General features: G+C 44.1%; 17 protein-coding genes, 3 long non-coding RNA genes and 2 pseudogenes across 124 annotated transcripts in view; 9 read left to right on the top strand and 13 right to left on the bottom strand.

The window, feature by feature from the left end:
- Positions 1-13, bottom strand: part of LOC102147670 (uncharacterized) — a 1,423-nt gene extending 1,410 nt beyond the window's left edge. The window contains exon 1 of the long non-coding RNA XR_289609.4: positions 1-13. This exon is cut by the window's left edge and continues 552 nt beyond it. This is a non-coding gene — a long non-coding RNA (uncharacterized lncRNA).
- A 51-nt stretch (positions 14-64) lies between these two features.
- Positions 65-4,429, top strand: ZNF703 (zinc finger protein 703). Its single transcript, XM_023630536.2, has 2 exons — positions 65-569; positions 1,540-4,429. Exons 1-2 carry the CDS (start codon positions 327-329, stop codon positions 3,070-3,072), a joined length of 1,776 nt encoding a protein of 591 aa, XP_023486304.2. The 5' UTR covers positions 65-326; the 3' UTR covers positions 3,073-4,429.
- Positions 4,430-29,089: 24,660 nt separating this feature from the next.
- LOC111770896 (uncharacterized) lies at positions 29,090-32,544 on the bottom strand. Its single transcript, XR_002804356.2, has 3 exons — positions 31,764-32,544; positions 30,800-30,983; positions 29,090-30,405 (listed from the first exon to the last, which is right to left on the bottom strand). It is a non-coding gene; the product is annotated as an uncharacterized lncRNA (long non-coding RNA).
- Positions 32,308-50,885, top strand: ERLIN2 (ER lipid raft associated 2). 22 transcript variants are annotated; one of them, XR_011433284.1, is made up of 14 exons: positions 32,717-33,091; positions 33,688-33,772; positions 33,978-34,099; positions 35,399-35,480; positions 36,759-36,805; positions 38,738-38,799; positions 38,952-39,077; positions 42,449-42,522; positions 42,680-42,738; positions 43,278-43,369; positions 44,236-44,325; positions 46,306-46,385; positions 46,793-47,191; positions 49,937-50,885. XR_011433284.1 is itself a non-coding variant. In XM_070253107.1 (13 exons), the coding sequence occupies exons 3-13, from the start codon at positions 33,993-33,995 to the stop codon at positions 46,991-46,993; spliced, it is 1,020 nt and encodes a 339-aa protein (XP_070109208.1). In that variant the 5' UTR covers positions 32,708-33,071; positions 33,688-33,772; positions 33,978-33,992; the 3' UTR covers positions 46,994-50,885. The 22 variants fall into 22 exon arrangements, 9 of the variants coding, with proteins under 9 accessions (XP_001493841.1, XP_070109208.1, XP_023486305.1 ...); XR_011433280.1 differs by having other exon boundaries at positions 32,719-33,091; positions 33,650-33,772; XR_011433276.1 differs by having other exon boundaries at positions 32,719-33,091; positions 33,650-33,772; positions 49,429-50,885.
- Positions 50,886-53,889: 3,004 nt separating this feature from the next.
- PLPBP (pyridoxal phosphate binding protein) lies at positions 53,890-70,040 on the top strand. Of its 2 annotated transcripts, none has more exons than XM_001492259.6 (8): positions 53,890-54,391; positions 56,333-56,440; positions 56,521-56,556; positions 57,051-57,126; positions 65,201-65,335; positions 67,002-67,144; positions 67,577-67,675; positions 68,634-70,040. In XM_001492259.6, exons 1-8 carry the CDS (start codon positions 54,293-54,295, stop codon positions 68,763-68,765), a joined length of 828 nt encoding a protein of 275 aa, XP_001492309.1. In that variant the 5' UTR covers positions 53,890-54,292; the 3' UTR covers positions 68,766-70,040. The 2 variants fall into 2 exon arrangements, with proteins under 2 accessions (XP_001492309.1, XP_023486307.2); XM_023630539.2 differs by lacking the exon at positions 53,890-54,391 and adding an exon at positions 55,868-56,000.
- A 13,931-nt stretch (positions 70,041-83,971) lies between these two features.
- On the top strand, positions 83,972-118,554 carry ADGRA2 (adhesion G protein-coupled receptor A2). Its single transcript, XM_001915625.6, has 19 exons — positions 83,972-84,657; positions 96,446-96,517; positions 106,274-106,345; positions 106,641-106,712; positions 106,878-106,949; positions 107,237-107,400; positions 107,836-108,049; positions 108,611-108,775; positions 109,392-109,590; positions 110,114-110,263; positions 110,389-110,550; positions 111,348-111,572; positions 111,757-111,973; positions 112,686-112,894; positions 113,590-113,717; positions 114,031-114,154; positions 114,638-114,783; positions 115,283-115,372; positions 115,610-118,554. Exons 1-19 carry the CDS (start codon positions 84,395-84,397, stop codon positions 116,880-116,882), a joined length of 4,017 nt encoding a protein of 1,338 aa, XP_001915660.6. The 5' UTR covers positions 83,972-84,394; the 3' UTR covers positions 116,883-118,554.
- On the bottom strand, positions 118,311-122,417 carry BRF2 (BRF2 RNA polymerase III transcription initiation factor subunit). 2 transcript variants are annotated; one of them, XM_070253104.1, is made up of 5 exons: positions 122,127-122,417; positions 121,368-121,427; positions 120,587-120,908; positions 119,309-119,789; positions 118,311-118,947 (listed from the first exon to the last, which is right to left on the bottom strand). In XM_070253104.1, exons 1-5 carry the CDS (start codon positions 122,278-122,280, stop codon positions 118,795-118,797), a joined length of 1,170 nt encoding a protein of 389 aa, XP_070109205.1. In that variant the 5' UTR covers positions 122,281-122,417; the 3' UTR covers positions 118,311-118,794. The 2 variants fall into 2 exon arrangements, with proteins under 2 accessions (XP_070109205.1, XP_023486550.2); XM_023630782.2 differs by having other exon boundaries at positions 118,311-119,789; positions 122,127-122,416.
- Positions 122,418-129,687: 7,270 nt separating this feature from the next.
- RAB11FIP1 (RAB11 family interacting protein 1) lies at positions 129,688-159,083 on the bottom strand. 9 transcript variants are annotated; one of them, XM_070253100.1, is made up of 7 exons: positions 147,501-147,636; positions 146,930-147,001; positions 144,823-145,265; positions 142,943-143,750; positions 140,060-141,946; positions 139,207-139,315; positions 129,688-132,709 (listed from the first exon to the last, which is right to left on the bottom strand). In XM_070253100.1, exons 2-7 carry the CDS (start codon positions 146,947-146,949, stop codon positions 132,491-132,493), a joined length of 3,486 nt encoding a protein of 1,161 aa, XP_070109201.1. In that variant the 5' UTR covers positions 146,950-147,001; positions 147,501-147,636; the 3' UTR covers positions 129,688-132,490. The 9 variants fall into 9 exon arrangements, 8 of the variants coding, with proteins under 8 accessions (XP_070109201.1, XP_023486462.1, XP_070109202.1 ...); XM_023630694.2 differs by lacking the exons at positions 146,930-147,001; positions 147,501-147,636 and adding an exon at positions 158,585-159,066; XM_070253101.1 differs by lacking the exons at positions 146,930-147,001; positions 147,501-147,636 and adding an exon at positions 150,051-150,276.
- An 8,277-nt stretch (positions 159,084-167,360) lies between these two features.
- LOC138921046 (uncharacterized) lies at positions 167,361-183,807 on the bottom strand. The gene is made up of 2 exons (XR_011433274.1): positions 182,964-183,807; positions 167,361-167,806 (listed from the first exon to the last, which is right to left on the bottom strand). It is a non-coding gene; the product is annotated as an uncharacterized lncRNA (long non-coding RNA).
- A 7,107-nt stretch (positions 183,808-190,914) lies between these two features.
- GOT1L1 (glutamic-oxaloacetic transaminase 1 like 1) lies at positions 190,915-195,189 on the bottom strand. Its single transcript, XM_001492126.7, has 9 exons — positions 194,937-195,189; positions 194,076-194,257; positions 193,653-193,764; positions 193,292-193,401; positions 192,972-193,064; positions 192,729-192,879; positions 192,055-192,220; positions 191,375-191,517; positions 190,915-191,115 (listed from the first exon to the last, which is right to left on the bottom strand). Exons 1-9 carry the CDS (start codon positions 195,049-195,051, stop codon positions 190,937-190,939), a joined length of 1,251 nt encoding a protein of 416 aa, XP_001492176.5. The 5' UTR covers positions 195,052-195,189; the 3' UTR covers positions 190,915-190,936.
- A 15,042-nt stretch (positions 195,190-210,231) lies between these two features.
- ADRB3 (adrenoceptor beta 3) lies at positions 210,232-215,532 on the bottom strand. Of its 2 annotated transcripts, XM_070252756.1 has the most exons (3): positions 211,855-215,532; positions 211,591-211,747; positions 210,232-210,929 (listed from the first exon to the last, which is right to left on the bottom strand). In XM_070252756.1, exons 1-3 carry the CDS (start codon positions 212,782-212,784, stop codon positions 210,901-210,903), a joined length of 1,116 nt encoding a protein of 371 aa, XP_070108857.1. In that variant the 5' UTR covers positions 212,785-215,532; the 3' UTR covers positions 210,232-210,900. The 2 variants fall into 2 exon arrangements, with proteins under 2 accessions (XP_070108857.1, XP_005614864.2); XM_005614807.4 differs by having other exon boundaries at positions 211,591-215,532.
- A 29,029-nt stretch (positions 215,533-244,561) lies between these two features.
- EIF4EBP1 (eukaryotic translation initiation factor 4E binding protein 1) lies at positions 244,562-265,564 on the top strand. The gene is made up of 3 exons (XM_001493384.7): positions 244,562-244,792; positions 262,924-263,103; positions 265,097-265,564. The coding sequence occupies exons 1-3, from the start codon at positions 244,648-244,650 to the stop codon at positions 265,126-265,128; spliced, it is 357 nt and encodes a 118-aa protein (XP_001493434.1). The 5' UTR covers positions 244,562-244,647; the 3' UTR covers positions 265,129-265,564.
- Positions 265,565-282,409: 16,845 nt separating this feature from the next.
- On the top strand, positions 282,410-314,963 carry ASH2L (ASH2 like, histone lysine methyltransferase complex subunit). 23 transcript variants are annotated; one of them, XR_011433270.1, is made up of 18 exons: positions 282,410-284,742; positions 285,393-285,459; positions 285,728-285,873; positions 290,077-290,165; positions 290,448-290,542; positions 293,832-293,927; positions 294,583-294,678; positions 295,803-295,878; positions 296,612-296,629; positions 298,081-298,174; positions 298,914-299,131; positions 306,234-306,401; positions 306,703-306,896; positions 310,020-310,112; positions 310,560-311,486; positions 312,458-312,517; positions 312,619-312,730; positions 313,526-313,707. XR_011433270.1 is itself a non-coding variant. In XM_005606325.4 (18 exons), the coding sequence occupies exons 1-17, from the start codon at positions 284,462-284,464 to the stop codon at positions 312,724-312,726; spliced, it is 1,998 nt and encodes a 665-aa protein (XP_005606382.3). In that variant the 5' UTR covers positions 282,410-284,461; the 3' UTR covers positions 312,727-312,730; positions 313,526-314,963. The 23 variants fall into 23 exon arrangements, 17 of the variants coding, with proteins under 17 accessions (XP_005606382.3, XP_005606381.3, XP_070109189.1 ...); XR_011433269.1 differs by having other exon boundaries at positions 313,398-313,707; XM_005606325.4 differs by having other exon boundaries at positions 311,388-311,486; positions 313,526-314,963.
- Positions 314,244-326,303, bottom strand: STAR (steroidogenic acute regulatory protein). 2 transcript variants are annotated; one of them, XM_023630400.2, is made up of 9 exons: positions 326,184-326,303; positions 325,895-326,039; positions 322,175-322,423; positions 319,552-319,665; positions 319,109-319,236; positions 317,829-317,987; positions 317,503-317,687; positions 316,791-316,884; positions 314,244-316,296 (listed from the first exon to the last, which is right to left on the bottom strand). In XM_023630400.2, exons 3-9 carry the CDS (start codon positions 322,236-322,238, stop codon positions 316,183-316,185), a joined length of 858 nt encoding a protein of 285 aa, XP_023486168.1. In that variant the 5' UTR covers positions 322,239-322,423; positions 325,895-326,039; positions 326,184-326,303; the 3' UTR covers positions 314,244-316,182.
- Positions 326,304-334,611: 8,308 nt separating this feature from the next.
- LSM1 (LSM1 homolog, mRNA degradation associated) lies at positions 334,612-343,790 on the bottom strand. The gene is made up of 4 exons (XM_001493208.6): positions 343,342-343,790; positions 339,803-339,871; positions 338,335-338,450; positions 334,612-335,186 (listed from the first exon to the last, which is right to left on the bottom strand). The coding sequence occupies exons 1-4, from the start codon at positions 343,385-343,387 to the stop codon at positions 335,016-335,018; spliced, it is 402 nt and encodes a 133-aa protein (XP_001493258.1). The 5' UTR covers positions 343,388-343,790; the 3' UTR covers positions 334,612-335,015.
- Positions 343,674-379,160, top strand: BAG4 (BAG cochaperone 4). Of its 4 annotated transcripts, none has more exons than XM_023630616.2 (5): positions 343,674-344,196; positions 360,682-360,789; positions 371,043-371,297; positions 371,919-372,113; positions 372,857-379,160. In XM_023630616.2, exons 1-5 carry the CDS (start codon positions 343,927-343,929, stop codon positions 373,340-373,342), a joined length of 1,314 nt encoding a protein of 437 aa, XP_023486384.2. In that variant the 5' UTR covers positions 343,674-343,926; the 3' UTR covers positions 373,343-379,160. The 4 variants fall into 4 exon arrangements, with proteins under 4 accessions (XP_023486384.2, XP_001493229.2, XP_023486385.2 ...); XM_001493179.4 differs by having other exon boundaries at positions 343,798-344,196; positions 371,859-372,113; XM_023630617.2 differs by lacking the exon at positions 360,682-360,789 and having other exon boundaries at positions 343,798-344,196; positions 371,859-372,113.
- On the bottom strand, positions 366,143-367,587 carry LOC138915121 (origin recognition complex subunit 3 pseudogene; annotated as a pseudogene).
- LOC111770933 (origin recognition complex subunit 3 pseudogene) lies at positions 367,671-369,793 on the bottom strand (annotated as a pseudogene).
- On the top strand, positions 379,091-421,498 carry DDHD2 (DDHD domain containing 2). 10 transcript variants are annotated; one of them, XM_023630612.2, is made up of 19 exons: positions 379,091-381,022; positions 382,409-382,470; positions 386,917-387,144; positions 388,130-388,320; positions 389,118-389,207; positions 389,760-389,880; positions 390,998-391,087; positions 392,283-392,418; positions 394,220-394,428; positions 394,713-394,780; positions 395,627-395,749; positions 396,855-396,950; positions 398,024-398,152; positions 398,263-398,418; positions 398,685-398,787; positions 398,928-399,098; positions 399,796-399,958; positions 404,724-404,831; positions 405,289-407,518. In XM_023630612.2, the coding sequence occupies exons 3-18, from the start codon at positions 386,925-386,927 to the stop codon at positions 404,803-404,805; spliced, it is 2,148 nt and encodes a 715-aa protein (XP_023486380.2). In that variant the 5' UTR covers positions 379,091-381,022; positions 382,409-382,470; positions 386,917-386,924; the 3' UTR covers positions 404,806-404,831; positions 405,289-407,518. The 10 variants fall into 10 exon arrangements, 6 of the variants coding, with proteins under 6 accessions (XP_023486380.2, XP_023486378.2, XP_023486379.2 ...); XM_023630610.2 differs by lacking the exons at positions 379,091-381,022; positions 382,409-382,470 and adding an exon at positions 385,328-385,702; XM_023630611.2 differs by lacking the exons at positions 379,091-381,022; positions 382,409-382,470; positions 405,289-407,518 and adding exons at positions 385,430-385,702; positions 420,473-421,498.
- On the bottom strand, positions 407,882-413,700 carry PLPP5 (phospholipid phosphatase 5). 25 transcript variants are annotated; one of them, XM_014736568.3, is made up of 7 exons: positions 413,451-413,700; positions 413,164-413,272; positions 412,608-412,698; positions 412,101-412,164; positions 411,470-411,594; positions 410,610-410,789; positions 407,882-409,355 (listed from the first exon to the last, which is right to left on the bottom strand). In XM_014736568.3, the coding sequence occupies exons 1-7, from the start codon at positions 413,516-413,518 to the stop codon at positions 409,258-409,260; spliced, it is 735 nt and encodes a 244-aa protein (XP_014592054.3). In that variant the 5' UTR covers positions 413,519-413,700; the 3' UTR covers positions 407,882-409,257. The 25 variants fall into 25 exon arrangements, with proteins under 25 accessions (XP_014592054.3, XP_005606377.3, XP_005606374.3 ...); XM_005606320.4 differs by having other exon boundaries at positions 407,882-409,333; XM_005606317.4 differs by having other exon boundaries at positions 407,882-409,281.
- Positions 414,746-518,178, bottom strand: NSD3 (nuclear receptor binding SET domain protein 3). 9 transcript variants are annotated; one of them, XR_011433260.1, is made up of 25 exons: positions 516,930-517,445; positions 482,570-483,288; positions 473,791-473,862; positions 473,161-473,323; positions 467,071-467,225; positions 465,039-465,554; positions 462,976-463,102; positions 458,630-458,730; positions 456,477-456,522; positions 453,468-453,598; positions 452,955-453,083; positions 452,180-452,306; positions 444,902-445,099; positions 444,255-444,428; positions 440,471-440,617; positions 436,989-437,145; positions 432,432-432,634; positions 431,619-431,731; positions 430,553-430,822; positions 426,089-426,171; positions 425,320-425,436; positions 423,643-423,784; positions 422,199-422,305; positions 421,112-421,316; positions 414,746-420,691 (listed from the first exon to the last, which is right to left on the bottom strand). XR_011433260.1 is itself a non-coding variant. In XM_070253068.1 (24 exons), exons 2-24 carry the CDS (start codon positions 483,242-483,244, stop codon positions 420,450-420,452), a joined length of 4,317 nt encoding a protein of 1,438 aa, XP_070109169.1. In that variant the 5' UTR covers positions 483,245-483,288; positions 517,862-518,178; the 3' UTR covers positions 414,746-420,449. The 9 variants fall into 9 exon arrangements, 7 of the variants coding, with proteins under 7 accessions (XP_070109169.1, XP_023486372.1, XP_023486373.1 ...); XR_011433261.1 differs by having other exon boundaries at positions 425,353-425,436; XM_070253068.1 differs by lacking the exons at positions 426,089-426,171; positions 516,930-517,445 and adding an exon at positions 517,862-518,178.
- Positions 518,179-520,771: 2,593 nt separating this feature from the next.
- Positions 520,772-537,934, top strand: LETM2 (leucine zipper and EF-hand containing transmembrane protein 2). Of its 6 annotated transcripts, none has more exons than XM_023630568.2 (11): positions 520,772-521,607; positions 522,566-522,646; positions 524,069-524,522; positions 525,130-525,273; positions 529,077-529,214; positions 529,633-529,833; positions 531,014-531,133; positions 533,476-533,589; positions 535,673-535,765; positions 536,094-536,195; positions 536,927-537,934. In XM_023630568.2, exons 2-11 carry the CDS (start codon positions 522,600-522,602, stop codon positions 536,987-536,989), a joined length of 1,476 nt encoding a protein of 491 aa, XP_023486336.1. In that variant the 5' UTR covers positions 520,772-521,607; positions 522,566-522,599; the 3' UTR covers positions 536,990-537,934. The 6 variants fall into 6 exon arrangements, 5 of the variants coding, with proteins under 5 accessions (XP_023486336.1, XP_023486335.1, XP_070109167.1 ...); XM_023630567.2 differs by having other exon boundaries at positions 521,011-521,150; XM_070253066.1 differs by having other exon boundaries at positions 521,039-521,150; positions 524,069-524,643.
- Positions 537,935-539,065: the final 1,131 nt, after the last annotated feature.

The raw sequence follows: 539,065 nt of genomic DNA, 5'->3' as shown, positions 1-539,065 counted from the left end.
GCCTCCGCCCGCCGCTCTCCCCGCCCCGGGGTCCCGGCGAGAGCTGCGATTGGGCGCGCGCGGCGATCCCTTTGAAGTGTGGCTGCCGATCGCGGCTATTTGACGTGCGGCTCGCGGAAGGCGAAGGTTTTTGTGTTGCTCGCCGGGGCTAGCGGCGGCGGCGGCGGCGGCGGCGGGGCTGCGGCGGCGTCGGTGGAGGAGGGGTGGAGGCGCAGCGACTGCTGCACCGCGCCCGACGCTGCGGCGCGAGCCCACCCGCCCCGGGAGCTCGCCTCCCCGGTGCGCCCCCTCCCTCCCCGCCCCCCCAGTGGCGCTGCCTCCTCCAAATGAGCGATTCGCCCGCTGGATCTAACCCAAGGACACCCGAAAGCAGCGGCAGCGGCAGCGGCGGCGGCGGGAAGAGGCCGGCGGTGCCGGCGGCGGTGTCCCTCTTGCCCCCGGCGGACCCCCTGCGCCAGGCGAACCGGCTCCCTATCAGGGTCCTGAAGATGCTGAGCGCTCACACCGGCCACCTCCTGCACCCGGAGTACCTGCAGCCGCTGTCCTCCACTCCCGTCAGCCCCATTGAGGTCAGTCTCCTGGTCGCTGCCCGCCCGGCGCCGGCCCCATTCCGCCCACCACTGCCGGGCCCACGGCCCTGCTCCCTGCGCCCTGGGGCTGGGTGCGACGCTCCAGTCTGGCCACGCTGGCGGAGGGAGTAAGGAGGGACGGAGAACAGGGATCAGAGCCCACCCGGTTTTCCCCGGGCTTCTCCGTGGAAGGTTCCCCTTCCACCCTCGCCTTTCGGAGCTACGTATTTTCTCTCCGATTGGGTTTGCTCTTGGAGTCTCCACTGGGTCCTTTACTTTTTTTCCAGCACCCAGTTTCCAGGCCAGAGATGCTCTCTCCCGGGCCTTCCCCCTCCCCCATCCCGGTTTGATCTCTCTGAAGCTCGATCGCCCCCGTCCTACTCCGCCTCTGTCCCATCCGGTTAGAGCTCACTACGCCCTGGCACTCCCGATCCCAGGTCTTTCTTCCTCCCACTTCCCTGGGTGCCCTCCCCGGGAGGGAGGGGCTCATAAGAGAGCGCCAGCGGCGGCGCTCGCTTCAGAAAGCGCTTCTCCCCGCTCCTACCCGCGGCGCCACAGCCAGAAACCCGTCCCAAGCGAAGTTCCCCAAACTGAAGGAGTAAGTTTTTCCCTGGACATAGGGAAGGAGAGTGACAGCCTGTCCTCAAGCCCCGACTGCAGAGAAGTCACCATCTCCCGCGGTGGCCTTGGGTGGACTGCTTCCACTGCCCCACTCCCCAGGGCCTGTGGCGCACTCCGGGGCCCCGTGGAGCGAGGGATCCCGCCGACGGGCAGTGTGAGCACAGTTCTGCCCAGGCGCCGCGCCCGGCCGGCCCTCGCTCTCGGGTCCTCTCCCCAAGACCTTCCCGCCCGTCGCGCCGTCTCCGGGGGTCCCCGCGCCCTGCCCCCCAGCTCCCCAGCCACCCCCGCTTGCTCCGTGGGTCCCGCAGTCTCACCCCCTTCTCCCTCCCATTGCCGCTGTCTCCCACAGCTGGACGCCAAGAAGAGTCCGCTGGCGCTGCTGGCCCAGACTTGCTCGCAGATCGGCAAGCCGGACCCGCCGCCCTCGTCCAAGCTCAACTCGGTAGCGGCGGCCGCCAACGGGCTGGGAGCGGAGAAGGACCCTGGCCGCTCCGCCTCGGGCGCCGCCTCCGCGTCCGCGGCGCTCAAGCAGCTGGGGGACTCCCCAGCCGAGGACAAGTCCAGCTTCAAGCCCTACTCCAAGGGCTCCGGAGGCGGCGACTCCCGCAAAGACAGCGGCTCCTCCTCGGTGTCCTCCACCTCCTCCGCGTCCTCCTTGTCCCCGGGAGACAAGGCGGGCTTCAGGGTCCCCAGCGCCTCCTGCACGCCCTTTCCCCCGCATGGAGCTCCGGTCTCCGCGTCGTCGTCCTCGTCCTCGCCCGGTGGCTCCCGGGGTGGCTCCCCGCACCACTCTGACTGCAAGAACGGAGGCGGGGGGGGCGGCGGGGAGCTGGACAAGAAAGACCAGGAAGCGAAGCCCAGCCCGGAGCCTGCGGCTGTGAGCCGCGGCAGCGGTGGGGAGCCCGGCACGCACGGCGGCGGCGCCGAGGCCGGGGCCTCCGGGCGCAAGTCGGAGCCGCCCTCGGCGCTGGTGGGGGCCGGCCATGTGGCGCCGGTGTCGCCCTACAAACCAGGCCACTCGGTGTTCCCGCTGCCACCTTCCAGCATCGGCTACCATGGTTCCATCGTGGGCGCCTACGCCGGCTACCCGTCCCAGTTCGTGCCTGGCCTGGATCCCAGCAAGTCTGGCCTCGTGGGAGGCCAGCTGTCGGGGGGCCTGGGCCTGCCTCCGGGCAAGCCCCCCAGCTCCAGCCCGCTCACCGGGGCCTCCCCGCCCTCCTTCCTGCAGGGATTATGCCGTGACCCCTACTGCCTGGGAGGTTACCACAGCGCCTCGCACCTCGGCGGCTCCAGCTGCTCCACTTGCAGTGCGCACGACCCGGCTGGGCCCAGCCTGAAGGCGGGGGGCTACCCGCTGGTGTACCCCGGGCACCCGCTGCAGCCCGCCGCGCTCTCGTCCAGCGCCGCTCAGGCCGCGCTCCCGGGCCACCCCCTCTACACCTACGGCTTCATGCTGCAGAACGAACCGCTGCCGCACAGCTGCAACTGGGTTGCGGCCAGCGGGCCGTGCGACAAGCGCTTCGCCACCTCGGAGGAGCTGCTTAGCCACCTACGGACTCACACGGCCCTCCCGGGCGCAGAGAAACTTCTGGCCGCCTACCCCGGGGCCTCGGGCCTGGGCAGCGCCGCCGCAGCCGCCGCGGCCGCCGCCTCCTGCCATCTGCACCTCCCCCCGCCCACCGCGCCAGGCAGCCCCGGGTCGCTGTCCTTGCGGAGTCCACACACTTTGGGGCTAAGCCGGTACCACCCCTATGGCAAGAGCCACTTATCCACAGCTGGGGGTCTGGCCGTGCCGTCCCTCCCCACAGCCGGACCCTACTACTCGCCATATGCGCTGTACGGACAGAGACTAGCCTCAGCCTCCGCGCTCGGATACCAGTAACCACAGCTCTGCCCTCCCCAGCCCTCCGCCCCGCCGCCCTGCCCCGCCGCTCGCCGCCGCAGCCTCCGCTCCTGCTTGTCCCTGCCGGCGTCCCGCCCAGCCCCTCCCCGCCGGACTGTGTATTTATTTACTATAATGTTAGCTTACAAGCTGGGAATATAAGTGCATTATCGGCCCACACGAGTCAATGGTATGCAAAAAGTCTGTGTTCCCCCAATAATAATATTAATCTCAAATAACTACATGTTCCCCGCCCCTCTTCCTTTCTTTTATTTTTTTCTTTTTCTTAGATGTAAGTTTTAAATATTTTTCCCTTTTGCTTTTTTTTTTTTTTTGGTTTGGTTTTAGGGGGAGGAGGGAGTTGGGGTTCCGGGGTTCTTCTACTTGTTTTGTTTTCCCTTCCTGGGGAGTTTCTTGCATGCTTCTTAACCGTTACAACTACATTTCCTCTTCTCTTTTCCCCTCTTTCTCCTTCATTCCCTCTTGTTCCTTCCATTTGAGGTTCCGTTTTTTCTTTGTTCGAGTAACAGAGAGGAGATTTTTTTGTAACGCATTTGGGGGTGCAGAGAGCGGCCTTGGTGGCAGGAGGTCGTGCGCTCTGGTGACCCGGGACTCTGCTCTGTGACTCCTCCCCTGCGACCCTCTCCTCTTCGGGTCCTTGGTCTGTGCCCTGGCTCCCAAAATTAGAGCCTTGCACCCCTACCTTGCTCTGAGCCCTGGAGAGCCCTGACCCCACAGCAGGCGCCCCCTGAGAGAGGGGCCCGCGTGGCCTCCCGCAGAGCCTTTCTACCTTCCAGACCCTTCCCGGCCCCAAACACCTGGTGGCCACATTGCCCCCCGGGTGACGGGGGGGCCTGTAGGGCTCATCTTATTCAAAGTCCTAGAAGGCCCTGCTGGCCTGAAACTTTGCTCTTTATATTTTGCGAAGTGCTTTTATAGTCCTTGTTTTTCTTTCCGTTGTTGGGGCAGAGGGCCCTCTCCTGGCGGCAGGGCAGGGTCGGCGTGTCTGGCTGGATCCTGCCAAGGCAGACCAGTGGCAGTGTCAGCGGGCCATAGAACCTTGTTAGCTCCGTTGGGGGAAGGTTGGGGAGTCAGGGAGCACACGGATCGGATCGCAGCAGCCACTTCGCCCCCTCCCAGGCCTGACCCGACAGAGTCCCCAAAGTTGGCCGGGGGCTTCCGTGGGCTCCCTCAGTGGCTGGGATTGAAGACTCGGGCCCCTGGGTCTTCTCCCCACACCGTCCCTCCCTCCTGGTCTTACGCAGCAGCGCGGGGGCTGCGGGGCCTGTTGGGATGAATAGAGTTCTCCCTTGGTAAGACTTATTTTGTTAATAAATGGAATACTTGGCTATATTCACACCGTGGTGTGTTTCTCTCTTGCCTCACCCACTGTCCCGCTTCCAGACGACTGAGCAGATGCCCCTCTTCTATTCTTGTTTAAAATACCTTATGGTTTCCTTCTGAGATTTCCGTTCAAGGACGAGTTGAATGCCTTTCCTTAAGAAAGGGGGGAGAAAAAAACAAAACTTCTGCCAACGCATTACAAATAACATAAAACCGCCTTTATTATTTTTTTTTTTTCCACTTGGCTATTTAGCTCCCAGCCTCACTTCACAAGCCTTGACATTTCCTGGGGACAGGGTGGAGGGAGTGTGTCCATGAATTTTCCTCTGGGCCCAGATTTGAGGTGCAAGGGGCCAATAAGGGATCCAGGACCCAGGGCTCAAACACACTCGTGGCTGCACGGTCGGGGAGACCTCGGGCGGGCAAAGACAACGTGCCTCTGGCGCCACCTGGTGGCAGAAAGACGAGCGACTGGCCCCGGCCCCGACGGCTCCTTTGGCGCTTTCCACTCTAAATGCGGACTGTTTCCTGACGGTGACTTTTATACGCCAGGAAACCAAAGGGCAAATGCACCTGCTGAGAAGGGTGCTTCGCAAGGCTAGTGGGCTCTCCAAGGACAGCGCTGGGTTGTCGACCCCAGCCGCCTGTGCCCCTAGAGACTTGTCTGAATGGCGTTTGTGTTTTGCTGAGAAGGCACGACTGTTAAGCAGAACCTTGAAGCCACTCTCCGTCCCTGTTTTCTTGAGCTTCTACCACTGACATTGGCTTCTGCATCCTGGGGCGGGCGAGGGTGGGGGTGCAGTTTATTGGGATGGTGGGACGAGGGCCGGGGCACCTCCCCACTGCGCGGGAGTCCCCGAGGCCGAGGCCGGAGGAGAGGACGGACGGCTGCGGAGGCCGCACTCCTCCAGGGGAGCCCCGGGCAGAGCTGGGCCTCCGTGGTGCCAACTCGCTCCTCCTCGGCGGCGAGAGCGGGGCGCCCGGGGAACCCAGGCCCGCCCAAGTGCCCGCCGCCCCCTCCGGCGCCCAGGGCCAGGACGCGGGCTCCGAGCCACCTGCGCCGAGGCCGCGCTGGGCCACCTGTTGGCGCGCTTCCAGTGGCCTCCCTCGCCCCCTCCTGGCCGCGCTGCTCTGCGTCGGCCCCGCGCAGCTTTGGGTGGTGGTGTTACTGTTGTGTTATTTTGCTTTTGCTGTGAGGAAAGCGACTTATTAGGCAGTTCGTGCCCCGCAAACTGCGTGCTTCCGAAACGCCCGTTGGCCAGAGGTCAAGTGCGGAAGGGGGTGGGAGGGGTGCTCTCTGCCCGCTGTTTCAGTAGACGCCAAACTCCACTAGCGAATCGCAGGGCGGGCCTCGGCCCCACCCGGCTCCCTGCCCTCGGGAACTGACAGAACCTCAGCGTTAGACGATTTTGGTGGGGGGATTGGGGCCCTCTATCTTTGTTTCCGGGCAAAATTCCTTCCTCAGTCCAGAGAACCTCAAGCTTCTTCTGCAGAAAATGTCAGTGCTGGGCACCATACGGCCCTATGTGTGTCCTAGGGAAGGGACCTGCGCTGCTGGCGTCGTTGGGCCGAGTCAGAGAGAGGCTGAATGAGCTGGAGAAGTCGCCCTGGGTCTTCCTAGGGAATTATTATCCGATTTTTCAGAGTTCGTGTTGGCCCGAATCTTTAAAAGACCTATGTGGCAACTTGCGTTATTTTTGCTTTTTCTCTGTTGTTTTGTTTGCTGTTGGTTCTTTCCCATCTTCCCTTCCTTTCAAGTCCCCCTCTTTCCTTCGGATACCTTTTTTTTTAATGCCTGCTAAGTCTGCTGGCAATTGCTCCCTCTGCAGGGAGACTTAAACTTTATGGTCTTCTAGTTGGGACCAGAGAAAGGAAGAGACTGAATATTTCCAATAGCAAGCTCTCCATCTAGCAAAAGAAACTTCTCTAGCTGCTTGGCTTACAGATGAGGTGTGAGAACACAGGTTAGAAATTCCTGAGAGGACTGAGTTTCCCCCAGAAAGAGTATTAGCGGCCTTTGTAGACCAGGAAGGATGCCGTGGACCTGGGTGGGAATGGCTGCCCCCAACTACCATTGTGACACCAAAGAGCAGGCATTGTAGTCTGCAGTGTCCCAGGTCTCACCCTGAAAGCTCAGCTCTCCCCACTGTGAATGGGTGACAGTCCTAAGAAATGTGGCTGTTTTAATTAGCTGGTGGCGAGTTTGTTACTTTGAGTAGCTAAATTCTCATTAAAGTTGCTGTTTTAATAGACATAATCCTCCCCCACTAACTGCCTATTTGTGTAATTAATTCATCCAGCAACTCTTTTTCTTTGAGAATCACCTCCACCTACTCTTATCCGCCTCCTTCTCTTCCTAACCCTCCCCGCCCCCGCCCTCTCCTAATCTCTCCCAGGCGCCAGAAATGGGGCCTGTGTTCCCAAGGCACCAGGAAGGGTGGAAGCCACAGAGCTGGAACTTGAGACACTGGACGTTCCTGGCTGCAGGTCATATTTTCACACCTCTTGCCTGGTTATTTTTGTGGCCTCGTGGGCAGCAGTGGGAGGAAAGGAGGAGCAGAGGGAGGGGAGAGACTCACCCTCACATGTAGGTTTGACACAAACAGAATTGTGCGGGGTTACGTTTGTAATTTCCCAGTCGTCCCCCGACAAACCCTGAGAAATCTGTAGGCCAGGTGGGAGGTGTGGAGCCTTTCACCATCTTTAGGCAGCCTAAAGGTACCTGTCTCGTCCTACCCAACACACCCAGTGCACTCCTCATATGAACTAACTCCTTCCTGATGGATGTCCGGGTTACTGCAGAATCCGTCTTACAATAATCCCATGGCTCGGCACTTTATTAATCATTCTGTAGGGGAAGCTGCACTCCAGTTTTCTGTTTGATTTGATCTCATTCATCCTGTCTTTCTGCAAAATAGATGGTTGAGTGCATCCGATAATGTATGGTTTAATTTGGAGCACTATGGGTTTGAATTACCATTTTCATAATGTGCTGTGCATTAATGTGTTACATCATTTATAAAGAGAAATGTGCTGGGTTTCAAACTTTCTCCTGAAAGCCAAAGTCACCTAAAGGAAACACAGCCAAATAGCATCGACCCATCTTCCTACCTCACTGCCAGAGAAACTCCTGCCTCCCCTACCGGGGTTAGATCTGCCAACACTCATAAAACCCAACACGAGGCTTTTGTGTGCACAGAATGCAGGTGGGTGTCAAGGTTTAAGGGGAACTTGCACATGGCTGCCCTGGAGCCATCAACGGGCAGGACAAAGCTTCCCCTCATTATTGCATAACAACGGCTTTGCAGCCAACCCCGTTGGAGGAGACCTCCAGTGGATGGCTCTCCTTCGACCCTAATCCAGCACTCCCTCCTCAATGGCTGTAATAACACCAGCTGTCTGTTACTCAAACTCTGACTGAGGAGGAAAAAGCACTGATTATCCAAATACAGTCATTAAAGGGGAAATGTGTTTTTAGGACTGTCAGAGTGATTAATGAGGGCTAGCCGTCTTTGCAAATGTACTTGTTTAGTCTAACTGGCAGCTTCTATTTTCCTATTGATTTATTGCAGCCGTTGCCGGGCCTTGGTGTGTGCGAAGTCAGGTTACTTCACAACTGTGCCCTGTTTAAACAGGAAAAGCATGCACCATTTTGTCCAGGAGGGAGGGAGCAGCCGAAAGTCTCTCCCTTCAGTTCAGTCTCCAGGGGCCCAGACCAACAAAGAAGACATTAAAAAGCTGCAGCCCGGAGAGGGAAGGAAGCTGCCTCCCCTCGAGTGTCCCCAGTCGCTCAGTTCCAAGGTCAGTGGAGACGCACCATGGCCCCTGGACAAAGCCGGCCCCATTGTCACACTCAGCATGCCCACATTTTCTCCTCCAGTCCCCCCAAACCAGCTGTCAGCCACTGGGTCCAAGTACAGGAAAAGCACCCAGCAGAGGAGGATGCCTGGGAGGGGGTGATGGGGCAAGGCCAGGCAAAAAACAGAACCAAAGCCGCCCCGTAGTCCAAGGGTGGGAGCAGGGCCAGGAGCTTTGTGGGAAATCGACGGAGTCCCAGGGTTGATTTCAACTTTTAAAAAGAGGTGGTGGAACCACAGATGTGATATCTACTTCTTTCCACTTGTACAGTTTATGTTTTGACAAATGATGTATCTAATGACCAAAATAGAGAAATGGCAGCTCGAAAAGAGAGTCCCAGTATTTGGGGATGATATTTCCAGGCGGTCAATCATCGCAGCAAACAATTTACAGAATTATGCTTACGTGCCCAGCACAATGCCGGATGCCATGACGCAGAAGAAAACTCGGACAAAATTCCTGCCCGATTTAGGGAGACAAGACATCCCCATGAGACAAGGAGAAAGATAGCATTGTACATAAGTGCATTTATGCTGATCTAGTAAAGGGCTAAATCGTCCTGGGCAGACAGTGAGAAGAGGGCAGGATTCAGTAAGGTGCTAATCGTGCCCATCAGATGGTGGAGCTGCAGGAGCCAGACGGGAGCCCACTGCGGGTGATGTTGGGGACCTTCCCATGGGAGCTCCAATCTGGTGGGAGGCTCCCCAATTCCTCCTGGGCCCGTCCTCTTTGAAGACTGAAAGAAGGCTGAGGTCTTTATTCCACAGCTGTCAGAGGGCTGGAACTGGAGCCCCTGAGCCTGTAATTGCCATTTCTAAAGCAGAGCAAGGAGCAGACTTCCCTAATGCCGTATCCAACGGAGCCGAACTTTCTCCCACTCGCTCTCTCCCTAATCAGCCTGCACCTTCCACAGAGCACTCCAGGCATGGAAACGGTTTGTCCTTCTTCCTAAATGAAGTGCTTTTCCAAGTTTTCCCAGGGTGGTGGCCTATCCCCAGCATTATTAACGCTTTCTAAAACAGGAAAGGCTGTCAGTGGATTTTGATCAACAGATGAGCCAGGAAAACTTTCTCTTAAGAGAAAAGAAGTTGAGCCTGCTGGCTGAGAGACAAGGAAGTGACCATATTTTATAAACTTCAAGTTGGAGACAAATGGCATAAGTGTACTTTGGTGACCTTTAGGACTGTCCTGGAAAATCCATAGTCTAGTCATTGTACACATAGTAGAAAGAGCATTGAAATGGGAGTAAGAAAACCTGGATTTTGTTCTAGTTCTGAAACTTAACCGCTGGGTGACCTTGGGCAAGTCCCTTAATCTCTCTGAATCTATTTTCCAAATTTCTGAAATGAAGTTGTTGGGTCCTATCATCTGTCAGCACTTTCTAACTGGAATATTCTACGAGTTTATAAAATGTTTAAAGAGTGAAGCATTGTGGTTGTCAGAGTTGGTAAGGATGCTCTGTCACTGGCTCCCAGTCAAATACAATCCGAAAGTTTCTATTGGGACAGTCAATGTGGAAGATCCAGAAAAAGAAACCTCATGACTTTACCTCTATAATGGGGGACAGGCGGAGAGGGCCCAAGAAGAATATTGTAATGTGGACTTTTTACCCAGAGCACTGGCTCCCACGAAATGAATTATTAAGATTTTTTTTAATTTGATGAAATGCTGAGGATAAGGTGACACAGGTATTTCAGAGACTGCTTAGGTGCGTAAGTGGGTCGGAAATTATTAAAATAATGTTGAGGATCCTGTGAGGTTAAACAAAGGTCTACGAAAAGAATCACATTTTTCATAGCCTACGGCCAACTGCTTTGGGAAAATGGAACTGGCGAGGGCAGAAATGAAAAGCAGATCAAAATCAAACCACAGTGAGGGGACCTTTGCTCTGACTGGGCAGTGGGTATCTCCCCAGCCCTTTGGAACACAAAATAAAGTGGTCCTCCTGGAGTTTAAATCAGAGCCAGATTTGAGAATGGAAACCGTAATTTGGAAAATGTCATTGCACGTGCCCTGTGTCCTGTTTGCTCTCCTGGGTGTGTGCACATGTGAACATGCATATGCGGCGTGAGTTATGTACGGGTTTGTATGTGGTCCACAAAGGAAACAGTGTGGTCATGCTCTTCCTTCTTAGTTTTGACTTCAAATATGGGCGCCATAAAACAAATAGACAGAAATTCTAGGCCATGCCCACCCTAGGGCATCTCAAGAAGCATCATTTTGTGTGTGCGATGGCACAGCTAAACATAGTAAAATACGCTGGGCATTTAATACTTACAACCAACCTGCAGATCCCTTTAATGAGAAAACTGAAATTTGGAGAAGTAAATTGCCCAAGATCTCACAGGGAAAGAGCTGTAGAATCAGGATTCTAACACAGTTCTGACTATAAAACTCTTTGCACTAAGCCAAGTAGCTTCAGACTTTGTATCTAAATGGGTCGAGATACTACAGATGGATAGAATAAGGGGAACTGTCACATGGGAAAGTTTTGGCCAGTGCCCCTGCATGTGTTGGGACCGTGCTAGACACCACACAATTCAAGCTACGTCAGTCCCGCCCCTCCTTCCGAGAGCTGAGAGGCTGCTCAGTGCTCTAGGCTGACTCATTCAGTAAATATTACAGAGCGCCCACCATGGACTAGGTGCCATGGGCTTCTCTGGGGATTAAAAGTTGAGACACTGGCTTTGCCTCAAGGAGCTGCCAGTCTAGAAGGAGATGGATGTGTAAGCTAGTTCAGATCTGAGGGACTAAGGGCCCCACTAATGCCATTGTGGTAGTCAGTCTAGGCTAGATTATGCTGCAGTAACAAATTAACCCCAAAATCTCAGGGGTTTAACACAACAAGGGCTTATTTTCACTTATACTACATCTCCATCATGGATTGATAGGGCTCTCTGTCTCAGGCAGGGTTTGACCAGAGAAGCAGAACCAGTACTATAGCAAGGCATTGGCTTACAACAGCTGTGGGACTGGCTGAGCAAGCTGGAAGTCTCTAGGGCAGGCAGCCGGGCAGGCAGGGACAATCACAGGCAGGCTGAAACTCTACTGGCACGAGCCATTTGGAGTCTCTGAGCTCGGGGAAGGCCTAAGCTCTCTTTTAAAGGGCTTGCCTAATTAGGTCAGGCCCACCCCAGCTGATCTCCCTTTTGATCCACTTAAAGTCAACTGATTATGGACCTCAATCATATCTGCAAAATTCCTTCACAGAAGTATCTCCATCAGTGTTTGATTCAATGATGGGGACTCTCATTCGGTCTAACAAGGTGACACATCAGAAAGCATCCCAGTGGTGTGTGTAATTAATCAGGCCCACTGACTGACAGAGGAACATCCTCAGAGGTCACAGCAGGCAAAGGGCTGGAGTGCAAGGGTCTTGCACAAACAATTATGTGTTTCAGGCTAAAAATGAACTGTGCCACCTCTGCTCATAATCTTCTGACCAGAACTGGTCACACAGCCCCATCCCCACTGCGAAGGTGGGACATGGACCCTCCCTCATGCCCAGAAGGAAAAAAGAGCTAAAAAAGGGTCCACCACAGGTGTTGCCTGGGTGCTATGACCAGCTTCCATCCTGCCCAACCATGCTCATTTACACAGGGGGAAACTGAGTTTGTGGCGAGAGGAAGGCACAAGTGACCGCCAAGGGCCACACCGTGAGGAAGGGAGAAGCAGGATGAGAACTCACCTCTCGCTCTCTCCAGCTCGCCTCTGCCCTGCGTCCTCAGGCCTTACCTAACGAAGCTCCTTCCAAACCCACTGAGCCCTGTTTACCTGGAGGAAGTTTACACTTGAAGTTGTGGGAGACAGGCGCAGGAATGGAACGTTCTAGCCAGATAAGGCTGGCCTCCCCATGGTTAAGTCTGAGGTCTGTGAGACCTTGAAGTTCAAAGAGATGCGTGACCTTCCTCATACCTTGTAGTCCTGAGATCTCCATCTGGTGGCTTGCGAAGAACCACCAGTTGAGCACTGAGGCAGCGTACTGACCACTCCTCCTTATAAGAAGGGTGGGCACCTCCCATGTGTTAGAGTCTGGCAATGCTTGCATTTGTGAAAGTCACTAAAAGTGAAGGATTGATTCAAAGCAATCATGATCAATGGTCAGTGCTCCAAGCTGAAATGAAAAAGGTCTGGCCAATGGGGAGCAGACATGGCTTTCTTCCTTCTCTAACATTTACTGAGCGCTTGCTGTGTGCCAGGCACTGTACTAAGCACTCTCCATACAAGGTTTTAGTTGATTCCGGCAGCAGTTCTCTGTGGTGAATCCATTATTGAACATATTTTGCCCAAGGTCACAAAGCCAGTGAGCCGTAGAGGGAGGGCCCCTACCAAGTCTATCTGATTCCAGAAACCTTTCTCCTGCCACCAGAGCCACCACGTGCTGTTGTTCAGGTGGTGCCCTGCACAAGCACATCCAGCCAAGGGAGTAAGTGAGGGCTCCACGGCCCCTCAAGACACCTGGCCTGGGCTGCATGAGCCTGGCAGGGTGTCTTTTTCTAAATCTCCCAAAGACTCCAGGTGGCTGGGATGGGTGGAGCCTTGCTATCCTCTGACCCTCTCCTCTAGAGACCCTAGGTCAGAAAAGAACCTTAAATCTGCTGATCCCGGGCTCACCTCCTGGTGGTCACAATGAAGCCTCTGCAGTGTGCTTATCCTCATGGAAATATTTCTTGAGAACCTACTACATGTGCTAAATGCTATCCAAGGATACTGATGCATAAGACATGAACACTTGCATCCAGCTGCCTGCAATCTAGTAGGAAAAAACAATACAAACACGTGCTAATCACGTGAAATAAAGTATGACATTAACAAATGAAGGGGACCCATACGAAGTGCCGGGCATTCAGAGCACCCGGGGAGCTGGAAGGATTCGTTCATTCATTCACTCAGCCCCCAGAGGAGGAAGGAGAGGTCTGAGAGGCCGGTGGGCAGCCTGAGCAATGCCCAAAGCTGGACCGTGCAAGGTGTGTTGAGGGATGTCCCTCCAGCTCATGCCAACCAGCTTCCGTCTGCACGGAGCCCAAAGGCACCTGCAAGAATAACTTAGGGGAGTCAGTGCTTCGGGGCCAGCAGCATAGGTGCAGCCACCCAGCAGCCTCGTCAAAGGAAGGATGACAGTCTCAGTACAGATATAGCACAGTTAAGGGGCTGCAGTGGGAGGGAGGGAAGGCTCTTCGCAAAATTCAGCTCTGGGCTTAGTACTGAAACTTGCATCCCGCATGCCAGCCCAGCAGTCCTCGTCACAGTCACCCAGCCTGGGCTCTCCTGTTCCCAGGGTCCACCCTCCTGGCTCCGGTTAGAGCTGCAGGGCCCAGAGCACAGAGAGGGCTCTTGATGGTGACACTGGCAGGTGGACCTTCACGACCATCCCTTTCTCGATGCTCACCTGTCTCCCCGACCCTACTCCCTTCTTTGGGAGCGCTGGAGGAGAAACGTTCTTAGAGGGCATCCTTCCTTGCACCCCATGCTCCTAACCATCACCCTCCCCTCTGTCCCTCCCCCATGCCATTTCTCCCCCTAACACACACGCTCTCTCACCCTCACCTCCCTCCCTCCCCCACCCCTTCCCCTCCATTTGTTTCAATGAACAGCCCCTTTTATCTATTCTGTAGGTACAAATGAAGCTGTCAAATTTGATCAGCCGCTTGATATGACAGGCTGTGGGAGTCAGGACCCCTTGAACAGAGTGGGCCTTGTCTGTCACAGCCTGCCTGACACTTCCCATAATGCCCAGACTGATGAGATTCTGAGTAGGGCCCAGCACATTTTCAACTCTATTTTGGGTGAAAACCCTTCTTGAAAGATCTTGAAAGGAGCTGGCAGTTCAGCCGCCCGGATGATTAATGAGGGTTGGCTCCGCTGGATGGATTTCTCCTGGTGCCAACAGCCGTCCTCCCAACAGGCTAGAACGTGTTGCCGTTGACTTCCCCCAGCACTTCCCCCTCTCAGCAACACCCCCTAAAAAACCTTTCCCACCAACCCTGGACATTCCCCCCGTCACCCCTCACCTCCACGCATCTCTGTCGGTCCTCTCTCATTTTCTGACGCAGGAGCAGCCTCGACATATGGAAAAAGTTAACCATCACAGCTGAGTGAGGCCTAGCTGGAGTGAGCAGGGCCTGCTGGACAGCTGTGCAGGTTTGAGGGGCCAGGCTGAGAGGGGACTGAGGAGGACCGTGACCCAAGCTCTCCTTGTGTGCCACGTCACACGCCCCAATGTTCACGGGTGGGCCTCTCCACTTTTTCTCCATGGCTCTCAGGAGCTTGGGGAGAGAAACCATGAGGTGTCTAAGGTCCCAAAGAGATAAAGAATCAAGGTCCTGGTTTTTCTCTTATCTCACAGTGTTTCTCAGAGGGGGCACTATTGACATTTGGGGCAAGACAATTCTTTATTGGGCAGGACCCTCCTGTGCAGGGTAGAAGATTGAGCCAACAACCCTGGTCTCAAGACACTCATTGTTTGTGGCACCCCCCCAATCATGGAGACAACTCGAAACATCCCCTACAATTCCAAATGCCCCTGGGGGTGGTACCAGCGCTAGTTGAGAACTATTAGGGTAAAGAGGCTCCCTCTGTCCCTCCCTCGTGCCTCGAGGGCCTTGCCCACTTCTCTGGCTCCTTCAGCTCTCACTTACACCCCTCAAGCCCACTCAGTGGGGAGAGCACCTTGAAAGAGAGGAAAGGAGGAGGTAGGGTGTTCTCCCACCTCCCCGAAACTAACTGTTCCCCTCTGCTGCCTACCTCAAACCAGCCCCCTCTAAACTCTATATTCTGTCCCTCATCCTCTGCTCCTGCTGTCCCCAGCAGACCGTAGCTTATCAATGCTCAGGGGAGAAGAATGGTGGCCAAAACTTTTTTGGGGCTTCCAAGCTCAGAATCCTTCAGGAAGAGGGCAGTGGAGGGCAGTTAGGGTCAGGAACATGCTGTTTCTTTCTGGAACATAGATTTCTTTTTCAAGCCAGCCTCCAAGGTCTGGGGACTCTATCAGAGGAGAAGCTGGGCCCCTGTAACCAGGGCCGTCACCCAGGATCTCTTGTGGAGCAGGCTAAGCACGTTCCACAGGGCCAGGCCATGAGGGAGAGTTCCCAAGAACGCTAAGCCATACCTACTCTCCTCACTCACCATTTTCTTCTCCCCCTTTCCTTCTGAAAAAGAGAGAGAGAGAAATCCCATGTTCACCCACCCCCACAGCCACTGGATAATGCCCAACCCGCTGTGAGATCGTCCGGCCCCCAGATGGACCCAGCACCATTGGTGCATGCATTCTGTGCCACCTGCTGAGCATCTACCGCACACCAGGTACTGGGACGACTCTGGGCATACAGAAGTGAGTGAGCCAAAAGACACAGCTCCTGCCTTCATGGAGCTTACAGACTAGCAAGGAGAAAACAACTCAACAAATCTATGTGTGCTCATAGATTGTGGTAGGAGCAATAAAGGAAAAGCAGAGTGTTTTGGAGTGCATACAGAGAGGCTGTAACAAGGAACCCTTATTTAGAACTAAGGTCAGGGAGAGCCTCTTTGGGGACATGACCTTGAAGCTGAGACCTGAAGGCTGAGCTGGGTTAACTAGGTGAAGAGGGAGGAGCATCCTGAGCTGGGGAGATGCACACCTGAACATCAGCCAAATGCTACTGGCACGATGGCGCTTTCCCTTCTAGCTGTGCCTCCATGGAAGTACAAAAACTCAGCCCAAGCCCTGGAAGAAGCAGAAGTGGGAAGAGCTGGGAGAAGAAAGGCGACAAAGAGGTGTGGAGGGAGACCCTGACCACCCAGTCACCCCGCAGTCCAGGGCACCAACACTGCCTTTGTAAGGCAAGACCACGTACGAAGGCAAGCCAGAGGGAGCAGGGAGACTGGTCTGGTGCCAACGGGACCTCCTTGGCTAGTGGCAGGGACGCCCTTGGGCAGACTTTGAGGTGTACTAGTTTGGGGAGCTGTGGCATGGACAGCCGCTATTGGAGACAGAAATTAAATAATGATCACTCAAATAAATATATAATTACAAGGTTCTTGCTGAGTGTGTGAAGCTTGAGGGGAAACTCAGCTCTCTTCAAGAAAAATAATTTTGTAATGAAATATGGAAGAGTGTGTTTCTTACTCTTGGAAATCCAGAGACCTTCATTGGCTCCCATTGTCCAATCAAGCCAAACCTTTAATCCAGCATTCAAGTCCTCCACAAGTGGCCCCCACCTACCTCTCCACCCTGCCCCTACCAGAACCCTTCCCAGGAGCCAAATGGACAACTCACTGTCCCCTAGACACCAAGCTCTCACATTGAGCTATTCCTCCTTGCTCCTCCTCACAAGTTCACTGGTCTCGTTTTTAGCCCAACCAGTTGTGGTTTCCCCTAGCTCTGAATTGCTTGAGCCCCTTCTTTTATCGTCTTTATAGTCCTTCTCTATGTGAGGACCCATCACCGCCACCCACTGGACCATAAATTCCGTAAAGGCAAGAAGTGTCTTTTCTTCATCTTTGAGTCGCTTGTGTTCCTAGGACAGTGCCAGGGAAAGGGTGGACAACCAGTAAGTGCTTGCTGAATTGGAAAACAGCTGAAGGGCTTAAACATGTGTCAGCATCTTGAACTGAAGTCATTAGTGGGATGAGAGAAGAGATCTGAGGGCAAATCTCTAAGAAGTAACAAAAAACAGAGCAATCAAGGAAGAGAAAGCATGCATGCTCTCCACCAATGGCCTAGCGACCAGCTGCTCCGGAAGCCTTTCCTTACCTCATCAGCCTACCCACGCCCACAACAGGAGGGGTGGTCCTGAGGCGGTCACTCTGAGGACTCTGGCTATGGTGGCAAATCCTCAAGGCAGGCAGAGGAAACCCATCGGGGACTGGGCAGTCAGTAGCCTCCTTCCTCTACCAACTCGCCATGGTGGCTGAAATTCCCTCACTCAACTCATTCCTTGGAGTTAAGGAACAAAGTCCTGAGAAAAACATCATAAAATGTGCTTGTGAAAGGGCAAAAGGAGAAGACAACCCTCAATGCATCAGTGCTCACCAGCCCTGTGTGGGAAGAGCCAGCAGCTACGTAGACAGGAAGCAGGGTCTGCAGGGAATGAGACATGAGACCATTGAGGGGAGGGAGGGAGCCAGGTCAGGAAAGCTCTGGAACATGAACATTTTCCCAGGAAAGGCAGCTCCGGGGTTAGCTCCCAGGAGGACCTGGCAACTGGGCAGCACACACACCAAGAACGCAGGGCAAGAGGACTTACCTTCTAAGAGCACCCCTGCCACCATACAACTCTGTATTGGATCCTGAGCTCCTCATGGAAGCCCAGCATGATGCAGGGACCCTGACCTGTGTTCATTGCAGTATCCACAGTGTCCAGTGTGTGCCCCGCATGCAACAGGCACTCAATAGATATTTCTTGAGTAAACGAATGAATTAATAAGGCTGCAGAAAGGTGCTGAGAATGGACCCCAAAGAGAAACCAGTCCTTCCTCTCCCTTCTTCAAAGGGACCCAGAAGACCTGCAGAAATTCAAGCCCAAGTTGCTGGAAGCCACCCCCGAAATTAGTCAAGTCCCCTCATCTAGCAGGCAGAGGTCCACACCTGAGCAGCTTGGGAAGGACGCACTTCACAAACTTACCCCACCAGCTTTTGGAACAGAACTGAGCTCCCTGCTGTCTCTCAGAATTTCTTCAGGGAGAAAAAGAATTTTCCTGGCCACTGGGCCAGAATATAAAAACAAGGCTACATAAAACAGGCCTAAGAGGGAAAGGGTAGGCCAAAAACAATATGCTCCTCTCTCCTCTGTTGTTTTAGGACCTCAACTTCTTTTCCCAGTGAGGAGGAGGAGGCGAGGGGAGCGAAGCCTAATGACCCTCTGCCCCCTTGCCAGGACAGAGGCCCTCGCAGGCAGGGAGTCAAAGAAAACTTTTCCGAGACTGATTACCAAGAGGGTAACTAGGTACAGAGAGCACATGTGAAGCGGCTCCTCGTTTCCAATTCAGGACTGTCAGATGGTGATTAATGACTAACAGCCACAGAGCAGCCTTGATTGCCAAGTGCCGTATTGTTAATGCTGACATTTAATGAGGCCGGACACAACTCCAGCACAATTCCACACCATCATCTGCAAATAGTGCTCGACGGACTTAATTGGTTAAGTATTTGTGTGTGTGTGTGCATGTGTGTGTGAGAGAGAGAGAGAAGAGAGGTAGAAAGGACAGGAGAAAGGGGTGAAATGTCTGTGTGTGAATTTGCCCTATGTGGACATCTCTATTTTAACACATGTAACTGTGTAATCACTTGAGTCGGGTGGAATGAGCCCATGTGACTATATCTGCAGACCTACAACATCACCTCAGTCCCCAAGAGAAAAGTCTCTGATATGGCGAGAGCCCCAACAACACCCTCCCCACCCGCCACTCCACCTCACCCCTGCTGTGGTCTCCCCACCACCACCATCACCGCTGTCTCTCAGGAGCAGCTGGGAACTGGCATATTTGTGAAGTTAAAACACATGAAAGAGAGTTGAAAGAAGAAGTTGTCTGGAAGTGGGCCTGGATCCAGGGCTCCTGAGAAGCCACTTTCTCACTGGACTCAGATCAATGGTCCCTTGGCCCGCCTGACTGGGCGGATCCTCCTCTGCCAAGAGAGAACTGTTACCCCCATTCCGGAACTCAACACTCTCTTAGGAGAGGAACGGAATCCATCTTATTGTTCTAGAAACAGAGTCCCAGGCAATAGGGACAGAGAGACTGGCCCAGCAAGGATTCTCTGAGCCAACTGAACAGGTGACAAAGGGCACAGGAAAGGAGATGTTGGCTCCAACGGAGCTGACCAATTCAAGGAATCCGTGTTCACGGAGTCCTGGCTATACTCACGAGGTTGTGGCTTGGCCTTACTGGGACGGTAGGGGATAGGTGAAACCCAGGTAGCTGGCAATCTAGTTGGAGAAATAACAAGTGGACATAGAAGAGCAGCCTGGACAGTGGATGCTAAAGGCCAAATGAGCAGCACAGGTGGTCAGTGCCACCAGCCATCAGAGGAGAGGTCAGTTCAGAGGAGAGGCCGGCCGGAAATGCCTAGAAAAGGCAAGGAGTACGCAAAGTGGTCCAAAAGACAGCAGCCCTCAGGTGGAAAGAGCTGGGAAGGCCATTAACCAGGTAAGGGCTTGGGAAGTTGAATTCCCATTAATTCTCTTTTAAAGCCTTGTTCCTTGGGGGGCTGGCCTGGTTGCATAGTGGTTGGGTTCGCACACTCAGCTTCAGTGGCCTGGGGTTCGTAGGCTCAGATCCTGGGCACGGACCTAGCACTGCTCATCAAGCCATGCTGTGGCAACATCCCACATAAAACAGAGGAAGATCAGCAACAGATGTTAGCTCAGGGCCAATCTTCCTCACACACACACACACAGAAAAGCCTTGTTCCTCAAAGTGTGGCCCTAAAACCAGCAGCATCACCAGGGGCTGGGAGCCTGTTAGAAATGCAAACGCTCAGGCCCCACCGCAGACCTATGGCTGTAAAGCTGTGCTTGAACAGGTCACTGCATGCACATTACAGTTTGAGAAGCACGGCTCTAAATGCCTGGTCAGGAAGCCACATGTAGAAGCAGGCTTGACCCAAGGACCTGATGTCTGAAAGTTCCCTGACATTTGCCCACTGTTGCTACTACATCAAGCATCACCCCAATCCCCTCACCCCTCACCTCTGAAGGAGACAGGGCTCCCTCCATGTTCCCTGTCCTCCCTGTCTCACTGCCCGTGGCCCTGTGAACCACAACTGGAACACCTCAGTCATCAAGGTGGGTCCTGTTGCTTTTTCCACTCGGAGCAGAGTCACAGCAGGACAGCCAGACACCCTCGGGAAGGCCGTGGGTGGCTTTGTGAGGCTCACCCCCTGCAAGCCCCTCTGAGGGCTGAAGGGCTCAGGTCACAGGCAGGAGCAGGTGACTTTCTCCTATGGGTGTCCCAAGTCTGGGGTCTTTGTTCCAGTCCAGTGGTTGGAACCTCAACACCCCATGCCGAGGAATTCAGTTCATTACTGAGGCCTCATGTAATTACCACCCAGCCGGCTGGCCTTCATTCTCTTAGGCATTCCTAACCTCCCTGATTGCCCTGCTCCGCCACCCTAGCTGTGGGAGGGTCAGCCTCCAAAAATAATAATTAAAAGCTAATGTTTCCTCTTGTGACTCTGGGCCGAGGGGTGCCCCTGCTGTGACCAAATCTTCCAAACCCTTTGGATGAACCACTGCATCTTGCCTGCCTCGGCCTCCCATCTTTGCAAAGACAAACCATTAGAGGCTCTTCCCACTAGCTGCCAGTTCTTTCTGCCCCAACCAAGTTAAGCTTTTCCCCCAGCTTCATTAAAAGCTCCTATGACCTCTATCCTGTAACCCTACCCCACTCTAAAAATGTAGGAGACAACGTGGACCAGGAGACAAGAGACCTACCTGGGTTCCGGTTCTAGCTCCTCTGCTCCCTGGGTGGCCAAGAGCAGAGCACTTCACATCTCCGTGCCTCAGTTTCCTCCTTAGAGTGAGAGGGTTGGATAAAATGGATGACCGCTAAGATCCTTTTCATCTATAACAGTCCATAATTTCATTTCAGAGAATTGCTGTGAGGACCAAATGCAAGGAGATAATGGATGTTATAACACACGGAAAAGTTTAAAATGATTCGCAAACACGAGGTAGGAAGGAGTCTCCTGTCTTGGAATCGCCCACCAGCACGTCTTTGTAAATATCCTATTGTTTTCATGGCTCATGGTTTCCTCCACAGATTGGGGGCAGCACCAGGGCAGAGATGGCGGCTTCCATTTCTTTTATATCCTCTCCCAGTGGCTAATACTCACAGAAGCCACTCAACATCTGGGTGACAGATTGAGTGCCCTCCTGGCTGCTCACTCACTTAAACGGACTTATAAGAAACTGAAGAGAAAAGTGGTCCCCTTTGCTTCTTAGAAGGAGAAGGGAAAGCACCTCTTTTAGATATGCACATCCCACATCTACTGAGGAAAGAAAATCCTTAAAATTTGTTGGATTTGGGAATTCAAATGGAATTTTTAATACTGACTTGCAAATTAGCACATAGCAGCACACTCAAGGCTCAGTTCCATTCCCCCAAGTACTTGCTGATATACTGTGTGCTGAGTGCCAACCCTCTGCTCAGTGGTAGAGGGAATACAGAAGAAACACTATAAGGTAATAGACGTTTTTTAACAAACATAGTAGGACTTAGATATCAAAATAAATATTGTCCCGTTCAAAATGGTTACTTTGGAATGGTATACACTTATTCTAATACCTTATTTCGCTCAAAACTCTTTGGAACTCTTTGAAAATCAAGAATGTGAAAGCCTGTCACATTCTTTACTGACAGTGACAAACCTTTATGTTTGATTAGGTGAGAGTAACGTCTCTTGAAGCCAAGCTGGATGGCCAGCCTTATTCAGTCAGGTCAAAAATCTAAATAATGTGCATCTTATAATGACGCTCTTAGTGAGCACACAGGAATAGTGCAGCCTTCCCGTGTGAATACTCTGCAGGCCTTCTTTCATTGACTTGCCTGAGTTTGGCTGTCTATAAAAATCAAGCTCATGATAGATCTCCTTGCTTCTGTTCTTGTCCTACACCCCACCCCAACCACCATCATCTATTCTCAACACAGCAGCCCAAGAACCCCAACGTCTTCTAAAAACATAAGTCAGATCATGTCCCTCATCTGCTTGAAACCCCACAAGGGCTCCCATCTTACTGGGAGTTGAGGCCAAAGTCCATAGGGTGGCTTCTGAGACCCCACAGGATCCAGCTCCCAGTTCTCTCTCCCACCTTTCTCTCCTCCAGTTGCTCGGCTCCAGCCACATGGCCTCCGTGCCATTCCTCAAAATGCCAGGCATGCTCCAACTTAGGGGCTTTGCCCTAGCTCCCTCTTCTGTCTGGAAAATTTCTCTCAGATATCCATGTGGGCAACTCCCTCGTTTCCTTCAATTCTTTGGTCAGTTTTCACCTTCTCAATGAGACCTAGTCTGACCTTCTATTTAATGCCTCTATTAATAATGCCTTCTGTTAATACCTTCCACTTAATAACTCTACACACACACTCTCGCCTACACACATTCACTCCTGATCTCCTTTACCCTGTTCTTTTCTTTTTTTCCCATGGCACTTATCACCTTTCACTATACTATATAATTTATCTATATATTATTTATAATGTTTATTGTTATCTGCATTCCCCTGCTAAAATCTAGCCTCAGGAGGGCCAGAGGCTTTGTCTGTTTAGTTGAAAAAAGCTTGGAACTGACACTCAATAAGTATATGTTGAACTGAGTTAAATTGAATGACAGATCCCAACTTATATAACGTATAGTCCCTACCTTCCAGTTGCTTACCAATCTGATGGTGAGAACTGGAGACACACACATGAAAGTGAGTGAAGAGTACACAACAATACAAGACTAAGTGGTATCCACAGTAATGCTGTAGGAACCCTGGGAGGGACAAGTGCAGGATGAAGGAGGAGAAAGGGCTCCGGCTGAGCCTTCCATCTAGTGAATCAAATCTCCTCCTTGTCCCCAGCACAGGCTCCCGTCATCTCAGCCTCTATTCGTTTGCTCATGTTGTCTCCCTGCCTGAAGTCCTCTACCCTTCTGGCCTGCTTAGCCCAACCCTACCCACCCATCAACGCTTAGCCCCAGCCCCCTTCCTCCTTACAACTTTCCTTGATTACTCTAGCCCTCACTGACTTGTCTCTCCTCTGAGCTCCTACAGCACCTACATTTTGTGTCAGACCATTTAGTCTTCAGACGGAAACACTATGTGTGTATGTGTATTATTTCCCCAACTAAGGACCACATCTTTTGCTTCTCTCTTTAGAATGATGCCAAGTACTGTGCAGTAGTGGCACCTCACATAGTGGCACCAGTTGGTCAGTCAACAGGCAGAGAGAAAAGAGGAGGGATTCCAAGCATAGGAAACATCAAAAGCAAGAAAATCATGGCATAAATTGACGTGATGAGTTTAAAGATATTACACCAGTAGTTCTCAGCCCAGCTGAGGTTTGAATCACCTGAAGAGCTTTTAGAAATACCTCCATGCAGAAGCCCCGCCCCAGACCAATTTTCTCAGAATATCAGGGAATGTGGCCGAGGCATCACTATTTTTCAAAAGCTCCCCAAGTGATGCTAATGTGTAGCTAGAGTTAAGAACCATGGTATTAGCAAAAACAGAAGGAGTGAAAGAAAAAGAGGTGAAAAGGAAACTGGAAAACAGGCACAAAAAACTGTGAGGGTGCCCATCCTTCTTGTCCATTCTGTTCCCATCAGTTTGTCATGGGAATTTGTCCTTGTCAGAGTGGTCTGGATGGATCCACTATGAACAGATGCTTCTGTCATCTGCCATGGAGAGAACAGACAGCACTGACGAATGCGGGCACAGCCCACAGGGTCAATCTGTACCCACAGGATTCGGAAAAGTTTGGGGAAGTTAGAGGACTAGTTTAGACCACTTGAAAATTTACGCTGCAGTTTCTCCCCCTTCCAGGTTGTTAGCATTCAGTTTACTCTCGCTTATACCTGCCCATCAGAAGAGCCAAGAAGTATGTAAATTATACTCAGGCTACGCTTGTAGAAATTCCTGCCTAATTCTTTGCACTCCTCCCTCCACCTCCTCTGGAATCGAGCAGAAGTCACACCTCCTCGCTGTAATAGGTAATCTGGCTCAAGTGCATTGAAGAGCATGCCAGGAACTTGAAGAGCTAGAGAGTCCTCACCTGGTCCGGTCTGTAGTTGCTGCCTGCCCACGACCTTTTCTCCTCTGGTCCCTCCTTTCTCTACGTAGAAAACCCAGAGACAGAACAAGCACCCAAGCTGCACTTCCCGGGAGCTGCCTCCAGGGGCGCCTGTGCAGAGCGGCCTCTCCTCCCGGCCCGCCCACTGACTGCGCATCGGCAGACAAACCATTACTATCGCCAAAAGTCCCTATCCACCAGATGCCGCTGCTAGGGACGAGGCTGACAAGACAAGTGCCTCTGGGAAAAGACACGGGGCTGACATTCAGAGTAGGACGTAAAGGATTGAGAGGGAAAGTTTTCCTGAGCTCGAGACCTGTTTGTTTGGGAATGGAGGCGTTGGGAGGTGAGAACTGAAGGAAAAAGGAACCCAAAGGGAGATATGTTGGCACCTAGTGGCTGGAACAGGGAGAGAAGGGAGTGCCAGGGAACAAGGGGGAGGGTGTGGAAAGACGAGGCTAGGGCGCTGACGACAAGCTTCCCCAACTCCACAGGCTGGCCAAGCCCCAGCCCTGGATCCAGAGGAGTCACAGCCGAGAGCCGACCTCCGAGGCCACGTCCTTTCACCTCCTCGCTCCCTGGTCTCTGTGCAGCAATTGTGGTCCGCCAGGTTCTGGCCAATGTGTAGCCTCTCCATGCTGAAAATGGCCCCTTGAAAAGTGGAGGGGAAGAGACCAGCCCCCAGCAGCGAACCCCATATATACCGGGAGGTAACTCGAAACCCCAGAGCTGGGCCAGGGGAGGAGGGGAAGGGTAGAGGGGGATGAGGTTTTTCCACTTCCATTCGCAACTGTCAGGCGGGTGATTAATGACCAACAGGTTTGGAATCGCCTTTATTGCCAGATCAGTATTGTTGCCCATGACAGCTAATGAGGTTGGACAGGCTTCTCCACACTGAGCTTTATGGGGCCGGCTCCCTCCCCTGCAGAGCTCGCAAGCCCTGCCAGCTTTTGTGCACTGGAATGTTCCAGCCCCACACCCCGCTTTGCTCCTCCAACACTACCTCCCCCAACCCCCTGAACCACCATGTCACCCAGAACCTACCCCGTCCACAAAGGAAGCTGGGGAGCAGGGGTTTCTGATGCCCAGCCTGCTCAGAGAGACCCATCTGTTACGCCCACACCCCTGAGCGCCCCTCCCCAGCCCTGCTGGAGCTTGAGCAGTGGGATGGGGGCAGCTCTGAATAAAAAGGAAGGGAAAGGAACAAAAGCAAACATCGCAGCCCTTAGGTTTAAGACAAGGGGAAGACACGTCTGTATGCTTGTTCTGGACAGTCTGACCAGCAAACTTAAGAAGCCATTCCCCAGTCAGCCGTAAAACTCAAAAAGTATTTTATACATTACCACTTCAATCCAGCAAATGTGTTGGGTGGGGGGAGTGAGGACAGAGGAATGAGGGAATTTAGGAAAGGAGGTTTAATCACAGTTAATACTGATTTTTTAACCAACCACCTTGAGCCTAGATACACAAAGCCAGGTTTCAGTGCAGAAATCAACTTGGTCTGAGGTTTCAGGGTAAGGAAATGCTGGCTTTGTTTTCTGCTCTCTTACAAATAATCTTTACCTTTGTGCTAGTTCACATCTTGATACGGTTAAGCACGTGTTTGCCTGGGGTTTAATATTTGAAGGAGTTGGAGCAATGTAATAAGCAAACAGCTTAAAAGGCCCAGAAAGACCCCCTCAGCTTAAAAATCTATTACTTTTCAACGTGATATAAATGTATTTTGCTTCTGCTCAGAGCAATTTCCTAGTTTACTCTTATTAAACCAGGAGACGGCTTAGCAGAGTTCTTGATTTATGAAACACATACTAGATTCATTAAAACCTTAAAAGATTTAATACATTTTATCAGGACATTAAATCTGTGCAGGCTTTTTAAATCAAATACCTGCCATATTTCATCCCCCACACCCTGCGCACTTACTTAAGAACACTAAAATGTGCACTGACAGACATTATGGGTGTTTTCGGGCCTGATTTCTAAGTGGCATTAAAGTCCTCCCCTCTAGGATTTACAGCCTGGCCTCTCCCCAAGTCTGATCTACTGAAGAACAAGTGACTTCCCTCTTTGGAATTCGGTTCAGTAGGATGGGCTAAGATCTACATTCCGAACATATATACAAATGTTTCCACCTCTCCCATCCCATAGCTGGTGGTTTTTATCCTCACTGGTTCTCTAGGACCCCACCAGCAATGCCCCTCCATCTCCCATCTTCCTCCAGAACTCCTCCTGGGCTCTGCTTCCACGCGTCCACGCTCACAGCATCCCCTTCCATTCTCTACTCCCCCGACTCTTAGCCATACAGCACTGCATCAACACACCTGTCGTTCTTTGGGATGCCTGGAAAGCTGGCTGTCTCATTCTCAGTCCCCTTTTTAAGTCTTGCTATACAACAGTAGTTCTCAGCTGGAGGCAATTTTGTCACACACACCCCCCAGGGGACATTTGGCAATGTCTGGGTACATATTTGGTTGTCACTACTGGCATCTAGGCAGAGAGGCCAGAGATGCTGTTAAACATCCTACAATGCACAGGACAGCCCTCCCCATCCCACCCCCCAAAAAAGAATTATCCAGCCTAAAATGTTGATCGTAGCAAGGTTGAGAACCCCTGATACAGAACCTTACCAGGCCCAAATGGTCTCTCCACTCTTCTATGCTTTCTTCACTTGGATTGTGGCTTATAGCTAGTAGGTGTTCAACAAATGTTTATTGAATTGAACTAAATTTCTCTCCCGATACACTGACATTTTCCAAATTCACAAATATAGGGGGAGAAAAATATTGAATTAACAATCAGATGATCTGCCTGCGACCTTGAGGAAGTGACTTAACCCTCTAACTAGCATGTCCTCATCTGTTAAATGGGGTTATAGTGAAACCATCCTCATGGAATATTATGAAAATCAAATGAGCTAGTCTAACTGAAAGCACTTTCTACATCCTAAAGGGTCATGTGATATTTATTATTTTAATCAAAAAGCACTTATTGAGTGCCAGTTATGTGCTGGGAATTATGTTAGACTCTCCGGGGTAGGGGTGGGAGACACAAAGGTAACTCAAACGAAGCCCCTACCCTCCAGGAGCTTACAGTCTTGTGAGAAGTACTGACATAGAACCAGAATATTTCAGTGAGTGCCGCAGGAGAAGGATGCACAGGAGGCTGTGGAAACAGAGATGCAGCATTTAGAAGGGTCTTGAAGGATGAGTAAGAGTTGGTCTAGTAAAACACAAAAAACAACAGACTATCATAAAAGCTGAGGTGTGGGCAGAGAACCCACATTAAAATCATTAAAGATCTTATAAGACAAGCTAAGAGATGTGAAGCTTTTTCTGCAGGTAACCTGTGATTGTGTTTTTAAGCAGAAAAAGTACGAGTCAAAGATCACAAGGAGCAGTGTGGAAGATGCACTCATTTAAGGGTAGGCTACAGGGTGCAGTAAGGAGATCACTAACATTAGATTCTTACAATAATCCAAGGGAGAAATGATGAAGCCCTGAACTAGGACACTGTATAGAGAGAAGGGTACAGGGGCAAGGAATAATTAGAACTTCATAACTAAATGGTTGGGGCAGATGAGGATAGAGGTTGAGCGTCTGGTTGGATGGTTGAGTGCGTGGTGACGCCTTCAATGGGAGGAGTACGTTTGAGGGGAATTACAAGTTCAGTTTGAGACATGATTGGTTTGTCCCCATCCAACATCCAAAGAGATGGTATTCTAGTCTGTAACTCATAGCTATGATATATGTTTGGGAGAGTCAGCAACAACCACACAATTAGAATCTTGAGAACACAAGAGACCTTCCAGAAAGAGAAGGTAGAGAAAGAAGAGCAGTGGATCAAGGCTAGAGTTCACAGAAGTAGTTGAGGATGAGCTAATATAGAGACTACAAAAGGAACATTCAGACAAGTAGGAGGAAAACCAGGAGGGATGGGGCCACTCATGGAAGCCAGGGGTGGGAGGTTTAAGCATTAAGGGGTCAGTCAACAGTACCAAGTGCATCAGAGAAAAGGACTGAAGGACTGAAAACAAGGGATGGAGAGTGAGGAAGTCAAGACAGCAGCAGTAGGTACATGTTCAAGACACTGCTCAAAAGGAAGGAGACAAATCAGGTGAGAACTAGAGGCTCCTGCAGGATCAACAGAGGGGCTTTAAGAGAAAAGAAAGAAAGGGAGAGAGAGACTTGCACAAGGCTGCAGGCTGCAGCTAAAGATCTGGTAGAGTGAGGAGATCATAAAGGCTCTGGGGCCCTGAGGAGAAAGGAGGGATAGATTAAGAATCCAGGTGGAAAAGACTGGCCTGGAATGGAACGTGGGTTGCCTTATTCTCTGAGATTCACCTACCAGGAACATAAGGTATCTCTTTGTCTACAGCAAAAAGGCATCTATCAATGATAGAGATGTATGCAGACAAAATGCCAATCTTTTCTGTAAATTCCTAATGTTATTATGAATTCAGAGATATCAAATGAATGGGCATCCCAGGCAAAACAAGCCATGCCACACCTCTAACTGCCGGGCCGCTTGGCATAGTTGCCCAGGGTAGCAGGCTGCTTTCCCATCGCTCCCCAAATGACTGTGGACCTTGACCAAGGCCCCTCTCTGGAGACTTCCTCCCCTGTGCCCTCTGTTTCCCCATGAGTGAGATAAATGGGTCAGATTAGAATCACAGGCAACAATGTATATGTCTATCAACAGATGAATGTGTAAACAAATCACTGTATAGCTGTACAATGGAATATTACACAGCAATAAAAAGGAATGACGTATTGACATACTCAACAACATCGATCAATCTCCAAATCATTATTCTTGGTTAAAAAAAGCCAGAGAATCCCCCTCAAAAAGAACACATACTGTAGGGTTTTATTTATATAAAATTCTACAAAATGCAAACTAATCTACAGTGACAAGCACAACAGTTTGTGTTCAGGAATTAGGGATTCATGGGGAGGGTGGGAGGGACGGATTACAAAGGGACATGAGGAAATTTGGGGGCATGAGACACGTCTTGATTGTGGTCAAGGCTTCACAGGTGTATACTTATGTCAAAACTTATCAAACTGTATACTTTATAGGCATTTTATTGTATGTCAATTATACTTCAATAAAGCTGTAAAAACATATAATCACAAAATGATCTTTAGGTCACTTCCAACTGCCTTTCAACTCAATTATTTTTTCATGACTCCTCTTTGATCCCTTTACTGAACTCCCTTGAAGAACCCCAAGCAAATATCCTTTTGTTCTCTGAAGGCACCGATCCTGGTTTTCCCTACTGAAAATGAGGGGAAAGTTTTAAGTAACCCTCTTATGAATTAAGGACATAGTCTCCTTTCCTTTTCCCCCCAAGCTCACCAAAATCATACTGGGATCAACTGTCCTGAAGGATGACCTCTAGTCTCTGTTTAAGACACAAAGGAAGAAGAAAAATCAAAAACAAAAAATTTTTCCAGCAACTTCCACTCTTGTGTTATAAATGAACTGAAGTCAAAGATTTTAAGAGTTGCCTGGCTCCTCTGGAGCTAACCTGGTATAAAAAGGGCTCTAATTGTGAAAGAAAGGGTCTCTTCTATCTTTGGAGTAGTGCTCTCACCAACAAACAGCAACCCAGGCAGAGGGAGATGTGGATGGCTGTGGGAGGAGTTTTTTTTTTTTTTATCTCGCGTCAATCTACAACTGCAAAATGAACTGGCCCAATTTAAAGTTTCACAATTTCTGACCATTGGTCTACATTCCTGAAAGGTTCTCCATGAAATAAATGTGGTGTGTGTGTAAGTTGAATCACTGGCTTCTAATTCGTTTACTATAATGAAGAAATAGACTTGGGATTATTTGAATTCTGTCTTTGCAATTTACAAGCTTTGTGATCTTGGGCAATCTCTCAACTTCTCTAAACTTCAACTTCCTCCTCTAAAATGGAGCTGAACTCAAGGGCTGACCTGAAGATTGTATGCAATGAGAAAGGCCAGGGCCTGGGACATGGGAAGCACTCAGTAATGGTTTATGAAATCTGCATTGTAAATATCTATTGAGGTCTCATTTCGGAGTCCCTTATCTCTTCTTCTGATAAACATTCATTTGGTTATTACTCAATACCACATAACTTTAAGCTTACCCTCCCCTCACCTTCTGTCATGTTGATAATCCAAGTCCACAAGCAGGCAAGAACACATTCATGGAATCTGCTATTTAAAACAGCAACAGCTCAGGAGGCTGGCCCTGTGGCCGGGTGGTTGAGTTCACATGCTCCGCTTCAGCGGCCCAGGGTTTCACCGGTTCAGATCCTGGGCACGGACATGGCACCTCTCATCGGGCCATACTGGGGCGGCGTCCCACGTGTCCCAACTGGAAGGGTCCACGGCTAAAGTATACAGCTATGTACTGGGGGGATTTGAGGAGAAAAAGAAAAAAAAAAAGAAGATTGGCAACAGTTGTTAGCTCAGGTGCCAATCTTTAAAAAAAACAGCAACAGCTAACACTTATTGAACACTTAAAATGTGCCAGATGTTTTTTGATTTGTCATTTAATCCTCACAGCAGTCCAATAAGGTTCAGACTATTATGACCCCCATTTTACAGACGAAGAAAATGAGTCACAGATAGATTAAGTCATTTTCCCAAGGTCACACAGCTAATAGGAGGCAGGGTGAGGGGAGGTAGCCCAAGATTTAAACCCAGGCAGTCTGACTGGGGTATCTGTGTTTAGCCACTATACCTTAACTTTTTAAAAAATGGATTTTTAAACACTTTTGTTAAACAAATTTCCATAGACTTACCTCCATGGTAACCTTGGATATTGAGTCATAAAAATCACAGGTCTCCTGGGGCTGGCCCCGTGGCCAAGTGGTTAACTTCTCGTGCTCCGCTGCAGGCAGCCCAGTGTTTCCTTGGTTCGAATCCTGGGCGCTGACATGGCACTGCTCATCAAACCATGCTGAGGCGGCGTCCCACATGCTGCAACTAGAAGGACCCACGATGAAGAATATGCAACTATGTACCGGAGGGGGTAGGGGGGCTTTGGGGAGAATAAAGGAAAAAAATAAAATCTTAAAAAAAAAAATCACAGGTCTCCTAAGAAAGGGGTTTTCAGAAATGTTAGATCATCATCTACTGGGGTCCACCCCCTGAGTCTGGGCAGGGCCACAGTGAAACAACCCAGGCCCAGCGAGAAGGCTCCAGAGAACAAAATCCCAGAACTTCCCCTCAGTGTTCATTCCAAAGTTTCATAGTCAGGAAATTCTTAAATTACAACTAATTTAAATCCTTTATGCTGCAGGCTAAGCCCCATTCCTTGGGCTGATAAACCCCAACATTTCCATTTCTCTTACTCATTCATACAAATATTAAATAAACATTTATTAAGCATGCCCAGCTGACTTGCATCACTGAACACGGAGAGCAAAAAGCTCTCAAGTTCGCATAGGATCAATCAGGAGATTGGCGTGTGTGCACCCACGTGTTCTGAGGGTGGGGTTTGCAGTGGAGGGTGGTGGGGAGAGGCCCTCATTTATGGGAGTGGGCACAGAGCTCCCAGGCAGCGCCAGGCAGCCCACTTGTGGCCTTAACCAGAAAATGCTGAAATACCCCAACACAAACTCCCAGAACAAACCCAGGCAGGCAGAACGAGCCAGCCCCAAGCAGCCGTGCCTGGAAAATCTACACTTTCCTTTTCCTGTGCCCTAAATCTACCACCACCAGCTTGCCATCTTCCCTGTGTAATAGCAATAGCTTTTCACTTACTGAAGGTTGTAATTAAGCGGACTCCAACTTTCTCTTCTGCAAATAACATGACTTCAGCGGCTAAATTAGTAATGCCCCAAGGTGCAGAACAGGGAAGGCTGCCGACAACGTGAGGCGCGTAAACCGGGAGACGCAAAGTCTGGACCCTGGTTCTGGTCGCACCGCACTTCAGTCTGTTTTGACCGAGCACCTGAAGGGAAGACACAATCCCTGCCCTCAAGGAACCTATAATCTAGCCAGAGACAGCGGGCCAGGTGCACAAGCCCGTGTGTCCTGTGGCAGGACCTACGAGGGCAGCTAAGATCCTAAATGTTAAGGGAGCGCAAAGGAGGCTTTCATCCACTGTCACTCTCGCACCCCACTGAACTTAGACTTTGTTCACTAAAATTGGGATAATGCCTTCTTAATCTTCTTTATGGTGCTGTGGGGCATAGCTCTAGGCCAAAGCTGCTGGAAAAGCATAAAGGGCAATTCAAAGCAGGGATTGTTGATTAGCGTCGCCGTGGCGCTAATCTGCATATTTAAAAGATCTGTTTCACTCGGCGAGCACAAGGCTAGAATGGTTGCAACTCGCCGGTACCCGCTCCGAAAAAGAAAGAAACAGGCTTGGCCTAATGGGGAGGAGTCTCCGCAGCAAACTTCAAAATCAACCCTCGGAAAGAAACGCCCTCGGTCTCAGCATCCACGGCCACCCTCCAGGCGCTCCGCAGCACCCCAGCCCAGAAACCCCAGACTGAGCCGCGGGCGCCCCTCGGCGGCCAGCCGCGGACACTGACCACTCGGAGCGCGGGGGCGGGGCTAATGAACTAAGGAGGGAGGGGGGTGTGGTCCTCTCGCGTGAACTAATGGCGTCATCAAAGCGACGGGTCCGGAAGGAAGTAGCGTGCTGAGGGGTGTGGCGGTTTCTGCGGTTGCCCGGGAGGTCGGACGGGTACGGAGCGCCTGGAGGGACAGCCTGGTACGCGGCCCCCGCCCATTCGTGCGCGCACTGGGCCTAGTTGCGGCTCTGGGCCGGAGCTCATCAGCGGTTCTGCGGCGCACCCCCCCCAACCCGGGAGCCTCCGTCCGTCAGCCGGGCCACTCCGGCAGCGAGAACGCGACCGCTTTCTGTCCAGTCCCTTCCCGCGAGCGCCCAGGCGGGACCGAGCGGAGGCTCTGGGAGCCCCAGCCCCTCCCCAGGGCGTGGGGGACGCGCGACCCTCTCGGAAAAGGGCAGGGAAGGGCGCGAGGTGGGGCGGGGTGACCCCCAGGAGGGCAGGGCTTTTGCTGAAAGAATGCGGTGCAGATCAGAAGCAGGAGGCCGCCACGGTAAAAGAAGAGTCTCTCAGGTGTCTGCGCCCGAGCTGTGTTGGACCCGGGGGCAGAAACCCGCCCTGCGCGGGTGCGCCAGGCACGCCTGACTCTGCCTTCTGCTGTTGGTTGCCGTAGTGTTTCCAGATCATTCAGTGTTCAAAAATTAGTCTAGATGCCACCTCTTTCGCATCCTGATACCTGAACGCAGTTGCACCCAGGACCCCAGAGTCTTCCAGCCTGGGGAAGCCCCTTTCTTCTCTAACCATGGGCTTGGGGAGCTGCCAGGTGCAAAGTGTCAGGTAGATGGGAGGGAGTGTGTCTCCAGGCTGGTTCAGAGCCCTGCCCCATGTACGGCCAAAGGCATAACTGGGAAGGTGGACGAAAGGCCGGAGAATCCCCTTTAGAACTGTTGCTCGAATGCTGTCTCTGACGCTTCCGCGTCTGAAAGGAGTAAATAATGGTTTCCTTTGAAATGGCAGGCAATTAGGACTGGGAGGCTCTGACCAGAATTACATAGCCACAACTGCCTGTCATCTGACATCCTCTGTAATTTGGGCCAACATACTGCAGCTGCCTCTCTTCCCCTTTCCTAGTATGAGTGGCTCCAGTGACAGCACATTCGTGTTCACAGGAAGGGAAGGCTGTGTTCTGAACGCTGCCCAACTGGCACTGGTTCTCCCTTGGGCCACGGCTTGAGCCACTGCCTCTTCAAAGAGGTGAGGAATAGAGTTCTGCAGTTAAGGAATGGGAGTGTTGGCTGAGAGCAAGGTTGAAGAGAGTTGTAGATCTAGCCATGTGTTCATACTACAACAGGCTGGATATGAGCCACTTTCAAGGCGCTCAGCCTGGTGAGGCGCTCTTGCTGTCAGTTTGTCTCCTGCATGTCAGACCACACACATTTTCCCATATCTTTTTCCCTAGGATAAAGGTTCACTGATGGCTCAGTTGGGAGCAATTGTGGCTGTGGCTACCAGTTTCTTTTGTGCATCTCTCTTCTCAGCTGTGCACAAGATAGAAGAGGGACACATTGGGGTGTATTACAGGTAAGGCAGAGACGGAGAAACCTGCAACTTCCTGTTAAATGACTCTCCTTCCTAATCACTGTAGCAGATTTTGCTGAATATCTGTGTTTTTTTGAATAGGGGAGTGATTTAGATTGAGGTTTCTTGTCAGTGACCATGGGGAGGGAAATACACATACATAAATACACATAAGTAGTTGTAAATATAAAACTTTGTAGTTTGAGTTGGTGCTATGGATGGTGATTGATAAATGTGTAGAGAGATTTAGAGACAAAACCTAAAGGAAACCAGTGCTCCTTGCAGATCACCGCTGAAACGTTGTTTTCTCCTACATCCCTCTGGGCATCTTGGTGCCACAAAGTTACCTCTGATGAGTACCAGGTTCTTGATGGCAACGTGAGGTGCTAGCCTGCTGTGCTAATTGAACCTACTCTTTAAATTAACATTACAGGAAAAATGAAAGAGCCTGCAGGTTGATTTGTATCAATTAAGGCAAGCTCAAGAATAGCGGTCCTTACAATAAAGGAGCCCATTATGTCACTGTTTATTTTATTGCTCTTTTAAAAAAATTTATATCTTTGACTTGACAATGTAAAGCAAAGAAGCACTTTCAAATCTTGGGGTACTTTGCTTTTAGTAACTTCCATAACCAAGTTTTTGCTTTAGTCTTTATGAACCCCTTCTTATATGTGTCCTAAGATGCTTATTTCTGGATTGCCAATAGCAAGTTCTAAAAGTCTTGATTGGGTTCCCCCTCTCTCCTGTAATTATTTCTCCCTACCATCTGCTTATATGTCCTCCCCAAAAGCTTTTAATTTTATCATTTACGTATAACTTGATTAAAAGGTAACTCTACTGTCAAAAAATATATATTAAAATGATTTGTAAAGCATACATAAAATTAGTCTCTTGGTTGTTCATGTTACTGGACTCCAACATTAGTGCAGTTAATTGATAACAGTATTACTGGATTTAACTGCCCTAATGGGTTTCCACAAACTCAAGGGATGTGACAAAGTAAAACAGACTTCCTCTCTCATCTGAAGTACAGCCAGGGCTTCTGCTGTCTTTATTCCACTGAGCCTGTGTGCCTGTTTTTCTCGCTGCAAAAGCAAGAATAATGGTTTTATGTTTTACCATCAGGCTTCCTAGAATATCAGGGTTGAGCTGAGAGGAAGAAAGGGATCTGTGGACATGGCTCTGGCACATGTCACTCTATATTAAATGTTTATGGGGCTGAAGAGAAAGTTGGCCCAAACCATATTGATGTAATAGATACCTCTTGCTAAACTGAACCTGCCCTCTCTTCCTCCTCTGCAGAGGCGGTGCCCTGCTGACTTCCACCAGCGGCCCTGGTTTCCATCTCATGCTCCCTTTCATCACATCATATAAGTCTGTGCAGGTATACTTGGCTTGTGTTGTACGGCCGGACCACTGCAGATTTGGGTGTTGACTAATGCATGATTTGGAATTACTTAGCTATCAGATGACTATAATGCCTTTTCCAGGAATCATTTAAGACTAAGTTTTATGTACATATATATAAGAATGCGGCTCCAGGGGCCAGCCCGGTGGCGCAGCAGTTAAGTTCGCACCTTCCACTTCGGCAGCCCGGGATTCACCATTTCGGATCCCTGGTGTGACATGGCACTGCTTGGCAAGCCATGCTGTGGCAGGCGTCCCACATATAAAGTAGAGGAAGCTGGGCATGGATGTTAGCTCAGGGCCAGTCTTCCTCAGCAAAAGGAGGAGGGTTGGCGGCAAATGTTAGCTCAGGGCTCATCTTCCTCAAAAAAAAAAAAAAAGAATGAGGCTCCATGAGCCATTCACTCTGGAGCTTTACCCGATTGTTGAACTAGCTGAATGGGCTCATTGCCTTGGCCCATCAGCCCCAGCTGGGAATCATTTCTTTACTTCAAGACAAAACCAGAGAAGAATCTGTTGTAAATGTACACAAGAAAAAGGGTATGTGTGTCTGTGTGTTTTAAATCAGGCTACCAAGATCGATGGAAATAAAACATGGTCATTTTGCTCGTTCTTATTTGAACTTTAGAGATATGAACATAATTTTGGGGAAGAGGAAAGTTGAACTAGGTGAAGGGAAATGACATCTAAAACAGGAATAGAATGAGCTATGACAGATCTAAAGCCTGGCTAAGTCAGGCCAGCCATCTTTGAAGTATGTCCAGCTAAGAGGAAGATTTAGAGAAGGACTTTGAAAGCGACACAGGGAAATGTCCTGGATACCTCATCAGCATTTTTATGGTTTTCACAGTGCATTCATGCACATTATCTGAGTCTCACGATAATCCTGAGAATGGGCTCAGCAGGGATTATAGGCTGAGACAGGTTAAATAAAGAATTCGCTGTTTCAAGACTAGTAAATGGAAGAAGTAGAATAAATACAGATCTTAGGACTCCTAATTCAGAGTCTTTTTCACAAAACTCTTATTACCCAGCTCGTTCCTGTGCTGGTTCACTTACAGGGAGGCTGCGGTAGGTCCCTCTGCTTGGTTTAGTCTCGGCCCCTGTGAGGAAGGAGGGTTAGGTTGGGCAATCGTTTCACCAAGGCAAAGCTCAACCCAAATAAGTATTCGAGGACGAGGCCACTTGGGATTCCAAAAATAAGCTACTTGTTTGTTACTGCCCATCTTACAGCATTTCGTGTCTCTGTTTCCAGACCACCCTGCAGACAGACGAGGTGAAGAACGTACCTTGTGGAACTAGGTAAGGTGCCCAGAATAAAGCAGGTGAGCCCAAATGAGGGGAAGGACTAGCTGGCTGGCTGCAGTGAGGGCCAGTGAAAGGGAGGCCTCCCTTCTTGGTGGTTTTACCAAGTTCCCTGTGCCCTAGCTCCCTCCGCTCTGATTTGACTGCAGCAGAGGAAGTCACAGTAGGTGGACAGGTTTGGGAGAGCCTTGACTGCCATGCTAAGAAGCTGGGACTTTTTCTGTTGCAAGTGAGGATCCACTAAAGGCTTTTAGCAGAGAAGTGACTTGATAAAGGAAGATGACTTTATCATCACTAACTGGGAGAATGTCATAAAGGTGAGGGGAGACCCTTAGGGGCAGGACACCCAAAGAGAACACCACTGCAGTGGTCTGGTTGAACTATGAACAAGGTCTCCACTGGCACAGAGTAACAAGGTAAACGCCATCACGAGGAAACATTCCGACAAATCCAGAATTGTGACAGCCCCCAGGAGAACTGGCTGGGTCTCATCACGAAGTCATATTTGGTGGGGCATTGGGTTGACAAGAAGACTTAAAAGACATAAACAGATGCAGTGGTGAACCTTGGTTAGAACCTGGTTCAAAAATGACAGCTATAAGGACATTTTGGGAACTCTGTTAGGCAGCTTGGGCTGCCATCACAGCCTACCACAGGCAGAGTGACTTAAACAACAGAATTGATTTTCTCACAGTTCTAGCTCAAAGTCCAAGATCAGGGTGCCAGCAGGGTTGGTCTCTGGGGAAGCCTCTCTTCCTGGCTTGCAGATGGCCGCTTGGCTGTGTCCTCACACAGCCTTTCCCCTGCGCATGTGCTCAGTCAGATTAGGGCCCCACCCTTATGACCTCATTGAACCTTAATTACCTCCTTAAAGGCCCTGTCTCCAAATACAGTCGTACGGGGGGTTAGAGTTTCAACATATGGACTTAGGAGGGCACACAATTCGCTCTATAACAGGGACTACTGGGGACATTTAAGTAAGGACTGTGTATTAGGTCATGTTAAGGAGTTATTGCTGATTTTCTTAGGTTTGGGAGTGGTTTTGTGACTGTGTAGGAGAATGTCATTATCCTTTGGTGTTGCCTGCCAAAGTGGGTTAAGGAGTAAAATATCATGACTGCAACTTAACGTTGAAATGTTCAGCAAAAAATAAGTAGCTCAGGGGCCGGCCCCGTGGCCGAGTGGTTAAGTTTGCGCGCTTCACTTCAGCGGCCCAGGGTTTCGCCTGTTCGGATCCTGGGACAGACGTAGCACCACTCATCAAGCCATGCTGGGACGGCATCCCACATGCCACAACTAGAAGGACCCACAAAAAAATATACACCTATCTACTGGGGGGCTTTGGGGAGAAGAAGAAAAAGTAAAAATAAATCTTAAAAAAAATAAGTAGCTCAATCAAGGTAAAATGTTAACAGTTGTTAAATGTAGGTGTTGGTATATGGGTGTTAGCTGTACTATTCTTTCAACTTTTCTGTATGTTTGAAATTTTTTTATAATGAATATTTGAGGAGAAAGGGAAGTACCAAACTAAAGAGACAGTGAAGACAAAGTGAGAAGCAGTGACCACAAGATCCCACAGTGACCTTTTAAGTTCTGAGAACTCCTTGACCTTCTTTAGTCTTTTCCCTTCAGTTGATTGCTTTAATTACAAGGTGTTATGGATTCAAAAGATAGGAGCTTATTTCTTACTGGCACTCTAAAAGTTTCACTTTGTTCTTTGCAGAGGTATTTTGAGGAGGTGTGATTTCTGGGGAGATTGTATTCTTGCTATAAGCTCTGAAGATCTCCTACTTGGAGATCCAGCGTGCCTTGTGACCTCCCATTAACTCTGCTCCTTTTCTGCTGAGTCACACTTACGCCGCCACCTAGGACGCTGCACTGTACTCCAGAGCCCGTCAGTGACCTCTCTGTCCGTCCTTCCTCCAATAGTGGTGGTGTGATGATCTACTTTGACAGAATTGAAGTGGTGAACTTCCTGGTCCCCAACGCAGGTACGTTTTCCCAGTGGACTCTCCCCACCAGCGTACTTTCCCCAGCATGCCACCCACTGTCTGCCGCAGCACCTCAGGAAGGGAGACCTGCTGTGTCTGAGAAAGCTTTGAGTCCTGCCTTTTCTCATCCTGCAATCCCTCCTTCCCTCCAGTGTATGACATAGTGAAGAACTATACTGCCGACTACGACAAGGCCCTCATCTTCAACAAGATCCACCACGAGCTGAACCAGTTCTGCAGTGTACACACGCTTCAAGAGGTCTACATCGAGCTCTTTGGTGAGAAAGCCTCTTCTCGTCAGAGCACACCTGGCTGCCTCCCACTGCCTACTTCTGAGTTACTCACAGGCTGGGTGGGGGCCGATGGGCAGCCCTTGTTAATGAAGCCAGCGCTCAGGAGCTGGTCACAGAGCACTCCTGGAAGGCGTTGATGACACTGGAAGAAGGTGGGGAATGTGGTTGAGCTTTGGGCATAGGAATAGCAGTAGAGGGCAGGACTCCTGGCCTGACTCAGAGGACTGCAGTGGAAAGGTGTCCCACTGTCCCTAAAAGATCATCCTGTAACGCAGACAGGGTCAGTCCTAGAAGCACTTAGGGACCGTCCTGCCCGACATCCTCATTTTAGGACAGGGTATTGAGGCACAAAGAGCGAAAGTCGCAGGGCTGGAGGATGGCAGCTGAAGCTAGAACTTCCCTCTCCTCGCTCTCCACTGAGTATGCTGTCCACCACGCCATGCTGAGTGACGGGCACCCAGGGAACGGTGACGAGGCTGTGAGGGCTCATGCTGAATTCTGGAAGTGGGACAAGGACCATCGCTGCTTACCGTTCAAGGGCCTTTGTGCGTTTTGGTTTTTTGTTTTTACCCTAACCTGTAGAGATGAATAGGAAAACGCTTAAAACAAAAAGCATCCCCTTGCTGACTTAGACACTTCTTGTCCGTTTCACGTGGTCAAAGTGAACACAGGCTGACTTCAGCGAGGGAAGGAAACATTTCAGTAACTCTTGCAGCTCCTTTGTGGTAAAGTGTCCTGTTTAAACTTCTGCTAGAAGTTTTCTAGTAGACGTTGCTAAAAGTAAATGGATTTTTCAACCAGTAGTACACCTGTTGTTGATACTAGGAGTAGACGATGATTTTTCCCAGGAATCTTCATAAAAAGGACCCCAATTGAGAGCATTTTTTGGAGTTAGACAGAGGGAGAAATCATTGGCCAATGATCTTAATCAAGCGAGTAGCCTTGTGCCCTGGGTTTCAGATTTGGGAAACCATCAGAATCACTTTTAATTTTTCTGCTGTAGAAAATGAATCTAAACTTGCTCTATAGGGTTTGGATTCTTTTATTGAGTTTAGATTCAGTGTGCTTTTAAGAAAAATTCAGTAAATTTGCTATTGATTTTTTTTACCTCAAACTGACAGAATTTTATAAAATATCATTAGTTTTCTCTCTAGGCATTGTTTTAGGACTTGTGCCATTAAATGAACATTTCAAAGCATTTGAGACAACAAAAGACAAAGGACATGTAATTTCCATGAAGAGAAAGTTAAAATGTGAAATTGTTTTGCGTTGGAAAACGTCTTAACTGTCTCAGAGACAAACTTGGTGGCTTCGTTAAGTCTGGTTTCTTGTACAGAGGAGCTGGGAAAATGTATTTGCTTTGAAATCTTTTTCCTTTTAAAGTTCAATCTTGCCAGCAAGCACTGTTTTGTTTAGAATCTATTTTCATCCATAAAATAGAAACTCGTGTCTCTAACCCTGTCCCTCGAACAAGGAAGGTTTTTCTCTGGTTCCCTCCTCTCAGGACTCAGAGCCCTGACTTTCAACATGACTGCATGATTCTCATCACTTTTCACACTGATGCATCCTCTTTGCCCATCTTAGAAAAATATTACCTAACGCTTGTTCAGAAGTTTACCTGAAGGACCTCTTTGCGTTTACTTAGTAGTATAACTTCATCAGCATTTCTCAGCATAACTGTACATATAAACAACTTATTAGCAGTATTAGTTTGGTAATAAACCAGCTTGCAAAATATTTCTTCCAGATTTTTCTGGAAAGTTACTAGCCCAGGGCCACCAGTTTTCACTTTGACTGGGATCTAATTTGGTCTGATAAATGTGACTGTATTATTATTAACTTACAAAAGGGTACAGCCCGTCTCACTTAAAGTTTGGTTGGTATCCTATTTAAAATAGAAAATATGGGGGCCAGCCCCGTGGCCGAGTGGTTAAGCTCGTGTGCTCCGCTTCGGCGGCCCAGGGTTTTGCAAGTTCGAATCCTGGGCGCGGACATGGCACCACTCATCAAGCCATGCTGAGGTGGCATCCCACATGCCACAACTAGAAGGACCTAAACTAAAAATACACAACTATGTACCAGGGGGCTTTGGGGAGAAAAAGGAAAGATAAAATCTTTAAAAAAATAAACACTACATTTCATATTTTCTATTTTATCTCCAGCTGTCACATTGTTAGACCCACATCAGGCATGTGGTGCTGCCTGTATGGGCATTTCTCCCTCGCCACTAAGAGGCTTGTGAGAGCATATCCAATATGTGGAAACATTGAAATCCCTTGCTTACTGCTATGACAGTTGAAGAAAAAAACCCTAACAATCAAAGCACGGTGATTAAACAAGTTCATTATTTTGGCTGCTAACTATCTTGAGCACATCACTGAACCTCCGGGGGCCTCAGTTTGGTCGTCTCTGAAAGGCAGGAGTTGCACTCGCTATGCCTCACGTCCTGGGCACAGATGACCAAGAATGGCCACTGAAGCCGGTGGCAGCTGACAATAAGGGAGATGATTCAGTTTAGACATCCACCTGGTTTTGTGGAGTCTTTTCCTCGGCGCTCTTCCAGGATCTTAGTGAGGATCTCGGGCAGGAGCAGGGAAGAGAAGGCAGCCTGGGTGCTGCTGTTCTGGGGGCCTAGCTAGAAGGGGGAGTCAGTTACAGCTCTTCCCACACTTGTCCTTGTAACAACTCACATGTGAATTCCAGACCGAGGAATCAGAACCAAAGCAAACAACACATCAAAGACTTGGGCTTATTTCCAGAACTATAAATTTTCGTTTTCCCCTTGTGTTATTTGATGGGGTTCCTAATGGAAATAGTCTTCCTTGGGGCTTTCCTTGACGTCAGAGTCTGTTTTTCTTTTAGAAACTTCTAAAATTACTAGATCGAATGAGCTTGGCTCTTTTCAAAATACCTAACATAGCCATTCCACCTTCCTTCTTCATGAAAACTGGGTGCTTACCTTCTCTTTTGCTGCTCTTGTCTAGGGAAAGGCTGCTGGCTGATTCAAGAAATGTGCTAGAATTGTTTGTTCCTTTTCTTTTTAAAGCTCAGTTCCCTGTTGGGCAAGGTTGATATTTTCATCAACGTAGGCGATTTTATCTTGAGGCCACAGGAAGAGGATGCTCTGATGGCCGACCTCTGCAGAGGGCCTGTGTAGGCATGCTGCTCCAGAAGTCTCTCGGGCTCTGTAGACTTCTGGGCTCTGAGAATCACACTACCTTGGGAAGACCTTTGGCCTGTCAGGTGCATTCTTGAGCCAACGTTTCAGTTTGAACTCTACCCGAATACTTCCCTCCACACCCCGCTCGCCCCCCCAAAAGTGTAACAGCTCCTTTCTCTGTCTCTCTTGATTCTAGATCAGATTGATGAAAATCTCAAACTGGCTTTGCAACAGGACCTGACCTCCATGGCCCCTGGGCTGGTCATCCAAGTAAGCATTGCCACAGAGAGAGCGCCCCCTGGCGCAGGCGCAGCTCCTCTTCCAAGGGATGTCCATTTTGTGTGGGAAGATCAAGGACCAGTGGGAGCTGCTTATGTCCCTCACCACCCTCGCCTTCCCTTCAGGTGCTATTTTTGTCCTTCCCCAGGCCGTGCGGGTGACCAAGCCCAATATACCCGAGGCAATCCGCAGAAACTACGAGTTGATGTGAGTGGACCTCTGCCCTAGCCTTACCCACTGCTCTCTCCCACCCCACACCTCCTCCCGCCCCAGAGCTGAGCGAAGCTGTGCCAGGCTCTCCTTCCCCTTCTTGAGTATCTGCCACAGCCCATTGCACTGTGAGATGGAGCAGGCGTGTCAGGAGAGTCACCTGGGCTCCTTAACTGGATTGAGAGCCACGGAGAAGCCCTTTTGAGCCAGGATGCTTTTTAAAGGGCCACGGAGCCTTGTTTGTGCTTCATGGCTCATGCCAAAGAAGATGGGAGGGAAAGACGATTAAGTGGGCAGGCAGGTGCATTTTACTGAAGAAAATTATGCCTTATTTCCCACAAATGAGTTATTTTGGAGGAGAAGGAAAGCCATGTTACTGTCTGCTTTTACCTGGGACATTGAACACCTTCCAGCAGAGAGTAAGAAATCATAGTTGCCTCTCCTCACTGAAGAGTTTGGCTTCTCCGGGGGACAGTGCAGTTCCTCAGAAGCTTTTCCATAGCAGCCTCATGGCTGCATACTTTCTTCCCCTTCAGGGAAAGCGAGAAGACAAAGCTGCTCATTGCAGCCCAGAAACAGAAGGTGGTGGAGAAGGAAGCCGAGACAGAGCGGAAGAAGGCCCTCATTGGTCTGCACGTGGTTCTGTGATACCTTTCAGGGCAGTTGGGTGGGAATGGTGGGAAGGTGTGAGGAAGCCTCAGGCACAGTTAGACCATGTGGTCCTCCAAACCCTGGCCACATGCCGGGGTAGGGGGGCATTCATACTCCCAGAAGCCAAGCTGAAATTGTCAGATCATGGCCAGGGGCAATGAGCTTTGAGTTTCCACATACCTCCTAAGTGAAAGGAGCCCTTCCTGTGAATTCTTAATAATAATGGCTAACACTTACTGAGCACTTACTATGAGTCATGTGCTTTTCTAAGCACTTATATGTGAATTCCTTCAAACCTCACAACCACCAGGTGAGGTAGGCGCTATCATCAGCCTCATTCTCCTGAGCTGAAGCACACAGAGGTTAAATAATGTGCCAAGGTCATGTGGCAAGTAAGTGGTAGAACCAGGGTTCCAGTCCAGGACTCTGGGTTCTTAACCACTCCCTAGACTATCACCAACAAACCGGACTGCCTCCTAAAGTGAAGGGGCAGGACGAAACTTTTTAGAGACTGCCTTAGTCCTTAAAATATTCCTTTGGGAGAAACACACTTGTGACTTAGGAGAGAGGTTAGGGCTGGTCCCTCACTTTCGTCAGAGGAATGATCTCAGCCCCTGGACCCAGCTCTTCCCAATCACTGTTCACTGATGTTGTGGTTTGTACTCACTGTAGATTCTGTCTCTGCCCGTGGGTGCCACCATGGCTGCCCGCTGGGGCCAGTGGCTCTCCATCTGAGCTTACCCACTATCATGCATCAGGGATTCAGATCAGGTGAAAGGTCAAATTTAGTCAAACTTTTGACACATCAGAGCTCTAAGCCTTTTCTCAACTTCACTAATATAGAGGCAGAAAAAGTGGCTCAGGTTGCAGAAATCACCTATGGGCAGAAGGTGATGGAGAAGGAGACAGAGAAGAAGATTTCAGAAATTGAAGGTGAGCAGAAGTGAAGTTAATGCCTGCGTTTGTTTCCTCAGACCTCACTTTGTAGCAAGGGTGTGGGAGAGTCATTTCTTTTGCTCTTTCATCTCTGTTCTAAGATGTCATGATTTCTTTGGAACATCACTTTTTCTCTGTGCTTTAACTCAAGTTTTGGGGAGATCTGGGCCAGGCTGCCATCAATTTTCCCCCTCAGGGGGCCTTCATTCATTCACTCAACAAATGTTCGTTGGGTGCCCTTGGGCATAAGACGAGGGCAGTCACGCAGTCTCTGGCATCTTGGGCTCACAATCTGGCGTTGGAAGTAACTGAGCAGCTAGGCCAGATCAGCAGCTCCTTCCTCGTGCTTTGCCTGCCTCTCCTCGGAAGTCAGCGAGCACGGACCTGTGGCCTCTAAGTCTGCTCCCAGGGTCCCAGCAGATACAAAGCCAGCTGTGAAGACTCCTTTTCCGCACCAACAACCCTGGAGCTGGAGAGAAGTGTTTTCTTTGCTGGCTTCTCTGAATATCATTCCCCTTCAGTTCCCTGCCCCTCAGCCCCCTCCTCATTCCCACCCCCTGCCTTTTCCTTCATGCGGTGCCTTATATCAAGCAAATTCTAGGACAGAAATGGGGCCTCAAGGCCCAGCGTCAGGCTGCAAAGTGTTCTGTCCAGTTATACGCTTTATGGGACCTGTCAGGCTTTGCAGGGCCGTTGAGGAGCCAATTAGGGCTTTACAGGTCAGCGGCTCCTCATTAGGGAGCTCTTAGCAAAACACCACATTTTTATTGTATTTTTTAAAAAAGACTGGCACCTGAGCTAACAACTGTTGCCAATCTTCTTTTTTTTTCCCTGCTTTTTCTCCCCAAGTCCCCCCAGTACATAGTTGTATATTTTTTAGTTGTGGGTCCTTCTTGGTGTGGTATGTGGGACGCCGCCTCAGCGTGGCCTGATGAGCGGTGCCATGTCCGCGCCCAGGATCTGAACCCGATGAAACCCTAGGCCGCCAAAAGCGGAGCATGCGAACTTAACCACTCGGCCACAAGGCAGGCCCCACATTTTTATTTCTTATAAATACATGTCATCAGGTGCTAAGACCAGTTGAGACAGCCACATGCAGCCAGCAGCCCAGCCTGACTGCAGGCTCCTTCCACCCAGGGTCATGCTGAGGGTGTGCAGTAAGGACCCGCCACAGAATGACCTTTCTTCCCAGGTGTTTGGCTACAAATATTCCTCACATGAGGCCGGCCTCATTCCCAAGGCAAGGGAGTACATATCAAAAATTTTGCATCGGCTTGACAGAAAGCTAGTTGCAGCAGATTAAGGAAATGTAGTGCTTGCATAGTGGAAGTTTAAAAGGTTTAATCCAGACAGGTGTTAGTCTGGATCATGGCATGTAATTCTATTAGAGCTAGGCCAACTTAACCACTGTTAATTAGAACCTGTTTGAAATGATTGATGGAAATAAGAGGGAAATGAAGCTGGAGAGGGACTGAACTACTTTACGTTTATGGTATTCGTTTTCAGGGTGGATCCACCTCTGATTCAGAGCCTTCTTTAGGCTTCTCTCACTTTTGCTGTGCAGCATAGGGATGAGGTGGAAAGCTGTGAACCTGGAGGTTGAGGCAGGGTCCCAGGCCTCTTCTCAGGCCTGGACCCACAAAAGGAGAAAGCATCTGGAACCAGGAAGTGTCTCTGGGCGGCAGCGCTTTTCTCAATAATGCTGTCAAAGCTGTTGTCAGGCACAGCAATGGACTTGCTCATAACTAGTCCCCGCCACAGGGAGATCCTTTGACAGCACTTGTTCATCTTGGTTTATTTTCACAACAGCTTGTGAAATAGGAAAAAATGCCTTCTTCCCCATTTCACAGATGAGGAAAGCAAAGCACAGAGAAAAAAGAGCACTCTCCCCAAGGTCACAGAGGCAGCTGGGGAAGGTGACAGGGACCAGGCACTCTGATGGCCTCTGCCCTTCAGCTCCCTGCGTCTTCCCCTCAGATGCTGCATTTCTGGCCCGGGAGAAGGCGAAGGCTGATGCTGAGTGCTACACTGCTATGAAGATAGCCGAAGCAAACAAGGTGAGGGCAGGGCGTCTGGTGAAGAGGGGCGTGTCAGAGTCTGCTTCTGTCGTTTGAGAGCTCTCGCTGTTGGACCACCAGCCTGCAGGTCCCCGGGTGGCTGGAAGTGATGCCTCCAGTGCTGTGTGGGACAGGGACTCCTCTTTTCCTTAAGTGCCTTGACAGAAGTTTAATTTTTGTGCTAAACATGGAAATCCTAAAACTCTTGCAGCTCTGGCCTTGAAGATCTGAGGTTACTTCCTCCTAGAGAAGTGGTTACCCTGTTGTTGCTGTAACCATGAGAGCAGAAGTAGAGAGGGCATATCTCTTTGACAGAGACCCTCTCCGTGTGGAGAGGGAAAGGATGCCACCCGAAGTTTTCTCTCATCTGGCTGCACCTAAGTCATCTTTACTTTTTTTTCTTACAGCTGAAGCTGACCCCTGAGTATCTGCAGCTGATGAAGTACAAGGCCATTGCTTCCAACAGCAAGATTTACTTTGGCAAGGACATCCCTAACATGTTCGTGGACTCTGCAGGCGGTCTGGGCAAGCAGTTTGAGGGGCTGGCTGACAAGCTGGGTTTTGGCTTAGAAGACGAGCCCTTGGAGGCAGACCCTGAGGAGAATTGAAAATTCTTTTTATACAACCTCAGCTGACACTTACAGAGATCTTTATTTTTTAACGATGAACCAGGATGCCCCTCCCGCTCATACTACCTTCTTTGACTCTCTCCCACATACTGTGGTGAAAAAAGAAGAAATGGACTTAAATCTATTCCCCTTCATGGGAAGGGAGGGCTGGGATTGATGATTTTGGGTTTTATTCAGGTAAGTAGGTTATATGACTTCTGTTAAGATTTTTAAATATAGGATTGACCTTTGACCTCCAGGCACTAATTTTAGCCCTCTGAAGCTGGCTTAATGAGGGATGCTGTCCATAGGAGTGGGAGAAGTACAGGGTGTTGCCTTCAGGTGATTTGGCTTCCCTTATTTGGGAAAATGCGGTCCAATTTTCTTGTCCCTGCCTCCAAGGTGGGAGATGCCTGTGGATGAGGCTCAGCAACTGAGCAAGTATGTCCTTGTGCGTTTGCCAGGAGAGCTGCGGGGAGTGTGGGCTGCCCTGGCGTTTCTGTCCGTGCATAATGGGTGATTTTAGAGGCACACTTTCTTGAGCCTTCAAGAGCAAGAATTGGTGCTGGGGTTTGTGAGTTTTTCTACCCACTGCCCTCCCTGCCCTGGGGCTTAAAAAGTGGTGGTTTGTGACTGCATTTCCAGTCAGGGTTTGGTCACCACCACACACTTCTTTTTAAAGCTTTTCACCTGTTCTGTGATCTGGTTTTTTTCCTCTCAATCTGTTCCTGGGTTCCACTCAGCATCAAGAAGAGAGGAACAAACAACTCCAGGGTGTTAACAGCTGCTGAAGCGGGGCCATTGTGTCTGTTAGCCACTGTGGTACCTGCTCGGCAAGCTGCCTGTTTCCTTGAGATCACCTGTCTGTTTATCGTTGTGGAGATTCTACACTGAGGGGCTGCTCTGGAGGAAGAAAGTTATCCGAAAGATTTCTCAGTCTCAGGGCTCATGGCTTGTGCCGGGACTTTGTCTGACACAGCGAGGAAAGGGAGCCCGTTCTCTAAGTAGCTAGTGTTTTTAAGTCCAGGGCTGCAGGCGGCCACACAGGTGTCAGAGTGAATGTTAAACCTCCAGAGTCAGCAATGTGGGTGCGAGTCCGAGTTCGTGCCCAAGTCCCTGGGTTGGAATGGCTGCATCAAAATTCATTCAAATGTTTTCTTTTTCATTACTAATTGGGAAAATTTTGAGTTACTCTGGGAGATTCGGGATGGGGGAGAGCAAATGTGAAAGAAAGTTTCTCTTATACCCTGGAATTGGAGTTGGGGGCGGGGGCCCGGCCTCTCTAGCCCATGAGTTGTGTTGCAGATTGTTAAGTGAAGGGCGGCTCTCTGGGGTTAAGTGGGAAGCATACTGGCATTCTCCATGACAAGCTCTGGCTTGGGATTTGGCCTTGTTATTAGCTACCCGCCCCCCCCCCCCAAACTCCCACTGTACCCCTCTTCCCTCGGCGAAACTATGAATGATACTTTGTGACACAGACCCCCACCTCATTTTTGGTCCCATGCCCTGACTTCCAGTTTATCAGATGGCCCCAGAACTCAGGCCAGCTTGCTCCAAAGTAGCACCAAGCTTGTCGGGAGTTTGTGGAGCATTCAGCCTGCCTAGGAAGAAACAAAGCATTAACTCCTCTTAATTGAAATGTTGCCCTTCTCTGTTCTAATTCCTGGGACTTAGAATTCTCAAACTTGGTCCTGGTCACACTTTGTGCAAGCAGCCAAATGTTCCCGGGGGGTGATGGATTTTCACGTGCTCATCCTTGCAGAACGTGGGCAGTCTCCCAAGACCAACACAGGGTATCCATTATTAAGACATATTCACCCTCCTCCCATCTCAATGCCATCAGTCACTTGTTAAGAGCCACATGTGACATCCAGCATCCCCCATTTATGTATTTGCTCCCTCTACACTGAGATTTGCTACCTAGGCCTCAGAAAACACTACTTCACCTCAACAGAATAAGGTGCAAGAATGTCTCAGCCTCTCTAATTTGCACGTTGGCTCAGGTTCTTAACTTGAAAGTCTCTCAATGCTAACCTCCTGCCACTGCTTGTCCCTTGCACTAGGGACACTCTGACCACAGGAGAGCCTCAGTAAAGTCCCACCACACCCACCCCTCGATGCTGATGCCGCTTCCTCTTTGAACAAAAATATAAATGTCTCAGTACCCGTTCATGTAAATCCAGTGGTTGTCTGTACCTGCCTGAGTAGTAAAATCATGGAATTCAGCTCTTTCCTTACCATGGGACAACCAGCCAATCTGTCTGTGTGACTGTTTCTTTAACACCTACTAGAAAATCTGATCTTAAAACATTTGATTCTAAACATGTAAAATGTGACAGCCTGCAGTTTTGTAGGCAGTAAAGTCATGGCTGCTATTTATAAATGGAACTTCTATCAAAATAAGTAACTGTTTATAAAATTCATTTTTTTTGTAGGATTTTCCAAGGAAAAGTCACCTTGGTTGAATGTTTCTCACTCATTAAACTCTGCAGAAGTGATTCATATTCAGTACTGCTTTTAATCACTTTTTTAATATAAGGAAAGAATGTTTGCAAGGAAGCCAAAGTTTGTTAATTTTTATATGACTAAAATAAAATAAATTTGCAGGGAGGAAAAAAAAATCACTGAAAGAATTTTAGCAATATATTGATCCAAAAAAGCAGATGTTTTCTAAATGATCTGTCGCAATTTCTATGGGTCCATGTATCTTTTAACACTGATAACTTTACCACTTATAGAGAGTAAATAGTGAAAGTAAGATGCTCGTATTTACTGACGTATCTAAGTTTGATTGAGGATAAAATGTATCTTGGCTGATGTCTGCTCTGTGCCTGTGATCCTAACCACCACTTCTTTAGTTCTCCTCACTAGGGTTCCAGACACTGTTTCTCTTGTTTCCTTATAAAAGAGGTGGTAGCCAATCATTTTGTGTTTGTATTTCAGCTCTTGTGAAGGCTGGTGATGGAACAGTCAAACTAATTCTACTTTCAAAGAGCCCCAAGGGCTTAATGACCCCCTTTGTAACTAAGAAGTGATTCTTGTTATATTAATTAACTCTAAAAATGATATGCTGGATTAATTTCCTTGGCTTGAGAACAGGAAGAATTGTTTTGGACAACACTAAAGGCGTGAATTTATGTCTTAGTTTTATTTTCAGTCTTGCTAAATAAAATGTCTTTGTATTTACTTTTTTATTAAAGTGAAATTTAGCAATAGTCAATATTAGGATAAGTAAGAAATAAAACGTCCTGCCTAGTGAGTTAAGTACAAGATTGCCCCAAAAATATATTCAGATGAGTATCATCCCTATTATCAACATAGAAACAATAACTAGTTAATTTATGAACATGGCGTAATTCTTGGTAGGTATATAGAGGTCGTCTATCATTGTAAAGAATCCACACACCACTGCAATTCTGCTCCAAAGGGCAGAGATACTTTGAATTAACCCAAAACTCACTGTGTATCAATTTAGTGAAAAAGTCCCTGTCTCCACTCTGGAAAGCTGTCCAGCCTAAGGTTGCCAAATTCAACACAGGGTACCCAGTGAAATGTGAATTTCATATAAACAAGTAATTTTTAGTAAAAATATGTCCCAAATATTGCATGAGACATACTAAAAAATTACTCGTTGTTTATATGAAATTCACATTTCACTGGTTATCCTGTATTTTTATTTGCTAAATCTGGCCACCCTAGTGCAGGCTTTCTCAGGTTTTTTTAATGGTGCTCAGAAACTTCCTCTATTTGAGAGCCTACTACACAAACAACATGAACTTACAATTCATTAATTAGGTAATGTAGTTACTGGAGTTAAGACTGCCAGAGTTCAAATCTATGCTCTACCACTTCCGAGTTGTATGGTCTTGAATAAATTCTTTAACCTCTCTGAGCCTCAGTTTCTTCATCTATAAAATGGGTTTAGTGCACTAAATGGAATAATGCACATGAAAGTGTTAGCGTGTGCCTAGCATGTATAAATGTTCAAAATAGCTTATTTTTAATCATCTGTAAAAACAGGCTAGAAAGCACACAGCTATGAAGTGGGTACCACTAAGTGGGAAATCAAACAGATGTGGTAACATAGAATAAGATTACAAATAGGAGAGAGCACAGAGGAAGAAGAGAACAACATGGCAATGCAGCAAACACAGTATGGAGAACGCAGACCTCTAAGAAATGTAGTAGGTAGAAAATCAGCTGGTTTGGCCATGTTATGAATTGCCCAGTTCTGAGCGCCAATTAAAAAAAAGACTTGAAGAGGCTAGAAAGTAAGCAAAATGTTAAAAGAAAGAAAGTAGTTAAAAAATAGAGCTCATGGGTTGACCCCAGGAAAGGCAGAAGGGGAATTAAACAGCTTCACGTTTATAAAAGCTGCCTAATGGTCAGCTAGCTATTCTCTAGCTCCTCAGAGACCAAAGAAGAGGAAATTAGCTTGCGGAATAGAGTATTTTAAGAGATTTTACATAAGACTGGCTAAAATTTGAAGAAGGGAGAAGTAGCTCTCTGCAAATGGAAAATAAATCCAGGGATTAGCATGGATAACATTTTCTTCTCTGAGGGTCTTCAGAAATTGGGGAGATTCTATGCGATTTGGGACGGTTTAAATGTCATTCTTCCGATATGAAAGATCAGGTGATCTCTAAAGGTCCTCCCTGGGTCTCGGGTTCTAGGATCTGTATTGACATTTCAAAAGCCAAATGTGACAGTATGTTTGCCGAGGGATTGCTGTCACGGCTCCTCCACCTGAACTCATTTAAACGGACACGCCATTATTTCTCCATTTCTCTTCAGAGCCAAGTAACCAGGCAACAGGAATTTTCTATTATTTTATCTTTTTTTATCCTCCCAAAAGAATCACAGTAAGCTCAGAAGGAAACAATTTTAAAATTCATAAATGTTTTTCTCATAATTCAGGGCCTTAGACTACAGAGGCAGCTTAAAGTTTGATGGCATTTATGGCAATAAGAACACTTTTGTTTATAAAATCTATTCCTCAAGGTATTTGGCTTTTTAATCTTTCTCTTTTCCGCTTCGTCCCTGCAATTTAAAGACAAATTACTGGTGATGAAGTGATTTTGGACTCGCATTTTTCAAGGATTAGGTAGTAGGGAAGGATAAAAGGTTAAATTAGATGGTTGATGTCCCAGGAAGAGGAAAAGAAGAAACTAAAAAAGGAAATAAAGAGAAAAAAGTGGAATAAAATTAATTCAAAAATAGCCAAGAAGAGATTGGAAAATGTGAAATAATGAGCCTGGGGTCACCATGATCTCTTTGCCTTTACTCCCATTTTCACTAGGTCTGAAATGTTAAGAGATGAAAAGCAGCTTAGAAATGAATCCACTGTACAGCCTGCCTTACTCGTCTTGGTCCCCTCCAAGGTCCCTTTCCAGGGAAACACCTCAATGAAAGTTGACTGAATGGATAGCAGGGTCGGGGGACTAACATTCACTGACCACCGGCACTTGCTTTGGGGCAGCACTCTGCTAAGCACGTTACACGCATTATCTTGCTTGATCTTGACTGCAACTCTGAAGGAGATATTAACTGCATTTTAGCAATGAAAAAACCGAGAAGTTCAGTAACTTGTCCAGGATCACAGTTTAGGGATGAAACCAAAATTCAACTTGTGTCAATCCTATGTCACCACTACCCAATCTGACCACCACTATGCTTATTGACTTGAAAGTTTAAATCACTCTTTTGAAGCCATTTGGGGAGCCACACACACATACACACCATCGAGGGATGGGGGGAGTAATGCAAAGAGAGACAGGACCTATGAAATTAAGGTGCACCTACTTGTCATAGAGACCTATCGCCTGGATTATACATCCCTTAGCTCTATGAGGTATTTGTAGTTTTAAAAATGTTTTCCGAATAGCATATCACTTTACATATGTCATGCTCACCCACTCCTTCCTCTACACACCCCGTCACCTTGATCCCCATCACTGACTGCTGGCTTGTGCCTTCCAGCTTTGTATCTCTACAGCAAACATCTATTATGTTCCCACCATAAAGGGCTATTCTAGTCATTTGTTTATATTCATCACTTTGGCAGAAGCAGAAATTATCAAGTCAAGAGACACTATATTTGAACACAATTACTCCTGATGTCTTCGGCAACCCTAGTTTACAGATAAGTATACCTGGTAAATGCAGATGTCCCAAAAAGAAGTCCTTGATGGCAAGGACCCTAGGTTCTGCCCAAAGTGATTTTCCCAGAGCAGACCATGTGAAATTCCATCATAGTTCCTGGGGCCTAGGAAGACGTGACAGAAGAAAGTAAGAATGTTGCCGTTTCTTTCTAGAAGGCTCTAAATAATGTTGATGGCCTTCACATTGCCCAGAGCTGGGCACACAGGAGACTCAAGAATTGGACTGAACTTGTGCTGAGCTCACGCTGGACTGTCCACAACTGCCTGGCCTCTCCTCGAGAAGGTAGCACTGGCCACAAGTGGCCGCTGACTGCTTCAAATATAGAAAGTATCAACCGAGGCAAGTTGTCAATCAAAACTATACTCCAGACTGGAACCTAAGTACGATAAGAAAGAAGTAAAATATCTCATTTAAAGTTTTCCTATTGGTTACATGTTGAAACCTTACTTTGGATATACTGGGTTAAATAAAATGTATTCGTTAAATATTTTTACTTTTTATGCGTCTATTAAAAATTGTTAAATTACGTACGTGGATCTCATATTTCTATGGCCAGCACCGGTCTAAAGATGACAAGAGAATTACCACGCATTTGAATCACGCCAAGTTCTTTAGAAAGAGCTTTCTTTTACATCTCTTAACGGTTCCTCGCAAGAATCACCCGAGATACTAAAAGCCACATCTCCGCCCTAGCAGCTTGTAATCTTGGTCCCCGCGCACAGACGTCTTGGTTCACAGCTGTGAACGCCAGGGACGGGCAAATTTGTGAGGCCTGTGGAAAGGGACTAGGACCCCGGGAACAGGCCCGAGTTTTGGGGGACAGGACGGGTCCCTTGCGGGGGCGGCTCAGGCGGCGCGACAGAGAAGCTCGCGGGCGGCCCAAGTACCACCCAGGAGCGCCTGGCACCGCCAACGCCACCACCGCGCCCGCGGCCAGGCCCGGGCGACCTCCCCAAGATGGCCGCTGAGGAGGGGCGGGGCCGCCCGTGACCCCGCCCCCGCACCGCCCGGGCCGATTGGGTGAGACGACGCGGTGGTGAGCGGTGATTGGCCCGCACAGAGCGTGAGTTGGGCGGGACCGGAAGGTGGTCGCGGCCCGGGGGTGCTGGGCCTGGGGCTCGGCGTTGGTCCCCAGGGATGTGGAGAGCTGGCAGCATGTCGGCAGAGCTGGGAGTCGGGTTCGCACTGCGGGCAGTGAATGAGCGCGTGCAGCAGGCGGTGGCGCGGCGGCCGCGGGTGAGGAAGGGGACCCCGTGGGGACGGTGGGCGGCCGCTTTGAGGAGGGGGACACCTGCGTAGGAGTGGGTCGTCACGCTGACGCACGGGGGTCTCCCGGAGGGGCGGGACCCGACCGCCGCCTTGCGTTGGTGCAGGTGGCAGGGCACCTGAAAGGCTAGCGAAGAGTTTGGTCAGCGACCTCCCGGTGAGTCTGTCAGGCTCTCTGGAGGTTGGCTTAGTGGGAGCAGAAGGTATCCGCTACCCCGGGAGAAGGACCGGTTTCCAGGCGCCGCGGCCATTGGCCATCCCGCCCGGTGTAGGGGTCGACAGCCTCAGTGGATGGGAGGAGGGCCAGGCCCGTGCCCAGATGCTACAAGAGAAGACGGCTACCACAAGAGCACCCAGAGGAGGCCAGATCTGCCCAAGATCACGTGTGTGGCGGCGTCTGGCAGCTAGTAGATGCTCAGTAAATGTCACTTCCACCCGTGAGCGGAGGACTTGGAGGCACAGGAGCCACACTTGCGCGTTTGGGGCCGGAGGGAGCTGACATCCAATCCCAAGCAGTTTAAGGGGCGATTTTTTTTCCTTATGTTTATTTTGTCTGCTCTTGGGGTTTCATTAGACCAAAGGTCAATGTCTGCCCCGCTCAGTGCAGGCTTAAGCTGAATGGTGTGGAATGAGACAGACCAGAACAAGGAGGTCAGTGGTTTCTCTGATCAAGCATTTGTAATGTCAGAACTCAGAATGCTGGCCTGGAGACAGAAGACCTGGATCATAGGCTTTCCTTGGCTACTAACTGGATGTTACCCTGAGCAAGTCACTTAACTACTCTGACGCTCAGTTTCCTCGTCTGTACAGACAATGGAATGAGCTCTGAAAGCTCTCAGTTCCCTTCTGGGGTTAATGTTCTATGATTCCCCGAGAAAAATCCAGGGATTCCCCTAATAAACGTCACTCTGGGAGGTTCTCCTAGCATGACTGATGCAGATGGGCTGCCTGTTCCACTTTTCCCTCTGGAAACCGTCAGTTCCTCAACATAATCCTAGGAATTATGACACGGTCTCATGAAAGGCTGGCAGTGCCACCCTCAGAAGGTAGAGGAAACTCTTTGCTAATTGATCTGACCCTTCAGGCCCTTTGGGAATGCTGTGACTCTGTGAAAATCCAGAGGGTGTTGGGGCACATGAGAACTGAGCTGTGTAAGGACTGGGTGACTGTCTTCTCTTCCCGCCACTGTGGATTTGGTTGCAGCAGAATGGAGGAAACCCCTGCTCTTTATGGAATGGCCATGAGAGGGGGCCTGATAGGCCCAGTCCTGAGTCCAGAGTTTTTTGTGTCCCTCCCTCAGTTCTGCCATTGTTCTTGATTCAATTGAACAGTAAATTACATACATAGTTATCCTAAGTGGGCCCCTTTTGAGAGTGAACGGGGGCAATATTAATAATTATACCAGGACCAAAATGAATTTCCACAACAGTTAACCTTGGCGTTTTAGAACCCAGAAGGCCTTCCTTCCAGTCAGAGTGATGCCTTCCTTTAACCCTCCAACCTTGGTATGCAAGAGAACCATCTGGAGAGTTTGTTAGAAAGGAAATTCTCGGACTCCAGCCCCAGAGGTTCAGATCCAGTAAGTGTGGAGTGGGACCCAGGTGCCGATGCAGTTGGTCAAAGACTGCGTTTTATGGAAATACTGCTTTTACTACCTACCTTGCTCTCCTGAGAGAGAAATGTCTTTTGATAGATAGTAAAGTGGCTAATGTATTAGATTTAGATGCCATGTACAACAAAGACATTTGATCAACATTATTTGATACTGATCTCCCTACAGTATTAGAAAAGTAGAGCTTACCAGATGCTAAGTTGAGATCCATGCCAATCTGTTCTCTGGGATCTATCGCACAGGGCTTATTGGGGTAATATTCCCAAAGTTCACTCATCTGGCTCTTTCCCTCTCGACAGGATCTCCCAGCCATCCAGCCCCGGCTAGTAGCAGTCAGCAAAACCAAACCTGCAGACATGGTGATCGAGGCCTACAGTCATGGCCAGCGCACTTTCGGGGAGAACTATGTAAGAGCCTTGTGCCAAACTGCCTTTGGGAGAGTCGTGATTGCCAGGCTCTTCTTACTTGTTCTGTTTTTACCTTTTAGGTTCAGGAACTGCTAGAAAAAGCATCAAATCCTAAAGTAAGTGGATATCTAAATTCTTGAGTTTGTATCTAAATCTTGGGTCTTCAGTAGAAAATTAGACCCATGTTGGTGGTTGGGTTTCAGAGCAGGAGGCTGGGCTGGCGGTAGAAATGGCCACGTTCACCTTGAGCCCCAAATACTTCTCAGCTCAATTTTCTTTGTTAAGACTAGAGTTTTCTCTTTGGCGGCTTTTTGGATATGGTGATTTTAGGAGCTTGCTGTGATCTTGGATCCTTTTGAGATTTGAAAGCTTTAATCAGTTCATCTTTAAGGGGCGATATCTGAAAGATGGAGGGAGTTGATGGGAACGAGGAAGAGAAACAGAACAGAAGCCTTAGGTTTTTCCCTGAGTATCCTCAGGAGCCTGGCTGAAGATGGTGAGAGTGGTTTATTGCGCAGATATGAAAAGTAAGAAGGGAGTGTGCAAGGTATTTGAGCTGGCAAGGCCTCCGTAAAATCTAAGTCAAACATAGTTACCTTTTTCTCTTCAGATCCTGTCTTCGTGTCCTGAGATCAAATGGCACTTCATCGGCCACCTACAGAAACAAAATGTCAACAAATTGATGGGTAAGACAAAAGTCTAAGTGTGAAGACAAACTGTCTCCATCATTGTATCATTTATACTACCTTCTGTGGAAAAGAGAACAGCTTTTGGGGTTTCTTTTGGGAAAGAAATCTTAGTTCGTAATATAAGGAGAAGACACCATACCAAGAACAGAATGAATTCACAATTGACTGGGTTATATATACTTGGAAACTTCCCCTACCTTGTGTCAGGTGTTATCTGGTGGTCTTTCAGATAAATTGTGGCCCATAAAATGTTTCATCTGGCAAAGGAGACATTTTTATCCTTTTCTCTTTAAATGAAAGACTATAATAAATAAAATACAATAATATAAATACAATATATAATGATAAAATACAATGTACAGTGAAATAAGTAAAGTACGATAAAATTAAGAATTAACTACAGTAAAGACTTCACTGCATGACAATGACATGTGGAGATCTTTATGAGTAACTGAATACTTAATTCTCTCAAGGTGTCAAAATGAAAATAACCTGTATTTATTTTGTTAAACAGCTTTGCTGAAGTGTAATTGACTTACAGTAAATTGCACATATTTAAAGTGTACAATCTGATAAGTTTTGACATATGGTAGTGCCTGTCACAATAATGAAAATAATAAACATATCCATCACCCCTAAAAGTTTCCTCCTGCCCTTTGTAACCACTCCCTCCCACTCCCCCCACCACCCCTCCTCCTCCAGTCCTACCTACCTGCTTTCTATCACTAGAGGAGAGTTTACATTTTTAAGAGTTTTATTTACATGCAGTCACAAAGTATGTATTTTTGTGTGTCTGACTTCTCTCACTCAGCATCTTTATTTTGAGGCCCATGATGTTGAAATGTGTATCAGTGGTTCACTCCTTTTCATTTGTTTATGCATTCACCTGATGGACATTTGGGTTGCTTCTAGTTTTTGGCTGTTACAAAAAAATTTTTATAAGTCTTTGTATGGACTTTCCCTTTTCTCTTGGAATAAATCCCTAGGAGTAGAATGGCTGAATCACATAATAAATGTATGTTTAACTTTTTTAAAAATTCTGGTAAAATACACGTAACATAAAATTTACCATCTTAGCCATGTTTAAATATACAGTTCAGTGTCATTAAGTGCGTTCACATTGTTTGCAACCATTACTACTATCCATCTCTAGAACTCTTTTTATCTTGCAGAGCTGAAACTCTGTACCCATTAGATATGTTTAACTTTTTAAGAAACTGCCAGACTATCCCCCAAAGTGGTCGTGCCATTTTACATCCCCACCAGCAGTGTTCACGTTCCTCCACATCCTCACCAACACTTCATCGGGTCAGTCTTTCGATTTTAGCCTTTCTAATAGGTGTGTGGTGGTGCCCTTGCACTTCCCTAATAGCTAGTGACGTTGAACATCTCTCACAAGTTTGCATCTGTTTATTTTTGGTGAAGTGTCTATTAAAGTCTTTTTCCTGTTTTCTAATTGGATTTTCTTACTTTGGAGACAGGAGAGTTCTTTATGTATCCTGCATTTCCATATAAACCAACTTGTCAGTTTCTACCCAAAAAAATCAAAAGTCCTGCCAGGTTTTTTATTGGGTTTGTATTGAATCTATAGATCAATTTGGGGAACATTTTGAGATACTAAAAATATTGAATCTCCCAACACATTAACAAGGTATAGCTCAGAATTTATTTAGGTCTTCTTTCATTTCTCTCAGTAATATTTTATAGTATTCCTTGTACAGGTTTTCCTCATCTTTTGTCAGATGTATATCTAAGATTTTCATATTTTTGATGCTATTTATTGATGCTATTAATGCTATGGCTTCAATATGTGATTGTTGCTAATCTGTAGAAATACAGTTTATTTCTGTGTATTCATCTTGTATCCTGCAACCTTGCTAAACTCACTTATTCTAGAAGCTTTTTTTTGTAGATTCCATAAAATTTTCTACATGGACAATCATGTCATCTATGAATAAAGACAATTTAGTTCCTCTTTTCTAATCTGAATGTCTTTTATTTCTTTTTCTTGCCTTATTATACTAGCAAGGACCTCCAGTACAATGTTGAATAAAAGGGCTAAGAGTGAACATGTAGGTTTTTCATAGATGTCCTTTATCAGAAGAAGGAATTTCCTTTCTAATCCTAGTTTACTAAGAGGTTTTATCAGGAATAGATGTTGGATTTTGTCAAATGCTTTTACTGAGTCTGTTGAAATGATGATGTGGTTTTTCTTTTTTAATTTGTTACCATGTTGAATTACATTTATTGATTTTCAAATGTTAAACCAACTCTGCGTTCATGGGGGTAAACCCACTTGGTCATGAAGTATCATCCTTTTAATATAGTGTTTCATTTGATTTGTTAAATTTTGCTTAGATTTTTGCATCTATATTCACAAAAGATGTTGGTTTGTAGTTTTCTTTTTTTTGTAATATCTTTTTTGAAGGTTGGTATCATGGTAATGCTAGCCTTATGGAATGAATTGGGAAGTATTCCCTTCTTTTCAATCTTTTGGAAGAATTTATGTGGAATTAGTATTATCTCTGCCTTAACTGTTTAGTGAAATTCACCAGTGAAGCCTAGAGTTTTCTTTGTGGGAAGGTTTTTAACTATAGTTTCAATTCTATTAATTGTCATAGGGCTATTCACATAATCTGTTTCTTCTTGGGTGAGCTTTGTTACTTTTTGTCTTTCAAAGAGTTGGTCCATTTCATCTAAGTTAATTTATGAGTATAGGATTGTGTATAACATCTCTGTATTATCCTTTTAATATCTGTAGAATCTGTAGTGATGTCAGTTCATTCCTGATATTGGTAATTTGTGTCTTCTGTTTTTTTTCCTAGTCCATCTGGCTAGAGATTTATCAATTTTATCAATCTTCTTAGAACAGCTTTTAGTTTCATTCATTTTTTCTATTGTTTTATTATTATAATATATAAACAAAAATAATGTATTGTGGGATTTATAACACATAAAAGTAAAATGCATGACAACAATAGCATAAAGAAGGGAAAGGGAGAAACAGAAGTACACTATTAGAAGATTCTTAAACTATATGTGAAGTGGTATAACACCACTTAAAGGTAGATTGTGATAAAAACTGTAAAGCACCAAAAAAATAGCACAATAGAGATTTATAGCTAATGTCAGCAAAGGAGATTAAATGGAGTCATAAAAAATATGTGAAATGAGGGGGCCGGCCCGGTGGCATAGTGGTTAAGTTTGTGCAGTCTGCTTCAGCAGCCTGGGGTTTGCCAGTTTGGATCGTGGGCATGGACCTACACTCCAGTCATCAAGCCACTGTGGCAGTGTCCCACATACAAAATAGAGGACATTTGGCACAGTTGTTAGCTCAGGGCCGATCTTCCTCACCAAAAAATAAAAAGTAAAAATATGTGAAATGGTATCTCATTGTAGTTTTGATTTCTTTTCCCTAATGACTAAATTAATGAAGTTGATCATCTTTTCATGTGCTTATTGACCATTTGTATATCTTCTTTGGAGAAATGTTTATTTAGGTCCTTTGTGCATTTTTTAATTGGGTTATTTGTGTTTTTATTATTGAGTTGTAAAAGTTCTTTATATATTCTGGGTACCAGTCCCTTATCATATATATGATTTGCAAATATTTCCTTTCCTTCCATGGGTTGTCTTTTCACATTCTTGATGGTATCATTTATACTACAAAAGTTTTTCATTTTAATGTACTTCGATTTTTCTATTTTTTCTTTTGTGGCTTGTGCTATTAGTGTCATATCTAAGAAATCCAAGATCATGAAGATTTTCTTCTAAGAGCTTTATAGTGTTAGCCCTCACATTTGGGTCTATTTGAGTTAATTTTTGTGTATAATCTAAGGAAGAGATCCACCTTCATTCTTTCCTGTTGAATTTTTTTGCTCCTTCACCTCTATTTTTTTTTTTTTAAGATTTTATTTTTTTCCTTTTTCTCCCCGAAGCCCCCCAGTACATAGTTGTATATTCTTCGTTGTGGGTCCTTCTAGTTGTGGCATGTGGAACGCTGCCTCAGCGTGGTTTGATGAGCAGTGCCATGTCGGCACCCAGGATTCGAACCAACGAAACACTGGGCCGCCTGCAGCGGAGCACAGGAACTTAACCACTCAGCCACGGGGCCAGCCCCCTTCACCTCTATTTTTGAGAGAGATGTTTGCTAACTGTAGAATTCTACGTTGACAGTCTTTTCTTTTATTTATTTTTTATTTTAAAGGTAAAATTTTAAAATCTTTGTCTTTTAAAGACCATCTCACTTGCATTGTTTCCAACAAGAAATAAGATGTCATCCTTATCTTTGTTCTTCAGTATGTAACATGTTTTTTTCCTTCTGGCTACTTTTAAGATTTCCTCATTATCTCTGGTTTTGAGCAATTTGATTATGATGTGCCTTGGTGTAATTTTCTTTATGTTTCTTGTGTTTGGGGTTCATTGAGCTTCTTGGATCTGTGGGTTTATAGTTTTCATCAAGTCTAGAAATTTTTTAGGCATTGTTTCTTCACATGTATTTTCTGCCTCGCCCTTCTCTTCTCTGGGGACCCCAATTACCTGTTGGGCTGCTTGAGGCGATGCTCTTCTCTGTGTCTCATTTTGGGTAATTTGTTCCAGGTAACTAATCTTTTCTTTGGCATTGTCTAATTTGTGATTAATCCCATCAGTGAATTTTTCATCTCACACATTATAGTTTTCATACTAGAAGTTCAGTTTGGGTCTTTTTTATCTCTTCTACATCTGTGTGTATGTGTGTGTGTGTGCGTGCGTGTTAGGAAGATTGGCCCTGAACTAACATCTGTTGCCAATCTTCTTTCTTTTTGCTTGAGGAAGACTATCACTGAGCTAACATCTGAGCCCATCTTCCTCCACCTTATGTGGGATGCCACTGCAGCATGGCTTGACAAGCAGTGCGAGGTCCGCACCCGGAATCCAAACCCACAAACCCCAGGCCGCCAAATTGCAGCACGCGAACTTAACCACTACACCACTGAGCCAGCCCCACTATTTTTTTTAACATATGGAACATAGTGAATGATAACTGTTCTAATGTTCTGTCTACTGATTCTGTCATCTTTGTCGATCTGGAGCAGTTTCAATTGATTAACTCATTATGTATCATATTTTCCTGCCTTTTTAAATGCCTGGTCATTTTTGTTTGGACAACCAGACATTGTGAATTTTGTCTTGCTGGGTGCTGGCCATTTTTGTATTCCTATAAATATTCTTGAGCTTTGTTAAATTACTTTCCCAGGGTACAGTTAAATTTAATTACAGTTAAATTACTTGGCAACAGTTTGATCCTTGCAAGTCTTACTTTTAAGATTAGTTGGTGTGACCAGAGCAGAGCTTAGTCTAGGGTTAATTCCCCACTACGGAGGCGAGACCCTTCTGTGGACTGTCCCCAGTGCCCCATGAATCTTGAGTGTTCCGGCCTAACTGCTAGGGATGGGCACTATTCCATGCCCTGCGTGAACATCAGGCACTGTTTCTTCTCATCCTTTCAAATCATCCTTTCACCGGCCTTGGGTAATTCTTCCCATGCTTGCGCTGATCAGGACCCAGCTGAATACTGGAGGGGAGCGCTTTGCAAACCACCCACATTCCCTTTGTGTGCAGCGCTGTCTTATCTCCTGTTCCGTCCTCTGAACTCCGGCTGCCATAGTCTTTCCAGATTCAGCTCATCTCCTTGACTCAAGATCCACCACATTCTCCCTGTGTTCCCCTTCCGTGTGCCACATCCTACAAACTCTCAGGCAGTCACCTGGGGCATCCGTAGGGCTCCCTTCGTTTGTTTCTCATCCCTCTGGGATCACTGTGTTTCACTGCATGATATCCAGTTCTGGTAAACCATCGTTTCATGTGTCTTTCATATATTTTGTCCATTTGGTTGTTCACGTGGAGGATAAATCTGGTCCCTGTTCTCCATCTTGTCTGGAAGTAGAAGTCTAGTATGTTATTTTTAAAAGACGTTTCATATTGGGTGTGGGAGTAGTAGGGAGCCTCTTTATACTTAATAAACGGCAGCAGGACAATCAGCTTTTTATTTGAGAAATAAGTAAGTTAGATTTCCTTCCTCACAGTGCAGATTCCAGCTAGATTAAAGAATCTTAACTTGAAAACCAAAACCATAAAAGTATTAGAAGAAAATATAGGAAAATATTGTTATTTTCTCTGGCTAGGAAAAGGCCTAAGTAAAACATAAAGTCTGGAAACCATAAAAGAAACAACTAGCATATTTGATTACACAAAAATTAAAGCCTTCTTATGTCAAAGCAAAAGGGAAGCACAGACAGGCGGAAAAATAATATTTTTTAAAAGGGGAAGCGGTTAGTGTCCTGAATACATAAAGAGCTATAATTTTTTTAATCTATAAGGAAAAAATAGGAAAAAGCAAGAACAGACAATTTACAAGGACAAAAAATACAAAAGGCCAATAGTCAAATGAGAAATACTCAACCTCAATAAGAGGAATGCATAATAAATTCTACTTTTCACCAATCAACTTTGGTAATTGGTGATTGGTGAAAATGATTGAAATGAAAAAAATGATTGAATGATAGGTGATTGGTGAAAATGATAACGACCTCTAATATCCAGTGTTTTGAGAGCGTGAGGAAAGGAACTCTCCTATATTTTGCCAGGAAGATTCTAAAATAAGTTTTTTGGGGTTGGTAATAGTTCACACAATCTAAATTGTACTTCCTCCTTGACTAGTAATTTCAATTCTAGAACTCACGTATCATATAGCAATAGTTGTATATATGCACACAGATCTATGTCTAAGCTTTGATTTGTAGTAAAAAGTAAGAAAGGATCTAATGTCCATTAACGAGAGGAAGAGTTAAGTAAATTGTGATTGTCTGTTCTGTGGAAGCTGCAGCTGTTAAAAAGTACTAGCAAATCTTTGGTGCTGATGTGGAAAAATCTATATTTATTGCTAACTGGAAGCAAGGAACTCACAGAACATTTAGTGTGATCCAATGTATGTGTCATTTAAAAAACAGAAGGTTAACAAGAAATTATACATTTAGGGTGTGTGTTTGACTGGGTGGAGATACACTAAAGTAAGTCCGGGAGAATCCCCATCCCAGAGGTAATAGCGGTAGCCTCTCGGGTCAGAGCCTTTGACTTTTAACCACATGTACTTCTATATTGCTTTCTTTTTTTTTGTATCAAGGATGTATACTTTTTGTCATTTTTTAAAATAGTTATTTTTTAAACGAAGTAGCCTGAGCTCAGATTCAGTATTAAGAATGGAGTCCATTTGCCTTAGTTCAAATCACAGCTCTAATATTTGTTAATTTTGTAAACTGGAATAAACTTTATCCTTTCTGAGCCTCACTTTCCCCATCTATAAAATGGAGATGATAATGGGGCTTCATGAACCATGGTGAAGATTAAAAAGAAATCGTTCATGTAAAATGGTTAGCACCTTGCCTGGAGGATGTCAGTGTTCTGTAAAAGTAAATTCGCTGCTGTTGCTTCTGTTTTGTTGTTGTTATTTATCTGAGGCAAGACTGAAGCTTCATTTCACATGCATCTTTGGAAAAGAGGATGGTCTTGATGACCTCAGCCTCCCACTCAGGTTTCCGTGTTCGGATCATCCTGATGTCCTTGTTGAGTAAGGCGCCCCCATCCCAGAGAGTTTAAGAACATGGCGGTGTCAGGCCAGGGGGCACTGTGGCTTCCACAGATTATCCTGTCTTCACTGTCATCTTGACCTGCTTCTCTCAGTTGAACTGAGATTTAATCAGACCAGGCCTGCTTTTAGGAATCTCTGCAGTTATCAGTGTCTTGACGTGTGTGGATACATACGCTGCCCGATTGTGTATGTCTGCGTTTCCTTTCCCTTATTTGTCTTTGCTGATCAGACAGCAAAGAGGAATCTGACATTTGATGATGTCTGATTCAAAAATGGTCTGACAGTCAAACTTATATCTAGTAAAACTCCCACATAAATCTCAGCAGATCTGAAACTTAACTGCCTTTTTCTTTAAATTAGTTTTCCATCTACCAAGAAAAGATTTGCTATGTGTTGTGTGCTCAGTGGTGAGTGAAGAATTACCTTGCCTCTCTCTCATTACAGCTGTCCCCAATCTCTCCATGCTGGAAACAGTGGATTCTGTGAAGCTGGCAGACAAAGTGAACAGTTCGTGGCAGAAAAAAGGCTCTCCTGAAAGGCTAAAGATTATGGTTCAGATTAACACCAGTGGAGAGGAGAGTAAGTGACGAGACCTGGACTGGAGGTTTTTCTTCCCTTTGGATGGCTGAGGCTTAGGAAGAAGGGCAGGCATGGGTGTCTGACAGCGAAGGTTATAGAAGGCCATCCCAGGCCTTTAATCATGCTGTTGCATGTAGGATCTAGATGGCGTGACATCAAGCTGGTCCACATGTTATTCTTTAATGCGTCATCATTTGTTTCTTCTTAATTTTTGAGGAGGCAGACAAGGGATCAAGAAGGGGATTGTGACTCAGATCTCCTGGAAATTCCCAGAAGTCACCATCACTCCTGAAAGAGATTGCAGACTTACCTGTATAATACTTCTCGGGTCTTAAAAAAATTATTTGGAGATTTGAAAAATTATTGGGAGAGAATAGAAGAAAAATCACCGTGAGCACCTGTCAGTGAATATCTTTATGGGGCTTAGGTTAACAGTGTAACACAGTGAACAGAGCATGGGCTTTGAAATCAGACAGCTCTGGGGTTTGTGGCTCCACCATTTTCCAGCTGTGTAACCTTGGGTAAGTTACTTAACCTCTCTGGACCTCAGTTTCCTTGTCTGGCAATGATATCATCATAGTACCTACTTCAGAGGGTGTTGTGAGGATTGAATGTGGGAACACAGGTAGAGCTGTTGGCATAGAACCCTGTACATCTTCCCTGTTAGCCGTTTAAGTGTTTACAGATCAGTCATGTGCTTATGACCGTCAGAGCACCAGTATTCACCAAATCTTAGCATAAAGGAGCTCGGTCTAGGCCCTGGAGTCAGGCACCTGGTTCAGATCCCAGTTCCACAGTTCCTAGTTGTGTGACCTTGGGAAAGGCACTTAGCCTCCCTGTGCCTCCGTTTCCGCATCTTTAGAACGGAGATAATAAGAGTACTTACTTCATAGAGTTACTGGGTTAAATAAAAAGCTCTTAGGACGTGGCACATGTGTCTGGCGCGTAGATGTTCTGTAATTTTTAACAATTATCATTATATACACTTACACCTAGATTATAACTATATTACATTACCAATATAGGTAAATCTGAAATCGACTCCAGATCGAGTCTTCATTATACCATTTCTTGATAATTAGCTATCCTTGCCCTAATTAAGGATTGAAGTGAATGTTCTTGGCATCTCCATTTGATAAATGAGGGAAAGACCATATCAGTAATCTTTATAACTGCACAACAAACAATCACGTGCTGCAGATTCTCCCTCTAGTTGTTAATTAGCATTAAATTTTGCAAATATATAGTCAAAACTGTGTAATATATGCTTGATTTTTAAGTTTTTTACAATTCTAATTAATAAAACCATAGAAATACCAGATTTGGAAAAATAATCCTCAGGTTAATCTGGCATTTTGGCAATGTGAATCTTCTTAATGTCCCAAGAAAAGCAATGTTTTTTCTTTTCTCTCTACTCTAGCTGTTCTCAGCTAAGATATTAAGACAGTAAAGAGAATCCAATTTATAGCCCTTTCCTTGAGAAATTCAGAACCTGCCCGGAAGGGGAGCAGCATAGAAAGTCTCGTTGGGGCTTGAGGATAAGTTCTTGCAAGAAGTCATCTTGTCTGAGTCATCTCCACCGTTATAAGGAGGCAGTGACAGTGGAGCCTTCCTCTGGCTGCTCAACACATTTTGGTACCAGTGTCCTCTCTTTCTGTTTTTGAAGGTAAACATGGCCTTCTGCCTTCGGAGACAGTAGCCACGGTGGAACACATAAAGGCCAAGTGCCCCAGCCTGGAGTTCGTGGGGCTGATGACCATAGGAAGCTTCGGGCATGATCTTAGTCAAGGACCAAATCCGGACTTCCAGGTACTGGGGGCCTGGGATGGGGGATTGTTCGTGCACTGAAGAAGCATCTCAGTGAAATGCTGTTGCAGGGCTGGCCTTGTAGTGAATGTCAGAGACATCCCAGACCGTGCCTGTCAGGTGTTATAACCCTCCTCTGAGCTCTTCTCATAAGGAAAGGAGAGAACAGGTTCCCAAACCTTCCTCACCTCAATTTAAACCAGGCCAAAACAGTCTTTAGAGAAAATGAGCTCTTTCTTCCTCTCCAGTGACTGCTAGTTTTTTTGAGAGTAGGAACAGTTTGCTAAAAACCCCTTCAGTAAGTTCTGGCAATTTGACGGGCCTTGAAAGCATAAGGAGTAAATAATCTTTGTCAGAGATGTTCAGATTCAGCCACTTTCAGGCATCCTTAAAGCAGGCAGGAGTAAAACAGGTGTCCTCTTGTCTTCCTGTCAGGTGTTACTGTCCCTCCGGGAGGAGCTGTGTAAGAAGCTGAGCATCCCCACTGAGCAGGTTGAGCTGAGCATGGGCATGTCCCTGGACTTCCAGCATGCAGTGAGTGTCCTGGGTGCCCTCACCTGCCTCGAGGGAGGGTCCAAAAGGCCACAGCAAGAGTGTTTTGGAGAAACCTTGGAAATGCCTCATCGTAGCAACAGGGCACCCATAGCAGTGGTTCTCAACTGTTCTAATGTCCCCCAGCCCCCTTCTTTTTTGAAATAAAATGTATAGAAATTAGAGCCTGACACATAATATTGTAAAACTCAATATAATTCTCTAAATGGAATATACAGTAAAACAAGAAATTAAACAATATTTTTTAAAGGCACTTCACTATGTAGATGCTTGGGCATGGGTATATGACAGTAGGTCGTAATGAAGTAGTCTGAAGTTGAATCTTATGTGTAGGGTCACTATGACTGCAACAGCTATAAATAGATACTGACATAGCTGTGCTGTGTTGGGAACTCAAATACATGATTTTCTGGAACAGTAAATAACTTGATAAAGCTCCATAATCAAAGTATAAACTTCCCTCTGTATAGACAGTAGTTAGATTTCTGGAAAATTGTATATATTAAAACAGCACAAAAATACTTTGTGCTTATAAGTAAAATGGAATTAGATCCTGTACTCAGACAATTATAAGGCGTTTTTTTCATGTACCTGCCCGTGGAACTTTAGAAAAGTGTGTGGGCTGAAGACGCCTCTTCCTTGTGCCCCTGTGTCCCACACACTGCGGGACCTCCAACATCCCTGGCCCCACCCAACTAAATGCCCATCATATTTCCCAATCACTGTGAAAGCCAAAGAAATCCTCACTTATTTCTTAAACACCCCCTTGGAGGTCGTATTGTCCCCGAGGAGAACCACTGCCCCATTGACCTCTTCAGCTGCATTATCGTTGTTCTTCATAGAAAACCCTTAAGGGCCAGAATGAGAGGAACAGCTTCAGCATTTGCTGTGTTTCATTATTTTAAACTCAGTCCTCGGTACTTTCTCTTCTTTCCCGCAGATTGAAGTAGGATCTACGAATGTCCGAATAGGAAGCACCATTTTTGGAGAGCGAGATCACTCAAAGAAACCTGCCCTGGACAAGTCCTCAGCAGACCTGAAGGCCCCGGTGGAGGTGGCCCAGGCACACTGAGCCAGGGACCAACCAGCAGTGGCTGACAGCCAGGGGCCCTGTCCAGAAGGCTAACTATGCACTCACCTGGATTTTCATTTGAGATTCCCTGTGTCACAGCACAGCCATGCTGTCCTTGTGACCTGCAGAGAGAACACTAATGATTATACGTGTTGATGAAAACCATCTGTGTTTAGTGTCTGACATAGGAAGCTCCCTTCAAGCGGTGGCTTTGGATTGGATTTGAGAAATCCAGACATTTCTGCAGAACAGATGCCAAATCAATAGCCAGGAATTGCGCTCAGTGTTGAATCCTGCCCAGGAGCACCAACCAACCCGTGAGTGACTTTCCCAGGTTACAATTTGGTCACTGATGCCTATAATCACCAAAATCAGAGGGATTCGCAGTGTCATCCCCTTTAATAGAAAATTCCCTCTGGTTACCAGCTTCCTACAAACCCCACTGAGTAATCATCTTTGCTGCTTTGGAGCAAGGGCATTTCTGCCCCCAGTTTCCAGCCCACCCAGTAGATATTTGTGTCTGCCCTGGAGTGGCAGTACAGGTAACTTCAGGGAGTGGCTCAATTAATGCTCCAAAACCAAATTGTTGCTCATGAGAGTTTGTGTCATTGGTCACCCCATGGTATTGACCCTGAAAATTACAGGGGTCACAGAAATAGTGCTTGGGCCTTTCTCACATCTTGCACAAGAGACAGGGCTTTGAGCTTTGTCCTCTGGGCCCTGCAGTGATGAGAATTTACTATTATGATTTCTCCTCCATTATAATCCTCTCTATGGTGATGTCTTATCAAAGACCACTGAATCTAGTGGCTCCCCAGAAATGAGAGATTCCTCCACAGCTGGCTCAGGCTCGCAGGTGCAGCAAGGCCTGGCTTAGAGTTCCTGCTCTAGGCACATTTATAGCCTCTGCTCCCCACTGTATTTATAAGCGAGAATTCTGCAACTCTTCTTGATTGTTAATAAAGTAGCAAGATGTTCAAAAACCAGAAAGCACAATTCTGAGATAGTCATGACAGATGACTTCAGTCTTGGTGGTTTATTTTCTAGAGGGTTTTTCTCTTATTTATTCAAGCCCCAGTCTTTATTTTATGAAATAACTTTCAGAACGTGATGCTGCTGCCGAATGTAATTTTGTAAAACTTAAACCTTTATGATTCCTGTCCTCTTTGGATCAAAACTATAGTGTGATATTTCAGAGTCTATTCAATAAAAATGTGAGTTTGAAGTATACCATCTGTGCCAATTACAAAGCAATTAAAAGATTTATTTTTCTGATCTGGTGTAGTGAGTGAGTACAACAGGAGGGGGCACTGGAAGCAACAGGAAGCAGCTGTGCCTGGCACTGGCCTTGTACCAGTGGGCTTTGGAGAAGGGCTTCCCTTGGGTTACAGATGCAGCTAAAGCCACACGGTGGATGAAAGAGGGATTCTGAACTTCTAAGGGCAGGAAAATTGTGCTTCTGCATTTCAGGAATTACAAAGTTTACCTCTTGCTGCAAGAAACTTTGAAATTGCCTCTAGATGGCGACGTTGGCCAACCTGAGGTGCAAGCACTAGGGCACCGGTCAGCAGATTACCCAGAAGGGACTCACCCTTGGTCACATTCCTTCTTTATAGGGCAGAAACCAGCCAGAGGGGACACAATGTTCCCAAGCAATAATGGCTGACGCTTGCAGAGCCACTAGATTCTTTCAGATACTTCGTTTCTTTGCTAACTCGACTGAGGGTCCCCAGGGTGGCTGTGGACCCCTTTGGGAGAAAGTGAAATGGTCTGAGCAATAACGAGCTCTGTGGCTTATTCCTAGAGATGGAGGACAACAAAGGAGGAGGCAAGCCAGGGGAGGTCAGATCAAACCCAGCAAAGGAAAGGAAACCAAAGTATGTCCACTGTACCCACAGCAGGCCGGGACCTCTTGCAGAGAGAAAATTGAGCAAAGCTGTGACGTTGTCTTTTGTTATACATGACAGGCAGCAGGTCTGAACACTCCCAGATTTTCCTCAAAGTGGTGACAGCACACTTCCTGAGTGACAGCAGCATGCTGTCCTGGGTCAGACCCGCCCATGCGGCCTAGCAGTCTCTGCTGTCAATGGCCTGGGCCCTTGTCTGCCTGGTGCCGGAAGGTTTGCATGCTCAGAGGCTCCCAATGATCCAGCACGGCTTTGTCCTTGGGAAGTTCCTCACAGCTTCTGACTACTGCATCTCTTAGCAAAGCGACCTCATAATACTCAAATTGTACTCCCCTGCTCCCTTTGTTGGACATTCATGGCACATAAAGCACTATCCCCCGTATTCCTCATTTTACCCTGGCAGCAGTTGGTACAGCAAGTTCGGCTCTTTGGCGGTATCTCTGTGGACAGGGCACTGAGAGCCAGGGAAAGGCTCGTGCGCTCCTTGTCTGAGGTCTGAGTGGGATGGTGGCAGGACAAAGAAACAAACTCAACACTCTTGACCTCTTGATTCCTGGTCCAGAGCTTGTCACCACACCACACTGGTGTCTTCTCTTGTCTCCAGCTTTAATAATTGGTAAGCGGCATATTCTTAGGTTTATAGGCTTAATTTAAGAGAACCTTATTATCAAAAAAGTAATGTATGTTTTTAGTCTGTTGTAATTGGTGAGAACTGATACATCTTAATGCAGAGCAAACTTTGAAACCACAAGCCGTGAGGATGAGAAGGAAAGAGAGAATTAAACCCAGCCTGAGTGGAATTAGCCTTCCCCGTCTGTCATTCCGTTTCCCTAACACACACATTCCTCCCCCAGATTCAGATTATCCTGCACACAGGCTGCAAGGCTCAGAGTGCAGAACTGCACCCCTCTCTTAGAGCTAGACTGGCAGTGAATTCTGTTCCCCAAGGCCAGACGAGGAGGAATGAGGTCAAATGGGACATTCCTAAAATCCAAGACATCTTTGTCCTTCTGAAAAGAAGTGGCCCCATGCTTTCCACCGAAGCTCTAAAGGAGGAAGGACTCGCCCACCAGTTCCTGAAGGGCTGCGATAAGGGTGCGTGTCATCGGCGGTGCAATTGGAAATGATTTGCTCTGGGAACTGTGACTGTCTTTACCATGAAATCTGTTAAATCTATTACATCAGCCTCATGACTAAGGGCAAAAGAATCCAAACCATCCACCCAGATGTCTTACTAATCTGCCCTCTCCCCTCAAGAAGCACATAGGTATAGAAAAGGGCTTTTTTTCCCACCCACTTTGCATCAAGGGGCACATACTACGACTGTGTGGTTGGGTAGCTCTTTCCAAGATAGAGGGCCCTTAAATTTAAGGTCCTCTCCTAGAAGCTCCTCAAAGTCCCAAGGGACCTCAGAGATAACACTTCTTTTCCTATAAAGTCCAGCACAGATAAGCTAAAATGGCGTGTAGTGGGGACAGAGGGAAGGACTTTTGGCATCCTTCTCGTATTTAAAATAAATTTTATAAGCCCCAACTCCCAAGCTTTGAAATCACAAAGGAGCAGAAGCCACCCTTCGAGTGCCGGCGTGTCTTTATTCCCACTGGCTGGCTGGCTGTGCCCGCGACAGTGCCTACCCACACCGGGCTCTGGCCGAGCCGTGCCGCTCTCCAGCTTCAGCGCTAAGCTCGACCCAGCTGCCAATCGCCAAAATAAAATCAATGTGTGACCTTATTCACCAGCTGTACTGAAGAAACTAGCACAAACTAGGGCCAACTTTGAAGCCAAAAAGGGAAGATGAGAAGTTGGGAGAGAGAGAAAGAGGGGGAAAAAAACTTGGCTGGACATGAAAGGTGTCTTGTCTGTCTGTTCCCCATTAGACGCAATTCTCTTGCAATCTGCAGCCTCGACATAATTCTCTTGACCAGAAACTCTCTGGAGAGATAGTGTCAGAAGGAAAAACAAATAGAATAGCATCTCTGACAGCAGAGTCACTTAAAAACCTATTTGGGGGCTGGGGGGATGTCACCACTCCTCCACAGCAGGCCACATGTGAAGACACGCTTACCCTGGGACGGGACAAAGCCAGGAAGGGGAGCCCAGGAGAGGGCTGGTGTGCAAGGCGAGGTCATCCCCAGGCAGCAAAACCCCTAGTCCTCTGCCCTACCAGCCCTCTGATACGTCAAGAGCCACCTTCTCTGGCTTTCTCAACGGTGCATTCAATACAAAAACCCACGGTGGTAGGCTTTTTACAGCCCCGAGGTGCATTGAGAGGAATTCAGAAGGACTGCCTTAGAAAAAAAGTGGTCCCAATTTGTCCTAACTCCACTTTCCCGTTTCTGACGGCCACCAGCAACCAAAGCCTGAGACCCCAGCTACCCCATAAACTGGCAGCCAGATCCCCAGACAGCAAAGGCGCATTCTCGCCAACCCCCTTTGACCTGACTTTGAGCTAAACCATCTAGTGTTGGAAAAGCCAGGCCCCACCCGGGCCTGCAGGAGCCCGGGGTAAGGATTTGGGAGTGGGGGTGCAGGGCGGGAGAGGACGCAGTTCCGTGCTCAAGTTTCTGAGGCAGGCATCCTGTTATAGGAGAGGACTTTTTTTAAAAAGGAAGAAAAACTAATCAGAAGAAAGAAGCAAGAGCTTTTCCCGGCCTTTCGGACTTGTTTATTACTAGGATATCTGATTTCAGCAGAGGAAGCCGGCACTGAAGCAAGGTTTTTATTGGCCATGAGCAAGAGGAATTCAGGGTTTGCCTTTGATTTGGCTGCCCCAGAGCATGAGGCGCTGAAGAGCGCTCACTGCTTCGGTGGAGCAGCTCGGTACTTTGGGGCCCCCAGAGCTCCCTGTTTCTACAGCATTGACTAAAACTCCCTTTGGAGGATGAGGGTGGAGCAAGGGGCCCAGAGTGGAGGATGGCCTCACCAACATTTCAGAGAGGAGAGCAAAATTGGGGACAGAAGTTAAAAAGTTTTGAAATTGGCTGCAGGGGAGCACCAGTGAGGCTGTGCTCACTGCCCCCCTTCCCCGAGCGGGGACCTGGAGGAGGGAAGGCCTGGTCTGGATGGAAACATAGTGTCTCTAGCTGACAGAGCTAGGCAGGCTGCAGCCGGAGGGCCGGGCCTGATGGTTTCAATGTGTGGGGAAGATAGAGCCAGAGATCTGCAGAGGCCGCCTCTGCCAGCAGCCCTCCTCAGCAGGGGCCCGGCCGGCCCCTGCAGAGGGGGATTACCAGCTGGGCTGCAGGCTTGGGGAGCTGCTGCTGATCCCCTAGGACTCCCCACAGACAGCTTGAGGCATAGACGGCCGCTGCGTTGGGGTCTGGAGCCCCAGCCAGCCTGATCACTCTAGTCCAGCGTGGGCTTTCTGCCTGCCTCTGGCTGCCAAAGGGGGACATCTCCTCCACTGGAGAAAGAGGGGACTGTCCTTCTCTCTGGGGACCTCACAGGGAGCCCAGCCATCTCCCTCTCTCCCTTTTTTCCCCTTTGTATCCTATTTCTCTCTCCTTTTCCTTCTGATCCCCCATCACCCTTCCCCCCCAACCCACTGGTGACAGGAAGGACCCTGCAGCAGCCCCTGGTTGGGACCATCTGGCAGGAAGATGGCTCTTGTCCTGTTCCCTCTGTGACCAGAAGGCTGTAGATCTGTGTGAGGGCCACCCTCCTCCTCTCTGCAGCGGGTCTTCATAGGCGGCTCCGGGGGTGCCTCTGTGACTGCTCCGGGGCCCCTCTCCCAGACTGAGCGTGAGCCTCGGCCGAGGCGCTGGCGGTCCCTGGCGTGGCCCTGCTCACCTGCGAGGCCCAGGCCCACTTTGGCAGCCACCGGGCCGTCTGGCGCCCTGAGCTGAGGCCCAGAGCCCGGGCAGGGGGTGGGGAGTGGGGGAACAGGGCTCTCACTGTGTCCACTTCAAGGAACCCAGTCATCAAAAGGACTTTATGCAGTAAGTTTGGGAACAGACTCACAGGGAGAGGAGCTGCAGGAGTGTGAGGAGACGGCCCACACTGGGGGTGGGGAGCTGCGTGTACACACACACACACACACACACAGGCTTCTCCAAGACCCTGGCACCAGTCTGTCTGGGTGTGAATCCCGAATCTGTTCCTTACCAGCCAAATTGCCTTGGGCCCAAGATTTCACCCCCTTGGTGCCTCAGTTTCCTCATCTGTAAATAGGGGGGTGATATTAAGAGTAACTGCTTCGTATGACGTTTAAACGTGATAAAGCTCGTAAAGCGCTGTCCACAGAAGCTGGCACAAAGTAAGAGCTTAGCAAACGTGAGCGACTAGGCACTGGAGCTGCGAGCTGGGCTTCCCCGCCTGGGTCTCCGTGGAAAATGGGGTGGGGGGCGGTGCTCCGATGGACATAGCAGATAAGGGCTGTTAGGAACTGCCGCCTTCCTTCCTAAATGAACCATGATCCTCGAAGGCTGAGGAGGAAGGGGGCCCTCTGAGAGGCCACAAAAGCTCCGAGCACCCATGATGAGCTCCCACGAGGGTCTTTCACTGGGTGGGGCTGACATCATGAGGCTGGCTCCTGGGAGGGGAAAGGCCCAGCGTCCCCTTACAAGCTGCCCGAAGGTGGACACCCAAGCCTTCCCTTCCTGTCCCCACAGCTTTAAACTAAAGACCTAGCTAGAGACTGGGGCATAAAAACAGCAAAATCAGCCCAGAGTGAAACCAAAACTAGATACTCTGGCTCAAACACCCTGGGCGTCGAGACTCTGGCGACACACCCAAGCTCCCTGAGCGCAGTCCCCAGGATGGGAGGCCCAGAAAGTGGGCTCCTCTTAACACATTTCTCCCAACCTCCCCCTCCACCATCACGGGGCTCCCAGGGCCCCAAGGCAGCCTGACAGGTCTTAGGTAATAGAGCCCAACCTCCTGCACAGAAGTCTGACCTTGACCTTCCAGAGAGAGAGGAGGATGCACAAAGAGGGTAGGAGAAGAGGAAAAAAAGCACAGAGAGAGGGAAAGAAGCAGAGACAAATGACAAGAGAGACAAACACCGTGGGCCAGCCCCAGAAGCCACCATGGGCCAGCGAGGCATCAAGAGGACAGCGGCTGCAGGGAATTGGGGTTCTCCGCAAAGACGGGCTTTCCCAGCAAATTAACCATCCAAACTGCCAGACGGCTGATCAACCTCAGCTGTGTGCTAATGAGGGCATTTCCGAGGCTCCAACATGAGTGGAGGGGCTTCCTACACGCCAAGCCGGGGCAAGGGGACAGTGACCCAGAGAATCGGGCCTGGCAATCGCGGGGAGCCCAGCTCTGAAAGGCCCCCTGCCCCGGGGGTGGTGGGGCGCCCCTGCAGGGTTTGCAGCCCACCGTCACAGGGCAGCTCTCCCAGGAACCGCACCCACGAAGCACGGAGAACTAAGGGCAAGACCGGGTGAAGGCCGCCTCTGCGGAGCAGGATCGGAGGGGACCAGGGCTTTTCATTATTCGCGCTTCCATGCGCTCTCGTTTTAACCATATGGGTGTATTACTTTGATAAAATCCATTTGTAAATCGCGGTGAGGCCTGGAGGCGGTACCTCCAGACGAGCGTCTGAGGTGTCTCCCCCCTCTACCCCCGGCCTGGCGCTCCGGGGTGTGCCTTGCGAAGGGTCAGCCAACTCCTCACTCACGCCAGCCCCCACATGGCCCCGTGCCCGGGGTCACCCCAAACACTCCAGGCATGTCTGGGGCATCTTCTGTCTCTCCTCCCGCCCGCCATCACACCTGCCCCTTCTCCACCAAACGGCTTCGTTTCCTCTCCTGTTTTCTTCGGTGCTGCTTCAGGCGTCCCTGGGGTGTGAGGGGCGCAGATGTGTGAGCCTTGGCCCTGGGCTGGGCAGACCAGAGATTCACACCTGCCCACACTCACCCACCGCAGGGCAAGGTCGCAGGTGGAGAGCCGGGCTCCCACCCAGCTGCTCCACCAAGTCACCATGTTACAGCACAGAAAGGAGCCGGGCCAAATGAACGCTCCCCAAGCCCAACACACGCACGCATGCACACACACACACACCCGTTACTTAACATGCGTTCCAAGGTCCTCAACTGTGAGAACGAATAACAGCCACGTGCGGGGCCTGGTGAGGATTAAGTGAAACACAGCACACACTGCGTGCCTGAGTGCCTCGTAAGTGTTACTCTTGTCCTCCTCCTCTATATTTTCTTTTCTGCAACCTTGAAGCTGCACGTCCACGCACCTGCATAAAATGCTGGCCTCATGCCACCTTCTCTCCCCTCCACCCATCCCACCCCCACCCTCGCACACTCACACACACCACACCCTTGCACACTCACACACACTCTTCTTTGAGCCAGAGTTGCGTCTCCTCCTCCTGGGACCGGAATAGCCTGACCCCAGTGAGGCTCAGAGAGAGGGGCACCGGCCTCCTCCTCAGCTGCCTCTGGGGAGAAAAGGCTATGGATGGAGCAGCCCCTCAGGGGGGTCTAGAACAGGTCAGAGACCCCAAGGAGTCCCGAAACCAGCTGGGAAGCTAGGCCCTGATGGGCATGGCCACCTTAGCCCACCAGAAAGGCCCTCCCTCTGTGACCTGATGAGGCTCTGGATCCTGAGGCCTCCTGAGTCCTGATCCATCTAAGACGCCGGGCAAGAGAGACGCACTGTCCCCTGAGCTCTGAGGAGCCCAGGAGCTCGCAGAGGTGCCCCAGGGGCTGCCAGGGAGAGGAAGGAGGGAGGGGAGAGCCCTCCCCCCACTTTCCCCCTCCCCCCTTTACTCCAACAACATGGTTTCTCCTAGGTCTAAGGCACCCAGCTCTTTCCTGCCCAGGGATAGGAGAAGCTCCTGGCCTCCCCTTAGCCTGGCTGACACCTGTTTATCCTTCAGGTCCACTTGGCCATCACTTCCTCAGAGAGGCCTTCCTGGTCCCAGTGGAAACTAAAGGCCCCCTGCTCCCTTTATTGTCTCTAATGACCCCCTTCCCTCCACATCACTGAGCACAGTTGGTAATTATAGAATCATTTCTGTCCTTATTTGTTCAGTAACTGCCTCTCTCACTCCACAAGAGCAGCAACCATGGCTTTTGTTTACCACTGTATCCCCAGCATCGGGCACAGTGATGGGCCAAATTCTTGATTTCCTCCCCAAATCTTATCCTTCCTGAGTCTTCTCCAGCTTAGAAAATGGCAATTCCATCCTTCTCACAGCTTAAGCCAAAAACCTATGGTTTGTTCTTGACAGATTTTTCTCACACCCCACTTTCAGTGTATCGGGGATCCTGGCTGACTACTTTCCACCCACATCCAGGGTCCAGCTGCTCTCGGCCTCCTTCACCACCTCCTTTGTCCAAGATGCCACAGCGACCTCTCCACTGGACTCCCGCGCTGACCTCGGTGGCCTCCTGCTCCCTGTCCTTGACCCACTATAGGCATCCTCCACATAGGAGGCAGCAAGGAGATTGAAAAGTCTAATTCAGATCAGATTATTTCTCTTTCCAAATCCTCTAGGCTTCTCTTCTCATTTAGAATAAAATTCACAGTCCTCCTGTAGTCTTTAATACCCTCCATGATCTGGACATGAGGTCAAAAGGTGCTGTGACCACAGGTCTGATTCCTCTCCCTTTGGCTCACTGTGCTCCAACCACACTGTTCCCTGAGTCTTCCTTGATTGAACACAGCAACGCTCTCCCACTTGCTGTTCCTTCTGCATGGAATGCTCTAACCCCCTCTGCTCCCTCATTCCTTCCAAACTCTGCTCAAAGTTCACCTTGTTGGTGAGGTCTTGCCCTCATTCTTTATTCCCTTACTCTGCGTAATTTTGTTTCATTGATCTCATCCCCACCTACTGGATTACACATGTTTATTTGTTTATTTACATAGTATCTGGCTCCCCCTGCTATAATGTTAGCTCCATGAAACCACAGACTTCCTTTTGGTTTATTGTTATGTCTTCAGTGTCCAAGACAGTACCTGGTGCAAAGTAGATGCTTAATAAACATTGTTTAAATACATGACCAAGACCTCAGTAACCCTTTGTACAACAAGCTAAATAAACATCTCTTCTATTTGTTGGGCACTAAAACAGACTGGGAATCATAGAAATAAAGAAAAGAATTCCCTCTTCTGGGAACTTACATTCGAGTGGAAGAGTCAAATTTGTAAACAGTGAACTATAACAGGACAAAACTAAGTAGGTCCCAGTAAGAAAAACAGCAGCAAGTCCCACTGACATTTACTGAGCCCTTGTATGTGCCAGGCTGGGGTGATCTCCAACACCAATCAGTTTTTCAATCCTCCACCACCTACTGGGTGTCCTACTGTTTAATTCAATCCCGACACTGACTGCTCAGAGGCAGTGCAGACCCCACAGGTTAAGGGCTCCACTTCACATGCCAGTTGCAAGCCCCGGGCCAGCTGTACTTCCTACTGACTGGACATAAATCAGAGATCTCCACGACCCCTTCCTCAGGTTCAACAATTTGCTAACGCTGCTCACGGAACTCAGAAAAACACCTAACTTACACTTGCTGGTTCATTATGAAAGCTATAACTCAGCAACAATCAGATGAAGGAGACGCATAGGTGGGGGAGGGGGAGACAGGGCATGGAGCTTCCATGTCCATTCTGGATGCGCCACCCTCCCAGCGCCTTGATGTATTCACCAACCCAGAAGCTCTGAATCTCACTGTTTAAGAATTTTTACAAAGCTCAATCTCCAGCCCCACTCCTTTTCCCAGAGGTCAGTGGGTGGGGCTGAAAGTGTCAACCCTCTGATCTCTTGGTCTTTCTGGTGACCAGCCCCATCCTGAGGTTATCTAAGAGTACCACCCTCAGAAACCTCCTTAGCATAAACTCAGGTGTGCTCAAAGAGGCTCCTTATGAATAACAGAAGATACTCCTGTCACTCAGGGAATTCCAAGAGTTTTAGGAGCTCTGGGTCAGGAACCAAGGACAAAGACCAAATGTATTTTTGTATATGCAGTCATGCTTTGCATAACACGTTGGTCAACAATGGACCGCATATACGATGGTGGTCCCATAAGATTAGTACCATAGAGCCTAGGTGTGCAGTAGCTTATACCATCTGTGTAAATACACTCTATGATGTTTGCACAACGATGAAATTCAACTGACGCATTTCTCAGAACGTATCCCTGTTGATAAGCGACACATGACTGCACACCACGCAGGCATTATTTACATATAACTGACATCATCATCACAATCCCCTAAAGTAAAAATTATTTTTTATCCCCCATTTCACAGATGAGAAAACTGAGGTCCAGGTAAATTAAATGACTTGCCCAAAGACACGGATCAGTAAAATGGAGAGGCAGTATTCGAATCTGGCTTCAGAGTCCCTGCTCTTAGCCACTGCACTCAGAGTGCAGGAGGTATTTCATCACCTGGGAGAATGTGAGTAGATTTCACTAAAAGGGTAAGTCAGATTTTAATAGAGACAGAGCTTAGGACCCTTTCCTATGGGAGCATCTAAATTATACATAGGTGCCTTTATGTGTTGGAATCTGATCACCAAAGGGAAGCCCTTGCAGGCCCAAATGGTTACCTGGGTAGCTTCCCACAGTTCTTATTCATTCCTTCTGGTTGAGGCAGGAGCATTTCTCTGCCATGAACTCTTAGTGTGAATGTCCCAACAGGACAGGCAGCTTAGTCCAGTCCCTACAGGGAGGTACAGGACAGGGAAGAGAAGGACGGGGAAGAGAAGGACAGAGAGCTCAGAGAACTGCCCAGTAGAGCCATCCTGGGAGGCAGGTGGGAGAAGGGGAGTGGGGGGGGGGGGGGGCGCTCACAGGCTCTGTGCCTCCACTGTCTTTCCAAGCTAATGGAGCCACGGAGAAATGTCACATTTGCATTATCAATCCAATTATGGGCCATTATCTCATCCACTGTTGTCCTGAGTCTGTGTTAGGATCTTGCCTTTTAAAGGCAACAAGGCACAGAGGGAGCTAGAAAACCTAAGAATTAAAAGGTGAACATCCTGGGTGGCACCTTCGGACAGCTGGGAGAAGAGAGCAGGGCCTGGAGCTGGCAAGTGCTAGCTACCACCGTCCAGGTTCCATGCCTGCTTATCATCTTCCAATATCTCTATTTACCCTTACTTTCTTCTAGCCGAGTCGAAGCTCCTTTGGAAAGTTTCTGCCTTCCTCGAGACTGTTAGAAGAATAAGGGGAGGTGGGTCTGTTTCCTACCAGCTGGGATTTAGGAGCAGACATCTTTAAAGCTTCAGCTCAGAGAGGGCAGGGAATAAAATAAGAAAACCTCAAGGGGAAGTGAAACTCTCAGGGGAATTCTTGAGAGCCCTTCTCCCCCGAATAGAAATTCTAGAACATGGAGGTTAAGAATGTGGGCTCCACATCCAGAGTGCCTGGCTCAGATCTATTACTCACTAGCTGTGTAGCCTTGGGCAAGTGACTATTAAGGTATCTCTTCACTTCTCAATTCCCTTTCTGCTAAGACAGTCATCCTCACCCCACCATGAGGACTAAAGGAGCTAATTCTTGTACGATGTAGTCAACAAGTCCCTTACACACAATAGCCCTCAGGACAAGTTAGCTCCCCTGCTATGCAGGTCCCCCTTTGGTGGCTCTGGTCAGAGGGAGGGGACACTGACCATTACTCCCTCTTCGATTCTCAGCTGCTCCTGATGGAAGGTCTGGTCTATCGTGGGGTAAGAGGCTCAGCCATTCCTTGACAAGGGGGAATGGATCAGCACTGAAGTTGGGAGCAAGAGAGAGTTTGGCCAGCAGCTAGTACCTGGCAAAGGCAAACTTCTTTTGAGAGGGGCATAGTGGATACGAGCCCCCAGACCCTAAGGGAACAATTAGGGTCTGGCAGAGTCAGGTGGATTACACGCCAGCCCTAGATTGGACTAAAACAATGGTAAGCCCCCCTCCCTTGCTTCAGTCAGGATTAATTCAGCCTCATCTCTATGATCATGGTACCTTATCCCTGCTCCACTGAAGAGCTTACCATTCAGTCTCAAGGTGTACGCAATTGGTAGAGCCCCTAGCCAGATTTCCTGAGGTTGGGAATTAAGTTTGAGTCATTCTTCTATCTCAAACAAACTCCAAAACAAAAAGATTTTCATGTAGGCAGCTCATTCGTTGCACCCTGCGCCTCTGAGGACAGATAACCAGGAAGCTTCCTACAGGAAAGGCTTTGAGTGGCTCAGAGAAAAGAGCATTTAAAGAGGAATCAGAGGGGCCGGCCCCGTAGCCTGGTGGTTAAGTTCGAGGGCTCCAGGTTGGCGGCCCAGGGTTCGCAGGTTCAGATCCGGGCTTGGACCTACACGCCGCTCATCAAGCCACACTGTGGCGGTGTCCTACATAAAATAGCGGAAGATGGGCACGGATGATAGCCCAGTGACAATCTTCCTCACAAAAGGAGTCCAAGGGTACATTCCCACTCCTGGCTGGTCACCGCTACGAGATTTGGTTTCCTCAGCCAGACTGTAAAATGGGAGAGTAGCCCCAGCCCGTCCCCTCCCCGGGTGGCTATAGAAACCAAAGGTGACGACCAACAGGACAGGACGGCGCTGTGTAAAAGTCTCCACGATGCACTTCCTTCCCACCCGTGGGGAGGCATCACCTCATTCAGTGTCATTTGGCCTCTATTCAGGCTCAGAGAGTAGGTGTTACCATGGAATTCCTTTCCAGACTTTGAGTATCTTCATTTAGCAAAAAGAAACGACAGAAAGGCTGTGTGACCCAGGCCGGAGGCTTCCTCGCCACTTCTCTCTGAGCAGTTTTCCTGTGAACAGGAGGCTTGGATGGCAGACCCTGCCTGTGGGCGGCGGCTCCCCTCTCAGCCTTCCTGAGGAATGCAGTCTCAGCGCCTGGCCTGCCTGCCGTGGGCTCCTGCCGGGGAGTCCACTCCCCTCTCCCTTCCTCCATTTGCAATCACTATTTATTTATCTTTGGAAGTTGAAGGAACCAGAGCCTGCAACCGGGAGAGACTGGTGGAGCCAGAGAGAGAAAGTGAAGAAGCGGGCGTCGGGGCCCAGTGTCTGCAGCCAACAGGCAAAGAAAGAGAAGTCGCTTCCCTGCACTGGGGGTGGGAGACTCAGCTGAAGGGCCACCGGACCAGAAGAGGTGCCACCCACACCAGCAGGGCCAAGAGCACAGAAAGAAGGTGGCAGTCACCGTAGCAACCACTTGGGTGGTACAGTGAAGGATGGGGAACGGGAGTCTTGCCCAGGGATCCCCCAACCCAGACAGCCTGCCCCTCAGCAGCAAAGGCTCTATTAAGTGGCAGAAGAGTCAGCCTTTGAGGGGAAACTGAGGTAGCAGACACACTGGGCCACACTTCTCTTTTCCCTCTGTCCCCAGCCCCGTTCCCAGCTTGCATTATAGTCCTTCTAAAACCCACAGGCCATTTTTATCCCCATCCTCAGGTGGCAAGTTCAGACCCCGCCCACAGCCACCAGCCCTCTGCTCATGGAAACAGAGTGGCCCCTCACTCACTCATCCTCATGCCACAACTCACGCCCATAAATTAGAGGGCAGGCAGGGCCCCATTCAGACCCCAGAGATTAGATACCCCAGGATGTTAGGGGTTGTGTCCAAAGTCAGACAGAGCTGTCTAGAATGAGGGTCTCCTGACTCCAAAGCACAGTGCTCTTTCCACGCCCTGGCTGGCATAGATCCCTGCTTTTCCTCTTCTCCGCTTCCCTCATTCCCACTGCCCCCCAAATACACACATGCACAGGGAGGTGGAAAAGATAGGAGGCCAGAGCTAGCCGGTCTGCCTTGGCCTTTGACCCCTCCTTGACCGAATGACATGCGCGCCCCGCTGGGCGAGGTCAACGCAGCCGCAGCCGAGGACGGCCTGAGCCTCCTTGGTCTCCGGCTTGTATCCTGCAGTGGTTGGAGCAGGACTGTGAGAGGGAGAGCCGGCGTCCAGACCGGCCCATCAGGTCAGGGGCCGAGGGAAGCCCAAGCTCAGTAACCCCAGAGCAGAGAACAAAGTTCAGCCCCAAATATGGAGCACCAGACGTCTCTGGCCAAACCCGCAGGTCACTGAAAGCCCGGAAGCCTCGGGTGCAGGCGAGATGAGCAGGGGCGAGGGAGGGTTTGTGGAAAGTGGTGGCGGTTGGCTTTGAGGTCTGAGACGGCTGGTGGAGAGGAAGAGTCCCGGCTCGGGGAGAGCGGCGGGAGGGAGAAGGAGTCGAGGTTCAGGGCGGTGCACGGGCCACGCGGGGCCTCAAGCCGGCGGGCCCGCTCTCCTCCGAGGAGGGCAGCGGCCTGGCTGCGGATCGGGAGGCGCTAGGGCCTCGCGGATGGACGGGCTGGCGAGGGGAGGGCGCCCTCCGGGGAGGCGGGCGGGGGTGGCGGCGGCGGGAGCGGCGCCGCGCCGAGCTGCCTCCATCCATGGCACGGAGCGGCGGCGGCGGCGGCGGCAGCAGGAGCCCGGCGCGATCCGCTAGGTCCCAGCCCAGCGCTCGGCGAGCAGGCGGCGCGGAGGGGCCCGGCCTCGACCGGCCCGGGAGCCCGGCGCCGAGACTCGGGCCGCGCCGCCGGGGTCCGCCTGCGCTGCGCTGACAGCCGCGCCCGCGTCCTCCCCGCCGGGGCGCGCGCCGGACATGCCCCCGGGGCGCGGCGGCGGGGACCCCAGGGCTTGCCTCCGCCCAGGGCCCCCCGCCCCGCCCTCGGGCGCCCCGGGCCCCCGCTGAGCACGCCTCCCGCACGCCCGGGTCCCTCCGGCCGGCGCGCAGACGGCCCCCAGCGCTGTCGGTCCCCGCGGGGCGATGGGCTGATGGGCGCCGGGGGACGCAGGATGCGGGAGGCGCCCGCGCGCCTGCTGCTGCCGCTGCTGCCGTGGCTGCTGCTCCTGACGCCCGAGACCCGGGGCGCGCCCGGCTGCCCCGTCCCCATCCGCAGCTGCAAGTGCTCGGGGGAGCGGCCCAAGGGACTAAGCGGCGGCGCCCCCAACCCGGCGCGCAGGAGGGTGGTGTGCGGCGGCGGGGACCTCCCGGAGCCTCCTGAGCCCGGCCTTCTGCCTAACGGCACGGTTACCCTGTGAGTACCCTACTTGGCCGGTCCGGCCCGAGCCTCGACGGGGTGCCGAAGGGAGACAAGACGGGAGGAGTGGGAAGAGGGGGACGGGACGATGCCGCCACTTCAGACACTTTAGGACAGGCCTGAGTCCTGGCGCTTGGAGAGGCAGAGGAAAGTTTAGGGCTCCAGGAGTGTGGAGGGAGGAAGGGGCTTCGGGGAGCGGGTGCGCCCCCAGAGAGAGGCACTGCAGGCGCCCACTCACCTGCGCAGGTGAAGTGGAATGCGTGCTGGCAGGACCCCCACGCCCCTCGAGTTTCCAGCCTGGCTGGTGTTGCGGACTTGGGGACCTACGGTGAGTGGGATGGGAGAAGGCTCAGGAAAAGACCGACGCCCGCGGTCCAGTAGGTGACCGTTACCACGGCGGACGCGTCCGGGGCCGGACTGGAGGAGTCTCCCAGTTCACCCGGCGGGCCTGGCTCCTCCAGTGGGGGGCGCCCCATCCGTCCCCTGAGCCTGCCAGTCCCGCTTCCAGCCCGTCTCCATGGGGCAGGCGGGAGGGCGGGCTCGGAAAAGTCTGTCCTTGGGATGCGGGCTCTTCGGTCTGAATGAGAGCCGGGCGTCCCGATTTCTCTTGGGCCCCTCTGCCGCCGCGAGCATCTGTGATGTGAGCCCTGCGCTAGGTCCTGCAACCCTCCCTCTTCCTTTTCTCCTCTGAATACAACACGAGCTTTGGCTGTTTCTCGATTGACTTCCGCGCGCAAAGATTGCGAAGAAAGAAACCTGGCTGAGGGGAAGGCGGCTGCCTCCCAGCCTCCTTCCGTCATCCCGTTTCCCTTCTCAGCCAGCGCCTTATTAAGTCCTCACTTTGCTGGCAACGAGCGCGGCTCTTTGCGCCGCAGCCCGACCCCAAGCCTCCTGGATGAGGGTCTGAAGTCCCCGCAACCGCAGCAGAATTAGCGACCCCTCCCCACCGCAGCGATTTCCTGTGCTGACCATGTGCTCGGAGCTCCACGCACGCCGTGGAGTGGAGGGTCCGGCCCTAGGGGTGGCCCCTTCTTTTCCTGCCCTGGATCCAGCCTACAAGCCGCTTCCCCTTCCCTGTCCTCCTGACCCCAGTGGCGACCGTTTCCCCACCGCCCCTTGCCCGGGGTTGGGGCTGGCTCACAGTCTATCCGATTGTGTCCAGAACAATACAGTAACGCCTCTGGTTGGGTGAGTTCAGAGACTGCCTGCTTCCTGACAGGACACGACTGGTCAGCCTCTGACGTTGGCCGCCTGGCCTGCATTTTCTCCAGCTGGGGGGTGTGCGTGTGTGTGTGCATTAGGTGGGTGGAGGTGGTGTGTCTGCTCTCTCCCACGTTCCAGCAGCTCAGGGATATGGCCATGGCCTGGGAAGGCAACTGTGGCTGCTCATTCCAGCTCCCTCTGAGTGTCCACTGGTGTTGAAGGGTCCAGACAGGCCTGGGCATTCCCCAGCCCACTCAGTTCTGGAAGAGAAAAATGCGTGCTGTGTGGATAGTTGGCCGGGTGTCTGTGCAAGTCTCCGCTGGGCAATGATAATTCAGTTCCGAGAGAGGTGTGTGTGTATGCTCAGTCTTGTGGCTGTGCTCACACACGTATGAGGGATGCTGTCTCTCTGCATGTCTGTTTGTTGGGATTAGAGAATCCTAACAAACTGAAGGCAGAAAGCAGGGGGGGGAACATTAAAAGGTGGTTTTGCAGTACATCTTAGAATGATTTGGCAACTAATGCTTTCCAGCCATGGCTAATTCCCATCGACGCCACTCCCGGGAGAGAGGGGGGCCAGCTCTTGGTGAGAATATATTGTGACAGGGTGGCAGCAACCATGACTGCAGCCTCACCTTCCCATCCCAAACTGTCCCCAGAGGAAGGGCCCCCCCTTTCATCCCAGGCCTAGCTGGCTTCAGGTACTTTCCAAAAGAACAGCCCTCTGTACCTGGCTGGACATCCTCACAGGGACAACAGACAGGGCAGGCCAGAGAAGCCCCTGAGAGCCTGCTGGCTTGTCAGCCTGGGGGTGACTGAATCCCAGCCACGGATGTATTTCTTAGGCTCTGCCCCCAGGCTCCACATAATCCTGCTTGCTGCTCCCCACCCCACCCCAGCTGGCTTCTGAAGGAAAAAGAGCCCAAGTTCCTCAGCAGAAGCTGGGCAAGCATTCTCTTCTCGGCGCTCCGTCTCCAGCACATGTGTCCCTAACCCAACAAGTGTCTTGAGGAAAGAAGGAACAGAAGGGTGGCAGCTAAGGAAGAGGCTGAGAGCACAGCAGTCTTCCCCAACTCCTCCTCCTTGCTCTATTTTTTTCCCACACAAATTTCCCCTCTCACCTTTTAGCCTCTCACCTGGTGCAAACGACAGGACTTGAGCCACTAGTTTTTGCGTTGTGGTTTACCCTCCCTCCTGCACCAGGTCCCAGGCCCCTTCACACCACCTGTTCACCTGTAGACTCACCTCGGGACCCCACCTTGGTAAGCCCAGCAGATGCCAGTGCTAAGACTGTTCAGGCAAAGAAAGTGCTGGAGGAGGGGCCTGTCTGCAGGGAACCTCCTGCGGCCCTTGGCCCTTGGAGGCCTCCAAGCAGTTCAGTCCTGTGAGCAGGCCTGTTCACCTCGCTGCCGCGCCTCCACCTCCGCCCTTATCTCCACTTCTGCCTTCTGCTTTGTAGGCGACTGCCCCTCACCCCGCCCTTTGCTTTTTTTCCTCTATTGGATTTTCATTTGCAGTTTTCCAGGAAAGCAGAACTCTTGGCTTCCTTCCTGATCCATCGGTCCCACCCCACGCCCCAATTTCACGGTGCAGTGCAGAGGGCAGCTGTGGCACGAATGCTCCTATCCAGAGCGGGAGACTGTGTGGGCCTCCTCTGAGAGGAAGGGCCTTGTAGGGGGTGGCTTGGACCCTCTGGACCCCCACCCACTCCTGGGCGCCGTTGACTGGCCTGCCCTCCAGTTCTCAGCTCTGGGAGTTAGAGCGCGTGGGAAGGGGACGACAGAGACTTCAAGGCAAGGACTGATATTAGACCACTCCAGAAGGAAATCTCCTATGAGGACCTCTCAGGACATCTGAGCAGCCCCTCAGAGGCGACCAGGCAGAGTCATAAATTCCTAGAATGTCTGTGCTGGAAAGGGCCTTAGAGACTAGCAAATCCAGCCCCTCCTTCTGACAGCTGAGTGGACTGAGGCTGGGAGGGGAGAAGGCTGGTGTCTTGCTGACAGTCACACACCAGCTGAGGCCAGCATCAGGATTAGCCAGTTGGGTTTTCTTAGCATTCCTCTCAGGTGAGGGACTCCCTGTTCACCTGGCCAGACTTTGGACCCAGTGGGCACAAAGGTGCTTTAAAAAAACCAGTTCCTTCCCAGCAGGTCCCAGGCCCTTGTGACCTGGGAACATTCCAAGGCTGGCTGGGGAGGGGGGTGGGCATGGGATGGGTCACTCAGGATTCTTCCAGAGTGGACAAACCCTCATCCACTCAGCTTCCCATTTCAGGGGACATTGCCCACCACGTAGGCTGCCCACATAGGGGAGAAGGGGCCTTTGCCACACAAAGCCACACTTCCTAGCAGTGGCTGAGTCCTCTCGCTGTGTTTGGTGGTCTTCAGGAGCACCATTGGGGGGGGGAGGGGCAGCCCCTTTACAGCCCCTGTGCTTGCTCCAGCCTCAGGGAGGAGGTTCTTGAGCACAGATCTCCCTCTGGACCTCCAGCTCTGGACTGGGCCCTTCCCTCAGTGCCCCTCACCCCAGCCCCCAGGATTCAGCCAGGGGAGTTTGGGGCAAAGTGTGCCAACTGCCATGCACACAGCCTGAGGGGAGTGGAAAGATGCTGGCTGGAGGGGCGGGCCCACGCCGGCTTCTCCACCCCCTTCTCTTCCACCCTCTTTCCCCCATATGGTTCTCATAAGGTCTGGGCTCAGAGACAGCAGCCAGAGGAAGTGGCTGTGTACAGAGAGCTTTTGTGAGGGAGAGGGGGAGGGGGAGAGAGCAACGAGAAAGAAGGAAGAGGCAGGAGACAGAAGGTGGGAGGAAGCCTGGAGGCTGCAACACACTCCCTGACCCTCCCCGTCCCTCTCAATGAGGCAGGGTCTCCCTGCAGCCCCCCTCCCCCATGTGGGCTCCTGGACTCCCACCTATCTGAAGTGAGGGGCCCAGAAGAAATCCAGGTCTCTCCCTGACTCTTCCCACCTACCTGCTGGGGGAGCTGGAGGCAGCCGGCCCCTTCCTCGCTGTCCTGGAAACTCCTGCCCCTTGGGCTCCCTCTGGTGCAGGATGTCAGGGTCCATGGTCCCGGCTCAGGGCCAGCACTGGGCAGAGAACAGAGCCCTCTGGGCTCACTGGTTGAGTCCTCATTGCACCGAAGAGACTGGAGATGCCATCGTGCTGTGCTCCAAAGACAACACATACCTATAATTGAGCCCCACAATGGGACCAGGACCCACAACTGGTCATTTGGCCTGAATTATTCAGAAGCGTGCATGAACCCAGCTACTCCTGATCCCCAAGGAAGTCCCTTCCTGCTGGCTAGCATGGATCACCCCTCTATGTTGGGAATGGGGGGGCAATCCCCTAGTCCTGGGGGTGAGTCTGAGAATTTCCCCCAAAGGCACAGACAAACCAGTGTAATCTGAACCTAACCATAAATTGACCCTTAAATTTGGGGTCATGTTTTTAAAGGGAGAGAGTGTTTCTAAGTTTATGCCACATGGGAGTCATTGGGATAAGAACTCTTTCCTGAGAGAGAAAAAGTTCCAGCCACTTCTGGGTTGATCCTTGTCCTTCCATTCAGTGGGCTCTCCTCACCAAAGCCCAGAGAGGGGAGGCGAGTTCCCCAATGCCACACAGCCTGAATCAGGACCCCTCACTCCCTGTCACCCTGAGGTGGAGACTGCCCCGTGCCTCCCTGGGACCAGACAGAGAGCAGGGGTGGAGAGAGGAGGGAAATGGCCCTGGGCTGAAGGAAAATCCGGTGACTGCTAGGAAGGGGCTGCTCCGAGGGGCTGTTTATTTTCATTCCCCCAGCCCAGCTGCTCTGTGCTATTTAGAGCTCAGACATTGACAGGACAAAGCTGCCTCCTCCCCTTCCTCCCTCCTCCGGGGGGCCCCCATCCTTCCCAAACTCCAGAACATTCCTTTGCTTTTAGGACTTGGTGATGGGGGTGGGGGAGCAGAGAAACTGTGGAGTGTAGCTAACCCGGGCAGCCTCCCAGGACCCAGCTTTCCCAGCGCTGGGAGTGGGGAGAGGTGGGATGGGGGAGCAAAGGGGTGTGCAAGATGGATGGGGCCAGGTGAGGGGCAGGGGAACCAGTCTGTCACAGAGGAGCAGGGAACAGCCGGGGAGAGAGAGAGAGCGGCCTCAGGAGGGAGTTCCAGCCTGAACTTGAGGGGCCAGACGTCTCCCAGCTGGAAAGGGAAGGGAAGGTCTGAGAGCGCCCACCCCTTACCCCCACCCCCACCCTCACCCCAGAGCTCCTTGCCTGCTGGAACCGTGCGGTGTGGCAGAAACTCTAGCCCTCAGGCTCCGGGAGACTGGGTATCCAGGTTGGGAAAAGCCATCAAATATAAGTCAGTCCAGACCTTTCTTTTTCTGAGAAGAAACCCCCCAGAGAGGGGCTGCCCTGCGCAAGGCCACACAGCTCCTGGCCAGACCCCAGGCCTCCTGCTCCCATCAGCCTCTCCCCACACGGACCACTCAGAGACATCATCCCTGGGACAGAGCAGGGGAGATACACTAACCCACTTCCTCCATGTATCCACGAGCCAGGGAAAAGGGGGCCACCCCCAATGATAGCCCAACAAGTGCAAGTGTACCTAGGGGACCACTGTATGAGTTCACTGTGCAATATTTGAAATCAGACTGACTCAGGAAAAGTGAGACCTATGGTCCCTAAAGCCTTCTTTCCAATGTTTCCTCTCCGTCTCCTGCACCACACACAGCACAGCTTCGGAACTATGCGACCCCTATGGGGAAGGTGTCCCAGAGAACTGTACCCTGGAGCCAGGTCAGCTCCCAGAGGGATGGGACACTCTCCAAGGTGTCACGAGTGAGCTCTGCCAGGACTGGCCAGGTCGGGGCACGGTGAGGGGGAAGTGGCGGTAGGAGGAAGCTGTCCCCTGATGTGGGAAAACTGGGGTTCAGCATCTCTGTCCACTGACCACCCCCACCTTCCCTGGAGCTCTGCCCCTCCACATACCCATCCCTTCTTTCAGCCAGCTGTGTCCGGCCCAGCGCCAGGAGGTGAGTAACCTGGGCTCTGCCCTAAAGGGCCTGACAGTCTCATCTGGAGACTAGATACAGGCTCACAAAGCAGGGCAGGATCAGGGCCTCAGGGCTCCCAAGGAAAGCATCCGGGGTGGAAAGAGTACAGGACTAATTTATACTTAGGTATAAAAGACTGATAACAAATTGATCCTTTCAGTTGTATTTGTACTGAAAAAGAAACCCACTTTCTTCACCCAAAAGCTTGGCTACCCAGTGGTGAGATTATAGGCCATGTGTGGAGGAAGTGTTTAAGGTGGGTTGGGAGTAACTTCCCAGCTTCCTCACATCAGGTGGACACACACATTCCGTCCTGACACACCTCCCTCCGCCTTCCAATAGCTGCTAGTGTAGGTTTGGAGAACCAACGAATGGATGCGTACATGTGAAGGAACACAGCAGACTCAATTCCTTATGTTCAAGCTAGGGTGCTGGGGGCCCCACGTCCCCATCAAAGCACACCTTCCACCTGTCCCAAACACTTGGAGCACCATTTTCAGGCTGCAGACTCCCTCAGGGTTAGTCCTCCCCTTCCCACCCCGATTTCGTGCTTCTGCCTGCTCACCACCAGGATGGGATGCCCTTGTAGAGGGCAGGTCAGAGAAAAGGCACAAGAAGGCCCCATGTGTAGGAGCCATGGCAAGACCTTGACCTCAGCCCTGCCTGGACAGTGCAGCTTCAAAGCTGAGATCAGAGGTTGTCTCAGGACAACCCTAAAGCCTGGGGAAGGAAGGCCCTATGGGTCCCTTTCCTACCAGCAGGTGTTCAGGGCCGACTGGACAGGCTTCCAGCCCAGGGAAGGGATTGCAGACAAGCACAGGGACGGAAGGAAAGGGAAGCAACAGGAGGGCAGCCCTTGGCCTCAGGGTATGGGTCAGAGCAGGGCCTGTGGCCCAGGGGCTGTCTCACGAATGGAGGCCTTACTGTCATATCATCCATTCTAAAATGCACCCAGGTCCTTCGTGAAACGTAGTTATTGCTAATTGACAGAGTATGGCATTTGGTAGTTATTTAGTTAAGCATTTATTAATTTCCGTTGTGTAGCCTTTATATTTCAGAGGCAATGATTTTTAGGTTTCAGACATCTTTGCGAGCCCTGGAAATGCTCGAAGGCCCTGGGCACTGTGCCTGCAGGAGGGGCTGGGAGGCCAGTGTCACCTCGATGGTTCAGGGCAGTTATGGGCCTGAGGCCTTTTTGGTACCTGCAAGGAGGCCACCCTCCTCCCCCTCACTGATGGTCTCCCGAAGACACCACCAAGGTGCCAGCAGCAGGTGTTGGAGACCAGGCCTTCCCAGCCCAGACAGCTTGGCGATGGCCTAAACTCCAGGCCCTGACTCCCTGGAGAGCATCGATTCCCCAGTGTCCAGACATGGGGCCCTCACCTCTGTGCTTGTTGGGGTGGGGCAGGGGGCTGACATCTATGGCTCTTCCTGTACGTGTGAGAACCATTTGCGTCAGGCTTGTGCTGGCCCCACACGCCACGGAGCAGTGCCCACACGACCCCTACGGGGTCATCTTTGATGTCGGGCTGGGATCTGGTGAGTTCTTGTGGCTGCCCAGAGGCCGCAGAGCCTCCCCGTAGACGCCAGCCACTCGCTCCCTTGGCCTCCAGCCTCATTAGTGGTAACTCCTCTTGCTTCTCTTCCCTAAAATAGGACCCTAGCTAGGAGAGAGTTCTGGAATGGACTTGGTGTGCCCCCTGTGTTTGGCCAGACTTCAGACTCTGGGATGGAGAACAGAGGACTCCAGGGACTGGCCCCCCTTCCTGTGAAAATTTGATGTTGGAGCTGTAGACAAGGAGGGAAAAAGAAGCTGAAGATGCTGGGCTGGGCGAGCCAGAGGCCTGTGAGGCGGGGCTGGCGGGGCTGGCAGGGCTGGGAAGGAAACCCACCTGGCTAGCTCCCTGTGCTGTTGCAGAGGGAAGAGCTCGTGCAGGTTGAGAGAGTCTGTGGGGGTGGGGGTGGCCATTAAGATGGGGTCAAGACTGACACTGTGTCTGCGACGCTAGACAGAACCATGGGGCGGAGGCTCCCTCCTTCCCCGCCCAATCGCTGGGGCCTCCCTGACCGTTTTCCTCCCATGAGACAGCCTAGAGTGGTGGGAACATTTTTCTTCTCATTGGATGAGGCTGCGTGTGTGTATTTTCATCTACCCCATTCGCAGCCCTGTAACTGCCAGCTTCCTACCTGTCCGTAGCAACGCCAGTCCCAAGCACTTTCTGTCCCAAATCACTGCCCCCTTCCTGACCAGAGCCACCAGAGGCCCCTCTGGAGAACTGAGCCAACAAGCGCAATCAAGGCCATTCTCTGGATAATCTGGGTCTAAAGTAAAGTTTCCTCAGCCTTGTCGAGGTTATTAAGGTCAAAAGATCCAATTCTGGGTTTTTGGGGACTTGAGTCATACAGATAGCTGCCTGAGGTCTGTCCAAGAGCTGGAAATGTGGCGAGAACGCAGGAGAGGAGGACACACTGTTTGCCTGGTGTTCCTGCTTGTGTGCGTGGCTTAGAGGGCGGGCGATCGGGGACGTGTTCTCTGCCACAAGACAAATCTCATTTCAGGACTTGCAGGGCTGGAGTTTGCGTGGGGCCAGCCAAGCCGGAAGCGTGGGTTGCAGCTGACCCCCCTTCTGCCCTCTCCTCCCCGGCAAAACAGAGGCTGCCTCAGAGAGAGAGGGGCCCGGCCTGCAGGGGGTCTGGGCTCAGGGCGGAGCTGGGTGGGACACCATGAGATGAGTTGTCCTGGGCCAGAGGCTTATCCCCACCCGCCTCAGGGCTGGTCCCCCATCTGTGCTCTGTTCCCACCCCACACACAGACATGCACACACCACTCCGGTTGCCTCGGTGTCTCTCAAGCAGCCCAGACTTCCTTCTGGGGATGTGCTGGCTACAAGGAGACTAGATCAGGGTTAAAGCCACTAGCCACACTTGGTGACTGAGCACCTGTAACCTGGCCGGCCTGAACTGAGTTGTGCTGGAGAGGAGAATACATACCGGATTCTGAAGGCTTAGTACAAAAACAGGGAAAATATCTCATTAATATTTCGTATATTGATTATGTGTTCAAGTGATAGTATTTTGGATATACTGGGTTAAATAAAATACATTGTTAAAAATAACAATTAAAAAAATTTTTAAATGTGTCTTCTAGAACATTTCAAATTACATATGCAGCCCACTTTGTACTTCTATTGGCCAGCTCCGGGTTAAAGAATTTGGGGTATGTGAAAGGTGTTCAAAGGTTAAAGGCCAAAGAGTCTGGAGAATGTGGGGCACCCCCGCAATGTCACCTCTAGACCTGTCTGGACAGGGTTCTCACATTAGAATCCCTGGTTTTAATCTTGAGGATTTGGGAGTTGGAGAATTTTTTAATTTTCTGTTTGCAATTCAATGATCTTTAAACAAAATCTTTTGTAGATAATTTTGGGATAATTTTTTATTAGAAGGCTTTTTCATAGTGTAAGATTTTCATTTCTAAAGTCAGTGTTTCTCAAACTGGAATCCTCAGACATATTCACAGAAAATGAAGTATTTTTTCCCTCCCTTCAACAGGTCTGCACTCTACTCAAGGTAGAGAAATGTTATCTCAGGCCTCCCCCTCCGTGGGCAGCGCTGTGACGATCGGCAGCCCTGTTCCTCTGTCCTTCCATACTCCCCACCTCTCCCCTGTGCCCCTCACACTCATCAGCATCCCCGTCCTTTTTCATCCCATGAACTCAGGGAGGGGGCAATGCCTAGGAGAGACCCTTGGGGTTGGGAGGGAGGCTGAAACGATGCCCTTTCTCCGCCCTTCTTCCTGACATTGCAGGACCCCTCCCTGACATCCCTAAGGATACTGAGGGGTCCTCTTGCCTTTTGCGACATTTAATGCAACCTCTGAACCTCAGATTCTGGGGGCATATGAAGAGAATGAACTGGAGATGAGGTGAGGCAGGCTTTGATTTAAGCCACACCGTCAAGAGCCCGTCACCTCTGAGGAGGCCACCCCAGCCCCACCAGGGCCTGAATGAGACAATTAGAGGCCCCGAGAACTGACAAGATTGTGACTTACCACCACCATGTGTCATGTGAAATAAAAGTATGAGAATAAAGGGGTTCCCAAAAGTTCTAATTGGTCATATAATGACCAAGGTGATATGTTTTTTGAAATATCAAGATAATGTTACATGTGTGTGTGAAGCACTACGGAAACCCAGCATTGCTCCCTGAACCCGTGCACACGGTCACCCTTCAGACCCTGCTGGGAAATGCCACCACTGGAGGGACTGTTAGGCCAAGACCAGAGGGGTAGGAGGGGTCTGTCTGGGAGGGGGGAAAGGAGGAAGAAGATGATGTCTCTAGCCCTTCTCATTGACCCAGAAAGCTCCCCTTCCACTCTTGCCTCCATTCTGGCCGCTGTCTGTCCTCCACGAGCCTCTTAAAGATGGAGTGGCTGGAACGTCAGATGTCTGGGGTCCTCTCTTCAGCCTGGCTTGGCAGAGCCACCCACCCCCTTCCAGGAAGCTTTGGGGTGGGTCCCTTTGCCAGCTCCTCTCATGCCTGGTCCCTAGCCCCTACCCTCTCCCGTACTGTCCAGCCCACTGGAGAGAAGGCCCCAGGCCCACTGCTAAGAGCAGAAGGGAAATCCTTTTCCTCAGCCCAGGGCAGGCAAGAGTTTGGGCTGAGAGGCTCATTAAAGCTTTTTAATAAGCAATTAACTCAAGGGATGCAGCCTTAGGCTGGTGTGGAACTCCCTCCTCCCTGCAGGGAGCCTGGCAGAGAAAGGCTGAGTGGGTGGGCAGAGTGGGTTCAGTCAGAAGCCTGGGGCCTTTTCTATCCTCCCCTAAACACAAACAAACAAACAGAAATCTGAGGGGGCAGAGGTGGAGGCTGAGGCCTGGGCTTCCCCCAGGCCTGCGGCTCTATCAGTTTGCTGTCCAGGTGGCAGACAGGCTTGGGGAGGCAAGGGCATTCAGGGCCCCTCAGCTGGGGGCCTTTGAGGGCTGGGAGTGGCCCCCTTCTGGTGAGGTCCTCAGCTCTCAGAGAGAGTGTTGGAGACCCTAACAAAAGGCAGCTCCTCCCACCTGTACCTGCTGGGCTTCCTGTTCCACCTGCCGGAGCCCTAACCCAGTTCAGGCCTTTAACTCACCACCATCCTCAGGATATTGGGCTGAGAGGGCTGGAGCAAGACAGAGCTGTGGAGGCAGGAAGGGGGTGCTGTGGGCTTGGCCCTGTGGTTCCAAGGGGTAAAGGGGGCATTGCAACTTTGCACCAGCTCAGCCCACCTGCATACAGAGCCCAAGGGTCCAGGCCATGGGGGAACCCAGGCCAGGTGAAATGTCTGCCTTGGCACTCAGTGGGCTGACCATTCTGCCTGAACCATTCACTGGCTCCCCCTATAATCTCCTGGAGCAGAGGGTGGGGCTGCTGCCTTGCCTAACTTCAAGGGGCGCCATTTATACAGAATGCAACATGGCTGTAATGGTGAAACCGGATCCTCACTGCATCCACACCTCCCAGCTTGTAACGGCCCGTTCTCCTGTCTCTGTTCTCCTGTTCCTCCAGGCTCTTGGGCAACAACAAGATCACTGCGCTCCGGAATGGATCCTTCCTGGGACTGTCTCTGCTGGAGAAGTTGTAAGCGCCGGGGCGACGTGGGGGATGGTGGTCGTGGGCAAGAGGTCAGTTCAGAGAGGATGAGGAACACCAGTTGCTGAGGGACCCCACAACCCAGAACCTGCTGGCTAAGCAGGGCCCAGTGTCAGAACCACTGGGACCCTGCCCAGGACTGGACCACCAGGCGGAGGGCAGAGAGGGACTGGTCTGGGACAGAGGGACAAGCTCCTCCACCAGCTACAGCAGAGGAAAGTAGGGAAACCTCCCTGGTCTGGGCAGAGATGGGGCCAAGGGAAGCTCATTAACGCTGTTTAATGAGCAATTAGCCGTGAGGGCTGAGCCCCTTAGCTCAGAAGCCGCCTCCTCCTCCCAGCCAGGGGCCCAGCATCGAGTGCTGAGACAGCCTGTGGGGTGCTGAGGCCTCTTCCCTCGTTCCCTAAAAACCATCCACAAACAAAGCCTCAAGGGGCCAGAGCCCTGGGCTGAGGGTGGGGAAAGCGGATCATGTCCAAATCTCTCCCCGGCCCTCCACCCCTACCACCCTGCTTTGAGCTGCATCACAGCAGCACCCGCAGGCTGCCCTGCAGGCCCGGGGGCGGGGGCAGGGGGCTGGCGCTGGACATAGGTCCACAAGGGCCCTGCTAGCCTGAAAGAACCTCCTTCCCAGAGCTGGAGAGCTGGCCGGGTCACAGGCAGGTCACTGAACCTGCCAGATCAGGGGACTGAATCAAACCCTCTCTCGAGTCTCTGTTCAGTTGGCATCTCCGGAACCACAGCCTCTGCAACAGCCTTGGGGCCTGTCTCCTCCACAGAAGGCCCGGGCCTCCCGTGCCTCCTGGAGCCTGATCCTTGCTATCTCCCCCACCTGCAATCCCCTCCCTCCTGTCTCTGCTCGCACCCCACTGGGCATTCCCAAGCCCTCCCACAGGGCCCCTGCCCCTCTAGGACCATTTTGCCTAAAAGGGTTGGATCAGTGTGAGGGAGGATACAAAAGAACAAGGTGTGAAGCCTGCTCTCAAAGAGCCAAAGAAATTACAGCCTAGTGGAGACCACAGACAAAGCCATATATATTCGAATTAAGTAAGCTGGTGTTTCTGTAGAGTCCAAAGGAGGGGTCAGCAAAGGCTGGAGAGTTCAAGGGTAGTAGAGCTGCAATATCTACCTGACTTGGTGTTTAGATCTTTAACCACCACACCAATCTCAAGTTTAAGTCTTCACAGGGGAAGGGAAAGCCTGTGAGGAAAGCTTGATGGCCGGCTGGGTTAGCGGGGGTGGGAAAGGGCAAACTCAAGTTTGGGGCAGAAAGGCAGAGCGTGTTCTGTCTGATCTGGCGCGTGCTGGGGTGGGAGGGGGTCTCAGGATGCTGACCGTGCTGTGTGCAGCTCCGTGACCAGTTCCCTCTGACCGTCTGCTCTGCTGCTCACGGATGGGTGGTCCAGACAAGGAGAAAGGGCTGCCACCAAGTGGCTATTTAAAAGTCTCCTTGGAACCAACAAATAGGGCAAGGTTTTCTCTCCCAGGGCAGTTAAGCACTTGGGAGCTGTGCTTCCTACACGCAGCCCAGGCTTGGCCTCAGAGGCTGAGCGGCAGGGAACCAGATGCTCCTTCTAGAGGTCTTTTGGAGGAAGACAAACAGCAGCTGTCTGCAGCCCCTGCCCTGCCCCACCCCGAGCTGGTCTCCCTTCTCAGCACGAGCGAGCGCCACTCTGAGCCTTTTGTGGCCTCGCTGACATCTTCCATCTTTACCCTCTCGCTTTATCAGTCAGACCACTGGGTCTACCCCCTTCTCCTCATCCTTCAGTCTCATGGGGGTAAATTTGCAGATCAGGAGGAAAAGATGGTCCTTTCCTTTCCACCCCGGCCAACACGCTGAATCAACTCCTCTCCCCAGCACCACACAGCAGGTGCCTTCAAAGCATGGAGAGCAATCAGAAAAATAGAACAGTCAAAGAATAACAACTAACTGCTAAAGCACGTGATATGGAAGGAGCGCTGGCACGGGAGAGAGTGCTAGAGTGAGAATTCAGAACCCTGGGTTTGAGCCCCCGTTCTGTTAGGAATCAATCTGGTCATTCATTCTACAGATTCTTATGGAGCCCCCACCGTGTGCCAAGCTCTGTCCTAGACACTGGGAGGGAACACGACAGACCAAGTACCTGCCCTCATGGGACTTACCGTCTACTAATGGGACCCAGCAAATAGCAAATAAATGTATCATGGGTCAGGAGACGAGAAGTGCCACAACGAAAAACAAACCAGGGAGAGGGGGATAGAAAGCAATGGGGGAGGGGGGGTAGGGAGGTCAGGGAAGGCCTGGTGACTGAGCCCGAGACCTGAAGGGAGGGAGGAGCCTGGAGGGGCAGAGAGAGCAGCAGCGGGAAGGCCCTTGGGCCTGGTGAGTCTGAGGAACAGAAGAAGGGCAGCGTGACTGGGAAGTGGTAGGAGATGAGGTCAGAGCAACGCAAACAAGGGCGCCAGGTTTGGGGCCTCAGTTTCCTCATCTGTAAAAAGGGGAGACAGGATGATTTGTAAGGTGCATTATGAATTTAAAATTCTATGATCCTTTGATGTGTGTGTGTGATACCCACAAGTGCTACACGAGAAGGAAAAGATCAGAGAGCCCAAAGATGTGGCTGGGCTTTGCAGAGGAGGGCAGGTCTCTGTGCAGAGGCCTGTGCTGTGGTCAGCACATGCCCACGGCTTCCCAGGGATAGAAAGGCAGTGCCGGGGCTAAAGGAGCCCAGGGTCTCCAGCCTGGCCAATCACCACTGTATCAGTCAGGGTTCTCCAGAGAAATAGACCCAGTAGGAGATACGTATGTGTGTGCACCTGTATCTTTACATAAAAATATAAGGAAATTGGGGCTGGCCTGGTGGTGCAGTGGTTAAGTTCACATGTTCCACTTCGGCGGCCTCGGGTTCACCGGCCTGGATCCTGGATGCAGACCTACACACCGCTTTTCATGCCATGCTGTGGCAGGCGTCCCACATATAAAGTAAAGGAAGATGGGCACAGATGTTAGCTCAGGGCCAGTCTTCCTCAGCAAAAAAGAGGAGGATTGGCAGCAGATGTTAGCTCAGGGCTAATCTTCCTCAAGAAAAAAAAGAAAAAATATATAAAGAAGTGATTTTCTTTCTTTATAAAGGAATTTATTTTAAGGAAATGGTTCACATGATTATGGAGGCTGGCAAGTCTGAAATCTGCAGGGCAGGCCAGCAGGCTGGAAAGTCAGGCAGGAGTTAATGCTGCAGTCTTGAGGAAGAACTTCTGGGAAACCTGTTTTTGCTCTTAAGTCCTTCAATTGATTGGATGAGGCCCACCCATATTACCAAAGATAATCTCCTTTGTTTAAAGTCAACCGATCGTAGATGTTAACCACAGCTACGAAATACCTTCACAGCAATATCAAGATTAGTGTTTGATTAAGTTACTAGGTGCTAGAGCCTGGCAAAGTGGATACATAAAACTCATCGTCACAACCACTATCTCACTATGTCAGGGGCGGGAGAGTCCCATGCCCCACTCCTGGAGATGCGAATTTATCAGGTCGGAAGGGACCTGGGAAATTTTTACTAGGTATGCAGGCGATTCTCATGCCTGTCCAGGGTTGGGAACCAGTGGACCAGATGACCCCTACACTGTGGGCCTATTCATCACAAATGAGATGCGGTGGCCTGGCATGCAGTTGGTGCCAGGAAACACTGATCTCTCTGTCCTGTCTGCCTCAGACGTCCGGGCTTGGACAGCTGAGTCCATGGCAGCTTAACATCCCACAGCCCATGTGCTGCAAGTCCGGTGGGAGGGTGGGGGCCTAGTCTAGCCACTGAAATGGTAGGTCGGACCTGCTCCAGAAAGTACTGTCATTGCCTCCCCGTGCTGGGCGCCCCTCTGGCCTCTGGGAACAGGACGAGTGTGAGCTTGTGTGGGGAGGCGGCCTGCGTGGTCCCCGCTTGCTGTGCAGGGCCTTGAGGCTGCGGAGGGATGCAGAGATGGGCCGCGCGGGAATGGGCCTGAGACCATCTCGTGAGAGGACGCTTGCTCCAGAGAGGCTGGGGGTGCTGGTGGGGATCGGGGACACAGCTTGTGGGGCTCTAGCAGCCAGGCAGGGTGGACGAGAGAACCTGAAACGGTCCAGCAGAGTTCGTGGCCAGCCCAGGAGTGTGCAGAAGCACCCGGGCGTGTGTGAGGCCGGGTCTCTGAACACCCTCTCTGGACGCCTCCACCCTCAGCATGGACAGGCCTATTTGTTGCCTAGAGGATAGACTCCTAGGGCGAGAGGGCGGGTCATCAAAGGGCACAGAAGTCTACTCCGGAGCAAAAAGTGGCCTGGGATTGAATCCTGCCTGTCATTTACCTTCTGGGTGTCTGTCTAAGCATAGGGCTTCGCGTCTGGAAAACGGGGCAATGCATGACTCCCTGACAGGTTGTCATGGGCGTAGACAGGTTCAACTAGGAAGAGAGCCCGGGACAGCAGTCTTTCAGTAAATGGCCGTCCCCTTCTCAGCAGAGTTCCAAGTTGCAAGATGTCCCATCGGGCACCCCTTAGTGCTAGGATTTGTCCAGAGTTCCCCAGCCTTGGGCAGGCTGTCCTGTATAGTTGAAAGGTACACGCCGAAAGGGCTCGCTGTCGGCTCCTTCCTCAGGTCCCTCGCATCTCTGCCCAGATCCCCCACCACCTGCATTCACAACAGGGAGCCGGCCCCCAGAAGACTTTCCAGGGCTCTGAGGGTGCCCCAGTCACAGGGAGAAGCCCCCCGACCGGGGACCAAGCTCGCCACAGGGCAAATAGCCCGCAGAAGAGGCCAAGGGAGGGAGGCTGGGCGTGCATGCGAGCCAGCGGATCTATGTGGACACACGCCCCCAGAGGCTCGAGCACGCCTGGAGGAGAGGGCCTGGGGAGGGGAGCCTGGTCAGCCCCAGGATGATTTGTCATTGCCTAATGAGATTAATGAGCCCCGGGGGCTGGTATGCAGCGGTGCTGGGGCACTCATTAGAAGCAGATGCTCATGGGAATGATGGCGAGTGGGGGCCTGGGGGTGGAGTGCCGCTCACCCGCCAGGTGGTTTCCATTAATCTGTGGGCGGGGCCAAGGGTAAGGCCGCCGGGCTGGGTCCCTCCTCCCCTTCCCAGCCTCGCTCACACTGGGGAGGAATGCGGCAGAGAGGCGGCCCTAGGCCCTGTGCAGCTGAGGGCCCGGGAAGGGAGGCTCATGGGTTTGGGGACAGCCCTCTTGCTTGCCGTTGTAGCCCCGATGCCTGGCACAGTGCATGTGCTCAATGAACAGCGGTTGGATGATATCAGAGACAAGAGGACCCCGGCACGGGGAGTGGAAGGGAGGCTAGGACCATCTTGGGCTTCCTCGGGGCCACCAGAACCTCTCCCCCCACCCCCACCCCGCCATGACCTCTATACCTGCGGGGGTGTTCTGGCCCACTTCTCAGCCAGCCCCCGCTTTCTGATGAACCCTGGAAGTCCTGGAGGACCCAGGGAGAGCTGCTCTGTGGCCTCCGAACCTATAATTTGGTTTTCAAACCCACAAGCAGGGAGGTCTGTGGGGGCCAGAGGGAGCCAACTTTGTGCCGCCCCACCCTGTCCAAACGTGGTGCTCACGGGCGCGCGCACACACACGCACACTCTGTCATATGAACTCACACGCTCTTCTAACAGTTTTAGTGAGATATAATTTACATGCCATAAAGCTCACCCATTTAAAGCGTACGATCCAGTGGTTTTTAGTATATTTACACAGTTGTGCAATCATCATCATCATCTAATTTTAGAACATTTTCATCATCCCCAATAGAAACCTTGAATCATTAGCAGTCACTCCCCATCCCTCCACCCCATCCCCAGCCCTAAGCAACCACTAATCTGCTTTCTGTCTCTATAGAGTTGCCTATTCTGGACATTTCATATAAATGGAATCATACAATATGTAATCTTTTGAAACTGGATTCTTTCGCTTAGCATAATGTTTCCAAGATTCATCCGTATTATAGCATGTATCAGCGCTTCATTCCTTTTTATGACCTAATGGTATTCCATTGTGAGAATACAGGACATTTTCTTTATTAAGTTCTCGGTTGATGGACATTTGGTGTATTTCCACATTTTGGCTTTTATGAATAAGGCTGCTATGAACATTCCTGGACAGGCTTTTGTGTAGATGTGTGGACACTTCTCTTGGATATATACCTAGGAGTAGAATAGCTGGGTTATATGGTAACTCCAACTGCCAAACTGTTTTCAAAGGGGCTGCACCATATTGCACTCCCACCTCTAAGGGTTCCAGTCTCTGCATAGTCTCGCCAGCAATTGCTGTCGTCTGCCTTTTTTATCACAGTCATCTTAGTGGATGTGAAGTGGTATCTCATCGTCGTTTTGATTTGCATTTTCCTCATGACTAGTGGTGTTGAGCATCTTTTTGTGCATTAATTGGTCATTTGTATATCCTCTTTGAAGAAATGTCTATTCCAATCCTTTGCCCAAATCCTTACTTGTGTTCTTATTATTGAGTTGTACAAGTTCTTTATATAGTCTGGATAGAAGTTCCTTATCAGATAGATGATTTGTGAATATTTTCTCTCGTTCCATGGGTTGACTTTCCTTTACTTGATGGTGTAGTTTAAAAAGCCAAAATTTTAAATTTTTATTTAGTCCAACTTATCAATGTGCTGTTTCATTGCTTGTGCTCACACACTCATGCTCACACTCAGCTTCCTGAGTTTCTGTTTTCCCAAGCAGGGCAGTGGGTGTGATTTGCTCCCAGGAATCTCCCCGTCCCCCACTGACTTCTGCCATAGGGGGTCTGTCTCCTCCCTATTGACATAGATACAGGCAGAGGGCTGTGCCTAGAGTTAAGCAAGCTGGTCTGGGTTGGGTGAGGGGTAATGGGGAGGGGAGGCTCCAGCCATACGCTGCCCCTTCCCCAGGTTCCAAGACCAGGGTTCTGTGGCAGCAAAGAGGGGGCTGGAGATTCCACATCGTAGAAATGTCTGTGTGTCCTCACCTAAGAAATGAAAGAATCAGATGAGACAATCCAGGGCAGGGGTCCGTAAGCCAGGTTCCAGGAGCCCTGGGTTGAAATCATATGCACACAGTTGGGTGTAGCGCTTTTTTCTAAGGCAGGAGTACTTAGCTGTCATCAGAGTTTCAAAAGGATGTGCGAAGCAAGAAGGTGCAGAAGCACCTACCTATAGGGGCCTCGCAGGTCCAGAAAAAATCCCCAAGTTATGTGGTGGCATTTTCGCCTGCCGCTAGGGAGCGTGCAGCCCTAAAGCTGCTCCCCCTCCCTTAGGGGCCAGGAGGCATCAGCTGCCCGGGGTCCAGACCCCATGGGGCTGTCAGAGCTCCATCCAGTGAGCAGCCCCTGGCCTGTGCCCCCAGTAGAGGACCCAGGACTGGCCAGCCTGGGCCAGCGGGCCAACTCAGAGGACACTGGAGGGGCTGCCGTGGTCCCCCTGAAGCCACTGCCCAGGCATGAGGCAAGGGGGAAAGAACGCCAGCACTTGGTGGAAGCTCTCCTCTCGGAAGGCCAGCATGGCTCCGGGCTGCAGGAAATCCAGGGCAGGAAGGGACTGGGGCCCGAGCGAGCGCCTTGCTCCCATCTGCAGAGCATCAGTGGGGCAGGCGGGGTTGGGGTTCTCGAGGGGGGCCGGGGAGGAAATGAGAATAAACACAAGTGAGCAGAGAGGGAAGGGGCGGGGGGCTGCGGCCTCAGCCCCTTGGCAGCCCATGAAGGGAAGTGACACAATGAGGAATGTGTTTCCCTCTGCCCGTCCCCCGCATAGGGGTGGGAGGCAGAGCCCTGAGAATGGCCAGACCCCAACAGGGGCCAGGGGGCACATGCTGGAACAGCATCGGAGGAGGGGGCCATGAGGGCAGGGGTCTGGGCAGCAAAAGGGATGTGGGGCAGCCCTGGGCAGGCGCGGCGCTTATCCCATCCGTCTCCCATCTGCACTCTGCAGGAGCCTGCTGGGGTCTGTGCTTGCACGTTCCCTGTGGGCGCCAAGCACTGGGGCGCCTCCCAGCAGGCCTGGGGACGAAAGCCATCCCTCCTCCAGGAAGCGGGCCCCCTCTGGTGGCTTTCCCTTCTTTCTCAAGGGGACTCAGGGTTATGGAGGCCTTGGTGTGAGAGGGAGCTGAGGTATGAGGACCCTGGCCATGGGCAGGCTGAGCAGGGTGTTTCTCTCTCTCTCTCTCTCTCTGTGGGTGTTTATGTCCCCAGCTGGGACTGGCTGTGCGAAAACAGGCCCCCTGGTGGGATGGCGCCTCCCCATCCTGGACACCCATTTCCTCTCCTCCCAGCAGGGAGCTGGCTCTGTTAACCCCCTCCTGCCCATAATCCAGAGATGTCCCTGAGGCTTTGGTGGGCAGAGCCAAGAGCCCTTTGCCTCCGTCCGGGCTTGGGGGTGGCAGGGCCTTGGAAAGCAGGTTGACTCCAGATACTTCTGTCAATCTTCTGCTTTCTGCCGCAGGCCCTTTTGACATGTTGGTTATTCCAGGAATCCCCCACCCTGGCTCCCGCCTCATGACCTCCTGGGTGCTTGGGTGCGGGCGGGGAGGATGTTGGAATGCAGGAGCAAGCAGGGAGGCTGCAGCCCCCATCCCAGGGTCCCAGGAGGGGAGGCTCACTGAGCAGTGAGGCCTCCTGGTAAGTTGCCCACGCCTCTTCTGGTTTGACTCAGGAAAGACCCAGGTGGCCCTTGAGTAGGCAGGTGAGTGGCTGGTCCGTCATCCAGGCACCTCTCCCCATGGCTGTGCCCACACAGAGGATGGCGGTGCCGAGGAAGGCCAGTGGGCCAGCACTCAGCTTGGTCCTCAGTGGTCCCAGAGGGCTGTTGGTGTCATGTTGGGCTGGGCCAGGTAGGCATCCTCCAGCCTGGTCTCCGCTGTGCTTGGAGGAGGTGATGAAGGGGCTGGTGAGTTGCACTCCGGCCGTGTGATTGAGTGGAGCCACCAGACTCTGGGACAGAAGATACTCCGATAACGCAGCTGCAATTCACTCCAGGTGGGTGGCCCTTGGCCCGTGGAGGCCTGGGGGGCACCGCCATCTTCTGTCCTGTCTGTGACCTGCTGGAGCTCCCTAGAAGTGGAGCTTCTCCTGCTGCCTTCTCAACACCGTGGGCTCCTAGGTGACCCTGGGGGGAGGTGGGCGGATGACCCTCCTCAGCCTCAGCTTCCTCATCTGAAGAAGGAGGGCTGGGCCAGGGGATTTACAGCCCTGCCCTGGAGTCTGAGGCTGGCCAGCATCCATGCAGTTATCAACCAGCTGCATGACCTGTGAGATCCACAGGGATAGAATAGCTGTAAAAATACTTCTCCAGGGCGAGGTGCAAGAAGATCTTACCTTCGTACAGCAATTTGCGAAAGACTGTAACGCTCCTTTTCAAATGATCCTCACAGCTGCCCTGGGAGATTGTCAGAGCAGCTCGGAGGTGGGGGACGTGGGACCCGAGGCCTCCTGACACCTAGTTCAGTGCTCGCTTGACTCCTTGTTGCCGCCGTGTTCCGCTTCCTCATCCGAGGCCCTTCCATCCAGGCTCTTGGCTTCTACATCCTCCCTGAGGTCTCTCTGACCAGTTCCCCCCACGGTAGCCAGGGAGGCTGAGGAGACCTGCCCGAGAGATGGGGTCCTTCATCCAGCCTCCCACCCAGTGCTGAGGAGAGCAGGGATTTAGAAGGAAATTGAGTTCCCAATACCTCTGGGGACAGTGAGGCTGCCCTGCCCCAGGGGAGCAGAACAGGTGTGAGGGCCTCCCCACTTGCCTCCCACAGGGACCTAAGGAACAACGTCATCAGCACGGTGCAGCCCGGCGCCTTCCTGGGCCTGGGGGAGCTGAAGCGCTTGTGAGTGTCATATGTCCTGCACCCCGAGCCCCGACCCTCCCCTTACCCCTGGAGAAGGCCCCATGGATCCCATGAGCAGCCACCCCTCCTACTCTCCCTCTGCCCCTTCTTCTCACCTACCCACAGCTGCCCCTTCTCCCCCACAGGGTATACTGGCCTGACAGTTCCAGCACCAACCCCATCTCCTCTTTCACCCCCTCCCCACACAATCCCCAGCCACTCTTGTGTGTCCCTCACAAGCGGATCCATGTGCTATCATGTGGCCAACTTGCTGAGGTTGTGTGTGTCTCTCTAGAGATCTCTCCAACAACCGGATTGGCTGTCTCACCTCTGAGACCTTCCTAGGCCTCCCCAGGCTTCTCCGACTGTGAGTGAGGGGCAGGGAGTGGGGCAGGTGGAGAGGGGAGGAGGGCTGGGAGGAAGAAGACAGCACCAAACCCTCAGAGGGCCCTGCCTTCTCTTCACTCCCTCCTCCCTCCTCTGGCCCAGGGAGACCCTAAGATCCCGACTCACTGTCCCCTGCCCCCTGCAGAAACATATCTGGAAACATCTTCTCCAGTCTGCAGCCTGGGGTCTTTGATGAGCTGCCAGCCCTGAAGATTGTGTGAGTATCTTTTCTCAGCCCAACGTCTCAGACCCTTGCTTCCTTCCTCTGCCCAGGAGGGAGACGCATAAGCATGGTGACCACCGTGGCCAGCCTTATGAGTAGGCAGGACAGATGATGGCTAAAACTCCGCCATATTTGCCTTCCCATGATTCCTGAGGTGGTGGTGGTGGCGACACGTACACAAGTGTGCCCTCTCCAGCCTGTCCTTCCCTAGTGCTCCACCCCCACCCCCTGAGCCCACACTTCCTCGGCTCCACTCCATGGCCCCTGTGCCCACTCTGCAGGGACTTCGGCACCGAGTTCCTGACGTGCGACTGCCGCCTGCGCTGGCTGCTGTCCTGGGCCCGGAACCGTTCCCTGCAGCTGTCCGAGCGCACACTCTGTGCCTACCCCAGCGCCCTGCACGCCCAGGCCCTGGTTGGCCTCCAGGAGGCCCAGCTGCGCTGCGGTGAGCCAATCTTCACCCTGCTTGCCCCTCGGGCCCCCCGTTCCCTCCCAAAGGGCCCCCACTGACCCAAGGCTCCCTCTGCTGAAGTGTTATTGGGTGGTGGGCGTGTTCGCCAGGGCATGCTTTCCCTCAGATCCCACGGGGGCCAGTCCTCCATCAGCTCTTCTGAACTTCCTTTGGGGCTGCTGCTTTGTTTATGTTTTCATCTGGTCCCACCTCTTGGGGTGACAAGTGTGTTGTGGAAAGGAGCGCTTTTATTTGTTTGTCCAAAACCTGCCTGCTCTTCTCCTGTGCTCTTATCTCTGGAGACTCTTCCTTCCCCACCGGAGCGGGCTCCAGACAGAGGGGGCCTGGCCCTGCCCCTGCTGGATTCTCACACTCGTGTGGCACACACGCCTGTGTGCTCGGCCTCACTGCTGGTGTCTCCTCCCACAGAGGGGGCCCTGGAGCTGCACACGCACCACCTCATCCCATCCCTGCGCCAAGTGGTGTTCCAGGGCGACCGGCTGCCCTTCCAGTGCTCCGCCAGCTACCTGGGCAACGACACCCGCATCCGCTGGTACCACAACCAGGCCCCCATGGAGGGCGACGAGCAGGCGGGCATCCTGCTGGCCGAGAGCCTCATCCACGACTGCACCTTCATCACCAGGTACAGGCCCAGCTGTCCCTCTCGCCCAGGGGGTGGGGGACCCCACAGGACCCGTCACACCCCTCCCCCCCAGAGGAGCTGTGCCAGACATGTTCCTGGGTGTGTGTTCACACGTGTGAGAGTGTGCCGGTGTGTATATGTGTGTTTACAGAAATCCAGGACTAAGTCATAAATGGTCTGGATAAGGAATAGAAATTAAATGCCTGATAGGAAAAAAATGCTTATACCTGGCATTTCTTTAGTGCTTTTACTACGTATATAGTGGCTCTCACCTGGATTATCGAACTTAATCTCTCTGGTAGACTTGAAAGAGAGGTATTATTATCTCCATGATAAAGATGGGGAAATTGAAGCTCAGAAAAACAATATCATAAGGCCAATCAGAATTAAAGGAGCACGCACATGTGTCCCTCGCTCAATAAAGATAAAAGAAGCTGGAGCTCGTACCCTGCACGCCCTAGGACAGGGCACCTGGGGGCGGACGGGCCAGGGGCTCCTAGGGAGGTGGCTCGGCCGCCGAGAGTGCCTCGCCGAGCCAGCCCTCCGCCCGCCCGCCTGCAGTGAGCTGACCCTGTCTCACATCGGCGTGTGGGCCTCAGGCGAGTGGGAGTGCTCCGTGTCCACGGTCCAGGGCAACGCCAGCAAGAAGGTGGAGATTGTGGTGCTGGAGACCTCCGCCTCCTACTGCCCCGCCGAGCGCGTCGCCAACAACCGTGGGGACTTCAGGTTCGGTCAGCTCACTGCCGCAGAGACCCAACCACCATCCCCCAACCCACCCACCCCCCCAAGTCCCCACACCTGCATCTGAGACCACAGGTAACCAGGGTCTCCCCATCTGCTCTAAGAGGGAGAAAAACTTCTTTTCATCATTCAGCTCCAAGTCCCGCTGCTGTATTTAGAGACCTTTATCTTTTTGTATAAAATCACCATCTGAGATGTGCTGCACGGAACAACAGGTTTTTATTTGCTTCCTTATAGCAACAGTTTACAAAGCTCTCTCACAGCGAGTATCACATTTTAATATCCCAATGGCTGGCTCATTTAGGCAGGGCAGGTATTATTCTGCCCACTGTACAGCTGGGAATACTGAGGCCCAGAAAGGATAAGTAACTTGAACTCAGGACTCCAAGTCCAGCCCCCATAGCACCTGTGACAGCACTATCCAAACAAGCACAGAGTTAAAAGGTGGAGCTTGGGAACCCCTTGAAGCCCAGTCCAAACCCTGTCTTCTGCATGCTTCTCCCAGGTCGCAAGGGGTCTGGCATCACAGTTCTAAGGGCAGAGGAGGGACCGTTACCCTGAGGAGCCAGGGTCATCCGCAACTTCCCGCCTCTGCCCCCAGGTGGCCTCGAACTCTGGCTGGCATCACAGCCTACCAGTCCTGCCTACAGTACCCCTTCACCTCAGTGCCCCTGAGCGGGGGGGCCCCAGGCACCCAGGCTTCCCGCCGGTGTGACCGAGCTGGCCGCTGGGAGCCAGGGGACTACTCCCACTGTCTGTACACCAATGACATCACCCGGGTGCTCTACACCTTCGTGCTGGTGAGGCCGGGAGAGGCGAGGGGCGGGGCCCGCCCATCAGCTCTGGGTCTGGGGAATGGGACGGGAAGAAACCTGCAGGCCCCACGAGGCCTGGGGAGCCCACCCTCACGGCTGCTCCTCTGCTCCTTGGCGGGCACAGTGAGGGGCCATGGGGCTCTTCTCCTCTAGCTTTCCTTCTTCCAGGGAATTCAGAACCCCCAAGGCCGTACTAGGGAAGTGTGGGCTACCCCAAGCATCTTTACCCTTAATACATCAAGGGCAGCCCTCAAAGGGGAAACACAGACAGCATGAGATCATCCCCTTGTCCTTAGGCCAGTATTCCTAGGAGTGGGCAGTCTTGGTCGTGACAAGTTCATTGCTACATATGTGCCTCCTGTCTTGTTAGACCCAGCTGATGGGCTAGACCCCTCTCCCCGGGCATTGTCACCCTGAGCATCAGCACAGAAGAGGGGGCCCCTAGAGGTAGTTCTGGGGGAGAAGGAGCAAGACTGGACGATCCCCTTTCTTTCTCCAACACCCCTAGATGCCCATCAACGCCTCCAATGCACTGACCCTGGCCCACCAGTTGCGAGTATACACAGCTGAGGCCGCTAGCTTTTCTGACATGATGGATGTGGTCTATGTTGCTCAGATGATCCAGAAGTTTTTGGGTTATGTGGACCAGATCAAAGAGGTGAGATTCAACTGGGCCTCTGGGGGCCCTGGAACACCCATCTCCCATTTACTCAGGCTTCTCATGCCCCAGCCCCTGGGTTCCAAACCCTACTCCTGCCCTCAGTGACTCCTTGCCCCTCCTAGCTGGTGGAGGTGATGGTGGACATGGCCAGCAATCTGATGCTGGTGGACGAGCACCTGCTGTGGCTGGCCCAGCGCGAGGACAAGGCCTGCAGTGGCATCGTGGGTGCCCTGGAGCGCATTGGGGGGGCCGCCCTGAGCCCCCACGCCCAGCACATCTCTGTGGTAATGTGGGTCAGCTGGGAGGCAGCTCCTCTGGGGACCAAGCAGTGGGAGGGAACTTAGAGTCAACTGGGGCCAGCCCTTGTCATGCAGGAGGGAAACGCTTCTCTCTCAGGCAGCAAGTCCTCCAAAGTCCTCCAAGTGTGCACCTGCCATGCACCCAGCGAGCAAGAACACCAAACATGACCAAGTTCCCAATCATGTGGAATCAAATTCCAAGTGGTCGGGGGCAGAGCACAGGAGAGGAGGCCAGTGACACTGGAGAAGTTACGGAAACTTTATGGTGGGGAACTGAGTAGTAGGGTTAGCCCAATGGACGTAAACAGGAGGAGAAGCAGAAGGGACAGGAGGACAGCGCAGCAGGGTGGCAGCGCTGTGATGCAGTGAGGAGTACTGGAGACTTCTGTTCCCTGAGGAGAGGGTGGCATTTCTAATGGTGGGTGGTGAACAAGGTAACAAGCACAGCAGAGCACCTTCTACGTGCAAGATCTTGTGCTAGGCACATTAGGAGGGACAAGGAGGGTGGCCGTGGACCTGCTCTGCAGCTTAGTTGGGGCAGCAGAACGAGTTAAGAGGTGAGCAGGATGCAAGGCAGGGCGTGAGTGAGGGAGAGGAAGGGCCGTAGGAGGAAGGAGAGCTCTGTGACCAGGGTTTGGGGAGACTCCATGACAGACATGAGACTGCGAGGCCTCGAGAAGAGAGTGAGGAACAGTAGTGGGACACAGCCTGTGCAGATCTGCAGAAGTCAAGAGAGGCCCGCCATATCTCTAGTGGTGGGGTGACAAGTTCCCTGTCCCTAGAACTCGAGGAATGTGGCACTGGAGGCCTACCTCATCAAGCCGCACAGCTACGTGGGCCTGACCTGCACAGCCTTCCAGAGGAGGGAGGCAGGAGCCCCAGGAGCACGGTCTGCAGGCCCAGGCCAGGATCCCTCGCCAGATCCGGAGCCCCTGGCTGATCAGCAGCTCCGCTTCCGCTGTACCACCGGGAGACCCAACATTTCTCTGTCATCCTTCCACATCAAGGTGGGCCTTGGGGGAGGGAGGTTGCTAAAAGGCGAGGTGCTGAGATGCAGGTGCCTGGTGGAGGCGGGTGGTGGAAGAGGAGGCAGGATCCAGAGAAGGGGAGAGGGGAGCCAGGAGAGAAGCTGGAAGACATCAGAGTCCTAAGGGATCCCGGGGTCTCTGAGGAACTCCTATGTCCCCCCAGAACAGCGTGGCCCTGGCCTCCATCCAGCTGCCACCCAGTCTGTTCTCGTCGCTTCCTGCTGCCCTGGCTCCGCCAGTCCCCCCAGACTGCACCCTGCAACTGCTCGTCTTCCGAAACGGACGCCTCTTCCGCAGCCACGGCAACACCTCCCGCCCTGGAGCTGCTGGGCCTGGCAAGAGGCGCGGCGTGGCCACCCCCGTCATCTTTGCAGGAACCAGTAAGGGAGCAAACTCCTGGCACCTCGCAGGATACCTCCCGAGTGTCTGCCCTGCGCCCCTTCATCCCGCCCTTCCCTTTCCCACAGCGCCCCCTAGCGCCCTGGTGGAGGCAGCAGAGGATTGTGGCCCCTCACCATTTCCAAGGAGAATGGGGGCTGAGACGTCCCTGAAAGGGAGGGATTGGTGAAGAAAAGGCTCCGGAGGACACTGGATTTTATATCCCAGATGTGTCACATTTCAGAAGGGCTCTAAATACAAACCCTTGACCCACCTTGGTCTCCTTTCATCCCACCTTCCCAACCTGGTGCCAACTTCCCCTCTCAGGGGTGCCCTCCTGGTTCCTCTCCCCGTGGGCCTTCATGCCCTCTGCATTACCTTCTACCTTCTTGTCCCTGACCCCAACCCCGGAGTCCTCTCTTTGGGACTCATCACCACCACTCATTTGGCACTTAGAGTGAGACACCTCACAGTGCTTTTATTTGGATTCATGCCTGTGTCTTCAGTTAGACTGGGGACCTGGAGGGCAGGCCTGCATCTGGCATCTAACCATGTCTCCCAATCCCAGCGCAAGCCCTGCCCGGCAGGCGTTCAGTGTATGCTCGGCTGCTGCTGCTGCTGCTGCTGCTGCTGCTGCTGCTGCTGTTTGGTTACCCCGAGCCAGTCTCCCCACAGCCTCATGCAGACCTGTGTGGACTTCCCTCTCCCCTGTAGGTGGCTGTGGCGTGGGCAACCTGACGGAGCCAGTGGCCGTTTCACTGCGGCACTGGGCTGAGGGCGCTGAACCCGTGGCAGCTTGGTGGAGCCAGGAGGGGCCAGGGGGCCCTGGGGGCTGGAGCTCCGAAGGCTGCCAGCTCCGCTCCAGCCAGCCCAACGTCAGCTCCCTGCACTGCCAGCACTTGGGCAATGTGGCCGTGCTCATGGTGAGTGTAGTGGGGGCTGGGGGTGGGAGGACAAGAGAGCGAGGAATGTGTGTGAGGTCGAGGTGGGGGCCACAGAGAAATTCAGAAAGAACAGCAGCCTTATCAGGACTCATCACTGTCAGGAATCATGGGGACATGTCCTCTGGTCTCCCCTACACCTTTTCATCTTTCAGGAGACAGGGAGGTCCTGACTCAACTCCCACATCGAGAGAGATGGGTGTGGAACTACCCAGCCTAGTCTTCACATTCTGCACTCTCTGAGACCCAGACTGTTACAGTAGATTAAAAAAATCTGGGAACATTTCTCCTTTCTGGTCACCCTCCTCATTCACCCCTGTCCAGTTCCCCTTCCTTTGCCACATTTCACACCCCACTTTCCCAGATCCTGATCAGGCATGCAGCTGGATTATAGACAGAACCTTCCCCCTCTTTCCTCATCTCTGATTTTCAGGCTGGGGATCTGAAAAGTCCCCAGAAAGGCAGATTATTAACACCAGCTAGACCGACTTTTCAGGAGTAGAAGTTGTGGCGCTTACATCTTTGTCTACCCTGATGGACTAAGGGCCAAAGCTGAGGATCAAAGCTGATGGGGCTTGGGAAAAGGAAAACTGGCCCCGGGGACTGGCCAGAACTCCACAGGGTGGCCTCTGCTCCTGGCTTCCTAATACTCACTTCCTCTTTCCTACTCTTTCTAGGAGCTGAGTGCCTTCCCCAGGGAGGTGGGGGGCTCAGGGGCAGGGCTGCATCCTGTTGTGTACCCCTGCACAGCCCTGCTGCTGCTCTGCCTCTTCTCCACCATCATCACCTACATCCTCAACCACAGGTGGGAGCTCCTGCCGGCAGGGAGGGTTGGTGGGACAGCCATGGGTCTCTAAGTACTGGCAAGTGTTCCCTTCCCATGTGGGTCCACAGAACTTTCCCAGGCTCTTGCCTAGCATTTTATTGAAAGGTTCTGGGGTTGGGAAACATATTTCGGGGGTTAAGGCCTTCCTGCCCTGGGGCCTCTATCACATTCACACACATGCATGCACACAGATATCTGCTTTCCCTGCTTTGGCTCCCCCAATGGCCTTGAGACCCCATGGGCCTCACCTTGGGTTGGGTGGCCCATTAATTAAAGACTCTTTCTGGGGCAGCTCCATCCATGTGTCCCGGAAGGGCTGGCACATGCTGCTGAACCTGTGCTTCCACATGGCCATGACCTCCGCCGTCTTTGCGGGAGGCATCGCACTTACCAACTACCAGATGGTCTGCCAGGCGGTAAGCAGAGGGGCTGGGGTGGGGGTGGGAGGGCTCCGAGATTAGTGTTGGCAGCCTAGGCATAGAGTAGGGAGGTGCAGGGGAAGAAAAGAGAGTTCATGGTAATGGACCGCAGCTCCATTCATTGTTCTGTGTCCCGCTTTGTTTGGGTGGAGGGGGAAGCAGGGCATGAGAGTTAGGGGTGGTAAGAAGCAGAGAAACTAGGAGACAGGACTTCAAAGTAGACAGTGGAGACCTGCAATGGAGGGGAAGTCAGAATGAGCCAAATAGAAAGGACAGGGTCATGGAGAGTCCCCAGAGTGGGAGAGAACACTGGGGTAGAAGTAGAGAGGGTAACAGCACGGACAGAACCTTGGGGGGGACCTGGGTGGGGCTGGGGGCTGGGGATATGGGAGGAGTGGGAGAACCCTGCTGGGCTGAGGCTCTGGGAAAGCTGCAGTAGTAGCAGCCTGGTCCCCCAGCCTCAGTGCCTTGACCCCACAGGTGGGCATCACTCTGCACTACTCTTCACTGTCCACACTGCTCTGGATGGGTGTGAAGGCCCGCGTCCTCCACAAGGAGCTCACCTGGAGGGCGCCCCCTCCACAAGAAGGGGACTCAGCCCCACCTGCCCCCCGTCCCATGCTCCGGTACATGCTTCCAGCTGTCAGCGTGGCAGTGGGGAAGGGCTCAGAGGGGGCTGTAGGACACCAAACTGTTCTCTCAGGGTCCAAGGTCGCAGGAGATCACTCTCCAAAGACAAAAACAGCAAGGCCCTGGGTGGCGCCAGGTTGCCCAACGCCATGGAGTGGGTACATCCTTAGGACTTTTGAGGCATGACAAAGCCAGGGAAGGGAGTGACTCCAAAGGACATTGGGCAGGCATTCTGGGAACCCCTGACTTCTGCACTATTTACAGCGAGAGAGGGCAGTTCTAGCCTCTGTCCCTTAGAACAGTCATGGCCAAGGCCCCTAGCGACCTGCCTGCTGAACCTGCCCTGTTGGAGCTTTGCAATCCCCGGAAAAAAATCTGACGGAATTTAAGAGGGAAAGAGGATGGGCCAGAGACCCTGAGTCACGGGTTCTGAGCACCAGGTTCCTCCCCGCTTGTTGCCCATCTCTCTGACCCCCAAACCCCATTCCTCTCCAGGTTCTATTTGATCGCTGGAGGGATCCCACTCATTATCTGTGGCATCACAGCTGCTGTCAACATTCACAACTACCGGGACCACAGCCCCTAGTGAGCGTCGCTGCCTGCCTGCCACCTACCCACCCCAGCACTGATGCCTTCCACTCCACTGGCAAGGGCAGCTGTCAGGCCCACCCAGCCAGTGACCCAACCCCAGCCCATGCATGTTAATTAAGCCAGTCTCTGCCTCCCCACTCACCATTTCCTCTATCTCCCCAGCCACCCAACCTATGGGCCCCACCTCAAACATGCTCCCCCTCCTCATCCACTGCCTGTGTCTCCCCTCAGCTGCTGGCTGGTGTGGCGTCCGAGCCTAGGAGCCTTCTACATCCCGGTGGCTTTGATTCTGCTGATCACCTGGATCTATTTCCTGTGTGCAGGGCTGCGCTTACGGGGTCCCCTGGCACAGAGCCCAAAGGGGGCCACCAGCAGGGTTTCCCTGGAGCCAGGGGAGGAGCTGAGGGGTCCCACCAGGCTCAGGAACAGCGGCCCCCTCCTGAGTGACTCGGGTTCCCTTCTGGCTACTGGGAGCGCTGGGGTGGTGACGCCAGGACCCCCGGAGGATGGTGACGGCCTCTATTCCCCGGGAGTCCAGCTGGGGGCGCTGGTGACCACGCATTTCCTGTACCTGGCCATGTGGGCCTGCGGCGCTCTGGCCGTGTCCCAGCGCTGGCTGCCCCGGGTGGTGTGCAGCTGTCTGTACGGAGGGGCAGCCTCTGCCCTAGGCCTCTTCGTCTTCACCCACCACTGTGCCAGGCGCAGGGACGTGAGGGCCTCCTGGCGCGCCTGCTGCCCGCCTGCCGCGGCGCCCCACGCCTCACCCCGGGCCGTGCCCACCGCCCCGGAGGACGGTTCGCCCGTGTTCGGAGAGGGGCCGCCCTCGCTCAAGTCCTCGCCGAGCGGCAGCAGCGGCCACGCGCCACCGCTAGGCCCCTGCAAGCTCACCAACCTGCAGCTGGCCCAGAGCCAGGGCTGCGAGGCGGGCGGCGCGGGCCGAGGGGAAGGGGATCCCGAGGCCCCGGGCGCCCGGGGGGGCCTCGCGCCCCGCCACCCCAACAATGTGCACCACGGGCGCCGGGCGCACAAGAGCCGGGCCAAGGGCCACCGCGCGGGGGAGGCGGGCGGCAAGCCCCGGCTGCGGGCGCTACGCGGGGGCGCCGCGGCGGGGGCGCCCGAGCCGCCGTCCAGCGAGAGCGGCAGCCTGCGCAACAGCCCGTGCGACAGCTACCCGGGCAGCAGCCGCGACAGCCCCGGCGGCGGCCCCGCGCTGGACGGCGAGCCCGTGCTCACGCCGTCGGAGGGCAGCGACACGAGCGCCGCGCCGCCCGCCGAGGCCGGCCGGCCGGGCCAGCGCCGCAGCGCCAGCCGCGACAACCTCCGGGGCGGCGGGGCCGGCGCGCCCGAGAAGGAGAGCAAGCGCCGCTCGTACCCGCTCCACACGGCCAGTCTGAACGGCGCCCCCAAGGGCGGCAAGTACGACGACATCACCCTGGCGGGAGCCGAGGCACCCGGAGCCGGCTGCATGAAGACGGGCCTCTGGAAGAGCGAGACCACCGTCTAGGGCGGGGGCGGGCGACGCTCTAGGGCAGGCTGGCCACAGGCGGCCCCTCCGGGCCCTCGAAGACGTCTATGCGTACGTCACCGGTCGGAGGCGCAGGTGCCAGGGCTGCACCTGGGCTCACCAGCTTTAGTCCTGGAGGCGGGGCAAAGGATAGGCAGAGGCCTGCCACTGCCAGGAGGGCCATCCCCCCGGAGTAGCGACAGACAATCCCAGGCCCACAGGCTTGATACACTCCCCTCCCATGCCAGGCTCGTTTTGGCAGTCAAATCGGTGCTGTTCAGGGTAGGAGGGGAGGTCCTGTCTGTGGAGTGACAGAGTGGAGGTGCACGGCCCAGCCCAGGCGGCCTCCTCCTGAGGTACTCCCTGCGTCTGTCCCCACTGCCTCATCGGCAGCCTGATCAGGAAAACACAGGGAATGAGAACTCGAGAACGCCGCTCTCTCGTCACCGCCCTCCTCTGAAGTCAGCCACCTGTGCCTAGATGCTTGGGCCTCTCTCCCACCCAGTTTTTGGCTAACTAGGAAGCCAGCCTAGGAGATGAGCCAGGTGACCAGCACCCATGGGAGGTAACAAGGTGCTGCTTTTCAGGTTAACTATGCAACAGGAGAAGGCGGGGCGGTGTGAAAGGCGGCTTTGGATATCGACTAGTCCTATGGAATGGGGCAGGAGAAAAGTGTGCACAATTAGGGCTAGACACCATTCCCACAGGAGTGGTGCACAAAGCATGCAGCAGGGTGCACAGGGGGCACTTCAGGACAAAGCCGAGGCCCTACCCCCAAGAAGCTGACTCTACCAGATGCCGGGGATGATTGATGGAAGCAGAGAGCAGTGCTTAGATATGGGGCTGGAGGTAGTCACGCCTTAAACACAGTCCTGAAACAACGCTCTGAAAAGGGGCTCACCACGAGGCTGCAGGTGGTGTCGGAGAAGCACTTACTGTTCAATTACCAGACCCACACCCCCACGTGCCTTCCAACACCAAGGGACTGAGGAGGAGTACTTCCCTGCCTCCATAAGGCCACCTGGAAGAACTCTTCCGAAATTCGGTCTCTAGCTCCATATTAGGGAGAAACTCCAAAATATCAAACCAGCTTCCTGCCTCATGGAAGCCCAAGCCAACCCCCTGAGGCAGTGGGTAGGGTCCCCGCAGCTCACCTAGGGCCTGCACCTTCACTACTTTTAAAACACCAGCACTCATATTTTCCCCAACCTAAAGAGCAAACACCAGCCTTTTCCTACAGGACCCACTGGAAGTGGAGGGAAGCTTGGGCCTTGTGAAGAGCAACAGGAAGACTACGCCTGGTTCAGGTCCCCTCCCAGTCTCCATGTCACCCCAGCCTGATCACCAAGGCGAAAGACACAGGGGAGGGGAGAAAACCCACACGCCTTGGGATGGATCCTGTTATTTATGCTTGCTGCACAGACAATATTAGACAGAAAAAAAAAAAAAGCTTTGTATTATTCTTCCACGTATGCTGGCTGCTGTTTACATACCCTGCCAATGCCTTAGCACTGGAGAGCTTTTTGCAATACGCTGGGGAGAGGGGAGGGAGGGGATGAAAAGCGCCAAAGAAAACATGTTTTCAAAAGCTCGGGTTTATACAATAGAATGTTTTCTAGCAGATGCCTCTTGTTTTAATATATTAAAATTTTGCAAAGCCCTTTGAGCTATAGCCTTAGTCCACCCACAGTCCTTTTGTTATGACGTAGAGGATCTCATGACACCGTACACAGGAACCCACCACGGCCTGTGAACGACACAGGGCCGAGCTGCCCAGGTCCTGTCCTCTGAGGGCTGATGCCGTTGGAAATGCCAACGGCTCCACACCAGCAGGGAGGCCCCGCCAGGCCTGGAGCAGTAGTGTATCCAATTCAAACCAGGAGCAGGAGAGAGCCGCCACTCTCCCAACAGTCTAAGAGGAAGGCCATCCCACGGGATATGAATATATGCAGCCCGCTCTCTGGCACCAAGGGATGGGACTCCCTCCAACCAAGGCCTCGCTGCATTCCTCCTGACTTCTGCTCCAGGACCTGGACCCAATGAACTGCAGAGCCCCTCTCGGTGCCTTTGAACGAGAAAGACAATACCTAAGAACTTGTATGCACTTATTTCTCTGGATATGACAGGCCTATTGTCGAGCTGCTGTCAGATGGGATGAAGTGCCCCCCAGATGTGCATCAGGGAGGGTGAGGAATACTCGTGGCGGCCCGGCTAGCAGCTTGGGCTTTTTGAAAGTCCCTAACTTCCTGAGGGGTACGCAAATACTGCTCTATTTCACTATCAGAAATATTCTCATCTCCGGTGACCATGGGGACAGGGGGCATGGGACAGGTCCGCTTCGGGGGCTTCAACATGCAGGGGGGGAGGAGAAGGGCAGGACTAGCTGGTCGCTTCCCCTCAGGCAAATCTAAGGAACTACCCCCCACCTCCTCTTTTCCCTGTCCTTGCCCCTGTCCTTGCTCTTGCAGCTCCTTCTCCTGGGGCTCCGTCTCTGCTGTTCCATCTCGAAAGGCCTTGCGGACCAACGTGCGGCGGTGCTGCAGAAGGTCGCCGATGTGCTTCACCACAGACCGTTTGTTAAGTTTCAGAACCTGCAACCAGGCCAGCTGCTCAGCCATCCGCAGCAGCACAGCGAGCAGCTCCTGCAGGCGAGAGGAAGCGGGGTAGGGCAGGTCCACATTTGCCAATTTACAAAATCGGGCAAGGGAACATGTCAGTCGATCTGAAGGTCGCAGCGACTGCCAAGCCAGGAAGGTAGCAGCAGTGATGACAGGCAAGGGATGCCGCCCGGTCACTAGCCACGTCTCATCTGCCAGCTCCACCAACTGCTGTGTTCGCGACAGCATCTTCTCTTTGTCTTCCACATATTTGGCTGGCACAGATGGGGAGGGCTGGAACAGTTTGAAGCTGAAATAACCAAAATGAGGGTCTGGTCTCAATGCCTATGTGGGGGCTGCTCTTCCAAAGTGAGAAAGAGCAGTCCGCTCAAGAGGCAAGCTATTGTATCCTCTTGGCAACACGCAAGCTTGCTGGGCAGCAAGTTTATACAGGTACTGAGAGAAAACAGGATGAGAGTTCTTGCGAGGTGAAGGCAGGAGAATGCAGAAAGGAGCTAACATTTGTTGGCCATTATTTGAGTGCTTTATAAAAGTTCTCTTTTAATCTACTCTACACCCTGTTATATGCATTTGTAGTTGAAAAACTTGCCCACAGTCATCCAGCTAGGAAGTAACCAAGTTCCAAAGCCAAAACTACTTGACACCGATACCCTTTGCTCTCTACTGTATTTGTCAGGGGAAAAAAAGAACATAGCTACTTCAAAAAAGAAAAAAAGAGTTAGCTTTTAACTCCAGCTCTGTCATCTTCAGCTCCATTTGCAGATGATCCTGCTGAGGTAGGGCTGTCGCATCTAGCCACACAGTCAACGCACACTGTGAGTGGGGCAACTCAGCAGCCCTGTGCCAAGGCTAATGCCCACTCTCCTACATCATTAGGTTGCTATGTGAGCAAAGGGACTTGAAAATTATAGCATTCTAGAAATATAAAACAAGATATACCTTATTAGGACTAGGCACAGGGGAGAGAGAATAGATTTTTCTGCCACATCCTTTTAGATGAGATTTTGTCAAAAAGAGACAGCCAAAGGTAAAAGGATTCAGGTTTAAGGACCCATCCCCTCCCCGTGTCTCCCACTAGACGGGTACCTGCTACAGTAGGTCTTCACCAGGTCTGCCAAGCACAGGGACGGCACGTCCAGCCCCAGAAGCTTCACTATCTGCATGTAGGTTCCAGAAAATGCATCCAAATCTGCGTACAGCAGGGTGCAGAGGGTTCCCATGGTGACAGGCCAGTTATGCTGCCGGCAGGTGATTAAGACACAGCACCCGACCAAGACCTCCTTCTTTTGCAGCCTGGCAGCACGGATGCCAGAGTGCCGGTATGCCTGTTGGTAGTAGGCAACTGCAGTGTCCTCAAATGTCGGTGGCAACTTCAGAACTCGACAAAGGTCTCTCACTCGGCGGAGACCTAGAAAAACCCACGGCAAGAGTTAGAGAGGTCAAAGGAGCTACTGTGCAGCTCCTAGCGATTTCTGCTAAACTTGCCTCTGATACCAGATGCACGAACAATGTACCTTTCTACCACGACAGGAGTGACACTTGGTGATGTCCTTCTAAAGGCACAAAGAAATTTGTGGACAGGAGTCATATTTCAGCCCATCATTTTTTCAGAGGCTGGTTTGATTCACGGCCAAGCCAAAGTTGGATGTGGGCTCCTTCAGTACCTCCTACACACCCGTGAGCAAAGCCAAACCTTATACTGAATTGCCACCTCTCTTAGAAGCATCTCCACCCTTTATTTCTAAGTACCATTCTCTTCTGCTCTACCCTACACAGTAATGCTGCAAACAGGAAAAGCAAGCAGATGGGATGGACCATGAGGAGAATTTTCTTTAAAGCCACTGTGTCATAAAAAGTTGATTCTCACCTCGTTGCTGGCTGCGACTCACTTGTTCATTTTCCCCTGTGCTTCGGGAATATGTGACTTCTGTAAGATAATGGACAAGAGATAGCTTGTTTAGCCTTTATTTACCAGACCCCTGCCCTCACACCACACAAAGGCAGGGAGCAGGATTCAAAGCACTATGCATCTGCTCCCTGTCTCACAGAGGTGCCCATCCACGCATGTTCAAGGTCCATCTGGTTTTCCACGTCCACGAGCAGTATCACACACACAGAGATGGAGGAAGATGAGGGCTGCATCGGGGCAGCTCCAAGTGTTCCAGATTTTCAGCCGTCCCTCCTGTACATCCGATCCAGGCAATTTTCCCGGCTGCAGATTTTGAGGGCTTGCCCTGCTGAAGGGCTTGGAAAGCAAAGCAAAAAGGATGCTTTTGCCAATCAGTGCTAGAAACTATTTAGGGATAACAGTATACGCTGTATTCATAAAGAATTGACCCACCATGGCCAGACTAGGTAAACTGAGTGCAACTTTCTCTCTCTCTGTTTCATTTATTCAATATTTATTATGCCGATTCTATATGCCAGATACCATGCTGGGCGCTAGGAAAACACAGGGGAACGGCAGTCCCTGAGCTCCTGCAGCTCGCTCTCTCACTTCGGGTCGTCTTCTCCCCTATTTAAGTGTGCGCGTGACATGAGGAGGGCCGGAGAGCAGAGGACTCCGAGGCCCACGTCTCCCCGCCCCAGGCTGCCCCCGGGGCTCCGGAAGGGCCGGCAAGGGTACCTCGGAGGTTGCCCTCGTCGCTGTAGGTGGTGGTAAGGACGCCCTCGATGACCACGCAGCCGCAGTCGGAGCACACCAGCTGGCTCTGCGAATAGTGCGAGTCCTCCACCAGCTCGGTAGAGCCGCAGTCCGGGCAGCGGCCCCCGCCCGGCATCTCACCAGCTGTCCAGCGCCGCTCAAGACGTCGGCTACCCACCCCTTCGTCGGCCACGGAACCGGGCGGACGCACAACTAGGAGGGGAACTTTTTAAAGGCTGCACCTTTCTCGGTGGTATTCGTAGTTCCCTCCTCCGTGAGGCTGCACGCCACTTCCGGTCCGTTCTCTGCGGACTCGGGTAGAAACTTGAGCTAGGAGACGAGGTTTCTGATCTGGACAGCGTCTTCAGCTTTCTCCTATCTGTTAGTTGGAGGTGGGCCACACTTGGTATTGAATTTAGGGGAACTTTCTACCTACATGGACACGCATAACAGACAAGAAATTGTTGCCATTCCCAAACAACTCTTCTTTCTAAAACACTGGGAGAATCACAGATTCTCCATTTCTCTTTGGTGGTGAATGTTGATTTTGGCCATAGTACAAAGTGTGTGTCTAAAAGGGAGAGTAGTGTAGTGAGAGAGCAGGAAATTGTGATCTGTTTTCCAGAACGGCTTCCCCAGGAAAGTCGTTTCCTCTCTTTGCCATCTGCTTTTCTCAACTGTAGAACCAGGGAATTGAAATAAAACCCAGAGTGGCAAACTCACATGCTTTCAGAGGCTAGGCAAGGAAAGTCCAAGGTTAAAGTGAAAGATTGTGGAGTGGTGAGGCCTTTGGCAGACTGGAAGGTCCAAGCAGATTCAGACGTTTCTAAAACCTTGAGCTTTAAGATGCTCCAAGATTCTGACTCTAGAGTTCCTAGGTTGGTATAGTGTAGATCACAGGATCTTGAGCAAAATTGTGCCTCCAATGATGCTGTTACGGAAACCGAGCTTACAAATTAGAAATTTTGTATGTCATGTTTGAATATAAATTGAAAGTCACCAAAAAAAGAGAGTGTGTTTTCTTATAAGTGAATCCTAATTGCACTCGTTAAGAATAAAAGTTTTAGTAGTTGAAAGTTTTAGAATCAGTTGTATCTGAAAAATAAGAAAGTTAAGTTAAATGTCAAGGACGACCAGAGGCCTGTGTTTTATGACTCCAAGAAAGCATAGCAAGTGCTGACAGTGTGTGTGGAGTATTTCCGTTTCTCAGGCTGACAGTGGAGAATTTCAGGTGGGCCTCTAGCATTAGCAGATTTTAGAAGCTGTTGTGGGCTCAATTTCAACATTGCATTGGAAATTGGGGGTGGAGGGTGGGATCAGCACTTCCCCCTGAGAACAGGAAATAAGTGGACAGCTCCTTCACAGAAAGAATGCAGGGATAAGGATGTCTTGTCATTCCCTTAGTAAATAGAGATACTCTCTTGAGGAATAAGCTCTGCACAGCTGTCTTCTTTAGAAAATCAATAAATTATGCGTTCTAGAACTGAAAAAATTTCAAGAGAAAAATGGTGCTTATTAGTCTGAAGAGACAAGGCAATGCAATGACCATGTACCCAGGGAGTCCTCAAACAGGATTTGAGCCTTGAAAAGAAGGAGATCTTATCAGACAGACCTTAGGTTCTTTTGAAAGAGCTATAATCAGTGGTCAGGTACAGAGGACTCCCTCTATGCCTAATGAGACTGTGAGTTCCCTGGGCCACAGTGGGGAACAAGGGCATCTCTGACACAAAGATTGCACTTTATCTATAACCCAAGCATCAGCCTTCTCTGCTTCAGATGGCACTTACCTTTCGTATAAATCGGGGAAGTGGTGCTGCACCTTACAAAAATTGTCCGTTCAGCCCCTCTGGCTCACAAGCTCCTCCCCTCCCTTACTACTGCACAACAGAATTTCCCGCATCTTGGACCTCAGTAGGCTGGCAGGATGCTGCTGCACTGAAGAGGCATTAGTTGACCCATGAGCACCAAGCAGCCAGATTTCCATTTTTTCATCTTCCACATCAGCATCACATCAGACTGTTAATGGACTTTACTAAGGGTTGAGGAACTTAAGGTGATTGTAATATAGATAAAAAAAAAATTGTAAAATGGGAATTTTCATAAGACTCTCCTCACAGTTCAAGAGGGAATCATTAAAAGCCAACCAAACCAAATAAAAATACCTTCAAAAGATGTCAGTCTCTTCTTTTCCACACTCAGCCTCTCTCCTTGATATCCAGATCTAAGGATATCACCCCCTCCCATAGGGACTGCTTTCTCAGAGGCTGAGAACTGCTACTCCTCTTTAGAGAAATCCCATCCACCTCCACAGGACTCAATCACACTGGAGGATCCACTTCCTCTCCCCAACCAAGGGACAAAATAATCCCCAGCGGTCCATTTCCCTTATTTGGAATTACTCACTCTAGCCCCACACCACAAGGGGGCTTCAGCACCATAGCCTTAGGGGGGCTTTGGCATTCCAAGCCCCCTCTCTACTAGACTTTCCAACTAGCGTGAGGTATGCAGTGAAGATATATTTCTGGTTGTCCAGCGAATAAATATTGAGACACACTTGCATGGTTGTGTGCACACAGACACCTCTCAGGGACATCCATTAGTTCTAGACAGTACAGTCGACATCCTTACTGGGGAAGGGAAACGTCCCTAAAAGCAGCATAATTGGCATTGGAAGTAATTCTTTACATTGTCATGCAGAACAGCATCAGACTTCTCATCCCCAATTTTGTGCAGATCTTGAACTTAAATGCATTTTTTAAGTAGATGTTATTACAAAGTTATCTACCCACGACAGAAATCTTGAAATTCTGCTTTCCCCGATTGTCTCATAGTAAAGCTGAAGAGCAGTTTTCTGATCCTCCAACCAGCAGCCGTTAAGGGGGTACAGGGGTAAGAGAGCCTTGTCTTGACATGCAGCCTGGGGCGTGAGCAGGACCCAGACCAGGAGATGGCGCACTCTACCAAGACATGTAAGTCTGAGGTTTTCCACTTTCTCAAGAAGAAATCTATTTATTTAGGAAATTTATTTGCCTTCCTCCGGGACATCAGGACAGATACATCATCCTTGGTGCCCTTCCTACTGGTACGAACTCTTCTAAGAGTTACCGACATTCAATGATAGTGATTATCTGTTTAACAGACGCTCCTCAAACCCCTCTCCCCTACTCCCCCCCTCCCCAGCCTGTGATACTGGAACCGTGTTTCCTGGCTCTGTATTGCCAGTGCCCATATGGTACCTGGCACAGAGGCTTTTGGAATGCTGAGTGCCCAGAATGGGCTGGATTCAAGCAGACAGCTGCTGGGGAGAAGAGGCTGTTGGAAAGGCTCCTTCAGCCATGGTCCAGATGTGAAATACTGACCTCAAGGCCGAGTTCTTTCTAGAGAGGAGACCAAAGAGGAAGGCACTGATGGCGTGGGATCTGAAGGAAGCCCTCGGCCAGTCCTCCTTTGGTTAGATGTGTGTATTCTGGTTAGTTGTTTGCCTTTTGACTTCGAGTGTAAGTCTCTGCAGGAATGATCTGGCTTTCTCATCCCCATGTCCCGGGAGCACCTCCCGCAGTGAGGGCTGGCCCTCAGCAAAGAGCTGTTCACCTCCCGTGAATACCTGTCCTAGGTGGGCTTGTCAGAAGCAGCAAATAGATCGAGTTTCTCAGGGGCGGGATCATTTTAATCTGGAGCAAGTAACCAGGGCGAGCTGGGCTGCACTCAGGTCCTCAATCCAGCCTCACCCTGAGCTGCTCCCAGCTCAGGTGACTGAAAAGTTGTCACTCTAAACCAGTTTCCCTCTGAGCCCTGAGGACACTCTCTCCTTGTCACACTAAGCCCGGCAGTTGACTCCGGCCTTGGAGCCTTTCTGACTGGATTTCCTTTCCCCACGTCGGCTCTTCAGTGGCCACTCATTCTCCACCGCCCGCAGTGAACAAGCCACGGTGCAGAGCTCCTCTAGGACTTCCTGAATCCTGGTGCCAAGTAACTTCCCTCACTCACGCTCACTTTCCCCTTTTGTGCTGTTTCTTCTGTTCCCCCAGCACACTTTCCCTTCCCTGGGCTCAGGATTACTGTGTTTGATTTCTTGAACTCCTAAGGACAAAGGCATCTGATAACTCTAAGAAGGTGGTCCCAGGCCCCATTCTCTGCATACCAGTGAATACCACTCACCTCACCTGGAACCGCCTTCCTCAGCAAGGCTGTGGCTTATCTGGCCTGTCTTGAGGGGGCGTTGAGTTATATCATTTTCCCTGCCTGCTCCAATCCTCTAGGATTCCTAGTGACTCAGAACATCATCTCCTTGGCCCCCAAAATGATCCTAGACTAGGAGTTGGCAAACTTTTTCTGTAAAGGGCCAGATCACAAATATTTGGGTTTGGCAGATGACAACATCTCTGTTGCAACTACCGAAGTCTGCTGTTGAAACGTGGAAACAGCCATAGACAATTAAGTAAACAAACGAGTGTGGCTGTATTCCAGTAAAACTTTGTGGACGCTGAAATTTGAATTTCATGTAATTTTCATGTGCTGCGAAATATTATTTCGATTTGTTAAAAAATGTAAAAATCTTCAGTATTCAGTGTGGTGTTGTTGCCTGCGGTCATCATTCTATAAATTAGATCTCTAGGCTTATCCATCCTACATTTAAAAAAAAAAGTAAAAATCATTCTTGGCTTGAAGGCCATAGTTTGCAGACCCCTGTTCTAGAACGCAAGGTCAGGCAGGTGAGGGGTTCAAGTCCTTTCTTAACTGCCCACTGCAGGACCCCAGGCCAACTGAAGTTCTGACGCCTCTCTGAGTCTAGTTTTCACATCTGTATCTCGGAGATATTACCTACCTTGATGAGAATTAGAACTGCTACACATTAGCGCTTAGCAAAGAGCAGGAATCAATAAGTGGGCCTTCCTTGTTTCAATCAGGGTTCATTCTGAAATGAGCAGTTGACAGGAGGGACAGAGCAGCTTTCTCTCACCTCTGAAAAGGCCTATGACTGTCGCCAGACTGACTGTTTCCAGGGCTCGGGACACAGGTTTCTGTGTGAAATAGTGGAACATCGAAAGGCTGAGTGAGGACATTCTCCCCAAGGAGATTCTGTGACTGGGATGCGCTGGCCCCGCAGAGCTCAAGTTAGCCCGTCTGAATGTGAAGCAAGAGCTCCTGCCTCCCCGGGAGAGGAAGATGCCAAACCCAAAAGATGACGCCTGAAGAGGAGCCTAGGGAATGGGACCCATTTCTTAGAGACTGGGTTAAGGGCTAAGGGAGCCCACGCTGCCGACGCTTTGGCCATGGTGAAAAAGTGGTCACTACACCCTCTAAGCGTTTTCCACGGGGAGGTAGAGTCAGGGTGCTCCCCAGCAGGTCTTCATTCTGGTGCAGAGGCGGCTGTGATGATAGCCCGAGCCTGCAGTGAGCTGGATTCTCTTTGCCATTGGTGCAGCTCTTCTGTGGAGGGAGCTGTTAGCTGGGGCAGGGTCTCCCTAGGAATCACTATCCGTCCGTCTTGCGGAAGACAATCTAAAGGTCCGGAGAAAAGTTCAAAACAGTCTGTACTGCCTGTTCCCATCTTATTTTAAAGTGTATCTATTTGTATGAGGGGGAAAGTGCTGGAACAAGCATCAGAATAACCGTGGTTACCTCTTGGTCATGGGAAACTTAAGATTTGTCTTTTTTCCAGGAATAAGCATGTATGCCACGTCTTAGAACAAGCTACAGACCAAGTGAGTGGACAGAGGAGTGAGGGGGAGGAGTAGACACCGCTCCTCCGGAGACGGAACATGAGAGGCCTTTGCACCAGCTAAGAAGCCAAGACAAGAACCTGAGGCCGCTAGGCAGAGACAGGCAGGTGCCTCCCGCACCCCAGACCTCTGGGGCCCGACTTCCCTGGGCTCAGAGTACTGGATTTGGGGAAGTTCACTTTTTATGCTCTTCTTATATAATCATTCCCTTTATGTTCCTGGTATTTTAAAAAAGCTGTCTGTTCCTAGCAGCTGGGCTAAGGGGACTCAAAAACAAGGGGGGGGGGGCTGTGTCCCTCCTTGGGCTGGAGTTTGAAAGACAGTAACCTGCCCCTGAGGGCTGGGTTTGGTGGCAGCAGCAGGAACCGACCTGAGAGGATTCCACCAGCCAGGGAGATGAACCCCAGAGGGAAAGCTAGGGTCATTGGCGTAGTTCAACTTTCCCTCCTTAGAGACCCTCCTCCCAGAAGGCCCTTTTTTCTTTTCTTTTTTAATCAAACCTAGAGAGCTCTAAGTTGTTTTTTGTTTTTTTGAAGATTTTAGTTTCCCTTCTTCTCCCCAAAGCCCCCAAGTACATAGTTGTGTATTTTTTAGTTGTGGGTCCTTCTAGTTGTGGCATGTGGGATGCCGCCTCAGCATGGCCTGATGAGTGGTGCCATGTCCGCGCCCAGGATCCTAACCAAGAAACCCTGGGCTGCCGAAGCAGAATGTGTGAACTTAACCACTCCACCACAGGGCCAGCCCCGAGAGCTCTTAAGTTTTAAGAGAAGCTGTTTTCCTATCACTTTACATGGTGGCCCCACCATCAACGTCCAGTTGGTGTAACCAGGCCCTCCCTGACACCAGGCAGGCCTTGACCAAGCTCCCCCCGCCCCACCCAAGAGCTTCACAGGCACTACCTGCCTCTGTCCCTACAATGTGACTCTTATCTCAAAGAAAGGGTGGGACTGGCCCAGTGGTGTAGTGGTTAGGTTCACACGCCCTGCTTCGGTAGCCCAGGGTTCATGGTTCGGATCTCCAGTGCAAATTCACACACCAATCGTTACTCGTCACCACTCATCAGCCATGCTGTGGCAGCATCCCACATACAAAATAGAGGAAGATCGGTACAGATGTTAGCTCAGGGACAATCTTCCTCACCAAGAAAAAAAAAAAAAGAGCATCTGCTCACTCTCTAGAGGTCGGGTCCCTTGGGGCATGGACTATGGCTGTGAGGCAGGCAGAGGTCTCACCTGGTCAGGAAAGGCTTGGAGTTTGGGATTGCTGAGCTCAGGAGACTCCTTGTACAGCTCTAATACCCTCTACTCCACAATGAATGGACTAAGTTGACTGAACCAGGGACCGGGACCTGGCTTCCAGACCTGGGGCAGTCCTGATCTCAGCGTGAATTCAAACCATGCCCCAAAAGTGAATATCTCACTCTTTGGGAAATCAGGGGGCTGGGGGGTGGGTGGCAGGTGGGTGGAGGGGAAATCCAGGAAGGGGCCTGGTTCCTGCACTCAGCCAGAGGTGCCCACTGCCAACGAAAAGGTGGCAGCTTTTAGCACTGGGGGCAGAAAATTCAAATGACGTTTATCTGGAAAATGCCATGGTCCCTGCAGGCCAAGATGAGGTGTGTCATGGGGAAGGGATCACAGATGTCCCATCCTCTGTAGGAGAAAGGGCAGTGGGACCCCTGGGCACCCAGCAAGGTGTCAGCAGCAGGAATCCAAGTGAGGGACCCGCGCGGGATGAGAAACAGTGGTCACCTCCCAAGAGAGGCTTTCCAGGGAGACAGAAGACATTTTTACTGCAGCCATTCTAAAGCACGGACACAGATCTTTGAAAGGTAGTACCATTTTATTTAGTGTTGTAGGAAATTTTAGGTTACTTCTTAAAAACAAAACCAAAGAAATTCAAAATTCCCAAAGTAACAAAGCAAGAGATAATTCTACAATCTAAAAACGCTGGGCGATCCTTCAGTGGGAGGGGGGAAGACGTCAAGTTAGTAGGCCAACGTGACAGATCTTGAGAAACCAGAGTTGAGACTGGTGTGGATACTAGGAGGCTAAGTTCTCCTCCCAAGGAAATTAACCTTTCGGCCTTGAGGAATCATTAATTAGTAGTTCTAAAAAAGAAAAAAAGGTTGATTGGGAGAAGTGACCCAGGGAGGGAAGATCCCGCATAATCTAACACTAAACCGCCTCTAGCCTTCAATAGTGTGTGGCTGAGTGCCATGGACCTTCCTGCCTCTACGCTCTGCTGAGCTCCCACTGTCAGCAAAGCTGGAAACCACACCCATGCACCCCACTCATGCATGTACGTGCGCACACGCCTCACCACACAGGGCTGAGAGCTGTTTGGCATGGCAAAGGGCAGACTTTCTTGCTCCTCCATTCTGCTTCCCTGATGAGGTTAACACACAGGAATAAAACACAGGGCAGGATATCTGTCAAAGTCCAAGGAATGAGATGAGATGGAACAACCAGGCAAAGGACTGACATTTTTTTCAGGAAGCTGATCTGCAATTGAAGTTCACTGCAAGGTGTCTGGTATTCAATCGGATGCTTCCCTAAAGGACTGACTGCTCTTTCTAGAGACAGCCAGGCAAGGCCAAGAAAAGAGTCACCCCTGCTTCTCCAGAGCACAGCCTCCTCCCAGGGCCAGTCAGCACTTGGAGCAGCTGGAGGCAAGTCCCATCTCCCCTTGTGTAGATGGGTCTCATGCCCTCAGACATACGCCAGTTACAAGAGCCCCCGCATTCCAGTTCGCCAGCCCCTGCTAATGGCTCAGAGCAGGCTAAGGCTTTTCCCAGATAAATTCTCCCTGAAAGCAGAGTCCTCACAGACAGCTATTAACTAATGACCTCCAGGCGATCTACTTGTGAGGTGCAGGAATGCTACAAACCGAATTTTTTTCCAGCAGTGGTAGAAACCAGACACCCTTGAAGTAAATTGTCCTTCAATCTCCAGAGTTCCCAAGTGGCATTTCAGAGCACAGGAACTCTCCTCCAGCCAGACGCCCCTCTCACACCCTGACCAAGTCACATCCCCCACGTCCTAGCAGCAGCTGTCCCCAAACCAAGCACTTCTCGTGAGCAGTTGAGGTTTCCACACCCGCTCTTCAGAGGAGGAACCATGCCGAGTACCCCTGCCCCAGGGCACTTGGGTTATCACAGTCAAAATATATTTCTATCAAGTACAAAACAGATTGCAGAATAAACATATCTGTGTACATTTTCAGACTTCAAGTGAATAAACAGCTTTCTTTATAGGTCTGTAAATAAATTTTGTAGCACTACAAAAATACGAGTCATCTGAGAAGTTTACAGAGGTCCCCAGGACTGTAGGAGAGGATTAAATAAAATCGCTATAGATAATTAAAAGCTAATTAGATAAATCAAGTTACAGTATCATCCTTCAGATTAAAGTGCTCCAATATAACTCACGTTGCAGCCAACGTGATCCTGAAGAGGGACCTGGCTGCCAAGAATCCGGCCTCTTAACCTCAGTGTAACAAAAACATACAGATGAGAGACCCAATTTAATAACTGCTATTGTCTCAACCCTGCCCACCCCCCGGGGCCTGTGATATTCTGCCCCCAGGAGGGATGTCAAGATTGCATGAGATCTGGTCACAACTAGGAGGGGAAAAAAATGAGCAACACAGAAACGTTCTAATTCCAATATCAGGTTACTAGCAGTGAAATTCCCTGAAGAATCTGAACTGGTGCTACCAGTTAAGAAGGCGCCAAGTGTCCTAGGACACAGAAGGGAAAGCACAAAGGGATCCGATGAACTCATTCCTTCCCTGGTGGAGCCGTTTCAGTAAGTGCTAATAAAGGCAGTGACCAGGCCATTCTAGCCAGCCGGACCCCCCTACCCCGCTGGAGAGGAGGGACTCTGACTCATACCCCCCGAGTGCGAACGGACTCACTAATACCCCTAGTCGGCTTTCCAGATCCCCATGGACAGGCCCTGTGGGTCGACAGAGAGCACATGTGAAGGCTAGAGAGTAGTAGATGCTGCTGTTTTGAAAAGGCAGCTTGGTCAAAATCTAAAAGGCACACGCAGAGGCTTTCCCTCAACTCCTCTGCTCCAGTCAGAACAACAAGACCAAGCTCAAGAAGCCCGGTAGGCAGGTTTCCATGGTATCAAAAGTCGGCACTGGCAGCCAAAGAGCCACGCCTGAGCTACTCAAAAGCCAAGAAAACGTGTGTAACACAGCACCCACTGCGCGCTCCTTCTCATCCCCCCAGGCTTCAGTGACAGGGGGTGGTACGTAATTTAAAATCTCCATATCAATGAAAGAAAACCCCAATGTTAAAATACACTAATACCCCCTGCACCATCTGAATCTCTGAGCCAAGATCAGATCTTATGACACGTCTCTGGTCGGGGCATAAAGTATTTACGACACAGTTAAAGGCACAGTGGCATTTAAAAAAAAAAAACCCTGGGAACGTACAGCAAAAGATTCATTGTAATAATTAACCTGGCTTCAACTGGTAGAACTGACTCTTGACAGATAACATGCAAGGGAGATGGCAATGTGGAAGCTGGGTATCCGGCACACCGTGTCCTCGAGCTCAGGAGCAGGTGGAAATGAGTTCACGGAAAAGTCTCGGTGTCGTGTGCTGGCGATTCACATCTTCCCTGCTTTTTTGCCGACCTGAGCCGGGACTCGGAGGATGTTGGGGGTTTCTTCCATGACCCTGACTAGAAGATTGTCAATGTAGTCCTCCAGCTCGCGAACCTGAAACTCCTTCTTGCTTATGGTTTCCTTCTGTTTGAGGACCAGCTGGATCAGCTCATCGTGGGTTAGCTGTGCGTAAGCAAAAGCAGGGTCCGAGGGGCTGTATTTCTTTGGGGAGGGGAGATAAGGGAGGAAAAAGTGAAAAAGTCAGCATTGAAATCAAATATCTAAAAGAAACACAAAAGAGGAAAATGTTATTAGTGAGCTGGGTCCCCTGGGAATCTGTTTTTAATTTAGGTAGAAAACACCTAAAGGTTTTTTAGGATGAAGTTTTTTAGGATGAGAATTTCTGTAAAGGGTCAGAGAGTAAATATTTTAGGCTTTGCAGGCCACATGTGTCCTTTGTGGCATGTTCTTCTTTATTGTTTTATTTGGTTTTTTGTTTTATGACCTTTTAAAAACGTAAAACCCATACTTGGCCCCCACGCTGCAGACCCCTGGACTAGACTCTGAATTGGGGTTGCAAGAAACATAATCATTGAAGGCCTCTGTGCACAGGAGGAACTGGCACAACCAAGTCTCAACGTGAGGATGAGAGCTGAGCCCCAAGTGAGGGGCCCGTGAAGAAGCCCTCGTGACAGAAGGCGCAGGGCTGACACTCTCCTCCGGAGACAACAGGTGGCTGCTTAGCCCAGACTGCGTGAGCGCCTCAGCTCTTCTGCAGGATTTGGTGATCACAGTGATGCACTGGCCCCTCAGATGCTCCACTTGAAGTCAATTCATACTCAAAAAATGCGCAGGGTCTAAGCTAAGTGCCACCGTACTACAGTCACCACCCTCAGACATTAAGGGCGCACCCTCTGGGTACACGGCGGCCTGTGCCAGGGCTGAGCAGCCCCACTCCTGACGAGAGCAGGAGCCCTCAGGAGGCCCTGCATCGGCATTTACAATCTGGGATGACTGGAGTCCAACTGCAAACGGCCAGTGAACCATGAGGAAACACAAGATAAGGATTAAATAAAAAGTAACATGTTCTCCCAGGTCTCCAGGAAGGGAAAGAGAGAAAAAAAACCAGCTAACTTTTTCTGAAATCTGTGGCTCAGGAGATTTACAAGTTTAAACAAATAAGGCCCAGGAGCAACCTCAAGACTACTCTGCCTGCAGAACTCTGAGGCACTCACACTGCCCCAGCCCTGGGGCCAGGGGTTCCACTCAGGAAGGCCAAGACGCTCAGTCAAGAGCAGAATCAATACCCTTTGACACAACGTGATAGAAGGCCTGTTCCGTCCAGTGACGCAAACTGTCTACACACTGGCCAAAATTTCTAGAGAAATCCCATCCCTCTCGGCCTGGCTGGGAAGAAGAGCACAGTGATTGCAATCCTAGCTTAGAAACACACGCTGACACTTTCAAATAGAGAGCAGGTCTCAGCCTAACGCAGGCTGCACAGAAATAGGTGAGATGCTGGACCACTTTTCGAAAACCTGCTTCTCCTTTAACCCTTTCTATTTTAACTTATTGAAGGCATACATTCACAGGGTACCCCCTCTGGGCCTCAGTCAGTCTACATGTGACTTCCAAAACAATCTTCAACCTAAAAGCTGCACGTCTGGGAAAAAATTCTGGAGACTTGTTGTACAACAATGTGAATGTACTTAACACTACTGAAATGTACAGTAGTGTTAAAAATGGTTAGTTTAGATGGTAAAATTTATGTTATGTTTATTTTACTATAATTTTTTTAAAAGTTGCATGCCTGTTTACATATCCCATCAAGAAAAAAACAGTCTTTGTAAAAAATAGCCAAGAATATGTCCTCAAGGGTTTTTAGATTATATCTCTGTCATATAAGGATTTTGTTTATTCAAAAATACTGATTACATAAGATACTCCGCTAGGGAGTTTGGGAGATAGAAAGATGAAGAAGCTGGCGCCTGGAGGGAGGAGCAGGCAGGTGCTCCTTGAGAGTGGGGACCAGGTCCCCATAGTGTCAGACACACACAGGGCTCAAGGACAGTTATCTAAGGCTCAGGGGTCCAAGTCCAGAGAGGTGCAATGTGCTCCAGGAGCTGGACAAGCAGGAAACCACTGCTACACAGGTGATCGGGACAGACTTCAAAGACGCAGTGACATCTTAACTAGACCTTCGAGACGAATTAAAATTAATTTTCCTCAGAAATAACATGATTTTTTATTTGCTCATCATGGGAAATCTCAAATACAGAAGAGAGGAAAAAATTATTACCTATAACCCCAAGATATAACATTTGGGTCTCTTTCTTTTTTTTTTTTTAAGGATTGGCACTTGAGCTAACAACTGTTGCCAATCTTTTTTTTTTTTTTTTCCTTTTCTGCTTTATCTCCCCAAAACCCCCTGTACACAGTTGTATATCTTAGTTGCAGGTCCTGCTAGTTGTGGGATGTGGGACGCCACCTCAACGTGGCCTGACGAACGGTGCCATGTCCGTGTCCAGGATCCGAACCCTGGGCCGCCGCAGCGGAGCGCGCAAACTTAACCACTTGGCCACAGAGCCGGCCCCTGAGTCTCTTTCTTTCCTATTTTTTTTCCTACGTTTCTTTCTGGTAAGTTTTACAACTTTACTATCATACAGAATACAGTTTCATAGCTTTTTTTAAATTATTATTTTGTGAGGCTTTTCTTACTAAATTTTGGCAAAAATTGTTTTTTCAATGAATGCTTAAAATTCTATTATATTTTAACAACCTCTGCCTTGCTTGATATTTGGGTTGTTTTCAGTTTTCACAATTATATAATAACATTTTACTAAAATGTATGAACATAAATCTCTGGCCAGATTTCTAAATAGTTCCTAAAGATAAATCCATAAAATTGAAAAGCATGCCCACTTAAGGCACTTTGTACAAAACTGTCAAACAGCTGTTCAGTTCGGATTCTGTAATCCAAAAGGGAAAGTATGTAGGACTTTGAAATCATCAGAAGATCCTAGTTATGTGATGATTGAAAAATTACAAAACAATCCAGCATTACAGAAAGTAAGTGACAGCCATGGAGAGGGAGAAGTGTGAAGAAAACACCCATTAATTCCAGAAACAACAGTACCCATTGTCACATATTTCCTTCCAGGATTTTCCCATTGGATCTTTTCCCCCATAGTTGTAATAATAATGACGTATATTCAAATTTTTATCCAACTTTTTCCATGTAATATGACAGATGATTTTTGGATCTAGTTGGCTGTATTATTTTTAAATGGAAGTGTTACAGCCACCTGAGCAAACAATACACTCCTAGTTATAAATCATCTATAATGGATGGAGGCCCAAAAACAATAACCAAAAAAAAAAATCCATTATAGCAATGATTCAGCTAGTTTTTCGTAACTTTAGCTATGCAATTTCTTTCCCCAACCTCTCTCTCATTTTGCAACATTCTAAAGAGTAGTTACTTTTATAAATTTTGTTTATGCCTTAGTACAAAGCATCTATTATATGGCCAGCCAATAGCAGTCTCCAGGAAACCTCCCATATTTACTCAGAATATTTACTAGGTATGGTCCAGGACCAAGAGCTTTGTTACAGGCAAGCAGAGAGACAGCAGGAGGGCTTACAAATCAAGAGCAAAATAAGCAGTGGTTGTCTTTGTTTTAAGGCAAGTTCTTCTCTCAGTTAGAGTCAGGAGATAAGCCCCTGATTAAATGAGCTTTGAAGAGTAAACAAAATGGGAGCCAAGGGTCTTGCTCACTTCCCGAAAGCTAGGTGTGTGTTTCTCTTTGGAGCCAAGGTGCATTCCACAGTAAAGGGAAGAGGGGACAGGAGGCCACCAAATGACTCTGGCTTTCATTATTGTCCCTTTCATGCTGTTCTTTTTCCCAGTTTCCTGGTAAACATAGTTAACTCCAGGAAGACAAGTCCTGTCTCTTCTACACAACCACAGGAGCCAGCCAAGCTGAGCTGGTCAAGTTATGGTACATTTGTAGGCTACAGAATAAACATGGTAGGTAGGTACATAGCTCTGGCTACAGCTGGTAATTTTGAGAATGCTGCTTACCACCGGCCCTGTCAGCCTGGCCTACAAGGGAAGAGAAGGCAAGATGGCCAGAAGATGCTAACTTGTTTTCAGCACCAATTCGTTACTACTACTCAGCCTCTTTACCCAAAACTTCGGTCTCTAGCTTTCTATGAAACTTTAGCCCAGCTCCTGGTGGCACAGGTGCAATGGAGCCAGAGGCAATAATGTCACCTGGCACTTAAAATTGCTTGCAGGAGACTTGAGCGAAAAGTTTTATTTTAAAAAGACAAAAATTGGGGGCTGGCCCCATGGCCGAGTGGTTAAGTTCAAGCTCTCCGCTGCAGGCGGCCCAGTGTTTCGTTGGTTCGGATCCTGGGTGCGGACATGGCACTGCTCATCAAACTACGCTGAGGCAGCGTCCCACATGCCACAAGTAGAAGGACCCACAACGAAGAATATACAACTACGTACTGGGGGGCTTTGGGGAGAAAAAGGAAAAAAATTTTTTTTTTAAATCTTAAAAAAAAAAAAAGACAAAAATTATTTGATGTCCTGGAGTCCATAGGACTGTAAAATCTGCGACTGAATGAAACTTTTAGATGCCCGGAAGTTTATTTCTACCGACTGTGGCCCCCAGCAGTCAATTAGGAAATTCCTCTCCACGTATTTGAAACAACACATCCTCGCTCACTAACGGTCACCCATCTCTTGGTAGATCATTCTCCTCCAGTCCCCGTGATAACGAGTCAAAGACCAGAGGTTTGCAACACGGCAGTATTGTAAATCCTTCCGGTTTTAGAACCAGAAAGGGCAGGATGGAGACACTAAAGCAGAGATCATCTGGGAGGTTGATTTTGTTTTTCTGGGTTGTTTTTTGGTTTTTTTAATGTTAGCGCAAGCTTTTTAAAGAGAAGAGACCCTCTAATCCAGCAATATTCTTCCTGGAAATTTAGCTTAAGGAAATAATAATAATAAAAGAAGGGGAAAAGTTCTATGCAAGAAATTGTTAACTGCAGTGTTATTCATAATGAAAAACAGAAAACCCAAATATCCAATTATAGGGAACTGGTTAAGTAAATACTGGTATGACCATGTCAAAGAATAATTAAGAACCGACATGCAAAATTACTTATGATATACTGCTAAGTGAAAAAGAGAACTGAAGAGAGTTTCCGTGCACGTGATGGAGCTGGAAAGTCATCATTTTGCAACTACCACATTCATCAATGGATACTAAAGCCTGTGAATCAAAGGCTGATGAGGAACAGGATACATACATAGTCAGAAATTAATTCCCCACAAGTTTCTTATTAATTGTAAAGGGAAAAAACCAGCAACTTCACACTGGAGAAGCTGGGGGACACCACCTAAACGACGTCATCAGAGTTAACTCGCCCACTCACGGGACAGACTGATGTAAGGCGCCTCTTCATATGATGCACTGAGGAGGACACGTTATCTGTTCAGTTGATTCCTGCCAAGAATGTGCAACCTCAACCAAACCACGAGGAAATATCAGATAAATCCAAACTGAGGAAAATTCCACAAAACAACTCATCTAAACTCTTAAAAGATGTCAATGTCTTAAAAGACACAAAAAGGCTGAGGAGGTACTCCAGAATAAGGGGGACTAGAGACAAGACAACTAAACACAATGAGTGATCCTGGACTGGATCCTGGACTAGGGAAAAACACACTAAAAAGGACACTACTGGGACAATTGGTGAAGTTGAAATATGGACTATAGATGGGAAAAGAGTATTACATCAATGTTACATTTCTTGATTTTGATAAATGTCCTTATTTGTTGGAATCACACACTTCAGTATTTAGGGGTAAGAGAGGCATGATGTATGCAAGTTACTTTCAAATGGTTCAGACAAAAAAAACTACAAGTATACAGAGAAAGAATAGAGAGGGTTCAGGAGAGGTGGGGGGAGAATGATAAAACAAATCTGGTAAAATGTCAACAACTGGTGAATTGGGATGAAAGGTATATAGGAGTTCTTTGTACTATTCTTGCAACTTTCTTAAACTTCGGAATTATTTCAGAATAAAGTTACAAAAAAGTATATCTATGCAGTGATTACAACTACAAGAATTTCACATTCCTGCCAAAAGATAAGAAAGGCTACACGGAAAAATGAAAATATCTGATTTGAATGGGCCAGATGGTAGGTGATATTTTCTGCTCATTAAAAAGAAGTCCTGGGGGCTGTCCCCGTGGCCGAGCGGTTAAGTTCGCGCGCTCCGCTGCAGGCGGCCCAGTGTTTCGTTGGTTCGAATCCTGGGCGCGGACATGACACTGCTCATCGAACCACGCTGAGGCAGCGTCCCACATGCCACAACTAGCAGGACCCACAACAAAGAATATACAACTATGTACCGGGGGGCTTTGGGAAAAAATAAAATCTTTAAAAAAAAAAAAGAAGCCCTGGTATCAATCCCGTCTCTTGAAACAGAAAATTCAACAATAACTAATAACCATGAATTGAAAAGTAATTACGCAATGGAGAGTGTAGGGGCCTCCGAAGATTATCCAAAGACATGAGCTGTACGATTAAGTTACTCCTGGTGGTACCTGCTGCCCAGGGAGATGTATATAATGGCGACTCTGGAAACAGGCTTTTTGTAGGTCCCTAACTAACACGCCTACTGCTTGGAGAAGACATACCTTCATCATGGCTTCGTTGATCAAGTTCTCACTGATGATGGTGGCAGTCCCCAGGCTGGAGTTAGCAATCCTGGTGGCTGTCGTGTTCATTGGCTTCACAGGATGAAGTCTAAAGAAAAGGGGGAAAGGGTGGTTAGACCTTTCTGTAATGGCAAAACCGAGACAGCCCATCTCAAACACGGCAGGCATCAAGAGAGACAAGAGGGGAGAGTGGTGACATGCTCTGTTCACATCTCCGGTCTAACAAACATCAATGTTCCTGTGCAAACGAAAGAAGTCAGCACTAGGCAGCCATGCAAGTCAACAAAGCACACTCTTCTAGCCAGGTGTCCTGACGTTCGTTTCATTATCAATGTCAGGAGAACATTAAAGACAGTCTCTTATTTTTGGCGGCAACTACAGCCTAGGACTCCACCGTGGGAGCCCCTGCAGAGCATTCTGTTCCTCAGCAGTCAAGAAAGAGTTCAGAACAAACATGCCAGCTTCACACCAGGTGGGGCTTAAAGGAAGCTTTCAACACTGCTAGGGTCCACCACACCCGCTCAGTTGGTGCTGGGACTCGTAAGACACTGGTCACGGTACGTCTCTGCAGTCTGAGAGCTCCAAATCTGACTGTGCAGAACAATGCCTAAACTATGTTTGAAGACGATTACAACGTTCTTGCTACAAATGCAGGAGCGTCTTGAGACAGTCCCACCACAGGGGACAGCCCTTTTAAAATAGGCCCTGCCAGCAAAACAGGCAGGCTGTGCTCTCAGAACCTCTGGGTAGTTAGAAAGCCAGAACCTCTGCAGGCGAAAAGTACAGGAGGGCTGTCACAACATTTCTGAAGCCCATCTTCCCCATCTCTCACCTGTGCTTGGCTGACCCAGTTCCAGCGCTTGGCTGAGGTGAGACTGGATGTGTCTCTGAGGGTGAGACCCAGGCCTGAAGAAGCGGCTTCCTCTTGCCAGAATTTTCCACCTTACCAGCGGAGCCCTCTGCTGTTGCTTTTTTTTGAGACTCTGCTGTACTGGTGTGAGTGTCAGAGTGTAGAGAGCTGGAGAAAGAATGTGTGGCAGGAAAGGTCTCAGAAAAGGAGGGGCCGGATATAGGAGAGTGCAGGGCCGCATCAGGAGGTTGACCTGGCCTCCCATTTCCCATCAGTTTTTCCTCCTCGCCACCGCCAGGGCCTGGCAGCTGTTTCTCCAAGTGTGAGCTCTTGCCAAGATACGGGTTCTGAATTCCGAAAGCTGTCGTCTGCTCTGAAGAAGCTGCGACAGGTGCTTCGGGTGCTTTCGTCCTGAGGTCCTGTGGGCTCTCTGCAGGAGCAGACCCCTCTGCCTCACCACTCGGCGCCTTCTCCCTCTCAGCACGGGCAGGTAACGTGCTCAAGGAAGAAGCTCCTACTTCCAGAGATGCCACCTTGGCTGTCTCTCTGTCATCTTCAACCTGATCTAGTCTTTCATCATCTGATGCGACTTCAGGAATGGAAGGAAGGGTTAAGTCCAGGTCAGCCATGACTGGAGACTGAACATCTGAGGCAGACGGGATGTCACTCGGGGGATCAGACAACAGCCCTTCATGATCACTGGCTTTGCTCTGATTTTGAGCCATAAGGGTATCGTCTCCCCCAACCCTGACGAATGGACTGTCTTCCTCTGAGCTTCCGTCGCTGGGGGGGCCTTCTGAGAAACTCTCCTCACGAGAGGGGAGGACAAGGCAACCAGCCACAGAGGCCAGTGCGCTGTAACTCAGTGGCTGGGGTTCAATCACGGCTTCCCTCTCGGAGCCCTCTGTGTGGGGAGACTCAGCAGGCTGCCCGGCAGCCCCATTTCCAGCGGCAGCCCCTTCACAGGTCAGCTCCCGGGGATTACTCAGGTCCTCTTCAACCAACCCAGCGGACTTCTCCACCTCCTCCTCTGTACAGAGCTGCTCAGAAAATGACACACGCTTCTTGGTCTTCTTCCAGCCCTCACTGACATTCAGACCCGCATCTTCACGTCTCTGCAGCGCAGAGTCAAGTGCAGGCACCGATCCTCCCCGCTGAAGAGGGGTCGCTGCTTCTTCAGTTGCAGGCATCCCGCCATCCCCACCTTTGCTCTCCACAGGAGACCTGGACCGACTCTCAAAGTCTGTGTTTTCCCCCATCGGAGGCTTCCCGGCCGGGCTTTCCATCCTGCCGCTTCTGAGTGAAAGGGCCATTGTTACTTCCTGGGCCTCTTCAGAAGCGGGGATGTGGCCTTGCTGTTTTGTGGGGAGGACCCTCAGTTCCCCTTCATGTTGCCCCGTTTCAGGCCGCTTCAGGAGAGACTTTTCTGAGTCATGGCCACTAGTATTCTCTGTGCCTATCTCACTGGTCTTCCCCATTGGAGAATCTTCCATCCCTCTACACACTGGAATGGGTGGCTGTTTGGCAAGTGATCCCAAGGCACAGGAAACAGTCTTTGGAACTTGTGTGAAACTCTCCTTTTGCAACTCTGCTTCAAGGAGCGAAGGCAGTGCTTCAGAAGCGGCCTGGCCCTGGTCTGCGGAAGGCCAGGTTTTAATCGGAGTGGATGTGGAAATGGGAGCTGCTATGGGAGAGGAGAAAGAGGAGAAGACTGAAAGAGAGTCAGAGGACTGTGTCTCTGAATCATGCCCCAATTGAGAAGGGACAGGTGTCTGGCCAGAAATGGAAGGAAGAGCCGAAAAAAAGACAGGGGCGTCAGGGGAAGAAGGAAGCCTGGCTGTGGGCTGAACCTCTGGAGACACTTCCAGTCTGCAAAAAGGACAAAATAAAATCTGCAGGTCAGTTGCAGATGCATCGTGAGAGGCAAAAAACATGTAAAAGTAAAGTCGTTCCAAAGGGGAGAACTTTTTTCATATTTGGGGCACTAACTTAAGAAGTTAAAGAAGGAACACCAATACTTAACATACAAAATACTTAACAGACTTGTTTCACCAAGCACACCTGCCACACAAAGGGCTGTTGCCAGAGACACAAAGATCCAGGCAAAGCAACAACCTACAGTTTCTTTTGGTGATAAACGAAAAGCATCTAAAAAGCTCAAAGCCATCAAAGATGAAGGCACAGGCACAGATTTTGAAAAGAAACAGTCTGTGTGTGTCCACGTGTGTGCATGCGTCTATGTGCGTCAAATCAATGTAAGCAGAATCTCAAAAAAAAAGTCTCCCCCACCCCAGACCACAGAAATGTTGTTTGTGAGAATGTGAGTCGTGCTGAAAAGCAGAACCCCCGAGGCTCCCTCAGGCTCTTGCAACAAGGTGCAGCGTAAACACACAGAGAATTGTCACAAGCAGACTCGGGAGTGGACCAGGGGTCTCTCACGCCAGCAAACCAATGCCAAAGTGCAGGGAGGAAAGATAACGTCCGCCTCCAGGGGAGACAAGTGATAAGAGCTTCATAAACACAAGCTCTGCGCATACCACAACCAAAACCTGGCATTCCCAACTTGCGACACTCAGTACCTGCCACAAACCATGGCATTCGACTGGGGCCCGATTATCTTACTGAGATGGACAGACCATGCCTGCTGGCGGAGGCTTTGCGCTGGGACTCATCGTTTTGTAATTTGTACAGGGAGGGGCAGCCAGGCGGTAGGGCCTGGTTAAGAATAACAGCATAGACCAGTAAACCTCTGGCATACACAGGTACCACCACAAACAGCAGGCACGATCTGCTCTAACAGCAGGCCTCGCCGACTGCCACGAACAGTGAGGTGGAAGGGCCTGTGTGAGAGGGGCCAGGACTCACCGAGGTTTGACGGCTTTGGTCTGGGGCGCCCTTGCGGAGGTCACAAGGGGTGCAGGTTCAGACTTGGGCTCTGGGTCAGCTTCCAGCTCTGTGATCTGCACTTCTTCAAAGGGGTTCAGGGATTGACCCCGTCCAGAGACAACGGCCGGAGTGTCCCTCTCGGATCTCTTCCCAAGGTCTCCGCCAGGCCCCGGGGCGCCCGCCCTCGGTCTGCCTCCCCTCAGCGTGCCCTCCTTCTCCTCCTCCTTCTGCCGGACGGCAGGAGGGCTTTCGTCTCCACTGCCCTTGGCCACGTCCTTCTTTCCCGTCACTAGGGAAAGCAGGGAGGACTTCTTGTTCTCCTGCTTCTTGCTCTCTTTGGTTTCTTTTGCCATTTCCAAGGTCGCTGGAGCCGTGCTCTCCCTATTGTCCCCGCTGACCAGTGGCCGGTACGATGGCAGAGATGTGGATTTCAGAGAGTCCTTTGTGGAAGACTCAGAGAGCGCCCTGTCAGAAGACACTGTCCCCCCTTCCCCAGGCTCCTTCCAAGACCGAGTAGCCAGGTTTTCCGTAGAGGAGAACAAATGCTTCTTCCTGAAGCCCTGAGGCGACGGGGAAGAGGATGGGCTGCTGTCTTTGGTCTCACTCTTGGCTTCTGGTTCCTCCATGTAAACGTGGTTCCCGTTGATACAGACATTAGAGCGGGAAAGGGAGTCATTCTTAGACCGAAGGCCACCAAGAAAGGAGAGTCCTTCCTTCTTGGGAAGGCTGAAGTTGATCTGGTTCAGTTGCTTTGGATCTGCACTTGCTGTTCTCTTGTGCGACATGACTGTGGGAAGAAAAACAAAGAACAAGAGGAAATAAGTTAAATGAGTGGCAGGCAACTGGAGGGGGGTGGCATTTGTCCATGTCTGAATACATTTTCGGTTGTCACAAGTGGGTGGGGGTGTGCTACTGGTATCTAGCAGGTGGAGGCCAGGGATGCTGCTAAAGATCCTATAGTGCACAGGACAGCCCCCCAAACAAAGAATTTTCTGGCCCAAACTATCTGCAGTGCCGAGGTTGAGAGACCCTGCATTTGACCAATGAAAAGGACAGCACTCTTGGTAGAGTAGCAGAATCTGCCCAATAGCAGGGATGTAGTCATTGAAACTGAAATTCAAAATACACAGTTAAGGGTCTGGCCTGGCAGCCTAGTGGTTAAGTTCACACACTCTACCTCAGTGGCCCGGGGTTTGTGGGTTCAGATCCCAGGCACAGACCTATGCACTGCTCATCGAGCCATGCTGAGGCAGCATCCCACACACAAAATAGAGGAAGACTGGCACAGATGTTACCTCAGTGACAATCTTCCTCAAGCAAAAAGAGGAAGACTGGCAACAGATGTCAGCTCAGGGCCAATCTTCCCCACACATACCCAAAAAACACACAGTTAACTCAGAGTTAAGGGGACTGGGACTCCTCAGCTTTCATTAGGGAGGTATCCCACTAGGGTTAAGCACATTAGCAGGAGCTCAATAAATACCTGATGAGTTAACGAGATATCAGAATTACTGTAAGGTTCTATGGTTTTACTCATAATAAAAAAACCTGGATGCACTCATTCTGTTAGCTCCAAATGCTTGGACTAACGCACAGCACTTACAGAGCCAGACATTTCGGAAAAGGACTGTATACATTCTCAGAAACCAGAGGGTGTAGAAATAGAGACGGCTTCCTAACCAAGATTATCCATCATCACCAGCACCAGCACCAGCACCAGCACCACCATCACTGTCATCATTTTAGTAACCAAGGAGCTGAATTAAAATCTTTCTCTCGAGATTTGTTTGTTTCTTCTCTCTCACAGCAAAGTAGACTAAGCTGAGGGAGAAAGGCCAAGTGAAAAGGAGAAAACTGACCGTCCGAGGCAGAGGAAGACTCGTCCTCATTGTCGTCCTCCTCCCACCGGGACTGAAATTCTCCAGGACGAAGCATCACTTTGTCTGACTTTGAAGTAGGCAGGACAGACATGGACTGGGAAAGCGGTGTTTTCTGCAAATTAGACTTGGAAAACAAGGTCTTGATCTTTGACTTCTTTTTCTTGTCTTTCGGAGAAGACTCGTCATCACTGTCGGCTGAGGGGCTCCTGCTGGGGATGATAGCTGAAGCAGTGTCTGACGCGCTGTCCTTATTCTTCCCCTTGATCTTGTCCTTCAGCTTCCCAAATGGATTCCGAGACTTGTCTTTCATGGAAAGGTCAAACATGCTGGCAGTCATGTTGTTTCTCATAAACTGGATGTCAACCTCGATTTCTCCTCGCTCCTTCTCCTTCTTTCCTGGTTTGGATTTCAAGGCATACCACCTGCGTGGAGAAAGATGGAGAGGATACCTTTGAATTGAAGCGGATAAAACAATTTTCACAATCCCCATTAACCGGCCTCTCCTTCTGCTACCACCTCTTATACAAACACATTCTTATGCTCTCTTCCCTGGGGAGTGGAGGCAGGGACAGGGCATGAGGGCAGAACTTCTTTTATTTTTCAGAAGATACCCACCAGGCAAAGACAAGATCTGATTCTCTACTTAGTGTATCATCACCTAAAATCTTCTTTCAATAAAGAGCTATTACTAAAAATAAGATATTCCATCAGATCATTTCCTATGACTGGTATTTTCCTTCAATAGGGTAAAAATGCAAAGATCGTACACCAACAGTTAAGAAGGTAGAATGCAAATCTACCAGCAAATCTCAGAGCAAAGCAAGAGTCTGCAAAACAGCCCCAGCCAGAGAGCAATGGAAAATACAAGACAGAGTAAAAAATACATGTGTGTTTTTTAAAAGAGTGAAATAAGTTAATCGCAAAGTGACAAATATTGTATGAGTTCACTTATATGAGGTCCCTAGAGTACTCTAACTCAGAGAAACAGAAAGGAATGGGTGGGTGCCAGGAGCTGCGGGAGGAGGGGGTGGGGAGTCAGTGTTTAACGGGCACAGAGTTTCAGCTGGGGAACACAGAAAAGTTTTAGAGATGGATGGTGGTGATGGTTGCACAACAATGTGAATGTACTTAATGCCACAGAACTATACTCTTAAAAATGGTTAAGATGGTAAACTGTGTTATGTATATTTTACCACAATACAAAATTGAGAAATTGAAAGGAGGCTTTCTTCCCTAGCTGAATAATCAGAAAAAGGAATATTTCAAACCTTATTCAAATATTTTCCTTGGTCATTTGCAAATTAATTCAAGATATGGCAAATGGTATTCTATCAGTCCAATTCCACTGAAGGAGAAAGTTCAGAAAAAGGAACCCCCTCTTGTCATTTCCACCCAGCGAACTGTAAGAATGTGAGCCCCGTTAGCAGCACGGCCATGAAAGAACAAACCACTCTAGCGCATGGTCTACCGATAGCCATGCCCGGAGCCACGCTCACAGAGTGAAAACCCACACTCCGATGTTCTTCTCAGTGACCTACTTAAGAGCCGAGGGCCACAACTTTAAGGAAATGATGGTTTTGCCCAAATAAGCACAATTTCCTCTTTCACCTTCAGCCTGTCTTTCTCACAGGGCAGATTGCTGCCCCCACTATCTCAGCTGATTCTACACTTAAAGGAAAGGGGCAGAGGGTAGCAGAAACCTAACACTTAAACAGCACCAACGGCATACCTGGCACTGTACACACTTAGAAACATCCTCACTTACGTCTCATAAGAATGACACGAAGTGGATATTACACCATTTCACAGACAAAGAAACTGAGGTTTACAAGTTAGGTAATTGGTACAAGGTCTTGTCACTGTTAAGGGGCATAGCCAGGATTTTGAATCAGCACTGCATTTCTCCAGAGCTCCTGTTCTTTCTCTGACACGAAGATTCCTACTTTGCACTCTCTCCTAGCATATCTTCCATGGGCCATCTTTTGGAACACACAGAGAGGAGGGCTCAAATTTAAATTCTTTTTGAAGTAAGCTTAAGCTTCTAATTTAAATGTCTTAAGATAAAAGAAGAAAGAGGAAAACCCACCATAGCCAGCCACCAATCATAAGTCAGAAGATCACACGAATTCCAGTCTGCAGTCATCCAGGAGAACCTAACCTGGATTGACAAAACACAGCCAAGATCTCAGGAAATGACGTGAACTACGATCTTGGACCTTTAGGAGAAAGCTTTTACGGTTCTTAAAACCACAATCCACAGGTGGAGAAGCGGAAGATGCAAGGTCTTTGCAGATGCCCCCACCCCTGCCAGCCTAGTGTCTTTCCCATACATTTCCAGGACCTGGTCTGGAAGAGTGTGCGTATTTGTCACTTAGATGTTCAGAGGATTATTTGTGTTTTTCTCTTCTGACAGTCATGTGCTAAACGGTAGCCTTGGTGATGAAGGGTGGGTAGCTTTTGTAAATACCAACTGTGGGCAACTGAAAAGGGGAAGTTGCTGAGAGCTGAATGCAGAGACCGATGACCACACCAGCCGCAGGGGAGCGCTTCACCTCTCACCCAGGCCAGGAGCGCCGGTCAGGGCCTTCTCCCGGCTCTTCCACACAGCCTCTTCTGTTAGCCCTCCCAGGGGACGCAGATGCAAAGACAGTACTGACCTTCAAAGAATGCCACCTGACAGTTCATGGGACCAGGCCCACTTTTCCAAAAGTGTCAGCACCAAAGTCTGTTTATATTGAGTGAAGCTACAACCAACTCTAGAATCCTCTCTGAGGCCCTATTATGACCTCATACACAGGTTCGATCCCTGAGCAGCAAAGTGGGATTTGTTTTGGAAAATCCTAACACCTCTAGGAGATGTGAACAGACACTTCGCCAACTGTTCCTGTCGCTTATTTTCACAAGCAAACCTAAAACCAAGCACCAGGCAGCCAAGAGCAGCCACAGGGCTACTGAAGGACGTGAAAAGCTGTCAGAATCACAGGCAGGGAAGCATCTAATGCAAATGTTCAGAATTTTTAAAAATCTGTGCTAGACTGATTAAAGCTGGAAAGGAAGACAGGAGCTGTTTCTTCTACTACCAATATTATCCTTATCATTAAATTCAAACAGTTTAAGCAAGGGATATTTGTCACAAGCATAATTCAACGAGTGAAAGCCACAATCCAGAAATGTCTCACCTGAAGAAATCCCAAACCAGAACACATTTGTGAGTTTCAACATTTAAGCACCAATTCAATTTTTAAGTGTTTCTGTACAACTGCCTTTTAGCTCACTTAATTCCAGCACCTCATGCAAGCAGTTCATAAATAATAAAGTCCCGCATGGCCACACAGCATGTGACAGCAGCGTGGGTGTGATCTAGCATTATCTTTCACGTAGGCCCAGAAAGCTTGAATTATCTCAGAAATCAGGGCTGGGTTCATTTGCCTAGTCCAAAGGGCAGAGTACAGAAGGAAAGCCATAATCCCAATGTAGCAAGTTTCTATTTAAACTCATATTCTGGAACCTATTAAAAATAATCAAATGATCCCTTCCATAAGCAAGTAATTCTCTTCACTTATAATTAACACTCAGTTCCTCAAAAATTAAAAGGCTCTCTGAATATATAGAAAGTGACAGGAAATTTATATCAACTATATTTTTAAGGAATAACAGGCATAGGGGAAAAATTCAAATTATACAAAATGGTATAGAATGAAAACTTCAGTCTTCCTACCCATCCATGGCCCCTCAGTCAAGCGATGGTCTTGGGCATATACAAGCAAAAATGCATATTATCCAAACAGGCTGCCCCACTGTTTGGAGGGTTTTTTGGGTTTCTGAGGTCAAACACAAGAGAAGGCAACAACTAAAAATATAGAAAAATTCATTTATGTCTTCTACACTTACAAAAAGAGGTGGTTTTGGGGGGGTACTTTAATTCTTTTTTTTATTATTATTTTATCAAAGTCATACTGGCTTACAACACTGTGTAAATTTCAAGTGTACACCACTATCTTTCGGTTTCTGTATAGACTGCATCATGTTCACCAACAACAGACCAGTTTTTATCTGTCACCATATATATGTGCCCTTTACCCTTTTCACCCCCCTCCACCCCCTTCTCCTCTGGTACCCACTAATCTGTTCTCTTATCAATGTGTTTGTTTATCTTCTACATATGAGTGAAATCATATGGTATTTGTCTTTCTCTGCCTGACTTATTTCGCTTAACATAATACCCTAAAGGTCCATCCATGTTGTCGCAAAAAGAACATGAAATCAATAATTCAAAAAGATACATCACTCCTGTGTTCACTGCAGCATTATTCACAACAGCCAAGACGTGGAAGCAACCCAAGTGCCCATCGAGGGATGATTAAATAAAGAAGATGTGGTGTATATATACCATGGACTACTACTCAGCCATAAAAACGATGTCCTATTAAAAGCAGCAAGGGAATGTAAAAAAGAATGATCTAGGTACAGGAAGGAAACAGGCAGGGTGCAGGACACAGAATCTGCCTCCCGAGTTGCTGGCTGGGGAGCTAGTGCCTGGATCCTCATTGTCGCATCTCCAGGGCTTTTAAAGAGTCATTTTGAAAACAGTTAAAACCATCCAACCATGCCCAATTCTCAGGGTCCATTTGCCTCAGAAGGTATGTTTCTCAAATACATGGAAAGCTGCTCCCGGGGGCCTTCCATCCGAATGTGGGGGGACGAGGGCAGTGTGGCCCCCGCTGCCAGGAAACGCAGTCCCAGCGCTGCCTGCAGACATGCGGGGTTACACTTGGAAAGGACTGACTGGTATGTCTCAAAACTAATCTTTCTGCAGCTGAGGCAAACATGTTTTCCTTTAAAACATTCCAGAGGGCAGACATATACAGAGAAATGATGGCTTCAGAGATTAAAGGCACATACAGAGAAACAATGGCTCCAGAGGTTTGGTCCAAACATTTTTACATGCCAGGCACTGGAAAGACAAAACGAAGAGGCCAGATTCTGCCGTGAAGAGCTGACCCTCCAGCAGGGCAGAGAGGGGGTTTACCAAACATCATAGTGTTTGTGACAGTGGGACAACCGCTGCCTTTTTTAAGCATGAGAAAATAACTAGACATGAAAAGGACCTCCCGCTAAAGTATACAGTTTCATCACACATAAGGATTCTTATACAAAAAAAGGTTCTTAGTTAATTTAAACCCCAAGGGGCCATAAGAACCACCTACTTAGGGACTCCAGCAAAATGAACTAATGCTGTATGCTCGCATTGGGCACAGGGGCTCCAGGAAACGCACGGCAAAGGAAGACCACCAGCTGTACGAGCTACTTCAACATTTTAAGGTGTGACTGTTAATTTCAAGAAATCCTTGTCTGTGGGTCCAGCTTGGACTCCAGGGTCAGTGATGGACCCCTCCCTGAAGAAAACCTCAACCATGACTTGCAGCCTGAGTTATCTCCACAGCAACCAAGCACTGTGACATAGGGCATTCTGGCCTCGGGGGAGGAAAGAAGTAGGAGGAACAGAACAGTCCTGATGTAGTGTTTGAAATGGAAGACATGCTCGATCCTTCTTAGATGAAATTTTAAAAAGCAGTTTATTAACTGTCTTCCCCAGGGAAGAAAAATAAGGCTGAAAATCAGGTGGGGTTAGCAGTTGAGAACATCTACAAGGGGTCTGGAAAAGGAGTGATTCCATGGGGGTAAGACGTCCACATGCTTCTCTGGGTAGCCCAGAAGCAATGCAGAGCAAACAGGACAGAGATGTTTATGACCTATAAAACGGCAGCGGTGTGGACCCTAGAGAAGCTCAGTGTAACAAGTTTTGTTGTTGACCAAGGCGGCTGGTCATCATTACCTAACTGTAAACACAGAATTACCAACCAGCCAACCTTGCCTCCTTAGGTTGACCTTCCCCTCTGACCACTGTCACCTACTTGCAAGAATTCATGGTAAATCATGAGAGCCACAAATGGGGCTGTTCTTGACCCTAATCCCTGAAACAGCCAATCCAGCAGCACGTGAGGCCATCTGTAGCCATCAAATGCAATCCCAAAATCTGGCCAATGACATGGTAAAGGAGAGATCATAGAAAAAGCAGGTTGAAATGCTTTTGGCATTATTTTAAGATTCTCCAAGAACTAGAAAAATTGACACATTTTTAAACATGTAAGTCTACCACTCCTGCAATCATCTATTTACCAGTTTTTTTATTTGATCATATCTCAAAAAGCCGCAAATGTTAATATTCTACCATCAGATCAGATATCTCACCTCTTGCCCAAATGTAAATGCCTCTGATGAATTCTAGTTGGTCTGCCAAAGAACGGGCTCATGGTAACCATGGGGTCCTTCATCACTTACTCAGACTTTAAGGATGGAAAAAGAAAATGCAATAGTCTGAATCCCCATCTCTCAGTCAGGACAAAAAAAAACAAACAAACTTCAGTGTAACAGACAGCAAAGAACGTTCTGTCCACTAGCCAACCCCCCCCGCCCCCCCACCCCGACAGACTCACACTCCTGTCCATGGGAGCTCCTGGCAAGGAAGCGGAGCATCTACAATTTATCCCACAATCAAGGGACGTCCCAAAGAGGAGGAACAGAACCCACACCAAAAGCATTTTTAAGCCCTGTTTTAACAACAAATGGTTAGTACAAATGGAAAGTTCCATTAGCATAAAAGGAAAACCCCATAGGACTGGTGCTGTAGGAGGCAACATCCTTGAAGAAATATTGTGGGACCCAGCCTACCACAGGCACCCTTCACACAGGCCCCCATTCTTTCTGATCACAGAGGCCTTTTCAGACCAGGCCTTCTGGAAGCCTTAATTGTTCCACCTGGGTCAGCCATGTCCTTTTTAACAAAAGAGTATTTAAAAAGTGAAGTGTGCAGCAGCCACACCTCTAGAAACATTTTTCTGGGATTTCTTATCAATGCTTTCCCTCCACTCCATTCAAAGGCCCGCATTCAAGAAAAGACAATTATTGCTGCCGTTTTTCTCTCCACAGGCACATTCCTAAATGTGTCCCTCAGGGACGCCCTGGAGACTAAAAAGCCCTCAATTTTTCTCTAACAGATTATCTCCAGACTTCTCCCTGCAGGAAAGGAATTTCTCGTCTCATTAGTGGCTAAAAGCGGCTCCTTTGCCAAAGGCATCATTAGCCACCAAGCTGCTGAAGGTAACCTGCTTCCTCATGTTAAGAAAGGGCTCTGTCGGGCAGGCCACATCCAAAACCGGGACTCGAAAGAAGCAGGGCTTCGACCGCACACCTCGGACCCCTCAGCCTTTAACCCACTGGGCTAAACGTAAGATTCAACAGTTCTCTACAGCCACAAGCCAACGCCCGCCCGCCCTGTGCCTACTCACTCACTCACTCACAGAGACGTGTATGAGCCCCTGGGCTAGTCACACAGCCAAGGACAAGACTGACATGGTCCCCGGCCAAGGGAAAAGCAGGTGAAAGTCAGGCTTGGTCTCCTCCTGAGCCAGCTGGGGCGTGAGATCTGACCTAGGACACCTTAAGTGGACCAGAATTTACTCGCCAAGTTTTTTCCAAGACAAATGATCTTGGCAGCGAACTGGTTTTCTTCAAAGCCTTCTTCAAAGGCCAAGGCAAGGGTCTAGGTGTTGATTTTGCTAGAATTCAAAGGCCCGGAGGTTTAGAGATCTGGACCCAATCCAGAACCAAAGGTCACCCAGGGAACTGCTCTGAAGATAAGGCCTAAAATGACCTCCTCTCACTCTCTCCATCTGGGCTAGCACTTCTTAATCCTTCTGGAACTAAGCCAGCACTAGTGTCCCTCCACAAGTACAGGGTGCGAAGCATAGTCTTCTAGGACGTACGACCATATCAGATGTAAAATCATAGTATTTTAGTGGATATCTAAGATTATTGTCAAGGGGGAGAAGAGTGATGTCACCAAATGTATGTTGCAGTTGATGACATTTTAATAAGCATATGTCTTGCTTTTAATGTAATTATAACATTTTTTAGTTAATAACTACAATTAAAATGACATATCAGATACTACATACAAAGACCTTCCTCTGATCGTAGTTACAGAAATACAATAGAAGTCTTTGTAACCAAAAGAAGTTTAAGCAAAACAAAAAGGGCCCAAGACTCTTGTGTAGACTTACCTTCTCTGATGTGAAAAACATTTAAATGGTTGACTGACTTGCCTCAAGAGTTTTATTTTTCCTTTATGGGTTTATTTTTCCTAACATTATATATTATTTTTCCTTTTCTTAGTCCTATATTCCTTGAAGCAGTGACTTCATCAGCTGTTAGAGCACACCAGTGAGATTTCATCACCCACGCTCTTAAAAACAAAGACTTGGCCTGTCTTACTGAAACAGTAAATACTGGAAGAGACATACATATACGCACCCTGGCTTCAATGGTGTTTCCTACTAATTCACTCCAACAAAGACTCGACTCAGGGCTGTCACTGCCCAGAGTTCCTTGTAATGGTGACCTCACTCTAGTATCACAGTGACTGTTGAGGAAAGAAAGCAGCCACCACTTCCTGATTCATTTTCAACAGCCAGCTCTCCTTATTTTATTTGTTCATTCTTAACACGTCCTCTCACTCGCCCCCACCCACATCCAATCCATCACCAGTCAGGCCAACTGAAGCTCCAAAATATTTCTGAAATCCACCCACCTCTGTCCATCTCCGAGGAGTCACCCTAGCCCAAGCCACCACCATTAGTCACCTAGATTACTCCAACAGCCTCCCATTCTGTCCATCTGATTCCAGGCCAGGACGGCTTCAAATCCATTCTCCATCCAACTGCCACAGTGATTCCTGACAAACTGGATCACACCACCCCTCTGCTTTTAACTCTCAGTGGCTTCCCACTGCTCTTAAATAAAGCCCTGCCTTCCTCTTCAGCCTCAGTCTACAGTCTCTCCAGCTTCTCAGCTGTTCCTGTCTCAGGGCCTTTGCACAGGCTGCTCCCCCTCCATCAGGCTCCCTTCTACTCTTCACTAGAGAAATTCTTCTTTATTCTTCAGGTCTCTGCTTCAGAGAGACTATCTGTAATCTTCCTTAAATCATGTCCTTCCTGCTTTTTTCTCTTACGACACCCTGTTCTCTTCCCCCACACTGCTTATCACAATACATGATTATTTATTTATGTGTTCATTTGTTTAATGTCTCCCTCCCCCACAGGCTCTGAGCATCCTGAAAGCAGGGATCGTGGCTGCTTTGCTCACCACCGGTTACACCGTACACCCAACACCTGGCATAGGGCAGGCATTAAAAAATTATTAAAAAATTATTAAAAAATATTTACTCAGGGGGCTGGCCCCGTGGCCGAGTGGTTAAGTTCGCGCGCTCTGCTGCAGGCGGCCCAGTGTTTCGTTGGTTCGAATCCTGGGCGCGGACATGGCACTGCTCATCAAACCACGCTGAGGCAGCATCCCACATACCACAACTAGAAGGACCCACAACGAAGAAGATACAACTATGTACCGGGGGGCTTTGGGGAGAAAAAGGAAAAAATAAAATCTTTAAAAAAAAAAAAAAATTTACTCAGGAGCTGGCCCCGTGGCCAAGTGATTAAGCTCGCGAGCTCTGCTTCGGTGGCCCAGAGTTTCACCGGTTCAGATTCTGGGTATGGACATGGCACCCCTCATCAGGCCACGCTGAGGCAGCATCCCACATGCCACAGCTAGAAGGACCTACAACTAAAAATGCACAACTATGTACTGGGGGGATTTGGGGAGAAAAAGCAGAAAAAAAATAAATAAAATAAATAAAACTCACAAACCATTAAAAAAATATATTTACTCAAAGTATGGATGAACTTTAAACACAGGGGAAAGCAGCTGGAACTTCCCCCACGCTAACTGAAGGTCTGACAGATGACACTGTAATCAAAGAAGACTATGACAAAGCATGAGGGGACATCTTTCACAGCACCGGAACCATGACTTTAAGGCACATTCCCCCTTCTTACTCATTTCATTCCATTTATATGAGCAGGGTAGGGTAATTTATCTCAGAGCCAACAGAGAACCAACTCAGCATTGGGCACTGAGACCAGTTTCCTCCCCGGAGTGGGAGGGGATGCGAGAGGTGGGAGGCTTCCAGGAAGGCTGTGTTATCTCCGAGAGGAATCCCCAGAAAGGAAAACCTTAACCAGGACGACATCACTCGAACTTTCCAATCTGTTATGAAAAACCTAAATGTGGTTAGAAAACGTACAGGGAGAAGCACAAATGTCGACGGCTTATAATTTGTGAATTATAGATCTCTACAGTCAGCTGTCATTTCTCTGCATCCAGCTCTCCTAGTAAAACAACTATCTAGCCCTTAATTCTTTTTAATAACCCGAATTTACCTTAGCAACTTATGACAGAATCTTACTACGCTTACAGTTCGTCAAAATATCTGACCTTTAGTAATATCCAAATCCTTTCAGATGCAACCCAATTCCCTCTTGAATCTTTAAGAGATAGAAGACGACTCTCCATCACTCACATTCTCTATGCATATCTGGAAACTATTCCAGTATTGTTTCATGATATTTAGTTACATGACGGCCTTCCAGTAGCCAGCATGAATGAATATTCATTTTAATCTGTCCTTAACAGGGGCCGGCCCCATGGCCAAGTGGTTAAGTTTGCCCGCTCTTCTTGGGCAGCCCAGGGTTTAACCAGCTCGGATGCTGGGTATGGATGTGGCACTGCTCATCAAGCCATGCTGAGGCAGCATCCCACATGCCACAACCAGAAGGATCCACAACTAAAACAGCTATGTACTCAGGGGGCTTTGGAGAGAAGAAAGAAAAATAAAAATTTTTTTTTTTAAAGTTTGTCCTTAACAGATTATTTCCCCAAATTTTGTTGCTTTTAGTATCCTGAAAAGATTTTTTTTTTAAAATCAATCTAGGATCCCAAAGTACATCAGACTAGAGAGCTCCCACGTGTTGGTGACCTCACCCTGCCTCTCCAATTCATGTCTGTTTTATGATCGTGAGACTTAACTGATTCCCAGTTTATTCAGCCCAACTAAGACCACAGGTCTTTCACAGCTAAGCAAAGAGCAAAGCCAATTCATTTCCCTTTCTTCCTCACTAAAGGGGCCATGCACTCTTCCCTATTAAATGCATCCTCGCTATATGCGAGCCTATTTGCTGTTTTAAAGATGTGTATTACCACACTAAATTTGAGGTCCACAAAATCTGAGTCATTATAAAAAGTATATTCTCTTGACTCCAAATATATGATAGAAGGGGCCTTATCAAGAGAACAAATGGAAATATTAGCACAGTTAGCTCTTAACACCTTGAGTTTCAGCTTCTAGATCCATGACAAAAGTCGTACTCTATAGCAACAACTCTTCTTTGCTAGAGATTAACATGCATGCATGCACACACACACACACACACACATACACCCAACCTACAGAACAAGATTTGAGCTTTTGTTTTGTTTCCGTTTTTAATGTCCAAGGTGGAGTTAATAACTAGTTCAAATGACTTTCCTAGCCCAACCAGTTTCTTTCTTAAACTTCCGCCTCTCAGTGTACATCTCATTTTCCGAATGTCAGCTATCTCGAACACCCAACTGATGTACCAGGGCATCAGACAGGCTTAGCTTAACTGGGTTCCCCCAGCACCTTGGAAAGTCCCAGGAAGTGGTAGATGGAAAGCTTGCAATTTCACCTACCGCTAGAGGAGCAAAGAAGCCTTCCTTTGCACTTATTTAAAAAACCATCAATTAAGCTCCATTTTCCTACAAGTTGATACCATGACTAAGTGGTAATCAGCTCATATAACAGAGACAGGAATAACCATCTGGGTTTAGGATTACATCGGGGAGGAGGAGAAAAATGAAGATACAGAGACTGAACTTTTCCTGACACTGGGAGCTTAGGAAGGTTTTCACTCCTCACAAAGCAATAACAGAACCTTCTGAATCTATATGTGGGCCCCATTAATCCAGAAACACAGAAACATCCTACAAAGATCAATTAAGTCTGGCAACAAGCTCCATTTATGAATAGGGAAACTTGGGTGTTTAGAGACCAAATAGCCAGAAGTCCAGCAATGAGTCAGGACCGAAGTGGGCATCAGACCCAGGAAGCTGAAACCCCTATCTGTGGCAGGAAGATGAGATCTGTTTTTCGAGGGAATAAAACGTTCACATAAGAAACAGATGGCAGAGAGGGAAGTTAATATCCACACATCTCAGGATGGGGCAGGACAAAGGACGGCCAACAGTGCCCAGTTGAAGCTGGAAAGGAAGTCACCTAAAGGCCCCAAACCTCATTTAATCAAATGGAAAGTTAGCATTGCTTCATCCCCTCCTTAGCAAAGATACTGCTTACCTATGGCTTGTAAACTGATGCCACGAGATACCCCATCCATCCTCACCTCAAGGCTCTCTATTTTCATCTGATTTGAGTTCAGAAATGCCTATTCATCTTTGGCCAGATAAGTGAATCAGGTATTACATTTGCAAGCATGCATGCTGAAATTGGACCCACCCTACAAAAAAGGGAGTCTGGAAACTTCAAACCCTCTGGCTTTTCCTGTCTCCTTCACGAGGAAAGTTAACATACTGTTTATATCCAAACCACACAAAGTGAATTAGTGTGCTCCAAAAACTGTAGCAGTTAGGTGGCAACATGACTGCCTTGCATATTTAAGGCCCCGCAAAGCAACCAATTAAGCTAAGCAAGGCTAGCTTTGGGTACACTAGATTACCATAATCAAATGTTCCATTCTGAACACCTGCAAAGAGAACAAATAAATCATAATACGGTGGGGTGAACTGGGTTTTGCCCAGCTGTCCCCGCAGGAGTGAGAAACCCTAACGCAGAACTCTTGACCGGGGAACTACAGGTAAGCAGGCGTCCACTGGGAGTAGAACAGAGAAAACTAGACAAACTCCAAAGGGAAACAATGCCTACTTCCCAGCTGGGTCTCAGACCCGGGCTCCAGCCATCGCTGGGAAATCCTTACTAATTTGGGGCCAGGGCAAACAGGGTTAATATTTTTCAGTCTGAAAATTAAGACCAAACTGTTCCACCATTCTTTGGGGGAAGGGAGTGGCAAATTCTCTTCCCCAGCCCCTTCTGCCGCTGTGAGGTGGGGGTGGGGTCAGCCATCACCAGGCAACCTGCATTCCCCATTCCCCACCTCCTCCCACCCCGCACTGTAAAGCCCCTGCTCTGTCCCTGGGTGAGCCTTAGGGCCAGCGAGTGGCAGTGGGTTTCACTCCTCCAGTTAATCCTCCCTGCGCCCGGCCGGTCATTCTCAGCTCGGTGTCCAGTACAGAGAAATCCCCAAGAGGCTTTCCACAGAGGCTAAGGCGTGCATCAAAAAGACACACTACCCACACCGAGAAGAGGTGTTCGCCAGCCCACATATATTTCAACTCATCAAAAATTCAGTAAGCGCTTACTAGGTTCCACAAACTGAGAGCAAGGTTCAGCTGATTGAAAAATGTCCCAGGTATCCACGCTCCCCACCCCCGCCCTGCTTTCAAAGAGCGCACAGACAGGGAGAGCTGGGCGGGGCAGCTGAAGGAGAAGTTAAAGCTAGATAAGAATACTACTACGAGTCCAGGGGATCCCTCTCGAAAGGCCCCTCTCCGTCCGCCCCCTTGGGACCCAGCAGCGCGGTGACTGCCGCGCTCACTCCAAGAGGACCTCCGCGCCCACACCACACGTTCTGCCCGCCTGCCCCAGCCCGAGGGGCCGGCGCCTCCGCTCAGCGTCCTCTCCCCGGCCCGCACTCACTGAGTCTTCCGGCGGCCCTGGTGCTGGTGCAGCTCCTGCAGATCCACCTCGGCGCGGCCCAGGAACTTGTCGAGGCCGAGCAGCGCGCGGTGCAGCACGGTGAGCTGCAGGGTGGCGGCGGCTGCCGGCGCGGCCCCGGCCGACAGCAGCGGCGGCAGTTCGAAGGTGGCCTCCTCCCGCCACACCGGCGCGCCCAGGCTGCGCTCCGACACGGAGGTGGCGTACTTCTCCTTGCCCACCTGGATCACCGCGTACGCGTCGCTCGTGCCTCCGGGGCCCTTGGCCCTCAGGCCCCGCGCCTGCAGCACTGTCACCTGTACGTGCGTTGGGGACCACACGGCCCCCGGGCCCCGGCCCGCCGAGGCCGCCAGGGACATGATGACGGCGCCCCGATCCGCTAGCAAACGAGGAGAAGATCGCCGCGACGAGAAGATCGCAGCTACCCGCGGCTTCTACGGCCCGCCCCTCGGCCCCGGCCGCTTTAAGGCTTCCGGCCACGCCCCCGCCAGGACCCGCCTCCCCGGCCGGCGCCCCGCCCGCCCACCTGCCCGCGCCGCCCGCCCGGAGCGCAGGCCGAGCACCCTGCGCCGAGGACCCGGCGGGCGCGGCGAGGGCGGCGGGGGCAGGGAGGACTCCGGTCCTAGAGGCAGTAGCACAGGGATGGGGGCCCCAGCTGCCAAAGGTGGCACCGCCGCCCCGGAACTGGCCCAAGCACTGACTTGGGAGTCAGACCTCACTTCCAGTCTGGCACTGCCAGTTGGCGGGTGCGTGACCTGGCAGCGATTACTTCACCTCTCTCGGTCTCGGTTTCTTTATCCGTAAAATGAGATAATCAGCTCGTAGAATTGCTGTAAAAAAATCATATAGCCTGGTAAATGGGTGAGTTCTCAATAAACGGTAGCTATAAAGGTGATAAGAAACATGAGCCCAAATCCTCTGCTCTTTCTACGTCGGCCCGCCCGCCGAATGCGTTACTCTGGGGGAAGGTAGGTTCTGGGATGGTGCCAGGTGGTGGGGAAGGAGGAGGATCGTTTGAGGGCCTGAAAGGGGAAGGTAAAGCGGAGGGTGGGCAGAAGGTGGTGTGGGAGTGTCCTATTTTGCCCTGCGCTCACCAAATAAGGTGAGGCTAAGAGGCTAAATTAGGGAAGGGGAAGAAAGGAAGAACTGAAAATGGGATTGCCAAACCAGCCGTCAGGAGCAGACGCCCCCACCCCACCCCCCATCAGTTCCCCATTTCTCCCTGGCTCGACCTTCTTCAGTTTCTCCCTGCTCTTTACCTCTGGGCTCCCAGTCAGTCACTTCCTTGTTCCAAATGTCCCTTAGATTGGCCAATTCCCTTTCTTCCTGATATCCTACTTCAAAGGCTCAACTGTCAGTCATCACATTGGAAAGCTCATTTTGAAAGCTTTCAGGTTTTACAGTTAAGGAAAGGCCCAGAGCCGAGAAGCTGCTTGTTCAAGGTCCCACAATACAGTCGGGACTAGAACCCAGGTGTCCTGACTCCCATCCACTGTTTTTGCTGCATCCCTTGCATCTTCCCCATCCTCAGAGCCCCAGGCTTGGCTTGCTACTAATTTCCCCTGACCTCTCGGCTCTCCTCCCTCCAATCCGCACGGCACACTGCTGCGCTAACCTGCTCGAAATCCTGCAATGTTGCCTCACCACCAGCTGCATTAACTTCAGGCTTGACAGAGATTTCAAGGCGTTGCTATTTTGACCCCACTCTGACTCATTCTCCTCTATCTCCTGAACAAACTATAGCCCAGATAATCTTCCCACCTCCAGGCCTTTACTGGCTTGGCCGTCTCATGGCTGCCCTGCCAGCCTCTCTGCCTACCCAGGTCCTAGCCACTGCAAGACTTCACTCAGGTTTCTCCAAGGTTTGGCTTCTGATGGCCCCCTTCAGGGCAGGGACGAGGTGTCACCTGTTTAACTTGTCCCCTCCACAGCCCCTAGCAGACACCTGGGTCCACAGTAGGTACTCAGGAAGTGCTATGGAATTGAAGAGTTTGCAGGTTATTCCAGCCAACCATGAGTACCTAGTGTGCCCTTTTACCATGTAGAAAATTAGAAGACAGACATTCTGCCTCAGATTTGCAACTGAGGGTGACTACAGTGTGGGAAAGGCCTAGTTAGTATGTTGTAAATATTTAACGGTCATCAGAAGGGAATGGAAAGGAGGCACCAGACATGAGGTGGCAGGAAAACCTAAGAGAACTCTGTTATTTGGATTTCCCCTTCTTGATGATCTGTTAACCTCGTTCAACCTCATGGCTCCATTATTATCGTAAAGATTTGTTGAGAACTTTACTCTGTGCCTAGGTTGTGCTAGGTGCTACGGAGGGAACAAAGTCCTCCCTGAGACCCAGTTCCAAGGCACACCATGGCAGATGCTATAAAGGAAGTCCTGTGTTAATAAAATGCTTTGGACGTTTTGAGAACAGAGCAATTTCTCTAAGCAGGTGGACATTTTTGAAGGAAGTAGCATTGAGTTGGGCCCTAAAGGATATACCAGATTTGATGGGCAGAGAAGGGGAAATGGGGGAAAACATTTCAGGAGGAGAGAACAGAGCAGCTGAAGAGAAGGCATGGGGGCCAGAGAGTTCATGACATGTACAGGGGTTGTGAGCACCCCCATTGGGGCTGGACTGCGGGATTTTTTAGAAGTGCACTGGGGATGGGTGGTAGAGATAAGCCAGCCAAGCTAGGTAGGCCCAGATCCTGCAGATCACAAACACTAGGCGACAGAGGATATGCCCCGGCGTCAGACCAGGCGAGCCAGCCTTCAGAGGATTTGAGCAGTGGTGTGATCAGGCCGTGCTTCAGGTTGCGAGGCAGTAGGAGCAGAAGTAGCCCAGCAGCCGAGAACATGGCAGGTCAGAGCCAGACACCTTCCTCCATTTTCATCTGGGGACGTCGGCCTCCTGCCCCTTCTGGCCCACCCCTTAGCCATTCTTGGTGTCTGTTCTAAGTTGATGCTGCCTCCGGTAAGGCATCTACTTCCTTCTTGGTTGTCCTCCTGTCCACTACTCCACTACACCCCAGCTGGACAACGTCAAAGATTTGGGATCAAAAGTGACCCTGGGAGTAAAGTTTTTCAGCTCTGGTCTCCCCCCTCTCCCACAGTAAAGAGAGCAAGGAGTGAAACCTGGCTGGACAGCCTCAAAGGCTGAGAGGACACAAAGCACCCCTTCCACTCCCGGAAAGGATTAGAGGACAAAGAGGGAGGGTCAGGGGCGGGAAGGAAAACTTATGAGCACCTTGTGACCTCATGTGTTTGGGTTTCTGTCAGACACAAATAGGCTCTGTGGTCAAAGCAGAGGTGGTGGGTTAGGGGAGGGCAACGGTGCCTTACCACCTGGGAAATCAAGATCCTTCTCTCTAGAGACAGGCGGGCGCAGGGTTAGCTCAGAGGGTGCGGCACACCAGAGGCAGGAATTGGACATTTGTCGGAGCAGAGAGATGCCAGGAGCTCCAGCACAGGGCGTGCTGGGAGCTGGCTTCCTGCCCGCCAGACCCCTCGGTGCTGGTCTTCTCCCCTCCTCCGGCCAGAGCACACTGTCTGTCCTTCCAGACTCACTCACTGACGCCCACGAGTGAGAGTCTGCCTTCTCCCAACATCACAGACCCCCAGCGGGCTGAGGGCTGCCCAGGCCCTGTCCCCGCCTGCCCCGGGAGAGCTCCGCCCGCCGGCTGACCCCTCTCAGTTCGCTGAATTCCGGGAGTGTTTGCAAACACCTCCCACAGCCAGGGCGCGGCGGGGTGACTCTCTTTCCTCTCACCCTGCCCCGCCTCTCGCTCTGCCTGAAAGAGGAAAAGAGTTTCAGCGGGCCCTGAGCACGTGGCCACGGCGCCCGGCAGGTTAGACCGGGCAGGTCAGTCGCCTGTCCTCCCAGAGCAGCGGAGCAGAGCCCCGACCGCCGGTCGCCGCGGGCAGCGCCCAGCTCTGCCGCCAGACCCCGGGCACAGAGGCGCTCTCGGGCCAGCGGGGAAGAACGCCCCTCCTTAGGCGACGTGTAGAGCCGGGCTGGGGCGCGGAGGCAGGGCAGGCGGAGGGAGCAACTTCCACTGCCCTGCTCGCTGCCAATCACCCCCACCCACAGCTCCTCAGTGTCCCCCAACTGCAGGAACACTGACTCGAACATCACCTGGGGCCTCTGGATGGGCTCATGCGCTATCACAAGGGAGGAGCAGAAAGGGGCTGGTCATGGCCACGTGTCTTTTTCCTTTGCCTCAGACTGGGGGTGTGGTGACAAACGTCCACACATATGACTCATTCACTGAGGCTCTTGGTAAATAGCCCTCTGGCTTCTCCAGGCCTAGCTGCCTCTGCCTCCTGCCCACTCGGCTGACCAAGACTCTCTTCCAGGTGTAGGCTCCAGGAGCAAGGGCTTCCTGCTTGGCGGGTCGGGGAGCCCCAAGAGCAATCCCCGACGTCAGGCTCTGTCTCCACGGCCCCAATGGCTGTGGCAAAGTGGGGGTTAAGACTACTGCCAAACTGGACAGAGAGTGATCTCAGGAGGCAAATGGCTAACCATTTCCCCTACAACCTTGTTGACAGTATTACTTTAACAAAGCTTGCATCATAGATAACACAAAGGTATTGTCTTTCCAATTTGTTGGGTCCCTTCAGCGAAGGCTCCTGATTCCCTCGCTAAAAGACTGTAGAGAATGTGTACTCCTCACCTTCCTACTTTCTGCCCAAAGCCTTCCCTTCCGCCTCTCCCATTCAGAACTGCTTCTTATTTCCCAGTTTATTTCTTGTACTCTGATTCAGTCCTTTCTTTAATCACTTGTAAGCATCTCAAAGGCAGGAAATGTCCTCAGCTTTGCATCGCCACGTCTAGCTCTCCCAATTTCAACAGAAGGCAGTTCAAGTTAAGTAGAAGAGACATAAACAACTTCTAACCCTTCAGCATTATTCCATTTGATCTCTGCTACCACCACTTTAGCACTACCTTGTATAACTATTTTTTTTAAATATAAGGTTTATTTTTTCTGATTATATACAAATATATGTTCTCTGTAGACACAAGCCACGCTCCACCTTCCCAGAATCAGTTTCATGGCATACGGGGGAAAAAGGTTTTGATTGTTGGTTCCTCCTTGGATTGTCCCATTGGAAGCTACCGCTCAGGGTCTGGTTCTCTTCCTGAACTCTCCCGTAGAAGCCATGAGCCTCCACTTTCTCAACCCTGGACACAGACCCCACTGCGACAGAGCTGGCCAAGAGGTGAGTATGAGCAGCCCCACAATCTCTTTCTTCCTCTTTCCTTTAGATGGCACAGCGCTGATGGGTCCGTTGACTTTTGACACCCTAAGGAATTATAATGGAGGCCTGGAAGCTTAAAGCCCAGCACCTGACATTTTACAAAGTCCAAGGGAGAGCGTCAGAATAAAGGATTTTACCTAGGGGTCCCCTCCTGGCAACACCAGGATCTGACGAGGTTCTCTCCTTACCTGCCCTCTTCTTACCTGCTCCTATGGTCCCTCTTAAGACTCTCTGCCCATCTTCGGGAAATTCTATCCCTTACCCATCCTAGGATGCATAACACCTTTCCTAAGTCTGAATCATTCACCCTGGAGTAACATTTCCCCCCAACACCCCTGCCACACACACGTCAAGTTTGGAGGACACCTTCAGCAAGAAAGGTCAGCGACACTAAAGTCTCATACACAGTTGGGAAACAAACTACAAAAGAGCCCGGTCTGTCGCACAATTGGGTCCTCCAATTCAAGTTGTCTTCAAAACGCGTTAGACTAAAAATATATACACATGGCCCCAAAACAAACATTCCTGAGATGGCACCACCTAAACCCATATTGAAAAATAAAATGTTGTCATAATCATTCATAGTGTTTAATAAGCTTATGTATTGAAATCTAATATATTCAGAAAATAGAAGAAAAGTGTATAATATAGGAACAGATTTTTTTAAACAAACTTTATTAGAGCATTACAGCCTAGCTATAACAAAGGAAAGAAGATGAAAAGAAAATGGCTACGAACATTATATGCAGAAAAGTGCACAGAAGTGTTTCGCTTGGTGAATTTTCAGCACTCAGATCAAGAAACAGAAGAATGTCAGCTCCTGCAGAACTCTCCCTGAGTCCCTCCCAGTCACCAGGCCCCTCCTTTCCAAAGGTAACCACTCTCCTGACTTCTATCCGCATAGAGTAGTCTTGCTATTTTCAAACATTATATAGATGAATCATACATTACGTATTTATTTGGGGTCTGGCTCCTTTCACAGTATTTGTTTATGAGATTCAGCAGTGCTGTTCATGCAGCAATAATTTGTTCACCTTTATTGTTTTATTGTATTCCGTGGTATGATGATACCACAATTTATTTTTCCTTCTACAGTTGCTAGACATTTAGGTCGTTCCTAGTCTGGGGCTTGTAGTGGGCTGAGTGATGATACCCCCAAAAGATATGTGCACACCCTAATCACTGGGACCTGTGAATGTTACTTTGTTTAGGAAAAAAGAGTCTTTGCAGATGTAATTAACTTAAGGATCTTGAGATGTGGAGATCATCCTGGATTATCCAAGTGGGCCCTAGATCCAAGGACACGTACTTAAAAGAATGAGGCAGAGGGAGATGACACAGACAGGGGAAAACACCATGAGAAAAAGGAGGTGGACGTTGGAGTGATGCACCCACAAGCCAAGGAATGCCCACAGCGGCCAGAAGCTTGCAAGAGACAAGGAAGAGAATTTCCCCTAGAGCCTCCGGAGGGAGTGCAGCCCCAATCACTCAGTAATTTCAGACTTCTGGCCTCCAGAACTGACCATGAGAGAATCAATTACTGTAGTGTTTGCCACCGAGTTGGTGGTCATTTGTTATGGCAGTGGCAGGAAACTAACACAGATCTATTAGAAATTAATTTGCTATGCATTCTTGTACGTCTTTTGGTACATATACATAAACATACACACACCTAAGAATGGAATTGCTAGATCATAGGGTGGACATATGTTTAGCAAAAGAGATATTGCCAAACGATTTTCCGCAGTAGTTATACCAATTTATACTCCCACCAGCAGTATTTGAGAGATCCGGTTTCTCCACATCTTTGTCAACCTTGGTGTTGTCAATCAGTATTTGCCCTACTGGTGGATGTGCAGTGGTTTTAATTTGTATTTCCCTGAAGATTAATGAGATTGTGTGCTGAATTATTGGCCATTTGGATATGATCTTTTGCGATGTGCCTACTCATTTCTTTTGTCCATTTTTTTCCAAAAACTTTTTGAAAATTCAAAATTTTTTGTCTTCTTATTGATTTGTAGGATATATATATAATACATATTTTATACCTTTGTCAAAAAGACGTAATGCAAATTCTTCTCCCACTCTGTGGCTTTCCTTTTCATTCTCTTAGTGGTGTTTTGGAGTAAAAAGAAATTCTTAGTTTTAGTGAAATCTGAGTTATCAATCTTTTCTTTTGTGGTTAGTGCTTTTGTGCCCTTTTTAAGAAAACTTTGCTGCCCCAAAGTCATGAATATGTTCTCTTTTATAATCTTCTAGAAGCTCTATTGCTTTACTTTCACATTTAGATTAGCATTCCATCTGGAATTAATTTTTGTGTATTGTTAGATGACAATTTTCAAAAAAAAGATAAAATTGTGACTCATAAAGATATAAAAATGAACACATTAAAATTTTATTTAACTTATTAAGAACGCAATCTAGCAAGGTGTTTCGACTTGTTCAAAGGTGAATCCAAAGAACAGACACGTTTATAGATCACGAATATTGAAATGAGTATGCAAATAGAGGCAAAACCGGTTTTCCACGGTGGGGGACAGAGTGAATTTATTTTCATGAATTTTGCATTGCTATCAGCTGTCTACAAGTTACAGAGTTGTAAAACAGCTGCCACAAAATCAAAATCAGACAACCCAGAGGCTATGCTACAGAAAATGCAGTTTTCCACTGAAGCACAAAATTTTCCCTACCATATAGTATGAGATAGGGGTCAAGATTCTTTTTTTTTCCCCGTAAGTATATCACATAGACCCAGTGCCATTTATTAACAAATGCAGCTTTCCCACCAGCTCTTCAGTGTCACCGCTATGTGTGGATTCAATGCTGAACTTTATTCTGTTCCACTGGTCTATTAGTCTATTCTTGAACCAATGCCATGCTGTCTTAATTATCATAGCTTTATGATACATCTTGATATCTAGTCATGTAAAGCCTTCAGCTTTGTTCTTCCTCTGTCTGAATTTCTAGGTTATTTTTGGCCCTTTGCATTTTCATATAAATTTTAGAATCACCCTGTTCATTTCTAAAAAAAAAAAAATTGAACTTATAGATCAATTTGGGGAAATTTGACATCTTTTCAGTGAACAAGGTATGTCCTTTTTTAATTTAGTTTCTCTCAATGTTTGTAGTTTTCTACATAGGTCTCGTACTTCTTCCATTAGATTTATTCCTAGGTATTTGATGTTTTTGATGCTATTGTAAATAGTATCATTGTACATATTAATTTTTTAATAGCCATTCATAATTTGTAAAACATCTCTGGTCGTTAGAGAAGCCAGTCAGTCACAAAACACAGAGCAATGTTTGATCTTTCTCCTTCATTCGCCCTCTTCCTCTCCGACGTACATACACACCATCCAGTGAGGTCCTTCCGGCCTGCCAGGAATAAGAAAGAGGGCTCCCAGACCTCTCCGTGGCTGCTCCCTTGAGAACAGAGATTGCCATTTGAAACTGGACTCTACTAAATTCTTAACCTAAACCCCTCACTCACCTCGGTTTCTTTCCTTTTTTTTTTTTTTATCTCAAGCCTCTTTTTATTTAATTTATTGAGATATAATTCACATAGCATAAAATTCACTATTTTAAAGTATGCAATTCAGTGGTTTTTAGTATATTCACTATATTGTACAACCATCACCACTATCTAATTCTAGAACATGACCATCACCCAAAAAAGAAACCCCATACCTATTAGTAATCAGTCCCAATTCCTCTGCCTCCCGCCCCTGGCAACCGCTAATCTGCTTTCTGCCCCTATGGCTTTGCCAATTCTGGACATTTCATATAAATGAAATCATAGGACATGTGGCCTTTCGTGTCAGGTTTCTTTTACTTAGCCTAATGTTTTCAAGGTTCATCCAAGTTGTAGCATGTATCAGTACTTCACTTGTTTTTATGGCATTGCCTCAGTTTTCATCTAGGAAAGGAGTAAGGACTGGTTCATAGGAAATCTGGAAAACAAAGAAAAGTAGAAAGAAGTTTTTAAAAAATCACTTATATTCCACCTTGGAAAAATGACAACTGTTACTGTTCCAGTGTATTTTTTTTCTATCATTTTATTGAGGTCATAGTGGTTTATAACATTGTGTAATATCAGGTGTACATTATTATCTATCAGTCACCATATATATGTTCCTCTTTACCCCTTTCACCCACCCTCCAACCCCCTGCCCCTCTGGTAACCACTAATCCATTCTCTTTGTCCGTGTGTTTGTTTATCTTCCCCATATAAGTGAAACCATGCGGTGTTTGTCTTTCTTGGTCTGGCTTATGTCGCTTAACAGAATACACTCAGGGTCCATCCATGTTGTTGCAAATGGGACGATTTTATCTTTTTTATGGCTGAGTAGTATTCCATTGTGTGTGTGTGTGTGTATATATATATATATATATATATATATACCATGTCTTCTTTATCCATTCATCAGTTCATGGGCACTTGGGTTGCTCCCACATCTTGGGAGCAGTAATGCTGCAGTGAACATAAGGGAGCATAAGTCTCTTTGAAGTGTTGATTTCAAGTTCTTTGGATAAATACCCAGTAGTGGGATAGCTGGGTCATGTGATATTTCTATTTTTAATTTTTTGAAAAATCTCCATACTGTTTTCCATAGTGGCTGCACCAGTTTGCATTCCCACCAGCAGTGTATGAGGGTTTCCTTTTCTCCACATCCTCTCCAACATTTGTTATTTTTTGTCTCGGTGATTGTAGCCACTCTAACGGGTGTGAGGTGATATCTCATTGTAGTTTTGATTTGCATTTCCCTAATAATTCGTGATGTTGACCGTCTTTTCATGTGCTCGTTGGCCATTTGTATATCTTCTTTGGAAAAATGTCTGTTCATATCCTCTGCCCATTTTTTGATCTGGTTGTTTGTTTTGTTATTGTTGAGTTGTGTGAGTTCTTTATATATTTTGGAAATTAATCTCTTGTTGGATATAAGATTTGCAAATATTTTCTCCCAGTTGGTGGGTTGTCTTTTCATTTTTTTCCTGGGTTCCTTTGACTTGCAAAAGTTCTTTATTCTGATGTAGTCCTGTTTGTTTATTTTTTCTTTTGTTTCCCTTGACTGAGTAGACATGGTATTCAAAAAGATGCTGCTAAGACTGAGGTCAAAGAATGTACTGCCTATATTTTCTCCTAGGACTTTTATGGTTTCAGGTCTTACATTCAAGTCTTTAATCCATTTTGAGTTAATTTTTGTGTAAGGTCTAACATAATGGTCTACTCATTCTTTTGCACGTGACTGTCCAGTTTTCCCAACACCATTTACTGAAGAGACTTTCCTTTCTCCATTGTATGTTGTGGCTTCTTTGTTAAAGATTAGCTGACCGTGGATGTGTGGTTTTATTTCTGGGCTTTCAATTCTGTTCCATTAATCTGTATGTCTGTTTTTGTGCCAGTACCATGCTGTTTTGATACTATAGCTTTGTAGTGTATTTTGAAGTCAGGGATTGTGATCCCTCCAGCTTTGTTCTTTTTTCTCAGGGTTACTTTAGCTATTCAGGGTCTTTTGTTGTCGCATATGAATTTTAGGATTCTTTGTTCTATTGCCGTAAAGAATGTCATTGGGATTCTGATTGAGATTGCATTGAATCTGTGGATTGCTTTAGGTAATATGGACATTTGAACTATGTTTATTCTTCCAATCCATGTGCATGGAATATCTTTCCATTTCTTTACATCGTCTTCAATTTCTTTCAATAATGTCTTACAGTTTTCAATGTATAGGTCTTTCACCTCCTTGGTGGAATTTATTCCTAGATATTTTATCCTTTTGTTGCAATTGTAAATGAGATTGCATTCTTGACTTCTCTTTCTACTAGTTCGTTATTAGTGTATAGAAATGCAACTGATTTTTGTAAGTTGATTTTGTACCCTGCAACTTTGCTGTAGATGTTGATTATTTCTAATAGTTTTCTGATGGATTCTTTAGGATTTTCTATATATAGAATCATGTCATCCACAAACAGAGAGAGTTTCACTTCTTCCCTTCCCATTTGGATTCTTTTTCTTGCCTAATTGCTCTGGCCAAAACCTCCAGTACTATGTTGAATAGGAGTGGTGAGAGTGGCCACCCTTGTCTTGTTCCTGTTCTCTGAGGGATGGCTTTCAGTTTTTCACCGTTGAGTATGAAGTTGCCTGTGGGTTTGTCATATATGGCCTTTATTATGTTGAGGTACTTTCCTTCTATACCCATTTTGTTGAGAGTTTTTTTCATAAATGGATGTTGGTTCTTGTCAAATGCTTTCTCTGCGTCTATTAAGATGATCATGTGATTTGTACTCCTCATTTTGTGAGTGTGGTGTGTCACACTGGTTGATTTGTGGATGTTGAACCATCCCTGCATTCCTGGTATAAATCCCACTTGATCATGGTGTATGATCCTTTTGATGTATTGCTATATTCAGTTTGCCAATATTTTGTTGAGTATTTTTGCATCTATGTTCATCAGTGATATTGGCCTGTAATTTTCCTTCTTTGTATTGTTCTTGTCTGGTTTTGGTATCAGACTGATGCTAGCCTCATAAAATGAGTGAGGAAGCATTCTGTCTTCTTCAATTTTTTGGAATAGCTTGAGAAGGATAGGTGTTAAATCTTCTTTGAATGTTTGGTAGAATTCTCCAGAGAAGCCATCTGGTCCTGGACTTTTATTTTGGGGGAGGTTTTTGATTACTGTTTCAATCTCTTTACTTGTAATTGGTCTATTCAGATTCTCTATTTCTTCTTGATTCAGTTCTGGGAGGTTGTATGAGTCTAAGAATTTATCCATTTTTTCTTGAATAATATGTTGGCATATAGTTTTCATAGTATTCTCTTATAATCCTTTCTATTTCTGCAGTATCCATTATAATTTCTCCTCTTTCATTTCTAATTTTGTCTATTTGAGGCTTCTTTTTTTTTCCTAGTGAGTCTGGCTAAGGGTTTGTCAATTTTTTTTATCTTCTCAAAGAACCAGCTCTTAGTTTGATTGATCCTTTCCACTGTTTTGGGGGGTTTTTTGGTCTCTATTTCATTTATTTCTGCTCTAATTTTTATTATTTCTCTCCTTCAGCTGACCTTGGGCTTTGTTTGTTCTTTTCCTAGTTCTGTTAGGTGTAGTTTAAGATTACTTATTTAAGATTTTTGTTTGTTGAGGCGGGCCTGTGTTGCTATGAATTTCCTTCTTAGAACCACTTTTGCTGCATCCCGTAAGAGTTGGTATGATATATTTTCATTTTCATTTGTCTCCATGTATTTTTTTATTTCTCCTTTGATCTCTTCATTGATCCAACGTTTTTTCAGTAGCATGTTGTTTAGTCTCCATATATTTGTGACTTTCCAAACTTTTTTTTTTTGTAGTTGATTTCTATTTTCCTATCATTGTGGTCAGAAAAGATGCTTGATATGATTTCAATCTTCTTAAATTTATTGACACTTGCCTTGCTTCCCAATATATGGTATATCTTTGAGAATGTTCCATGTACACTTGAGAAGAATGTGTATTCAGTTGGTTTTGGATGGAATGTTCTCTCTATATATATCTATTAAGTCCATCTGATTTAGTTTTTCGTTTAAGTCCACTATTTCCTTGTTGACTTTCTGTCTGGATGATCTATCCCTTGATGTAAGTGGGGTGTTGTGGTCCCCTACTATTATTGTGTTGCTGTTAATTTCTCCCTTTAGGTCTGTTAATAGTTGCTTTATATACTTTTTTGCTCCTGTGTTAGGTGCATATATATACATAAGTGTTGCGTCCTCCTGGTGGAGTGTCCCTTTTGTCGTTATATGGTACGCCTCTTTGTTTCTCATTATCTTTTATATCTTGAAGTCTGCTTTGTCTGATATAAGTGTGGCAACACCTGCTTTCTTTTGCTTGCCATTTGCTTGGAATATCATCTTCCATCCCTTCACTCTGAGCCTGTGTTTATCTTTAGAGCTGAGATGTGTTTCCTGGAGGCAGCATATTGTTGGGTCTTGTTTTTTAATCCATCCAGTCACTCTGCGTCTTTTTATTGGGGGAATTCAGTCCATTTACATTTAGAGTGATTATTGACATACGAGGGCTTAATACTGCCATTTTATCTCTTGTTTTCCAGTTGTTCTATAATTCCCTTGTTTCTCTTTGCTTGTATTTCTGATGCAATTTCAGTTTGGTGGTTTTCTGTGATGGTTTTCTCAGTTCTCTTTTTATTTATGATTTGTGTCTCTCCTATGATTTTTTGTTTAGTGGTTACCATGAGGTTTGTATGAAAGATCTCATAGATGACATAGTCCCTTTTCTGATAGTTTCTTATCTGCATTAGTCTAAGTAGGTCTCTTCCCTCTTCCCCATCTAAGGTATTATTGTTCCAAACTATTCTGTTTTGTGTTGTGAGTTTGTGATGAAAATGAAGTGTTTATACTTATTTATGATGCTTTCCTTCCTTTTATCTTTTCTGTTAAAATTAAATATTTGCTAACCTGTTCTGATAGAGAGCTGCAGTTTTCTGGTTTTGTCTGTCTATTTATCCCCTTGCTCAAGGCTTTGTAAACCTTTGCCCTTTTTTTTCAGGTATGAGAGCATCCTTGATCATTTCTTGTATGGGAAGTCTAGTGTCGATGAACTCCCTCAGCTTTTGTTTGTCTGAGAAAGCTTTTACTTCTGCATCATATTTGAAGGATGGTTTTGTTGGATAGAGTATTCTTGGCTGGAAGTTTTTGTCTTTCAGTATTTTGAATATATCATTCCAATCTCTCCTAGCCTGTAAGGTTTCTGCTGAGAAATCCACTGAAAGCCTGATAGGGGTTCCTTTGTAGATTATTCTCTTCTTCCTTGCTGCCCTTAAAATTTTTCCTTTGTCATTTACTTTTTCCAGTTTTACTATGATATGCCTTGGAGAAGGTCTTTTTGTATGTATATAATTAGGAGTTCTGCTAGCTTCATATACTTGTAAGTCCAGTTTTTTCCCCAGTTTTGGGAAGTTCTCTGCTATTGTTTCTTCGAGCAAGCTCTCTGCTCCTTTTTCCCTCTCTTCTTCCTCTCCAATACCTATAATGCTTATATTGCATTTCCTGATTGAGTTGGATATTTCTCAAAGAATTTCTTCTCTTTTTTTAAGTCTTAATTCTCTTTCCTTCTCTACCTGAAGCATTTCTATATTTCTGTCCTCTAAATTACGAATTCTGTCCTCCATAACATCAGCTCTGTTTTTTAAGGTCTCTAGATTTTTTTTTTTAAATCTCGTTCATTGTGTTCTTCATCTCCCCAATATCTGTTTGGTTTTTTTTTAGGGTTTCAATCTCTTTGGTGAAGTATTCCTTCTGCTCATTAATTTTATTCTTGAGTTCACTGAACTTTGTTTCTGAGTTTGCTTGTAATTCATTTCTTTATGACAACTATTTTGAATTATCTGCTATTTCAATTGTAAATTTCTGTGACTTCAGGATTGGTTTCTGGAGAGTTGTCATTTTTCTTCTGCTCTGGAGTGTTAATGTAGTTCTTCATGGTGTTTGATGAAGTGATCCTTTGCCAGCACAGTGGTAGTATCAGGCCACAGATTCCACCTGCAACCACTGCAGCGGGGTGAGAGTGGGCAGGAGCTGCGTTTCCTGACCACACCATGTCTGCTGGAAGTTGTGCCAGTAGGACTTGTCTGCATTTGCCCACTGGCCACAGCCGCTTGGCGGGTCACACATGCACTCACAGGTGCTCTGGTGCAGATCCACTGCCTTGGCCAAGGACAGCTGAGCTGGTGCACAGGGTGGGGGGTGCTTTCTTTTACATGCACTCAGGCCTGCTCTGTGCTCACAGGTGGTTCACTTGGGCTGCTGTGTGTGGAGGGGGGACCCACGCGGTGGCTACGCTGCACCACTCAGGGTGGAGCATTCCCGTGGGCTGGGCTGCAAGTCTGAAAGTGAAGCATTCACATGCAGGCCTGCCTGCCCCGCAGCCTCATCTTATAGTCACACACTGGCTGCTGTGTGAGGACCCTGATCTAGATCCCTACTGCTGTGGATGTGGAGGGGATCCACTCACCTCCTTCCACTGCTTCCCAGAGAGCCAGTACTCCCACCTACAGATGTATGGCTACATGGATCTCTCAGATGTCCTATTGTGGTTTGTAGGGAATCCTCTGTTGGTTAATGAATGACCATTTGGTTGTAACTTAGTGAGGAGAGACTGAGGTAACAGCTAACTCGGCCATGATGCTGACATCACTCTCCAGTGTGTATTTTTCCAGTGTTTTTTCTATGCACACTTTCCTTTAAAGTAGTTGAGATTATACTGTATGTGCAATTTTGTATCCTATTTTTCCCCTCATTTTCTCATTTTATCAGAACTTTCATATACTTAATTTCCAAAGTTTGCTTAATTTCATTAATGTACACTGGTTTTTAACCATCTCCCTATTTTCAAACATTATACTATAAATAACACTTACATGAAAATCTTTGTGCATAAAAGACTGTCCATATTTAGATTTATTTTCTTAACTTTTTTTACTTAGGATGTATCCTGGGAAGTGGATCAAAAGCTGTGAACATTCTTAATATTCATTATACATAATGACAAGTATCACTCCCTCCAATAATGTATTGGAAAAGCTATTTCACAAAGCCTTCACCAATATTGAGTATTATACACTTTATATTCCTGTTAATTTGATAGATTAAATGATAATTTCTGCACTATGCAAGTACAAAATAGTGTGATTGCATTTCTTTGATTTTTGACAAAGTTGAATATTTTTTCTTGTGTGTCAATTATTTTATATTACACATGAACTGTCTGTTCACATCCTTTGCCCAATTTCTCTATTGGAGTCTTAAGGTTTTTTTAAAATTAATTTATAAATATCCTTATATAATACAGATATTGACCCTTTGCTTAGTTTCTGATAATCTATTTTTTCTTCATTTTGTTTTTTACCTTTTAATTTGGTCGTTAATTTTGCATTTTTGAATAGCTGAAAATATTCTTTATGGGGGGAGGGGGTAATGTTTTCTATTACTCTTAAGCTTAGAAGTTCTCCCTACCTCTGGATTTCAAATAATTCACTTATGTTTTCATATAGCCTTTTTTGGCTTGAATTTGTACTATTTTACATGTTAATCTTTCTGGAATTTATATTGGTAAATGATGTAGTATAATATTAAAATTCACTTTTTTCCACAAAATGGTAAATAAATAGTAAGACATAATGAATTCACTAACCTGGCCTTTCCCCTCTTGGATTTATGATCCTTCTTTATCATATAATAAACCCCCATATTTACAGGTTCTCTTTGAAACATCTAGTCTACCTGAGTAATTCTAACCATCTTACTATGTAATATTCAGTCAATTTACCCATTCTCTGGTCCTCTTACAAGAAGAGAAGACATATGGCAGATGATAACCTGGAAAGGCCCCTCTTTGCTCAATTTTACTGAATCCTAATATCACAGGGCGAGAAAAGACTTCCAAAGGTCCATCTCCTGTCTCCAGGCTAAATTCACTCAAACCATCCCACAAGGTACTCACAGTTCAGGAGGACTCACAATCTGTCATCATGGGATATTTTTATTAAACATTATTAAACATTCATATTGTACTGGGGAAGGATCTTTATAAACTTCAATCCAAAACCAGAGTAGGGCCTATTTCCTGAGGATTTATATCCGATAGAAAAAAAAGAGAATATAGGTAAATACAAGAAAGAGAGAAATGGTGACTTATGTTTTAATGGTTTTTGACTAGATCCTTGACCTCATATAGGAAGACAGACAAAAACTTCTTACAAGTTGTTAAAAGTTTTATGCAAAAGATAATTACACAAACAAATGTAAAAATGAAACCATAACAAGTATTATGATGGTATCTCTTATCTGCATTTTGCAAGTTGTTTTGACTGTGACTTCGCCATCAAATACATTTGACATCAGGACCTACAGGACCTAATACTCTAAGCTTTTCTAAGGGTGACATCTGGAGGGTGAGTAGAAGTTAAGTGGGTGAAGAGGGGAAGAATGGTCTAAGCAGAGAAAGCAGTATGAGCAAAGGCCCTGTAGCAGGAGACAGCAAGAGATAGGCAGCATTGTGAAAAAGGCTAACTTGACTGGATCTAAAGAGCAAGGGTGATCATGGTATGAGATAAGGCTGGAAGGTGAGTAGGATACAGACCATGCAAGGCCTCAGAGGCCATAGCAAGGATCAGATTTACGTTTTGAAAAGGTCACTGGCTGAAGAGTGGAAGACAGACAGAAACGGGCTGAGCATGGGTGAAGGGAGACTAGTTAGCTGGCTGTTGCAGTAGTGCCAGTGAGAGGTTATGGCAGCTTGGATGGAGTAGTAAGGTAGGGGTGGAGGGAAATGAATGCAGTCTAGAGACTGCAGGTAGTAATTCCACTAAATACCCACTCTGTGTCATGCGCTGTTCTAGGTCTTGAAGATGCAGCAGAAAACAAAACAGGCTAGGTCCCTGCCCTTAGGGAGATTATGTTCTGGCTGGAGGTTTCTGGTTTGCATAACTGTGTGGACGCTGATGCCATTAACTGAGATGGGGAACACTGGAAGAAGGGTCAGGTTCCATTTCGGACATGCCGAGATTTGGGAACCTTGGAGACACCCAAGAGGACGGTAAACAGACTGTTGGATATATGGGTGTGAAGCTCAGAGGAGAGGTCTGGACTGGAAATATATTTGCTTCATCAGACCATAGAACCAAACCAAGAGATAAGAGAGATACCATTAAGTATCTTTGTTTACATAAAGCTGAGCTGGAAGTTGTATAAGCATTCATCCCAAATGACACCATCCTTATTTACTGGATACTTATAATACAGTGAAAAGTAACATGTATGTGAGTGGGCAGCCAGTACATATTTATACACATGTATATACACACCCACGACATACCTATATACGTGTAATTTGCTTGTACTTACTGGTAAGTTTCCTTGTTTGTATTACTGCTTTTTTCACACATAGCGATCCTAAACTCCTTATTAAATTGTGACAATGTTGGTCAAAGTCTGCTTTATATTAGAACTATTTAAGCATATGTTTACTGTTCATGAACTTCTAAAGTGTAGGACCATGTGTAAATTTCACTGTTTCTGCTAGAGCTCTGCATTCAGTGTATGGAATTAAATTTTCTTCTCCCTAGATGCATTCATTCATTCCATCTATTAGGAGTCCAGATTTGCTTCTGTGCATAGCTTAAGACACACATCACAAACAGCTAAAATTGTATACATAACACAAATAATCATTCCTCAATCACTTTAACTCCTAATTCTATTATCTTGCATGTGTATATATGTATGCATGTGTTTGAATTTATATATATCATCTACTTCTGTACAAAAAGTTCCAGTCATGATTACACTTCTGTTTAGATATGAAAGAGGCCAATATGAGTAGTGTAGTGAGAAAGGGAGTGATCTGGGAATCGATAGGCATAAATCTTGGTTTAGACTGGCTCTGGGACCTTGAGTAAGTCGTTTAATCACTTGCAGCCTCAGTACTCTGCAAGAATGGCATTAAACGATCTCTGCAGTCTCTTCCATCTCTAAAACACTTGGAAATCCAATTTGATGATAAAAATGCCTTTTCAACACTTAGAAGTTTTTCCCTGCCTTCTCTAAGGTGTTTCAGCCAAGGCTTCTGGTTGGAGACATCTAAGTATTTTTTATGGCTACCTTCATCTTTAAAGATTGGGGGAAGAAATGAGTTAAAACTAAAAGCCAAGGTTGGTGCTGGAAGTTACGCAACATCATCTGGTTTGAAAGCGGCCCTAGGAAGGTGTGTTGGAAGGACCATTCTGTTGAGGAAGGGGAATGAGAGCTCCTGCAGCTTGATGATTGCTTAGGTTTGTAACCAGTATAGTAACATGACCACGGTCCTGATTGGATCTGTATAAAAGCTGAGGTCACCATGTGGTGCATTATTCCAATACAGACAGCATCAAAAGGGGAGTCACTCCCAGTGTGAATCATCTGGAAAAGAAGCAGAGTCTCAGATGGAAAATAAAACCAAGAGAGGAGCCTTGGGAACACTGGCAGACGAGGACTTTCCCTCTTTCTGCCTCGGCCTTGCTCTCTTAGCTCCGGACTTGGAAGGGGGATGTGGCTGTATCCTAAGATGGCAGCACTGTCTGGTGGCAGGTTAGAGACCAGGGAAGAGGGGTCCCTCTAATGGAAAATAAGATAAAAAATCTTAAGCTATCATTTGGATGACCTAGTTTCCTTTTATTTTCTGTTTACATTTTGCTTGTCTCCTAGTCTTTTTTATTTCAAAGGTTCAGGCCTTATGAGTTTGGAGCTTTAGAAGCTCTTCAGGGAGTACTGAGGGAGAAGTCATGAGTCCAAATGGCAAAATGGTTAAAGGGGAATCCCAGCCCCCACCCCACCCTAAAGCTTGGTGGTAAGAGCAGCAACTCCAGAAAGATGCCACGGGGAGCTATCAGGAATGCCAGGGGTCAAAAGTTAAGGCAGTGAGGTTCTGTCGCCTGTTTCCCTGAGGAGATCCTCTCTCTACCAGCAGTCTTGGGAGATTCTGGGTATTACAGTCACTAAGGGATGTGGTTATTTTTCTACATTAGCAGAAGGTTCAGCCCATATCAAAACATCTAACCTTTTAGAGTTATGTTTTCCTTTCTAGTTATTTGTACTCTGCCCAGTTTCAAAACAGATTTAAGGCCATTTACAAAACCACATAAATGAAGTTAAACAACACAAATTAGAACACCATGAGGAAGGTGAGGCAGAGGAAAAACAAGGGGAGGGGCATGACAGTGTGCTAAGAGTGACCCGCATGCCATGGAGTCCCAAAGGCACGCTGGACTTTGGTGTGTGGGGCTTTTTAAAACTTGCTGAAGCGGTCAAACCAGTGCTGTGTTTTCATTCCCCAGAATCCTGTCATTGTTGGGGACAAAGCCCAGCGAAACAATCAAATCCGGATTCACAGGATGGAGGGAGACCTCCTCCCTCGTCCAGCACCGTAACCCCCCCAGAAAGCCCGCACTTCACCAGCGAGTTCCCATGTGTGCTTTCCGGAACCAGAGCTCGCTGGATAAAAGCCTGAAATTTAGAAATATGTTTATGGAGATGCTTTCCAAGCTTTTGGTCTATTTTACAGTGAAGTCCAGACTTTCAGAGAGTGTTCTAAGGAAAGGAGGGGTCCCAGGGGCAGGGGGAGCAGGCAGAGCCATTGGAGCCACGGTGAGCTGGGCAGAGGGTGAGTCAGCCTGGCTGGTGCAGGGGTGTGTGACCGCCTCCCAGACAAGCTCCGGGTGGCCACTACCCAGGACTTCACCTGAGCCGCATTCCAGAGACATCTGGGATACCAGCACACGTGGGAAATACACAGGAGAGCAGATCCCAGCCCTCCCCCCTCCCTGGGGCCAGCTGAGGAGTTCTTCAGAGGTCAGGGAAGAGCCCCGTCTCCCACACCCTCCTCGGCTCTGGCAGATGGAAGGGAGAGGGTCCCCAGGTAGAGGTGTCCCGCTTCTCAAGTTAAAAGTTCAGGTTTCTCCTTCTTGGCTCCCGAGTTTGCTAAACAGCACCACCTGCTGTCTCCAAAGTCAGGACACCGGAGAGGGTCAACGTGGGAGCCTTCAGATTCACATTGGGGGGAGCAAGCTTCCTTCCCACAGCACCTTCGAGACTCAGAGGGACGGCAGGACACCCCTGCAGGCCCGCCTTACGCCCTCTCCTCCACAACCCCTGCCTACTCTACCCCAACCCCTCCTCCAACAAAACCCACGGTTCCCAGAGCTTTATGCTAATCCCACCACTGGCCCCACATCAGTGATCCGTCCATCACCAGCTTGCCCTTGACCGAACAGGTCCTGGACCCAAACTCAGTCACTGAGCTTCTGCACTTTCTGGTAGGAAGTGAGCTCCCTGGTAGGAAGGGGTGGTGAGTTGCTCTGGGTCTGGTAGGGTAGACCCCCAAAAGTTCTCATGGAGGACATGGACGTGTTGCCCAGTAAGTTTTTTTTTTTTTAATTGTGGTAAAACCGACAAAACATAAAATTTACATTTTTAAGTGTACAGTTCACTAATGTTAACCACTTCACATCCTTGGGCCACCAGTCTCCAGAACTCTTCACCTCAACCCCAGTAACATTTTCAACACCGTTCTGCCCCCGAGTTCTAACCCTCTAGTCCCCACTCAGATCTCGAGTTCTTCTTGATTGCCATACATCTTTTTCACTGAACCATGAATCCTCTTGGAGCTCCTAAAATACACTCCTATCAGCTCAGTCATTTCTAGTCTCCCACAGGCTATCTTTAAACACTGGTGTAGGGGCCGGCCCAGGGGCGCAGCGGTTAAGTGCGCACATTCTGCTTTGGCTGCCCGGGGTTCACCGGCCCGGATCCCGGGTGTGGACATGGCACTGCTTGGCAAGCCATGCTGTGGTAGGCGTCCCACATATAAAGTAGAGGAAGATGGGCACAAATGTTAGCTCAGGGCCAGTCTTCCTCAACAAAAAGAGGAGGATTGGCAGCAGATATTAGCTCAGGGCTAATCTTCCTCAAAAAAAACCCACTGGTGTATTTACTTTTTGTCTCCCCCCTCAGTAAAGCACCTATGATTTCTTTGTTTTGGTACCTCCTGACAAAGGGAAGGCAGGAAAAGAGAAAAGAGTTTAGGTTTGCTTGTTTTTCTGCTGCTGCAGCTCTATGAGCGGCTGCCCAGGGAGGGGCTGAAGAACTGTCCTCTGGGCTGCCTGGTCCCAAGGACGCTCAGGGGGCACTGGACTCCTGAGGCCAGGAGGCCTTGAAATTGTATGCAAACCTCGTGTGCACACGGGAAGGTATATTTTTCTAGGGAGACATTCTTTGCCTTTCCTCAGATTCCCAAAGAGGTCCTCGACCCAGAAAAGGCCAAGAGCCGCCAACAGCACCCTTGGAGATTAGCATCCAGAGGGTCATTTATCCAGCTCCTTCCTCAAACAATCTAGACCTGTAAAGCACACGATGCCCAAGAGTATCCCCTCCTGAGATTTGACCACAGTTGTGGACAGAGGGAGGCAGGAAGTCAAAGCGTGCCAAGGACATCACAGAGGGGAAAGTGGCGCAAAGAGCCAGGAGAAAGATTGACGCGCAATCCCGAGGGAAGGGTCATCACCTGCAGACATTCTTGGGAAGCCACAGACGAGAGGAGTTTACACAGAGGCCTTTCGCAATCCTCTGAGGCCTCAGGTGGCTCCTTGGGTTCTCTCCCAGGGACTTTAGTGACCACAGAAACTTCTGGAAGACTTCTAATAATAATAACTCTTTTTGAGCACTCATTATGCTCTTTACAGACATAATCTTATTCCTCCTCACCACAACCCATGCAAGAGTATTTTCACCCCCATTTTACAGAGGAGAAAACAGAGCCTTACAGGTAATTTTCCCAAGGTCAGACAGATAAATACCGAGCACAGATTTGAACCCAGGTCTGCCCCACTCCAAAGCACCTTCTCCTAACCACTAGACTATCCTTATTTTCTAAACTGTAATACAATGGAGAAAAGTTAATTTTTATTAAGTACGGAATACACCCCCCTCCTCCCCACCACCTCCAAGGAAATCTGTTTTCAATGGGGAAATGCTAAATAAGCTGCTCAGGAGTATGTAGGGGGAAGTGACACCCCAGGGGGCACGCTGCGGCAACAAGAGGTGCCCTCTGGACTGCCTTCTAGAGGCTGGACTGTGCCTAGTGTGGGGTATAACCTTAGGTCTGAACAGAGCTGCTCAAGGCCTAGAGATTTGAGAGGTTGTAAACAGGTGAGAGGCAGGGGAGGAAAAGGAGGCAGCTGGTAGCCAGCAAGGAACTTTGGGGGAACAGGGAGGTCTAATGGGGATTTGCCTAAGTTTGCCATATGGAGTATATTCACCTCTCCACATCCCCATGGGGGCTTCAGCTCTGAGCGGTGAGCTCAGTTTCAGAGCAATGTGATGATGCACTGAGTCTGCCTCAAAGGGAGCATGGAGAAGAGCCAGGACCGCCCATGGGAGGCCTACCCCACATTGTGTTCCAGATTTATTGAGCTCCTGAGTGCCAGACCCTGTCTGCCCTCCCAGGAAGACTGCCCTGCAGAGTAGCACCTAAAGCCTCTAAGGGAGAATTCAGGGACCAAAGACCTTCGGTGCCAACCTATACCTTAATAGACTGGGGCTGCTGCAAATAGCACAAATTTCTGCAGAACTGCCCTATCTCAGGCGGCATTTTCTGGCTCTACAGTTCTCTGGAGCAAGGAGTCAATTAATTAATAAACATGCCAGCATAAATATTTGAGAACCTGTTATTTGTCAGTCACAGGCTTAAAGAGACAAATATGTCCCTTGCCCTATTTTACATTAAATTAGCAAAGTCAGAGTATAAAATAAATACAAAGTGTGGCAGGAAGACTAAAGGAAATAAGAAGGGGAGGAAATAAACATGTTTGTGGGAAAGGGGAGGCCTTGCTCTGTAGGATGGTTAGATAAAAGCCTTTCTGAGAGGGAGACATCTAAGCTGAGAGCTGAGACCCACACAATGTGAAAGAGCTGACCTTGCAAAAAAGAAGAAAGTGTTACCGGCAGAAGAGACAGCATGTGCAAAGGCCCTGAGACAGAAAGACTCCTTTCTATTCAAGAAACTGGAAGAAGACTGGTGTGGCTGGAGTGTGATGAGGGAGCGAGGAATGGCGCTTAAATCTTAAATTGCGGAGAAGGGTGAGCGAGAGGAGCGTGCGAGCACACAATTGGGCAGCCCAGGAAGACCCCAGAGCCCAGATAACATGGAAACCCCGCGCAAAGGCGAGGGCCTGCTGGGGGCGCTCAAGAGCAGTCTCGAGACACCCACCCTCGCCGCTACCCTCGTGCCGCTGCGGTTCGCCCTCTGGTCCCTCTCCGGGGCGGAAGCCCCAACCCCAGCCCAGGACCCCAGGCTGATGGCTAGGTCGAGAACGCCTCTCTTCCACCCCTGGCCCCTCGCTCGGGGCAGGCCGGTCGTGGGCCCATAGCCCCGCGCCCGTGGTCGGGAGCGCGGCCGCGGGTAGCGCCCCTGGTCTCCGCGGTCCGCGACGTCCGGGATGCTGTGCGCTTGCCCCGCCGCAGAACCCCATCCTCGACATCCCTCAGCCGAAACTGGGGCGTCCTCCCGACCCAAGGTCCCCCCGACTCACCGAGGGTTTGGGGCCGAGCCTTGGGCCATCTCCGCCTGCGGAGAGCGGGAACGGGGGTCCCGGGCTGGAAGAAGCGCCCCGGCACTGGGCTTCCTCGTGGTGCGCCCGCAGCCTCCTGCCGAGCTGGGCAGGGCTCATCCTCCCGCCGCCCTTTCTCTTTTACTGCTGGGTCTTGCTGGGACCCACAGCCGTGCAGAAGGGGAGAAGGCAGCCCAAGAACGCTGGGCAAAGCTCAGTGCGCGCACCCGGCGGGAGACGCGGGCACGCAGGTCCTTGGGATCCTCTGGAACCCTCTGGAATCCCAGGCTGCCCCCGCAGGGAGAACCTCGGAGCTGCCAAGCACCTGCAGAGGCGGATTCGCTTGAAGACCAAGATCCCCGACGGCAAGTCGCGGGGCGTCGATTACTCTACTTTGAATTCCTTCCTCCTCGGCGCCCTCCTCCCCAACACACCCACGGGAGATCCTTGAGGAAGCCCGGGCCAGCCAGTCCACGTGGGCCGGCAGCAGGGCCGGGGAGGGACCTGACTGCCACCAGGAAAGGCGGGGCCGCAGTGTGTGCAGAAACCGCCTGGCGCCCGGGCCGCGGACCCTGGCCTTTCGCAGTCAGACCGGCCCGTGACTATTCTAGAGCCGCTGGTGGCGCCGAGCGTCCGCTCACAGGGCTTTCCTGTCCTAAGAAGGGCTGTGGACCAGTCTCTCCCTCCTACCCGGTCCTTTATTTCCTTGTCCGTACCAGCCCCTGTGGGTAAGTCACCCTCCCGCGCAGAGGACAGTATCTGCTCCGAGGGGACGCAGTTCTGCAGCTCTTCGTTCTCCGCAAGCGGTACAGTTGGCTCCAGGCACGGGGACCTTGGAGGCTCCTCCCCGCCCGGGCAGCCGCCCTCTGGGCCCTGCTCTGGCTGCTTATTATCTCCTCAGGGTAGGTGCAAGAGCCCTTGGGGGGCGAAAATGAAGGGGTGATGGGAGCAGCCTGGATGGGAGAAGGCAGCACCCGTAGCAGAGGTCAAGGCACCAAGCGCGTGGACCTCTGCACACCTTAACAACTGTGTGACCTGGGCTAGGCAGGTTATGGATGTTCGCCAAGACTCTATAATCAAGGATGATCGTAATAATAATAACCTACCTCTTTGAACTGTTCTGAGGATTAAATGAGATGATGGACGTAAAGTCCATTAGAACGGTACAGCTCCAGACAAGCGTTCAACAACCGTTCGCTACAATAGTAGTGGTCATTGTTACAGTCTGGACTCCTCGGAAGAGCCAGATGCATTTACTGACAATTTACTCAACCTAAGCCCTCATGTTTCCAGTGTCCAAGGCTGGGTTGCAAAGGAAGACAAGCCCCTAAGAACAAAAAGTGAAAATGTGTTGATTCCAGCCCGTTGACTGCACTCCAGTATGAAGTCCAAATGGGAAAATTGCCCACCTCCTACCATTCTTAACAAATCACCTATTTCCAGTCTTTCACGTTATCCTCCGCTCACACACATGCAATTTTGTATTCTTCTTTTATTTATTATATAAGTATTTCCCCGGTTGCTACCTGGTTTTAATAACTATCGTTTTAATGAATGCATACTACTCCACTAAATTGATGTGGTTACTTAACCATACCCTTATTGTTGGATTCTTAAGATGTTTACAATTTTTCACTAGATAATGCTGAAATGTAATCTTCGTTAATAAAACTTTTAAAATTAAAGTTAAAAAAATTTTAATATTTTTTCCTTTGAAGTTTCTTTCCCCAAAAGCTATGCAAATCTAGTCAGAGAATCACCTAATACATATTTTTTTAAATAAAAGTAGTTTTTTATGTGAAAGTAATAAAAAAATGGATAAAAGAGGAATGTTATTCATAGTCTCATCATCTAGAAATGTCTTAGAAGCATATCTTTTCAGACTTTTCTAAATATAAATGTAAATATATGTTAATTTTTAATATAATTTGCTTACAAAAATGGAGTCCTCTGACACATACTGTTTTGTAACCTATTTTTCTGGAAGGCATCATAAATATGATGATAATAGCTGACTCTTAATATGGTGCTTACTGTGTACCAGGTCCTATCCTAGACTGTTTTCATTATATTAACTCATTCAATCTTCATGAGAGCTCTATGAGATAGCACCTGATTGATAGCCCCATTTGACAGATAAGAAGTTAAATACTAGAATAGATAAGTGACTTGCCAAAGGTCACACAAGTAAGAAGTGGCAGGGTCCACGTACTTAACTCCACTATATGCTTCTGCCTCGCTTGATAGGTCATTAAACTGATATTTATCTTCTCGTTCTTAATGGCTACATAGTATTCAGAGGAATAGATATATTATAACTTATTCAGGCAATCCTCTCAACATTTAGTCAGATTCCAATTTTTTTTATAATAAACGTATTTGTATGCACATTCTTGTGCACTTGTTTGTTTCCTCAGGATAAACTCTGAGAAATGGAATTGCTGGATCAAAGAGTAATCTTGCAGGGTGGCAAGGAGAAACCTCCCTCTTCAGAGCATGTACGGATAGTAGGACCTCTGCTTAAGAAGAGAGCCAATAGTCCTCCTTCCTTATGAGCTCTTCTTCCACTCCACCTGGCCACCCACTCACATGGTCACGCCCAAGTGGTTAGCATTACCAGAAAATACACCATTACTGAAATATTGATTTCACACTTCCTGCCCGCAGACCATCACCTTCTACACTGCTCTCATTGCTAGACCTCTAATTCACTGGGGCCCATGACTTTTTCACTTTTTATCACTCCTCTCATGTCTTTTTTTTTTTTTTTTTTTTTTGAGGAAGATTAGCCCTGAGCTAAAATCTGCTGCCAATCCTCCTCTTTTTGCTGAGGAAGGCTGGCCCTGAGCTAACATCCGTGCCCATCTTCCTCTAGTTTATATGTGGGATGCCTACCACAGCATGGCTTGCCAAGCAGTGCCATGTCCGCACCTGGGATCCGAACCGCCGAACCCCAGGCTGTCGAAGTGGAACATGTGAACTTAACCACTGCGCCACTGGGCCAGCCCCACTCTCATATCTTTTTTTAAAGATGAGGTATAATTGACATAACGAGAAACTGCACATATTTAAAGTGTGCAATTTGATAAACTTAGACATGTGTATACACCTGTGAAATTGTCACCACAATCAAGATAGTGACCATGCCTACCACCTCCTGTGTCCTGTGACACAGTTCCCTGTGTCTATTGGTAATCCCTCCCTCTCAGGCAACCACTGATCTTCTTGTCATCACAGAGTAGTTTGCATTTGCTAGAATACTAGACAAATGGAATCAGATAGTATGCACTCTTTTTTGTCTAGCTTCTTTTATTCAGCATAATTATTTTGAGAGTCATTCCTGTTGTACGTATCAACAGTTCCTCTTTCTTGCTGAGTAGTGTACCACTGTGTAGATAGACCACAATTTGTTAATGCATTCAAATCCTTTCACTTGTTGATGGACATTTGGGTTGTGTCTAGTTATTGGCTGTTACAAATAAAACTGCTATGGCTGTAATTAACAAGACAGGAAACAACAGGTGTTGGACAGGATGTGGAGAGAAGGGAACCCTTGTACACTGCTGGTGGGAGTGCCAACTGGTACAGCCACTATGGGAAGCAGTATGAGATTCCTCAGAAAATTAAGAATAGATCTACCATATGATCCAGCTATCCCACTGCTGGGTATTTATCCAAAGAACTTGAAAACGCAAAGGCATAAAGATACTTGCACCCCTATGTTCATCGCAGCATTATACACCATAGCCAAGACTTGGAAGCAACTTAGGTGCCCATCAAGGGACGAATGGATAAAGAAGATGTGGTATTTATACACAATGGAACACTACTCAGCTATAAGAAATGATGAAATCTGGCCACTTGTGACAACATGGATGGACCTTGAGGGTATTATGCTGAGTGAAATAAGTCAGAGGGAGAAAGTCAAATACCATATGATCTCACTCATAAGTAGAAGATAAAAACAATGACAAACAAACACATAGCAATGGAGATTGGATTGGTGGTTACCATAGGGGAAGGCGGGGGAGAGCAAAAAGGGTGATTAGGCACATGTGAGGGGATGGACTATAATTAATTTTTGGGTGGTGAACATGATGTAATCTACACAGAATTCGAAATATATTACAATGTACATCTGAAAGCTATATAATGTTATAATCCAATGTTACTGCAATTAAAAAAGAAAAAGAAAAAGAAAAGAAAAAATAAAACTGCTATGAACATTCATGCACAGGATTTTATATGGACATACATTTCCTTTTCTCTAAGGCAAATACCTTGTAGTGGAATAGCTGGATCGTATGGTAAGTGTGTGTTTAACTGTTTAAATTGCCAAGTGTTTTCCACAGTGGTGGTGTCATCTTACATTCCTAGCAGCAGTGTATGAGAGTTTCAGCTCCCCCACATCCTCACAGACACTTAGTATGGTCAGTCTTTTCATTTGCATTTCCTTATTGACTACTTACGTTGAGTGTCTTTTCATGTGCTTTTTTGCCATTTGTATATCTTTTTATTGAAGAAGTATCTGTTCACATCTTTTGTCCTTTTAAAAAATTTTGTTCTTTTCTTATTAGTTTTTAATAGAAAGTCCTTTAGTAGATACAAGTCCTTTATAAAATATCTGATATGCAAATTTTTTTTCTCAGTCTGTGGCTTGTCTTTTCATTCTCTGAACAATGACTTCAAACAGAAATGTTTAATTTTGACGAATTCGAATTTATCTATTTTATCTTTTATGGGTCATGCTTTGATGTCATATCTAAGAACTCTGCCTAACCCAAAGTCACAAAGATTTTTTCCTGTGCTTTCTGCTAGAAGTTTTATAGTTTTACATTTTACATTTAGGCCTGTGATTCATTTTGAGTTAAATTTTACGTATGGTGCAAGGTATAGGTTGCAGTTCTTTTCTTTTTCTTTCTTTCTTTTTGTTTTTGCATTTAGATATTCAAGTTTTACAGCACAATTTGTTGCATTGCCTTTACATCTTTGTCAAAAATCAGTTATCCATATATATATATATATATTTTATTTCTGAATACTCTATTCTGGTCTACCTTTACACCAATATTACACCATTTGATTACCATAGCTTTATAAGACCTGAAGCCTGGGCCGGGGCACCAAAGCCCTTGTATTTCATGTAAGCCACTAGTAGGAAAGGTCCCAGGCAATGGTTTCGCTTTGGTCGTTCAATGCTTTCTCACCTACATAATCTGAAAGTTACTAGTATTGTTTTCTCGGGCTCAGGAGGTCAGGGAGAATCTGGCTGAATAAATTCTATCCTCGGCTAATGCACCTTTAAAAATGGTTAAAACATGCCACAACTAGAAGGACCCACAACTAAAACATACAATTATGTGCTGGGGGGATTTGGGGAGAAAAAAGCAGAAAGAAAAAAAAAAGCAGAAGAAGATTGGCAACAGTTGTTAGCTCAGGTGCCAATTAAAAAAAAAAAAAAGGTTAAAACATACCACCCACAAGCACAAAGTGTTCCTCTAGAGTTCTTCTGACATTGAGGCCAGAAGCCCTTAGAACCTGGGGACAAAGGAGTCTTCAGAAGACCTGAGAGAAGAGCTTGCATCTGTGGATAAACACAGGGACACAAGATAAATCCATCTCTAAACACCAGGAAATCAAAGGAGATGGCTCCACTTGCTCCATGAACTTGCTCGTGACCCTCCTCGTTTATGAGACCTCTAGACAGAAGTTCTGCTTCCTCTCATCAGAACTAGAATCTACGGGAAAGATACTATTTATGTTCCTGGCGGGAGCCCACTAGCCTTGGCAGACAGGTTTTGCCGTCTTAAGCCCGACCCCATGAGACTGATCACTTCTCTGCAATCTTCAGGGAATGTGAGGAAGCTGAAAATGGACTTGCCTACACCCTTGTGCTAAACCCAGCTCTGCACCTAATTTAATTGTGGGAATCAGGAGTCTCCAAGGTTGAACGACTCATTAGGAGGACTCGTAGGACCCAGAAAAGCTGTTGTTCCCGTGGTTAAAGTTCATTACAGTCAAAGGATACAGACTGAAGTCAGCAAAGGAAAAGAGCACATAAGATGGAGTCCAGGAGAAACCAGACACAGGCTTCCGGTTGCCCTCTCACAGCTGAATTGCACAGACAGCACTCAGTTCTCTCAGCACTAATGTGTGACGACATGTGTAAAGTGTTGCCAACCAGGGACACCAAAGTTTTCACTGGGGGTCAGTCACAGAGGCATACAGTGCACATGTAACTGACCTTCACTACTCAGTGGCCAGCCACAGAGGTCACACATGTCTCGGGGTCTCAGGCAGACAAAACCTCCCTTATCAGGCAGCCTACTCCAAGGGCTCAGAGGTCATCTCCCCTCCCAGGTCAGGGGCCAGTCCTGAAGACCTTTGGAAGGTTGACTTTGGACAACCAAGTTCTGCTGAGTTAACCTTTTATTGACACTCATCTAGCGTGTATTACCTGTCACCTTTTCGTGTGAACTACATCTTCACCATGTAAGTCATGTCTCCGCAGCTGGGGTGGAGCCCACCATAAGAGGAGCAGCTCTCTTAGAGCTTTCAGTAGCCTGGGGGCTTGCTGAGTTCCATGTATATGTAGATATCCAATAAATATTCATATTTTATTATCAGGCCAGTGACCCTTGTTCAGGTCGTTCTCTGACCTGGGTTATCTTTTCCAGCTCCCTTCTACCTGTTATCCCAGTCTTAGCAATCCATCAATATCCAAGCCTCATGAGATCTTTCCCAACTGTTCTGGCACACATTAGGGTATTTCTGTTCTCAATTCCTGACATATTTACTGCCTATATACTCTACGTGACTTTTTATTACATTTGGCTTTGAAATGTTACTTATCTGTTTTATGGGAGTATCTCCCAACTAGACTGTAAACTTCTGGAGAAAGAGGACTAGATTGTACCTGTTTTTTGCATTCCCTTTGATGCCCTGACACGATGGTTTGAATGTTTGTGGCCTCTCAAAATGTGTACGTTGAAACCGAATCCCCAGTGTGATAGTATTTGGACGTGGCTAGGTCGTGAAGGTGGAGCCGTCGTGAGTGGATTAGTGCCCTTTAAAAGAATCCCCAGAGAGATCCCTTGCTCCTTCTACCACGTGAGGTTACAGCTAGAAGGTGCTGTTTATGAACCAGGAGGTGGGCCTTCACCAGACATTGAATCTGTTGACATCTTGATCTTGGAATTCTCAGCCTCTAGAACTGCAGGAAATAAATGTCTGTTGTTTATAAGCCACTGACAAATAAAAATGGCAAGCAATAGGATATATTGGAGAATATGAGGAAGCCATTCGGTATAAACCTAATTCGGCCTGACCTTGTCTTTCCAAAAGGGCCTGACCGTGGCTGTTGAGCATCCATTGTATATCTGCTTTAGAGATTCCCTATGGCAAGAGGAAAGGCCCTTGAGATAAAGGTGTAACCTCCCTCCCCCTCCCAACTTTGGCGGCTGTGTCCATCAAGTGCTGTGCTGACAGGGCAATCTTGCGACTATTGTGGGAGGGACATTTCAATCATATGTAAAGCACCCTCTTTGGGGGTATATAACCATTCTGTACACCTCATTTCTTTGGTGCCCTTTCTTCCTTCGGGAAGAAAGGCCCCGGGCCATGGTCCTCAGATTTCAGCTCAGAATAAACTCACCCAAATTTTCATTTACAGATTGGTTATGGATTATTTTCGTCGACACCACCCAGTCTATGGTATTTTGTTATAGAAGCCCAAACAGACTAGGACCCCAGATCAGGGCCTCACCATAGTAGATGCTTAGCAAATATGAGATGGTCAGGGAAGGTAAAAATTCCCTTCTTCTTTGGGCCTTTTTTCCCCTCTTTGCTGAGGCCAAACCAATGCTTCTTAAATAGATGGAGAGAAATAGTGCTTTTCAGAGAAATGACAATAGCAATGAATAATCAGCACAAATTTTTTGCAGAGACTAAAGCTTTTATTCCAAGGAGTCATTTACTTTCTGAAGATTCTCTGAGTCCATTGTGAAGAGGACAGCCTCATTGATGCTCTGAGTGATGTAATCTATGTTATAGGCATTGATACAGGTGAAGTTGATACGACCGTTCTTGGGGACGTAAATATGCTTTTTCTTGACCAGGTATTCCACTTGTTGGGCTGGTAATAATCATCACAGGGTCTCAGATCCTGGGGTGGCCACCTCTAACTCCCCTCTAGCCCAGGGTGGATTATAGCGGATAGGAAGTGTCAGCATTTCTGGGGATCCAGAAAGGTCTTTAAGGCAGCTGCACTTTCCTCAGGGAAGAATCAAAATCTGGGGTGAAGCTAGGGACTGGTCACCTAGTCAGTGAAGTTTAATGCTCAAATACAAGCCCAAGGTCAGAAAGGGTGGAGCTACCCCCTCCTAGACACTTACAGCTGAGTCCAAGATAGCTATGGGTCCCATTCTGGTGGGTGATGTGATCCCAGGAGCCAGGAGTCCCCAGGAGCCTGAGCTTCTCCTTCACCTTTTCCTTGATCATCATGATGTTCTCTGCAACCTCTTTCAGACTCTGCTTCCTGCCAAAGGAATGACAGCAAGAAATTAGAGTGTGAGCTCCAGTCTGTCCTGTCTCTCCCGCCCCCACCCCCAACAACATCCTCATTGTCCTTCCACCTTCTTCCCTTCAAAAGCCCCCAACCAGGGTGCCTGAGGGCAAGCCCGTGCAGCCAGGGACCTCGATGGTTATGAATGGGTGAATGGGAGGGGGACTTCAGCCCATACACATTTAAGCAAGCCAAGCAGGCTCTTAGGCAGATTGTGCCAGAGCCCTTGATGCTTCCTAATCTCGTCCTGCAATCTGGAAGTGTTCAAATAATTCATCGGCCTGTATCCAAAAAGAACATCCTATTACCAACTTCCCCAAGGTATGGCAGCCTTTGGCATAGGCACTGCCACTGTACACAGTGGGTCCTCAGTAAATGTTGATGAATGAATGGAGTAAAGAGGCGGCACGGGCAGGAAGAGAAGCACCCAGTTGAATCCTGTCAATGAGCAAGTCTATAGGTATCCAGAGGCTCTGCCCATCCTTTCCCGCCCCCACCCTTTGCCCTTACCATTCTCCCTGCAAAGCAGGGTTACAGAGGATGGAGGTGATAATGCGAGCACCCGTGGTAGGAGGGTTCAACCACAGGGCCCGGGCGAAGTTCATCAGCTGGGAGAGGACACACAGCAGAAGCTCGTTGTTGAGTGCCACCACGACTAGGATCCCTACTCCTTCATCTACAGTTTGGGGACAGACAGGCTCATTCTCAGTCTCATCCTCGTTTACCAAGACGTTCCTCTATGACTCTGCCTCCACCATTGCAGAAGAGAGGATTGAACTATGGGGCCCTCACCCCAGCCCAGCCAAGCTGCTATCCAGACCCCAGGAAGTTGCCAGAGGCTCTCCTTGCAGAAAAAGTAGCCATAAGTAAGAGTCTTAAAGGTGGAAGAAACTTAAAAGATCACTAATTCCTACCCCCTCATCTTATAGTTGAGGAAACAGAGGCCTAAGGGGGAGAAATGACTTAACCAGAGTCAGTTTTAGTATCTAGTTCTAGTAGCTGAGCTGAGATGACACCACAGAACCTGACTTCTAGCACAACGCTCTTCCCTTCTGCCTCCACGGTGCTCTGACGGGACGCCTCAGCTCCCAGAGGGCAGGAGATGTCAGACACATTGTTTGTGCCATGGTGTGTGGTACCACTTCAGCACCAGGCCCTCCCTTTGCCTTCTGCCCATACCATACCGTAAATGCCAAAATTCTTGGACAGAGACTGGCTGCAGAAGAACTCAAAGCCTTGAGACACAAAATATTCTAAGAATCTAGTATCTTCTTCCAGGTCACCCGTGGATAAACCTTGATAGGGAATGTCAAAAAATGGGAATATCTGCTTGCTCTGTAGGAGAAAGGAGAATGGAAAAAGGATAAGACTGGGAAGCGAAAGGAGATGGTCAGAGGGGGGTAAGTCAGGCAGGAGGTCAGGCTCACCTTCATGGTGGCCATGAACTTTGCCCACTGACTTGGTGTCAATTTGCAGTTGCCAATGTTCCCGATCACAAAGACACAGCCACGTGGGGCCTGCTGCAGGTAGAGACTGTCTCATCAGTCACTTCCCCTACCAAGTGGTAGTGGTACCAAGGTATTTGGAGGAGATGTGATCCTTCTAGTTGGTTCCTACTAAAGGGCTAGGTAAATCCAAGGCTAGAAAAGACCTTGGATGACTGGGGCGGGGGGGTGTGTTGGGGAGGTAAGGAAAATAAAACTTTAAATTGGGTCTGGGGAGTATTTTCTGAGCTGGGCCCCTCTACCTCCACCACACTGAGGAGCATGTTGGGGTCTAGGCACAGCTGCGTGGAGTCCCAGAAGGAGTATTCATAAACTGTAAAGCCCATGTCCTGGAAAATAAGTCCGTGCGGTTCTGTGGAAACACAGCCCCCCAGCAGTTGGTAAACGGGGAATGGAGAGATGGAGGCAGACGCCCCAGAGAAGGGGCGTGAGGGTCACTGGTTGAAGGCGGGACAATAAGAGGAAAGGGACAAGCACACCTTGGCTTGTCCACCATTTTTCTCACGACAGAGAATGAGGACAACAGTGAAGATTGCTAGTGGGGTGGGAATCAGCAACAAGAGACAGGGATCTTCTGTCCTCCTCAGCTCGCAGAACACTCACCTTTTTGAGAAGAAATGATGTAAACTACTTGAGAATCTCGACGCCAAGTTTTGAGGAACTGGGCCCCAAGTTGGAAGGCACCACTGTCACCAACAGTGTGCACACCCCCTCCCTATTAGCAAAAAATAAACAGAAATCACACTTTAAAAGAGTCACGGTGATACTAGGACCACCTGCGATCTAGACCGTTCCCTCCCTGAGAGAGCCTGCACATCAACCGTGTGGGTTGGTGCCAAGAGCACAGGCTTTGGGTTCTGAGCCCAGCTCTGCCCCTCAGTGACTAAAGCTTTGGACTCTCTGAGCCTCAGGTGTCTCCTTTGTCAATGCCAGGGACCCTGCAAGGTCCCTTTCAGGTTTAAGATCGTGCACGCTCTGGTCCCCATCCCTTTGTCTGGGTAAGTGCGGGAGGGCCCTTCTTCTCACCCTGTTCTCCACGATGACTTGGCTGTGCTTTCCAAAGAGGAGTTCCAAGGAGGCCTGGATGAACGATTTCATGCCCATCACCGGTATGTACTCATAGTTCAAGGAGGGATCCTCCGCGATCTGTAGTCGGATCTTGTGCACCACGGAAGAAACCCAGGGTTGGCCCTTCTTGGTCATGCAGACTGTGAGGGAACCGCAGAGGGAGCTCTGGAGGCCTGGCCTCGGGGTCTCCAAGGCTGGGCTCCACAGACAGCCCGCAGACAATTCATCTGTCCTGCCTTTCTTGGGGCTTTGGAAAGTCACCTAGGAAAAGACAACTTTCCCTTTCTTTCCCCTTTATAAAAACAACGTGCTGTTAGTGAATGTGTATAATTTTTGTCTTTAAAAAAACGACGACGACTAAAACCTATGCCATTTTAAAGGGTAAAAATGACATACAACGTGGGAGTTATGGCTACATGAGACTAAACAAAGGTAACGCTGACTTTCACAGCGGCAAGGGCTGGCTGCACAGAAGCGTCAATTTGGGGAACCATTCTTGGTTCAGGAACCGGGGAGACAGAGGGGAGAAGAAAGAGGCTGAAGAAAGTGCAATGCCCATGCTGGGCCAAAGCGTGGCGCTGGGGGAGAGGACACAGCTCTTAGCATTCCCTGGAAGCCGCCAGAGAATGGCAGGGGCACGGAAGGATCGGAGGATTTTCCGCTCTTTTCCCCACTGGGCAACTCTGCTAACAGGAACAGACCTGTCCACTTGCAGAGGCTCAGGCTAGCTCCCGATTCCTCTGTGGCAGTAGAATTCTGCCCTCCTAGAGGCAATTCTGATCCATCAAGTCACAGACTCGGCAACTACTAGGCGTCTACCTTTATAGGCCAGGAACATCTTGTTGGGGCAGTCGTCTTTTTTGTAGGTCTTTAACAAGCTGCCTTCTAGCTTCTGGGCTAGGGGCACATCCATGAACACTGAAAGGGTGGACATCACTGAGATGAACGTAGAGCCAAGACTATGACTCCGCTCTGTGTTCCTCCCCGCTCCTGCCCGCGAGCCCTCCTCCAAGCCGGGACCACACAGGCCTGCCCCTTCCCGGAACCCTCGCAGCTCCAAGGCCCAGAGGCTCTGGACAACTTGTCTCCAGAGCAACAGAGTCCCACACCTCCGTCTCCACGGGGATATTCCATGGCCCCAGAGGAGAATCCCCTGAGAGAGTGGGCTGGGGGAGGGGGAAGGAGGACCTGGAGCTCCAGGCACTTCTCCCTGACTCACTGCCTTCTCTTCTCCAGCCCCAAGTCGCCCAATCCAAAATAACAAGTCAGCCCCTCAGGAGAGAGGGCAAGGCAGGCAGCCAATGAGCCAGGTGAGGGCTGCTCCTGCAGAAGGGAAAGCCCCAGACCCAGCGTTAATGCAGGCCCAGGGACATGTTTACCAAGCTTCTGCTTTCATTTTGGTAAGGGCTCCAGACTTTAAAAGGAATAGAAAGAAAGCACTGTTCTCTTCCACAGATATTTTCATTGAAGAGTCTTATATTTAGAAACAGTATAATTTGCAACTTGGTAAACTAGTCCTATTTCTCTTGGTTATCTGGAGTCAAGACCTCTTCATTTGTTAACTGTTTAGTGGTGGCCCAGCAGCACGGGTAGGAGGCAGAGGTCAAGGGCAGAAAGAGCCTCTGTAGGATCAGTCTTGCATTTTGCTTTCTTTTTCTTTTCGTCTTTAAAAATAACTTTGTAAATGATTGATGTAGACACTGTTGGTGTCCCACCAAGACGCCCTTTACCAGCCCTGCAGGTGGATAAGGCTTACCTTCCTGAGCTACCTTCTCTGGAGAATTGCCCTTGGCTGATGGCGCTACCTCACCTGGAAACCACCCGGAAGGTCACACCCCCACCAACAAGGGTAGCCAGTGACTGCCTGATCTAGGCATACAAAAGGCCAAGCCCCTTGTCCTGGGGTATCTCTGGGGCTCCATCTGCACTCCAGGGCCCACCCCCAAATCAGGCCAAGGCTAGACTTGACCTGGAACCACATCCTTGCAAGGCTCCTCCCCCTTCACAGTCCTGCTTCCCTCAGTCCCTGGCAGGTTCCTCCTACAGGGCCCTCCCTCTGCAAACCACGTGCCCCAAATTCCTGTCTCAGGCTGCCCTTCCAGGGAGCCTGCCTTGAGACAAGTGATTAGGAAAGTCATCCCTATTATTGTAGAAAACCTCAAAACTTCAAAAAAAACTATAATTTTCCTACGATTTCCTACGATCAATCCATAACCAGTGAACATTTTAGTGTATCTCCCTCCGGTTTCTTTTCCATGATGTTTATATTTTAAGATACTCTGTGTCCAAATTTACATGTCATTTTCATCACACTTTCTTCACATTTTAGTTGTGAGAATTTTAACCTGTGTGCCAATGAGAACTTTTTATGTTACAAGTAATAAAAAACCCAAGTCAAACTGGCTGGAGAAAGAGAGAGCATTTATTGGCTCTATAACTGGGCAGGCCAGGGTACATCTGATTTCAGTCGCAGTTCAGTCCAGAGTGTCACATTGTCATCAGGGTTCCAGCTTTGTTCTCTGTGGTTCCCTTCACTCTGCTCTTCTGAAAGTTTCAGATTTGTTCTCTGGCTGACTCTGAGCACAGGAGCAAAAGCCAATGCAGCAGATGCACAAAATGGTACATATTTGAGGAATTTATGTCGCAGCTTTATTTGCAAAAAAGCTAAATGCCAATTACTGAAGGAGTGTTTAAAATAATAATGCACTATCGATGTAAGGCAATTCTATGCAGCTGTTAAAGGCAGCCCTATGTGTACAGCTGTGGAAAAATCTCCAAGATACATCATTAAGTAAAAACAAGGTAGGTACAGAATAGAGAGCAAAGTGGAGCAGATTTCAGGGGAAATAAAAGATACATTTGCATGTATATGCATAGCAAATTTCTGGAAGGATCCATGACAAGAAGCAGGCGACTGTGATTAGCTCTGGAAAGTCGAACTGGGTGGTCGGTGGACAAGGACAGAAAAGAGGGCTGACTTGCTTTTCACTGTATACCACTTTGTACCTTGGAAAGGTTAAACCACGTGCATAGATTTCTCATTCAAAAAGTATTTATGTTTTGAAACAATGGCTGCAGCCTTTCCAGACATCACACCCTTACTATCCAGAGGAAGAGAGAACGGCTCTCCTCTTAGCTCCCTGGAAGGTTGAGGAAGTTTCTATCCCTGAAGCCCCCAGCCTCCTTTCTCCCTCCTCTGGGCTGCAGTGAGTCACTGGCCCACCCGTGACCTTACAGCTGACCTTACAGGTGACCTTACAGCCGTGACCCACAGCTGAGGATGGGATACCCCGGTGAGTTTAAACCAACACCTAGAGCTGAGTGTGGTGTCAACCCCTCCCAAACTGCACAGCTGGGAATGGACAGAAGGGTTCCCTAAAAGAGATCCCAAGCATTGCTAGAAATGGGAGAGGGGAGAAAGGATGCTGGAAGGCAGTCAGCAAGTATTCACCGCATCATCCATTCCAAAGTCTTCAAAACTATTTTTAAACGCTATTTTTTATGTTTGTTGGCCTTGCACTTCCAAGCCCGTTAAACACCCAGGGGCCCCATTGCTGTCTCAGCAGCAGTGGGAAGCAGGGAAGGCTCTTCTCTGACTACCCCAGGCTACGTAGTGACAGCAGGTGGGGAGTAATGGAGGGGTGGCTGGCTTGTGCCAGAGGCTCTCCCTGGGAGCCTGCCAGCCAATAGGTGGGGATGCAGGGTTTGTGGCCCCAAGTTCCCATCTCTCACCAGCCCAGGTACAAAGATGGTTATATGAACTAGAATAACTCGTCCTTTGCTATACGGTAAAGGATCACTAGCCTGTCTCAGTCTTCCCCCATTGTTTCTGGCCATTCCTGGGGAGTTCTTGCATGACTTTTGGGATAACACTCTCATGCTCATCCAGTCCTGGCCCTCTTACTGACATCTGTTTCTTAGGATGTCACCTGGGTTCAGCATTTCTCCACTGCCGCAGGTACTGGCAACCACCCTGACAACCACATGACATCTGTGTGGATGCCAAAGTTACGTTCTCCTGAAGCCCCAGAGGCACAAACTCCTGCCTACCAAAGCAGCCAGCACACGCCTGTGACCCTCCACGTCTCCTGAAGGTAGTTCCTTGAGCTCTCCCCTGCCTCCCTTCTTGGCCCCAGCACTCAGACACGAGACCCACCCCCCTAACTGGAGCCTCATGGTGTAGTGGACAGAGGCAGTGGGCCTGGCTTTCCCTCTCAGCTCTTCCCCTTAGCACCTATATGGTCTTAGGGGAGTCATTTAAAACCTCTCCACTTCAGTGTACGCAGTTTTAAATGGGGATCACAAACCTTACAGAACTGTGTGAGGTTTACAGAAATGGGCAGGTCCCTCAGCCTCCTGTAAAGAGACAGAAATCACAAAATTGAGATCCAAATGCAAGAAGTTTTGACTATAGAGTTTACAGTATAGGACAGTTGGGAGGCCTCCTGAAATAAAACTGACATTTGAACAAACTGGAGTTTTAAGGTTTTTTTCCCAGACGGTTGAAGCCCACAAACAATCTCCAGGTTCTGATAACCATACTCACAGAAGCTGGCGGCTAAGGTGGAACGGCCCCCACAGGGCAATCCTCCCATAGCCCCTCTCAGGCTTAGCCAAGGAGGACAAGGGGTAAGGGAAATTCCTAAGGGGAGGTTATCAGCTGACCCGAAGAGCTCATTCCTTTGTTAGGAATGTGAATCAAAAAGCGGTTGCATCTTACGTCCGTGCCCACACAGACGCGGCATGTGCTCTGGACCAGTGACCACTGTGTGTCGCTCCACTTCCCCGCCTTTCTAAATGGGGGCCTTTATAGCAGTTTTCCTCCCAGCATTGAACAGTGGGTGCATGGGGAGTGGTTAAATTTGTTTTTAGTCCATAAGCTGCAGTATCATGAGCAGCCACTTTCAGATGAAGAAAATGCACCTCACCCAGAGATCCTAAACTCTGAGCTGGATGTTGGATGTGACTTTGGGTTGTTCCCTTGGGGGAGGAGAGAGTGAGTTGTTAGTTGCATGTAGAAAAATTGCATTAGGTTAGGTGGAACCATTCTTGGAATTACATGTTTGAGAAAAAGAGAATGGGCCGATGAGCAGCCACAGGTGGAAGGTGTTGGTTTTTCACTAAGCCTGCCCAGACATCCTTTTCCTACTCCTTCTGGTAACAAACCCCACCCAACTACCCAACCTTGGTTCTTGAATCCTGAGTCACAGTGCTTGCTCTGAGATGAGGCATGTGGCTCAAACCTGGCCTACTAGAGTCCTGTTAGAGCTGGCAGACAAGAGCCTTTCACTACTCTCTAGCCATGCAGTTATAAGGAAATGATCCTAAAACTTCCAGAAGCTACTGGCCCCTGACATGTAGGAAAGCCGCAAAAACGACGCCAACGGCATGAAGAAAGAAGTTGGAAAGAAGAAACTTAGCTGACCCAAGCCGCTAATTTCTGTCAGTATCAGTCTGGATTCTTGGTTGCAAGCCACAGAAACTGACTCTGGCTGATTTCAGCCTAAGAGGGATTTGTGGAAAGGGTATCTGGTGGCTCACACAATTGATCGGGAGGCTGGAGAGCTGGGAGCGGGAGCACCGCCATGATCACGATCAGACAACAGGAGGAAACTGGGGAGGATCACACCGCTGAACAACAGACGGCCCTGTGACTGGCTCCACCCACACGTTCCCCTGCTGGCCCTGCTGCCACTGCAGATCCCAGACACGGGTCTTTGCTGCCACAGCCGCTGCTGTCCGAAAGGATCCTCCACGCCCTTGCTCCCTGACTTCACGGGCTCCGAGTTACAGACGGGAAGTCTCTGTCTGATTGGCTGAGCCTACTCACGTGACCCTCTGGCCTTTCCTCTTGCTCTAGCTAAAGGATGGGAGGAGTGAGGGTCTGGGCATTGCAGCTTCACTTGGCAGAGGTGGGTTCTGCCCGCCACGAAGACTCAGAAAATGGAGAATTCTCCAAACCTTAGAAAGAAGTCCACAGGCTAGGCAGCCAAAAAAGACAAATTTTTACAATTATATCACACCTTTCCATCTCTCCTCAAATATTCAACGCTTTCTCCCAGTAGTCTCAACTGCTGCTGGTACTTATTTCACAGAAACAATAAAAGCAATCGCAAGAGACTTGCACATGCTCCCATCATAACCACCCATCTACTTGCATAGGTACCTACCTACTCGGTCTTTTCTCTTAGTGCAACGCTTGAGCCCACCTCTCCTGCACCCCTCAGTCCAGCCTTTCCCCTTGTGCCCTGGGCCATGGCTACATTGCTCCTGCAGTTGTCCTTTCTCTCCTCTACCATCAGTTCCCCCTCTCTACCAGAACGTCCTCTTGAGCTTACAAACAGGCAGTGAAACTCCCATCTTAAAAACAAACAATGCTCCCTTGACCTCATGTCTCCTCTCCAGCTATTACCTCATGCGTCAGTCAGGGTTCAGCCAAGGAAACAGAATTGCTGTGAGTGATGCCGGTTTCATAGGAATTAGACCTCACACAACTGGAGGAGGAGCTGGGGAAGTGAAGGTCCGGAGGAGGGAGCTGGAGAATCAGAGAAAATTCATTCATCAGGCTGCCTGAAGCACCCTCGCAGGTGGGCAAACTGGAGCTCGCAGGGAAATCTGAGAAGCCAGACACATCCAGCTGCAGAAACGGGACTGGGAAGGGAGAACGCTTGGAGCGGTCTGTGGGAAGGCATGGCTTCTGTGCAGCTCTCATGTCTGTGCTTCTGCAGCCAAGGGTCTGGTGGTGGTCCTGGTGCTCCTGCAGTCCGCAAGGCCAACAGTCTGGAAGCAGAGCTGGGCGTGGAGTGGAGGAGAGTCTAAAGTCAAGCCTGAACTTACTCACCACCTCTGCTTCTGTATCTCACCCTGAAGTCCTTCGGGTATTAATGGACGCTGCTTCATTTCCACCTCTCGAATCTTAGGCAAGTTCCGCTAACCCGGGCTCTAACAAGGATTCTGGGAAACAGGGCGCCGAGATTAACCAGGATGACAACAGGATCCTCAACCAGACCATCTCCTCTGATCCTCTTCAGAGCAATAGCCATTGAAAGAATGTTTTATATTTATGTGTATTTTATCTCCACTTCTTTACTCCCCACATTCTGTTGAACCCTCTCTTATCAGCATTTCATCACCTCCACACCATGGTAGTTGCTCTTATCAAGGTCACAAATGACGGACCTCCGTGCTGTCGAATCCAATCACCATTGTTCTCAGTCCTCCTCTTGGATGTTTCAGCAGCACGTGACGCAGCTAATGGCTTCCTCCTTGAGACGCTTTCTTCCCACGGCATCTAGGACGCTGCCTGCTTTGCGTCTCTTTTCACCTCACTGCCGCTGCTGCTCAGCTGGCTTTGCTGGTTCCTTCTATTTCCGACCGCTAAATGTTAGAATGTTCCAGGGCGCCGTTTTCTGAATTCTTTTTTTTCCCCATGCCTACTGATATTTAATTTTATTTTTTCCAGCTTTATTAAGATATAATTGACATAACATTGTGTAAGTTTAAGGTGTACAATGTGTTGATTTGATATACTCTGAATTCTTCTCTTCTCCATCTATGGTCACCATGTAGGTGAGCTCATCCACTTCCATGAGCTTAAATATCCATCTGTCAAATTTATATGTCCAGCTCCAACTTCTCTCCTGACATACAGACTTGGAAATCCAAATGCCTACTTGATAGTCCAATAAATAACTATTGTCATGTGTCACTTAACCACAGGGATAGGGTCTGAGAAATGCATTGTTAGACGGTTTCGTTGTTGTGCGAACATCATAGAGTGCATTTACACAAACCTAGATGTTATAGCCTACTACACACCTAGGCTATATGGTACTAATCTTATGGGACCACTCTAGTATATGTGGTCCTTTGTTTCCTGAAACGTCATAATGAGGCTTTGAATTTACTACGTCCAAAATAATAGACTTTGAATTTACTATGTCCAAAAACTCACTCATAGTTTCATATCCCTCCACCATTTTCCCCCCTTTCAGTAAATGGCAAGTCCATTCTGCCAAGTGCTCAGGCCAAAAATCTTGCTCTCATCCCTGACTTCTCCCTTTCTCTCTTATACCCACATCCAAGCCACTGGCAAACCCTGTCAGTTTTACCTTGTAACATATCAAGTCTGTTCACTCGATAAAAACTTATTGCTGGTGGGGCTGGCCCCGTGGCCGAGTGGTTGAGTTCGTGCGCTCCACTGCGGGCGGCCCAGTGATTCGTTGGTTCGAATCCTGGGCGCGGACATGGCACTGCTCATCGAGCCACGCTGAGGCAGCGTCCCACGTGCCACAACTATGAAGGACCCACAACGAAGAATATACAACTATGTACTGGGGGGCTTTGGGGAGAAAAAGGAAAAAAATAAAATCTTTAAAAAAAAAACTTATTGCTGGGATGGATGGATAGATGGATGAATGGATAGATGGATGGACGGATGGATGGGTGGATGGGTGGGTGGGTGGATGGGTGGATGGATGGATGGGTGGATAGATTGATGGATGGGTGGATGGGTGGGTGGGTGGATAGATTGATGGATGGGTGGATGGGTGGGTGGGTGGATAGATTGATGGATGGGTGGATGGGTGGGTGGGTGGATAGATTGATGGATGGGTGGGTGGGTGGGTGGGTGGATAGATTGATGGATGGGTGGATGGATGGATGGGTGGATAGATTGATGGATGGGTGGATGGATGGATGGGTGGATAGATTGAGGGATGGGTGGATGAGCAGAGAGTACAATCTGTGTTTGGATGGATGACAGAGGGTACAGTCTGTGTGAAGGTACAGAGACAAAGAAAAAATGAGTTCTTTAGTGAATTTAAGTGTGGCTGGAATAACAGTGTATGGGGGAGGAGAGTGATGGGAAATCAGGTTAGGAAGGTAGGCAGGCCTTTATGCTGAGGGGTCTGAGTCTTACCCCAAAATGCTTTAGAAAGCCATTGAATGATTTTAAGAAAGGGAATGACATGGTCAGATTTATGTTTTAGAAAAAGATGAATTGTAGGGGAGCCAGGATTAGGTGGGAAGGCCAAGGGGAGACTATTTTAGTTAATCCGGTTAAGAAGTGAGGAGACCTGACTACAGCAGTGACTAACGGGTGGGCTCCCCAGAGGTCCTCCATGAAAATACCAGCACCTGGGGCCAGCCTGGTGGCGCAGCGGTTAAGTGCGCACGTTCCGCTTTGGTGGCCCAGGGTTCGCTGGTTCTGATCCCTGGTGCAGACATGGCACTGCTTGGCAAGCCATGCTGTGGTAGGCGTCCCACATATAAAGTAGAGGAAGATGGGCACGGATGTTAGCTCAGGGCCAGTCTTCCTCAGCAAAAAGAGGAGGATTGGTAGTGGATGTTAGCTCAGGGCTAGTCTTCCTAAAAAGAAAAAAGAAGATGAAGAAAAAAGAAAATACCAGCACCACACCAACCCTGGGGGGAGATGTTACTAGGCAGGAGTGGTTCGAAAAATATCTGCTTAATTTAAACAATACCTTATGTATCAATAATAATTTCCACTTATTTTTGTAAATTGTCTACCTCTGTATTGTTTTTTAAAGAAACAGATATTTTTCAATACAACAGCTTGCAAGAAATGTTAAAGGAAACCGAAGGCAGGGTTTTTAAAGAGTTTTCATTCTGCAAGTTCAGAAGCCCAACGCCAGAGCACGCTGATCAATACCAGGTAGCTAGCAAACCTGCGAAAGGGAGGGGCATGAAAGTGGGTCAAAGGTAAGAAGTAGTTTGCTCTTAAGACTAGTTCTTCCCTCAGAAAACAGGGGGAAGCCATCACACAGCTGGGCTCTGAGTCTTGAGGTTGCTAGAGCAGCGAAGTTCGCCATTGGCCCCATATGTTTCTCCTTCCTCAGAAATGGTAGGAATTCCTCCATTGGAAAAGCAGCTGCCTGTGCCTCCCTTATCCCCCCCGGCTCCCCTCCCTGTGGTTCTGGGAGAGTGTTCCAGCACCAGTTAGATTCAGACTTGGCCCAAGGGGAGGCCGTAGAGGAAGGACTCACTCACATGATCCACTGACTGGAAGAGCAACCAGAGATCCCGCGGGGCGCGGAGCTGATGCAAAGCTCCCCATTCCCACTGCTCTCTGCCCATCCCTTCTCCCCTCCGGGAGGCCCCACAGCAGACGCAAGAATCTCCCGTCTTGTTTCTTGCTAGAGGTTTTGTGAACTACGTTTGCTGTGCCTTTGTGTCATACGGTGGGGTGCCTCACTAGCAGCTCAGAAATGAAAACCGTAGCAAATGGCTTCTGAACCGGAACCTCCTAATTTCCTTAGAAGGTGTGTGTGGGCCAAGGAAACCTAGAATGAGTGGTCATCCCCTCAGGGGTGAGGGAGATGGAGCCCCAGGGCACTCTCTTCCCGGGGACCCCCAAGCAAGAGTCTCCGGTGGGCCTCTGGAGAGAGCAGTAGATCAGGGCAGATCAGGTCCCATTGTAGTTGATTTCTGATTGGAAACCTTTAAAAACACCAGCAGAAAAGACCTGTTAGAAAGAGCAGCCTGAGGTAGAACTGTGTGGTGAGTCTGTATTCAGTTCCTATTGTTGTGCAACAAATTACCACAAACTTAACAGCTTAGAACAACACACATTTATTATCTCGTAGTTTCCATGTGTCAGGAGTCTGGGTATGGGTTAGCTGGGTCTTCTGCTCCGGGGCTCACCAGGCTGCCATGAAGATGTCCCGCCAGGGCCCCAGTCTTATCTGAGGTTCAAAGGCCTTTTCCAACTCACATAGTTATTGGCAGAACCCATTTCCTTGCCGTTTGTAGAACTCAGGGTGAGTAGCTTCCTCAAGGCCAGCAAGAGTGTCTCTCTTCCTCTTCTGTCTCAACCTCTGACTTTCTTTTTAGGGGATCACCTGATTAGGTCAGGCCCACCCAGGATAATCTCCCTTTTTATTAACTTAAGTCAGTTGATTAGGAACTTTAATTACATCTTCCAAATCCCTTTACCTCTGCCAATACAACAAAATAATCGCAGAAGTAACATCCCATCACCTTTGCCATGTGCTACTGGTTAGAAGCAAATTACAGGTCCCACTCACATTCAAGGGGAGGGGATTGCACAAGACATGGGTCATTGGGGGGTCATCTCAAAATTCTGCCTACCACAGAGTCTGAGAACTTCTAGAGAGAACATCCCTGCCCTGAGGGTTGCCTGGAGTGGATGATAATCTTATGAGACCAGAACTCTCAGTTGAAGGATTCACAAGTGTTTCTCACTGTAGTGGGATATGTCCGCCGGAACCTCAGAATGTGGCCTTATTTGGAACAAGGGTCTTTGCAGATATAATTAAGGGAAGGATCTTGAGATGAGATCATCTCGGATTAGGACAGGCCCCAAATCCAATGGCATGTGTCCTTAAAGGAGATAGAGAAGGAGAAGACACATGGGGACACAGGGAGAAAGTGAAGACAGGGGTAGAGACTGGAGGAATACGTCTATAAGCCCAGGAGCGCTGAGAAGGGCTGGAGCCGCCAGGGCTAGGACAGAGCCATGGAACAGCCTCTCCCTCAGAGCCTCAGGAGGGAGCCAGCCCTGCCAATGCCTTGATTTCAGACTTCTGCCTCCAGAACTTTGAGAGAATACATTTCTGTCATTTTAAGCCACAAAGGTTGTAAGAATTTGTTGTGGCAGCCTTGGGAAACTAACACACTCACTGATCGTTGTGCCCACACAAACCAGTGTCAGAGATGGAGTTGGTGGTCTCAGGGGCAACACGAACTCAGACTCTACAGAGATGCCAGTTCCCAGAGATCAGAGGTGCCCTGAGCCGTACCGGAGCAAGGCAGCTTCATAGCCCAGCCTACATTCATCACAGAATGGAGGCAGATGCCCATCCATTAATATCTTCTTTATCATCCCTTCATTGATGTATTTGTTTGATTCAGCTGCTGTTTAAAAAAAAAAAAGGCTAAAATAATTGTGGCTTAAAGATAGAAGTTTATTTCTCTTTCATATAAGCGTCTTCAGCATAAGCAGCCCAGGGCTGAAATGGCGCCTCCACACTGTCGGCCAGCCAGCCTCCTGCTGTCTGGTTCTTCCGCCATCTGCAACACATGGTTGCCATCTGATGACCTAAGGTGGCTGCGTCAGTTCTTACCATCACGCCTGCATTCCAGCCAGTAGGAAGGGGAGAAGTGGACATGGAGGGTCTGCCCTTTCCCTTTGATGGCAGACCTCGAAGCTGCACACTTCAGTTGGCTAGAACCCAGTCACACAGTCACACCTAGCTACAAGAGAGGCTGCTGTATGTCTTTAGCAAGGCCATGTGCCCAGCTAAAACTTACAGATTCTATTACTAAAAGGAGAAGGGAAGTATGGAGGACGGATGCAACTTCTGCCTACAGGAGACAACGGCCTACTGAATTAAGTTGGGCCCTGGTCCAATTACTGGTGTCCTTATAAGAAGATGGAAATTTGGACACATGGGGGAGAAGGCCATGGGAAGATGAGGCAGAAGTTTGAGTGATGCAGCTACAAGCCAAGCAACGCCCAGGATTACCAGCAACCACCAGAAGCTACCAGAGGCAAAGAGGGATTCCTCCCCTAGAGCTCACGCATGGCAAGAGCAAGCATGATCTTGCCAACGCCTTGATTTTGGACTTCCAGCCTCTAGAATTGTGAGAGAATGAGTTTCTGTTTGTGGTAATTTGTTACGGCAGCTGTAGCAACTGCTACACCATCTCTTTCTTTTGATTCCTTAGGGCCCCATTCTCATGAACCTCTACCATAACGTACCATACAGCCCTTACATCTAGAAGTACCCTCAGTCCTAAACCTTCTGTCCATCATTCAAATTTAGTTCCTTATAAATGCTGCTTGGGCAATGACAGGGTGATCCAAACCAGTACTGAAATGTCAGGCACAGACCAGACCAGGGTCTAAATGTGAAAACAGAGCCAGAGGGGGAGATGAACAGTGACACAGATATGAAACCAGGGGAATTAGTCTGAGGTGGGTATGAACTTGCAGAAGGAAGACCAGACAGGGCTTGCCCTCCATGACCAAAGACAAGTGGGTCCAAGATCCAGGCTGTCGATAGAAGCAGGGCTACCCAAGGGTCAAAACCAGAAGACCTGGACTTGTCCTAGCTGCACACTCTAACGACGCCACTTACTGGAGGAGACCTTTCAATTTCCAAACCCGTTTTACATACAATCTCTTATTTGTTCTTCAAACCCTGTCTGCATGAGCTGAGTAGAGCGATAATAGAATCTCCATTTGTTTCACAGACAAACAATTTATCAGAGATGCGACGTAACTTGCTCAATGTCACGTAACTGATTACTAGCAGTGTGTGTAGAGAAAAGAAAACAAAATTTGGGGTCTGGTAGACTGAGTTAGAATCAACACAAGCAACACATATTTGAATTGTACAAGGCTCTTATTTTTTACTTGCTGTCACTACAACAAAATATTTGCTAATAGTCATATTTATTGGCGCTCAATAAATGGTCATTTCCTTCCTTTCTCCCTTTCTTATTGTTTTTCCAGCTCTGAATTCTGTGATCCTTATACTACCAACCATAGTGTTGCTTTTCACTTACTAAAGTAATCTTGGCTACTCACAAGTCACCTCTCTAGAAGTCAGTTTCTTCATCTATCTTATCAAAGGATTAGACTGAATCATTTCTAGGGTCTCTTTCAGCTCCCATAGTCCGTGGCCTTATGAAAACTGAAGTTTTCGCAGCCGGTCTAGTCAACAGACCAACAGGTCCACAACTGTTGTACCTCACATCGCCATCAGGGGGCGCCAAGCACCATTTATGCCTTGCGTGGAGCAAACGCTGAAGCTGCCAAACTGTCTAGGACTTCACGGGGCTTTCTGAGAGCCAGCTATCCTGGTCACCTTCATTCCCCTTCTAAAAGTGAGAGAGGAGAGAAAAGTTTATTCTCCATTTACTTTATAGACGAGGAAACTAAGGAAAGCATTTCGATCTTCCTCAATCTCATAAGAGGACGAGCTATGAAAGATCAGATGGCCGTCTGGAGTTTCTGCTAATTACACTGAGCTACGCATGATGCTGCCCCCTAATTGGCCTGAGGCAGACTATCCAGGGCTTTCTGCATGGGGGTGGGGGAGAGTATTAGCAGTACTCCTCATTGCAGGCTCCCACTTCTCCTCTGGACAGACACACAAACACGGACATGCTCCCCCAAGAGGCCTGAGGGGAGCCTGGATCTTTGGCTTTTAGGATAGAACATAAAGGAATACCATTTCCATGGCCTTCACCTGTGCCCCCCGGAAGAGAGGGAGAAGCTGCTTCTACTCTACGAGGGTTCCAGAATGAAGCTGGTATGGAGTTCTAGCCCCATGACTGCCATGAGGACCACAGCCTGCACTTACCACCATTCCCCAGAAGAATCTACCATGGGGAGGGTCCAAAGAAAGTCTGTTATCGACCTCCTCCTTGTCCTAATTCTGCCTCCTCCCTAGCAGGTCCACCTGATGCAGAAGGTAAGCCACCTCTGGAATACTCAGTCACTCCTCATTTTCTCTCCTCCAACCCAGCCCCCTTCTCCCTGCCATTTCTGCCCCATGCCCAGCTCCTGCTAACAGACTCTGGCAAGGCCAGGGGTCCCACAGGCTCTTTTGTTCTCATTGGTCTGTAAGTCTTCACATCTCTAGGTTCAGAGGATGGTTGTTTGTCTTCCAGAGTTCAAGCGCTCAGGCCTCGTGCTAGCAAAAGCAGCCTGCTCCCCATCCAAGGATGTAAATCTCCCTCAGCCTGACACCTGGCCACAAGTTGCTGGAGAAACGACCAGAGTGGCTGCCTCTCCATCTGTCAGATGCACCGATGACAATTTGCAGATGGAGTCCACAGCCACAGTGCAAGTCTAAACACTCCGAAGGAGTCTGACAGCTGACACATGGGAGTGTGTCGAGCAGTATGAGCTCCTGGATAATGTTCAAGGACAATTCTACAAGCCAGTCCCCCTGCCCCCCCGAAAAATCATCCTTCTCTCCTGCCTAGGACTGACTAGGCAACTTTCCTCAGGGATGTTGGGAAAATATCCAGAGATAGGGAGAGGAGGCCCTCATACCCAGGCGAAAGCAAGACTTCCTTCTCCACTAAGGGTTCAAAAGTTGACTCCTTGCCGAGAAACCTTCCGCACCTCAGACACTAGAGATCTCACACTGCTCTGGACTGGAAAGGAGAAAGCCATCTTTGGTATGCAAACATCCTAAGAAATAAAACCTGGGCTCCTGGAGAAAAGAGTGCAGTGTAGGCCAGGTCCAATTCACAGGGAACACCCATATGTGGAAATCCACCGAGCTTATCCTCAGGGCAGAACGCAGTTTTATAACTCTGGAGCCCCTGAACCTAGCCAATGCATTGTATACTGCTGTCACACCGTACATTAAACTTTTGTGATTTACTGGCTCTCCTGTAAATCAGCCTGGACAATGCTCGCGGCTCATGGAGTTTAAATAAGAACTCGCAAAATGACCCAGTGATTTCCATAGAAATTTACTTTCCATAGGAAACTGCCTGATAAGTTTCATAAAAATTGGAATATGGAAAAAAACGATCAACTGGCTCAAACTTGTAACTCCAGTTTTACTTCAAGAGGATAATATAGATTTATGAAGCCCAGGAAAGAAAGTGGGACCGTAGAGGCTATGGAAAGGATGGGAAACGTCAGAATATATTTATAACCCAAGACATTTGCCCAACACAAACAATGGTCTGTGCCTCCAGACACACACGCGTACAGCAATGAGCAAAACTGGTTCCTGATGGTAACAGGATCTTACAAATCCACCCCTGGCTTATAGCATGGGAGCTGACATACGCTCTCCGTGCCCTGATCTTGGCCACAGCAAACCCAATCCTCCCGCGGGGGCTCTGCTTAAATCCTACGGGTAGCATGTCTTTGCAACTGGGTTCCAGAAGTTTTGGAAAGGGTGGGGAGGCAGGAGTGTGAAATACTCAAGCTCCCTCCCCTTCGCACAAACAGACTTTTCATTTTTTGTTTCAAGAGGATTAGGAAGAAAGGGACAAGGATTAGTCCTAATTTATTGCCTCTGTCAAAAGCCAGGTCTATGAAGGGAGTAAGTGGATTATGAAAAGAAAACAAATGGAGAGAAAAGAGGGCAATGGGTGAACTGCATTCAGTATTTTTATTAATTTGATTTTAAAAGGAAAAGAAGGGATCCGTTCTAACGGTTCACCTTCCTATGAACCCCAGAGGCCCCCGAACCCTGAAGAAGTCCTTCTGCCACTGCTGTGAGGTAGATCAGAGCTGTTCTGCGCGTAAAGTGAGGGAGGCCGGTGCTTAGAGAGCCTAAGTGAGGGAGCCAGGGACAAAACCCCAAACCTTGACTTTCTCTAGCTTTCTGCTCTCAGCCTGGGCCGCCAAGCCCAGAGAGCATCCGGGGTTCATCAGGTCTGGGCGACGGAAGGAATGGGACGAGGGGTGCTCTCTTCACCCTAAGCACACAGCACACCAGTGAGCAAAGTGATGGGTGCCCCACCGAAGCAAGCCGGGCTGCTCTCGGGGGCAGCTGAGCACAGCCAGATCCTCAGATGCTCCGCTGCTGAGGTAGTGGTGAAGTTCAGGGGTGGGGTTTAGAAAACTTCTCCCAGAAAGAGAGAGAGAGGGGATGGTGAAAACCCACTTGGGAAGGACTCCCCCACCCCATCCCATGGCCCAGTCATCAGGTTCTGGAGGGCAGAGTTTTCCAGCTGGGAAACGCCACAGGGCTCATTCTGAACAGAGGCCAGAGGCTTTCCGAAGGTTCTGGATCAATGGAGTGTTGTTTCTTGTCCTTCAAGGTCTAAGAAATTCCCCAGGAAGCCCTGAAAAACGGAGATAACATATCTTGGGGTGAGGGGGCACAGGGTGGGAACAGGGGCACTGGAGGGCAGGGGTGGAGGTCAGGGACCCTGAAAAGCATAAGTAATTACACAAAAGTATTCGGGCTCCACCCAGCCAAAAAAAAAAAACCCACTCCCAACCGCAGCAGCTCTGTTCCTGCCGGAGAAGCACGGCCGCTCGCAGTTCCTCGCTCCCGTTTTCCTTCGTACCAGAACGGATTCTCACCTTTACAACTATCAAACCCTTCAAAGAACCCAGAGCCGAGGCCGAGGGCTCGGGAGGGCCTCTAGGCTTGTGGGCAAGTCAAAACCAGGCCAAGGGGCGGCAAGAAATCCGGGCGGCCAAAGCACTGGGCTCAAAAACCAAAACTCGCGCTCACCAGCCGGGCGGGCTGGGCAGGGGCACAGCAGCCATTGCCGCCGCCTCTTTCGCTTCCACCTGGGGCAGAGCGGGTCGGATGCGGGCAAGGAAAGGGCCGTGGGTCCCATTTTGCTTCTTTCCTTCGCGGCCCCGCTTCTCCCAGTGCAGAAACTCTCCCCAGCCCCATCTTCTCCCACCGAACCCCAAGCTCAAAAACTTGACACAGGAGATGCCGAATGCTTCCTGACCCCGAGCGCCGGCTCCTTCGCCTCGGTTACCTACCCGTCAAGCGGCGGCGCTGCCCGGACTCCGCAGGGCTGGTCAGGGCTGCAGGGGCGCCGGAGGGGTCGCGGGGCCGGAGGCGGCGGCGAGGTGCTCCTCGGGCGGGCAGCGGCCGCAGCGGCACAGCAGGCGGCGGAAGGCGCTGCGGAAGTCCGGGCTGCGGCAATAGATGAGCGGGTTGAAGGCAGAGTTGGCATAGCCTAGCCAGTTAAGGGCGAGGAAGGCCGGGTTGGGAACTAGGGAGGGGCCCCCGAGGGCGCGCACCACGTTGGCCACAAAGAAGGGCAGCCAGCAGAGAGTGAAGGTGCCCATGATGAGACCCAGGGTGCGCAGGGCCCGGTGTTCCCGGAGAGGCAGAAGGCGCGCGGGCCGCCGGCCGTAGAAGGGCACCCCCGCGGGCGCGGCGCACGGCCCCGCCGGGACGAGGGACAGAGAGCGAGACGGAGCCGGCGGAGACTCCTCTGGCGGGAAGCGGCCCAGCTCCCGGCGCAGCAAGCGCAGCTGGCGCGTAGCCACGACGAAAACGCGCGCGTAGACGAAGAGCATCACAAGAAGCGGAAGGTAGAAGGAGACGGAGGAGGAGAGCAGCGCGTAGGGGATGTTGGAGGCGAAGGCGCAGCAGCGCGGATTGGAGTGGCAACGCTGCGCCTCGGCGTCGGCCCCCACGCGCCACCACTTGCTCATGATGGGCGCAAACGACACCGCGGCGGACACGACCCACACCAGGACCACGGCTGCCCGGGCGCGGCGTTTGGTGACCAGTGAGCCGTAGCGCAGCGGGTTGGTCACGGCCAGGTAGCGGTCCACCGCCAAGGCGCACAGGGTTTCGATGCTGGCCGTCACGCACAGCACGTCCACCGAAGTCCACAGCTCGCAACCAGTGGCGCCCAGGGGCCAGTGGCCGGTCAGCGCCAAGGTGGCCCCCGGCGGCACTACCAGGAGTCCTACAACCAGGTCGGCCGCGGCCAGCGAAGTCACGAACACGTTGGTCATGGTCTGGAGTCTCGGCGTCCGGGCGATGGCCACGATTACCAGCAGGTTGCCTCCCACAGTGGCCAGCACCAACAGCGCCCCCGCCAGTGCCGCCGCCCCCGGCATCCCTGGCAGCCCACTGGTGTTGGCGGTATTGGGCACCAGGGTGGGGGCACCCGGCCACGAGGCCAGAGAGCTGTTTCCGTGAGGCCACGGAGCCATTCCCACGTCGCGCGTGGGCCGGGAGAGAAAGAGGGAAGGGGGTCTCCCAGCTCACCCGGCTCAGGGGAGGAGGTAGTGGGGCGTGGGAGCGATTCCCCGGGCCTGGGCCATCTTCTCGAGTTGACCGGGCGCGGCGAGAACGCTAAGCCTCCCCCCCACCCTCTGGGTGCCACCGCTTGGGGTGGGGGGGAGGAGTGACTGCCCTTAAAGGGGCAGCGGCCGATAGTCTCGCCTTGGCGTCAAAAGGGGGATTGGAGCATGGGGAGGGAAGTGAGACGAATGTCTGACTTTTCCTTTAGCCAAATCTGGAGTAACGGACTCCCTAACTTCTCAGCCACAATGTGCCCCCTCCTGCTGTGACCAGCTCCACACTCAGCACAGCGCTCGGTTGGCACTGCTTTCCTGTGACTCTGCACCATGTTCCATGGGAGGTCCAGCAGCAACGCTAGGGGAAGGGTAATGGAAGACCTGCACCCCTTACCTGTCAGAGAAAAAGGCACCCCTCCCAAGCAAAACGACCCTCCTGGCCCCTACTGCTTGAGCGTGGCCCCTAAGATACTGTAGGTTAAGTAACAGAGGGCAGCCAGTCTCCTCTCTTCTCCCAAGACCTCATTCCAATGACATTTGTCCACTTGCCCTTCTTCTGTTTCACTTACCCTCCCTGCCCCTCCAGTTTTCTGATCTTTTTTAAATTTTCTTTTCAGCTACTAGAGAAATTTCCCATTTTCAGGAGTCTTTATCATTACCTGCTTATTTGAATTTCAATTTGGCTCATGTAGCCCGGGATGCTGAGCATTTCAATTTCTCCATCTTCCCCACTTCATATTGTCCCTTCCACACACCTTTCCACCTAGAAAATTTCTAGATAGGACCCTTCTCTTAAAATTCTTCTGTTGTAAAGACATATTAGAAATGAATGAAATGGGGGTGGCCTCGTGGCATAGTAGTTAAGTTCTCGCACTCTGCTTTGTCGGCTGGGGTTCGCTGGTTCAGATCCCGGGTGCAGACCTACACGCTGTTCATCAAGCCATGCTGTGGCAGGCGTCCCATATATAAAGGAGAGGAAGAGGGGCATGGATGTTAGCTCAGGGCCAGTCTTCCTCAAAAAATTAAAAAAAAAAAAAAATGAATGAACGCGTTTGAGGTTGAGGCCCGTCCACCATCTCCTCCAGCTATCCACAAATATCCCATCACCCTCCCAATGGTACAATGTTCTCTCTACTTCCTCGAAGATTTCATTCATGAACTTTTAAAAATGAAAAGACATTGAGTTGGGGAATTTGCATGTCGCATCTTCAAGTCCGTGGGATGATAGGCCTGGTATTTTCACGCCTCATGAAGTCTCTCACTCAGTCCCATCAGAAGTTCCCTTCACCTGAAGAAGCCCAGAGCCACCTTACCCTGCCCTCGCCCAGACTTGAGGCTCGTGCTGTCAGCCAAGCTCTCCCAATCTCTCAGCCAGTTCCTCTCGAATTGGTGGGGGGGGGGGGGGGGGGGGGGGTGCGGTGAGACTGGAAAATAAGCCCCTGGGTTCACGTTGAGGGTCAGGAAGATATGATACCTTTATTGAGTCTTATCAGAACCTGATCCTTGAGCTGCCTTGCTTCCTCCCTTGAAACAATGGGACAAAAGAGGAAAAAATTATCATGGAAAATGCCTCCAGGGCCATGCCCCAGCACATCTCTTTTGAACAGCTCTATATTTCAAAAGAACGCTATATAGTCGCTGGTCTAAGCAATCCCTCTGGGAGGCTGAGCCAGGGGTTGGGAGTTAGAATGACTGGAGGGGAAGTGAGGACCTAAAATTATCCCTGAGGAGAAAGAACCAGTTTCATCTCCCAGGGACCCAGCAGCTCACTCATGAGCAGTTTGTCAGTGGCTCCCAACTGAATGCCTTCCATGCCCATGCAGTATCCCAAGCAGGCCTTTGGATCCACGGGAATGTCTAGTGGGTGGAGGTGAAGAGGCCCGGCCTTTCCCCTCACCCCTCATCATGCTGAGTGGTGCAGGCCCCACTTGGCCTTGATCTTGGCTGCAGCCTCTTGCTGATCATCATGGCTGTCACTCTCAAGCTGGGTTTTGTAACACCCCAGAGTGTTGCCATTATCTCAAAGGAATGTCATAAGATTCTGCAAGAGTAATCTCTGAAACAAATATATGCCATTCAGCAATTTTTTTCCAGGACATCAGAATCAGTGGGGGAAGGGAAATGGGTACCAGAGAGTCAAGCAACTTCAAAGGATGTCGTTGCTTTAAGGGGTGACCTCACTACTCTGAGGAAGTGTGTAAAAATGTTTACATTTTCAAAAAGACAAGATTTCCCAAACCACACGAGTTTGGAAAATGGTTAGGCCAATAACCAAAGGAGACTGTGAGCAGAGGAAGTCCAGGCCCTGTTAGTGAAGGCTTTTATGAGCCGCGAGCAGAGCTCGCGAGGCACCTGCTGCGCTTGCTCCCTGCGCGGGCCCCTCCCTCCTCTCCTGCTCAGTCTGGCCTCCCCTCCCAAGGGCGGGCAGGGAGAACGGCTCCTTCTTTTGCCACTTTGGTCTGTGGGATTATTCTCTTTTTTGCATACTTTTGTGTTTTTTAGTTTAATCTTTTGAGTAATGCATTCACATTACTCAACCATCAAAATATACAAAACACGTGTAGTAGAAAGTTGCCTTCATCCCATTCTTCAACTCCCCAAAGTAACCTCCATTAGTCTCTTGTTTTTCCTCCAGTAATATTTTATATATAAAAAAGTCAATGCAAATATATGTTTTTGTCCTTTGTTTTCTACACAAATAGTAGTAAAATATACTCACTGTTCTGCACGTTGCTTATTTTAACTTCACAATACGTATCTGTGATCCTTCCATACCAAAGCACAAAAGCGTCCCATTTTTTAGTATTCCATTGTATGGATATACCATAATCTATGAAACCAGTTGGCCACTAATGGACATCTAATTTATTTCCAAACCTCACTAATACATGTGGCAATAAATAACTTGCACACGTGTCATTTCACATGTATCTAAGTATATGTATAGAATAAGTTACTACAAATAGAATCGCTTTATCATAAGGCATATACATTTGCAAATTTTAAACATATTGCCAAATTGCCCTCCCCAGACGATGTGCCCATTTACTCTCTTGCCATCATTTTTGATGACCAGCCAGGGGTTGGAGGCAAGTGACCTGCTGCTCTGGGAAGTTGTCCTAATGACTGGCCCCAGGGGAACCAGTGCTGCCTGGTCTGTAGAGGTCATCCAACTCTGGATAGAAGCATATGTTGCCCCAAGAGCATTACTCTGGCCCTGGGCCCCCATGTGACCTTTATTCTTGACCCTTGGAAGCAGGTGGTGAATGTGGGCCTCTGAATCAACTGAGTTCAGGCCCCCAGACTGCTGTTTGTGTGGTGGGGGCTCCCAAGATGCAAGTTGTCCTCTTGTGTCAGAGGGCACAGCAGTCTGTGATGGTCTGTGCCTCAGAATATGTGGTCAGAAGAACCAGCAGAGGCAGCGACTGCCTGGTGTGCAGAAGTTCTAATTCCAGGGGAGTCGTAGCTTGTGGTCGGTCCTCTGCACATCACACCTGGGTGCATGTAGGTGTGTGTCTGTGTGTGTGTTTATGCGACAGGGTAGGAAGGCGCTCAGGGGAGTTCAGGTGTCTGAGGCTTGTACCTCACCCAAGACTACATGCGTGAGAGGTGTTACAGTTTACAGTTCATAATCTTTCCCTCTTGCTTTAAAGTTCTTGGAAGGGAGCAAAACTTAGGTGGAAGTTTTCCCCTCTCTATACCCTGACTGTCTTCTCCAGAGCCTTCTGTGATCATCCATTCCATTTTTGAAATGTCATGCGTATGTGTGGCCTCTGAACATCTGGTTTGGTGTTTGCTGTTTCTCCTTTTGTCACAATTAGCCAGAGGGATAAGATAGTGGTAGCATAGAATAAGAGCTAAAAGGGGTCTTAAAGATCAAATCCAACACCAACATTTTACTGAATTAAAAAACTGAGGCCCAGAGAGGAATCTGAGGCTTGGCCATGATCACACAGTAAAGGCCCGTTCCTAACACGTGCATGGGCACCCCAGAAGCTGGCTGCCTTTCCAGAGCACCTCTCCTCATTCCCTGCCAGGCTGTGGCCAGTGCCACCTTCCAGTCTGTCCTGTGGGGGGCCCCAGAATGGACCACCGCCCCACCCCCAGAACTGAAAAGGAGCCCCCGACCTAAGGCTTTGCCTGTCTTCTCTACCACAGCCTGGCCAACTGTCTACACATCTGATGTTTCCCAAAGAAAGGAGCTTTAAGGGGAGGCAGAGAAGGGGCCTCCATTCTTGGGAAATAAAAAGTCCTCTGGTGCCTACGGACTGGCCGAGGACAAGAACCTTATCCGGGCAAAGAATGGAGAACAGTTAGGGTTTTATAGCAGTGCCTTTTCTCTTAGTGCGCAGTTATCAATGGAAGAAGGGACCAGGAAATGTTTCTTTCACTCCTGAAGTAGGAAGAGAAATCCTTGTTCTAGGCTCTTTGAATGATCATTAAAATCCTTGACTATTGGAGAAGCTGCTCCCCAGAGGCTCGGAAAGGTCACACACCCCACCCAGAGCCCAGACAAGAATTTCTTGGGGTTCAGGAAGTCACCTTTTCCCAGGGAGGTCGGGGAGAGATCAAGCCAGTGGGGGAAGGAGAGAGGAAGAGAATGTGCCCACCAACCCACAGATAAGTCTCTCTGGTTGCCTTCCGTGTCCCCCCTGGAGACTGCTTTGGGTGATATCCTTGCAACCCCTCCCTTTTATTGGGAGAAGGAGGCAGCACGGAAGAGGCAGATCCGCCATTGGATCTGTGGTCTCCTCCCCCACTCTTCCCTGGGAGGAAAGCTCAAGCAAGGCTGGAGCCTACCTGGCTCAAAAAGAGGCTGGTACTCAAGCTAAGCATGCTCGGGTCCCTTCTCTCACAGGAACTCACACTTGCCCCGGGGAAGCAGGTTCTGAGGGAAGGGTGGTTGGTGCTTGGAAAGGAAGAGAGCAAAACAATGAGGACAGTTTCTCCTCCAACGGGGAAGCCAATGCTTAGCATGATTAGATGGGAGCAAGGAGCTGTTCTGCCTGGGAAGACGAAGGAAGTCAAGCCCCACTGTCTCTTTTGGGTGGCCAAAAGCCCATCAGGATAGAATCAAGTCTGGGAGTGGTTAAGATCCAGATGCCGGCAGAGAGGCTGTGGCAGGGGGAAAGGGAAGTGTTTCCTGTTTTTGGAGAAGTCATGGATGGGAAAAATGCCTTTTTTTAATCCCAAGAGAAGGCAAGGCATTTTGCTTCTGGGCGGGATGGGACTGTCTTCCCCTTTCATGATCAACGGGAAACATGAGGAGGAGGAGGAGACATCCTCAGGGCTGCCATTCAGCCCGCCATCACAGGAGGACCTTTTTGGTGGTGGTGTGGCACCCTGGGGCTTCCAGCCTTGCGGTCACCACCCAGCACACTTTTCTCTGTGCCAGTGCCCACACTGGGCATGCTGATAGAGAGATGACTAGGACCCTGCGAGTGAGGGGCTCCCAGCCCCACAGAGGGAGCTGGGTTTCACTTTGTTCTCCCAAAGCAGTCCTGCCAGTGCTGTAGCAGGCAGCTTCGGACAGAGACACTGGGTAGGGTGGCTATCTCACGATGGAGAAGGGAAAGAAAGCAAGGAAGGGCATTTCTTGGGGACACCAAGGTGACATCTTTGATGAGAGCCTGCTGTACCTTTTACCCAGCTCCCATGAGCAGATAGGCCCTTTCCCACCAGTAGTAAGATAGTCACAATTTTATCCTCTGTCCTCCCAATCCTGGGTCACACATCCCGCCTTTCTCAGGCCTGAGTTTGTTCCCAGCAATCCTGGGGTGCTGTGAAAATGTTGCTTCACGGGTGCTCTGCAAGATACTGGCAGCAAAAGGAGGCTGGGATGATCATGTCTCTTATACAAATCATGCTGTCAAGCGAATGGATAAAGAAGAGATGTGGTACATATATACAATGGAATACTACTCAGCTGCAAAACAGAACAAAATCATTCCATTTGCAATAACATGGATGGGCCTTGAGAGAATTATGTTAAGTGAAATAAGCCAAGGAGAGAAAGATAATCTGTGTATGACTCCACTCATATGATGGATTTAAAATTATGGACTAAGAACAGTTTAGTGGATACCAGGGGAAAGGTGGGGTGGGGGGTGGGCACAAAGGGTGAAGTGGTGCACCTACAACATGACTGACAAACATTAATGTACAACTGAAATTTCACAAGATTGTAACCTATCAATAACTCAATAAAAAAAAAAAAATCATGCTGTCAAGCTTTAGTGAGGAGACTGTTCCGGATGACAAAGGAAACGGAGTGATAAGCTGGGAAGAGAGGCCAGTGCTCCTGGTCTCCAGGCTGGAGATGTTCTCCTCTGGCCTCGTCTGGCAGCTTCTACCTTCTCTGCTGGAGAAGGGTTTGGGGGTGGAGAGTAGGGAGATGGAGGTGCAGGGAGGGCTGGAGACTGGAACAGGTCATTAACGTTGATCTCCTCTGCTTCCTGGAAAGTAGTAGATTTCTCCCTGACCCCCTGAAGGAGACAAAAGGGTTAATCCCGTAGTGAAGGAGGGTGTAGAAGTAGAATGGGTGAAGGAGGGTAGAATTCTGAGCTGTGGCGAGTCTGGATGTGGCTGGGCTCCCCCAGAGCGGGAAGGACGGCTTTGTACATAGGGCATAGTTTATCTGCAAGCCCAAAATGAGGAGGTCCAGGAAGGGGTGGGGAACAGGAAGCAAGGAGGAAAAGAATGTAAACAGCGCTGAGAATGTCAGCTCTCTCCTGGGAGGTGAGGGCAGTAGGAGACAGTAGGATTTCTAAAAAGGGTCTTCCTTTTTTGATTTCTGGACCCCATTAAAATATTCCAAATGATGCCATGGACACTTAAGGCCCAGGGCTCTTTTGGCTCCCAGGGCCCTATGAGGACCACAGAGTACCAAGAAGAAATGGCATTTTGAAGGCAAAGAGTCCTTACTAGGAGCAGTGTGGGCCTCCTCCGTTCCTTCATCCCTCTCTCAGGAAGGAGAAAGAGAAGCCAATCAACTAATTGGAATGTGTTTCATGCGGTGCCAAGGTTAGGGTCTGTGGACAAGAAGGAGCCATGGTTCTTGGGAACCAGATGGAGAGCTGCTTACATTTACTTTGGACGGCCAGACATACTCAAAGCTGAGAAACCCTGATGTACATGCCCAGCAGGGCAGAAACTCAGATAGGAGAGCCCTCACATATAGGCACACACACAGACGGACCAAGTGTAATGCGTACACGACACACACACACACATGCAGATAAGTACGCCCCACCATCAGAGTCACACAAACTCAGAGATGCGTACACACAATCAGCGGAAACTCAGAGACTCAGATGTCTACCCTTCCCCCAAAAAGAGTCATCACATACATGTGGCTAGTCACGTGCACCCAGCCTGAGTCCACTCACTCGTAGATGCAAGCCCACACCTCCATAACAAAGCCCAGAGTTTGCAGTCTACATGGGCACGCTCCATCTGTTGAGCTGAGAATAAAACGTCAAACCCAGGGCTGCAGAAAGCTCCACTGCCAGCGCAGAAGCAGAACCAGCTCAGAGGCCCGCACACTAGGCTGCATCTCTCACCACTCGTCTCCCAGTAGTGGTGCTAATGGCACAGAACTTCAGGTCCCGAGTCTGTCGAGTCTGTCGTGGGAAAGTCCTTTTAAAGAATGAAAGGCAGAGCAGCCTAAATTAAACCCAGCACCAGCCTTGCTTGCTCAGAGGGAGCAAGTCACTGGCTAGCCAGTTCTCCACATCTCATTGTCATTCATCCCAGGGAAATTCCTCAGGCGAGTCCTTTTTTTGGATGAGGATGGCTGAGAAAGAATGCTTGCCCTATTGCACCAATTACTCATTCATCTTTCAGCACTAAGTGCACACAACCGTGTGCCAGGCACCAGGCTAGTTGCTGGGAGATACCAAACTATCAGACATCTAACTCCCTTCAAACCAATTCCACTCTAGAAGGCAAGCCTTAAACACGAGAAAAGAGCCACCAAGTGATAAGGGCAGAAGGAGGGACATGAGCATCAGTGACAGCTGGATTCTGAGGAAGAAGAAATCACTTCCAGGTGAGGATGATCAGAAAAAAATTCATGAAGATGGGAATTGGAGTTGAGTGTTACCAAATGATTAGTACTCAGAAAGGCATAGAAAAGGAAGAATGGCATCCCAGATGGCAGGACTGGTATAAACAAAAGTGTAGAGGTCCCAGATTGGCAAGGACTCTTTAAGCTGCTTTGCCTGCCTCGTTTAATATGCCTGGCACCTTGGAAAGGGGGCCCACTGGCATTTACTCACCAATCTCAGCCTCAATCCTGGATGCCTTACCTTCATCCATTCACTCCTAGTTGCAGTCAAGCTTACTTGGATACTCATTACACTGTAGTTCTCACCTCTCATTTTGAATTTAACAAAAGATAATACCTTCCTACTGAAATGGTTTCTCACTCCCAGGCCAGATATCCCACCATGTCTTCTCTGCACATTCTTTCCCCTAGTGACTTGCCCCTGACTCATCCACTACCACCTCTTCCAAGGGTAGCTTTCTCACCTGATTCACCAGCCTAAAAGGACCTTGAGGAGCCTCTTCTGGAAACAATCCCAAGGGAGTCTTTTTCCAGTGAAGCTTCAGAGGCTGTAGCACACCAGGAGGAACAATGGATCAAGAGATGTTGTTAGAACCATTGTCCAGCCTGCTGTTTTAAGGATGATGTAACATGTGATTTGAGGGAGATAGAAAGATACATTCCCCCAAGAAAAAAATAATTCTCCTTAAAATTCCATTATTATAAATGCATGCTTTTTTTTTTAAAGATTTCATTTTTTTTCCTTCTTCTCCCCAAAGCCCCCCAGTACATAGTTGTATATTCTTAGTTGTGGGTCCTTCTAGTTGTGGCATGTGGGACGCCGCCTCAGCGTGGCTGGATGAGTGGTGCCATGTCCGCGCCCAGGATTCGAACACGACAAAACATTGGGCTGCCTGCAGTGGAGCACGTGAACTTAACCACTCGGCCACAGGGCTGGTCCCTAAAAGCATGCTTTTTACTAAAGGTTTTCTCTCTTATTAATATGAAAAGACCTCTGAAAGGCAAATTCTCTTGGTCAGTTACTCCTTAGGGTGAAAGAATTTATAAGATCCTTTCCTGAGAAGAGTTTGCCAGGGGGTGGAGCATGTGAGGACACTAGATACTCTTAGAGATAGAGACAACGGGAGAAATTTCTTCCTGCACGGCACCAGTACGGGCAGTGTTTGGAAGAACGAGCCCTTTGATAAAGGGGAGGGATGGTCCCTTTGAGCAGCTTGTCACAGGTGACGTCTCATATGATAAGCATAACTATTGAATGCAATGGATTGGACTTGGATTCTTGCATGAAACTCTGAAACAAGGAACATTTCTGGTAAAATGAGGGAGAGGAACTAAAGACTAGGTGTCTTGAAAACCGGGCTGACCAGTCGTAACTGTGACTACACATTAAATTAAAACAATAGACCTCTGGAGAGTCAGAGCTGTTGGGGGCTTCGACAGATCATCTTATTGCATCCTCTGCTTTTGCAGATTGAAGTTTAAAGAGCAAGTGATTTGTCTAAGATCTCACAGCCTGTGGCTGGTCCTCAGGCTCTTGACTCTTGGATGTGTTTCTTTTCTACCACACGAGCTTCAGAAATAGAAAGCTGGACATTGAAAATGCTCCTTTCATTCTGTCTTGGCATATTTGAGTTCATTAAAATACATTCTTCTTTAAAATCTCAGCATCGCCCCATGAAGTAATGGATGTAGGCAATGATCGTCAAAAGCTACTAAGACCATTAGGTGCAAGTTGAAGGAGAACTTTAGAAAGAACAGATCAGGCTGACAATACCAATACCCTACTGATCAGCTTTAGTATCACCAAAAGACAGCCAGCCAGACTTTACACACCTCCCAATGTAATGCAATAAAAGTGCATGGCACCTTGACTAAGAAAAAAGAAGAGAAGACTCAAATTACTAAAATCAGAAATGAAAGAAGGGACATCACTCCCAACTTTACAGAAATAAAAAGGATTATAAAAGAATGATATAAACAGCTGTACACCAACAAGATGGATAACCTAGATGAAATGAGCAAATTCCTAGAAACACAGATTCCTACCAAAACTGACTCAAGAAGAAATAGAAAATCTGAATACATGTATAATAAGCAATCAGTAATCAAAACCTCCCAACAAAGAAAAAAAACCGCATGGCTTCACCGGTGAATTCTACCAAACATTTAAAGAAGAATTAATCCCAATCCTTCTCGAACTCTTACAAAAAATTGAAGAGGAAGGAACAGTTCTTAATTCATCCTATGAGGCCAGCATTACCCTGATACCAAAGCCAGACAAACTACAAGATACTACAAGAAAAGAAAACTATAGACCAATGTTGGTTGTGAATATAGATGCAAAAATCCTCATCAGGGGCCGGCCTGGTGGCATAGGTTATGTTCACATGCTTCACTTGGGTGCCCTGGGGTTTGCAGGTTCAGATCCTGGGTGCAGACCTACACACCACTTAACTCATGCTGTGGTGGTGTCCACATATAACATAGAGGAAGATTGGCACAGATGTTAGCTCAGGCACAATCTTCCTCAAGCAAAAAGAGGAAGATTGGCAGCAGATGTTAGCTTAGGCCGATCTTCCTCACAAAAAAAAAAAAAAAACCTCCTCAACAAGCAATAATGTACAACTGAAATTTCACAAGGTTGTAAACTATCATAATCTTAATAAAAAGTAAAAAAAAAAAAAAACCCTCCTCAACAAAATACTAGAAAACCAAATTTAAAAGCATATTAAAAATATTATATGCCATGACAAAGCTTGGGAATGCAAGATATGAAATCAATGCAATATGTGACATTAATAGAATGAAGGGGAAAAAATAACCCCACACATGATCATCTCAACTGATGCAGAAAAAGTTTGATATTGACAAAATCCAACATCTTTTCATAATAAAAACACTCAGTAAGCTAGAAATAGAAGGGAACTTCCTCAACATGATAAAGGTCATACATTAAAAACATCATACTCAATGGTAAAAGACTCCAAGCCCTTCCTCTAAGATCAGGAACAAGAGTAGGATGCCCATTTTTGCCATTTCTATTCAACATATTACTAGAAGTCCTAGCCAGAGCAATTAGACAAGAAAAAGAAACAAAAGGCATCCAAAGCTGAAAGGTAAAACTATCTCTATTCACAGATGGCATGATCTTACATGTAGAAAACCCTAAAGAATCCACCAAAAAAATCATTAGAGCTAATAAACAAATTCAGCAAAGTTGTAGGATACAAAAATCAACACACAAAAATCAGTTGCGGGGCCGGCCCTGTGGCCAAGTGTTTAAGTTCTCGTGCTCTGCTTCAGTGGCCCAGGGTTTCACCGGTTCAGATCCTGGGTGCAGACATGGCACCGCTCATCAGGCCATGCTGAGGCAGCATCCCACATGCCACAACTAGAAGGACCCACAACTAAAAATATACGACTATGTACCAGGGGGCTTTGGGGAGAAAAAGGAAAAATAAGATCTTTAAAAAAAATTTTTTTTTAAAAATCAGTTGCATTTCTATACACTACCACTGAATAACCCAAAAAGGAAATTGAGAAAATAATTCCATCCACAATAGCAACAAAAAAAATTAAAAATTTAGGCATAAATTTAACCAAGGAGGCAAAAGTACATTGAAAACTATAAAACATTGCTGAAAGAAATTAAGGAAGCCCTAAATAAATGGAAAAATATCCAGTGTTCCTGGATTGGAAGATTTAATGTTGTTACGATGACAGTACTACCCAAAGCAATATACAGATTCAGTGCAATCCATATCAAAATCCCAACGGTGTTTTGTGCAGAGATGGAAAAACCTATCTTAAAATTCTTGTGAAATCTCAAGGTATTGCAGACAAAACCACTTTGGTCATACAAAGCAAATTTTAATTTAGCTTATTCTGTAAGATAAACAAGACTAATTTGACCTGGACCACTTCTTGCTTATGCCTCTGAAAATCATAAGTGAAATTTAAACTGTTCCCCAAAATTGATATAAGGTAACCACTAACCAATTCCCTGTCATAAGAAAATTCTAATATTCTAACCAATCAGTGTGAAGAATAAGTCACTGCCTCCTCACTATAGAAGCTGCTTTATAACAATATACCTCTGAACCTCACTCCATGCTTCGGTGGAGTGCTCCCAGTTCATGAACTGTCTTTTTGGTGTGTGCACAATAAACTTTTACTAATTACTACTTCAGTGTTTCATTAGTGTTACTTCTGCTATTTCTAAACTTTTGACACAAAAATTAACTTTTTACAAAAAGAACCTTTTTTTACAAAATTTTAACTAAAATTATAAATGCAAATACAAAAATTAACTAAAAATGGATCAATGACCCAAATTTAAGTAAAACTCTTAAAAGAAAACATAGGAGCAAATATTCATGACCTAAGATTTGGCAATAGTTTCTTAAATATGACACCAAAAGCACAGGCATCAAAAGGAAAAATAGATAAATTGGACTTCATTAAAATTAAAAACTTTTGTGCATCAAAGAACACTAACAAGAGAGTGAAATGACAACACTCAGTATGGGAGAAAATATTTGTAAATCTGTATCTAATAAGGATTTACTATCCGGAATATATAAAGAACTCCTGCAACTCAACAACAAAAAGACAACCAGCCCAACTTAAAAACGGGCAAAGGATTTGAGTAGACATTTCTCCAAAGAAGATATACAAATAGCCAATAAGCACACGAAAAGATGCTTAACATCATAAGTTATCAGGGAAATGTAAATCAATGCCACAGTGAAATACAACTTCGCACCTACTAGGATGGCTGTAATTTTTAAAAATGGAAAATAACAAGTGTGGAGAAATTGGGACCCTTCTACATTGCTGATGGGAACGTAAAATGATGCAGTCACGGTGGAAAACAGTTTGGCCGTTCCTCAAAAAGTTAAACATAGCATTACCAAATGACCCAGCAATTCTGCTCCCAGGTGTGCACCCAAAAGAACTGAGGTCAGGGACTCAGATGCTTGTACGCCAACGTTCACTGCAGCGGATTCACAATAGCCAAAAGGAGGAAACACCCCAAGTGTCCATCACCAGAGGAACGGGTAAACAGAATGTAATATATACACACAATGGAGCATTATTCAGCCTTAAAAAGGAATGAAGGGGGCCGTCCTGGTGGCGCAGCGGTTAAATTCCCACGTTCCGCTTTGAGCCCAGGTTCACCAGTTGGGATCCTGGGTGCGGACCTACCTCACGGCTTGTCAAGCCATGTGTGGTAGGCATCCCATATACAAACTAGAGGAAAATGGGCATGGATGTTAGCTCAGGGCCAGTCTTCTCAGCAAAAAGAGGAGGATTGGTGGCAGATTTTAGCTCAGGACTAATCTTCCTCAAAAAAAAAAAAAAAGATATGAGAGGAGTGATAAAAAGTGAAAATGTCATGGGTGTTGGTCTGTAGAAGGTGATTGTACATTTTTAAATAGCTCCCGTTTACTGACTGCTTACTATTTGCTAAGCACTAAGAGCTCCACGTATATTTCTTCATTACAAGACAGGCACAAAAATTGAGATCTTAGAAGGAGATACGTACAAACAATATTTTAACATAATTTTATCTATTAATAATTCAAAAATTATTTTTTACCTGCTAACAAGATATTATAACTAAAATGGTATGGAAGCTAGGGCTTTAAAGGTTATTCTGATCATAGTGCCTCAAAGTATTTGTAGTTACTCCTTTAAGGCCCACCGTACACCTGCAGAGAAGTTCTTCATTGAGGCTAGAGGATGGAAAATCTGTTTCAAGTACTTTTTTTTTTTAAATATGGTCACCTGAGCTAACATCTGTTGCCAATCTTCTTTTTTTTCCTTCTTCTTCTTCTCCCCAAAGCCCCCCGGTACATAGTTGTATAATTTTTTGTTGTGGGTCCTTCTGGTTGTGGCATGTGGGACGCCGCCTCAGCATGGCCTGATGAGGTAGCATGTCCGCGCCCAGGATCCCAAACTGCAAAACCGCAGGCCACCGAAGCGGAGCGCGAGAACTTCACCACTCTCCACAGTGCCGGCCCCACAGTGCTCTTCTTAATCATTCCGGCCGTTTCTGTCCAGATTTAAGTCAGCTATGACTAGATTAAAGTGAGTTTTTACCTTGTAATGTGGCTGATGAAGGGCTTGTGCTGGGCATGGGAGAAGCACACTCTGAGATGTGCAGTGGGAGCAGAGAGGAGGGCATTAACTCAGCTGAGAGAGGGGGCGGGGTAAAGCGAAGGATTTCTTTGTGAAGTGATGCTGTTAGCCAGATGAAAGAAAGGAGGGCATTCTAGGCAGAGGGAACAGCCTGGAACAGCATAAGCCGAGATCCGGAGGCATGAAGCAGTTGGTGGACTCAGAGAACTATTTGTTTACTGTTGCTGAGTGTAAAGATGGCGAAGAAGATCTGAAGAGGTTTTTTTGTTTTTATTTTATTTTTTTAGGGGGAATGGTGACTGTATTAGAGTTGTTCTGGGCTTGCCTGGAAAAACCTTAAAGAAAAAACAAACTGAACTGAGATACGAGGCTCCTGACCACAAGAACACCTGTTCCTCAATGTGGAAGAGTATCTAATAAAGGGGTTGCCAGGAGCTCAGGCCCCTGGCACTCACGGGTGCAATCCCACCTTGCTACCAGCTAGGATTCTCTGCATGGGTACGGGAGCGATGCTCAGTATCCAGGAAAATGCTGGAGATTCAAGAGGCTGAGTGGTGACCAGCCAACCATTTCCAAAGAGACTCCTAATGTTATCTTTGATGTGGAACTTAACCCAAGAATGCAGATCTGCTCAAGGCACTGACCAGCTTAGTTGGTCTGTTTTGAGGATTCCAGCCCCCTGAAACCAGTGGGAGATGAGAAGCCATCAGATTATGATAGAAAAGATAGAGACTTCCATTTCAAATCTGCTTCTCTGACAGTGACAGATGGACTATCTCCCTGAAGAAAAAAGAAAAGGAATCAAGGAGCTAAGATCGGGAAACATGTGCACCAAAAAGGAAGCTGAAGGCTCATGGCGCCATATTGGAAACCACCAGGGCCTGTATGGGGCACATGTGATGGGACTGAGTATACAAGAGAAGTCCTCCAAATTCTATACCTTCCTAAAGACCTGGCAGAGGTATGAAGACCAAGATGCAGGTCCCCTTCCTGAACAAGGACCCCTCTGCCTGCCTCAGTGAGCACCATGACAGATTGAGAAACTGCATTCTGCAAAGTGAGAGGACCCTCACTCTATACTTGAACAGCTTCAAGGCTGTTGGTTCCCAGTGTCTGTTGTCTTGGTGCTGCTCTGCCTGTAATAAATTTGTTGGTACACTTATACTGTTTTCTTATCCAAAACAGAAGTGAAACTTCATTGACTTTTTATGTGGAACCCAAAAATTGAGGTTTATTGACAGACAGAGAAATAACAGAAATGATTGGGATTCTTCTCTAGGGGCCCTCGGGTTCACAAAGCACAGACTTCATTGTCCTTGCTCCTTGGTTGTTAATCCTGAAACAGAATCTTCAAAGCTGGCTGCGCTTGCTCAGGGCAAAGCAAACTAGAAAACTGGGGAAAGGCAAAGTTTGCCACCAAACAGCCTTGTAAGGCTCAGAGGTTCCCGACTCATCTGAACCCACAAGACTAACCTGCCAATTCAACCAGGGTTGTTTACAGAATGTTAGACCTTTTACAGCTACATTGGTGTTTATATGCCAAATTCACTGCAGACCAGTGGGGGACCTGTTTGGGGTTGACCCGCTCTCCAAGGAAATCTAGGTGAATTGGGGGCCTCTTGGGGAGTTTCCGGGTTCTGTGTAATGAGTCAAGTTTGCCCAAGTTCCTTAGGGCCATTGCAGACAGGACCTCTGAAAGCCCCATATCTGAACAGTCTATCTGCAGACTTTGATGCCCTGCATCTGTGGTCTGCCATTGGGAACAGACTAGAATGAGTCCAAGCTTAAGAATGCAGCAAGTCAAATGGGTAGTTGCTATTTTCTGGCTTGCTTTCAAACCCCCTCCTTCTTGTCTGCACTCTTCCCCCCATCTTCCCCAGCGTCCTAAGAACATTTAAAAAAAAAAAAATGAGGGCAAAAAGCAGAAACCTCCCTCCTGACAGCCCCACTGCCTGTCCCCACCACTTCCCAAACTTCATGTCCACAGACAAGTGTGTCCAACCTCTGTCCTACTGGGGAGGTCTTCTCCAGGGACCATCCCCTCCTCTCTCTTCCCTCAGCTCCCTTGAGTATGAAGGAGGAGGCCTGGGAGGGGAAAGGCAGTGGGAAATCGAGGTATGAGCTGGTCCCCTGCCTCTTCTGGAGCCCTATGTGAGGGCTGTGAGAAAGCAGGCAAGTGAAGAGTAGAAGGGAAGCCAACTTGAATGCCAGCAACTGCTCGGACATTGACGAGGAGGCTTCTCTAGTCACCTCAGGTCAGGTTGCCCAAACTGTGGGGGGTGTGGAGGTACTCTGGAGGCACAGACCAGGGACCTGGTAGGGCAACTGGGAGTGAGAGCCGTAGAAAACACCGGCAGAGGGAAGACCATGCTGTGCTGGTCCACAGCAACAACCAGATCCACCCAGGTCTTGCTCGACCAATTAAGCATCATTTAGGGCTCATTTCCTACTTGAGCTTCTTTGATTGGCTTAGCTTACCTTACTTTCCAGTCACATGCCCAGGCTCACATCTACCCCCAGAATAGAAAGTGATTCCAACGTCATGATGCCATTTAAGACCAGAGGCAGCAGCCGCAGTAACCAGAAAGGCATTCCAGGATAGTGTGGTGGGAGTAAGGAATTCCTGGGCTTGAAGGGAGAGTACTCAGACACCATCGATGATCACCAGGGAAATACAATGGGGCCCATAGAATGGGGAACCCCGTACTCCATAGACTAGGGAATTGTCTTTTTAGCCACTTCTATGTCTGGGGTCCTCTCTATAGGCTTCAAGAAAGAAGTCCCTCCAATGTAATCCTGCCATGACCCCTTCCACCTCCGCAATATAAAAATGAAATGCGACATCTCCATAAATGCCTCCACCCTGGAGAACAAAAAGTCCCTGGCGCCCGCCTTTCATTCCAGCCACTGGTCCCATTTCTCCTGGCCCCCACCCAAGCCCTAATGAGCCACTGAGTACCAGAAGAGGAAATGCCAGCAGGATGGGGGGCCTGGTCGCCTCAGTGGCTCCAAAGCAGAGCTTGCTGGGGGAAGGAGGGCTCTCCTGATGTCATCGCTATTCAAGAGGCTCTTCCTGCCCAGCTCTGAGCAATGGGATCGGCAGCTGGTGCTGGGAGAAGACGAGCCTCTGAGGTCTCGAGCCGGGATCTTGGGGTATTGATGGCCTCTAGAGACCAGATTCCCAGTGGGGACAAGGAGGGCCTGAGAAGAGCGAGACAAGAATACCCATCTCAGTCTGTTCTGTCTGCAAAACAACCGAAGGCCCAATGAGCACAGAACAACCTCCTGGGCCTGGTGAGATGTGCAAAAAGGTAGAAGATACAATAATACCATCACCAAGTGCCATGTTATTGTAGATTACTGAATACACTTCTAAAAAATCGAAATACTCCCCAACTCTCGTGCTATCAAAGGCAAAATAATTTGATGCGATTCAAGTAGGGTATATGCAGGGGTGAGTTAAGGATAGGCGCTAATCCAGGAAGCCTTTTTGGAGGAGGTGAGTTTTTTTTTTTTTTTAAAGATTTTATTATTTCCTTTTTCTCCCCAAAGCCCCCCAGTACATAGTTGTATATTCTTCGTTGTGGGTTCTTCTAGTTGTGGTATGTGGGACGCTGCCTCAGCATGGTCTGATGAGCAGTGCCATGTCCGCGCCCAGGATTCGAACCAACGAAACACTGGGCCGCCTGCAGCGGAGCGCGCGAACTTAACCACTTGGCCACGGGGCCAGCCCCAGGAGGAGGTGAGTTTTGAATTTTGAACTGTTTCCTAATGGTTGAGGGGGCAAAGATGTGTATATGTAAAGTTTCTGACGAGAGGTGTAGGTTACATCCCTGCAGAGAGAAAGGATTTTACCTGGAGAAGGAAGAACGCAAGTGAAAAATCTTCAAACCAAAGATGTCTCTTTGCAACAAGAAATGTCAAGTGTGAGGTGATTGAAGGTTGACCATAATTAATCAGCATGTGATAGAATGTTCAGTTAATCAAAACCCTTTTTTTCTAACAATGAATGTTTAAAAACTCTTTCTTACTCCAATAAGTACAATATCATGCCTATGAAGAATCATGGGATGACTTTATATTTATCCCAAGACATATTGTGGATATCCTGGAAGTTATTTTGTTAAATCGGTTCCTCAGAGTAGGGGAGTTTCCTATAAATAAACATGTAGGACTGAGCTAATGGGAACAGGTCCCCTTACTCTACAAATATATAAACATTCTGGATAAACCACGGCACACACATACGCACTCAATATATACATAACCAGGGCAAAAAAGAAGGGGAATCCCCGTGTTCCAGTACCAAAAGGGAGCTCACAGGTAGAGAGAGCTGTCACATGAGCCTGAGGTGGCAGTCAGGGAGGAGGTGAGGGCTGGAACTGAGACCCTTCTGTAAAGTTGGCCAAAAGGGACTCAAAAAACTCTTCCCACCAGAAAGCAAGACTGTTGTACCTCAGAGCTCTAGACAGGGAATAAAACCTCTCCTATAAGAAATTACCAACCCATGTCTACGCTGTGTGGATCTAAATTTCCACGACTTGCCCCACGATATGAGAATTCTAGGCCAAGAAATTAACATAAAAGTTCATCCAGGCTCTGTTTAATCCCAGGGTCCCAGCAAAAGGAAATGCAAAACAGCTCAACTTCTAGAACATTCTCACTGAAAAAATACAGAATATAAAACAGAGCTGAAGATGAGTACATCATAAAAATTTAGAAACCACAAGAAGAAATGAACCACTGACAAAGACTAAGTAGACACAGGTCATAGGAGAATCGAAACCCCAAGAACTAGAAATAATGGAATATAATCTGAAAGACTATAAAACAGGCAAGTTTAAAGTTATTAAAGAGAGAATAGAGCCTGTAATGAAAAAATAGGACATTTTTATTTTATTTTATTTTATTTATTTATTTTTAGATTTTTTATTTTTCCTTTTTCTCCCCAAAGCCCACTGGTACATAGTTGTATATTTTTTAGTTGTGGGTCCTTCTAGTTGTGGCATGTGGGATGCTGCCTCAGCATAGCCTGACGAGCGGTGCCACGTCTGTGCCCAGGATTCGAACCGGTGAAACCCTGGGCCGCTGAAGCAGAGCTTGCAAACTCAACCAATCGGCCACGGGGCCAGCCCCAAAATAGGATATTTTTAGAAAAGGACAGATGGATATGGGAAAGAGCCAAATAGAATATCTAGAAATTAACATTCACTGAAATTCCTGATTTCACCTTTGTGTGTGACCTGTTCTAAGGAGCCCCAATTTCAATCCTGCCTCTTAACCTAAATTCGAAGCAGACTCTACACCTCTCCTTTCTCCTGTTAAAATGAGAGTTCACAGAAGGCAAAAAAGCAGATGGTATACAGTCACCCCCCTTCATCCCCGGGGGACATGTCCCAAGACCCCCATGGGTGCCTGAAACTGCAGACAGTACCGAATCCTATATATACTCTGTTTTTCCTATACACACATACCTATGATAAAGTTTATCGATAAATTAGGCACAGTAAGAGATTAACAACAATAGCTAGTAATAAAATAGGACAATTATAACAATATACTGTAATAAAAGTTGCTGTAGATTTTAGCAATCCCAGCATACGATTTTTTTCTTTCCTCATTAAATTAAGAACTTTCATTTAAAGGAAGCATTTTAGGCATCTCTATGGCATATCCGAATTGCCAGGATCACTCCTCTGGCACTTTGGGGCCATATTAAATAAAATAAGGGTTACTTGAACACAAGCACTGAGATACTGCAACAGTCGATCTGATAACCAAATCCGCTAAGTGAGTAACGGGCAGGTAGTGTGTACAGAGAGGATCCTCTGGGCAAAGGGATGATTCACGTCCCGGCAGGACAGAGTGGGAGGGCTCGAGATTTCATCCTGCTACTCAGCACAGCACACAATTCAAAACTTATGAATTGTTTATTTCTGGAATTTTCCATTTAATATTTTTGGATCACTGTTGACTGCGGGTAACTGAAGCCACAGAAAGTGAAACCAGGGACACGGGGAGACGACTGTCAGGATCGGGTCTAGCGCACAACTACTTACCAGGAACAAGAAGATACAGTCTCCCTTCAAATTATGGGTGTATCTGAGAGAAGAAGAGGCAACTCCCCCATGGGACACCCTCAGGAAACAGCCGCATTTCAGATTCCTCCTCCCAAGCGCCATGTGCACCTGTCGCTGAAGTCCCTGCCATTCATGAAGGAGCTCAAAGATGACAAGGAATTTTCCCTGGGAAACAGGACTTCCTGTGTCCCCTGTGGCCTTCTGGCGCCTCTGTGGTCATCGATGCTCTCGCTATCAGATGAGGTTCCATCTTACTCTCTCAGGAAGGGCTGGGCAGGGTTTGAGCCTCCCTTTCTTTCACCCTGGTCTCCTACAAGATCTGTTTTATCGCATATGGGGTAGAGTAATTCCTCTCATTTTATTCTTTTTTTTCTTTCAAGATTGTTTTAGTTATTCTAGGGCCTGTGGTTTTCCATCTAATTGTTAGAGTAAGCTTATCTATGCCTCCAAAATACCTTGCTGGGATTTTGATAGGAATTATAGTAAACCCATGGATGAATTTGGGGAGAACTGATATCTTTACTATGTTGAGTTTTCCAATCCATTTAGGGCTGCTTTGATTTATTTCACCAGCATTTTATAATTTTCATCATACAGATTCTGTGCATGTTTTGTTAAATTTATACCTAAGTACTTCATTCTCTTTGGAGCAATTATAAATGGTATAGTGCTTTAAATTACAGTTCTACCTGTGTGTTAATATATAGAAATGCGATCAATTTTTGTGCGTTGATCTTGTATCCTGCAACCTTGCAGAACTCACATAGCAGTCAGAGGAGGTTTTTTGGTAGATTCTTTGGGGTTTTCTTTATAGACAATCATGTCATCTCCAAATAGAGACAGCTTTATTGCTTCTTTTCCACTCCATATGCTTTTTATTTCTTTTTCATGCCTTATTGCAGTGGCTAGAACATCTGGTACCATGTTGAACAAAAGTGGTGAGAGCAGACATCTTTGCCTTGTTCCCAGTCTTACAGAGAAAGCATTCAGTCTTTCACCATCAACTATGGTGTTAGCTGTAGGCTTTTCTGTAGATGCTCTTTATCAAGTTGAGATAGTTCCCCAATTCCTAACTTGCTGAGAGTTTTTATCATGAATGGGTGTTGGATTTTGTCAAATGCTTTTTCTGCACCAATTGATAAGATTACATGATTTTTCTTCTTTAGCCTGTTGATATGGTGAACACTTTTTAAAAAAATCTAAACTTTGGGGCCCGCCTGGTGGCACAGGGGTTAAGTTCACACATTCCACTTCGGCAGCCCAGGGTTCACTGGTTTGGATCCCGGATGCAGACAAGGCACTGCTTGGCAAGCCATGTTGCGGCAGGCGTCCCACATATAAAGTGGAGGAAGATGGGCACAGTTGTTAGCTCAGGGCCAGTCTTCCTCAGCAAAAAAAAGAAGGGGAGGATTGGCAGCAGATGTTAGCACAGGGCTAATCTTCCTAAAAAAATTTAATTAAAAATAAATAAATAGAAGTCTAAACTTTATTGACTTGACATGGTGGACTTTTGAATACTGAATCAGACTATACATCTGAAATAAATCCTACTTGGTCATGATATGTAATTCTTTTTGTATTCATAATTGATTTATAATAATGGATTCAATATGCTAATATTTTCTTGAATTTTGAGAGAGAGATTGATCTAATTTCATGAGAGAGATTGATTTACAGTTTTCTTTTTTTCATTTTTAGTACTGTCTTTGTCTAGTTTTGGTATCAAGATAATACTGGCCTCATAAAATGAGTTGGGAAGTGCTCCCTCCTCCTCTATTTTCCGGAAGAGGTTGTATAAAACAGGTGTTTATCCTTCTCTAGGCGCTTGAAAGAATTCTCCAGTGAAGCCATCTGAGCCTGCAGATTTCTCCTTGGGAAGAGGATCTATTTTATCTTGATCATAACCTCTTTGTCCACTGGAGTCACAGGGCTTTGGCCAAGTTACAGAATCTAGAATTGCGGAAGACGTTGGAAATCATCAACTTCCACATCCCTCACCACTTATGAAGAAACTGAGGCTTGGAGGTGAGAGAAATGACTGGCCCAAAGCCACAGAGCTAATTAGCAGCAGACAAACAGGAAGAGCCTGTGGTTCAGGGTGCTCGGTCCAGCTTTCTTTGCTGCTAAGTAAATGGTAGTGGCTCAGAAGTGGAGACTTTCAACTTTTTAGACACCTTCACATGCATTGCCTTCTCGCTCTCTCATGAGATCAAATGCTTCCTACATATAAGCCCTTAATGAGAAGATTCCCCAGGTCCCTTCTAGCCCAAAGTTAGATCCAGAAGCGTCAGGGGTCAACAGCAGAGCTAGCAACCCAAGACCAAGGGGGCAGAGAGGCATAGCGTTGGCAGCCAAAATCTCCCAAGGAGGAAGCAAGCACAGAGCTGATCAAGCTGGGAACTAGCTCCCTCTGTTGGTCTGATGCGTACTTGCATGAGGGACTGGGCCAGCCAGGAACAGAGAAGGTGGGCACCTCTCCCAACAGGGTCAGCACACAGTAGGAAGTTAGGTCTTCTGGCTCTCAACCCTCTGTGTTCCTTATGGTACTAGCCAGAGGCCACTTTCCAAACTGCAAGTAAGAAGACAGAAGAAAGGAGTTGCATGGATTACACCCCACAGTGACATAAGGTGGCATTCCCACAGCTGGAGCCCCATCAGTGTTTACTTACAATGTGGTCCAGGAGAGCCTTCTGCAGTGGCAGTGTTATATATCTGCACTGTTCAGCGAGAGAGCCACCAGTCATATCTGGGTATTGAGCACTGGAGATGTGAGTAGTGCAACTAAGGAACTACATTTTTAATCTTATTTAATTTTAATTAATTTAAATTTAAATAGTCCTATGGGACTAGTGGATACTGTACTGGACAGCACAGAACTAGAGGAAACCCTGTAATGCACTCACGAACAAACCTAAAAAGCATGTGAAGATGAGAAGCCTCATTTATAACAAAGGAAGGAAGCACTAAGACGTAAGGGCGAGTGACTTAAAACTGAGCTGAAACCTCACTCCTCAAACTTGCACCAATACGACACGATGCTCTGGTTTCATTTTATTTGGGCTCTATATATGCTAGTTTTTAAAAATTCACTTTTTGCAATACAAAAGAAAAAAATAATAGAAATAATTAAAAACTTTTTAAAAAGGCACAAATAAGGAGCCGGCCCAGTGGCGTATTGGCTAAGTTCACAGGCTCCACGTCAGTGGCCTGGGGTTCACAGATTTCGATCTGCGCGTGGGCCTAGCCCCGCTCGTCAGGCCACACTGTGGCAACATCCCACATAAAATAGAGGAAGACTGTCACAGATGTTAGTCAGCTCAGGGCTCATGTTCCTCACACACACAAACACACACAAAGGCACAAATAAAAGGCTTCACGGATCTAAATGGAAATTACTAACCAACTATCGAGTTCATTTAGAGAAAGAACACTGCAGGCATTTTGTCCGTTTTGCTCATTGCCCAGAATATCGCCTGGCAAAGAACACCCTTGGTAAAAATTTTTTGGGTGACCCAAAGGACGGAGGAACTGTCAAAGGAACTGTTCTTATTAAAAGAGAAAAATTTACAAAGTAAAACCTGTAGGCTCAGCGGGAAGACCACTAGAGGGCGCTCCAGCCCAGCAGGCCGCGACGAGCCGCGGCTAAACCGCTCTCCCCGTGGGAGAATCTTCGGTTCTCCCGGCACTTCCCACGCTCTAGAGTGGCTTTATAGAGTAAATCCCAGACACCCCGCTTCCCATCACACCCCCATGTCTGTCTTTCCTTTTTATTGGTCCGTATGCGTTCTCATGTGTACCAGCCAACCCTCTGACCCAGAGGTTAGGGTGGCAGGCTATCTATGGGCAGTGCAAGGCCACCAGCATGCTGGGACACTTAATAAATGTCACATTTTGCCCCACAAATAAAGGAAATGGAGAGTCATGGGCAGAAGCCCAGGCCTGGGAAACAGGAGGCGGGCTTCTAGACAGCTCTTTATATTCACTGTAAGCCTGCCATGGTCTCAAACATGGCGCCGTAAGTTTGACATATGTGGATAGTGTTCCCTCCATTTTTCAGATGAGAAAATTGAATTTCAGAGTGATTGGCAAAGGTCACATAGATCATAAGTGGATTTTGAACCCAGGATGTTCTGTCTACAAAACCCATGGAATTAACACTGTATGATGTCAGCCCATGGCATAGTGGTTAAGTTCACACGTTCTTTGTGGCCCTGGGTTTGGGGGTTCGGATCCCCAGTATGGACCTACACACCGCTCATAAAGCCATGCTGTGGTGGTGTCCCATATAAAAAACAGAGGAAGATTGACATGGGTGTTAGCTCAGGAACAATCTTCCTCAAGCAAAAAGAGGAAGATTGGCAACAGATATCAGCTCAGGGCCAATCTTCCTCACACATACACAAAAATACCACGATACTATCAACCTTGAGTTCAAATATGTCACTACTGAGAGCACTGCTTTCTGTGGGATCTAGTGAGGCTAGAAGACTGAACATCGGGGTTCAGCTGGAGTCAGGGGAGGGGAAAGAGAAGACGGTGACACTGGAGGCCTTCCTGGGAGTTTGAGGGAGGGCACTGCCCCCACCCAGAGGAGCAGAGTGGACCTGCCCTAAGCAAGTCTTCAAGGCTCCTCTCTGTTATGGACTGAATGTTTGTGACCACCCTCAAATTCACGAGCGAGGGTAACCCCCAGTGGGGTGGTATTTGGAGGTGGGCCCTTTGCAAGGTAATTAGGTTTAGATAAGGTCATGCAGGTGGGGCCCCCATGATGGGATTGCTGTCCTTACAAGAAGAAAGGAGAAACCAGAACCCTCTCTCTACTATGTGAGGACCCAGCAAGAAGGCAGCCTCTGCAAGCCAGGAAGAGGGGGCTCAGCAGAACCGAATCTGCCAGCACCCTGATCTTGGGCTCCCCAGCCTCCAGAACTGAGAAATCAATGTCTTTTGCTGAAGCTGCCCAGCCTGTGGGATTTTGTCATACCAGCCCAAGCATCCTTGCCTCCACTGTATCCTTTCCTCTTGTTTGGGATGGCTTTCCCCTTTCCTCACATTAAATCCTGCTCTCTGATCAAGATCCCACCGATTTCATGAGCTCCTCAGCTAACCTGAAGCACTGGAAGTTTGGGAATCACTGGGATGGTGGTGAAGCAGACTGGCTTTGGACTAAGCTCGTGATAGAGATATTTAAATGTGGGCTTTGAGCACGAGCAGGCTCACCTGCCCCCCAAGCCTCATTTTCCTCCCGTGAGAAATGTAATAATAATACTTGTCTTATACAGTCGCGGTACGATTTATTGGTTTCGTCAACATCAAACCTTTGCACACAGTATAGGCACAGAGCGCGAACTCAGGAGGTGTTCATTTTCCCTCTTCCTTACTTGTAGTGTCACGAATGCCAGGGACAGTTTATAGTTAGCAGAACCTTTAGCTCAAAGAAAAAAGTGAAAATGGGAGACTTTCAGACACTGACCTGTGAGTGAAAGAGGTATTCAGGGGTGGGGAAGAGCACTTGTGGACTGAGGACCTTGACTCCTCACCTTGAGCAAAAGGGGACTGTGGACACAGGTCGCCTCGAAGCCAGAAGAATGTGCTGTGAGGTCAACACACTTCCTGTGCATACACACACACGTGTTCAGAAGCAGGGTTTGCTATGATCTGCTCCACACAGCCCCCCCTCTCGATTTTTCCTCCACTCCGCTGTGCTGGAATCTTTTGCTGCCCCTTTAGATCCACCCTCCACCCTTTTCCACCCTGTTCCATGCCCCCAAGAGGCTGGCCTATAGGGCAGCATCAATGGGCTCCCTTGTCCTTTGTCCTCAGTTGGATGAGGCCACCAGGGAGCCAGGCAGGAGAGCTGAGGGCAGGAGGCCAGTGAGGTGTCAGTTTCTATTTCTTACCTCCCTCCCTGTGCCTGGCGGGACAAAAGATGACAGCTTCTATGGAGCATTCGTGGGCTCTCATGCTCCTTCAGGCCCCATTTCTGTCCTAGGTACTACGGCTTCCCTACCTCCAGCCCACACCTTTGTAAATTGTCCCTTCATTAAACTTCCTCAAACCTACCCAGTTGGAGTGAGCCTGCCTGACCAACCCTGAAGGCTGGTTAGGTCCAAGTAGGTGGTCTCCCACTGGTCCCTGGCGACCACAGTGCCACCATTCTTCAGTTGCCACCAAAGGCTCTCCTTGCTGTTTCCATGCTCCTGGCCATCTAAGCCTGAGCAGCCCCATCTCAGGTGGACACATACAGGGCGGTCTGTGGGAGGGCAAATCGCCTCCCAGCCACTCCCTCCACTCTCCAGCACCACTGTGTCATCCCCAGAATGAGAAGGTAACTCATGGGGATTCACGAAGAATTAAGCCTAAAATCCTGCTGTTGACGTCCAGGTAAAGACTACAGACCCTGCTCTGAGCCACTAAAACTCTGTAAACCCTTGAGCCCAGGAAGCATACTGAAACAGTAAACCCACCATTGGAAGTCCTCTGCATCAGCTCAAGCGTCCTGTCGGCCTAGCCCGTGTGTTCTTTAGAGGCTCCTGTGGTCTAGTACGATAAGAGCTTCCTAGACTTCTTGGCTCAGATGGAGAGTCAACCATTTAAAAAAAGGTATGTTGGAAAAAAAAAAAACGGGGGGCTGGCCCCGTGGCCAAGTGGTTAAGTTCGTGCGCTCCGCTGCAGGCAGCCCAGTGTTTCGTTGGTTCGAATCCTGGGCGCGGACATGGCACTGCTCATCAAACCACGCTGAGGCAGCGTCCCACATACCACAACTAGAAGGACCCACAGCAAAGAATATAGAACTATGTACCGGGGGCTTTGGGGAGAAAAAGGAAAAAATAAAAAATCTTTAAAAAAAACCCCAAAGACCAAGCTCATAGACACAGAGAACCAGTGGTTGCCAGGCAGGGCAAGTGGGGGCAGGGGGGCAGGCTGAAATGGGTGAAAGGGGTCAAAAGACACAAAGAAAAAGAAAACATGTTAAAGAAAATAGGCAGATTCTCCACTGACTAGAGGATAACAGAATCGTTGAGAAGAAACAGCTCTTACTGGGAGAAATCGCCTTGCTGTTGAGTTTAGTGGAGACAAAGCTGAGAGCTGTAGGGGAGGAAGACTTTTCCTCTACCTAATGTGGGTTCGTCTGGCTGGAGAACGAATTAAATTCACATGAGACAGAATAGCAAGAGAAAATTAAACAAAGCTTTATGAGGACCATGGTCCCGGGACCTTTCTTCCCAGGAAGAAAAGGGCACCGAAGAAGTGGGGTACACAGAGTGGTTATATACCCCCAAACAGGATGTTTCACATATGATTGAAATGTCCCTCCCACAATAGTCACAAGATTGCCCTGTCGCACAGCACTTCTTGGAGGGCTCAGCAGGAGGCAAGTCTATTGTCTTGAGCTGGGTGGTCACAGGTGAGTGCAGCAATCAGTTCCTAGCCTAAGGAAAGATGCTTAATCCTTAAAGAAATGCCAACGTTGGGAGGGGGAGAGAAGTCAGTTACAGGAGGTTATCAGACAAGCACAATAAACAAATGCAGATTTAAGAACAAATGCAGATTTAAGTCCTTGCCTTCCCCATTGATTAAGAGTTTCTAGAGACAAGGTCATCTCCCCTTCTTCCTGGTACAGAGGGAGATATCTTTACAGATGGAGATTTCCTTTACAATGTAAACGTCTCTTAACAAAAGGGTAAGCAAGTTCTACTTTTCAGTTGCTTTCCTGTCTGCAAAGAAACCAGCCTCAAATAATCCTCATGCCAAAGAGACATATCTTGGGGTGGCCAATTCCAGGTCCCCACAGAGTCATGGTGTCACGGCTGATGAGCTCGGCTGATAAGCTCGAAGGAGCTGAAGGACGGGAAGCCTGAAGACATGGCCTGGAGGTATCCCTCAGCTAACGCTTGGGTTTGCAAGCAGGGCTATCCAAGAAGACAGAATAGGGGAGAGAGAATACAAGGAGACAGGCGCAGTAACCAGGATCAGGACAGACAAAGGCCACGCACGGGGCCACTCACCAAGCCCACCAGGCCCCTCCAGGCCTACTCAAGGCTAGTCCTCATTCCCACTGATATTACTGATTAACCTCACAGAGCACTGCCCACCAGAAGGACCAGGCCTGTGTGCCAGTCAGCGAGGGACAACACAACTGCGTGCAGTGAGGCTGTGAAGCTGTCTGGGATGGCAATCAGAGGCCCTGAAGAAAGGCCGGGTCTCCATCTGGGGAGGGAAGTATAGCAGAGGAGCCAGAATCTCTTACTATACAAGAAACCACAGGAGCCTGCAAAGGCCATGGCAGTAGGATGTGCTGGCTGATGTGAAGCCCTCACGATGGTGAAGGGGGAACATTTTCAGCATCAAATAACATTAGGAATGGATTAAAAAACACACACACACACACACACACACACACACACACACACGTCCAGAACAAACACGGAACAAACACAACTGTCTCCCCAGCCTCCCTGAGCCCCTCGCTAGCCTGAGGGGCTTCAGAAGTCAGCCTCTCCACACGGTGACTCAGTGAATCTGGAAGCATTCCTCCCTCTTGGCTTCTGCTACCTCCCCAGGCGGCCGCACCCGGGGACCGTCTCTTGGCTCTCCTTCCCCACACGGGTCCAGGTCAGAAGAGCTGTGTTGAGACAAACACCGGGAGGGCCCGTGCCTGCTCAGAGCTGTTCTTAATTTCCATTAGTATTATTTGCTCAGAAAGTATTTCACACCGGAAGGACTGGGCCTGTGCGCCGGGTGGCTACCTAGAGAAATTCCACTTACTTAAAATGATAAAATCGGTCCCTGCCCCTCCCTGCCTACAGGTCAAGTAGAGCGAGATGGGATGGAAACTGTTCCCCACCCTGCAACCCCCTCCTTATCTTTCTTCTAGAAAACATTCCTTGGCTCCTTCTGCTTTTTCTTTTGACCTTCAGCTGGAATGCTGGAACATCATGTGCTAACAGATTCAAAGGAGCCTGAAAGGAAGATAGAAATAAGCAAGTGTGGCTTTTGCAGCAGCAGCATCCAAAACTATCATCAATGGCCTCTCTGGGGAGGTGCTGTCAAGAGTCAGAATGAGTGAACCCATGGTCCCTGCCCTCTAGGAGCTGATACTCGGTGACAAGACTTGATATGAAGGAGTCTCTGCTCTATAAAGAGGTGGAAATCACCATACAGGTGGAATGGCTGGGTAGGAAACACTTCAGCACTGAGTTGGTCAAAGACATAAAATGTCAATGGTGAGGGTCCTCAGAGATCTTCAAATCCACCCCCTTCATCGGACAGATGCTGAAACTGAGATCCAGAAAGGGAATGGGACTTGTCCAAGACTGAACAGCTATTTCTAGCGTCCCTCCTATGTCCACGAAGGGCCCCAGGTCTAGACAGCCCCCAGCCTCTGCAGCCCTTAAATCTCATCAGCCCTCCATTCAGAAGTCATGCCAAGTATTCGGCTTTTTTTTTTAAAAAAAGATTGGGCCTGAGCTAACATCTGTTGCCAATCTTTTTTTTTCTTCTTCTCCCCAAAACCCCCCAGTACATAGTTGTGTATCCCAGTTGTGGGTCTTTCTGGTTGGGCTATGTGGGCCCCCGCCGCAGCATGGCCTGATGAGCGGAGCTAGGTCGAGCTCAGGATCTGAACGCCGACACGCCTGGGCCATCCGTGCAGAGCATGTGAACTAACCGCTCAGCCACAGGGCCGGCCCCTGTTGAGCTTTCTAAGCAGGCTCCTTCCCCCTTTCAAAACAGTTCCTCCCAAGGGATGAGGATGAGCCACTTTATTTTCTAGTGTGGTGAGAAAAGGGCTGGCCTGGAAGGGAGGCAAGACTGGGTTCTATCCCGCCTCAGGCGTTTCACAGCTGTGTAACCTTGGGCAAACCCCTACTCCTTTCTGAGCCTCTGTTTTAGTTTTTGGTTTTTTTAAAATAAGATGAAGGTGAATATTGCCCTGGATGACCTATAATATACCTGGGCAGAGCTAACATTTGATGAGTCCTTAGTTTCCAAAGGAAAGTTCTGGGAAGAACTTGAGAATTGCTTTCATAACACCTTATTCTAGAGCAACGCTATCCAATAGAAATATATTACAAGCCATATATATATATATAATATATATATATATAAATTTCTTATAGTCCTACCAACAAAAGTAAAAAGAAATAGGTGAAATTAATTTTAATAATAGATTTTACTTAACCCAATATATTCAAAGTATTATTTCAACATGTAATCAATATAAAACAAATTATTGAGATATTTTACATTATTTTTTTCATACTAAGTCTTTGAAATCTAGTGTGTATTTTACACTTGTAAATGTGGACTAGCCACATTCCAAGTGCTCAACAAGCATATGTGGCCAGTGGCTACTGTACTAGACAGTGCACGCCTGCAGTTTAGTCAGGAGTGACCGAACCCAACCAGTCTTCCAACCTCGGGCCTCACCCTGCTGTGGTCCATTCTCAAACTCCACAGCCACGAGTCGTCTTTCTAAAAAACAACCCTAATCGGTCACTCCCCAGCTTAAAAGCTCTCTGATATCTCCTACCCTCGTAGGACAAATTCTGAACACCCTGACATGATTTAAAATACCCTTCACAATCAGGCCCCCATTTCCCTTTTAAATTGTTCTCTCTCCTCCCCCTTCCAAGATGTGGCCACAACGTTCTCTCATGGAGGCTTTTCCATTCTCCGTGCATTTTTTTCTCTCTCCACTTAGGTATCTCCTTGAAGATTCATTCATTCACTTGGTCGTTCCTTCATTCAACGAGTGCGTACTAAATGTCAGGCAGCATAGGGGGCGTTGGACCCAACTCAAAGGGCTGCAAGGAACCTTCTTTGACTAATCTTACCCCTCCCCAGATCCCCACCCCCATATCGGCTCTAGGTTTAGCCCTTATCACTCAGCTGAGTGGCTTGTTGACGTGTCTTTCTCCCCTACCCTCTCCGAGGCTTGGAACATGCCTTCTTCGACGCCTGCCACATCGTGAGTGCTCAATAAACTGATGAGGGGTGAAAGACCAACCAATCCCCGCTTTCTCACCTAGGAATGAACAGGGAGGAAAGGAACAGGGAGGGTTGAGGGGACCATCCAGCCTGATCTCCTAAAGTAGAAACTAGGTCTTCCCAGAGTGGGCCGGGTCGGCCAAGATCACCGCACAGCCCTGACACGCGCCCCAGCCAAGCGAGCCAGGCAAGCCTGACGACCCCCCACCCCGCCCCGTCCCTGCTGGGGCCCAAGACCGTGGCCGGGAGGGACCCCAGAGCGAAAGGGACAAGCAATGCGGCGGCGGCGCTGGCACTCGCGCGCAGGAGACCCTCAGCAGGGGGCCTCCGACCCAGGGCTGCGTGGATGTGGGTGGGGCGGCGGCACGGCGGGAACTACAAATCCCAGGGGGCATCGAGCCCAAGAGGCGGAAGGGGCGGGCCGGGGCGAGGCGGAGCGGGGCGGGAGCGGCGGCTGGGCCACGCTCCGGCTGCAGTTGCGGCGCGCGGGAGATCATGTCACGGGGCAGCAGTTGCAGCCAGACCCCAAGCCGGGCCATCCCCGCCACTCGCCGGGTGGTCCTCGGCGACGGCGTGCAGCTGCCGCCTGGGGACTACAGCACCACCCCCGGCGGCACGCTCTTCAGCACCACCCCGGGAGGTAGGCGCGGGCTCCGGGCGCCGCGTGCGGGCTCTGGCTGCGGGCTGTGGGGAGGACCGACTGGGCAGAGCGGGAGGGATCAGGAATCGCTAATTGGACGGGGCGACCAGGCTCTGGGCGTGCGGTGTCTGGGAAGGGGCGTCAAGGAAGTACTGAGGCTCACGGAGGTGCCCACAGGGAGCGAGCGGGGACCCGCCTCCCGTTGCCCACCCCGAGTGCGTCCTCCGGAGCCCGGGCTGCAAACTGCCCCATTCGTTTCCTCCTTCTGGGAGAGACAGCTGGGTGCCCTCCACCCTAACAGATACCGGGACTGCCACATGCCGAGGTGTGCTGCCCCTTGTGGGTGTTGGGGACAGTTCTGAGGGGAAATAGGGTGGGGTCAGAGTGGCCCACAGATCAGAGTGGCCGGGCCTAGGATTTTTAGGGGATGGGATGGGCATTCTTTCTTGGGATAAATGACTCTTGCAGAGTCCTTTTTCCTTCCCGACCCCCAGTGTTGCGTTGGGCACGCACCCTCCGACAGGTTTGGGGCTGAGCGCGCTCGCTGGCACCAGCAGCGCCCCACTGGCTCCTATGGCAGCTTGCCCATTACGCGTATGGGATCTCCACAGAGGGACGTGGGGCCGCAGGCAGCGCTGTGCAGGAAAACACGTTCTTCTCTCCAGGGGGAGTGGGACCGTGTGACCTCCCTTAGACGGGACGAGGAGGAGGAAGCTGAGCTGGCACTCGTAGTAGGGGCCAGCCTTGGGCTGTCCTCGGGAGCCAGGCATTCCCTCCCAGCCCAGGCGCCCAGGCGCTGATGAAACCTGCCCGCCTGTTTGCATGATGAAACCCTCGTAGCTCGCCACTTCCTCCTATCCTAGCGCTGCCCTCACCCCCTTTTGTCCTTTTCTCCTCCCGTCCATCCTCCTCCACTCCTCTTGCCCAGGCTACTGCCCGAAAAACGCCGCGGATCCTGGCGCTCGGCTGAGACGCAGGGGTGCGGGCGGACGAGGTCTGGGCGCAGCCTCTCCTGCTGCCAGCGTCGGAGGCCACACGCTTATTTTCTCAGGCAGCTGTCCCACCACCAGCGAGCACGGCCAGATGCGAGATCTTGGGCTATTTGATCCAAAGCATAGAATGTTAGAACTGTTAGGGATCTTAGATGTTCTTGTCCAACCATGCTGCCTTTTTGGGGGGCGGGGGGGGGGGGGGGCAGGGAGAGTGCAGTTTTTCACGTTTTATTGTACTTTATTAAATTTCACCATTAAATAGCTTAAGTGTATGCTGATCTTATGGCCAGACATTTTTTTTTGGTTTTTTTTGTTTGTTTTTTGAGGAAGATTAGCCCTGAGCTAACGTCTGCTGCCAATCCTCCTCTTTTTGCTGAGGAAGACTGGCCCAGAGCTAACATCTGTGCCCATCTTCCTCTACTTTATATGTGGGACGCCTACCACAGCATGGCTTGCCAAGTGGTGCCATGTCCTCACCCGGGATCCGGACCACCGAAGCAGAACGTGGGAACTTAAATCGCTGCAGCACCAGGCCGGCCCCTGACGAGAATTTTGAAATGTAAAGATATATTAGACATAGAATATAACAATTAGAAAATCTAGGGGTGGTAAAATTCTGTCTGTACACATTTACATGTTTTAGAGCCACAAGTAAATGATAAAGGGACAGGAAGATATTATGTAAAACTTTGGGTTGTAACTGGAGGAAAAACCTGTTCAGAACTGCACTGAGGACCTTGGTTGCTGACAGACTCTCCCCTGGATTGAACAAAATCTCTGTTAGTAGGAGAAACAGTAGCAACAGGCTAGATTAAGAAATTGGCTCGTGTCAATTTGGAAGGTAGGGGCTGGCCAGTCTGAAGAGAGCAGGGCTGCTGGAGGCTGGAGATCCAGCTGGGTGTCGCAGCTCGAGTCTGAGATCTGTAGCTTTAAAGGATTGGAGGCAGTCTAGAGCCAGAATGTTAGTGCACCTCTCAAAAATCTTTGTTTTCCAAGAAATTCGATGCTTTCCTCAAATGAGGCTGTGCTGCCTTATTCTCCAGAACACAGCATGGAGGCCCCAGAGCTTGGAAACGCGTGTCCGTTGTCAAATGTTACACTGGTTTCCCAGATTGAACAAGAAATAGCCAACCATTGAGGGGAGAAATGCTCTCTCTGCTGTTAAAAATGATCCAAGGAAGAGTTCCCAGCAGCTCTTCTTGCCGCTCTTGACTCAAATTCTCTTTCCCTGCTGGGCCTTTTGTGGTCCATGCTGTTCTGCTTTCTCTGTGTCATTCTGTGTCTTCCAGGACCTTTCCTGGCCATTTTGGGGTTCCTCCAGGTGGGAGCGTGAATCTGCTTGATCCGTGCAGAGTGGGCACTGAGGCAGGCCTGAATGCTCACTTAGCCGTTTTTCCCACCCTTTGTTGCTAGACGGGGATGGATCAGATTGGAAGCAAAGCCTGGGGTCTGAGGCCAACGGGAAGAAAGAGCAGTGCCAAGAGCCTAAAGCCAGCTCTTTCTTTTCTGGGTGTCCAGGGCAGGCACAGCTCACAGTCCATAACCCTGACTTGCCTCTGCCTCAGTTAGCAAACGTGGCTTGCTTCAGCCAAGGCATGAGATTTTCCTCCAAAGCCATTTACCTGCCCCTTTGCCAGGACAGAGATGCTTGACCTCATGAGAAAGGTCATTCCCAGCACCCTTCTGCTCCAGTCTAGAGTACTGTTGCTCAGTTTTCAGTGTGCATATGGATTACCTTGGGACCTCACTTAGGTGCAGATTCTGATTCTGTAGGTTCCGGGAGTAGGGCCTGAGAGTCTGCGTTTCTGTCTAGCTCCCAGTGATTGGTCTGCGTACTCAGGAATTAGGAGAACTCGACTTCTCTCACCATTTCAGACCTCTGGGATCTGGCAAAAAGCGATGCTTCTATCCAGGTAAACTTCTCTTGAGGTTGGGTTTGGCATCAGTCTTTATTTGAGGGTCTGGAGAGGGTCCATCTGGATGCTGTTGCAGTCAGTGTCCATAGTCACTCTTGCTGGGAATGACCCTGCAGTGTTTGTCCCTGGAAGAAAACGAGCGGTAGTTGGTTTGAGCCATCTCCATTCCTCTGACTCCAGTTTCCTTTCCCTGGTCATTCCCCACCCCAACTGGCTGAGCCACTGATCTGAATTAGGTGTGTGGAGAACAAAAGAGAAATTTGCCGAAGGGAGTGTTGTTCATGAATATTTGAGCCCGTAGAGTCTTGAAAGTCTCCAGTGACACCGTAAACCAGCAGAACCTCTGAAGGGGTCAGCAACCTTCCTCTGACCCTGCCCACCAACCTCTGTGTTCCCAATTCCATGGTGGATGTTTGACCCCAAAGCCTACAGGGGTTGCTTGGGTGGTAGTCATACCTAAGACCTCTACCTCGAGAAGGTTAATCGGAGGTAAGCAGGTAGGGCTACAGGTGTTAATGGCACCCTATTTGGTTAGACAAACAAAGTCTGTGCCCAGGAAGCTTACCTTGGAGCAGCTCCCAAGTCTGGCTGTGGAACAGAGAGTGCCGGGAAGAGGGGGAGTGGCCTGGACACTGAAGCCAGAGCACAGCCAGTGTCCCGAGGCCTTAGGCACAGAGGGAGAGAAGCTGCATTATTAAAGACAGATTAAAAGAACTGGAACAGTAAGGCAGCGAGGGAAGTATAATGGGCCTCTCATTAAAGACTTCGCCAGGGACCCCGAAATAGAGCACCCCAAACTCCCTCCCACGCCCACGAGCCTCCCTTTTTTAAGGCATCCACCACATCTAGAACTGGAAGACAGCCTGACCTCAAGGGCTTGGATTGCTAGTTAGGAAGATGAAGGCACACCTGAAATAGAGTTATAAGCTTCAAAGCTGTATCTACAGAATGAAACAATTAGACAGATACCCCTCACCCCCCCCATAACCAGTAGAACTTGTACAACACTTCAGTAAGAATTGCCTGCTCCAAATAGTCAGCCGGGAAGCCCTTACATTCGAACAGTGTGGACACAGCTGTTAGATTTTAAATGCCCTCAGAGGCTTACATATTTTTTTCAATATCCTCAAAGGTGGCAGGGCGTTATTATTTAAAAGAGAAATTTGATTTTTCTTTTTTTTTTTTCCCTGAAAGCAGACAAGTTGTTTATCACCAGATTTGGTGAAAGGGTGGACAGGTTGGTACCATATTTATCTGTTGTATAAAGTAGTGCAGCATTTTCTTGTATGGGTCTTTATTCGGTGTCATTCCAAAAGAGGAGTTAGGAAGGGGCAGCAGTATTGAAAAAAGGATTGCTTCCCAAGGTGAATGTTTTTAACGAAAAACGTGCTCTTGTACACGTAGATTCTTGTGTGTTCAAACAAACAGAAAACCTGTTCCTTTCTGGTCTTTTTTTAGATCCCTGCCGAGGTTCTTCCCTTTTTTGTGATTCATGACAAATGAATCACGTGTGTTTGTTTACATGTTTGCTCTCTGGCTTAGACAGGAAGTCCTTTCAGAGCAGTCTTACTCATCTCTGTATCACCCCCACGGAGTGCCAGGTCTGGGGTTGGGAAGGTGAAGGGTTGAAAAGAATCCTGGAGAGAAAGCACTCTCCGGGTAGCCTAGCTTCTTTCCCACCACACCTGGGTCTGAGCTGGCTTAAGATGACGTTTACATTTTTCTTTTCTGTCCTTTCAGTTGCAGGGTATAATTGTTTATCTTGGAAGGTCCCAAGGACAGAAACTAACTTTCTCTGAACTTTCCCACCTATCCCAGTATTACCAATAACAGCACTACTGATATTACTCTTCCCAATGTGTATTGAGCAGCAAGTGGAAGAAAATGACTTTTTCACATACTGAACAAGTCAGTATTGGGGCCAGGGTCTCAGACACTGGGATTGACGCTCCTTATTTACTTGCTGGCACCCAGTGTTGCTCACTAGGCAGGAGTAGGTGACATCTGCCCATGGCATTTGGATGCTCAAGAACATGGGCCACAAAAGATGCCTTGTAATCCAATGTCTATGCCCATGAGAGTTCATTGAGAGAGCTCAGATACTAGGCCCAGAGTATCAAGGCTTACCAGCTGCCCAGAGATACCTGTCTCGATGCGAATGGCTGTATCAGTTAGCTATTGCTGTATAACAAACCATCCAAAAACTTAGTAACTTCAACAACAGTCTGTTGTTTCTCTCCATTCTTTGGGCTGGCTGGCATTCTTTGATGGTCTTGTCTGAGCTCACTCACCTGGCTACATAGAGTTGACAGCTGGATTTCCCTAGGCTAGAAGGTCCAAGTTGGCCTTACCCACATGTCTGGGGCATTGCTGGTCACCTGGAAGGCTGGGAGCTCTCTCTGTCCTCCTCATCTCTTGCCATTCAGGATTCTAACCTGAGCTTATTACATGGCAGTTTTCAAGGCCTCTTAAGGCATAAGCTCACAAGTCACATAACGTCACTTACACAGTGTTCTATTGGTCAAAGCAAGCCACAGGGCTAATCCAGATTCAAAGAGAGGGGGAGATAACTGCCTTTGAATGAGAGAAGGCTCATGGGTGAATGGGGCTGGGAGGAGTTGTGGGGGCTGTGTTTTCAGACAATCTTTCACAAGGGCCAAGCCTCAAGGAACAGTCCTTGAGGGAACTTAACGGACCATCCTGCTGTGTGGTTAGCAGAGCCAAGGCCAGGTGTAGGAGCAGACCATAATCACAAGCCTATGAATTGCCTGATGGTTTAAGAACAGGACATCTTCCTGAAAATATTGAGTCATAGATCCCGTGCCCCATTTGCAAAGCTTTACGCCCAGCTCCACAAAGCGAATCATACAGACGGCCATGATGGCAGGCCACTGGGCAATACGTTCCACTTTGCATCCTGCCTCCCCTTACTGCCTGCCACCCAGCCTGCCTCTTCCTTCCCCTTCAAGGAGCCCATTTGCCCAGCCCTGCCCAGCTCCCATCTGAACATCCTTGATTTTATGGAGTCCTGGCAATGGATGGAATCGAGTTTCTGGGTCCCAAAGCAGACAGGAGCGAGAATACCAGGAGGTGCAGGTGGGTTCTGAAGTTCCTTTGGTTTCCTGGTGACACACGCAGTGTGGAGGTTAAGAACTAGGTCTCTTGCCTTAAAGAGAGTGTGTGTAAATGGATTTCTCTCTCCTGCTCTTCAGAATAACAGGGGAAAGTGGGCCTGTATGGATTTGCTAGGGCAGCCTTAACAAAAAAACACAGACTGGGTGGCTTGAACAACAGAAATTTATTTTCTCAAGAGTTCTAGAGGCTGGAAGTCCAAGATCAAAGTGCCGGTAGGGTTGGTTTCTCCTGAGGCTGCGTCCTGGGTTTGCTGCTGGCCGTCCTCTTGCTGCCTCTTCGTGTGGTTGTCTCTCTCTGTGTTCTTGGTGTCCCTCTCTTTTCTTATAAGGACACCAGTATATGGGATGAGGGCCCCACTCGGACGGCCTCATTTCAACTTAATGGCCTCACCTCTTTAAAGACCTTCTTTCCAAATATAATGAGTCACCTTCTGAGGTGCTGGGGCTTGGAGCTTCAACACATGAGTTGGAGGGCAGCACAATTCAGCTCATAACAGTGCCCCTCCCTTTTCCAACCGGGACAGCAATTACTGCTGTGTGTCGGTAGGCATTTCAGCAGTGCAGCCCTGTTGGTAATGAACTTCAGGGGTGACCTCACCCTGCTTTGCACAGGCGCATTTTAAGTGTTTGGGGGATGTCCAGGAAGGGGAAGGAGCTTGGCCAGCCATTGGAGTAATTACTTCAGCTGTTTTGTTCTGAACATCTCTGTGAAAGCCTTGTCCCTCCTGCTTAATTTTCAAATAAACTGGCCTGTTCCCATATGTCAGGCCTCAAGGGAGGGACTAGCCAGAAGGGCCCTTTGCTGCTTGCTGATCGCCCCCATTTGGTATTCAAGGAGCTTCATAGGATTCCTAGTCCCTGAGAAGCATCTGGATCTTGGTTCTCTTCGCAGAGCTGGTGGGTCTAGAGGTGAAGAAAAATCTTCAACTGAGCATGCTCTGCTTCTCTCACCAAGATCTTCTCCCTGACAAGTCGGCTCTGCTTGCTAAAGAGACTGTCCAGCAAGAAAAGCCACCCAGACACATGCAGTTCCTGCCCGGTGTGCGGCAGGGATCAGGGACGGAGGCCCCTGGTGGACCCTGGCACGTCTGTGTCTCTGCCTCCAGGTTGACACGGAGCTGTTGGCGAGCGCTGAATTTAAACTTGTCCAGAGTATTTTGTTCACAGGCTGCTGGCTTGCATCTGAGCACAGGCATTCAGACCTCCCCCTGACCCTGTTGTGAAATGCTCTCCTCTTCCCTGGAACGGGAACAGCAGTTGTAGGAATTCTGTTCTTGTACTCTTGCTAGGCCTCACGTCCCGGCTCAGGGGAAGAATGCTTCTGGCAGGGGAGGCCCAGGGGAAAGTGAGGGACGAGCTCGTCTCAATTTACAGGAGTCGCATCCAGCAGCATTTTGAACTTGAGTGTGGGTACTGTGGGAAGACGGAGAAGAAATCAAGGCAGCCCTCTCTCTTTCAGGGAACATCCTGTTCTGGCCAGATACTCAGAAGAATAGTAAAAATCAGAAGAACCCTGGAACTTTTCCAGTTCCCGGTGCTGGCTGAGGTGCCTGGTCTGCCTTGTTAATTTTAAACAGAGGTTGGTGTTTAGGACTGGAGTTAAGACAGGCTTGGTCAGCCTCTCTGAGTGTCTGTGAGGGGACAGCCTTTCTGAGCCTCAGTTTCCTGTCTGCAAGTGGAGGATGATGGATCTCCCTCATGGGGGGTTTTTAGGGGGCAATGAGACCTAGCATGTCAGGCTGTGGGTGCAGCGTCTAGCCCACAGGCAGGCAGTGATGACAGATAAAGGTTTAATCTTCACCAAACTCCTGTGAGGTGTGGATTTTGTTAGTACCCTCCTCTTAGAGCTGAGGAACGAAGCTGCGACTTGGGGTCGAGGAGCTGGTACATGGCAAGCCCTGGCTGGAGCCTGGAACTTCTGTCTCCAAGCCCCGTGCTATTTGTACCACGTTAAGCACCTGCCAACAAGGAGATCCTAAAAATAGATGGTAGTGTATCAGAGCTGGAACAGACCCTAGAGATTACCTATAAAGCCTAGCATATGGTTGGTGCTTTAAAGATAGATTGAATGAGCCTAGTACACTGCACTTGTTTATAGGTGAGGAAACCAGACTCTAGGGGAGTGTCTGCATCGCTTCACACATTCTAACAAGCCGCCACACCACAGAGCATGCCTTGAGAAAAAGCACTCTTGTACTTGGTGCACATCCAGAGTTTAAAGTCCCAAACGATGCTGGTTACCAAGCATGCCAAAGCTCACTGTGGTTCTTGCTGTTGTTGTTGTTGTTGTTGAGGAAGATTCACCCTGAGCTAACATCCGTTGCCAATCTTCCTCTTTTTTTCCTTTTTATGTGAGTTCCCACCACAGCATGGCCACTAACAGATGAGTGGTGTAGGTCCATGCCCGGGAACCGAACCCAGGCCATGGGGGCTGGCCTCATGGTGGTTCTTGAAGCCTGTTTCTGTGGATGGACGATGCCTCTTACCCTCCTCCATCCCCCCCACCGTCTCTTTTCAGGGTTACTTACTTCCCCTCTGATTTGTCCCAGCTATGACCATATAATGGATCCCTGGTCAAGATGGGACTGAATAAATGGTAGAATATGTCACCTGAAGCCATACTGGTCATGGTAATAGGTGGGGTTTGTTTGTGCAGCTTCTTTGTGTCAGCCACCATTCTAATTCACACAATAACCGTATGAGGTTGGCGCTATCATCATCATCATCATCATCATCATCATCATCCCCATTCTGCAGAAGAAGCAGCTGAGGCACAGAGATTGACTAATCTCTTGCCCAGAGTCGTCAGAGCTAGCAAATGGGAGAGCCAGGTTTTGAACCACGAGGCTATGGGAAGAGAATCAAGTATTCATCCCCGCATGTTGTGCCTGCCCCCTCTCTCCAGAGGGCAGCCAACTCCTGCAGCCCCAGAACATAGGGTTCCCCGACACGTGTTTTTATGGTGATACATTTAAAAAGGCTTTCAGGTAGGAAACAGCCTCGGTCGTTCTCCGCAGGTAGTTCAGGACCAAATCTTGAACGCTGCTCCCAGCCACACAGGTGGTTTGAAGTGTGGCGGTGCTGGGAGGCACCTCCAGTTTCTCCAGTCTAAGTCATCCTCAGCCCACCTCCCCCATGCACCCCCGACCTTGAGGGTAGGGCAGAATTGGGGTGACATGGATGTCTCTCTGACTCAGGGGTTTAGGGTGAGGCTGCCTGGAAGCAGGAAGATAGGGCCGATGGGGGCTTGATGTCTGTCCCCACCAGTACATGCAGCATAGATCTCTCCCCGTCCCTCTGTGGTCCCCACATATGCCTCTGCTTTTAGACCTCACGCATGACTGTAATCATTTATTTACAGATCTTCCTCCTCCCACCAAACTGTAAGTCTGAGATCAGGGAGCTGTTACTATGTAACTGTTCCTTCCATCCCTGCCCCTAGCACGGTCCTGGTAGGAAGGGTTCAGTGAGGCAATACGCCAGACCAGCATACCTACTTTTGGGGCGTAGGATTGAGGAAGATTGGCAGGTGTGTAAGCAAGGGTTAGCATTTGTCCCTGGGTCCTTGAATACCGTTCCTAGGAGGGAAAGTCTAGCATGGACAGGGGCCAGTACACCCAGCCCAGAGAGATGCTGGAGGGATCAGCTCCCCGCTCTGCTTCTCCAGCCCAGCAGAGAGCCCCTGGGGCTTTTGGGGGGGTCTACCTAGTTCCAGCCGAGGCAGTTCCGACTGAACTTATGAGAAAAGGAGATTCTGATCCTATGTCCTTATTTGTTTGCTTAATGTCCCTATATCTTTATTAGAGTTTTGTATTAAAACATGTATATATACTCAGTGTAAAAGATGTTTTCTTCCCCTTGCTCCTTATCTCATCCCCCAGAGGTAACCAAACACAAGATGCAGACAGTCTGTGACTCTGTCATCAATATTTAGTGGACAATGGACACTGCTTACTTCAGATGGTACAGTAGCTGCAGAGCATTGCATTGTAGGGCTGATCCATGATTTACTGAACCTGTCCCTCCATTTAAATAAAATCGAAGTTTTTTATATGTATTATTATTCTGTCTACTTTTGTATATGCTTGATTTTTCCATAATAAAAGTATTTAAAAGTTATTATATGTAAATAGTTGAAACTCAAAAGTACTGAAAGTCTTCTAACAAAACAGCAACCTCCCACCTCTCCCACACTCATCTCACCCTTCGGAACCAACTAGTAACTTCTTTCAGCTCTTTCTTTGGGGATTTGTCTTCATATTTCTCACTTTCTTGATTTTATCTATTCACTGGCCTTTTGATAGATGGCCTTTCCTCTCCTCCCATTCTCCCAATATAATTATATCACAAATTTTTTTAAAATTCATCATTTTTGTTACTATGACTCTTGATGAGCCAAGTAGTTTACAATAATAGCGTTTCCATTTTTTTACAACTTTTTTTAAAAAAAGAGTTAATAGCCTCATTTAAAAATAGGCTCGGTTTTCATTCAAATCTTCCCACACCCTCCAGCACCTCTAAAATGCCTCTTAGGGTCACTGGGTGGCCAGTGGTTAAGGGTGCACGTTCCGCTTCGGCAGCCCAGGGTTCACCTGTTCGGATCCCGGGTGCAGACATGGCACCACTTGGCAAGCCATGCTGTAGCAGGCGTCCCACATATAAACTGGAGGAAGATGGGCTCGGATGTTAGCTCAGAGCCAGTCTTCCTCAGCGAAACGAGGAGGATTGGCAGCAGATGTTAGCTCAGGGCTAATCTTCCTCAAAAAAAAAAAAAAACAAACTTGCTAGTTAATAGAATGATCACTCATTCTAAGAGGACATGTTTTGGGGCCAGACCAGTGGCGCAGTGGTTAAGTTCCCACGTTCTGCTTCTCAGCGACCCGGGGATCGCCGGTTCGGATCCCGGGTGCAGACATGGCACCACTTGGCACGCTATGCTGTGGTAGGCATCCCATGTATAAAGTAGAGGAAGATGGGCATGGATGTTAGCTCAGGGTCAGTCTTCCTCAGCAAAAAGAGGAGGATTGGCAGCAGTTAGCTCAGGGCTAATCTTCCTCAAAATAAATAAATAAATAAAATAAAATGCCTCTTAGTTACATACAAAGTCATACTTCTGGATTTATCTGCCCATTTTTTCCGCTTTTCCTGGACTAACGTGGTTCGGCTGCTCCAGACCTGCCACACAGATGTCGACACGGGATTCCCAGAAGCCCCTTGTGTTTCTCTAATTTTGGTAGAATACGTCCTCCTGTAGCTTTTGAAAATGTCTCTATTCTACTTCTATGTGATTAGTATTTGGCTGGGTGTAAAACTCGGTTGAAACGAATTTTCCCTCAGGATTGTGAAGGTGCTGACCCACTGCCGTCAGGCTTCCAACGTTGCTGTTGAAAATTTTTATTCCATGCTTATTCCTAATCCTTGTGTGCACCTGTTGCCTTTTCCTCCTTTCTGGAAGATTTTAGGATTTTCTCTGTATCTTCAGTATTGTGAAATTTCACAATGAATGTTGAGTTGGTGTTTTAATTCATTGCACTGGATGCCCAAAGGGTGTTTTAAGACTCATCCCTTTCAATTTAGTGAAGTTCTTTATTTTTTCCTATTTAAGCAAAATTTTTTTTTACCAATTTCTCTTTTTTCTCTTTTTTTTTAGGAAGATTAGCCCTGAGCTAACTGCGGCCAATCCTCCTCTTTTTGCTGAGGAAGGCTGGCCCTGAGCTAACATCCCTGCCCATCTTCCTCTGCTTTATATGTGGGACGCCTACCACAGCATGGCGTGCCAAGCAGTGCCACGTCCGCACCCGGGATCCGGGTGGCAAACCCTGGGCCACACAAGCAGAATGTATGCACTTAACCACTGCACCACCAGGCCAGCCCCTCTTTTCTCTCTTTCTTGACTTCCTATTATCCAACATTGATATCTAATTTGTTATCTTTTTGCCTCTTGTCCATCTTTTTGTCTTTCTGTTCTTTAAAGTCTTCTGCTCCCTTCATGATATTTCCTCTTGTTGGCTTGTTTGGATCTCTTCTTAAATGTAAGATTTTCTCAGAAAGGTGTGGAGACATTTGGGTTTTTATACAGTCACGTGCTGCATAGTGATGTTTCAGTCGACAACAGACCACGTGTACAATGGTGGCCCCATAAGATTAGTACCGTATAGCCTAGGTGTGTCGTAGGCTAGACCATCTAGGTTCATGTAAGTACTGTGGGGGAGGAAGAAATTTTCCTCTACCCTTCTAGGTTCTTCTGGCCAGTCTAAGAATTAAATTGACATGAGACAGATTAACAGGAGAAAAACCAAAGAAAGTTTAATAACATGTATACATGGGAGAAACCCAGGAAAACCAAGTAACTCACCAAAATGGCTGAAGCCCTCACCTTAAACACCCTCCTCAGCTAAAGACAAAAGATAGGGGGGTCGCGAGAATCAGGGACTTCAAAGAGAAGGAAGGCAATTCACAGGTAGGGGAAAAGGAGCAAACATTTCGAAAATGGGGGTTTGGCTACGCAGAAACAGAAGAACACAGAGGGAAGCCCAACAAACAGGCTTTTCTAGGTCCCTCCCTGTCTACCACCTAGTTCACGTTATGCAAAGGTGATAGCTCGCTTCCTGAGACAGGTTTTTTAATCAGAATATTTGGGGGGGCCGGCCTGGTGGCGCAGCAGTTAAGTTCCCCCATTCTGCTTCAGTGGCCTGGGGTTCACCGGTTTGGATCCCGGGTGCGGACATGGCACTGCTTGGCAAACCGTGCTGTGGCAGGCATGCCACATATAAAGTAGAGGAAGGTGGGCACGGATGTTAGCTCAAGGCTAATCTTCCTCAGGGAAAAAAAAAAGAATGTTTTTAGGCAGTTAAGTGAGAGGTAACAAGAAAAACTTTCTGAGTCTTCCGTTTCTTAAAAATAATCAGCCTAGGGGCTGGCCCCATGGCCAAGTGGTTAAGTTCGCGCGCTCCAGTTCAGCGGCCCAGGGTTTCACTGGTTTGGATCCTGGGCGTGGACGTGGCACCGCTCATCACGCCACACTGAGGCGGCATCCCACATGCCACAACTAGAAGGACCCACAACTAAAAATATACAACTATGTACCGGGAGGCTTTGGAGAGGAAAAGCAAAAATAAAATCTTTAAAAAATAGTAATAATAATCAGCTTAGAATAATCTTCATGTTAAAGAGACACATTTTGGGGGCTGGCCCCATGGCCGAGTAGTCAAGTTTGCATGCTCTGCTTCAGCAGCCCAGGGTTCGCCAGTTCAGACCCTGGTGAGGACCTACACAGCACTCATCAGGCCATGCTGAGACAGCATCCCACATAGAAGAACTAGAATGACTTACAACTAGGATATACAACTATGTACTGGGGCTTTGGGGAGAAAAAAAAGGAGGAAGATTGGCAACAGATGTTAGCTCAGGGCCACTCTTCCTCACCAAAAAGCATACATTAAAAAAAAAATCACCTCAGGACCTTTAAAAAAAGACACATTTTGGGGTGGCAAATTTGTTCCCCTTCAGTACACCGTATGATGTTTGCGCAACCACAAAATCGCATAATGACGCATTTTTCAGAACATATCCCTTTCGTTAAGCGACGCATGACTGTATGTAAGAGTGAGATACTTAAGAACTGACTGGAACTGTGAGGTCCAGAAACTGGTGGGCTCTATCTGGTGGCTAACTGGTTTTTTCATTGGGATCCCCCTTCCAAAATCATTTTCTGTAGGTCTTTGTCTTTACTCCTTGTTCCGAAGCAGGGCAGGGAGGGCGTCTGAGGCCCACCATTCAGAGGTCAAGGCTAACTCAATTTCCCTGTCTCCTCTCCCTCCTGGGGTTCCATTCCTCCCTTCACTTTCTGTCTTCATATATTGTGATTTGGGGGACAGTTTGAGCCCCATTTGCATCCAAGTTGGAGTAGGTGCTTCTGTTTCCTGTTCTTGGAGTTTTGTATGACTTTTGAGAGAAGCAACAGGAAAAATGTCTTGGCTCTGCCATCTTGAAGCTGCCTAGATCTTCAAAAGCTCTTCTTGCTCTTGTTTGTGAAACCTGGGGGAGGTGGGTCATCTTCCCTAACAGAGAGAGGAAGTAGGCCCTCGGCTATAGTGTTGTGTGGAGACCGCCTGGTGTGACATCCACATACCCCAGAAGACCACACCTGACCAGCACCTCCAGCTGCCGCTGTTTGACACCCTGCAGGGACCTTGGCATCCACCTCTGGTTTCCATTTCCTGTCCCAGTTTGCAGGCCAAGTCCCCAGCTCCAGGAAACCGTAGCAGCATTTTCAGCCAAGGCTTCCTATTTTTGACAATATGGGACTGCATGTGTTTTGTTTGCGTCATCTGTAGGAGGCTTAGGGAATTTCCCAAAGATCTCTGTTAACTGAAGCTGTGTAGTGGTGGATCCCAGGAAGGGATGGAAGAAGAAAGGGTTAAAGGGCCGGCCCCGCGGCCGAGTGGTTAAGTTCGCGCGCTCTGCTTCGGCGGCCCAGGGTTTCACCTGTTCGAATCCTGGTCGCGGACCTGGCACCGCTCGTCAGGTCCTGCTGAGGCGGCGTCCCACATAGCACAACCAGAGGAAGTCACAACTAGAATATACAACCATGTACTGAGAGGCTTTGAGGAGGAGAAGGAAAAATTTTTGAAAATCTTTTAAAAAAAAAAAAAAAGAAGAAAGCGTTAAAAGCAGCTTCTGGAGGAAACATTTCCACCATGTTGATTGCCAGCTCCTATTGCGCACTGGCCCCAGAGGAGTCAGAGGTGGCTCTGTGGTCCCCTCCCCTCCTGAGCAGGGCGCCTTGTCAACCGACTTTCTGAACACCACTCTCTACCCCGTGCAGCCTCCCTTCCCAGCTGAAATGCGCTGATGGTGGGTGTCTCAGGTGCCGCCTCTGCCAACATTGAATTTGTGGACTTTCTTAGCTCAAATGAGGATTTTTATTTTTAAGTGCCCTAGCCAAAGGACAAAGGGCACAGAGGCTGTTTCTTTTTCTCTTTTAAGTATAATTAATGATTTAAAAATCACCAGGGGCCGCTTCTGGGTTTGTACCCTAAAGAATTGAAAACAGGGTCTCAAAGAGATATTTACACACCCATGTTCAAAGCAGCATTATTCACAAGAGTTGAAAGATGGGAGCAACCCAAATGTCCATGGATAAACAAATTGTGGTCTATCCTTACAATGGAATATTATGCAGCCTTAAAAAGGAAGGAAATTCTGACACGTGGTGCAACAACATAGATGAACCTTGAGGACCTTATACTAACTGAAACAAGCCAGTCACAAAAAGACAAATACTGTATGATTCCACGGATATGAGGTGCCTGTAGCAGTCCAATTCACAGAGACGGAAAGTAGAATGGTGGTTGTGGGGGCCTGGGGAGGATGAGTGGGAGTTGTTTAATGGGTGTAGAGTTTCAGCTTTGTAAGATGAAAAGACTTCTGGAGATGGGTTGCACAACGATATGAATGTACTTAACATTACTGAGCTGTACATTAAATGGTTAAGATGGCAAATTTTATGCTATGTTTCTTTTATAACAGTTAAAAATCTCTGGAGGCTAGTGACCTTTAAACAACCTTCTCAGAAGCTACTGACCCCCAAGTTCTTTTTGAGGCTATTGACTCTCCAGCTCTTAAGTTCCACTCCGATGGGGTCAGTTCGCTACTCTTTGGTGAACAAACCAACAAAAAATCAAAGTTGCGGGGAAGCAAGGAGAAGGGGTCTCTTGCCAAGCCTTGAGGATTAAGAAATAGAGACAAGTGGTCCCATCTCTGAAGCGGACATCCTCCCTCAAGGAGAGGGCACAGTTGTTGTCCATGTGTAACCCACTGGGCTCGTAGGCACTCAGGCTGTAACACAGCCCTTCGTGTGACAGAGGAGGAAACTGAGGCCCAAGTTGGGGAGGGGTGGGCACAGAGGGCAATGTGCACAGGATCGCACAGCTGGTTGGTAGCAGAACCCAAAGTGCAGGCCCGGTTCTGTGTTCTTTGCTTTATGTCCTCCCCTTGGGGAACGCAAGCCCTGAACATTAGCCCAGCCAGTGATGAGGAGCAGGCTGTCAACCTCAGCATTATTGCCTCTCAGATGAGGAGAGCAAGACTGAGGGAGCGCCCAGATCGGGCCAGTCAGGCTGGGACCGACCATACGTGCAAGCAGGCCAAGTTCATCCTCATGTGTCTCTCGACATTGCTCTGTCCTTCAGCATCCCAGTTGCTCCTCCGTGCGAGGAGCCCAATCTCATTATCTCATACTCAGAGCTCAGAGATGCAGATGAGTTCCTCTCTTCGCTTGGAGTTAACCGAGGGGCCAGTGCTTAACATCAAGAAACGAATCTCAGCTGTTGGAATGTCACTCCTCATAGCCTTTAAGAGAGGGAGAGGGGCTGGCCCCGTGGCTGAGTGGTTAAGTTCACGCGCTCCGCTGCAGGAGGGCCAGTGTTTCGTTGGTTCAAATCCTGGGCGCGGACATGGCACTGCTCATCAAACCACGCTAAGGCAGCATCCCACATGCCACAACTAGAAGGACCCACACCGAAGAATATACAACTGTGTACTGGGGGGCTTTGGGGAGAAAAAGGAAGAAAATAAAATCTTAAAAAAAAAAAGAAAGAGGGCGATATTTCAGGGTTGTTGATAAGGAGGGGCATTCCTGAGGTCTTTAAATCATGGTTTCTAAACTCAGGTCATTCATATTCCATTGGCAGTTTTATTGTACTTTGCGGTCTACTTGACATATATTTAACATCACCTTACCTTTTAAATCTTGTTTTTATTATATTTTATTGCATATATAATATGTAACTTATATATTATATACTATCATATTAAGTTATATTTTAAAAGGAAACAATATGACAACTATATGTGGAAAACCAGATTCACTTGCCATAAATAGAAGGTAGCTATAAAAAGAAATATAATGGCAACAAGACAGTTTTTAAATTCTAGTTAGAGTCCTTTGCCTGCTGAAGGCTTTGAGCCTGAGGCCTGCTCTTTGTTGCAAAGGGAGCAATAAGGAAATGTTTGTGGGGTGTTACAGACCCATCACTAGTACCTTGCCGGTGCTTTAGAGGTAATCGGGATTAAACGGACCCAACGCAAATAACCGTCTCACTGCTCACTTTTATGTCATGGATCAGGTGGGTCTCCCGCAAGGATCTTGGGGCCTGTACTTTAGAGAACACTGCTTTTTAAGGTGTCACTCAGGTAACCGCCCTCATGGGATGAGTCCTGGGTATGGTTTAAAGGTCGTGAATAATTCCATAAGACATGGTCCTCACCCTCTAGGGACAGCTGTGGAAGGAGAGGGGAAAGAAAATGAATGAAATGCAGACCGTGTGCAAACTCTGGCGGGCGGTGACACGTCAGAGCAGATGGGCAGACCGGGGCAGAGGGCTCACAGAGGCGATGGGCAGACCGGGGCACAGGGCTCACAGAGCAGATGGGCAGACCGGGGCACAGGGCTCACAGAGGAGATGGGCAGACCGGGGCACAGGGCTCACAGAGCAGATGGGCAGACTGGGGCACAGGGCTCACAGAGGCGATGGGCTGAGCAGGAGAGCCTTTGCGGGGCAGGTGGAGTCCGTGTGTGACTCCTCTCCGTAAAGCCCAGGCAGGAAAGATCTCATTTTTACTAGGTAGGGGGATCACTTAATTTTCTGTTTGCTTATTCATAAAATGGAGTTAAAGATCCTGGATATCCCACCAGGATACTTTAAGAAGGGAATTGAAAAATGAATAAAAAATACACTTTCTCCACTGTCTGATAGGATTGTCACGAGCACCGAGTCAGTGAGTGAACTGGTGAACCATAAGGAGAGAGAGCAGGATGCGCAGAGCTCTAAGGGGAGAAAGGGTGCAGTCTGGTGGCCAGCAGGCCCCTTCTTCCATCTGAGTGCCCGATGTGAAGGGGAGTCAGGGCGGTTTGGAGACGGCAGAGTCCCGGGCTGCAGCCAGGCACCTGAATAAGCCACACCCCTCCTTGGTCCAGCTTTTGCAGGAAAACTTGCTGCCTTTGCTGCAACCACACCTCAAAGAAGCGGGAAAACGAGGAGGTAGGGGTTCAGGGTGGCTTTGCCAATGCCCCTGTCCCCTTCCAGGTACCAGGATCATCTACGACCGGAAGTTCCTGATGGAGTGTCGGAATTCACCTGTGACCAAAACACCCCCAAGGGACCTGCCCACCATTCCTGGGGTCACCAGCCCTGCCAGTGATGAGCCCCCGACAGAAGCCAGCCAGAACCACCTGCGCAACAGCCCAGAAGATAAGCCAGCGGGCGGTGAGTGGCCGGGCTTGGCCAGGCTCTCCCTTAGGAAGGGAGTGTATGAGGCTGTGGGTCCCATCCACTAGGGGAGTTCCAGGGAGGGGGATTATGCTGACTGCCCCACCCTGTAAAGCAGCTCAGAGTCCAGAGGGTGGGGGTGGGGATGGGGGTGGAACTTTCATCAGTACCAACTTTCGCCATGAAAGGAGCCCAAGAACCCCAGAAAAGGTGATTTAGCCTCATCAGGTAATCTAATTAGTGATAGATTGTATAATTGTCCCGAAGCATTACCATGTATCTGCAATGCTTGGAACACATCTACGATGTTCACGTGCAGGAGAGGACTTATGAAAGACACAGTATACCTCCCTCGAGGAAATTACGCGTCTATGGGATCAGAAAGGCATCCAGGATGCCTTCTGTCAGGGTGTTGGTCCACTAGTGGATTCTTGATGGAGACAGGTAGAAACAATGCAACCACTTGTTGCTGGATGTTTGACATGGAGTAGCTGGGTCCTTCCTGGTGTTGTGTGTTCCCCCCCAAGTCATCAGAGCAGCCACCCAGCAGAGATGTGTAAATGCATTCTTTGTGGCGTCGTGACTGGCTGGGCAGAGCATCTGAGCTCTCCCACTGCAGGAGAATGCAGTGTAAGCACTTGCAGGCAACTTGAGTCAACCTGGGATCTGCTGACCCTTCACCCGGAAGGCGGTTCACCAAGGCCAGATAGGAAGCAGCCAGGACCTCGGGCTGGCCTGGCTCTGTTGACAGCAGCAGAATCCATATATCCGGGGCCTGCAGTGATTCGTAATTACCTGGGGAATCCCACAGCCCAAGACAGGCAACTGTTGCCTTGCCTTTCAGACTTGGAGAGCAGTGGGAGGGAGAGAGCTGGATCCAGGCACACACAGAGAGCAATATGAAGGACGGCAATAGGCAGCGTGGTCAACTGCTGTTTGTTAAAGGATGGAGAAAAAGATGGATAGATTCACATGGTTGGTTGCACAGTGGGTGCCTCCCACCCTAACTTTTTGCCTCAAACCAAAGACTGGAAGTTGAAGATGGAGGTAGTCAACACCTAAAATTGTTGAGTCACCACTACCTGAAGGCTGTCCCTTGCCTCTATTTGCATGCCCTCTTCCCTCCTGGTTCCTAGAGCTGCTCTGGCCCATAGCAAATGCAGGCTTGGCCCAGTGGTGCCCCAGGTAGACAGCTCTTACCCCACAATAACGGCCTAGGAGCTGCACTCAGTTGTGGTGATGGGGTGTGGTGAGGAGGGAGGGACGTAATTTTTCATTTTGCTTATCTGGATGTAAGAATCCAAGGCTCCTGCCCTGGAACCCACGTATCTGTGGACCAGCAGTTTCCCTGTGGGTGCCAGAGTAGGCATCTTCTTCTATAGACCCCTGGAGCAGCCTTGTCCAGGAGATCGTGAATGAGGCAGTTCCATTAAGAAGAAACCACCTGCTGTAGCATGAATTCCTTGGAAATTTTAGAGGAAAGAGTTGCGTGACGGGAGTGAGTGGCTGAATTACTCAGATAACTGCTTTGCCGCAGGGTCAGGCTATTCCGTGAGCAATCGGATGTATGCCTAGTAAGGTTATGGTACCATTTTCTAAACCAAACATTGGACCACATGGTCAAAGAAGTTTTATGTTTAAGGAATATTTTTCTATGAAGTTGAGTTTATTTCAAATCATAAGTAGCCAACCATTCACTCTTATTAAAAATTATACAAAATTCAGGACTGTCCCCTCTCCCATGGGGAGACCTGGTCTCTGCTCTTCCTTTGGGATTAGGGAAGAGAGCACAGCCAACATGGAACCTTCAGGCCTGTGTTGCCAGGAATTTCTAGTGTAGTCCTCCCTCCATTCTCTTTGGCATAAACCTGGCCCCTGCTCTTTTTGTAGGAACAATAGAATGAAAAACTAATGCCTCTCACTGGTCTCTAAATGTCAGCCCTACCATTTGCCCATTGCTCACCTGGCCCTCTGTTCCTTCTCTCCGTAGGTGAAGAGTCACAGTTTGAGATGGACATTTAGAGGACCAGCCATCGGTTTGAGCAATGCCTCTGGGCCACTCTGGCCCTTCTCGGGAGAAGAGTCACACCAGCCAAGCCTTGTGAAATCTATCATCCTGGGCAGGCACTGGGTGTGGGGTCAGCCACCCCAGCCCTCTGCTCCCTCACTCAGGGCACCTGCTCCCCCTTCCTCTTCGTGAACACCAGCAGATACCTCCATGTGCCTCCATTCATGCAGAAGCTGCCACCCCAAGGGGAGTGACTCTCAGGAGCACACCCTGCAGCCCAGGGCCAGGACGGGGACACGGAGGAGCCCTTCTGAATGATCATCTGGCTCTTCCAGCACCATCCTCTGGGGGCGCAACCACCCCTTCCTTAGGTTGATGTGCATAGGAAAGCTCCCTCCCCCTCCTTCCCCAAGAGAGGAAATAAAAGCCACCTTCGCCCTAGGGCCAAGAGTTGGCCCCTGTCTGAGCTCTTTTCAACTCTATATGGATAACTAACAGCAGCTGCTATCTCTCTGGTGCTTAGCAAGCACTTTCTCATACATTGTCTCATTTGAGTCTCACACTGAACCTACAAGGTAAGTAGAGCAAGCGCTATCCTCATTGTACAGCTCAGAAGACTGGCTCCGAGAAGTTAAAATCGCACACTAGTGAATGACAAATGGGGCTGGGTTTGAGCTGGGCTGTTCCCATCTCTTATTTTTCAGGGTGTGTGCTACCTCTCTTCTGGTCTTTGTCCCCCACCCCACCCCAAGCCTGTCAAGTGACCCAGTCACCTTCAGTCTGGGGCCCATTCCCTGTGAGAGTCAAAAGGAAGAACCTGAGCCTTGGCCAATGTAGACTCTCTTCAATCCATGGGCCCCTGATGTTTGTCGAGTGATCCCTTTGTGTGAGCAGTCATGGGAGACACAAACATGAGACAAGCTCTATGCCTTGAGGATTTCATTGAAACGTTAAGATTCGCCCATAAGAAAACGTAGCAAAAAAGAGATTGTATAGGGTGGTTACCAGCAGGTGGTCCATGCAAGTGGATGCTTCATGGAGGTGACACTACAGCTGGGTCCTGATAATGAGTGGGATAGGGGGAGGCAGGGGCCCAGTGTTGCCAAAGTCAGGTGGTCTTGGGGAACCAGGATGTACAAAGACCTGACACCAAGTTGCTCACTTTGGCCAGAGCAGGCGATTTGTGTGGGTGGCCATGGCTTTTATAAATAGCCAAAAAAGGGCCAGATTTCCAAAAGCCTTGAATGTCAGACAGAAGTCTTTGTTGAGAAGCAATAGGTGTTTCTCTTGACAGGATATGCTGCGGGGTGGATGGCTTTTGATCAAGTGGTAGTGGCTGACTTGGACTTACAAACTCTGGATGCATAGCACTTGTCAATCTGCCATTTGGGGAGCAGCAGACCTTAGTGGCCAAGTCCTTTGCTTGGCCTTTCCTATAGCTGAGTTGGAGTCCCCTCCCCTAACAAGGACTGTGACAGCAGCTGGAATCCTTGTGCCTGGTGATGGTGTGTGGAAGGACACAGCCACGGTGGCATGTTGACTCCAGGCATACAGCATAACTTTTTGTATGAATGGAAAGAGACTATGGAGGGGCCACCACGAGAGCAAAAATGACAACTAAAGCTTGCACTGGGATCAAATGAGAGATCGGAGCAGGCTTCCCAATTCCTTGGCTTTTCAGTGAGAGCTTCTCACTCTCTCCCCTCCTGACATCCAACCAGAGGCCTTGCTCACAAGTCTGCATGAGCAGATCCATTCCCCTTCTTGGTCCTACATCTCAGGGTCCAAGAGACAGTAAAAAAACGGCTTCTCTGGTAGTTCGGGGACCACAATAAAAATTGTTCACAAGTTGTATGCCTTTCCCACTGAGCAAAAGTGTCCTGCTAAACCCAGGTATTTTTTGAGCATCATTCTGGCTGGTGCTGTGGAGTAACAAAGATCTATGGCACAGTCCTTGTCCTTGAGGAAGTTAAAATCTCAGGGAGTTGAGGCTGCTCTGGTGCAATTTAACATCCCGGTATACTGGGTCTCAAAACTTTTGTAGAGATACTCACGAGGAGACCATCACAGTTTGACCTGCCCACCCTCTGACATCACCAAAAGCACTGTTTTTGCAGTTGGGGAACCCAGTGACAACAGTGGGACAGATGCCACATGCTATGAACCAGGAAATAGGAGGAAGTGTTTAGGCTATGGTGTGTGTTCCCAAGGAGCTTGCAACCTGATCTGGAGATGAGATGTACTATGAATAGTAAAAGGACGCTCAGAAGTGTCCTAAAGCAATACTGATGTTACTGTCCAATGCGTGCAGGCAGTGTCCATGCCACGAGTTAAGGGAATTTCAGAAGCTTTCACAGACAAGAAGGGACTTGATAGGACTGGTAGGATTTTATTTAGTTCAGGGAAGGCCTTCCCAGGTCATAAATGGCCTAAGACACAGGGGCCAGGAAAGCAATTTAGCAGGAGGAATGTCGAAGCTGTCGGGCTTTCCATATGTGAATGAAGAGGCTGAACCAGGGCAGTGGAGATGAGAATGGGCTACACTGGGAACAGGCTTGACAGCATGTGTGAGTGGAAGAACAAGTGTCAGTCATGGAGATTTCCTGTCTGGGTGACCAAGAAGAGGTCAGAAAGGAATGCTGGTTTAGGAATTGCACAGAGTATACAGAAGTCCAAAAATGGAACCTTAGGGAGTGTTCCCAGTGACAGGTAGAGTATAAGGACCTGAGCTACCAGTGATTTTCCACCCTCCACATTGCTGTTGACACAGTTGTGGGCATCTCTGCAACTCCCAGGTAGCCAGCCTGAGGTGCCAATGGAGGCCATCTTTGTACCGGCACCCTCTAGTGTGACATTCACCTTTGAAACCAGGAAAGACCCTTGGACACTTGGCCAACCCAGAAATTCCATGGCGTGAAAACCAGTACTTCAGGATGAGCGAGATTCCTCAAAAGACCCAGCAAGTGGTCTTTTCCAGCTAAATCCAACCTCATTCTCATTTAACAAGCCTTTGCTAAATCTCTTATCCACACCCACCATGATGCTAGCCCTTGAGGCAATACAAGAGAATTTCAAGACAAACACCTAAGGAAAAAATAATCCAAGGGAGGTATAATTAAGTGCCAATAGGTGGAGTGAGAGGGTGACAGGTCAGTGGGTCAGGCAGTTGAAAAATGGGAAGGATATGTAGGCTATAGGGGAAACTGCACAAGCAAAGGCGTGGTGTCTGGAATGAACACGCTATGTGTAAGGATATGTGAGGCTAAAGTGTTGGGTTGCACGAGGTAAATTGAGATAGCATCGGATTCCATTATTGGAAGGGAAAAAAGCATTGGTTGAATGCCCTATGTATGTCTGGAGCTTTACGACAACCTAATTTATTGTTCCACTAACATAAGGTGGGTGCTTTTATTCCCATTTACGCATATCTATGGCAAGTGCATGTCAGAATTAGGATTCCAGCTTCTCTCTGTCCAGCTCCAAAGCCCATGTTCTTTATGCCACATTGGTTGGAACTGAAGTCTGAGCTGTTCGGACTTGAGCTTGGGCAACTAGAATGTTGGCTGGAGATATTAGAACAAGGCCTTAACGGACTGTGTTCAAATAAATCCCAGGAAGTCATCAGATGCTCGATGGTTTGCTTAGAATTAGTGGGGTGGAGGAAGGGGATAAAAACAAAGGAGGAAAAGAAGATCGATGGCATTTTCTCATTTATGCAGGTCTATTTATCGAGTGCCTGCTGTGTGCCTATGTGCAGGTGCTGTTTTAGGCACTAGAGATAGAGCAGTGGGCAAAACAGCCCCACCTTCCGGGAGCTGACCTAACATATGTAACATATCTTTAAGGATTTCAGGCCATGAGTGATTCCTATTTTGTGCTTTCAGCGTTCATTGCTGAAATCACAAACCTGGCCTCTTCACAATAAGTTTCAGAATTTAGCATGGCCAACCCTTCCTGCCCCCACTTAGCAGAGGACATGTGCCCCTTGCTGTGGGACAATCAATCCTGCATGAAGAGCCAGCATCCCAGTGACAGGCAGTAGACACCTCGGTTTCTGGAAGTAACTAGAGCAAAGCCCGCCTCCTCATCTGCAGCAGGTTGAATGAGCAGGCGAATGTTAACGAAGCTGCAGATTACCTGGGGAGAAGTACCACCCCTAAAGATTAGGTTTTCTTGAATTTACACCTTCCAAAGAGTATGACTTGAATATATCCTGCAGGGAGAGTGGAAGCGAGGAGGCCCCGTGGCTGAAGTGGAGGTGAATCCCTCCTCCCCCAGCTGTCCAGGAGCCATAGCACAGGAAGCCGGTTTTTAAAGGAAGACCTTTGAGGTGTCATTTGTTCCTTACTCAGGTCCTCAGGAGGTTCTCAAGTTTTTTCAGCTTCCAGTTACAATACTCAGCTTACTGCTGCCTCCTGCTGGAAGAGTTGGTTAAAACAAGGAAGGAAGCATACATCTCAGAAACAGCTGTTTCACCCTAGTGGGGTAAGTGAAGAAAAGTGACGGGTGCCGCATATATTCTAGACCTAAGAACACTTCTCCACGTTTTCTCCTTCAAGTTGATGCAACTGGACCCTCATTCTCTGAGAAGAATACTGAGGGAGCAGTTCTCCAGACAGGGTGACTAGAGGTGTGTTGGGGGCAGAACCAGTGATAGAGTAGACACTCCCGTGCTGCTCAGACCCAGTTTGGGACAAGCTAGTTACAAACCTGCCTCCCCCCTCAAGCCAAACAGCCAAGCATGAGGTCATACTGCCCTCTGACCCTCAGCGCCCCACTCGCCAGCAATAGCCAGGTGGCTCTGCCCGCCTAGGAACAAAGGTTCCTTGTGCATGGCTTCTCGACTCAAGCTTCCGCCGTTAGGTTGCATTTAAACCTTTTCCCAGTCTCTCTGGCCTAACGGGAGAAGCAAGACTGCCTTCCAAAAGGAGAGCCAGGACTCTGAACTGTTAAAAATGCCTTGCTTAGCCTCTATAGGATAGGTTCAGATTTGCACTGGCATCATGGATGTAAATGTAGTTGTCACTCACGTAATCCCCCAACTCCTGGGACAGTTTCAGTTTTTGAGCCTTTCAAGAACCATCACGAAGTCCATCCACAGCTGTGTTTCTCGCTCCTGAGTTCTTAACTCAGACAAGCAACATTTACGGTGTACTAGAAAGCTCTGATGTCCCTCATAGTACATTGACGCCTAAATATCTGTAAGCCTGATGAACTTTGCCATACTCTTACTCAATTCACTGACAAATTATGCTAAGGGTGCTGGTTGGATTTGGAGAAAAAGCAGCCTGACTTCCTCTCCTTTCCTCCATGGATGGCAGCTAAACCAGATCAGCCTTTTGCGGTGCAAGGGGTCATCATACTGCCCAGAGGCAAAAGACTTTTTTGTGTGGGCACCCTGCAGTGTGCACGCCCTGTGGTTCATCACCTCCACCTATTCAGCCCTAGGTTTGGGAAATCTCAAACCACAGAGGAATAAGATGGCACCACCATTCTTTGATGTAGTCAAGATATAATTGGAAATATCATTCAATCCTGAGTGGATAGGCCCTCCATTGACAGAATGTCCTATTTAGCAACTCCAACCAGAACCTTCAGCCACTACCTCTTCTCTCCCTCCTGGAGACTCCAGTCTTTCTTCCTTAGTTTGGACTTGGCATCTTCCTTCATGTTCCTCCAGGGTTGAGTATGGACCATCGCAAACAAGGGGACATTAGCAGCCCAAAGCTGTTGATCCTGACCTGTCGGACAACTGGCCTGCCACGTGTAGCACTCACATAGGTGCTACACAAAGTGTGTATGACCAGATGGGTATTTGGATCCAGTGTGGAGTGGGTAACCAGGGCCCTGGCCCTTGGGTCTGCATCACAAAAACTTACATCCCTGAGTGAGTAACTGCATTAAAGTTTATGGTTCAGTCAGAACCTTCCTTTTGTCAAGGAAGAAAAGAAAAAAGGTCATGACATTATCTCTTCCTGGGAGTCCATCTACCCCTAAATGAGGCAAGCTCACTCTCAGATCTCCCCTACTTCCAGTCTCCTCTGATAACTGCTGTCCTCTTCACCTTTCCTGGATATTTGAATTTCTTGTACAACACAGCTTCGTTTATGCTCTGAGCTCCTGACCATGCCTCACCCCTTCAATCCCAACAGAACAACCATATACCACATCCTGGTCAGAACTGGACAACCTTGATAACCTCACTCTCTCCCTGCCCACCTTTCTAGCCTCCAACACTCCATTGGGGCTCTCACCAGAGAAACTCACCATGGCCTAACCAGTGCATTCTAAACAGTCTTCATCACAGCTCGTTGAGGAACCACCGAAGGGCAGGATGCAGCTCGTTGCTTGGATGCCTAACTTCTTAGCACTCAAAATGGGCTCTGAGCTTCCAACACTTCTCCCTCCTCTAGTGCATCCTCCTGCTCATTATCCTGCTATATCAGTGAGTCTCAACTTGAGGGAGCATCAGCAACACCAAGGGCTGGTTAAAATACACATTGCTGGGTGGCCCCCCAGAGTTTCTGATTCAGTAGGTCTGGAATGGAGTCTGAGAACTTGCATTTCTAAGTTCCCAGATGATTCTGATGCATCTAGCCCTGGAACTACACTTTGAGAACTGCAGAGCTACATAACTTGAGGGTATCAGCTCTACTATTCCACGCCTATCACAGCAAGCTACATCCCTTACAAGGGCCAGAGGGGAGAACCAGCCAGTTGGTGCCCTTGTGCCCTTGAGCGGACAAAGACAACTTGTTTCCAAACTCCTCAGGCTCCAGACAAGCCCTTGCTAACCCTCTGGGTTGCTTTCCCCTGTGGGGTTGGTGGCACCTTTGGCCTTATAATGGGACAAGCCTCATTTACAGGAGAGATATGCAGTTCTATTCATTCAACAAATAATATTTCTTGAGTGACTTCTCTGTGCCAGGCACTATCCTGGGTGTTTAGAATACATCAGTGAACACAACAGACACAATCCCCACCCACATGGAGCTTACCTTTTTCTAATAAAAAGAAGACTAGAGCTCTTTTTCAATATGTTTAGTTTAGATATCTGCTTACTGGAAGTAATCAGCGTGTTTAGTTGACTCAGTTTATAAGTATTGGAGAGTAAGGACCAGGAGCTTCAGCAGAGACTAGAATGTTCCATTGAGATGAACCACCGCAATAATTATCTTCATCTTTTTGACAGTTACAACAAAGACAAAGTGGGGGTGTTTTTGCTTTATAGATGATAAAAAAACATGGGGGTATTTGGTGGTGGGGGTGGGAGGAACAGGGGGAGCCCTAGGAGTCTAGAGTCATGGCATCTGACCCGCTGCTCTTTTCGAGGAAAGGGCCCAGAAGGCTTTGGGCTGGTACAGGGATGGGACATGCTTGTTCCTATACAAATCCTCTCCATAGGTACCAAAGTCTCCAGGGTACCAAAGTCCTCCTGGTAGTCAAGAATCCTCTACTTAAAGTATAAATACAATGCTTCTGAAAGGCTAACACTTTAATCTTTGCCAGGACAATGCATGTGAATCTTGGTCCACAACTCAAGTTGACAAGGAATATAGCTATCTATTTATAAACTGACATAATTTCTCTTTTTATTCTCTTTACATTTCTTTTTATAATCTGACATAAAGCTCTCTTGAACTTTGTTCTATTTGGGGCAGTATATCCAAGCTTAATCTGAGGCTCCTCTCTCTTCCTAGAGTTTGTGTTAAGTCTTTGGGGACAGGGATTCAGGTGTCAGGGTGGGGGCTACTGGTCCCTGATGCTATCTATCCACTTAGGCATCCACTGAGCCTTCCCTCGCCCCATCCAGGATTCAGTTGTGGGCCCAAGTGGGTCCTTGAAGCCCTGGCCCTTCAGCTGCAGCAGCTCCTTCTTGACTTCTGGGCTAGGTTAGAGGAAATTGGAGTCATCCCCCCTCATCTGTCCCACATCAGGGCACGGAAATCTCTGCAAGGCTAAGTCCTGGTCTACCCAGGTTTCCACAGTCATGGCCAATCCTGCTCTCATCTCCTAGGTATTCTCTTCACGTCGGGGTAAAAGCATTTATCCAAAATATTCTAGTTATGTTCAGAGTTCTTTCTGGTCCTCTAAGGAACATGGATAATAGACTATTTCTTTGTCACTCTGCCCTACCTCTCCTTGAGGCAACGAAACACTGCAACCCTGCTCGCACATTAGAACCACAGGGAGAGCTTTTTTTAAGCTATCAATACCTGGATCCCTTCTTTACAGTCTGATTGTGTTGGCCAAGGGGTGCTGTCTTTTTTTTTTTTGGCAAAGCTCTCCAGGTTATTCTAATGTATAGCCAAGGTTAGGCACTATGTGAGAAGGGAGAGGGAGGCGTGCTGCAAGAAGACTAAAGAGGGAAAAAGCAAGAGGAGAAATTCTTTATTATTTCAGAGTTATTCTTCTGTGTTAGCTATTAACTAAGCAGGGTTAGTTATTGCGAGCAGTATGCAAAGCCCTGTTGAAAGGGAGCACATTAGAGCAGCTAGTGTGGAGACGAGAGAGGGTTAGAAATACTCCACTCCCTGCTACTCAAAGTATGATCCCAGACTGGCATCCTAGGCATCTCCTGGGAGTTTGTCAGAAATGCAAGAATCTCAGGCCCCAGCCGTAGATGTTGGGCATCCGCAAAGAACTGCTGTATGCCACTACTTCGCTAAAGCAGGCTCCTGGGAGGGGGAAGGTCTGAAAGTGGGTTGTTACATTGTAGGGCTTTCTGGAAAGCTTCATTCAACTCTGGAGGAACAGCAAGAAAATATTCATGCAAAAAGTGAGTGTGGCTGCTGGAGGAGAGACAAAACGGACCTAGCTTTGAATAAGTTTCTGGAGTGAGGGGCTGGCCCGGTGGCGCAGCAGTTACGTGTGCACGTTCTGCTTTGGTGGCCCAGGGTTTGCTGGTTCGGATCCCAGGTGTGGACGTGGCGCCACTTGGCAAGCCACGCTGTGGCAGGCGTCTCACATATAAAGTAGGGGAAGATGGGCACGGATGTTAGCTCAGGGTCAGTCTTCCTCAGCAAAAAGAGGAGGATTGGCAGCAGATGTTAGCTCAGGGCTGATCTTCCCCCCCCAAAAAAAAAAGTTTCTGGAGTGAGACGTAACCGAGCAACAGTTAGAACCCAGCTCACATATGTCTGCCTTCCTTTTAAATGAGAAGAAAATCCTTAGTTCCTTAAGGGTCTGGAACAACTTATTCCTCCTCAAAGGATGATAGAAGTAGGTCAGTTCACTTCAACATCTGTCCTTGGGAAATTACTGTGTGTGGCTTAGTCTGTGTGTAAAGCTTTTAAAAATCTGTTCATTGTTTTTTTTCTGATTATAAATCTAACTCATCAAAACATCTAAAATACCACCTTAGTATATTATGGAAAGAGTAAAAACTCTCTGTAACCACCTCTATTCCTTCAAAGAAAAGCACTGATAAAAGTCTAGTGAGCATAACTCCAGGTTTCTTCTTCTTTGTGTATACTAACTAACAAATCCACAGAAGTAGGATCCCAACATAATACTGATTCTTTTACACTCCCTTTTTATTCTTAAGTCCAGAAAATGCATCAGTGAAAATAATTGCTTCTGAAATTTAACTACATCCAAAATAATTAAATCCTATGGGGTGAAAGGGTGAAATAATAATCATAATACTGTCTTGAAACTTGTTTTAACATTTGCCACTCAAGTCAGAGAGAATAGCCCAAGTGAAGAAAGGAGGCAAAAATGAACTGAGTGCGGAGTGGGGTGATTGCTTTTGAATATTTTAGAGAAGTATATTATGAATAAGACATCATAATTTGTTGACTGAAATGATTACCTGCATTTGACCTCATACAGGTGAGTCAAATGGGATTATGGACCCTGAGGGTCCACGATAAAATATTCTAATTTAGAACTGAGGACTGCAGAATCCTATTTGCTGTTAGTGCCATGGAGTCGATTCTGACTCCTAGCAAGCTGTGGACAGCAAGCGGAACCCTGCGCAGTCTTTTTGCACCATCCTCTCACCTTCCAGTGCTGTATCAGACTATGCTCCACTGTTATTCACAGGGTTTTCATGGCCAATTTCTTTGGAAGTAGTTGGCCAGGTCTTTCTTCCTAGTCTGTCTTAGTCTGGAAGCTCCACTGAAACCTGTCCACCATGGGTGACCCTGCTGGTATTTGAAATACTGGTGGCATAGCTTTCAGCATCACAGTATGTCAACCACAGATGGGTAATGCGGTTTCCTGACCGGGAAACGATGTAAGGCACGTGGGTACAGGAAGCAAGGGGCAATCCAGATGGGGAAAAGCAGAGCAAAAGCAGGGAAGCAGGACCAAACCTAGAGAGCTGAGGATGGGGTGGGGTATGCTGAGAACGGTGAGTTCCAACAGGACCGGGAGGTCACTTGCTGGGTGCTCTTGGACCCTGAGCTGAGTCTGAGATTTCTCTGAAAGGCAGTAAGTGGCTTCCTAAGCCCCCCCCCCCCCCCCCCCCCCCGCAGGGAAAGCCTCTGCTCACCATTAGCAGGGAGGCCCCCGCCCAGAAACCAGAACAAAAGGAAGCTCCCGGCAAGCGGATTCCCTGGAATGGCACCAGACTACGAGCTGCTGCTGGGCCCATAGTCTCCGGCCCTGCACGGGCCGGTGCAGGGGGTGCCTGACTTCCCGTGGACGTGCTTGGGGAGTGAGTGGAGCTCCAGCGCCCAGCTCTGTGGCCCGGGGGAGGCTTCAGTGTCCTGCCCCTCCCCCCCCCCCCCCCCCCCCCCCCCCCCCCGGCAGGGAGGGCCTCTGCTCGCCATTGGCAGGGAGGCCCCACCCAGCATTTGGAACACCAGGAAACTCTCTAGAGCAGAATTCCCTGGCAGTGCCAGGCCCACGGACTCTGGCCGTGTCCCAGATGAGGCAAGGGGCTCCCAGAGATCCCGTGAGAGAGGAGTGGGGCAGAGTGGAGCTCCGGTAAAACGGCTACGTGGCCCGGGGGGAACTCCAGGTTCCTACAGCAGCCTCAGCGAAAGCCTCTGCACAGCACTAGTGGAGAGGTCCAACTGGCAATCGCAAGGCGGGAAGGCCCTGGGGCAAAAGTAGCACAGCGAGGTGAGCTAACCACAGACTGCAGAAGATACCCATAGCTCTGCTGGGACCTATAGTGGACAAGTGTGATCTTGTGGGCTCTGTTAGGGACAAAGCGGAGATTATAGGTGATCCTGCTCCTGGCTGCTGGGAAAGCCCATAACACCGCTTCAGATCACAAGGAGGGAGCGCGTCTAAGTGGGCTGCAACAGTAGGCACCAGCAGCTTGAGGCCCCCTTGCGAATGCCCCCACAACCGACAAGGGACCCCACAGGACCACTGTGACTACGAGGAGGGGTCCTGGTCCAGTCAGTAACAGCTGACAGGGTTCCTGGTTGGTGCAGTCTAAATAGCTGCTCCCCCACACACACCAGTCACAACAAGTGGAAGCAGAGACTAAACTCTATCTCTATGAGGAGGCACAAATCCATGCCATGAAGCAGTATGAAAAAATATATTAAATCTCCAGAACAGAAGGAAAATGATAAGCACCCAGAAAACAATCCTAAAGACAATGAAGTCTATAACCTAAATGACGATGATTTCAAAACTGCCATTATTAAAAAACTCAATGAGTTAAAAGAGAATTCAGATAGACAACTCAATGAGTTCAGGAGCTATGTCACAAAAGAGCTTGATACTATAAAGAAGAACCAATTAGAAATACTGGAGATGCAGAACACAATGGAGGAGATTAAGAAAAATCTGGACTCTCTGAACAGTAGGGTCAATAATATGGAGGACAGAATTAGCAATTTGGAGGATAGCAATTTGGAGGATAGAAATGCTGCAGACAGAGGAGGAGAGAGAACTAAGACTAAAAAGAAATGAAGAAACTCTCCGAGGATTATCCGACTCAATTAGGAGATGCAACATAAGGATTATAGGTATACCAGAGGGAGAAGAGAAGGAGAAGGGGGCAGAAAGCCTGTTCAAAGAAATAATGGCTGAGAACTTCCCAAACCTGGGGAGAGAGACGGAACTTCATGTGACAGAAGCCAATAGATCTCTAAACTTTATTAACGCAAGAAGACCAACCCCAAGGCATATAGTAGTGAAACTAGCAAAAGTCAACAACAAAGAGAAAATACTAAGGGCAGCCAGGCAGAAGAAAATAACTTACAAAGGAAACCCCATAAGGCTATCAGCAGATTTCTCAGGAGAGACCTTACAGGCTAGAAGAGATTGGAATGAAATATTCAAAACTTTGAAGGACAAAAACCTGCAGCCAAGAATACTCTACCCAGTGAAAACATACTTCAAATACGATGGAGAAATAAAAACTTTCCCAGATAAACAAAAGTTAAGGGAGTTCATCGCCACAAAACCTCCTCTTCAAGAAATGCTCAGGAAGAACCTCATTCCTGAAAAATCAAAAAATGGAAAGGGGTTACAAAATCCAGAACAAAGGAGATAAGCAGAAGGACAATAACACAAAGTAAAAGCCCTCCATCAGGACAAAATGCAAAAGAACCGGAAAACAAGTGATAAAATGGCGACAGTAGGCCCCCACGCTTCAATAATCACTCTAAATGTGAATGGATTGAACTCTCCAATCAAAAGGCACAGAGTGGCAGGATGGATCAAAGAACAAGATCCAACAATATGCTGCCTCCAGGAAACACACCTCAGCCCCAAAGACAAACACAGACTCAGAGTGAAGGGATGAAAGACAATACTCCAAGCTAATAATAAACAAAAGAAAGCAGGTGTTGCCATACTTATGTCAGACAAAGTAGACTTCAAAGCAAAACAGATAAGGAAAGACAAACAGGGGCAATATATAATGATAAAAGGGACACTCCACCAAGATGACATAACACTTATAAATATATACGCACCTAAGACAGGAGTACCAAAATTCGTAAAGAAACTATTAACAAAATTAAAAGGAGACATCAACAGCAATACAATAATAGTAGGGGATCTCAACACCCCATTAACACCAATGGACAGATCATCCAGACAGAAAATCAACAAGGAAACTATAGAATTAAATGAAAAATTAGATCAGATGGACCTAATAGATATATATAGGACACTTCATCCAACAACAGCAGGTTACACATTCTTCTCAAGCGTGCATGGAACATTCTCAAGGATAGACCATATCTTGGGAAACAAAGCAAGCATCAATAAGTTCAAGAGGGTTGAAATAATATCAAGCATCTTTTCTGATCATAATGCTATGAAACTAGAAATCAACTACAAGAATAAAGCTGGGAAAGGGCCAAAAATGTGGAGACTAAACAACATGCTACTGAACAAACAATGGATTATTGAAGAAATTAAAGAAGAAAGCAAATATTATCTGGAGACAAATGAAAATGAAAACAAACCGTACCAAATTATTTGGGATGCAGCAAAGGCAGTCCTAAGAGGGAAATTCATTGCAATACAGACTCACCTCAATAAGCAAGAAAAATCTTACATAAACCACCTCAAACGACACCTAACAGAATTAGAAAAAGAAGAACAAAGCCCAAAGTCAGTAGAAGGAGGGAAATAATAAAAATTAGAGCAGAATAAATGATATTGAAACAAAAAAGACAGTAGAAAGGATCAATGAAACAAAGAGTTGGATCTTCAAAAAATTAACAAAATCGACAAACCCTTAGCCAGACTCACTAAAAAAAAAGAGAGAAGTCTCAAATAAATAAAATTAGAAACGAGAGAGGAGAAATCACAACAGATACCGAAGAAATACAAAGGATCATAAGAGAATACTATGAAAAACTATATGCCAACAAATTGAACAACCTAGAAGAAATGGATAAATTCCTAGACTCATACAACCTACCCAAACTGAATCAGGAAGAAATAGAGAATCTGAATAGACCAATCACAAGTAAAGAAATAGAAACAGTAATCAAAAACCTCCCCAAAAATAAGAGTCCAGGACCAGACGGCTTCTCTGGAGAATTCTACCAAACATTCAAAGAAGATTTAATACCTATCCTTCTCAAACTATTCCAGAAAATAGAGGAAGATGGAGCACTCCCTAATACATTCTATGAAGCCAAGATCACCCTGATCCCAAAACCTGACAAGGATAACACAAAGAAGGAAAACTACAGGCCAATATCACTGATGAACATAGATGCAAAAATCCTCAACTAAATTTTGGCAAACCAAATACAGCAATACATCAAAAAGATTATACACCATGATCAAGTGGGATTTATACCAGGGACACAGGGATGGTTCAACATCCGCAAGTCAATCAACGTGATTCACTACATTAACAAAATGAGAAACAAAAACCACATGATCATCTCAATAGATGCATAGAAAGCATTTGACAAGATCCAACATCTATTTATGATAAAAACCCTCAATAAAATAGGTATAGAAGGAAAGTACCTCAACATAATAAAGACCATATATGACAAACCCACAGCCAACATCATACTCAATGGACAAAAACTGAAACCCATCCCTCTCAGAACAGGAACAAGACACTCTTATTCAACATAGTACTGGAGGTTTTGGCCAGAGCAATTCGGCAGGAAAAAGAAATAAAAGGAATTCAAATAGGCAACGAAGAAGTAAAACTCTCGCTGTTTGCAGACGACATGATCTTACATATAGAAAACCCCAAAGAATCCATAGAAAAACTATTAGAAACAATCAACAACTACAGCAAAGTTGCAGGGTATAAAATCAACATACATAAATCAGTAGCATTTCTATATGCTAACAATGAACTAACAGAAAAAGATCTCAAGAACTGAATCCCATTCACAATCACAACAAAAAGAATAAAATACTTTGGGATAAATTTAACCAAGGAAGTGAAAGATCTACACAACGAAAACTACAAGACTTTCTTGAAAGAAATCGACGGTGACATAAAGAGATGGAAAGACATTCCTTGCACATGGATTGGAAGAATAAACATAGTTAAAATGTCCATACTACCTAAAGCAATCTACAGATTCAATGCTATCCCAATCAGAATCCCAAGAACATTCTTCACAGAAATTGAACAAACAATCCTAAAATTCATATGGGGCAACAAAAGACCGCGAATTGCTAAAGCAATCCTGAGCAAGAAAAACAAAGCCGGCGGAATCACAATCCCCGATTTCAAAACATACTACAAAGCTACAGTGACCAAAACAGCATGGTACTGGTACAAAAACAGGTCCACAGATCAATGGAACAGAATTGAAAGCCCAGAGATAAAACCACACATCTATGGACAGCTAATCTTCGACAAAGGAGCAGAGGGCCTACAATGGAGAAAAGAAAGTCTCTTCAACAAATGGTGCTGGGAAAACTGGACAGCCACATGCAAAAGATTGAAAATTGACCAGTCTTTTTCACCACACACCAAAATAAACTCAAAATGGATCAAAGACCTAAAGATTAGGCCTGAGACAATAAGTCTTTTGGAAGAGAATATAGGCAGTACACTCTTTGACATCAGTTTCAAAAGAATCTTTTCGGACACTGTATCTCCTCAGTTGAGGGAAACAATAGAAAGAATAAACAAATGGGACTTCATCAGACTAAAGAGCTTCTTCAAGGCAAGGGAAAACAGGATAGAAACAAAAAAACAGCTCACTAATTGGGAAAAAATATTTACAAGCCACTTATCCGACAAAGGGTTAATCTCCATAATATACAAAGAACTCACACGGCTTAACAACAAAAAAACAAACAACCCGATCAAAAAATGGGCAGAGGACATGAACAGACATTTCTCAAAAGAAGATATGAATATGGCCAATAGACACATGAAAAGATGTTCATCATCGCTAATCATCAGGGAAATGCAAATCAAAACTACACTAAGATATCACCTTACACCCGTTAGATTGGCAAAAACATCCAAAACCAAGAGTGACAAATGTTGGAGAGGTTGTGGAGAAAAAGGAACCCTCATACACTGTTGGTGGGAATGCAAACTGGTACAGCCACTATGGAAAACAGTATGGAGATTTCTCAAAAAGTTAAAAATAGAAATACCCTATGACCCAGCCATCCCATTACTGGGTATCTATCCTAAGAACCTGATATCAGAAATCTCAAGAGTCCGTTGCACCCCTATGTTCATCGCAGCATTATTTACAATAGCCAAGACGTGGAACCAGCCTACATGCCCAGAAACTGATGATTGGATAAAGAAGATGTGGTATATATACACAATGGAATACTACTCAGCCATAAAAAAAGACAAAATTGGCCCATTCACAACAACGTGGATGGACCTCGAGGGTATTATGTTAAGCGAAATAAGCCAGTCAGAGAAAGACGAACTCTGTATGACTCCACTCATAGGTGGAAATTAGTATATTGATAAGGAGATCTGATGGGTGGTTACCAGGGAAAAGGGGGGGTGGGGGGAGGGCACAGAGGGGGAAGTGGTGTACCCACAACATGACTAACAAAAATGTACAACTGAAATCTCACAAGGTTGTAATCTATCATAACATTAATAAAAAGAAAAAAAAAAAAAAAAGACGTAAGTGAGAAGTCCTGCTCTACTTGATGGCTGTGCGCTAACCTGCAGTTTGGGATTTTTTTAGGAAAGGTAATAAATTCCTTTTGAAGTCTGAAAAAAAAAAAAAAAAGAAGATATAATACAAAGTACGGACTGTTTCATGAATCTTTCATTTCAATTGTAAATAACATAATGTGCATATTGAGGTCCCATTGTAAAATGAATTTCTTATGTGAGTTATGGTCAAAACATTTGAAAGACATTGTTCTAAATTAATGGTCTTCAAAATTTTGTTTGCATAAGTTTATCATTTTAAGTTTAACTTGATGCAGAGGATTTCAGGTGGACTGTAAACATTAACATTGTTAAAGAACACTAAAAAAATATTTCCACTGTAGTGATTTGATACCTGCCATCATCCATTCAAAAAATACATGAATAAGGTTTCTTTAATAGGTGGAAATTTCCTATCATCTCATTTTCTCTTTAACTCAGAATTCCACTCCTCTTCCCTCATAAAATAAAATGTAATATATACACATAATATATAGGCAACACATTAGTGTATAAATCTATTTTTATGGTAGAAAGTCTATAATACTTCTCTGACGTAGAAAATATGTAGAAAACTGGAAATTAAATTTTTAAAAACTTCCTGTGACCATAAGACTCTAGTGTTAAGATATTTCTTCTTGAATGCATTATCAATTATTAGTACGCAATTGGTGAAATAAAATATATTATGTATTTTGATAATTAAACATAAAAATTAGAAAAATTAGAATTTTATTGGTGATGCAACTTTTAATGAGACTAATTTATTTTTTCAATTAATCCATATGTCCATGAATGAATACTAGTATTGCTAGAATGAGACAGGTTTAGCATCAATCCTACTCCAAGTTTTCATTTTTATAGATGTAAGAGCTGACAATCATTGTTTATATAAGTAAGCTGATTCCTATCTAGGATTTACTGAATCAGTTGAAATCAATTCTTTGAACTCCTTCAAAGTTCTATGCCAAATCACATGATTGACCACCACCACTTATCTTTTAAACTTTAAATATTCAATTAATTTTAGATTTACAATAGAATCATAAAGACAGTTCAGAGTTCCCCCATATACCCTTAACCCAGCTTCCCCTAACGTTAACATCTTAAAGCATAGTATACTGATCAAAACTAAGACATTAATACTGCTATAATACTATTAACTACAGGCTATAGACTTTACAGGTTTTAGTTTTTCCACTAATGTCCCTTTCTCTTCCAGGATCCAACCCAGGATACCACACTGCATTTAGTTGTCACGTCTCCTTGGTGCCCTTCAGAGTTTCTCAGTCTTTCTTTTTCTTTCATGATGTTGACAGCTTTGAGGCAAATTTTCTAGAATATCTCAATTTGGATTTGGCTGATGTTTTCTCTTGATTAGACTGGGGTTGTGGCTTTTTGGAAAGAATTCCACAGAAATGAAGTAGCCTTCTTATTGTATCATATTGGGGCAAGCGACATCAACATGACTTATTACTGGTGATGTTAACCTTGACCTCTTGGTTACGGTGGTGTCTCCCAGTTTCTCCACCATAAATATTACTGTTTTCCTTTTCCACATTCTATTGTTTAGAATCAAGTCACTAAATCCAGCTCACTCTCCCTCTCTCTCTCTCTCTGTCTCACACACACACACACACACACACACACACACACACGAGGGAAGGGAGAATTCAAGCTTTACCTCCTGGGGGAAGGAACATCAAAGATTTTGAGGCCACACGTTAAAACCATCGCTATAATTAATAATTCTGTTGGGGGAAATACTTTGAGTCTGTGCAAGTATCCTCTTTCTTCTTAAAGTTTCACCCACTACTTTTAGCATTTAGCACCAACAATTTTTAAAGTAATCTACCAGCTGGTAACTCGGATCCTCCTTCAATTTTGTTGAGAACAATTGGGAACCAATTGGGAAATCATACTTCCAATTAGTCTAACGTTGGGCGTCGCAGAGGTTTATACAGCCTGGGGCAACACATCACAGTAAGTTTACATTCAGGATCGGACAGCAGTATGCCTTTCTTTTTTAAAGTGGGAGAAAAGGTGTATCTGTAAGCAACTTTTTAGGAATCAGAATGTAAACACCGAGTTCCTGAAAACTGTCCTGGCCGGAGTAGTTCTAGGGGTTTGTATTCTTGAGTTTGAAGACCACGGCTCTGAAAGATTCCACTCGCTCCAATGACGTCACCTACCAACACTGTCCCTGATTCAAGTTCATGCCTGTTACTTTCTCTAAGGACCAAACTTTTCTAAACTCTTAAGTCCAGCCCCTGGCTTCCTAACTCTCGGGCTTCATTTTCCTCCTCTCACAACAGTAAGCGGCTTGCAGCTTCTAGAACACACGTTGCTTCTTATCTCTTCCGCCTGGATACTCCATCCTCATCTTCTCCGCGGCTCTAGACCGCGCAGCTGAGGCTCAGCCTACAGACGGTCGGGGCTCCATATCTAGAGGCCACTTGGAAACGTGCTCAAAGTGGCAGATCACTAGGGCAGTACAGCAAACTACTGCTTCTGGGACGGGGCAGTGAGTGCTCGTCTTTCTGGAAGACGTTTCCCACATTTAACCGAGAGGAACGTCACGCTCTCAAGGCGCCTCCTCTGCACGGTGATTTCCAGTCTTAACAACAAAAATGCACAGCGAAATGAAGTGATTCCAAGGGAAACCCAATTAATAACCGAGCCTCCGCCGCCTTCGCCCACCTTTGCCTGCGGCGCTCTAACCCCCGAGGCGCCGCCCACCCGCCCTTAAAGCGGGCCTGGGCTGCGCCTTTCTCAGGCGGCGCTGGACCCCACCAATGGGCCTTTACTATTTGAAGGTTACAGAGCCAGTCAGCAAGTCGCGCGAGACGGAGGTAATATTCTCGCGAGAAGTCTTGGAGGCGACAGTGATGGCGGCGGCGGGAACCGGACCCGGCCCGGGAGTGGGTGCAGGACCGGGTCCCGCGGCGGCTGCAAATGCAACAGCGGCGGAAGAAGGGGAGACGAAGCCGGTGGTAGCGGTAGCAGCCGCTTCGGTCGGAGAGGGGACATCTGCTGCTCCAGCAGCAGAGCCCAGTTCCGGAGAGGCCGAAAGCGGGTAGGACGTCCTGCGGCCTGAGGAGGACACGGGGAGGGAGGCCGCGCGTCTTGGAATGCCCGGCTCCCAGGAGCCTTCCTGCCCGCCCCTTCGGAACCCGGGCCCTGCAGCCAACGGCTCGCCCTGCCCGCTCCCGGGCCTTAGCCCCGCCCGCCGCCTGGCCTGTCCCCTCCCAACTGTATCTCAGGCCACGCCCCTTTCCGCTCCTCTCGCGGTTTGTGGGAGCCCAGGTTCTAGTCCAGTCGCCGGCCCTTGCACGCCGGCGGGAGGTGATAGCTCACTCTTCTCGCAGGAACTCCTCAGGTATCTCAGAGAAGAAACCACTTTGCCATTCAGACTGGAAGAAGTAACGGCCCCTCTGAAAACAGAGTGGGAGGGCTGCGTCTCTGCGAACCTCCCCCAGGACGAGTTCCGTCCCATATAGACTTGTCTGTAAGGACCGGTTAGGCTTCCCTGTGCCCCCTGGAGCTGCGTCTCACATGGCCACGTTCTCATCCTAGCTCCGGGCATCCACTCTGAGAACGGGCTTAGCTGGAAAGGCTGCAGGAGTGTGAAGTTCACTTGTTCCTTGATCACCATCTTTGGGAATAGTCATTTTGAGGTTGGTTTCTCTTGAAAATACTGACTTGAGTGCTTTCGTTACCTTACAGGGATGCAAACTCCGTTGATGTAAGTGGTGGTTTGGAGACGGAATCCTCTAATGGAAAAGATACACTAGTAAGTATTTCTTTTCGGATGTTTGCAAGGCAAAATAGAGTTTGTTTTTTAAGTTTTTAAGCGAGTCAAAAATGCAATCAGGTCAACTAACTTCAAAACCCCATGAATAGCCCCGGAGCATTGTCTGATACAGGACGGGAAGGTGAGAAGATGGCACAAAAAGACCGGGCAGGGTTCTGCTCTGCTCTACACGGGTTGCTGGTAGTTGGAATCTACTCAAGGGCACTACGAACAACTGGCTTACTCTCTAATTGCTCTGTGCACACAGGAAGGTGCTGGGGATACTTCAGAGGTGATGGATACTCAGGCGGGCTCCGTGGATGAGGAGAATGGCCGACAGCTGGGAGAGGTGGAGCTGCAGTGTGGGATATGTACAAAGTGGTTCACAGCAGACACCTTTGGCATAGATACCTCGTGAGTATTTTGTGTAGTCTTTGTAAGAATCACTTTGTAAATGGATTTCAATCTGTTCAACAGTTGAATAGTTTATAGACAAATGTAATGCCTAGTATTTCCTACGTCTCCTGACCACTGTTCAGTGAGTAATAGGATGTTGAATCAGAAATTGTTTTAATACCCTGAGGATGTTTTCTGCCTACTGAGAGCACAGCCCTGATAGGTACAGTGTTAGGTATTATCTCTGCTTTTGAGCTTGCAACCGGGTTGGGAGACACAAACGTGCAATTACAAAGCATTATGTAAACAAATTTGAGACAGTATCATTTAAATCTTGTGGTGAGTATTGTCAGTTTTGGGGAAAGTGTTGGTGTGTGTGGTGGACAAAGCCTGTTGTCTAAAATTTGAAATGACTAGTGCCTCTCTATGCTTGAGCCATCCTTTATTTCTGATGTGGATTAAGGCTGCCCCAGCCAGAGAAGCCCAAGGTGACCTGGCCTACATGCCAAACTATACGACCCAGTGGACTTTTTTTATGGTATGAATTAGGACTGCCCCAGGGAGAGAAGCCCGGGGCATCCTCACCTGCATGCCGATCTATATGGCCAGATTCGTATCTAAAGTTATATGACCGCACAATAACCAGACCCCATCTGCACTGAAATCATTTAATGACTTTTTACATCATCTTTTCTTTTTTTCCAGTAAAAATAAGTCACGTACCCATGCCTTATAAAATTAGCCCTAACCCTCAACTCAGGGCAGCAGCAGGAGCTCTGACTGCCTGTGGGTCTTGTCCCCACACACCAGCTCTGCCTGCCCATGGGACCTGTCCCCATGCCAGCAGGGGCAGCAGCAGGAGCTCTGACTGCCTGTGGGTCTTGTCCCCACACACCAGCTCTGCCTGCCCATGGGACCTGTCCCCATGCCAGCGGGGGCAGCAGCAGGAGCTCTGACTGCCCGTGGGTCCTGTCCCCACGCACCAGCTCTGCCTGCCCATGGGTCCTGTCCCCATGCCAGCGGGGGCAGCAGAAGCGGCGGCAGCAGAAGCTCTGACTGCCCATGGGTCCTGTCCCCATGCTATTCCACACTATTCTCTAAATAAAAGAGCACTACTGCCAGATCTTGAGAGTCTAAGAAATCTTTCTTTCGACTCCTCGGCTCACCGACCCCGCATCAATTTCCTTTGGGCTTCTAACTCACTCCCTTTAGGTATCCTGAGTTCTCTCCTCAGCAAAACCTATTTCCAATGTTTTACCTCTTCTAGTGAATTAAAATCATTTTATGATTGATTGAGCACGAAAGCCTTCTTTCCTTTGTCGACGCAAATAACCAATAACCATTCTATAGACAAGACAAGTAAGGTGAGTTTACTTGAGCCAGAATGAGGATTATAACCTGGGAAGGCCTTAGAACGTGTTCTGGAGAAGCATGGTTTTCAGTACAGTCTTATATCTATTTAGAACAAAGCACATAGATTAAACATACCCAGGATACATTTTCATCAAAATTTCAAAGAGGTATTCAATTGCAAATTAACAGGTCAATGTGACCTTTGTGTCTGGAAAGGGCCTAATTCAGGCATTACCCAGAGGGCCCAGAAGGGGAAGTATGCATTCTTATCCTAACAGAGGTCATTCTTTAATGGTTAAGCTGATGTTCACTGTATGTTTGATAGGCCATAAGTCAGGCTTTTTAGTTCAAGCTGAATCAGTTTTGAACCCGAATAGTTACCCCATGTACCTCAATATGTGAAAATCTCTTGTCGCCTTATTCAAGGGAGTCAGTCAACAGCTAGCAGGTGAGCATTACTGACTCACTGTCTATGGGAATAACTGTACTGCTGGCTCTCTGTGCTGTTCTTTATGGTTTATAATGTACAAATAAATTTAGATAAGACCATCTCAAAATAATGCTGTCTGTTTTGCCCTTTTTTTTCTCCTGAGGAAGATTCCCCTTGAGCGAACATTCATGCCAATCATCCTCTATTTTTTAGTATTTGGGCCACCAGCCAGCGTGACTGCTAACCGCAGTGGAGGTCCGTGCCCAGGAACCCAACCCGGGCCACCAAAGCAGAGCCTGCAGAACTTAACCACTAGACCACTGGAGCTGGCCCAATAATGCTGCATTTATTAATTCTGAAATTAATCCCCCTTGGGTGGGGTTATGAACAAATACCCTTCCTGTATAATTTGTTGTATGCTAGTTCTAGTTCTATGTTCTAGTTAAAAAGTTAAAGCGGGAGTTAGAAATGCTAATCTTCCAATTAACATGTGACTGGTGACCAATGATAGAAAGTTTAAAAAAGAAAGAAAAATACTGAAGGATCAGGAAGAAAGAACTGATCTTGGAAAGACCTAAAATTGGGCCACTTTGGCCAAGGAGAATTTGGATGGACAGGGCCTAGGAAGGGAAGTTTACCAGAGAGGTAATTTGGAACAATCCAGAGAAGAATCCACAGTACAGAGTTAAGTAGAGCCTAGTTTGCACCTGAATTTGAGAAGTTACAGCTAAAGCCTAGCTGGATGGGACAGATTTTCTTCTATGGCTGAGATGGAGCAAGTGAGCTAGCAGCGTATGAGAAAGGCTGCTCTAAACACGGGATTGTGTTTGAATGAAATACTGACTATGTACTTGGCTATCTGTGGTATGAGGCTTTGCCTTCTGTAAGTGAGTTTATCGCAAGAGGCTGTTTAACAGAAGGAGCTCTAGAGAGAAATTAAGGTAAGGAAATACAATCTTAACATTCATAAGAATGTCCCTTAATTTCCTGAGTGGTAATGATCGACACACACTTGGAACCCTTCTCTTTGAGGATCCCTTAAGCTAGTTATAGCAGAGTCCCAGATAAACCTGCCTTTATTTTGATTTTTTCTCTTCCAACCTAAACTGGTCTTTTCTTTTTCTGTCACTCTCCTTTTCGAAACTAAGCCCTCCTTGTACTTTTCCAGTCATCCAGTGCTCTCACCACTGCACTTCCCTCCTCTAAGGCCTCAGTTCCTCAGTGTGTCCTCAGTCTCTGCCATATGCAGTCTCTCCCTCCACCGGCTTCTTCCTCTCTGGCTTCAAACAGACAAGTCTTTTCTTGCCCTGAACACCTCTTAGGAAATTTCCTCTTCGTGATACAAGCAGTCTTAGTGGTTAGAACGCCTTTCACTTACCCCCCAACCTCAAATCAGTCACCAAGCTTTACCAATTTTTTTTCTTCTTATACACCTGCTTGTCCTTTCCATTTTATTAATATCACTCTAGGTGAGGCCTTTTTTACCTTCTGCAGGAACTGTTACAAAAGCCTCTTATATACATCGCTTTTTCTAACTTCTTCCTCCCTTCAAACCCATCCTATCACTAAACTTACCATTGTAACCATGTTTCTTTTCCTTCAAGGAGTTCCCATTACCCACAGAAAAAATCCAGTTCCACCTGGCATGTAAGGGCTTCTTGTACTTCCTGCCTTTCAAGCCTTGTTTTTTTACCATATGCCCGACAAATCGTCTCTCCTGGACAAACTGGTTTATATTAGTTTGCCCCTCTGCCACCTAGTTTGAGCTTTCTCATCTAACTCTGGAAAAGAAAACCCACTCATCTTTCCAAATCCACTTCATGATTTACATCCTTGAAAAATCTTTCCTAACTCCTAAATCTGAAGTTACTTCTTGGGCCTTTAAACTCTTATAGACTAATTATCCTCTGTAGGATTCGTTGGGTAATGAGGCAAGTAATGTTTTGTGACTTGTGTTGTCTTCTGGAATAATTATTTACATTTCAAATTAATCTTTTCATACCTTCTGCCTACCCTTTCCAACAATGTTATTGGCAGTTTAAAGAGATATTTAAATATAATTTAAATACAAATATTTAAATATAACGATATTTAAAGAGACTGTTTTGTCTTCTTCCATACCTGGCCTGGCATACTCTATAGGTGTTCAAAAACTGTAAGAATCTGGCCTGGACAAGATGCCAATAAGAACCTTCTAGATGCTGAATTATCCGTTATAATCAATAATGTCTTATTAAATATTTGTGACAGAAAAATCCAGGTATTTAAAAATATAAGCCCAGTTCTGGTTTTGGTGACCTTTTGAAGTGTTAAGAGTGTATTAATATATTAACATTGTTATCTCACTTGCACCGAGCGGAATAGTCGCTGTTAATTCACTTCTCATGAAGAAGTCGTGTTCAGAAGTTCACTGATCTGTACAACTGGCTTTTCTGCAGATCCTGTCTACCTTTCATGACCAACTACAGCTTTCACTGCAACGTGTGCCATCATAGTGGGAATACCTATTTCCTCCGGAAGCAAGCAAGTAAGAACAGACTCTGGAGTACTGCAAAAGGGTGGTCCTCTGGTTAGCTGAAAAAGAAAAGGAATTTGGGCTTAGCAGGATCAGGAAAGCTTTGCCTGGTAGCTGGTAGAAGTTATGTTGGGGTTTACCTCTGAATAATTGCTATTGTCCATTTCAGATCAAATGATGACTCTACTTTTTGCTGCTGTAGCTGTTAATTTGTGGACCATCTAGTTGACTATTGTTTTGGTAATAGGAATATAATACTATAGATACCTTTTTCTTCCTTTTTGTTTTTGATAGACTTGAAGGAAATGTGCCTTAGTGCTTTGGCCAACCTAACATGGCAGTCCCGAACGCAGGATGAACATCCGAAAACCATGTTCTCCAAAGATAAGGTAGAGATTGCATGTTAATATAAGTATGCCAAAGAATCAGGTGGGACTTCTAAATACACTCTTTAACAATAAGTACTTTTCCCCCAATTTTTATGAATATATGACCGTAGATTCAGTGATTGCTTTGTTCCTTTTGCATGTAATTTATTAACTTCTTAGTGTTTTCATATTGTGTCAGTTGGCCTAGCTATTAGTAGGATGAATCCTTAAATAGTTTTGGTTGGCTTTATAGAAGCAAACAACTGTCCATCTCACAATTAATAATCAGATCTTGAGGTGCACCTTCTCAGCCTGGTTTAGCAGTTTTTAGAGATGCCTATCACAGATTTTGTCAGGGGGTAGAGGGGTCATTTTATACAGCCTTTTATTAAACAGAATTATCCTTTATTATTAAACTGGAAAACCACATGACTAAAGTCAGGACTCAAAATTAGATGATTAGCCCATCCATGAGTCTTTCCTACTTTGATTTATGGTAAGAAATATGAGAATTAAGTAAATTTTAAAATGACAGAATTTACCTTGTGACCTAGTATATGTATTCAGTCTACGCACTTTCATTTAAAACAAAAGTTTCACCAAACACTGCTTACCCTCTGATCTTTTCCCTCTGCACTCTGTTATTTTCTGTTCTAATCAAGGCTAGTTTTGACCTACAAAATTGATTTTATAACCTTCTAACTTTTTGTGAGCTACACTGTGAAAGACACTGGTGGAGGATGTGTAGTGAGACTGATTTAGTCAGAATCAGACTGGCAAGGGCCTTTTCTAGTAAACAGAGAAGTTAGGACTCAATCCTCCAAGCTGGAGGAGTCAGCAGAGAATCCCCTCCTACCCTTTTTTTCCTGGGTTAAAAGTGCTTTAAATAGAGGTGTGCTATGATCAGAATTGTTTTTTCTTAGTTTATTCTTTCCCAAATTATTATTTTGAATTTTTCAAACATACAGAAAAATTCAAATAGTACAATGAACATCTGTTTATTCTTTACCTAGATTTGCTGATTGTTAATATTTATCTCCCCATATCTATATTTTCCCTCTAAGCCATATGAGACTAAATTGCAGATACTATACTTTACCCAGTATTCTCCCATAACCACAATATGATGATCATACTTGAAAAATCTATTGTTGATGCAATACAACTATCTAATATATACAGTTTATATTTTTTATATACAATATATCTGTATATGTGTATGTTCTCAGTATCATTATTGTCTTAATATCCTTTATAGCTTTTTCCTCCATCCAGAATCCAATCAAGGATCACACATTACATTTACTTGTGATGTGTCTTTTGTCTCTAATCTTGAACAGTTCTTTTACTTATTTTACTTTTTTTTTTTGGTCTGCTATGACATTTAAAATTTTGAAGGAAAAAGAAATGCTTTTGAAGAGCCTACACAGTTGTTTGGCATCATACTCCTCGATTACATTTATCTGATTGTTCCTCCTGATTAGGTTCAAGTTAAACATTTTTGGCAAGAATATTATGCAGATAGGGGCTGGCCCCGTGGCTGAGTGGTTAAGTTTTCGCGCTCCACTTCAGTGGCCCAGCGTTTTGCCGGTTCAGATCCTGGGTACCACTCATCAAGCCATGCTGAGGTAGTGGCCCACATACCACAACTGGAAGGACCCACAACTAAAAATATACAACTATATACCAGGGGGCTTTGGGGAGAAAAAGGAAAAAATAAATAAATAAATAAATAAAAAGAAAACAGCAATTCTGAAACTTAAAAAAAGAAGAATATTATGTAGGTAGTGTGTATTTTTCCATGTATCACAACAGGAGGCATAAAATATTGGTTTGTTTTCTTACTAGTGATCCTAAATTTGACGACTTGGGTAAAGAGGAGGTATCAGCCAGATTTCTCCACTGTAAAGAGATCTTTCTGCTTTTGTAATTATTATGTAATCTGTGGCAGGATACATTGAGATTGTGTGAATGTCTTGTTTTGTAACCCTTTCAAGCAGTGGTGTTAGCAACCACTGATTGTCTAGCCTGCATTGGTTAATAGAGTGGTCAGTGTAGAACAGAATACATTTATTGCTTGCATTTCTCTGCAGAGTTTTCCTTTCCTCCCGTCTTTTCTTTCTTTCTTTCTTTTTTTAAATTATCGCTGTGGATTTTTGGATTTTTATGGTCCACCACTGGATTTCTGATGCTGAGATTTGACCAGTGTAGCCTCATCCGGACTCACTCCTGGAACTTTCTGATATGTGCCTATCAGTTTTTGAACTTTTCCTTACTTTCCGGAACAAGAGAATATTCCAGGATGCCCTTGTACTTTCTCTGGTTCACCCCTGGTTCCTTTTAGTAAAGATTTGGTTTTCATGGAACTACCTCTGGTGAACTGTGGAAGAATTGTGTAGAAAGGGGAAAGTTGATGCCAGTTCAAGCTCATGCATTGTTTTAGCCATGCCAGTAAGAACTGGCGAGGACCGCAGTCAAAGCAGTGGGGATGGAAAGGAGGCCAGACCGGTGAGAGCTTTCTGAAATAGTAAAATTCATTTGGTGACTGGATAGATGTAAAGTTTGTATAAGAAGAATCAAGGATGATCCCATGGTGTCTTATCTTATGATTCTGGTGATGGGTGATTCTGAGTTTTAAGAGCAAGAATAGAAGTCTGCAGAGCAGATTTGTGAGGGAAGATACAGAGTTCCGTTTTAGTCATAAGACATTTGAAGTGCCTGTAGGATGTCCAGATGGAGATGTCTCAAGCAGGTACAAACAGGAGCTCAGGAGAGAGAATAATTTGGGAGCATCTTCCAGATGCAACTAAGACAATGAGGCAGGGGCCGGCCCGGTGGCCCAGCAGTTAAGTGTGCACATTCCACTTTGGTGGCCTGGGGTTCGCTGGTTTGGATCCTGGGTGTGGACATGGCACGGCTTATCAAGCCATGCTGTGGCAGGTGTCCCACGTATAAAGTAGAGGAAGATGGGCACAGATGTTAGCTCAGGGCCAGTCTTCCTCAGCAAAAAGAGGAGGATTGGCAGCAGTTAGCTCAGGGCTAATCTTCCTCAAAAAAGAAAAAAAAGGGAGAATGGGGCAGATCTTTTCCCTCCAGCTGGATGGCTAAGATTTGTATATAATTGTTCGAAATTCCCCACAATCTTTATGTTGTTTGCATGCAATTGTTTTTAATCATTAAAAGATTAAGCATGGATTTTCTTTTGATTCTGACAAGGTCTTTGAAAATGCTGAAGTTTCCTGTCCCTTTTTGTGAACATAACTTTGAAAGCAACTATAAAAGTCTTAATATATTTTATTTTAAAAATTAGGATATCATACCATTTATTGATAAATACTGGGAGTGCATGACGACCAGACAGAGACCTGGAAAAATGACTTGGCCAAATAACATTGTTAAAACGATGGTAAGTAGACTAAAATTGATTAGACTTGACCTTTAGAAAGCCGGTGTTCTTTGTAAAAATTAAATTCTGTTTAGTCTCACTGAAATAATGTGGTGACTAAGAAAATGAGAACAACTTAGTATTAAATCTTGGAGAGTGAAACGTAGCTAATTGTGAATTTTAATAGTTTTCACACAACAAAATTAGTAAATTGCACATTGTCTTAAGTGAACATCACCCATGGTAGTTTTATATATGACACTGAAACCTTTGTCCACTGCACTTTTCCAAGTATAATTTTATATTGAAATTGGAGACAATTTTTTAATTTGATTTGAAAAAACAAAACAAAACCAAATAACACTGTTCTAAACATTGTTGTCCTTAGAATTAAAGAGAGCACCTGTGGAAAAGTCAGCAGCAAGCTGTTAACAGTGCTTATCTCTGGGAGGTCAGGGGTTAGGTGAGGATCATGAAGGACTTTGGTTCTCACTTGCTTAAGTTTCTCTGTGTGGATTTTTTGATGGTCATGTATTAATTTTCTCATCAAAGGGAAAAATAATACTGTCTTTTTTGGAGGTTACACCTAGGAATTAAGAGTTGGTGATTGATCATCCATTCAGTACTTCTTTAGGTATAAAATTTCCAGTAATACTAAAATACTGTTTCCTTTTAGAGTAAGGAAAGAGATGTATTCTTGGTAAAGGAACACCCTGATCCTGGGAGTAAGGACCCAGAAGAAGATTACCCAAAATTTGGACTTTTGGATCAGGTACATTAATATGCTTTATATTCCCCTTTGATTTCAAGCCACTTGAGGACGGGGAGTCAATCGGGTTTTGTTTACATTTGTATATTTGTCACATATAACACACGGCCATTACATGTGCATAACATGGTGGGCTCCCAGTAAACAGTTACTGCTACATGTGGAAAGAAAGAGCACTCACCTTAAACCAAGAGACTCATGTTTTAGTTCTGGCTCTTCCCCAAAATGTTCTAGCTTTACGCATATCATTTTTATCTTTTTTAACTTTAGTTTCCTCACTTGTAACAGAAATACGCCGTTCCAAGTTATTTCTAATTTTCTTTCCATCTCAAATTTTGTTGTTAAAAATATTTATTATTGTGAAGAAAAACTTGTTTTGAAGAAGAGTCTGTGTTGTGCATCTAGCATAACACGAAGAAAAAGATTTCCACTCTTTATTCATGGCAGGGTCACCTTTGGCATCCCAGGAGGTTATATCTTTCAGCTGTGCCTTAAAATGTTTGATTTGTCATCATTGAAAACTCGAGGGTTGGGGCTGGCTCTGTGGCCAAGTGGTTAAGTTCGCGCGCTCTGCTGCAGGCGGCCCAGTGTTTCGTTGGTTCGAATCCTGGGTGCGGACATAGCACTGCTCATCAAACCATGCTGAGGCAGTGTCCCACATGCCACAACGAAGAATATACAACTATGTACCAGGGGGCTGTGGGGAGAAAAAGGAAAAAATAAAATCCTTAAAAAAAAAAAAGAAAGAAAACTCAAGAGTTCGCATAGAAATTTAGATTTGTGTTTTTTCTTGTGAAATGACAAGATCTGGGTACACAGCCTGAAGTCCCACGGGAAGCTGAGTAAATGAGACTTGGGTACTCTCGTTTGCTATTGTCCCCTCCATGACCCCTCACCCCTGGTTGATTGCCATTTATCGTCATTCTTAAACCACTTTGATCCTTACACTTGTCCTGCCTCACACATGTTACTTGCTGATCCCTGAAGCATCCACTTTGGGACCCTTGCAAGTTTCCGACTCTTTAGGATTGTCAGTTTCAGTTCCCATTTATCCTGGTTTTTTCAAGCATTGCCAGATTGGTTTGATTATATAGCCTCCCTTTGTAATTGAGTATTTTTCCCTTTAGGATCTTAGTAACATTGGTCCTGCTTATGACAACCAAAAACAAAGCAGTGCTGTGTCTACCAGTGGGAATCTAAATGGTAAGTGTCTAAATGTCTCAGTGATGAAAGATTTGTAAGCTTTTGAATCCAAATGTGCCTAGAGTTGGGCCTTCTTGGGTGGACTCTTAACTGGATATTTACTAAGATGCTTTAAAGTCCAAAACTCAATTTTTAGGAGCTAGCCACGGATTTGACAAATGGTAGTGGAGAACTTTTTGTCACTTTATACCACAATTTGGTCTTAAGTGAAACAGATTTAGCATAAAGCAAGGTACAACTTTAAGGTCAGATTTACTGTGTTTGTGTTAGTCTCCCCATCTGTATCCTCATAACTAACACTTAATTTAGAATTCAGTTGCTCTCCACTCTTTTTCCTTAATTCAGCTGTAATTTAACAAACTTCCTATACTCATCTTCTAATTTGTCTTGACCTGAAACTTCAGCTTATTCACATGACAGCATTTCTGTATTGATCACCCGCTGTAGCACGTTGTTCTGTCAGTAACCCTTCTAATAGCAGGAATGCCATTCACTACTAATGGTAAACTAATGAGACTTGGGGTAGCTTGGGAGATAGCTAGCTTCTCATCTGACACATGGCATCATTAATTTGTCGAGTGGTAGCATCTTAAATATGTAATCATTTCCACTGTTATTAATATTCTAGGATGGGTTGGAAATAGCTAAGTGTATTGTTTATCTTTTTACACCATTTTTTCCCTTTTAATTGTTAAAATTTGACAAATACATGGTGCCACTTCTGTTCTTACAGGTGGAGCCTCTTTTGGAGGTGAATTCCTCCTCTGTCTTCTTTCAGCCTCTCAGACTTAAGTATTTTGTGGTTTGGAAAATGCTTTTTGCTGAGTTGTGGTAGAAGCTAAAACTGAATTAAAATTTTAAAGCATTGTGAAAATGGTGGCAATAGCACTTAATATAAAACAGTAGTTCCAGTTTAATGTTAGTAATTCAAAGCTTATATGTCGTCATATTCTGCCTAACACGGCCAGCAGTCCTCTTAGTATTGATTGTTTTGTTCAAGATGGATCTAAAACTTCTCTTAAAATAGTTAAAATATAAATGACAATTAAAAACATTAATGGTTTTTTGATTTAGTAACTTAAACTAGAGATGTTGATATTGTAATAGTTTAACATTAAACCTTTTATGAGAAATAGGAATAACACCTGATGTGTTCATAAAAGGAAGTTCTGCATATATCTGGTCTTGTCTGTGCAGTATATGACCTGCCCTCAACGTCTTGATCCTTTTTATTGCAGCAGAACTGCTGATAATTTTCAAGCTTGCCCCAAATTAAGATACAGTACTCTATGCAGTTGTTTACGTAAAGGTGTTTTCCTGCAGTTCAGGGACATTTTCTAGAAGACAAAAAAACAAACTAATTGAGAGGAATGACAGAACCGGACAAAAATTTCAAAGTACCTATTTCAGAAATACACGAGGTAGTATTCCTTGTGGCCTTAGCGTGTAGCTAAATTTTTTTGTGTATAACATATAAATTGTCTATTGATATTTGCTCTTAATTTCACAAGCCAGGTTAGTCTAACCTGAATTTTATGCATTGGCACAATCTTAATCATTGTGGTGAAAATTACCTACTAAATTTAAAGCCCTCTTTCTTACTTATGTCATGCGCAACCACAGCACTGGAGAGAAACACCTTTTGAGTACTTCTGTTTTTGTTTTCCATGTTTGACGCACTGTTGTCTTGTTGGATATTCCAGTTCAGTGCTTTAGCAGATATTGTGCCTTTACTCTATGGAATATATTGTGTGTAGTTCAAGCAAATGAACATCTACTCACAGTGAGGATATTCTCTCTTTATGGATGTTTGTATTGATTTGGGTGTAAGAAAACTTTATCCATGCAATTGTTTGTAGCCATGGATGTTTGGAATCTGAATGAGTGAGAATGCATTTGTGTCACATCCTCAGAAAATGTACTGGTAGTGCAGTTCATTAAGAAAGGAAGGTTGCAAATGTAACACAGGGATCGTTAGGGCAAGGTTCATTTGAGCTTACTGCCAGAACCCAGTGTTCTGGGCTGCGAGACACTCAGCAGACTCATTCAGAACCAGGGTGAAATCCAGTATGCTTTCAGGAAGGAAATCCTCCTATGGTGTTACACAAATGCACGTTGGGAGTGTTAGTCCCCATGGAATTTCAGGCTCCACATGGTGCTTCTGTGACAGCTCATTGAAAGTGATCTGCCTTCTCTTCAAAGGGGGGATTGCAGCAGGAAGCAGTGGAAAAGGAAGAGGAGCTAAGCGCAAACAGCAGGATGGAGGAACCACAGGGACCACCAAGAAGGCCCGGAGGTGGGCAGAACACCCACCCCCACTTACCACTGTTAGAGGTTTCTTGGCTGGCAAAGTCTGTGAGAGGGAAAAGAGCCCTACTCTTCAGTAGCTCAGGTGTCTGAGGTTACAAAGCCTGGTCGTTTTTCTCAAATCTTGTGTGCTTTGAGGGGTAAAATAACCCCTTGGCTCGGTGTCTGTTTCACAAACTTGTTACTACATAAAACAGCCCTAGGGCAGCAGCCTGTGGGGATTCACCTGGGGAGTAAAGTTCTGTGAAGGCACCTTGAGAAAGGATAGTATGGGGAGAGGGAGTGAAACCAATGTTGAGCGTTACCTCTTTTACTTAAACTTTCCACCTCTCGCCTCTGGTACCTCTTCCCTTCCTTTTCAATACGGAGGTGATGAAATCCAGGGCATTTCTTATTTAGACGGGCAACAGACAGTAAGTGCTCATATCCCTGAGTTTCTGTTCATATGTTTTAATAATAAATATACTAAAGGAAATCACCCTTGTTTCTCTTCTCCCTTCTTCCCAATGATGTACTAGCTCAGTTTCATAGATGTCCCTACGGACTAAAGTAATTTATCCTTTTTTGCCTGCAGAGGGCAGGATGGCCTATTTGAGTAATGAAAAGCAGTTGTGAAGTTGTCTGTGTTCTGGCCAAAACGTAGTAAATCAGAGGGCTTTCTTACAGAGTTGAAGGCAGTTGAGCTAGAGGGGGTTTAGTGTCTTGATTTTATTTTTTCCTTTCTGCAGTGACCCTTTGTTTTCTGCTCAGCGCCTTCCCCCTCACGGTTACCCCTTGGAACACCCGTTTAATAAAGATGGCTATCGATATATTCTCGCTGAGCCTGATCCCCACGCCCCTGATCCTGAGAAGCTTGAACTTGACTGCTGGGCTGGAAAACCTATTCCTGGAGACCTCTACAGAGCCTGCTTGTATGAACGGGTTTTGTTAGCCCTACATGATCGAGGTATGTACGGTGTTAATGTCGTGTCAGACCTGCTGTTACTTTGAACTGTCATCATCTTTGTCCAGTCTAGAATTAGATGTACGTGCCAGTCCATTACCACTCCCCCACCGCCCATGTCTAAGTAGACTGTCAGAATGTACAAGAAATAATTTCCTTCTTTGTCTCTTCCTATAAGCTCTAGCCATTTTTATATATATGGTTCTTAAAACTTTCTATTTTGGACTAAGTTTAAACTTACCAGTAAAGTTGCAAGAATAATAGTTTCCGTATCTCTCTCATCAAGCTTTTCCTAGTGGTAACATCTTATACAACCGTAGTACAATTTTCAAACCAAGAAATTAACATTGGTAAATGCTATTAATAAAATTAAAGACTTTATTTGAATTTCACCAATTTTTCCACTAATGCCTCTTGTTTAGGCGCTCACATTGCGTTTAGTTATTTCCTCTTAGTCTCGTGCAGTCTTTAACAGTTCTTGAGTCATCGCTTGTCTTTCATAACCATGACACTTTTAAGTGTATTAATCAGTTATTTTGTCAGATATTTCTCGGTGAGGGTTTGTCTGACTTTTTCTCATGATTAGACTGAGGTTATACATTTTTTGGAAGAACACCACAGAAATAAGCCCTTATTGCATCATCTCATAGGGTTCATGATGTCAATGTGTCTTTATTGGTTATTTTAACTATGATCATTTGGCTGAGGTAGTTTCTGCTGGCTTTCTTACTGTCTTTCCCTTCATAGTCAGTAAATATCTTGGGGAAAGATACTTTGAGGCTTTTATGCAAATGTCCTGTTTCTCTATTAAGTTTTGCTCACTAATTTTGGCACCCATCAGTGGATCTTGTCTGCAAGAATTATTGACGTGATGTTGGCCTGACGATTTCTTTTTCTTTCTTCCCTTCTCCATTTATTATTTAATCGATTATTTATATCAGTGTGGACTCATAGATATTTATTCTGTGGGATAGAATTTATTTTATTGCTCAAATTATTCCAGCTTTGGCCATTATGCCATTAGCTTCTTTAGGTTGGTTCCTGTGTTCTTTCAATAAGCCCCACCTTTTTTTTTTTTTTCTTAAATACTTCCTTACTTTCTGGCATCACAAGATGTTCCTGGCTCATCTTGTGTTTTCCATGCTTCAGGCCAAAAATCAGCTATTTCTGAGGAGCCCTGCTTCCTTTAGTTAGAGAATGGTGTTTAGAAATTAAGGTCTAAGCATAGCTGTGCTCACTATTACTGTTACTGGGTGTGGCTTCTAGACTCCCTCAGTGGACAGAGGTAGGAGGTGTATGTGTGTCTACTGACTGACACACCTGTACACGGCTGTGCTGAATTGACACTGATACCTTGGAGTCCAGTCAGACACCACACCTTTCCTTATTTGTAACTTCTTTCTCCAACAGTGAGAAAACTGACTATAGTTATCTACCGTATATTTACTTATTGATCATTCCTAATATGCACATAAAGTAGTTTCAGAATTGCCAACCCCGTGAGGAGCATTCACTGACTAGATGGCAGCAGCTCTTTTGGTCTATAGCCTGCCGGTTTCCCCATCAAGACAGACACCGTTAACTCAGGTTAGTTGCTTCTTCCCGCCTCCTTCAGTGTGGTTATGTTTTCGTTTGTAATACAGTTAGGTTTGTCTGTTCGTGTTTGTCTGCCACTTGGGGTTCTTAGGAATTATCTGTTAGTGTGGTTCTACTTCCCATTTTTCTATTAGGATTTTGGTCCTTCGTCCCTTTATATAGTAGGGATATTAGCCATTTTGTCGGTTGTCTTTTGAGTTTGTGACTCTTTTTTGTCATACTGAAGTCTTTTTAATGTATAGTAGTTCTTTTAATGACATACTTTATTCAATTATTGACAAAATAGCATTCATTATCTTTTAGAATGTGAAGGGGGGGCCGGCCTGGTGGTGTGGCGGTTGGGTGCGCACATTCCGCTTTAGCAGCCTGGGGTTCGCCTGTTTGGATCCCAGGTGTGAACATGTCACTGCTTGCCAGGCCATGCTGTGGTAGGCGTCCCGTATATAAAGTAGAGGAAGATGGGCACAGACATTAGCTCAGGGCCAGTCTTCCTCAGCAAAAAGAGGAGGATTGGCAGCAGTTAGCTCAGGGCTAATCTTCCTCAAAAAAAAAAAAAGAATGTGAAGGGGGATTTAAATAAGCCAGTTACTTTTAGACAAGTGTACCTCATGAATTTTTGTTGTTTTTCTGGAGTATTAATGCAAATTCCAGATAGCATATTACTTCACCCATAAATACCTCAGTATTTATCTCTAACAAAGATTTTTAAAAACATAACCACTATGCCATTATCATACCTGAGGTGAATAATAATTCCTCAGTTATCTAATACCCAGACCATACTCACATTTCCAAGGGTGTTTAAAATATGCCTCTTTCAGCTATTTCTTTGAACTGGATCTAAACGGGTCCATGTGTTTAATAGATTTGGAAGCCCATTATTTCTTGATTTAATGCCAAAAACTGTAACATTTGTATTGATGCTAGTCATTTGGAAGTCAAGTAATGTAATCCCGTGGTGCAGTGTCCATTATGTATGGATTTGACTCCTATTAGTGACAAGCATACTATGATAGTAGGGAAGGGCCAGGTAAGTGACTTCAGGGTTTCAGAAGTAAGACTTAGCGCTGTTGTTCCAGTACACATAATAGCTATAATTCTGGAAGGAACAGAAAATGAGAACGCTGGCCCTTAGCAGAACTTGTTTAACTTAATACGTAGGATAGCAATAGCTGCCTGCTGTTTATGCTGAACCTTCTAAAAATTAACAATGAATCTATAATGTATTGTTCAAACTTCTTAGGTTGAATTATTCTCAGACTTATAAAAAACTTGTCAGAACAGTACAAAACTTTTTTTTTCTGAACCATTTCAGAGAAAGCTGGCATGGCACCTTCTCCCCTTTGAGAACTTCCAATTGTCTGTTTCTTACAAACAAGGACATTCTCCTTGTGTTAGTTATCTAGTGCTGTGCAACAAATTACCGTAAAACTTAGCAGTCTAAAACTACAAATGTTAGTTATTTCCCACAGTTTCTGGGGTCCATCTGGGAGCTGCTTAGCTATGTGGTCTGGCTCAGGAAAACTCACAAGATTTCAGTCTAGCTCTTAGCTGGGGCTACTGTCTCTGAAGACTTGACAGGGGCTGGAGGGTCTGTTTCCAAGATGGCTCACTCACTTGGCTTTGACAGGATGCCCGCTATGTGGGCCTCTCCAAAGACTGCTTATTTCTCCCCGTGAAGCTAATTTCTCCCAGAGAAAGTGATCCAAGAGAGAGCAATAAGGAGTTTGAGTACTTTTTTTTTTTTTTTTGGTCAGGAAGAGTGGCTCTGAGCTAACATCTGTTGCCAGTCTTCCTCTTTTTGCTTGAGGAAGATTGTGGCTGAGGTAACATCTGTGCCAGTCTTCCTCTGTTTTGTATGTGGGATACCACCACAGCATGGCTTGATGAGTGGTGTGTAGGTCCGCACTGGGGATCTGAACCTGTGAATCCTGGGCCACTGAAGCAGAGCATGTGAACTTAACTACTATGTCACCAGGCTGGCCCCTTTTTTGATCTTTTTTTGTGAGGACGATTAGCCCTGAGCTAACTACTGCTGGTCCTCCTCTTTTTTGCTGAGGAAGCTTGGCCCTGAGCTAACATCTGTGCCCGTCTTCCTCTACTTTATATGTGGGATGCCTACCACAGCATGGTGTGCCAAGTGGCGCCATGTCCGCACCCAGGATCCGAACCAGCGAACCCTGGGCCGCCAAGAAGCAGAACGTGCGAACTTAACCGCTGTGCCACCAGGCCAGCCCCTGACCTATTTTTAAAGTTAGACAGTTGCTTCAACTTTGTTAGAGTGAGTCACTAAGTTCAGCCCATGCTCAAGCATAGGGAAATTAGGCTTCACCTCTTGAAAGGAAGACTATCAAAGAATTAGTGGATAGTTTTTAAATTTTCACATTCTCACAGAACCAATATATAACCATCAGAATCAGGAAATTAATATCTAATTACTACCATCTGACCCTCGGATCTTATTCAGGTTTCTCCAGTTGATCCAGTAATGTCCTTATAGCAAAGGATCCAGTTGAGAATCACATGCTGCATTTAATTGTTATGTCTCATAAGTCATCTTCAATCTGGAACAATTTCTCCATCTTTCCTAGATTTTGATGACCTTGACACTTTTGAAAGTTAGAGGCCAATTAGTTCATAGACCATCCCTCAGGTTGGGTTTGTCTGGTTCTTCATGATTGGATTCAAGTTATGCATCTTTGACAGGAATATCACAAAAATGGTACTGTGTTCTTCATATTGTATCCTGTCAGGTGGGACATGATCTTAACTGGTCCCATTACTGGAGATGTTCACTTCGATCATTTGGCTAAGGTGGTATCTGCCAAGTTTATCCACTGTGAGTTACTTCTTTTTCCCTTTTTGTGATTAGTGTTTTGTGAGGAGGTGAACCGTTTAATATCCTATTTTATCACGGATACTTGACTTGCTCAGCCCCACCTGATGACTTGAGGACGGAATTGCTCAGGAGGGGATAAAGGAAGAAGTCTTTGTATTTGAGAATGTAGAATTTGCCACAGACCTAAGAAAGTTCTGTTAAACAACATGCATTTACTTGAAGGAGGTAATCTTTGTAAGAGCCCCTATGGTGTAACGGAAGGAGTGCAGGGCCAAGGTTCCAGTCAGCCTCTGCCACTCAGTGCAGCGTGATCTTGACAGCCTCCTGATCTGCTTCTCCATCTGCGCAGTGGAGACGGTGCTGGGGAGGGTTAGGCGAGTTTCTCTGTCCACCTAGCTACCTGTGAAAGTACTTTGTAAATCGTAAAGCCTTTTATAAAAGATAATTTTTTTTTTAAAGATTGGCACCTGAGCTAACAACTGTTGCCAATCTATTTTTTTTTTTTGCTTCTTTTTTGCTTTTTCTCCCCAAATCCCTCCAGTACACAGTTGCATATTTTAGTTGTGGGTCCCTCTAGTTGTGGCATGTGGGATGCTTCCTCAGCGTAGCCTGACAAGCAGTGCCAGGTCCGCGCCCAGATCCGAACCGGTGAAACCCTGGGCCACCAAAGCAGAGCGCACGAACTTAACCACTCGGCCACAGGGCCAGTCCCTAATTTTTTTTTTATTAAGGTAACATTGATTTATAACATTATATAAATTTCAGGTGTACATCATTATATTTCGATTTCTGTGTAAACCACATCACGTTCACCACCCAGAGACTAATTACCATCCATCGCCATACATATGAGCCCTGTCACCCCTTTCCCCCTCCCCTCTTCTCCCCGATAACCACCAATCTAATCTCTGTATTTATGTGTTTGTTTGTTGTTGTTTTATCTTCTACTTATAAGTGAAATCATACAGTATTTGACTGTCTCCGTCTGACTTATTTCATTTAGCATGGTATCCTCACAATCCATCCATGTTGTCACAAATGGCAAGATTTCATCTTTTTTAATAGCCAAGTAGTATTCCATTGTGTATATATACCACATCTCCCTTATCCATTTGACCCTTGATGGGCACCTAGGTTGCTTCCAAGTCTTGGCTATTGTGAATAATGCTGCAGTGAACATAGGGGTACATGTATCTTTATGCATTTATAAAGTTTGTGCTTCTTCCAGTAGAATTTAGACAACTTCCAGAGTGTTACAAACACTGTATCAGATGCTTTTTCCTCAGTTAGTGGGATTGGAGATGTTTCTATGTTGATAAAATCAGCCTGCACAGCCTAGAAATACTCTCCCACCTGTCATCATTTTTTCCTTCACTTCCAAGTCACAATATCCCTTCCAATTGGTTTAGATTGTCCCCTTATCTTACATAATGGCCTTATAGTAAAGTACGCAAAGGTAGAGAGATGAATACAATGAATCTGCATATACTTTTCACCTAGATTTAACAATTATCAAGATTTTGCCATATTTGCTTTATCTGTTCCTTTATTTCTTTGTTTCTTTTCTGAATTTTTAAGAAGTAAATCTCACTCTATATACTCTAAAAAATATGTATCTCTAAAAAGTGTGGTTATTTTATTTTATAACCACAATGCTATTATCACACTTAACAAAATAGGTAATTCCTTACTATCATCTCATTTTAGTCCATAATCAGATTTCCTTGATTGTCTCACATATTTTATCTCCCCACAAAATACTTACTAATTACAAAGGGAAAATACTAATTTTATAACGGAGAAATGTAGAAGGCAGCACCCTAACCGGGCGGTCCAAGTTTAACCTTACCATTTTGACATCATGTGCTCTATGATGTGATACACTTAGGAGGCCCAGCGTTGCTTCAGTGGTGTTTCCAACAGAAAAGCATAACCTGCACTTAGCCAGGAGGAAACATCAGACAACCTGATTAAGAGATATTCTACAAACTGAAGTGACCAGTACCCTTCAAAGTGTTGGGATCATGAAAGACTTGAGGAGCTGTCCCAGATTGGAAAAGACTAAGGACATATGACAACTAAATGAAATGTGGGATCTTGGATTAGATCCTGGAACAGAAAAAGAATATTATTTGAATATTTGGCTTAATTTGCAGATGATCTATATTAGTTAATAGTATTGTATCAGTGTTAATTTTCTGGTTTTGCTAATTGTATTGTGGGTATGGATGGTATTAACATTTGGGGAAGCTAACTGGTGGACATATGAGGACTCCACTGTTTTTGAAAGTCTGGGAGTGTTTCAAATAAAAAGTTAAGTCTTTTAAGGGATGGTTTATTCAAATCAGGATCCGAACACATTACAGTCGTTTTATCGCATTTGAGGGAATAGACAGTATAATTAGTTTTAACCTGTCATCTTAAATATAATCACATTTAGTAAAAACTAGATTACCTAACAGCTTTCTTCCTTTTTCTTTCTTTCTCCTTCGTCTGCATCTTATGTTTGAGATTTTTAAACTCCTGAAACAATATTTCAAGTTCGTCACCTGATATTTCTGATTTTTTGTTTTGTTTTATTGGAGTGTAAGAGACTCACAGTTTTGTGACAGTTGTCTCCAAGTACCTCAAATAGGTTGCAGGCCTTTGTTTTAATCTCCATCACCACAGCTCCCCAGTTGAAGATCTCTGATGACCGGCTGACTGTGGTTGGAGAGAAGGGCTACTCCATGGTTCGGGCTTCTCATGGGGTACGGAAAGGTGCCTGGTACTTTGAAATCACGGTGGATGAGATGCCGCCGGACACTGCTGCCAGACTGGGTTGGTCCCAGCCATTAGGTAAGCTGGAGCTGTAACGTGGCCATTGCAGTGGGTGGAGAGGTGTAGAGCATCTGGCTAAGCTTCATGACCTTGGGGCTTATTGGATTGTGGGCATAAAATTCAATTCCTGAGGGTTTAGGTGGCTTGTAATTCCTAGGAATATTTTTATAATTCTTTGTTTGTGAGAACTAGTTTGTTAGCAATTTTACAAAATTGACAAAAAAGAAAAAACAAAGAAAAAGGAGTAGAATCTTTTCCTCTGCAATCCAGAGTTGACCTGCAGTCCTCTGATTTCCTGTATATCTTTCTATTGGGACAGGTAACCTTCAAGCTCCCTTAGGTTATGATAAATTTAGCTATTCTTGGCGGAGCAAAAAGGGAACCAAGTTCCACCAGTCCATTGGCAAACACTACTCTTCTGGCTATGGACAGGGAGACGTCCTGGGGTTTTATATCAATCTTCCTGAAGACACAGAGACAGCCAAGTCACTGCCCGATACTTATAAAGATAAGGTGAGTTTGTGCTCCCGAGCAAGTCCTGGGTTGGAGATCTGAGGCAGCCAAGGCCTGCACCTGTGGCCTGTATGTTCTCTTGTGATGCTGACCACCATTCACATTTTTCCCAACATTTTGTTATGAAAATTTTCAGACAGCAAAGTTGACAGCATTTAAAAGTGTCCAAACACCCATCACTTAGATTCTACCATTAACATGTTATCTGTTCATTCCTCCACTCATCTATCCATCCATCCATCGATCCATTCTTCTTTTTTAATGCACTTCAGAGAATACTGCAGCCATCAGTACACTACCCGCCAAGTACTTCAGGATACATATCATTAGCTGGAGTTCAACCTTTGTTTACTTTTTTCTTTTGATATAAAATTTACATAAAATGAAATTTACAAATTTTAAGTGTATATTCACTGAGTTTTGAGTTTGATCCAAACTGCTATTGAGATGTAGAATCTTATTACCCAGGAATTCCCTTATACTCTTTCTCAGTCAGTCCCACTCCCACCCCCATAGAGGCAACCACTGTTTTGAATTTTTCCCCCCATGATAATTCCAGTCCATTAGATTGCTTGTTCTTGGATTTACACAGGTGGAACCATGCAATGTGTAGCCTTTCGTATCTGGCTTTTATCGTTTGGCATCATGCTTTTGAGATCCTACCATGTTCTTGCACGTATCTGTAGTTTGTTCCTTTTTACTACAGAGTAGTATTCCCTCGTGTGATTATACCATAGTGTGTTTATCCATTTTCCTTTCTTTTTCCAGCTTTATTGACACATAGCTGTCCGTTTTCCTCTTGACGGACATTTGGGCTGTTTCGAGGCTGGGATAAAGCAATGGAGTTGCTTTGAACAGTCCTCTACAAATCTCCTTGTAAATGTGTTTTTGTTTCTTTTGGGTCAGTACCTAGAAATGGAATTACTGGGTCATAGGGTAGTTATGTATTTAGTCTTCTAAGAAATTGCCAAACTCTTTCCATTCCTACCAACAGTGTAGGAGAATTTTAGTTACTCCATGTCCTTCTCATCATTTGTTGTTGTCTGTCACCTTAGTTTTAACCATTTTGATGGGTGTGTAGTAGTATCTCCTTATGGTTAAAATTAGCATTTCTTTGATGACTAATGGTACTGAGCAGTTTTTCATGTGCTCGTTGGCAATTTGTAGCTCTTCTTTTGTGAATTTTCTACTCAATTATTTTACCTTTTTAAAAAATTGGGTTATCTTCTTATTGAGTTTTAGGACTTCTTTGTATATTCTGGATTAAAGTCCTTTGTTAGAAATGGCTTTTAAAAAAATCTTTGTTTCAGGGCCAGCCTGGTGGTGTCATGGTTAAGTTAGTGTGCGCTGCTTTGGCGACCCGGGGCTCACAGGTTTGGATCCCAGGCACAGACCTACATACCACTCATCAAGCCATGCTGTGGCGGCGTCCCACATACAAAATAGAAGAAGATGGGCACAGATGTTAGCTCAGGGCCTATCTTCCTCACCAAAAAAATATATATATTTTTTTCTCCTTGTCTCTGACTTTTCTATTCATTTTCTTAGTGATGTCTTCTGGTGAACTGAAGTTTTTAGTTTTTATGAATGCTACAAAATTTTTCTTTTTCAGTTAATATTGCTTTTTATGAGTTAATAAATCTTTGCATACCTCCAAGTCATAAAGATATTCTCCCATGTTTTTCTTCAAAAATATTATGGTTTTAGTTTTTATATTTAGGTCTCTGATTCACTTGGATTAATTTTTGTGTATGGTGTGAAGTAGGGGTCAATGTTAATTTTTTTTTAAATTGGATAGCGTATGTCCTCCAAGTTTGTGCTGATAAAAAGCAGCCTAAGATCCCATTTCATTGCTCCTCCTGCCATCTAGAATCCTTTAATGTATACCACACTAATGCCTGTTCTTATCAGAAACAGAGGTCTACAGTTACCTCAGAGGATACTGTAGGAATGTTTAAGATTATTTCCTTTTTCATTTATATTATAAAAATTTGTTTTCAATTTAATAAGCAATTTATGAATATGTTCATACAACAGAATAATATGAATCTGTTCAAAAGCCACATATTTAATGATATAAAATGATCTCCAGTGTATATTGTTGAGTGAAAAACTCAAGATGTAAAACAGAATGTGTGGTATGCTACCACTTGTATGCCTTTTTTGCTTGTTTCTTTGTGTTTTTTGTCTGGTGTGTTTTTTTTCTTTGTGTATGTTTTTCAATTTTGAAGATTTAATATATGCCTAGACTTTCTGGAAGGATACCAGGACACAGAACAGTGATTGCAAAAGGAAACTGAGCGTTGAGGGATATGGTGACAGGAGAGAGACTCTTTATGTTCTTGTATAGCATTTGTTTTCACTTCTTGTGAGGAAGATCGTTGATGAGCTAACGTCTGTGCCAGTCTTCCTCTGTTTGATGTGGGATCCCACCACACTGTGGCTTGACAAGCAGTGCTAGATCTGCACCTGGGATCCGAACCTGCGAACCCCAGGCTGCTGAAGCAGAGCACGTGAACTTAACGACTACGCCAGCGGGCCAGTCCCTGACTTTTTTTTCTTACCATGCTTAATAAATGTATGTGCTAAGAAATTCAAATTTAAAAAAATTAATGTCATATATTTATCTGGGGATGAATGGTTAAACAGACTCTTGGGAACAAGCAAGAAAGGGGTGACTCAGAGACAACCTGTAAGAGAAACAAGTAGAGAACTAGGAGGGAAGGAAGTAGCCCTCAAAATATTTTTATAGAATAGGGGATTTTAGGCTCAGTAAACTTGTCATTGCTTTCACTGAGATTATTGAGGGGAAAAAAACTATGAATTAAGTTTAGCCACTTTTATGAGTTTTTGCTGTGGTAAGAATGTATATGTATTTATATATATGTTTCCTCACAAATATTCTTAGTAAAGGCCTTTTTTGAAAATGTTTAACAAACATGTAGCATCTGGTACTTTTTAAGAAGCACATAGTTGTTCAAAGTCTAATAAAACTAACTAAAGATTTGAAATCTCTGTTGCAGAACAGAAGGACTCAGTGCTATTTGTGTGAATCTGACTATTTTTTCCATGATGTAGCTGATGCTTCAATTTTTTTCCTTTCTTTCTTGCTCGGTTTTTAAGGCTTTGATAAAGTTCAAGAGTTATTTGTATTTTGAGGAAAAAGACTTTGTGGATAAAGCAGAGAAGAGCCTAAAGCAGACTCCTCATAGTGAGGTGAGTCGTGGTCATAAAAATGTCAGAACTAGAAGACTTTGAAGATTGGCACCAAGCACCTAATTACAAAAGTAAGGAAAATGAGGCCCAAAGGGGAATGAAGGGGTTTTTTGCTAACCCAGCTAGCCAGCCGCAGAGCAAGCTCACTCCCCCGCCTTCTGTGCTGTGCTCTTTCCGTGGTCCCATGCTGCTGCTTAAGAGGGAGGACCGGGGTGCTTTCAGGAGCACTCTGTAGACAAAAGGGTAAAAACCATGGCCTAATAAGGAAACCTGTAAGCAACTGAGGAGGCAAGTCAGAGAGATTTATTCTTTCTCAGAGGAGGCATCATGTAAAGAGGGAGCAACACTGGAATAGCAGAGGAGGGGACCTTGCTGTGTGACCAGAGGCAGCAGGAGCTGTAATGGCTCATTGAGTGTCCTCTAGAACTTTCCCTACCTCTCTTCCAGGGTTGTTGGACATCGCACAATCAAAGAAGAGCTGGCACATTTGGATCAGCCACAAGGGCCCAAAATAGAAGGGGAAGGGATGGAGAAAAGTTCTGAGCTGGAAACGTTTTTCCATAAAAATACTGTGAATCCTCCTGGGACAGTAGTGGAAGTGAATGTAGGAGAAATAAACTAGGGTTCCAGTTGTGTTTAGGAGGAAAATAGTAAAGGTAACAGTTAATAGATCCAAGGATGATAACAGCCAGAAAATATAGCCAGGATGAAGATAGTTCCTACTGGGAAGAAGAGGCAGAGAAAGTTAGTTTATTAAAAGGAGCCTTTTCTGAAGTCTATATATAGTAGTTAAGAGAGAATATTCAGGATAGTTTTGAGAGAGGAAGGACAGAAAATGAGGATTCAGAGATTTTGACAGAAGATCCTAAGAGATTTTCAGAGTAGAAATGCAGAAGTGAGAACCTCATGCAAGGGAAGGGGGCAAATAAATAAATAAAGCTTAGAAGAGTATAGTTCCAAGGAATCAGTGGAAGATTGGATTACTTTTTATAAATACAATGATAATAGAAAATAGACCTGTTTGGTGTAAGTAGTGTAGGAATTCAGAAAGCAAGTAAACCTGAAGAGCAACTAGAATAGTGCATGGAAATATGCTCTGAATAATCTCAAGTGTGATACAGATGTACGGTATCGTTACTGCACTAGCTGTGTGCTGTTCTTGGAACCCATTATTACCAGCATGGGGGCAGCACTTCCAAGGCCTTCTCTAAGTGAGTCCTTTTGTAATTTGTTCTGTTTTTAAATTCTGAAGTAAAACCATGGTTTTTGTTTCAGATAATATTTTATAAAAATGGTGTCAATCAAGGTGTGGCTTACAAAGATATCTTTGAGGGAGTTTACTTTCCAGCCATCTCCCTGTACAAGAGCTGCACGGTATGTAGCATCTGTTCATCCTGTGAACAGAACTTGAGGGAAATAGGTGAATGCTTATGACAAAAGGGCCCTGATTGAGTTCTGGAAAGAAATCTGAATAGCCTCAGAGAGATGGGAACGTGTTCCTACTGTTATTTTTGTTCCAAAAACAGTTGGGTGTTGTAGGAAGTATTTGCTTGGATAGATTAAGATCATGCAATTAGTGTGCCCCACACTTTTCCTTTGCATGTCCTGTGTGGTAAATGTTGTTCAACGTGAGGGACGTAAAGTATATACTTGCATAAATCAGTTTGGTGTTATAGATCATGATAATCTACCATCATTACTTAGTAACTGTTGCTTATAATGATTTTTTTAAAAAATACAATCCAGCATGAAGGGAATGATCATTAGAGCCTGTTAGGTTTTTTTTGAAAGTTAGTAAAAAAAAGAACAAAGTTTCCATATATTTTTAGTCTCTCACTAGCCACCATCAGGGCCAGCCCAGTGGCACAGCGGTAAAGTTCACATGTTCCGCTTCAGCAGCCCAGGGTTCGCTGGTTCGGATCCTGGGTGCGAAGGTGGCACCGCTTGGCAAGCGGTGCTGTGGTAGGCGTCCCACATATAAAATAGAGGAAGATGAGCACAAATGTTAGCTCAGGGCCAGTCTTCCTCAGCAAAAAGAGGAGGATTGGCAGCAGATGTTAGCTCAGGACTAATCTTCCTCAAAAAAAAACCAAAAAAACCACCATCAAACTAAAATAAGGAAATCTTTAGGTTATAAACAGAAATCAACACAAGTCTATTTTATTTGCTTAATTCTTGATGGACATTAGAGTGTTGACTTTTAACGATATTAATATATATCACTTTTTCCAGTTATATCCTGAATTTCTCAGCTATATTTAAAGAGAAAAGTTTCCCATATCACGTTAATTTTTTTACTGTTTTTTTCTGTTTCTTCATGTCTGCTTGAACTGAATTTATCCCAGGTTTCCATTAACTTTGGACCGTGCTTCAAGTATCCTCCAAAGGATCTTACTTACCACCCTGTGAGTAACATTCAAAGTGTCCCCGCGCAGCCCCAGTGTCTTGGTTACTTCTTGCCATAGTTGTGCTCATCGCTCATTTCTGTTTCTTCCTCCTCCCACAGATGAGTGACATGGGCTGGGGTGCCGTGGTAGAACACACTCTGGCTGATGTCTTATATCACGTGGAAACAGAAGTGGATGGGAGGCGGAGTCCCCCGTGGGAACCCTGACTAGGTCCCTTTTTCTTTGCATACATGGACTTTCTGGGGGAATAATCCTGGGGGGTTTGGTTTTGTTTTTTAACTGTTGCAAATGTTCTCCCGAAGATACTGCAGAACACAGCCTCTGCTGTTAGCAAGTTAACAGGCTGGGTGGGACTGGGAGAGGCTCCCTGCCCTCCCACACTCTTCCCACTTCTGGGGAGTGCTTTTTTGTGTGTGCCATATGCCAACAGCTGCTGACCCTAGGATCCCATAAGCTCTCTGTGAAACTGGTGCTGTACCACCTACCCCACCAACTGGGACTTGTTATCTTACTGTATTTTCTAAGGAGTGAATAATCTTGTCCAAGTAGCTAACTTATTTAAAGACATTTCCTTCTGTGGGCATTGACTCCATCCAAAGAGTGGATGATTCCCAAGGAAGTGGTGGACCTGTTTCTGAGAACAGCTGAAGTCAATGGCTGTACATTCCAAACCAGTCTAAAAGCTCTTTCTTTTGGTGTGGGTTTGTTTTTGTTGTTCATTTTGAAATATACATTTGAACACTGGGATCTCTGAAACTACTAGGTCTCTAGAACTGTTCTAATTGTGAAGGGAATTTGCTTGCAGCTTTAACAATTAGAAACTCTTCCCAAATAAAACTTGTCGTCAAGCATGTGTGGCATTTTGCTTCCCTTTCAGGTTGGGTTCCTCTTGGTGACAGTGTCAGAAATGTGGGTAGTCTGAGGACAGGGAGCCCACATTGGAGAAAAGAGACAGATTTCTGACTCACATCTCAACCCCTGTCCTGTTGCTTCCATTCTCTCCAGCCGGCTCATCCGCCTCTTTATCCTGTGAAGATCGGATTCTCAGGAGGTGAACAGGAGTTTAAAAGAGTCTGCCTCCGGCCTTCCTTTGAATGTGTGTGTTGATGTGCGCAGGGTGTTTCCTGCCTGCTCATCTTCCTTTGTGATAGCTGATGATTAAAGGACAGTGTTCAGAATACTCAAAACTGGGATATAAGAATGAGCCTTCCCTTGAAATCTCTTTGTGGCTTCCCTGTCTCCGTTTTTAATACATCAGTGGCAATGTTGCTGTCCCAGGATTGCCCCAGAGACTTCCCTGCATAGAACTTTCTGCCTAGGTTAATAGGTAGAGTGGTTCACCACAAGATAGGTCAAATGTTGCCAGGAATCACCATATATTATGCATATGTTTAAGAAGTTTCCCAGATTTCAAGTGACCGTTGGTATCTTAACACAGTAGCTCTGACTAATATATCTTGTCTCCTAACGAATCACTCAGCCTCTTTATTTTGGCTCTTTCACATCTGTTAACAGGAAACCTAACAGAATCAGTATGATCGTAGGCTGAAGTCTCAGCCTGTCACCCCTGGACACCTTATTCATTCATGGCTGGTCTTAAAGGGCAGGTTTGGTTATAAATCTTCTGGATCATCAGAGTTTGAAGAACTCTTAAGAAATTGAGGGTGGTATTATTTAAAGGAAGCTGGAGGTAAATTCTTTGTAATATAAATCACCACATATATAACTTGTACACTCATTTAATTTGAATGATAAAATTAGGTTTTTGTACATTTGGCTTTCATAAATTAGAGGTTACAGAAATAATGATTTTGCCTCTTTATACTTCATATTCGAAGTGTCTGTCTTTTGAGAAGTTCATTTGAAGGGCTCAAAGAATATCCACGCCCATACAGTCCTGTATAAAATGGTTTCTTTAAACAGATCATCAGTGACAACTTATTTTATTCCAATATGAAATTAAACAAGTGGGAAAATATCTCTCCAGTCACCCCAAAGACACAGTGCGTAGTTTGAAGAAGGCAAATTATAATTGAGCTCAAAACCATGGTGTGTGTTGAAAGACCATTTCTTTACTTTTGAAACCAGAGTATGTATTGCTTTACCCATCTTCAAACAAGTGACCATGTTTCTTAGCTGGGAGTGGATGGTAATTCTGTTCTAGAAACACCTCTACAGCTCTCTCTCTCACACTGAAGCTCCTGGAAAGATAAACAGTTTGATCTATGCCAAAAATAGACTATTCTAACAAACAATCAGAATAAATAATAATACCTCTACCAATTGTAAAATTTCAATACCTCAGTAAACATGAGCATTCCCACTACTGCTAATTTGTTTAATAAGCTAGAGCTATGTTTCCAAATTATGTTCATAATGCTCTTAGAACTAAAATGGAAAAGCTTCAAGTGGTAATGTTGGTTTTTCATCCTACTTGCACATTTTAACAAAATAATCCGATCCCGATTTATATTTTCAAAGCAAAAAGTCTCTGAATCTTGGAAAGGGAATTTGCTAACACCATATTACCCCTTCTTCCAGCCATCTCCTCAAAATAGTAAAACACTGACCTACTAAGCAGATAAAGTGGCAGCCCAAGCCAAGCTGAAAGCTGATATAATAGAATCTGAACTAAAGATTCAGTTCCATTTTTAGGTCTAAACAATCACTACGGGAAAATAAAATTTGTTTTTATCTTAGTAATGCCGTTCGTTCTCTCATATTTGGTACTGTCCTTCCTTTTAATTAGGTAAATAAAAATCCTCAGTCATAATCTTCATCTTGAAATGTTACCAGTTGTAGAGTTTAAGAACTGATGAAGGCTTGTGCATATCGTGGAAATTAAATTTTTATGAAAGATTCTGGTAACTGATTCTAGTCGAATGACATAACTACCCAGTAGTTTTTCCTTTTAATGAGCTAGGGGATTTAGTTTAATTAAAATCTTTGTCCAGGACTCCTTTAGTATGCAGTTGCAATTTACTAGATTTTTTTTTTCTAGGAGCAGAATTTTAAAACATGCACAGGCTGAAGTTTGTGTGTTAGTTATGATTCTTTATTCTGACTTGCTCGTCTAAGAAGTAAGGGAAGCAGTCTAATAATTAGTTTTGTACTTTTTCATCAAGAAAACTTGGACTAGGCTTTTAGCAGGCACCTGCTGTGGGGAGTTGCTTGTCCAGTGGAGCAGCTCTCTACCTACTTGGTGTAGGAGGGGAGGGTTGCCGGAGCCCCTTTGTAAGACCCTGAATGTCCATACACACTGCCTGCAGAGAATGGAGCTCTTGAGCCCGTAAAGCATGAGGTCCCAGTCCTTGTATTTAGCACCTCTGCACCCCGTATCAGCCAGTAGCATTTTAAAGATGTTTTCAGGTAGACATTAGACCCAGGAAAAAGTTTTACAAATATTTTGGGACCCTTAACCTTCATTTCGTAGCTAATCAGTGAAGAAGCTAGAAGTTTCTTCTAAGAGCCTTGTCCCCATTTTCTTGGTAGTAAAATTTTACCAGTCTGAGTCCTATTACCATACTCTAAACATACTACCACCCCATCACACTATCCTCAGATAAAGATCTTAAACAGATGTTGAGGCTTCTGGCAGGGATTTTCCTGATGAGCATGCAAGCCAATGCAGCTAGGAACAGTTGGGAGCAGCAAGTTGGTCTTTAACACCTGGCTTCAGGAGCAGGGCTGGACTCCAGGCGCTTGCGCAGATGGTTGGCAAAATCCACCTGGGTCTGCGAAAGGACCTGGTTGATGATAGTCTTTGGCAGCCATCCCTAGAGGAGAGGATAGAAGAATTTGGCCCCCTTGAGGTTGATGTTCCAGTCTAGACACCTCTGTACCCTATCACAGTGTGGGCTGCCTAGGGCTTGGTCTTCCATCTCTGTTTATAGGTGCAACCGTGCAGTCGACCAGGGTTAAGGGCTGCATTACTGCCCTGCTGTCAAGACAAATTTCAACCCTCTTCCCAGCCGGGTGACCCAGAGCTAGTTACCATATCTTTTTTGGGCCTAAGTTTCCTTCTTTCTAAAATGATAACTATAACTACAGAGTTGAAATTTGATATGAGAGGTAAGATGGAGCCATTTGCAGGCTTTTGAGATGATGGGATAGCAATTAGGCCATTAGTCAAGTCTCTCCCTCTCCAACAGTCTGATTCTCTCAAAATGGAAGAGGAGTTTTCCTGATCCGTGTCAGACAATGTGGGAGGGGTAAGAGTCTATTTTTCTCACCACTACCCACCCACTGAGCAATCTCCTGTGCCCCTCACCTTGAGGTCAATGCTGAGCAGCCAAGTGAGTTTGGTCTTTGAGGGACTTCCAGCCAGGGGATGGAGCACCATACAAGTGGGACCATGCTCAGCTCTGGTAAATGAAGAGAAGTAGTCAGGAGGACAATTCAGAGTCCTCTTTTATGCTGACAAGTTATACCTGCCACATTTCTCAAGTATCTTGTCCTCCAAATCTCATCAGAGAAGTATCCTTTGCCAAGGGTGATATTTAACAGTTGGCATGGTTACCAGCTCATTAGAACAAATGGCTGGTTGGAGCCGGACCTGGAACATGGAGGCCTCCTGTGGTGCCTTTTAGTTGCTGGATGACTGGGAGATCGGGGGAAAGGGTCCAGGGTGGTGGCTGGGGCCCCTGGGAAACTCAGGTAGCAGCTATGTTCTGAGTGGTATGGATTATATTTTCATCAATAGTACAGTCGTACCTGTTGAAGCTCAGCCCTACCTCTTATTTTAGAAAATGATTAAGGTTCTTAACCTTTCTGGGAGGGGAGGGACAAACTGGGTATATAAGTAGGGCCAATCTTGCCTTCCTCCTACTCTGGAAAATGAGAATCTTCCTTTGTAAAAGGAAGCTGAGGGTACGGACCAAGGACTGGTTTCTTGGAGCCAGGGATTCATCACACAACTGGCAGGTGCATGCCCAGAGGCCTGTGTTAGGAAAGGGAGCTTTTGAGCCTGCTGTCAGGATTACCTGATGACACCTTTCTGCTCGGGCATCTCCTCAAACTGTGTGGCCATGCCAGCCAACACACAGGTGGAGCCTCGGCGCTTGGCACAACGCACACTCACAAAGTCTCGGGGCCCCACAAGGTTTCCTGCTGATTCTGCAGCCAACTCATGGGTGATGACGGTATCTTTTCCAATCTTCTGCAGGACCTAAGGCCACAGGGAAGCAGAATCACTGCTCAGCCAGTGCTCAGGCTAAGGCTCCACCCACAGCTTGCAGCCCAGTCTTTGGCCCGCCTTTCATGCTGGGCTCCCATGGGTCCCTGCCACCCACACCTGGACTCTCCTCACCTTGATCTCCTTGACATTTGGGTTCCACTCTCCCATGGCCTCCATGCGTTCCACAAGCTCTTCATAAAGCCTCTCCATGGGCTGGTCCACCTCCACCTCCAGCCGGAATACCTTGCCCACGTCTGGGACCACTTTACTCAGCACTTTGTCCCCGTTTGCCTGTCAGAGAAACGAGCTCCAGGATAAAGGTTAGACAAAAATATTCCTAGCCTAGGGCATGTAGACAATGCCAGGCAAGGCAGGAAGAGGACCAGCAAAAAGAAGTCTTAGCTAAGCATGAGGAAGCCTGGAACTACTTCTGATTAAGATGGAGTAGGTAATCTTTCCTCCACAAGCCTCGTCCATCTGCTGAAGACTTGAGAGGCAAACTGCGGCCCCCTTGGACCCTTTTTTCTTGGTGGTACATTTTGGGTGCGGGTAGGTCCAACTGAAAAGGCCCTTACTCGACTTCAGAAGCTCAAACATCCTGAGAGACACAAACCTGGGAATGGGAAAAGTCTGGTCTACAACCAGTTAATGACATACTTAGAATGTTGAATGGGATCTTAAAGATTTTCTTAGTCCACTACCTCATTTTATACCACAAGGATGTAAGGCCAGAGAAAGTCAGTGATTTGCTCTTAGCTAAGAGCATTCCTAGAGCTAGATCCCAGATTTCTTGACTCCCAAACTAATAGTCTGTTAGAGAACTTGGAGAAGTTTTACCTGAACTTTGGGCAATGGGCAGCATGTAAGCTTTGGCTGAAGATAAAGCCACCAAAGTCTCAATGGAGCCACTGGCCTTTAACATTTGCCTTGTTTGTTACTAGTTCCCAGTGAAGGTGCAGTGCTCAGGAGTAGAGAAGAATATGGCCTCGGGCCATCCGTATTCTAGTCTAGCCCTGTTGCCGGTGAGCCCAGATCATCCCAGCAGGCTCAGCTGTCAGGCGGGCTGAACAGCACAGACACTGCGCCTTGGCACTGGAACTTCTGACCCAGGGTGATGAGGCCTCTAATGAACGCGGAACCCCCATTGCATGGTCTCTGCTGAATGCGTGGACAATGCCTTTGAAGGTTCCAGGATATAGGAACAGTGTTTCTCAAACAGGAGTCTCTAAGATGTCTTTGATAGGGGAAGGGAGTATCTGAAGATATATACTTGGGAAAGGAAAATTCTCGAGTTAAAACAACCTTGCTGCCCCGTGACTACTGCATGAAGCAGGCAGAGCAGAGACCCTCGCTGACCTTGAGGATGGCGGTGGAACAGTGAGGAAGTGCAGTCCCTCCATACCCACCCTTACCTGCTGGTTCTCCTCCTTCCAGCCCTCCTGGTTGCTGAGGATGCCCAGGGCCTTCTGCATTGCCTCCTCTCCCTGCTGGATATAGGCCAGCTCCTGGTCGCTGTAGAGAGTGTCTTCTAGCTGAGAGCCTGGATACACACCCAAGGAGAGAACCAGCTGCCTTCTGGTCCCCTAAGCCTCCCACAAGCTTACATCCTTTTGATCTCTGGATCTGCTCTTTCCTCTGAAGAGCCATAGGGTCCAGCTGGCAGGTCAAGTTAGACACGTCAGCTGCAGGCAACGGGAGGGGATCTGGCCTTGAGGAACTCCATTCCTATCCTCTCAAAGTGAGTGAGAAAGGCCTTGGTCGGGTGGGGTAGGAGAAGGAACCTGAGCCACATGCACAACGTTTGCACCCCAGAGCCTCCTGCCACTGCCAGAATCCCAGAAGCCTCAGCACTTACCAAGCAGAGAGCTCTGACGCCGAACCTGGTTGATCCACCCACTCTGGGTCGGGCCCCCAGGTGCCCGCCAGTTCAGCTCCTGGCCAATGGCCAAGGCAGCTTGGTGCCTCAGCCCTGCGGGGAGGGAAGAAAACTGTTGCTTAGGAGGAAAGCCCTTTAGAGATGGATCATCCCACCTGTTTATCTTGTCATAGATAAGGAAACTGGCTCAGCAACACAGATTCCTAAGCAGGGACCTGAACTAGAGTCAGGTCAACTCCCAGTCCAGTGCTCATTATACTGCATCAGGTGCCTCCAGGGCCAGGAATTTACTGCCTTCCTTCTGGCCGGGCAGGCCTGGTCCTACCTGGAGGCAGGGGCTGCACCAGAGCCTGCTGAAGTTTCCTTCTTGAAAGGGAGACAGGCTTTGTTCAAGCAACCAGAAAAATTCTGCTACTGCCAGGAGCCATGGCTACATCATTTGATCGGCTGTTTGACAGGGTCCAGCCGATTAACGCCGAGGGGTGCAGGGTCGCCCCTTGGTGAAGAATAACCGGCCAGCCCCTCACATAGTTCTGAAACCTGTGCTGCTTCTAACTGCCCTTCATTCCTTTTCCTTTCTTAACCTCCAGTTTTCACTCCTTTGGGTGGCTGCTTGGGAGGCACTACCTCCCGGGAGAATTAAATATAGTAAGAGAATGTGACCACCTGCAGGTAACTTTCAAGATATTTTTCTGAGAGCTAATTTCATTTGATGCAGTTAATTATTGGAGGAGCACACAGTCCCTTTTGAGACAAGCAGAAAGGAATCCTGCCCAGATAAGATGTCGAATTAGGTTTGTGGCCTCCATCTGGTTAATGTTTCCTTCTCCCTCCAGTTCTTTGTCTAAATATATATATGCATCGTCCTTCTAAGTTTGCTGGTTAATTGGATATTCAAGAAGTATCTATATATTATTCTTGACCTTCTGCTTTCTGTTAAAATGTTATAGAGGTTTTCTCCTAAAAGCAATAAATAATAAATAATTGATGAGTAGAAGGGCCAAGGGGTGCAGGGATGCCCCTCGGTGAAGAATGGCCGGCCGACACCCCTGATATTTTCTGAATTATATGCATGCTTTCTATCAAGGTTATGTCTATACTTATTTCTGTTTTTCATTCTTGAAGATATATAGTTTAGCTTAGCTTTTCAGCCCTTTACTTTACTAACAAAGTGATATTTTCTACGGCAGCGTGCTTAAGGGACTGTTAGTTCTACAATCTAAAAGACAAAGGAATGCTTTCACCCCCTAAAGGGTGCGGGAATGTAAAGATGTTTAACTGCCTGCTGAGAATGCAAATAGCCCTGGGGATAAGATACCCTGGAGTCGCCTTTTGTTCCCATTAACCATCTACACTAATGGTGTAAATGATTGAGGGAGGCAGGGATGGCTCCCCCAGGATGTAACCAGACAGACTGCTGTCCTGTCCGGAGGCCTGGACCTTCTCTCTTTGATTTAACTTTACCATGAATTACAATAGATGTCTAGGTACCTATCTCTTTTAGCTCAGAGGCAACAAACACTAGTTAATTGTGGAGAAGACTACCATTAACCTTATGCTCTATAGAATAGAATGCTAATAAATATTCTTGTGCTCGTTTTTTACTTCCTTATCTCTCTGAGAATATTTGTAGAGCTATTTCTGTACTAATCTTGAAAAATATATAAACGCCACTTGTGCACAGTAAAGCTGGACTTGCTAACACCAACCCAAGTCTCACGTTCTCTTTATTTTCCCCTCATTGCGCCGACGCCGTCCATCCCTCAGGAACCTGGACTCAGCTGGGGCGGGACTCTGGCATGCTACAGAAGGAGAATTAAAGACACCTGTGCCCTCATGTCTGCATAGCTGCTAGCAGCTAGGGTCCTTTGCATGAGTACCTGCTCAGGGTGCCACTGGAGTCTGAGCCAGGCGAGTGGATCTAGTGAGAACAGCCCTACTGCTGGGTGCAGGGTTTTAAGCATGGCTCCATCTCACTAGTAGCTAGTTCAACACTGTGTCATTGGAAAGGACTTGTTAAGTCCTTGCGAACCTTTCAGCGACAGCAGCAGATTGACTCAAATGACCCTGGGTCCTGATTAGCTCTACCAAAGTGGCCTTGGTAACTGGTTTCTGCCTCCTGACTGTGCAGTAATAACAAGACCGCCTGCCCGCCTCACTCTCTCTACCTCACTCTTTGCTGCCTGGCTCCCTCTCTTTCCTCCCCCTCTGTTCCCTGCCCCTGTCTCAGGCTTGCCAACACTCTTTTTGGAGTCAAGGCTTACTCCTGCCTCTACCACCAGCTAGGACTTTCCTGCTACCATTGGTACCAATCCTAGAGGAAGGCAGTCAGGAAGAGTTCAAGAAAGATTGGAGCCCTGAAGGGGAGACCAGAAATTACAGAATCTAGAAGGGACACAGGCATCTTAGCATCCAGCCCGGTTCTTCAGGTGGGAAAATTGCAGTCCCGAAGGGAAGGAATTTGCGCAGGCTTACCCAATAAGAGGCAAAACTGAGATCAGAACCTGAGAGGACTGCCACCAGTGCAGCACTTGCCCCACTAAGCCACCTTGCCTGAGAGCTCCTGGTTGCCAGCCGAATGCCCCTTCCAGAGGGCACTCACCCTTCATATTGCGCACATGTCTGTAGGAGCTCCCAGCGCACAGCTTAAACGTCGCGAGGAGCATCGTTTCCAGCCGCGGGTGCAAATGTAGCAGTGCTGTTGCTGCTGCTGCTATTGCTCCTACTCTCAAGGGGAGCTTCTTCCAGACCTCCTGAGCCTGTCAGGATCTGCCTCTGGGTCCTGCAGCTGTGGCTGGGAATGTGTGTTCGTCATCTTAAATGCCTCAGCTGAAGGCTGTTGCTTCATCATCTAGAGATAAAAAAACCATCACTCACCGTACAAAGGAATGGGTCAGGGATAAAGGGATAAAGGGATTGTGGGATTGCCTCACACTGCAGCTTTGGCCATTTGTGGGAAGCGTGGCAGGGGAGGGGGGAGGTTGAGTGCCAGGCACCAGTCGATGGAGGGGAGAGAAAAAGCAGCAGCTGAGGTCAAGGCAGTTTAGAAGAAAGCATACACCATCTGACAGTGGTTCTCAACATGTGAGTCCGGCTTCCAATGCAGATTGCTAGCCCTCATCCTTATAAACTCCAGATTTACCAGGCCTAGAATGGAGGCTCTGAAACCTGCATTAAAACAATTCCCAGGTGATTGCCGTGCAGGTATTCTGGGAACGGCACTCTATGCTTTGAGAAACACTGCCCTGGGAGTGCCCAGGGTATCTGCTAAGAGAACTTAGCGGGTCAGAGCTGGTAGAGGCCATCCAGCTCCTGGATGAGGAGCCTGAAGTTCAGAGAGTGGAGATGACTGGTTCAAGGTCAAACAGCTTGTCAGCGGCAGGGCTGGGACAACAACACACGTCCTCTGACTGTCAGTCCATCTTTACACGGTTCCTCCTGCAGTCCCCAGAAACTTAGTGTTCAATTATTCTGTTCAATTATTTACTCATCCATTTATATAAGCAGCCTTTACCAAAGCCGTTTCCAGAGTAGTTCCCTTCTTAGGCGTTTGTGCTGGAGCAAGCATGATCCGTCAGGGCTGAGTCCTGAAAGCTCGCAGAGCAGAGGGTAGAATTGGCCAGCGACACAAAGAGAGGGGACCAGGGCCCGGCCATGCCCCGCACCCTTCAGCACACTTTCCCTAAGTACCCTCAGCTGTGCAGGCTGCGCCACAGGGCTCGGCATGAGCTGAAAGATTGAAAAAACAAGGTGTTGGGGTGCTCACTCTGCAGCTGAGGAGAAAGGAGTTAACATTTCTCTGGATGAGGGTGAAACTGTGCCTTGTACCCACAAGGTTAACATGGGAAACAAGCAGTTTCTGAGCTTGCCTTGCAGAACAGCAGGAGGACGGCTGATAAGAGAGGAACTTGCTGACAGCCACCTACCTGCCTATGGATCTCACAGGAACTTTGAGAAGCTAAAATGACTGATTGTAAACTTTAGACGTCAGAGACTGAAAACTCAGTACGTGGAAGACATAGAATAGATAGTCATGCGTGTGCAGAGAACTTCAGCCCCAGGGCCACATGCTTCCCCTCCCCGCCCTAAAACCCCAGATAAAAACCCTTGCTTGTGGCTCTTCCAGGAATTCAGGATTACAGCATGAACTGCCCATTCTCCTTTCTCAACACTTTGCAATAAAATTCCTTTCTTGCACTACACTTGGTGTCAAGATTGGCTTGCTGTGTGACGGGTGAGTGAACTCACTTCAGGTCCAATATCAACTCCAGACTTTGTACTCTGGGGGCCCTGTGCTTTAACCAGGGATTCAAGGTGGCCACGTCTCCTCTGCAGTTCCCAAACTGTCACCCAGACCCCGTGAGGGGATCCCCTTCCAGCCTGCACGCTGGTCTCTGACAAAATCTTTTCCCTTTAACATTGACCTTGAGGTTGCTTTTAAGCCAGATTCAGTGGGAAGGATATTGGGGGTCAAGAGAATCACACTGGATTTGCCCCTGACCCAGGGCCTGTCTCCTGTGTGAGAGAGTTGTGTGTCCTGTCACCACTGCATGGAGGCAGGGGGAAGGCCTACAAAGAGGGGAGCAGTAGCAGGTCCCCACTGACTCTTGCTGTCTCCCTCACTCCAGAAAGGAAGAAAGGCACAGGACCTGGCTCAGAGCCAGGCCGTGGTCCTGGAGCCCATACAGAGAAGGGTGAGTCCCACACCCCCCATTTCAACCCCTTCACAAGCAGCGTGATGGGTCCAGCAACCCAGAGAGGCCCTTGTCCTGGGCTCCTCCCTGAGCAGTGGCTGCCTGGGGGCTCCCAGCCCATCCCTCGAGGCCCCCTAAGGCCTGTCCTCTGCTTGAAGCCTTCCTTGACCACCCCGACCTTCTGGAATGACTCGTTCCTCTGACTTACAGCCTTATGTCTGTACCACTAGAAGGCACCATCTTAGTCCTGATTTGTGTTATCGGTTTGTGTGAGTGTGGTTGTCTCTTCTGGGGAACTGTTCCTCCCCGAGGCGGGCGCCAAGTCCACTTCCCCTCCCAGCACCTGGCTCCAGGCAGGGCACAGAGCAGGTTCTTGCTCCTCTATTGGGTGACCAACTGGGGAAGCCGCTGGGGGTGCAGGTGCGTCCTTTGACTTAGGAAACCTGCCTGTAGGCTCTGTTTACAACCTTGCAGAATCCCAGAAGACGGCAAGGGGCGAGGCTCCAGCCTGTGCCAGGAGCCCTTTGCCTTTCATTGACACAGACAGAGAAGGTGCAGAGGGCGTGCTGAGAAGCCTGGATGCCAGCTACCCTCCCTGCTTGGTCCACGTGCGCCATCATGCACATGTGTGCCTCAGGGGAGGTGGTGGGGAGGGGGTTATTATGAGATAGGACATGCAGATAGTGTTCAAGGTCCCGCTGTTGCCATCCTGTGGAAGGTTATGGCCATTGTGAGAGGGGAGGAGGTGGTGCGGGGAGGACCGGGGCATACAATTGTTGCTGATGTCAGAGGCTGCCATCAGCCATCAGGGAGGGGGTGCTGGTGACCTCCCCCGGGGCCAAGGCTCTCTTCTTCTCTTCATCCTTTCCAGGCTGAATGACTAGTTAACTCTCACTGTCCCTCTGAGCAGTAAGGTGGGGAGAGCATCTGGGAATTTCCTCTGGTTCTGGAGGTCATCTGTATCTGGCTTTGCTTTTTGATGAGGGCAGAGCCCCCAAGGGAGAAGACCAAATGGACGCAGCAGGCCAGGAAGGAAGATAACCAGGGATCCGGCGCAGGGAGTGCAGAGTGCTGGAGAGGAAGTCCCCAGGGTCAGGGCAAGGAGCAGGGCTTTAGAGCAGAAAAGAGGACTCCGCTCATTCATTCAACAATCCTTTATCAAGTGACCACTGTGTAGCTCTAGACTTATGAGGAAAAATGAACCGTAAGACCCAGTATGGGGAATCGTAGAGCAGCTGAGGAGTTTTGGAAGTACAGAGGATCGAAGACTTAATTCCCCGGGGGGAGAGAGGAGTGTTAAGGAAGACTTCTGGGAGGAAGCGACGTTTGAGCTGAGTGGGGAAAGTACATCAGGAGTGAGCCAGGATTGAGACAGAGAGAGGACAGGGTGCGGGTGTTCCAGGTAGAGCAAATGGCCAACGTCACGGAGAAAGGACTGGAGGAATGTTTGTAGGGTGTGGTGGGAAATGAAGGCTGGAAAGAGAAACAGATGGCAGAGTATGAAAGGTGGGCATGAGAAGATGCCTCTGCAGGTTCCTAGGATGCTGAGACTGAGAGTTGAGAAGGGGGACCTTGAGCTTTTCTGGGCCCTGGCTCAGAGGAGGTGAGTCCTGGGCAACACTACTTACTTTTTGATTTACTGGACTGGCAGTGTTGGGATGCTGTGAGCTGGAGTGGAGAAAGCACAGGTTTTGTGTTCAGACTTCCAATCCTCGTTCCACCACTTACTTTAGGATTGTGAGCCTCTCACTTCCTCAGTCTGAACTTCCTTTTCTGTAAAATAGGAATATGTTTTCTCTTTCTTTTTGTAATCCTCTCCGGGTGGTTATAAGGCTTAAATAAGGTAACAATACATCAAGAGCCCACAAAATAAAGTCCGGACTTCTTAGCCCATTCTCCGGACCCTCCAATGCTCACCCTGGCTTTCTTCGCCAGCAATGCTCAGCACGCTCCCGAGGTGTCTGCCTACAGTCTGCCCATGCATGCCTTCTCCACGTTCAAGGTAGCTCCCAGTATTCTCTCTCCTCCAGTGCTTCCTTTTGGGCCCCACCTGACTCTACTCTTTATTTTTTTTTTAAATTTTTTTCATGGATTGGAAGATTTAATGTTGTTAAGATTGCAACACTACCCAAAGTAATCTACAGGTCTGACGCAATCCCTATCAAAACCCAACAGCCTGTTTTCTTCTCTCTTTTTTCTTTTTTTGAGGAAGATGAGCCCTTAGCTAACATCTGCTGCCAATCCTCCTGTTTTTTGTTTTTGTTTTTGTTTTTGCTGAGGAAGACTGGCCCTGAGCTAACATCTGTGCCCATCTTCCTCCACTTTATATGTGGGATGCCTGCCAGAGCATGGCTTGCCAAGCAGTGCCATGGCCACACCCAAGATCCGAATTGGTGAATCCCAGGCAGCTGAAGCAGAATGCGTGAACTTAACTGCTGCACCACTGGGCCGGCCCCATCTTTTTTTCCTTCAATTATTTTATTGAGGTCATATTGGTTTATAACATTGCATAATTTCAGGTGTACATTATTATTTATCAGTTTCTGTTAAGACTGCATCATGTTCACCACCAATAGTCTAGTTTTTAGCTATCACCATACATATGTGCCCCTTTCACCACCCCCACCCCATCCCCTTCTGGTAACCACTAATCTGTTCTCTTTGTCCCTGTGTTTATCTTCCACATATGAGTGAAATCATATGGTGTTTGTCTTCCTCTCTCTGGCTTATTTTGCTTAATATAATACCCTCAAGGTCCATCTATGTTGTTGCAAATGGGACAATTTTGTCTTTTTTTATGGCTGAGTAGTATTCTGTTGTATATATATTTATATATACCATGTTTTCTTTATCCATTCATCAGTTGATGGGCACTTGGGTTGCTTCCACATCTTGGCTATAGTGAATAATGCTACAATGAACTTAGGGCTGCATAAGTCTCTTTGAATTGTTGATTTCATGTTCTTTGGGTAAATACGCAGTAGTGGAATAGCTGGATCATATGGTATTTCTATTTTTAATTTTTTGAGGAATCTCCATACTGTTTTCCCTAGTGGCTGCACCAGTTTGCATTCCCACCAACAGTGTATGAAGGTTCCCTTTTCTCCACATCCTCTCCAACATGAGTTATTTTTTGTCTTGGTAATTAGAGCCATTCTGACAGGTGTAAGGTGATATCTCATTGTAGTTCTGATTTGCATTTTCCTAATAATTAGTGACGTTGAACATCTTTTTGTGTGCCTTTTGGCTATCCGTATATCTTCTTTGGAAAAAATGTCTGTTCATATCTTCTGCCCATTTTTTGGTCAAGTTTTTTTTTTACTGAGTTGTATGAGTTCTTTATATATTTTAGAAATTAACCCCTTGTCAGATATACGATTTGCAAATATTTTCTCTCAGTTGGTGAGTTGTCTTTTCATTTTGTTCATGGTTTCCTTTACTGTGCAGAAGCTTTTTAGTCTGATGTAGAACTATTTATTTTTTTCTTTTGTTTCCCTTGACGGAGTAGACATGGTATTTGAAAACATGCTGCTGAGACCAATGTCAAAGAGTGTTCTGCCTATATTTTCTTCTAGGAGTTTTACAGTTTCAGGTCTTACATTCAAGTCTTTACTCCATTTTGAGTTAATTTTTGTGTATGGTGTAACACAATGGTCTAGTTTCTTTCTTTTGCATGTGGCTGTCCAGTTTTCCCAACACCATTTGTTGAAAAGACTTTCCTTTCTCCATTATATGTTCTTGGCTCCTTTGTTGAAGATTATGTGTCCATAGATGTGTGGTTTTATTTCTGGGCCTTCAATTCTGTTCCATTGATCTGCGTGTCTGTTTTTGTGCCAGTACCATGCTGTTTTGATTACTATACCTTTGTAGTATATTTTTGAAGTAGAGATCGTGATACCTCCAGCTTTGTTCTTTTTTCTCAGGATTCCTTTGGCTATTTGGGGTCTTTTGTTGTTCCATATAAATTTTAGGATTCTTTGTTCTATTTTCCTTAAAAAATGTCATTGGGATTGGGATTGAGATTGGGATTGCATTGAACCTGTAGATTGCTCTTGGTAATATGGACATTTTAACTTTGTTTATTCTTCCAGTCTGTGAGCATGGAATATCTTTCCATTTCTTTATGTCTTCTTCGATTTGTTTCAATAATGTGTTATAGTTTTCAGTGTATAGGTGTTTCACCTCCTTGGTTAAATTTATTCCTAGGTATTTTATTCTTTTTGTTGCAATTGTAAATGGGATTGTATTATTGACTTCTCTTTCTGCTAGTTCATTATTAGTTTATAGAAATGCAACTGACTTTTGTAAGTTGATTTTGTACCCTGCAATTTTGCTGTAGTTGTTGATTATTTCTAATAGTTTTCTAGTGGATTGTTTAGTGTTTTCTATATAGAGAATCATGTCATCCACAGTGAGTCACTCTACTCTTTAATTAGAATTCAATACTTTTTCTTTTGGGCCCTCTCAATAAATGTTTAGCACAGTATCAATAAGACTATTGCTGGGACCGGCGCGGTGGTGCAGCAGTTAAGTGCACACGTTCCTCTTCGGCAGCCCGGGGTTTGCTGGTCCAGATCCTGGGTGTGGACACGGCACCGCTTGGCAACCCATGCTGTGGTAGGAGTCCCACATATAAAATAGAGGAAGATGGGCATGGATGTTAGCTCAGGGCCAGTCTTCCTCAGCGAAAAGAGGAGGATTGGCAGCAGTTAGCTCAGGGCTAATCTTCCCTCCCCCCCAAAAAGACTATTGTCCCCTGCCCCGACACACATCTTTTTTTAACACTATTTTTTAGAGCAGCTTTAGGTTCACTGCTAAATTGAGAGGAAGGCATAGAGATTTCCTATATTGGCCCTGCCCTGAAATATGCAGCTCTCCCTATTTTACACGTCTGTGAGCTCTATAAGGACCTGTAAATGCCATAAGGACTTGGGTCCTTTCCAAGTTTTTGAACCCCCAGCAATTAGCACAGTGCTAGAGAATTAATAGATACTGAATAAATGTTTAATAAAGTTGGAAAGTGTACAACGTGGTACTTTGGAGATTAGCAATAAATATAGATTTTCTTCCATCTCTTAAAGGTGGCTAGCCTGGAGGTGAGAGCAAACCCTGGACTGCTTATAGGGTATGCGCTTATTTAACAGGGGGAGAGTGGAGTGTTTTCCTCCGAAGGGGCCATTGTGAGACCGCAGCAGAAAGTTAAGGCAAGTTTGACTTGTTGGGCTTGAGGTAATTATGCATGACCTCCCTTTAGAGTACCTTTTATGTAATCCAGCACTTCATTCCTCTATCTGAGTTGGTCACCATTATTCCACAGGTAACACTCTTATTTGTACAAAGGAGGCTCTAAGTATAAGTTCATTGAGGGTGTGGAATCTCCCGCAAGAGTCCAGCACAGTGTTGGGGATTCAGCAGACGATAAAGCTGACACTGACCCCTCCTTCTGTGCCAGGTACTCTTCTAAGCTCTTGACACGTATTAGCTCATCTAGTCCTTACAACCACCATCCGAGGAGATGGTACTATGATTATCCCTATTTTATGGATGAGGAGCTTGAGGCGCTGGGTAAGCAGCTTGACTAAGTTTAGAGAGCTGTTAAGTGAAGAAACCAGGATGCAAAAATCAGGCAGTCTAGTCTGTGCTCTCGGTTATACAGCTTAACCTTTTAAAATCTTATGTTTCTCTCTGAAAAACAGGGCCAATGGTTGTCTCTTATACCTGGCATACAGTAGTCACTGCACAAATTTCAGGGTGACAAAAGACGACTCAACTGTTAGATTATATCTGATTCCCTAGTTTTCCCTTCACCCTTCATTTCCAACAGGTCAGCCAGCCTGTAGGTCTCCTTGCCCAAGCAGTTTGGCAGGGAACACAGAGTTTTCTGTCTCTCATAGTCTTCTAAACCAGAACAAACTAAAGGTACGTGGGCTGAATTTAATTTCTGGATATTTTATTTGATCTGTACACTCTTTTGAGGAAAATTTGAATTAGTTGCCAACATTAACTATAGGGACAGAAAACAGATGAGTAATTGCCAGGGGCTGGGGAAGGAGGAAGAAGTTATATTCAAAGGGGCAGGGGTGAAGGTTACATAACTATATGCGGCTGTTAAAACTCATAGAATTGTACACTAAAAAGAGTGAATTTTACTGTGTATAAATTACACGTCAATAAAATTGGGTCTTAGAGATGGTTTCCCAGGCAATCTGGGTTTCTGACGTTGAGACGTGTCCCGCATTGAGCTCTCTTCCTTTCACTCCTAGCCACTGGCTAGCAGGTGCCCCACCACCACTCAATTCTCTGTTTCCAGAGCAGTTGCACTGGAGGCCATTTTTTACCCCAAGTGGCAGCAACTGCTACTGAGTGGCTGGAGTTAGGGAAAAAAATTTTTTTTAAAAAAGGAGAATTGGTAGAAAATAGGAGGCTGAGCGGGGGAAAAAGAGAGGCAAAGCAGTGAAATGAGACAAGAGGAAATAAAAAAAGACCTGATTTTCTTCTCTGCTTCCAAGTAGACCTGGCAGAAGCCAAGGAGTAGACGACTGGACAGTCCTAACTAAGGTGGACCAAGCCAGAGCTGTGGGACAAGCAAGCCGCAGAGATGCTGTGTTTTCTAGGGCTGTTTTTCTAATTCTTTCAGGCTAGAAGATCTTGGGGAGGGGACAGAAAAATTTATTTTTGATCTTGGATCACTTAACTGGATACAAGACCTACTTAGTTGGTAAAAACAAGCTCCCACGAAGCAGTCCCTTGCTCTCCTTATCCAGGGGATCCCTGGAGGGGTGATGTGCACCGTGGGGGTGGGACACTGTGGTTGGGAGAACAGGCTGAAGAAGAGTATTTGTTTACTTTCAGCAACCCTGACAAGTCCTCCCCTACCCCAACCCCATGTTTCCCTGGGATGCTCTGCCAGATATTTTTACACCAATTATGTCCAACCTGGAAGGCTGTGGTCTACAGTGAAGGCTGCCCGACAGTAGGAGAACATCTCCATATTCAGTGTAAGGATCTCTAATACTCAACTCCCGGTTGCTCAGTGGGTCAGGTGTCCTCATCTTTTGGTACCTTACTGGTCTCCGAAGTATCTTGGCTTCTCAGCCTGAATTCACTGCATGCCCCCATCCATCCATCCATCTATCCATCCTTCAGTTCAACAAACAGATATTGAGACCTAATACATGCCAGGCATCAATCTAGATGTGAGAATACAGGAGTGAGCATGGCAGACAAAAATCCTGTCCTTAAGGGTTTACCTTTTAGTGGGGGAGTGGAGCAGATAGTGAAAAAGTAAAGTTCATGTCAGATTGTGATACTTGCTATGGTAAATAATGAAGCCAGAAAGGAAACAGGTGGGGGAGGGGGTCTGATTTAAAAGAGGTAGTTCGGGAAGGTGAAATTTGAGCAGAGATCTGACGATTGTGAGGGAAGGAGTCACGCAGATATCTGGGGCGGGTGTGTTCTAAGCACAGAGAATAGCAAATTCCAGCCCCATCCAGGGCACAGGTGATTTTCAGGGGCTGAGATGAAAGATGGGGAAGGGACACGTACTTTTCTTTCCTAGTTGCAATAAGCATATAACAAATTACTACAAACTAAGGCAGTGTTTTTCAAATGTTTCTGACAGCTACCCAGAGTAACATATTTATTTTATGTTGCCAATATCCATGTACATGCATCTAACAAGTTTCACAGACAGCCTAATTTTATTATATGTGATGCACTCTATTTTCTATTTCAAGTTAAAAAAAATGCTGGTTGTAACCCACTGAATTCAGTTCAAGACCTCATAGACTGCAACCTGGGTTTAACCAGGTTGATCATGGTCAGCCTCATTGGAAAAACCTTACCTCTCTCAGATTTAACATATTCCTAAGAGGTTGGGTGTCATCTTCAGGAGTCAGTTGCATTGGTAGAGCATGTGTGCCTGTGAGCTTGTGTTAGGGATGACATTGCTGCTCAGCTCACATTAACTCCAAGGTGACAGCTCAAACTAGACTCTCCTGCTAGTCTTCTCTTGATTATAGCAGGGTTGGTTCAGCATTAGAGTACAGGCCTGCAACATCCACAACCGGGAAGCCTTCTTCCTACCTCAGTGGGGATGCTGGCTCCCAGAGGCAAAGGAAGCTGGATGGAGCTCTTTTCTTGTAGCATGACTTTTGGAGGGTGAGAAAACGCCCCACAGGTCTGTACATACATACCCACATGTACATATGTGTAATTTCTTTTTTTGTGGGGCGGGGTGGGGTGGGGGTGGAACAGTTCCTTAACTGCCTCTAATATTTCTTGCCAGGTACAATTCCTGAGATCCACGTCTTCAGCTGTGCAGTGCTGCTGCGAATCTCATGGATGGCTCCAAGGGCAGAGGTCGGGAACTGCCCAGAGCAGCTGCCTGGTGCGCCTGCTCTGCCTGCTGACACCACCTGCTGTCTGCACTGCGCTCTGCCTGGGCCTGTCAGCCTATACTCTTGGGAGAAAGCTGAGAGCATTCTCCAGCCTTCTTCACCTCTGTGTAGTGCCTTCGGGATTCACACTGACATGGCTGAGGCCTCCACAAAGGACGGTATGAGGGTGTCTGGCTCCACTAAGTATCCAGAGCCTGCTGGGAGCTTATCAGAGGGGGCGAGGGGAGCAGATAAACTTAGCTAAGAATATGCAATGTAAGGTCAAGGGCCAAGGAAAGAGAAAAAGCACAGCTGGAAGAGTAAGAGAGGCTGCCGGACTCAATTACATCTGAATAAAGATGGCCAGGACAGAGGCCTCAGGGGATCTTATTTGTCTCCCTTGAAAGCAGTCTCACGGGAACCACTACGGGAAGAAACTGTTAAAGATAAAACAAAGGTATGAACTGAGATTGAATCTGAGGTCTAAAAACAACGGAAGAGAGTACCAGCAGTGGTCCAGGAAAAAGGCACCAGATTCCAGTAAGTGCAAAAAGCCTGGGGTGGGCAGAGCTGAGGGCAAGCCATTGTGCTGGGCAGCCCAGAGACTCAGAGGAGGATGCAGGTAGTCTAGTCTCATCCTTTAGGTCCAATTCTTAGCTGTTGCCTATGTGACAAAGGTCTGAAAGCAACGATCAAAACCTTGCTGTAACTTGGAAATTCTTGACCTATTGTGGAAATTAACTCTCTTTTCCTCTTTTTTAACATAAGAATAAACCATAACTCTTGTTACTACATTTGGAATTCTGTTTGAAGGAGGCTGAACAAACAAGATAACTAGAGTGAATTGAAATCTCTGGAAGGTATCAGATGTTTCGAAACAGTGGTGCTCAGAAAAACATGCTGTAATCCTGTTGACCCTCAAAGAATATCTTGTAGTTTGCTGAAGTTAGCCATGTTTTTCAAAAGTTGCTGATGGATTTTTCCCTTTGTGTAGGTAGTTAGTGACAAATTCTGGCTATTAAACAGTAAGATGAGAGGCAAACACACTAGATAAATCATTAAGTCCAACTATTTCTTCACAAATTATCTACTTTAAAACCAACCCAATGAAGAATAGCTCAGCAGTCGAATGGTTTAATAGGCATTTCGGGCAGTTTTAAAAACACCCGAGCTCATTAGATGTTAAGTATATTTGATACCATAAAATAATTCAGACATGGGAATTGGATATAAACATCGTAAGAAAAGGATGTCTTTGCTCAACAGACTATAGGAAGTAACCATCTGGAATAATTCTATGGTTAAAAAACCTGAGAGTCAGAGAGGATAACTGACTTGTGCAAGCCCAAGGTGTTAGAGAACACATTCAGAATTTTAACCTATGTCTCCGAACTCCTGGTTCAGTACATTGCCCATTAAACCACACTGCACTCTCTTAACGGACAGTCTGTTACGTGTCCTACGCGACCAACATCATCCCAGAAAAGTGGCATCACCGTGGGTTGTCAGCCAAGACACATGCTGACCAAGAATAACCTAAATGTATCAGTCACTGAAGCCCATTTTATTTGTGCCCCTTTTTGATGATAGCATGAGAGGCTCAAGACTAAATCCAAAGGACTACAAAACCTAACTGAATTAACGGGAGATTTAGAGAAAAATCACCTTGGTAAAGTGGCGGATCTCATGGGGATTTAGGTCAGAACAGCAGGTAACGCAGGAACAGCAAGCACAGCAGAGATGCTGTTTCTCAAACCTGAAGCTTCTGTATCATAAGGAACTGGAAAAGTTCACCGAAAGCTCCTTTCTCAAGCCTGAAAATTTGTTTTCTTTATCAGATAAAAACATGCAAAGGGAATAAGGGAGGACTCACAAGATATTTAGCATGAAAATATTCCTTCACAAGTAACTAGCAACTTGGAATTGAGACAGAAGAGGGAAATCCCAGCGTATGGACTGCTTATACCTTTGAGAGCAGAAAGTTAATTTTCTTTATTCATTGGAGGCAACCCAAACTTGGGAAATAACATGACAGTTTTGAGATTCATATTTTATTTACAAGTAAATGAAGAATGTCTCCTGTAAACTCTAATTTGGAATGAGAAGAGCAATATAAAGAAGTAGCTGCTGGCTCCACAGTGACGTGTGAAAGGAGTCCATGCCACTGTTTCTTTAACAATGCTTTCGTTATTCAAAAGGAAACAAAAAGCCACTTGATTTCTTCATGTTGCATATGTGAAAGAATTCAAAATAAAAATGACATTTCAAAACTCTGCAGTCTCTAGTCAAACACAAATGAGGTGACCAGGACGTCGCCTTCATTCAGTAACAGCCCCTGCTCCCCGAGAGCAACAGCGTCTGAGCAAAAGACCTAATACTCATCAAGAGTATCTGCGCGAGGAAGGGACAGACCTCGATCCTTCAGAGCCTGCACTTTCAGCTTCTCGGCTTCCAGCCTGGTCTGCTGTTCCACCCTTTGTTCTTCCAAGATCTCTTCAATAGACACTTGCTGGAGGGGTGTGTCACTCTCCTTTTCCAAGTCCTAGAGAACAAGCAGGTTGGAAAAACTTCAACTGATGACCAAGAATAGAACACAGTTACAGATCTAAAGGCAAACGGATTCCACTATCAGGCTTGGGTTATTTTTCGTAGCTGTGACAGAGCTGCTGGCTTTCTCCTGGGGACAGAGACGTTTTACAAAGAAATGGCCAGGAACACTACTACACGACACACTGCACGCATACTTCCATGAATGTGGTAAGAGGGATCAGTATCAGCGTGTATAACAAAGCTTTAGGTTATCCGAAGCCTTACATTAGTCAAGCACTACTTTTCTTTCTTTCTTTTCTTTTTTTTGAGGAAGACTAGCCTGAGCTAACATCTGTTGCCAATCTTCCTCTTTTTGCTTGAGGAAGATTGTCCCTGAGCTAACACCTGTACCCATCTTCCTCTATTTTGTATGTGGGATGCCTGCCACAGGCTGGCTTGATGAGTGGTGTGTAGGTCCATGCCTGGGATATGAAGCGGAGGGCATGAACTTAACCACTATGCCATGGGCTGGCCCTAATTTTTTTTTTTTTTTAAAGAAAAGTAGTCCTTGGGGCCATCTCCTCAACCCTAGAGAATCCAAGAGAGAAGTTACTGAGGCCAAGATGGCTTTAGATAAGTTTTGTTTTTTTACATTATCAAAGTCAGTTTAATTTCCAGGGGTCGTTGCTCAGTAAGAAGGTAGAGAACATTGATTCAAAGCAGCACCCCTCCAAAGGCAATAAACTGTCTCTCTGTTGCATTAACCAGGAGTCTTTAAATTATAACACAAAACTCCTTTCTCCTTATGGCAACAAGTCTTCTAGAGAAAACCTCAGCAGACCAGTTATATTACTAAACCAGTTTTGCCCCAATATGTTTCTCCACTATTTTTTTTGAGGAAGATTAGCCCTGAGCTAACTACAGCCAATCCTCCTCTTTTTGCTGAGAAAGACTGGCCCTGAGCTAACATCTGTGCCCATCTTCCTTTACTATATATGTGGGACACCTACCACAGCATGGCTTGCCAAGGAGTGCCATGTCCACACCCGAGAACTGAACCTCGAACCCAGGGCCACCGAAGCAGAATGTGTGCACTTAACCGCTGCACCACCAGGCTGGCCCCAGACAGGGTATTCTTATTTCTTATCCACCTTTATGACTTTCAATGACAAAATTCTGGGAAGGCATGACACACACAAACTCTCCACATGTTCCAGCCTACCATGGGATACTAATGTCCACATGGTGGCAAGGCCTCAGAACCCACAGGCTGTGACTATCAGATGCAGGACTCTCACAGAGGTTAGAATGAAAGCCACACAAATTATCTAAGCAAGCCCTGGCCTTGGTCAAATGTTGACTGCACCAGCAAAATATACAGTCAAGCGTAACCTGCCCTCACAACCCACGGGTAGCAGCTGAAGGGAAGATAATGTTCTGAGCTAAGTGTCCTGCCTCTTGGACTCGTCAATGTTATTCAGTCAGCTGTTCATGTGGTTACGCTGCTTCCCAACAACAGTCTTATGACTTTAGGCTGTGTGTATCATCACCTTTGAGGCAGCATCCAGGGAATTCTTAAGCAACGGAATGTTTGCAGAATCTATACGGCTTCTGGGTATGAGTGTCCCTAGGGTTGATACTTAATTTCTTGAAACTGACTATTGATTCATGTAACTATGTAAACATTCCTGAACCATATTTCTTTAGTGGTGCCACTGTAAAAATTCTGCAGCATCCAACCCATAATATATAAAAAGGAGCACTTTTCTCCACAAAATGGCTCCCAGGAAACAACAACTCTTCAAGAACAAACACAAGTTCACTTCTTCTCACATAAATATATGTCTATATAGGGGCACATTTGTGTCAATGTAACTGGCACAGAAAACATTTCTGTGATGTTTGTTACTATAAAACCAAAGCACAGTATATGTAAATATTTTAACTTAAATCTTTTCCCCAATAGCAAAGTAATGTTTCCTCTTTTAAAATTAAATTCAGAAAAGTAGAATAAAAAGGAAAAGATGATCACCCATAATCCTACTGCCCAGAGATGGGTTAGCCCCTCCTAATCTGCTGGCAGACCGCTTTACAGTCCTTTCCCACCCTGACTTCCCCACACCCCTGGTTCTACAGTGCTTTATTTCACCCTTTACATAATACAAGGAGATGACAACTTCTGCTGCTTAAGCATGCAAGAAATGATAAACTGAACCCAAAATACCAACCACAAAAATCTTTTAAAAATTAGAAAAAGACATTTCACACATTTCATAGCAGCACTTGGGCAGTACTAATAGTATTAATTAGTCATTTCTAGCTAACTGTTTCAACATGAGATTCTGCATCAACCTGACTCTGGCAGAATTATCTGCTTACTTTCTTATATATCACATAGTTTTCTGATACTTGTGTATGTATATATGCATACATGTATGTGTATGTATGGATGGTTGTGTGTACGTACACATACACACACAGACACGCAAAAAGATCTACAGTAACATTTCAGAAGACACGATTTAACTTTTCACCTGCCAGCTGGTCTTCCTGGCACAGAGACACAGGGACCTCCTCCTTGGCCGTAAGCTAAGGATCCAGGTGAGGCTGAGCTCCACTCTCAGAACAGTTAACAGAAAGGCTTCTCCTACAGCCATTCTTTCCCCTTCCCCCTTTTTAAAAACATGGACATCACATTGTACATGCAATGTGTCTTTCCCTCGCCCAAACACTGCTAATTTACTTTATGTCATGAAAAAGTTGTAATCAATTGTTTAAATGACTGCAAAATATTTCAATGTATATAAACCATATTTTATTGAATTATTCTTCTCTGGATAGGTACCAAGTTTTTCAGTTTTCTGCTATTAGAGATAGCAGAAATAACATATTAATGAATACATTTGTATAGGATTGTATTTTTTATGATATCAGGTAAAATCAATGATATTTTGCTGCTAATAGGATCAAAATCTTTAAAATGCCAAGAGGCACTGAAACAAAGTTAATTATTTTCTGTGCTTTCCTAAGCTAATTTGGTGGTCTCCTGTGAGAAGCTGGGTGAAATGTGGAAAATCTAATTTTTCCTTCTTGAAGAGACAAAAAGAAACCTAACTAGCATGATTATCAAGACCCAGAGCAGCTTAACAGTTTTCACTTACTATTTCTCCTAGTAGGACCACATTTTCTCCTCTGACTACAAAAATCCCTCGAGGAATATCGCCGTACTTCTTGCCCACGTGAATACGCTCCACAGTCTGATGCAGCACTAAGTTAGCTATAAGTGTATGGGGAGGAAACAACGACATTTACTTCAAATTATTGGGCAAAGGTCCATAACTCAATCAGTTATTTTGAGTAGAAAAGATTTAGCTAAACATGATTTCCAAACTTTCTGATTCTGGGAAAAGCTAACATTTCAAACAATCTTCTCCTATTTCATTAAGACACACCACGTAGGAGACTTTAAAACGATTACAAACTGAGAGACGATTTGTGAATACATTGCACTAATCCGTGGATGATGGTGGGAATAAGTTAACAAAATTAAATTCCTTTTATCAGTTAATTGCTAACATCAACATGACTGTAAGAAAATATAAATGAGTAGGGCACTAGGAAGACCCCAAAGCCTAAACAGCTGCAGAGATTAACACTCTGGTTTTTTAGAAAGAAACAGTGTTTCTATGTTGTGTGGGAATGCGTATGTGATGATTTCCAAAGATTTAACTTTGTTTCAGTACTTAAGATTCATTTAAGCCAATGCAGGTACCCCTGTGTTATGATACAGCAATAACCTATTTTTTCATTTTGTTAGATAACCATACCTGGTAATCTGAGAGTAAAGTCAGTATTTACTACTTTTCCCTCAAAGCAGTCTGATGCATTTGACTTAAAATTTAGAACTTCAATCTGTTAAGAATAATCATTTTTCTTCTTTCAATTGGTAATATTTGTCATATTTGAAGAAAAGCAGATATCTAAGTTCTTATCTTCTATCATTCTTACAAGTATTTCAATTATATTGTTTTCTCTTCATGCTCAAGTCCACTGACCTAGCAGATGGCCAACAAATGTTGATATGAACTGTCCTTGAAACAGAAGCAAATAGAGATCTCTGTAGAAAAATGCTGGATGCAAAACAAACACGGAGACTCCTGAGTCTGAAGTATCCCTAAGTGTAATATCTTGAGCTTAACGTTGTGGTCTCTAAAAAGCTTCAGGAAATGCCTTCTACCACGTTTTCAGTGGACGGGGAGGGATTATCTTCAGTGCAGGAAGTGCTCTGAAGAGTAGCTGCACCCAAGCCAATGTACAAACGAGCAGCTTTTTCAGGGGACTGAGTCCACGTCTACCATTTGGCTCCCTCTAACGGGGAAAATAAAATAGGCCAAACATTGTAATCCCATGTTTTAGTGAAAACCAGTTTTAGAAATACAAGCTTATAAGTACAAGCTTTTGAACCACCTAACCATAATTTAGAAAACAATGATGTAATGACTCATAATAGTATTCTATTATGCCTGACATGGAAAAAAGTTGCAGATAAATTTCAACACGAAATAACAAGCATACAATGGGCAGCCCTTATTATCCAGCGTATAAGAGAAGTCCATAACTAATACATACCAAATTGATCAATGCTTCTTAAAAAGCCTATCAGTGTCCTTCCATCTCGAAGCAGGACCAAGTGCTTTTCTGGAGGGAGGAAAAAAGATCTTCAAAAAATAGCTGCAGTGAGTTTAAAGGGTAACAACAAAAATGAAATTAATAGTTTAAGCCCTACTACTTCCGCTTCTAAGGTATTTACAGAGAAGTTCGTTGGGAAATTAGAGGGATGACCAAGACAGCCTTGCATTCACATTAGAAGATCAGTGGTGACAAGAATCAGAGCAGTGTCGCAGAGTGGGAAAAGGACTGCGTGAGCAGTCAGGAAGCCCGACTGACTGGCTCTAGCTGCTGCTGCTTGACAGTTAAACCCTCTCAATGTTACGTTCAGTTTCTATATCTGAAAATTGAGACATTTAGTCTAGTGATCTTTAAGATCTTAATTCTAGAATTATTTTCCCCTCAACTTAGAGGAGCTTCTGTTTAACACCGTGGAATCAGGGAAGGCTGAAATAAAAATAATGCCTCAGATGTGTCAAATGAGGATGCTGATAATAAGCTAGAGCAAAAATTCAATAATGTTTATTAATGTGCTCTCTAGGGCCTAGAGGTACATTAGAGAATAAGATTCAGAAAGTCACCAACTTTATGAACATATATTCCTGGTGAAGGAAAGCAAACAAATAAAAAAATGACCTACTGTGATTGGTACAATGGAGATAGCAGGATGGTTTGATGAAGAGAGGGGAAGTCGCTACAGAAGAGAGGTGGCTAGAGAAAACCTCTCTGAAGAGGTGACTTTGAGCTGATACTGAAGGACAGCAAGCCAGTCACTAGAATAGCTAGCAAAATTCATTCATTCATTTCTTGAGTGCCATGCATAAAGTACTTTCTAGATGCAGAACAGAGGAAGAAGACAGTGAGTCTTCCCTGAAGGAATTGTCTTCCTTGGGCTATAATTAAGAGCCATAAGATTGCAAATCTTAATTATACGAGACTGAGAGAAACTCTATCTAGCCAGAGGAGGTATCTGAGTTGGACCTTGAAAGGTAGATGTTTTGGCCATAGGAAAAGTGACAGGGAAGGGGAAGAGGAGGGAAATCTGTAATTCAGACAAGAGGGAAAACAAAAGGCTAAGTATTCATGTTTGACTAAAAGTTGAGGGTGTGAAGGGAAATAGAAGACGAAGTCAGAAAGGTCTTGGGAGCAAGATGAGTTTGGATGTGACTTCATAGGGAATAAGAAAACTTTGAAGACTGAACTGGCAGAAAAGGGAGAGCAGTTACGAGGCTATTCCCAGAGCCTGAGACATGAAGAAGAGACCTGAATCAAGGTAGAGAGGGAAAGGGAGAGGATGAGAGGATTAAAACTGTGCATTTATAAGTGATGGGATTTGTCAACTAATTGAGTTTGTATATGTGGGTATGTGTGAGAGAGTGGGGTGCTGAAGAGATGAGTTAAAGACGACATAGGAATCTTGAGTCACCATGTCAGGGAGGACCATTTACCAAAAGTCGGGAGTAAAAGAAGCAAGCTCAGGGTGGAAGGTTATTAGCTGTTTGTGATTCTGAAGTGCTATCAGGACACCTATGCAGACAAGTCAACAGGGAGTTGGAAATGTAAGACTGGAATGCCAAAGAGGTCAGAATTAGAGCAATTTTGGATAAGTCCACAAAGAGGTAATATAACTATTAAAGGCCAGGAGATCTCCTGGAGATTTAAAGAAAGAAGCAGGCCAAAGATGAAAACTGAGACTGTCTATTTTAGGGAAGAACAACAGTTGGAGAGATAAGAAAATGAGTAAGGACCATTGTTGGAGAAATCAAGAGAAGAGAATTAAGAATCCAGTGGTAATAGTATTACTGTGCTGCAGAGGGGCGGGAAGAGCTCAGAAGAGTGCATCAGACTGATGCCTTTTAATAATGTAACTTCAGTAGTGCATTGACAACAAAATTTGATTTCCAGTGGTAATAGAGGCAGTCTATTGCAGGTGGTCAGGAAGTAGAGTTGAAATGGAGGTGATTAAAGAGGTTTCGGGGTAAAAATATGAAAAAGGGATGGGATTTTGATGGGGAGACACAACTGAGAAAAAAATTGAGATGGAGGGACATGAACATACATGAAAGGAGGGATCCAGGAAGAGAAAGAGAGACCATATGAGAGAAAAAGGATATTAACAGAAGAAGGTTCCAGATGCAGTGGGAGGAAAGAGTAATAAAAGAAAGAAACTGAATGGGAGGACTACTTTCTACTTAAAGGAGAAGATGGGTAAAATACAGAAAGACTGAGGAGAGAGGAGGAAAGTGTGTGTGAAGGGGACAATGAAGGGTGCATATAAAGTGGCTTCAAACTTTTCAGTAGAGGAGGGGGCTTGGAAACTGTAAGAAGGGGTTAGAGGACTTAAGAGTAAAAATTATTTTTATTAAAGTGGCAGAATGTGTTAGGGACCTCAAATAATTCAGATACATAACAAGAGAGGTGAGGGCTAAAGGGCATTCTCATTCAGCTAAAATGGAAGATTTCATTACACATCACAGAAAGGCTCGTACAGTGGTTATTCATATATAAATTTGGTCCAATTTACAACACATTTCCTTTCAATAGCAAAATCACTAATTTGGGTTTAAAAAATGATTTCAGACAATGATAAAAAGAGAATTTAATCTTAGACTCCTTTAATTTGCATACATAGTAACTGTAGATATAGTTGTAACTTGTTCGGAACTGTGTGTAAGCCACTGTGCAGCAATTACAAGTTAACGAGACAGATCACACTATTAAAACGATTAAAAAAATGTTGCTAGAGGAATAACTCACAGATGAGAGCTTAGAAAAAGGAAAGACAGGACAATTCTAAGTGGCTCTTCTGTTTTACAGGCCTGAGCTCCTCTTCAGGACGACGGCTAAGAATAAGGGAGGTCTTCTTAGAAAAAGCAAAAGAAAACTGTCTAATAGAAAAAAAGGAAGTTTGAAGTGACTCAGTTTTTCCATAAAAGTCAATACCTTGTCTGGTAGTGGTCTCTACTACCACAACCTAACGTGCTAAAGACCTCACCGTAAAAGAAGACTGCAAATGACTACACAGCATAAAGCCTAAGTTTACTGCAATTAAGTTCAATTGCTGTTGTCTTACTATTTTCGTTTCTCGATGAGTCTCTTCTCTAAGTATTATCATCCATCCACCAGTAACAACCTGGTACTTCGAAATACCGCAGGTGGAAGACAATGGACCGGGCCGGGAGGGAGCGGGCGCAACTTTCGCATCTGGGCCTCAGCAGCCGCGTCCCTCGGAAGCAGGAATGAATTCGACAGCTAGTGCCTCACCAGCCCCGGGACTGGTGGAGACTGCGAAGGGCAGCACAGAGATAGGAGGTGGGCAGACGGTGTGTCCCGTGGCTCCTCCATCCCGTGGAGGACGTCAACGCCCAACATTCACCACTGTGCTAAAAGCACACTGCGCCCCCGCCCCAGACTCAGTCTACGAGCTCTCTCCGAAGAGGCACATGCCCGGGAGGAAGGGTCTCACCCCAGACTTCGCCCGGAGGAGATGAGCTACTCACTGTCGATGTCCTCGATGAGGCTGGCAGTGCCGGGCATATAGTTCATTTTGAGCTGAGATAAGGCTGCAATGTAGCGGCGGTGGCCCACTGCGTGCAACACCTGCTTCCTCCTACCGCAGTCGCCGCCTGGGCGGGACCGGGACACACAGCCGAACCTGCACCAGGACGTCTGCCCCGGCTTTCAGCAGCCGGGGCCCGCCGGAAACTCCTCCATATTACCCCCACCCACTTCCGGTATCACGTGGTCGTCCTCAGGAAGAGGCGGGACCGTCATGGGGTCTGCACGCCCTTTCCCCATCCCTTTTAAGAGGGAGGAGAAATTTAGGTTGACTAGATGGTGGGAAAATAAGTTCTCCCTTTTAAGAAACACAGTGCCGCCCCTCCTTTCCCTGCTGCCTAGACCCCAGAGTCGCGGATCCCCGTGCCTCAACTCTCAGCACTCGGCAGCCGAAGGGGCGGGACCGGGCCTGGGATTGGCTGTCCCCGGCCGACCCCCTTCACTGTGGTCCAGTCCCTCTAGCCCGCAGACGCCTGCGCAATGGGCCGGCCGTGGGGGGCGGGAAGCACTGCGGGGCAGTGGAGCCCATGTCGGCCTTGAGGCGCTCGGGGTACGGCCCCAGTGACGGTCTGTCTTATGGCCGCTACTACGGGCCTGGGGGTGGAGATGTGCCCGTGCACCCACCGCCGCCCTTATATCCTCCTCGCTCTGAACCTCCCCAGCCTCCCGTTTCCTGGCGGGGGCGCGGGGGCGGCGCGGCTGAGACCCCCTGGCCGGGAGACTGCGGAGGAAGCGATGGCTACTATCCGTCTGGAGGCGCCTGGTCGGAGCCTGGGCGAGCTGGAGGAAGCCACCAGGTAAGCTTTGCGCCGTCTCGCCGGGGAGATCCGATCGGCGAGTGTTTGGGGTGAGGGCCATTGGGATTGATGTACCTCCAGAGTTCGTAATGGATCGGATTTCATATTTGTTTTCCTTAGGGGGTTGGAGATACAAGCTGGGATCGTGGGTGGGGGGATGTGCTTGTGTTCTCTTCGCCCCTCCTCTTCTGCTTCGACCATAATAAATGTGTCTATTACCGTTGAAAAAGGAGAAAATCCTGTGCTGACTTGCTCAGCTAAGTAGCAGGCTGGGGAATCTCCCGCCTTGGAACGATGTTGGGCTGGGGGGACCTGGCTCTGCGTTTGGAGTCAAACAATTTATCCTGCGTGGCTCGTCAGGCCGGCTCTCCCCGAGAAGGGAGGCGGCTGCAGCCCCCGCCGTCACTCAGAACCCCTCCCGCGGAGAAGGAACAGGAAGGAAGGGGAGGCTGCTGATTTAGCCCTTTGCCCTACTGCTTTGCCCCGGATTGAATCATGCATAATCAGTGTTAGAAAGCACCTTTACCTGGATTGTTTTATTTAATCTTCACGGCGACTGGAACGTAAATGTCATTACAGCGTCCCTATTTTACGATTAAAGACCCATTGGCTCTGAGAGGTTAACTCACTTGTTCAGTAAACTCAGACCTATAACGTTTTTTTCCTGCCGGAAATATACCTCTGTTTTGTTAATGTGGTATTCTTAGTAAAGAATTATTGTTATATGGTGGGGGGGCACACCTCTCTTTTCGTTCAGGAATTATAACATCCTTATTGGTTGAAAATGTAATAGTGCAATTCCCATACATCGTCGGTGGGGATGTAAAATGGTTCAGTGCTTTGGAAAATAGTTTGGCAGTTCCTCAGAACGTTAACATAGAGTTAGCATATTACTCAGCAAGTCTGCTCCTAGATATATAGCCAAGAAACTGAAAACATATGTCCACGATAAAACTTGTATATGCGTGCTCATAGCAGCATTATTCATAACAGCCAAAAGGAGAAATAACCCAATGTCCATCAGTTGATGAGTAGATAAAATATGATATATTTATACAATGACGTTATTTAGCCATAGAAAGAAATGAAGTACTGATAGTTTCTGCAACACGGATGAACCTTGAAAACATCATGCTACATGAACGAAGCCAGTCACCCAGACCACATATTGTACGATTCTATTTAAATGAAATGTCCAGAATAGGCAAATCTGTAGAGAGAAAGATTAGTGGTTGCCAGGGGCTGGGGGATTAGGGACGTTGGGGATGATAGATAAAGGGTATAGGGTTTCTTTTTGCGATGATGAAATGTTCTGGAGTTAGGTAGTGATGATGATTGCATAGTTTTGAATATACTAAAAACCGTTGAATAGTACACTTTAAAAGGGTGGGTTTCATGGTGTGTTAGTTGTATCTTTAAAAAATTACGTGAGAAAAAACATTTAGTAGTAAGAGGTTAATTGTGAAGAAAGGTCCATATTTTCTCTATGTAAATTTGGAATAAGTAGGCCCACAGACTTTAATCCCACGGTAGAGTAGAGTGATGAGATGCTTGGCCTATAAGTAGCAAACTAGACCAAAGGTCAATTCAAGGGAAAGAGGAAAGGACCATTAAACTGATGACTTCTACTTGGGCCTCCTATATTATTAAAACAAAAGTATGTTTTGGGGATAAGGTTAGAGAAGTTATGATTTTAGTTTTGTGTAGGGGGTTGTAAGGTATGGTTGAGTGTAGGTGTGCGTATATAGGGTGGTTCTCGGCGCTGTAGGAGTTGGACATAAAGCTAGAATGTGTAATGGGTCTTTGCAAACCATTCCAAGAGTTTATCTTTCAGGTTGATGTTTCTGAAACTTGAAAAGTGTAGGATGGTAATGTCTTATGCAGCAATAGAAAATTAATGCAAAAGATATGCATGTTGTCACAGATGTTGCAAATGTTTTGTTTCCCCAAATTTGTTGTTTTTTTTAACTTTATTGTGGTTTTTGACATATAAGTTTTACATTTTTATGTAGTCAAATATGTCAAACTAAAAAAAAGGGGGTACAGGAGCCCTTTAAAGCCCTACTACTCAGAAAGTGTGGTCCTGGGGGGCCGGCCTGTGGCCAACTGGTTAAAGTTCTGTGTGCACTCTGCTTTGGCGGCCTGGGTTCACGGGTTCGGATCTTGGGTGTTGAGCCATTTCACTTATCAGCCATGCTGTGGAGGCATCCGACATAGAAAACAGAGGAAGATTGGCAGCAGATGTTAGCTCAGGGTGATCTTCCTCACACACACAGAGAATTGTGGTCCATGGACCAGAGGTTTCAGTGTCATTTGGAGATTGTTAAAAATGCAGAAGAAGATCCCTAGGTGATTCATGTACACGTTCATGTTTGAGAAGCACTGCTGTATAGAATTAAATATATTGAGATGATGTTGCACTGAACCACTACAAAGACTTGACTGTATTAACATTTAAATATGGCAAGGAAGAAAAAGATGGAAATCTACCACTCCTTTTTTCTTTCTTTTCTTCCCTCGATAGCTATACTTGCAGCACTGTAGTTTGATCCCTGAACTAGCAGCATCTACATCACCTAGGAGTTTGTTGGAAATGCCATATCTCAGGCTCTGCCCTGGACCTTCCGAACCAGAATATGCATTTTAACAAGATCTCCAGGTGCCTCACCTGTTCCTTTAGAACAAGTCGTGGAGAGAGAGGGAGCGCGCAGGCAAGCTGAGAGGGAAGCCTCAAGCCGCAGTCTTTTACAGCCTAATCTCGAAAGTGATATGACATCACTTCTGCGGTATTCTGTTTGGTCATAGAGACCAACTCTGGTACAGTGTGGGAGGCAGCTTCACAAGGTTGTGAACACCAGGAGGCAGGGATCATTGGGGGCCACCTTGGAGGATGATTACAACAGGAAGGAATCGGGGACAGAGAGCTCAGTTAGGCCCCAGAGTGCAGAAGAGAGCAAAAAGGGCATTTATTTGAACCATGTCTAAATATAGACAGGTTTTTTTCATCATTTTATAAAAATTTTTAACCAAACAGAAAAGTTGAAAGAATTCTACAGTGAGTATATCCCATATATCCACCACCTAGATTGTGTAATTAGCATGTCTTATATTTGCTTTATTACATCTGTCTATCTTATTTTTTGGATGCATTTCAGTACAAGTCGCATAGATTTGAAAGACATTTTCAAAGGTATATATCGACTGGAAGTGAGGGATGCAGGAGAAACAGCAGGTGATTCTGAGGTTTTAGTATTTCATAGGAATAAAGGTTTCATGGAATTAAAAAGGAAGAGGAACAGGTGTTTTTGGGAAGTTATGGTTTAGTTTTATACCCAAAGAACTAGTGATTGGTTAATAGAGGAGCTTAAAAAAATACGAAGTACAAAGACTTGGCAAGCGTTCACCTACTGCCTTTAGTTCACTTGTGCTGGAAGCCAAGTTAGTCACGGCGGTTACTATGTGTCAAGCTCTGGATGCAATGTATGCAACTGACTAGAGAGAAATTTGTGATTTTCTGTTTTTGTTTTTTGATGTTGATGTCTTTGTGGCAGCTAGGAGTTGTTTTCTGTGGGAGCAAAACTGTAGATGTGGGGCTCAGGAGAGAGATGGTGGGTGGAGATTGAGAGGCATCAGATATAAGCATTGCTGAATTACCCAGCTGGGGACTGTTGCCAGGGGAGATCTTTGAGAGTCTAGAATAGGGGACAGAGAAAGAGGATGCAAAAGAAGATGATGAGGGAGAATACTCAGAAAGACAGTGGGAAAATCAGGAAAGTCATGCAATGCAAACCAAACAAAAATGCCATTATTTTGCAGGTAAGTGATATGAAAACTGAGAAGAAGCTGTTGGATTTGTCAATTAAAAAGATATTGTTGATTTTAGTGGTGAGAGTTTCAAATAGTATGAAAGTAATGAAGGGGAGGTTTGGGTGAGAAGACCAGTAGTGTAAACTGTACTTCCGGAAGTTTATATAGTAAACTTAGTAAATGGAAACATGACCGAGAATCAGGATTGAGGGAAGAATTTTTAGGATTGGGGCCTTGAGTATGTTTGTAAGCAGAGGAGAATAACCTAGTAGATTGAGAAAAAGATGCGACCAAAGGATGGACTATAGCTTGGGAAGAGGGAGGTTAAGTGAGGAAGAGCTGAGAAACGTCTTCGAGCTAGAGGGGAAAACGTAAGTTTGGAGTTGGAGGGGAGGGACATTGAGGGAGTTTGTAGCTCTTGCTGTCCTCTCTCGGTGCAGTAGGAGTCTAGGTCATCTGAGAGGAAAGGAAGTGGGATGGGATGAGCTGGGAATTTGATACGATAAATATTTGAAACAGGTGCTACATAGGGGAAAGGGGGAAATTGTAGAGAAGCATGGAGGAGATCCAAATGAGATTGACAATAAAAAAATTGTGATGTTGATCAATACAGGAGCATACAGCGCTTTTCAGTGATTTTGGAATATATAGCTATAAAAATAATTTATAGTGTACTTTTCTAATAATTTTTATCTAATTCTTGTGAAAAATGTAAACAAGTTTGTAAACGGAAGTTAGGTAGCACCAGCACCAGTTGGATTCCTATACTGTTAGATTTGTTTGGGCCGGTTATTTCTAGGAGGCATTGTTGGTAAGTCACTTTGTACATTTCTACATATATCCACTTCTTACAAAACTAGTTAGTTCTAAGGTAAGTATTAAAGGAGTTGACTCCAGCCTTCATCTGAGATTTAAGTATTTCTTCTTAAAAGAGAAGAACGTAAATAAATTTATTACCTTCTTGCATATATATATTTTTTTTGATGAGCAAGATTGGCCCTGAGCTAACATCTGTTGCCAGTCTTCCTCTTTTTGCTTGAGGAAGATTGTTGCTGAGCTAACATCTGTGGCAATCTTCCTCTATTTTATGTGGGATGCTGCCACAGGATGGCTTGATGAGCAGTGCTAGGTCTGCGGCTGGGATTTGAACCTATGAACCCCAGGCCGCCGAAGCAGAACATGTAAACTTAACCACTATGCCACTGGGCTGGCCCCATCTTCTCGCATAATTTTAATCAAATTTCCTTTGCCACAAAAACTTTAATTCACATTATTGTCACTTGTGAAAACCTTTTATCATCTTTATCTAGTTTACATCATCTTTTATCACCTTTGTGTAATTTCAGACAACAAATAGAAAGTTTAGAAAGAGTTAGGCACCTGATAGAATTGGCACCTTGGTTTATAGAACAGAGATCAGCTTCAGCCAGCTTCCTGTAAAACCAAATGCTGTTTCATAGAATTAGTGTCACATTGGGAGGGTCATGAGCCAAAGACTTTCATTATTACTGGGGATATTTTTAGATTTGTTCTATTTTGTCCAAAGAGAAAAAAAAAAGAGGTGAAGAAAATGTTTTTTATTAAGACTTAATAAAATTAATAATTTTTACCACTTCATTGAGGACATTCATTTTTTCATTAAAAAATTATGGTATGTTTACATATTGTAAATTTTACCTTTTTAAAGCTGTAGTTCTCTGAGTTTTGACAAATGCCTATAGTCATGTAACCACTACCACAATTAGGGCAAAGATGTTGATCTCTCTTCTTTAGGAAAAAGACTCCTAGGATAAAATGGAAGATGTAATTTTCGTTCATCTCTAAAGTTATAGAAAAGGAATGTGTTTTTTATTTTTTAAAAGTATCATGAGCTCGTTTGCATAATATATGTATATATTCAATATTTTGGATGTATTTCAGTCAGTTGCAGTCGTTCTTTTTATTGCTTATATAGACCCATACCATGCCAATGGGAGCCCCTTCTTGGCTTCTAAGTCCTTTTGACTTGACCTGTTGATTTTTGATGGCTTCTTTGATTTCTGGTACAAGATATCCAGGGTCATTTGGTGTATATTCTGTACCAGACATATAATAAGCCATTCCTTTAGAAAACCTTGATTTTTTCTTAATGGAGAGTTATATTTAGAAGGTGTATATGTCAGGATCCAGGCAGGAGAACAGAAGCTACACTAGTCCTTTTATAAGAGGGAATTTGATTTAGGAAACTAGTTACATTGGTATTGGAAATCAGAAAAGGCAAAAAGAGAAAATGGAAGTAACACAGAAGATAGTGACTGCAGGAAACAGCTACAACTCCTAGGGCTGGGGAATAAAGAGAAGAGGTTGGGGTTATTAGAACTTGGAAACTTGAAAGAATGGACTGGTTGGAACCCAGGAGGAGGCACTGCCTAGCTGATGCTTGTACCTCTGCGGGAGTTCTGGGAAAACCAGAAGAATCTGGAGACTGCTACTAACTGACTGCTGCCTCCAGGTTGAAGGGCATTGTTGGGCTGACACTGACAGAAGCAGCAAGCAAGCAAGCAAACAAACAACAAGGAGCAAGTCCATTCTCCACTCCTTGAACCTAATGCCCTGTATTGGCAGTATCAAATAGGAAGCAAGTGGCAAAGAAGAGATGTCTGCAGACTCCCAGTCCTGCATCACAGAGCCACTTATAGAATGCTGTGTTTGGAGCTGAGAGGCAGTAGCTTAATAACATTTGAGTGCTAAGTATACTGATTGCTATTGTGTTGTTATTGCTTCTAGATCTTTTCAATGCACAGAGTTATAAAGTAAGTATTTTTAAGTAGAAAAATGAGTTCATATTTATATTAATTCAAATTTAGCATTATAGATTATTTTTACTTCTTTGATTCTATTTATTACTTTTCTCGTATGGAAAATTTTTTTTTTTAAAGATTGGCACCTGGGCTAACAACTGTTGCCAATCTTTTTTTTTTTTTTCTGCTTTATCTCCCCAAACCCCCGCTGTACACAGTTGTATATCTTAGTTGCAGGTCCTTCTAGTTGTAGGATGTGGGACGCCGCCTCACCGTGGCCTGATGAGGGGTGCCATGTCTGTGCCCAGGATCCGAACCCTGGGCCGCCGCAGCAGAGTGCGTGAACTTAACCACTCAGCCATGGAGCTGGCCCCTCGTATGGAAAATTTTGATTCCTAACAATATTAAGATAATTACATATACTTGCACAACCCTACAATAATTTATAAAATAAGTTCAAAATAATGCCAGGTTCCAGTTCTGGCATGTCAGCATGAGGAGCTCTGCGGACCCAGTCCCCAGTGAAACTGGTAAAAATTATTTTAAAAAAACAACCAATCAAAGTCTCTGGAAATAGTCTTAGGGAATATAGGAAATGAAGAAACATTTATTCTGGAAAATTTACTCAAAATCACTAAGAACAGTAAGTATCTGTGCTATTTGAACCAAGACCTACTCCACTCCCCCCCTCCCAGCTTGATGAGACAACAACTCTGTTCCAGACTGGCGCAGCCAAGAAAACAGGGCTCCCTGTCCCCGCAGGTCCCAGTCACAGGGTTATCATCCTGGGAGGGGCAGTACATTAACATTTCTCATCTTGCCCCAGCTGCTGTTACTGAGGCCAAGTTCTGGGTAATTGTGGCCAAGCAGTGGTGGTTTCCTTCTTCTGCCCCATCCCTGCTTTTGGGATGGAGACCTTACCTTGGGCAGGGCACTGCTGAGAATACGGGTGCTCTGATCACCCTTCCCCTAGCTTGTAAGGCAAGCTGAGAAGGCCCGAGGCTACTGCCCTTTTCCCCTAGGTGCTCAGCTCTTAAAGCAGGGATGTCCCTCAGAGAAGCACACCATTGTCCCCAACCAGCTGCAGAGCATGGCTCATACGTTTTATGTGGAAACAGAAGCATGCTGTAAAACAGGTAGCTCCTAATCTTTTCCCAAAGGAACTGACTTTATTTGCAACATTGTGGAGAAGCTGAAACCTAAAGATATTCTCGAAAGCTAGAGGTTGTTGTGAAAAGCAATTGGGAGGAAACTGGTAGATTCATTGGTGATATAAACTAAACTGTAGGCCAGGTAGTTTGCTGGAGAGAACTGGGAAAGAGATGGCTGGGAGGAGCCCTTTGGGGTCAGAACAAATCTCAAACACTGACTTTGGGAAATATCCCTTCCAAGAAGCCCAGATTTGATTGGATCAGTTTGTGGAGCAATTTCTGTCCCAGGGTCTTGTGGAAAACAATAGATAAATCAGCTGGAACTTTGTAGAGCTTTAACAGCTGGGTGTGGTCAAAGAAAGATATATATACACGCATACACACACACATATATATAAACTCATTAAATTAAAATGCTACATTAGAAGATATTCACTTAATGCAAAAGAAAGCAGTAAAAGAATAGAGGGACAAAAACAGACATGAGATATAGAAAACAAAAAAGTAAAGTGGCAGATGTAAATCCAGCTATATCAATAATATCATTAAAAGTGAATGGATTAAACAATCCAATCAAAGACAAGAGATTTTCAGACTAAATAAAAAAGAAGACTCAACTATATGCTTTTGTGAGATAATAGAGAAAATATATATTGTTCTTGGCTCTGGGTTCCTGGCATGGAGCTCCTGAAACCCTTGTAAATTCCTGAGCAATAAGAGCACTAAGAGCATCTTTTGTTCTAATATTTGGTCTGTGATCCTGGTTCCTAACACAGAGCTCCTAAATCCCTTGGAATTTCATGGGTGATAGGATTGTCTTTTGTTCTAATGAGGTGACTCTGGGTGGTCTCCTGGATGGGTCCTGGATGGGGCTGGTCACCAGAAAGACCAAACCATGATTAGAAGCTTGGAATTTTCAGCCCTGCTTCCCATTCTCAAGAGAGGGGAGAGGGGCTGGAAATGAAATTAATAATTGATTATGCCTACATGAGGAAGCTTCCCAAAAATCCCAATAGTATGGGGTTCAGAGAGCTTCCAGGTTGGTGAATACATCCACTTCCTGGGAGGGTGACGTACCCCAACTCCATGGGGACAGAAGCTCCTGTACTTGAGACCCTCCCAGACCTCGCACTATGTCATTCTCTTCATCTGGCTGTTCATCTGTATCCTTTATCATATCCTTTAAGAAACTGGTAAATGTAACAACAGTCATGTGTCACTTAACAATGGGGATACATTATGAGAAATGCATCATTAGACTGTTTCCTTGTTGTGCAAACATCATAGAGTATACTTACACAAACCTAGATAGTATAGCCTGCTATACACCTAGTACCTAAGGTACTAATCTTATGAGACCATTGTTGTATATATGTGGTCCATTGTTGACTGAAATGTCTTATGTGGTGCATGACTGCAAGTGTTTCCCTGAGTTCTGTAAGTTGTACTAGCAAATAATCAAATCTAAAACGGAGAAGGTCAGTGGAACCTCTGATTTGTAGCAAGTCAGACATAAGTTGTGGGTAACCTGAGGACCTACTACTTGAGATTGGCATCTGAAGTGGGAGGCAGTCTCATGGGACTGAGCCCCTAACCTGTGGTATCTGATGCTATGTCCAGGAAGATAGTGTCAGAATTAAGTTCAATTGTAGTACACCCAGCTGGTGGTACAAAATCGCTTGGTGTGGGGAACCCCCCCCATATGGTATCAGAAGTGTTGTGAGTGTAGTACTAGTGTGAGATTAAAGGAGAAACATAGGAGTGTATTCTCTCTTCTTCTATTTTTTAGAAGAATTTGTGAAGAATTGGTTTCAGTTCTTTAAATATCTGGTAGAATTCACTCGTGAATTCACTAGTCCGCCTGGACTTGGGCTTTGTTTGTGGGTAGTTTTTTTACTACCAATTCAATCTCTTTACTTGTCAGAGACCTATTCAAATTATTGATTTCTCCTTGAGTTAGTCTTGGTAGCTTGTATCTTTCTACAGTTTGTCCATTTCACCTGAATTACCCAGTTTATTGGTATACAATTATTCATAGTGTTCCATTATAATCCTTTTTATTTCTGTAAGATCAGTAGTAATGTCCTCTCTTTCATTTCTGATTCTAGTAATCTGAGTCTTCTCTCTTTTTTTTCTGGGTCAATCTAGCTAAAAGCTCATCAATTTTGTTGATCTTTTCAAAGAACTAGCCTTTAATTGCAGTGATTTCCTCTATTGTTTTTCAATTCTCTATTCTGTTAATTTCTACTCTTATTTTTATTATTTCCTTCTTCTGCTTGCTTTAGGTTTAGATTGCTCTTCTTTTTCCAGTGTCTTGAGATGGAAGGTTAGGTTATTTATTTGACATCATTCTTCTTTCTTTTTTTTTTTGTGATTGTGATTTTTTTGGTGATTTGTGATTCTATGAAGCCATTGTTACCCTGATACACAAACCAGACAAGCACATCACAAGAAAAGAAAACACAGACTAATATCTCTTATTAATATGGATGCAAAAATCCTCAAAAAAATATTAGCAAACTGAATCCAGCAACATATAAAAAGAATTATATACCGTGACCAAGTGGGGTTTATCCCAGGAATGCAAGGTTGGTTTAATATCTGAAAATCAATTGACATAATACACTATAAAAATCAAATAAAAAGCAAAACCCCTATGATTATCTCAATAGACGCAGAAAAAGCATTTGACAAAATCCAACACTGTTTCATCATAAAAACACTCCAAGAATACAAGGAAATATCCTCAACCTGATAAAGGGATCAGGTTGCTTTCCCCTAAGATCAGGAACAAGACAAGGATATCTGCTTTTGCCACTTCTGTTCAACATTACTGGAGGTTCTAGCTAGGGCAGTTGGGCAAGAAAAAGAAATAAAAAGGCATGTATAACCTATATGTCTATATGGAATAGTATTGAGAGTTCAGAAATAAATCTATGTATCTGTGGTCAGTTAATTTTTGACAAGGATGCCGGGACCATTCAGTGGAGGGAAAGAATAATCTATGGCACAACATATGGTGCCATGACAACTGGACAGTCACATAACAAAGAATAAAGTTGGACCCTCATGCCATATACAAAAATTAACTCAAGGGCCGGCCCTGTGGTTGACTGGTTAAGTTTGCGCATTCCGCTTTGGCAGCCCAGGGTTTCACTGCTTCAGATCCTGGGCTCAGACCTAGCACTGCTCATCAAGCCATGCTGAGGCAGCGTCTCACATAGCAGAGCCAGAAGGACCTAGAAGTAGAATATACATCTATGTGCGAGGGGGCTTTGGGGAGAAGAAGAAGGAAAAAAAAGATTGGCAACAGGTATTAGCTCAGGTGCTAATCTTTAAAAAAAACCAAAACCTTAAAATGGATCATAGACCTAAATGTAAGAGCTAAAACTAAAAATCTTAGAAGAAAATGTAGGGGTCAATCTTTATTACTGTGGATTTGGCAATGATTTCTTAGATAAGACACATAAAGCACAACCAACGAAAGAAAAAATTGATACATTGGACTTTATAAAAATTAAGAACTTTGTTGTTCAAAGGACAGCATCAAGAAAGTGAAAAAGAAGGAAATGTTTGCAAATTATATATTTGAAAAAGGACATGTTTCTAAAATATGTAAAGAACTCTTAAAACTGGACAATAAACCTATAAATAACCCAATTTAAAAATGGGCAAAACATCTGAAGAGACAGTTATCTAAAGAAGGTATACAAATGGCCAATGAGCACATGAAAAAATGCTCGACATCATTAGTCATCAGAGAACTGCAAATCAAAGCCACAATGAGATACCACTTCACACTCACTAGGATGGCTATAAAAACAAACAAGCAAAACCACAGAAAAAACAAGTATTGGCGAGGATGTGGAGAAATTGGAACCCTCTACATTGCTGATAGGAATGTAAAATGGTGCAGCTTCTCTGCAAAACAATTTGCCAGTTCCTCAAATTGTTAAACAGAGTTACTGAATGACCCAGCAATTCCATTCGTTAGGTATATACCCAAGAAAACTGAAAACATGTCCACACAAAAAATTCTTCATGAATGTTTATAGCAGCATTATTCATAATAGCCAAAAGATAGCCATAATCCAGGTGCCCATCACCTGATGAGTGGATAAGCAAAATGTGGTATTTGTATACAATGGAATATTATTTGGCCTCAAAAAGGAATGAAGTAGTGATACATGCTCCAACATAGTTGAACCTAAAAAACACTATGCTAAGTGAAAGAAGCTAGTCACAAGATATCACATATTATGTGATTCCATTTATATGAGATATCCAGAATAGGCAAATCTGTAGAGACAAAGTAGATTAATAGTGGCCTTGGCCTGGGGTAATGGGGAGATAGGAGGGTATAGCTAAAGGGTACAGTATTTCCTTTTGAGGCTTTGAAAATGTTCTAAAATTGATTGTGGTGATGATTGCACATGTCTGTGAATATACTAAAAACCATTGAATTGTACAGTTTAAATGGGCAAATGGTATAGTAGTGAATTCTATCTCAGTAAAGCTGTTAATAAAAATAGTAATGCCAGTGTTATGACTAACAGTTAACTAATGGATGCAGTTTAGGTTTCTTTGCAGTTCAGCTTGTCCTTAGAATATGTACAAAGTAATGTGATTTAAAAGTCATTGGAAATAATTCTTTTTTTCTGTACAGTTATGTTACCAACTTGATATTTAGTTATTGCGTTAGTTGAGTTTTCCTATAGTGAAAAACAACTCTAAGGGTTGTGGCTTATAACAATAAACATGTATTTCTTGCTCCTGTTCTGTGAGTCTGCTGCACTGGCTCTTCTCCAGGCTCCAGATTGGGTTTAGGTTTGCCTGTGTGTCTTTGCGTTCTGGGACTCAAGCTGAAATCACAGCTCCTATATGGGATCTGCTGGTCTCATGCTGGAGAGCAGGAATGCAAAGTGTTGCTAAAATTTGCATTGACTCCTAAATCCTTTGTTTGGACCTGGCACACTGCCACTTTTACCCATATTTGTTTGTTTTGCATAAAAAGTTAAATTACATTTTTGAAATATGTGAGTTCATTCTTGATCCTCCAATTCAAACGTACCATATATGGTTCCCCCTCAACTTTCTCCATTCAGTCTATCTTTCCGTTCCCATGTGAAAATACTGGTTCTTGATAACATTGCTGTATTTATTTCCTCTCTTCTACAATATACACAAAATAGTTTAAAAATTAAAAAATTAATATATAAGTACTATTATATAACTACTACTGTATCACAACTAATAACACTCTATGTAAAGTTTAATATTTCTTTGCATTTCTGTTTATTCATTTATTTGTTTACTTATTTATTGAGGTCACATTGGTTTATAACATAAATTTCAGGTATACATCATTATATTTCGACTTCTGTATAGATTACATCGTGTTCACCACCAAAAGTCTAGTTACCATCTGTCACCATACAAATGTGCCCCTTTATCTTCTTTATTCATTCGTCCATTGATGAGCACTTAAGTTGCTTCTAAGTCTTGGCAATTGTGAGTATTGCATTTCTTTTGCCTTTAGAATGTATACCACTAAGGATATTCATTCAGAAAACTGTTCAGGAATTACTTGAGTTAATTATTTTTTATGTGCAGTTATTAGCTTGTTAGTTTTTTTAAAAGATAAAATACAGTTTGAATTCGAACTATTTCCAATTCAAATTAAGGACTATAGGGTTTTAAATTTCATTATTCTTATACCTCTTTTCTCCCGCTGTGAAAATACTGATTTCCAACCACAGCAACATAATAGTTCATTTGCAGCTACACTGCCCACACAACACTATTGAAATAACAATGCCAAAAATGTGGGTAATTATTAATATAATTCATGAAAAAAAATTTGTTTGTTTTTGGTCTATAAAGTATATTCCAGTAGGGATGTCAGTCAAATTACTGTGCTTTGTATTCACTTGAAATAGTTTCTCTTTGTGAGCTTGTTCCATGAATGCAACACTCAGTGTTTTCGGGTTTGTTTTGCTTTCTTTTAGGGATTTAAAACTATTTCATTATCTTTTATAATTATGTAAAATATTTACGATTGTTCTAAAGTCAGACATACAAAATAGAATTTATTTAAGGGAAATGTACCTTCAATCGCTGCTCCACAGTTTTGTTTTTTAACTTTTTATTATAGAAACTTTCAAACATAGCTAAAAGTAGAGAGACTAGTATAATAAAACTCCCAGATATCCATCATGCATCTTCAGCAGTTACCAGGTTATTGTTAATCTTGTTTATTTAAACACCTAATCACTTGTCACACTGTTAGTTATGGTAGTTTGAAAATTTGTTTTGGGCCAGCCCCTGTGGCCTACTAGTTCAGTTTGGCACACTCCGCTTCGGTGGCCCGGGTTTGGTTCCTCGGTGCAGAACTATACCACTTGCCTGTCAGTGGCCATGCTGTGGTGGCAGCTCACATACAAAATAGAGGAAGATTGGCACAGATGTTAACTCGGGACGAATCTTGCTAAGCAAAATAAAAATAATAAAAAAATAAATAAAAATAGGTTTTAGGGGGCTGGCCCCGTGGCTGAGTGGTTAAGTTCCCACGCTCCGCTTTGGTGGCTCAGAGTTTCGCCGGTTTGGATCCTGGGCGCGAACATGGCACTGCTTGTGAGGCCATGTTGAGGCGGCGTCCCACATGCCAAACTAGAAGGACCCACAACTAAAAAATATACAACTATGTACTGGGGGAACTTGGAGAGGGGGGAAGAAGCAGAGGGAAAAAAAAGATTGACAACAGTTGTTAGCTCAGGTGCCAATCTGTAAAAAAAAAAAAATAGGTTTTAGTATTTGTTTAGCCTAGTCTTGAGGGCAGGTTTGTATTCTACAGGAGATGACCTGCTCTACTGGGAGAAATAGATACTTATGAAAGAGTAGACATAATTGCAGGAGTAAGGTTCTTTAGAACGCAAGAGGTTATGTGGTCCAGAGCTACGTGGAAGGATTGGCCTTTAATAGGACCAAAGACATTTTATTCCTGCTTTCTGGGAAAAGTGACAGATAGGGCACATTGTTGGATTTAGCAAGTAGGAAGATGAAGGCGTTTCTGTGTGACTGCTTTTTTTTTTTTAAGGTGAAATATGGGATAAAGTCAGTTGAAATATGAGGGGTGGGATAAGAGGATATTGGAGATTTGAGGGCACAAGAAGAGACACATAGTTGTTTTGGAGAGTGAGATGAACATGCTAAGGAAGTGTAGTATGGTTGCTAAAGTGTAGTCATGAATTTGTAGTGAAACCAGAGAGCTCGTTGTGTTTTCTCCACCAATATTTAGATGAAGTACAGATGTGGAGTCCGCGGATAATTGGGTTTACATTGGGTTAGGTTTTTGCAGAGTGATGATATCTGAGGCAAGGGATTAAGGTGTTCGGAAGCTGAGTAAGGAAGTGAGGACATGGGCAGGGTGAGGCTTGAGAGGGTGGAGAAGTAGGAAAAATGTGGGGTACCTCAAAATCAGTAGGAAAGAGCAGGAACCAGGGTGGTTCTGGGGATTTAGGTATTAGTTCATCCCCCCTGGGGTGAGTCAGCTTCAGCTGTTGTTTTTTTGTCTCTTTACTCAAGATTCATAGAGAGAAATCAATTAGTTAATTAGTCAGATGCTCACCTCTTAACCAGTGGAAGGAAGGGAGGGCAGTCATCAGGAGAATTTGCCTGATTGAAAAATTTGGTAGTTAGGATCTGAAGTCTGCCCATAACAATTTTTAAAAAAAATCTTGCTATTCTCTAGTTTCTATATTATGTAAAGGAGATGTTACTCCCCCACCTTGTGTAATATCATCTAGAATAATTACTTGCTTGAAAACAAAGTACTAATGAAACTGAAAAGTATTGCAGTTAAGCTAAGATGGTGATAATTAAACACTCAGTGGTTATAGCTGCCATTGAATTTCTTTGTGAAGCCAGTATTGAGAAAAAAATCCCAAGATTCTGTTTGTTTAAAACTATACTTAAATTATAAAGTTCAAAGAAAAATAACTCAATTTATAGGATAACAAATGTGTATATTAAACTAGACTCTGAAAAGTTTTATAGTCTCTGACCAGAGACTATAGAGTTTATTGCAAATCATTGCATTAACTTTTTGCATTGGAATGAAAAGCTGTAGAGATTAATGCCATAACTAGATTTTTTTCTTTGAAGTGGTAATTGTTCGACTTCAATTCCTGATACTGTGTGAGTTTTAGGCTGCCAGCAGAGAGCTTAGCCATAACAGAGAGTAGAGGAATACAAAAAACTAAAGTGTGGTCAGGCAAAGAAGTTGAGTGTCGAAGATGGGTGTGTTTGAAGTAAAGTATAGTAGGAACATTTTCAAGTTCCACAGTTGTTGCGATAGGTAATACTACTCTTCACAGTGGCAAAGAACTATAATTGTGCTGCGCGAATTAAATTAGTAGTGATGGGATTAGTGATTGGAGAGGGCTAAAGGCATCTGAGGTCTCTGGTTTTGCTAATGTCTCGACATAGTAGAATTCTTTTATCCATCAGTTGGTATGGTAGCATTGGCATAATGCATAAGAACAGCCGTTTACTAGGTAGTCAATAATTGCTTTATTCTAGGGCATGTGATTTACTATATAATGTACCTTCTCCATCAATTTAATAATGAGTGATTTTATAGTGGGGTTCTATTGCTTTTTTTTTATATTTATACCTGCCTCTATCAACTTTTCAGAATGACATAAGAATGTTATTAAAAGTGAATTTGTTTTCCTTGTTTTTCTTAGGAGCAGTCACCATATCCTAGCTACAATTCTAACTATTGGAATACTCCTGCACGACCTAGGGCTCCTTACCCAAGTACATATCCTGTAAGACCGGAAATGCAAGGCCAGGTATGGTCTGAAATTGACAGGCTTTCTGAATTTTTTCTTAATGAATCAATTTATTTTCAAAACCTATGGAGATTTTATTGTAATGATATGTGGGGTTTTGTTAGTTTATAGACTCTTATCTTAATCATCTTAATGTTTTTAGCTCAGCAATAAGGAAATATCTAGGCAAATATTACTTATAGCAAAGGTAGCTAGAAGGGCTGGCCCTGTGGCCGAGTGGTTGGGTTCTCGCGCTCCGCTTCGGCAACTCAGAGTTTCGCCAGTTTGGATCCTGGGCACGGACATGGCACCGCTCCTCAGGCCACGCTGAGGCGACATCTCACATAGCACAACCAGCAGGACCTACAACTAGAATATATAGCTATATACTGGGGGGCTTTGGGGAGAAGAAGAAGGAGAAAAACAGATTGGCAACAGATGTTAGCTCAGGTGCCAATCTAAAAAAAAAAGTTAGCTAGAGGTGCAGCAGATTATTTCTCAAGTACCTAAAATGTACTTATTTTTTTAAATTTCACTCTTTTTGAGATATAATTGACATATGACATATTATACAACATAATGATTTGATATTTGTATATATTGCAAAATGATCACCACAAGTCTAGTTAACATCCTTCACCATACAGTTACAAATTTCTTTTTTGTCGTGAGAACTTTTAAGATTTACTCTCTTAGCAACTAGCAAATATACGATGAGTATTAACTATAGTCATTATGCTCTACCTTACATTCCATGACTTAGTTATTTTGTAAGTGGAAGTTTGTACTTTTTGATTCCCTTCACCCTCACTGCCCCACCCCCCCAGCCTCTATAACCAAGATTATATTCTCTGTATCTATGAGTTTTGTTTTTTTTTTAAGATTCCACATTTAAGTGAGATCATATAGTATTTGTCTTTCTCTGACTTACTTCATTTAGCATAATGCCTTCAGGCTCTATCCGTGTTGTCCCAAATGGGAAGATTTCCTTCATTTTCATGGCTGAATAATGTTCCATTGTGTATATACACCACATTTTCTTTATCCATTCATCCATTGATGGACACTTAGGTTGCTTCCATGTCTTGGCTGTTGTAAATAATGCTGCAGTGAACATGGGGGTGCAGTATCTTTTTGAGTTAGCGTTTTCATTTCCTTTGGATATATTCCCGGAAGTGGCGTAGCTGGATCATATGGGAGTTGTATTTTTTATTTTTTGAGGAGTTCCATACTGTTTTCCATAGTGGCTGCATCAATTTACATTTTCACCAACAGTGCACAAGGGTTCTCTTTTCTCTACATCCACACCAACACTTATTACTTCTTGTCTTTTTGATAATAGCCATTCTAACAGGTGTGAGGTGATATCTCGTTGGGGTTTTGATTTGTATTTCCCTGATGATTAGTGATGTTGAGCACCTTTTTATGTATTTCTTGGCCATCTGTATATCTTTGGAAAAATTTCTGTTCAGATCTTCTGCCCATTTTTTAATAGGATTGTTTGTTGTTTTGCTTTTGAGTTGTATGAAATCTTTATATATTTTGGATATTAACCCCTTATCTAGATTATATCATTTGCAAAATTTTCTCCTATTCAGTAGGTTTTTCATTTTGTTGATGATTTCCTTTGCTGTGCAGAAGCTTTTTAGTTTGCTGTAGTCACACTTGTTTATTTTTGCTTTTATTGCCTTTGCTTTTGATGTCAAAAAATTTGACTTCTTATGACAAATATTTAAATATTCCTTTTTATTTTATTTTATTTTTCAAAGTTTGGCACCTGAGCTAACAACTGTTGCCAATCTTTTTTTTTTTTTCCTGCTTTTTCTCCCCAAGTCTCCACAGTACATAGTTGTATATTTTAGTTGTGGGTCCTTCTAGTTATAGCATGTGGGATGCCGCCTCAGCGTGGCCTGATGAGCGGTGCCATGTCTGCGCCAGGGATCCGAACCAGCGAAACCCTGGGCCACCGAAGCGGAGCGCATGAACTTAAGCACTCGGCCACGGGGCTGGCCCCTAAAGATTTCAAGCATACTGAAGAGTACAGAAAATATGTACATCTTTTTATCTAGTACCTAACTTTGTCAATTTTTGTTTGCCACATTTGTTTCAGATTTTTTAAAAGAAGTAAAACAAATACAATGAAAGCCATATATAACGCTTCTTTCCATTTCCTGAAGTTAGATTTATCTCATATGTGTTTTTATTACTTGCATATGCATTTATATAGTATTATTTAACATGTTTTGACACTTGATATGAGTGGTTTCATAATATCATTCTCTTGCAGCTTGCTTTTTTGCTCAACATTGGTTTTCACTTTTCTATATGAGACAACAATTTCCCTAGGGTATGGAATTGTTGGATTTTGGTATGTACATCTTTATTAAATATAGCCAAAATTACTTTTCACAAAGGAAATGTTTAAAAAGTTAGTCACCCATAATCTGGCCCCCCCCCAGCAATAATTGTCATATTTGCATGTTTCCCACTATTATTTTCTTCTATCTAGATACCATATTTTTATATGTAAATAATTTTTTAAAAACATGACATTGTTGTATATACAACTTTAAAGCAGCTGTATTTAAGTGGCTTTCAAAGATTTTGAATTTTAGATCCAAGTCAGAATTCTCTGTAGATTGATTTTCTCTGCAGATAAATTTTCAGATCACCGTAAACTATACTGATGTATTCTTACAGATTTCAAATAGTCAAATATTATGTTCAGTTCTTTTCTAATTTACAAGTGATATGGAGGCTGAAATAATGGAAATAAGTTTCTTAATGGGGCTGAGTAATTAATTGTTTAAAAAAAATTATGTTCCTTTTTTTCTCATTAATTTGCTGATATAATCCTTCAAGATTGATTTTTTTTTTAAAGTCTTTTTTGTTTTTAAGATTTTATTTTTCCTTTTTTCTCCCCAAAGCCCCCTGGTACATAGTTGTATAATTTTAGTTGTGGATCCTTCCAGTTGAGGCATGTGGGATGCCGCCTCGGCGTGGCCTGATGAGAGGTACCATGTCCATGCCCAGGATCTGAACCGGCGAAACCCCGGGCCGCCGCAGCAGAGCACTCAAACTTAACCACTTGGCCACGGGGCCGGCCCCTAAGATTGATTTTGAGCCAGAAGAATTTATTAAAGTTAGAGCAATATTTGCTTATTTACCTAAGGAAAATATAAAAACAATTGATTTCTTAGAATGATCATATATATGTGAACTTTAGGATAAGATTGATCAGAGGTAGTGGAATGTAAAATAAAGAAAAACTCGTGTACTACTTATCACAAACTTCCATTTTATTTGTGTCATCCTCATTCCTGTGATTAAAATTGAGAAGCAGCCATTGTTATTGCTTAAGTGACATAGTTGTGGTTTGGCCTTACACCATAAAATTCACCCTTTAAAGTATACAGTTAGTTCAGTTGTTTTTGGTACATTCATAGGTTGTGCATTTATCACCACTAATTCCAGAACGTTTTCATTACCCAAAGGAAACTATGTACCTATCACTCCATTCTTCCCTCCTCCTATCCCCTAGCAACCTGTAATCTATTTGTTATTCTCTATGGATTTGCTTATTCTGGACATTTCATAGAAATGGAATCATATAATATGTGATCTCTTGTGACTGCCTTCTTTCATTTAGCATAATGTTCATGCATAATTGATACATGTTGTGATATGTATCAATACTTCATTCCTTTCTATGGCCAAATAATATCCCATTCTACAGATATACCACATTTATTTTATCCATTCATCAGTTGATAGAAGTTGAGTTTTCCCACTTTTTGGCTGTGATGCATAATGCTGTTATAAATATTCGTGTACTAATTTTTATGTGGACATATGTTTTCAGTTCTCTTGGGTATATAGAAAGGAGTGGGTCATATGGTAATAACTCAGTTTAACAATTTGAAGAACCAATTTACATTCCATCAGCAGTGAATGAGGATTTTTCAGTTTCTCCACATTCTTGCCAATACCTGTTATTTTCCTTTTTTTTTTTTTTTTTTTTTTACTAGTCATCTAGTGGGTGTGAAGTTGAATCTCATTGGAGGTTTGATTTGTAGTTCCCTGATGACTAATGATGTTGAGCATCTTTACATATGCTTATTAGCCATTTGTATATGTTATTTGGAGAAATATCTATTCAGATCCTTTGCCTATTTTTAAGTTTGAACATTTGTCTTTTCCTTGTTGAGTTTTGAGATTTCTTTATATATTCCAGATACATGTCTCTTATGAAATACATGATTTGCAAATATTTTCTCTCATTCTGTGGGTTTTTTCACTCTCTTGATGGTGTTATTTGAAGCACGAATGTTTTTAAAGTCTCATTTATCTATTTTTTCTTTGGTTGCTCTTGCTTTCAGTGTCATATCTAAGAAACTATGCTGAAGCCACGGTCACAAAGACTTACTCCTATGTTTTCTTCTAGGAGTGAAAAAAAAATGGTTTTAGCTCTTACATTTAGGTCTGTGATCCATTTTGAATTAATTTCTGTATGTGGTGTGATGTGGAGTCCAACTTGATTCTTTTACATGTGGATATCCAAGTATCTCAGCAGCATCTGTTGAAAGGACTGTTTTTTCCCCATTGAATTATCTTGGTATCCTTCTTGAAAATCAGTTGACCATAAATGTAAGAATTTATTTCTGGACTCTCAGTTCTGTTCCTTTGATCTATATGTCTATCTTTATGCCAGTACCAAACTGTTTTCATTACTATAGCTTTGTAGTAAATTTTGAAATCAGGAAGTGTGAGTCCTCCATCTTTCTTCTTTTTCAAGATTGTTTTGGCTATTCTGGGTCCCTTGCATTTTCGTAGAATTTTAGGATCAACTTGTCAATTTTAGCACAAAAGGCAGCTGGGATTTTCATTTGGGATTGAGTGTAAATCAGTTTGGGGAGCAGCATGCATTACTTTTACAGTTAATATAAGAAGATGACAAAACTCCTTAAAGTCATGAGTCACAATTTTTCTCAGCAGTGTTAATTTTTCTGATTTCATCAGTTGATCTTATTGATAAAGATTTTCTTAGGACATGATATTTTCCCCCTTTGTAAAGGAATTTATCACATGTATATATTACATATCTTCAAGAAAGATTCACTTATAATTTAGTAATGACTTTTTAAAAGCAACAGCAATAATGTGAGAGAGCTTTTAGATACAGCACAGAAGCTGGATTCTAAACCCAAAGGTATCTATACAGACACCTGTATAGGGTTAGCACATGTATATTTTCTGGTGGAATATCACGTGGGGATTACACATACATCTTCTGACCAAAACAGACTCCTGTACTAGTATGTGGATATGACTGGTTTCCTTTTTTAAAAATTAAATTTGCCTTCTAGCTGTCACCTCATGTTAGCCTTACTACATGATCATTCTTCTATTTGGCAGGTTTTATAAATCTTAAAAATTCTAATTCAGAAACAGCTCTAATAAACCAAGAATGCATGATTTCATGCTCCCCCCACCCCCCGCGGAGAGTGTGGAATTTACATCCATTTCTTTAGCAGGTGTAAATATTGCTAAGGCCTCTGACCAATCCACGAAGTTGATTAGCCTGCTGTGCTCTAGGTGCAGTCTATGTGCTGTGCAGGTACTGGGGGCAGGTTTTGAAATATAGCTTCCCTCATTTTGCAGAGCTTCATTTTTCAGCTAATAGTAAGGATTGTTGACAGGAGCATGTAGGGCGATTCGTGGAGCAGGGTGTGAGCAGCACTGAAGTATACCATCTCATACAGAGGCTGTCTTTCTGGAGACAGAAGATCTTGTCTCACCAGACTGTTGATGAAGTTTGTGAGGTATTCTCTTCGTTCTTTAAACTAAGATTGCTTCGTATTTGGTCTTAACTCCTTCATTTCCATCAAGGACTTCTAGAGGTGAAAGAAGTCTGTCTTCTGAAGCTACAGAGGCATTTTCTTCTTTGTCCTCTGTGTCAGGGCTCTGAAACTGGGCCAGGAACTCGTGTATTTTATTTGCTGTGCTGCCAAGCTACTTCACAGAAGAAGACTTAAAAACTTTGAAACATTCCTGAAATGTAATCATTCATCCTTAGCCAACATCTTTAGCAACTGCAAGGCTAATACATAGTCTTCTGACTCCATGTTCTTTTGTAAACATGCAAGTCTCAGCTCTGTGATCCGTCGACCTAGTGGGTACTTGGGAAAAGAAGGTATGAACTCAGGGGCTGGCTGGTGGCATAGTGGTTAAGTTTGCACACTCTGCTTCGGTGGCCCGGGGTTCACAGGTTTGGATCCTGGGTGCAGACCTATACAGCACTCATCAAGCCATGCTGTGGTGGCATCCCATGTACAAAAAATAGAGGAAGATTGGCACAGATATTAGCTCAGCGACAATCTTCCTCACCAGAAAGAGAAAGAGAGAGAGAGAGAGAGAGAAAGAAAGAAAGAAAGAAATTATGAACTCATGGAGACATCTCAAAATCAGTAAGTAATTTGTATTTTAAACTTGCAGGTTTGATATTGAACCTGAAGTGAGTTCTCTCACCTGTTGTGCAGAAAGCCAATCTCTGATGCCGGGTGTAGTGGAAGAAAGTAAGAATTTTATTATTGGACAGTGCTGAGCAAGGAGAGAGGGCAGCTAACGCTGAAATCTCAAACTCCCCAAAAAGCTAAAAGGAAGGGTTTTTATTCAGGGTTTTAGGTAGGGGAGGGGGAGCACATGGCCTTGCTGGTTGGAGCTTTTCCACCAGCCTGTGTTTGGCCTTGAGACTACTTGCAGAGAGGAGGAGGAGGAGATAACAAATCCAGGTGGCTGTCCTTGGCCATTTGTCTCCATGGCACATAATGAATTCTGGAGCCAGGAAGCCAGAGAGTAAGCAGGGCATGAGTGCTTTGGTTTTAACCCCATATATGCTGGGTTTAATGTAGGGAAACTGATATCAGGGCTGGTATCAGGTTTTCTGGTAATAATTTTGGGTTTTGTTTGTTTAAAACCCTCTCATTGGTTATTAATGCAGTTTGCTTTTCTAAAGCTTCTTTTCCATGTACCTCCTAAAGGATGAAAGGCATTGCATGTTTTCACACTGATTTTCTAATAAAGAAGATATTCTCTTGGCTTCTGGGAGATTACACCACGGAACAATTAGTGCCTGGGACTAGAAATGTTCTAACAGAGAAAACTGAAGTCCTTTTATAACCTTCTGAATTGAAAAATCATGATACAAAAAGATGTTGGTCGAAACCTGTAACACATCTTCATTTAGTTTAAAGGGGAACTGGGTTGTAAAATACAGCTTATTAAGTACTGTGGTCAGGAGCTCCTATGGGACAAAAATTAGAATAGTTCTGCAAGTAGAGATATTGCATGAAGAAGCAACTGGTGGATGATAATAGATTTGGCAATTCCAAAAATGACTAGTAGGAGAAATTCAGGTTGTTGTCAACTGCTGATAATTATGAAGTCTTGGAGTACTTTTGGGTGAAGGCTTCCATGTTTTTCAAGATAGCACAATAGGAGTTGTGCTAAAGGAAATCATTTTTTTTTGCTTGGATTGGGTCTCGTTGCTGTTTGATATTCATATACCAAATGGGAAGGGAATCCACTGAGCAGCGTACCGCTTTCTGGGTGAGAACCCTGACCACTTTTCTCCTCTTTGGATTCTGCATCTACACAACATCCATCAACTGTGAAACCAGCGTTGGGAAGTATTTCATGCTGGATAATCTTAACTTGCAATGAGATGCCATATGGTGTGACATTGTTTTGACTTTGAATGCTAAGTCATGTCTACCTTTATATCTAGAACAAGAGCAGCAGTTGAAATTTCTCTGAGTTTTAAGAGCTCCAGTCTCTTGATTTTTTCTGGAGTTCAGAATGAGACTTTTACAGAAATTCGATGACTATCAAAGATTTTTATTTAATTCTTCCTGTAGTTGCTCAGTTTCAGATTTCATCTGTTGCTATGTCAACTGACAAGTTTCAAATCATAGCTTGCTGTCCTCGGACACAAGTTTTCTTTCATTGAAATAGTGTCCTTGGGCCTCAGTGAAGTAGCTGTGGTGCTAGTGGCCCACTGGATTCTAGACACACTTGGGATGTCATGACATTTTTAATTGCACAGAAGTTTTTTTATTATGAAAAGTCACACAAGTTTATTATTAAAAATTTGGAAAATAAAAGGGGTAAAAACGCTCTTCTGCTACCCTAATATATCCATATTTTTGTAAATTTGTTTTCAGCCTTTTCCATATCATGTTTAACAGCTTTAAACTTATTGTACAATACTTTTTTATAAGACTTTTCATTTATCGTGTGTACTTTCTATGTTATAAGGTCAAATAAAAAGAACTCCTTTTTTTAATATTAAGGAAATTTTCAAACACAATGAAAAGTAATGTACTCATCTCTCAGCATCAACAACTATCAATCCATGGCCATCTTGTTTCATCTGTATCCTTGGAGTATTTTGAAGCAAATTCCAGATATCATTTTCTTTCACTTGTAAATACTTAAGTACATATCTTTAAATTATAGGAAAGTTTTAAAAACAATTATTACAATGCCATTATTAAAACTTAAAGAAAAAACTCTAAAAATAATTCTTTACAATCATTAAATACCTGGTTAGTTCTAACAGTGAATTTTTAAGACAGAATAAAATTCCCTCAGTGAACTGCCCATGATGTCCTTAGTCATTCCATTATTCTAGGACATATAGGTTTACAATTTTGCGTGATTATAAATAATGCTGTGATGAACAAATGCATGCCTATACCTTTTTCTTTAGTTGAATCATTTTTTTTGGAAGGATTTCTAGAAGTTGAATAACAGTACAAAAAGTCACATGATGTTTTGTCAAGTCTCCAACTGTGTGTGTTGTATTAAGGGAGTCTTTGTTTAGGCACAGCAACTGACAGGTGAAGACCTTAACAGCCTGCTTCGTGGTGGCTTTAACAAAGGGGTGGTTCATTGTCCTCCTGCTCAGGCACTGCCTTACTGGATCTTCTGTTGCACCTGTCCCTGCATGGAATTCTTTGGCCATGTGGTGATAATAGCCTGTCTTTCGTCCTCTTGCGTAAAAGTATGGCTAAGAGTTTATTTTCCACAGAATTATGACCTCCCTTCCACTTCACTCCATCTCACTTTTTGATGTGTTAGAGTAGGAATCAAATTTGAATTTCATTTTCTTTAGTCACTAACAGTTGTACAAGATATCAGGATTCCTTTTTTTAGTTGAGGTATAAGTGACATATAACAGTATATTAGTTTCAGATGTACAACATAATGATTCGATATTTGTATACATTGTGAAATGATCACCACAATAAGTGTAGTTAACACCACAGGATTCCTTTCTTATTCTTCTCTGTAAAGTGGGAAAGATTATGTAGTCTTAGATGAGTACAGGAAAACTTGATTCTATGTTTTTACCATTTTAAAAAGGTAAAATAGAAATTAATAGAAAACATTAATGTAATCATCTAAATTTAGAGTCTAGCTTTAATCTTGTTTGGATTACTAAACTGAGGATTCTGGGTGTCAGTAATAGTCTGGATAGGTGATTCAAAACTACAATAAGCGATATATGAGTAATTTGTCTGCTGTTATTGTTTGGGAAGCAGAGTGCGATAGTACAAAGAACACGGGCTTTGGAGTCAGATTTGGGTTCATTTCTTGACCTTGCCATAATACTACTAACAACAATGATGTTATAAGTAATTACTGTTTATTGGGCATACTATGTGTCAGACACCATCCTAAGCATTTAATATATGTCATCTCATTTAATTTTCCCAATGACCCTGCAAGATCAGTTATGATCTTCATTTTCCTCGTGGAGAAACTAAAGCTCAGAGAGGTTAAATACAAAGCCTATGGCAGAGCTAGGTCTGTCTCTGTAGTCTTTTTTTTTCTTTCTGTTGTATCATGGTTATTTTCTTCTTTCTCTGGCCATTTTCCCAGAATCTCCTCCCAGTTGGTGGGTACAAGTTCTCTGCTGTTAGGCATGCTTATTGAAGCACTGTTCTGAGGCCATAAATAACTTCATCATTCATCAAAGTATACTCTCCCATTGTTATGACACAGACTCTAAAGTGATAATCTGAGTTTAGTACATGATATATGATTATAACATATGAGAGAATGAATGCTTCAAAGATTGCTTAAGTAGTTCACGTTTTCATTAATTGTTGATTTCTTTTCTTCCCAAGGTTTTCAAAGTTGGGTATTAAGTCAGGGCATTTCAGCTCTTCTACTCATTCGTCTTTTTCTCTCAACTTTGCTCTTAACAGAGTTTGAAGTCTTACACAAATGGAGCATATGGCCCACCATACCCCACTGGCCCTGGGGCAAATACTGCCTCATACTCTGGGGCTTATTACACACCTGGATATACTCAGACCAATTACTCCACAGAGGTTCCAAGCACTTACTGTTCACCTGGCAACAGCCCAACCCCAGTCTCTCGTTGGATGTATCCCCAGCAGGACTGCCAGACTGAAGCACCCCCTCTTAGGGGGCAGGTTCCAGGATATCCTGCTGCACAGGTGAGCATTTTTCTTTTGGGTTTATATTTTTTAATATTCTATGAGTGATACTATGTTTATCTCTCTGTTCACTTCAAGAGGTTAGGTTTATATTAATATTTTATGAATGATACCATGTTTATCTCTCTCTTCACTTCAAGAGGTTAGTTTATATTTTTTAATATTCTCTGAATGATACCATGTTTATTTCTCTGTTCACTCAAGGGGAGTTCTAATATGTCTTTATTTATGCTTCCTTATAGCATATGGGTCCACTTATTTTATAGTATCTATGGGGCAGACCTATGCTATGCTTCAGCCACTGAATTTTAGGCCCTATACCTTCTGAGTTTGAGTGTCACCAAATTTGCCCCTGGTATCTTTGGAACCAAGCTTTTTTAGGCTTGGAGAAATTATTGCAACTGATTAGAGCTGCTACAGTTTAGCCCAGTAGCAGCTAAAGTATACTCTGTTAAGCAGAGAGGAAGCATCTCAGAATCTGTTTATATTAGAATATTTTCATTACTTCTGTAAGTTTTTTTTTCTAGCAATGACCACCATATTTCCTCCCTCTCAATCTAGAACCCTGGAATGACCCTGCCCCATTATCCTTATGGGGATGGTAATCGTAGTGTTCCACAGCCAGGACCAACTGTACGACCACAAGAGGATTCATGGGTGTCTCCTGGTGCTTATGGAATGGGAACCCGTTACCCCTGGCCTTCAGCTGCGCCCTCGGCACCTCCTGGGAATCTGTACATGAATGAAAGTACTTCGCCATGGCCCAGCAGTGGCTCTCCTCAGCCACCTCCATCACCACCGCCCCAGCAGCCCAAGGTAGGAGACCTTCTAAACATTGTTCTTTTGATGCTTGGGTAATTAAGAGAGCACAACACAGAACTTTTCTGCACTGGTCTCTGTTAAATGGGGAGTAATACAAAAAGTGGTGACTGTTACCTATAGTTTTACCTAGCCAAGTTTCCTTTTTTATTTTTTTTTAAATAGACTTCATTTTTAGAGCAGTTTTAGGTTCACATCCTTTTTTTAAAAGACAGGAAAATGTTCATTTACTGTTTGTCGTAATACTCTGAATGTTAAACACCATCAAAGATTGTATTTTACCTCAGTCTATAGACAAGACAAAACTAATGTGAAATTGTATGGCTTAATCAAACCATAGACTTGAACATCATTTGCTTTTGGCTAGGTTCCTTTTCAAGATCTGTCTTAAGGTTTTAACTCTTTAGGGGAAAAACTCTCTAATTCCTATTTATTAAGTCACTGAGTGGATTGTGAGGTGGTAAGGGTTAGATTATGAGGTGTTCCTGATGATGACGTGCCTCCGGGTGGATTCCAGCCATTATTCTCCGGAATTCTCTGCCTTTTGCTTGACAGTGCATTCCCTTTTATCTTTTTAGGGCTGTTTTTCTCAAATGATTAAGGAGCGAGGTCCAGTTTTAGTGGTGGGGAAGCTTTTCATGTACCTTCCCGGTCAGGTGAAAGATGTGGGCTAACAAATCTGATGTTGATGGATTCCCATTAAAACACCTTTTTTCCCCTCTTTGCTCTCCCACTCCAAGGATTCCTCATATCCCAACAGCCAATCAGATCAAGGCATGAGCCGGCACAGCTTTCCTTGCACTGTCCATCAGTACGAGTCCTCGGGAACTGTGAACAATGATAATTCAGACCTTTTGGATGCCCAAGTCCAATACAGTGCTGAGCCCCAGCTGTATGGTAATGCCACCAACGAACATCCCAGCAATCAAGATCAAAGTAATAATCTTCCAGAAGAGTGTTCATCTTCAGATGAAGGTACCCCCCCAAGTATTAAAAAAATCATACATGTGCTGGAGAAGGTCCAATATCTTGAGCAAGAAGTAGAAGAATTTGTAGGGAAAAAGACAGACAAAGCATACTGGCTTCTGGAAGAAATGCTAACCAAGGAACTTTTGGAACTGGATTCAGTTGAAACTGGGGGCCAAGACTCTGTTCGGCAGGCCCGGAAAGAGGCTGTTTGTAAAATTCAGGCCATACTGGAAAAACTAGAAAAAAAAGGATTATGAAAGGATTTAGAACAAAGGGGAAGCCTGTTACTAACTTGACCAAAGGACTCTTGATTTTGGTTAATTACCCTCTTTTTGAAATGCCTGTTGATGACAAGAAGCAATACATTCCAACTTTCTTTGAAGTAAAACTTGAAAAACTGGTAAAGGACTTGGAAGAACATTTTAGTTATGAATTGTTTTCAGTTTTTAGACCAATGAATGTAATAGGGAACTGTGGAGTTATCAATATTGCCAAGTAGATTCACTCCTTAAGAAGTTTATGGATATCTGCAAGCTGCTTCTTATCAGCAGGAAGGAAATACACGTTATGTAACAGGCTTAACAGAAACCTACCAGATGAGGCTGGATATAGTCTGAGACAAACAGGCTCTGTTCTTTTAAACGTCTGGATTACTTGTCACATTTTTGTACATTGTGACTGCTTTCAACATACACTTCATGTGTAAATTACAGCTTGGACTTTAGCCTTCTTGGACCTCTGTTTTGTTTTGTTATTTGCAGTTCACAAATATAGTATTATTCTCTACTTGTTGGTACATTTTGTAGTAATATGTTTAATTCAAGAGACTGTATTGACAGCCAGATAGTATGGCAATCCTGAATGAATTTTTATCTTTTCACCACTTGAATATATTGCAATGTATGGTGAGTTCCTGAGGTAAACTGTCTCCTTTTTTGTATAGATCACTGGTTAGAGTTTTACCACTTCTACTTTTCATGTTAATAGTGAAAGGTGAATTTGGAAATGGCATGGGCATAGGAGTGAAAATGTTTGTAGCCATTTTTCTTTTTTGCTTTTTTATTGTATTTGGATAAAGATCCACTTAAAAAAATTTTTTTCCCTCTTATTTATCTTTTCACTACTGCTGCTTCCATTAGGGGCATTATGATAGACACAGATGAAAAATTAAATGCCACGGTGAGTAGAAATAGTAACTGCAGAAGTAATATGACTATTTGGAAAGACTGTTCTCCATCTAAAATATTAGTTTCATCATCAAGATCCCTATGAGCAGATTTCAGCTCAGTTTATAGTCAAAAACAATGAGGGTAAAAGAGGAATCATGCTCAGGGAATGAATCAGCCATAGCTAGAGTGGGAAATTATTTTCTTCTTTTAAAGGTAGATTTGATGTTTATTTCCCTAAATTGCATAGACAATATTACTTGTTTTATAAAAAAGATTCTATTACCATTAGTAACAGTCATTTTAGAGCCAAATTTAAGGAAGGGGTATTTGAAGGGGTCTTAGCTGCACTTGCTTGGGTAGCTCTATGCTATCGTATAGAAGAGATTTAGGTTAAAAACTTACTTTTTTACATCTGAAGTGAGTTCTAGTATACAGTATCTGTTATTGGGAAAACAGCTGTTTCTTAATAAGATATCCAAGTGATGATTTTTTTTTCTAGACTGCCAGGCCTATTAGTGATAATAAATCTATCAGCCTTCTCTTCTTCTCATAAACAAAACAAAAACAATTCAAATATATTATATGATGAGAAGAAATGGAGTAAAAATATTGGCTGGGTCTTACGGTTGGGGTGAGTATTTTATGAGATAATATGGTGATACTTTTATTCTAGGATTTTTATTTTTGGCTAAATATAGGAATGTTAAAAAAGACTTTTCTATGAAAATTAGAAAATTGTACTTGAAACTAAAAATTTACAAGAGGAAAAACCTTACAGCTAAGTTAATGTAAACCAGTGAGACAATGACTAATTCAGGAGAGAACACTACTATTTAACTGAGTGCCCAAGATACCAGTTTCCATGAAGACTTGAGATATATATATACACATCATGCACATATATACATATGTGTGTGTGTATGTTTTTTAAAGTTATTTTTTTAAATTTTGAGATAATTTTAGACCTGAAGAGTTGTAAAAATAGTAGTTTCTGTATACTCTTCACTCAACTTCCCCTTAGTTAACATCTTACATAACCATAGACCATTTGTCAAATTAAGAAAATAGCCTTGATACAATACTGTTAGCTAAAGTAGAGTTTAACAAATAGAGATTTTCTTAGTCTTTTCACTAATGTCCTTTTACTGTTCCAGGATCCAATCCAGGATCCTGCGTTGCATTTAGCTGTCGTCTCTAGTTTTTCCCAGCCTGTGACAGTGTATCACGACACTTGATGTTGTAATGTATTTCTGGTATTGTTAACCTTAACCACTACCTAAGGTGGTGTCTGCTAGGATTCTCTACTGTAAACTTACTATGTTTCCTTTGTAATGACTAAATATTTGCTGGAGATACTTTGAGACTATGCAAATGTCCTGTTTCTGCTTTAACTTTTGCCCACTCATTTTTGTGTCTGTTGGCAGATTTTGCTTGTGTCTGTTACTACTGTGGTGTGCTAATGGTGATTTTCTATTGCTCTAATTCTGTCTACATTTATTAATTGGAATTCTTCTGTAAGGAAAGGTTATCACTTCTGGATTTATATTTTTAATTATAATAAGATATTCAGGATAAGTACAAACTTAGAACTTAAAAATGTAAACCATGTTAAAATGATTCAAATACCAATATCAGAGAAAGGAAAATTAAGTTGGTGACCTGTTTCAGAAACAATAATGAACTTAAAAAGGAAAATAGTATTTAGGATTCGTGGATTTGGTTCAGTTTTTGACTTAGTATTGACCTTAGACTGAATTCAAAATTTTCTTGAAATTTCACATCTGGACTTTTTTAAAGTGTCTAAATTTATATTACTTTGGGGATAGTTTTTGTCAAAATCTTGAATAAAGTTACCCAGACCTGGCATGTTAAACACAACTATGTCTTCTTTACAATAAGCCACTTTTGTTCCAAATATAACCACTGATATAAATATTTAGGCAAATAAGCTCTAATGAAGTATCTAGGGGAAGACCTATGCTTTATGCTTGTCTCTACATTGTTGGTTTGGAATTCTTTTAAATGCTTTCAAAAATAGGATTTTGAAAATAGTTCTTCAGTTGGTTAATGTAGTACTGTTAAAGGTAGGCAGGTTTTTTAAAAAAGTTGAAGAATATAAATTAAATTGGCATTTTAAAAAATGGTTTTTTGGGGATAGATAGTTGATGAGTGGAGTTTTTCTTTTTCATCTTTTTCTTTTTAAAAAAGTCATGAGTTTAAAGAGTCAAATAATTCTGTGGAACTTATGAGTTTAAAGATTTAATTTTATGAAAAGGAGCATTCTCCTCCCACTCCCATTTTTCCTTCTATAAAAGCAACCACTTTCTATTAAGTTTTTAAAAAAGTTATCTACATATTTTTAAAGATTTTACTTTTTTCCTTTTTCTCCCCAAAGCCCCCTGGTATATAGCTGTATATTCTTCGTTGTGGGCCCTTCTAGTTGTGGCATGTGGGACACTGCCTCAGCGTGGCTTGATGAGCAGTGCCATGTCCGCGCCCAGGATTCGAACCAACGAAACACTGGGCCACCTGCAGCAGAGCGCGTGAACTTAACCGCTCGGCCACGGGGCCAGCCCCTACGTATTTTTAAATAAAACAATTGTATTATTTCTTCTTGATTTATCAATTTTAGGTCATTCCTATTGATTTTCTACTATAGAGGATGAAGGCTTAGGTTTCTCTCTTCTGTTGCTACCATACTCACATCTCAGTCCTCATTGCCTCAATTTCTCAATCTAGTTATATGGTAATTTTGTTGTACATTATTATAACTATGTAAAGCTAATCAGAATGCAGTAAACTATGATTACTTTTCCCTTTCCTGAACAATTCCTTTTTTCCCTGGACTTAATCGTGTCTTATTTATTTTGTCTGCTTATGTACTTATGACTAATTTGACCTCAAACCCTCTAGCATTTGTCTAAATCTCTTAAGATGCCCAGACACATATTTTATCCATTTCAAACTCCTGAAGAAGTCTATCCTGGAGGTTTCTGACTGGAGAACTGGTATGTTCCCGGCGCATGCTGTTATTCTGGGATCTTCAACTCATCCTGGGGATTCTCTTTGCCTCTCCTGTTGGTTTCCTGTTTTCTGTACCTGTCTTCCCTTGCTTAGTCTCTTCCCTCATTTCGGTAGAGTCTGTTCTCTAGTAGCTTCCTGGGTGCATGGTAAATAATTTTTTTACATCTTGCATATTTGAAAATGTGTTTTCATGATCCTTTGTATAAAACACGATTTTTCTCTCTGGAAGCTTATAAGATCTTTCTATCCCCTCTGTTCTGAAGTTTCCCAGCAGTATAGCTTTAGTATGGGTCTGTTTTTGTCCATTTTGCTGGGCACATTTCCTACTGGAAACTCATGCCCTTAAGTCCTGTGCAATTTTCTGGATTTTTTTGTGTGTTAATTTTCCTTCTCAACCTGTTAACTCCTAATCTCTGTTAACTCTTCCTAGAATTCCTGCTATTTCTGTTATAGACCTCTTAGACTGGTTCTTTGATTTACTTTTCTCTGTTTCATTTTTTGCCTTTTTGCTGTACTTTGTGGGGGATTAACTCACCTTTAATCTGTAGCTCTTCATTGAGTTTTATATTTCTTCTATCATCTTTTTTAATTTCTAAGAATGTTTTTTATTCTCTGTGTTCCTTTATGGGATTCTGTTTTGTTTGTGGTCGGGGCATCTTATATCTCTGAGGATATTAATGATAATTTCTTCATGCTTTTTCTTCTTGAATAATGGATTTTCTCCAAAGTAACTTTTTCGTTTCTTTTTTGATCTCCATCACGTTAGAGATTTCTCAGATGCCTTTTAGTTCTTGGTGTGTTTTTTACAGTGTTATTATGTTGGAGACCCAGAATTGTTTCTAGAAAATTTTTCCTGACTATTCTGTTTATTTTTTCATAATCTTTCTTGGAGGAGGATAGCTATTTTAAATCTAAAATTGGAAGGGGAGATTATCTGGATAATTTTTCACTCCTGTGTGAGAACAGGAGGGTTTTATATTTTATGTGTCTTTTCTCACCACGAGTAGTGGGCACATATGTTGTAATAAAATGTGAGGCAGAGGAGGTGCCAGCTGCTGAGAGTGAGGATTTAGGGGTTTCTGGGGCAGGGCACATTTTCTCTCAGCCAACCCTTAAATGTTCTTTTATTTGCAACATATACTTTATCTTGGTAAGCTAATGCTGAGAGTAGTATTGCCAGAAAAAATACAAGACTACAGTTACATTTCAATTTCAGATAAACAACTACTCATCTTTTAGTATAAGTATGTTCCAAATATTGCATGGGACACACTGATACTAAAAATGATTGTCTTTCTGAAATTGAAATTTAACTGGCAGTACTGTATCTTTTAAATTGAAGTTTTTATTTTGATATAATTGTAAATTCACATGCAGATTTAAGAAATAAAGCAGAGCTTTCATGTACCCTATTACCCTCACTGGTAATATCTTGCAAAACTTTATTGCAATGTCACAACCAGGATATTGACCTTGCTACAGTTAAGATACAGAACGATTCCATCACCACAGTTTCTCCTCCTGTTGACTTTTCATAGGCACGCCTGCTTCTCCTTTCCCACCGTACTAAACCCCTGGCAACTACTAATCTGTTCTCCATTTCTAAATTTTGTCATTTCAAGAATGTTATTTAAGGAGAATTGTACAGTATGTAACCATTTATAGTATGTAACCAAACCAGATTGGCTTTTTTTCCACAGAGTATAATTCTCTTGAGATTCATACAAGTCATTTCCTGTATCAATAGTGCTTTTTTATAGCTAAGTAGTAGGCTATGATATGGATGTACCACAGTTTAACTGTTCACCTGTTGAAGGACACCTGGGTTGTTTCCAATTTTGGGCTATTATGAATAAAGCTGCTATGTACATTCATGTACAGATTTTTGTTTGGATATAGTTTTCATTTCTTTAGGATAAATGCCAGGAGTGAAGTTCTAGGTCACATGAGAGTTGCATGTTTAATTTTTTAGGAAACTACCTAACTTTCAGGGGTAGCTATACCATTTTACATTCCTACCATCAGTGTATGAGTTTCTCTGCCTCCTTGCCGGTATTTGGTATTGTCACTATTTTTTATTTTAGCCATTCTGATAGGTGCATAGTGATATCTCACGGTGGTTTAATTGCATTTCCTTAATGGTTAATGATGTTGAACATCTTTTCATGTGCTTATTTGCTATCTGTGTATTCTCTTCCATGAATGTCTGTTCATGTCTTTTGCCCATTTTCTAACTAGATTTATTTTAATAAACTTATTTTAGAATAGGAGTACAGAAAAATTGTGATACTACAGAGTTCCTATATACCCTGCACCCTGTTATTAACACCTGATAGTCCTGTATATTTGTTACAATTGACCGATACTGACAGATTCTTATTAAGTAAGTCCATACTTTATTCAGATTTCCTTAGTTTTTACCTAACATCCTTTTCCTCTTCTAGGATCCTATTCAGGATACCACATTACATTTAGTCATCATATCTCCTCAGGAGCCTTTTGGCTGTGGCAGTTTCTCAGACTTTCCTTGTTTTCGATGACCTTGACAGTCTTGAGGGGTACTGGTTAGATATTTTGTAGAACGCCCCTGAACTGGAATTTGTCTGATCTTTTTCTCATAATTACACTGGGGCTATGGGATTTGGGGAGTAAGACCACGAAGGTAAGTGCCCTTCTCATCATATATCAAATGTATATACTATAAATATAACACACTATTGATGTTAACCCTAATCAGCTGGCTGAGGTAGTGTTTGTCAGGTTTCTCCACCATAAAGTTACTTTGACCTTTTTCCTACTGTACTCTTGGAAGGAAGTCACTATATGCGGCTTCTCCTTAGGGAGTGGGGACTTATCCTCCACCTCCTTGAGGGTGTTTATCTGCATAAATTATTTGGAATTTCCCCTGCAAGGGAGATTCGTCTGTTCTCTCCCATGTGTTTGTTTGTTTAATTAATCATTTATATCAGTCTGGGCTCACTTATTTTACACCTGGTGTTATGCTCGTATGGATCTAGTAGAGCTTTCTATTAGATCTAACAGATCTAATATGATCTTATTTATGTTGTTGCTCAAATTGTCTTGCTTGGGCCATTGGGATCTCTTTCAGTTGTGTCCCTTTTGACATTGAGTGTGGGTGTTTTTCTTTTTGAGCCCTGCCTTACTTTCTGGTGCTACAAGATTCTCCAGGCTCATCTTGTATGTTTCCTATTCTAGTCCTAGAGTCAGTTATTTCTCCAAGAAGCCCTGTTCCTCTTATCGAAGAATGGTACTGAAACCAAATCTGGGCTCCATTGTTTGTCTTTTCACTGCTGAGTTTTGAGAATTCTTTGTTTTCCAGATACCAGTCCTTTGTCGGATATGTGGTTTGCACATATTTTATACCAGTCTGTGGCTTTGTCTTTTCACCCTCTAAACAGAGTCTTTCACAGAACAAAAGTTTTTGATTTTGATGAAATCCTATTTATCAATTTTTCCTTTTAAGGATCGGACTTTTAGTGTCAAGTCTCTAAAAACTCCTTGCTTACTCCCAGTTCCTGAAGATTTTCTCCTGTTTTTTTCTAAAAGTGTTCTATTTTACATTTGTATTTGCTACATTTACGTTTGCTCAGTCTGACAACTGCTGCCAAGAGGAAACCTTGGCTTGATGGAAACTTCCAAGGGCTAGTGGAGAGCCACGGTGCTACACAGCTTACACTGAAGTTACCACGTCGTCAGCTTTTGAAACAAACAGCCGTCACTGAAGTAAGAGAAATCATAAGGAAAATATAAATCCCTTTCCTCAAAGTAAAAAAATATAAGCTTATTCAAGTTGAGGGCAGGAACTATTACATTGTGGCTATAAAGTAATAAAATGCATTTTCATGAATAGTTTATGGACTTTAAAAAGTCGCCAGCTTTGGGCTGGAAGAGAACATCACACTGGATATCTCTAAGGCTCTTTCTAGTTCTGACATTCTTATTTTATAAACAAAGTCAGTAAGTGGTACAGCTGAGATTATAGCTCAGGTCTTCTGTTTCCTGATTTAAGCTACTTGCTTCACAGCCCCAGCCTGTACATTCTGGATTAAAATCCCTAGATTCATGACCCCTCTGATTAACTATTCTAGTTAATCAGAATCTATGGATCTGAAAATCTACATTTTAAAGAATCCACTAGCATACTCTTACATTCATTAGAGTTTGAGAATCACTGTCATAGCCCAAAGCCCTGGCCTTGGTATTTTATAGTCAGGGCATCAGAGACAACTGGAGTTTTCCAGACTGGATGCCCAGCTGTCCACCAGGGATCGAGGGCTTCTGCCTCCAAAAGCTATGTATCGTCATACCACCTCATGCCTTGATAGACACTCAACACATACTTTTTACATACTGAAATAAGGTTTATTCTGGAGAGAGAGAGGAATTCACAATTGATGCCTAACTATTATTCTGACTTTAGAGATGAAATCCAGTTGTTTCATGACCCCTAGACTCTAGCTTTTGCTCTTTGGGCAACTTCCTGGCTATTACATTATCTTTTGCATGGAGTCAACAAACTACCACCAGAGACCAAATTTAACCTACTGCCTGTTTTAGTAAATAAAGTTTTATTGGGACACAGCCACACTCATCAGTTTACATTTTGTCTCTGGCTGCTTTTGTGCTACAATAGGAGAACTGATTCATTGTGACAGAAACTTTATGGCCACAGAGCCTAAAATATTTATCTGGCCCTTTACAAAAAAAAGCTTGCTGCCTTTTGCACTAGAGAATTGAAAGGAAAAAAGTAGACTTTTTCAGAGTTTACCTTTTAAGTCTTCTGGTAAAAGATTTGGTAGACAATTGCAAACAATAGCCAGTGAAATTAAGTGGTGTGTTTTTGAGAGTTACCATAAGATACTCTCTCTGAAACTACCTACCTACTTGGCGTTCTTGGGAACCTACAATTCATACTGCTTAAGGCTGTGTTCCTCAAAGTGTGGATCCCATACTATCTGCATCGAAATCATCTGGAGTGCTTGATGAAAATACAGATTTTTGAATCCCATCAAAGACCTACTGAATGAGCATTTCTGGAGGTATGCCTGGTCATTTGATTACTCCCTCTTTTGTAACTATCAGTGTATCTGTTCCCTGTCTCCGTTATAGCCCTCAGCAAGATATTTGTTTACCTCCTGGTCTGACCTGTTAAGACTGTGAACTCCTTCAGGGTAGGTATTGTGTTATTCATTACTTTTGTATTCCAAGCCCCAGGGTGGGCACATTTAATTGCTGTAGTTCTCCAAGGGTGGTCCATGGACACTGGGGATCTTAGGGACCCTTTCAGGGGTTACAAGGTCAAAACTATTTTCTTAGTAACTAAGACATGATTTGCCTTTTTTGCTGTGTTGCTGACATTTGCACTGTTGATGGAAAAGCAATGGTAGGTAAAACTGCTGGTGACTTAGCAGGAATTAGGGCAATGGAAACAAATTGTACCATCAGTCGTTGTATCGTCCACTGCCATGCATTCATAATAACAACAGTGCCAGTGTCACTTAAGAATACTCTTCATGAAGCAGTAAAAATTACTAATTTTATTAACTCTTAACCCTGGAGTTCACACCTTTTTCATATTCCATGTGCCCAGATGGTTAGAATGCATAAAGCAATTCTGCATACTGAAGTAAGCTGGTCTCTTGAGGAAGAAGCGCTTAACCAGCACTTGACTGGTTATTTGGTTAAGTGAAATTTTTTTTGTGTGTGAGAAAGATTAGCCCCGAGCTAACATCTGTGCCAATCTTCCCCTATTTCGGACATGGGATGCCTCTACAGCACAGCTGAGGAGTGGAGTGTGTCCACAACCGGGATCCAAACCTGCGAACCCTGGGCCGCCCAAGTGGAGCGCATGGAACTTTTAACCACTTAGCCACAGGCTGGCCCCTTGACTGCTTATTTGAATTGGTAACTGGCCTAGCTACTCTTTTTTCATACAACATCATTTTTATTTGAAAATACAATTGACAGACAAACCATGGGCAATTCAGGCTTATTTGGCAAAACTTTTCTTGAAAACAGTGCACTGTCACTTCAAGGAAAACAACTGATAGTATTTGTTGCCAATTATAAAATTTGACCTTTTAAGAAAAAAGTAGAATTTTGGAAACCTTTTATCTACTATGAGCTTGACAGCTTCTGAATACTTAAGAGACTTTTCTAATGAAATTGGTGGTAATTTTTCAAAAAAATATTGTGTAACAAAATGTGTTAACCTTTGGAAGACTGCGTTGCTCAGGGAACTGATATTTTCCAAATGACCAATGCATGATGTCATAAATCATGCATGGATAAAAAAAATCCATTGAAAGTGCAAGATAGACCAATGGATTTTAATGTATCAGAGTACCAAAAATTCATTGACATGTTTTCAGATTCCACATTGCAACTAACTTTTAAGAAGCTACCATTTGTTGAATTTTAGTGTGACATTAGAAAGAATATCCAAAATTATCTGAAAAGGCTATTAAAACACTCCTTCCTTCTCCAACTACATAGTTGAGTGAGACTGAATTTTCTTCATATACTTGAACCAAAACTAAAATTGTAATAGATTGAATATAGAAACAAATATGAGAATCCATTGGTTTTCTATTAAACCATACATTAAGGACATTTACAAAAATGTAAAGCATTGTCATTCTTTTCTATTTTGGAAAAGTTATTTTTCCATAAAAACATTTACATGAATTGAGTTTTTTACTACTATTTTTAATGAATTAATAAATATTTAAATTTCTTAGTTTTAATTTCTAGTACAGTAAATAGTGATTGATATAACCTACATAAACAATACTCTTTAGGGTCCTCAATAATTAGAATATAAAGGGGTCCTGAGAACAAAAAAAAACTGAGAACAGCTGGTATAGAGGATACAATGGGATTTGGAGATAGAGGACCTAAATTCAAGTTCCAGTTCTGTTCCTTAACTGACTGATTTTAGGTAAGTTACTTAGGTACAGGCTCTGAAGACAGACTGTGTGTTTATAATTTTGGCTCCATTTGTTGCTGGTGGTATGACTTTCACTGAGTCATTTTATTTCTGCAAACAGGGACAACTGTAGTACCTACTTCATCAAGTTGCTATGAGGGCTAAATGGGAATATACTTCTAAAATGCTTACTGCTGTACCTAGAACATAGTAAGAGCTCAGTAAACGCTAGCTGCTACTATTAGTCTATGATATTAGCTAGTCAGCTGACAAGATCCTAGAGCATGGGACACAGTCCTGGCTTCATTCTCTCTGCAGAGAACAGAAGCTATTTAGGTGTCATAAATTTGAGGAGAAGGTGTAAGTAAACTTAGGAATATTTGTGTATGGGTGTTAACCTATAAGAGAATTGATGTTACAAAACACTCCCTCTTTCAGTTTTTTCCCCTCGGCTTCTGAAGAAATAAAACTGGAAATATTCCCTGACCTTTTGCCCTATAGTCTAGTTAGAAAACAGTGAAGTCTCTCATCGAATACCCAAAGGAACTGAGGTCTTCCAGAAAACTAAATATACAGGAGAGCTGGTCAAGGCTACTACTCAGCTTCATGACTGTGGGAAATTCGTTTAAACTTTTCACCTCAGTTATGTCACCTTGTTTGAGCAAAAATATCTCGTCTCCAGCCTCCCTTGCAACTTTTAAATCCTGTCAGGCTCACCTCTACATGTTTTAGAGGTATCGTTTTGGCAGCCTCTAAAATCCGAAGAAGCGAAAGGGGGAAAAGGGGCAAAGCCCTCGAGATAACCTTTATTTCCTTGCACATGCCAACTGCACTCGTCCTCCTCAGCACCTAGAAGCGCAGGTCTGGAGAGACGCAGCTGCTGCCAGCACCCTAGCATGCTACTTCTCAGCAGTAGGGTGACCCAGAGTACCACCTGGGTCAGGCGGCCTGTTTTCCCATCTATTAAGTGAAGAGGCTGGGCTGGCTGCAGAACCTTTCTTTCACTGAAATTCGAAATATTCCCTAAACCTACAATGTTATTCCCCACCCCAGCCTTTTAAAGACCGCTGGCCTCATCCCCAGACACCACGCACTGGCTCAGAGCAGAGGAGCACACGCCACAGGCAACACGCGTCTGCCCCGCGCTCGGGCTCCCGGTCCCAGGGGAGGGAGCACATCTCGCGCGATTCCCTCCACCTCTCGCGACACTTCGCGCTAGTCCCCATGCGGCCCTCGTTGCCCCACCCTTCGCCTTCACGCCGCGGTCCCAGGCACCTCAGCTTTCTTCTCTGCGTCGTGACCCGTTGCTCGCCCGCTGGGAGCGCAGTGGAGCCCAGTGTTGGGCGTGAGCCCGGCGGGGCCGCAGGCTCTGCCCTGCTCCGCCCCACCTGGGCTCGGGGCAAAGGCCGCCGTGGGGACATGTCGTGCCCCCCTCAGCGAGGGCAGGAGCGCGTGAAAGGCAGCGTGGCTGCCAGGTGAGTCCGCTACGGCGCGTGGGGGCGGCCCGAGCCGGGCGGGGGCGGCCCGACTGGCGTGCGGGCTGAGGCACTGCGGGATGGAGATGCCCGAGGCGCGGCGGGCGGAGTGGGAGGGCCAGCCGCGGAGGGTGGGGTGACCTGGGAGGCGGCCGGGGCCCCTTGGGATTGCCGGCGCCCTCAGGCACCGGGAATCACCTGGTTTCCACTGGGGCTTCGCTCCCCTCCGCGGGGCTGCAGGCGGCGGGAGACGAGTGCCCGAGCTCCGAGGTCCCAGATCTGGGCAGCAGGAGGCCCGGGGGTGTGGGGACACGCCAAGGTGGCGGAGGTAAATTTGTGCTAGGGAAAATGATCAAGTGGCCGACCGCCCGGCGAGGGTCCGCTAGGGAGGCCAGGTGTTTGCGGTCCCGCCGCGCCGGGTGCTGAGGTGGCGAGAGCGTGGCGCGCCCCGCGAGGAGCTCGCCTTCTCCCCGGTCCGCAGCGCTCGTGTTTGCCGCGTCGACCGGGCGCGGAAGGGGTGGAACACGCAGGTCACAGTCGTCTTTGGGGGAAGGAGGCTTTTGAGGTAACGCTTTACTTCTCCGCGGAGACCTGACCGTGAGTGGGTGCTCGCGTGCGCTCAGCGGGCCCGCGCGAGCTTCGTGTTTGCAGAATTTGTTCCGTAGTTGCCAGTGGAGCACCCTTCGAGGGTCAATAAAAACGGACTGGTTCTTAAGTGAATAGTTTTATTTTCAATATTTTAAGATTCTAATAATCATGTAAATGTGTAATGATAGGGCCCTAGAGCCTAAAACCTAGATATTATTAAGACTCTTAGTTGGAATAAGTTTTTGCCTTTGGCTCTAGAATTAGATTGGAAATTGGGGTAAAATGTTTTGTTGCAGTCAGGTTTTTAACTATGTTTCTTGTGATTCTGGGTTTGTTTTATAACTTATTGTCTGGTTAAAACCATGCAATTTTCTGAGAGAATTGGGAGATCAGTGCAAAGCGGTTTGTCTAAGAAGCATTTTGTTTAACTCCCCCCGCCCCCCAAAATCCAGCTCTTAATTGGAGTTATTTCTGTTTTAAATTGTGCAGCCCCCTTAGATTGTGTTTTGTTTGTTCTTTGCAGAAATGACACCTTAAAATGACCAGTCTTTTGGGGTGTCAACAATTACACTGTTAATAGAAGGAAAATAGTTTTTCTGAGAATTTTCTTTTATCTTGTCTTTTAGAGAACGAAATGTCATCAGTGGAATCACACCAGGAACAGTTGTCCCAGTCAGATCCGTCCCCATCGCCAAACTCATGCAGTTCCTTTGAGCTAATAGACATGGATGCTTGCAGTTTGTATGAACCGGTGTCTCCTCATTGGTTTTACTGTAAAATAATAGATTCTAAGGAGACGTGGATTCCTTTCAACTCTGAGGATTCACAGCAGCTGGAAGAGGCATATGGCTCTGGTAGGATGAAAATGATGACTTGTAATAGACAAAGACTTAGTAACATCTCTCTCAAACTATAATGTGATAGTCTTTATAGTGAGGGCTATTAAAGATAAATTTTAGATTTTTTTTCTAGTTGTCTCCTATAGCATTTTTATATAGAAGCTCAGCATTGCTACCTAGCCAATTTATAACGTTTAAGAATTTGGTCTGTATTTTGGAAACAGTACCTATTGTGATTTCTGCATAGTTATCCAATAATATTTACATTCCAGCTTATGTTTCAGTTTTGGTTTATAGAGTATGTGTGTGGGGTGCTGGCCCTGTAACGGAGTGGTTGAGTTCGCAAGCTTTTCTTCGGGGGCCCAGGGTTTCACCAGTTTGGATCCCGGGCGCAGGCATGGCACCACTCATCAAGCCATGTTGAGGTGGCATCCCATATACCACAACTAGAAGAACCCACAACTAAAAATACACAACCATGTACCAGGGGGCTTTGGGAGAAAAAGGAAAAATAAAATCTTAAAAGGAAAAAAGGAGTGTGTGTGTGGGGGGCAGTGTCACATCGCAAAAGAATGAATTCTTTAACTTGTCACTTGTTTTTTCTTCTTTTATGAAATAAAAATGATGCTAGTCACTACTTTATCATCATGATGGTTATGCTCATTAATTTATCTTTTGGCCCCTCAAGCAAAAGATTCAGAAAAGCCCCCTTATATACTCTTTTTTCTTTTTTAAGGGACACTGCTGTCTCTCCTCAGGAAAAAAACAGTGTTTGGGCATTATTTTTTTCATGTTTCATTAAAACCAAGAATGGTTTTGATGGTTTATAAAGTAGTTAGTGAAAAAAAGATACCAATTAAATTCCATTTTGTTTAGCATTTAGCCAAGTAGAAACTTCATTCATGTGCTTCATAACATTGTTTAGAGTATAACTCAGAATTGCATTTGGGGAGGTTTGTTTTGATGTATGTACTTCTTTTCTCCTTTCCAATCCTTGTAGGAAAAGATTGTAATGGGAGAGTTGTCCCCACTGATGGGGGCAGATACGATGTTCATTTGGGGGAGAGGATGCGATATGCTGTGTACTGGGATGAGCTAGTCTCAGAAGTGAGACGATGTACCTGGTTTTACAAGGGAGACAAAGATAATAAGTATGTTCCCTACTCGGAGAGCTTCAGCCAAGTATTAGAGGTATTTTTTTGATCCTTTTTTACTCATTTTCTTCATTTTTTTCCTCATTTAATAATCTTTTCTTCCTCTTGTGATTTATTTTGTGAAATTTCCGGAAAGAGTTTGGTTCTATCTGCATCACACTTTATAGCATTTCTTTTTGCAAGTAAATTTCAGGATAAAGTAGGTTTATTTTCAGATTTTAAACTACTGCGGAAACTGTTAACGCCTTTAAATTAAAATTTTTTTCTCTAATGGTGATCATTGTTAATATTTAAACTATGACCACAAGATTGGTCTTTTTTGCCTTTTATTTTTCTTGCTCTGAAAACAGTCTGAAATTTATTTTCTTTAATTTGGGGTAGGACATTGATATTATTGAAAGAAATATATCAAAATGTGAGCAATGATTATCTCTGATCTAGATGATGGAATTAGGTGTGATCTTTTTTCTTTGTCCTACGCTATTATCTATTGTAATTTTAAAAGAATCTTAAAACAAATTTGATAAATCAAGAGAAAGAACTATATAGGTAATATATTTGTAATTTGATGAAAAATATACATGCATTAATATTGAAAGAAATATACCAAAATGTGAACAGTGGTTATCTCCAGTCTATATGATAGAGTAAGAGTGATTTTTTTCTTTGTATTATAATGTTATCTGTTGTAATTTTAAAAGATTTTTAAAAGCAAGTTGATAAATTGGAGTAGGATATTCTTATTATAATTGTTTATCTAGCACTATTGTGAAAAAGTTCAGTTTTAATAGAAAAGCTATTAGAGAAATCTAATGAAATGTGTTTTCTTTTAAGGAAACATACATGCTTGCTGTAACTCTGGATGAATGGAAAAAGAAACTGGAGTCTCCTAACAGAGAAATTATTATATTACACAATCCAAAGGTAAAGCAAATTAAAGCCTTTTTCTACTGTTGGTATTAAGGGTTAATTGCAGTACTAAGGAGAACTTAATTGGTTTCTTTTTCCTAGGGTTTCTACTTAGGATAGCCTTTGGAAATTTTTATGTTGCATTCACAATTATGAATCTTAAAACTTGTAGCTGCTACCATTATTTACCTCGTTCAGCTTATACAAAAGAATTTCCTTAGGGAAAATTATGCCACTGTAGATTATCTCTGACATAATATGTAGGCATATCTTCCATGTGTAGGGTGTCATTGAAAGATCTGTTAGCCTGATGTATTTTTTTCTTTTCTTTTAGCTTTATTTGAGGTGTAAATGACAAATAAAATTGTAAGATATTTAAGATAAACAGTGTTAGCCTAATGTATTTTCAGGGTTCTCATTTCAAGCTATGGGAGTTGTATATCAAAACTCCAGTTGAGACTTGGCTATTTATTAGGTTTTGAAAGACATGTTTCTCTCTCTCAAAATGTATAAATAGAGGTGTCTTAATGTAGAATATCTTGATTGCTCTGATGTTTTCTATTTAAGCTTATGGTGCATTACCAGCCAGTTACAGGGTCTGATGAATGGGGCTCAACACCCACTGAGCAGGGTCGACCAAGAACAGTGAAGAGAGGGGTTGAGAACATCTCTGTTGACATTCACTGTGGTAATGTTAATCATTTATTTTTTCTTATCTTCTGATATACTTATTTATGACTTTAATTGTGATCTTTTTCTCTGGATTTGGATTACCTCAAGGCTTAGAAATAATCTTTAATCATATGGACTTATTCTGAGTTTTAGGATTAGCATCACTTCATCTACTAAGAATCTTAGCTATAAAAATCTCTTTTAAAGTTGCTAAGTATATATGGTAGAATGAGTAAAATTTGGCAGTAGTAATCAGGAAGTCACTGAGTACAGATGAACTGATTTAGTCCTAATTCTAAGAAGTGTGGTTTCACCTGTTTGATTAGAAATTTATTCCTGATAACTCCTGTCCTTAAAGATTTTCAACTGAGGAAAACTGTTGTTTAGTAGGACTTTAATGGTTACCCATTGCTATCTACCTAGGGTAATTTATATACTATGGTTGGTTTTGTAGTATATTTATAAAATTACTTTTACCTTACAGAGGAAATGGCTTGTCTCTTGGACAAAGTCTTAGACTCACTGTAATTTAAAAAGATGAGTTTAAAATTTCAGGTTTCAGATACATACCAGACATTATTAGTACTATTGATAAAAACAGAATATTAGATAAAAGTATTCTATCAGTGCTAAATTGGCTAAATTCGGCAACAGCACTGTGGATATATAATAGAATATTAGGAAATACACATTGAAATATTAAAGGGTTAAAGAATTATTATGTGTGCCATGTAATGATGTATGCAACCTGCTCCCAAATGGTTCAGAAAAATAAATGAGTGTGTATACACATACACGTAAAGAGAGAATAAAGCAAATGTGGTGAAATGTATAAAAAGTACATGGGAGTTTCTGTACTATTCTTTTGAGTTTTCTGTAAGATTGCAGTTCTTTCAAAATAAGAAGTTTAAGAAACCTGAACATTTTTTTCATAGACTTCTTTCAAGATAAATTAGAAACAAAGAAAAATCACTGTATTTTTACTCAGCAGTTATATATGACTATTTTGTATCCTTTAAATTATCCGCTTATATTTTAACTTGCCCATCTCTATAATTTACTCATTGTGAATATTTGATTTTAGAATACATCACTAGTTATAGAATAATTTTTCTTTTAAATTTCATTTATAGGGGAACCTTTACAAATAGATCACTTGGTTTTTGTAGTCCATGGGATTGGACCAGCTTGTGATCTCCGCTTTCGAAGCATCGTACAGTGTGGTAGGTTGCAAAGCATTTAAGATTAGATGATTAAGGGGAATCTTAGTGCTCCTGGAGCTGAGATAAAGTGTTGGCTTTAGTCTGTTGTCTTCGCTGCATAATAAGATTTGGAGAGCTAAAGACAGGTGGCAAGGTAGTAAAGCTTCCCAGCTTAGACCTAAAGTACTAGTAAATTCCTTAGGCTAATCGTTTATGCTCTTAACTAATAATTCTTGAGTGAAACAAGCACCTAATCCTTATAAAATTGTTTTATGATATGAGGGTCCTATTCTAGCCATTCTGAATTTAAATAAAACCATAAAGATGATATAGTTTAAATGAATAACAGAAGCTTCAGTCGTTTTTGTAATTGATAACTGTGATAAACCTCTTGATAATTAGAATATTTAGGTCATTAGTCTAACTTGATTTTGAAAGGTAATGTCCTCTAATACTTGATAGTATTCAAAGTCTAATTATCCCAGTTTGGGAATCTTATCATACTGGCTAATGCGTCTAAGCACAAACCTTCTAGAAGGTTAAGATGGACATAATACAAATTTTAAACAACAATGCGTTTTTTTTTTTTTAATCTAAAATATTAGGTAGTGGTTGTGTATAAGAACCAGAAAGTTAGAATAGGAATCTGACTGCAAGACTGATTGACATAATCATGTAAATTTTTTTTAATTGAAGCAATTCTCATAGCTCAGTAGAAGTTTTGAAGTTAGCTTTTCTTTTTTTTTTTGGGAGGAAGATTATCCCTGAGCTAACTGCTGCCAATCCTCCTCTGTTTGCTGAGGAAGACTGGCCCCGAGCTAACATCCATGCCCATCTTCCTCTACTTTATATGTGGGACGCCTACCACAGCATGGCTTGCCAAACGATGCCATGTCCGCACGCGGGATCCGAACCGGTGAACCCCGGGCCGCCGAAGCAGAATGTGCGCACTCAACCGCTGCGCCACTGGGCTGGCCCGAAGTTAGCTTTTCTTTTGATGAAATGTTTTGTATAGTAAAAGCAGTTCTGTATTAAAGGAACAGTTTTTCCTATATGCACTGATAATTTTCCCCAAATACCACTTTGCTATTTTTGACTCAAATAAATACGTGTTCTAAGTACATGTAGATAGAGTATAATTACATGATCCTCTTGCATCCTAATTCTGCAAAGGCATTGCTTCACTGTTGATGCATAAGTTAATTTTCTTTTCCAGTTAATGATTTTCGCAGTGTTTCCTTGAACCTGCTACAGACGCATTTTAAGAAAGCCCAAGAAAATCAGCAGATTGGGAGGGTAGAATTTCTTCCAGTTAACTGGCACAGTCCTTTGCATTCTACTGGTGTGGATGTGTGAGTAATACCTTACACTTTTGAGTTGTTCAGTGATCGTAATATGTTTTCTGATCATTAATAGGCTTAGGGATATTTCTGCTGTAGCTGATCATAATATTTAAAATTCTGTTCAACAAAAAGTTTTTTGTACTTCTGTGTCTTTTACTTAGAGATACATTATTAAATACTGACCAATCCCTTGGGTTTAACTAGTCTGGGTTAGGAGTAAAGAAATGTGTGTATCTTCTCCCAGTATGTTTTACTGGCTCATTAGTATTTACTATTACAGCTTTATTATTTCTTTAGCGTTAAAGCCAAACATTGCTTTCTTCCCATAGTGGATAAGCATTTCCATCTCCTGGTGTCAAAAGCCAACTTTCCTCAAGATGTACAAAGTATTTTGTTGTTCCTTTTGTGATCATATTTATTTAGATAATATTTGTCCAAACTTGGGCAAAAAAAGGAAATCCGCAAACATAAAATTATCAGCATTTATAACTTGAGGTATAATTAGTACAATGACTTTTTAAGTGATGGCTTTCTTAAGTTGCAAACCCAGTAGCTTTGTTGGTAAATTTTATGGTAATATCAGAGAAGGTTGCCTTATATTAAGGATGTTCAGCTATAGGCTCTCCAGAAAGAAGTGTGTTCATAATATAGTTAGTACTCTGTGATTTGGGCATATTCCATGTGCCAAACGTTGCATTGCGGCGTTGGTTTTACTCATTGTGGAGTTCACATTCGTTCATATTTGAGCTGATCTTAAGAGGTTACTAAGGGCACATAACCCTCTCTAAACTACAGAAGCTGTTGAATGTTTGAGGAATTCCTGGGAATTTGAGAAAGCTTTAACTGGAAGTTGATTTAGACAGTATCAGCATGGTTTACCTTTGTGAGATATGAGTTCTGTTTGCTTTTGGCACCTGGCGGTCTCACCTTCTTTCACCCTTTATAAATTCTGCCTTGAGAGAAGGAGCTGATCTGTTTGTCATTTGACTTATGATCAAAAAACCTTAATGCTGGGAATTCCAGGAGGAGCCTCTTGTAACTTCTGTCTTTTTAAAAAACTTTATATTACAGAGCATTTTGTACACGTAAGTAACATATATAATAAATGTTCGTGTACTGACCCAGCCCTAACAATCTCAACACATGACCAGTTCTGCCCCATGCATATCTTCATACCTCTGTCTAGTGTCCATCCCTTTACCATATTACTTTTGAGTTAAATCTTAGATATCATATTATTTCATCTGTAAATGTTTGCTTGTATATATTAAAGGACTTTTAAAAAAATATAACCATAACACCATTATTACATCTCAAATAAAATTCTTAGTATCAGCAAATATACTGTCAGTGTTCAAATTTCCAATTTTCTAATAAATGTCATGATTTATATATACACATACATTATATATATATATATATATATGTATATATATATACACACACACAAACGCACACACATACGTATTTTGAACTGGGATCCAAATGACGTCCATAAATTGCAATTGGTTGATATATCTTTTAAGTCTTTTTTAATCTCTTGATTACCTTTCCATCTCTTACTTTCTTGCAATTTATGTATTGAAGAAACTGGGTTGTTTTGCAGAGTTTGTCACACCCTGAATTTTGCTGTTTACATCCCTTTGACTTCATTAAACATGTCTGTCCTGTATTTCCTGTAAATTGACAGTTGTCTCTTGTATCTTTAAATATCTAAGTCCAAGCTTGAAGACTAAGCTGTATAATAATTTAGAGGAGATTATGGAATGTATTTAGGTTTTCTGCTTAAAATATCTTTCCTTTTTTTCAGAGATCTGCAGCGAATAACCCTGCCCAGCATTAACCGCCTAAGGCACTTCACCAATGACACAATTCTGGATGTCTTCTTCTACAATAGCCCCACCTACTGTCAGACTATCGTGGACACGGTTGCTTCTGAAATGAACCGAATATATACACTTTTTCTGCAGAGGAACCCTGAATTCAAAGGGGGTGTATCCATTGCTGGTCATAGTTTAGGTAACAAATGAATTCTCTGTGATCAGAGAGGACCGTCACATTTTAAGGACACCTGTGTTTGAAATACGATATCTTTTATCAGTATCAGATTCAGAGGTCTCGAACTGGTCTGTGATGAAGAATTTGGAAGGGGTTGGAAGGGTGGTGGTGGATTGGAAAGAAGGACTCCCTGCTTCGTAGATTTTGCAGCATGGGTAATTGGCTTATTAATTCTGTGTATAAAAGACAGCTATTTAGTGCTAATGCTTAGAAATTGTCCCTTCTTTCTTCTATTTTACTTATAGGTTCGCTTATATTGTTTGATATCCTAACAAATCAGAAAGATTCTTTGGGGGATATTGACAGTAAAAAGGTAATCTAGATGTTCAGATAGGTTTTCTTGTAGTATTTCTTAGGAAGGATTTTTAGATTTTAGACTTTTTTTTATTTCTCGCTTAGTTTAGTCTCATACCATAACATTAAATTTACATTTATTTTAGTTTTAACAGACTTGTAATTATCTCTGTCATTCTTGGATGATAGAAGCAAGATAGTAATATGCTCCTACAAATATTTGCCACATTCTAAAATAACTATGTCTTATTTTCTATCATAAATATGCACTACTGATCTATTATTAGAATTATAGAATCGACCTGAAATGGAGTTTGCATATGAGGGAATGAAGAATGCATTGGATGCAAATTGATATAATTGTTAGAATTCTATTTGAAAGCAGTGGGAGGACTTGGTATTTAAACATTGTTTAGTAAAACAAAGTCCTGTGAACACTTATTTATGGTGCCGGATTAGTACTTAGCATATACTATCTTGTAATTTTTTTTTCTATTTTATGTAAGTGTCTATTTCTCCTGTTGGACTGTGACTTCTTCCAGGGCAAGGGCTTTGTCTTAGATTGTTTTATGTCTTAAACAGTTTCCCTAATAAGAGCTCAGTAAATATTTTGTTATTGATAATTAAGAATACTTTGATGATCATTTATTCACTCATTCATTTATTTAAAATATTAAATTTCAACTGAAGTTGCAAAAACTTAGACATGAGTGACCTCTTAATTTATATTTTGTATAAGTTACAGGTTATTTAAAGTTACGTCTCTGGAAATCTTACATAGTACCTTTCTTTATTGAAAAATAGTATTAATAAAGGAATATCTAAATGAATTTAGAGAATATGAGCTTTACAATTTAATTTTTAGGATTTGCCAAATAGTGTCATGGCTCAAGGAGACATACCGACACTAGAGGAAGATTTGAAGAAACTTCAACTCTCTGAATTCTTTAGTATCTTTGAGAAGGAGAAAGTAGATAAGGAAGCTCTGGTAAAAATAATCTTTTAAAACTTTATGCTATACCATTTTCAGTATTTTTATTGCTTATCTTTATACCGCTTACTAAGAGCCTACCCTTTAAAAGCATGTTAGCCATAAATACTTTATCATTCGTAGTGTTCTCTAGCATTATTTATGTGTTTTTATTAAATAAAGTGATCTTTGCTTTGTGGGAGTTCAGACTTCAGAGGGAGCCAAATTGATACACATATAGCGATAGAGCAAAAACTAAAGAACAGCACAGCTCAAAGAACATGAGAGCAAGAATAAATGACCGCTAACTATTCCAACTCTTTTCTGTTATGCTTTCAGGAGCTCTGCTGTTGATATTTGCTTATTTATTTGTTTTTGTTTTTTGCCACTTTTGTTGTGCTTTTTTTCAGGTTTGTGATTCATTCGTTCATTTAACAGGTATTTAGTAAATTCTTACTATGATCAGGCATACTGTACTAAGTACTAAAGATGGAGTGGTAAATAAGACAGACATGGTCCCTAACCTCATGGCGTTTATAGTTTAGTGGAAAAGACACAAGTAATCAAACACGTAATTACAATTGTGATAAGTTTTAAGTAGGAAAAGTACACAGAGGTATAAGAATGTAAAATAGGATGAACTAACCTAGTCTGGGAGGGTGAAGGAAGACTTCCCTAATCAGGTGAGTAGCACTTAAGCTGAGATCTTGATTGTGAGTCTTTTCATACTCTTTGTTTGCTGTATGGTCTTACTGCTGTCTCCATGAGTAGGAATATAATCTTCCTCAGGAATGTCACACCTAAGTGAGTGTGGAAATTGAGGGTTTTTCTCTCATGAAGTTAGCTACCGATTCTGTAGGTTTTTCTTACAATGATGCAATGTTACTTATATTACTATAGCATTGATACTGTAGTATTGATACTTTTTATTCTTCATTCAGGTCCTTTATGAATAAATACTCCTTCCTTTTCGAAGTTATTTATGATGATGTACCACTAGGGAACCCTAGTAGTACAAAGCAAAGAACAGAGTGCTTGGGTCTTATTCCTCACAGAGAACAGAACATTTAATTGATTTTATTTTGCCTGGAAATAAGAAAGATATTTGATTTTCTATGCCTAGGCTTTATGTACAGACAAAGATCTTCAGGAAATGGGAATTCCCTTAGGACCAAGAAAGAAGATATTAAACTACTTTAGGACCAGAAAAAATTCAATGGTACGTGCTTAGTATAGCTTGTAGGATTCAACAGTTTTGACATCCTTGTATCTTTGTGCTTTGTGAGATGTTTGGTCTAGGGAACTGAGCAATTCTGTTAATTGATCTTTAGCTCTCTTTTTAGAAATTAAACACATTTTCTTTTTTGATATCTTTAGAAAGACTTCAGAAGTCTTACCACCCTGGACTCCTCCTTCTATTCCATTTTTTTTGTTTGTTTTTGTTTGATAACCACTTCATTGAAATATAATTCACGTCACATACCGTAAAATTCACCCTTTAAAGTGTACAATTCAGTGGTTTTTAGTATATTCACATAATTGTGAAACCACTACCACTATCTAATTCCACAACATTTCCATCACCCCAAAAAGGAACTTTATACCTATTAGCAGTCACTCCCCATTCCTTCCTCCTGTGAACCACTGATCTACTTTCTGTCATTATGGATTTTCTTATTCTGGACTTGTCATATAAGTGGAATCATGCAATATGTGGCCTTTTGTGACTGGCCTCTTTTCGCTTAGCATAATGTACTCAGGTTTTATCCATGTTGTAACAGTACTTCTACACTCAGTTTTTCTGGCCACTGAATTCCTTTCCATATCTTAGTAGTTAATTATTTTAAAACTTTTTAGCAAATTGCTCAGTTCTTATTTAACACTCAGTTCTCGGCCCTGTATTTGCCTCATTTTCTATACCTATGGAAACATTCCACTTGCTTTGATTAGAAAGGCAGAGGACTTCACTGAACTCCATAGCAATCCTCAATCTTCCTTCTACAGTGTTCTGCTGTTGTTTTCTCTCATGATGGTTGCCTAAAGTTTCAGTTGCGTCCAAATGGCTGTGTACAGCTTTTCATCATTTTAGAGCGTGTAGGGATGTCAATTGATAATTTAAGGCAACTTTTGTTTTTGTCAGCTTTATCTTGTTTTCTAAGAGACTCTTCCTAGACTTACTGGCTGTTATTTCAGAACTTTCTCAAGCATCCTTTCAAACTTGTAGAAAACTGTATAATCCTTTGGATATTTTTACTACATAGTAGCTCCACGGAACTATTTTTTATTCTTTAGGGTATTAATAGACCAACTCCACCGTCAGCTTCAGGGATGAATATGCCTAACATCCCCAAAGAATCGGAGTTCTGCAGTTGTACTGGTGACACTGCAAATGGTGACTATCTGGACGTTGGCATTGGGCAGGTAACACTGCTACCAGTTCTCTTTGGTCATTTTATTGCCTGCCATTGGTATGGTAAGAACAGATGTAACTTTTGTTATTAATGAGAGATGCTTTTATTTCCTTGCTCCAGGTGTCTGTAAAATACCCCCGGCTCATATATAAACCAGAAATATTCTTTGCCTTTGGATCTCCCATTGGCATGTTCCTTACTGTCCGAGGCCTAAAGAGAATTGATCCCAACTACAAATTTCCAACATGCAAAGGTTTCTTCAATATTTATCATCCTGTAAGCATTGGACAGCTCTTGTGGTTTTACTTGAATATTAGGGCTTATGGTAAAGAGCATATGGTTTTCTATTGTGTTAATATGCTTTTTCCTTTACTATTCTGTAGTAGTGAGACAACTTATAACACTATGAATCTGGAGGTTATGGGGCAGAACAACTGTACGTTTTCAACAAATGAGCTTATAATTATTCTTGCCTGATATTTGGTTCCTCAGACTATCTTTCTTCAGCAGAGGTATATGTAGCTTTTGTTTTTCCTATGTAGTTTGATCCTGTGGCCTATAGGATTGAACCAATGGTTGTCCCAGGTGTGGAATTTGAGCCAATGCTGATCCCACATCATAAAGGCAGGAAGCGGATGCACTTAGGTAAGTCTGAGTACAGAACTTGATGATTCTAGACCTTCTGGTCAGTGCAAACCAACTGGACCCCATTCACTTTGTTTAGCTGTGTTGGACCCTAAACTCTATGTAAACCATGTAATGTTCTTTTTTCATGTGTGTTTCAGAACTGAGAGAGGGCTTGACCAGGATGAGTATGGACCTTAAAAACAACTTGCTAGGTTCGCTGCGGATGGCCTGGAAGTCTTTCACCAGAGCTCCATACCCTGCCTTACAAGCTTCAGAAACTGCAGAAGAAACTGAAGCAGAACCTGAATCAAGTTCAGAGAAGCCTAGTGGTGAGTGACACTGTACACATTGATTTCCTGTATCAGGCCAGATAGGAGGGACTCCATGGTGTGTAGTTCTTATTCTCCCACGGACTTCTTACTTTTCCCTTTTTGTTGTGCAGAACCAATACTATGAGTCCTAATGGGCCTTCTGCCCTGCTAGCCTTTTGTGTCATCTAATAGCCAAAAATTATGGAAAAACATTATTTGTACGGAAAAATGTCAAGAGAAGCTAAGCGTCTTGGTAATGAGGCTTTAGAAAGCCCCCACCTGGGAACTGTGAGGGTGATGTTAAGAGCCTGGATCACCGTGCTTTCACAGGGGAATGTCTGTGTTCATGGGTCAGGCTTATTTTCCTGGCTGGGGACCAGCTAGGATATTCTCCTCTTCATTTCACGGTTAACACTGCATTCTTTTGCTTTAGTTTTCAACTGCCTAAAGAGTTCTGTCCCTGCTTGCATTGAGTTTATAAACCAAAGGCAAATGAATTAGCTGTCAGAGGTAGAGGAAAGAAAAAAAGGGGACTGGATGAAATCAGTGTAACTTGAGGAGAAGCTTTAAGGAGATTGAGAGGAGGAAGATGGGAGAGAGTTTTCTGAACAGAGAGTAGCTCATCCTATGGTAAACTTGGAGTCTCAGGGGAAGTAAGGACAACCTTGGAGGGCTGGAAGCTTTTAGATTCTTATTACAGTTCCTCCATATCCAGATATTAACACAGAGGAGACCCCTGTGGCAGTTAAGGAAGAAGTCCCACCCATCAACGTGGGAATGCTGAATGGGGGCCAACGCATTGACTATGTGCTACAGGAGAAGCCCATTGAAAGTTTTAATGAATATTTATTTGCTTTACAAAGCCATCTGTGCTACTGGTGAGTGTTGTTTGATTTTGTTTCTGGGTTTTTTTTTTGATCGAATTGTTTCATAGATATTTGATAGATGTAGAAAAAGGAGGATAGGCTGGTATACATTTGAGATTAGAATGATTTCTCATTTAGACAATTACAAAATAGCACAATCATGTCATTTAAAGAACTCTGGTTTAAATGCATTGTTTTTTAATTTGGCAGTTGGGTGGAGCCTGGGGCTAATGATGGCAGCACCTGGGAGTTCAGTTAGCTTAACTTAATCTTAAAAGTGTGTCCTTTGGCCATTGGTGGGACATCATGGCTACATATGAATCAACTGGAATAAATACATTACTATTGCAGAAAGTATTTTAAGAAACTCATTCAAAAGTATTTACAGTAGCTAGATCAAACTTTTTTATTTTAACGTTTAAATTTTTAATATTAAAATTTATTCCAGATTTATTGAGATATAATTGACATAACATTGTGTAAATTTAAGATGTACACTGTGATGATTTGATCCATGTATATATTGTGAAATGATTACTGCAGTAGGGTTAGTTAACACCTCTATCACCTCACATAATTACCGTTTTTTTAATAGTGATAACATTTAAGATCTGCTCTCTTAGCAACTTTTAAGTATATAATGCTGTATTGTTAACTGTAGTCACCATGCTGTACATTAGATCCTCAGGACTTACTCATCAGAATTATTTTTAAATAGAATTAATTATCTGATGTTTTGTAGAATAGATTAATGGTGCTTATTGAAATTCATATAGCAGAATAGAACATAATCACTAAAGAAATTGAACTAAAGGAAAATAAAGCTAGAAAAATAAGATGGGTCGGGGATAAGTGTTCAAAAAATGCATGCTTTAGAGTCCTGAGAGGAATTTTTCTATTGAATCCTGATGAGGGGATTGTTATTTATGTAATTAATATCATCTCTATATAATAAATACAGTAGAGGATATGACATAATATGAAAGTGCCACTCAGTAAAAGCAAACCTATAAGGGGCCAAAATAATACTTCCTAAGAATGATCTTTGCTGATGTGGCTTGATAGAAATCTGAAAAAGGCATTCTAAAAAAATTTCCGAGTGGGCAATACATTCATGTGGTTCAGAATTCAAAGAAAGACAAATAATGAAAAGCCAGACTTCCATTTTGTACCGTTAACTTGTTCCCTCCCCATATGCAACTAACATGCTTCTTAAAATTTCTTCCAGAGATCTGTTTTATGCATACATAATACAGGTGTGAGGGTGTGGGTATTATTTTTCTACTTTAACAAATCCAGATAGTAGCATATTATAGGCATTGTTCTATACTTTGGTTTCTCTACTAATATGTCTCGGAGTTTTTTTGCCTATCATATATAAAGAATTGCCTCATTCTTTTTTAGCTGCAAAGGATTCTGCCGTATGAATGTACCATAATTTATTTAACTAGCCCCCTACTGATGAGTCTGTAGGTTTCTATCCTCTTGCTCTTTACACACCTTATGTCATTTCACCTATTCATGAGTGTGTCTGCAAATACTTAGAATTGGAATTGCTGGCATAAAGGATACATATGTTTGTAATATTTGATAATTATTGCCAAGTAGAGGTTGTTCCACGCTCTCACCAGTAATGTATGAGAGTGTCTGTTTCTCCACAGCTTTTCCAACACAGGTCTATCAACTTTTTAAATCTTTGCCAATCTGTAGGGTGAAAATGGTCCCTCACTGTAATGTATATATATATTTTATACATACAGTTTTTGAGGCATAATTTATGTACAATAAACCGCATAAAGTGTACAAATTTGATGAGTTTTGACATATACATCTGTGAAACCATCACCACAATCAAATTAGTGAACATATTCATCAACCCCAAAAGTTTCCTTGTGCCCTTAATTCTTCTCTCCTTTACTCCTCCCCCCAGTCTCAATCTCCAGAGAACCACTGATCTGCTTCAGTCACTATAGATTAGTTTGCATATGACTTTTATATAAATGGAATCATACTATATAGTCTTTTTTTGTATGGCTTCTTGCATTCATCCATGTTGTTGTGTGTACCAGTAGTTCTCTCCTTTTTATTGCTGAGTAATATTCCGTCATATGAACATGCCACAATTTGTTTATCCATTCACTGTTGATGGACATTAGAGTTGTTTCCAGTTTTTGGCTAATTACAAATAAAACTGCTGTGAACATTCATGTACAAGACTTTGTATGGACATATTCTTTAATTTCTCTTGGGTAAGTAGCTAGGAGTGGAATGGCTGGGTGTCATATGGTTAGAGTATTTTTAAAAGAAATTGCCAAACTCTTTTCCTGCCAGCATTTTCCATTCCCTTCAGCAGTGTTTGAGAGTTCTGATTGCTCCATATCCTTGAAAACACTTGGTGTGATCAGTCTTAGGATTTGTCTCGTAACCTTTCTAAATGGATTGTAATGGCACCTCATGTATGGTTTTAATTTGCATTTTCCTAATGATGTTGAGCATATTTTCGTGTGTTTGCTATCCATACTTCTTTGCTGAATTATCTGTTCAAATCTTTTGCCCCTTTAAAAAATTGGATTGTCTTATTAAGTTGCAAGAGTTTATTCTAGTTACAAGTCCTTTTCACATATGTGTTTTTTTCTTAGGATGTGGTTTGTTTTTCATTTTTCTAGCAGTATGTCTTGAAGAGCAAAAGTTTTTGATTTTGATGAAGTCCGGTTTATTGATGTTTGTGCTTTTTTGACATATTTAAGAAATCTTTGCCAAATTCCAAAGTCGTTAAGATTTCTCCTGTATTCTGGAAGTTGTATCGTTTTAGCTTTTATATTTAGGTCTATGATCCATTTTGATTGAGTTAATTTTTTTAATATGGTGCGAGATAAGAATTGAGATTCATTGTTTTGCATATGGTATCCAGTTGTTCTAGCAACATTCGTTGAAAAGTTTATCCAGATGGAGAAACCATTGAATTGCTTTGTTCCATTGATCTATTTGTCTGTCTTTATGCCGGTAAAACACTGTCTTGATTACTGTAGCTTTATAAGTCTTGAAATCAGGTATTGTGAATCTTCTAACTTTATTATTCATGTTCAAATTTATTTTAGCTATTGTTGGTCCTTTGCATTTCCATGTATGTTTCAGAATGAGCTTGTTAATTTCAACCAAAAAGCTTTCTGGGATTTTGATTGTGATTGTATTTTATCTATAGATCAATTTGGGGAGATTGGCATCTTAATAATACTCAGTCTTCTGATCCATGGACGTAATCTCTCTCAGTGTGTTTGGTTTTCTTTAAACACTGTTTTGTAGTTCTTGGTGTACGTATCGCGCACACTGTAGTTTTAAGTTGCATTCCTCCTATGCTCCTATTTCTCTTTAGATCGAATAAATTTTTGCCTTTTACTAAAAAAATACTGAGTTCCTCTTATTATGAATAAAGTTGAGCATCTTGACATACATTTAAGGGCCATTTCTATATTCTTTGCTGTGAATTACCTATACCCTTTATTCTTTATATTGAAATGTTGGTCTTGTTTTATTTATTTGTCTGTGAAGTGAGTTGCAAATACTTTTTCCCATTTGTCTTTGACGTTGCATACATTGGTTTTTGCTAAGTAGAAAAATTTGATTTTTATGTAGTCAAATTTGTTGATTTTTCCTTTTTGGCTTCTGGAATTGCGTCATACTACATCTTCCTTACTCTCCAAAGAATTCCTTACCACAGTTTATTTTGGTATTTTATGGTTTAATTTTTACGTGTAAATCTTTGCTTCACTTCAGATTTATCCTAATAATAATGCGTAGATTGATCCAAGTCATTTTCCAGATGGCTGTCTGGTTGTACCAACACTGCTAATAGATTTGAGATTCTAACCTTATTATATTAAATTACTATATGTATTTAGCACTATTTCTGAACTTCCTATTCTTTTCTATTAATACATTTATTTATGTACCAGGATCACACAATTTTAATATCTGATTTAGCTAATCCCTCCTCGGTGGCATGGGAGAAATTTCTTAACCTCAGATCTGTGTATGTAATTTGTGGTGGAGAGAAAGTCTATGAATCCAGTGAAATTCTATTTATAATTTTGGGCATATATGTATATGTGATTTTTTTCTGGGGAGCAATCCATAGGTTTCATTAGATTCTCAAATAGATCCATGACCCAGAAAATGTTGAACCATGGATCCAGGGAAATGTTGAGCCATATCTGTATCTTTAAGGCAATCCTTCAGGAATGTTATTTTTTATAATCAGATATCTTTGTGTACTGTATATAAGTAATTGCTTATACACACACAGAATAATATCTGGAAGATGCATGAGAAATTGGTAACATTGGTTGTCAGAGGATGGGAACTAGTGGTTAAGAAACAGACGGGAGGGAGACTTTAGTATTATACCCTTTCATATCTTGAATTTTGAACTATATGATTGTATTATTTTTTTAAAAAAGTAAGTAACATTTAAAAAATCAAGGTGACCAACTGGATGGCTCTTCCATATTGTCCCAAGAATGAGCTCGATGGAAAGGGAACGGTTTTTGGTCATTTACTACTGGCTTTTTTATGTTACCAGACATAAGGCTAGACTTCTTTGATAGAAGGTTACATTCCAAACTACTGCCAATTACGTCATCTCTGAGTCTGGTTTTTTTGCAGTAGTAAAAAATGAACTTGCATGGTGGTTGTGTAGATTAAATGAGACAATATATGTAAAGCATCTAGTACAAAGGTTAGTTCCTTCTTTTTACAACATAATTTTTTCTCTTTATAGGGAGTCTGAAGATACAGTATTGCTGGTCCTCAAAGAAATCTACCAAACCCAGGGTATCTTCCTTGATCAGCCTTTACAGTAAAAATGAACCATCTATGGCTGCTTCATGTAAGTTTTAAATGTCATGTATGCAACGTAGTTCCTGTATGTTAATGTGTTATAAGGAACTGTGGAGCCTCAGGCTCCAAAGTACAGAAATAGACTTTTCTCTTGCCTGTCTCCAAGATCTAGGTTATTGCTCATTTGTAGAAGGACTTTGGTTAAAATTCATGGGGAAAAAGTGTGATAGCCTACTTCACAGAAGGTCCGTGTGTGTGTTTTGCTAGTGATATGGTCCATTAATACTTGTCATTTTTAGGATCTAAACTCAGAATCTTAAGAGTTCTGATTACCTAAGAGTTACCATAGCAACAGTTATAATTTTAATTACAGTCCATGTTGAGATTTAAATTACTCAGCCTTTTAGATGTATAACTAGAAAGTTTGTGTATTAGACTCTGGCATTCTCCCTGGTTGCTTTCTGGTTGTGACTGCATGATGACCTTTTTTCCACTTTCTCCCCTAGACGGACATTGAGGGATCCTTCCCCAGAAAATCCACCTGTTTGTTGCTGCGGTTTTCTTCTCCTCAGCTGCGTCGTTTCCTGCATGTTGCCTGACGCTAACTCACCATTGGGGTCTTTGGGAGATAATCTTCCTTTTTGGAGTGAGTGGAAAAGCAAGGGAAGACCCTGTTGCTTTTTACCACTGGCTTCATATTAACACTTGCCATTGTTTCTTCTTAGCTGGGGGTGGTTTGCATCTTTAATTCTTTGATGATAGTATATAGGTACCACACTTTATTACTTATTACTGAGATGGCATAAAGTCTATTCAGAGTTTGATTTGTTTTGGATTGGGTAGAAATTTTTCTAGGAGATTGTTGCTTATCTTCAGAAAAGGTTCTAGTTTGGAAGCCGACTCTTGAGATTCAGAAGGCATGTTGGGGTACACTCCTCTCATTGGTTTTCTCTGCGTTTGAAGACTAAGTCCAAGTGGATATGGAAAAGGCAAATTATTTCTAGTTAGCTTTTCTTTCCTAGTACTGTATGAAGAAAGACTAAAATGTGGCTTGAAGAGAGTATTGTTTACTCTTTTTACAGCTGATTGACAAATTTATTGCTAGGAATCACTGATGTTGTTCCTTGTTTTTACAGCTGTTTGAGCTGCTATAAGAGTCTAAAGTGGACAATATGTTCACATTAGGTGCACCTTTATAAAGCCAAGATGTGATATATCCTAGACCTGCCCTTTTATATCATACTTCAAATTAGGAAACTCTAGATAAAATCTGACTTGTTATCTGATAATAGCTTCTGTTCTTAAGTTGAAGGTAAAGTTACAAAAGCTGCCAAACTTGAAATGACATAGCCTTGACAGACTGCTTAGGTTATAAATGAAATCTAGTGGCGCATTTATGGTGAAACAGAATTTGTGTAAGTCACCTGCCACATCCACTTGGGTGAAGGTCGTGTTGTGTGTCTTCTTTAAAAATGTTTTTTTAAACATCATTGCCTTAGGTACCCATGATCCGGAATGCTTATGTAAAAGATCATGGCACAAGCAATGTTGGTTGAGCAGGTAGGGTTGGCTAGGAGGAAATGTTTCTTCTGAAAGTAAAACCCTGTCCCTATAGCGGCTAAGGAACAGCTGTTGCAGAGTCAGTGTTAGAATATGCAAAGTGAGATGTACCTTGAAGAAGATGGGTGAATGTAGACTAATTTTTTACAAGGCATCTGCTCCCCACTGTGCTGGCAGTATTTTCTTCCCCAGTGGTCAGAGTTTCTCATTGTCTTTGCAGTTGTCTTTGTGATACTCCTTTACACTCCTCTCAGATTTCCACAGGCTCTTGTTCATAGAGTGGCATAGGCAGGGAAGCTGTTTTGTTTTTTGTAAATGTATCATGATATCTAAAGCAATGGCATTTAACATTCACTTAAGCCATCCCTTTGACAGCAGTGGTCTTTATCCCTTTCTGGAGAGAAAAGGAAAGGGAAGGTTAATGACTGTCACTCTAGAGATGGTAGAGGGAAGGTTGGGGTATAGGTCAGAGCCTGGCCTTTCCTTGTCCATCTGCTTTTAGACTAATGCTGACTAAGCCACTAAGAAGTTTCAGATATAGGCAATACTTTATTTTCTTTACTATGTAAACTCTGAGTTTAAAGTAAAGGTTACTGAGAATTAAGTAGCATTCAATATATATTAAAGGGGAAGGTTTTTCCTAGTTGTCTTCAAATTTAAATTTACTCTTCATATTAGCAGAATAGGTACTATTTAAGAGTAAACCAAAGGACAGGCAAGAGTCCTTACCTGTAACCAAAGATGAACAGCATAACCCTGGATAGCTAGATAAACCACTGTTTCTACTAAGAAATGTTTCTTTTCTGGTGGTGAGGGGCAGATAACTGTAAAACAGCTGTACATCTTGTCTATCCACCTGTGGTATTATCATGGTGTGTATTATACAGGGTAATAAGCTTGATTTAAATCCTTTAGTTGTATATCATTTACACTACTTTGGTTGTATCATGTGCAATCTCTTGACTAAACCTATTTTTAAACCCTCGTAGAGTACCATTTTATACATATTTCCAGCTGCAGAATTGGTATTGCTTATCTCAGCAAAAGAGATCGTTTGCATGGGAAGATTAATAGCACTGATTAGCTTTCTAATATTTTGCAGTTTTTGAAATGTTTGTTTTTTATGTGATATTTAAAACTTTAGTAAATACTGAAATAAAACCATATTGACCAGTTGCCTACTTTTACCTGGCTCCATCCATCATAAAATAAAGAAAATTAATACAATAACCATTTTCTCTTCCCCTATATATCACTAAACCAAGTTTAAAAAATAAAAGTTTTGGGCAAAGAACTAATATTTAAGTTCTTTTCCCTTGACTCGTGTTTTCGTTGTCACAGGCAGATGTAGTTCAGAATTTAGAGCATGACAATGATAAGGGAAATGCCAAGACTGTCCTTTGGTATTACAAACAGCAGCCACTACTGTAGAAAGTCGAATCACTTATGACCGATGGGGACTCCGGTGGTTTACTTTGGAAATGTTCCAGCTCTTGAATGGTACTTTAAGTACCAAAAAAAAAAAAAGCACATTCACTATTTTATTTGAATATCACATTTACTGAAGAAAAAAGATACATTGAAAGGATGTTATAGAAAGAAATACATAAGACAAGGTGATATTTAAAGTATAATCATGGGGCTAGCCCAGTGGTGCAGCAGTTAAGTTTGCACATTCTGCTTTGGCTGCCCAGCGTTTGCTGGTTTGGATCCCAGGTGCGGACATGGCACTGCTTGGCAAGCCATGCTGTGGTAGGCGTCCCACATATGAAGTAGAGGATGATGGGCATGGATGTTAGCTCAGGGCCCGTCTTCCTCAGCAAAAAGAGGAGGATTGGCAGCAGATGTTAGCTCGGGGCTAATCTTCCTCAAAAAAAAAAATAAAATAAAATAAAGTATAATCACAATAAAAGGAAAGTTGTAGGTACTACAGCATCAGTTCTGATGATGTCTCGTAATTGTTCTTTATATCCCATTGTGAAGAAGGGACAGAAAAAGATTCATTTGTCCTCCAGATATTGATATCTGTTATTTTTCTTAATTTTTCTTGCCTGCTTTAGCCAGTTGGCAAAGTTGATGCATTTGGGCAGATCTTCAGTCATGAAAGGAGGGAAAGAAGCTCATGAGCACAGTGAAGGACAAACGAGGTACAAGTAATCATCACTTGTTAGAACTGAAGCCCCACTCCTGCCCATTTTGTTTTTTATTGTGTTTACTTAGTAATTCAACAGATCATTTATGTTCACAGTGTTCAAAATGGACAGCAGTATCTGGCTGGACTTAGATAAGATATGCATGACAGTGGTAAATTAGCCAGAATTGGAAATTTTCCTATTTAAGGCTCTATGGAATTATTACCCAAGAAAGTAAACAGAGTCAAAATAATTAATTGGTCATGCCCTAGATTTTAAGATTTTGAGCTACGGAAAATGGAAATTAAGTTTTGATAACTCTAATTTCTAGGATAAAGTGGGGCTATGTAAAGGCTTCTTTGTGATAAGATCCTTCCAAGAATGGCATTTTAATTAAATGTAAAAACACTGTATGTCTTGGAATACCAATTTGATGGACAGATTCATACGCTGTTGGAGGACTACTGAAAGATCTTTTTACCAGAATGTGAGGCTTACAGTAGTGAAAAAGAACCTTGACTCCTCATGATAAATTCCTGTGAGTAGGGGCAGAATGGCATGATCATATGGAGGTGGAATGTGCTTATGTCCTCACTTAACTCTTAAGAGGTCAACAGGTCAGAAATTCTTGTCTCAGGCATAGTCCAGTTAGAAGGGCTGATTCACTTATTTCCCTGTTGAGGTAGCTCCAATTTCTAAATATCAAAACGATGAGGATCACCAGGCTGCTTCTGTGCGGTGGGAAGTGCAGGTCTGCCATGGAATGGTTTATGGCATTCTGGGTCAGTGAGAGGAGGATAATACTGCCTGTAGCAGACATAGGCAAACGTCAGTCCAATCATGGATCCAACTAGTACATCTGGAGAGAGAGGAGATGAGGTCTTCTCTGAATCATATTGGGCTCTTAAATCATGTTAGATACCACATAGTAAAGAGAACTTGGCCCTCTAGGTTATTCCACTTGTTTGGGTTGCAAAAAACCTCAATTCCAGGTTTATGATTTCTTTAGGCTTTCTCAGTTTTATCATACAAGTTACAGGATTATGATTATCAGGTTGTTCTCTAAACACCAAGTTGAAACACATCTTTAGTTAAGTAAGTATAACAATATTTTCCCCAAGCACACTGGATTGAATATTTTTTTTTTCTCTGCTTTATCTCCCCAAACCACCCCCATACACAGTTGTATATCTTAGTTGCATGTCATTCTAGTTGTGGGATAAGATTGAATATTTTTAATTCAGAAGAATAACGACGTTTCACTAAATGCCATTAACAACTTTTTTTTTCACCATTGAAAGAGTTCTAGAGGAAGGAATAAACTCTTCAAGAGTTACATCTCTGCAAAAAATTGGTTTATTTATTTTAAAGATTGGCACCTGAGCTAACAACTGTTGCCAATCTTCTTTTTTTTTTTTTATTCTTCTCCCCAAAGCCCCCCAGTACATAGTTGTATATTCTAGTTGTGAGTGCCTCTGGTTGTGCTATGTGGGACACCACCTCAGCATAGTCTGATGAACAGTGCCATGTCCGCACCCAGGATCCGAACCGGCGAAATCCTGGGCTGCCGAAGCGAAGCGCGCAAACTTAACCACTCGGCCATGGGGCTGGTCCCTGGTTTATTCTTTAAAACAGGGCTCCTAAGGATCTCAGGGCAATACTCTCTGCTTGTTTTTTGAATTGTGGGTTTTCTAGGAAGATATTTTGTAATTTGGATATTTTACTATATCATTTACTTAAATTTCTTTGGTTTAATTACAATTGTATGTTTTGTTGAATTTTACTTTTGTTTCTGAACAGAAATTTCATGACAGGGAACTTGATTTTAAGACAGTAAATTGAGCTTTTTTTTTTTAACTTTGTTGTAAAAAATTCATATAGTTACTCTGAACTTACAATCCTTCAGAATAATGGAGAAATTAGGACATTCCTCATTGTTAATCTCTCTAACAGGTAACAGTGTGCTTTCTCATCTTCCATATGGCTAAAAATGCTTACTCTTTGAGTACAGAACCCAGATCGTCCCATACTTATTTGTTTATTAATTCAGCAGACACTTAGAGAGTATCTCCTTTGTACCAGGTGCTGGGCATAAAATGAGGAGTGAAACATGGAAGCTTCCATGGCATGAATACCTTGTTTACCTTGCCAGTGATGCTTGTAGTCACAGGTGCGAGAGAGTGCAATCACAGCTGCAAAAAGTAGAGGTGACAGAAAGGCACAGAACCTCCAAGATTTGCCACGGCCTTGTGGTGTGAAGCAATGTAACTTCCCTGCCAGGTAGAAGGAAGCAAAGGCCAGACCAGCAAATGCAACTAGAAGAGAGAAAACATATATTTCTTTTAAAGGAAGCCTCCTCATTTATCTGCAAATAGGAGGCCAGGGGGCACGAACATGTTTTATTCCTTTTTTGCATACTTCTGGTGTAGATCATTGATTATGAGGGAGAAGGAAACAAAAGGAAAAATGAAGGACTTTATTTGTGTCCCAAAGTTAACAATATTTACCCTGAGAATAGTTTTTAGCATACTAGCTAAATGACTTTGGGCAGGTTACTTAACTTCTCAGTACCTTAGTTTCCTCATATATAAGTGGGAATCAAAAATAATAGTATCTCCTTCCTTGGGCTGTTACTGTATCAAGTGATGTAAGAATCTAAAATGCTTTCCAGAGTACCTGACACACAGTAACTCGTCAGTAAAGATTAATATTTTTATGACTTGTACAAGATTGCAGAATCTAGGCACATAATACAACAATAATGTTCAAATCTCATGAAAGTAAACTACCTCCTCTGTCCTTGAATATTTACCCTAATATTTGAGGCTCAGGCTTGTGAACTCCCAGGGTTATTAAAGAAGGGGGCTTCTCCAATATCTAGATACAAGAACAAGAGTGGTGAGATGTTCTGTTCCTATCCTCACAAACTTCCTAGGTTAAATTCAATGATTAAAAAAAAAAAAGCGTAGAAGTAGAGTCCACAGGGTATTCATACAGGAAGAGTGTCCACTAGGGAAGCTCTTACGGCCCTCATTCACCACGTCCTTGTCTCCTGTGCACATCAGCTCAGGATGGGCTTGCCCATCGGGGAAGCAGCGGTAGAAGAAGTCTGGGCGTGGCCTGGAAGAAATAAGCAAGGTCTGAACACGGGTCATTTACACCTCCAGAAATTGTTTTTTGGTTGTATCAGACATCAGTAATCCTCTTAACAGTTGGTCAAATAGTACCCCAGGCAAAATAATGAAACTGGATTAGGATAGTCATTACTAAGAGAAAAGCCTTACTTCCAGGGTCAACTTTAAATTGGAACAAAACCAGCCATTCCAGCACATGATTACTTTTTTGGGGCAAAGAGCGAGCCCCGCTGCAGCTTCAGGGGTGCTCTAGAGGACACCAGCTCTGCTGTGCTTGTCAGTAGGAAATGCCGTTCAGGGAGAAGAGAGCCCAAGCGTCACCACAGGACTAATGTATAGGGAAGGGAGAAAGTGTTACATGAGAAAAGAACAGACCGAGAATAAAGGAGAAAAGGAGAAAGAGAAAGATGTGTAGTGGAGTACCGTTAACCGTCTCTCCTGATGGGGTAAGGGCTCAGGCACACACTGGGGTGGCTAACTCTTGTCACTTACCTCCCCACTATCAGTTTTATTGTGTTAGTAAAGACACCATTCAGAGCCAGGGCAAGGCTGGCAGCTGGAAAGCAAAGAAACTTACTGTTAGTGGAATCTGCCTAGGGAGGAATGACATGGTCATTGTCCCATTAAGAGAGCAGCCATGGTATTTCTGAGATAGATAGGGATGGTCAGGCTCCAAGCAGAGCTGAGTATTAAAATAATTGCCCTCAATGACCATTCTGTTGTAGTACAGGGAGAACTTCTGTACTCGGCTGAAGACATTTTGAGGTACAAATAATCCAGTGCATTTAGGCGCACCTGTGAGGTTAACCAAGTTCTATTTTTCTGTCTCACAGTGTAACAAGTGGGGTACAGGGGAGGTATAATTACTTTAGGATGCAGAACTCAGTGGCCTCCACTCACTGAGGCCACGAATCCGGTGGCTGACCCCTACCACTCCTGCCTTTTCATTCCAGCACCAAGAAGATACGATGACAACAGCCAGAAAGGGTTTGCTCTTACCCAGGCAGGCTTGTCTGCTGTCTGTCGTGTCTGCCTTCTTGAGACATTTGGCCAGGAGGATCAGAGACAGTGGAGAGAGAAATGCAATGACCTGAACCAGAATATGTCAGAGATTTAAAAAACAAAACCAAAGCACAAATACAACGCCACACAACTAGTTGTTAAAGTACCTCCTGTAGGGAAGAGGGATGGAAGTGAGAAAACTCACATCTCAGACCTAACTGTTCCCCTGTACATAGAAGCAGCCGTCTCAGTGTCTGTCTGTGGGTGAACTGGGCCCCAGGCAGCCCCACCAGTAAGTAACACTATCGCCCACCAGTCTGAATGACCAGACCATGCTAAGGAACAGAGCTCACAGAACGCCTCTTGAGCCAAAACAGTCTGACATTTTGCTCTCCAAATGTGGATCTTAAACATGAGGAAGCAAAATCTAGCACACCAACAAAAGGAGCGATAGGAAGATCATTTTGGAGCCAGAGCGGCCACCTCCCCTTCCTGGCATTGAGCTCAGTAATGAGTTTTAAGGGTCAGAAGAAAGGGCCGGTTCTCCACGCACAAACATCGGCTTGGTAGGGAGATACTCTGCTTCCACATAGGGATTCCGGTAAAGCCACATCTCCTCCGGTTGGATAAGCCTCTGGAAGGGAGGGAGAAGCTCTGTTACCCTAAAGGGGGAACAAAAAGCGCAGGGCACGTTGGCTTGCTTCCGCGGACGATGGCCGCCCCTCCAGGAGAGCCCCAGGCCTGCCGAGGTAGCGGGGCCCTGCCCGCCTCATTATGGGTCGCAGCGCCCGAGTGCGCGAGGGGGCCGGGGCCCCGGGGTCCGACCCGCAAACCGCTTACAGGAAGGCCGCGAACAGCGCGATCCGCACGCCCAGCTCGGCCCTGAAGGCCGCCGCCGCCTTCCCCATCCGCCCGGCCCGCGCAGCGCAGGGACACGCGACGCGCTGACGTGGCAGCCGCTGCGGCGGGACGCGAGGGCCGCCCCCGGGACCGGGTCTCCCCAGCGCGGGCTGGCGGGCACCGGCGGAACTGCACGCAGGGTAGGCGTTCAGCTGCCGCCTCGCGCCGCCGGGTCAGCGATCCAGGAAGCGGCAGAGGCCGCTCTGCGTGGTTCTGAGAGCATCACCCAGCGAAAGGACTGAAAAGCGGGTAGTGCTGTTCCGTAGGTTCAGCAATGAGCGAGCTCCCGGTGTCCAGCCAGCGGGTCGCCTTTGGGTCTCATAAACCAATGGGATGAAAGTGATGAGTATCTCCCTTCGTGTCCTTGCCAACCAGCCTCCATATTCTCATACACACCAAACCAAGGAGCCACATTCTCCAGGGACCTTTCCTCTCGGAAAACCAAACAAAACCCCCACCTTTTCGGATCCAAGTTTATTAGCAGCATTTTTGAAGGAAGATACATACCTAGCTGTCATGCAGGACTTTGCTGTGCTGCAGGCCTCAGTGGCTGAGGGTGGACATATTGGGTCATTCAGCCTGTTACTGAACCAGGTTCGTTTGTGCCACCCACAAAGCCAAACAGAGACGACGAGATTGCAGCAGTTTACTCACAAGGCAGCTAAGACAGGCAGCGAGAGCATGAGTCTCAAATCTGCCTCCCCAAAAATATTGAGGATATTTCTGGGATAGGAGGCAAGGTGGTCTGAAACATGGAGAGAGGTAATTGGAGGTGAGGAGAGGTGAGGTAATTGATCTGCGCAAGCGTAGTCAGACTTCATGCCTCTTCATAGGACCCGTGTTCACAAAATGGCAGCGTTAGCATGATCTGAGGTTGGAGTTTTTAGCCTCTTGAGGTCAAAAGGTCGCCTGTTGGACATGTGCGCAGGCTCAGTTGATGAGTTGGTGGTCTCAGCTGGCCTGAAGTGGACAAGGAGTTCTAATTCCTGAAAAACAGCTCACACACCCATTACCATGGTGACCCACCCTCCAGAGAGATCTTAGGAGCCTAGTGGGAGTCAGATAGCATATTGGGTGGGTTAAACAGCTAAAAGCTATAATCGGTAATTACAAAATCATCAATGGCTAACTCTCTGTCCATTTCAAGCCTGGGTGCTAGGTCCCCTCCCTCCCTTGATGGCCTCTTGCCCAGTGAGTTGTAGCAAGGAATTACAGGCAATGAACAAGTCCACATGTTTAATTTGGAACATACAGGACAATTTATTGAAGTCAATCTCAAGCAAAATCTGAAATCAGTGGAATGTCATTAAAAACCTTTCCAAATTAATCCTCACAGAAACAAAAAACACATTTGAATTCCAAAGTATTTGTAAAATAAAAAATGGTAACATCTCAGTAAATATAATGTACAAAAATTATATGTTCCTACCAGCACACACAGTAGTAAGAAGCTTAAATATTACAGGCAATCCTAAGTACACTGTAACTAGTCAACAATAAGCTATCTATATACAGGTTAACCAAGTTTTACACGTTTCACACTATGCAATAAAACATAGGCCAATCAACAAAATCCCCAAAATATCATATATCTTGAAGTCTCTGTGGCAACATCGTCATTATACAGTAATGCCCTAGTGGAACATCCCCAGGGAAAATTAACACTAATCCCTTAGTGTCAAGAGGTTCTAGCCAAGTCACAGAAACTCAAAGGAGATTGACTTTAGTGAATATTGATGCTTTGTTATTAAAGACTCAAGTCTCAAGTGATTTAGGCAAAATAACATTTCACAGGATCTACAAAGTTTATTACAGATAAACAAAGTACAGAAAAAACCAATCTACAAAGGTCATTATCATAGATAAAGGTCACAAGGAAATGAAAACAGAATCTGTAGGTATCTGTGTTTGTTGTGCAATATCACAAGTGGATACAAATGAATTCTCATATCAATTCCAATTATGCACACACCCTTGTATATAAAAAGAATTATTAGCCAGTTGTAATCATTTAGCATCTTGGTTATCAGTTGCAATATGATTTTCTTTTTTAACACAGGGTATGTGACAGCACAAATGAGATAAAGAGCAATATTAATGACAACAAAGTAAAGTTTATGCAGTCCACTTCTAAACTGACAAGACTACCTTGTAAATACCTTACCTAGGTAAGCTGCTGGATACTGAGAGCCGTCTGCCTGTATCAGAAGTCTGTAACAGGTGGGGAAGGGAGTACTGGAACCTGAGGGCACTGTCTTGCCGATCAGATGCAGTAATGTCACATAAAAAACTAAGGACTGAATAAATGACTTTGGCAACTATTCATCTTTTCCCTTTTTCTTGCATGTTAATAACTTTTAGAGGCTACCCAAGGAAAGGTAATTCTCTTCTCCTCTCCCTTCACACATATGTGCCACAAGCACCTGAACTTGTCACTGAAGCAATGGACTGACGAAAAAAGAACGGAAATGATTTTTGAAACACACAGGTTACACCCAGCATTTTAGGAGTGTAACGTAAGTGCAAATTTTTGTTTTTCCAACACAGGCATATATTAAAAGGAAAGAAGTGCTTGGGGATAGAGCTGACAAAATGACAAACTAAAGAACATATGACAGAAATATTTGTAAAAATGCTGCTGGTATTTCATGCAGGAGTCTCTTCCTCAGATGTGTGCATGAATCTGAGCTATCAACTGTGAACACTCTCCCATTTGCAGAATTCTGCCTTTCATCCAAGTCAAAGAGGATAAGAGACTAGGCTATTTATTTTCAAAGCAGTATACAAAACAATGCTTTCTATTTCATAAATTTAAAAATAACTGTAAAATAAGGAGAATCTGAAGAGTTTCAAGTACTTAAAAAACCTGAATTCAATGAGGCAGAGGTCTCAATGTTAAAGTGACTACTTCGTACCTGCGGTAAACATCATCATCCCCCTCCCCTCCCGTTATAACCCTTTTCTCCCTATACCCCACCCCAGATAGAAGTTGGTAGATTTCCGTATATACACATTTCCCACTTTTCAGTATCTGTTAATATATGGCAAAGCTGTCTGATTACATCTATTCCCTAGCCTATCTGAAAATGGAAGCGAGTTCTACTCTTTGTGTACAAATAACCAGAGACCAATTCTAGGTGACCCTAGGCCAAAGGAAATTCTTCCAAATGATCACTTCATGTCTGCAGCAACGTGGACAACTTGGGGGTGGCTCGCCGCGTCAGACTTGTAAGAAGTAATTCCAGTCTAGTTTGCACTGCCCAGCAATAAAGCAGCCTCCCGGTGTCATCGTACCTAATGTGGAAGTCCATCAAAGGTAAGCTTCCCAAGTTGTTTTCTTATCCTGTCGGAAGGCGGCATGTGGCAGCACCTTGACTTTAAGGTGAACAGTAAAGGAACAGCTTTGTATTTAAAAGTGAAATGAAAGACAAGCAACAAATCTTGGGCAGTCCAGAGATTACATTCTGTGGAGCCGGCCTATCTGTTTCTAAACCGCACGGCCTGGGACTGACCCTGACTGGAACACATGCCACGCAGCAAATTACTCAAAAAGGAAACTGCTTCACAAACCAGGAGACAAGCTGTCCAACAGCCTGCGCTGCGTCAGGGTCCTTTACATGATCACCTCGGAGTTCCGCAGCTCGGTTACAGGCGTGTTTCCAAACAGGTGGACGTGACAGAGGGGGCTGGGAGCAGCCTGCCTCCCTCTCCCCAGTTCCGTTAAGTTTTTAGACATGCTGCTGACTTGAACACAGAAGTCTTCAGGTTTCAGTGATTCTAAGAGTCAGCCTATTCTATAGCCTAGGCCAGAACATTTTTGAGAATTAAGACAGTGTGGGAACTTGATAAAACAAAAATGAAAATAAACCCCCCTCACTCCTAACTCTAGCCCTGATTAGATATTAAAGAAGTGAAACGCTTCCTCCAGCTGCCTCAGCCTTCCAGGGATGAAGGGCCATCTGCCCTCCCTTAGCCAGCGATAGGCAGCGCTCCTGATTCCTCACACTGGCCACAGGTCAGCCCCTCCCTCCACTGCACAGAGCCTGGAAGCTTTCCCAGGATCTCAGCTTTAGTTGTTATCCATCCAATTTCTGAAGCTTTCTGCTGATTATCAAAAATCTTACATTCACTTCTTCCTCCAAAGAATTAACATGAGGTTAAAGAAAATACCACCATTATACTATGCTACTTCGAGTTATTTCAATTTTGGACAAGAATAAAAACCAACCACTCATGCTCTGACCACATACACATTTAAAGGTTAACAAATAGCAACTTCAGATTCCGAGTGAACAGTATGTCTTTCGGAATATTTCACTGGTGAAGCAAAGCAAGCACAGTGCGTGTATAGCATTCACACACAAAGCACAGCTTACTCTCTCTGCTTCCGTAACCTGCGACTGCAAAATCTCTAAGATGGGTCAACAAGTGACGCTGTGCAGGCGTGAGGAGAGCTCCTTGGCACTAGCATGACTCAAACCACTTTTCAGACCGCTGAAGCACACTCATGGACAGACTCCAGAGCTGTGGTTAGCTGTTTTGTTTTCTACCCTGATTTCTGAGATGGCAGAGCAGTCCTACTAGTCACCAGCCCCCGCCGCCAAAATAACAGAAATCTCAGCAGAGCTCTGTTACAGATATAGAAACAAAATGTGACACAATGAAGAAGCTGCATAAAAATACTTAAACCTAAGGTATTTGTAGTATATAGGATATACCCTGGCTTACCATATAAAAGTCATCAGATATTAAATAGCACTAAGTCCAAAACAAAGCAAGGAGATAAGATTTCATGTCAGATACTGTTTCAACAAGAGCTGCATTTCGAATATTAAAGGAAATTCTTCATGTTAGTAAGTTTAAAAAAGCAAACATTTATCGTATACATATATAAAATAAAGTTTCAGTATGAGAAAACCTAGATTTTCTTAAATTATTTTTTAAAAGGACATCAAACTATATAATTGCTCAAGAGCAAAGTTTAGTGTTTCGGTGAGCTGTAAATTCATGTTACTTGTAGCAGTTCTATTTGGTAACATGTCTAGCATTTTCCATTTTGCTCTTTCTTTTGGGACCATATCTAATCAATAGAATTATTGGAGGCCCAATAAGTTACCTCAGAATTAACTGCTGGAATCAGGCAAATGGCAGTTTAGGAGCTTTAGTAAAGGAATTGTAGTGTTTTTTGTTTTTTACAAGAGAAAATCCAGTATAATTGCACATTTACATACAAAAAAAAAAAAAAAAAGAGAGAGAGAGGGGCACAAAATAGCTTTTTTTCCAGAAAAGAGCTCTAAATTGTAAGAAAGAAGAACACACATAACACAACTGAAGGAATGTGGTAGAGCATCTATCCTCCCTGCTTTCATAAGGTTACTAGGTACTTCTTGAGGGAAAAGAAATGCTACCAGGTAACCAGCAATTGTAAGCAGTCAGAATTCACATAGAAAGTTCACGTTCATTCGAGCTAACCCTAGACTTCTACTTAGTACAGTGTTACAATAATGTCTGACATTACTAATTATTCCATATAAGGAATACTGGAATATACATATTCCTAAGCATTAAAAGCAAGTGAATTTTGTGGGCAGACATCCTGGCACACTTGCATCTATGAGATCCAAGCATCACAGCCAACCATTTTTGCTAACACTGCTTTCTTGGGAGCTTTCCCTAAGTGCTTCCTAAGCTGAAGTGTGTTTGCGTGGTTCTTAGATACCCTGTAGAAGTGCTTCCCCTTCCTCAGTGGGGCAGTTTTAAGTACTGGATAATGCTAAATAGAAACTGTTTACATAGAACTTGGGGATGCCTCTCACCCTCTAAATTAGGAACTAAACCAAAAGGATCTATTCAAATACAATTCAAATTCATTTGTGTAGTTTTCACCAGGAAACATGACTGAGTGGTCAGTTGACAAAGGGAATATTTGATTAGGAGAGGGAAGCAGAGACAGGAAATAAAATGCCCATAATTCCAAGTCAGACCAAGGTCTACATTAAATTGGACAGAAGACAGTGCTTATATGATCCAATTTTTGGTCTGTACCTTTCATCTCCCTCTAGCTGCCTTTATCAGTGTGTCAAGATAACAGGAATGACTATTCTAACTATGCATTCATATCCACATAAACGCACTTCATCAAAAACACCCACTATCAATGAAATGTGTCAAACTCAGTGAGTGCATCCATTTGTTTTTTCCTCCAAAACAAAAAAACCAAAAACCACATTATATACCTTTCCAGGTAAAGTTATCATACCACAAAGCCCACCTAGTTTAAGACCACAGAGATAAAATCCACGAGGCATTTTGTTTTCAGGCGGCCAGATTCAATACTCCCAGAGAGCCCTTCTCCAGGACTGTGAAAGGCACCTGGAAGGGAAGGAGTTAGCCTACCTACTGCTCAGTCAGGTCCATGAAGACCAGCGCGCCCTTTTCCAGAGGGCTTTCTCCAACGCCTACGTAAGACACGCACACTGACTAGACTATCTGAACTACACGTCTCAAAATTTTTAAAAATGAAAATAAATAAAGGAATGATGGCTACTTTTGCTTTTTACACCCAAGGAACACATCCTAGACTTTAAATTTATCTCATTAACAAAATTTTCTTTTCTCTTTGTTCTTATTTTAAAAGTGAAGACATCTTTTTTTTCCAGTTGCAAAGGCATTGAAGTGTAATAAAAGGCAAGAAAAGACCAAGGGAATCTAACCCTCCACAAAAGAATCCCCAAACCAGCAAAACAAAACAGAAAACCCGGATACCACCAACTGCTTCTGCCTGCACGAACTGGCTTCCCAGCCCATCTTCACTTGAACAGGCAGTACTGATGGCAAGGGCTGGACGCACTGCAGCAGTCTCTCTTTCACTAATGTATTATCTATCGACTTTTCGCTGTTCCTTTCTTTCATTTAAACAAAAAGGAAATCATCACTCATTTATTCTTTTACTTCTTCTCCAGGATCTTGTGATTCCAATTTACATTTGATCTTGCTCCAGTATTCTGAAGACACAGGAGATACGGGGTCATGTTCAGAGCAGCAGAGACGGCCTTCCAGGGCAGAGGGAACCAGCAACCCCTTTTCGTGATCTTTACAAAATGAGCGCGGACAGAACTCGCAGAAGGACACAGCCGCACTGCTGCACTCATTGCACTGGTGCCACGGGCACTCCCACTTTCCTGATGTGGGGTGGGAAGGGGGAAAAGAGCCCAAGTTTAGTGCCTCTCGATTACCCCTGAAAAACCCATGTTCCCACCTTCTTCTCTGATTGGAGACTCAATTCAATTGAATACGACTCCACACAAGGGTCTGGGTGTACTCTTAAGTATGGATGTGAGCTACTGCCCAAAACTCAGTGCCATAGGAGCTAACTGTTCACCGATGGTAATAATAAATAAGAAACCAATCCTTGCTGGCCCACAGGTGTCTCAAATTTGCAGAGAGACAGATTTTTCACTAGCATAATTTTTGTTGCTATTGTTTGTTCTATTCAACATTTCCTAGTCCACGGCTCCACCAAGGAGAGTGGAATGTATTCTAAGTTACACACAGTTGGCAAAGATGCAAGTCAGAGAAAGGGTCTTGAGGTTGTAGCTTACCATATGGTGGCTGAGTCAGGTTAAGGCATAGGAGGTGGTATGCTTTGGGACAGTCTTTTTTGTCACACATGACCAGCTCTCCACCATCTCCACACTGAAAGCAGTAATCTTCATGCATCTGCTTTGGTTCTGTTTTGATTTTTCGCCTCTTCTGCTTTAACTTAGCATTTTTTGCCTTTTCTTCAGTTGTTGACGCACACGCCGACTGGCAGGAAAAAAGGATCACGGTTTTAATGATCACAGTGTATAAAGCTATAAAGCTTTAGACAGAAAGGAAAATCCTACAACCTCACGGTCATGTAAATTCATCTGTTGTTCAATTACCCAAAAACACCAGTTGGACTTATCCCATAACAGTATTATAATAAAAATAAGCCTTCATTTTCATTGATTTTTTTGAATAAGGTGCTTTTTTTTTTTAAATTCCAAGGACATTGAGATATAATTCACATACCATAAAACTTGCCATTTTAAAGTATATAATTCAGTGGTTTTTAGTATACTGTGAATTTTTTAAAAAAGTTTTTCAAAAGGATTTTGCTAACTTAAATTCAATCAGAAGGGGGCTGGCTCCGTGGCCGAGTGGTTAAGTTCGCGTGCTCCACTGCGGCGGCCCAGGGCGTGGACATGGCACCGCTCGTCAGGCCACACTGAGGCGGCATCCTACATCCCGCAACTAGGATATACAACTATGTACTGGGCGGGGGCGGGGGGGGGGGGCGGGGAGGTGGTTTGGGAAAGAAAGCAGGGGGAAAAAAAAAACAAGATTGGCAAGTTGTTAGCCCAGATGCCAAGCTTTAAAAAAAAAAAAAAAAGGAAGATTGGCAACAGTTGTTAGCCCAGGTGCCAATCTTTAAAAAAAAAAAAATTCAATCAGAAATAAAAATATATTTCCAGAACCTAACAGATCTTACTAAGATGCTTCACTGGAAAGAGAGTCTAAACTTTGGGTAAATACAACTGATGACCCGCAAACTAAACCAGGTACCCATTTGCCAGCCTTTTCCTGAGATGGCCATAAACAAACTTCTTCAATAGCCCCACTCCTTATTCCTGTTGGCATGGGGCCCCTCCCTGCACAACTGACCTTTGGCCGCACTCCTAGAAAACCACTGCAGTTATCTGCCCCACAGTGGCACTCCGTTCTGCCATTGCCCAGACAATCCAGGTTATAATTAAATGTTAACTCCATCCCTAAAACATAAGAGAAATAATTATTCATATTCAAGGAGAAGAGAAATGCTGTCATAGACACATACTCATAATGAAAAAAGAGACATAATTCTGACATGAAGACTTTTCCCTCTCCAATGTCCCACACTGAAGACAGTGATGGAAAAAGGAAAAAACAAACAAACCCAAAGCTAAAGGAAAACATCCCCATCTACCAATGATCACAGCAAAAATATTCTACAAAAGTCATCATATCCTTTTCATCAAAGTGGTCAGAAACTCTGTAATTGAGACTACAGATCTGAAATCTATGCTCAAGAAAAATGGGTTCTAGTTTAGCTCTTTTCTAAAGCTAATTTACACAAGTTTCTAAATGAACAATATGACCGTGGAATTGTGACGACCATACCACTCCCAGTAATTAATGCCTTATATTATGATCAGAAAGAGTTCAGGGGCTGGCCCGGTGGCACCAGTTAAGTGCCAACGTTCCACTTCGGTGCCCCGGGGTTCGCCAATTCGGATCCTGGGTGTGGACACGGCACCACTTGGCAAACCATGCTGTGGTAGGCATCCCACATATAAATTAGAGGAAGATGGGCACAGATGTTAGCTCAGGGCCAGTCTTCCTTAGCAAAAAGAGGAGGATTGGCGGCAGATGTTAGCTCAGGGCTAATCTTCCTCAAAAAAAAAAGAAAGAGTTCAAAATGTGGGTTTACAATATCCACCAAAGATCAAGGGATTCAAAGTAGGAGGCCCAAGTTTTCTTCTAGCTGGGCTTGAACAATCCACAATGATTTCTAGAAACATAGTTTAAATCTCTTTTAGCTACAGCATTTCTCCTGTCACCCATTTTTCTACAAACTTAACAAAGGAGAAACTAAGTTTCGCTATTAAGATGCTGGAGGGGTAAGGAAAAATGAAAGCAATAACTCTGGCTTCAGAAGCTTTCTGTGTCTAATTTGAAACAGATTGATCTTTCAAAGTTAAAAAACAAACCAAAAAACCCCACAAACAAACCAAGAAGCCAGTTGATGTTAACACAGGCTAATTACTTTTAATACTTTCAAAAAAGAAAACAAAAGCTTCAACATCTGGTTACATTATACAGAGCAATAATTGGGACAATTAATTCAGTAGGTTCTGGGAGAGACAGAATTCTGTAATATCCTCTTACATAAAGGCTCCTCTCTCTCTTTGCAGGATACAGATTTTTTACTTCTTATTGGCAGATAACAATTCTAAACACAGCTCTTTATCTTATTTGAATAAATATTTGAGCATCAACCCTTGAAGTATGTCCCGCCTTCAAGCCGTGCTCCCTAGGGAGGGGCCACGGGGAGCAGCTACCTTCCTACCTGCCGGAATATCACAGAGAGCAAAAAGGCCAACTCGGACATCCCCGTTCACCGTCCACTTCTGCGTTTCACAGTTCGGATTACAACTGTGGTTCATAAAGCGAGAATAATTTCCTTTCGGGCCAGCGTCAATTATACGGTCCTTCAGAAAGAAAAGGAATGAAAGGTACCTTTGACATGAAACCAAGTATCAGCCTGTCTTAGAAACATCCACCTCAGTCAAGAGCCACAAGGCAGCAGCATTTTGCTACCAGCTGACGTCTGATAGCTGACAATTCTGAAAATGTGGTGATCTCTGTGCAGGTTTACTAAGTTCTCTAGTTTATTTGATGAACTTCAAGTCAAAGCAATTCATGATAAAGTGGGGTTTAGTTTCTTTTTAAGTTCGTTTCTAGAAACAAACATACCATACGATAATGCTACTTAGAAGATTACCTGGCTATAGTTTTAGGAAAGGTATTTTCTGATTAGGAACTCTAAGTTCAGATAGCTACTTGTAATGGGAACCATGGTATTTGGCTGTCAGCCCTCCTTCCCACTCTGAACAAGAAGTGACACCAGTAGAGGGTGGACGGATGAGAGACTAGGCCATAAAAAGTGAAGAAGGAAAAATGAGAGACTTCTCCTCAGAATGAAACTCGGAGATTTGATGATGGAAGGGCTATAGTTTGGGATGCACGCTCCAGTAGTTATCTATTTGTTCTATTTTTACGTACACTAAAGTTCAAAATAGTGTAAAAAGCTCAACATTTTGGCCCCCTGAATTTAAGCCCTGACCATCTGGACAAGCTCTAGGGGATGGCGCCTCCCTGGTGTTGTCAATGGTTGGAGGGGTCACTGTCAGTGACGGCAGGACCGAGGGGGCTATCAGTGATCATGAATAAATGGCATGTTATGTTTCTGAAATACATGTTCATGAAAGGTGTAAAACCTTCAAACAATGACGTATCAGTTAAAATAATCCTTCTTTTAAACGATCACTAGTTCTTACTGTGAATGATATTCGGACTCAGTTTTAGAGATAGCCTGGGACATGGGAAACATGGCTACTAGTCTAGGCTCTTCATTAAACTGTAACAAGATATTCAACAAATCACTTATCAGGGCTGGACCTCAGTTTCTTATCTTCTGTCAATCAAAGGACCACAGAGAAACTAAATGAGATAATGGATGTCATGTGCATCAAACAGGACTTAGCATGACATGTATTAAACCAGCAGTTGTACTGTCATTTTCTTATGACAGCATTTCTTTTTCCTAACACATAAAGAAAAGTCTAAATATACAGAACAATTTAGAGTTAGATTTTTGCTAAATTAGAACTTTAATGGTGGTTTATAACTTAGAATTACAGAGCTGATTTTCTCCTTCAGTGATAAAGAAACCGAGGGCCAGGTCTTTCAGTGACTAAGAAGAGCTGGGACTAAGATCCAGATATGTTAACCCTATTCCTAGTTGTCTTTGCACTCCCTGTGCTGTCTCACGTTACATGTGCAAGCTTTCAATAATCATTCATTTGTACTCTGGGATAATTAGCTCATAGTACACAGCATACTGGCTACTGCAAATCATTATAATTTGCCTGAAAAAATCAAATTAGAGGAAACTGAGTTCAACCTAAGACCATGAAATAAAAACAAAAAATCCTTTTTTCTTACAAAAAAAAAGCAATTTTACCTTGGTAACAGTTAACATATAAAAATTAGTTACACTGTTCTCGTGGGCTCGCTTGATTCGCAATCTGCATTCTTCTTCATCAATTAATTCGCCAACATATTCATTTACAAATTCGCCCTGCAGAGAAGCACGCGATATATAAATGTAAAATCAGTGTATCATATTAGACAGCATTCCTTAACACCACATGTATGATCCAGAGAATTAACCCAAAAGAATCCTGGAAATATAACTTCAACCCTAGAAACAAACAGTTGTTATGCGCGGGCATTCAGATAGTCTATTTCTCTTGTATGGGTGCCTCTGAAGGTGATAAGTGCCTGTCTCCCTTGCCAACAATATTATTTCTACAGTCCAAGTGACACCAGTATGGGATCTCACTGGGATCTGTGGCTAGGCTAACTCAAGCCTCTGAAGCTATATTCTAACAGACTTTTACTGGTTTGTTGTAGCTTTAGGGGTAAGACCTGGAAAAGATCTGACTGACGCAAATGAGCCCTTTTACTTAAACTTTTTATTTTGAAGTGATTATAGATATTCACAGGAACTTGCAAAAACAGTGCAGAGAGGATCCGTGAACTCTTCAGTCAGTTTCCCCAATGGTAACCTCCTACATAACTAGAGCACAATATTAAACCAGAAAACGGACACAATCTACAAACCTTATTCAGATTTCCCCAATTTTACATGCATTCGTGTATGGGTGTAGTTCTATGGAATTTCATCAGGTGTGGAATTGTGTAGCCATCACCACAATCAAGACACAGACCTGTTCTGTCTCCGCAGAGGTCCCTTGTGCTGCTCCTTTATAGGCGCACCCAGCCTCCAGAGCTGACAGTAAGCACCAGCCATCTAAAGAGAAGTACTATATTTTCTAATTTTGGTAAATCATTAAGAACATAAGCCAATGTTCTTAAAAATATTTAACCTTTCCCTATTGATAAAGATAAAAGATTGTTACTTCTGCAATAAGAGAAAAGAAGTTACTGGGCCAAATTGGAAGGCGTCAACCCAACTCCCCCGCAGCAGTCTGCCCTGGCCGCGCGCCGCTAGGCTGCTGCAGGGAGCTTACGGACTTGTTCCCACTGGGGAGCGGCCACCACAAAAGCTGACCTCTAGCTTTTTGTCTCTCCCATTTTTATTGATTGTACAAGCTGTGACAAAGAATTAGGTTGGAAAAAGAAACATTTCATCTATAACTGCAGCATCCTAACAGAGCAGTTTATTTTCTCCCCTTTTTCCTTCCAGTCCTTTCTCATGAAGGACAGGACGGATCTGCACATTTGTGTACTATGTACTGTCAGCCTTAAATGGCCTTTCCTACATCCAGTTCGGACTTCGACATCAACTGATGGACGATGTTTTGCACCATCACATGGTACTGCTGCCCTCACAGGTAGACAATTTCACTGCCATCTTGGCCGCCTTGCCACCTAGTGTTACTCTACTTGATTATTTGATGGCAAGTTTTCTTTAATGGAAACTTAGCAGAATTTCAACCAAATCAGCTCCACTTCACTTTTTCCACATACTGGGATTCAAGGGTAAGATTTCATTGGAAGAAATGGTTCTGTGGCTTTAAAAGCTTGAGAACCATTTATTATGGTTTATATTTACTATTCTATGAAAATGAGTGAATACGGAAAAATTGAAGTGTTGATACCAAACATGAGGCGTGCAAGTCTCATAAACTTGATACCATTGTAAATAAATATTTCTAGCTATTTTGTAAAAGAAATATTTTACATGTCCTAAAAGTGACAAATCTTTAGCCTCAGAGTTGCTTACTGGACTTAAAACCATTAACTGTGAATTCAACTGTGAACACAAAAGACAAAATAAAGAACTCAAAAAATGCTAGACATCTGTCCTTAAAGCCTGTGGCAAAAAGACAGGATGTAATTCAGTATTTAATACATATTCTTTAATTTCTAGGAGAGATACCACTTCATAACAGAAAGTCCCTTGTTTAACTCTGGCACCTGTTTTCAGGAATTTGTTATGTGTGAAAAGAAGGACTGACTCTGTACATTCAATTTCACATGCGGCTTCTGTCCTCTCAATGCACCAAAAATCTTTTTCATGTTGCCACAAAGTCTTTTGAGTATGCTTTTCAATAACTGTATATTTCTACCTATTTTGTGTAAAAGACCAATTGGCTTACATTAGCAATTTCTCAAGTGCTAAAGGGCAGAATAATCCTCACTGATTCTTGATTATATCATTAACTTAATAAACTATAATACATTTTAGAATAAGTGCAACTACTATTACAAGGTGATAACACGATATTAAACTGGATAGATTTCAAGATCGTCCTCAAAACTCCCCTGAAATCACAGGCAAAAATTTGTCTGGGTGATATGCATGGCATTAAAGTAATACCAGAAATTTTGCATTATACAACAATATGTGAAATGCAGATGGCCTTGGACCAAGCAACCCAATCCACACATCCAACGCATTGGCACATCCTGTAGGCTGTACCTTCAAAATGTCAGAAATCTAACCACTCCTCTCCTGTTCAACTCTAACCCTAGTGGTCCACGCCTCGCCATGTCTCTCCTGGACTATCATGGTCTCCTTTTCATCACTCTTTCTCCATTATCATAAATTCTCCAAACTACAGTCAAAGTTATTCTTCTGACACCTAAGTATGGTGGACAGACACTTGAGGTGGCCCCCATGATCCTTGCCTCCTGGTGTTCGGGCCATTGTGTGATCCTTTCCCCTTGAGTTAGCATGACCTGTGACTTGCTTCTAACCAAGAGAATATGACAAAGGTGACAGGACATATGTATGACTTGAGTTTGTTACATTAAGACTTTCACATCCATCTTGCTGGAGGGTCTCTGTCCCTTGTTGGCTGTAAGGAAGCAAATAGCCATGTTGGGGAACCCCATTTGGCAAGGAACTGTGGGCAGCCTGTAGAAGCTAAAAGCATCAAAACAACAACGATGACAACAAACCAGAAGGAAAACCACCTGAAGCTCTCAGACCTACAGCTGTGAAGAACAGAGTTCTGCCAAGAGCCGCGCAAGCAGGTGGGCAGGTCCTTCCTTAGTTGAGGCACAAGGAGAATCCAGCCCTGGTCGACACCTTGACTGCAGTCTTGTGAGATCCTAAACAGAGAACCCAGCTAAGCACTGCCCAGACTCCTGACTCACAGAAACTGTGAGATCATAAAATGTATGCTACATTTTAAGTTGCCAAGCTTGTGGTAATATTGTTATGCAGCAATAAAAAATGACTGCATCACGTCAGGTCAAGTCACTCCCTACTGAAATCCTCCAGAAGTTTCCCATCCTGTGGCCTACAAGGCCCCCTGTGATCTAGCCCCTGGCTCCCCCATCTCATCTCCTACCTACCCACTCCTCTCCTTGTCACTGCTCTCCAGGTGCACTCACTTTCTTGCTGTTCTGGGAGCATGCTAAGACCTTTATCCTTGGCTTTGTCTTGAGCCTGAAAAGCTCTTCTTCCATCTGCATCTGTATGGCTTTCCCCTGACACGCTTGGGTCAGGTGCCACCTCTTCAGGCCTTCCTTAACCAATCAATTGAAAACAGCAGTCCTGTCACCAGCTATCCCCTTGACAGCTTTATTTTTCTTTGCAGCTTTTAGTGGTACTCAACACTATATATCTGTTTATTACCCATCTCTAGCAGACCCACAAAGGTGTCTTGTTCACTATTGTTTTCCAAGTGCCTAGAATAGTCCCTGGTGCATAAAAGCAGCTTATCAAATATGTGCTGAACGAATGAGTTTCAACCTATAGGAAAAGGTGCATGAAGACAGGTGACCAAGAATGTCCATTAAAGAGTTAAATATATATATATAAATTTATTGGAAAATAGGTTAGCTAAATTATGGTACAGTTTACTATGGAATATAATGAGACTGTTAAAAAAGAATGAGGTCAAACTTGTATGTACTGCCATAAAAATATATTTATGATATACTCATTAAGTGGGAAAAATATGCATGATATTTATGTGTAAAAAACTCTACAAATATAGAATATAAGAATATGTATACATGTGTTTATGTTTACAATTGCATTGAAAAAGTTCTAAAAGGCTACATACCAACCTATTAACAATGGTCATCTCCAGTGAGGAGACCAGGAATGAAGGGATAAAGGAGGAATTTCATGCTTTATCATCTTTTTGTATTGTTTGATTTTCTTTACTACATTAAATGGTATTTTTTAATTACAAAGGTGATTTTTTAAAAAGGGAGAAAAATGTCCAGAGTAACTTGAATTCCCACTAGGTCCATCTTCTCTCAGCGAATACATCTCCAGCTTCCAAATATTGGCATTAGGCAAGTTGGGGGTTGGGGGGGCAGGGTGGGGACTTGGTTTAAAATGCCAATTATTCAGGCCTGTCCTAGATAGTTCCACAAGCCACTGTTTACTGAGCCCCAGGAGATTCTCAGGATCTCTCACGTTTGAGAGTCACTGTTTGAACAGTGGAATTTACTGGTGATTTTTGTTTTTCTTTGAGTTATTTGCATTTAAAATTTTTTCTACAACAGGCATGGATTTCCTGTGTAAAACAAAGAGACTGCTTTAAAAAACTGCCTCAAAGTATAAGAATGAAGATAATCGAGAAGTGCTAAAGATCTCAACTTTTTCCAGTTGCTTTTGCACACAGACTCTAATGTGAATCTAGCAATGACCCTTAACTATGTAGGGCAGGGATTATGATGTCCACTTTACAGATGAGGAAACTGAGGATCTGGGAGCTTACGTGACTTGGCCATGGTTTCATGGCTAATGAATTATGATGGAGCGAAGTCCTGGGTTTGCTAGTTTCTATCCCAGTATGTTCTTAGTTTTACTATTTTTCCTTTACTAAGTCTTTTAAATCTATTTTGCTTAAAAGTAAAAAATATTTCAAATAGAAAATAACCAATACCACAACTAGAAGGACCTGCAACTAAGATATACAACTATGTACGGGGGGTTGGGAAGATACAGCAGGGAAAAAAAAAAAACGAAAAGAACCAATGCCCCTGTCCTTTTTATGGCTAATCACAGGACACCCAGAGTTTATGTGCATTTTATTACTACTTCTTCCTACTGCTTTTTCTTTGCTCAAGAAGTAGTAAACTCTCAACTTGGAAAGTTTCAAACTTTTGCCATAAATCCCTATATATTTTGTCCCTCGACACATCTCTAAGAGTCTTGGGTCCTGATCCTCCATCTCCACCGCCACCCCATCCCATGCTACCTTCTTAATGCTCCTTTTGGTCCTGAGGCCCCAGCCTCTTCGCTCTGTTTTGATGATTTCTGCGTCGGGGTAGAGCCTCTTTGTAAAGCACTGGTTCTGGCAGCGGTCCCCAGCCGGGCACACCTGTGGGTGACACTCGTACTGCAGCATTCTGTTCAGGCACTCTGATTCCAAGCCGCAAGGGTTTTCATCCGCTGGCTTGCAGTTACAGCGGGGAATCTCGGACAGGTCTGCAACCTGGATCTGTACCTTTCCTATTACTTTGTTAGCCTAGGAAACAAAATCACAAACAGGAGGGAGGAATTTGAACAGGAACATCAGAAAGAGCCATGCTATTCTTGGCTCTGCCACTGCCTTGTGGTGTGACTCTGAGAGAGGCTCTCTAATTTTAATTTCCCCATGAGTAAGCCATGAATAGCAACTGCCTCTCCTTAGCTGACAAAAATATCAAAACCTGATGCGAATTCTCACTTATCTATCCCATGTATTTCTTCTTCTACCCGTTGATGGAAATTCCATAACTGAAAACAACTGTGGGCTCTCTGGAAGAAAGGGCCTAAATCCCTGTATCCTCGTCTGGCTGCAGGATAACCTGGCAGAGCAAGGACAGGACTCACAGCAATCATGCTGCCCTGAGCTCCGAGCGGGCTCACTGGAGCTCTCATCCTCACAGCGAGGCAGCCATGCTGCCACTGGATGCTCCCAAGAAAAGCTCTCAGTTTGTTTTACAGAAGACTGGGTGATAATTAGCAAAAGTTTTCACAAGTCAAAGAGGGCCTTCTAACTACAGCCATGCATTGCTTAATTGACGGGGACATGTTCTGAGAGATGCGTCATTAGGTGATTTCATCGTCGTCATGCAAACATCACAGAGTATATTTACACAAACCTAGATGGTCTAGCCTGCTACACACCGAGGCGCTATGGTACTAATCTTATGGGACCACCATCGTTTACCGGGTCCATCATTGACCGAAATGTCGTGATGCAGCGCGTGACTGTAGCAAGAGTGTAATGCATTTCATCTTGCTGTCAAATACCAATGTTTTCACGGGGGAAGACTCACTTTGATGTGTTTGTAAGGAGGGGGTTTTCTTGAGCTTTTTTCAATCTCTAGTGCTTCTTTACTTTCTCTTTGTGCTTTCAATTCCTGGAAACGTTTTGCAGCTTCTTCCAGTGCTGCCAATAAGACCAAACAAAGTATATAAAGACCAAAAAACAACCAAACAAAAACCATTAGGAGAGTAGTTTCACATTGCCTTCCCCCTGCACTGCACCTTGGTCTGGGGTTTTCTTTTAAAAATTATATTCTGGAAATAACCATTTAGCACCAGGACAGGGTAACACTGAACTAGGATGTAAGTCATTTATGGCTGAACACTGTGGTGTGTGCAAGCTGCTGCCCCAGAGATGAGGGCCTACTCCAATGCTCAGAGGCTTCCACGTGAACCGAAGAGCAGCTTTTTACCTTGGAGGAGATTTACATTCATTTGACTCTTACCCAGAAAGCCTGTCTTCCTGGCCACTTAGTGCAAAAACAGCTGTAAGGGTCTTCATGGGAAGCTTTTACTGCTCTTCGGTAGCAAAAGAGCTTCACTTCCCAAAAAGACTGTTTCCAGAATAATCTCTACGTTTGTAGAAAGATCACTGAAGAAGCTCCTTTCATATATGCAGTACAGTCTACCATATTGAAAAGTATTTCTTTAATTGACTGGATTCTGATGTGGTTCTAATGTGACTGGAAACTTACAGATGCTGGATCATAACACCTGGTGAAAATTCTCTAATACCAGAAACATGCCATATGCCACTCAGCAGATGTTGAGCAATCAACACTGGAATCTCAGTTTTGAGCTACCGTAAACATCATCCAACTTACCTTTTTTGAAGGTCTTGTTAATACTAGTCTGTCCCTCAGCAAAGCTTTTGTCTCCTTCAACATAAGGGAACACTCTGCCCTGGTGTACCCAATAGTAGTCATGAGAACCAAAGAAGAACACAGGGAAGTCCCCCAAGTCGTGCTTAAGGCCCTGGATGTTGAGTGGCACAGACCTGGGGTTGCAGATCTCTGCTGGCCACCATCTGAAAACAAAAGCAATTTTAGACCAGGAAGATGGAAAATCACACTATTCTTTACATGGCTGTCGCAGGAGGAAAAAATGGTTTTGTAGTTTACAATTTTCATTCAGATTCTAAGGAATAAAACACCCTATCTTTAATCCTATCCAAACCACACATCTTTGAAAAACATATTCATTAATGAATTAACTAATGAAGCAGTGAACACAGACTAAACCAACGAGGTCCTAAACATCCAATCTAATTTTTCTTTAAAAAATTAGTATTTGATATTTATAGAAGAATATATATCATGAGAATTCAAGTTATAAAGCATAATAATAAAATAATGAACTTGTTACCCAACTTAGGAATTACAATTTACCAATACTATTCCAAACCCAATTTCAGTACTAGAAAAGTCATGTTTTTCTCCAAAGTTGACATTCTTAATACTAAGATTGTCTTTCAAGCTGTAAAAGTTTATTTCTAGTAGTCAAGGGAATCATTTAAGAATAAACTGATGCGATAAAAAGAATGACCACTCCCATTCAAACTAGTATTTTCTGACGCTCTAATCAACCAGGGGAAAGACTTTTTGGTCAAATGTACTAGGTTTATACCAGTGTGTATTTCAGAATCTAATTCATTTTAGATCATCATAAACGTGGGATATGGGTCAGCATGAAAACATAACTGTCTCATGCAGTGATGACTACCACGGCCGTCAGTAAACGAAGCCATCTGTGAGGCGCACGGGGCAGTTTCCAGCAATTGGGCAAGTCAGGAATTGAAGGGCGAAGCTTTTGTAGATATAAGATCATCAATATGAACAGTAAATACACAAAGACTAAAATTTTTCAGTCTCTTATTTTACATACGCCTAATAAAACCATTTATTTAATTAACTATTATTTAGAAGATAAATGATGGCACGGTCACATTCCCAGCTTTATAATGCAGAACTTGAATACACTTCATCTAAAAGGTACCCTGCTGTCCGTCTAAGAATTAATTAAAAACGTGGGTAAGAGTCTGTGCTCAAGTTGTTAAAATAAAACAAAACAACACTATCTTGTGTAATCAGTATTTAGTTTCCTTTCAAAGTAGGCTAGGAAATGGTTATTTATTTCTATATCATCTTAAGGTAGCTAAGTATGTACGCGATGACAGCCTTCACTGGGTCAGGTAGGAAGAGGCACACTTTCTCCCCGGGGCTGTTCTAGGTCCTCCTATTTCCCCCAGGAAACTTCACACTGGAGTAAACAGTTATTGAAAAGTAACAACATCATGTGGCCCAGCTGGGCCTGCCTGGAAAAAAATACATTATTAGCTCAAGGCTGGGAGCCTTTGCAAAACATGCAACATCATCTGACCTGCATATAAAGTCTCACTGGGCTGGGAGCTGGAGCGCTGCTTGGCGCTTCTTTAAAATGCAATGTGATTGAAATTTAAGTATTAAAATTAAATTAAGTCAAAGATATTTTCATGTTCATAACTTTTTTAAAAAAGGAAATATATAATGTACAGCACGGTGACTATATTAATAATACTGTATTGTATATTTCAGAGTTAAGAGAGTAGATCTTAAAAGTTCTCATCACAAGAAAAATAACTTTTGTAACTACGTCTGGTGATGGCTGTCAATTAGACTTACTGTGGTGGTCATACAGAAACACCGAATCACTACCCTGAAACTAGACAACATTATGTCAATCATATCTCAAAAAAAGCCAAAAATAAAAAAATGAACAAAAGGAAATATTCTGAAATTTACTTGAAGATCTGAAGGCTTCTTACACTCTCTTAGATTTTTTTTTTTTTTTAAGATTGGCACCTGAACTAACAACTGTTGCCAACGTTTTTTTTTTTCTGCTTTATCTAGCCAACCAACCACCCCGCCCCCGCCGTACATAGTTGTATATCCTAGTTGTAGGTCCTTCCAGTTGTGGGATGTGGGACGCCGCCTCAACGTGGCCTGACGAGTGGCGCCATGTCCGTGCCCAGGATCCGAACCCTGGGCCGCCGCAGCGGAGCACACAAACTTAACCACTCGGCCACAGAGCCGGCTCCTCTTAGATATTTCTTATCCAGGAATGTCTTCTCTTTAAATTGTCAAACCTGAACCTCTACCCACTCCAGAAAGATATGTATTTTTAATTATTAAAGCAGTATGTGTTTCTTTTAAAAATTAAAACAATGCAGAAATATATAACAGAAAGATTGAAAATGCCTCCCCTTGTAATCTCATGCCTCAGACTATAAACGTTAGAAGTATTTCTTTCCAGGTATTAAAAATATGTTATATCTAGATCTACAATCTTAAAAAACTGTATAAGCACATGGAAAGACACTTTGTATGCTGTTAAGCATGCTTTCTAATTCAACTAGATGTTCTGGACGTTGTCTCCTTTACTGTACAGACTTGCCTTATCCTTTTACTGACTCCAAGGTATTCTACAATATGGATACACTATAATTTATTTGACAAATCCCCTACTATCTGACTATTTGGGTTATTTCAAATTTTTGCAATTAGAAATAATATTGCAAAGAACACCCCCATAAATACATTTTTGCCTGCTTGTCCAATTTTTTTTCCTTAGATAAATTCCTTGAAGGGTATACACAGTTACAATTTTAATACGTGATGTCAGACCTCGCTACAGGGAGCACTTGTTTCCCCAAAATTATTAATCTTTTAAATCTTTGCCAGTCTGTTAATTTAAAAAAACACTGTTTTTTTTGAGGAAGATTAGCCCTGAGCTAACATCTGTGCCATCTTCCTCTACTTTATATGTGGAATGCCTGCCACAGCATGGCTTGACAAGCAGTGCATAGGTCCGCACCTGGGATCTGAACTGGCCAACCCCGGGCTGCTGAAGCAGAACGTGCAAATTTAACCACTGCGCCACTGGGCCAGCCCCAAAACTCATTTTTTGTTTTTTAAAGATTGGCCCCTGAGCTAACAACTGTTGCCAATCTTCTTCTTTTTTTCCCTGCTTTTTCCTCCCCAAATCCCCCCAGTACATAGTTGTATATTTTAGTTGTGGGTCCTTCTAGTTGTGGGATGTGGGACGCCGCCTCAACATGGCCTAACGAGTGGTGCCATGTCCATGCCAGGATCCGAACCCTGGGCCGCCGAAGCGGAGCATGCGAACTTAAGCACTCGGCCACGGGGCTGGCCTCCCCTCCTTGTTTTTAACATACATTTATTTTTAGTGAGGCTGTGCATTTTTCACATGTTTATTTTCTATTTGCTATTCTTTTGCAAACTGGTTCTTTCTCTTCTTTGCCCCCTTTTCTAGGTAAAGTATTTGTCTTTTTTTATTGAAAGCAGAAGAGCAAATACGTGCCCCTGGCTTGAGATCTGCCTTCTAAAACTATGTTTTGCCATACAGTATAAAACTGTTTATGTATTCAAACTGTCAAATATTTCTTTTTTAGGACTTGGAGGTTTCCTGTCATATGTTAAAAAAAAAAAAACTGTAGGGGGGTGGCTTCTCAACCTGAATACCCCTTATTCTCAGCTAAAAACAAAAATTTTAAAGTTAATTAGGTAAGCAAGCAGCTTACCTGTGTTTAACACACAGAGAAAACAATATAGTTCTTGTTAAAAAAAATTGCGTTTGAAATTCTATAGAAATATATTTTACTTAGAATTCTAATTGAAAAGCAGAACTCTATTGTGCTCTCTTGAAGAGTATCTATTTTCTTAGTAAAATGATAAATGTATGCCTCAAAATGTAGAACGCAGAGTTTTAAAAATATATTGCTAATTCCTGTTCGGCGAAGGCTTGTTAAAAACAGGCTTCCTAAAAGAAGAAAGATTTCTTACAATAATGGCAATCACACGCACTTCTTACTTCATTCCCTTAAAAACTAAGGGCTCTTAATGAAATAATCTCTCTCATTAAATTCTACAAAGCTCTTTCTCTGTACACAGTTTAGAGCTTTTAGCTAGAACTAAAATGGGCCAGATCCAGGAACAAAGACAGCTATTTTGACCGGGATATAAACTCTTGACTTTATTAGAAATCAGAAATCAATATAAATCTAATTAGGATACAGAGAAAACATCTTCCCCACTATCCACATAAGACCTTTATTCCAAAATCTACTAGTATATAGTTCACTAGTATAAAATAACTTTCAGCAGTTAAAAAGTCAACTAACCAATCAAAAAAAAAAAAAAAATCCAACAACTAACCTTCCCAATCGTCTAAAAACCCAGACTCAAAATATGTTTCTTTTCTCTTTCTTTTTCTAAGGAAGTACTCTGTGCTGCTTTGTGTCTCTCCTAGCCACTTTGTATACGGACTAGGAATCTACGTCGAAACAGATTGAATACTACCTCTTTGTCCTTGGAAAAACTTGCCTGTAATTTCCCAATTTGACCCAAACAATCTGCTTGTAATGCAGTTTCTTGCCAGCTTTACAGTCATTGCAATTCCAGCAGCCTTCAGGCATTTCTATGCTCAGGCATTCCGGGTGGAAGGAAGCTGGGCAGGATTCACAGCAGAGCAATCTTCCACCTTGAAACAAATAACAAGTCTTAGTAACTGAGAAAAGAGGAGAGGGAAAGGAGAAAGTTGTCTTTTAAGTGCATTGAATTTGATTCAAATTGGAGGAAAATAACAAAGGAATAGAGTCACACCTATAGCAATGGATTAAAATAGAAAGCAAATCAACAGATTTAGCTCCTTCAGTCCCTTTTCAGGGCTTCAGTGGTCAGAAACTCAAACGCTTCTTAGTAAGGAAAACATCACTGTACTCTTTACCCGTCTAAAATGTGGGCTTTCAAGCTATCAGTTTAGCAGGCAGCTACAACTCCTAATACATGACAAAATGAGAAGCATCAAATCTCTGGACTGAGTAGACTTGAGAGCAGATTTTCAAAGAAATATGTAGCAATTTACTTTCTTTTCTCTTTGAGAGCTAAGAAAGCAACAGTGGTCATTTTATTTTAATGACTAACTTTGTATTTTAATCCAGTGCCACAGGTAACTAAATCCCTTTATACTAAAATTAGCAAAAATGACAACAGCCAATATGTTGATCAGTAGTTTTTTTCTTCCAATAAAAGAATACAAAAAAAGCAAAAGAATCATACTTCTCCAATTGGTGATTATCGTTACCTTCGCAGTGAAGATAGAGTCAAACAGGCTATACAGCAGTGGTGTGCCATGTTTTCATCACAAAGGATCCCCCTTCTCTTCCTCATGCTCCCATACGTTTTCAAATATTTTATCAACAAAAAAATCCCCACAACCAAAAGACAACACCAAAACCCCTGGATTTTAAAAGTAACAATTAATTCCTCTTGTTTTTATTAACCAAATAAATATATAACTGCCAATCAGAGTTTCTGATCCCAATAACAAAACTAGTATTACCATATTATATTGTTAAAATCATAGCCAAATATAAAGAAACTTATGTAACCTTATTTTGCACAAATGTATGATTCTGTTAGATTTTCTGAAATATTAAACACAGTTCAACAGTCTTGTTTACATTAGTCTTTTCTGACTTCATATTGAGAACCACTGCTTTATAGCATAAAACTAAGTAAATTTCAGCGCAGACCGAAGTACCACACGCAGGATAGCCCTCCAAGTTCCCTAGCAAAATCCTCTCCTTTTAAATACACAAAATGACCTCTGGATTAAGACCAAAACAGGTGCAGCAAACAAAACAAAACAGTATTTTTAAATGCAAAGAAACAAAAGATTTGGGGGGGATTAGGTATTTCTAATAGGTATTTCAACAAGTGACAGAGAAGGATGTTAACCACTGAAGATGAAATACAATAAAGACATTTATTGCAAAGAAACTTCATCTTTCCATTGGAACATCAGGTCTGTAACCCATGACTGCACTGAGATTGAAAGTCTCATAAGCAAAAGGTTTTCTACACAACTTCATCAAATCATATGCTCCGACCTTTTGAGGGTTTGCTATCAATTTTCCGGAAAATCTTGTCTTTCTGTAGACTTTCAAACTTCTAACTGATTAACATGAAAACAAAAAGAAAATCTATGTACAATCAGTGATGAATTAAATCACTATATTTCCTCTGCTTAAAAGCTTTTGCTTCAATCATTGGGATTTTTTCCCTTTGTCTGCAGATCTCAATATGGTTAATTGTTCCAATTCTACACCTAAAGGTGAGCTGCCTGAGTGTTCTTAGCCTAGCTAGGAAATTCTTCTGTGAGTCTGAAGTAAAATGAGATAATTCATTTTTCCATCAGAAAGGAGTGACCAGTAAGGAGAGGAGTCTTTGCAAACAGCTGCAGAGGACGTGTGATTATTAGAGCTGATGTGGAAATGTCAGGCTGGTCATTTTTAACACTGTGGGATAGTCCTTAATTTTAAGTCTTATTTCAGAGGAAATACAGACCCAGAATCATCAGTGAAAATCATCACAATTTTTTGACAAAAAATACACAAGGGAAAGAGAAAAATAAAAATACAAACAATCCACCTTGGTGCTATGCAAGAAAACTGCTTTAGGATGCGAAAGAAGTAAGACATGGTCCAAGCTAGGCAGACAGAGGGCTCAAAATAATTTCAGTTCATGTCAAGGTCAATACTGCGGACTGAAAACAGAGTAAGCAGTAATGGAATTAATCTCATTTTATAAAGGCGCCAGCAGGAAAACAAGGCATTTCCTAAAATGCCTCAGTAGTCTAACTTGATTGCATTAGGGAGTCAGTCAGACCTATGCCCATCTTTGTTTTGGAAGCAGGTGGTATGAACAGTAAGGCGACACAGCGTGACTTCACTGGAAAACAAGCAAACAAACAAGCCCAGCCTGTCCCTAACCTACTTCTCCATAGGTTCTGATCACCTTGCTTTGCTATGCTTTCTTTTAGTCATTAGTTGCCACTTCAGATGTCTGACAAAGAGCAAAGAAACATCAAGCAGGCAACACAAAGAACAAAAAACAAAAACCAACAAAGCCCATTTCAAATATACCTAGAATATTAGGTATGAATTAGTTTTGTTTTTAAAGACTCTGAACCTGGCCTCCAGATCATAATGGGAATGTAGACAGGAAAGGCTTTCTTCACCTTCCAGGTAATTTATTTTACCCTTCTCCAAATAATACATTATTATTAAACCACTTTTTCCCTTTATTACAAATAGGCTATGCAAAGCTAAACACAAGATTTTCCTCCATAGATTAAATTAACTGGAAGGATATAAATATACATTTAGCTCTTGGTTCTCTGTGGATAAATGATCCACAAGCAATTCTTCAAGTCATCTGGGCCATCTTTCAATATCCAGTACTTGGGGTATCCTCCCCAGCTGCCCACTGATGTCTCTAAGAGAAGGGCAACTAGTTTTCACAGCATCTTAACAAAAATATTTCAGAAACAAAATGATGGAACATAGTCTAAAATCAAATTTTTAAGCATCAGTATCTTGGTTTCCCTCTATTTAATAACCTATCTTGTTATTTAGTTGAAAGTTAGTAACAAATTACATTGTGACTATTCTATTCTAACATGAATGGTAGTCCTACCATCAGGCAAAAGAGAAAGAGCCCTTAGATAGTCTTCTATAGTAAGCAAAATCCTAGTCATTCAATTTTAATCATCCACAGATAGAGAGAATGTGTGAAAATTTATTCAAGGAGGAGAGTAAGTAAAAATTTGTAATAATGGAATTATTTTAAGCCCTTTTTAATAATTTTGCAGCCATATGAAGACACAGTCACAACCACCAAGGTAGAATTTACCAAAAGCAACAGATGGTGCTTGACAGGCATACATTTCCCCCCTCCATTTAAAGAGAAAAAAATAGGAAATGCAAAAATAAAAGCAAGATATAAACTATTTTGATTATTACCTTTCTCACATTTCTTTTTGGAAGCTGACGAAGAAGGAATCATAGGTAATTTCATCAACTCTGCACGATTTGATTCATTCAGTAGGTAGTGGGACTTATAGGCATATGAACTGAACATGGGGTCTGAATGGTCCTGAACTATCAGCCCTATACGAAACAAACAGAAAGAGATGAGCTGCAATGAAACTACCCATGATTCCATGAGGAAAAAAATAAACCGACACCTATTATGTAGCTGTGCGTAAAGTTGGGGGAAGAAAAGAGAATATGAAGAAAAAGAAAGATCTGACAGAAAAGACTTTCTACAGTTATTAAAGGGAGTTGCAGCTACTCACTGCCTCAGCCCTACATAGAAACCTATATACCTAGAAGAAAACTCCAAATTAATTTGAAGATGTAAACTGCATTTCACATCATACTGAAAACCCCCTGTGGAAAATAAAGCTACATTCCTTAATATTTAGAAGTACTATGATGCCAATCCAAAGAACAAAATGACATATCACTTAATTGCTAGAAATTAGAATTATTTACATGACATAGTAAGTAGAGACCCTGATCCACCTTCAAAGTCTCAGGCAGCACTTAAAGGCAGAATTGAGTCTCCCCTCTTCTCTCTCCATATCTTGAGATATACTCAAATAAATTCTAGCTTTCTCTGCCAGATAATGAAGCTTTTCTCTATCAATATGATACACAATTTTCAAGGAGCCATAATTTGTTGAACTTTACTGAGGTAATGCAAACCATTTAATTTTTTTCCCTGCCATGATATAAAGTGATTACCAAAACTTAAGGGTTTATAAAAACCATCCTTTTGATCTGCCAATACAGCTACTGTATTGAGAGGAAGACAGAAGATCTGCTCTAACCCACTGGTCATACCACTTCTCCTCTCCCTCCCACCCCCTTCCCCAGCTAAGTTCATAATACAGCTACAGGCCACTCTTAAGCGGAGGGAACTGTGAGACCAGGGAAAATGTCTCTATTTGGTTACTGGTCAGTTTATAAGGATCTGGGACTTTACAACAGAAACCATGACAGCAGTCTCATAGAGATCATTTTCAGAAGAGGGAAGAGTTTTGCTTTTAAAAGGGTTACCATTTACTTTTGTCGGTGAATGTTATCTTCATTTGGTGCTACCCTACCCTGAGACAGATTCAAGAAATATCTCTGACCCAGATGACAGAATGAACTTGAAATTGCTAATTGGTAATAACATAAGAATCTTTAATCTTTAAATAAATATAATGTCAAATGAATTTCATACATTTAATAGAGAAAAGTGGTGTAGTATTTAAGAAAAGGGCTTTGAAATAGGAAAGATAAGGTACAAATGCTGGCTCAGTGTTCTTATCCATATAAAATGAAGAACTACCTTCTCAGGGCAATTGTGGCAATTCATTCAGATAGTGTCTAGTAGAGTTTGATTTACAGATACAAAATTAATTGCTGTTATTAAAATGAAAAGAAAACCCTAACCTACTTTCTCCATTTTAAGTTACCATTACAAAGAAAGGCATAGAGTGTTAAGTAACTTTCACTTTCCTCCACCCTCCAGATGAAAGGAAAGACTACAGAACAAATACTGCACTGAAATGTGACATTGCTACGGCACCATGGAGGCCAGAGGAGGAGCAGTGCTCTTCTAAACCTCGAAACATTTCTTAAAATATTACTAGATAGTTCAGTCCTTAAGAGTTAGCTCAATGATTTTAAACAAGCAATAACCAAGAACTAAGAGAAAAATCCTCTATGAGGAGGGAAAAACTCTGTATGAGGCAATGGATTAAAAACAAGCTAAGTTTTCTAATTCCAGAACACACACTATTTACTTCTGAAAAACTTTTGATTTAAACCTTCTCAAATCCCAACAGTGAACTATTTAGAATAAGTTTGTTTACTGTACAAAGTTTCACAGTCAAAATATTTGGGAATTAAATAATCTCGCTTAAATAGGCATTTAAATATGGCAAATCTTTCAGAATAACTGCTAAATTGGTAAGATGCAAATACAGATCCTTCTTAAAACATAGGTTTTCCCCTCATTTCCATTATCTCAAGCTTTTAATCAAGGTATATAAATTAAACTTAACAAAATGGTTAGAATTTCTACAAAACTAAGTTCCTTGACAATGGGCCATTTTCTACCTATCTTAAATGGAAAATATCTGTTTTAAAGGTCTCTCAGTTATTGAATGAAATAGAGCAAAAGAAAATATTGGTTAACAGACTGATGGTACTTGATTCACAATGTACTCCAAAGTAAACCAGAGTGATAGTTATCAACTCAGTATTTAAAATGTTGGCTCAGTTACACACACACACACACACACACATACACACATCCTAGTAAAAGTAAGTGCCTAGAATGACAGAATAAAACACACAGCGATAGAGACTTTGTTATCTCTGACACTCATCTGTTTAAAAGTCTCTAAAGCTAGCCATCCAATTGATAATTCAGTATGTCCATCCTATCATTACTTTCCTAGGGTTGGGGAGATGGAAAAGGCACTTGTGGTGACTTCTTATTTCTTTTGACTATTTGAATCCTTTCTGTCACCTGTTACAATGTGGCATGAAACATTTCAGACCTCCTCCTCCAGGTCCCAGCCAGGTTCAGAGCAGCATACAGTTCCAACTGCTCTGGTGAAGAAAGACATAATACTTCCCTCTAATGGCGACAGCCCCACATGCTTACAAAACTCTGGTAAACTGAAAGCACTATATACCTCGGACTCAGCTGGCTGCTACAAAAAGGACTACTATTTATTTAATCTTTTACTGCCTACCTCCTCTTGTTATTTTTTTTTTAAATGAGAGATAAAAAAGCAAAACAACTAAAGATCTATGTATCATACTGCCGAAATTCTAGTAAAGAGTACTTTACAGTACTTTCACCAAATTAAAAGGACTGTCCCCTAAAGCAAAAAATAAAACAAAACCAAAAACCTCATCTTCAGTATAGTCTAAATATAATCGAACAGGCCTGACATGCCAGAGTCCTCTCCAATATTTCACACTCAGGAAAGTTTAGAAAACGTAGCACTCATATTAAAAAAAGAAAAAACAACTGCATTTGGGGATATCAGTTGGTTTTTAAAATGCTTACTAAATACTAAAAATTGTTTTATTATAATACAGCTGAGATACTCTGTAAAGCTGGCTACTCTCTATCATATTCAAGTAAAGAAGTTCTATTTTCTATTTATCATGAACTCAAGTTCACTGACCCCCTCAGGGACGCAATATTGTTTTTAGTGGATCAATCTCTTGGCACACTTAAATGTCAACAGCTGGCAAGTAAGAAAGCTTCACTGCTGGCTGCTCGCTGCCACCACCACATATGTTGCCTTGGCTGTATCCCATCGGGCTTCCTCAACGCCAGACCAAAGCAGGATAAAATACAACAGAAACAATTAAAAAGTAAACGTGCTCATCTTGCCTCCAAGTGAAATTTCAATCAGCTGAAAGCTCTGAGTTAAAGAATGTGACATGGGAAGAGTCTGCTTCGGAAAGAAGAATTGTTTGCAGAAGGGAATAATCGTTCAATGCTCCAAACAGAAACACTAAGAACTTATCTATAATTCTACATTATTAAAAAATGCAGATTCTAGCTTAATTTATGGAAGAATTAATATTCTAACAATTTGAATGTCTAATGTTGTAAAAGGGACTAGTTACTGGGAGTGTTAATCTCTCTCAGGGATATTAATGAAACTATTTTAATGGGGAAATATGCCAATGAACTCAGAAAGAAAGAGAAAAGATTGACACTCACCTCTTGCACAAACGAAACAAAAGCCTACATTTACAGCAGAGGAAGAGTTACTGCTCCGCTTGGAATGATTACTACAGATGAAAATGCAGGAGGACACAGACATGCTCCCGGCAGCAATGCAGGCGTCTCCGGTGTGATAGGCTACTGGGCATCTCAAACACCTCATCATGCGGCCTATGTGAAGACAAGCCAGAAGGGAGTCTATTGAATCAGGCATCAGCTGGTTATAAAATGAGATTTTTGGAGTTGGGCTCTTCTGGGCTCCCATGCAATGCTGGTTACAGTAAGATAAAAATATTTTTCTTCACTAGTTTGGTTCTGTCATTCCTATGCTATATGGCCCCTAAATGCAGCACCCATCTGGAGATCACTCAAAAAATATCTGCCTGCCCTAGTGCTGGAGAGATGGTGGTTTCCAACACGGCACCTGCCGAAGGAATTTCCAAGGGCAATTTTGAACAGACGGAATCTTCTTCTCCTGGTCTGCATTAGGACGTAGTCTCTACTTACCAGGCTCTCTATTGTGGCAGTGCTGCGACCTCCACAGAAAACAGATGGAGAATGCCTGATGCTCTCTAAAATAATGTGCTTGTTATTTGCTACTGAACTTAAAAAAATCTTTGTTCCTGTTTTTAGCTGTGTTTTACCTTTACTTGCTTTGTGGACATCTTTCTCCATAGAGCAGGCAGAGCAGCAGTGCTGGGGACAGCGGAATCCTTTTGATTCAAAGATGGCAGTGGGGAATTTGCGGACACAGGCTTCATGATAAAACTTCCCACAAGCACCAACAGAGCAACGCTTCACATCTGTGCCAGACATCTTACAGGAAAAACACGGGTGCTGCCCTGGAAAGTGGCGAAGAACAGAGATTAGATAAAATCTGATAAAGCATATGACTTTATATATATATATATATATGTGAGATATATATATTTGATATATATCTATCTTGGGGAGGAAGAATGGCCCTGAGCTAACATCTGTCGCCAATCTGGCTCTTTTTGCTTGAGGAAGACTCGCTGAGCTAACATCTGTGCCAATCTTCCTCTATTTTTGTATGTGGGATGCCACCACAGAGTGGCCTGATGAGCAGTGCTAGGTCCACGTCCAGGATCTGAACCTGTGAACCCTGGGCCACCAAAGCAGAGTATACGAACTTAACCACTATGCCACCGGGCAGGCCCCTGCTTATGCTTTTTAAATAGAAGCAGCTACTGACAGCAAGGAGCTACCTTCAAAAGAAACTCTATTATGTGTAAGGTTTTTTTTGTTTGTTCTGTTTTTTTAAAGATTTTTTCTTTTTCCTTTTTCTCCCAAAGCCCCCCGGTACAGAGCTGTGTATTTTTAGTTGTGGGTCCTTCTAGTTGTGGCATGTGGGATGCCACCTTAGCATGGCTTGATGAGTGGTGCCATGTCTGCACCCAGGATTTGAACTAGTGAAACCCTGGGCCACCGAAGCAGAGCACGTGAACTTAATCACTCGGCCACGGGGCTGGCCCCTATGTGTAAGTTTTTAACATATAAAAAGAAATTGAAAATAAATGGTTAAATTGAAATATTATTTAATAAATTTTGCTAGAATAATTGATTTGCTACAATAATTGATAATCAATTTGGAGATACAGCACTAAAAACAATTCAGATCTCCACTTCTCACTCTATACTAAAAGTAATTCCAAAGAAAACCCAGAACAGAATTTTTCAACACCTGGGAGCTGAGAGTGGCAAGGTCTTCCCCACACAGAATAAATATAAGAAATTACCAAAGACAAGACAGATTCCATTAGATAATCACTTACAATTTCCAAAAAGAAAACTCATAATCCTAATAAAAAACGCAGAAAATTACAGCTAGATGTCTTATTCAAACTGTAGAATATCAAGCACAAAGAGAAAACATTAAGATTATCCACAGAAAAGAGAATTACCTTCAAAGAAGCAAGAGTAATACTGAGAGCTGACTGAAAGAGAAAAACGGAAACCAGAAAACAACTGGATGCAACTTTCCCAGGGCTGGAAGGAACCCGTTACAGGCGGGAATTCCACATCCAGGGAAGGCGCTCTTCAAGGACGAGGTGAGAGCCCCACACATGGGGAGGAACAACAAACCCAAAAGTCGGTTCTTTGGAAAAGATTAATAAAACTGATATCCCTGTCAAGAGCGACTAATAATAAAAGGGAGAAAAAGCAGCAATACTAACAATATCAGAAATGAAAAATGGTGTATCACTGCAAACCCTACAAATGTTAAAAAGATAGTAAAAGGCTATCACTACATTTGTGCCAATAAATCTGAAAATTTAGATGAGTGGACAGATTCCTAGAAAAACTGAACTTACCAACACTGGCACAAAAAGAAACGAAAGTATGAATAGTTCTATGAACTATTAGATAAATCGAAACTATAATTAAAAACCTTCCATCAAAAAAACCTTTAAGGCCAGATGGCTCCACTGGTCAATCTGCCAAGCATTTAAATGGAGCAATAATGCCAATTAGAACAGAACAGAATAGAAAAAAAGGAGGAACAAGTAAAAGACAGATGTGGAAAAACATATGCAAGAAAGATGACAAAGGATGACGTTTTGTTATATAAAGAGTTCACAGATGGAGAAAATACACGTAACATATATAAGCAAAGGTAGCTAAACAAACTTAGAAAGAACTATGAATCAATATAGAAACAAAATAGCCTAATGTAAAAGTGGGCAAAGGGTATGAAGAGGCAATTTACAGAAAGCAGAAAGACAGCCAATAAATGTGAAAAAATGCTCAGCTTCACTAGTAATCAGATAAATGCTAATTAAAACCACAAGTAACATTTTAAAAATTCATCAAATAGGAAAAAATTTAAGGAGTCTAATAACAGCAATTGTTGACTAGGATGTAGGGAAATAGGTACTCGTATACACTGCTGACAGGAGTTTACATTGGATGGAACCAACTTAGACGGCACAGCGCAGTATCCATTAAAATAAAGGAACGTTACTTCCTGTGGCCTAGAAATTCTACTCCTTGCTACCTACATTAGAGAAGACTTGTACATGAAAAAGGATGCTGACCGAAGCATTGTTTGTAATTGCAAACAACTGGAAGCAACTTACACGTCCTTCAACAGGGGAATAATTAAATAAACTACGATATATGCACACTATGGAACACTATGTAGCAGTTAAATAGAATGCATCTATATTGATATAAAAAGAGTTCCAAGACAAACTTACGAAAAAAGCAAGCTGCAGAACAATATACATTTTTATTACCAAACACACAAAATGTTACATACGTACACACGGGAAAAGGTTTACAAGACTACACATCAAACTGCTAACAATCCCTACCTCTGGTGAGGCCTATAATTAGGTAGGGGCCTAGGTTTATAAGTGATGATCAAGGGGGACTGCAGCTTGAGCTATAATTATAATATTTCCATAACATTGTATTTATGTATTACTAGTGAGACTAGACGTAAATTTAAAATACTAACAAATAAGAACACCTTTAATACTGCAATACACAAATGGACAAGACACATGAAGAGACCATTCACAAGAGAGTCAATAAAGATGCAGAAAAAAATGTTTAGTCTTAAACAAAGAACTGCAAATTCTAACATTTTTGTTATTTGTTTTGCTATTCTTTCAAGGTAATTGTCTTTCCTGTGGGTAATTTTAATATTTTCTTTTTGTCCTCAGCTGTCTATAGTTTGAATAAGACGTCTAGCTGCAATTTTCTGCCTTTTTTATTAGGATTATGAGTTTTCATTTTACATCTGGTTTACATACGGAAATTGTAAGTGACCAGCTTTTGGCCTTTTGGATATCATCTTTTGGGAAGTGTTCAAGTCTCTTGCCCATTTTTCTTATAATGCTATAAAAAATCTGAAGAAAAAAAGACAAGGAGTAGTTTTTTGTTTTGATTTTTTTAATAGAAAGTTAGATTTAGTTTTGGAAGCACCTAATCTTTAAAATTGGCTGAACTATAAAAATTCTTTAAAATTAGTATTTACAACTGTGATGTTCAAATTTTCTTTTTAAACTGGCTTTGTTGTAGAAATAAAGTATATCAGAGTTTTTTTGTTGTCCTGTTGCATGTATATATAATTTCAAATTATATTTTAACAGATATGTAGATATGAAAGCAATACTATTGTTTAAAAAATCTTTTAGAAATTTAAAAAATTAAAAGAAGCTTATTTTAAAGGTTAGCCTAATGCATAAACTACTTTATGTAGAAATGAATTAGGCTTTCACCTGCATAATGATCAAAGTAAGTCTAATATGAATGGAAAGTGTTGCAGCTAGTGACACATGCTGAGAGCGAGCTGAACTATCACAGCCCTCAAGGACTCAGGTTTGGAGCTCTGGCATATGACTGCTTCCAGGACCCTCCTTTCTCACTAGGACACAGCCTTCATTTAGAATAAGTAAGCAATATGTAAAATTGCCTGTTACATATTTTATTCAAAAGAGCAAATGAAAATGCTTCATTTCCAGAAATCACATCTGTCTTAAACAATAGATAGTGGTAGTATAAGAAATTAGGTATGTATCCTGTAATACTTTTTACACGTAAAGTGTTTATCTTTTGGTAAACAAAAGAAAACTTCCTAAATGACCTTAAACAATGGTTTGAAGAGTCTAAGTTTTCATTCCTAAAATGTTGGAAGTGTAACCATTTTTAAGCGTACAGTTCGGTGACATTAAGTACATTCACATTATTTTGCAACCATCACCACTATCCATCTCCAGAATGTTTTCATCATCTCACACTGAAACTCTGTACCCACTGAACAATGGCTCCCCAACTCTTCTCCCTCTGCCCCCGAATCCCTGGTAAGAACTGTCCTCCTTTCTGTCTCTATGAATGTGACCACAGTAGGAAACTCATGTAAGTGGAATCACACAGTATTTGTCCTTTGTAACTAGCTTATTTCACTCAGCATAATGTCTTCAAGGTTCATCCACGTTGTAGCGTGTATCAGAATTTCATTTCTTTTTAAAGCAGAATACTATTTCATGGTATGTCCATACCACATTTTATTTATCCATTCATCCACTGATCGGCATTTGGGTTGTTTTCAGCTTTTGCCTATTGTGAATAATGCTGCAATGAACATAGGTATACAGATATCTGTTTGAGTCCCTGCTTTCAGCTCTTTTGGGTCTACAGCCAGAAGAGGGATTGCTGGATCACACAGTAATTCTATGTTTCATTTTTGGAGGAACTGCCATGCTGTTTTCCACAGTGGCTATACCATTTTACATTCCCATCAACAGTGCACAAGTGTTCTAATTTCTCCATATCCTGGCCAAAATTTGTTGTTTTCTGTTTATTTGATAGTAGCCATCCTAATGGGTGTGAAATGGCATCTCACTGTGGTTTTGATTTGCATTTCCCTGATCACTAATGATGCTGAACATCTTTTCTTTTCTTTTTTTTTTTTTTTTTAAGATTTTATTTTTTTTCCTTTTTTTCTCCCCAAAGCCCCCCGGTACATAGCTGTATATTCTTCGTTGTGGGTCCTTCTAGTTGTGGCATGTGGGACGCTGCCTCAGCGTGGTTTGATAAGCAGTGCCATGTCTGCGCCCAGGATTCGAACCGACGAAACACTGGGCCGCCTGCAGTGGAGCGCGTGAATTTAACCACTGGGCCATGGGGCCAGCCCCTGAACATCTTTTCAGGTGCTTATTGGCCATTCGTATATCTTCTTTGGAGAAATGTCTATTTAAGTCCTTTGCCCAATTTTGAATTGGATTGTTTTTTTTTTCTTGAGCTGTAGGAGTTCTTTATACATTCCAGAAATTAATTGCTTATCAGATATCTAATTTGCAAATATTTTCTCCCATTTTGTGGGTTATTTTTTCACTCCGTTGATAGTGTCATTTGGTGTACTTTAATTTTGATAAAGTCCACTTCGTTATTTTTTCTTTTGTTGCCTGTGCCTCTTATGTCATGGTCTTTGATCCATTTTGAGTTAATGTTTATATATAGAGTGAGGTAAAGGTCCCACTTCATTCTTTTTCATGTGGATATCCAGTTTTCCCAGCATCATTTGTTGAAAAGACTGTCCTTTCCCCATTGAATAGCTTTTTCCCCCATATCAAAAATCATCTGACTATATATGTGAATGTTTATTTCTGGGCTCCCTATTCTATTCCATTGGTCTATACATCTGTCTTTACACCAACACCGCACTGTTTAATTACTGTAGCTTTGTACTAAATTTGAAATCAGGGCGAATCCTCCAACTTTGTTCTACTTAATTGTTTTTAAAGCAAATTTCCCTCTTAAATTTCCTAATAGATGTGTACCAAATTAGATTATATCTAACTTTTGTTGGGAGAATCCTGTTGGATTCCAGAGTTAAAAGAGAAGTCCTAAGAATGTTTTAATACTGAGATACATGGTCTTTCCTATCAGTAGATTAAATCAGAGATAACAAACTTAAGTGCTTAAAGGGGCCAGGTAGGTTACATAAATGACTGGAGTGACAGGGGATGGGGACATGGGGAACCAGGAATGTGCGCCTGATCCATGTTCACACATTCAAAGCACACTGTAAGAGCCAAAGAAAAGAATGTGCAGACAATTTGACCCAGAGGCTGCCAGTTGGCAAACTGTTCAGAAGTTTTACTGCAGAGTCTAAACATGATGAATAAAATGATATTTTACATAGGGAAAGATATGTTATATGTTTAAGCAGCTTCTGTAGCTTAATTTTGGCATTTGTTTGTATGTGAGAGAGAGAGTATGTGTGTGTTAGGATATATGATACATGATCTCCATCCTACTTAGTCAGGGTGGTAGAAGGCAATGGGAAAGAGCAAAGACTCTGGGGTCTGGCGCTGCCTGGGTTGAAATCGCCGTTTCAATGAGGCCTTTGTGACTTTGGACAGGGTACTAAACCACACACTCTCATCCTCAGTTTCACCCCCTATAAAATGGGAATCATCACAGAATCTATCTCATCATGCCATGAGGATCAAATAAGATAACAGGACAAAATTTCAGTACTAACAGGGCCTGGCAGATAGTAAGTGTTAAAAAAAAATTACCATTCTAATGGAATTTAGAACATATAAAGTATTTTAGGAGGTATACAGTGAAATAAAAAAGGATAAAATATCTATGAGAATCCAAATAAAGGCGAAAAGGAGTGTGAAAATAACAGTGTCAAGGGTAAGATCAGCATATCCTAAACACGTGATATCCAATTGGTTCATAGTTCCTCAGCAAAAACAAAACCCCCAGAATATACAAACAAGGTTCCTAGAAGCACTGCATGCCACCTCCACCTGACTCTTCACTTGCCTTGATACAGACTAAACAACTCTACTTCCTGCTTTCCATGACTTTAACTAGAATCATGGCCACACAGAGGATATAAACTTGCATATTTCTTTCTCTATAAATTATTTTGATAGGTAGTAGTCTACATAAGGATATTATAAATAAACAGTGAATCCAAAATCCCCATATTTTAAAAACAATTTCCAGTAGCTCCATCTTTCCACTAAAAATACAATCGCCATGGTTATAGTTTGTCATTGACACTTATTCCAGTCTATTAAAGACAAGGGACTTTAAACAATTATTGAGCACAAAAATCTCAGATTCATCTGAAAATTCATTTACTCTACATACTTTCTATAGCTCTTTAGATAACACAAATACATCTCAATAATTTGATAGATTTTATGGTAAAGGCACTAGTAGGAGGAAATTTGACACTAATATTGTTAAGTACTTTTTTGATCTTAGGAAGCCCAATCACTGAACGGTCTCAATTTGTTGAAATACCTATGGGAGAGATGGATAAGAGCTACATAAAGTGGTAAGAGAGTCAGATGACATGGGAGATCCTGGCACTCCACATTCCTCTCTATCCGTCTTTTCATATCTATTGAAATAAGTAAGCTCACCGGTTTTACATTCCATGCAGACGAACTTTCCATCAGGGAGTGACGCCAATCCCAGGCACTCCAGGTGGAAGTGTTTGCAGCACTCTCCCTCACAAGGGATCAGAGAGTCACCAGAGCTTTCACACACCTGTAATATGGCAAAAAAACAGTGGTTCTCAAACTTTAGCAGGCATCAGAACCACCTGGAGGGCCTGTTAAGACACAGATTACTGAGTCCCCCCCCTCCCCCCCACGGTTTTGATTCAGTAGGTCTGGGGTGCAGCCCAGAATTTGCATTTCCAACAATTATTCTGACAACAATGATGCTGCTGGTCCTTGGCCCTCACTTTGAGGCCTACGGAACTACATAACTATTTCCAGAACCAATATGGTATAAAGTTTAAAAGTCATATTTGATCTTTTATGATTCCTTCTTTGGAATCTGCATACTTTAACTTCTCTTCACAGGGCAAAGCAGTATTTTTTAAAGAGGGTAAATATATGTTAAAAAAGTTAATACTAACTTAAATTTAAGAAAATATTTTTGAAATAAGTCGTCTGTCATTTACTTCCAATTAATAACAGAGTAGCACAATAAAGACTGGCACTTGCACGTGAATAATATGTATTCCAACTTAGAAAGGGAAGAAAAGAGCCAAAAATGGCTTTTAGATCTATAGCTGTAAAGTAATATTATAATTTAGAAAGATACTACTGTTTCCAACAGGAGGTAAGCATATTATTTGCAGAATATTACAGCAACTGTTTCAAAGTACGGACTAGGTCCCCCGCCTACCTGACACACAGCGTCCTTCTTACTCATTCCGATGCCTCTTCTTGACAAACTCGAATCCACAGACTGCACATCAGATACGTCTGCCTCTGCAGTAGCTGAAGGGCTATCTACTTGCTTTCCAAAGCCTACCTACGTGGAAAACATAGCACAGTTTTAAGAAAAACAAAACAAATTTCCTCAAAGTTAGGTGCTATGAAAATCCTAGTAAGACTTGCTCAAATAAACCTTGGCATAACCTTTTTTTTTTTTCCTTTCTTTCCAAAACCCCTGGATACCAAATGTCTGGTGTTTTGAGAGAAACTGTAGTTAAAATTAAAAAAACAACCTATGTTTCTGTTATGTAAGGAATCAGCAAAATTAAGACACTCATAAATTTAAAAATAACCAAAATGATTTCTTTACTATGAATATTTAAAAGACTCTCCCCAAATAAGTCAGGCAAAGCAGGATGTTACTTGGTTTTGCAAAGCAAAAGAGAGCACCGTGCCCAGACCCTTGAGCACATTGATTTACCTGCAGATCACTGAGTCCTCTAGAATCGGAGTCAGAGGTGTCTCTGTACGCTGAACTAGTCATTTCTACATCAGTGGAGGCGCGACTCCTTTTCTTTAGAGGTTTACAGGAATCTGAAATCTCGCTGGCACCTTAATACAACACACCGAAATTAATCCTAAAATAGTGCTTAAAGTTTGTTCTAATTGTTTTGTGGGAGAATAATTTCTTTCCCCAAACTCATCTGTAGTGTGAAGAAAAGCACAGCTCTCTTTGTAACAGTGAAGTCACGAGTCAAAACTTCATGAGCTTCTGACCTTCCTGAGAGTGAGTGATTTCATTGACAACCGCTCTATTAAAACATTTAATTCAGTGCTCCTGCTCTAAAGCTATTTTCAGTCAACAGAACCCAAGTTCCAACCTAAAAACCAATTCTATCAAAACTGCAGGATAGCTGATTGAGTTGGAGCAATCCAGAGAACCATTCAATTTGGAGGGGGAAGACATAAAACCCAACACACTGTGTAGCTTACAAATAGGTCGCAGAGACATCTCCATCTTGTTTTTATTAGGGATGTGACAAATCTTTGATTTGTATTCGATTCGTACACGGATAGTGCCATTTTCCCCCGAATTTTGCAATTCAGTTGATTATTGCCCCCCAGATAAATTTTGGATGTTCATAATCGTCCATCTGAGCCTTCCTTGGTGAAGTGGCATCTATTGTGATCATTAACAAGTGCGGCAGCACATCTACACATGTCATGCCATGTAGGAGGCACGCTGCTGAGGGCCGTAAACAAACAATCAGTGTTCAAATGCAGCCAAACCACGGAGAGCTGGATGAGAGGCCTCTATGAGGAATTTGTGCGGGAAGGAATAAATATGGAAAAAAAAAAAGGCAGAGAATAGTGTGGAATTTTTTTTTAAAACTGTGTGTAATACAAATCCAGCCAAAACAATAGTGCAAAAAGTTACAAAGCAACAATCTCTTGGGCTAATGCAGTATAGGCTATACAGAAACAGCCACGATGAAATGTGCAGATCAGGCACGGTGAATACCAAGGAAACAAGGAGACGGTTAATATTTCAAACCACAGTTTGTGTTTTGGATTTTTCCCCCAAAATTTCCATACAACAAACAGACATCTAGATCAGCCCAGCAAGCTATGGTGGAGTGTGCAGTCCAGAAGAGACCATGGAGAAGCAAGTCTCCTGAGGCCATGAAGATCCGTAACAGGCTGAGCGAGAGCAGCACTTGCCATATGGCCATGTTCTGTGGTGGAGGGCGTGGCCTCTTTAGACTGCTCAGATTACTGGAACCTCGTTATCACATCCCATTCTACAAGGTTTTCACTGAATGTTTCCTTACATCTATAAGTGAGGGTGCCTGCCCATGTAAACGCTGATTAAAAAACACAAGTACACAAATCTATCTCCTTCTTTGCTGGTGTATGGACCCAGAACACCACCACAAAATATTTCCTTGGCCTAAAAGATCACTGGATTAACAAGGAGTTTTAACAGAGGAACAGGAGTGCTGTACTGAGAGGCTTTCGAAGGGAAACACAGGTACCGCCATTTCCGATGAGTTTCTGAAAATGCTAGAAAAATGACAGACTGCCAAAGACAGCTGCCATGCTGTTCTCCATGATAACGGCACTAATATTAAAAAAAATAAGAGCTTTTAATGATTGTAATGTATACAGTTTGGGCTGTTTGGCAAAACCCTGCAGATGTGCATTAATGATGCTTTATTTAAAAACAAAAAACAAAAACCAAAAACAGTCCATGTTGAAATTGATCAGTGTAAGTTAAACGGTGGTTTTTAGGCTGGACCCATGATTTAAGCTGTACCCATCCAGCTCAGACCAAAAAAAAAATCATTTGAATGTGAAAGCAATTGTTCAGAGTCTTGAAGAAGAAACCAGGCAGGAAAATGCCAATAATGATGATTGGCAAAATCAAAATTGAAAACAAAGAAACTGTTTATCGAGCCGCCGACAAAGAAATCTTGCATGGAGACTACAAGTCTGGAGTTTCTGGGATGAAATTGTACAGGAATCTCAGTCCACAGTTTCCTCAATCGCTGCGGAGACGGAGCTGTCACTGAATCTGACAGAGCCCTGCACTCCCCGGTCCGCCGACCCTGTGGAATGGTGGAAACACAACGCAATCAGGCCTCCTAATCTCGCAGCGATCGCGATGTCTTTTCTTGGAGCTCCGCCAAGCAGTGTTCCCTCCGAGAGGCTGTTCAGTTCTGCTGAGGATCTCCACGGAGACCATCGCTGCAGACTTCTCCCCGAGAATGCAGAGAGGCTGGTGTTTTTTTTTTTTAAATAATGCAATTTGCCCAGAGTAAACTACAGGTATTAAATACAGTCTGAATGATCTCACCAAAAACGCACGAATCATGCTATGGAGTTTGTACTGTAGTCAAATTGCACACAGAAAATACAGATATAAGTTTAAGGTTTCTTAAACTTTGTGCATATCTCAAATAGATTTGCATAAGATCATCTAATAATGGCCATAAATATGCTATGAATCATTTTAATTTACAAAAAGATTTTACAGCACTGCAAAAATAGACGTGGCAAGATTTTTTTCAATCAGGTTGTCTTGTCTGATTTGTCATAGTCCATGTTTGACAAACATTAATAGCTACTATTCGGTATTCAGTCGAATACCAAAAAAAGTGGATTCGTCACATCCCTAGTTTATAAACCAGTGAAACCCCAGAATCTTATGGAGAAAAGTTGGAAACAGTATGAAGTCTACATGGTGTTCTCCAATTTACCAAAACAAATGAGACTTTTCACATGGAGGTACAGAATAAGATCAACTCTAAAAGTCATACACACACGCACGCACACACAAACACTGGGGAATACTTCAATTTCACACAAATTATTGACTGAAGAGCAACAACAATGATTTACAGAGACAAACAAAAATACATGAAGTACAAATAATTCTTTAAAATTGGTTTTAATCAAGGAAATGCAAAGCAACATTATAATAACTCACCTTTCTGTAATCCAGTCTTCACTGTAGCCTGAGGAACTGTTTCAACCTGTTTGGACAGAAAAATACAGCATTAACAGAGAATTTTTTTCATTTTTAATTAACAGAGGGAAAAATAATAATTCCATCAATCTAAGTAATGATGAGTGATTAATGTATCTGCAATCTGAGCTCAGTCCCATCTTCGGGGTAGAGTTCTCTGTCTCGAGGTCAGGGAGGGCTTAAATCCTAGCTGCCTGTGCTGAATACCACGTGACAACACACAGCCACATGCTTGCTTGCAAAGACTTCCCACCATTCCCTCGGTATACGAAGAGAACAAGATACTTTCCTCAGTGTCTGGGAGGCAGGAGAGGGGTTGTTTCTGCAACCAGCCCCGATGTTGCTATAAACCCCTCCCGCCCCAAAGACGTTAGGATAAATTTTTACTTACTATGATACTCAGGTTAATGTAACTCACGCCACTTTAAGACCCTTCCGCGCCTGCACTCACAGCTAAGTTGCTGGGAATCAGGACCCTCTCTGTAGAGAGTGCTACAGGGCTCCATACAGCTGGAAGCTCAATACTTTTGCTGCTAGTACAAACTTAAGAAAATAAGTTTGTGATATTGCAAAAGCACTTTCTTGAGTGTCTTATGAACAGTGTCTTGATCCTACATTAGGAGAGCGAGATCAGAAGTTATTCTGCCAATGTATATGTAAAACACGTGATAATTTGAGGATTGAACCATTGGAATTAAAGAAAGGATGCTGTTTGGAGGAGTTCCTGTTTAAGCTAGGAATTGAATTTTATATTTCTTTAAGATGTGGTGAAATATGCATGTTGAAACACATTTTGTAAATATTTAAGGATTGTTCTAAACTTTTTAAAAAATTTTTTATTTTTTTTACAACAGGTAAAAAAACATACAACAGAAGCGCTTTTATAAGATACAATTAGTAATACAAATATAAAATCTTCTAAACAATCACTGGTATTGTTCTCCTACTAACTATACACAGTGGCATTAACAATTTGTCCCAATTTTGTACTCATTCTGCTTATTAATTTTAAACTGATTGGTCACAGACTGAATTGGGGAACCAGCTGGCAAAATCACAACTTTATTTTGGTAGTGAATACTGTAGATCTGCAAGAGCTTAGAAAGATTTTTTGGAATATAATTTCCTACATATGAAAGTTAACTATGATGAATGACAAATTAGTGTATTACTTAAATTTTAGTTAAATATTTTTGGGAAAATTTTTTTACATGCTTGATGATACCACAGAGCACCCACAAAAGTCATCTTTTAAGTTTGGAAGCTTAAAATTATGAAAGAAATAATTTAAATAGAAAAGTCCACTCTTCTCCGTATTAAGTGGTTTAAAAATATAAAGCTTATTGGAACTAATACTATACAGAATTCTTTTTGTTTAATAGCAGTTGTCTGGGCTGTAAAAATGGATATTCTTTCATTTTAAAAAACTAAGAGAACTCTGATTGTGACTTGAATTTAAAGGAGTAATGGTTTCTAAAATTTGCTTTGAGAAGGTAATATGTAAATTACTGCATTGATTATACTGGTTTAATACCATTCCGTCAAAATGCCTCTTTTTTTTTTTTTTTACCTGAATAGCATTTATCTGATAACCCAATAACAGGTGAGAGCCATTCCACTGGGAAAATAACATTCCAAAAAATCTGTGATACCAACAGAAAAACCAGATCATCTATGATTATCTGTTTTTTAAATATAACTCTTATAGTTAAATTAATTTGATTTGTTTAAAAAATAAAAACAATACATACCAGCAGCTTAAACCAAAAATCAAAACTAAAAAAAAGGGAACTCAATGATGGTTCCAAATAAAAATCATGAAAACACGAAGTCATTTTGCTCATAACAGAAATTTCAAAATAAATGTGAGGAATTCTTTAAGTCTTGCACCACTGGCTTCCCATCTCCTGAAGCCTGACTCTTTTCTGTGAAAATGCTTGAAGCAGAATCACAGAGATGGATGTATTAGAACTGGGCACTGGAATTCACCAGGCAGAAGCATAAAATAGTCCAGAAAGGAAACCCAGTGGGGGGAAAGTTTCTTTTAAGATACCAATATAAGCTGCAACATATACAAATACAATGTTTTAACTCTCTACAGGTAGGAAGCCAACCTGCTCCTTTTTGATCTTCTTCTTTGGCACAACCTCAGTGGATTTCTCTGATTCAGAACGAGTTCGAATTGATCTTCTTTGCTGCTTCTTTTCTGCTGAGCCTAGGAGATGATTTAAACAAACAAATAAAAACTCATTTAAGGATACCTTGACAGTAATGTAATTAAGATTTGACCAAATTCTCTGCTTCTCTTATCTATTACTTTTGGTCTTTTAATTATAAATCATTAAAAAGCTATTAAACACTTAAGAGCATAAAAAATTTTACAGATCGAATTGTAAAGGCTGATAGGTTGAGACTGGGATTCATAAAGGACTCTACATCACACAGATAAAGGATTGGATTTTTAAAAATTATAAAGTCAAATTAGATTAGCAGAGGCAGTTTAGTTTTAAAAGCAGATGAACACACTTAGGTAACTATAATTGAAGAGGGGAAGGGATTGAGGGGAGGATGAAAGTGACTTTATTCTCAGTTCACATTAGCAACTATTGGCTTAAAATTCAATCAGTACTACATAGTTTGCATTTTAACAAATGAATCAAATTAACTCGATATGTAAAACGCTTAACAGTGCTTGGTGCACTTACATAAGTTTTGCTATTATTATATTATCAACAACCAAAGGGAAAAAAGAAGGAAATGCACAAAAATGTGATCAAAACTGAATCACTGATTATCAAGGGACTTGTTATATTTTAGAAATAATTAGTCGTGGAAAACTAGTTAAACAAATTATCAACCTTTTCATGTTAAATAATGAAACAAGAAACCATCAAGATTTTTAACCAATAAAATTCTTCGAAAGTAAACAGAAGAAAATTCACAAAGACCCCAGTTTGGAAAGGATAAAAAACTTAGACTGAAGAGCACTATGTGAAAGAACACCGAGTCAGGAATGATTTCATTCTGTGACCCTGAGAAGGAAGGGCATCTTCAGTGCAACTGTTTTCCATATTTTTAGAGCTTGGACCACCTAAATGGTCCTTCTTAGATAATAATCACCTTTTGCTTGCCACAGGAGAACACTGCTAAGATCTCCTATAAAATCAGGCAGAAGCTACTTCAATAAAACATTCCATATCACCTGGATATCTTCCGGTTTCACTGTTCTTGTCTATGTGTAAATGGCTTCCTCCCCTCAGTTCAAAGCCAAAGCAAAGAAGGATCCCACTACTTTTCTTTTTGGGAAGGAGTAGGTAGTTTAATGATAATATATTGGTTCTGAGCTGTGGTTAATCAAGTTCTAGCAGAGAAGTCACAAATGAAGGTGTTGGCTCCATCCTTTACTCTCACCTCTTCTCCCTATACTGATGAAAATGTTTACTAAGACAAGAGATAACCTACCCTCAGACTCTTGAGGATCCCAGAGATCCATACTGCAGTATAATCATCAATAATCAAGTAGCCACCAGGGAAGAGGAAAATAAAAATTGAACTGCTTAAAACAAAGATCTTTGTTTTGAGGATGACAAGGCAATTGTTCCATCAAATACAGATGAAATTTGATCTAGTGTCCTAAAGAAGATACGGCAACATGACTTCTTAAAATTATTCTGAAAGCTCCCTAAGAACACACAAATTCTACTACCTTTAAATCCACTAAGAAGTATTATATTTATGCTCTGAGAGAGAGGAAGTGAGCATCGCTGGATTTGGAAAAGAGCTTAGAAATCTTGTAGAAATGCAAGTACAGTTCTTCAAACCACAGAAATGCAGCAGTGCACACACTCTGTGTATCCCCTAAATCTACCAGGAAAAGGCTCAAGAATTCTACTGTTAACACCAACTGAGATGATGAGGCCGTTGGTTTCTAAAGGGAGATCAAATCTCTTTTCTGACTTTTCAACTACTCAAGTTATTTTCACCAGAAGCAAAATGGCTACTTAAAAAGACAAACTAGGCTTATCAACCAAAGCTAGTAACCAAATTTAAATCAAAGTCAAAGCTTCAGAGCACTCATCCCTGAATTAAGGTTGCAACATTAATTTACAACCTAATTATGTGTGCCTATCTAAGGAAGTACCTGGGCTTTTTCCAGATATAAAGCATTATAACCTTCCACTTTGCCTATCACTTAAAAGAAATTCACAGAACTTAAATCTTATGATGAAAAGACTACACAAAAATAAAATGTTTAGTAGCTGAGGGGAAGGAAAAAACAAGTTCTATTAAAAAAAAAGGTATAATATTTCAGATCAGTCTAATATTATATGAAGAACTTATTTTCTCCCTACTTAGGAGAATGCAGATGTTTAAATAAAGATCCTCCCAGTCGAAGTGTTGCATTCAAATTCAGACAAATTACCAACAGTTTGGGGTAAAGAAAGGCAACAAAACGGATATACCTAACTATGGAGAGCTGAGGCCAAAAGATCCTTTTAATAGTCAAAGAAGAGAACAAACATTTTGGATTACGGCTAATTAGCACAAAATCTCCAAAGTCCATTTATGCATTCCTTCAACATTCTAATTTCCTTTTTTATACAGTATTTTGAAGTGATACAAGCTGCAAATCTGGTTCTGGACTTTGCTACTCCCTCTTCACTTGAATTCAGCTTCCTTTCCTAACCAATTTTGGATAAAGGCATACCGTTTAATATTCCCCATCCAACATATGCTCATTTCCTCTGCCACCACCTCTCCCTGTCTTGCAGCCCCCATCACTTCATTTTTAAGAAAGCTAGCCCATGGACCAGTCCCGGTGGCCTAAAGGTTACGTTCAGTGTGCTCTGCTCCAGCAACCTGGGTTTGGTTCCTGAACACGGACCTACACAACTCATCTGTCAGCCATGCTGTGGTGGTGGCTCACCTACAAAAAGAGGAAGACTGGCAACAGATGTTAGCTCAGGGTAAATCTTCCTCAGCAAAAAAGAAAAAAGAAAGCTAGCTCTAGTTCTTTCCTGAACAATGATTGTTTTTCTCTAGCTTTTATAATAATAAGAACCTTACTCAAAATTTCCTTCACAAAAATTTTTACCCCTTAGTGCCACTCAATCACAGGTTTGCCTGAGTTACATTGATCCAAGATTACTACCTCTGGTCGTGAGACTTCAATTCTTCTAGAAAATAATTTGATCACTTCTTAGATTCCAAAAAATTTTTAAAAGAACAAAGTGAAACAAACTCCCTTCTCCTAAACTAGGATTCCAAATGACCAAGCTGGCTGCTATCTCTCTTTTTTTTTTTTTTAAAGATTGGCATCTGAGCTAACACCTGTTACCAATCTTTTTTTTTTTCCTTCTTCTCCTCAAAGTCCCCCAGCACACAGTTGGTCTATTCTAGTTGTAGGTCTTTCTGGCTCTGCTATGTGGGATGCTGCCACAGCATGGCCTGATGAGCAGTGCCTTGTCCGCACCCAGGATCTGAACTGGTGAAACCCTGCACTGCCGAAGCAGAGCGTGCAAACTTAACCACTTGGCCACAGGGCTGGCCCCTCTAACTCTTTTCTTGGTGGCTGTATGAACCAAATCTGCCAGACACTCAGTTAAACTCTAAAGTCCTTAGTAAGTCAGTCTCTTAATAAAAATTACTTTGACTATTCCAAAGGCACAATCTTAGTGAACTTAGGCATTTCTCCTTTAAGCAAGAATAATATGGCTTGATTTTCAATTCATGGTATCTGTTGTTAATCAGAGTACAGATTATAATAGGGCCCCTCAGCTACTACCATCTAGCTAAGAATAAAGAAAAGAGCATGGGCATGCACCAATATGTTTCCAATAGTGGATAAAAGAGCAAATGGTGAGAATGTGTTAATAGTGCTGGAAAAGTAAAGCTGTTATTCTCATGCAAAGAGAGATAATCAAATGGTGCATTTACTCAGATATGTATAGATTTTATAACTATACTCTTTTAATTACAGAACCCTCCTGTTATTTAAATTCCTGCAGGAAAAATAACTGTTACTATGAATAAAGCTCTCTAGCCCCGAAACCACTGTTTCCTATTGAAATGATTGCTTTTATAGTTTATTTTAAATATAATTTGATTTTTTTTTTTTTTGAGGAAGATTAGCCCTGAGCTAACTGCTGCCAATCCTCCTCTTTTTGCTGAGGAAGACTGGCCCTGAGCTAACATCCATGCCCATCTTCCTCTACTTTATATGTGGGATGCCTACCACAGCATGGTCTGCCATGCGGTGCTATGTCCATACCCAGGATCTGAACTGGTGAACCCCGGGCCACCAAAGTGGAATGTGCACACTTAACCACTGTGCCACTGGGCCGGCCCCTATAATTTGATTTTGATAACCAACATTTCTTAGGCACATAACTACTATGTTACAGTAGAACAGAACTATGACTCCTCAAAATGGATCTATATACTCTTCATTCATACCCACCTGTAGAACCAGATGTTGTTTCAGGAGATGATATATTCTGAGTTGCCTTTTCATTTCTCTGGTTTGGTGTAGAAATTATAAGTCTGTCTTGTCCCCTGACACTTATTTCCGTTTTGTTACCAATTCCCTTCAAAATAAGGCAAATTAAAAAAAATAGGTGATCACCAGGCAAATGGCATCATTGGCTTATAAAAGACAGCTTAAGATGATCATAATTTGCTTGAATTTTATATGGTCTTCGATTACAGTTATTATCTTAGTCATTATCAGAACAATTTTATTAAGTCATCAGGACATATTCTAAAACATACAGACTATGTGAAAAAAAAAAAAACCTTTGTCTAAGTCCAGATGACGAATATCACAAAAATGAACCTGTACCACATAATTTTCTGTCAAAAACAAAATATTTTATGGTCTGAATAGTCTCTCCCTTTTTATCACAGTAAGAGAACTCTAGTCATTTTTATTTGGTAAAGTACCCTACTACACAGAAAAAATTGTCAACACATCTTGAAAGACAAGAATATCCTTAGATACAGAAATATGCCATTCATGGTACCAAAATGTGCACCCAATAAGCAACTTGGAGCAGAGAGAAGGCAGGTACAATTACAGTTCTGTCTCATTTTAGGTATTTTTAATGCAATGAAATTAAGGAATGATTTATAAATATCTACGTATTTTTAAAGCCTTCATTTTTAAAAGATAAGTTTTATCTCAAATTTCATTTAATTAGCACTCTTTGGAGGGGGAGTGACAAAGTTTGATTTGTGCATCCAAAAAGAGATAAAAACTAACTCCAAGAATAAAGCCAATTTGGATTAAAAAAATGCAAAGTATTCATTTGCTATTCAAAGCTATCAGCAGAACCAAGTGGAGAATGTTAGTTAGGTTTTTCAAGCAGCTTAGCCTTACTGAAATCAGCTGAACCTATAGGCAAAAACGGGTTAAGAGAGGATGTTACACTTATCTCTAGGAAAATATATCACTAATGAGGCATACCTATATTTAATGTTTTTAATGAGCATATGACAATGTTAGGAAACAAGTACAGAATTCTTGAAAAATACACATCCATGAGGTGCCCATAAACTGAATTCGGTGTGGGCCCACAGGCCCACAATTGTAGTATGGGCTGGGAGGGTAGTGAAGAGGTACAGGGAATAAAAGTTACAAATGTTACAAAAGAATTTTAAAGTCTTAATGCTAAAGCGTAAGTGCCCTAAGTGGAAGCCCAGGGCCAGCAGATGGAGTCATTCAGTTTGAAGAGGCCATTTTCACCCTATTACCCAAGCTATCACCACAGTTAATTGTTACAGAACAAATATAGTTCTGGTATTTCTATAAAATACATTAGCTATCCCAAGCCAACGTGAGTCTAACAAAATTCCTGGTGTGACCAAAGAGACCAGCAGGTACAATTGTTACAATGGTTAATTCAGATAACTGACAAAAATGATTTAATAAGAAGCACACTTTGCAACTAAGAAAAATTTACAAAGTAGAAAGAGGCAAAGTGCCCAGTTCTTTTCCACAACTTTAGGGAGCAAAGCTCAATTTTGGCTGCACAGCTCAAGATTAATCTAGTACAGATGGGGATATTACAAAAGAGGGGAAAAAAAGAAGAAAAACATAGTCTTTTTGCCTATGTCTTTTTTGCCCCATCTTAAACAGAGTAAACTGACTATACATGTCAAAGGCAGAGGATACATACCTAACTTATGACCTCGAATTGTTTGGTTTTTTTGGAACATTGGCCCTAAGCTAACATCTGTTGCCAATCTTCCTCATTTTGCTTGAGGAAGATTGTCCCTGAGCTAACATCTGTGTCAGTCCTCCTCTATTTTGTATGTGGCACATTGCCAGAGCCTGGCTTGATGAGAGGTGTGTAGGTCTGCGCCCAGGATCCAGGCCTGTGAATCCCAGGCCGCAGAAGTGGAGTGTGGGAACTCAACCACTATAGTACCCAGCCGGCCCCTGTTTGTTTTTTTTTTTAAATGCCAAAGTTGACTACTTATTAAATACTGTTCCCCCAAACAACCCGTGAGAAAAGGAGGTACCTTAGTTGAGTAAACAAATTGATCGATAAATTTCCCATCTCCTGTAGCATTCTGAAGAGCGAACACTTGTTCAATTTTCACAACTGGTGACATGTTACACTTCTGCAGATCCAGGCTCCCTTTGTGCATTGTAATGGAAGCTGGTAAGGATTTCCTTGCTGCTGCCGTTTTCCAGGCGATTTTAACAGGAGGGGGTTCTTCCTCTTCCACACTCATGTGCCGCCTCTGGCTATGCCTCCGAATTTCAGTACTTGATAGTGAGGAGGCCACCTCCCCTGCATTGGTCTGTTCTGGCTGGGTATTCAGCACTGATCTCGGTCTTCGGGTTTTTTTAACTTCAGCTTTGGAGGCAACATTCTTTTTTGCTTGGGATAAAGCCTCCTCAGGTTGTTTATCAATATAGATAAAAGTATACTGTTCTATTCTTTCTTCTCGGGTCATTTTCAATGCTTTCTCTGCATGGGCAATGCCAATATCCCATTGAGCGCGTTCTCTCTGAGGTCGGGGTTTCCGAATCTTGAAAAAAGATACAGGCATTATCGTACATGCTTTAATCTAATAGGTATATTTAAAACAATATGTATTTCCCATGTGATCTTGTCATCTTTCTAGGTATACATAAATATCTTCAGGTTCTCCAGTCAAATAAATGAAATGTTCGAACTCCATAACTTGGGTAAATCAGGATTACTATCAGATGACATGCAGGTCCACTCTGTTTTATATGTCCTTTGTTGACAACTCTGCTGGACAAGTCCCTCAAAGAGGGAGTCGTCCTTCTCACATTATATTCATAAAAAGCTAGCAATAATGAGGGCAAAGAGAAGAAAGATTACAGAAGTGATGACTTTCAGTGGCCAATAAAACACCAACATTAAAAATGACACCCTAAAGCTCAGGGGTGCTAAAGAGATCACAACCAAGTGAGCTGGCAGAGAGCCAGCATTTGAAGCTGTGCTGCAGGGTTGTGCCATAATGCAAACAGGGGCAGAAGGAAGAGAAAGGAGAGAGCCCTGAGGAACAAATGAGAGCTGACAAGACACAGGAAAGCAGGAATGTGGAAGAGAAAAAATAAACCTGAATCACAGTGTCCACAGGTCTCTATGTACACACTTGATCAGAAGACTTTGGATTGGCAAGACAGGTAAGAAAACTTTGAATAATGGTATGTGAGATGACCAAGCAATTAGGAATTATCCAGGGTGTTAGACTGAGGTAGCCTGAAATTAGCTAATGAAAGTATGAGGCAGTAGAGTATATGTCAAATGCTGATATATATAAATCTATAAAATGTTAAGTCTGACAAAAGTAATCAAAATCCTGTGTGATAAAATTTAGCTTTTAAAGTCCAAAAATATGACAAATTTCTTAAAAACAAGAGACCCACACTAGAATCAGTTGAGTTTAAAAATCTCAACCAGACAGATTATCAGGGGTTCATGTCAAAATTCTAAAATATCTACCACTACATCAAACATATTTCTTGGTTCTATCACTTGTGTAACCTTGGTTGAACCAGTTACTTAAGCTTTCTGTGCCTCAATTTCTTCATCTGTAGAAATAGGAAGAATAGTATCTACCCCATTTGTTAGGAAGATTAAATGAATTAATACATAAAAAATGCTTAAAACAGTGCCTCACAGTAGATTTTCACTAAGTATTTTAAAAATTTTACTTTCATAGAACAATTTTCCTAAATAAGAATAAAGGGAAATCATGGAAAGATGCTGAAATAGGAAAAAGAATGAAAATCCCTGGCAAAATCAACATTTCACTAGCACGTACTAGACTTATGTAAACAAATTCAATTCAAAATAGAATCCAACGTTGACTTAAGAAGATAACATTTTTAATAGTACTATAATGTTTATATTACATTAAAACTTATTGACAGTTACAATAAATTATTAAAACTGAACTTAAAGGAGTGAAAACAACAAATCATTCTAACAATTGTCTGAATTCAAGCATTAAATTATTAAGTCCTTTAAAAACCATATTGGATTGATACTGTTAATACGTTGTCAGTTACCTTTTGTTTCTCTGAGTGGTTGCTGGCTTGTTTGGTTGCCTCAGCCAGTAACTCTTCATACTGTTTATGACCTTTATACTCTCGTACCCGCTTTTCATGAACCCATGCCCTCTCTGGCTGGTTGCTAAAAAATTGGACGTGATATTCCCGGGCACCTGTAAGTAAAAATTCTTATTAACCATTTCAGAACATAAGCATCTAAATACACTTTGCCAAAAACGTGAACCTAACCCAAGTTCCCTAGTATTATTACTCTTATTAAAAATTGTACATTATGGATTGTCCAAAGACATAATCCAACACCTACCAATTACACAACTAATAGTTACTGTAAAAATCATCCCAAATGATTAAAATTAGTACAGCAAGTTCTAAGAGAAAGAAAATCAGAAATTCTGCAAATTATCAGATTTGTTACCTTGGTCCCACAATTAATTTTTACTTGCCTCAAACCTTTTTACAAGCAAATTTGGGTATAAATAAATAATTTTTCCTCAAAAAAAGTATAAAATCTTTTCTCAGGCTTTTAAAAGCCAAGTGTTAGTCCAATTGCTTTTCTAGCTAAATAAAAGTGTGGTATACAGGTCTGGGGTGGAGGAGGAGAGGCCACTGAGACTCTCTCAGGGATCCCGTGAGGTCAAAGCTACCTTCATAATAATATCAAGATCTGATTTGTCTTTTTTACTTTGTTGACACTTTTCACTTAATACTACAAGAGCAATGATGGATAAAACTGTTGGCATCTTAGCACAAATAAAGGCAAAGAGTGACACCAAACTATACTAGGGTGGTATTCTTCACAGCCATACACTAGCAGTTAAAAAAAAAAAAAGGCCAGTTTTACTTAATGTCCTTAATGAAGCAGTAAAAATTATTAAATTTACTAAATCTCAACCTTGGCTACATGTCTTTTTAATATTCCATGTGACGATATGGGAAGTATGCATAAAGCACTTTTGCATACTGAAGCATGACCATGGTTATCTTGAGGAAAAGCACTTGTGTGATCGTTTGAGTTGCAATTGGTCACTTTTTCATGTAACACCATTTTTACTTTAAAGAATGACTGAAAAAAAAACTATGGTCATTTTAACTTGAGCATTTGGCAGATATTTCCTCAAAAATGAACAAAGCAAGTTTGTCACTTCAAGGAAAACAACTAACAGTATTTGTTGCCTATAATAAAATTTGATCTTTCAAGCAAAAATTAGAATTTTGGAAAACTAGTATCTGTTCCTGAGTCTTCCAACTTCCCAATGATAAAAGAATTTCCTGATGAACTAAGTAGTGATATTAAATAACATGATTTTTAAAAATATCTACAAAGGAATATGTCCACGTTTGGAAGATATGCATGACTTGGTAAACCACTATGTTTTAAATGGCCAATGTATGATGTTACAAAGTCATGAAAGGTAAAAGATCCATTCAAAGCCCAAGACAGAACCAATGGATTTTAACGTAACAAAGTACAAAAAGTTTATTGATATGATTTCAGATTCCACACTGCAACTAACAGACCAATTGTTGAGTTTTGGTGTAATAGCAAAGAAATACATCCACAATTATCTGAAAAGGCTATTAAAATACTCTTCCCCTTTTCCAACCATACATCTGTGTGAGGCCAGATTATCTTCATATACTTCAACCAAAACAACAAATCATAACAGATTGAATGTAGAAGCAGATACAAGAATCTGGTGTCTTCACTTAAGCCAGACATTAAACAGATTTGCAAAAATGTAAAATGATATCATTCTTCTCATTAATTTTCTCGACAAAATAGTTATTTTTCATAAAAACATAATAACATATAATGGGTTAAAGTGAATTAGTAAATCTTTTTAAATTTCTCAGCTTTAATTTCTAAATTAATTAAATAGTAATGGATATAACCCATGTAAAGAAAAGCTTTTTAGAGTCCTCAAATTTTAAGAGTAAACGGGATTCTGGGACCAAAACATCTGAGAACCATTGCCCTGGGGTAGTGCTACTCTGAAAGTGTGGTTCCCAGAACAAGCCAGTCTGTGACAAAACAAGCACAGAAGCTGAGAGCAGGCATTTAGAAACTGTTGATCTGACGCTGCCATGACGTCTAGGCACATGACCGGGGTCTTACACAATGCATTTTTTTGGAGACAGAGGCCTTTCATTTTCCTCATAGCTAATTTTATTGTATTTTACAGAAATATTGGTCTATGGTAGACTGGAAATTAAAAAAAAAAAAAACTGGTTCTTTACCAAACATAGTTTGAAAAACCGCTCTAGAGAAAAAGGCTCAGGTTAACAGAGAAATGTAGAAACTGGTCTTCTTGGAGAATTCACGATAATGCAAGTAGGGAGAGAAGGCAACAAGCAGATGCTGACTAGAAAAATGTGGGCACAGGCTTAAATGGAATCTAATTTAGTTACCTGAAATTGAGTATATCTTGGATTTGAAAATTTTTAATTTTATTAGACATTAACAGTAGATTATCTAAGGAATTATTCTGAAAATATGTAAAATAGTCTATGAGAAGAAAGAAACACACACACACAACTCAGATTTCCATATCATCTACTCTGAGAAGGAAGAGCCAAGCACAAATTTCACTATAATTAATCTAAGAAAGTTTATAAAAAGTCCAAGGGCTTTGAGGGACAAAAACAGAAATAAAACCTAAATAGGTGAGTTGGAGGATAGGGTGGTGGGGAGAGGGAGTAGGGTTAAAAGAACATGGGACAGAATCTGTTTCCAAAAGTCAGAGTCAGTTATTTAGAAGCAAACAGATAATCCCAAAGGACTTTATAGTTAAACATTAAAACTCACAGATAACACAATCTCATTTTAATGTTTATTTTCAACTTCTTCCTCCATTAAATCATTTACTACAGATGAAACAAATCACTTTGCCTCTTTGTTAGCACTTTGTTTCCTGCTGGCTGGAAAACTGTAAAGTAAGGGCGAAATAAAAACCTAAAGACCTGAGAGATTGAGAATCAAACACGTCTCTGAATAATGGGCTAAATTTCCAATAGAAAAATGTTGAGGAAACGTTTTCATATACAAAAAACAATACACAGGTAAAACCATCTGGTTTTAAACTTAAAAAAATATATCAGAATTAAAAGTTATAATGGGTGTAATGTGATACCATTTAAAACTCTCAGTAAAAAATCTTTATTTTCATATCTATTAATTACAATATGCACAGAGAAAGAGAATTACTCTCAAATTCCCAATACTAGTTACATATCTGGAGGATGAGACTATGGGCACATTTTGCCTCTGACCATATATATTTTTGTACTGTTATAAGCAGAAAAAGCATTTCACTTTTGACTTTTAAACTTAAAATGAGACCTAAACAATGAAATATAACAAAATAGATATGCGATTCAAACATCTTTCAACATGCTCTTACAAAGAATTATATCTTTATGTGTGAAAACCGTTAATATATTTTCCAGTGCTAAGAATCTGACTAATAACAATACTGAGTAATAACAATACGGAAACCAATGATTACTATATATAAGCAAGACGAATTTCACAAAGTAGAAATTAAGTTTTATGCTGTGTTTTTTGGTTTTCAGAAAAACTATTAGAAAACTACTTTATTTAAAACCACACTGCACAGCCATACAATGAAATGTTACTTGGGAATAGAAAGAGATGACATACTGAGACACACTACAACACAGATTACCCTCTAAGACATTAGCCTAGGGCTGGCCCCACGGCCGAGTGGTTAAGTTTGTGTGCTCCGCTGCAGACAGCCCAGTGTTTCATTGGTTCGAATCCTGGGTGCGGATATGGCACTGCTCATCAAACCACGCTGAAGCAGCATCCCACATGCCACAACTAGAAGGACCCACAACGAAGAATATACAACTATGTACTGGGGGGCTTTGGGGAGAAAAAGGAAAAAAAATTTTTTAAATCTTTAAAAAAAAAAAAAAAAAAAGACATTAGCCTAAGTGAAAGAAGCCAGACACAAAAGGCCACATTATTGCTTCCATTTATATGAACTGTCCAGAAAAGGCAAATCTAAGAGACAGAAAGTAGTCAGTGACTGCCTAGGGCTGGGGGAAGAGGGGAAGAACTGGGGGAGTGACTGTTAATGGATACAAGATTTCTGTTTCAGGTTGATGAAAATGTTGTAAAATTAGATTGTGGTGATGGCCACACAACTCTGTAAATGTACTAAAAACACTGAATTGCACACTGTAAAAGGGTAAATTTTATGGTATGTAAATCATCTCTCAAGAAAGCGATTATTTAAAAAACTACTGCAGAAAAAGAGAATTTAAAATATCAGAATATGCATTATTTTCAACCTAAATTCTGGGATTTCCCAAATTCTGAGATTTCTGGTTTCCTCAATAATACAAACAAAATCAGTTTTTCCAGCACTAAAGTAGGAGATTGCCTAGGGGGTAAGAGATCAGATTAGATTGACTCATAAAACTACATACTTTCTTTGAAATACAGATGAGGCAAAAATTGTGCTTTCATTTGTATCCTATAAAAAAGACGAAATTAGCAGGTTTTACTAAAGTAATTAACTATGAAACTATATATAATCTCAGAAGGATGTTTTTCTAAGGGGAGAGAACTGAAGAGCTACAACTCTCACATGATATAATATCTTAGAGTGCTCTGGAGGCCCAGATAATGGACATGAATTGTTTTATTTAAGAAGGCTTGGCCCTCTTGGGAAATCCTTGTCCCTTTCTCCTCTCATTCACAGAATCACAGAGTATTAAAGCTACAAGGTGCTTCAGAGATTACTAGTCCAACACTCTTATTACATAAATGAAGGAACAAGGACTGCCTCCCCCCAACCCCTGTCAATTGCAACTAGGTGAATTCGATCACTTTCCCTTTAATATAGAGTAGCGTTTAAGAATGGAGGTAATAGAATAATATTTGAGACTCTATTTACTTATCTGAAACATAAGGATAATAATAGTACCTACTTCATAGTGTTGCTGCTATGAGGACTGCCTAACATATAAGAGAATTTCTTAACACAGTGCCTTGCACAAAAGTAGACATTCATCCATGCTGGTTTTTCTTGACTTCTGCCCCATCAACGCTTCCAGCTCCCTAGTTACCCCAGGCTTTAATCAGCAGCTTATAATGACAAGGTGACTGCCTTCCACACTAGTGCAGATTACCGGCAGTGTAGCACAAGAATTACAGATATGGCTGATCCTGTCACAAATCTGACTTGCCAGACTTAGGTAGATACTTCTTCTCCTCATAACAGTGAACAGGGACCAAGATAGACAGTTTAAAGTGAGAGGAAAAGAATTAGGTGCACAGTTGTCACAGATAATAAAGAACTCAACATGTAACAAGAGTTTGCAAAACAAATTGCAGAAATAAATTCCAAACTCAAAGCTTCCTCTGGCTACTAAGAAGTCCATACCAAACGCCAATCTCAGGAATCTAATCTACATGTTTTGGTAAAACCCAAGAAAAGGAGTAGGGAAAAGTTAGAACACATCTTTTCTTAATATTTATTAACATTCCTAAGGTAGGATTCTATGCTATATAGCTAGATTCAAGGTATACTTCTATGTCATACTGAATTTATTAGGATGTCCCAGTAAATTTAGAGATTCAAAAATGGAGTGGAGGAAAAAAAAGCATCCTGAAAAATTTATCAGGAAGAAAAAGCACTTGTCTGGGTAAAAAATTACTACCCATAGGATTCAATGATGAAATAAAAATGTCCAAAGAAAACTTGGCCCAAATGCCTATTAAGCTCATATGAGACATCTTATTACTTATCCATCTGCTTTCTTTAGGAATTCATATGAGAGGTCAGTCAGATTAAGGTTTTTTTAAAAAAGAAATGTGAAAGAGAGTATAAGATAAATGCAAGATATTGTAAGAGAAAACAGGGACTGTATCAGTTGTAGATGCTGTCAGTTAAGATGACCATAATTACTTCACTGGTTATGAAAAATTGATATTACTATGTATATTTTGGTGTCAGATTACATATCATGTGTGTACTCTTATATTCACACACAACATTTAAGATTTACTTTTTTCTCTCAACCTTTCACTTAGTATCTATTTATGCTTTTTCTTACCTCTTGTGTTAATTTTGGTATGAACCTCGAGCTGGGGATCACTTGAAACCATACAAGGCCACCAAGGATAGGTTCCCACCTTAGACCAAACAAGATCGCCAACCTGGAACTTAACACCAGTGGACACTTCTGTTGTTGGAACAGAAGATAATATCGGCTGAACCTATTGGAAAAGATCATAAAACTTCATCAGCAGAAAAATTTTTAAAAAGAAACTATGTACAAAGTACATTAAACATGCTAACCACGTAAAATTTACCTTCAATTATACTTTTCTCTGATCCCTGCTATCTATAACTAGCAAAAAGGAAAAAAAGAGGATGAAGATAATTAATAAGCCCTACTCCAAATAATGAAAATAGGATTGATAGTTTCTGTTGCCAAGTTATTGATGAGGCACCTTGAGAATTCACAAAATCTATTAAAAAGTGGTTAGAGTTTTGAAAAGGAAAACAATTCACTGAAAATATCTACCTCTTAAACCAGCTCCAAGATTTATTTCAGTATAACTTCTGAAATAAAGAAGGATGGAACTGCAATAACACATGTTAAATGTGTTATAAATTAATCACTCTGCTTTCACCTTCTTACAACATATTTGGTTAGATGCTATTCAATAAAGCAACTCACCGGGGTTTCCTCTTTTAGAACTAGATCTTCTCTTGGTTTTTCTGATACAGTGTCAACCCTCTCATTTGGTCTCTAGGTGAAAAGGTACAGGTGAAAGGAATAAAATGGCAGTCAACCAAAGAAGAGTGACACACACAAAAAGAATTCGAGAACTAAACAGCAAAGAGAATAAAGGGCATCTATTAACTGAATAATGTAAGGAGTAAGAATACAACTTATGCAGTACATGAGGCTGTGCCTTAACATTCATTTTCCATTCCACACCATAGCTATGTTTCCCATTTCTTATTTTATTACTTTTAAAACCTAATTTCTTAGTTTATGTGGGATTTTTTTTGTGTGTGAGGAAGACTGGCCCTCAGCTAATATCTGTTGCCAATCTTCCTCTTTTTGCTTGAGGAAGATTGTGCCAATCTTTCCTCTATTTTATGTGGGATGCCGCCACAGCATGGCTTGACAACTAGTGCTAGGTCTGTGCCCAGGATCTGAACCTGTGAACCCTAGGCCACCAAAGCAGAGAGCGTGAACCTGACCACTATGCCACTGAGCTGGCCCGTGTGTGTGTTTTTTTTAACCTACCAGAGTACAGAAAAACGGGCACTTGGCGATTGCTAGTAAGACGTAAGTTGCAATTTTTCTGGAGAGCAATTTGGCAATATGCATGAAAAGCCTTAAATTTTCAGACTTGGACCCAGCAAATCGACTTCTAAAAATGTATATTGAGAGAGCATTAAGGGGTATAAAAATCTATCTATAATTACGAAGATATGCACACCAGTACTATTTATAAGAGCAAATATTAGAAACAGACTAGATGTTCAAAAATGAAGAATTAGTTAAATAAATTATAGAATAACTAGATATTGGAATAATATAAATACATTTTAAAGTGACATGGAAAAATAACAATATAATGTTATTTTATTTATTTTTTTTGAGGAAGATTTGCCCTGAGCTAACATCTGTGGCTAATCCTCCTCTTTTTTTGCTGAGGAAGACTGGCCCTGAGCTAACATCCATGCCCATCTTCCTCTACTTTATATGTGGGACGCCTACCACAGCATGGCTTGACAAGCAGTGCACAGGTCTGCACCTGAGATCCAAACTGGTGAACCCTGGGCCACCAAAGCAGAATGTGTGAACTTAACCACTGTGCCACCAGGCTGGCTCCAATATAATGTTATTTTAAAACAGTAAATTGCAAAGGAGCTGGTACAGTATGATTCCAGTCTTGGAAAAACAACTGTTTTTATGTACCCAGAAAAAAAAGACTAGAAGGAAACCACCAGATGATGGAATAAGTGATTTTCTTTTGGTGTGCTTTTCTCTATTTGTCAAACTGTCTACAACAAACATTATTTTACTTTTCTAATCATAAACCCCACAAATATGTAGTTTAAAAATTAATTTCTATAACCCTTTTAGGAGTCAATTTGGAAGTACCTATCAAAATTCAAAATATGTACACGCTTCAATCTACCAATTCTATTTTAGGAACCTATTCTACAGAAATACACAAAACAAGAAAATCTAAGGAGAGGGATGGTAACTACAACACTATTTCATGTCAGTAATCTACATGTCTATCAACATCTTTCCACGTTTTATTTAAAAAGTCTATATATGCCTTGAAAAATATTTGATAAATTGTACACCAAATTGATCAGAGTAGTTATTTTTGGGGAATGAAGTTAGGGAAATAGGGTAGATCTATACTTTTGTATTATTTGCATTTTCTGTAAAAAGCAATTATTTTTGTAATTTAAAAGATTTTTAAAAATTTCTCACTTGTCAAAGAACAGAAGTTAATTTAGATGGCTTAATAAGAGGGATATATCCATCAAATTAGGTCTTAATGCCACTGAAAAAAATATGGCTAATACTAGAAGCTACTTACAATTTTCAATTAATGCAAGACATTCAAGACACTGTTGTAAAAACAAAGTTTCACTAAATAAAAGAAATTGTAAAAAAAGGTTTTAATTGTTAGGAAAATGATAAGCCAGACAAATACCCCAAACTCCAAGTCTACTCATTCACTCCACAGTGCCTATGACTTTCCAGGCACTGTGGTGCGAGTTGGGTATACGATGATGAAACAAACAGATGTGACCCCTAACCTCAAAGAGCTTACAGCCAGGTAGGACAGACAGACAGTAAACAAATAAAAACACAAACATATACTTATACAACGTAAATGTATGAAGAGAAATAATGGTGTGTATATTTTTAGATATGAAGGTCAGAAAAGGCCTCTCTGAGAAAGTAAATTATAATCTGAGACTCAAAGGAAGAGGAGTTAGTCTAGTAAAAAGTGGGCGAAAGAACATTCCAGAGAGAAGGAGTGGCATGCGTGAGGTTCAAAAAAGGTAAAAACTTCAAGAAGGCCGTTACAACTGACTTAACTGCCCCAAAGAAGAGATGGCTTACAAGAGGAGAGAGGAGAGGAGGCTACATCCTGAGGCTCCGCAGGCCATGTGCAAGTGCTCTCTCAGGCGCAATGAAAAGCCACTAAGGAGGATTAGGTAGAGAAGTAACATGCCAATTTACGGTTTTAAAAGATCATGTTAAAAAGACAACCCACCAATTGGGAGAAAATATTTGCAAATCATATATCCAACAAGAGTTTAATCTCCATAATACATAAGGAACTCACACAACTGAACAACAAAAAAAACAGCCAGCCAGATCAAAAAATGGGCAGAGTGGTCAAGTTCACGTGCTCCTCTTCGGTGGCCCAGGCTTTCACTGGTTTGGATCCTGGGCAAGGACACGGCACTGCTCATCAGGCCATGCTGAGGTGGCGTCCCACATAGCACAACCTGAAGGACCTACAACTAGAATATACAACTTTGCAGTGGGGGCTTTGAGGAGAAGAAGAAGAAGAAGAAGAAGAAAAGAAGATTGGCAACAGATATTAGCTCAGGTGCCAATCGTTAAAAAAGAAGGGCGGGGGGGCAGAGGATATGAACAGACATTTTTCCAAAGAAGATATACAGATGGCCAATAAGCACATGAAAAGATGGTCAACATCACTAATCATCAGGGAAATACAAATCAAAGCTACGCTAAGATACCACCTTATATCTGTTAAAATGGCTATAATCACTAAGACTAAAAATAACAAATGTTGGAGAGGGTGTAGAGAAAAGGGAACCCTCATGCACCGCTGGTGGGAATGCAAACTGGTGCAACCACTATGGAAAACAGTATGGAGATTCCTCAAGAGACTAAAAATAGAAATACCATATGACCCAGCCATATCCAAACAACTTGAAATCAACAATTCAAAGTGACATATGTACCCCTATGTTCACTGCAGCACTATTCACAATAGCCAAGACATGGAAGCAACCCAAGTGCCCAGTGACTGATGATTGGATAAAGAAGATGTGGTATATATATACAATGGACTACTACTCAGCTATAAAGACAGACAAAATTATCCCATCTGCAACAATATGGATGGACCTGGAGGCTATTATGTTAAGCAAAATAAGCCAGACTGAGAAAGACAAACACCGTATGATTTCACTCATGTGTGGAATATAAACAAACACATGGACAAAGAGAACACTTCAGTGGTTACCAGGGAAAGGGGGCTGGGGGGTGGGCACAGGGGGTGAAGGGGAGCACTTATACAGTGATGGACAAGAAATAATGTACAACTGAAATTTCACAATGATGTAAACTGTTATGAACTAAAAAAAAAAATCACGTTAGCTGTTATGTGGGGAACATTTTGGAAGGGAGCAAGAGGAAAAGCAGGACGTTTAATTAGGAGGTTTCTGGAAACATTGGAAATGGTCCAGGTGAAGGAAAGTAGAGGTCGTTTGTTTACGGGCACAAAATTAGCTCTGTCAGATGCGTCTGTGGGGTACCAGGAATATCTAATCTAATAGGACACACTCACTGAGCAAGGAAAGAAAAATCTATGTTCAAATGAAAACTGCTTTCCCGATCACTAGTGTAACAATAAAGCAGTTTAGAAATACTGTCCGCATTTGCATAGGCCCATTCAGCAGCTTCATTTCAGTCTACAGATGTAGCTTAAGCCTTCACCTCAGCTTTTCATTCTCAAGCTACAGCAGGAAGCACATACGTGGCGAAGAAAGCGAGTCATCCTCCTCCACATGTTCAATCTTCATGATGTCTGGGTGTAAGGGAACTCTATAACCCTTTTTGAGGGGAGATAGAAAGGAGTGACTAATCTTTGCCAAACGACAGAATCCTACTATTGTAACAGCTGGCCTGAAGCCCATTAACATTTTTCCCTTTCTAGATTAAGGATAGGATTTCCTTTAAAACCTTTTTATTATTCAAATATCTTATCTTTTTTTGATTTTTTGGTTTGTTCCAGATTGTTCGCATTTCCTTCCAGCTGGCTTGAAACTGTTAAAATCACTTTCATAGAACTGCAATTTTTTTACACAGTCATTTTAAAAGGAAAGAAATGGCAAGGGAGAGAAAGAAGCCCAAGAAGATTTATTCTAAGCTTCTAAGACTAAATAAATAAAAGGAGGAAAAAGAAGTCACATAAAGATGCTCCAATGACAACAAGGGAATATACATTGTAAACTGTGCTAATGTGTGAGCAAAACAGAAATATCTGGTAAGCATTTAGAGATCTATGACTTGAGCTCAAAAAAAAAGGTAAGAGGATAAACCAAGAGACAGTACAGTATAACAAACAGCAATTAAGAAGGGGAGAAGTTTTAAGATGAAATGGTCAAGGGAAGTCAAATGCTTAGGAGTGAAGAAAAATAAGGAGTCAGAAAATGCCAACAGATAAAATACTTCTGGGCATAAAATCCATTTTTCTTCAGTTGTTCAAAGGACAGATAAGCTTAAAAGAAAAATCAAGTAAGGACAAAAGATACCTTTTTCGGTACTAATACTGTTGCTTTAGGAAGAGAAAACATCAGAGAAAAAGATGACAGTGAGTTAGCTCTCCTTAGTGTTCGAGTAATCCTAATTCTGAACATGATTTTACAGGTATATACCACATTTTTACATTTTTAGTTGATCCCACATACAAAGACCTATATTCCAGGAAAGAATCATAAGAAGTTTCCTAAACAGGAAAAAAATATGTTAAGAGAGCAGCTAAGATAAAATTACATTATCCTAAATGTTCCTTTAAAAAATTTGCTCTAGTAATTTCATTAAAACCTAAGAGATTTATTAAGATGAATAATATGCATCAAATCTGGCAGAGTTTGAAACTCATAATAATTTTCAAAACATTAAGCAAAATTGTGTTCTCTAAAAGAACCGAAAACGTATATCAACATTTAAGGTGGAAAGAAAATTTTAAAGGCAATAAATTGTTGGTGCATTTTTCTTTTACTTTGTGAATAACTGCTTAAGTTTGTAATCTTAAAAACTAAAATGTCTGTACAAAAAAAACATTTTGCATGTGAACAGTTTCTAAGAATTTTAAGACCTAATACTCTGAAGCTAAAGAACCAAATATAACCTCTTAGTGCTAATGGGACCGAACCAGCTGTTGGGCTTTTTGTAAGTGAAAACGGCAAGCTAGGAGTTAAGGAGACTAGCCTTAGTGAATAATCTCAATGACTGACAGACTGACAGACTGACGGACTGACGGACTGACGGACTGACGGACTGGTGGAAGACCAGTGTTTGAACAGGGCCTACACTCACATGCCTGAGGCATTACACCTGCCAAGGAAGAAACGCCAGAAACATTTCCACATGTTTCTAATTTGGTGGGAGGAAAAACAGCTAAAGCAGCTTTACAAAATATACAATTTCAGTAGTGATCTCAGGTCTCCTGCTGCCTAGATGTTTGGACACATTTTCAATGTTGAAAACATATACTTAGATTGTTCCAAATAACAGCCACTCTTTAGAAGACCAAATAGCTCAGGATTGGGAGGAAATACTTGTAGATCAACTATGAAGAAAAAATAAAAGAAAAAAGTAGTGAGTGAAACCTTGAAGTGTATTTAGATGAGATTTTGTTTGCTCAAAAAAGAATCTATAAGTGGGCTTTTAAGGAACAAATATATACGTGTGTGTGTGTGTATAAATCCAGCTTGAGGACAATCATTTCAAACTTTTTCGCCAGGCACACAGCTCTCAGCATGCTTCCCAGGGTGTCCGGGGGAGGGAGCTGTCCAGTGGCGTCAGCAGAGTCCCGGGCTGCTCTTTCGCTTCTAAGCCCTCTACAGTGCTAACACCAAGGGCTTCAGCCCTGAGTGACAACCAGGAGGCACAAGGGTATTAAATATTAAAACACTTAAAAAAAACTGTCCTGAAGGAAGCAAAATAGATATTCAAGTTAAGGGAAACCAATTAAAAAACACATAAAGTTACAAAACAGGTTAATTTTTGCACATTACTTAGTCATCTGTATAGCTTAGCAAAAGGACAACACTAACAACAAGCAAGAGCCTTGGAGCTCTAGCTTTAAAGTTCTGTTATTAGGACGGAGGACAACTTTCGTGGCACCCATCTCTTAAGATAATTGCCCCCATGTGTGATAAAATTTTAATCAATAAAAATTCATTTAACAAGAACTTAGCTCTTCACATTATTTCTTTGAAAGAAAAGGGAGGAGGCAAGGTGGGGAAGAGAGAGAGAAAGGAAGAGAAGGATGAGAAGAGGGAGAGAGGGGGCAGGGAGACAGAAGGGGGGAGATAGAGAAAGAAACAAGAAAAACGCCCAGATTTTCCCCAAAAACTCAAGTTTCAGGCAATGGTCCTGGTAGTATTTAGTGCAATCAACGCCACTTTGTACATTTATACATCCAGTCAAATTTACATTCTTTTATCCCAAGGTGTTGTAAGATGCTAAATAATGAAATATTAAATTATGCCCCACGTGACTTACCAATAAAGAAAATGAACTAAAACCCTCAACTTATATCTAACTATTCTAATCCCTGGATATAACAGTTAACTGAAATTTTAAGTGATATAAAGAGCCATACATAGCAGATAATCCAACAGAGACAGAACTGGCTTTAAAACCTCATTGCGAAGTGACTACTAGAAATACCATTGCACTGAAATTTCTTCCTAGATTCCAATAAAGCAAAAAGTAGATACAAAACATAAACAGACTGTCTTAACCTGCCTCTAAGTGCTTCCCGTCCGATTACTATTTTGAGATATATTTTAAATTCAATGTCTCAATACAGGCAAAAAGTCTAGCCTAATAAGTAAAATTGGATATTCTCCTATTTGCCAGATTCTCTAGAGCAAAGCAAGATAAGCCAATAAGACAGTTCTCAGGAACTAGGCTAAAACCAAATTCAGGTTGTATGCATTTTTTTGATTGCCAGGGGTCATAGTGCATCATGTATATTTTCATTGCAGGTCTAGGAAAGAAATGCTACAGTGAATGTATCTGGAGTGCAAAAAGTTAACTTCTCTCCTTCCATTTATTCACTTATATATTACCAGTCAGTATAAGAGATTATGTGAGCTAAGGTAGCGATTATGTGAGCTAAGGTCTGTGGGGGGCATTTAATAAATGACAGGAATTTAAAAACATTTCAGAAACCATTTAATTCTAAAGCTTTCATTTTACAGATGCAGAATTAAGACACCAGAATAGCTAAAGTGTCCCTGATTTCTCTTTATCTCCTTATCCAGTTTTCATAGCACTTAACACTCTCTGAACTCATACATGTATGTATGCATGTACAGATGTATTATGTATTTTCTGGCTCCTCTTACTAGAATATAAGCACCCTGAAAGTGGGCATCTCTGCGTTTCATTCACTGCCCTACTTTCAATTCTTAGAGAAGTGTATAGCACACAGTAGGTACTCAATATATATTTGTTAAATGAATAAGAAAACTGTGGAAAAATGAGAAAAACATATTGAAATATCACACTGGGACTTGTGAGAGTCCAGAAGCAGTATGACCTTTACTCTAGAAGATGATCACATTTGAGTTGTATGAAGTACTAGAACCCAGCTACAAAGGAAAAGGGGAGTTGGTAAGAGGTAAACACTTCTTTGAAAAGAAGATAATAAATTAACTTATTCAGGCATACCAGATATAAAAGCAGACAACTGTCACAAAAATAAACAGATATTCATTTCTTCCCAATAAATGTCGGGAAACAGCTTCAATTCATACCATGTATTCGAATACTAACTAAAAACTCTCCATGCAAGCCAGAATTGATTTGTTACATACCTCTTCTTATTAAGAAAACTCATACTGAAATCCCAGAGATATTAAAAAATTCAGCAGCATGTATCTTAAGTTACCTATGAAGGCTGACTTTTATGAAAACTCCACCTGAAGTTTTAATCAATATATATGAATACTAACTCTGATTTTAATGAAAAGAGTTCCACTATTACTTCAGGTTATTCTGCGCAAACATATTAGTAATGAGTGTTACATCCAAGCTCCACTGGAAAAGTTAGTCTAAAATAATGAAAAACCAATATAATTAACGATCTTCTCTTTGCCTTTCCTCTTCATCTTCAGAAACCAGGAGTTTATTATAAGCAAATAAAAATAAGTGAGGCTATTAGACAAAGAAACATAAGAAGGAAGATTCTTAAGTGCCATGTTTTAAAAATATTTCTCCACTCTAATCATGTCCATTTATTCAACAAATATTTACTCAGCACCTATTCTAACAGCCCACACTCCTTGCTAAGGATTAGAAGAAAGAAGTTATCAGAGATATTTATATTTGAAGAGCTAAAAACTGAAAAATACCTCTTGGACTTCCAGTGAATGTGAAATATTACAAAATTTTTCAAAAAGATGTTTCAACTTACATTTTGTTCCTCTGGTTCTAATTTGGGGATTTTGTGTGACTTGCGCTCTTCAGATCTAGATGAGTCATGCTTGTTGCTTTTTTTCCTCTTTTCTTTTCTGCTTTCATGCTTTGACTTTGTGTGCTCACTTGCCTGTACTTCATTTAAAAGGTCTCCACAAAGGGAAGACTCAAACAATTCCCTGCCATTCTGGATAGTTTTGGTTATTTTTAGTTTAATTTCAGGTGAGCCAGTCTTCTTTGGAATTACAGTTTGTGGTACCGAAGGAGGAGGTGGTGGCTGTGGAGGAGAAGGTTTTTCCAGAATTTCATGTGGTCTTGTGTTTGGAATATCTGAATGGTAATAGTCAGCGGGGCTAAAGTTTCTAACTGCACCAAAGCCATTGGCTGACCCATTGGGATATTGATTATATGACTGGTATTTGGTTTGAGTTTCATACATGCTGATTGATGGTGGATAGCCATTTGTGAGTGGAGGGAGATCTTCTGTGGTAGGTGGGTACTGAAAGCCTTGCTGCAAGGTAGCTTCATATGGTGTCTGGCCACCATCTTCAACAATGTCACTGTTGTTATCAAAGGCATCCTCCTGACGGATGTTGGCGGAGTCAATGAGTTGAGGTGGTTGCTGAATTGTGTTTCCCATGATCCCTTGCATGAAAGAGAAAGAGAAATCCATTGTTCTGCTCCAGCATCCTTAACTTTCCCTTTCTCTCATCGGGCCTATAGTTTTAAAAGAGGAGATTAAAAGGTGTTAATATCCTCACAGGCTAGCGGCTAATCAATTGAAAAAGGATTACACTAAAATATTCTGAACCCAATTTTCATATCCAGCTATGCATAGACACCAAATATTTTTAAAGCAGATAGTCAATATAATTCTGATACAGGGCAAACACTTTATATCTTAAACGCTTATCTGTTTAAAACTCTCAGTTACTTTCACAATAACTTTGGTAACAAAATTTTATTCTCTTTGCAAGCATGCAAAATAGTTTTGATGTTCCTTTCTGTTTCCCAAGTTAGAGATTATAGATTGTAAGTCTCAGGTTAAAACTGGTATTTGAAAAATAAGCAGTGTCCTAACACATACAAATTAGGTTCCATACGAACTTCCTTTAAATTATTCATGTTTTATCCAGTGTTTCTTTCTCTTATTACAAAAATAATAAAATCTTATTGCAAATATTTTAAATACAAAAGTAAAAAGGCCTATTCCTCTCCCCTCCATCATTCCCATTCTTTTATGTCATGGATAACCACTGTAAACAGTTTGTTGGGTATTCTTCCAAATCTCTCTCTATATATTTACACGTAAAATTTTAAAAATAGCGTTTATTCCATGACTTGCTTATTCAACTTAACAATATATCCTAGATATCTTTCTACATCAGCATGCATAGATAATCTTCATCCATACTTCATTCTTTAGATGACTGCATAGTAAACAACTGTGGTATCCAGCACAACATATTTAATCATTTGTGTACTGACAATCGTTCAGTGGCTCACAATTATTGGATGTTATAAACAGGAATACAGGAAACTTTCTTGAAACTATATCTTTGTGCATATATTTCTATAGGACAGATTTGAAATTTTGACAGATACTGCAAAACTGTCCTACAGGCTGTACTGTATCAATTTACATTCATACAAATAGCGTGTGAGGATGCCTGATTCTCTACACTCTTGCCACTATCTAGTTGTTTTTAACTAGTGGTATATACAGCAGAATCATCTGGGATACTTTTACAAAATGCACATGTCAAGTTCCATCTACCGATGAACCTGATTCAATAAATGTATGATGAAGCCTAGAGCATGAGTATTTTAAGACCACATTCCAGCTGATTCTGATACACACTCTTGCTTGGGTCATTGTGTTATAATCTTTGCATTATAGCCATTGCATTATACTCTTACAATTATTGCATCTCCTCTAGGAGGTGTCTAAAGATGCCCACATTATGTAACAATGTTATAATATAGATAAGCACCTGTTAGGAAATGCTCTAAGAGCACTCTGCTTTGTCATAATGTTTGATAAGCCCACATCTTGAGACAGAGGATTAGTGGGGAGTCCAGATATTATTCTGATAATCCCATAAACATTTCTTCTAGAAAGCTCTAAGGCAGAGAGGATTTCACTACTGTATGAAGTCTGATGAACTGATTGTAGCTGCTGGAATTCCGTGAAGGATTCTGAGGCTATAGCCCAGTTAATTCTATGACTGATTAAAAATGTCTACTATTTTGGGTCTAGCAGGATTTACCATAATGATATATCAAGTAACCCAAAAGAGCAAAGGGAAGAGGGAAACAAAAACTGACAACACACTTTTCAAGGTGTGTCCAATTAAACAGTTGCTGTTTATTCTGCTGTTAGCAAATGGAAAGAATTTTGGAAGTTCCAAGACTGCAAACAAATGAATACGAGAGTGTACAGGAAATCAGACTGCCCATACTGCTGTACAGTGGAATCGGGTGTTAGCACACTCGTTTTTTTAGCATCTATTCTGGGCCACCGCTTTACACACTGTCTTATTTAATCCTCATAACAACTTTGCAAGATAGGCATTGTGACTCCTCATTCATGGTTGAAAGAAACTGAGCTTCAGAGGGCTTAGGTGGCTTGCTTAAACCACAAAGCAAAGGGGGCAGAATTAGGATTTGAATCTAAGCATGTCTGACTGTAAAGACACTGATTTTTACCACTATACCACTTCCACTTCCCTCAGCTATAAGTTCTGAGAGGAGTTGCTTCTTTTGTTCATGTACTTTATTCCTTGGTCACCACCAAAGTAACAACTAACTATTCTGTAATAACCACAACTAACAAATAGTGCTTAGCATGTGCCAGGAACCACTGTAAGTGCTTTACATACAGTACTACATTTAATCGTCCTAACAACCTTCAGGTAGGTATTAATATTAGTTCCCATTACAGATGGGGAAATAGAGGCACAGAGAGGTTAAATGACTTGCTCAAATGCACAAGGCTAGTCAAACGCACAGAGCTGGGATTTGATCCAGGAAGTCTGGTTTCAGAGTCTCTGATCCTAACCAGCATACCATACTGATAATGCTGATAAATGTCAGAAATCATTTCTTTATATATAGCTTAAGAATTGAAACATTACCCTAATTTGACCCTTGGCAAAAATGTATAGCTCACAGACACAAGAAAAGTATGTTCTAAAATTCTGTAAACACATGGGACAACTGTACAGGTGGAATTCAAAAGTTCTTCAAAGTTCCAACTTGAAGTTAAATACTGAAATTTGACAAGATGCAACCTGTGTTTTTGGTTCTCATAACTGTCGTGTACAAGATCAGCTTCCAGATTAGTCTCCCAAATTACAGTCTACAGAGGCTTTCAGGCATATACATCCAGTGACAAAAGTTTGTGATTTAGTTTCGAACACAAACTTTTAAGAAGTTTGGTATTTTCCACCTTTTCTTCTCTTCTCTCGCCCGAGAACCAAATATTTCATTTTAGTTTGAATTAAGAATAAAAATAACCTTACCATCTTACAACTATATAGGAGTTTACAATTACAGAGTGTTTTCATATGCATTCTCGATCCTCAAAACAATCCTGTAAGGCTGATAGGGAAGGTGTTAGCTTCATTTTTTAAGATAACATTGAACACTTGAGATGCTGAATTTCCCAAGACTACAAAGCTAATTAGTGATTAAGCCTGAAAAAGAATCAATCTCTTGACTTCTAATCCTGTGATCTTTTCCACAATATCTCACTGCCAGAGAATATCCGACTATCCAAGACAACCATACTACCACCTTAAGTCATAGGTTCAAAAGAGAATGCATCATCTTTTCTCTAACTCAGACTTCGTTTCAGACTACCCCAGGTTTGTTGTTGCTTCCGCTCTTTTCCTAGCTTCCTAGGCTAGAAGCCTCAGGCTCATGGATGATTATTCTTCACTCTCTTCTTTAAGCCATAAAACTAGTGATTGAACAAATCTTGTACTTTCTTCCTTTGAAATCTTTCTGATTTGTTCTTTGATCTCTACATCCATGTCAGGCCACGCCCTCAGCACCTTACCCTGAACTATGACAACTGATTTTCTAGATATTTCTCACCTTTAACTTCTTCCTGCACAGCAGTTAGATGATGCATACTAAAACCAAACTTTGATGTCTATTCCCTTACTAAGAAACTCTAAAGCTCCATATTACAGAAAGTCCCTTACATGCCTTTCCATAATCTGACTTTTTCCTACCAACCCAAAATGCGTATGAATGAATTTTTCTGAGCACAGTATTACTCTCATTTTACAGATGAGAAGAAATGGAGCTCAAAAAGATCAAGTGATTTGCCTTTAGTCACATAGCCAATAGAAGTTGAATAAAATGGTGAAACTCAGATCTTCTAACTCTAATATAGGACTCTTTACATGGCAGCTGCCTCATAACCTGCAAACTATCCAAACTTCCTACTTTTCCCCCCAATATGTTCCATACCCATAATCCAAATGCCTGTTCGACAGCTTCTCTCATATCTCACAAGCATCTTAAGATACCTAATGAACTCTTGGTTTTTAGTCTACTTAAAGGTGTCCTTCCCCAAGTCCTTCGCATGAGAATAAAATGAAACCTCCATCTATTGGTTGCCCAAGCCAGAAACCTGGGAATCATGATACATCCCTTTCCCTCACTCCTACTCTTATCCAATCTATCAGTAAACTCCCCGAGTTTTATCTCCAAAGTACATATATCTCACATCTGTCTGTTTCATTCCATCTCTTTCGCTCTTCATGCTAGTCCAAGATCCTCACCTAGTCTATTCCACAGCTATCTTCCCAGTCTCCATGCTTCTTCTCCTGCTTCTCTACAATCTATTTCCCCATATAACAACCAGTCACCTTTTAAAAACTAATCCAATTGTGTGCCTACCCCTCAAAATACAGCAAGGAAAATTAATGACTGCCATACTCAAAAACATGGATGACTCTCACAAATGTAATTTTGAGTGAAAGAAGTCAGATACAACAATTCCATTCATATAGTATATAGTGTGATTTCATTTATATAAGATTTAGGGACCAGCCTGGTGGTGCACCGGTTAAGTGTGCACATTCCGCTTCATCGGCCCAGGGTTCACCAACTTGGATCCCAGGTGCAGACATGGCACCGCTTGGCAAGCCATGCTGTGGTAGGCGTCCCACATATAAAGCAGAGGAAGATGGGCACGGATGTTAGCTCAGGGCCAGTCTTCCTCAGCAAAAAGGGGAGGATTGGCAGTAGCTAGCTCAGGGCTAATCTTCCTCAAAAAAAAAAAAGAGAAAGATTCAAAAACAGGATAAAGTTAAAACTAAATCTATGGAGACAGCTGTTAGAACAGTAAATGCTTATAAAGGGGGCCATAAGGGAGATGTCTGAACTGCTAGCTATATTTAATTTATTGATCTAAATACATGGTTTACTCAAAGAAACAAAAACAAAAGAACAAAACTGTGGTGTAGTGGTTAAGTTCATGCGCTCTGCTTCAGTGGCCCAGATTCCTGGGTTTGGATCCCAGGTGTGGACCTACACCACTTGTCAGCCATGCTGTGGTGGGGACCCACATACAAAGTAGAGAAAGAGTGGCACAGATGTTAGCTCAGGGCTAACCTTCCTCAAGAAAAAAAAGAGGAAGACTGGCAACAGATGTTAGCTCAGAGCAAATCTCCCTCAGAAAAAAAAGAAAAAAGATCAAAACCTTCAATGCCTTCCCACTGCACTCAAATAAAATCCAGACTACTTATCATGCCCAGCAAGCCTCTGCACAGTCAGGCCTCAGTTTACATTTCTGAAGTCATCTCCCAACACTCTCTGCTGCAGGTATTGCACTGCAGCCACACTGGCTTCTTTCTAGCCTCTCAAACGTGTCAACTTCATTTGTGTAATTAGGATTTTCACATGTGCTGCTCCAGCTCCCTGAACACCCACTGTCTCTCAGGGAGGCCTTCTGAGGTCCGCTGCTCATTCTCCTCACTAAGCCTGTTTTTTCTCTTTCATAGCAATTACCATAATATGTTATACAAATATGTGCTTGCTTTCTTACTGTCTATCTCCCTCACTCAACTGCATGCTCTAAAAGGGTAGGGACCATGTATATCTTATGCAATGCTAGACACTCAGTATTGTTTAGTTAGTAAATGAGTGAAAGAGTCCCTGTCCTCAAAGGGCTCATAACTAGTATACCTCCATTTACCTAACAGATTTCTGGTGATATTAGCCCACAACATAACTTTACTCACTCACTAATCCCTTGTTTGACAAAACTGTGTTATGCTCATTGTAAAATATAAAAATAAATAAAACACTGACACCCATAGTTACCTGGTCAACTGATCTTCCACAAAGATGCCAAAGCAATTCAAGGGGAAAGGACAGTATTTTCAACAAATGGGGCTGGAACAACCAACAGCATATCCATATGGAAAAAGTGAACCTCAACCTTTACTTTACATTATACACAAAAAGTATCTAAAATTAGTTTATAAATCTAACACTAAAGTCAAAACCATAAAAATGCTAGAATAAAACATGGAAGAAAAACCATTGGGTTAGGCAAAGATTTCTTAAACAGGAAACACCACAAAATATGAAAGAAAAAGATTGATAACATGGACTTCAAAATTAAAAACTTTTGCTCTTCAAAAGACACAGTTAAGAAAATAAAAAAGTGAGTTATAGGCAGAGAGCAAATATTTGCAAAACACATATAGGAGTTCCCCGTTCTCCACGGTTTCGCTTTCCCCAGTTTCAGTTACTGTCGTCTGAAAATACAGTAATGCATCGCTTATCAACAGGGATACGTTATAAGAAATGCATTGTTAGGTGATTTCATGGTTGTTCGAACATCATAGGGTGTACTGAAGGGGAACAAAATTTGCCACCGCAAAAAGCGTCTCTTTAGTATGAAGATTATTTTAGGCTAATTACTTTTAAGAAACAAAAGGCTCAAAAGTTTTTCTTGCTACCTCTTCGTAACTGCCTAAAAAAATTCAGATAAAAAAACCTGTCTCAGGAAGTGAGCTATATCACCTCAGCATAACATGAACTAGGTGGTAGACAGGGAGGGACCTAGGAAAGCCTGTTTGTTGGGCTCCCCTCTGTGTTCTTCTGTTTCCATGTGGCCAAACAAACCCGTTTTCCAAATGTTTGCCCCTTATCACCTACCTGTGAACTGCCTTCCTTCCCATTGAAGTCCCCTGACATCTTCTTTTGTCTTTAGCTGAGGAGGGTGTTTAAGGTGAGAGCTTCAGCCATTTTGATGAGTTACTTGGTATTCCTGGGAGTACCCCATGTATACATGTTATTAAGCTTTTGTTTTTCTCCTGTTAATCCGACTTATGTCAATTTAATTCTTAGACCAGCCAGAAGAACCAAGTAGGGGAGAGGGAAATTTATTCCTTCCCTATAGTACTTACACAAACCTAGATGATACAGCCTACTACACACCTAGGCTATCTGGTACTAATCTTACCAGACCACCATCGACACTGTTGACCGAAATGTTGCTACATGGCACATGACTGTATTAAATGGAAAATTCCAGAAATAAACAATTCATAAATTTTAAATTATGTGCCGTTCTGAGTAGCATGATGAAATCTTGCACCGTCCCACCCTGGATGTGAATAATCCCCTTGTCCAGCTTATCTACGCCATATATGCTACCTGCTCTAGTCACTTAGTCTTGGTTATCTGATTGATTGTCTCAGTATCGTGGTGCTTGTGTTCAAGTAACCCTTATTTTACTTAATAATGGTTCCAAAGCACAAGAGTAGTGATGCTGGCAATTCGGATATGCCAAGAGAAGCTGTAAAGTGCTTCCTTTAAGTGAAAAAGTGAAAGTTGTCAACTTAATAAAGAAACGAAAAAAATCGTATGCTGAGGTTGCTAAGATCTGCGATAGTTTTATTACAGTATATTGTTGTGATTGTTCTATTTTATTATTAATGTTATTAATCTCTTACTGTGCCTAATTTATAACTAAACTTTATCATAGGTACGTATATATAGGAAAAACATTGTCTATATAGAGTTCGGTACTAGCCATGGTTTCAGGCATCCACTGGGGGTCTTGAAACATACCCCTGTGGATCAGGGGGACTACTGTATCTACCAAAGAACATCCTTATACTCTTACATTCTAGGAAATGGAGAGAGACCCACTAAGGCTTTCTGAGCAAAAATGAGACAAGTGAAATGACAGCTTAAATATTCATTCCTTCACAGATTACTTACTAATTGTAAACAGAAATACGTATAAGAGAGAGATCTGACAGGCACCATTTTAAACAAGTGATTAAACACGGCATTACCAACAGCAGGACAACCCAGCATTATGTGCCTCATGATATGATTCATTAACACATCATCATCTTCAAAGTATTTTTCCCAATGCTTAAACTGCATCTCAAAATGAGGAAACAATCAGACAAATCCAAAATGTGAAACACAGTCTCGGACAACTGGCCTGGGCTCTTCAAAAAAGCTAATGTTATAAACAAACAAACAAACAAGAGGTGGAAAGACCATTCTAGATTTTAAAAGATTTAACAACCCAACACAATGCATGAAGAGTAAAACAAAGGAGGTAAGATGTTAACCATTAGCTAATCCAGGTGTTGACTGTAATATTCTTTTAACTTTCCTAAAGGTTTGAAAATCTGAAAAGTAAAACGCTGGGAAAAAATAAAAAATAAATAATTTGGCTAGGGTTTGGAAGAAGCATTGAAAAGAAAAGCTACAGCTTCTTAAGGTAGTAGAAGCCTGCATTAAATAGTGACACCATACTCTGATCAAATAAGCCAAATGGTCCACATTGTTCTATTTTTTAGAAAGTCTCAGCATGATTGGAGCCATGCTTTTTCATATTATGCCTCCACCTAATTCAATAATGCAATAAAGAAAGTAGTTTTGATGATTTTAAAAAAAAAAAAGATATTTTAGGACTATAACTAAATTCCTCTCCATAGTGATTTTTCTATGTACTGCAGTCCGGCAGCTGGCCTTCAAACAGCAGACACGCCAACTGACAGAAGAGTTAAGACCTTCCGGCGTTAGGAGGCTCTCTAGTGAGCACAGTGGTTCAGAGTACAGGCTCAGAATCAAACTACTAGGTTCAAAAACCCAGATCCAAGGCTTGTTACCTATGTGACTTTAAGCAACTTAATCTCTGTTTCCTCATCCAGAAACTGTGGAGACTTATAATTGTCTACGTTGTACAGTGTTGTGGTAAGAATTAAGAGCTAATCCATGAGCAGTGCCTTGAGTATAGTTAGAGCTCAATACCTATTGGCTACATCATCATTTAGTGCAACATTGGGCACACAGAACTTGTGAAAAACCTGTCTCTGACCTAAAAGCATTTATAATCTCTTTGGTATACTAGACAAGATAAGATTTTATGTGCAAGACTCATAAAATAGTAGTAAACAATATGAACACTGTGAAACAGAAGGTGACTAAGAATTAAATCGTGTTACCAATACAATTATAACTGGCACTTGAGAAGAACAATGTTCACTAGACAAGGAGGCATTTAGGCCACGAAATACAGGCAGGATGTGGAAGTTAGGTGTTTTTCACCCACTAATTTTAAAATTACTCAGTACAGGCCACCAAAAACTCATTCCTTTGTTCTTAAAAAATCCCTGATAAAGATGGTATGTTTTAATTTTTTTGGTATTACTAAAGTCAAAATAATAATGGCTAACATTTGAGGAGTTACTTTGTCAATACTATCCTAAATGCTTCACATTTCTTATTTCACTCCTCATAACACCCTTTTGAGGAAATACTATTACTATCCCCATTTGGCAAATGAAAACTGAAGGCCAGCATGATTAAGTAACTTGCCCATAGACACACATCTTGTAAACGCAGAATTCAAACACAGGCACTCTGTTCCACAGCGTTTGCTCCTAACAAGTAAGCTCGTTTCCCACAATCCCTAAGGATGTAAAGTAAATAGCAACAAAAACAAAACCATTCATTCTTTACACTTCCCCAATGCCACTTCCCAAAATTAACAATTTGGCAGGAAACTAAATAATGGTACTAGTCTTCGACTCATTCTAATATGTACTTCCAAGCAAATGAAACTACTACAGGCAAACAATTTATGACACATTCTTCCTGACCAATGTTTCTAGTTTTCTTTTTAATAAGTAAATCAATCAATGAATTTTTTTTCTTAATTTTATTGAAGCTGTCCAAGACAGTTTTAAATGAAAAAAAGTTGAAAATTATCAACTACAGCTTTACAGCTCATTTATTTACCAATTTATTCATGAGGTGAGTGACAACAGAAAAGTTGACAGAATCCTTAAGTCAAATTTTAGATAGAAAGTGGGGGAAAAAAGCATGTCACATGTTTCAGATGAACAGCGTAACTATATCAATTAAGTATTCATGATGTGTTAAATGAATAGTTTAAGTCACTACAATAAAGTTTTAAAATGAACAATTCTCTTTGGTAGACTGTACATATTTCTGGATTCTACTTTACAAAATTACATGCTGTGCTGTATATACTCAGTTTTCTATGTTTAACACCAGTCTCTTCTCAATGAGAGAAAATTTTACATTTTATTTATTTATTTATTTATTTTAAAGATTTTATTTTTCCTTTTTCTCCCCAAAGCCCCCTGGTACATATTTGTATACTTCAGTTGTGGGTCCTTCCAGTTGTGGCATGAGGGACGCTGCCTCAACGTGGCCTGACGAGCAGTGCCATGTCCTCGTCCAGGATCCAAACTGGCGAAACCCTGGGCCGCCGCAGTGGAGCACGGGAACTTAACCACTTGGCCACGGGGCCGGCCCCCTATATTTTATTATATGTCAAAATTCCTCATAGTGATATCATTATACAGGTTTTTGGGAATCAGTGGTGGTTCTACAATGTCATATAAATTACCTACTTCTGTTTTCAGACAAAACTACCCCTTAAATACTTTCCTAGTTACTTAATTGTAAATCTAACCACATCACTTTCCTAATTAAAATCCTTCAATGATTCCTAGAAAAGGTTGAAGCACCTTGGCCAGCAGAGCACATAAGGCCCTCCAGGCAAAGTCTCTATGTATGGCTCCAACCCCAAGTCACCTTTCCTATGCTAGTAATGTTATATTCCTGGGAATTACTGTATACACTATGATTTCATACTGTGCCTTTACTAATATTATCTCCTATGCCTAAAATGCCCTCTTACAATTTTTTGTTTTGCTTGACTTTTAACATCTTTTGAGCTCAGAAAGTCAATTCCAAGAAGTAGTCACTTAAGCTCTAGCCTAGTCTGAGTAACTTTCCTCTGTGTTCCTAAGTTACACTATGCACGCCTCTTAGAATTAATCACAAAACAATCTGTTCATGTGATTTTCTTAAGAGCAGGAAGTAATTTTATTCCTCCAAATGCTCCTAGAACCCAAAGTGAAGGCTCAGAGGAAGGGCTTAATGAATCTTTAAACTAAATTGTGTAAACTTAAGGAGTTATTAAATATAAATGAAATGCTTCAGAGAGTTATTGAGGATCTTTCCATGGAGAACGCAAGAGACTATAAATGCAGTTATAGTCTCCTCAGGTAACATCCTTGGCAAAATCTGACTGACAACTGCTTACCTAGCCACTACTGAGATTCTCCTCAGCTCTGGGCTAACCTTCCCTGCAAGGCTTAAAGCCCCAAGAGACTGGCAAGAAGTGAAACAAATTTCCGGGGAGAGTCTTTTAACCCAATAAAAGACCAAAAGATACCAAAAACTCCTATATAAGCATATCTATTTAAAACTCTAGTTAGTTATTAATACTGTAGATCTGAAATTCAGAATGTGGAAGCTCTCAAAATGCAATTTTCATAGTTAATTGAATTGGCCTGAACATCAATTTTCCAAATCTATTCCAGCAATTATAATCAATCATACTAAAATACAAATATGGTACTTGATATATCAACATTAGAATTTTTAGAGCTAAAGAAAAATAGTGGAATATAATGTGATCACCACAACACAGTGGAAGAGGGTGGTCTTGCTTTACCCCAGGATAAATAAGGGATCCAGATGTTTCTTTATGTGAACTGTTGTAAGGAACATTTCTCAAGGTTTACGACAAAACCACAGTCTGTATGTGTTTCTATAGTAACAGGAAGGGAGTGCACGCAGACAGTCTACAGTAATGAACCAGCTATGCTGGTTCTTGAAAACCAGGCATTTTTACTGTTTGGTGATTACTGTGGCAAAACATTATAAAAAAACCTTTTTTTAAAACACAATGTTCAAAAATTAGAGGATCATTTTGTTTTAAAGCAAAAGATCAAAATGAACTACAATAAAGGAAAGCTTAAGCATACACTCTTTGAGATGTAATAAGAGAAAGCTATCAAATATATTCACATACCAATTTCTAACTGAATGATCATTAATGTTTGAAAATCAGATCTCTTATTTGAAATCAATTTAATAAATACACATATACCCCTCCAAAAAAACTTCTTCAACTGTGACTCACACTTGACGACAGAATATGAAGATTTCTGGATGACAGCATCAAGGGAGATTTTTACTTTACTATTTTTTCCCCAAATCTACACCAAAAAGAAAATAAGAGAGGGGAGTTAATTTTTTAAAAATATGGTCCATTATTTTCAGTACATAGGTTTGCAAGGGTGAAACTGGAGCTTCTATAAAGTAAAAACTTTAAAAAACAGGCTTAATCTATAGGAACAATGCTAAAATCCTGTAATGCCAGGTTTTAAAAAAGGACTCCATTCTTTTTGGTTCTGTGTTGTATTCATATTTTAATCTAATTATAGGATCAGAGTGAACATTTGATATAGTCAAAGAGCTATAAATTCTGCATTGCCCATTTTGGCTTTCATAATTTAAAAATTATTTAATTGCTAGTAATGTAATAACAAAGATGTATTGTTAAAAAAGAACAGAGGTTATGTTATTTTATCATATCTAATTTAAAACTGTAAGCCATTCATCATTTTTAGAAGTAAGTAGGAGAGAAATATTTTTAAGGAGCCCAAACACACTCCTTTAAAAATCAGCAAACACAGGGGCTGGCCCCGTGGCCGAGTGGTTAAGTTCGCACGCTCCGCTGCAGGCAGCCCGGTGTTTCCTTAGTTCGAATCCTGGGCGCGGACATGGCACTGCTCGTCAGACCACGCTGAGGCAGCGTCCCACATGCCACAACTAGAAGAACCCACAACGAAGAATACACAACTATGCACCGGGGGGCTTTGGGGAGAAAAAGGAAAAAATAAAATCTTTAAAAAAAAAAAAAATCAGCAAACACAAACTATGAATCATGAACAGGTAGCAAGTTACACTAAAAATCAATATCCTTGCTTCGCAAGCCTTTCTCCATTTTAACTTCACCCAGGAAAAAAAACATCACAGTGAGGATAGGGGTTACGAGGGAAAAAAAGGAAAAAAATCAACCACTTGGTTCTAAGAACTTGACCATGCCTCTGTAGCACCAAAAAGGAAATGAACAACAATGTTTACCTTTTATTCACTAAAAGCAGCTAGAAGTGATAGCATCTAATCTAGCTCTGTTATGGACAAAACGCAACAACTGAATTTGGTAGAGTGATTATACAACTGAAGTCAATCTTTCAAAGAAAATGGATCCTGCTTGAAAATTTTCATCAAGGATATACAAACAAGATGGAAGTGCCTGTCCTATTTGTCTTCAGATTATCTTATCCTATGAGGGAACAAGAACCATATCAGATTACAAGATTTACTATTTTATCCACAAACAAAATAAAGTACTTTTAATGGCATCCAAGCGTTACACAGGTGGTAGATAACACCCATCCATAGCTGCAAGCACAGTGGTACAGAAGCAGGTTATTTCTGACTGGAATTTGGGCATTTTCTTTCAAACGATTTGTTAAATTTCCATGGTAATGCAAATGCTTGGACTTCCGCGACTGGGGGTGGGGGGTGGGGGAGGGCGCCATTATATAACCATATCAAGTCTACAGTTACTTAACACATTTTTAGTTTCCCTATGACTTTTTTAATGAAAAGTCAAGGATGTCAAAATTATGAGGTTTGAAAAGACTGCTGGTCAAAAGTCTGAATCATTTAAAGAGGTTTACTACCATTCTGGTTGAGGCTAACTCTGAAAGTTTAATGCTATGATTTAGAGGAAAACATTTTCTTTTCTGAACTATTTTTCAGCAATTATACTAATAAAACATCAATTCTCCAAATGACACAAAAGCCTTACGGCATTTTAGTATGTTAAATAAATGTTCCATATTAGTAAATCTTATCTGGGTATCTTGACTAAAAGGTACTTTCCAAGGTAGCTTTTTAAAAAGAACCCTAAACGGCTGACTAATTTCTGGGTTAAAGAGGAAAATCTGCTTGCTTTAAAAAATAAGTGATTCAGGAGAGAATATATTCCCTTTGTATTTTCAAGTGATTTTACTCACTTATCCACCAAGATATTAAGCAAATCATGTCATTTTTATATAATTACTCACAACATACATCCAAATCAAGGTAATCTCACTCTGTCTACATCTACTAAACTCAAGATTTATCAACAGAATGCCGACATTTACTCATTAAGCAACCAAGCAAAAGTGTAAGATTGGCCCCTCTTCAATAAATGAAGGAGAAATAACATGTGAATTTGAGGCTTAAAGAAAAAAAAATAAAACAAGTTACCAGGGGAAGAGGGGCAGAGGGTGGGCACAAGGGGTGAAGGGGCATACTTATATGGTAGATGACAAACAAGAATGTAAAAGTGAAATCTCACTATAAGCTATTATGACCACAATAAAATAAATAAATAAAAATCAAACAAACAAAAAATAAATATTGGCGAGATTTTCTCTTCTTTCTCTCCACTAAGGTATAGTATTTTTGTCCTACTTTCTTAAAGACACAGTAATATTCCCACAGAATGAGCTGCTAATCTATTAATTTTACTCAATTTAAATGAGAATGCATAATTTACAGAGAAATCGAAATATATAACGATGTACACCTGAAATGTATATGTTATAAACCAATATTACCACAGTAAAAAAAAAAAAAACAGAAAGAAGAATGCTGTCATGAAAGGCCACATGTTGTATGATTCTCTTTATATGAAATGTCCAGAACAGGTAAATCCTGGAGACACAAAAATTAGTCACTGTCAGGGGCTGGGAGGAGGGAGGAATGGAGGCTGACTGCTAAAGGGTATGGATCTCTTTCGGGGATGATGAAAATGTTCTGGAATTAGTGGTGATGGTTGTACAACCTTGTGAATATACTAAAAACCACAGAATTGTACACTTTAAAAGGGTAAATTGTACAGTATGTGAATTACATCTCAAAAAAAAAAAGAATGCTCTAAAAGAAATCAAGAAAGCATTTGCATGTCTTTCAACAAAAAAAGTCTACAACATCCATTCAAGGAATTATTGGTTCGTACACAGGTTAAATATGCTTAAAATAAAAACCTTTTACACTTACTAAGCTATTATAATTAAAGTTGAGATGCTGGCAAAGGGAAAGACAATGAAACAGAATAAGACCCTAGACACAGACCCAAGCCCATATGGGAATCTGGCACGTAACAGAAGCAGCACTGCAGATTAGTGAGGAAAGGATGGAAGATTCAAAGAAAGGTACTGGGACAACTGCTTATCCATGTACAAAGCAAATTAGATCCTCACCATATAATACAACACCTCCAGGTGGATTAAAGACAATTATAAAAAGTAAAACTTAAAAACTTAAGAAAAAACAAAAACAAAACAGGAGTAGATCTGTATAAACTCAAGGTGGGGAAGGATTTTTTAAATATACAAAACATAAAGGAACTGATTAATAAAACACACAATGTTAATTAAAAAACTGTATACCAAAAGACAACACAGACAAGTGAAAAGACAAGCCCCAGACTAGGAGAAGATAAATGCAATGCATAAAACAAAGCTGGGTTCTCCTCTCCAACTTTCTTCCAGATCCGCCCAGTTCTTGCTATGTTCTTTGGCTGTGGCTTATTGTTTCTCATCTGGATTAGATGAACAACTTCCAAACTGCTCTTTCTCCTTCCAAAGTTGTCCACCTAAAATCTGCTCTCTCCAGCATCGACAGTACTTAAAAACAAAAAATCCCTCAAATTTAATAATCTCCCCTGGCTCTCTATGCCTTAGGATAAAATCCATAAAGCACACCTTTCTTGATTTGGTCCCCACCTACCTGTCCAGCCTCCTCTTCTGCTGCTTCAGCTTTCCCACCTTACCCTCCACCATTCTAGCATTTCCTCTCTCATCAATTGCTCATCTTTTAAATTCTATTCAGACGTGTTAAAATACTCCAAGAAGCTTTCCCAGACCATCCCTTACACATCACACACCCTCTGAAGCCAAGTCAAGAACCCTCTTCTGTTGGCATAGTATCCTACCTATACTCTACCATAGCACTTAATACACTGTGGAGGACCATCTTGACCTAAAGGAAGTGTGTGCATGTGTGTTTGAGAGTGAACATGATCTCAAAACACTTGTGTAAGAAATCATAGTAAAATATTTTATTACATCAATTCTGGATACCAGGTGCTGTCTGCTAATTGCCCTTTCTAGGCTGAGACAAAGCTGGGCTGAGGTTCGTGCCAGCTCCTTCCTTCCCATTCTGCTGCTGCTACAATGGGAAGGAGATCAAAAGCTACAGCTGAGTTGCCAGGTTGTCCCCCACCTCAACCTATTCAGGCTTCTCTAATAAAACAAATATTTATTGAGCACCTACTACTTACCAGACACTGGGCTAAGCACTAAAGTTATAGGGATGAAAATCAGCCACGGTTCCTACAGTCGTACAGTTATATTATTAGTGGAGAGAGAAAAGCAATAAACGGAAAGCGCCAGAGATGAGGCTCAGAAATTGCTCCTGGTAAGATTCATTTATTCATTTCCTACTGAGTGCCTGTATTATGTTTAGTCCTGAGTACTAGAGATAAAAAGATGGGCAAGACAGAGTCCCTTCTGAAAGAAAGGGACAAGTGCTCTGGGTGACAAAGGAAGACATCCAAGGTTGAGAAGCTGGGGAATGGGGGGACAGAGAGAGAATGCAGGGGACCTCAAAAATTTCCAGGCTTAGGAAACAAAACCTGTGGGAAAGGAGAGGTGCTCCTTTGCAAAGACCTACATTAACCAATACCTAAAACGGTTTCAGTTAAGAATCTTCTTGGCTTCTTAATACCACAGCTTCCAAATTATCTAGATTATTAAAAGGTCCTTTTTTGATATGTTGCAAAACCAAATTATAAATACTTAATGAAAGTACACTACATAATTCAGGGAAATAGAAACAACTTAGATGTCAGAGAATACAGAAAGACTGGAAGTTTATGTTGAAGACATGGAACTACTTCATCTCTGAATCCTTATGCCAATTCCAGTGCCTGGCACAGTATCAATACACAAATCAATTGTAAACAGAGGGAGTATTACAGTAAGGGGACATAGGACTGGGCTAAAAATTTAACTATTTTCATATGAGCTAATAACCATTAAGTAACTAGTATTACTGAAATGCCACAGGGTGTCTGTTAGCAGCATGCATTTAGAACTGACTGTAAAAGCGGCTGGCCCCGTGGCCAAGTGGTTACGTTCATGTGCTCTGCTTTGGCGGCCCAGGGTTCACCAGTTCTGATCGTGGGTGCAGACCTAGAATCACTCGTCAAGCCATGCTGTTGGGGCATCCCATACAGAAGAACCAGAATGACCTACAACTAGGATATACAACTACGTACTGGGGCTCTAGGTGTTGGGGGAGAGGAAGATTGGCAACAGATGTTAGCTCAGGGCCAATCTTCCTCACCAAAAAGAAAGAAGAACTGACTGTACAAATTTGCTTTTCCCTTCCTAAGAAAGGTCATGAATAAAGCTAGAAAGTATCTACACTATGATTATTTATATGTCCAACACAAAACTAGACTAGCAGCAGGTAATCAGGTCACTAAGAGGAAGACACAACAAAAGGAAATTTACCCTCATTATTTTTAAACTTTCAAAATTTTAGTATGTAATATTATATTTTATCAAGTAATCTTTTCATCAGAATTAAATTAGAGTAGAAGATAAATGCCGGGAATACAGAGTATAAACGCATCACATAAAAGAGTCACTGGCTGACAAGAAATTTCTTCTCAGGAAACTTTAAACATTTCTATACCCACATTTCATATGAAGCATGCTACCATGCATCTAATAATTCTACAGGCATATACAAACTATTAACATATTAGGGTTCATATTTTCCAAAACAGTAGGTCTATCATGAAATGAAGCTTTGTCTTTTGTTTCAGTGTCTAAAACTTCAGTCACTACTAATGGGATTAAGAAAAACTGTCACAATGTTATCACTGTAGAGCACAACGCACATTAACAATCTGAAACTCTAATAAAATGACTTCTCTTTTTTCAAATCATCTATAGACTAATACAAAATCTGGAGTAAGCGCAAAATAAATTTATATTACAATGTCGCACTATATTTGAGGCATCTCTGAGTAACTTCATCATTCAGAGAATTGCCAAATGTGCTCAGATATCTAAAGGTCATATTTATCTTTAATTTCCAAAGCATAGGGTAGCAATGCCTTCTTTAGTCATAGAAAAACCAACTGACCAACCAACAAAACAAAACGACTTCAATTCTAGCAAGGGTACCGGGTACTTCTTTGTTTTGCTCATTGCTGTTTCCCTATCCCCTAGGATACAGTAAGTGAATGAAAAAGGCTGCTAAATGAATACAGGGATGGTAGAAAAGACCAAAGGAAATTATAACTGCTGTTTTACTAAATTTTCATTTCCAACCAAGTAATGAAGACAGGAGAAAACATGTTTTGGCTATCAAAATACAGTCAGAAGCACAGCCCCAAATCACAGCATTAGTATTTGCTATAACAGGACTTCAACTTCATAACTGAAAATTATGCAGATAATTTCAATGTGTAACCTTTTTTGGAAACCTCATAAAATTGCTGTGTTATACTAACCTCCAAAATTACTAACATTTCCCAAGAGCCAAATATGAGTTACCAAATCAAATTTGGTCTTTATTATCTGGACTTCATGTAACCCATTGAGCAGGAAGTAAGCAATCCAAAATTCAAATATATGACCGAGAATTAGACTGAGAAGGCAATGCATTTATCAATGAGTCCACGCTCTGAAACAAGGTTTTTCAACCTCAGCACTACTAATATTTTGGGCAAGATAATTTGTTGTGGTGCTGTCTTGTTCACTGTAAGATGTTTAGTAGCATCTTAACCTTTCTACCCACTAGACGCCAGTAGTACAACCCGCTAGTAATAACAATCAAAAACGTCTCCTGACATTGCCAAATGTCCCCTTGGAGGGCAAAATCACTCCAGGGTTGAGAACACTGCCCTAAAGGGATGCTTGCTCAAGTGTAAATGCTTACTGTCTCTGAATGGAAGTATGGGTGAGTTTCGTTCTTGTCTGCTTTGCCTTTTGCTTCTCTGCAGATTCTATAATGATTTTTACACAAGAGTTTTAATATGTTTTTTCAAAAGAAAAAGTACAATTCATTAATTGTAAACTAAGGAAATACTCATATTTATTCAGTTGATACCCTATTTTTAATGACTAACATGCACAGATGTTTTCCTGAATATGAAATATTTTTGAGTATTCAAATATTAAAAACACTGCAACAACTGAGAATAGATCCAGATTTTAATCTATGAGTCTCTCTGAAATTTCAAATGAAAAATACTTAAAAGACGCTTCAAGTAAAACAGTATCGTTTACCAAGCAGTCACGATGTGATGTTCTAAGTGCTTCACACGTATTATCCCATTTAATCCTCATAAAAACCCTGTAAAATGCACACTACTGTCTCCATTTTACAGACGAGGAAACTGAGGAACAAACAGGTTAGGTGGCTTGTCCAAGGTGCCACATATAATAAGTGGCAGAGCCAGGAGTCAAAACCAGGCAGTCTTGCTTCATGACCTGCCCTCTTTACACATGCTACACTGTCACTGACCTTCGAACCACTCTTCTCTCGTCTGTATTAACTCAGAAAGGCAATGCTTACTGCTACAGGAAACATCCGTATTACTACAATTCATAAAGCCAGCATCTTCAACTTGTACAGAGGCTGAGACAGACAGAATAATGCCCCCCGCTGCTGCCAAATGCCCACATCCTAATGCCTAGAACCTGTGACTACATCACTTTATGCAGCAAAAGGGACTTTGCAGATGTGATGAAATTCAGGATCTTGCAATGGAGAGATTATGTTGGATTACCCAGGATCCTTATAAGAGAAATAGGGAGGGAGAAGAGTCAGAGTCAGAGAGAGATCTGAAGATGCTATGCTGCTGGCTTTGAAAACAGAGGCAGGGGATCATAAACCAAGGAATGCAGGTGGCCTCTAGAAGCGGGAGAAGGTAAGGGAACAGACTCTCCCCGAGAGCCTCCAGAAGGGACCAAGCCCTACTAATACCTTGATTTTAGCCCAGTGAGACCCACATTGAACTTGGACATCCAGAACTGCAAGGGAATAAATCTGTGCCGTGTTTGAGCCACTAAGTTTGACGTCATTTGTCAGATAGACAACAGGAAACTAACACAGAGGCTTCTCTGAAAGCATTTCCGAACACTCACTGTCTTCTTTAGTTCCACTAACATCCCCATGAAGCATATGACAGGGAGGAGGGGAATTCCCTTAGATTCGTTAACCTAAGATATGGGGAACCTGAAACAGAAACATCACTTTAAAAAGTCTTACCCTATCACAACATAAATAGTCCTATCTAGAGATACAAATGGGCTAATGTGACCAACAATTTGTCCCTGGACAGTCAGAAAAAGCCATTAGATTTTAATTGCTGGTAGGGTGTTGCTGACACCTTTTACACATGCAGAAGGAAAGGACATGATTTCTTCCCATTTTGTTGGCACAGTCACTGCTGCTTTCTATGCTCTGGAGTTTACTTTCATTCTAGTCACAGATGTGATATGAATAACGAAATGGCAGTAAAACCATTACCATGTATGAGACAATAAAGTTATGGGTCCTTCCAGTACTAAAATACTTAGCGTATTTAAGATTTTCAATTTCTGACAACCAAAATTTCTGGGTCACATTGGATTTTGTGGCCGATTTTCACAAAAATAAGTAAAGGGGAAGGAAACTTGTAGTAAAGACATCACTATGGTAAGAACTAATTTTTAAAATCTGCTAATTTAGATATTTAATAGGTACAGTTAAGAAAAGGCTCTCATAGCTGTCCAAAAGAACTATATTAAGCCAATATTTTGCCTTTTTCTTCTTCTTTTTTCTAAAGACTCTGTCTTTGACCAAACTTTTTCTTTTTTTTGGTGAGGAAGATTGTCCCTGAGCCAACATCTGTGCCAATCTTCCTCTATTTTGTTTGTAGGATGCTGCCACAGCATGGCTTGATGAGTGGTAGGTTCGCACCTGGGATCTGAACACACGAACCCCGGGCCACCAAAATGGAGTGCACAAACTTAATCACTATGCCACTGCACCAGCCCTGAACCCAACATTTTTCCTAATGAATAACTTCTAAGTGGACATTTGTTTTGTAAAGGTAAATAATGTATAAGTTCCCTAAATAAAAAGGCTTTCATTGACATCTTAAAACATTGTTTAACTATTCAGGAATCATATAGAAAAAGATAAGTAAAAATAAAATCCTTTCCAGACTCACCATGCTGGCATTTAAAAGTTAGAAATTAAATCACCTAATTTACTATAAGAGAATATTTGATCTCCAACCACCTGGAGATAATTCAAACCAGTATCAGCCAAATATTGCTATATCTGCTAAAGTGCCTATGTCTGCTACACAGAGATGTTCATTCATAGATCATTAAGTCAAAATAACACACTGGAAAATTAGGAGCTGGCAGTTCTCTCCATTCCAAGCAGTGGCATACAAATGACTCTGAGTAATCCTTTCATCTGTTTTTGCCTAAGAGGTTAGGAAATGAGGCTGAATACTCAAAAACTGACCAAGGAAATATTTTTCCCTTTTTTTCTGTTTTGTCAAATCTGTAATGTTTTACATGGATAAGATTTATTTAGTACATATGTATATGTCTGGACAAAAGTTTGTTTGTTTTTAAAATAAAGAGTTCCCAGAAAAACTTACAAAATCATTCTAAACAAATCGCCTTAAACTACCCACACTAATGCCAAGATAATCAAATGCTGAGTCTCACCTTCCTATCCCCAGACTCCATGTGGCGTGTTATTCTAGATATACGTCTTATTCTTCACAGAGTCCTTTTGTTTTGTTTGTGACATGGTTCATTACCGAACACCAACAATGTACCAGACCCTATTCTAGGTCCTGGGAAATCAAAGGAGATAAGATTCTTGTCTTATGGAGCTTAAATAAACGAGAAAATTTCTGATAGTGATACGCTACTATAAAACAGGATAATATGATACAGTGAGTGGGAGGCTAGACTGTTATAAAAAGGACTAAGGGAATCAAAACTAGGAATGAGTCATATAGACAAAGTGGACGAAGACAAGTGAAGACGTGGTCATCAGGCTTATCTTTTATATCCTTTCAAGTTCTCTTTGTTTCAGAAGCTTCTGAGGGATGGCTATAGTAAAAAGATTTAAGTAATAGTCAAGTATTCCACGTAATATAAAAAGTTTAAACTTTAAATATTATTTAACAATAACTACTCCAAAGTACTACTGAAATGAAGTCATTTTGTTGGTCAGCAGTCTATAGTCTGTTAATAACTACATCAACTAAGAGAATTTTAAAAAATACTTTAGCTTTGAAACACCTAAGTTGTTTCCTGTGAATTTATTTACTCACTATCTAACACAGTGAGCATTTTGGAAAAAGGAGAGTTTAAAACCCCAATCCCACAAAAACACACAAATACAGTAATAACAAGAACAAAGAATGTGAAAATATGTCCATTTCTACTTACTTCTTTCCCTTCACCAAGAATATCAAAATGTGTGCTAGCCACATGTGGCTATTTAATTTTAGGCAAATTAAAATTAAATAAAATTAAAAATTAAATAAAATTAGAAATTCAGATACACTAGCCACATTTCAAGTGTTCAATATCCACAGGCAGCTAGTGGTTACCATACTGGATAGCGCGGATATATAGCATTTCCATCATCACAGCAAATTCTATTGGACAGTGCTGTGTAAATTACTTTTCAAATTTGACCTAGACAAAAACATCCCAAAAAAGCTTATAAAAATAAGGTCAATCATAAACTTTTTAAAGAAACTGGTGAGTAGCACTGTAAAGCTAGAAAGAAGTCACGTAAGAGGAAGTCCAGCAATCAGATCTATATGCTAGAATCAAACAGACTCGGATAAATCCAGAGACAAGAAAAAAGGCACCCTCACGTTGGTCTTGCAGTCATCAGATTTGAGTTTTAGTTCTGATTCTACCTCTAACTTAGCTGCATAAATTTTAAAGACACACAACATCTTTGGACTTGTATTTACAGCCCACAATGGAGGTTAAGTCAGGTGACCCAGACGACTGCAAATGACTCCAAACTGGGAAAAACCGTCTGTGATTCCTCTTGGTTATCAATACATAAATGTATGGTTTGGATTTTCATTCTGACAAGAATAGATGTGGTTTAAAAAATTAACTTTAAAGAATTACCCACCACACTAACATTATTAACGATGTTCATTATTTGCAATAGCAAACAATTTTACGAAATTCACAACCAATACTATTTACGTAAGTAAGACTTTAGGGGGTAAATCAGCATGACCACCATATTTCTTCCTACAAAATCCTCTAAGTAAGTAATCAAGGTGTGTTAGAGAAGTGGAAATTTACTTCGGATTTTTATTAATTTTTCTGAGGTTATACTCAGAAAATAATACACTCAATAATAGAGCAACACTACTTAAAGCATGACTGTACTACTTCACAATCTGTTTAACTCTGGTGTTGTCACTCCACATATTTCCTGAAACTTTCACGTAACAATTTTCCACTAAAAATATGTTAAAAGAAGGATGATAGTCAAGGACATTAAAATATCCTATCTTAGGAAGTGACCTCGTGATAGCAAACACAATTAACTAATGAAATAAAAAAAAAATTATATCATTTCATTTAACCAGAAACCCTGTCACTAAATACAATCACACAATTTTCACTTCACTATGATTCCATTAAGTTATACAACATTTTAGTTTGCTTTGTAGTTCTTATTTTTTCCTGACTAAACCACATTACTATTGAACTGCCTCATATCACTACAAAACTTACTAGTAAAACACCCTATTTCCCTTATCTATTTGGTTTAACCTCAACTGTCTTCACTTTGTTCTCTGACCACACCCAGCAACAACAGACATGGTATTACCACTTGAAGAAAATCTACATTAAATTATTTTCCAACCCCTCACATCAAGGGTACTGGCTCACACTGAAAAGTATCACAAACTAAGTAACTTCTATCCACTATCTGTTCCATTCACTATGAAATCTAGTAAACTAACAGGTTCATCCACATACTTGCCTACCTCATACCCCAACAAACTTTTAAATTATAGTGAAACAGTTTCTGAGACTGGTTCTTAAAATTTTGCAAATGTTCAAATTTTTCTTTCTTTTACCTTGTATTCTCCATTCTCCATAGCAAGGCAAAAAGAGAAGACATCACAGAAATGATATTTAGTTTTTAAAGTACTAAACAATTTATCATAATATTTAAAATAGTAACCTACTAAATTAATCTTTCCTATAAAAACCAGTTTTGTTGTTGTTGTTGTTCATCAGGTTTATTACTTTAGTATTTTAGGTTCAACTGGATTCAAAATTTTGTTTTTAAAAAAAGGAAGAACACAAGGAACTTCACAGAACATATTCAAATTTTACATTATCACCTATTTGCTTGATCAGAGCATAAGCCTTGGTGACGCTACAGCCAGCATGCTATTCTACCAACAACAGCGGCAGTAAGTCGGGACTGGAAAGTTAACTTCATGTTCATACTTGTACCCAGCATGAATTCTCCTACCAAGTAGGAAACACCCATGTAACCCAAGCAAAGATTCTCTTCAAGCATTGGTTAACTTTCAGCTTTTAACTTCTACGAAAGTGAGTTTAAGCCAACTGAGTTCATTTCTTCACCCATCAAACATGCAACTAAGGACTAGTTCATTTTGCATACATTATTTTTCTTATATTAAAAAAAAGTCATTTATTATCAGCTATATGCCTGATACAGTTCTAGGCACACTCTAGCACCTCTAATTTGGATCCCTATAACTGCAAAAAGTAGTCATTTTCATCTCCACTTCAGAGATAAAAACAGTGGGGATAGGAACTTAAGTCTCCTTGACTCTTGCCCTACACTCCACTGCCCACTGAGTTAAAAAAAAAAAAAAAAAAAAAGAGATGCTTTGATAAATGGCTTAAAGCAAACAGAACAACTTTCAGGGTGAAGGTCAGAGCAAAGGAAACCTCCCTTAATAAAAAGAAAAGCATACTTTCTACAGGGTGATGTTTGCTACAGTTAATTATATAGGTATAGCACACTTTCCAGACATTTTCCAAAATAAGATGTTTTGAAATAAAATTTAAACGAAAAGAAACATATTTTAGGGGCCGGCCCGGTGGCGCAGCGGTTAAGTTCGCACGTTCCGCATCTCGGTGGCCCAGGGTTTGCTGGTTCGGATCCCAGGTGCAGACATGACACCGCTTGGCATCAGCCATGCTGTGGTAGGCATCTCATATATAAAAAAAAGTAGAGGAAGATGAGCATGGATGTTAGCTCAGGGCCAGTCTTCCTCAGCAAAAAGAGGAGGACTGGCAGCAGTTAGCTCAGGGCTAATCTTCCTTAAAAAAAGAAAAAAGAAACATATTTTAAACCACACGCAACACTCTCTCAATAAAAGCACCTTAACTGGACAGGAGAATGATTTTATAATTCAAAAAATCTATCAAATACTTTGTATCATAAGCTTAAACTTTATAAGTCAGGTTTTCTTATAGGAAACATGTGCGTCTTCTTTTCATCAATGACTTTCTAAAATCTCATTCATAAACAGATATAAAGCATATATCAGCCAATTATGTCTCAATAAAACTGGAAATAAAATTTAAAAAATAAATGATAGTGATTATAAAGTATACATCACACAAGCTGTGGTGTTCCTGAATATTTGTACTATACTTTAAAAGCCACAAATAAATGATATTGCTACTATTGCTGGGAGTTTAAATCGGTTCCAACCTTTCTGGAAATGTTCTACAATTACCCGTGGTGATGGCTACATAATGCGGTGAATATACTAAAAACCAGTGCACTATACACTTTAAATGAGTGAATTGAAGGGATGTGAATTACTTCTCAAAAAAACTGTTACAAGGGGCCGGCCCGAGGCCGAGTGGTTAAGTGCAGTGCTCCGCTTTAGCTGGCCGCGGTTTCGCCGGTTCGGATCCTGGGCGCAGACATGGCACTGCTCGTCAGGCCATGCTGAGGCAGGGTCCCACATGGTACAACTAGGAAGGACCCACAAGTAAAATATACAACTATGCACTTTTGGGGGATTTGGGAGAAAAAGGAAAAATAAAATCTTTAAAAAAAACCTTTCTGGAGAACAAACGGGAAATGGGTGTCAGAAGCTTCTGAAATGTTCATATCTGTTAATTCTACTTCTAGGAATTTACTGTAATGAAATAACCATAGTCATACAGTTTTTTTAAATCTGTAAGGATATTCATCAAATTACAATATTCAAAAATTGCAAACTGCCTAAAATACCATCAACAGAAGAATGGTAAACAGAGACGGCACACCCATACAATGAAATTATATGTCAACTTTTAAAATTACATTCTCAAAATTTATTTCACAATAAAGCATGTTACAAAATAATATTAACGCATAATTCCAATTTGTAAAAAAATACATCTATGAATAAGAAAAAACACTGCAAGGATACAGAACAAAATGTTAATAGTAGTTACTTCTAGTTGGATTTCAAGTGATTTTAATCTTCTTTATATATTACCGGTTTTCAATTTCTCTACAATAAACAATCTTTCATAACTTAAAGATAATAAATGTTATTTTTAAACTAGTAGGCAATTTGAAAGTACAAATTGTCCATTAAAAAATAAAAACAGGGCCATCAGCATTTCTTAGGGGTATTATATGTGTGTGTACATGTATGTATATGTGTGCAATACGTTAACTAATCTTCAACTCAATACCTTAACCAATTCTATCACCCAATGAAATAAATTCTAGTGATCAAGGCTTAATTGTACAGGTGATAACACAGAAACCATGAGACGACCAAAAGCATATTAACTCTACTTCAAACACAAAGCCAAAGTATCTAATTTAAGTTTAAAAATCTTTTACATCAAATAATGTTTGCTTCCACATCTAGGAAAAATCAACATATATGTTCCTTTCAAGATTTAAAATAATTATTCATCATCCTTGCACGGGGAAAAAATTAGCAAGGAATATATTTAACTTTTAGCAAGAAAAAAAGAACAACATTCTATTGCATTACAGAAAGGAATTCAAAGATACGTAAAACAACAAAAAGTTTCTCACCACAAACAGGAAATATTCTATGTTACTGTATTTGGATCCTGCAGAGATCATATAAAACAGACAGCTTAAAGTGACAAAATGATAATAACCAAATAAAGGCTTTAATTTATGTATGTAGATGTGTTATAAAAATGTCTTTCTTAAAGTCCACATTGTAGAGTTTTATGCAAACAGACTGTATTCATCAGGTAGTCGGAGGGAAAAAAACATTCTACTTTTTCTGCTGTCAAAATCCTCAAAAGCCAACATTTAACCTTTCCAAACACATAAGAAAATGGTCTGGAAAGCCAGGGAAGCATAACCAAGAAGTTTCTCCAGTTTCAAAAGAAATTTGGTTCAGGGGCTGGCCCTGTGGCTAAGTGGTTAAGCTCTCACGCTCCGCTGCAGGCGGCCCACTGTTTCATTGGTTCGAATCCTGGGCCCGGACATGGCACTACTCATCAAACCACGCTGAGGCAGCGTCCCACATGCCACAACTAGAAGGACCCACAATGAAAAATATACAACTACGTATGGGGGGCTTTGGGGAGAAAAAATTTTAAAAATCTTTAAAAAAAATAAAAAAAGAAAGAAAGAAATTTGGTCCACCTAGCCAAAATACAGAAAAGGCTAAGGATCAAGAGGCATCAAGGATGAAGAGTCAAACATTGATCATCACTACCGATTACTTCTCAGGTTAATACTTTTTGAATGGTTACATTAATATGGAAGCAAGAGAGTCAAACTAGTTTTTGTAAAATAAGATAGGTTAGGAGATTATTAGTATAGGCAAATTTGACATGTTCTAAGCAAAAGTCATTGGTAGGGTTTGCATATTAATCTAAAACCAACAGTCACTGAATCTGCCCAAAAAGTGCAACAGAGATGAACTCTGAATAACTAACACTTTGTATAAAATGGGATGATTCTTGTTGGATTCAGTATTATTTTTTGTTTCACATTCATTAATAAAGCACTAAGATCTCAAATCACTAAATGACTACACTAAATGTTAGGAAACTTTTTTCTTTTAAATTGTCTAGATAACCCTTTTGAATATAACAAAAACTGGTGATTCAGTTTTGACATCTGCTGACCCCTCATGGTTATTCATTTTTCAGGTTACTTTTCAGCAGACTGTTACCTCTAAGTCCACCTACCACCAAGGCAATACCAGCTGAACCAATGAGGCTGTCTCCGCAGCTTTCCTTAAAGGGCTTAGTACCTGGGTGGTAACTATATGATCTTCACTTTCTAATTATTTGTTTATATTGTACATTTGGGTTTTATGCTCTCTTCTTTATATATCATGTTTCACAACTTAAAAGTTTTTAAAATGCTTATTATTATTTTTTTTTAATGTACAGCTTTCTTAAGACTACACAGCTAAGAGACATTAGTAACACAAGATACAATATTGTCTTGCCTATGACCAAAATGCCACTAGGCCAGTCTTCATAAGAGAGTTCTTAATCTTCTTCTTAACCTCAAATCAATTTGATAAACTAAATTTTGTTTTACCCACAAAATCCCAGAAGCCACACATTTCTTAAATTTAAAATATTTCCTTATCTATTTCAGGAAGTATGCATATAAGTTACACCAAAATAAGAAAAAGCATGTCTTTTGGTACAAAAATACTTTACTGTTGTATAGTGTTTGATTATCTGTTAAAATAAGGATAATGCAGGCTATGAAGAAAAAGTCAAGAAACACATAGATTTAAAAAAAAAAATTTTAAGTAATTGGACTGAAATCCAAAAACCTTATTCTACTTAACATGGCAGTATATTTGGCCTGTGGAGTTCCCAAAATCTCAATTTTTCCATCTTTAAATTGGGTTAAACAATTCTTGTGCTTTCCAATTCCATGTTAAAAAAAAAAAGTCATAGTGTGGGAATTCTATGGAACATCTCAGAAGATGTCATGTAAGTGCAAGGTATTACTAGATAATAACATTCATATATTTATATGGTTAAATAGAAACTATATGAATACGGAAATCTTTCATTTCTCTATTCCTTTTCTCCTCAATATAGCCCTAAGTCTAGATGAAAAAGGGAACCTAGTAAGAAAAAGAGTTGTCATTGTAGATCAGTGAATGATGACACACACCCACATCTAAATTTCAAAATAACCCCAGAACCTTTTTTCAAAGAGCTTTTCAAATTCAAAACCCTGTCAATAAGCAGAAGTACTTTACAAGTAACAACACACACCCATCTATTAAAAACTGAACATTCTCTAAATTCGCAAAATTTAAAATATGCCTTTTACTTTCTTTTCATGCGACACCATACAGGCACAACATAACGCAGAAGTGTTTAACAGTGCTTATTAAGTACTTAGTTAGGTCCACAACAAAAAACCAAAACTCTGCTAGCTTTAAAACAATGTGTTAGGTAGTTGTAGCATGATCAATTTCTTAAATCTACCTTTAGTAATATTTATAAAAAGATTAGTCCATAGAAATAAAGCTCATCTTTCATTTAAAAACAAATGCTGGGCATGTTGTTTATTAAAAAAGGAATAAATCATCTTAGCTGCTGTTTCAAAAAATACTCTTTTTTTTAAAGTAAAATTAAAAACAGCATTGTATCAAGAAACAGATTTCATAGATAGATACCAAATTCTAAACCTTTTTAAAGCTTTAATTATTTAAATTTTTTAAGTGTCTAAAACAGACTTTTTGTTTTAAAAGAACCCAATGAATAAGTATCCATGGTGACTTATTTTCTTCTTGATGGACAAAAATAATTAACAATAAAGTAATCAATGGTACCTGTTAAGATTTTTTTAAAAATTTGTTTTCAATTAGGTATTTTCAGCTCATTTTACAAAACTTACCAATGTCTCAATTTTCTTTCCCAAGTTCTTTTCTAGGACCACGATGGACCTCTTATTTTTCCATTTTGTTGCTATTTTATTTCATTGATAATCTTATTAAAACAGGAAAAACTGTGCTAGAAAAAATTTCATTACACCAACTTCAAGATACTCAGACATGATTCCTTTATAAATGTAAACATATTTTATACATATGCTATATGTACATGTGAACAAATTATGAAAAAAGAGAAGCACGATCCTTTGCCTTGCTGCAACTTAATCCCCTTGCACTCATTACACTAAACTTGCCTACCCTTGAGTATTCCCCCTCACCGTGAGCTTTCACACAAAGCTCAAATACTTTCATAATAATGAAGTAACGTGACGTAGTATAAAGAGCCAAGCAGCAGGTCTGTCACCAAAGGCTTGGACTTAACTTCTCTAGGCCTCAGTTTTCTCTCTTGTAAAATAAAACAGACTCTCTCTCTTCCATTTAAATATGCTGTTATGGACTTAATTTAGGACCTGCTATATTACTTATAATAGCAAAAACCTGTTAACCTAATGTTAATATTCCGAACAATGGACCACTATATGACCCTTAAAAAAAACGTTGTAGGTCCATATGTGCTTATTTAAAAGGATGTCCCAGATAGGCTGTTAATATAAAAAAGTAAAATGCAGACACTATGACCTGATTTCTATGTATTTTAAGGCAAATATACATATATACATGCAGAAATTTTCTAGAAGGACACACAAGAAACTTCAAAATGGTTATCAGTGACGAACAGGGTGTTAACTTATTTTTTTACCTCTTCGCCTTTTATAATATTTGAAAAACACTTTAAAATAACAAATGTATTATTTTAATAAATTTGTTTTAAAGAAACTAAAAGTAAAGTTCTGCTAACCTAGGTTCTATAATTAGAAAAGATCTAGGTTCAAATACTGGCTTTGCTACTTATATCTGTGTGATGTTATTAAGTTACTTAACCTTAATTTCTCCATCTGTAAAAAGGAGTTAACAGTACTAACCTCATACAACTGTTGGGAGGATAAAAGGAAATCATGCATGTAAGACACTCAGCATAGCATATATAGGACAACAACTATTAGCAGCTATTACTATGATTACTATGAATATTATTATAAACTCCAGAAACTGAGTGTCTTTAGAATCAGATTTGACAATTTACTCAAGGATGACCAATCTCAAAGACAACCAATTTCCTTTACCCAAAATTCATTCAATCTGATCAGTACAAGAAAGAGCACATTTATTAACTTAAGATTAAAAAAAAACCTACCACAGGCAGAAGGTGGGCTGATGGACATGGTAATCAGAGCCAAGTTTGGGTTTTAATTAAGTATCACCTAACTACAATAGCCTTCCTCATTTATAGGGATACCTATTCTAGAAACCAGGATACTCATGGGCAGGGGATCCTGATCTTTATAAAATGCTGAATACAAAGGAATACATTTTTTTGAATAATTCAAATTTCCAATGTGTTTTTTCTTATTTTAATATACAACAATTTCTAATTTTCCTAAAAAATGTATGGCACTGATAGTTCATGCACACAATTTACCAGTTAATTACAAATAACATGTCAATCGAGTGGGAGATATAAATACGAAATCTCCATAAAAATAAATTCCAAAAAAATACACTGAATGCCTATTTTGAGTGGAAATCTTCCCCACAGAATTTTTAAAATTCAGGTTGAACATTATCAAATCAAAATACTCCAAGTTGTAAATCTGGCCTTTATACAAAAGGTGCTCTCAGAAAGTGCCACTCTAACAATATTCAATTTAATTTTTCCAACAGACCAAGAACACATCCTAAACTTCTATATAACACCTGAAAGGATGTTGCATTAGCGTAGATTAAATCAATATGTAGCACAACTGGTTTGAATCCATCTTACTACAATTTTAACAGGCCTTCATGGTATTAGAGAACAGTTTCAGTATCAACGATGGATTAAAGTTTGGATTACCCCAATTAAAACTAAAAAACAAAAAGTCACACACATTTAATCCTTTTCAGTATGGAAATAAATTAGGCTCCATTTAACAATCTACTGTAAATTTGTCAGGATTTAAACCTTTAGAACAGGAACTATTCCAAATCACACAAGTAGCTGTATTCGAATACATTAAAGAGTTACTGTAGCTTTCCTGAGAGTGACCTGAAGTTCCCACCAAAAAAAACTGGCACCTCAATGAGGTTCTAAGAACTGCATGCCTACTTCATAGATAATTGCACTGTGCAGAACTGGCATTTGGAGACTGTATTGAGCTAGCTACATGAAAGCAACGGGAAAGGATGGAGAGAGAATTTAGAAAAAAAAAGAAAACACTTAACACGCCCATCACCTATAAGCGCTACGAGAAACACATTTTAAAATACACACATTTCTAATTTTCCAACATCCAAAATACAGTAAGCAGATAATCCATCACAAGCAGACCTTCCTACCCCTTCTCATCCCTACACGCATGCTCTGCCAGGAGCACAGCCCAAGTAAAATAACCCATGCAATTTCCTTGTTTACTTAAAGAATTGCAGAAAACATGCTGACTGCTTCTGAGGCTTCTGAAACAAACGCTTTTCAACGTTTAAAAGACTTTTCATGATCATGTTTGAAATATGAGAGTAGTAATGATTTCTTTGGTTAGTAAAGATCTAGTTTTAACTTTATAAAAAGGGTTAAATTTACACTGCAGTTCATTGGCATGCCTTGTTTGCAATTAGAAGGAAGAGGGAAAAGGGGGGAGGAAAGCAGCAAAAGATACAAGATGGAAAACATCACTACCTCGTTTGGTGGTTAGGAATAATTTCAAATGACCCCAAGATGTAAGGGAAGAGTTCAGGAATAGAAAGAAAGGGGGTTAGCAATCTGAACTGGCCCCTTCCAGATTCATACTGATGTCGGAGAGAAGGAATTTATTTACACTGCAGTGCCTGGCAGCAAACATGGCTGCCCCTGCCCCCTTTAAATCTGAATAGTCTTCACTCCCTCACCAAAACCATCAAATTATGGCCATGTCTCTCCCCGTCTTGCTACCATAACACTAACACATCTTCTCCTCCCTCAAAACAGTAAGCCCCACACCTCCCCATTTCACAACAATCACGACACCACAACCACTTAGCTTCTCTATTCTTTAGCCTTGAAAGAAAAGGCACAGAATACACACAAATATAGGAACAAAAGGTTTTCCCTTCGTAACACTTTAACAACCCCCTTCCCCTTGTTTTCCTCCCACTCTGTGACGCTTGGTCGATAGTTCTCATCCTTTTCAACATTCAGTTAATTTCCTTCCCTATCCCAATCCTACGTCTTCCAGTTCCCATTTCCTATCTTCCTATTGCATCCTCTCTCAATCATTTCTCATCCCTTTTCCTAATCCACCTTTTCTTCCACTTCCATTCCCTCCTTTCTCCCTTGATTCCCCATTTCTCCAACAAATTCTATCCTCTTCCTCCAGACTCTTCTAGTTCCCACACTCCACCCCCAAACCTCCCTATTTCTCAGTCCGCTCAGGTCTCTAATCTCCAAACCTAACTCTTCCTCTCTTTCCCTGCCCCTCCCCGGTTCCATCTTTATCCCCGCCCCCATCCCACCTCTACTCCCAATTCCCAGCTCAGCACCACTCCATCTCTTATCCCAATCCTACCTCCCCTGCCCCACCCCCCAATCCCCTCCACACCCCCCATCTTGCCATCTGCTTCTCCTTCTAGACTCCCTTCGAACCCTTTGAGGCCACCCATTTGTCCTCCCATCCTTGCTAGGGTCTCTCTCCCTACCCGGGTCCCATCCCTAGGTCGCCCCCTCCTCGTCGTTCCCTCCTCAGCCCTTCCTTCCAGTACACATAGACGCACACACGCACGCACACATTCACTTTACCTTCAGTTTGTTCCATTCTAACCCCCCGGCCGTGTCAGTACGATCACAGGAGAGACACGGAGGCCCGGAGTGGGGCTGGGGTTCGGGCAGCCGCCGGGGCCGCGGGGGGAGGAGACGGAACCAAGCTAGGCCGCATGAAATCCCCGGGCTAGATTTCCCCCGCGCAGGACGCCTCTGCCATGGCGGCCGACACCGAAGAGGGCCACGGCCGGGCCGGGCCGGGCCGGGCGTGGAGCGGAGAGGAGGAAGGCTGCGGGAGGTGGGGTGGGCAGGGGAGGTGGAGGGAATGAGGGGTCGCCGCGGAGCCGCTGCCGCAAGAGGAGCCTGATGCTGGCGGCCGGGCCGGGGCAGCAGGGTCCTCGGGGCTCGACTCGGCCTTCGCACGCCTCTCCGCGGCGACCGTGGACAGTCCCCCTCGGCCTCCGCCTCCGTCCTGGCCGCCGCGCCTGCCGCCGCCCGCTCCCGCCGCCCGCTCCCGCCGCCGCCGCCGCGCACAAAGCCCCCCCACCCGGACTCTTGGAGCGTCGCCGCCGCCGCCGCCAAATCCTCGGCCCCTCATTGGCCGCCGGCCGCGGAGCCTACCGGGAAATGCAGTCCCGGGCTTGGGGCGCAGGGGGCGAAAGGAGGAAGAGGCTAGTCAGCGGGGCGGAGAGGAGAGGCGGGGGCGCGCGGCAGAAATGTGAGCGGCCCGGGAGAGTCTAGACGAGAAGTGAGACCGCAGGCGATAAAGGCAGAGAGACAGGAAGGAGCGATGCGAAGGAGAGTGAAAAACAAACCACGACCAATAGACAGGTTAAAGGTTGGGCCTGAGGTTAAAATTGTGCTCGTGCGTGTTCTTTGATACTTATTAAATAGCAGCACACTTTAAACACCATATGGTAGTCCTCAGAGTCACACTGCTATACAATCCCTGGATGTTAGGCATAACCTACAAACGGGTGCCGCGTGATGATCGGGAGAGAGCACAACTGACGTGCCTCCTTGGCCGTCTTCCGTCCGACAGCTGTCAGAGCAGAGCTCCCCGTCCCACATGGGCTTGCGTCTGGAAACCGTGGCAGCAATGCCAGACTTGAGCCTTGGCGGGCAGTCTCCCTTTCAGCCCTGGATGTGAGTGCCAGATGCCCCCCACCAGATCGCAAGCATTAGAAGGCGGCGGCGGCATCTCAGTCTCTGAGGAAGCGCCGACCTCCCTGGCAGCCGCCGGGCCCCGCACGCCTTCTTCCTGCTCTCACTGCGGGCCCGGAGGCTTATGGGTAACGAGGACGACGTCAGCGCCGACTGCACCCCGGACTCGAGGGACCGGGAGGGCTCGGTGCCCGTCACGTGCTGGGGCCCTCTGCCGCCCGCCGCGAGACCTTCGCTTCGAGGAACGGGAGGGCATTGGTCCCAGACAGAGCTCACGCAAGGAGAGGAGGGAGAGGGAATCAAAATTCTCTGCAACCCTCTGGCCCTCCCCATTCTAGGAAATATATGTTAAACAATAGAAGGTCCTAGGTGCTGTAGTCTTGCAGGAACGTGCAGATTTGGTGATATTTCCAGGGGCCTCGTGATAATGACTTAGAACGTTGCAGCACAGTGACGTGAACGTACAAAGGAAATACAGGCAGGAATCAGATGAGGAAACCAATTCTCTGGTTTCTGTTCTGATATAGTAAAGCCACATCACTACCAGTCGTTATACTCTCCATTGACGTCAGAGTGCTGGATCTATTTGATACTGTCACAAGAAATTCCTGGTATCTTTATCTCTAAATACCACTTAAGAAATTAACAGATTCCTACAGATCAATTATTTTAATGATTACTAATTATATTAGTTTTTAAAAACATAACCCTGTTAATACTAAGGTATATTCAGAATTTTAGCATTCCCATCACTATTAATCATTAACTATTTCTAAACCTATGCTTTGTGTAGTATCAAAAGTTAAAGGAATCAATAAAAGTGCATTTTTGTTTGTTTTAAATGTCTTCTTATAACGCAGACTTGTAAAGGGGGCCACTTGAGCTTATTTCAGTTTGATTCTATCTCCTGGAAACAAAGGTTAAATTGGTCTTTTTTCCCCCTATGATCCTTTCTACCTCCATTCGCCTTTTCCACTTTCCGGTATCCTCCTTGCTTTGTTGATACACTGTTGATTTCACCTGACACCTGGATCTTCCTCTTAAGGAGAAGCTGGTAAATTGTCCCTGGGGATTTTATTTTACTCTACTTCTACAGCTATGCTGACAAGAGTTTAACGTTAAAATTATGTGAAGTAGATGCATAGCCTCTTCCTGCAAAACATTAGAAAATACATTGTTAACAACATTTGAACTGGAGCATATTTAGGGAAATGGCCACTAAAAATAATAATTTACATTGTTAGCATCAAACATCTTCTGAGGTTCAGAACATGCTTTCTCTTGTCCATGGAAAATGAGCAAACAGTTCATTAAGACAGCAATCTAACACAAATCTCAGGGCCAGAGGAAAAAATTTTTTTGTTTCTCTTCCAAAGATTATATCCTGAAACTCTTTATATGATAAATCATTTATCTGAAAGTCAAAAAATCGCCAGGCCTGATAATAGGGGAAGCCAGACATTGCTTTGAACAAGTGCATTTCAGTAAGAAAGGTTTTTAACTTCCCTTTTCGGAACAGGATTGCTGACATATGGCCATGGTAGAAAATCTAGCTCATCTTTTAAATACTAGCTTGGAAGGGTTCATCTGGTTTATGAATACTTAATGATTTTCACTGTGCCTGGTTGTAAGTGAATACAATGCATGAATAAGAATATTTCTCGGTATAAAATGTCTTCCAGGGAACTGAGAGGAATATTTTTGCCTCCTTTATGATCTTTTCCAGAAAAGTACCTGTACGTGGTAGTGCAGATTTATACAATTAACGTGGAAATCATACCTACCTAGCCTTTTAGAGCTCAAAATTTACCATTTTACCATCTGGAATTTTCAAGGAAGGAAAGGCAAAGAGACCAAAGCTTTGTAGATTTTGTTAATTCTAGTAAACAGGGAACGTGAAGTGAAATCTTTATGGGGAAAATTGGGCATCAGACATGCACAAAGGGCCCTCTAGTGGCCAAACTGAAACGTTTTGCCCATTTAACATAGTTGATTCATTGGGTTATTAGCTGAAAAATCCTTTGAGGATTAAAAGCAGTTTGCATTTTTTTTTTTAAAACCCTGAAATTTAATGCCGCCATCTTTCATTCTTACAAATGTGCAGCCCAGATGAGTAACGTCTGTGGTCAGCTCATATGTTAAGAGACGTATTCTCCCTGCGAAAGCAATTCCTTGCAATCTAATGTTAAAGTAGAGCCACTAAAAAGTTTATCTTCCTTCCAGAGTCAGATAAAATGGGTGGATAGAGATAAGTAGAGAGCGAGAACATTTCTAGATATTTCACTTTCCCAAGATGGCTCAGGTGCCCATCCTAGGAACTGAAGTGCCCCAAACCCTGTCACTGCACAGCTACTATAATACACATTTTAAATGCTATTTCCGTTTTCTACACGAACTAACTACTGATCACAAACAATACCTGTTACGAAAACATTTCTAAAGCGAGTTTCTTTAGTGGAATTCAGATTTCCACGGGAAGATTTCACAGCATTCCAGTCTTGGGCCCAGGAGAAGGGAGAGGGATGTTTTCCTTATCATTCCCAACCTTTCCGCCACTCCCTCTCCCCACTGCTCTCGGCCCCCTCCCCTCGCCCCCGGCATTTGCTGAGTTGGAGAGGGTGCGGGAATATATCAAAGTGATGTAATTCCTGACTCCAAGATGGTTACCATAGCGACTATCAGGCACATTACGCTACCGGTAGAGTAAGAGCTTCTTTAATCCGGGTTTCAGTGAAGGGTTTTCGGGGCGGAAGGGGGGTTAGTCCACAACCTACAGAGTGTGGACAGGCAGAAAAACGTCAGTCTTGGGCCCCCCAGCACAGACTCTCCTTAAACCCAACAGAGAGGTCATTTCGCCGGTGGGAAGCGGACCTTGCTGCCTCCTGGGGCTGCCCCCGCGAAGGACGCCCTCCCTCCCCAGAATCTGAGCGCTCATTGGTGGATGGTGTCGTCACTCAGTGACGGTACCGGGTGAGGAAGGAGGTGGAGCCATAGAGACTTGGCCTCCGGCCTTTCTAGCTTGGGGAGCTGCGGGAGGGGGAAGTCGAGAAGGGAGCGGAGGACTGAGGCAGCCGTTCCGGGGAGCCGCCCGAAGAGGTAGAAGTGGGGGGCCGAGTCCTCCGGCTGTTACTGGGTGGACCGAGCCTGCCTGTTTTCCTCCGGAGTCCGCTCCCTCCGCATCCTGCTCCTCCCATCAGCGCCCCGCTTTCCCGACAGCTTCCAGTTCCCCACCTCGCTCTCCTCGGCCCTGGACCCTGTCCCCCTGCTCGCCCCCCAACTTTGGAGCTCAGCCTCCGTTCCCCCTCCTTCCGTGCTTTGCCTCCTTTCTCTTCCGTACCCCGCACCGTGCTTCTCGTCGTCTACCTTCCGTAAACCCGAATCCCCTAGGAGGTTCCCGTGCCTGCACCACCCCCGCACCCCAAAACAAAGACACCCCCCCCCAGACCTCACCACTACAAACACAGCCCACCAACACACAACGCCCACCAAAGCCACCGGCTGAGGGAGCCGAGGGCTCGCTTTGCCCCCGAGTCGTCCAGTGCCCGAAGCAAAGGTAACCCCGGGCCCCCGGGCGCCGGCGTAGGGCGTGGGCGGTGCGATGGCGCAGGCGGGGCTCACGGCCCGGCCCCGCCCTCCCGCCCGGCAAGGGGCGCCCACAGCACAGGGCCGGAGACCCCGGGCCGGGGAGCGCGGGCGAACCGCGGGATCGGATCTGGTCTCTCGTCAGCCTGAGGCCACCCGCCCTTGGGCTGGGTTCAGATGTTCCCGAGTGTTATTTGAACTCTCGTTCGGAATGTCAGCTCTCTGGTTGAGGTTTCCGTCCAGGAGGGACCCTGGTACTGCTTTCCCAGCTGCAGGAAAGCAAGGTTGATACTAAAGCTCCTTGCTGCCCTTGGCTGAAAAGAGCCACAGGTTGAAGAAGGGTTTGGGTAAAGTTTATTGAAAGGTATAAAGCTCAGTTTGGGCTCTTTGAAGAAGCGCTAGCGCGGGAAACCGCTTCACCTCCACTTGAACTGTTAGTAGATACATGTACATCTTCACTGGTACATATATGAGATTAGTGAGTACTTTCAATCTTTAAAATTTGGGGCAGCTTTGCTAAGTATGGTAAAAAGGTAACTGAAAACAAATCCGGGATATTTAATTTCTACCTGTATTTTTAGGCAACCAGTAAGTGTGTCTTGCTCGGCTTCTTAAATACTTGGCAACCATTCAAGTCGATTGCTAGGTACTATTGACCACAAATCAAAATGTCCGAGAAGACCATGTCACCATCATGAGCATCATCATATTAAAGATCATTATGTATTGGGATCTCAAAGTACCATTCTCAAATTCAGGGCTAAGAAAATATTATTCATGACTGCTGGAAATGAACTTGAGCGAGATTTTACACCTTGAATAGAATATGCGAGTTTTCTACCTTTGCAATAGTTAAAAACATTTAAATCCTGATATCATTATAATTGATGTGTTCTTAAAATACTAAATTGTTTACTCCTTCTGCTTAGGTGCCTATGTTGACTAGTTGAGACAGATATAAACATGGCCTTCTACAGTTATAATACAGTCTTAGCTATTGCCCGGACAAGGTAAGCCTTGAAATCCGCTCTCACCAATATTTATCTGAACTTTATTCTTTTAGATAACAAAGATATATGTAAAAGGATAGGCCTAGTATACAGTTAAAGCTTTGCTAGTTATAACTATGTTGGTTTTTTCTAAAATTAATTTATTGTGTGTGTGTGTATGTGAGGAAGATGGTCCCTGAGCTATCGTCCATGCTAATATTCTTCTGCTTTGTATATGGGATGCTGCCACAGCTTGGCTTGAGGAGCGGTGTGTAGGTCTGTGCCTGGGATCCGAACCTGTGAACCCCAGGCCTCCAAGGCAGAGCATGTGAACTTAACTGCTACACTACCAGGCCAGCCCCATTATTTTGGTTTTTAGGAAGCTGATATATTTAAACTTACCCCAAATTTTTACATGCTTTAGTACTCAGGCTGATCTCGTTTTGTGGACAAGTGGGGCAGGTAAGGTGGAAGATGTAATGGTTTTAGAGTGACACCTCTGTAATCGATGAACGTTACATGAGGCCCTTAGATGTAAAAATGTGTAAAATGACTGGCAAGCAAGCCAGTCCTAGGGTGTATACCTGCCCAAGTAAGATCTGTTATCACTTATTTGTTCTAAAGAATATTCACTGAGAATTTACTATGTGCCGGATACATTGTACAGTTTACCTTTTGGCCTCTCAGAAAGTGTTTTATCCTGGCATGCTTCAAAAAAAGACTGAAAGAATGGAAAAAGCCATCTCTTTGCCAAAAGAAGTCTCTTTGCCAGGAAGCTTTTTTGTCTAGATGGGTCTTATTTTTATTTTCAAACAATGTGGTGGGCTAGTTTAACGGAAGATTGTGAGCTGTTGCAAAACTAGAATGTAGAGATCCTGGCTGGGGTGCCCCATTCTAATTCTTATTGCTGACATTCTTGAGGAATCTTAGGTGAAGGGCATTTCAGCTATAAATGCCTCTCATTTGAGGGAGTCCGCTGGCACTCATAGACAAGGCAGTACTGTGTGATTGGTTAATCCCCACAGGAACCATGAAGTATTTTGTTCAAACAATATTCCTATTGTCAGTAGAGTAGCTAAAGACACGTGTTCCACCTGTTCTATGATAGGAGATAGAGACAAACTTTCAAACATAACTGCTAGTGGAAAAATGTTTGCTATTAGATTTTTGAATCAACACTAAGAGTTTCTAACTTCTAATATAGCAATTATTCTTGGGAATTAACTTATTAATATTTCTCACAGAGTCTATCATTCAGCCATAAAGCATACTGCTCTTCCACTGGGGTAAAAAGTTATATTTCATTCATTAATGAACATCGTCTCCTTTAAAATACAGGCTTAAAAACTATTGTTTTATTTTAACCAGATAGAATATCTATTTTTGACTTCCGAGTTTGTGATAGTCTGTGCTCCACTCAGAGGATGTTGCTCTTTCTTCCAGATTCCCTGGCCATTTTGTCCATTCTACCAGCTCTGCTTATTCCCCATCATTTGCATTTCTTCACTTGCCAGATTCCCGTTTAAATAAAATGTATATGAAGAACTGCGGAAGCAAAAAATACTCCTACCCTAGTCAGTCAGCCAGTAAAGTGCTTCGCTTACGAACTACAACGATAGAAAAGCTGCATACGTCAACTTGCTGGCTACAACAGTTCCCTGGCAAACCTCAGCTAGAGCAAACCACAAAAAAGCCACGGGTGACAAGCCCTCAGCCCACAAAAGAAACTGGCATGAGGATTGAGGAGGAAAAGCGATCTTATAGACAAAAAATTATGGATGAACTTAAATATTATTACAATGGATTCTACTTGCTTTGGATTGACACCAAAGTTGCTGCCAGAATGGTTTGGAGGCTGTTGCACGGACAGGTGCTGACCAGGAGAGAGAGACGAAGGGTAGGCAAGAATCATATTTGAGACAGAAAATGTACAGCTGAAATGAACTATGTGGGAATCAAGTTTTAAGCTCAACTTAAAATTCATCTTAAAAACCTCAAAGTAGGAATAGTAACTGATGGTGAGAACCAGAGTTTCTTACTTGTCTGCAACTAACTTGCTGTACAACTTTAGGCAAGATTCTTAAACGTTGTGTATATTCGCCTATAGAAAGGTTATAGTTGTGCTTTCTAATCTCTCCAGGGATTTGAGAGGCTTCAGGTTTGATCTGTGCATCCGAAATACAAACTATTGTTCGTATATTAAGTATATGCATTCAAAAAATTTTAATAGCTATCATGTTATTAAATTATGGACCCCTAAGTTAGATGAAAGCTAAGAGATACCAATAATATGTTTTGATTGTCATAGATTTCCTTGAAGATAGCCCATATGTATTACTTCAGATCTATGGTAAAGAGGAAAACCCGGCCTTGCCATTTTATAACCAGCTGCAAAAAATCTGTCTTGTGTTTTTAACACTTTACGAGCTAAGGCAGGCTCTTTTGGTTTTTGTTTTTGGTACATCCTAAAATAATGAATATTGCATATGCGTTTAATTCTTTAGCTATTGAGAACTTGTGTTGATTTCTTCCGCCTGGTTCCATTTATGGTGTTCATAATTGTACCCTTCATGGAATTCTTATTACCAGTGTTTCTGAAACTCTTCCCAGAGATGTTGCCATCAACTTTTGAAAGTGAATCCAAAAAGGTATGTAGGATTTTTTAACTTTTAAAAAAAATTAATAGACTTTATTTTTTAGAGCAGTTTTTAGGTTTACAGAAAAATTGAGTGGAAAGTACTGAGAGCCCCCAGATACCCCCTCCCCACCATTTCCCCTATCACTAACATCTTGCATTAGTGTGGTACATTTGTTACAATTGAAGAACTAATATCTATACATTATTATTAATTAAAGCTCATACTTTACATTAGGGTTCACTCTTTGCGTTTTATAGTTTTATGGATTTAGACAAATGCGTAATGTCGTGTATCCACCAGCACAGTGTCATACAGAATAGTTTCACTGCCCTAAAAAGCCCTCGTGCTCCACCTGGTTTTTCCCTCCTCACTCCTCCCTGAACTCGTGGCAACCACTGATCTTTTTACTGTCTCTATAGTTTTGCCTTATCCAGAATGTCATATAGTTGGAATCATAGAGTGTGTAGCCTTCTCAAACTGGCTTCTTTCACTTAGAAATATACATTTAAGGTTCCTCCATGTCTTTTCATGGTTCAGTTCCTTCTGTCACTGCATAATATTCCATTGTACGGATGTATCACAGTTTGTTTTCCCATTCAAGGACATCTTGGTTGCTTCCAGTTTCTGGCAGTTATGAATAAAGCTGCTATAAATATTCATGTGCAGGTTTTTGTGTGGACATAAGCTTTCAACTCATTTGGGTAAATACGTAGGAGATCAATTGTGTCTGTTTAGTTTTGTAGGAAATCAATGAACTGTCTTCCGAAGTAGCTGCACCATTTTGCATTCCCATCAACAGTGAATGAGGATTCCTGTTCCTTTACTTCTTCGTCAGCATTTAGTGTTGTCAGGACTTTGAATATTAGCCATTCTAATAGATGTGTGGTAGTACCTCTTTGTTATTTTAATTTGCAGTTCTTTAATGACTGTTGAGCATCTTTTCATATGCTTATTTGCCATCTGTATGTCTTTGGGGAGTTGTCTGTTTAGATCTTTGGCCTACTTTTTAATGGGGTTATTTGTTTTCTTATTGTTGAGATTTAAGAGTTCTTTCTATATTTTGGATACAAGTCATTTAACAGATGTGTGTTTTGCAAATGTTTTCTCCCAGACTGTGGCTTTTCTTTTAATGTCTTAACTGTGTCCTTTGAAGAGCAAATGGTTTTAATTTTAATGAAGTACGACTTATTGATTTTTTCTTTCTTGGATTGTGCTTTTGGTGTTGTATCGAAAAACTCATTGCCAAGTTCATCTAGATTTTCTCCTATGTTTTCTTCTAGGTGTTTTATAGTTTTCAGTTTCACATTTAAGTCTATGATCTGCTTTGAGGTAATTTCTATAAGAAGTGTAACATCAGTGTCAAGTCATTTTTTGCATGTGGATATCCAGTTTTTCCAGCACCATTTGTTGAAAAAAACTATCCTTTCCCATTGAATTTTAACTTGTTTTTAACCATTAAAAAATAAAGAAAACAAAAATCAACTGTTACTGCAGTGACTAGTTGAACAGTAGACATTATTTATTCAGGTGACTAGTTGAACAGTGGGCATTATTTATTCAGCCAAACAGACCCTTTTGTGTGTATGAATAGTCCCTGAGAAGAGGGTGTCCTCATATGATGGTCACTCTGAAGGTGACAGACTGGAAAACCAAGGCAGCTGCTTCATTCTCTCCATTCTGTGCCACTCTGCTAGACAGTGGTATGATGGCATGAACACATTGTTATGAGAGGGCAGCTTTTAAAGCAGACTGGGAAATGTTTCACAGAAGATGTAACTTTGGGGAACTGAGACTTAAAGAGTGGTAGGATTTTACCACAGTGTTTGAAAGGCCTTCTGGATAGGAAGATTAGCACTTGAAATGGCTTAACAGTGTAAAGGAGTATGACATAATCAGAGACCACTGATTGGTTCTTTGTAGTTGGAATATAAGGGGATCAATGGTAGATGATGAGACAGAAGTGCTGTGTTGGGGTCAGCCTGGAAAACATCCACCACCCTAAGGAATTTAGACTTTAGCTTGGACAGTGGTAAATAATGGAAGGTAAATTTAAGCAGGGGGTAGGTAACACAATTAGATCCGTGTTTTTGAAAAACAATTTTGCTGGGAGGAAGGATTGAAGAGGGCAGGGCCAAGGAAGGGAAATCAGCTGGAAAGCTATTGCAATAGCATGCGAGAGAGATGACGAAGCCTAAATTATGAAAGTGGCATTAGAAATAAAAACTTGAAGATAGATTTGAGATACTTTTAAGGGGTAGAATCAAACTGCAAAATTTCACTGCCTGGCAGTGGTTTAATTTACTTAACATTTAAAGTAATCAGGATCTAGAAATAAATACCATGGGTTTCTAAGGAAAGTGTTAGTGAATACAGGAAGATGGGGGAGTAGAGGAAGTGATTTATCCAAATATTCCTCTTTCCTCAACACTACTCATTCCCTGAATGTACATATATACACATTATGGCCACAGTTTTAGAAAATACTTTCTTGTTTGCTTTGTTCCATGAAAAGACAGAGAGAGAAAGCGAGCAAGCGCGCTAGCTTTCTGTTTACATCGGATCACAGTACCATGCATTTCTCTTTCATAGTACTTATCCATTATGCTTTTACATTAATTTGTGGAATTACTGGATTATCATTAGTCACTAATGTTTGTCTCTCACATTAAACTAGAAGTTCCACAAGGGCGGGAATTCATATCTACTTTTGCTCATTTCATCCCCAGCATCTGGCACATGGTAGATGTTCAGTGAATGGATGGATGGATGGATATGGATGAATGTAATGGATGACCAAATGGGTTCTAATGATAGTGTTGCCATCGTGTGATTTTTTTTGGCTGAGTCTTTTAAGATATTTCTAAGAAATCAATAATTGCTATGATTGGCTGATTATTAAAATCTCTTGGGCAACTTGAAAAAAAATACATGTATATATATTTTCCTGTTTCTTTCTACCCCCCCTGAGTCCTGACTGTAGTTATTTTGAAAATGCTTCCTCCTTGTATTTCTAATGATGAACAAGGATTTAGAAGTAGTGGTCAACATCGTGTCTTAAGAGTATACATTTAATTCTCTTCTCTGTATTGCTTTGTTCATATCTGTTATAGCAATTAACTCATTGATTGTATTGTAATAAACTGTGTCTGTTTTGCATTACTTAAACTGTAAGCTGCTTTAACATAGAGTTAATTTCCAGTTTTCTTTGTTTGTGGCCCAAGCAAAATCCAGGGCTCTTAGACCGAGAGTTGGCTCAACTAGCAGCCTAGCTGGTTTGCACCAGGTTAAGAGATGAGTATCTCATTCTAAAGATTTTTTATTTTTCCTTTTTCTCCCCAAAGCCCCCCAGTACATAGTTATATATTCTTTGTTGTGGGTCCTTCTAGTTGTGGCATGTGGGACTCTGCCTCAGCATCGTCTGGTGAGCAGTGCCATGTCCGCACCCAGGATTCGAACCAACGAAACACTGGGCCGCCTGCAGTGGAGTGCACGAACTTAACCACTCGGCCACAGGGCTAGCCCCTATCTCATTCTAAATAATGACAGAGCCTCCCATTGAGGGGACATTTTGGATCTATCAAATATTTGTAATCATTGTATTAGAAATAACAGGTAAGCTTAAGGAGGCAAGTTGCAAGTAGAGGCTACTTTTTATTTCCTCTGGTTCTAACAAAACCCCTTCAATTAGGTCTGAAAATAATACATGAAATAGGGATGAGCAATAACAAGGTGACAGTTATTTTTCTCTCACATTTATCTACCAAATTGTCATCATGAAGGATTGATTAACTTTGTCCTCTTCTATTATTAAGGAAGAAAAACAGAGGAAGAAAATGGCTGCAAAGTTGGAACTAGCAAAATTTCTTCAAGAAACAATTACAGAAATGGCAAGAAGGAACAGGGCCAAGTTAGGAGATGCCTCCACACAGTTCTCGTTCTACGTCAAACAGGTGTCAAGTCTTTTAGGTGATACCAGACAACTGCTGGGCTGGCAGTTATATGAAAAATGCATGTCATTGTGGATCTTCCAAATTGTTCACAACCTCTGAATTTGCAAATATCTAAGTTATATACATATAATTGTAGTAGTTAGCAGAAAAACCTATCAATGCAATCAATGTGTTGAAGATGTTGATAACTTCCTGGAAAGAACAGTAGAGTTAGAGTAAAAGGTTTGAACCACTCCTGATTGTTCAGTTGATTTAGTCTGACTTCAGACATTTCTTTACTTCTCTTTGTACCACAGGGCCCATTTCCAGACATAAGATAGAATCCATGAAGGCACTGACATGTCTTTCAAATAGTCTTACTGGGAAGGTTAAATTAAGTAGGAAACAGATTTTAATGCCTCTTCATCCTGCTGTTTAGGTCCAGACAGGACACAAGCCCAGCACAAAGGAGATAGTTCGCTTTTCCAAACTATTTGAGGATCAGCTAACCCTGGAGCACCTGGATCGACCTCAGCTGGTTGCCCTTTGCAAACTGCTAGAATTGCAGTCCTTTGGAACCAACAATTTACTCCGCTTTCAGCTCCTGATGAAACTGAAGTCTATAAAAGCAGATGATGAAGTAAGAGCTTCGCCATAGCTGTAGGGAATTAGCAAGTGCTGGGAGATATCTTAGGGTGGCGCTGTAATGAAATGCAGTATCTTCTGGTGGGTCTGCTCATGTACTGATTCTGGCAAAATGAGTGGTTTAAACAACCATTACCATGACAACCTGAACCTTGATCACTCGTTTTAGGAGCTATTTCTTGTACTCTGACCCATTTTCTTGAGAAGGTCATCACAAGCAGTTAGTAATTTGGATGTCTTAGCAGGGACTAATCTAAAGCACTTAGGACCTGCTGGGAAGGAACAGCAGCCCAGTAGATTCCTGAGTCTTCCACTGCCAAGGACAGTGCCCTACCCCCACACCTCTGCTCCCCTCCTGCGGAGCTGGTGCCAGAGTAAATATTCTGCTGGGTGAGTTGGCCTGGTAAGAAGGGGTGGCAAAGCATAAAGCAGAGCCTAGACATCTTATGGAAGAGGGGCACCGTTGGACTATAACTACTAATTAGACTCCTTAAAAAGTGGAAAGAATGTTTCTTGAATCTGAATCAGCTGCTCTAAAGCATTCTGCCTGAGGGAGCAGGATTCCCAGAACTGAGAAAGCATGATCCCATTGGCCCCCTTTAGATTTCAGTTGTTGCTTTCAGAACTTTGGAATAAACAATACTGGTCCCAGAAGTACCATTGTGTTGGGTCACACCAAGCAGAAACTCTGTTAAGTTATTTATTGAGGGATTTTTGTGGACCAGGGAGTTAGGGCTATCCCTGGGGTAGTGGCAGGGGGAGAGTGGGGGAAGAACACTATTGGGACATGCTACAAATGGTACGTTGAAAGCTTTTCAAGTGAAATATTTTTCGAAGGACTCCTAAAGCTACCACAAAAGGGAAGAGGAGTAGAGATGTTACACCAGGAGAAATGCAAATCAAGAGGGGAAATAAGTACTTTGGTAACAGAATGTTGGGGAGGAGTTATCTAAATATCTCTGATATTAATACCTGTTGGCAGGATTCCCTTCATCTCAACTGCTACAGCTTCCCAAGTCACCTTGTTCTTTTAGGCTCCTGACCTTTGCAGCAGCCAGTGCAGGGGACAAAGTGTGAAGGCATCAGGTTCTGTGTTTCCTCTGATTTGTTGGAATGTACAGATTAGGTAAAATTGGAACCAAAAGATCCAATACCATTCCTTTCATTTCTTCCAGATAATTGCCAAAGAAGGAGTGAGTGCTTTGAGTGTGTCAGAACTACAAGCTGCCTGTAGGGCCCGAGGGATGAGGTCACTGGGTCTCACTGAGGAACAGCTGAGACAACAGCTCACAGAGGCAAGTAGCAGCTGTCCTGGGCTGTTTTCACTAGAACTCTCTCCCCAGAATTTGCAGACCTCATTTTGTGATTTCTACTTTGCAAGTGAACCATCTTACTGAAGTTGCCTTGTTTAACTGAGCAGTGGGATGCTGAAGAAACTAGATTTATTTCTGACTGAGACAGGGTACTGTATTAGTTTTCTATTGTTGCGTAACAAGCTACCACAAACTTAGTGGCTTAAAACAACCCCATTTATTAGCTCATGGTTCTGTAAGTCAGAAGTGCAGGCTGTGTTCCTTTCTGAAAGCTGTGGGGAAGACTCCATTTCCAAGCTCTTTCAGTTGGTTGGCTGAATTTAGTTCCTTGCAGCTGTAGGACTGAGGTCCTTGTTTCCTCACTGGCTGTCAGCCCCAGGCTACTCTCAGCCCTGGAGGCCACCTGCATCTGCAAACCCCACGTGCTTCAAATATCTCAGACTTCCCCTGTTTTTGACCTCCAGCTCCAGATGTAAAGGTCTCATGTGATCAGGCAAGACTCACCGGGATAATCTTCCTATCTTAAGGTCAGCCTGACTTGGAACCTTCGTTATATCTGCAAAATCCCTTCATAGCGGTGCCTAGATTAGTGTTTGAATAACTGGGAGAAGGTATGAGTACACGAGGGACCGGGAATCTTGGGGCCACCTCAGGACTTTGCCTGCTCCAGGTATTGCAAGGGCCTGGGCAGAGTCTAATACAAGGCCTGTCATCTGTGTGAATCCATCTGGAGGTCAAAACCTTGCCTGTGGCTCACCTGGGACTGCTTTCCCAATTAGTGCCCCAAACCAATGTTAAGTATTAGCTTTGGGAACAGACGTTTAATATTTTCCCTTAGATAACATATTTTAATTACGAGTGTCAATGCTTTAAAACAAAGGAGTAACTCCTATTAAAATTCTCATTCCTGTAACTGTAAAAAGTGCCATAAAGGGTACACAGATTACTTTGGGATAGGAGGCATTGTTGTGACTTTGAAACCATGTCAGGTAGCTATTTCCTCTTACATATTGGACCTGTTTTGGTTGGAAGATGAACATATTGTAGAGAGAGGTACTTAAAATCATTTATTTTTTGAACATTTACAGTATTAAGTGGATTCATACTGTCAAATTGCTTTCTTGAAAGGGTGTGTCATTTTACAGTCTCCCTACAAGGGGGTGAGGATGCTAATCCAACCATATGATATTCAGCACTATATATTATTATTTTAAAAAAACCTGTGTTTGGATACAGGCAGATATTTCATAGACAGGAAAATCTAAAAACGGTAAACATATGAAACGTCTTAACTTCGTAATAAGATAAATTAAAACTTTGAGATACCGCATTCACCTATTATGTTGGCAAAGATCAGAGTTGGATAACACACCCTGTTGGTGAGTGTATTGGGAGAGGAGCGCTCATGCATTGCTGGTAGAAACCTCCATGGAGAGTAGTTTGGCAATATCTTGCAAAATTTAAAAATGCATGTACTCTTTGACCTAGCAACTTCACTTCTAGGAATTTATCCCATGTTCTTGCACATGTGCAAAATGATACAGATTATCCTTTGCAGCACCATTTATAATGGCAAAAGATTGGAAACAGCCTAATGTTCATTTATAGGAGAATAATCAAATAAATTATGGCATTTCCATGCAATGGAATCCTTTACAGATGTTCAAAGAGGAGGCAGGCAGCTCTACATCTACTGAAATGAATCAATCTCAAGATATTTCAGTGAAAATAAGCAAAGGACAAAACAGTGTGTATATGTCACCCTTTGTGTAAAGATAAATAACATATATTTGTATATGCAAAGATATCTCTGGAAGATTATATAAGGAAGTGGTACCAGTGGTTGCTTCTAGGGAGGGAAACAGGGTAGCTAGACATTTTTATTGATTACATTTTACCTTTTGAATTTTGTCTCTTGTGCATGTATCATTGATCTAAAAATATTTTTTTAAAAAGCTTGGCCAATTTGGTACTTGAAAACTTACATCTCATTCCCATTTTCGTGTTTATTTCTTTGGTTGTGAATGAGGCTGATTTATACTTTCACGTTATCTACTTTTTTTCTAAGATACTTAGTGACTTTGATCCACAATTGGTTTGAGAGTTTAGTGGACCTCTCCCCCTCTCTGACTCTGAGTGATCCTCCTGGAGTGAGGGAGCTTGCAAGGTTCAACCACTGGCGCAGAAGCCAGGTGGCTGGTGGTCCTCTCTTTGTTCTGCCGTTAGTTATCAGCATGTACCTGGGAAGCAGGAGCTATCATGGGTCACTTCGAGTTCTGACATTCTGTGATTCGATCATGTTTTATTCCTCTCCCTTTCTCCAGTGGCAGGACCTCCACCTGAAGGAGAATGTCCCTCCTTCTCTTTTGCTCCTGTCACGAACCTTCTACCTGATAGATGTGAAGCCGAAGCCAATTGAGATACCACTAAGTGGGGAGGTGAGTAACTGGGTTCGTGGAGAATCTGGATTTCTGACAAAACTGGGCTCTCCCCAGAATGTCTTATTTCCTCTTACAGTCAGAGTAGGTGTTTCTTTTGGAATTTGGCCCAATTGGCTTTAAAATCTTTTTTAAAGTCCTAAAAAAAAAAAAAAAATCTGTCACTTAAACTGCCTCTAGCTATAGGGTTATTCATGCCTTTAATCCCAGCTCAATTTAGTTTTAGTAATAGGAGTCCAGTTTATTCTTTCTCCTTAACTGTCTAGTCTTCATTAGCAGACTTTTTTTTTCACCTCTTTCTCCTTCGAGACTGTTCTTTCACATCTGTTTCATTTATCTAGATTCCTATTAGCTTTTAAGCAGCGAATGTCTAATCTAGAATGCCTAATCTTTTTGTCATCCTTCGACTCATTTCCTTAATCATTTTTTGTTGCCTTTGACTCAGCACCTTTTTTCCTCCTGGTATTTTACTGAAGAACCCAGGATTGGCCCAAGCGCTAGAGCATTGCTCCGGCTCCATCAGAAAGGGCCTCTCAGTTCGCTGCTTTGTGACCTCATGTCTAACTCAGAACCTGCATGGGTGAGAAAGGAAAGAGCGTTGGAGAAGATGCTGCACATGTGGTTTAGTAGATTAGACTAAATGCTCTGGAGTGAGGACCAGTCATTTTTAATCTCAGTTATGCTAGTGACTCCTTGTACAAGCCAAAGAAAATTGTATCAAGTCCCGCACGAAAAATGTACTTCAGGAAATACCATCTTGCTTTCTCTTTCCATATTTCCAGAGACTAATCTGGATTTGGGCTTTGTCCAGGAAGGAATCTGAGGAGACTAGGAGCAGTTTTGCAGAACAGACCCTGTCTTAAAAGGCAGGCTGCTGGGTTCTTACTCTATCTTTGGTCTTTAAGACAGACCAAAGTTATTTGTCATTCTTAGAAGCAAGGAAATCTTGGAATAGCACAATGTTTCAGAGCTAAATTTGGGTTCTCAGGATTATTCTATATCCAGATGTTACTTTCTGGAATGTTTGAGAAAGACCTAGGAATCACGGACAAAGTGACGAGTTCCTAAGCATTTTATTGGTTGTTTTTTTAATCCACGTTAACTTCCATTCTCCATATATACAAAATAAAAACAAGTAGCATGCTAGGTTCTGTAAAAAAATTTAGACATCAAATTAAATATACTATAATTTTGGATTTTTGTAGCCCTTTTCCCTCCAAAGTACACGAAGAAATTACTTATTTTCAAAGAGCAGTGATATATTTGTTTTTTTAATCTAATTAATATGAATCTTTTTTTTTTCTTTTTGGTGAGGAAGAGTTGCCCTGAGCTACCATCCATTGCCAGTCTTCCTCCTTTTTTTTTCTCGAGGAAGATTGTCACTGAGCTAACATCTGTGCCAGTCTTCCTCTATTTTGTACGTGGGATGCCTCTACAGCATAGCTGATGAGTGGAGTACGTCCCTGCCCAGGATCCGAACCCAGGAACCTGGGCCGCCAAAGTGGAGTGTACAACTTTAACCACTCGGCCGCAGGACCGGCCCCTAATTAATAGAATTCTTCCAGACAGGTTAGCTAGCTATTCTAAAATACCACTCCCTCCCTCCATTTTCCTCGTGTTGCAGGAGCTTTTATTAAGCAGCACCTACCGTTTTAAAAAAGTCAGGCAAATATACTTATCATCAGACACCAAAAGTGATAAAGATGTCAATTTTGACTAAATTATATCAATGCTATTAGAAACTGATGAGTAATTGAAACCTGGCAACTTTTTTTTTTTTTTTTTTTTGAGACAGAGCAGGATCAGCATTGGCAAATCAGTACTTTGTTAATGACAGGATTTTGAATACGAGAATCTAATTAGAGTGCAGTTTTTGTATAAAAGGTGCTCAGAACTCAAAGGTGAATGATACGACGTTGCTATTTCAGGGACATACCTCATCTACTACTCAGAAGGGTGTAGCCAGAGGAAGTTAGGGACTTAGTGGAAAGCAAGTTGTGCTAAAAAGCATTGACTACTGTGGAAGTGCTTGAGTTTCAGGAAGAGCAGAAAGCTCATTTATACAAGACCTCTCTCTCCCTAGGCTCCAAAGATGAGTGTTCCTGTGGAATCACCTGCTTCGCCTGAATCTAAAGAGAATGTGGTAGACTTAGCACCTCAACTGAAGGGAACTAAGGTCAGACAATCACTTTCATTTGGTTAATTAGGTTAAAAAATGAAAATAACAATGAGTTAATTTTTCTATTTTTAACTCCCTTAATGAAACTGAATTTCAATATAATGCTGTTCTTTCGTAAGGAATCTTTATTGTACTATTTGATCTGCTTCTAAGAAACTTCGGTATTTGTCTATGTGTAATTAGCTTCCAGATTTTCCCTCTTGAATCCTGTGCCAGAACATGAAGTAGTTGTTATGAGTTCCTGGTAGTCATGCTAGTGTGACTATAGATCTAATACACATTTTATTTTAAATCAGTAACACAACTCTCAGTTCTGATGTTTAAGGATGAAGAAGTTATAAAACTACCACCAGTTACATCATCACCCATCACACCATCAACACCTGTTTCGTTACCTAAAGGATCCATCACTTCTGCTAAAGAAGCTGTAAGTATCTAAAAAGAGAAAACCCTTTCCCTCTAGTTATCTTTAAGGGCAGTAAGAATCTAGAGTTGTAACTATTGCAAAACACTGCACAGTTCTTCCTGTCATCCAAACAGGAAGTTGTAGGCTGAACCTTAGTCATCTTATAACCACTACATTTTTTAAACTCAATTATCCAAAAGCGAAAAAAAAATTATCAACCAATGCAACCGTGGATCAGACCTAAACATGTTAAGTCTAGAAGCTAATTACAATATAGGCAGATTCTTATTTTCTTTTGCACCAGATGGAAATAGTTCCCATATGTTGTGTATTTCACACAGGCTTCTGATGTCAGGAAATACTAGCAGGAAAGCAATTTAAATCTTAAGAAAAATGCATGTAAATAAGAAATTACTTATCTATCCACTTTTTCCATTTGGGTGAAGGAATTTGGGGCAAGAACAGAGAGCACAACACAAGTAAACAGTAGGGGTCATGGGAGAGCTGAACTATGGGTTGGCTCTTCTGGCTCCCAAGGACCAAAGAAGAAACCTGTGAACATGCAGATGGGGTAACCAGCCGGGGGCCTTATTTGTGTGTCTTCTGTATTTTTATTACCAACATAAATTATAAACTGAGACTTGACTTTGTAGAATGTCATTATTTTGATTAAGAAAACAAAAGAGGGTCTCCTAAAGAACTTACACATCTAATTGTGACCAGTGCCTAAAGTCTTTATATTTTCTACCTAGACACTCCAGGCCAAATCACAAAAGACAACCCAGAACAGCCAGGCTAGTTCAAAAGGAGCATAAGGACTACTGGAGGATGAAGCTCACTCTCTCCGGCTTCCTGCCCTCAGCAGTGGCATCCGTGAAAGACCTCCCAGCTAAGACTGTCTGTGTCTGGTTTGAGATAGAGGATCAGCCATTTAGTCCTTGAGGAGTCTTTTGAGGCCTCGCAGCCATTCCAGATGATGTCAGCAGTGAGACCAAGTTCAGACCACTTAGGAAAATATAATTGCAAAGTCCATTTCCTCTATACCATTATGTCATCCCGCCAAAGTTTGTGTAAGGCCCACCCCCCATGCTGTTTTTAAACAGCTCCATATTTGTGTGCATGTCCTTTAAAAGAGGAAATTTTTTGCATAATGGAACCAGCTTGGCACCTTAGCTACCTATGCCTCCTGTAGCTTGGTAACCCAAGTAAGAACTTGGAAACTCCAAAAACCATTGTAACAGCACCTAACCAACTTTTTCAGAGTAATCCATCAGTAAGAATAGCACCCTGGAAACAGAGTACCTTATGAGATGGAATGGATATAATCCCCAGCAAGGTCTTTCTGGTAAAAAGAAGAAAAAGCTTCTTGGAGGAGAAAACGGGGAGTTAACCAGACTGGCAATCGAAAAGGTTTGGCTGCTGCTTGGCTGTTGCGAGACATCCCCCTCTTGGGCCTGCAGAGGCTGCAGGAATCTGGGAGGCTGCCACTATTCTAGCACACATGGCTTTCATTAGCCACCATTTTGCTAGGAAACATAATTAAGGGTTTAAGACTTAACCATTTGTTTGTGCTGGGTGTGTTTTTTTCTGGTCTGTTTGTCTTTCACAAACAAGACTATTTGTTAGTCACAGGGGTTGTTAAAGTCTGGTATAATCCCTATGCTATCCAGTAACAAGTATTATGTTCAGATATTTATGCTCAGTGTTTTCAGTATTGTCAATACTGAAAAAACATAATAAATCAATTGCCATGCACCTGACCAACAGCTTTTTTTCCTTGGGGAGCGCTTAGAAGGGAAAAGGTATTTCAGCCTGCGGGTGACAAAATTAGATTTCTTTACTTGCTGGGAAATTGAAAGCAGTTAGATGGGAGTCAATTAAACCAAGTGAAACTCAAATCTCCCTGTCTGGGGTCACCTAAATGAGGAATGCCATCAGCACTTCACAGCAAGGATGTGCACTTTAAAACGCTTCCTAACTCTCCTCTCCACCAGAGGACAAGCCTCACCATGTCTTGTTAAAGAATTCCAGTTCCTCGAGAATGATGAATCCCTACTATGCAGCATTCCATGGATCTCGCCATTGGCCTAGCAAGGTGATTCACAATAAATTTTCCCATTTTTAAAATGATGGGTGTTTATTTTAATGAGTTCACATTTCAGATGTTGAATGTGGGAAAGAGATTAGTTAGTTAGCTTGCTCAATCCTGTTTGAGCTCAATGATTCATATGAGCTGTTGGGCTGCTCTACAGTTCTTTCTGGCACTGCCCTTGAGCAGAGTGAGAATGGTCAGGTCAAGGAGCCTTGGTCGCTTTTGGCCCCAGCTGGCCTTCACCCCTTTTTGCTTCATTAATAGGTATCTAATACACTTGATACACCTCTCTTCCCATTCTTACGATACTAACTCAGAGAAGCCAAGGTTGTTTCTTTGTTCTTATCACTTAGAGCCTTGGCTGTTGGGTTTCATGGTTGTCAGATGTAGCCCTGTGCTGAAACAGAGCTAGTGGTCTTCTGGTAAATTATTAACAATCAACTCGGTGGGAGTGGGGTGGCCGATTTGTAGCATTTAGATTCTAGTGATGTAAATACTCCCACATGGCTGATTTCAAGCTACCAACAGGAGATCACTTAACAACACAGAGTTGGGAAGAGATGTACACAATCAGCTCAAGAGCCAGCTCCAGCAGGCCACTGACCCGAGCCTTCCTGGAGTAACAAGAGAATTTGTGTTTATTAAATGTATCACTTCTATGCGCCAATACGAACATCTGGGAGGCAGTGCAGTATAAACGATCCTGAATATCGTTAGGTGCCAACCTAGAGAGAACTTGTTCCAGACTGAGTCTTCCTGAACATCTGGGTTCTTGCTGACCTTCCCTCTCCCTGGCTCT

The sequence above is a fragment of the Equus caballus genome, chromosome 27 (assembly GCF_041296265.1).
Source record: "Equus caballus isolate H_3958 breed thoroughbred chromosome 27, TB-T2T, whole genome shotgun sequence".
Lineage (NCBI taxonomy): Eukaryota > Metazoa > Chordata > Mammalia > Perissodactyla > Equidae > Equus > Equus caballus.
The sequence above is the reverse complement of the archived record's forward strand: the minus strand, read 5'-3'. Positions and strand labels throughout refer to the sequence as shown.

Excerpts from the sequence above, each read along its gene's own strand:
- ZNF703 (XM_023630536.2), top strand. The coding sequence starts at position 327 with ATGAGCGATTCGCCCGCTGGATCTAACCCAAGGACACCCGAAAGCAGC. Across the intron at positions 570-1,539 it reads CTCCCGTCAGCCCCATTGAG|CTGGACGCCAAGAAGAGTCC; the intron begins GTCAGTCTCCTG and ends TGTCTCCCACAG.
- ERLIN2 (XM_001493791.7), top strand. The coding sequence starts at position 33,993 with ATGGCTCAGTTGGGAGCAATTGTGGCTGTGGCTACCAGTTTCTTTTGT. Across the intron at positions 42,523-42,679 it reads CCCCTGGGCTGGTCATCCAA|GCCGTGCGGGTGACCAAGCC; the intron begins GTAAGCATTGCC and ends GTCCTTCCCCAG. Across the intron at positions 42,739-43,277 it reads CGCAGAAACTACGAGTTGAT|GGAAAGCGAGAAGACAAAGC; the intron begins GTGAGTGGACCT and ends CTTCCCCTTCAG.
- PLPBP (XM_001492259.6), top strand. The coding sequence starts at position 54,293 with ATGTGGAGAGCTGGCAGCATGTCGGCAGAGCTGGGAGTCGGGTTCGCA. Across the intron at positions 56,441-56,520 it reads GCACTTTCGGGGAGAACTAT|GTTCAGGAACTGCTAGAAAA; the intron begins GTAAGAGCCTTG and ends TTTACCTTTTAG. Across the intron at positions 65,336-67,001 it reads TAACACCAGTGGAGAGGAGA|GTAAACATGGCCTTCTGCCT; the intron begins GTAAGTGACGAG and ends CTGTTTTTGAAG.
- ADGRA2 (XM_001915625.6), top strand. The coding sequence starts at position 84,395 with ATGGGCGCCGGGGGACGCAGGATGCGGGAGGCGCCCGCGCGCCTGCTG. Across the intron at positions 84,658-96,445 it reads CCTAACGGCACGGTTACCCT|GCTCTTGGGCAACAACAAGA; the intron begins GTGAGTACCCTA and ends CTGTTCCTCCAG. Across the intron at positions 106,713-106,877 it reads CTCCCCAGGCTTCTCCGACT|AAACATATCTGGAAACATCT; the intron begins GTGAGTGAGGGG and ends TGCCCCCTGCAG.
- BRF2 (XM_023630782.2), bottom strand. The coding sequence starts at position 122,280 with ATGCCGGGCGGGGGCCGCTGCCCGGACTGCGGCTCTACCGAGCTGGTG. Across the intron at positions 121,428-122,126 it reads CGACGAGGGCAACCTCCGAG|AAGTCACATATTCCCGAAGC; the intron begins GTACCCTTGCCG and ends ATTATCTTACAG. Across the intron at positions 120,909-121,367 it reads GAGTCGCAGCCAGCAACGAG|GTCTCCGCCGAGTGAGAGAC; the intron begins GTGAGAATCAAC and ends GGGTTTTTCTAG.
- RAB11FIP1 (XM_023630694.2), bottom strand. The coding sequence starts at position 158,961 with ATGTCCCTGGCGGCCTCGGCGGGCCGGGGCCCGGGGGCCGTGTGGTCC. Across the intron at positions 143,751-144,822 it reads GTCTTCCTCTGCCTCGGACG|TCATGTCGCACAAGAGAACA; the intron begins GTCAGTTTTCTC and ends TTCTTCCCACAG. Across the intron at positions 139,316-140,059 it reads ACTGGGTCAGCCAAGCACAG|ACTTCATCCTGTGAAGCCAA; the intron begins GTGAGAGATGGG and ends CCTTTTCTTTAG.
- GOT1L1 (XM_001492126.7), bottom strand. The coding sequence starts at position 195,051 with ATGTCCACCCTTTCAGTGTTCATGGATGTGCCCCTAGCCCAGAAGCTA. Across the intron at positions 194,258-194,936 it reads GATGTTCCTGGCCTATAAAG|TCTGCATGACCAAGAAGGGC; the intron begins GTAGACGCCTAG and ends GTTCCCTCACAG. Across the intron at positions 193,765-194,075 it reads AAGTCATCGTGGAGAACAGG|GGAGGGGGTGTGCACACTGT; the intron begins GTGAGAAGAAGG and ends TTTTGCTAATAG.
- ADRB3 (XM_005614807.4), bottom strand. The coding sequence starts at position 212,784 with ATGGCTCCGTGGCCTCACGGAAACAGCTCTCTGGCCTCGTGGCCGGGT.
- EIF4EBP1 (XM_001493384.7), top strand. The coding sequence starts at position 244,648 with ATGTCACGGGGCAGCAGTTGCAGCCAGACCCCAAGCCGGGCCATCCCC. Across the intron at positions 244,793-262,923 it reads CTTCAGCACCACCCCGGGAG|GTACCAGGATCATCTACGAC; the intron begins GTAGGCGCGGGC and ends GTCCCCTTCCAG. Across the intron at positions 263,104-265,096 it reads AGAAGATAAGCCAGCGGGCG|GTGAAGAGTCACAGTTTGAG; the intron begins GTGAGTGGCCGG and ends TTCTCTCCGTAG.
- ASH2L (XM_005606325.4), top strand. The coding sequence starts at position 284,462 with ATGGGCCTTTACTATTTGAAGGTTACAGAGCCAGTCAGCAAGTCGCGC. Across the intron at positions 290,543-293,831 it reads CCATGTTCTCCAAAGATAAG|GATATCATACCATTTATTGA; the intron begins GTAGAGATTGCA and ends TTTAAAAATTAG. Across the intron at positions 310,113-311,387 it reads AGCAGACTCCTCATAGTGAG|ATAATATTTTATAAAAATGG; the intron begins GTGAGTCGTGGT and ends TTTTTGTTTCAG.
- STAR (XM_023630400.2), bottom strand. The coding sequence starts at position 322,238 with ATGCTCCTCGCGACGTTTAAGCTGTGCGCTGGGAGCTCCTACAGACAT. Across the intron at positions 319,237-319,551 it reads GCGTCAGAGCTCTCTGCTTG|GCTCTCAGCTAGAAGACACT; the intron begins GTAAGTGCTGAG and ends GTGTGTATCCAG. Across the intron at positions 317,988-319,108 it reads GGAAGGAGGAGAACCAGCAG|GCAAACGGGGACAAAGTGCT; the intron begins GTAAGGGTGGGT and ends TTTCTCTGACAG.
- LSM1 (XM_001493208.6), bottom strand. The coding sequence starts at position 343,387 with ATGAACTATATGCCCGGCACTGCCAGCCTCATCGAGGACATCGACA. Across the intron at positions 338,451-339,802 it reads AAGAAGCATTGATCAATTTG|CTAACTTAGTGCTGCATCAG; the intron begins GTATGTATTAGT and ends ATACACTTATAG. Across the intron at positions 335,187-338,334 it reads TGGTCCTACTAGGAGAAATA|GACTTGGAAAAGGAGAGTGA; the intron begins GTAAGTGAAAAC and ends CTTGTTCTCTAG.
- BAG4 (XM_001493179.4), top strand. The coding sequence starts at position 343,927 with ATGTCGGCCTTGAGGCGCTCGGGGTACGGCCCCAGTGACGGTCTGTCT. Across the intron at positions 344,197-360,681 it reads GAGCTGGAGGAAGCCACCAG|GAGCAGTCACCATATCCTAG; the intron begins GTAAGCTTTGCG and ends TGTTTTTCTTAG. Across the intron at positions 371,298-371,858 it reads CAGGATATCCTGCTGCACAG|AACCCTGGAATGACCCTGCC; the intron begins GTGAGCATTTTT and ends CTCTCAATCTAG.
- DDHD2 (XM_023630611.2), top strand. The coding sequence starts at position 386,925 with ATGTCATCAGTGGAATCACACCAGGAACAGTTGTCCCAGTCAGATCCG. Across the intron at positions 392,419-394,219 it reads CATTCTACTGGTGTGGATGT|AGATCTGCAGCGAATAACCC; the intron begins GTGAGTAATACC and ends CCTTTTTTTCAG. Across the intron at positions 399,099-399,795 it reads AAGTTCAGAGAAGCCTAGTG|ATATTAACACAGAGGAGACC; the intron begins GTGAGTGACACT and ends CTCCATATCCAG.
- PLPP5 (XM_005606317.4), bottom strand. The coding sequence starts at position 413,518 with ATGGGGAAGGCGGCGGCGGCCTTCAGGGCCGAGCTGGGCGTGCGGATC. Across the intron at positions 413,273-413,450 it reads GCGCTGTTCGCGGCCTTCCT|GGTAACAGAGCTTCTCCCTC; the intron begins GTAAGCGGTTTG and ends TTCCCCCTTTAG. Across the intron at positions 412,699-413,163 it reads TCCCTACCAAGCCGATGTTT|GTCATTGCATTTCTCTCTCC; the intron begins GTGCGTGGAGAA and ends ATTCTGGTTCAG.
- NSD3 (XM_070253068.1), bottom strand. The coding sequence starts at position 483,244 with ATGGATTTCTCTTTCTCTTTCATGCAAGGGATCATGGGAAACACAATT. Across the intron at positions 444,429-444,901 it reads TGTCCACAAAGCAAGTAAAG|GCCGCATGATGAGGTGTTTG; the intron begins GTAAAACACAGC and ends GTCTTCACATAG. Across the intron at positions 432,635-436,988 it reads GTCAAATTGGGAAATTACAG|ATGGTGGCCAGCAGAGATCT; the intron begins GCAAGTTTTTCC and ends TTTTGTTTTCAG.
- LETM2 (XM_023630568.2), top strand. The coding sequence starts at position 522,600 with ATGGCCTTCTACAGTTATAATACAGTCTTAGCTATTGCCCGGACAAG. Across the intron at positions 524,523-525,129 it reads CCAGGAGAGAGAGACGAAGG|CTATTGAGAACTTGTGTTGA; the intron begins GTAGGCAAGAAT and ends TTAATTCTTTAG. Across the intron at positions 536,196-536,926 it reads TCACTTCTGCTAAAGAAGCT|ACACTCCAGGCCAAATCACA; the intron begins GTAAGTATCTAA and ends TTTTCTACCTAG.